This window comes from Neolamprologus multifasciatus, chromosome 23, assembly GCF_963576455.1.
Source record: "Neolamprologus multifasciatus chromosome 23, fNeoMul1.2, whole genome shotgun sequence".
Classification (NCBI taxonomy): Eukaryota; Metazoa; Chordata; class Actinopteri; order Cichliformes; family Cichlidae; genus Neolamprologus; species Neolamprologus multifasciatus.
Window position 1 is genome coordinate 37,955,917 of NC_140460.1, and position 576,716 is coordinate 38,532,632.

General features: G+C 40.8%; 27 protein-coding genes, 3 long non-coding RNA genes and 1 other non-coding gene across 58 annotated transcripts; 13 read left to right on the forward strand and 18 right to left on the reverse strand.

Annotated features, from left to right (window-relative positions):
* Positions 1–2,628: 2,628 nt before the first annotated feature.
* On the reverse strand, positions 2,629–14,988 carry sox1b (SRY-box transcription factor 1b). Its single transcript, XM_085151932.1, has one exon. The coding sequence runs from the start codon at positions 14,707–14,709 to the stop codon at positions 13,651–13,653; it is 1,059 nt and encodes a 352-aa protein (XP_085008058.1). The 5' UTR covers positions 14,710–14,988; the 3' UTR covers positions 2,629–13,650.
* Positions 14,989–17,879: 2,891 nt separating this feature from the next.
* LOC146492144 (uncharacterized) lies at positions 17,880–39,882 on the reverse strand. Of its 2 annotated transcripts, XR_014872271.1 has the most exons (3): positions 33,324–39,882; positions 29,268–33,206; positions 17,880–18,464 (listed from the first exon to the last, which is right to left on the reverse strand). It is a non-coding gene; the product is annotated as an uncharacterized LOC146492144 (long non-coding RNA). The 2 variants fall into 2 exon arrangements; XR_014872270.1 differs by having other exon boundaries at positions 29,268–39,882.
* A 28,177-nt stretch (positions 39,883–68,059) lies between these two features.
* LOC146492145 (uncharacterized) lies at positions 68,060–79,591 on the reverse strand. Its single transcript, XR_014872509.1, has 2 exons — positions 68,727–79,591; positions 68,060–68,159 (listed from the first exon to the last, which is right to left on the reverse strand). It is a non-coding gene; the product is annotated as an uncharacterized LOC146492145 (long non-coding RNA).
* A 47,809-nt stretch (positions 79,592–127,400) lies between these two features.
* On the forward strand, positions 127,401–169,309 carry LOC146492146 (interferon-induced protein 44-like). 8 transcript variants are annotated; one of them, XM_085151154.1, is made up of 9 exons: positions 127,402–127,842; positions 127,987–128,022; positions 128,377–128,397; positions 129,200–129,233; positions 129,743–129,938; positions 130,162–130,314; positions 130,412–130,583; positions 130,676–130,776; positions 130,987–131,616. In XM_085151154.1, the coding sequence occupies exons 2-9, from the start codon at positions 128,007–128,009 to the stop codon at positions 131,152–131,154; spliced, it is 861 nt and encodes a 286-aa protein (XP_085007280.1). In that variant the 5' UTR covers positions 127,402–127,842; positions 127,987–128,006; the 3' UTR covers positions 131,155–131,616. The 8 variants fall into 8 exon arrangements, with proteins under 8 accessions (XP_085007277.1, XP_085007280.1, XP_085007279.1 ...); XM_085151153.1 differs by lacking the exons at positions 129,200–129,233; positions 129,743–129,938; positions 130,162–130,314; ... (1 more) ...; positions 130,676–130,776; positions 130,987–131,616 and adding exons at positions 166,593–166,626; positions 167,140–167,335; positions 167,559–167,711; ... (1 more) ...; positions 168,073–168,173; positions 168,382–169,309 and having other exon boundaries at positions 127,411–127,842; XM_085151152.1 differs by lacking the exons at positions 127,402–127,842; positions 127,987–128,022; positions 128,377–128,397; ... (4 more) ...; positions 130,676–130,776; positions 130,987–131,616 and adding exons at positions 164,692–165,224; positions 165,410–165,455; positions 165,828–165,848; ... (4 more) ...; positions 168,073–168,173; positions 168,382–169,309.
* Positions 135,277–138,844, forward strand: LOC146492147 (interferon-induced protein 44-like). 2 transcript variants are annotated; one of them, XM_085151157.1, is made up of 9 exons: positions 135,277–135,335; positions 135,521–135,566; positions 135,939–135,959; positions 136,508–136,541; positions 137,048–137,243; positions 137,467–137,619; positions 137,716–137,887; positions 137,980–138,080; positions 138,289–138,844. In XM_085151157.1, exons 2-9 carry the CDS (start codon positions 135,539–135,541, stop codon positions 138,454–138,456), a joined length of 873 nt encoding a protein of 290 aa, XP_085007283.1. In that variant the 5' UTR covers positions 135,277–135,335; positions 135,521–135,538; the 3' UTR covers positions 138,457–138,844. The 2 variants fall into 2 exon arrangements, with proteins under 2 accessions (XP_085007283.1, XP_085007282.1); XM_085151156.1 differs by lacking the exons at positions 135,277–135,335; positions 135,521–135,566 and having other exon boundaries at positions 135,803–135,959.
* A 34,112-nt stretch (positions 169,310–203,421) lies between the features above and the next one.
* Positions 203,422–208,099, forward strand: LOC146492148 (interferon-induced protein 44-like). 3 transcript variants are annotated; one of them, XM_085151145.1, is made up of 9 exons: positions 203,422–203,473; positions 203,664–203,705; positions 204,059–204,079; positions 204,872–204,905; positions 205,601–205,796; positions 206,015–206,167; positions 206,264–206,435; positions 206,528–206,628; positions 206,833–208,098. In XM_085151145.1, exons 2-9 carry the CDS (start codon positions 203,678–203,680, stop codon positions 207,004–207,006), a joined length of 879 nt encoding a protein of 292 aa, XP_085007271.1. In that variant the 5' UTR covers positions 203,422–203,473; positions 203,664–203,677; the 3' UTR covers positions 207,007–208,098. The 3 variants fall into 3 exon arrangements, with proteins under 3 accessions (XP_085007271.1, XP_085007270.1, XP_085007272.1); XM_085151144.1 differs by lacking the exons at positions 203,422–203,473; positions 203,664–203,705 and having other exon boundaries at positions 203,721–204,079; positions 206,833–208,099; XM_085151146.1 differs by lacking the exons at positions 203,422–203,473; positions 203,664–203,705; positions 204,059–204,079 and adding an exon at positions 204,095–204,329 and having other exon boundaries at positions 206,833–208,096.
* A 7,146-nt stretch (positions 208,100–215,245) lies between these two features.
* On the forward strand, positions 215,246–219,092 carry LOC146492149 (interferon-induced protein 44-like). Of its 2 annotated transcripts, XM_085151143.1 has the most exons (9): positions 215,246–215,458; positions 215,551–215,605; positions 216,539–216,577; positions 216,697–216,730; positions 217,350–217,545; positions 218,027–218,173; positions 218,251–218,422; positions 218,554–218,654; positions 218,853–219,092. In XM_085151143.1, the coding sequence occupies exons 2-9, from the start codon at positions 215,569–215,571 to the stop codon at positions 219,027–219,029; spliced, it is 903 nt and encodes a 300-aa protein (XP_085007269.1). In that variant the 5' UTR covers positions 215,246–215,458; positions 215,551–215,568; the 3' UTR covers positions 219,030–219,092. The 2 variants fall into 2 exon arrangements, with proteins under 2 accessions (XP_085007269.1, XP_085007268.1); XM_085151142.1 differs by having other exon boundaries at positions 215,246–215,605.
* A 7,196-nt stretch (positions 219,093–226,288) lies between these two features.
* On the reverse strand, positions 226,289–247,444 carry LOC146492150 (rho guanine nucleotide exchange factor 7-like). Of its 3 annotated transcripts, XM_085151208.1 has the most exons (22): positions 246,834–247,444; positions 245,400–245,483; positions 241,867–241,951; positions 241,615–241,739; positions 241,221–241,425; positions 239,388–239,479; positions 238,141–238,235; positions 237,556–237,651; positions 235,533–235,655; positions 235,291–235,429; positions 235,058–235,117; positions 234,672–234,818; positions 234,290–234,376; positions 234,070–234,148; positions 232,575–232,705; positions 232,240–232,461; positions 231,978–232,071; positions 231,317–231,406; positions 230,767–230,925; positions 229,223–229,319; positions 228,883–228,937; positions 226,289–228,248 (listed from the first exon to the last, which is right to left on the reverse strand). In XM_085151208.1, the coding sequence occupies exons 1-22, from the start codon at positions 246,996–246,998 to the stop codon at positions 228,126–228,128; spliced, it is 2,553 nt and encodes an 850-aa protein (XP_085007334.1). In that variant the 5' UTR covers positions 246,999–247,444; the 3' UTR covers positions 226,289–228,125. The 3 variants fall into 3 exon arrangements, with proteins under 3 accessions (XP_085007334.1, XP_085007335.1, XP_085007336.1); XM_085151209.1 differs by lacking the exon at positions 230,767–230,925 and having other exon boundaries at positions 246,834–247,443; XM_085151210.1 differs by lacking the exons at positions 245,400–245,483; positions 246,834–247,444 and adding an exon at positions 243,162–243,180.
* Positions 247,445–255,329: 7,885 nt separating this feature from the next.
* Positions 255,330–277,359, forward strand: LOC146492151 (protein-tyrosine kinase 2-beta-like). Its single transcript, XM_085151207.1, has 30 exons — positions 255,330–256,773; positions 256,870–257,201; positions 257,601–257,779; positions 258,331–258,418; positions 258,491–258,570; positions 258,659–258,721; positions 259,130–259,184; positions 259,279–259,419; positions 259,638–259,709; positions 259,839–259,940; positions 260,268–260,382; positions 261,460–261,499; positions 261,765–261,796; positions 262,371–262,418; positions 264,812–264,906; positions 265,059–265,140; positions 267,990–268,090; positions 268,179–268,294; positions 268,531–268,631; positions 268,751–268,840; positions 270,111–270,315; positions 270,416–270,521; positions 271,463–271,510; positions 272,005–272,124; positions 272,297–272,329; positions 273,163–273,187; positions 273,399–273,433; positions 273,558–273,692; positions 275,720–275,800; positions 276,096–277,359. Exons 2-30 carry the CDS (start codon positions 256,998–257,000, stop codon positions 276,342–276,344), a joined length of 2,841 nt encoding a protein of 946 aa, XP_085007333.1. The 5' UTR covers positions 255,330–256,773; positions 256,870–256,997; the 3' UTR covers positions 276,345–277,359.
* Positions 277,360–285,224: 7,865 nt separating this feature from the next.
* On the reverse strand, positions 285,225–291,167 carry LOC146492152 (uncharacterized). Its single transcript, XR_014872358.1, has 2 exons — positions 290,927–291,167; positions 285,225–290,848 (listed from the first exon to the last, which is right to left on the reverse strand). It is a non-coding gene; the product is annotated as an uncharacterized LOC146492152 (long non-coding RNA).
* Positions 286,584–293,026, forward strand: LOC146492153 (inosine-uridine preferring nucleoside hydrolase-like). Of its 2 annotated transcripts, XM_085151326.1 has the most exons (8): positions 286,584–286,696; positions 287,090–287,270; positions 287,380–287,559; positions 288,032–288,143; positions 288,242–288,378; positions 288,537–288,614; positions 292,659–292,775; positions 292,853–293,026. In XM_085151326.1, exons 1-8 carry the CDS (start codon positions 286,629–286,631, stop codon positions 293,003–293,005), a joined length of 1,026 nt encoding a protein of 341 aa, XP_085007452.1. In that variant the 5' UTR covers positions 286,584–286,628; the 3' UTR covers positions 293,006–293,026. The 2 variants fall into 2 exon arrangements, with proteins under 2 accessions (XP_085007452.1, XP_085007451.1); XM_085151325.1 differs by lacking the exon at positions 286,584–286,696 and having other exon boundaries at positions 286,772–287,270.
* A 4,326-nt stretch (positions 293,027–297,352) lies between these two features.
* On the reverse strand, positions 297,353–327,398 carry LOC146492154 (voltage-dependent L-type calcium channel subunit beta-4-like). Of its 3 annotated transcripts, XM_085151321.1 has the most exons (14): positions 327,154–327,398; positions 325,575–325,658; positions 313,810–313,980; positions 313,541–313,663; positions 313,318–313,445; positions 309,584–309,660; positions 309,085–309,104; positions 307,379–307,459; positions 306,299–306,357; positions 305,966–306,075; positions 305,708–305,859; positions 304,694–304,789; positions 304,196–304,381; positions 297,353–302,117 (listed from the first exon to the last, which is right to left on the reverse strand). In XM_085151321.1, exons 1-14 carry the CDS (start codon positions 327,214–327,216, stop codon positions 301,854–301,856), a joined length of 1,614 nt encoding a protein of 537 aa, XP_085007447.1. In that variant the 5' UTR covers positions 327,217–327,398; the 3' UTR covers positions 297,353–301,853. The 3 variants fall into 3 exon arrangements, with proteins under 3 accessions (XP_085007447.1, XP_085007449.1, XP_085007450.1); XM_085151323.1 differs by lacking the exon at positions 309,584–309,660 and having other exon boundaries at positions 309,085–309,103; positions 327,154–327,397; XM_085151324.1 differs by lacking the exons at positions 325,575–325,658; positions 327,154–327,398 and adding an exon at positions 319,485–320,003.
* Positions 327,399–336,976: 9,578 nt separating this feature from the next.
* Positions 336,977–387,178, reverse strand: LOC146492155 (semaphorin-5B-like). Of its 5 annotated transcripts, none has more exons than XM_085150318.1 (23): positions 387,042–387,178; positions 375,611–375,671; positions 361,677–361,865; positions 357,123–357,222; positions 356,625–356,670; positions 356,430–356,492; positions 356,176–356,274; positions 355,474–355,687; positions 355,100–355,385; positions 351,895–352,030; positions 350,296–350,503; positions 349,989–350,196; positions 348,426–348,543; positions 348,079–348,263; positions 347,708–347,851; positions 347,456–347,603; positions 346,429–346,654; positions 345,243–345,464; positions 344,400–344,570; positions 343,310–343,459; positions 342,966–343,001; positions 340,814–341,025; positions 336,977–340,727 (listed from the first exon to the last, which is right to left on the reverse strand). In XM_085150318.1, exons 3-23 carry the CDS (start codon positions 361,819–361,821, stop codon positions 340,566–340,568), a joined length of 3,279 nt encoding a protein of 1,092 aa, XP_085006444.1. In that variant the 5' UTR covers positions 361,822–361,865; positions 375,611–375,671; positions 387,042–387,178; the 3' UTR covers positions 336,977–340,565. The 5 variants fall into 5 exon arrangements, with proteins under 5 accessions (XP_085006444.1, XP_085006446.1, XP_085006447.1 ...); XM_085150320.1 differs by having other exon boundaries at positions 387,049–387,177; XM_085150321.1 differs by lacking the exon at positions 387,042–387,178 and adding an exon at positions 385,203–387,004.
* A 2,127-nt stretch (positions 387,179–389,305) lies between these two features.
* Positions 389,306–400,867, forward strand: ipo5 (importin 5). The gene is made up of 26 exons (XM_085150317.1): positions 389,306–389,473; positions 391,595–391,675; positions 393,497–393,689; positions 393,911–394,013; positions 394,102–394,198; positions 394,335–394,439; positions 394,977–395,099; positions 395,187–395,307; positions 395,395–395,482; positions 395,621–395,727; positions 395,851–395,975; positions 396,103–396,192; positions 396,273–396,446; positions 396,537–396,755; positions 396,861–396,944; positions 397,032–397,164; positions 397,496–397,617; positions 397,703–397,799; positions 398,070–398,242; positions 398,323–398,434; positions 398,554–398,609; positions 398,697–398,819; positions 398,904–399,123; positions 399,201–399,429; positions 399,514–399,655; positions 399,742–400,867. Exons 1-26 carry the CDS (start codon positions 389,396–389,398, stop codon positions 399,826–399,828), a joined length of 3,282 nt encoding a protein of 1,093 aa, XP_085006443.1. The 5' UTR covers positions 389,306–389,395; the 3' UTR covers positions 399,829–400,867.
* A 582-nt stretch (positions 400,868–401,449) lies between these two features.
* On the reverse strand, positions 401,450–411,488 carry atg13 (ATG13 autophagy related 13 homolog (S. cerevisiae)). 2 transcript variants are annotated; one of them, XM_085150324.1, is made up of 18 exons: positions 411,336–411,488; positions 410,208–410,288; positions 409,893–409,973; positions 409,668–409,787; positions 409,437–409,483; positions 408,258–408,398; positions 408,118–408,158; positions 407,069–407,165; positions 406,853–406,960; positions 406,429–406,522; positions 406,144–406,242; positions 405,717–405,800; positions 404,829–404,929; positions 404,551–404,692; positions 404,389–404,466; positions 404,167–404,274; positions 402,844–402,972; positions 401,450–402,729 (listed from the first exon to the last, which is right to left on the reverse strand). In XM_085150324.1, exons 2-18 carry the CDS (start codon positions 410,274–410,276, stop codon positions 402,652–402,654), a joined length of 1,617 nt encoding a protein of 538 aa, XP_085006450.1. In that variant the 5' UTR covers positions 410,277–410,288; positions 411,336–411,488; the 3' UTR covers positions 401,450–402,651. The 2 variants fall into 2 exon arrangements, with proteins under 2 accessions (XP_085006450.1, XP_085006451.1); XM_085150325.1 differs by lacking the exon at positions 406,144–406,242 and having other exon boundaries at positions 411,336–411,487.
* Positions 411,489–411,552: 64 nt separating this feature from the next.
* Positions 411,553–416,068, forward strand: harbi1 (harbinger transposase derived 1). Of its 2 annotated transcripts, XM_085150328.1 has the most exons (7): positions 411,553–411,763; positions 412,273–412,438; positions 412,523–412,725; positions 412,871–412,958; positions 413,067–413,274; positions 413,356–413,531; positions 413,973–416,068. In XM_085150328.1, the coding sequence occupies exons 2-7, from the start codon at positions 412,274–412,276 to the stop codon at positions 414,171–414,173; spliced, it is 1,041 nt and encodes a 346-aa protein (XP_085006454.1). In that variant the 5' UTR covers positions 411,553–411,763; position 412,273; the 3' UTR covers positions 414,174–416,068. The 2 variants fall into 2 exon arrangements, with proteins under 2 accessions (XP_085006454.1, XP_085006455.1); XM_085150329.1 differs by lacking the exon at positions 411,553–411,763 and having other exon boundaries at positions 411,779–412,438.
* On the reverse strand, positions 414,634–453,490 carry creb3l1 (cAMP responsive element binding protein 3-like 1). Of its 2 annotated transcripts, XM_085150326.1 has the most exons (13): positions 453,123–453,489; positions 439,164–439,296; positions 436,168–436,254; positions 426,868–427,022; positions 426,690–426,771; positions 425,933–426,129; positions 425,125–425,271; positions 424,839–424,897; positions 421,095–421,163; positions 419,151–419,253; positions 418,456–418,621; positions 417,304–417,472; positions 414,634–417,215 (listed from the first exon to the last, which is right to left on the reverse strand). In XM_085150326.1, the coding sequence occupies exons 1-13, from the start codon at positions 453,231–453,233 to the stop codon at positions 417,179–417,181; spliced, it is 1,515 nt and encodes a 504-aa protein (XP_085006452.1). In that variant the 5' UTR covers positions 453,234–453,489; the 3' UTR covers positions 414,634–417,178. The 2 variants fall into 2 exon arrangements, with proteins under 2 accessions (XP_085006452.1, XP_085006453.1); XM_085150327.1 differs by lacking the exon at positions 436,168–436,254 and having other exon boundaries at positions 453,123–453,490.
* Positions 453,491–456,893: 3,403 nt separating this feature from the next.
* On the reverse strand, positions 456,894–471,209 carry LOC146492160 (ras-related and estrogen-regulated growth inhibitor). Of its 2 annotated transcripts, none has more exons than XM_085150331.1 (7): positions 470,810–471,209; positions 468,512–468,568; positions 468,321–468,394; positions 466,911–467,049; positions 466,537–466,630; positions 465,836–465,907; positions 456,894–465,492 (listed from the first exon to the last, which is right to left on the reverse strand). In XM_085150331.1, the coding sequence occupies exons 1-7, from the start codon at positions 470,859–470,861 to the stop codon at positions 465,384–465,386; spliced, it is 597 nt and encodes a 198-aa protein (XP_085006457.1). In that variant the 5' UTR covers positions 470,862–471,209; the 3' UTR covers positions 456,894–465,383. The 2 variants fall into 2 exon arrangements, with proteins under 2 accessions (XP_085006457.1, XP_085006458.1); XM_085150332.1 differs by having other exon boundaries at positions 465,836–465,933; positions 466,476–466,630; positions 470,810–470,946.
* Positions 471,210–472,119: 910 nt separating this feature from the next.
* Positions 472,120–479,343, reverse strand: ndufs1 (NADH:ubiquinone oxidoreductase core subunit S1). The gene is made up of 19 exons (XM_085150323.1): positions 479,218–479,343; positions 478,234–478,310; positions 477,998–478,089; positions 477,308–477,415; positions 477,093–477,169; positions 476,888–476,969; positions 476,663–476,793; positions 475,009–475,194; positions 474,780–474,914; positions 474,543–474,657; positions 474,254–474,399; positions 474,030–474,158; positions 473,799–473,928; positions 473,422–473,582; positions 473,172–473,326; positions 472,866–473,041; positions 472,646–472,780; positions 472,484–472,556; positions 472,120–472,374 (listed from the first exon to the last, which is right to left on the reverse strand). The coding sequence occupies exons 2-19, from the start codon at positions 478,304–478,306 to the stop codon at positions 472,283–472,285; spliced, it is 2,196 nt and encodes a 731-aa protein (XP_085006449.1). The 5' UTR covers positions 478,307–478,310; positions 479,218–479,343; the 3' UTR covers positions 472,120–472,282.
* Positions 479,344–479,769: 426 nt separating this feature from the next.
* unc50 (unc-50 homolog (C. elegans)) lies at positions 479,770–484,526 on the forward strand. The gene is made up of 6 exons (XM_085150330.1): positions 479,770–479,904; positions 480,735–481,000; positions 481,187–481,307; positions 481,415–481,554; positions 481,816–481,923; positions 482,635–484,526. The coding sequence occupies exons 2-6, from the start codon at positions 480,739–480,741 to the stop codon at positions 482,769–482,771; spliced, it is 768 nt and encodes a 255-aa protein (XP_085006456.1). The 5' UTR covers positions 479,770–479,904; positions 480,735–480,738; the 3' UTR covers positions 482,772–484,526.
* An 8,644-nt stretch (positions 484,527–493,170) lies between these two features.
* On the reverse strand, positions 493,171–498,111 carry LOC146492163 (nucleoside hydrolase-like). Its single transcript, XM_085152529.1, has 8 exons — positions 498,011–498,111; positions 497,170–497,347; positions 496,908–497,087; positions 495,990–496,101; positions 495,737–495,873; positions 495,537–495,614; positions 495,227–495,319; positions 493,171–495,136 (listed from the first exon to the last, which is right to left on the reverse strand). Exons 2-8 carry the CDS (start codon positions 497,344–497,346, stop codon positions 494,957–494,959), a joined length of 957 nt encoding a protein of 318 aa, XP_085008655.1. The 5' UTR covers position 497,347; positions 498,011–498,111; the 3' UTR covers positions 493,171–494,956.
* Positions 498,112–517,598: 19,487 nt separating this feature from the next.
* Positions 517,599–517,717, forward strand: LOC146492164 (5S ribosomal RNA). The gene has a single exon (XR_014872639.1). It is a non-coding gene; the product is annotated as a 5S ribosomal RNA (ribosomal RNA).
* Positions 517,718–532,778: 15,061 nt separating this feature from the next.
* On the reverse strand, positions 532,779–534,073 carry LOC146492165 (gamma-crystallin M2-like). Its single transcript, XM_085151947.1, has 3 exons — positions 533,965–534,073; positions 533,289–533,531; positions 532,779–533,138 (listed from the first exon to the last, which is right to left on the reverse strand). Exons 1-3 carry the CDS (start codon positions 533,980–533,982, stop codon positions 532,866–532,868), a joined length of 534 nt encoding a protein of 177 aa, XP_085008073.1. The 5' UTR covers positions 533,983–534,073; the 3' UTR covers positions 532,779–532,865.
* Positions 534,074–535,162: 1,089 nt separating this feature from the next.
* Positions 535,163–536,107, reverse strand: LOC146492166 (gamma-crystallin S-1-like). Its single transcript, XM_085151943.1, has 3 exons — positions 536,019–536,107; positions 535,623–535,865; positions 535,163–535,516 (listed from the first exon to the last, which is right to left on the reverse strand). Exons 1-3 carry the CDS (start codon positions 536,061–536,063, stop codon positions 535,244–535,246), a joined length of 561 nt encoding a protein of 186 aa, XP_085008069.1. The 5' UTR covers positions 536,064–536,107; the 3' UTR covers positions 535,163–535,243.
* Positions 536,108–537,355: 1,248 nt separating this feature from the next.
* On the reverse strand, positions 537,356–538,618 carry LOC146492167 (gamma-crystallin M2-like). The gene is made up of 3 exons (XM_085151948.1): positions 538,525–538,618; positions 538,199–538,441; positions 537,356–537,688 (listed from the first exon to the last, which is right to left on the reverse strand). Exons 1-3 carry the CDS (start codon positions 538,531–538,533, stop codon positions 537,413–537,415), a joined length of 528 nt encoding a protein of 175 aa, XP_085008074.1. The 5' UTR covers positions 538,534–538,618; the 3' UTR covers positions 537,356–537,412.
* A 1,436-nt stretch (positions 538,619–540,054) lies between these two features.
* LOC146492168 (gamma-crystallin M3-like) lies at positions 540,055–541,459 on the reverse strand. The gene is made up of 3 exons (XM_085151945.1): positions 541,357–541,459; positions 540,975–541,223; positions 540,055–540,388 (listed from the first exon to the last, which is right to left on the reverse strand). Exons 1-3 carry the CDS (start codon positions 541,369–541,371, stop codon positions 540,113–540,115), a joined length of 540 nt encoding a protein of 179 aa, XP_085008071.1. The 5' UTR covers positions 541,372–541,459; the 3' UTR covers positions 540,055–540,112.
* Positions 541,460–541,814: 355 nt separating this feature from the next.
* Positions 541,815–542,747, forward strand: LOC146492169 (gamma-crystallin M3-like). The gene is made up of 3 exons (XM_085151946.1): positions 541,815–541,835; positions 542,013–542,261; positions 542,412–542,747. The coding sequence occupies exons 1-3, from the start codon at positions 541,827–541,829 to the stop codon at positions 542,688–542,690; spliced, it is 537 nt and encodes a 178-aa protein (XP_085008072.1). The 5' UTR covers positions 541,815–541,826; the 3' UTR covers positions 542,691–542,747.
* Positions 542,748–546,957: 4,210 nt separating this feature from the next.
* LOC146492170 (gamma-crystallin M3-like) lies at positions 546,958–548,612 on the forward strand. The gene is made up of 3 exons (XM_085151950.1): positions 546,958–547,014; positions 547,223–547,465; positions 548,128–548,612. Exons 1-3 carry the CDS (start codon positions 547,003–547,005, stop codon positions 548,398–548,400), a joined length of 528 nt encoding a protein of 175 aa, XP_085008076.1. The 5' UTR covers positions 546,958–547,002; the 3' UTR covers positions 548,401–548,612.
* Positions 548,613–550,078: 1,466 nt separating this feature from the next.
* Positions 550,079–550,989, forward strand: LOC146492171 (gamma-crystallin M2-like). Its single transcript, XM_085151952.1, has 3 exons — positions 550,079–550,148; positions 550,331–550,573; positions 550,650–550,989. The coding sequence occupies exons 1-3, from the start codon at positions 550,140–550,142 to the stop codon at positions 550,917–550,919; spliced, it is 522 nt and encodes a 173-aa protein (XP_085008078.1). The 5' UTR covers positions 550,079–550,139; the 3' UTR covers positions 550,920–550,989.
* Positions 550,990–551,472: 483 nt separating this feature from the next.
* On the reverse strand, positions 551,473–552,790 carry LOC146492172 (gamma-crystallin M2-like). The gene is made up of 3 exons (XM_085151949.1): positions 552,685–552,790; positions 552,320–552,562; positions 551,473–551,807 (listed from the first exon to the last, which is right to left on the reverse strand). The coding sequence occupies exons 1-3, from the start codon at positions 552,691–552,693 to the stop codon at positions 551,532–551,534; spliced, it is 528 nt and encodes a 175-aa protein (XP_085008075.1). The 5' UTR covers positions 552,694–552,790; the 3' UTR covers positions 551,473–551,531.
* A 2,418-nt stretch (positions 552,791–555,208) lies between these two features.
* On the reverse strand, positions 555,209–560,860 carry LOC146492173 (protein boule-like). Of its 3 annotated transcripts, none has more exons than XM_085151941.1 (11): positions 560,672–560,860; positions 558,676–558,804; positions 558,493–558,584; positions 558,283–558,337; positions 558,106–558,181; positions 557,763–557,923; positions 557,308–557,379; positions 557,165–557,200; positions 556,966–557,082; positions 556,609–556,701; positions 555,209–556,023 (listed from the first exon to the last, which is right to left on the reverse strand). In XM_085151941.1, exons 1-11 carry the CDS (start codon positions 560,696–560,698, stop codon positions 555,877–555,879), a joined length of 1,005 nt encoding a protein of 334 aa, XP_085008067.1. In that variant the 5' UTR covers positions 560,699–560,860; the 3' UTR covers positions 555,209–555,876. The 3 variants fall into 3 exon arrangements, with proteins under 3 accessions (XP_085008067.1, XP_085008066.1, XP_085008068.1); XM_085151940.1 differs by lacking the exon at positions 560,672–560,860 and adding an exon at positions 559,119–559,872; XM_085151942.1 differs by lacking the exons at positions 556,966–557,082; positions 560,672–560,860 and adding an exon at positions 559,119–560,167.
* Between the last annotated feature and the right edge of the window lie 15,856 nt (positions 560,861–576,716).

The following is a 576,716-nucleotide window of genomic DNA, read 5'->3' on the forward strand; positions in this document are numbered from 1 at the left end:
CACCGGTTAAAGGATGGATGCTCCCGTTGTGTTTCAGCACTGCTTTTCCCTCCCTCTGTTTTTTCTCATCCTTCCACATCCCTCACCATCACCCCCCCTCCCCCAATTCTTCTTCTCATCTCCACCGACCAAGTTGTCTACTTTAAAGACAAAAAAAAAAAACAAGGAAAAGTTTGTGTCTAAACAAGAGCCACGTTGTCTAAAGTTTCTTCATGAGGATGTTTGACACGACTGTAGAGTCGGCGGGCCCTTTGATGTCTTGCTTTTGTTCTTCCTATTAGTTTATTCTTGCCTTTTAAATATTCAAAAGATGCACCAGCTGTCATAAGGTGTAGGTTAAATGATTACGTGAAACTGGTTGCCCGTAATGACAAACCCACAAAAAACCAACTCCGCTCAGCTCTGTGGAGCAGCAGTTGGTTCATTCATCTGCAAACAGCAGACGCGGAGTCACAGTAAACATTTCTAAGCATTTAGAAGCTAAAGTGCCAAATGAATGAATAATAGATTAGCCTGAAATATGACTTTAACTCCATCAGCTTTCACTGTTGTGCACAACTTGTTCTACCGGCCCTGTGTTGCTTCGAAATATTTATTCCATGAAAACGGTGTGATATAATGAGGTTATGCAAGAAGCGCCTTCCCTTAATGTACAAGGTGTTCTTTGGTGTCGGCGCCCTGACACACCAGATGTGGCAATAACAGAATCAGTCACAAGTTTAACAGCTTCCCAATTTTTTGCGTGTTGGTTAGATTTAAGAGTTTGGTCTGGGGTAAAGTGCACAACATGAAGAATGCTGCAGTGTTCACATACTTTGTGTGTATCCACAAAGTTTAGATCAAGGTGGAATAATCCCTCATCAGCACTGCAGTATTTTCTTGCCGTTTTTTTTATTTTGCTCATCCACATCTTAATAAACATGATTTATTTTTACTGATCAGACATGATATAAATAGGGAGTAGGTTAAGATATTTTTAAAATCAACATAGAACTTTTCTCCATTTTTATCACGTTTTTTTTTCGAGTCTGCCAATTTACATCATGTCAGCTCTATAAATACCCTGAAGGTGCTGTTTTCCAAGATGGACTTGGACAGTAGATGTACAGGTATAATTTCTGTTTACTGTACTGTGCAAAACTCTTGAGCTGTTGAACTCTTAGGCAGCTTTCTTGTGATTTCTTTAGGAATAGTCTTCAGGAATAGTTCTCCAGGTTTGTTGAAGGACCTTCAAAGCTCTGCTTTGGATGTTTCTGCCTTTTGTTCTGTTCTTTCTCAACACGATCCCACACTGCTTCAATAATGTTGAGGTCCAGGCTCTGGGGAGGCCAATCCATGACTGATAGTGCTCCACTGTGTATTTTTCTATCCAGATTTTACTGCACTGGCAGTGTGTTTGGGATCGTTGTCATGCTGAATGAAAAGGAAACTGTTGTCAGTCAGCTGTTTCCCACATTTTATTGCATGAAGGATTCCTTTACTTTTGACAAGCTCCCCGACACCACTGGCTGAAATACTGACCCATACTGTAAGAGAGCCTCCACATTTTACAGAGGCCTGCAGACACTCTCTCCTGACATCCTCTGCACATATCGATAATTGATTTGATTTAATTTGATTTGAATCAGAAACTTCACATTTGGATGAATCTTTGGACTGAAAATCCACTAATTTTCAGTCCAGTACTTGTGTAACTTGGCATTCCTCAGCCTTTTCTGCCTGTTTCTCCTTTCTGATCTGGAGGGCCAACAAAGTTCCTTGTGATACAAAATAAAGTGGCTTCTTTGCTTTCAGTTTTCTGTTGTTTGTACACACATCACTGGTTCATTCTTTGCCTTAGGTGCCTTTTTTATACCTAACATAGGTCAGTGTTAAATGGCTTAACAAACAAAAACATTCCTCTGAAAATGGTCACAAGGACTGGACTTGCAATCCTCACACCTCTCTGCATTGAAGCATACTTGTTATTAATCTCTGGCTCTCTTCCACAGCTTGTCTTTTGCCCTGCCTTCCTTCTCTCACCCCCAGCTGGTCGCGGCAGATGGCCGCCCCTCCCTGAGCCTGGTTCTGCCAGAGGTTTCTTCCTGTTAAAAGTGTGTTTTTCCTTCCCACTGTCGCCAAAGTGCTTGCTCATCGGGGGTCATATGATTGTTGGGTTTTCTCTGTATATTATTTGTATTCATACTGTGCATACTTCCCAGACTTACCTGAGTTCATAGGTCAGTTCAAGTGTACACGTCATAAAGAAACATCATGTATAGTAGAAACTGAGGAATCAGCTTTTCTTGTTTAGCACAGGGCTGGACAGAGGTAGGCACTGCGCTATAAATATGGTTTTACCTTCTAAATTCAGTGTATTTTCATGTACATTCAAACCTCAAGCAAAGAAGCCAGGTTAAAGTGAAAATATGCTATGTTCAAATTTGGTCTAATCACAGTAAACAGATTAAGCTATATAGGTGATACGATTAGTGTGTGTGTGTGTGTGTATGTGTGTGTGTGTGTGTGTGTGTTTGCACACGCTCGGATTCTGAGGCTATAATGAGAATCTGTAAATACCCTCAAACTGAATCCCTCTCCATGTTTAATCTGAGTCCATAACTACTGGCTGCCAACACAGATCATCCCCATGCACTCACACAAACACACATATAAACACACACCTACACACACACACACACACACACACACATGCACGTTCACAATCGCAGCAAAGACAACAATATCAATATTCAATATGCAACATCCACAAATGACACAAACAGGAAAACCATGTATAGATGACACCACATATTCTGACAGATTATTCTCACACACACACACACACACACACACACACACACACACACACACACACACACACACACTAGAAGGCCTACATAAGTGGATCAGGGAGGTGGGTGTGTGTAGGAAACTTCAGCCAGGCTATCGCTAACAAGCATGCTCCCCTCTCTTTCCCTGTCTCTCTCTCGCTCTTTATACAGCAAATCCCTCCACTCCACGCCAGAGATTAGCATATTGTTTTACCCAAATGCGCACACACACACACACACACACACACAACACACACAACACACACACAGACGCACTCTCTGCTACTGATTATGAACATGTAGCGTTGCATTGCCCCAGATGCATGGACACTGGAGGGAAATGTTCACTCACAATATCACGAATTAAAAGTTAGAATTAAAAAAGTCGTTCCTCTACCGTAACAGAAGGGGACAGTAACATTTTTTCCCCTCTTTGGAGACTTTTTAGTAAGCGGCATCACACACTGCTGGGTAGATAAACAGTAGGGTGTTTTTTACTTAATCATTCTGAGCAGAAACACTCTCTAACGGCACTAAGAACTGCAAAGTAAACAGCTTTAATAAAACAGCTAATATTAAAAACAAACAATGCATTATATCCTTTAATTTGGCAATAATGATCATTTTACAGTTTGGGTCTTATTTTGATTGTGTTAGTAAGCATCCCTGTCAGCTATAATAAGGTTGTAATTACAAAGTTGAAGTTGCAGATACGTGAGAAACATGTGAAATATTACTGTGTAGATTTTATTCACCCGTGAGTTTGACCTTCAGAGTAATTGGTTTTGATGACCCAGGCTCCACTGTTTCTTTAGACTTCTTTCATCCCTGTTATGTTAACATAACTGTTGGTCTGAACTATGAGCTGAGCTGTAATAAACTGGGAACATTGTTTAAAGTGACCGTGAATCAGATGTTAGCATTAGTTGAGATTGGAAATGCGACAAACTGCAAACTAATGGTAAAGTGCGTCTTCTAATCATTAGCCAGGTTGGCTACTTAATATATAGGTTCACAGGCTGGTGTCTTCCAAAATATTTCACAGAACAAGCCTTCATTCTGTCTGATGGCCACCAGATGGTGATAGCTGTGGTTGTAAAAGTACTTCCTGTCCTATGGAAGTCTACAGGAAAACAGCTTTGTGACTGGATAAACACTTTCCTGCTGAGTTTACAGACTCAGTCACTCGCTTTAGATCATATTGAATTAAATAAGTTTATTTTGTGAATGTTTGTGATACCACATTGGAAAATGGAGCACTGTCTGTGGAATAAAATCACACGCTCATTGGCTAACAAGCCGTTCTTTTTTTTCCATCAACCTTTTTTTGAAAGATGGGGATGGTGGAAACTTGTGTTGAGGCTTCAAAAACCAATAGATGACATCCTGGTAGCTAACGTGTTGTGTACTGTTTATCCCACACTAGTGCCATTTCAACTGTATAAGAAAAACACAGTTGGCTATGAAAGTGCTGTATTTGAGATGGATGAGTCATAATTGAGTTGCAAAAGCCAAAATGCAAATAATGCTATCGCTTTTTCAGACCAAAGAAGGAAATCCTTCCAGTTGAACAAAGCACCTAAAAGACCTGAGCTGTTCAAAGACAGTCAATGAGTCATAATTCGATATTCAACAACATCCAAAGTGTTATCCTTCTGAAATGCACGTGGCCATTTTATTTGGGAGACCTTTGTTCCTCTGGTTAAATGCTTCCAGTGGGTAATCTTCTAACAATCTGTGTCCCATCACTAAAATAGAACGTTAACATTTTAAATAAATGGTCTGCTGTCAGCAGTGATATAAAAACACTTTTTCATAAGGAATTTTATAAGGAATTACGTTTACGTTTGAGTGCATGGGACAATTTCTGCTGGTTCTGATGACTAGATTTTTGAGATTGTGACATCCCTAATGTCACTACTGATTTAGTCCACTAAAAAGTCAAAGTCTTTAGGGTGTTTCAGCTGTACACATGCTGAAAAAAAGATCAAATCATTCAGCAGAGTGGCAGCATTTAACAGAACTGAAGAACTAATGCAGTTTGGATGCAGTGAGTCCCTCTCTTTAGTGCACACACACACAGACACACACACACACTGCTCTGACAGACAGCCTAAGTAGTGCGACTAATGGCTCTCTGCCCTGTGTCTTACCTTGGCTACTGTGGGTCACCATGTTATAATGAGTGCATGAACTGCCTGTAGAGGCTGCACAATCACTTACACACATATGTACGCACACTCCTTCTATTCACAGTCCAGTTTGGGGAGGTGACTTATTTAGGCCTTTTTAGGGGAAAAAAGAGGATTGTGCTCTGGTGTGTTAGTCTATAAATCACACGTTTTATATTACTTTAAAGTGTTCACAACACTGATGAAATATGTGCATTTTGTTAATTTCAGGTAGATAATGGTTCCCTTTTTCCCCAATAAGGATGTGTTTAGCCATCCTCTGTACTGTTGTAGTTCCTGTAACTGCATCACCGTGCATTGTAACACTTAGGGTTTCTAGCACAACTCCACTTACTTGGAAGGATACGACACAAAGAACAATCAAACACAATTAATGGAGAAATAACAAGCAGTGAAACAGCAAAAATCGGATAAGGTTTAGCTTTATCTTTACTTTGATTATACATAAGATTATGTGACATTATGATTGATTTGTACATAACTGGGCATGAATAACTTATTATATTATATTATGCTACAGCATATTTCTAATTAGGTAGCTCACTCTCTTTCTCTTGATCATACTTTCTTTAACGATATAACACAAGATGTTTCCAGACAGAATGACATGCACACAGTCAAATGCTCCCCAAATCATAACCCCTCAGTGGACGAAACTAGAGCTGAATACACGACACATTCAGACATATGGTGACACTTGCCAAGTAATGTAAGATAATCATTACTAGCACGCAGTACTCTTGATTCAGAACCACGCCCATCTTCAAAGTAACCTTCATTTTGATCCTTTACCTGTAAAGTTTTGCAGCTTCTTGCGTGGATACACCTGTTGGTATTCTGTAAACCACTGTGTTTAATGAGAGATGTACGTGACAGCATGTCTTGTCTATAAAGGTATACCAAAATAGTTTGTATTATGTTTGTAGACATGAGACTCGGTTATTTTACTCAATAAAAGGAAAGCTGGTAGTTAGGATGAAGCAAAAATTAGAGCTAAGCCTTGTCCACAGCCGAGGACACAAACATGGGTGGAACACAGTCAGCACTGAAGGCTCCTGCTTAGACACTTCTAAGAGTAAATACTTTTTTTCATTTTTAAAGGTCTGAATCTTAAATACAAAAAAAAAAAAAATCCAGCCTGAATATGTTAAAAATGCAGAGTAATAAGATATAAACACATACACATGCACACAGAGTTCTCCCCATGTCATACTACACCAGATAATTATGGAACCGCTGCTGATGAATGGCGCTAATTCACTAGTGTGTTTGGCACCCGGTTTGGTGGAAGTGAGGCGAGATTTGAACCAGATCTCACCTGCAATCTGCAAATGACAGAGCTCCCCTCTGCAGAGGTGAAAGGAAGAGAGAGTGTTTCATTGGCTTCTGGGCTGGCAGGAGACCTTTTAACTCCAGTGATTACCTGAGCCTGAGCTACAGCTGTAATCATGTTAGCGTTTTCCTGCTCTCTTCCATTCCTTCCTCTTCTCTCACCTGCGTTTTTCTTTCCGCGCTAAAGTGCTTTAACCCTCCAGGAAAAGCACCTTGGTGTTTGAGGTAATTGGCTTGAAGAGACCTCACTTTTGCTCCTGCATTTATAATTGGTTAAAGGTAGATAGCCTGAAGCTTTTCTTTGCCTTCTTTCGACCAGTGTTTTGTTTTTCTCAAAGAACGCTCGTTGCTTCATTTAAGGCCTTTAAACAGCCACTTGCAAACATTTTGCGTTGTTGTTCAGTGGCTCAAAATTGTGACATTTCCCTCGGAAGAAGACCACAACAGGTTTAAAACTGTGTGCAAGTAAATTGCCGGTGTTTTGAAACATAGACTAGGCCATCGCGGGACAGTAACAATCTTTATTTTGTTAGCAAACATGAGTTTGGTTTAGCAAACTTTAAAAGGACCAATAAAAAGAAATGTAGTAGTTGTGGTAAGCAATCTGACGACTGGCTCATTTCAGCACCGGACAGCTCCCAGTTGAATGCATTTTACTGTATGTTCAATAAGGGCATCTAATAATGATCGATGGTGTAATAAACAGTCTATTTCACTCCATCATTGTCCGATAGGTGAGAATTAGGAAGTGGAGACTACCAAAATATATCTACAATGACGGGATTTTTATAGTATATTGTCACCAATACCAGTGTCTTTGAATAATCATCTATTTAGTTACATACTCGAGCAGTTCTGGAGCAATTTCCCCACCAAAGTAATGAAAATATGAGAGAAAAGCATCCAGATTAAAATGCCCTCAGAAAGACATCTCTGCTGTAGAGAAAAGCATCTGAACAGACAGACATTTATGGGATGTGTGTGTGTTTGTTTGACTCAAAAACCTGTGATCATGTGAATTATAAGTGTGTGTGTGTGTATATGTGTGTTACAGTGAAAAATATAGGTACAATATTTATCTCTGAGTGCATCACAGAGTAGAAGTATAAGAGAGCAGAGGATATAGCAGAGTAGAAAATTATATTTAGCTACAGCAAGAGCATATGGTTTTGGGTGGAAAACTCAAGACTTCATTAGTCATCTAATTACTCCATTATGAAGCAAGGTAAGACCCGCAGCGGAGAATTTTGCCATCATTAAGTACTTCATGGTTTCTGTTTTAAGAACAGCGTTTCAGGAAGCTGTGATTTAACCTTTTGGCTATGAGTGAAAGCTGGAAGAACTATTAAAACAAACAAAAAAAGACAAGAAGTATAAAAAGACAGGCAGTAAAGCCTTCCTAGTAAACCCGTAACATGCTGGAAAATGGCGCAGGCGGGTAAAACTTACAGGGGGAAAATCTACATTTAACACACACAGCCAGTGAGAAAGGGGAAAAAAACAAACACAGGATAATATGAAGTAAAATACCCTGAATTAAACCGCAGACTGTCTCCTTGCAGTTCCCAGTGGCCCTGTTACTTTATACTGAAGCGTCCAGGCGACGAGTGATGATTATAGGTCCCCAGGGAGATCTAGGGGGTACTCCCTAATTGATTGTCATGAAAGGCTCTAATTGAATTGAGAAGCGGTGGGGAACGAGACACCACACAGTCTGTCTGATGCCTGGTGACTTGTTTAAAATGCCTCCAGGCAGCTGCTCCACTATAAAGAGTGCAGGGAGATTTATAATGGAATTCTTTTTATTTTTCACATTAACTTTAACTGAGGTCATCTTCATATTAGCCAAAATGCTACTTTTACACTATAGATGCCAGGACTTGTGCTTTAAAATCTATTATTTGTGTCACTTGCTTTGCCCTCGGGTGTTTTTTCTTTTGTTTTTTTTTAATGTAAAAACCTTACCTTCCTGTTTTGTCTCATATATATATATATTTAAATTAAAGTTTGCCTGTGAGACACTGGCTTTATATTGACCTTTACCTCGGACCATGTTTGCTTGGAATAAACAGAGAAGGGATGTAAAGAAAACAGCTCAATTCAATCATATCATGGAAATGGTCTGTGGGTGAATCTGCAAACATTCAGACGCAACTAGATCAGGTTAATAAAAAGCTGATCAGTGTGTGTGTGAGAAGCCAGTTTTAATGCACATTTAAAAGCTTTAAACATCTTACATATATTCCAAATAACAGAAAAAAGGTAAGGGTGAGCAGTGGGAGAAATATTTAAATATCTAACTTTCCCAACCAGCTTTACATGGACATGCACTCTAAATTAGACAGCATGCAAGAATCTGGTGTTTTTTATGTGGAATTTAAGCTAATATGTTCAGTATCTGCTTTTCACATTACTAAATTCACCACAGTCCAGTTCGTGCTCCATCCTTGGGTACAGTTAGATCCTCACATTGTGAATCAGTCTCAGAAAAACCGAAACAAGAGCAATTATGCAGAGCAGAGCATCAAATAATTTTTAAAAACAAATGTGAACATAGGCAGAAAAACTGTTCATACTCATTGGGACTTTTGATTCTCGCCTCCAGGCTGACTGAAGCCTTTTTCTGTCCAGTTTCGATCTTAGATGTTACTGATCTTTTTATATCTCTTCCAAAGGAGTTAACTTTTTGGGGGATCTAATTTATCTTAAAAGTCTTTTTTCCAATTGAGAAAAAAGATAACGCTGTGTTCATCCGTATTTTTTCCCCTCTTTTTTGAAAGATTTTGGAACGTCGACAGAAGCTGATAAAGAGAGCAAATGAGGCAGACTTTTTAGACGGCAGCAGAGACTGATGGAGAGAGTCAGACAGAGAGCAGCGAGGCTCCCTCAGCACCAATAGGTCTGCTTTTGGAAAAGAGGAGGGGGAGGAAAGGGGGGGGGCGGGGGGTTGCTCGGATTAAGAGGCTGAAAAATGGTTAAAACGTGTCAACGTGTAATTGCACGATAAGGCCCCCTCGCGAGGAATCTGTTGGCCCCGTTGCTATTTTCTATGGCGTCCTCGGCTAATCTCCTCGCGCCACATTCAGTCTTGTGCAATCGGTCCCCCGTAATCTCCCATGACAGAACCGGGTCCAACGACAGAGGTGAGGGTTTTTATAGGAGGAGAGGGAGGGAAATATGCGGAGGCGTGATAAACTGACGCTGATTATCCACGTTCAGGACACCAGGAGCACATGGAATGGATTGGGGAAGGGGAGGAGAAGCGGGTGCACGGGGTTATGGAGTGGTACGTGCCAAAGCAGTGGTGTCCAAACATGTGCCAAGCTGAACATGAGGAGAGGAGGAAGACCTGCAGACACATGACTGTGGATGTGCGGATGCACAGGTCCAGCCCTCAGCCTCTCCTGATGATAGAAGCTGCTGCGTATAGCACAGTGTGGACCAGACCGAGCTGCACTTCTGACTGATGCATGCGCTGATTGATGTCTTTTTGCGTGGCGTATCTAGACAAGTGTCACTCGGGTATATTTTCATCTTACCTGGGTTTCGCGTCACATCAGGACCCGAGGATAAGCCTGATCATTTGAGTCCCACTTCTCTGATAATAGTAATTACTGACTCCCTTTCTCTTACACTTTGCGGAGGAAACGCTCCCATCATACCTCGAGATTTAGCGAATCAATCAGAATAGCTGCGGCAGAATCCTCCACTTTCCCCTCTGCCATTTCCCTATCATCATATTAAGACATTTGCGATCAAAAAGTCCAATCAGAGCGGTATTCAGAGGCAATCATCTCACCTTTTATCACAATGAACAAATAATAATATCCTGCAGAAACAAGTTTTTGATGAGCGATAATTAAATAGTCAAATATCTCTTCACTTTTTTTTTTGTTTAAATCATCTTTATTTTTTAATCCCCATTCTTCCACAGGAAGCCACGCTTTAGAAATGCGTAGAGGAGCTGAGAAGCAAGTGAAGTTAACTTCCTGCTCAAACTTGGCGTTTTTGCAAAGACTGCACGACGCTCTTTTTTAGTAGCGCTTCATTTCATGCAGCACGAAGCCTGATTTGCAAGTCTTTTACAGCCTCAACATCTGGCCGATAATGTTGTAAACTCCATGAACAAGAACACGAACAAATGCGGAATGGGGTTTATAAATGTAACAGGAAGTATTCTAAAGTAACGAAGAAAAGGTACATCTGTACCTGACGTCAGTTGGGCTGTGTCAAAACTCATAGAAATCTCTCTAATGTACATCATTGCATTTATAAATGATTTTGTTCTCATGGATTCTAGTTTGCTGTTTTGTATTTTAGCTTCTATATTTACAGTATGTATTTAAAAAGAACTTACCTTACAGTTAGGTACTTTGAGCTGTCTGCGTTAGAACACATGATCTTTAACCTCTGATCCTGAGCTCAGTCAGAATCTGGAGTCTTTCATTTAGCTGTGGACGCTTGCAAAGTGTGACCTGTGTGATGTCCGAAGAGCATTTTTTATTCTGCTGTCTGTTTTTAACACGGTCTTAGTTTTAAACTTTTCCCAGCCTGCTTGGATCAGAGTCCATGTTGAAACATCCACTGACCTGTTAAAGCTTTCATTTTGTTTTTTCTTGTTTTAACCTTTTGTTGAAAAGAATCCAAGTAGTGTCTTGTGAGCTCCTAAATGACCCCCTCTTTGATTGATGGGCTGTTTTCCCGCGTTAAAAATAAATCCTGATGATAAAAGTCTGTCATAGCGTATCGAAATGTTAGCAGCTTTTTTAATATCAGAGAGCAAAGACAGAGCCAAACAAACCTGGCATTTTATGTGGGGAAAGAAAGAAATTATATAAGACCAACTGTGTGCATATTAAATACCTGCTGGAATCATCTTTACTAGATGTGACTCGCATCCACGCTGCCCTCCCGCTTTTGAGTTCAGACCCGAGCGGGAATTAGTCTGATAAAACCACGGGTGTTGTTTGCCGGGCTTTTTGTTGGGGGTGACCCCCGGGTTGCCCCGGCTTACACCAGGACTAATCCCCCATTCTCCTCCAACACAAAAACCTCCTCTCCTCTCCTCGCCTTCTCCCTTCCTACCTCCTCCTGCCCTCATTCATTGCTCGCTCCCTAACCCGGGGGCCTCAACAGATTCAGCCATCAAATTTGAAAAAGGAAATAATGTAACAACCGTGACAATTGCACATACAGATGGAGGCATTTGATGCTGGAGGTCATGGGATGGGGTAAGATTTGAGGGCCGGCAGTAGAGTAAAAGCACCCAGGTGAAAGCGAGCATTGAAGTGGGCCTGAGTGAGGGCACTGGGTGAATTGGTAGTGCACTGACTATCGGATACTTGCGTTATTGGATTTTCTTCAGATTGCTGAGGTCATGACCCTGCAGTAAATAAGACTGAAGGGGAAAAACAAAAACAAACAATTAAAATTATTATTATAATAATATTTTTTCTTGGCCTATAAGTGCAATCATTAAAGAAGCCAGGTGCACATTATAAAGTAAGTTTTAAATGATCAAGTAAGATCGGGTTGGTCAAACTGATGATGGAGACAAAAATGTCCTCTCATCCTAAAGAAGGGCATATTTTAGCTGGACATGACTTCCACAAACGCACACACTGAGGCTATTTTATGAGTAATGTTTTCAAATACATATCCTACGTGTGTTTTTAGAATTTGGATGTAAGAGATACTGAAAAATAAACAACAACAACATGAAACAATTTCTCAAAATGGAAATAAAATAAAGCTTTGTATCTATCTATGGATGCGAATCACATGGGGGACAGTATTAAACATGGATATTAAAGAATAAAGGCACAGTTTATATTATATTTAAGAAAAAAAAAATCTTGAGTATTAGGACAGTGTTTGGCTAAAAATGTAGTCAATTTTTATCTATATTTTAACCACCGACTCTTACAGATAAATTATCAGATTACAAAATATAGGATCCTATGTTGTCAGCACCTGAGTGTTTTTATTTTAAATGCTTTTTAAAAAAAAAATCTAGTGCAGAAAACCCCAAATATAAACAAACAAACAACAAAGACGATTAAAAAAAAAACTGCATTTACACCAATGAATCTGTTCTCAGATGTCTGTTATCATCTTAATAATGATGATGAAAAGAGTAATGATGTAATCATGTAATGTAAAGAGTGATGTTAAGATTTTAATGGCGGGTAAATACCGTTTTTTCAACTGTATCAATAAAACATAAATAAATAAAAAAAAGGCTCGATCAGAATGGAGAGCAAAACCTGATCATGTTTTTATCAGAGGAGAAATTATCTATTAAAAACGCCGAGACTAATTCAGGGCATGGTATTGTCAAAGTCACCTCTGTGCTTAGGAAACAGGCGTGCGTGCAACGTATTAATTATTATTTATTTCTTGTTTTGTGCATTTTTTGACCAGATTTGTTTTTTCCCGTCTATTTGCAGCGACTTTAACGTTAATCCAGCCATACAAGGACGAGCATGTGTCGTTATATCCTAACAATACAGCCGATGTAGATAACCAGGAATTCTCAGAGCAGTTTAAATATGCAGACATTAAACACACCACGAGCTTTCCCCATGACAGAAGAAATTCTTTAAAATTTATTAAACTCGGCGCATATTCGTTTCCTCTTTAACCCCGCCCCCTCCCTCAAAAGAAAAAAAAATTGCGGCATTTTTGTAAATTATGTACAATTGCATAAAAGCGTTTTCAGTAGGCCTATTTATTCACAATTTACAAGATTTTACAACAACAAAAACAAAATTCAAATTACACCGACTGACTCACATGTTTACAAGCATTAAAACTGGAAATCATTTTTAAAAACTGCAGCCTAGAAACTTTTTTTTTCTCCTTAGTCTTCTTCTCCAACACATCTTCCATTCCCGCCCTCCGCTCATTTTTCGGACAGCTTTTATGGATCCCTTAAACACACCGCTGGTGCCTTTAATTCCACAGAAAAGTCGGGAAAAAAAAAATAACCTTCAAATCGCACCAGCACTTCACGGATTATAATTTAAATCGTGTGAAAAAAATAGAAAACAAAAAAACACTTGGCATGCTCTGTTCCAGAGAGCGATAGTGAACCGTGTGCGCTTTCCTTTAAACTCGGACAGACAGAAGAATCCATCACTGAAAGAAAAAAAAATATAATAACGATAAAAAAAAAAAAAAGTTTGTTCAAAGTGATTGCATTTTTATGGCTATAACCGCCTATAATTTACAATTCATCAGCAGCTCGCGCCCACATCTAGAGTGTAAATATTTGGTTGTGGTTTGTGGTGCTTGCAGGACATGTGGGGGGTTTAAATGTGGGTCAGAGGAACCGTCCCGTTTACCGGAGTGGAGCCGCTGCTCTGGTAGTGCTGCGGGTGGAGCACGTGCAGTCTGCTCTGAACGGAGGAGTCCCCCGCCACCTCACCGGTCGGCAGATACATGCTGATCATGTCCCGCAGGTCCCCCGTGGGGCACGGCGGCGGTGCGCGCGCGGTGGACACCGGCGGGCTCACGCTCGGCTCAGATTTCACGAGAGACCCCAAAGTGCCGCCGATGGCCCCGGACACCGGAGACACGCCGGAGCTTTGGTGCTGGTGGGTGTAGCCGGTGATGCCACCGTAGCCCGGCGGAGACGCGCTCATGTAGCTCTGAGAGTTTGAGATGGGGCTGTAAGATAAGGCGCTCATGTCGTACCTGTGCACGGGCTGCGGGTTGTGCGGGTGGTGGTGCGGGTGATGGTGCGGGTGGTGCGGGTGAGCCCCGGTGCCCGGGTGTTGCGTGTACGCCAGCTGCGCCTCCTGCATCATGGCGTGAGCCGCCGCCGCTGCCGCCGCCACCTGGCCCGAGTACGCGCCGTTGGCCCAGCCGTTCACGTGCGTGGCGTAGCCTGCGTTTGCCCCCGCGTGCCCCCCTCCGGGGCTCTCCAGCCGCTGCCCGCCGCCCATCCCCACAGCCGCTGAGGAGCCGAGGAGCCCGCCGGCCAGCGAGTATTTGTCCTTCTTCAGCAGCGTCTTGGTCTTTCTCCGCGGCCGGTACTTGTAGTCCGGGTGTTCCTTCATGTGCATGGCCCGGAGCCGCTTCGCCTCGTCGATGAACGGCCTCTTCTCCGCCTCCGTCATCACTTTCCACTCGGCGCCGAGCCGCTTGCTGATCTCCGAGTTGTGCATCTTGGGGTTCTCCTGTGCCATTTTCCTCCGCTGACCCCGGGACCACACCATGAAGGCGTTCATGGGTCTCTTGATCCTCTCCTGTGGGACTTTGCCTCCGGCCCCCCCGCCTCCGCCTCCCGCGTGTCCCCCCGGGTTGGACGGGTTGGTCTGGGGCACCACGGGGGAATGTAAGTCCGTTTCCATCATGATGCTGTACATTCACCTCGTCTTTGTGGGACACCAGTCAAACACGAAGAAACATTCAGGCTGGCCCGCGCGCAGCTAAACCTCCGAGGGAGAGATGGATGAAGAGTGAAAGAAGCAGAGAGAGGGGATGAAATCCGCTCAGAGGTAAACCTGCTCCCGCACTTCCTCCGTTTTCACCTCTTTTTTTCCTCCTCTTTTTTCTCCCCCCTCTGTCATCCACGAGCGCAGACAAGAATGGAAACCGCTTGTTTGAGCTTACTTTGGTTGAAGCTGTAGTGGGGAAAAGTTACCGGTGCGTGCCCGGGCCGCGCGCTTTGACAGCAGCTAAATGAGCGCGAGACGGCCAATGGAGAGGCTCGAGCGCAGACGTGATTTGCATGCGGGGGGGGGGGGGGACTCGAGGTTCTGGTGACGTCGGAGCGCGAGACCTAAAAATTACTCCCTCTGTCATCTGTTTTTTTTATGTGTGTGTGTGTGTGTGTGTGTGAAAGAGAGAGAGAAAACACACAACATACAAACAGTTTAATTCCGGTAATTTTTGCGCACGTGCTCTTGCTTCAAACAGGCTGATTTAATCAGTGTTTACGATAAAAACAAGACGCCATCAGGGCAAATTAACGCCACAAGCAAGTACGAATATAATACTAATATTAATAATTAATAACAACTGATTCACAGGCATCATATAAGCGTGTTAGCCCGCTGCTTACGGCCAGTGAAAACTACAAAGCAGAGCGCCTTCAGCTACGTGTTTAGCTTTCCCGTTTAGCCGCAGCGCTATGAGATTTAATCCTTTGCTAAGTATTATACATTTAACCTAAATGGTCCCTAAAAAGCTCACCCCCACCATTTTTTTTTGCCTCTCATTCAGAGCCACAGGTGCTTTTCTGTTGTGCCCGTTGCTAGGTAACAGGTGAGTGACGCCCGGAGCACGTGCCATACAAAGCAGCATCTTTTGTTTGTTTCACCGGCGCTCCCGTGGCGAGCACGCACGAGAGGAAAAAGAGGAGGAGGAGGGAGGGCAGAAAACAAAAACTACAGTAATCCTATAATAAACGTTGGAAATGTTAGAGGCTCTTAATGAAAGCATTTTAATAAACTAATGAGGTCTAATAATAATAATACTAATAATAATGACGACGCTGTCACTGTAAAGCAGCGGCAGGCCTGCTGCATTAGGCCCCAGATATTCTTCCAGGCTCCTGCTTTTGCAGAGATCATTATTATACATTTATTATATATATATATATATATATATATATATATATATATATATATATATATATATTTTTTTTTTCCCTCTGGATAACTGTTCATAAATTCCTACAAATGCATAAGTCACGTTTTATTAGGGCTTCCACAAATAACCATAATCTGCACATTACTGCGTCTATTAATTGTTTGGTCAGAAAAATGTAATAAAAAAAAGCCCATCACAGTTTTCCTGAGCTGACTACCCACAGTCCAAAACTGAAAGATATTCAGATTAAATGTAAGCATCTGCAACCCAGTAGAGAAATAATTCAAATAATTAATCAACAGGAGCAAAAAGGAGTGTAATTTATTTGCATTTGGATCCGTTTTTGGGCCCATGTGGTAGCTCCGAAGCCCTAAAATAGAAAAAAGAAAGAACACATAACAGACAGATAACATTAACATTTCAATTTGTTGTTAGCTATTCCGGTCTCCTCCTGCTTCCCTGGCTTCCCATCATGTGCAGGATCTTTTCATCCCTCTGGGATTATGCTCCCAAGTGGCATCTGTCAGGTGCTGCCCGCCTCTCAGCGAGCTGCTAAACTATATTGGCATGTTGGCACGGCTGGATTTTCCTCTCTCGCTCCCTTGTACCAGTTGGGTATAGTGCTGTTAAGTGGCTTGTGTGATCTGTTTAGCGCTCACTGTGAAATCTCTCTCTGCTTTTTCTCTTTCTTTTTTTTTCATGCTTCCAGCACACACACACACACACACACACACACACACACACACACACACACACACACACACACACACACACACGCACGCACGCACGGATGAGCACATTTAAATCCAGCAGAGGAATTCTTTGAGAAATCACATCAAAAGAATTGACAGAAATATTTCCCATTGAACAAATAATAATATCCTGTCAGTGAATGCACTTTGTGCTATTTTCTGATCTATTCATTTATTGATTTTGCGGCAGTGAGGGAAAGGGACTTTGTCACATACTGAGGGCTCACCTGACAGCTGATAGAGATTAAAACTCTTTGAGAGATTCTTTGTTGGGGACATTTGGATGGTTTCATTTACACGAGAGCCAAGAAAAAGGCCTCAAAGACACTGCTCCCACCCTGTCTGTTACTCCATCATCAGTTAATTGGTCCCGTATGCTGTCTTACTGCAGGTGAATTACCTGCTCCAGGTAAAAGCAGCCCCTTGGATATCCCCGAAGGAAATCTGGTCTGCTTCTGATTGTCAATGAGCACCAAGTTTAGTTGCAAACATTATTGCTGCTGTTTTGTTTTTTTTTTCATCTGTGACATAATTAAAGCTTGTTTGCATGCACATCAAAAGTGCAATTAGAGAATGATTAAGGCTATTTTTTTTAACAAGTTGCACATGCTCAGAGGAATATTTGAGGGCCTTGTGGAGTGTGTCGCTGTTATATAGATCCACTTTTCTTCACTGTAGTGAAAATTTGATCTACTGGAGTCACTCTGTATTATTTGGAAAACTATTTCTATGTGACCTTGAACCCTATGAAGTTAGAAAAGCCAGTGCAGGTGCCTTCACAATACTAATCAAACTTTATCTTTATTTTTCCCTCCATGACTGAGCCTGATTTCCAAACCTAATCAGGTATTCTCTTTATATTAATCTTCATTATCAGGTTATTCTGAAAAACAATTTGTGTTATATATTCAAAAAGCACAGAACTGGAAGTGGAAACAAATGAACAGTTCATCCATCTTTTTTCTTAAGCTATGTCAGTTTTTTGTCTTTGGTAATTTTTTTTTACTTTATTATTATTATTAAAAAAAATAAGAGTAGCTTGCTGGAGTTTGTGTTCCCTGCTGTGCCATGGAAACAGGGGTAAATGGTGACTAAGTAAATAGCTGCTGTGTTTTGCACGCATGTTACTGTTATTAAGGAGCCAGTGGACAAAAATAATGTGATGAAATAAAGAACTGACTCATATCAGGTTATCCAAGTGAAGCTTTATAGTATTTACAGAAGGTTAACAACATGTTAAGATTCCAGGTGGTGTAGATTTAACTGAGGGTGTGTATTGACATATGTAGTGCCCTAATAACTCCTGTCAATGCAACAACTTGTGTATTATAAGCGAGGCTTTGTGCTGGCTGCGTTAAAGCTCGCCAGCTCCTCAACCGCATCAAAACTACAGTATATGTTTATTGTGGCGCTCAATAGGAAGAGAATGTTAACAAGTTAAAGATGTGGGAGTGACAGAGAAAGCATAGATAATGTAGCTTGAATCATGCAGTTCAATTTTTAATAAGGCAGCGTGTGACATCCACAATCATACATTATCTCCAGAAACCCAGAAGGATACAAGTAGTTTGTTCAGTGTCTCAGTGGATGAGTTAGCAGTTAGTGAAACAGTTTAAAGGAACCTGAGCAACATTTATGTGGTTTTTAGCCATCAAAAGAAGGAAACTCCTGAGTTTGTGTGTTCAGTAATCCTGTTGTCTTGAGGTGGCAGATGATGTTGATGATGATGAGATGCAGTTCTTCATTTTCAAGCTTCACTTCAGATCAGTGAAAGTCTGCAACAGACAGAGCAGTTTAGCAAACTTGATAATAGGGGGGTGGGGAACAAAGCGCTTTAAAAGAGGAAGCACAAAAACAACAGCTTCATTCAGACAGTTTCCCTCATTTTATACTATTATTACTGCTCGTGATATGAGCGCTGCTGTCCTGACAAGCTCAGCTAATCTAAATAAATAAATAGCCTTTCCTCAAAATCACATCCACAACCATCTACAGCTTGGTTGGGTTTATTTTTTTCCCCCTATTTTTGTCAATAAAAAAAAAAAAAGATGAGTGATTTTCCTGGAACATTTATCTCTTCAGTGGTTTAAAATTAGACTCGATGCTTTCCTGTCATCAAAATCCTTCACATTTCTAACAAATTGAATGCTTAAACATACTAAACACTAAAATAGCAAAAGTCCTCTGTGGCGAAATGACATAATTAAAATAGTTTGTACTGGTTCAATTACCTGAAAGTTGGTGCACATGAATATTTTTTATTTTTGTACTTAAAATTAAAAATCGCATATGCATGTATCCAGCAGCTGCTGGATTTTAAGCAGACAGCAGCACTGAGTGAGCCTGGACAGGCTGGAAATATCCAGACTGCTCTGATGGATATTGTTTGTGTCAGGGCAGCCAGCGGGCCGATAGCACAGTGCGGGAAGCTCTGCTGTACATCGACTCTGGATTTTTGGAAAGTGAGACTTTCAGATGTGGGATTAAAACAATTATTCAGTTTTTCAAGTTTATAAAAGTCAAAAAGGAATAATGAAAAACAGGATGACTTCTTGTGTTATCAGACACATTTTTTTTCTTTCAATAAGCACATTCACTGCTGTATTTTGTTATTTTTTTTTCCTGTTTCATGGTCTATATATTAAAAATCTATGTGTATGCACTTTCAGACAGAGGTAATTCATGTAAAAGATGTTTTTTGTGCTGTCAGAAACCCTCATTTCGTCAGATGATGATCACTCTGTAGTCAATACAATATGTTCACAACTACAAAGGAAGTTCAACATAGTCAGATTTGCTTTGTGTTAGCTATCTTAACAAAGCTTAAACCCCCAGTCAATCAACACAGCTTTCTTTGTTGACCCAGCTTTCTGCTTCAGCCTATGTTTAAAAAAAATTGACATAACTACTGTGACGCCATCCACTAGTTTCTGAAGTCCTCTTTTGAAGGCTCAAGATCAGTTTCCACTGCCGGCATGCCAAACACAGCATAACCAAGATTTACAAAATAGGACGTTTTTTTTAAATCAGCAGAAGCTGAACGAGCGACTGAGATCATGAAATCGTGAGGAAAATGTTTAGCAGAGATATTGTCATTAGAACGGGTGATAGAGATTTTACAAGATTATTAAAATATAACAGCAAAATGCAACACTGGTGCACTGGTGATGATAATCACAACCACGCACCAGTCGCAATCACAAAGAAGATCGTCTCAAGTTCTCTTTATTTTGCTGCTCCCAGTGTTTTTTATGTGCTGCTCTCAGCTGCACATTAAAGCTCTGAAAGTTGATTTAGCCCAGTAAAATCAGATTTTATGCTCCATGTCGGTTGCTAACCTATCATTCTCACTTCATAGTACAACAGACTGGAACCTTCACTAGGTAGACTTTACCTTTCGATGCTCCTCAGCAATGTTTTTAGAACTTTAAGTTACTAATTGTATCAAAGACGCTTTCCATTATCCTCATCTTTTTATAAAACATACAATAATATTGAAAAAAGGGAAATGTATATAATAAGTTATCCTAATCTGTTTAGCTCTACTTAATAGAGAGATAGACACACACATACACACACACACACACACATACACACACACACACACACACACACACACACACACACGGACACACACACACGGACACGCACATTCTAACAGAATCAAAGGCATTTCTTCTGTGCAGCAGCCGACCCGGTGGGTTTGTTTAAGACTCACTGTCACAGCAAACTGTCAGCTCTACTGGAGCTCAGCAGCTCTGACTAAACAGACAGTACACAAACACACACATGCATGCTTGCATACAGTATGAATACACAGCTGGAAGGTATGACATATGTTAAGTGTTTAGAAAAATTGCTAAGAAAAACCTCCTGGCATAGTCGAATTAAGCTTTTCTTTAAAGAAAATGCTAGCGCCGCTTCAGATATGTTATCTAATCATGGGCTGGCTCGTCATATAGAAGGAGCTACAGTATCACATCAGATGTTGCTTTGTTTTGTGAAAGCTTCATTTTTTCTACATTTATTAAGAGGCAATATTTACATATATATTTTGAATACTTTTGGAGCATTTTTTCTGCTCACGTGAAAAAACACACACACGGGGGGGAGGGGGTGTTATTTTAGCTGAAAAGGTACTCGTAGTAACAATGCGTACAGGTGCAGAGACACCTGCTGCAGTCGGGGGCTGTGTTCTGTATGGTTGGACTATTGTAAATTATGGTGAACATTCAACAGTTGCTTTTATTTAGAAAATTCCTTATCATCCTGATAAGTTATTACAGAATGCTTTTATTTTGAAAACCTTAATACCAATCAAGAATTTAAATGACAACATATAGTGGGATTTTTGATTGGATCGGTTGTTAGTGTTTTGTGTACTGGTTCTTAGCAAAATACAAACGATTTAGATCATCTGTAAAGACTCATACATGCAAGCTGAAAGATTGGAAGATGGAACATTCTGACTTGTCTACAAGAATTTTCCAACTACTCGCTGAGCAGCAGTGAAACTTGAAATATATGAGCCAAAAGGAAACAGACCATTTGTCTTACTGCTGAAACATGCACATTAAAAATTAAAAAACTTTTACTTTGAAAGCGAGTGGTTTCACTTTCCTCTGTGCCTCACCTTTTTTTTTTTTGATGAGATGTATACTCTGCTGCACCATATACCTATCTGCACCACTGTTACACCAGCAATGGCCAGCATCAACCACTTTACTACAAACTGGGAAGTACAAATTTTTCCCTATAGCGACCGGGGGTTGCTGAATGCTCTCTAAGCCTGTGTGACTGGGAGCTAAAATCTATAGACTCTCTTAGCCCCTGCCCACTGAGGCTAACTTTTACATCACATGAAGGTGTCATTTTGTAATACCAATGACAGAGCGACGACATGCATTTCCCTTTCCTTGTGTGGACAATAACGAGTTACGCCCAGGCATGTCTGACAGCGAAGTTCACGTGTTGGCCTCTGACGATTTAGAAAAAGGATCTGCTGTAATGACCTCCAACAAAGCACGATGCTTTCCAGTATATGTAAGAACACTGTTCCTGTCAAAAGGTAGAAACAACAGACTTGAGGTGAGTATAACCAGGATATGAAAAGTATATCATAAAGTATAATTTTTTTTAAAATTTTCTACATTTTTAAGCTGCTTGATGTAACTTATATAATTGCACTGAGCAAAACTTCACTAACTCATTACTGAACTTTAATACTTAGTAGGCTAACACACAAATAAATCAAGACTTTTCTTTCTTTGTAGACTGATGGGGTACTGGAGCATTTGTGCAAAGTGTGTGGCACTGATAGCGATCTCAAATATTAAAATGTGATAGGCGTCTTTCCCAGACTGTTCCAGCACATTTTTCTGATTGCAGATTGGTCTTGGCCAGTATACTTGTGATCCCCCACGTCCCCACCACCACCACCAAAACACTGTGCCATGTTCTAGTGAGATGGGCTGAATTTATGCACAGACAGATACAATGCAGTCTGTGATTTTGTCTTTTGGGTGTTGCCCTTTGGTGGTTACCAAAGCCCTCTGGACAGCACAAATGTACGAGTTACGACTGACACTCAAATGCAGTTTTTAACCAAATAAACGAGGAAAAAAATGTTTGCAAATTTGCAAATATTAGCACGAGTAAAAGAATTGAACATGGCTGCATTATATGTCATGTGAGTTATTTAAAACTGATGTATTCATTGTTATTGTTACAGGTTTCCGAACACTGGAGAATCACAGACTTTGTTCGAATACTACAGCCGCTTCACTGAAATGTTCTGAGCTGTGAAATTGTAAGAAAGTCTACAAATTCCTGAACTAAGTACAGTTTAATGATGATTACTGAGAGACAATGTGAGCACTTTAACTTCTCTTCGCTCCACTAGCAATTGGCGGCATCATCAAGCTTTGACTTCAAGGTTTTGAAATTCACTTTCTTTAATAACTTGCATGAATAAATTAACCAGTTGCAACCATCCAGTTCCAGCCATCTCCACAGAGACTAACATCATCTTTCTTCCATCCATTTCCCCCCACCCCATTTTCAAGTGTCAGAGTAAAGTGGCCTGGTGTACCGAACACTGTTAAGCATTTGCACTCATCATTTAATCATCACACCTCGTCCTTTGATTGATGCCTAATGAATGCCTGGGGTCTCGGTTTACAAGACGATTGCTAACAGAGCCTTGCTAATGGGTTTTGCCTGTCTGGCAGACAGCTAAGGGTGCAGGCAGAGAAGTCCGCATTTACACTGGAGCTTTAAGACCATTTACTCTAACATTTCTAATACAGATATTGGACACTTAAAGTCACATATCCTGAGCTTTTCTTTCCGGTCAGGTCCGTTTGCATAAAATAAAGCAGTTTTCAGCTCAGTGTAAACAAGACCTCAGGTCATCTCTTTTCAAATACTTGAACAATTAGCAGCCGCATCACTTTTTGCTAATGGGATCTAGCAGCAATGACCAGAAACTTGCTTTGAGCTTTATATCTCAAAAACAGCATGGAGATGCTTAGAGTGGAGATGCTCAGGCTGTGCCATTTCCCTACTCTTACTCTTACTCTGGTCCACCTCTTGAGGACCCATCTGAACTTTTCAAAGAAAATGCTTAGAAAGACTTACTGAGCTGTGATCTGTGTAATTACTACAAATGATTAAGAGTCTTTGGTGGGAGTATGGGGGTGGAGGAAAAGCATGCAAACTTAAAAATAAAGTCCATTAAAGCCAACTGGTTTTACTGCCGTACCAAATGTAAGAGCGCATGAATTCTGACTGACTTCATGTTTCAGCTTCAGATGAGCTTCTACATCGTAGCTGAGACCAAATGCTCTGTGAGGTGAGCTGGATTTTTGCTCTAAACCAGGGAAATTACGCATTACGTGCATCCTTGATGCCTTACAAGCATTCTGAATGCATTTCCTTTCTTTAGAAAGGATTTGAAAAGACTGTTTCATATAACCTGCATTGTTTATGCTCTACAGTATTTACTTCTGTCGTTGGCACATTGTCTGGTTGCTTTTTTCCCTTTTCTCTCGTATTAACCGTACAAGATGTAGTCAAAGGTTGAAACTTTAGGCAGAAATTGATATTTTGCCTTCCATCTCAATGATTTGTCCAGCGTACAATGCAACCAGGCAAACAGGGACCTACTTAAGAAAAAGGTTGATCAAAAAAGACGTAGTCCATTGTGCAATGAGCAATCAAAAACTGTTTCACAGGTGCAAAAGTCTTTTTTGCAGTAAGCAGGTGAGTATTTGCTTTTCAGACTCATGTTTAACTCTTTGTTTTTTTTAGTCTTGTCTGTCGGTGATAGGGTGTTAGGATCGGGAATGTTGTGTTCCCAAACACAAGCAGGCAAGGAATGGGAAATTCATTAGCAGAAATGGTCAAACTCTAATGAGTAATTTCTGAAACGTGATGTGTAAAAACAGATCATTAAAAAAAACATGATGCTGTTAATGTAGCAGCGATGATCAACATCCTGCTTTGACCTTTGGCACTTTCAGCTGAGCTATTCATCGAGCCTTTATTTCCTCCATCGCTCTTCCATCTGCTGCAGGCGGGTCAAGCAGTGTTGATGCCGCGGCTACATTTTTATTTGTGCCCCCCTCCCTCATAACATCCCCCACATACCCACAACCCTCCACAGACACACACACACACACACACGCCAGAATACACATTTAATTTAATTAGAGCATGCGTGGCCTCCCTCTCTGCCAGTATTGTCGAGGCGCTCGGGAGCAGCCAACACTATCACTGATTGCTTCTAGATAGGCAGAAATATGATTAGACCACGTGTTTGAGTTTGCCTGTTTGTGCAGGAACTGGGAAGGAATCTGATGAGAGCAGAGGTAAGCTGAAGGGTTGAGAAAGATGAGGAGATGATTGGATGAAGAGGGAGATTTCTTCCATTTTTTTTTCAACAAAGTATTTTTTAATTTAATGGAGGTCTAAGGTGTTTGTTGTATGCTGCATAGAAATGTAGATTCTTCTTCATAAGGTGCTTTGCAATCAGTGTTTACTAAAAAGAAACTAAAACTGTGTGTTGAGAAGCAGTACAGGATTCTTGCAAGAAACAGCATCATAGAGATGGCTTCAAAACAATCATCACATGTTTGCTCAGGCAAGCAAGAAGGTCAGACTCAGCCACACTCCTGGTAAATCAGCTCTTTATGAAGTGAACTAGCAAATCCCACATGGAGTTCTGCATTTAAGTAGCGCTATATGTGTTGACACTGATGCCTGCTCACATTTCTACATATGTGTGCATGGAAGGGCACAGAGGTCCCAGAAAAGACTGCAATAGCCACAAGATATACATAGCTGCAGATGGAAACTGGCCACTCCTGTAGCTCTTACATGATCAGAGGGAAGTTGGAGGAAATGGTAAATGAAGAGTGGAAGGATCAGGAGGAGGAAGAGCACAGAGGGGGAGGAAGGAGATGCTTAACCTCTTATTATTAGTTTGATTTTCAAATGGACAGGAGGTAAACATGAAAGCTTTGATTCTTTGTATAATAAGATTAGTGTTATTAAAGGGAGAAGGGCAGATAGAAAGGAGCGAGGGAAGAATAAAGAAGTGACCTTTGAAGAACAAGGTAAGGAGAGAGGGAGGAACCCTGCTGAGGAGTGGTGAAAAGAGAGAAAAGGGAAGTGTGTGTGTGTGTGTGTGTGTGTGTGTGTAAGAGAGAGAGAGAGACGGGGGGAGGGAGGGAGGGAGGGCTGGGATGGAGTGACCCGGCGAAAACAGATTAGTCGGCCATGAAGAGGATTACCAGCAATGATAGTCCCTCAGAGAGCAGTCAGTCTCAGCCAATGCAAACACACACACACACACACACACACACACACACACACACACACACACACACACACAATGAACACATCAAAGTGATCAGCATCAGTTCAACCTGTCTGGTTAATGCAAACACACACATATCTGTCAGAATACACAAAGCACATCCACTGCACACACAGTGTGAAATCACGATGCATGCTGGAACCTCACTTTCACTCCACTGTTCAAATCCAGCAGCTTGAACTCTTTTTTACGACAGCGTTTTTACATAAAAACCAACTGTTTGCTGCTTTAAACGACTCAACGGGCTCAGCTCAGGTCTCCTGGGAGCTACCGGTCAGGTTGTTCTCTCCTATATGCAGATCAAAATTTGTTTTTGCTAAACTTTTAGAGCTTGCAATCATAATCCAAGGTAAGAGCTTTAAAGTGGGGATGTAAAAGGAAGAGAAGCAAAGTAAGTACCTACAGTAGATGATGGTTGGCACACCATAGTTTGGCCCCACAGAACTACAGTCAATGCAAATGTCAAATTTGGATTATCTACTTTTCAAATAATAACCAAACGTAAAGTAAGACACGTTAACTGAGACTACACACCATTAATCATAGAATATGGATCTCAGTACTGTCAGTGCATTCGCCTCTTTCATTTCCCTGGGACAACGTGACGTCACAGGTGTGAGTGCAAGAACTGCAGTGCAGTACTTCCTCCAGAGGAGGTGGATGCATCAGCAATTCTGAGATTCATATCCTCCTATGAGATCTGATTTTTCCCCCCTACTGTAAATCATGAATGAATGAAAGAAATCAACTAGTTCTGCATGACATTCAAGATTTACTTTTTGTTTGTTTGTTAACAAAACTGCTGAAGTTAAATGAGTCCAGCTCACTGTTGGTATAACACATATGCAATAATATCACAAGCACAGCGCTACTTTCATACACACCCCTGCCCCTACTTTCTCTGTCATCAGCAGAGAAAACAGCTGACTGGTAACAGATACCTCTCTGTCTGTGTGTGTGTGTGTGTGTGTGTGTGTGTGTGTGTGTGTGTGTGTGTGGGGGGGGGGGTTAGTGTCAGTGGCAAAGAGCAGCTAATCCCACACAACCCCACTGTGGCCGAGTTTACCTGACACATCTCAAAATGATTCTGTCAGCTGAAATCACAGTTGTTCTAACTTTATGTTAACTTACCAGTTTATGAGGTTGTGGAGTACGGTGTGTGTAAAAACATTAATTTACTCACTTGACAAATGTTTGGCTAACAATCACGGAGATCGGATTTAATTAATAAATTTTTTTAACTTAAACATTTAAACAACCAGTCTTGGGTGCATTTGGGGAAACATGATTTAATATTTTATTAAGAAAAAACAAGATTAATTATGAAATCTACTTTTTTTTTTTTATGTCTATTACAACACAAATTCACATCTGATGAAATTAAAGCCCACTTCTTTATCTACCTTTAAAAAAACATGCAATACAGTGAAAAAGTAAAAGTCATAAAGTTCAAATTACAATTAAAAATAGTGACATTTACAAATTAGCTGTCTGATTTATTAGTCTAAGTTTGTTTGACAAAGTAAGTTTGACATATTCAGATTTTTTTGGTAGGAGGTAAAGGTAGTAGGAATTTGAGAGTATGTAAAAACCGTGTATAATGAAAAAAGTATAGGCAAATATAGAAATTCAGCATACAGATGATAATGATCCTTTTCCCCAAACGCACAATTATAACTTAATTTTATTAACAAAGAAAATAATAATGAAAAGCAACACCAAAAACTCAATGAACCTGTGAAGCTGGGAGCGTATGGTCGGGTAGCAATCTTCAGTTGATTTGCTTTCTGAAAGCAAAAATAACTTATGAGGTCAGTCTGAGGGTCATCTTTGCCAATTTTAATAATGGCTGGAAAGAAATTATGGGATGGGAAAAATGTCTTCAAATTAGACGCTTAGACACGACCTGATCCAAAAAATCCAGCAGTGGCTTGTTTGTGGAAAATCGGGCTCCTCTAAGCTTATTGATAAAGACACTATAAGGAAGTGTGAAGGTCATTATTTTCAAATAAAATTGTCCCCTACCCTCAGTACAAAGTAACACAAAAAGTAACTGTTATCTAAGAAAACAAATTGTAACATGAAGTAGATCATTTTCATTTGAAATTAAGTTTTTGGAGTATAAAGAAGTTGAAAATCATAATTATGTTTTTTTTTCTTTTACTTGTATATGAGGGGATCCACAAAGACCAGAGGCAGCCTGATATAAGTTATTACACGACCTGAAGAATCTTAATAATTCATTTTTTTTACCAGTCATTTCTATTAGTGTCCAGTAATGGACTGGTCAACTTTAAATTCAACATCACAAAATTCAGAAAAGGCCAAACCTACACACAAATCAATATCCAAATAAAATGATGAAGGGCAGGAGCCTGAAGCAGTCTTTCTTGCTGACATTTCTCTCTATCCTGCTGAGGGAAAGTTTTGATATTGGACCCCCCTCAGAGGAGGATGGGGGTCCTCTCTCCCCCCCTACACATCCTAAATGAGGGCTTTTTCGTAGCTGTTGGTAGGGGGTGTCCGCTCTGGGAAGAATGAGGACTTCCTGTGGAGGGCCTTTAAGTGTGGGGTTGAGGAGCCGCTACCTCACTCTCTCTCGCTCCCTTGCACTTGTTCTCAATGTCTCTTGCTCATCCTAAATGGGTTCAAGCTTCAAGCCAGGGCCAGCTGCTTTCAAAGACCCCAAAGAGCAGTTATCCCGCACCTGCCCTTTCCTCCCTTCTCTTGATAACCTTTTCTTCATATTTTGTTCCTCCCCTATTCCTTTTCACTCCTGTCCTTCACTTAAGCGTTCTCTCCTCTTCCTCCTATTTATGTCTCTCTGTCTATCCTGTTTGCTTCTCTTGGTGTTTCCACCTGGAGTTACACTATCTGCTTTCTGTCTGCTTTGTATGATTCTAGTTTGAGCATGCTAGAGGAGTGATTTTGAGTGAGATTTTTCCTAGGCCAGTGTTTCTACGTTGGGCTTAAATCACCCCTTAAATGAAATCTGAGCTGTTGTCATATATTAACAAGCCACACGTTTCACAACAATCTGTAAGTACGTGCTCACATTTAAGAATCTGCTCCCAGGAATCCAATCCAAGACAACAGTTGCGCTCTGCAAAACACCGATGTCATATTTAAGGCACTAGAGCTTTTGCACACCACGTAAGCTGTTCCTTTCTCTGATTCTGCATTGTGGTCACCTTCGGTGGTAATATAACCATTTTGTTAAAGCTGAAAATCTGTGAAGGCCTACTTTTCTTCCTCATCAGAAAATCAGCACTGAGAATTGAATGTATAAGGATAAGACACCAGCATTAATCTTCCCATGATCATAAGAATCTTGACTAAAACTAAAAGACACCACATGGCTCTTGGCGAATGCACATAAATTTCCCCAGTTCACTTCTTTCCATTGCCAGCTAACAAACCCGGCCATCAACAGCAGTCATAGTAGCTCTTTGCAGGGACCCTCTGCTACAACTTGGTGCAATTATTATATTTTTTCACCAATGATGTTGAGGCTTTTTGTAGTTTTTGTGAAAGCAGTGCTTATATGAGAACAGTTGTTGCCTAATTATACAAATTCCCTGCTTTCAAAGCAAGAAAATATACCTTCAGCAACTTATTAGCAAAAGAACTTCAACCATGCAACACACACACTGTCAGGCCTCAAAGGACCCTCCCTCCTTTAGAAGAAGCAACATACCTTCCCTCATCTTACCAGCATCCATGCATCCATGACAATAAAGCAGCAGGTAGACAAGCTGAGAACTTTCCCCCCAAATATCCATTTTGTCCTTGCAGTAATCAACGAGTCCATCAAGAGGCAAGAGACGCTTTGATTTGTACACTTTTTAAAAGCAATGTTTTCTGGATAGATGGAAGGTGAGCACGAAAGAATGGATGCCAGGTGCTGTCTCCATTTTTCCTCATAAGTTCTTGTTTTTCCTAGTTAGATAAATTTCCCACTACTTTTCCAATAGTCTGTGTATTGGCTAGCAGTGACAGATTGTCCCCTAGCACATCTTCGTTAGGTAGCTCCCACAGAGGTTTATATATCCATTAATGGCACAAACTTGGTTACGTGTTGGAGAACTGAACTCTGTCCCTGTTTTCAGTACCCATGACTTTTTCTTCTACTTCACTCCTTTTCCCAGTGCTTTCCTCCTGGGTTATTCTGAGCTCTTCCTAAAACCTCTTCTGGTGCTGCCTTGAATCAACTCCTCGGGCCTTCCCCGCTTGGTGTTCCTCCCATCTCTGATTCTTTCCAGTGCCACCACCGATGGCCGGCGTGGCTCTCTGCTCCCCTCCAACCAATACCGGGTTTTATTTAATTTGTCCATATAATAGACGTGAATGAACCCTGGGGTTTAGGGCTACACAGGCAGAGAAAGCGACAGAGGAGGGAGGGGCAGGGCGCGCAGCAATGTGTGTTAAAAGAGAAACAATAAGTGCCATTATTTTTGATTGGCTTCCCCTATTTGAAAATTACTTCCAAAGTGTGATGTCCTATTGTGGGAGCAGAATAACGCTGAACAATGTGGCAGGGGGCGGGAGCGAGAGGATAGTCTTATATACCCAGACTAATATTCAAGGGGGCTTTGGCTGATGCCGGCTGGCCCGCACTGGCTAACCCTGCAGCGCAGCACTGGGACCGGGGTTAGGCTCATAATGGGATGCATTGGGAGGCCTTTAGTTCCCATTGTGGCGGCTATGTCAACAGAGAGGCCACTGGGAGCTGCCTGGCATGTGGAACGGAAAAAAAGGCCCTTTATCCCCTTCTTTCTATGCTTCGTGTGTGTGAGAGAGGGAGACGTTATCACAGCAGTTCAGTGCACCAGCACAATCCATGTCATTTTTTACCCCAGTAAAAGTCTGTTATAGACTGTAAAACGTGAACAAAATGTACCTATATTAAATATCTGTGCATGAGTCATTGCACTTACTATGCTACAGACTGTTTGGATGAAATTAACATATTTACTTATTGGTCTGTGGATTAAAGTCCCCCTTTTTAGGCAGCTAAAATGTTATGTCGTCAGGCCTAGAAGCAACCTAGAGGAAAATGTCACAGATAGTTGAACTCATCTGAGATTTTTAGTAGATGTTGTCATGGTGGGGTGCACCGGTGTGAAGATGAGGTAGACCCAAAAGCAGACATGGTGGAGACAGAACTAAATTTCCAAAAATAAAGCGAGCCTTTATTGTGGCTGATGGCATGAGAAAAACACCAGAGACACACTGAAACTGGGAAAACTAAGGAGACTAAGAACACTGTGTAAACTAAAAGACTATGACACTCTGTGAAAGAACTATGAAAATCTATACACACAGAGTTACTAGGAATGCTATGAAACACATTGAAACAATGAGGGAAAACTATGAAATCTGTGGTGAGCATAACAGACGATCTGACAAAGACTGAAATGAAACACACAGACTAAATACTAGGGGTGCAACAATACACAAAATTCACGGTTCGGATCAGTTCGATACTTTGGTGTCACGGTTCGATATTTTTTTGATACAAAAAAAATGTTCATGCCTGTTTAATTTGTCATTTATTAAAATTATAAATATATATTTTAACTCAAAAGTAATAAAAAAAATAAATATATCTGATCGAAAAATAAATCTCTGAATTTCTGAATCACTCATCTTTGGAAAAGAGAGTTTATTACAGAGAAATGTCTCTCTCCATAATAAAAGCTATACTATACGCTTCTTCTGGGCTATATTCTCAGCAGCATATTAAACATATCAGGTCCCCATAAGGAGAATCATGTGCTAACGGCTGTCTAAATGACTCGGGTAAAGTTTGTAGCATGCGTGCTTGTTGTTTTTGTCTGCTTCCACTTGTCTTTGCACTAGGATGATGTTGGCGTAAATGTGCAGTCATATTCATTGTGTTAACGCTGACAGCACTAGTGGGAATCTCGTTGAAATGACGTTAACGCCACAACACGGCAAATCTCCGTCAACGAGCTACCACGGATCGCCCCGTGCGTGGGGCTGGACGGCCAACACGTTAACGAGCTAACTGCGCTAACACACTAGTTCCCACCAATGTAATTGAGCATTGCGTGGCACATCCGACATACTGTTTTACTTTAGTCCATGACGCGCTTACCTTCAGGGTCATACTTCACATGAAAACCAAAATAGTTCCAAACGCCAGATCTGAATGAGGGTGGAGGAGGTTCAATTTGCCATGTTGCAAGGAGAGCTTAACTTCTGTCTCGCTAGCTTGCCCTGCGCTCAGTGAATCTGCGTTCGACTACTCCGCCTAGGCTGCACTGTCGAGCACAGATCCACTGAGTGCTCAACACAGACAGCATCGTCAGAAGGAAAGTTGATAAAATAAATTAAAAATTTTGTATTGTTCGATACATATGCGTACCGAACCGAAAGCACTGTATTGAACGGTTCAATATAGATACGAGTATCGTTGCACCCCTACTAAATACCCACAGGGATGATTAGGGGAAGTGGAAACACATGAGGGAGAACAGCTGACACACATAAACCTAATGACAGGACCGGGGACGTGAAACTGAACACAATGAACAAAGAACTCTTTCAAAATAAAACAGGAAACATGGAGAAGTAGACATGACAAACTTGACAATGAGAACCATACAGACCAGAAATATGACAGATAAGACACATACAACAACGAGGGGAACTTGGACACAGGGTGATAACACAAGGGGAACCTGATAAACCATGAACTAAAACTGTAAACTAGGCATGACCGAACTTAACTAGAAAACTGAAAAGAAACTGGAATACAGATGAAAAAACAAAATAACATGGAACAGAAACACTGGGTGGCCTGACCCAGGACCATGACAGATGTACCCATGGTGCCAATTTGAAAATCCCATGTTGCCTTGTTCTCAAGTTATCATCTTTACAAAGTTAGAAAAATCAAGAAGTCCCCCTTCTTTCTGAAAATTGTTTTTTTTTAAATAACTCGACCATTTAATTTTTACTGTTAGATATGCATTGTTTTTGTACAGTCCTGTATTTTGCTACCCAAAATGTTCATGCTATCCAAAATCACAGTGAGTTAGAGATTCACCAAGCTAGCTAGTCTATGCTAGCATTGTTGGATAACTCTCTAGCTTCTATCTGTTATTACATTCATAAAATATACCAGAAATAATATGCCACCATACAAAATGCCAGAAAAAATAAAGTCTTGGCACAAAAAACACTGAGTCAGTTTAGCTGAACACAAATGGGACACAACATGATTAAGTTACAAAAAAAGATAAATAGTTGTAATAGATTGGTAAATGGTTAAACATCTGATACAAATTTCACAAAATTTATAGAAGCTGTCAATTTACAGATACTGTACACTATATAGTCAAAAGTATTCGCTCATCTACCTTCACACTCATATAATCCATTCTGAATCTGCAGGTTTTAATATCTCGCCAGCCTACAGTTTACAGCTATAACACCTTCAACTATTGTGGAAATGTTTTCCACAAGGTTTAGGAGTGTTTTTACGGGAATTTTTGAACATTCTTCCAGAAGTGCATTTGTGAGGTCAGACACTAATGAACGAGAAGGCCTGGCTCACAGTCTCCGCTCTAATTCATCCCCAAGGTATTCTGTCGGGTTGAGGCGAGGACTCTGTGCAGACCAGTCAACTTCTCCCAGACCAAACTCACTCATCCATGTCTTTCTGGACCTCGCTTTGTGCACTGGTGCACAGTGATGTTGGGTCAGGAAGGGACCATCCTCAAACTGTTCCCACAAAGTTGGGAGGATGCAATTGTTCAAATTGTCTTGGTTTGAAGCATTAAGAGTTCTTTCACTGGAACTAACCCATATGGAAAAGATATATATAAATCTTATAAAGTTTGTCTTGTGTGAAACTTGTATGAAAAGCATACAAGAGTGAAAACAGATATAAGATCCCTTGAAAAATTATATAAATGAAACTTGTATGTTTTGGATACTTACTAAAACAATATATGAAAGTAATGAGAAAGTGTCCACTTTCATGAGTAAATCATATAAGCTTTATATGATTCACTATATGAAGTAGGCCACATCTTATGCAAGTCTTTTACAAGTTTTTACTATTTCTTTTCCATATGGGAAGGGCCTGGGCCCAAGTACCAAAAAACAACCCACACCTTAATCCTCCACCAAACTTTACTTTAAGTACCATTAAGTACCGTTCTCCTGGCAACCACCAAACCTAACCTTGTCCACCCGATTGCCAGAAGGAGAAGTGTGTTTCATCACTCCAGAGAACACATCTCCACTGCTTTAGAGTCCAATGGCTGCATGCTTTACACCACTGCATCCAGGTTAGATGCAGCTAATCTGACAGCTACATGGCGTTTGGAGATTTGCAGTGATTAACTCTTCAGACAGTTGTCGACCTCTGTTTCCACTTTCTTATGATACCACTAACAGTATATCTAGTTGCTAGAAAATCTTATGACTGGACTTGTTGCACACGTGGCATTCTTTCACAGTACTACGCTGGAATTCACTGAGCTCCTGAGAGCGAGCCATTCTTTCACAAATGTTTGTAGAAGCAGTCTGCGTGCCTAGGTACTTGATTTTTTTTTTATACCTGTGGCCATGGAAGTGATTGAAACACCTGAACTCAATTATCAAGAAGGGTGAGTGAATACTTTTGGCAGTATAGCATAACTGCTGTAAAGACAGAAAAGTCGCCAGCCTCATTAAAGGGACACATTTCACTGCCGGGCCAGCTGGAAGGTGTGGCTGTGCTGAGCACGGTTTTCTCTCTCATACCTGAGAGGTTTCTTGGAAAAGGATTTGCTGCTAAATATTACATTTTATAACAGCAGTTTATGCTTCACAAACTCTTTTTCTGACATAGTTTTGAAAAATATTTGTAGACCATTTAGTTAAAATAACAAATATTGTCCAGTTTCTGTTGGTTGTGTCATTGCTTGGCTGTTTTTGTGCGCAGCTGGGTTTCTTTGTCTTTGGCCATATGCAGGATGACAAATCTGTGCTTTTTAAAAAAAAAAAAAAATGACAGTTCAAATTAGGCAAAATTTTCAAAATCAAAATCAAACACCAGAAGTTCGTCAATAACTATGAGTGAACAGCTATCTGATCAGTTAGTGAAATTTCTATGTTACAAAGAGTACTTTTCCTCAAAAATATCTCACAGTTTTCCTGACAAACAATAAAAAACAGAAATGTGAACAAGCTAAGCAGCCAGTCTACATGCACACACACACACACACACACACACACACACCCACACACACACACACACACACACACACACAGATGCACACAAAAGGTAGCTGCTGGCTTGTCGCTATCACTGAATTCATTCATCCAACTCCACCTGGGAAAGAGACGGACACGTGTGTTTACTCTAGATTCTATTCCCCCCGGGCAAACACACACACAACAGTATTATTCTTGTCTCCTGGCTGAGAAGAGGCAACCTTGAGGAAGCTGAATAAATAGTGGCATCCCAACACACGTGTATGCAAATACACCCATACACACACCTAAACAAACAGCGATGGCAGAATCACACGCTAGGCAGCTCTCATTACCAGCAGGCACAATAAGCTGATGTCCAGAAACACAGAAGGACTACACTGTCAGCCCAGCGAGACTGGAAGGACAAACCAGCAAGCCAGACACACACGCTATGCTAATGTCTCCAACTGCATGTCCAGTAAAGCTTTTTGGATTTTGCAAAAAAAAAAACAGAGATAAAATTCCTATGTGTAAATGTTTAAACATCATACAGGCTCACATAAATGTCTAATTTTAACCAGAGCAGAAAAGATGAGATTGGGAAAAATGGGAGGCTGATGGACAGCTCTGGATTCTGTTTGTTTGTCACAACCCGAGCAGCATCAGCAGTTTCCTATTGGTTCCTTTTGTTCGACTGACATAGATAAAGCACGAGAGAGCGTGTGTAAGTGGTCAGCACAGAAGGCAGTAGAAAGAAAAACACTGGCAGAGTGACATCATGTGTCAGGGGAAAAAAAGCCAAATTTATAAATAACTCTTTATTTTGCATTTATATAGAGTTTAACCAGTCTTTTTATACACAACTTTCCAGTTTATGTGGTAGAGCTTCATGCTTTTTCTTTCTGAATTGAAGTTAAATGGAGCTGTCTTTCCATGTGTTCATGCTAGGCTTTAATTCAGCACATCCCAGCTGATCTCTAAAAACATCCAAATCTGGGATTTTGTCGTGGTGTCTTAAAACTTAAGTCAATGTCCGATGGTGTCCCCGTCTCATGTGTTATGTTCAGATAAAATTAATCTGTAATAGTAGTATTGCAGTTTTTGGTGTCGGTGTGATACCATGTAAATACAGGGCCAGTGTTGCCAATACCAAGACAGATACTTTTACTTTATAAAGGCAGTGTCACGGTTCTGGGTCAGTTTGACCCAGTATTTTGAGTTGTCATGTTTTGGTGTGTTTTTGCATTTTGGATTCTTTTCTTATGATGATTATGAATCTATGTTTCAGTTATTCTTGTTTAGGTAGATGTTCGTAGGCTTTGTGTTCTCATGTTTTTACAGGTTTAGTTCAAGTTCCATGTGTCATTTTCTGTCTGTCTCTCAGTGTCGAGTCTGCGTCTTTGCGTGATGGTTTCTTGTTCCTGTTTTATTGTGAAGGTCTGCGTCTCATGTGAGTGTGTTCAGTTTTACCTCTTGTCTCGTCTCGTGATTACTCCCAGCTGTGTCCCCCACCTGTGTGTAATCTCCCTGTGTTTCTCTGTGTGCATTTAAGTCGCGTCTTCTGTCTTTGTAGTTGCTGGTCCGTCTGTGTATCCACCATGTTTCATCCGTGTGTTCCCTGCCGTCACCATCATGTGCCATCGTCTTCCTTCCTTTATGTTCAGGTTCGTGTTCTTGTTCATGCTCTGTAGTTTAGTTGTCCCAGTATAGTTTAGTTCTCCGTTTTGCCGTTTCCCTCTCTATGTTTTTGTGTTCAATAAATCACCTTCACACCTTCACGACTGCCTGCGCTTGGATCCTCCTTTTCCTTTTCCACACGGCTCTTCTCACTCGCCGTGACAGGCAGCTTATGTAGGGGAGAGCAATGTGTCATGATTTATGAGATGATCACCATTAATTAATAATAATAATTAATAATCACACATTTTAATGACCACTAAATCAATAAACTTTTTTTCTGTGGGCTACTTATTGAACGTGCCAGAAAGAAACAGTGTATTGATCCTATGGTACTAGCATCGAACCAATAACAATATCAGAGTTGGTATGGATATTATTGATATTTGGATCGTTCCGCCCCCTCTATGTAACAGTAAAGATGGTAGCCTTGGAAATATTTAAAAAAGAAACTGAACAGGTTTAGTTCCTATGTAACTAATACAGTATATGTGCCAAACAGATGTATGTTTATAGTTTCCTTCTCTGACACAGCTTCCTCACAGCGATCAGTAAAGGCCCTCATATTTTATGTACACCTGTACACACTTTACCATGTGCACACATACATGCACGCGCACAGCTAATGACGAGCCCTCCGGCTGACCCGCTGACCCTCATCACAGTAACAAAGAGGCAGATAGCAGCAGCAGGACAATAGGATGAAGAGGTTGCTTAGGGTGACGAGATAAAAGCAGTGACACTAAGGTGATGGAGAGATCAAGAGCGTGACAGGAGGACAACACCAGGAGTAAGGGTTAGAGGAAGTGAATGCACAGAACTCATCTTGGATCTACCCGGCTGGAAAGTGAGATAATTATTTTAGAAATGAAATGAAAATATCTCTGAAGAGAAAAATCACTGTAAAAATCCCTCCACATCCGGTCCTCCATGTGTGCATCAGGCAGGTATTTAGGTGGGTGTATGCTGGGTGAAGACTCCAGAGCATCACTGCTCAGTCAGTCAAACTGGACAGATGATCAGGATAAGAGTAAGAAACAGGCACGTCCATCATTCTGGTTTTCTCCAGCATGAAGACCACACCTTATCATCTCATCACTGTGCTGTCAGCAGCATACTCCCGATCTACACACACACAACCTGTCAATTTGCACTGATAACACGTCCATTATTCTTGGTTCAGTTTGACTGACAACATAAGCGTATTTTTAGGGACACAAAATCACACAATCCTAGCACTGCTTTAGCACCCCTACATGTGTGTTTATTACACATCTGAATTTCACTGTGCACCAACCCCCTCAGCATCGTAGTAGCTGCACCATAAATGTAAAAATCCTTGGCGGCTTCTTTCTTAAGACATAGCATTTACCAGACTTTCCTATTGTATTAATTTAGAAATCCCATGTCGCCTTGTTCTTGAGTAATCATGTAATCAGGTTTAAGGCTGAGGACTAAAAATTCTGTTGGGTGTTTGAAAAAGAATCATCTGATCATCTGATCTGAAAAATAGCGGACAAAGAAGTTTGCAGTAAATTTTAAATACATAGTTGAGTATAAAGGTTCTTAAAGTGTTAATAAGTACTCAGTGTGTCCCCTTCTGCAAGCGCGCCACATGTCCACACGACAGTCAAACTCGTCCCATACTCCAGGTTTGCGAATTTGAGATGAACCGAACCTGACCTGATGAACCTGACCTGTATCTCCTCCCCATGTCTCGTCTCTCACTCTCATACCATCTCTCCCAGGGTCATCAGTCTCTGCTGAGCCTGGAAATCACAGAATCTGACGAAGCCATAGCTTGCATCCTAGTCCACCATTCCCGCCCACAAGTCACTACTCCATCAATTACTGTTAAATTAATGGATTTATTATAGTAATATTTTTTTTTAAATAAAATGCAATTATAGAAATAAATTATATACGTTTATTTTCATCATATTTAATGGTGTAATAATTGTTTACGGAAAAAATAAAGCAGGGTCATTTTGTAACTTTATGAAATGCTGGTGAGTTATTGTCTGTCCGTTTTCACATTTTATGCAACAGAATATTCCTGGGACTATAAATAAGTCAACTGAGAAGGAGTTTAATGCCTTCTGTATCATTTGTATTGTCCTGTACTTTTTTTTTAAGTACGTGAGGAAGTTTTAGGTATTGTTGGACAGTCTCTTTCACACAGTAATCCAAACCTTATACTTTCCCCTGAAAGATGTACTCATTTAACAAGAGCCCACAGTCTCACCTTGGAAAATGACTCGGTGAGTTTTAAATAGTTTAGCACCGTTGTTTGGTTATCATATATCAGGCAGGAGGAGCTAAAACTGCATGCTCCTGATCTGTAGTCAGCTTCAACTATTTCCTCTTTACCTCAAATTGGCTGAGGCAGGTCCACCTTGAGCCAGGTTCTGCTGGAGGTTTCTTTTTGTTACGAGATTTTGTTCCTTTCTGTTATCACTACATACTTGATCAAAGGGAATCGTTTGTTTTCGATCCATAACACTGCAAAGTACCTTCAGATTATTGTTGTTGTGAATTGGCATGCCATGAATTAAATGTATTCAATGGATCTCTGGGTATTAGCCACTGCATTGACCTCATCCAAACTACATACACATTGTTAAACTGAAGGGTTCAATTGGATTGTTCACTGAGGGAAACCAATATTTCTACTGAGCTTGTATTAAACATTATAGATTTCCTCCTGTGGAGAATCTATAACTCAAGTGTTTATCTCACTGAAAGCTCAGACACACACACACACACACACACACACACACACACACACACACACACACACACACACACACATTGTCAGCCCTGGAAAGACTGAAAGAAGAAAAACTTTTTATAGAATAGCAATCTGATCAAAAAATAATAGGTGGGCGAAAATTGTTTAACCTCCTAAGACCTGAACTCTTTCATGGCATGCATTTTTAATTTCTCTTTGATATTTGGGCATATTGGGACCCGATGAATGTAAAAACAAAGAATCACTAGATTTTTTATTTTTATTTTTTGCAGTATAATGTCCTCTTAAGTGGATATCAGGCCCTTGTAGAGCAAAATTTAGTATTTTGGTCAAGACAACCCAAAATGTGATGTCCACATATGTGGACGCCAGGTCCTAGGAGTTTAAATGCAATTTTATCTTGAATCTCATCACTTTGATTTTAACAGTAAAGTTAAAATGAAAATGTTTAAAATGGACCCTTTGCTGTATGTTTTAAGTTTCAGTTTGATCTGATGAACTAACAGTATGATGCTCGTTGCACATCATACTGAATTGGAAGAATGGGCTGCAAAAACAGCTTGATTAAAGCCAGCAGAATCACCTGATCTGTGTCTGCATTCTTCATATAAAAGGATGTAGAGAAACAGAGTTGTCTGTCGAGGTTCAAATTTCAATGCTTATACAATTCTTACCTTTGGGAAGTACTTCAGCACCATGAAGGAGCCCTTTTTTGCTTTTAGCTTCAGCGTTGACCGTCACAAGATGTTTGTCCTAGAAAAAGAGGATAGATGCAAGAAGATGGTTATTCATGCACAAACTGCAAAGCCACTTACTGGAGTACCTTAAGTATTTGGGCTTAAACACAGCCTCTTTTCAGATGAAAAGAGGAAATAGAAAGGACCAAAGCCTGGAGACAATGAATCAGTGAAGGAAAAAATGAGGTGGAATGAAAGCAGCCACACGATGCCTCTCAAACACTCTGGATGAAATTTTTCAACCTGGCATGATTTTGTTTTTTGAACTTCTTGCAAAGTTTGATCAGCTACCACGTTTACCACATTTTGACATCAGATAAAAATATGACACTGTTGAAGAGGCAGCACTGCTGTCATCTCTCAGCCTTGAGCAAAGTTATTTGCTTTAGTTGGGAATTGTCAGATCAGGGACAAGAATGACAAAACAGTGAATAAACAGTGATTCCTGCAAAGACAAAGTATTAAATCGTTCACACAAAGCTTCAGGTCAAAAATGTCTCTTCTGCAGAGGTGAGTTTGTGCTTGTGTTGTTCTGATGGTCAGGTACAGATGCAATTTTAAGATCTCTGCATTTTACTTACATAACACATTTGTAAATGTTGCAGATATGAACAATAGATTTTAATATGTACTCTATAGACTGCTACACAACAGGTTTGATCTTAGTTTGAATTATTTTACAGACATTTTTCAAGAAACTCAAACACCGTCTCTAAATAATTAACAGACATTCAGCTGAAAATATCACAAATGTTAACATTTTGTAGTTAATATTACATTGCGGCATGTCAGAGTGCTTCATGGCTTAACTCGTTGGCTCTTGTTATGTCCCCATGTTGGTCCCAAGAGTAAACAAAGTAACACAAAGAGAGTGTTTGAGTCAGCTTGAAATGGTTTAATGATGAGATGTTAAAAAGGAAGCATAAATTTACTTCAGGGAGAGCCAAGGCCAACTTAACTAGCAAAACAAAAGAGCATTAACTTTAAACAGAACTCCATCAACTATATCAGTGGTCCCCAACCCCCGGGCCTCGGACCGGTACCGGTCCGTGAGTCGTTTGGTACCGGGCCGCGAGAGTTGAGGCTCAGGTGTGAAATGTATAGTTTTCAGGGTTTTATCGGTTTTCAGAGTTATTTTGTTATGGTTTTGATCGTTTACTCGGTTTTCCTGGGTCTTTTCACATGTGTTATGAATAAATCTTCTTTTTTTCGGTACCGGTACTAGTTTTATTTTATTGTATTTATCCGCGACACCTTAAAGGCCGGTCCGTGAAAATATTGTCGGGCATAAACCGGTCCGTGGCGCAAAAAAGGTTGGGGACCGCTGAACTATATAACTTAAGTCAAAAGAAACTTTACAGCACCTCAAGGTGGTGACAGCTCTCCTTTTACGAGCTTCTCCTACCAATGTAACAAAGAACCAATTAATAAAGTGGAATAAGCACAAACAAGCTAATGAGAAGCATAAAAATCTGAACCTAACAAGCATAAAGCAAAGATTAACAGTGCATTAACCACACCTACATAAGTCCTGGCTGCAGGACTCAAACCCGGCCAATGACATGAAAGGCAGAACCTGGAAAACCTAGACCTGAAAGCAGCATGGTAAACATGACCCTTTATATACACATTACATTGGTTTTAAGTGAATGTACAAGCCCTGAACGTACTTTGTAGGTGAATTGTGAATGTGGGCCGACCGTGGTTCAGAGGGTTGGGAAGCTCATCTTGTAACTGGAAGGTTACTGGTTTGATCCCCTGCTCTGTCTGTCTTGGTCGTTGTGTCCTTGGGCAAGACACTTCACCCTGCCGCCTACTGGTGTTGGCCAGAAGGGCCGATGGCGCGATATCTCAGCCTCACTTCTGTCAGTCTGCCTCAGGGCAGCTGTGGCTACAACTGTAGCTGCCTCCACCAGTGTGTGAATGTGAGAGTGAATAAATAGTGGAATTGTAAAACGCTTTGAGGGTCTCGAAAAACGCCATATAAATGCAATCCATTATTATTAATTAAGCTGTACTACTGTTTATTTAATGAACTGTGGGACAAGCCTAGCTCTAAATATCAACCTCCAAGTTCTTCCTCATAGGGAGTCCTCTACTTGTTTAGGTTTTCTCTGTATTATTGGTGGTTCTTTACCTTACAATATAAAGCGCTTTTAGATTGTGTTTCCTTTAATCAGAGAAAGTCCATTTCTAATGAAATGAACCTGTTCATGTTTCTGCTGGATGGCAGTTTAACAGACATGTCCACCGTCTCAATCACCTCATCACCACAATGCCTCTCTCTGCCTCTCTTAGTTTTCTCTCTCTCATACTGGCACCCTCTCCTCTTATATCACGAATTTTCTCTGCCACTCTTTTCTACTACTAATACACTCTAACACAAACACGTCCTCAACAAAAGGCTCATTCATAACCTTGCCATTTTCTACTTCTCCCCCTCTACTGTCTCACTCCCTCGTCTCTACCTCCATCCTCTCAAGGTCTCGGAGAATAATGGCAGATAGCAGATTAGCATTCGCCTCTTTGCGATGTGGTTTGACTCACAAACACACACGTGGGTACATGCAGACTACTGCAAGGCTGCTTGCCAACAAAGAGATAATAAATGTGAAACAATTATCACTGTGGAGCTGTTAAACTAATCTGTGACCACACGGATACACACGGGCAGTTATTAATCTGTATATAAGCCTATGAAAGACTGTCACATCACATTCTGTGAAGTTTAGTTTTCTGAATGCGTGACCCCGAGTAAAATGTAACGAAGTCTGGCACCATGTCAAAGATTAAAATAAGCACTATTGTCCATTTCACTGCCCCATCACGGTTGTATGGAGTGACACATCAGCGTCCAATGTAGTGGTTTATGTGCAAGTACACCATTAACACTGACACAAATACAAGAAAACAGCCTTTGAATAGCTGCCCACTGCAGTGACCGATATGTGTGAAAGGGTTAAAAGGAGCCAGTTTAGATGGCTTTTACATCTGACTAGGATGCCTCCCTCCTGCATGCGTTCTAGATGTTTAAGAGGGCAGTCCCAGGACAGACTATCTCTACTTTTAAGATTAGGCTTAAAACTTTCCTTTTTGCTAAAGCATATAGTTAGGGCTGGACCAGGTGACCCTGAATCCTCCCTTAGTTATGCTGCAATAGACGTAGGCTGCCGGGGGTTTTCCATGATGCATTGAGTTTTTCCTTTCCAGTCACCTTTCTCACTCACTATGTGTTAACAGACCTCTCTGTATTGAATCGTATCTGTTATTAATCTCTGTCTCTCTTCCACAGCATGTCTTTTATCCTGTCTTCCTTCTCTCACCCCAACCGGTCGCAGCAGATGGCCGCCCCTCCCTGAGCCTGGTTCTGCCGGAGGTTTCTTCCTGTTAAAAGGGAGTTTTTCCTTCCCACTGTCGCCAAAGTGCTTGCTCATAGGGAGTCATATGATTGTTGGGTTTTTCTCTGTATCTATGAAGCGCCTTGAGGCGACTTTTGTTGTGATTTGGCGCTATATAAATAAAATTGAATTGAATTGAATTGAATGCTGGAGAGATTGCGCTCGGCTTGCTTAGGAGCACTATGGTGTCCTACGTGAAGAGGTACAGGAGTGGGCTGGAGAGAGGGGTTTCTGGGCGTGTCAGCTTTGACTGCAGCCCCGTGAAGCAGACAGGAAATGGCTGGGGGGTCATCAGATGTCTCAGTGTAGAGTTTCAGTGCCTCACAATGACCAAAATGTCATTCAGAATATTTCCCACCCCGAAAAGAATAAACAGAGTTATTTTCAAATGTTTCGCCGTTGCTTATTTGACCTGTCTCCTCTTCTCCTCTCTCCAAAATTCCTTTTAATATGGGTAATATGCATGCGTGTGTTTATACATCTTGATGGTTAAAGTTAGTGTAAGCAGCTAGGGAAAGCATTATGTCAATTAGATGTCCTCGCTAAGATATGAAAATGAGTGTCTGTGTGTGTGTGAGCAAGAGAAAAAACTGACGGTATTATTCAGTCAACAACCTCTCTAACACACACACACACGCGCGCACACACACACACACACTCTGTGAAAGCGACAAAGACGCTGGGGGAAACGGTTGATGGTTATCAGCCCCTGTAGGAAATTAAAGGGATGGTCCAGTGTTAATATTTAGATATGCAGATTGGTGACAGAGGCCTCTCTCGCTGTCTGTCAAGCATGTGCACACCACCAACCCACCCTCCCATTCATACAGACGCACACACAAACACGTGCACAACTACCTATAGGTACAGGTAAATTGAGTGGTGTGTATCAGTGTGGAACTGCAAATGGGATGAGCAGCTTGATTAATCTGTGTGACATGAATACCAAATCAGAGGCTAAAAAGTGTGCGTCCATGTCTGAGTGAGTGCAAATTGAGGCTGTGATGATGATGGATGTGTGTATGCATGATGCAAATATAATAACAACATCAAACTTTGTTTATATAGAACTTTTCCCAACAATAATGTGCTTCACAGAAAGACTTCTTTTTTTTAAAATCCAAGAAATAGTTAAAAACGCAGCAAATACAGACTATGAAATATTCATGAAAGCTTCATGATAAGCATTTTAAGAAGAGATATAAAAAGATAACAAGGAAGTTACCATTCTGGTCTGAATGGGGGCTCTAATACCACAAGTCTGCTGGCGTTTGTTTGCTAGCCAAGACCTCAGAGTAGCCAGCAGCACCCCACTCACCAATCCAAGTAAGCACCCAGGCCCATTAGGGATTAATAAGTCATAGAAATACTTAAGAACAAGGCCATTATATGCTTAAAATGAATTAGTATGATTTTAAGATCACTTTTAAATCTTAAAAAGGCACGACTGGACACTTTTTAATGTAAGCATCAAATCAGAGCGTGGAGTTAAAAATAACTCTGAGGTGTTTAGCAGTTTGACAGATTTGATCAATGAACCAAGTTTACTGTAGGCCAGGGTACTGGAATTTTACGAATTACTGATACTGTAGTTTTTTCATGACTCTTTTTTGTAAAGTTATGTGACAGCTAGCATTTAGGCAGGTGAACATGGTATCAAGGCTTCTGGAGTTGTTTGAGGGAGAGGGACATAACTGTGTGTCATCTGCATAGCTGTGGTGAGTGATATTATCTCTATTAATGATCTGGTTGAGGGGAAGAAATATACTGAAAATAAAAGTGGACTAAGGACGGAGCCTTGAGGAACACCATAAGTAAAATGCAAACATGAATAATGACAACACAAAAGGTTCTTTATAAATGTTAAAAAGAACATAAAAGATGCAGGAACAGGAATGAGAACAGGAATGAACCAGATGCCTTAATCCCAACCCAGATTTCTTTATTTTGTGGAAAAATATGAAATGCCTGCATACTCTCACCCAATGAGGCTAGACATTGTTGTGCACCAGGAGGAATCCAGGACCCACTGCACCAGTGTAGGATCTGACAGTTGCTCCAAGGATTTCATCCTGACACCCAATGGCAGTCAGGGTGCTGTTGCCTAGCTTGTAGAGGTCTATGCATTACTCTATGGATATGCCTCCCCAGCCCATCACTGACACATGCTTACCAATGTTACAGGCAGCGTAACCTTCTCCACAGCTTCTTCTGATTCTTTCATGTCTAACATGTGCTCAGGGTGAGATTTGAGGAACTGGTGATATAGAAAGCTACTACTGGCAAAATTACATTTTGTTTTGCAAGTAAGCAGTTTTTGGTGGAGAGGAACTAAAATGTGAATTAATCACACAATGTTAGATCTAGTGTTCCCCGTCAGTCCTAGCAGCTGATTAGTGGCAGTCCAGTAATGATCACTAGGATTAGATCATATTAGATTAGGAGATAAAGATCTTTTACTGATATTTGTACCCACTAGGTCTCCATAGAACTCAGCACCTTCTTTGTCTGAGCATTGATGCTGTTACAGGAACCAGGGAAAATGAAAATGTCACTTCCAGGCAAGAATTTGCAAACATGTTCACAAATAGAAAATGAAAATGACCCCCTTTGGTGCACTGCTTATCTTTACTGTGTGAGTTTCTATATGTTTCCTTAAAAAAGCCTCTACATAGCTGCATACAATGACTGTAAAGAAACATGAGCGACACATTTAGACAGAGAGACACAAAGTGAGTGAGAGAACATGAGTGAAGTGATTCAGAGGAGTGGTGATAAGGCGAACTGAAAAGAAAGTGAGTTCAGGCCACAATGTTGTTATTACAGATTGATATACTCTTCAGGTCCCCTTTATTCAAACAGCTCACCTCTCAAAATCAGATGCTCAAAGCTCTTTTGATGACTACTTTGAGCTGAATGTGTGTTATTACAGGTATTACATGAAATTGCCCGTGTTAGGTGAAGGGGATTATGGTGCTTTTGGGTCAATACTTCCTCTGAGCTGTTTGGCTGCTGGAGCTGAGGAGCGATTAGGCTTTTGTCTGTCAATCCGACTTCATAGCGGCGATTATCACACAGACACACACCACATACATGTAACCACCACCTATCAGCACACATACTCGTGCAGTGATTACGGCCTTAGGTATATCAGGCCCATTCAGTATGCTGAGAGGTGTCAGATCTAGTGGAACTGGAGCTGTAACACATGCACGCTCAGTTTGTTGGCTGCAGGAAGGGTGACAGGTGAAAGATGAAAGTGGAGTGCTGAGCTGAAATGACGACTTGACAAGCTAAAACGTCAAGGGAAAAAAAAAAATCCAGTTTACAGGTTATTACTACAGGTACTTCTTTCATATTTTCTAGGCTTCTCTGAATGTACTTTCCCAAAAAAGGTGATAGATTTTAATTCCATAAGAAGTCCTAATTTCACTTTACTGCATGTAGAACTATAATTTAATTACTGCAGAAGTTTCAGTGATGCATTTTACACTTTTGGTTAGAATAAATAATAATTAGTTATATCTATGCTACTCCATTATGGTAAAAGATATTCAATCTGAAAGAGCCCCGGTACATAGAAACAGAAACATATACATAAACATATGCTATGTTCTCCATTTTCCTGATTTTCAAATTTCATGTAGAGTAGAAATAAATATATGTTCCTAGTTAAATTTAAAAGAAAAACGCTAGTTTATGAAATGACGTCACATATGCTGGGGAATTTCAGTGTCGGGCACTGACCAGCAGCTTGCACATCAGCTCAAATGGACCAAACTACACAGGCAAACAGCCCAGAGATCCCCTTAACTGAACCCTGCAGCTTAAAGAGAGAAACCACAGTGTGCACCACAGAATATTCTCTTCACTTTTGTCACTTCTACTAATGTTGTTGTTAGGATACGCACAGTAAACACATGGCCCACATTTTGCAGGATGCCAATATTTAACACTAGAACAGTAATCTTTTTCATGGCAATATTAATCCACGCAAAAGAGAGTTACTGTGTTAAAAAAATCAGAAAGTTACCTTGCATATTTATAACAGCAGGTAAAACAACCAGCTTTGCATCTGTCAAATATCTGTATGGGAAATGCTGGGAATTTACTGGTGACAGATCTATTTGGAGGACTGAAACAATGTTCAATCAATCAAAACGTGTCAGCAGAAGCAGAGATATCCTGACTTTTAGATCCTGCGGTGAGCTGAGCTACTGAAGAACTGGATCCTTTTGTTAAAGCCTTGCTGCCAGGTAAACGGCCTTTTTCATGAAAAGGTTAAAGTCTCAAGTTCAAGCAGAGATTATTTTCTGCGACTTAACAAAGCACCTCTGAAGCCTTTTCTTTACACAGGCTCTGTGTTACTGCCAAGACTGCCATACTGATCCTGATCTGTATTATTTGTATTTATTTATTATTTATCTGACAACAGAATCTGGGATTATATTACTTAAAATTAAGAAATTGGCATTTTGGATTAAATATACCAATTAAAATGTAGCCTGTGATGGAACACAGCAGTTTTTCTTTTGGGATTAATAAATGACTAACTATCTGTGGACACAAACTAATTATTATTAATTAACAGTATCAATGAAGTAATTTGGGGTCTATTAACTTTATCTGCTGTGGTTCCATTTTTTTTCACAATAATTTTTCACAAAACCGATCTGGATAAATGCGATAATGAAGTGATGCTGTTTTTTTTCTTTTAAAGCTTTTCATTTTTGAGTCTATTAACGTACTTTTGTAAGTGTCTCTTGTATTCATACAGCACAAGCTAGAGCAGAGTGATGTTATTAGGGGGCCTAGTCAGCCTCACAGTAGGAGCTGAGCTGACTGGGTATGGTGATTTCCACTTTACTTTTGTGTGGGTTAATGAAAAAAAACTGAAAAACCCTGAGCCTAATGGGATTTGGTGATAAGAAATTACCAGCGCCAGGTCCTTCTCCTTTGTCTCTTGCTGGGAGTTCAGTGGCTCAGCCAATAAGAGAGCTCAGGGCCACGGTTACCGTAGAGACGAGAGAACACAGGCCACGGCGTCGCCATGGTAAACAGGGGAGCTGTTTGTCAAAGTTCTTTTGATACACACACTCAGAGACACACAGAGTACTGTACGTACACGAGTGAAGCCTGTATCCAACGCTCCTTTTTTCCAAACTGCTGCAATTCAGAAGTTTAATTTAGGGACAAATTCAAATGGATACAAATGCAGAAACTGTATATAGTTACAGGCAGGTATTCATCTCAATGCTTTAGGGGCTAAAACTGCATTCCTGTAATAACAATGAACTCTCACTGTTAGATTACAGTAATTTACTAGAATATCGCTTTTTCAGCCTGTTACTGTTATTTTACAGTTTCTTACTGTGAAAAGAAAAGTACTGTACAATGCCATAGAGAATATGAGGCTTCCAGTGTGATACTGTCAGCTGTTTGACTGCCTTTCCTACTGCAATCTCCATGAGCAGTATCACTGCTTAACATAACTACACTTTGCATTCATATTCTTCTCTTTTGTGAACTATCAGCAGCATTGTGACAATTCCCCTAATCACGCCAAGGTTACTGATATGCTGCTGTATTTGACATTTTAACACATGCTAGCCAGACTTTCAAAAATTTGAGCTGTGCAAATCCTGGAAACCACATCAAACATGTAAAACATAGGTGTCAAACTCTGGCCTGCAAAGCCATACCAAATTACTATCAGAGCTGGCCTACTGGTATTATACAGCTAATATATATATTGTTTAATATTAAGCTTTGCTTGTTCCATATTCAGTTTTTCAGCAAGACTTGTTTGAGTCCATAAGAAAAGATTCATTCTTATATCTAGAGGAAGATTTTTTTTCAATAAATATTAATGTTAGCCCGCAACTTTGTTCCAGTTTTGAATTTTGGCCCACTGTGTATTTGAGTTTGACACCCCTGATGTAAAAGATTAAAAGTATAAAGACAAAATGGTGGCGTACACTTCTAAATTTGAACTTTTACATTTATATTAGTCTTTGCATTTAACAAAAGAAAAATACAGTATTATACCATAAAAATGTACAATATGGTACCTTAAAGCTGTAAGTGTTTGCTATAAGGGTTTTTTTTTGTTTAAAATCAATTTTGGGCACTATTAGGGCTCTGTACTGTATAAAGTTGCAAAACAAATAATCCACATCTACATACTACTACACTACTACTAATAGAGATTTCGGTTAATTAGAGTTGCAGCTTTAGGGTAGGAAACATTTTCTACATATTCACTATATTCATATAACAACTGGATTTTATATTCAGTTTAGGAAAACTAACTGTAACAGACTACTCTATCAAACTATATTCATATCATTTTGGGGGCATACACACAAAAAAAATTAAAACGTGTTCTCCTATTTGGGTGTTCTGTTGACAAAACAGGCCATTTTTAGAAATCTTTTACAATTACACAAAATGGGAAAATTAGGCTAGATGTTGATATTTTGGCACCTTTTAATTTAGATTACAATCAAAGAAGGATGCATGATGAACAGTCAGTTGAATCATCCTCAATTCTTTACATACCGTACAGGCAGCATTCATATTTTAAACTCAGAAAACCGACAGAGTGCTGTGTTTTCAATCATTCAGTCTTTTTTCGTCACTGTGAGACATTAGGCTCTGATTTCTGTGGTGTTTGTGGCCTGTGTTTTTCTTTTTAACTCGGGAGGCCGCAGAGCTGAGCTGAATAACACAATGACAACAATAGAAGAGAGCATAAACCGAGCAAATGGGCGAGCGAGCAAGGGAACGAGATAGTAAGAGAGAGAAAAAGAGAGAAAAACGCTCTTTGGCTCGCCTGCTCCTGCAGTGCGTCAGCTCTATGGCGAAGTGGAAAACAAGCAAATTACAGAGCACAGACGCAAAGACAGTGGCCTTGTCATTTCAACCTGCCAGTAAGGATTTCCTAAATTACCAGTAGTGCACTGGGAGGGCTGCCCTATAGCTTGTCTGCCACTCCAGCAAAGAAAGAGACGGCAATCTTTCTGTGAAGGTTAGAGCACTGCAAGACATGAAGCCAGTGAAGTAGTGAGCACTGTCAGGTGCCCTGAGCTCATCAGTAATCATGCAGTGTGGAAGTAACTAAATAAATACATTTACTCAAGTACTCTAATGCAGTTTTGAACTGCAGTATAACTCCTCAGTTAAATTTTATTCTTGTGAAACGTTATTCTTGTGAATGTAGTGCACTATGAGTTTAAAACACTGAACACATCTCATCATAATGGACATTAATTACCTGCTAGCACGATATGCCCTTAATTGCTTGCTACCAAACTACTTTGAGAGCAATTAGCTAATAGCTAGTTGCTAGCTAACTAAGTAGCTTTTAATCAGGCATTAAGGTTACATGTTACTTGCCCATATTTCTAGTATTTGTAAATTATCGGCTTCACTGTAGAGTAATTTAGTAATAAATGTGTCATTAGACGGTTGCAGCTGTTGTTCTTGTTGTAAAATGTATCTACGCTGAACCAACATGAATAACTGGTAGGTTTTCTCTGCAAATACAAGTAATAGGAAAAGTTCAATTTAAAAATGTAAATAAGAGCCAAACAACCAGGAATTTAAGTGTTCCAGATTAACGTTCTAGCACTTATATATAATGTCCTAAATGCATTTTGAGTCCGATATTTGAGCTGTACATGATGGTTTGCTAAATAAATTTTATTAAACATCTTGCAAACAAAACTGAAGTACATTAAGTTTGTATTATTCTAAGGTTGTATGAAAATATTAGACAGTTTAATGCAGGCTGTTTAGTACTGTGAAGAAGAAGACAGTGATGCACTGTGTTGGACTGGTAGGGTAGCAGACATCAATCGATATTTGTAGTAATTATGTTGATTTACTCACAGAATTCTACTTTTTATATTAGCTTTGTTCTGTGTGTGGGTTGGAAATCAGGCATATAGCTCATGAAACATCTGTTTATATTTCAGTTGGATAAATCCACAAAGAGCGGTGAATGTGAAACAGCAGCACAGGTCACCTGATCACAGTCACTACATAAAGAATAATATGCTGAAGCTCACAACACAGTTTGTTCTGACTTATTTCAGAGTAATTCTTTTTCCCATGCTGCGCCGCTACACCCAATCTTAGGGTTCCCCCACCTACCAAAACCCCACTTTAACTCCTGCAAACAACATAATAACATAAACAGTTTTTAGCATGACTACTTACTGACTGTTAGACCAGCTCTGGTGGAAAGATAATAACCAGAATAATCTACTAAAAAATTCTATTAGCGTTCCACTGTTTTGAAAAGAGGAAAGGGAAACTCAAAAACAGATTGTGTCCAACTCTAAAAATCTCAAAAGGAAGCTATTGGATTAGTGAATAATGATTCTAATTTCCTGCATCATTATGCTATGGCCCATTGCTTATATAGTAAACAACTGAGGAGAGTGAAATGGACAAAAGCTTGAATTTATGTCACAATGAAAAAAAACATTTAAAAGTGAATATTGTTACTGTTGCAGCAGCAGAGAGTGAATGCTAGTAATTTCGCATTGTAGGAAAAATGACAAGACATGAATGGGCCTTGTAAAAAATGTAACACACATACACACCACAGAGGCAGCCCTACAGTAATGACATTTAAATGGCTCATTTGAAGATAAAAGGCCTGCTGACATCAAATGGATCCTTGTTATCATAATAGCAAACAACTAACAAGAAATGAAGCAGCATAAAAAGACATGCCTCATATTTGTCTCCATGAATACAATAACTAAGCAAACAAATATTGTTAACAAACAGTGATCTAAACTGTCTATTCACATGAACACATTATGCGAGTGTTTGCCAATTTATCCTTCACCAATAGCTGAAGGAAATTAGTGCGCATTACAACCAACTCTCCAAAGGTTTTCAATTAATTTCTATAAACACGCAGTACAAAACATAGTGCTGGCATTATAAAGACTGGATTTTTGTCAGCAAACAAAATCCAGATTAGAAAAGGAGATTCATTAGGCATGGCATGTTGTTTCAAGAATGAGACCCAAATTAACCAAAACATCATGAATGGCTCTTTACAGCTGTTTAATTAACACTTATAGACCCTCTACGGGAGCTAACATTTGCAAATATTTTTTCGACCAATACACTGAGTCAATAGATTCTCCCTTAGAGCCGGACTTTAAACACCCAAAAGCTAAAAGTAAAGTGTGGCATAAAGACCAAGGCTTGTTTTATACTAGTGCATAATTTAATACATCTAAAATGAGAAAAAGCACCATTAGAGCTAAAAGTGTTTTGTTTTTTAACAGATGCTGACTTTGTGGGCTTTAATGATAAAGATTTCTCCATATATGTAGTACCTTTGGGTGGAGCTGTAAGCATACTTGGCATTTTTAGATTGCTTCATGAAAGTTCTGTTCCTCAAAGGTCAAATACACTGCAACTACAAACAAGTAGAAGTGCTGCAAAAATACACAAAACACAAAAGAAGTTGATTAAAACACAACAGAAGTGTTTTTAGGGACATAATAATGCGACCAGACAGCTGTGAAAGTGACTGAAACCTAAAGATGTGCACTGAGGCATTTGTCAGTGTTCTGAGGGAGAAAAAGATGTGAGGTAATGTGTTTTTCTATCACATAAGCAGTGTTGGGTGAGTTACTTTAAATTAGTAAATTAGTTACATTACTAGTTACTTCTATCAAGAGTAACTCAGTTACTTCAAGTTACTCGTTACTTTCAAAGTAACTAGTTACTAGGGAAAGTAACTTTGGTTTTACTCAGAATTCTCTTGTTAATGTGTTGCTTCCGTAACTGGATACCCAGCAAGATTGCCAGTCTTCTAGCTTGCTTACTTGCCACAAGTGCACTGTGCCACCTACCAATAGAAAGGAAAAAATAATGTGCATATTTCCACGAGAGAAATCCCACGCCGGGACCGTAGCTGATCATTGATCAGTTTCATGATTGAAGTAGAAACAGGAGAGGGAGGAGAGAGAATGAGAGAAGAAGAGGCAACTGTGCAGTGTAACGACAGAATAACTCCAGCTGTGTGTCTTTTTCATTATAGGTAAAGTACAGGACAAGCTGCATTCCTTTTCACCTCAATACCAAACGCGTAATATTTTCTCTGAATATCAGACGATTGAGTTTTTAGGGGACGGTTGGCAACTCTAATAATTAACCTTATTAACAAAATAAAGTTCAACATCAACATCATAGCACCACCCAGCTGTGTAGAAACTCCGTCATGCTAGCTAGTACCCAGTACGAAAAAGTCAGCATAATGAAAATAAACTACACCTTAACTTGGTTTATATCTGACCCAAATTGACTGCAGGTCATAACGTCTTACCTGACGTTCAGTCACCTGACACTCGGACCAGCGGCTGCCTTGGGTCTCTGCTCCTCCCCCCTCCCCTTTCCCTCATCCACCTGCTGCCTCCACCACTTGCTAATGTTACTGAATCTGTGGAAGCTCCGCGATAGCCACCACAAGAAGTAATGAATAACGACCCTATCTAAATCCCAGTAATGATTAAGTTAGCGTTACCGTGCTCGTTACCACAATAAAAACGTAGTTACTGTAACGCGTTACTTAATAACGCATTAGTCCCTACACTGCACATAAGTCATATAATGCTGTAGATACATGTTTGCTGTTAGCTGTTTACTGTTAGCTTGTCACTTCCACAGCTGTTCCTTCAGATTATTGTCTCCTCAAAAAGATTTTTCTCTACTTTTGTTTTGTTTTGTGTACTTTTGCAGCATTTTTCTATTTGCTGACATTCTCTTAGGTTCCAGTGCATTTGACCTATCAGGGGCACCTGAAAGGTCATAACCATATAATATCCTAGTAATATCATGGTAACAACAGTGGTTGGCACATGACATGCACCGATGTCAGACGCCAGACCAACAACTGAAGAAGTCAAACATGCAGTCCATGCGCTAGAGAATGGGATATCACCTGGGCCGGACCAATTCATTGCAGAGGCAATCAAAGCTGGAGGAAACATCCTCCTTTCTCAACTTCATGGACTAATTCAATAGATCTGGAGAACAGACGAGAGACTATTCTCTCATCCCACTTCACAAAAAAGGCAACACCCGCGAGTGCAAGAACTATCGTGGAATTAGCCTTCTTTCCATTGCTGGTATGGTCTTCATGAAACTCATTCAGTCGCACCTAAAAAAGCATCCTAAGCAGTCAAGCGGAGAAGACCAAGCCGGCTTTCGACCTGGGCACGGATGCTGCAATCAGATCTTCATTCCTTGCCTGCTGATTGAGCAAAGAGTTCGATGTGGACAGTGGACAGTGATTGCCTTCATCGACTTCAAGTCTGCTTTTGATTGCATCGATTGGACTACCCCGTGGAGAACGTTAGAAGCAGAACATGTCCCCAAGAAGATCATTACCCTCCTCAAGTTGGCCTACCACGGCTCGCCCATGTTTGTGTGCATATGAAATGTCTTTTCTGGAGAATTTAAAATCAGGACTGGTGTCAGGCAAGGTAATGTAGTACCTCTGCTCTTCAACGTCATGATCGATGCAATTTTGTGCAGGACCTTCAATGGTCACCGTCTGTTTCACTGAAGACCAATCTGCAACCAAATTGATGTTCGCAGATGACAACGCCATCTTTGCCGAAAATGACGCAGAGGCTACAGACATCTTACACGACGTTGCCCAATTTGCTCAACCATATGGCATGGCGTTTGGACAATAGTCAGACCCTGCTCCCATCATCAGTGATGATCCTCAGTCATTGTTTTGTAATCTGTTGGGTTTGACACTGAAGTTGATGTTTGCTGTCTGTGTAAAGTTGAGGCAGATGGGGAAGTTGCAGATTTGCTGTTGATCAGAAAGAAAAGGTACATAATGGGGCATAAAAGATAATGTACTATATCAAAGCAAAGCATGGGCTGAGTTGCAGATTTTTCTTTTATTGTACCTTGTAAATCTTTTCTACGTACCCAATTATGGTAGGTGCAGATTTCTAGTCTTTTGAAGGTGGCTTTTGAGATTTTCAGGAGCCGTAATAAATACTACTGCATAATTAGTGTTGGAAATTTCCATTTCATGCAGTTGTTTGGCTGTCTCTGTCCCACAGTTGTTTTGTACTGATGTTGATGATAATCTGGATTATGAGGTTCAACAATGCAGCTACAATCTTTATTATAATTTAGTGTCTTTATAAATGCTTTTTTTCCCCTTTTCATTTTCATTTAAATTGATCGAGAAGGTCTGTTGCAAGTCAAAAGTAAAAAAGCACAGCACAACCTGTGCTTGAACCTTAATTTTCAGCCAAAAGCAATCTGCCCACAAGCAAATATTAAATTTTAACTCTTTTTTTTTCTTCAGGGAGAAATAACATCATGTTTTAAACACAGCAGCGACATCAGTGCCACCGGTAAGTAACAGAAGGACTGTGGTGTTCTGACCTTGGATGCTTGCTTTAAAAAGCTTCATTTGGATAAATCAGCCACATTTTCAAAATCTCAATTTCTTGTGGACAAAAATTCCCAAGAATAAAGAAGAGCAAGTATGGGAGATGGGGCCCGGTGTTGTTTTATAATTTGTTTGATTTTGACCAATCAGCTGCTTTATTTTGATTTTTCTTACTGTTAAAAAGTTTCCTCACACACAGAACGGAGACCTATACGCATTCAATTGCTTCTCAGCTTCCCTTTCATCTTTTTCATCAGTGTCATCATCCTCTCTTTTTCTCTTTCCCATCATTCATCGTTTTTTCAGCTCCTTCCTCCCCCTTTCCTCCCGTCTCGGAGGGTCTAGCTGTAATAGGCAGGTAATTTCCCCCCCTATTACAAGATAGTACATTAGTATCTCCCTGCACTATTTACACAAGTTAGCGGTCCAACCAAGCCATTTACAGAGGATCATTATAGCATGTGGTGTCCCGATACGCTTGGGAATTCCAAGATGAAATGATGGCTTGAATGCATTATCCCATGAGTGTGTATGTGAGCGAGGAAGCGAGGGAGAGATCAAGGCAGGATCACACAATAGATCCTTTTAAAAGCCCAGCCCAAGATATATGATACTATTAAGATTTTTGAGTACCAATTACACCACCACTACCTTAAGTGGTATTCCAGCCATTCAATTTTGATACATTATGAAGATGGTTTCATATATTATACCAGAATCTTCTTTAAGATGTTCGGCAGCTGACGGTAAGACCTCAAAGTGCTGCCGGCAATTTGACAAAATTATCAATCCTCCTGCATTTGGCTGCTGCCCCTTTTTCTGGGAGCGATATCCTTAAATGAGTGCACTCCCCCTTCCCACCTGACACTATCTTAACACCATTTACTGGTAACAGTGTAAGATCTAGCTGCCTAATGATATGGGACGACATCAGGCCAGCATGGCGTCTCAAGGATGTGAAGTAGTAGTCTGGTAGTCGGGGTATTGAGCTAAAACTGTTAGCTGTCCATATGCCTGTTGCTCACATGATACCTTGTACGCACTGAGTTCGAATGTCAGAAATATAAAGCATTTGTGACTGCAGGGAAATCATTCAGATCAGAGCAACATTGTTCACACATCATACAGTGCTGTCACCACCGAGCTGCTGTCACTGTTCAGCAGTGAAAAGTGCATTCATGCATGCTGGTACGAGATGGAAAAGGCTCGTGGCTGCGTTTGGACAACTCAGTTTCACGTACATTCTGCTTTAGCGTCAGCCACCACATCAACATTATATCACCATATTTTAAGGAAAGTCGTGATAATCACATTTGTGACAAAAACAAAAACAAAACCATATTCTGTCGCTGATTGCATCTCGCAGGCATTTATTAGTGCAACTCAAATGAAGGGAGTTTTCCCTGTCACTGATGACACCACAGCAGTCAAAGTGTGAATCAGTTGCCACAAGATGCCAGCAGCAGCATTACAGTGCAAAGTAAAGACACAGCATAATACACAGTGACACAGCAGAAGTCAAACATAAGCCAAGAAGCCACATGGGCTGTGTTTCCCCTGCAATTTTAGACTGCTCCACACTTTAACAATAACTAAACTAACCCAACCTTTTCGCTTTTTATCAGCCAACACAATATAATAAAATAATAAAATTAGGATGCCTACCTGGGATGTTGTAACTTGTGTCAAGCTTTTTAAATCAGTCAATCAATCCAAATATCAACCAGACCGATAACAACACTGGTGGTATTTGATAATTTAATTGATAATTTGTTTCTATTCTCAAGTTTAGTATATAGCCAACTGAATTGTGTTGCATTAATTCTTTTTTTAAATGGAAAAAATATACCTCAAACATGCACTATGAAAAATGTATGAACCTTTCTTGTTGACTGTCATGCTTATTTATAGCCAGCAGCACATTTAAACAGCAGAGTTGGCCAAGTGTTTTAGAGACAGGCACATTTACATATCAGGTCCAGTCCCAATTCACTGGGCATTTACTGTACATGCTTTTTCCAGAACTATTTCTAATGCTAGGATGCATGTGGCCCTTGTGCGGATTATTCAGTCCATAGTGTAGGGCTGATTGTTGCACAAGAGCACAAATTCTTAGAGACAGAGCAGCTGTAAGACAAAATCTGTGGCATTTAAACCATATAACTGTATGTCTGTGGTGGCGTGTTAGACTTAAAAGAAGGTGGCTATGATGGCAAATGCTCTCCTGTAATAATGTCTTCTCTGAGGGGTTTCCTGTCTTAAAAGGGTGGGATAGACCCAACACACACACCCACGCGCACACACTGTCTCACACACTGAATGGTCTCCCACGGCAGTATCAGTAGGACATTGTCAGGCCAAACAAAAGGCCTTATCTTTCTTTCCCCTTTCAGTCTGGGTGATTGGCCAAGAGAAATGAGTAGAAAAGGCCATGTCCTCACCCGAGGAACCACAAATGTCAGCCACCTTCCTATCTCCATCCAGCCAGTGTGTGTATGAGTGTGTGTGTGTGGGTGGGTGTGCACGCGTGTGCAAGTGTATGATGGAAGATCTACAGCAATCATATGTCTGCCAAGGCTGCAGAGGCTAGGGAAATCTTCCTGTCAGTATCAATGTCATGAAATATGGACACAAACACACACGTGTGCATGCAACATGTGTCAGTGCATTCAAGTACATCACAGCTTCAGATATGCTGGTCTCTGTTAAAGCCCCCAAAGGCTATTTTCTTTGGGTATAGTGAAATTTACAGAGCCCTTTGTACTCCTTTGTGATGTGTGGTAAAAAAAAAGAAAAAAGAAGTCAGCCTATGAGTTATATTAATGAGAACAACAGCACTCACAGTTGTGTGTATAATACTTTTAATACTGCATTGCATTAGAGGTTACAGACTGTATATTTAAGATGGACATCATCTGGCATTTTGAAGCCTCGTCATTGTTTTTTTTTTATAATATAGGTTGAAGGGCTCTGTTATCATCTAAGACTCAAGAGTTAGCAGGCTCCAGTCAGACACTCTGTGGGTGCAATGCACAGACACATGCCCCTGCTTGAAAAAGGAGCACGGATTTCCTGGGTGGGCTGTAACTTGCAGCAAGAAAGAATATTAGTGCCTCAGCAGCACAAACACAATCAACACGTCCACATCAGTGATCCAGCTGGCAGAGGTGAGGCCTAGCTGTCAGCTGCATTGTTCTGTGCTGGCACCTGCCAGTCACACCTGAGCTTTGAGCTTTAACACTATGCAAAAAGGTACGTTTCAGAAAGATGATACCTTTTTAATGCATACAGGAAACATTTTAGCTATAGAGGCCAAAAATACTTTTTTCCACACTGGCTTCAGTTTTCTGTACAAGAGGCTGGTATTTGGTGGGAACTATAGCGAGTGTTGAGAGGTAGCGCTTTTATTTTTAAATGTAACAACGTGATCTGGAAAGAGGTTGTGTATCTAGCTGTAGTATTTTAAATACTAAGAAGCAGCACAAACTTCCACTGAATGTGGACAGTACATGACAGATCTGAACTTTCTATGCCTTAAATCATACCTAAGAAATGTCGAGAATTTAGTTATCATGATTCCTGTCATTCACAAACTGGTCATAACTAATTAATGATTAATAACTGTGCGGTTCTGGGTTATTAATCTTGGCTGATCTTTTTTCTGACAGATTTTGGCTGTTGAAGTTGGTTTTTTTTTCATAATAACATGAGAAATCCACAACACCAGAGCTAAAAATTCTTACTAAAATTTGTGAACCTGTTTTCCAGCAGGTCTCACGTTCTGCCATTTATTTCTCACAATGTCCCCGAGAAATTTTGGAAATACTACCCGCCAGAATCAATGAAAAGCAGTCTTTTGAACAACTGTTTTTAAGTTGTTTATAGACTAACAAACACATGACTTACACAGGTGGCATGTGGACAAAAAACCTATTGTTCTGAAAAATATCCAAAATGAAACTGCTTCACAATTTGTCCCCCGTGTCCATTCCACATTTCCTAACAAAAGGCGAGAGGCCTCCCTTTGCGGAGCACACTTCAAAAATTACATGGCCAAATAAAAACATGTTTTTTTTAATGTAAAACTGGCTCTCGGGCATTAAGAATATCACTGACATATTGGAGCAGATTATAAAAAACAACAGCTTTTCAGGGGTTTTTTAACCTTTCTAAATGTAGCTTGATGTAGTGGGACCATTAATCTGCGTGGGTGTGTTTGATTGGTCTTTTTTTTAAATACTTATTTTTAGCTAACCTACAGACTACCTGAGGAAACCAAACAAGAAAAAGCAGCCACAATCCTCAAATTCAGCGCTTCAACACACCCATGTCCATCGAAACTTTCTTTTCTTTCTCTCGTTTTAAAGTGACGGCTTTAAAATCCCATTCTTGCTGTCCATCATGTGACGTGCTCTCTTCATGAGCTTTCCATCACTAATTGAAGGATCATTTTAGCCACAGGATATGGCTGAAGACACTAATCAAGACCTTGTTAAGGGTCGTTAAGGGACAATTGCCCATAATTCCTCTAATCCACTGGTTATTTAATTAAACACCTATTAGAGACCAACAACTATACAGCTGGCATGTTCAAACCAGACAGCCAATTCTAGATTGGCTCTGCTGTGCCATTAATTAGTATTTGAAGTCATTTTTAATTATAAATCTGTCTGAATTATGAATCCTGCTGGGGCTTAGGCCAGTAGGACACTTTGATCAGCAAAATCACCGTGGAGCTTTCAAGCAGGGCTACCTTTGATGTTGTGCATCACCTACCCACTGTGATCAAGTTCAAACTATTTTAAAGTTTAAACTAGTTCCCTTCGATGGTCCCGCTGCCTCAGTCCCTGCTCGACATCTCAGATGATAGATGAGTTCTACTTTTCTGCAGCTTTACTCTGAGACTGACCTTCATAGGTTTGAGTCTCAACAGTTGCTCTGTGGACTATCTGTGGACTATCATAAAACCTGGCACAGATATTAACATAACCCCAGCTTTAATAATCGCTTTACTATTTCTTAACATGTTAAATTAAAGTTAGAATGGGAAACATCACACACGATGCATTCCTTTTGACAGGAAGAAACCTCAGGCAGAACCAGGGTCAGGGTGGAGCAGCCATCAGGCACAACCAATGAGGGGTCAGGGGAGGGCGACAGGACACCGGATATGATCTTATGACTTTCTCTAGTGAATCGAATCATTTTGTGAGCTACACAAAATCGAGCCAGTCCTTAAACAGCTGTGTAACCCTGCACAATAGATTTAATCAGGGTCGTATGCATATGATTGTGTTTCTTGAATTTATTTATTTTTTGTCTGGAGGGGAAGTACACAGTAAGGCCTCAGTGAGCTGGTGAACCTAAATGGGAACCATTATGCTCATTTCTAGCTCCTAATTTTTATCTTAATCATGCTAAGCTAGCTTTCTATGATTCAGTTTCATCTCATGCACTGTTTTAGTGTAGCCAGACAGCCAACTTTCTTCTGATAGGCTTCCCCTCATAAACAAAAGGTTTGAATGGCAGATTGGTGGGGTTTTTGTGTATGCTTCCCTATATCAGGGATACCTGCACTTACTGACATCATAAAGTCTTAAGTCTGTGCTTTTGACAGACAGACTTTTTGTACATCTTTATTTGGGTGTTTTTTTTTTAAGGCTCCATGAAAACGTAGTTAATGTGAGCATATATCTTGCATAAATCAGTATTTAGTGTAACACAGCACTGCAAAGAAAGTACAGCAGAAGAAAAAGCTGAAAATACTTTGCATGTGTGTTCTTGATGATCTTGACGGTCTAATCTTTTGGGGTTGGTCACCTCAAGTTAGACAAAGCGCTTAGATATAGACAAAAGTGCTTGTATGAATGTGAGTGAATGAGGCTTGAAGTTAAAAAAAAGTCCACAGTTATACTAGAAAAGTGCTATACAAGCACCAGACCATCCAATCCTACTGAGGGTCATATTAATTATGGGATTAAATAATAACATCGGGCCTTCATAGGCTGCATTCAACCTCTGCTTTTTAAGTGTGACTAATAAAATGTGATGACATAGAGATAAAAATCTAACAGTGATGCACTGGATGTATTTTCAGTATGCCTCCTGGCCGAGAACCAGAGGATATCAGTACACCTGGGTCAGCGGCTGAAAGGAGGAGCAGTAAACAATGAGCAGACAACAGCAGGGAGAGACTGAGAGAGGCAAACAAGTCGTTTGAGTGTGTTACTAATGTGTCCCTGCAGCAGGTGGGAAATCTATTATTGCCGTTTTGGAGACGCCTCTCAGCATAAACAATTAGAGGCTGAGGGGAGAAGAGGAAGAAAAAAAAGAGCGGGAGTGAGTGAGGGGAAGATGGGGATGGATAAAGAGAGGCTACAGAATCAATTAGTCTTGTTAGGAGTAAGTTCATCTCTCTCTCTCTCCCTCACACACACACACACACACACACACACACACACACACACACACACACACACACACACACACACACCTGCCCTCAGCTGTAGTCTTCCCATGCAGAGCGGGCCACCCGCAGACCATACGCCATCACAAAAGAGCGAAGTGGCATGGAGGTTTGCCCCCCCTCCACCCACCCCTCCATTCTCTTTACTCCATCTACCTCTCTCGCCCACTCGCTCACTCTCGCTCTGGCTGCTTCTTGAAAGTATGGGCTTTATCAGCCCCCCTGTAGAGATCATTCATCCACATAGTAACACACACACACAGAGACACACAGACACACACTACGGGCTTCTAATTAGTGCTCAGACCGCCTGCCCAATTATTACCAGCCGTGCTCTAATTAGGACTTATTTAAAGTGTGCGTCAATTAGTCTTTAACATCATTGTGTGCTTGAGGGAGCTGGACCGGTTAACACTTCCTGAACCAGAGGCAGAGCAGAGAGGCTCAGACGCATCAACAGTTGGGGTCTGGCTTCATTTAACACAATAAACTTGATTTAACTACACGACAGACTCAGACAACACACTCGGACCTTGTTGACATTGAAATATTTCCTTATTTGATAGAACACCTCCCCACTAACTCAGTTTATTAGCTTTTTTAGAAAACTTAGTGGAGTCACATTATCCTCAAAGTTAAGTTTGTCTCAGCTGCGTTAAACTTCATTTTTTAATTTTTTCCTCTGATCACTTGTCATCCATGTTGGTTTAAAGGCATGGTGAAGCAGCCTCACCTCACAGTCTGCTATAGTAGCTGTCCTGGAGCTTTTGATCACGCCCCATTACGTAGAACAGGGACTTTAAAACGGTGAGACTCGCCTCCACAGAGAGGCGGGGAGAGATGGTTAATGTGGAGACGCAGGGGGTTGAACACGAGGGGTGGAGAAATGATATTCCTCAGAATTACGAGTGTGACTTGGGCTTTGTGAACGAGCGCATTACTGCTGATTCATCTTTGTGAATACACGAGCAACACGCTGCTTAGAAAATAAAATGTTCCTATTAGTGTAAATCCTTCAGTCAGCAAATAGGGGTGTGTGAAAAACCTAGATGTTATTGAGGTTAATTTCAGGGCTGGGACAGAGACAGCTTGCATCACCCCCCACCCCCCACCCCCCCACCCAACAGCTTTACTGGGTCATTGTAATACCCTGTTTGTATAGTAACAGAACAGTAACAGAAGCAGAACTTCAATTCACTCCAAAACACAATGAAGCCTTTCAAGGCTCCTTCGCATTGTATATGTACGCACAGAAGGCCCACGGCAGAAAAAACACTTGTTTTTTTCCATTGGGAGAAACATAACTGTGAATATACTGTACAGATGAGGAAAACCCCTCGACCCTTCACACTAGTGGCAGCAAAATTGGCAAAAAAGGATGAGAAGAACAGTAAGAAAAACCCAAACAAATAAAACACTTTGCATCATATACCTCATTAAAGGCAATGAAGTATAAAACGTTTCTGATTTCAGAAGCAATATGGTGAGTGTTTATAAAGTGTATATAAAAGATGGATGTAGCGTTCAAGTCTGAAAAGTGAAGCCGAAATGAAAGTGGCTTAAACCTGGATTCTTTCTAATGCCCCGCCGGAGGGGTTGGGTGGTGGTGAGCACAAAACCCATATGATTAAAAAACAATCAGATTGTATAGAACCTCACGTTCCCAATAACTTTACGGTCTCATTGACTAGCTACTAGCATTTTTCATTACAACATCCTTTTCTTTTAGCTGCTCCCTTTAGGGGTCATCACAGCGGATCATCTTCTGTATCGCCACCCTATTTCTAGCATCCTCTTCAGACATGTCCTCCTTCACTACATCCACAAATATTTGTTCTTTTTCTCCTGCCTGGCAGCTCCATCTGCAACATCTTTTGTCTAGTATATCCACTATCCCTCCTCTGCACATGTCCCTCACAAGCCATCTCAGCCTCTCTTGCTTCTCTGACTTAGTCTCCAAACTGCTCAACCTGAGCTGTCCCTGTGATCATGAAAACCTTCTCGTTCACTCTTCTTCATCACCCCTGACATTCATCTCCACCCTGCCTGCACTCTTTTCTTCACCTTTAACTACAACTTTCTTTGCTTCTTTCTTGCAAGTTGGAGATAAAGCCAGGTTTGATTTAGGGCGGGCTACCTTGTGATTGGCAAGTCACTAATGAGCAGAGTGGAGTGTCCAGATGACTGGATGACATCATAGAGGCTGTGTATAAAGTCAGCGTGCCCCTGAAGGGGCACATGAAGGGGACACTTGAACGCCAGTAATCTTTTCTCAGCCCTTGGGCAGCGCTGCATTAAAATAGACCTGATTCAGTAGTGAGGACAAAATTACTTGATGGGCTCAAACACCGATGAAACTACTGTTGATGAACATGGTCCATACAAAGGAAAGAAAAGAGATAAAGGATCCTGAAATGTCATTGCCCCATCTACTTCCAGAATATCCAGAGTTTAACCCACTGGGACAAAAGCAGTATAGCAACACATTTGGCTAGAACTGTCGGTTACATATTCCAGAACTTAATTTATGTAAATCTGCTCCCTGCATTGTTCAGAGGAATCAGAAGCCAAATATTGCTTTGGATGTCACCAGCTGTCACAAACTCACCAGGGAGAAGACTACTAGTCTGTGATTGAGACTGCTGTTGTTCTACCGGTACGACTGATAAAACAGATACAAAAATTACACCGACGGCTGGGCTAAGGTTGCTATAATCCATGACATGTAGGGTCGTAGGAAGTGCATCAGATATTTGCAAACTCTTTTCCCTCCTGCTTCCCTCCCTCCCTCCTCAGAGCGGTAATCTGTCTGTCAGTGTGTTGCCAGTGGTTCTCTGTGGGCGGCTGTCTGTTTGAGGCTGTTTTAATTAATTTTCAATCAGAGCAAAGTAAATTCATTAAGCACTCACAGCTCTGTTTGAAGACACACAAACATGCGCACATACGCACACATTTCACAAGCATGTCCTGCTCGCAGAAGTGAGCATTAACATGAACCTATGAATGTGATATGCACTAATCATACTGTCTTTTTTTTTAATGTGTGTACGCTGTCAAATAGCTACACGGCAATTAGAGTGAAGATTATTTGAGTTTAACAGGATGAATAAAAAAGACAAACAGCAATAAAACAATATCGCGTCCGACCGGACAAACACAGCTCTGAAACGTGACTGCACTGACATTACACTGAACACAAGCTAAAAGAAAATAGTATTTTGATATAGAAATTCAATATTATATCAAAGCACTTACACTGCAGGTGGAAAGAAAGGAAATAAATCTATTTGAAATGTTATTATGTAGATGATGACATGACCAGTCTGGTTGTTATATTCTATTCACGGCAAGCTCCACACAACAGTTGTTATACCCAAACAGTCTTCAATATTACCTCATCTAACAATGAGCCTCAGTGTTGTGTGGTATGCAGAATTTGGATGGACAAAGTCTGTTTGTACCAAAGAATCAAAAATTGGTAGAAATTGGTCCAATGTATTGCCCCCGAGTTCATCAGTTAAAACTATATATTTATTTGTTTTGAAAATGCTGCATTTCATACTTTCATATGTCAAATTTTTACATTCTTAGAGATTTATCTAGAAGGTCCAAACAAAATGAAGAAAATAACCACAGAGTACCATTCATCTTTGAGTAAATAACTTATTATGTTAAAAAAAACTCTATAAAACTCACTATATAAACTATTAATTGAATGAATTTGCAGAAAATGTACCATATTGTTGTTTTATTTTATTATATTAAATAATTATTTTATATAATGAGAAAAAAGGTAAGTAGCTAAGAAACTGCTGATCTATGAGTTTCCCGCACAACCATCATTAGGGTTTACAAAAAATGGCCGTTCTTGAGGTCAGAGGAGAATGGTCAAATGGCTTTGAGCTGATAGGAAGACAACAATAACTCAATAAACACCATATGAAGAAGAGCACGTCACATCGGACCTTAAAGTAGATGTGCTACAGGAAACTAAGGCTACAAGGACCTGGTAGAAACTGGTTGGACAATGGAAGACTGGAGAAACGTTTCCTGGTCTGATGAGTCTTGATTTCTGCAGTTTTCTGAGATTTGGTAGGGTCAGAATACGAAGCAGACAACATGAACGCATGGATCCATCCTGCCTTTTGTCAACCACTCAGGGAGGTGGTGGTGTAATCATATACAGGATGCTTTCTTGGCACACTTGAGGCCCATTAGTACCAGTTAAACACTGTTTAAAATGCCACAGCCTACCTGAGTATTGTTGACAACCTTGTCCATCCCTTTATGATGACGGTGTACCCCAAAGCTCAAATCATCTCACACTGGCTTCTTGAATATGACAATGAGGTCACTGCACTCAGATGGCCTCTACAGTCACAAAACCTTAATCAAGTAGAGCCCTTTTGGGATGTTGAGATTGGATGTTTAGCCAAAAATCTGAAGCAACTGTATCATGCTATCATGTCAATATGGACCAACATTTCTGAGGAATGTTTCCAGCACCTTGTTGAATCTCTCCCATAAGGAATTAAGGCAGTTCTGAAGGCAACTGCCTTACACTACTTCCTCAATAGTGTTTTTGAGAAGTTTCTACTATTTCTCTGATTGGTGTGTTTAATTTTTTACCCTGATGATGATGCTCTGTAACTGGTCATAAACAGTTAGTACAATGTTTGTGTAAATCCCCTTGAACTGAAGCTGAAGGTCTGCACTTGAATAAGTGTTTCATTTCATATCAGCTGCGGTGGTGTGCAGAGGCAAATTTACCCAAACTCTGTCATCATCCTATTACTTTTGGATCCAGATCTGTACATCTTTAGTATTCTAACATTATGATTCCCCAGATTACTCAACCTAACATGCTTCATTCATTTTTCATATTTTATCATGTAAAGATTGAGAACAAACCTTTAATGGAGCCATTAACACAGTAGACATGAAATGAAACTCAAGATTTCCCATTATTTTACAGTGTACAAATCATCCAGTGTAAAACTGTTGGAGCAAACAAAAAGGCTTAATTACATCATGTAGCACAGCGGTCCCCAACCTTTTTTGCGCCACTGACAATATGCCCGACAATATTTTCACGGACCGGCCTTTAAAGTGTTGCGGATAAATACAACAAAATAAAACTAGTACCGGTACCGAAAAAAAGAAAATTTATTCATAACACACAAAAAAAGACCAAGGAAAACCAAGTTAATGATAAAAACAATAACAAAATAACGCTGAAAACCGATAAAAACCCTGAAAACCATACATTTCACACCTGAGCCTCAACTCTCGCGGCCCGGTACACAGCAAATCCAGCATGTCCAAATTAACACTGTCAGATTTGATTTCAACACTATTAAAGTGTCTATATGGGTCCACACCAGAGAGTGTTAATTTAACTCTTTTTGGAGAGTTGGTATGTTAACTCTGATTTAGTGTTAAACACCAAATCTGTCTGGAGTTGATAATTTAACACTTGGTGTTAAGAGTTTATATATTAACTCTCAAAGAGTATTTTAGTTTAACTACGTAAGAGTTATCTTCTAATTAATTCTAAAAAGTGGAAATTTTACTGTTCTGAACTTCTAGAAATTTCTTTTGGAAATAAACATTTATTAAAAAGATGCAATGGTTTTTGAAAAACATTTATTCTGAACTGTGCACCACAATTTCAAAACATTTTCTAAAGATGTAACAGTGTACATGTTCTCACTTTCATTAGAATTTTGTTTATTTAAAGGTCTGACATAGGTGAGCTGGTAAATGCAAATAACAGCATTCTCATCACTTATTTCTTCAATACAATATGCATGTCCTTCATTCATCACTTTGTGGAACTTCAACGCACTTCTGCTCTCCCCCATATTCCATCTTCACAAGCATATCCTATGTGGAGATTGAATAAAAATTAGTTGACACTAATTAATGGCACAAATAATCCTGTAATCAATTGCAGCACAGTAAAAAAAAGCAATCATTTTTGAGCCATTACTTGTGTAAAGTATTTTCCCAAAAGACAAGGACACAGGCAACACTTAATACTGAACTACATATAAAACCTCAACCTTTTTCATTTTTACCTAAACCGTGTGAACAAAACTCTGGAGGGATCTAAATGCTAACGTAGAACCAGTCAGGACGTCTGCTACTGCTGTTTGCTCGTTTTTTTTATGGGAGATCGTTTTCAGGCTTCAAGTAGCACCATTATACCAACATTTCACATTCTAGACATTGTTTTAGGTGTATTGAAGATGACCAAAAATTTGACTGAAAATTCACATGTAAGCTTTTGTTCAAGGCTGTAGTATTTAGCTAGCTAAAACAGAATATTATGCTATCACCGAGCAATATGGCTAATGCCTTTCACACAGCTTTGTTAGCTCAACTCCAAAGAGCCACAGAAGTAAAAGCTAATAATAATAATTGAAACAATCTTTGAAAAAAATGACTTACCAAGCATGGCAAACAACTCAAACATGTAGAGCAAAATGTTCTGAAACGGCTTCACTTCAGCTTCGATTGGAGCCTATGGTGCTGGGGGCGGAGTCTGTGAATTTACTCTATTAGTGTCATAGCCCCTGTAGGAGTTCGGAGTTAAGAGGTCAAGAGTTAATGTTTCCATTGTAACACCTCCAGATTTGACATAGAAACACTCATTTTTAACACTCGATTTTAACTACTATCATTTTACACCTCAGAGTTACATTAAAAGAATGTGACTCTACTTAGAGTAAAATTAACTCTACTTTTGCAAGAATACTACTAACACCAAAACATTTAACATTTTGAATTTGCTGTGTTCCAAACGACTCAGGGACCGGTACCGGTCCGAGGCCCGGGGATTGGGCACCGCTGATCTAGCATATAACAGATCCAGTAACAGGGCCACATTTACATTTCAGAACTTCCAAACAGCTTGAACTGAACTTCCAGCGTTTGATGGAGATAAATGTGGAGACATGAAGGAATGTGCACAGACAGACGGATGCAGAGTGTAGGTGGAAGGAGGCTGACGAAGGCTCGTTTGGTTTAAAAGGAGGATTTATCAGGCCTAATCTCTCAGCAAACCAAGCAGATCAATCTCCTCTTAACACATAGATACACACACTGGTGTGTATATTTAGCTCAGTGGTGCTCTCTCACTCTCGCTCGCTCTCTTTCTCTCCTCTTAACTGGGTTCTTGCTGGTAAAAGTGGCAGAGAGACAGAAAGAGAGAGAGAGAGAGAGGAAAAATGTTGTTGACCAAAAATGAGGAAGAAAGAACGACAGAGAGAGAAAAATAAAGAATGGTTTTGGAGAGAGAAAGAGAGCAAGAGAGGGAGAGACTTCTTAGAGGGCTAAAAGGATTAGCCCTCTCGTTTCTCCTGGATCACAATGTTTCCTGGGATATGTTTGATCAGCAGTTGTGTGTGTGCGTGTGTGTGTGAGGGAGAGAGAGACAGAGAGAGATGTTTGCTCCGATATCAGCGCTGCCTCATCCTGATCCCATTACACGGCAATAAACAACAGCTACCAACATGCGGATTACCGAGTGTGAGAGAGCATGTGGAGATGTGTACGCAACACTTCTGGTTTTTGGCTGGACTCTTGTTTTTCTTCTTTTTTCAAAAATAATAATCCTTAGAGAACGACGGTCTGTGTGTGTCTCTCACAGCCTATGCTTTGAGTAAATATTTGTGTCAGGGCCGGCATAAAATCATAAACTGTACCGTAAATCTGTGTTTGTATTTGCTTCTTGAAACTTATTCAGCAAATTTGAGAAGTCATTTTCCCCCTCATTAGGCTCTTGATCGGCATCTGTGGCTGTGGGTACGTTCAGATGCAGAATTCAAACTAAAGCAAAAAGGTGCACCACTCCTTTCGCTAGATTTATAAAGCCATGTGCCTGCACAGTTCACCATAATAAATCTCAAACATCATGAAGCATGCCTTGAGCTCTGTGTTATGTGAAAATCTTGTGATGCATTGTCTACGTCCTGTAAAAGAAGCATGTTTGCACGTTATCTTAACCCTTGTATGGTGTTCGGGTCTGTGAGACCCATGCCATTTAGAGGCTGCTGCCCCTTTAGGCAGTATATACCATCAAAACCTGCAAAATATGGTATAAAGATATTTACACTTGTTTAGAACTGATTTTTTTTATAATATTTTATTTAAAAAAATGAGAAGCACATTAATTCATAAATGTGATTGAACAAAGGTAAAAGGAAAAAATTAACCATGTTTGCTGTTCTCATGGCTCGTAATTGGGATGAAGTAAACATCTGTTGAGTAATTTAACATAAAATTGTTTGATAGTGTTAATTGGAAAGCCAAAACTCTAGCGGGTCCACCAGACCCATGAACACTGGCTGAGTAACAAAAATACGAACACCACACAAGGGTTAAATATGCACAGCAAATATTCTCCAAGATTCATTTTAATGTTTCAAACTAGGCCCCAAAGCACGGAGAGGATGTCACATCATCACCTGTCACAAAACCGAAGAGGAAGAATGAAAAAAAGCACGACGCTGGTGGAAACAAGATGCAATCTTATCTAGATTTACGTCAAAACATCCGCCCCGGCCTCCTCTTCAATAAGGCCGAACATCACGGTGCTACCTCGGCCTTTGCTTCAGTGTGACAACAGTCACTCTTTAAAGTCACAGCACTTGAAAAAAACAAAACAAAAACCAAACCAAACAAATGATTGGGCATTGGAGTATGGGTGGGAACAATAAGCTCTTCCAACATGATGACATTTGATTGTCAACTAATACCTGGATGACTCATCATCCTGTGATCCGTTTTTGAGAATCTTGACTTTCTGCTGCTGTCCTTTGTGCACATTTGCGCTAAATGACAAACACAATCCAAACAAAAGTACAAAAGCCACTTAGCAGAAGGGACGTGAAACTGTAGGATCAGGCTGAAGATTGAATTTACAGCAAAATCTTTGTTGTTTCACGTGTGTTAACCATTGTATAAAAAAAGAGAGATTAACAATTATCGCTGATGTTAAACAGTGGAACGAGTTTTCAGCTCACACTCTGATTTAAAGAAATAATAATAGAAAAAAAGGTGAAAGCATGATATTACATGTTTAAAGATAAAGCCAATTGAGCGCTGTTTTAAACTAATTTGTTTAAAGCTTTATAAACTTCATTAAAAAAAGGGGGAAAAAAGTCCTTAAACCAACCGGTTTATCCTCACGCTCCCTTCTTTTGCTCCTTCCTTTGCTCTTTTATTTCTATTCCTCCAAACTATCCCTCCTTCTCTCCCTCCCCCTCCCTCCACCCCTATCCCTCCCATCACCTTTCTTTCTTACAGAAAATCTAAAAGGCTGACATGCAAATGGGGCTTATTAAATCCTATTAGGCCGTCTGTCACAAGCCAGCAGCGAGAGGGAGAGAGAGTGAAAGGGGGAGGGAGGGATAGAGAGAAGGAGCGAGAGACATTGCAATTAGAGGACGGGAGAAAGAGTGCTAAAAATTGTGTGTGTGTGTGTGTGTGTGGGGGGGGGGGGGGGGCTGTGTTGGGGGTAAGAAAGTGAAGAAAGGATGGTTTTTACAAGTAGCTACAAGCTGTTTCCATTCAGATATTTACTGTACATATAAATACATATATCTGAATACAGGCGAGTAAGATTTTCAGGATCATAGTTGCTCAACGTTTTTCATGTTTTGTGTGTCATTTCTCCTGAAAACCTGTTTCCTGCCATGCAATCTATGACTTATATAATTCAAAGACATGTTTACTCCAAAATGACATCATAACTAATGATGCTATATACAAGCCCGTAGCTCAAACAGACCTATACAAAAATAAATAAAATAAAACGTGATCTAAAATAGGCAGCTTTTCCCTTTTGAATGTGTCTCAGTTATTGTGCGCATTCTCACAGCTCTCAGTGGTAAAACGGAGAGGAGCAGGTACTGTTCATCCTTTGTGTCTGTATCACTGGAATCACTTTTGAAAAAAAGAGCTCAAACCTTTTTCCGGTTTAAATCAAGCCTCTCAGCTCCCGTTTTACACATGAAAGCAGTTCTCCCGAAACGGAGACTTGCTTTCTTACTTCTAGACACGAAGGTGACGATAACAAAACACACTTTTCTGCAGCGAGATAATTTTTCTCAATTAACACAATGAAACTGAGTATAAAATGTAGAAAGAGGAAAACGTAAAAAAAACCAGGAAGGACTATTTTTCATAGTTTTTCATTTTTATTTTTTTAGGGGGGATATGCAGAAGTGTATATATCAGCCATTCTGACAAAATAATGAGTTTTATAAAATAAGAAAAGCACTAATGTGTTTTAATAGTATAGAGATGTGTTTTCCTGATACTTGAGAGGATGTAGTGCTGCGCAATGCTGCAAATTTTGGTATCAATCCTGCACCAAGTAAATACAGGGCCATTTCTGTCAACACAAATAACATTACCAATACTTTAAACTCATAAACCCAACTTTCCAAAATAATTAGCTAACACAACAAAACACACCTATCATTTTTTTTGAGACCTGGAATGTAATTGCGCCCGTCTCTAAAGCTCTTTGGATCAGCGTCTGTTTAAATGTGCTACAGGCCTTAAATAAATGAAAGGCAACAGCCAACACAAAAAGTTTCAGACATTTTTCGTAGTTCAGCATCGATCCATTGTTATCAATACTGTCAATATTTGGATCAATCCGCTCACCTCTAGTAGAGAGAGTCATGCTTTCAGCTAGTGTGTTTGCTGCTGTATGTTTGTTTGAATGACAGCAACTTTAGTTAAAAGCATTTTTTTTTTATCATTTCCTTTGGAAAACTGAGATGTGCAACTTTCTAAATAATTAATTTGAGCTTCAAGTTAAAACCTTCAAAATTAATTTGAGATTCACTATAAGGAATGCAATGTGGCTTCACCATATAGACATAATATGCCATCTATTAAATTAATGCTGGCTCAGTATGCATGTTATTGATTGCACAATGTGAAATAAGTTTCAACAGTCAGCTACAGTAATGTATTTTCAAAGTATAATGAGACGTGAGTGGAAGCCAATGGCTGCCAGAAGAGGAGCGTCAAAAGTAAGATTCAGGCATGGCAGACTTTTACCTATAAGATGCCGTTTTTGGGTCACTAGGACCCCTGCTGTAAAACTGCTCATAAAATCTTAACCTTATGATTCAAAGTCAAGTTGTTTTTACACTCATTCTGCAGCAAAGTGCTGTCTCAATTTGAGTCAGCTTTTAAAATGTTTTCAGACACACGGTAGTGTCTCAGTAGTTCTTTGGATATGGTTCAATAGTCCAAAAACGACCTCCTACTGTACCTCTTTTTCCTAATCATTTTTCCTTGTGGAAGATGTTCTGAAGTCAAGGAGGGTGTAAAAGAAAATTTCTAAAGAGTTGGGAAAAGAAGATCTGTGGTGTCCAACTGCACTAATACTAAACTTCTTGATGTTCCTAACGCTGTTTCATGAAGGTCATAGAAACTAAAACATTTAAAAAGAGAAAAAAAGACGACTTCATTACAAAGACTGGAATAAAAAAACAATTAAAGAATAAAATGAAACAAGTCGATTTTCTTGTTTTCTCATACTCATATAACTTGATTTAGAGAGCTTGTATGAGTTGACATTCGTGAACTGCAACACTTTCTTACAACAGTGTAAAGTAAACAGTTTAGCTTTGGCTTTACCAGCCTGTTGCTGAAAATTCAAAACATATCAGCAGGTTATCTAAATGGAAAACACACTTAGGACCGTTTTCAAGATCTGTACCACTTTGCCACCTCTGATCGTTTTCATGAAGAGTTGAGTGCCGTGTTGTTGGGTTTATATGTGGGAATTATCTCCTTTCCTTTCATACAGGTTGCTTCAGTGCATCCTGCTTCTGGGTCACTTCACTCAGTTAGCAAAACAGACTATTCAGTCGAACCTTCTGCCTTGGTAGTTTACCTTTCCTTAAACCCCTGCATATGTTTTAACCTTGTCTTGAACAGTCTGCTGGACTAGTGATATTATAACAAGCAGCAATCAGCTTAAGGATCTCTCACAATCCACACTTCAAGAGCAACTCTTACTTACATTGTAGTGTACGAGTTCAAGACGCAGATTGTCTTGACAGCGAAAATTTTTTGTCCAGATTTCTGAGATCGATTAGACATCTACACAAGTCACCAAACGAAAAGAAGGGTAATCAAGAAAATGAGATTTAAAAAGACAAAACCCTTTAATGCAGCGGTCCCCAACCGCCGGGCCACGGACCGGTATCGTTTGGTACCGGGCCGCGATGAGGCTCAGGTGTGAAATGTATGGTTTTCAGGGTTTTTATTGGTCTTTATCGATATTTGTTATCGTTTTTATCGTTTACTCGGTTTTCCCTGGGTCTTTTCACGTGTGTTATGAATAAATCGTCTTTTTTCTCGGTACCGGTACTAGTTTTATTTTGTTGTATTTATCCGCGACACCTTAAAGGCCGGTCCATGAAAATATTGTCGGGCATAAACCGGTCTGTGGCGCAAAAAAGGTTGGGGACAGCTGCTTTAATGTATTTAACAGCTATAAAGATGTCTGGAGCCAAGACCATCATAAACACAGCATAATGTGATGATCTTGAATTAGAAATTACTACTTTTGAATCTGTATACGTCTACTCCTAGATCAAATATGTGTCAGATATAAGGCCTGGGGGCCAAAATAGGCCCACAAGGACTCCAATCTGGCCAAAATGTGATTTTATTTATTTATTTAGCTTTTAAGCTTTTGATCATCATGACAACCTCCCCCATCACCAGTATATGAACATTAAAATGACAGAAAGTTCCAGGGTTTTTTTTACAATCTACTATAGAAATCTCAGATTTTTACAGTGGGCCCACAGTAAGAAGACAATGTTCTGTCAATTAACAAAACCTCTGTTTTATAATTACAGGACATTTTGGGCAACAAACAAGCAAAACTTTTCCTGTAATTTTACACATTTATTTGTTACAGTTTAAGTCCAAAGAGTCGTGCTGATAGATGTCTTACATTTACTACAGCAGCATTTCTTTATCATGTCTAAAAAGGATAAGACCTACTGTTGAAATTGCATTTCTTTTACTTATCTTAAGATATCTCAGGAATTTAATGTGTATAGACTTCTATACATTGACAGAAAAGGGGAGTTTGTCTGGTTCGTATGGCCCACAATGCAAAATTATTTTAACATCCCTGTCCTAGATGAACAGGGTGTCCAGATTTATAACAACTTTTACCTATTAGTTCAGCAGATAGGGTCAGTCTTTGATAAGCTCAGATTCTCAGCCCAAATCATTGTGTTATTATTAGCTTAAACTACTCAATCCAGAAAGAAAATGTATTTCTCATAAGTCCTCACTGTGTGCTCTACATTTCTTAAATAATTGGTTTATGTGGTATACTCATCTTTGAGGTACAGTAACTAGCTATGATGATGGTGAGAGTTAGACTACAATTAATATCATACTTGAGTTATTATAACAATGACCAGGACTAATTTTCACATAGTTTTCTTGTGATTGGGAATCTTGTTTATTAAAACAGCAGAATTCAACCTAAAAGGTTAAAGTGCATCATACAAAAAGTGTACAGCGTGCATACAGGTACTTTAACTCAGCTGTCTATTCTCAGTGCGTGACATTTCCATCCATTCTCCCCCCACATTGCTACTTTTCATGAACATCCTCCAACTTTCACTTTCTTCTTAATCACGGCCCTCATTGTGTTTGTCTCTGCTCTGTTGGTGCCCATTTCATGTACGTGAGCAAAACACTTCATGTAATTTGCTGCGGGCAACATATTACAGGTTATTACTGTTCCCTTCCTCTCATCCCTCACTTCTCTCCTCCTCTCCTTTGCTGTGTCTTTGATTTTCTTTTTCAATGATGAGACAGAGAGGAAGAGGCTGCCTTTCTCCTGCCTGTCAATTATCCCTCGTCCGTTTCTCCGTCCAGCTTAATTGGCGTTTGGGAGACGCTAGCGTTGTCCCAGCGGGCTCAGCCAGGACAATGGAGGCCCATATAGCTGACCGGCCCTCGGCTCAGCCCAAATTGAATTGGAAATCTTCCATCTTCTCTTTAGCATAACAAAGAGGGTGCAGGGTTTTTAGACAAAGGGCCCGTTTTAATGGAGAAAATCAATCTCTAGGAGGAAGCAGCGGCATTGTCTCCCATCAGCTGTACAGGTGTGTCTCGCTCACAGCGGCCTTAATCAGAGGTGGCAGGGGAGAGATCTGGAAGCTACATCTCTGTCACTGCGTGGAAGACTGGCAGTCAGAGGCAAGGAGAGGAGGGAGGGAGGAAGAACAACATGTGTCTAAATAAAAAAATCATATGGTGGTGGCACACAGCAAAAGTTAAAGGCTCATCCCATAGAGGGCGAATTTAAAAAAAGAGAGAAATTTTGGGTTTAGATTGTGATTGTGTGTTTTTCAGATGACCAATCAAAAATGCTCAAAAAGATTAGGAAAAAAAACACATTTTAAAACGCACACAATTTCAAACCATCCCTGTGTAACAATTCATTGCATGAAAGTAATATTTTGGATTGCTTCAATAAATGTCACATGAAGCTTCCAAGAGGCTCAAGTAGTTGGCATTGATAGTTTCTGATATCGGTTTAGATACTGTGTGATACTGAACCATTGATTAGAAAAAAGAAAACCTTTTTTTTAGTGAAGTCAGTTTAGCAGAAATCATCCATCAAGGTAAAACACTGGTATTACACATGCCTACAAGGGTCACACTGAGTCTGTCCCATGACATCACACCACTGTCAGAGAATTTAACCTTGACCCTTACTACACTTTCATACTAAACAGAATGAGTCAGTTTATTAGGGATCAACAGATCAATCCAAATATCGATAGTTTCAATAACAACTATGGTATTGGATCGATACTAGTAGAGTGATTTAGTGATCATTAAAATGTGTTCAGATTTTTCAGATTGATGATGATTCATCTCATGGCGCTCTGCTCTCCCCTACATAAGCTGCTTTTATAAGTTAAAAGTATTGGCGTCGTACTTTAGCCCCCAAACACTTATTTGTTTTGTTAAGTGACATCAGTCTTTGAAACATCTGAGACTTATCTTGGTACCTTCATTAGAAAGCATACTGTCTATATCTACTACATCACTGCAGCCATCACTCGTGTGATGTCACGAGCACTGCAGTTTGTATGAAAGAGGATTAGGGCCACTGAATTTTTGGGTGCTAGCTTTTTTGACAGCTGCACTTTTTTTAAATTGTTTTTGGTGAAAGTGTGTGTAACCAGTAGAGAGAGAGAGAAAAAAGCATATCAGTCAGTGTTAAAACAGTGAAGATGACACTTAAATTTTTTTGGCTTGATTAAACGCGAAAGACTTAAGAGATTACACTTGGCCTGTTCTCGAACAGCTTGAGGTTTGCGTTTGACTTGGTCCTAAATCCTTTGGTCGTGTTATTCCTACACACTAATAATTAGTTCAAACCACATGCGCTCTGAAAGTCTTGCTCATTTATGTTATGCTTGCTTTAGCAGTATTTTAAGGCTCCGTGAAACCTGGATGAATCTTAATGCAACATTCAAAGAGGTAGAGTCTATTCAAAAGCGGTATATAAAAATCCACAGAGCTCAGCTGCTGGCTCGTCTTCTCTCAAAGGAGCCAAAATGGAAGATTTGGAGCCTCGTGGTTTTAGTGGCTGAGATTGTTGTCTCACTACAATGTTGAGAAGATATAAGTGAGCGCGGTGGACCGCCTCGAGCGGGGAGGATGCCGTGACAGATTACTTTCTTCCCTGCTGCGTTTGTCTTTCACATTGTCTTTCTTTGCACAGACCACAATAGAACTCGAGAAGGAGTCAGTCATTAGACAGTAGAGCGATCTGAAGGTTAGTTTAACCAGAAACACCCATTCCCCATTGGTGTATATGGTTTTCTTGGTGAATTAATTCATTTTGAAAATCTAAATCCGTAATTCACAACATGAACATCTTCACAAGTCTGATTATTTTCATCCAAAGGTGTCATATTCAAAAATATTCAGTTTACTGTAAAAATCACATTTCGCTAACTTGAATTATTAGCCATCATTCAGAGAAAAAGAAGTTTTTCCTGCTCTGATGGGTCAATACTAGTCATCAGATATGATGGATTGCCTGTACATGAGGTGCTGGAGCTCATTACATGACTATAATATATGTATCAAACATTGGGCTGCCCTCTTAAAAAGCTTCAGAGGTAAAAAGTCTGTGCCTGACGACTCAGCAGCAGCTACACAATGCTCACAACTCACACACATCACACAGATTTGCATTACATTATTCAGTAATAGCAGACCTTCTGGATATTCGTGTTTTATACAGTAATACTCATGACTCATGCACTGATTGATTACTTAAACAGTATTACAGTGACACATTCACGCGCCCCATTTAAATACGTTAGGCAGCAACATCAAATTTAAGATTTAAGCGTCTGATTCTGTGAGACCAAACTGAGGCCTGTATGAAAGTTTTTTTGTTTTTGTTTTTTTTACGTGTCGGCTTAGACAATGAAGTCATGCCTTTTGCGTTAAAGTGCAATATGAAATGAATAACTTCATTGTTTGACTTTTTTTCCCCTGAATAATCTGCTTCAGCTAACTTAGGTTGTTCTCTCGGTTTCCTGTTTCCTGTCAGGGTCTCTCAGCCACTCCGTCGGTGCTGTTAAGGAGTAGTCTCTCAGGTCTGGGTGTTTTGATAAGGTGAGTGTTTGTGTTTATCTGCGCACTCCCAGCTCTGTGCATTACCATGAGAATGGTTTAAGCTCTCTGCTAATCCTCTGTGTCTCTGTTGTAATAAATGTCTTCATTCATACGCTGCAGTGGAGAGGGGACCGGAGTACACAGCTATGGCAAACATGTCACCTTGTTCTGACCCAAAACTGTGGCATCCAGCTTGGAACCACCCACAAAAAAAGAAAGAGGAAAAGATTTGGTGTAAAACATGTAACATGGGTCTTGTAACAAAAGGCAAAAGTTTATTTTTTGTCACGTTTTGGGGTTAAGACTTTTCCCAGAATATCAATCATACAGTATTACTGAAAATAACATTATGGTCATTAGGTCCATACAGACTGGACAACTAGCCTTGGATTACCCACCATGACATCACCCATTGCACTCAAACCTCAACATTAGCCCTCATCATGTTATTTGTTTGGTAACACTTTAACTACATAGAAAAAAATGTCCTTAGGTGCAAGCTGTATTATAAGAAGAATTTAAATGTATTTGATATGAAATTACACTGTAATTATATTTACTTAAGGTTTTAACAGAAAACTAGTAAATTTAAGTAGTGTGTAAGTAATATAGTAATTATATAGTGCAAAATTATTCAGTAAAGGAGATTATTGTTTAAGTAGTAAAAAAAAAAAAAAAGAAGTTTTTCTTTTTTCTTTTAAGTACCGCATAAGTAACTTTAAGTACTCTGCAATTTCATGGTAATTTTGTAGAAAAACAAACATCCTACATTGTAAGTACACTTTACTTTTTCTTGTGTAACTTCCTGGTAAAATTACTTATGCACTACTTAACTGTACTTACAATGTAATAATTTCTGCAGTAAAATACATGAAGATATAATTACTTGCACAGTACTTACATTTACTTACAGTATAATTACTTCTTTTGATAAACAAGTGCAGAGCTAATCTATCAGCAACGGTTAGCAAGTTCAGTTTTCAAGCAGCGTCCACAAACTAGAAGCGTTTAACACACAGATAGACATGTCTAATAGTGATAACACACTAATGAAATACTTGAGTTTGTCTCACCAGAACAAGACAGTATTACAGATGACGTCCCAACTGGTATTTCTTATATCTCATGTATAGATCACAGTAAAAACAGTTAAAGTTGCACTTGGACAGAACTTCCTTAGAGCACATTTTATTGCACAGAGTACATCATTAGTTTCAGAAGCTGAGGGACTTCCATTGAACTCTATTGGACAACTCAGGACATCAAGAACTGAGACTATAGCCAAATATTCACTGCTGTTTTCACCTCTGTCACCGATGCAGATGGTAATGAAAAGGGTGATGTATTAAAACAAACAAAAAAATCTAATGAAAATAAGAGGTCAGAAATGAAAGTAAAAGCAAAATCTGAAAAAAAAATCTGTCTTCTGGATGGAAAATTTGATGGTTTCTTAATGTCGTTAGACACTGTGGTACCATGTGTGCTAAAAACTTAAGTACTTGGTGGAAGATTAATTCACACGATTTAAAAAATTCTGAAAACTCTGTGACTAAGGGATCGGTTTCATGCCCTTGCACATCTTATTAACAGCATGGATTCCATTTGAATAGTTTTTTTATTTATTTTTTGTCAGCGCTTAAAGACTCTACTGTAAATACAATTAATAAATAAGAGTACAGTATAAATACAAATGTGGATTTGCTCTTATTTCATTTAACATGATCCAACATACTCTTTTCCAGAAAGGGTATTCACTGCGTGTGTGGGTGCATTTAGGAGGAGATAATTCAAGCTATTTCAAACCCCTCTAAAGCCTGAATGTTGTATAATCTCTGAGAATGGAAACCAAATTGAAACAAAATGAGGGTTTGATGCAAACACAGCCGCGAATGTACCGAGCAGCAAATGGAAAGCTTTCCTGGCTGCCATGATTATAGGGTGGGAGAGAAATGTGAGGTTCAAACCCTTTAGCTGACGCCTGAAAAAACTCAAATCTTCAGTGGGACTCCGCGTAATTAGTTATTTGGTCTTCATCAGCACTGTAAAATTGATATCTGCGTGGGTTGTAATGGGGTATTTCGGTCAGCACAGGTTCTGGACGAGCTAAGCCAATTACTTTTTAGGAAATGTCACAGATGCAACTGCGATTTTTTTGTATTTAAATAAGGTGTTTAAATATGTTTGAGAATCAATAGTCCAGCAAACACCAATTGCCCACATGGTTTTTCAGCGAGCTATTCTCACTGTCCTTCCGTCTCTCCCTGCCCGTGTCTCCCTGGGGACCTCCGCCCCCCCCTCGTCACCCACAGATTTCCTCACACAAAGCAGTCTATTAAAAAGCCTTTAGCGAGGCCATTCACTTGGCTTGCTTTTGCAGAGAGATGAGGAATGGGTTTAGGGTAAAGGTCAGAGTGGTGTGTGTGGGCTGTGTGTATATGTGTGGGTTTGTGGATGTTGATGTAGCATGTAAGGTCCAGGCCTTTGGGCCCTTTTCAGTGTCATACCCAAGGGGATTTAGTGTTAGTGCAAAATGTCCTGTAATTCCATATAATCCTCCACAAATACATACGTAAATATACTAATATTAACAGTGCTTACACTATTGTGTTGCTTTTTTACTAATCACAAAACAATGTTTCTCAGGTGCAGTAGAGCCTACACCACAGATGAAGGCTAAACAGGAAACAATCGAAAGGATTTGAAATTTAACTCTCCCTCTCTCTCGCAGTAATAACAATTTTGTTTGTTCTTCACCACACAAGCAGGTGATCATACAGTATAGTCAGCAAACTCAAACATACATCATGTGGGTGTGTATTTAAACTGTAAACAGCAGCTGCCAGGATCCTCTTACACACTTGTATAGAGTCACGAGGAGATGGACAATTCAGCACCTCAAACCAGACGATATTATAGCAGGTTTCTCCATATAAAAATCCAGAAATCCAAACCTGCTGCTGTGAGATCTGAATACAAACTGCAGATTTATAAAGTAAATCTGCATACAGGCGATGACTGAAGAAGCCTGAAACCCGAGCCTTACAGTGAGGATAACTGGTGGGTCTGTTATGCGTTTATGCCTTTATGGTGGCATGGCTTCTAGCCTAATGATCAGAGGGTGATCCTAACACTTCTTTCCTGATGGAAATGATCTCTTCCAATATGGAAAATGCCTCAGTCTACTGAACGTGAGGCTCACTGAACCATATCATGAGTATGAAAAAACTGTAAATCATATAACTACATCATAACTAAACTGAACATGTCAGAGAGCATTACTGACTCCCGTAGAGTCAGTAAAGGTGCCCCGAGAGCTTTTTAAGACATTTATTTAGGGTTTTCCTTTAAAAAGGTTGGCCGGATTGGTCCAGGATCAACACTACAGCTGACCAGCCCTGTTGTTGTGATATCATAGCTTTGTAATGTGAGGAGAAAAGGGGAAAATGCCTTTCTTTATATAAAAATCTCTTCTGGAACAAATTATCAGGCTTTCAAGTGTTTTTTCTTTAATAATTTGTACAGCATTGTTTTTCTTATATTGTACAAATTGTACAGTATTGTACAATACAATAAATATATTATCAAGTTAGGCTTCCAGTTAACCAGACTTAAGTTACTCGTGTTGGTTCGCTTGTGATAGTTTGTAATCGTCTTAGCTAACCTCTTGGCTAATGCTGACTGAGTGCTAAGATGACATCATAGGTCATTGGTTGTAATGTTGATCTTGGACTAAAATTATAACAATAATATAGAAACAACACCAGCGTGGGGATGTCAGATAGTGCAAAAGTTTTTTTTTTTGAAAGAAAAACAAAGTTGATCAATCAATCAATTATTTGTAATATAATGTGAAAAATTACTGTGGAGCAATTTCTTTTCATTTGATGGATAGTAGGAGTCTATACACTTGTCTCATTGGTATACATAATGTTTCGAGCATTTCAAGCTAGGTGTTTTAGGCTCATTGTTGGAGATCATTTAAAACGTGTTTGTGTTGCTTAAATTAATCCTCGGGTTGAATGATCGAGATCCTAAAAACAGAAACTGCTTTGTAAACGTTGGGATCTGCAAATTCATCTTATATCAGTGTGTCAAATCCTGCCAGTCTGTCAGAGGCTGCTGGTGTCTCCGTTTTACACAAAAGAGTCTTTTGGCATCAGTCCTGGAAACACCGTCAGTGAGAGTACTGGAAGTGAGGAGACTGTGTAGCCTTTTAAAGAGCTGTAGTGTCCACGTCAGAAGGTCAGAGGACAGCATCTAAATGTTAACATGTTTTTTGCTTCAGTTTTTCACCCTGATTTGTTTTTACTTCCCTTTTAAAGCCTACCCTCTTTTTCAAGTCTGAATAAATGAGTTTGTTTGTTTTGATGGGTGGTTATAGTGTTATGCTTGTCAATCATTTAACGGGCAGCATTTAACACAACAGACTGAATGCTTGTGTCCTTCACCAACAGTTTTTCAGATCACAATCAAAATAGTGGAAGGCCAAGAATAGAAAAGCTTCAGAGCAGAGGTCAGCATGACCGGAGGGAAAGAGTTCTAACCCAGTAAATAAAAATATCCTAATTCGTGTATTTTTAAGTAATGTTTGGAAGAGTAAATTTGGGTAACATTCAATTAAAGATGGGATTAAATTAAATCACAGGGGTCAGTTTGACCCAGAACATAAAAGACATCTATTTGATTTACTTAATAGCTAAGATAATATTGACTGCACAAGGAAACAGTGAAAGTGCTCATCGTTACCATCCTATATCAGTATTTGGAGGCAGTACAGCCTGTACACATTGTTCAATATCTTCATGCTTTAAGCACATTTTAGCAGTCATCCATTTGTTTAAGCAAATTCTGCAGTATTTTAAAATAATAAAAACAAAGTACTATAACTATTACTGTTCCTCACAACAACATTTTACAAAGCATTTACCAAAGCGGGTGTCTTTTTACTCTAAAATTCTGAAGGTTGTGAAGCTACAACTCTTGTCACTCCAGCAAACAAAAAAAAGTGAGACTCTTAGAGCTGAGATCTAAGGTCATACAAGTCCAATCTGAGGATCAACCTTTTCTATACCCAGAACACTTCTGTCAGATACTTTGCTAATAGCAAAGACCGGGACAGAGAAGCAAGCGTGAGATGTAGAGCAATACAAAGATGCTCTGAAACCCACAGTTAGCCTTTGCACTTCCCTCCGTTTGAAGAAGATGAAGGGATCTGTGGGGAGGAAGGTGAGATGGCAAACCTCTTGAATACCTTTGATGCTCAGACAGCAGCAGGAGATCAGAGAAGGGCAGATGGAGAAAAGGGAACAGGGGGAAGAGTAGCAACAGATTGCAAAGAGACGGGAGAGAAAGGAAACTTAGATGGAATGATGAGAGTAAGTGTTCCAGAGGTAGAGAGGCAGATAGAGATCCGTGGGAGCAATAACGTCTATGTCAGAGATATCCTTCCCTTCCTGTGTTAAGTGCACTGCTATTGGGGTATGTCAAAGCAGTGTATTTAGTTTGGGGTTGTGCTTTATGCCAGAACAAACTTGTGAAAGCTACATAATAGCACAGATCTCCATGCTGTCATGTGTGTGTGTTTACCACAATAAGTAGATTGTCTAGCCAACATGCATCTTTCTGTCCAGCAGCCAAATGGAAAATTACACCCTGGCACGGCTTCAGTACTGAACACACACACGCGCGCACACGCACGCACACGCACGCACACATGCACGTGCGCGCACACCCACACATGCGCACACACCCATCTGTGTGCATTTCTGCTGCTGTGAGGACTGACAGTGAGTAAATTCCTTCCCGGACCCTAACCAAAAATAACTTTGGTCTCAACTGCGCTCTCAGAACTAAGACAGGTACCAGTGTTTATAACAGTTTAATCACCTTTCAGGTTATCACAGTTGGCTTCTGTTAATTAACGTGAGCGTTAAAAGAAAACGTAGACAAGCAGAATTGCAGAAACTAAAAAACATTTAAAAAACCAAATTCTTTTTTGCTCGTTTTCTACTCCAAGCGGACATTTGTGCCAGATGTGCTGAAATATTATCAAAGTATCCTTGAGATATCACATCCACAAATTGAACTGACATGAGGTCAGAGTGACCTTGATCTAAATCACCGAAATTGAATCAGTTCTTCCTCGAGTCCAAATTAATGTTCGTGCCAGACTGGTTCTCTGGGTATGTGCACAGGATGGAGGACTGTCTCGGGCACAATGCTGTAAAAAAAATCATTTTAAAAGTACAACCTGCCACTGTAGACGTGGTTAATCTTATTACAAGTGGACTATTGTCCAAGCTGCGCATGTCTGGCTGACTGTTAAAGAACAGGAAGATGCCACAGTGTGGTGTGTTTGCTGAGGTATTTGAATACTTTCTGAGTAAATGGAGATAAATGACACAGAGACAGGATAAAGTGTTATTCAAACACACTCGAGATAATATGGATTACTGACCTTAAATGAAACACTAGCAGGTATTTTTGAATGATTTAGTCTCATTCAGATGCTATCTTGAATTTATGACTTCATGTCAAGAGTTTGGCTGAGTTCCCCTCTTCTTCATTAGAATCTGGATCATTTAAGGAGATTAAATTTCAATCTAAAAAAAGGTTGCATTTTGTCAGAAATGTGTGTATTCGCAGCTTGCACGATGCACATGAACATCCAGAACACACACACACATGCACACACACAGTTTTCTGCACACACACAGTTGTGGTTTGCAGCACAGGGACAAGAGATGGATGGGCAAATATTGAGCTGTGACAGAGTAAACAATGGCCTGGTTACCAGATGGCTGGACACACACACACACACATGCGCGCACACACACTTGACAGCGTCTATCAAAACTGAATAGCTGGTGGCTTGAAAGAAAAATATAGACACTGTAGGGAAGCCATAGAGAGAATGAGAGCTTAGATATCCTCAAACCATTTATCATTGTCTCACTGAAGCTCTGAAATCCTTCTCCACATCCATCCATATCCATATTCTCCCTTACCTAAACATCTCTATTTTTGCTTGTATTTCTTTCATTCCTAACCCGAATTCTGTGAGATTAAATGAAGAGCAGAGGGTTTATTAATAAACCATACATCTAGCAACTCCTTATCTAAAATCAATTCTTGTGTGCTTGTCACAGATGCTGAATTCTGTAATAGCTTAATGCATGAGAGACTGGGTCCAACCTGACCAGGCTACAACTCTAAGTCGGCGTCCACACCAAAACCAATGTGACGACATGTCTGGAGCTTTGTTAGCAGGGGATACTGTGAAGCAATGTGAGCGCAGATGGCCATATGTACTTCTAAATTGGAAATTGGAACCCTACTAATCACCTTTACCAATGCCAGACTGACAAACAGCAACATTGCACAATCAGAAGAAAAGTGTCACATAGATTTATCAGCAGGTTTCTTTGCAAACTGTAGCTAAGAGTGTGCTGATGATCAGTAATGAGGACAGCAACTTCCCTGCTGACGGTCTCAGCTTCAGCACCACGGTCAGCAACTCGCCTTCTTCTCTTACGATAATCACTTACCAGTTGTGTATTGAAGGAAAACATTTTTTACTTATAGTTAGGGAGTAAACTTCTACAGATAATAGCAATATCAGGGCAGATGGAGTTAGGCTCGTTGTCAATATCCGAAGTTGATGAGGTCACCTTGTAAGTGTATAAAAACTTACCTGCTGATCACACTTCCTTTCATGTAACCATCATCATTCCCATCCTCCCTTACAACAAACAGTCTGTGCAGGTTTACGGTTGTAGTCTTGTGGTCAGTTTTGATGGTATTAGCATCTAGACGGATGGCAAAACCAATATGGTAGTGTTTTGCTCTCCTTAATAAAATCCAAGGATGCCCCCCCCACCCCCCCACCCAGAAAATTGATTATTGAACACATTACTTTTACAGCAAGTCTAAAATCTACTTCCTCAGTATACTTAATGCAGTTCCCACTGGAAAAACAGTGTAGTGCTATTCAGTTATGATTCATATTGTGTTATGAAATTGTATTAAATCTGATTTCATAACACATTTCAGGAGGATTTTACTGACTCAACCAGACCTTCAGCTCTGTTAAAAGAGCAATGCCTTAATTGGTGCAGCAGTACCGTTCAGGAGGTTTCAAACTGATTTAAGGACAAACGCCTATGGTTAGAAATCGTGTCATGCCAAACACAAACTCCAGAGACACACAAAAACACGCACATACACACACCTGTCAGCTATTAAATATGCTGAACGTTTATCTTCCACAGGGCATTGGTCCAGCCCCATCATGAGCTGTATGGAGAGCAGTTTAATAGACCCCTGATTACAGAGCGCATCACCCTCCTGCTCACCCTCGATCTGGGCCTGTCCCACTGTTTTTACACCCCCCCCCCCCCCCCTTCACATCTCCATTAATGAACTGACAGAAGCAAGGTCTCAAGCCATTTTCTTCCAAAAGATTTCATTCACCCATATTTCTCTTTTCCTTTCACAGAAAACGTGATTCACTCGGAGATTTGAGCTGTCATCGTTCTCTTGTTAAGTCGACTCTAGACTCCTGGATTCAAGTCGGTAGCACTTTCATATCTGTCCAATGTGTAATATGACAATGGAGTCTGCAGCTGGCTAGCTGTCTTAGCATTCGGGCTTTCCCCAAATACAAATTTTGTCAGTGGAATCAGATTCAACAGTTCACTATGATTAACTTTCTTTTTAAATGTGTGCAACTGACAGAATAATTAGCTGGGCTTCATGTGTGCCATGCTAAATCATGCTAGCTCTTTGGCTGACCTACCATCCTATATATACATGATCTTACTTTTAAGCAGTTTAACTATGGCTGGTGTTGCTGATAGTTGCATAATGGTATATAAGCACATGCTTAACCTTGCTCAGTCTAACTTTTTCCACTGACTCTGGAGACCTTTACCATTCAGGCCTGCATCGATGAGGGGGCCAGGCTGGGTGAGAGTATGTCTTAAACTTGTATGAACTGGGCTTTTACATCATTTGCATACCTGCTACTCTGATTTTCCATATATAATTTTCCATATATAAAGACTATGTTTGCACACCTTTCTTGGCTGCTACTTCAAAGCACATTGTGCGCTGTCTGTCCTGCGTGCTGCACAACAACATTCAATATTTAGTATTTACTGCTGTTTTCACTTAGCTAGATTAATGCGATGGTGTTGTGTATAGTATGTTGCATTGTTTTGTTTTTTTTTTTGCTTGTTTTCTATTCTTTTTCTCTCAACAGGTGATCCCGGAGATATTTTTTCTTCCCCCCTTTCTCACTGTCCCTCTCCCCTTCTGTTTTTCTTTTCCTTCCTCTTTCTTTCTCCCTCTCCTATCCCTCACTCATGTCTGTCCCGTCTGTAACAACTGAAAATAAAATAAATAATAAAAACAAAGGTCGATCAAATGGACCAATACGGCAATGCCATGATGATCCATTTGGCAAAATAAATCCATTGGGTATCCTTGTTGGTCTTCAGACAACAATTCTGACGGCTAAAGAACCAAATGGGACAGGCGGGAAAAAAAAAAAAAAAAAAAAAAAAAAGACTATGTTTGCTACAGCAGCTTATTTACCACTTCCCACAATACGAGACTTCACACACACATTCCTGCCCACAACTCTCTGCCTCAGATTGCAGATAAAGTTATAGGTTAGAGCATAAACAAATGCTCAACTTGAGAAACTGTATTCTTTATTCTAAACGTAGAAGCAGTGATATAACCAAGAAATAATTGACCAAACACACATTTCATGCAAAAGACGTCCAGAAATAAAACAGGATAAAATTCAAGAACAGTTAAGATACCAGGAAAAAAAATCCCCCCAAAACAAAAGCTAAATATAAACTGGTAAAAAAAAAAAGTAATAATAATAATAGATTGGATTTATATAGCGCTTTTCAAGGCACCCAAAGCACTTTACAATACCACTATTCATTCACTCACTGGTGGAGGCAAGCTACGGTTGTAGCCCCAGCTGCCCTGGGGCAGACTGACAGAGGCGAGGCTGCCATATCGCACCATCAGCCCCTCTGGCCAACACCAGTAGGCGGTAGGTGAAGTGTCTTGCCCAAGGACACAACAACCAGGACAGAGAGCCCAGGGATCAAACTGGCGACCTTCCGGTTACAGATACGCTTCCCAACCCCCTGAGCCATGTAGTATGTAAAAAACGAATTGATACACAAGGAATTATCAAATGACAGATGACAGATGACAAGAGGGAGATGGAGAGAGAAAACATCACATGAAAACTAATTATAAAAATGTCTTTCGAATGGACTCGAGTGAAATCACAGATTTTGTCACCTTCTCTCCTTAAGCAGTCATTCCAAAGCCAAGGGCCACACAGCTGTAGGCACACGTGTGGTCACATCGATGCCTCCTATAATTGACTTTCATTGGCAGTCCTACCAATGCAAAGACTGAGAACAGGGTAGATTCAAAGCAATAAAATCGGCACCTTTAGTTGTATCTTGTTTACTAAAACTAATACTAATACAGATAGCACTGCTTTGTAGGTAGTTGATGCACAAGCCTCATGAATGTGATGCTTTTGAGTCCTTCAAAGCTACAGGTGGTTGAACGGTGACCTGTCATTAAAGCGTTACCTTCATGAAACGCAGCAAACTGTGGATAACCAAGCGCCAAACTCCTCAGCCCAAGCAGATCCTTCGCCGCCCAGCCGCCTGCCTGCACGTGCACACTCACAATTACCATATGCTGTTTTGTGCGTCTTTGTATTCGTGGTCCAACCTGTATAATAGGTGTCACATTAGCAAGACAACAAATCAAACCAACCTTCATTTCCCAGGCCTCTCCTCTGCTTCCACAGCTGTAGGCCTCTCTTTGTTGTCAGGGGAGTTTCTAATTAATATGATAAATAAGATGGCGGCTTCGACTCCCTGATGCTTTTTAATTGGAGGAAGCCTTGAATGGCACGCGGGCACGGGCAGAGATTAGCGGGTTATTTGTGAGTGTTTTTGTATGAGGAGGGGAGAGAGAATTTTTTTATCCGTGCAGTGATTTCCTGTTTCATTGTGATACCCGACTCAGTGCTTGTAACACACACACACACACACACACACACTCACACACAGAGACAGAGAATTTGAGAGACAGCTGACAGTCTGGTTGCATGAGTGGCCATGTTAGCGCTTCCTTACAATCAGAACCACATTCATATAGTTCCGCTTCCGCCATCAGCTTCACACTATTTACTCATAGAGTTTTGGACCATCTGCAAGTGTGATGACACAGAAAAAGTACGTTTTATTAAGTCTAATGGAGAAAAAACAGTTCTGTGTCAATTTTGCACACTTTTTGAAATATAACCAACAACATCTGGGTTGGATATTTGAAACTTTACTTTAGTTTTTAGTCGTGATCTGCAGGGTTCGATGCAGTGCAGGATCCATGTGTGTTTGTGTATCCTGCATGGTATGCTATGCACCACCTACGGAACACAAGAAAAATCGGTCGAATATCTGACAGCTTTGCCTCAAGCGTCTACGTATCACCAGCCCACTTCTCTTCAACACACACACGCAAACACACTCTGCACACACTGATCTCCTCATCCTCAGCTAATCCTGCTCCATCTAAATCAGAACAAACAGCCCGGAGGGGACAAACCGCTGTTGTTTTGCATCCATCTAATCCTTCTCTCCATCATTCTCATCTCCTTCTTATGTCTGACAAGGCTCCTCACCAAGAGTGGAGATCAACGAAACCCAAGAATGGTGAAACAACCACGGCGATCCAAAAGGGGATTTAACTCCAGTTTCTCCAGGCCTATTTTGGTGTCGCGTGTCAAGACTCGACAACTAAGAAAATGTCTGGCTGGACAGTCAAAACCTCTCACTGTCTCCTTCTGAGAAATTGGAGCGTGGATCTCTCCAGAATAAATGCCACTTCCTGGCGCGGCTGATGGCGTGAAGAAAGGAAAGAGAAAGGAGGAGAAGGGAAGAGGAGCAAGGAGAAAGCGATTGGAGATGAAGAGAGATTAAGGATGTGAGAGGAGATCAGGTGGAGAAAGCAGCAGGGTGGAGGGAACAAATTAGGAAAACATGGAGAAGGATTACTGAACGACATATATAGCTATAAGAGAGGAGGTGATAAAGACTGGACAAGAAGGTACTGGAGATGAAGAGCAGAGACAAATGAGACAGAGTGGGAGAAGAAATACAGGAAGAACAAATGAGATAATTGGATGAAAGAGAAGGGAAGGTGAAGCATAAGAAGGAATGGGAGAGAAAAAGGATGTATAAAATTAGGAGAAAGGGAAGAGAAAAGAGGCGACTAAACAAAGGAGAAAATACTATATATACTTTAGTTTTAGCGCCTAACAATTTTGACAAATTTAAGTTAACGGGTCCAACCGAAGAAAGTCCAACTTTTTTGTAATCAATTAACCAGTATCAGACTCTAACTGTATCTGGCCTCATCTCTAAAGTCCCTAACTCAATTTAAAGTGTCCAAAAAAGCGCAGATACCGTTCAACACGGTAAGGAGACTCTAACTCCTAGCTTATTCCAGGATGCCCTGTACCCCACAGTCAAGCCAAACTGAACTAACCCTGTTCGCCGACAGGTCAAGGTCACGCGTCCGCGGCCAGGAGGGAGCGTAACCTCCGGGCTATGCGCTTCTTGGCTATTGCCGTCCTTAGATAATTTATAATACTTTGAAACAACAGACAACACTCCAAAACAAGAGTATGACCGAAGCAGATGCAACGTTATGGACAATGGAGACTCTAACTCACAACATGACCAACACAGGTGCAATCTTTAAACCAATGGAGACTCTAACTCACAGACAAAAGGGAATAAGATAGAAAAGAAAGAAGGATGCAATGATGAAAGAAAACTTTAACATGAAGAGAGACACAAACCCTTCCAGGACATTCATCCAATGCTTTTAGTTTATACAAAGACATGAGTGTTTTTGAAGTTAGCGCCACAGTGCAAACTCCCACATCCCCAATTTGGACAGAATTTTGAAAATTGCAAACTGGCAATTCTTCCAGTTGACGTTTCTAGCAGAAAGACTCCTGCCATTTGCAGCACTGTGCAATATTCTTGAACCTAAACAAACTTTCTCACAGAACTTCACAAAAGCAGACAAAAACAGTTGAGCTGAGCAAGATGCTGCAGAGAGAAATGTGATGTTTGTGAAGCAGGGCTCTGTGCATGACTTCTGAAACGTCCCCACATGGAAGCTAGCGGACAAATATTTCTACATATTCTGTGACATTTAAAAAACAATTATTACTTATCGCTTCGTTAGGTTTAACTGACAAATCTACTCAGTGAGAATTAGGAAAAGATCGTGGTTTGGGTTAAGGTGCCACTTTCAGTCAGAAAAGATTTGCCATGATTTCAAGCTGAGGAGGCTTGCACTGAGATCTCCAGCTGCCTTACGGGGATGATCTGGGTTCCAGCACTTGAAAGCGAACAAGGATCGTCTGCTTAGGTTCTTCAGACCGTACAAACGGTCGGTAGTTTTGGTGCAGAGGGAAGGAGGAGGGGCACGGCAGGAAAAACAATGGAGATTAAAAGAGATTAGTGAAAGAAAAACGATGGAGGTGGTGGTGTGAAAAGAGCGTAAGAAGAGCCAAAAAGTGAGGCGAGGCAAAGACAATGAACAGAAGAGCAGGAGGAACTCAAACAAGAGGAAGGGCAGAGATGAGAGATTAAAAAACAAGAAAAGGTAAGAAGATACAAGATGTGGAGAGGAACTATAAAGAGGAGAGGAAAGGAGATATAGAGGAGAGGAAACATGGAGATGAGAGGAAAAAGAACACACACACACACATGGAGTTGCCACTTTGCCACAGCAGCATTTAAAGCTGTAATGACAGGCCAGAGAGTGATAAGAGACTCTGAGTGGAGAGGCCACTATAGCTGCTCTCCTCTCCCTGCTAACAACTGTAATTATCCAAACTCCACACTCACTACTATTGATCTCTCCCTCCTCCTCCCCCAGCCTGAGAATGTGTGTGCCTATGTCTCTCTCTCTCTCTCTGACAGGGTGACAGCGGAGTGCGTCCCTCTCAGCACAAGAGTTGTTCACACCTGCTGCCGGTAGCTGTGGAGAGCAGCGACAAGGACTTGGACAAATACGTGACAGCCGCGAAAACACAAATATTGGTGCAGCTCCGATGTTCCCCTTCATGGTGTGTGTTAAGTATGAGCAGTGTGTGTGTGTGTGTGTGTGTTTGTTTGTGTGCACTCTCATGTCTCTCACACCTGGTTTGAAGAACATAGCTACAGCTCAACAACAGTGTTGTGTGTATTGGTGTGTGTGTTCATTTATTTATAATGTACTCGCAAGGATAGAAAGGTTTGAAGTGGATAGTCCTTGCTTTTGAGTCTGCTTTTGTTTTAGTTGTTCATATTTCTTTATGTATAATAGTTACCATACAGATAAAGGAGATCTTTCTGCTTCTACTGTAAGTTGTAGGATGAAGATTTGTTTTAATGTTACTGGACTACATAAGCAGGTATGTAACAGCACTTGAACCGTATTCTCTTTTTTCATCCATGTGAGTCACAAAACTGTGGTCAAAATCATTTCAATCCAAATGCTTACGAGTTTTTCAACTTCTTTCGATAATATCACAAGACCATGTTTTGGAGGGGGCTCCTGTACAACAGTTTAAAAATTGCCCAAATGTATCTGTTCTAGCCAGAAAAGGTTGGTCTTGTTAAATCATGGTGATAATCCAAGCTAAGTGCTACTCCTGCAGACTTTTCAGTTTAATTGAATTCCGTTCGGTTTAAACTAAATAGTGCAAAATCACAACAACAGTCATCCTAAGAAGCTTTATAATGTAAGGTAAAGATCCTACAACAATACAGAGAAAACCCCAACAATTACACAACCTCCTTTGAGTAAGTGCTTGGGGACAGTGAGAAGGAAAAACTCCCTTTTAACAGGAAGACTCTAGAACATGTGCAATGACCAGTTAGGGGTAAGGTGGAGGTGAGCCAGAGATTAATGATAACTAATAATTAAATGCAGAGTGGTTTATAAACACAGAGAGTGAAAAGAGATGACTGAAGAAGAAAAAGGGAGTAAAAATCCACACCAGTAAAATATACAGTAGTGTGAAAAAATGCTTTCCCCCCTCAACGAAGTTAAGTTACCCCAAAGCGATAACTGGCCATGAGTCTTTCGCAGTGCTGTGGAGGAATTTTTGCCCAATCATCTTTGCAGAATTGTTGTAATTCAGCGACATTGGAGAGTTTTCGAGCACGAACTGCCTTTTTAAGGTCACGCTTCAGATTGGATTCAAATCAGGATTTTGATTCGGCCACTTTTGTGTTTCTTAAACCAATCAGATGTGGACTAACGGATGTGTTTTGGATCACTGTCCCGCTGCAACACACAAATGTGCTTCAATTTGAGGTCACAAACAGATAGCTGGACATTCTCCTTCATGATGTTTTGGTAGACGGCACAATTCATGGTTCCATTTACCACAGCAAGTCTTCTAGGTCCTGAGGCAGCTAAACAGCCACAGACCATCACACTACGATCGCCATATTTTACTGTTGGCGTGATGTTCCGTTTCTCCAATGCTTTGTTACTTTTACATCAGATGTAATGGGACTTAAACCTCCCAACTGAGGCAAGTGAGGCCTGCAGTTCTTTGGATGTTGTTCTGGGGTCTTTGTCTGTGACCTCTTGGATGAGTCGTTGCAGCGCTCTTGGGATTATTTTGGTTGGCCAGTCACTGTTCCATGTTTTTGCCATTTGTGGATATTGGCTCCACTTTCATTCTCATTTGTTCCTGAATTTCCTTGGATCGCGGCATGATGCCTGTCTTTTGAGGAGCTTTTGGTCTACTCCGCTTTGTCAGGCAGGCCCTGTTTCAGTGATTTCTTTATTGAGAACAGATGTGGCAATAATCCGGCCTGGCTGTGGCTAAAGAAATTCAACCCAGCTTCTACCTGTCCTTAGTTAATGTATAATATTATGACAATGTGATGTCATGTGCAAATTCCTTGAGAGTTGTCCACGATATTGGGTGACTGGTTGGAAGTGGTTCCTGGAGCTTGCTGGCTCTCGCTGGGTGAAATCAGTTGCAAAGAAGGCACTGCACCAAAAACCTCCCAGTGATTGCTTCGATTGCTATCAGATTGTCACTGTTACCTGTGGTTTTTCATGCTTGTCTTTAAAAACATGCTGACTGCAAGCTGAGCGGTACTAAAACTTTAAAAAGTGCAACAAAAACTGGAAATTGAGAACTTTTTTTGCTTTAACTTGTTTGTAGTGGCAACTGAATATGGACATTGTCTGCACTTTGACACCTGTTCGTTAGCCTTGCTACTGGGCAGGAAAATGAAGGAAAAGGAAGATGGTACTCAGCCTCCTTGGGTAGCTGAAAAGAGGTACAGGTTAGGTAGAAGAACAAGAGTAACTTTAAACTTCACCCAGCAAAAAGAAAAAGCAGTCCAAACTCAAACCAAAACAAGAATGGATCTCTGGAACTTGAGATGCTTCAAAAGCAGCCATCAGTTGGCATTATTTTTTACTAAATCAATAAAGCCAATATCGCAGGTGAACTGCAGCCCTGAACATTTCTACACTGAGATGTGTGTGAGAATGCAATCATCAGATTCAGCTGCACTCAACATTAAATGCTCTTTAACCTTGTTAACAAAGTTATAAGCATGACTCTACTAGTGAAGCAGACTGCCATGGTGTCTGCTAAGCAGAGATGGGCAGTAATGCGTTACTTGTCTCATGACAGTGACGTAAGTGAGTGCGACGTTCGTGACAACAGCTGTGTGCAGATCAACAATGGATCATATATCGAGTGCGGGAGAGAGTATGAGCGTGCAGCGTTTAAAGCGTGGAAGTACTGACCTTACTTTGAGTTTGATTCCATAAAAAGTGACAAAAACATTAGTGTCCGTTGTGCGTGGGAAGAAAACTTCTTTTTACAGCAAAAAAACCCCCCTAAACTTCCAAGCAAGCACCGAGTGCGCTACCACGTAATGGGAAATTCACAGAGAAACTCACGGATTCTTCCACTGACCACTGCAGCACACCTGCACCAGGGTAAACCTCCGCCTACCCTACTCCTGCTTTACAGGTGAAAATAGAGCAACAGGACCGCTAGTCTTTGACTTTATTTATTTTCTGCTGTGTTTTACTTGCATCTATTTGAAAGACTGAGTGTAAACACACAAAATATTTTATTTTATGTGCTGGAATGTGCAGAAAATAGGTTTAAATATTAAACAAATTTCTTCCAGTCAGAGAATGTTGCAGATAATTAAATGTTTACTTAATGCATAAAGTTAAAAGATTAAAACTAATAAAACAAGTTTTAAAAAGAGACTTTTCCATTTGATTAGATTTTGTATGATGGATTATGCAGAAAAAGTAGAATTGGGCTGAAAGATCTATCACTTTATCACCTATTCAGGTTGTAAATCATGTTTTTAAAAAGTAACTAAGTAACTAAGTAACTAAGTAATTAATTACTTTTGAAAATAAGTAATCAGTAAAGTAACGGGATTACTTTTTTGGGGAAGTAATCAGTAATTAGTAACTGATTACTTTTTTCAAGTAACTTGACCAACACTGCTGCTAAGGGTTTAAAAACTGTATAGTTTAGACATTACTCATGCAATGACCGCTGTCTGACCTTCCAGCTAGGAGAGAGAAAAAGTGTCAGGCAGCTAAACTTCTGATTATTATACTAAAGCTCCACCAACTTTGAAATGAGGCGACAACAAAATGCCTCCCTGACACTGACCAAAGATAAAGACAGTTATTTTTATTAGCACTTAAGGAGACATGGAGGGAAATTAAGCTGAGCGGCTTTTGTTAAAAACACTAACCCTGTCAAATTTTTCCACACAAGCTAAAATATAATCTGTTTCCAAGATTTCTTTTAAGCAGCTGGATTACCTACTGTGCCTTTTTTTGTTTTTGTATTTTACTTTAAAGTTTTATTAAATTTAAACGTCTTTTCTTTTTATTACAGTTTTACCTTTTGATTTTCTTCTAAGCACATTGCTTACTTATGGAAAAATACTTTGGTGCTGTTTGTTGAAAGCAAAAAAACAACAAGGCTTTAATGTTGGTTTTTAATGAGGAGCCCTAACAACACAAGTCATTATTAAAGAAGATAAAGATGTGGAGAGCGTGTTTGTAACAGCCACAAAGACCCGAAGAAGAAAAATAACGGAGGGAAACTGGAAATGTCAGGGCTTTAAGTGTCGAATCTAATCAGCTGAGCTGTCATTATAAAGGCAAGGTTAATAGCAGCTGACAGAATCACCTTCAGCAGACACCGAGATAAGAAAAGGTCTTTTTATTAGCACGCTGGAGCAGACACAAACACACACGTACACAGACATATATACATGTAAAGTGTATATATTGTTGTGCGTGTGAGCACATGTAAACACCGGGAGATCTCGTCTTGTAGCTCTATGTGGAAGTCAGATAGTGCCATTCAGCAGGGAGAAGGATTTACAAGTCGCGTTGTGGCCTTGACACCCAGACAAAACCCCTCTTTTGTTCAGCCCATCACCTGGGCCAGATTTATGACGTCCAATTACAAGCAGGGATGCTAACAGTATTCCCCATTAGCCTATCAAATGCTTTAGTGGTTGTTCCTTCAAAAGGGTTATCTGGCTTTTCAGCAGGGGCGTAAGCAATTTATGGCCCCCCCAAGAAGATCTGAACAAAGACCTCCCTGGCTCTGCTTTTTGTTTTCCTGCGCCGCTCCCCAGGACAGGTAATTAACAGGGAAGGAGTTTGTGGTTAATTTGTGAGATAATTATCTAAATTAAACTGCCTTTCGTCGCACGGGGGCTCTATCGCTCTCTCGTACTTGCCCGCGTGCACGCAATCTCCTTCTATCACTTGATGAGGGTGGTCAGGGTATTGTGCGGCTGTAGAAACACAACCAGTAATGACATGTTCCTCTTTCTTTCCTTTTGTTTTCTTCTGCTTTGTTTTGCTTTTCTTTGTTTTTTAGTTAGGGAAGTAGTAAATGAAGAGGGTAAAGGAGCAAAGAGAGTGATGTTGAGGAGCACAGAAAGAGAGGGAGATAATGGCAAGAATCAGTTTAGTTACAGACTTTACCAGATGACAAAGGAGAACAGTGCCATTAACACACACACACTATAATTTGATCTGCTGCAGCTGTTATTTATCAGGTAGCTCTGAATAGCAGCGCTCATCAGCGAGTCTCACTGTGTGCATCTCGGGAAAAGCTGGCTCAGGAGATCAGATTACTGAGGCAAGATCTGGAGTGGAAATCCAAATTTTGTCTGCAGGAGCAACATTCAGCAGTGATTCAAGTGGGTTTCTTGAAGCAGAGATTCCCACAGATTTGTAGCACCTGATAACGATCCTGCAAAAGACCACTGGGCAAAAATATAGTTAACGCTCCGCAACCATCTTTTAGGTATAGAACTTCCTCATCCCTTCAGATACGTCTTATTTTGTTGTCCTTAACCTGCACGGCAACAAGAGTGAACCCAAACGTGCAGAAAGTTCCCACATGTCCTACATTAGTTTGCCTTTAGCTAGGCAGGCTACCAAGGTATATTTTGTAACTTAATCACCACAACCTGCAACCGTGGGTTAACTGGCTTAGGCATCTGTGATGCTGGAGTTGGACTTGCTGCTGGAGATCCAGCTAATTACCCAAATGAAAGAGTAATTTATTGCATGTGTACACATGTGAATCTAATTCTGTGGGAAACATTAAAACAACAACCTTTTTGTGTCTCTTTGTCATTGTTTGACTTGCCAGGAATAAATGTTAAACACCACCTCAAAGAAAGAGACTAGGATAGTCCTGCATCGAGCAGACCGGTTCAGTACATCTGTGCTCATACATCCCGATAAAGTATATTGACCCATTTCATACAGATGTTTCACTTATTTGTCTATATACTCTATTTAAACTTGTCCAATCCTAATCATTTGCACAACTTTCTAATATTTACGTTGCAATATTTTTAAATTGTTTATGTATTTATCTTCTATCAATTAAAATTCACAAATGGGAAAATATCATATGATTAGATGAAAGACAGCCAGGTCTACAAAGCATCATTGTAATTGTAAAACTTTCCTACCAACCTGGAACTTTGACCAATGCCTTTGAAAAGAAGCAGGTGAATATGTGAAATCAGCACAGAGTCACAGTGACATGCTGTTAACTTTTACTGTTACAACAAGCTGCAGCAAAAAAGTGTCTGAATCATTTAAATATCATGATACAATTACAGCAGTCATGTGATGCAAATCAGAAAGAAGAAAAAAATACTTTTGATATTAGGTGAATAGCCTTTAAAAGCCTTATATGCAATCTAGACTATTTTAAACAGTGGAGCTGCTAAAACGTTAATTGTTTATTGGAAGAACTGTTGAATTTTAAGCTCTTCTGATTGCACATTCAAAAGTCTTTTTTAAGTGTTGTATTGTACCACAAATGCTTCTCAAATTGGTGGGAAAAAACTTCAGCACTCTGAAAAGCCAAGTATGGAGTAGGCAGTAAAAAGGACTGAATAGTCAACTTTAAAAACCTCAAAAATCAGTGAGGAGGGGAAAAGGCAGAAGAAAAGAAAGTACACAGCCACAGCTTGACAAACAAGGAACACACACAAGTCTTAATGCCCATAAAAACTGCAAGTATGCTAGCTATGCTAGTTCCTGTAAAGAAATAACTTTAGGATTTAGCATAAGTGGATGTATGACTCTGGGAGTTCAGGGTGAACGGATCGTATCCCCATGTCAGTGATAACATGGGCTTCAATCTAAAGTCTTAAATCAAACTCCTGGCTTCCAGCAGAAAAAGTTTTTCCTGAGCAAAATTTCATTAGAATTAGCCATTTTTCATGCTGCTTTTCAAATTCGATACATCATAATTTGCATAAAAATGTGCCCGCATGGAAACCCAGCTAGCGCGGCTGTGTTTGTCTCTCTCTGTCCTCATCCATCCCTCCTCACTTCCCCTCTCTCTCTGTACTGTATGAAGGAGGGATGATCGCTCCCTGTCACATCTGTTGGCACGTTGCCATCAAGCCTTGACAGGAAAATAACACTCTTCAGGGAAAATAATACACTCGTTCTGCCGTCGGCGCTCCCAGACACATGCCTCGCTGAGTGTGTGTGCGCGCGTGCGCCTAAAAGCCCTCGCTGTTGCTGTCAACCTGAGCACAAAGGATCACTTTATATGATTAGTATGCATCTCTGAAAAACATACTGAACAAAAAGCCCTGCCCCGAATGCTGCTCCACGCCAATTAATGGATTAAGAAATTATTTTGAGGCGAGGCTTGTTGTGAGACAGCTATGATACGTGGCTGGAGAGGCATTTCTCTTGTGGTTATTGCCAGCTATAAGGCCCGAAAGCTTTTTGATCATACAGCAGCAACATATACAACAAGATATTTGTCTTTGCTGAGTGACAAGGCCCATAAGACATCCCTCTGCTCTATTTAAACCAAAGAAAAAGAGCTCGGTCCCTCTGAAAAGGTTCACATAAAACACTCTCTGGCAGCCATATCGGAGACTCTCGAGCAGCAGTGCTGGGGCCAATTCACTGCGTAGATTCAAACCGACAACCTTCCAGATCATTTCAGGCTGTGCTGTTCGCCACGCACAATCAGCGCTGTGCGGTTCAGAGGACAAAAGCCACTATGACACGGCAGTTAACCCAAGCCTGACAGAGCCCTGGACCCCAATTTAACCCTCTGCTCTCCCAGCTCTCAGCCCTGTGTTAAGAGCTGCATTTATGGGTTTTTGGAAAAGGTGAAAATAGAGATTGAAATCGACTTGGCCCCCGAGAATGACATTTGATTTCTTACTTAGTGGTGCTCTGGTTTAGGAGTGCATGGGAGTGTGTCTGTGTATTACATGGGGGAGGTGGGGTGGTTGCTTTAACCCTATTCATGCCTGTACAATGATGTGTTTTTATTTTTTATTTTTACATTAGGTAATATAATAAGTTTCTGACTGTTCCTAACAGCCCCACTGACTGTATAACTGACGGCTTTTGGAACAGAAGGGTCTTTTGTGGAAATATGGCTGATGTTAAAAATGTATTTTGCGATTGCTGTTGCCGTTTGCTAATAAGCTGCTGAGGGACTATTCTTCTGGTCAGGCCTCTCTAAAAGGCAAAAATGCTCAAAAGTGGCTCTTAAAATTCTCCAGAGGCCAAGGTAATGGTTCCCTGTGTTTACCTAAAATGTTCAGGGTTTTTTGTTGTTGTTTTTTTTTTTTTTGTAAATTTTGCCCACGACCCTCAAAAGGATAAGCGGAAGCGAATGGATGAAATTGTCGGGCAGCACAGAGGCACGGTGGTTAGCACTGTTGCTGCACAGCAAGAAGGTCCTGAGTTCAATTCCACCATCAGGTCTTTCTGTGTGGAGTTTGCATGTTCTCCCCGTGTTTGCGTGGTTCCATCCGGGTACTCCGGCTTCCTCTCACCGTCCAAAAACATGCAGTTTATGGGGATAGGTTAATTGATTAATCCAAATTGCCCATAGGTGTGAATGTGAGTGCAAATGGTTGTCTGTCTCTGTGTGTTAGCCCTGCAAGAGACTGGTGACCTGTCCAGGGTGTACCCCGCCTCTCGCCCTATGACAGCTGGGATAGGCTCCAGCGCCCCCGCGACCCTGAAATGAATAACCGGAAACGGATGGATGGACCATCAACCACCTGAAATTGTCCAGTTTAGAGCAATTATCTCAACCAACTAACATGATCATTTAGTTAGAAGCTAACAAATATTGGTCAATATAATTGCTAAGTTCTGATATTACCTATGGAAAACTTGTGCTATTGAAGTTTTTCAAAGTATGAGGACTGATACAGTCTGCATTAGGAGCCAAATGCACATGACTGAATCAGGAGATTCAAGTTTAGTGATAGATCGAGTTTTGGAATTCGTCTCGAATAAGATTTGATTGCTTTGTAGCTAGCGCTGGTCAGGTTAGTGTTAGCCATCTTGAATGAAGTAACAGCATCTTTTAAAGTCACTGGTAGTCACTTCAACTGCTTAACACAAAGTTATGCTACACATTAGTAACAGTGTTGTTTTTTGTTTTGTTCTTTGCCTGGCATTCCCACAACAGCACACATTTTACAGGCATTTCTTAAAACACCCGATAGACACTACTTAACTTTCATTAATTTACAAGTTGTAATAACAGCTTGTACTTTCTCTGCAAGCATGTGCATAAAACTAATTTTATTTTGAGAGTTTTTGTGTTAAAAAGATCTTGTCACTCTGAAGCCTGAATTTCAAAATCTATAACTTTTTAAAAATGGTTTAGAGTATCAAAAAAGTCATAGTGAGGAGTGCTGATTCGAAAAGATGGATCCCCATTTTGATTGCAAAACATGTGTCCTCTATGAAAGTAAGCAGCGTGAAAAAAATAGGACACGTCACACTAAACATTCCCCTCCAGCATGTTTGAATACCAGCACCACTCCAGCCTCTGAGCTGCCTACTTTCCTGCCCTGTGCACTCACTAGCAAAGCTAAAAATACATTTGCTCATGTAATTAGAAATATATTGAAAAGACTTTCTAATGGTGCAAGTACCCAACGTGATACACGGTTTAAAAAAAGAAAAAAAAGAGAAAAAAAAGAGGAGCGTGTAGCGTTACATCAGCCCGCTGATTGGTATCCTGTCCATTATAGGCCCTGAAAAGAGCTCAATTCTCAACAACATGGAAAATGGCAGTCCATTTTCCTCCACTAATTCAAACAACATAGCTCCTCTAAAATCAATGTAATTGGTACAGCCATTTACTTAGACTGAATATCTTGTGTAATGCTCGGAGTAGAGCGATGATGGCGGTGTAGTTCCTTCATCGTGTAGGGGTATAAGTAGGGCGCGGTGGGGGGGGACACCAGCATGGATGATTGGGGAGTCTATTTAAATATATACACAGGCAGATTTGCATTTATGATGCTTGTCAACAGTTCACACAGCAGCTTTAATCCTACGTTGTTTTTTTTAGATTTATAGTATAAGTGTGGCTACGTTTCACTGACAAAAAGCTAAGCATAAAAAAAATCTTGCTTAGGTGGTTTCTAAGAGTCATTTGTCATTTACTTCCCCGTGATTCAAATATCAAATCAGCCTAAACTGATGGGACCCACCTTGTAGTTTCCCCTTATATGATGGCAGCACAAATTAGGTCTCAGACAGTAATAACAATGGATCAACAGAGAACAGCGCATTTTTTGGGGAAGACGGGATCACAGCAATGATAGAGGGGAGAGTAGTAGAACCAGGAAATACTTATTATTCCTAAAAAAGTGGATTCAAAAATGAAGCCAACTGTGCTGCTTGAGAGTGTGTTGCCCCTGCAGTGAATGTAATGGGACAGGAAGACAAAGCTGTGCTGCTATACACCTCAAACTACAGGAACAACACACAACCAACAGCAAAATCACCTGGGCCAAGTCTAAGCCATAAACTGTAAAAGATGGATGTGACCAATGTGCCATCACTCATTTGCTCGTGGAGTCTTTTTTGGGTCGCTTCAAGTTACCATTTTGGATTTTAAAAACCTGGATCTCAAAAATGAGGGTTGGATCTGAGTGAGAACGCAAAGACACAACAACTTATACATTACACTTTGCCTAAACCATACACTCGTTCATTATCTATTTTACTCTAACTCGGGCCATAACTTTTTCAAAATGAACATAACTATTTATTGAAAAAGACATAAAACTACCTCCCGAGAAATAAAATCACCAGGAAAATGTGTACTCAAGTAGTAAATAAACTCAAAAGTAAGGTAATTTTTTCCCCCCATAAACTTAATATAAAGAAATAGCCTGAAGAGTCAGAGTCGCCACCTACTGGCTATTAGAAAGACTGCAAGTTTAGGGCACTTTAGCGCTACCCTCACATACCCCAACTGTGAGGCAGAAATTAAAGTTTCCTGTTGTTTTTTTGTTTGTTTGTTTGTTTAAGTTATGAAGACCCTGGTGTTTGACTCTCTTTCCAGCTCTGAACACAATTTGCCGCTCGCCTCACTGGGGTGTGAAAATCACAAAACCACAATGCACTTACTGTGACAGTGTTTGCAGACACATGCTGGTTATATGGTTTCAGCAGGGCAGTAATCAACATCAGGTAAGCACTGGCCATGTGGGCATGAATGACAAGAGCTTGGTTTTCTCCTCACAAGTCTGCACTTTGAGATTCAGTTTTAGGAACACCAAAATAATTCCACAAAAAGTGCCCTTTTTTCACGTTAACTGAAACGTTGACATTTATTGGGCTAGACAGGCTTTTGAATTATGATAATACAATTTTTAGACTGACCAACAGTACACTTGGGTCTGCAGTTATTTAACTGTCTCTTCTAAATCTGATCATCTTCACCAAACAGCAATATTAATTTACAAGATTTACTAGAAAATAAAATCCATTTCATAGTATTAAGATAAGCAATTAGAAAAATTTTAAGTTGAGGAATGCAACTTCCTGCTGCCCTTTTTCCTAATTGAATCAGGTGATCACCATTACACTTTCAGCTTTCAGCAGTCAGGATTTTTACCCAATATTTTGTTTTCTTCACAATGCAGCACAAATGTGTCTTTCGGTTAAATTAAAAATATTAAGACCAAATATTAAGACAAATAACTGAAAGCAGCTACAAGCTCCACGCAGTAGCACCATGAGCGTACCCCCCTCTTTCTTATAAAAGCAACAGCTGTTTTTGTTCTATTGTAAAAAAGAAGAAAGATAAGGAGAAAGAAACTGCTTGTTCTCTGGATTTTTGGAAAGACTGGGTTTAGGAAACGTTTGTCTGTTTGTGTGTATTTTTATGTAAAATGTACTTGAACCCAGGCTATATTTGTCGATGCATTAGAGGCGGAGAGGCGGTCGCTCTGTGCTGGAGGCCCGCTCACCAGGATCTGTTTGTCAGCTCCCATGTTTACCGCGTCGAGAATGAATGCATTCGGATATCCATCACATTAGCACGGTTTGATAGCAGGCTGGCACTTTGAGGCAATTCAGTCCACAGGAAGACTCTCGTATCCCACTGGTCCCTGCTTTTTCTGCAAATGGTTTGGAAAGCTTCACACCACTTACATTTCACAGGTTTATTTTTTAAAATCAATTTCGGTGTAGTTGTTGCTGGTAGATTTTGGCTGTTTTATTGAATTCTGCAGTAAAGTTATTTATTTTGGCTTCATTTCTATAGCTCTCACCTCCTTTTTTTAGTGAAATACCTACTCGAGCTTGCAGACTGTTTCTAAACTTATGTTTAAATGTTGACACAGAGCAAATCTCTCCTCATTTTCAACTGCAACCAGACATTTTTATATTGGCCATTCATGCATGCTTTCTATAGCCTTTATTCTGTGAGAATTGCAAATGAAAATAACTAAAAAGAAAAAGTAGAAAAGATGGCAAAACATCCAATGTAAAATTAGAGGACAAAGGACATCACCAATAAGATGTTGTCATAAAATCATTTTTATCAAAGATGTTAAAATGATAGTGGTTTGAACTGCCAATACACCATTAGCCAGCAGCCACGACCAAAGACTCACCGGCCATCAACCAGGGCACGCTAAGAGCTGGAGGTCTGATATCATTAAAGACGGCAAACAGATTAGACTGAGAAGATCCAACACCTCTACAGTCTTATTGTAAACTGTACATTCTGTGGTCAGACTTATTTGCCCGTTGCTATTTGGGATCTATATATATGACAAAGCTTTTAAAATCTTAGATTTGGACCAGAGTTCAGAAACAACCAGTACAAAACTGTGAGATGAGCAACTCGAATACCTAACCTGAATTCAGACATGAAGGCAAAAAATAGAAGCGGCAAAAATGTAAAAGCCTCCTCTGAATGTGTCTTTGTTGTTTGGAGAATTGTAAAGCAAAATGATCATGATTGAGAACATATATAATAAATATATAAAAATATATAAAAATACATTTAAAATGACTGTCTGTAAAATAGTTTTCCACCTTAAATTCAACATATTTTTGTGGCATTTTCAGCTACACTAAGAAATTATAATATTTTAAAGTTAAACCAAACACAAGCTAACTGTGTGCACAATCAGAGCTTTAGATGTGCTTTAAATGCACTGAAAGTGAAAGAAAATGCACTGTGTGTTTAATGTAGTGGTGGACATTCAGCACTTGTGTAATCATGGAAAGTAACTATGAAATATAAAGTTACAACTATATAATTGTTTAAAATAGTGTTTGGAAATGTTTTCAAAATGTCTATACTATTAATATAGTAGAATGATGAGTCAGTCACCAAAGAAATAAACAGATTATATTTTAAAAAGAAATGTGTGTTGTGAGACGAGTGCTGGTCACCTTGTATTTCTCCTATAAGCGGCGATAACCATCGACTGACCGTGACGTCCTGCTTTCAGCACTCCCCACAAGCCCAACAGGACTGGGGAGGAACTGTAAAGTTTGACTTTGGGCCTACAGGTGAAACCTGGGATTAAAGGAGCTCACATGCTTCAGTTCAAGAGTGCAGATGTTTTTGTAAGACATCTAAAATCAATAAATTGTGTTTAAATATTTTATTTGGATTTACATTATATGAGTATATTTATGTTATTAGAGTCTTTTTTTTTTACAACATTTGAGGGAGTATTGTCTTAATTTCATTATGCTTGCTGATGACAATAAAGACGTATGAACTAATTAGCTCAACAGACCTTCCTGATATTTGGAGACACTTACAGTTTTAACCCAACCTGTTTAAATTCTGTGCACAAGGATTAAAAATAACAAATATAAACAAATTAATTACATCAGACCTATCAGCTATGGTACATCTAAACAGATAACTTCTTTCACAGAAAGTTAAAAAAAAATACAGTTGTGTTTAGTTTTACACATCAGACTTCCTGCAGCATTTAGAGTCAAACCGCTTGTTGTTTTTCTCCAGTCTTCGCACCCAGTTAGCCCCAGTCTCAGCGAGGAGTGAACAACAGTTTCACAATCCAGTCACATCTGAGAAGTGAAGTTAATGGCGCAGCAACAGGTCGAGGCTCCGAGCTCACATAATGGCAGGCTTTATTCCACTCAAGCTCGTTTGGCCATTATGGTACAGTTAGTCTAAATAACAGCTGAAGAAATGGCATAATGCGCACATAGTGAGGAGAAGTGATATTTCCTACCCACCTATTCATATTTTAATCTCCGAGCCTCTGGAAAAACAGGCGCAATGTGTTGTGAAAGGTTCTCCTGTGTATGAGCAGAAACTGTGGATTAATATTTTACAGTGTTTTAATGAACTAAAATTGCAGATTTTAAATAAATAATCTAAATTATTCTCACACTGTGGTTGAGCTGAGCAGCCTGTGGTGATGTGACCATTTCTCTGTTCTTGCTCTAATCTGATGCACTTGAATCTTAAATGGAGACATTTGGAGGCCATGCTAAAAAGGTCTACCTCAAACTGAACCGAAACTGCATGTTTAATGAGACTGTGATGCTAATTTTCTGGGGTATTTCATTTCTTATTTGGAAAATTAAAGTGTCATCTTCTGTGTTTTCAGTTTACTCACAGGGGTCAGTCCTTTCTCCCCAGAATATAAAAATGTTTTCATTATAAAAAAGCAAATATTAAACAAACACTATTCTAATGTGATGCCTTGTACTGCTATGAAGAGATGGCATTCTCTCAAATTAAGCTGTCTCTTAGGCTTAATCTAGTAGCTAAACTTTGACTTACAGTGTGACAAACTTTATTGGATTTTACAGTCGTTTTTCACACTGTAAGAGAAGAGAGCCTGTTAGAGACACAACAACCAGCTATGAATACCAATTCAGAAGGCGTTCATTTTTCTGCTCTTGGTCAGTTAACATTATAGTTATATATAGTATTATAGAGTTTAGTACACACAAGCAGCTCGGGTTAACACAGCTTCAGAGGCCTGTTGGTGGTTTCAATGAGCAGTTTTAAGGCGGATGTCAAGCTCCCTCTAGTGGAGGGTGTCTACCCTCTTCATCGTAGCAATAAAGAATCTATATTGAGCTTTTCTCTCAGATGCTCAGTGCAACAGGTCCTTATTCCTATATGTTACATATGCTACATGTACCAAACAGAGTGCAAAACTCTTGTTACTGGGCTATATAAATAACAAAAATGGCATTTTAATCTGTGCTGTGCCACTGTTGTGAGAAAAATCAATTAAACTAAATACAAATATTGGTGTTTTAGCTTAGCATGGGAAACAGATATATCTATACTTCGGAGAAAGAAAGTTTAAATGTTCAGCTCATACACAACTTTAACAAGAGCCAGAAAAGATGCAGTGATCGTATACTTGAATAACCTGAAGATGAATTTCTATCTATATCAACATTTCCACATTTTTAACACCATTTTCAGACTTAATATGATGTCTTATGATAGTATTCTGACCTAAATGAGTTCAAAACATTGGTAATTTTGACAGGAATGTGTATTGTAAATGACTGTTAAGCTAACAAAATTCATGAAGAAATAATACTATAGGGGTTATTGGTGGTAACTATATGCCTTTATGGTTAAATTTGTTGTCTTAGTTCACCATAGTTAGCAATTAGCGGCTTTTTCCTCTTAAAGAAAAAAGCATTTAAAAAAGGACACTGCAATGCTGCTAGTTTAATTGTTCAAATCAGATAAAATAAAACATGCTCACAAACTGAAACGTTTAAGCTGATAGCTCTGATGAAACTGAATGTCTAACTCTGTAGAATAACTTAAAACTGTAAAACTGCAGTTACCTGCCAAAGGAGTAAGTCTGTCCAACATGAGTGCGCCAACCCTAGCTTCCTGTTTGTTAGACTGTGCTGCCATCTAGTGATCTGATCAAGGTTCACACCATCTGTCAACTCAAACAGAGCAATCTAATCTCACCAGTCTGTTCTCTTTAATAATTGTGTTTTAGATTTAGATCAACTTTAAATATACTGCACTCATTTCATTTCCTGTTTGTCCTATTTGATTAGATGGCAAATTGATCTCTTCTGGGTAAAATTCCACTGGATGCATCTGCACTTTAAATCATCTAAAACATCCTAAGCATTACAAAACTGTCTGAAGTCATGCAATACAAGATCAAATGACGTTCCTTCTTTGAAAAAGAACCACTTGTCATCATCTGTGCAAAGGATCACCTTAAAGATTAAACGATTAGTTGGTCTTCACAGGAAGTGGTGCACTTTAACCTTCTGGTGTGTTTGACCTGAAGTGTCTTGTCATGACGAACATGATTCAGTGTGGTTTGTCTTCACCTACACTGGAAATCCAAACACCAGCAGCCACCAATATGAGACTGTTTCACTGACAGGAAGTCCAGTTTAGAAAAAATAATAAACAATAATGGAAATACAGTAAATCATATCAGAGAGTGATCCACTTAAATATACGAGGTCTTTAATGCTGCGCTCTGTTATGACTAATGTTGATCTGTAATTAAAGAGAAACCAGGAAGCCTCAGCAATCACAAGAACCAATGTTTCAAAATATGCTTAACGAAGCAGTGATGTCATCTTGAACAGTTAAATTCATCCTGAAGGTTTTAGCCTCAGCCTGGCACTTAAATCTGAAACTTTTTAGAAAGTTTGTATTAAAACAAAATAATATGCTGTATAATTTGTTGTTGTTTATATAATTGGTTACATTGAATATCAGAAACACCCTTGTTTTAGAGTCAGTTTTTGAAGTTCTTTCCTCTTTTACACTTGTGGCCTAAACAGCTTGACGCTGGCTGTCCAGCACAGTGAGAAACTTTTAACATTCAAATGCTTTACAGCAGCAGCAAGATTGAAAGACTGTGTAGCTACATTGCACAAAAGTGCAAAACAACCATGCAGTAAATTTGCAGCATTAAAATAAAATGAAATTCACACTTCATTTGAACACTACACTAACGATAAGCCATTATTAACTGACTAATAACAACTTTCATGCAGGCCAGGACAGATTTGCTTCCAGGAGACTCAGAATCAAAACAACTAAAAAACCATCAGGTTTATGAATTCAATCATCTACACTCTGTGTAATAAGTATATGGTTCATAAACAATTCAGAGTGTTCATTCTAATTTAAACATTTCACCAACACACGCATGAGCATCTGTATGTCAACACTGCTATAGCTCTGATGTCTGCAAAGTCTCCCGATAGAATATACTCATAGAATATAGAATATAGATAGATAGAATATAGCCACAGAAAGCTTTTAATGTGAAAGGTTGGTACCAGGAAGGATCCAACATGAAGAAAAGCAGGTAAATAATCATGGGGAAAATGATTCTTTGTTGGAATACTGTTAGTTGCTTCACCTACAGCATTCACTCTGATTTGTTCACCATGATGAGTTTGTGTTGAGTTCTTGTTAGTACCAATAGTGCCGATAAGTCATGTGACTAAATACAAGATCTCTTATTCAGTCACGATTAAGATGCAACCTATCTGAGTCTGTTCTGTCCTTATTTTGCTGCAGGGGAACATGCTCGATCCTTAGTTTCAAGGATCCCCTTAAAACCTTTTATGAACATCATATAACTTTAGAGTGAGCGAACACACAGCTGTGAACAGATCAGTTCTGTCTGATGCATCTGAACTGCTTTATAAGTGCACATGTTTAATTAAGGTCTGCCTTTGCTCTCTCTGTGTGCTTTGCTTATTCAAGGCTATGTGCTACACTTGCAACACAAAAAATGTTGTGACTGTAATATAGCAATGATTTTTAACTTCACAAACACACAGACATGGATGCATCAGGAAAACCTAAATCTGTTTCCCAAAATAGGATGATGAATGTTTTATTTAGTGAACTTAAGAGCCATTACTAATTAAACAGTATGTAATAAAGTGAACCAATGAAGGAATGAATCGTCTTATTTCTTAGCTTAGATTTACACAGGGACTACACAGACAGAGAAGCTAAACATGGACAGAATAAGAATAATTGGCACAACCGACAAGAAGGTCGCAGCTTTGTATGAGGATAATCAGACAGCTTTAAGCTTGTATACAGTGGGTAAAGCAAAGAATATGAAGCTTTTCTTATCCTGCTTTTGGTGTCATCTTTAATGTCAGCTGTGATAACCTGTTTCATGGGCAGAAACCAGCTTAATTATGTTTTCTATCAAATTCATTCTGATCATAAATATGTTTTTTAGCTTGAGCTGTTGCTTAACAACTTAACAACTAACAGAAACATCAAGAAAAACACTGAAATATTCCTTCCGTGTGCAACAAGACTTAAAAAAACAAACATTCGATTCCAAACAAACAAAATATGCAAAAGCAGCACTTGCAACAGATCTTTTGTCGAAAAGTTTGATCCCGATTATAAACTGTACCTTTTTTCTTGGATGTCTTCACTGCAACACAGCAGGTGGATTTCCATGCAGGAGCAGATGATGATGTCACTGTTCCCTCTCTGTTAAAGGGTTAAACGTTCAGACAAATTATTCTCCAAGCACTGAAGTCCTAGTCTTTTGAAGTTGTATAATTGCCATTTTGTTAGTTTTTAAGCAAAGAGACGCGTTTTTGCTCATTGGTACGTCGCTGTGGTCCTGCCATACTGCTGATGCTGAGGTTTGTCATCACCCCTCAACCTGCACCTCCTTGTCTTCTTTTTATTTTGCTTAAAGTCTTCCAACTTTCAGCAGATTTAACAAATTTAGCAACCAGAGAGGTGAAAAAAATTGCAAATCCACTTTTAATTTAATGAAGAAGAAAAACCTTCCTCAAAATGGCAAGTAGGCTGTGCTCAGAGAAAAGTAATCCTTTCACACCTGTTGCCTGGCCAAGAAAACCCCAGTCAAGTTAATGTTTTTCTAGCAACAAGTCAAAGAAGAGCAAGCCCCAACACCGTCATTTCTCCAACAGAGACAGCAGAGAAACGGGGTGAAGGATGGAGAGAGGAGGCGAGCATCCTGTCGTCTCTCAGCCAGGAGGATGAATGGAAAGCCTGCCTCTCTGCCTCCCTTTATATTCTCTTTCTCTCTTCCCCTGCTGCCTCACTTTGGCTTTTACCCTGGCTTCAGTATATGTGTGTGTGTGTAGAGAGAGACCTCTTTCAGAGCAGCAGGAATATATTATAACCCAAACAAAAGGAGCCGGCTTATTGTTTATGAATTACCAGCCTTCCAAGCCAACAAAGGCCCCTATTTTCATAGAAAACTCCATTTTCATTTCAGCTCCATTTGATTACCAGAGCAAAGAAAAATAAAAAGGCCTCTCCGGTCGCAGCGTCCCAAAGGGATTCATTCCTCCTTCTCTCGCTCATTCAACTCCACTGAAAAGGTTTCTTTATTGCTTTCTTTTCAGGATCGACGTCAAATGGGCTTTTAGGAGTAAACCAATGACAAAAAATTATTGCTGGGCTATTTTGTACAATAACAGAGCCGGGGGAAGAGAGGAGTCCTGTGTTGTCTTTGTCATCTTTCTTTCCCCCTTTTCTTTCGCTCCTTTCTGCTATTGGAGAGGAAAATTGCAGAGGCTGAAAATTAATGGTGAGGCTTTTGGAAGGAAAGAGTGAGAAAGAAAGAGGAGGACACAATGCAACAATACAAGTCAAATAGAAATTATCACAAGCTATTCAGCACAATGAAGAGACAGAAAGGTACTGTACGGCTCCAGAGGACTTTGACTGTGTGCATGTGGGAGTACCTTTCACAAAGCAGACACCTGTTGGCCGAAAACAATAAAACTCCAGTGATTCCTTTCACTCTTAGTCAGTATCCTGCATGCATGTGTGGACTCACACTGCAGTCTAGCTCCTGATTATTAGTTTCCTCTGCCACCAGTCGCCTGTCGACTGATCTGTGAACAGTGACGCTTGTTAATGGACTAAATTTAACTAAGTTACATTTGGAGTTAGACAAGTATGGGCAACAAAACCGCTGACAACACTGAAAAAGAAGGCAAAAGGTGCTAATGCTGCTGAAGCTGAAGTTGTTGTGAAGAAAGAAGAACATTATGTAATATTTCCACAGAACTATCTTTAGTTTAAGATTGCCACTCATACAGTAAGTGAATGAAGGGGCTGCAGTTATTTGGTCATCTTCTTACAAAGCAATGTTCTCTCTGCTGGGTTGTGGTATTGTGGTATTAGAACCAACCACTTAATCTTAGTTGAAAACACACACACACACCCAGCAATGGCACGCTCTGACTACAACAGAAGCAAAACTGAAATGTTCTTAGACTTAGACGCAAAACAAGTGAACACGCAATCATGTCATCAGCTTTATAAAATATCTGCACCAGCCAGTTTTGTTTTTGTCGCGTGCATCAGTGAATGAGATTTGAATCACAGGTCTGTCATGCACCCTTGTTTCTATATAAGTAAATGTTTACTTTGTGGGATGTTAAAGAGATAGTGATGGGGCTGTTGTATGGGAGAAAAAAAAGCAGACTGAAGGAATTCAAACAATACTGTTCAAGAAGGCAGACAAAAATTAGGCGTGGGTTGCAAAAGCCAAGGTGACGAAAGCTGATTCTAGCGATACGTTTCACTGGCTCAGGTAAGTATGACCTGGTCAGTTGGCACAAGATGAGAAACTTACTGCATGGATGAGAAAAAAAAACATCCATAAGTGAGCTATTACCGAGAAGGTTGGGTGCAAGTGATGACATGTAGCAAAGATGAACTTGGTGACGATCCTCATACGAACAAGCATCCATGGAGCCCCAAAGCCAGCATCTCACAGGAGGCATAGGCCCAGCTGTCAGCATCTCAGGGCAATAACCCAGCAAGTAAACGAACAAGCAGCCCATGTGATATTAGGCCGTGATTTTAATGTTTTAGATATTAACATTCAGTATTCCTCAACGTCAACATAATTTTGGAAGGCGTAGTTTAATGAGGGCAAGTCAGACGTTTTCTGAACTGACACTTAAGTCAGCACATGAGCACCAAATATTCTGGTATTTTACAAGCTAGACTTGTTGTTTGTTTGTTTTTCAAAGAGAATAGATGAACACTATCCGCACACGCTGTGAAACTGAAGATTCTCTTTCATCTTTCACTTTGCCTCCGGCTTTGTCCTGCAGAATGAATATTTGGCTCAAGACAAAAGGTGAGCCGATCAATTATTCCTCTCGCAGAGCCTGGGTGCTGTTGTGAAAAGCGTTGACATTTGAGCTTTCCAGACGACATCTGCAAATTTATATGCCTTCTATTGTGTGAGGCAGCCAGCCTGTATCAAAGGCTGTAAAAGGCCTTGTCAATTTCGTAAGGACAACTCCACAAAGACTCCTTTCTTGTCTGTTGTTATGGGAATAATGCTTTACGCTGGTGTCCTGCCAAAACCTCTTGGCAATCTGGCCATGTGATGTTATTGATTGCATTGATATCAGGCATCTGCCATGGAAACCATCACACTGTCAGTAATGTGTTGTGAAACATCAGAAGATGCGTATTTGGTGATCAGCTTCAACAAAAATGTCTTCACAGAGGCTCTGCATACAAAATGTGTACAGTAAATATCTTTTCTCTGACTTCCTGAGGTTTAATGAAACCACTGATAATCAGTAAATAAACTCTGTCTGTGCCATGGAGTCTGGAGAGGATGAGGTTAGTTAACTTTTTACCCAGTTGATGTTTCTGGTTTTCATACTCAGGCAGAGATTTTTCCCTAACATCCACACTGAATGCGTCACACCTTGTGTCCAGTTAAGATGTTTGCTTGGGACGCATTTTGATCTTTATCGGGACTCTTTGCTCTTTGATGAAACCTGCTGTAATTAATCTCAAAGGATACCTGTGCAGCCCCAGGCTATTCCCACTCCTGTTAAATAAAACTAAAACTTGGAGATCTCACATTGTGTAATAGCTACGTTGAAACAAGTCTCACCCTGTGGTCGAGGCTGGGAAAAGGTGAGTATGAAGGTGAGTCCTTGATGATCATCTATGTCCAATTGCAAGTGAATCCGAGTGAATGAAATTAAATCAATAGCGTCACCTCCACTCTTTGCCTTGGCAGAGGGCAGTAATGTACTGCTGGGACACAATATTTTCACAAGCTTAAGTGAGGCTAAATGCAGGGACGCTTGCATCAGCCACTCTGAGGTTCAACTTTCCATTTCACCTCAGTCGCTTCCAATTCTTTGTATATCATGTTGGAACAAGCATGAATACCAAGGCTAAATGCCCTTTGTGCAAGCACACGTAATGCATATTTAGTGTTTTTATTTTACATTAAATAATTGGTTAGCACTGTTGCCACACAGCAAGAAGGTCCTGAGTTCAATTCCACCATCAGGCTGGGGTCTTTCTGTGTGGAGTTTGCATGTTCTCCCCGTGTTTGTGTGGGTTCCCTCCGGGTACTCCGGCTTCCTCCCACCGTCCAAAGACATGCAGCTTGTGGGGATAGGTTAATTGATAATCCAAATTGCCACTAGGTGTGAATGTGCAAGTGAATGTGAGTGCGAATGGTTGTCTGTCCCTGTGTGTTGGCCCTGCGACAGACTGGTGACCTGTCCAGGGTGTACCCCGCCTCTCGCCCTATGACAGCTGGGATAGGTTCCAGCGCCCCCCGCGACCCTGAAAAGGATAAGCGGAAGCTAATGGATGGATGGATGGATTAAATAATTACTTTAGTAAAGACTAATTTGACACAGAACCCAAGGATTGACACTTCAGCTTTGTCGTTTAGCAGTGCCTTTATTGACAGTAGTGATTACTGTGGTTTCGGGCTTCTGCCCAGGACGCCGGCACTCCTCTGCAACTGTCACTCTCCTCTGCTACATCTCACTGCAAGACAAAAAGAGTTGCCCTTCATCAAACCAGTTCAGTACACCTGCTCTTCCCCACCTCCACTCCGCTCTGTGAGCTCACTGCATCACCCCTACTCTGCAGCATTCTTGCTAGCAGACTAGTAGTTAAAGTAAACTAAATTTTCTTCGGGGACACACAGATTATATACAGATTATAAGAGAAACCTAGGGTTGTACGATGTTCTAGCTTTACGGCTTTCTCATAAGGCAGCAAACTATTTCTCCATGGCTAAATGATGATCATCTAAATATGTGATACGCTATTCCCTCTCCAGCTTATGAGTTATCTGCCTAAAGTGCGCGTTTGAGAAATATACCTGGGAGTCAAGTACTTCTGATTTGAAACTCTTTTTTTCACAGGAGCTACAGTATAAGTACAAGATAGGTACAAGAACAAGATAATTGACCTCTGTAGGAGTAGAGGTCAGGCAGCTGCTTTGTGTTGGTACAAGTATAAAATACAAAATCTGGGAAACACTGGAGCCAAGAATAGTTTTGCACTCCTTGCTCTGTGTTCCCAAGTTTATGTACTAGGGAAAACTACGCAGTGCATAAACTTGGGAACATGGAGCAAGGAGTGCAAAACTATGATGGTAGGAGATGACAAAGGACAGTGGAAGATGGAGACAATAAATGCACACTGGATAACAAGAATTTAGGCACCGAGTGGTACCCAACCCTGCCGGGGAGGTGTCTGAGAAGACTAGCTGGCGATGAGTCACTGGAGTTATTCACTGGAATAATAAAACTAAGTAGACGAACTACATTACAAACTGAAATTACGGAGGATATAATAAATACTAAAGGAAACTCTTAACCAAAGTATGGTCAAACACAAACACAAGGAATCACAAAAAAAAGTCTGTGAAAAAGAAATCAACTAACAAAACAGTGCAGACATGTAGTGTGAGTTGTAAAGAAGAGTGTGTTGAGTTCCAAGAGAAACAATTACATCAACAAACACAAGATTTTGTCAGTTAAGCGATGGGCTTGAGTGATTTTTCTTCCCCCAGTAGCTTTACAGTGCTAGAAATGTGTTTGTTTGCAAGGAAAAACAACAACATTTAATATGAGATAGTGCTGAGAAATTCTAAAGAAGGTGTTACTTTTCCTTTTTATGTTTGAGTTTTATTGTATCTGTTTGCAGTTTTGGTTCAAACATAGCTTAACGCCATGGTTTTGTTAGCCACTTCTAAAGGGCTGTCTGCAGCTGCAATACGCCTTGTTTTCATTTGTATTGTGTTCTTAATGTTAAGCACCTTAGTCAGAACTTCAAAGGACCATATAAATAAAGTATCTCGGCTGGGCTTGGTGTATCTCTGCTCGTGAATGTGTGTCTTGTACTACCTGTAGAACTGGCTGGAATTCAGTGACCTAAAAACAACTATTTAGATACTTTTTTGGCTTTTCATTAGTGAATGGCCTACATTTAAAATAAATCATTGTATTCAACATGGTAAATATTTGTTGTAGCCACTAACTACAGTGTGTCTACAGTGTGAACCATTAATACAAAAGTAACTTTGTTTGAAAGTGCTTTATAAATAAATTTTTATTATTATTATTATTATTATTATTATTATTATTATTATTATTATTATTATTATCATCATCATCATCATCATCATCATCATTATTACTATTATTACTGTAAAGTACATAAGTCGAGAGACTATCAAAATAAAACAGAAAGCCTACTCACCGACTAAGATAAAAACTGGACAGACCACAGTAAAAACTCAGACAAAAACTGACTAAACATGGGAAACCTAACAGAAACACAGACTAGGCACAAGGAACATACAGTAGAAGAAAAGGAAAAACTTGAGAATAACAAACAAAGACAACTATGAATACTAAATCACAGCAGAGCGGAGGTAAAAAGGCTAAAACTGGATAAGCTGGGTAAAAAACCCAGAATTATGATACAAGCGAGTTTTTGATTTTAAGAAATAGATGTTAGTAACACATACAAACTAAGAAGCTATGCAGCTACAACTAGATTAGACTGCCATCAGACAGATTAGACTGCCATCAGATAGAGGGAACAATAGAAGTCACATGACCCAAAGAGAAAGTGAAACAGCATTTATAGATCCAAACTCAGACTTGAAAGTCATACAAATTTATCAGCTGAAACAAAACGAAGACACCAACTTCACAGCACAATTGGATATTCAGGTACGGTAACACCATGTTAATAATCCAATGCAAGAAATACAGTTATTAAATTATTAAATTGACTGGACTGAGTAATCTCTACCATTTGGTTCAGATGTGTCAAGTTAAAATAATTTAAAGAATTTACTTTTTGTTGTTGTTGTTGTTGTTGTTTTTAATTTACTGTCTTTTCTGTTTGTTTAATTCACAATTAGTTGATGACAAAAAACATGGAGAAAATTTTAAAAAAAACATTTTGTGGTAAGCAGTTTTTTTCATATCATATTTATTGTTGGTGATTTTCTTGCCACCCTTTGCCGTTAATATATTGTCATACTTGTGAAGCCCTCAAGGCTTTCACATGTAATATTGAGCTACATTAATAAAACTACCTTGACTTCACTCAACAAATAGTTTGAAATGAGGAAATGCTGGAGACTCAAGTGATCTTGATCTGAATTTGTAATAGATGCTTGTAAAATTATTTTAGAATGGAATAGTTACAATGAAAGTGGCAAAAAGTAACATTTCATTTGACTTGAAGAAAAATAAATAACTGCGCAGGATATGCAAAAGTGTTGCTAACATGTTTTTACTTTGTCATACTTCAATTGCGGGGAATTGTTCATCATCTTCTCGTAAGATATTTTAACTATGATGCAAAATTATTTAGTCCTGAAGACAAAACTTGAGGCTTTTACACACTGGACAAGTAAAATCCGTGCAAATATTTCCTGGGTTACAAATATTTTTCGGACTCATCTGTTCTAAATGCAGCTGTTCACACTGACAATTTGAGCTGAAGAATTCCAGGAAGTTTTGAAAAAAGGTTTCTGTAAATGAACGTTAGATGAGGTGGGATTGATTAGAGACACAGCAACTTTACCCCGGGTAAATAGTGGAATTAATTCTTTGTCCTATTTTTCGGATCCAAATACCTGACCAGGCCATTGGGTTTGACAACAACTGCGATCTTAACTCACGTCGCACTCGGACTGAATACACAGATGGAAATAGTCACGTGATATTATTTACATCAGACACACAGTTACACGATGCTCCGGTTCAGTCGGCTCTGTGAAATGATTTCTCTGCCTCCTCAGATCTGGTCCCAACTCTGCCAATAACACCTCAAACTGCCCCACCGACATCCTGAACTATGTACGAACACACAGCTTCAGCTTCTGGATCCAACAATAAATTCTCCCTGCTGCTGTTTTCTTAGTTTCCTACTTTTCTCAGCTCATCATTGTTTGAAGTCGGCTTCATTTTTAGTTTTCACAGTGCGTTTATTGAGGAGGATTTTTTTTCACAAAAACGTAATGCGTTCAGTGTGTAACAGCCTTAACACATAATGAGGTGTAATTGCCCTTCCAAATGGGTTTAATCCGGCCCGTGAGATGATTTTGTAAAGTATAAAAATGAGCAGCAATTTTTCAATAAAGAAACTGCTGTTCCAATTGTGTCCATTGGATGGCGCAATAGCAATTGTGAGCTACTTTGTTTTGCCCACGAAATTTAAACCTGATGTGCTTTGGCACCCTCATTGCCCCAATATGTCTCTGTCAAAAAAGAGAAAAGTGGATGCAGAGTGCAGAGTGTTCCAAGAAAAATGGTCATCCTCCTATTTATTCACGGAAGTGAATGGGAAAGCTGTATGTTTGGTGTGTTCCCAGCATGTTGCAGTGCTGAAAGAATATAACCTCCGTCGCCACTATGTGAGTCTTCATGCCAACAAATATGACAACTTTCAAGGACAGCGGAGAAGAGAGAAGGTGAATGAACTGTTGGCGGGTCTGAAGAAACAGCAGTCTGTGTTTACTCACAGCCGAGACATCAGTGATGCTGCAGTGAAAGCTAGCTACCTCACTGCTAACAAAATTGCACTAGCTTCAAAACCATTTAGTGAGGGTGAATTTGTAAAAACATGTATGATGAAGGCATTGGAGACTGTGTGCCCTGAAAAGCGCCAGGCCTTTGCAAATATCAGCCTGAAAGAAACACAGTTGCCGACAGGATTTCTGATCTTTCAGCGGATTTGGACAGCCAGTTGAAGCAAAAAATAGTCATTTATTGTGTTTTCAGTTGCAATTGATGAAGGCACGGACATTACAGATGTTGAACAACTGGCAATTTTCATCCTCGGAGTTGATGACACATTGACCGTCTCCGAGGAGTTCGTGGAGTTGGTACCGATAACAGATACAACGACCGCAGCTGATATTTTCACCGTACTCGTCGGCGCGCTGGACAGGGTCGGAGTGGACTGGTCCCGCGCTGTCAGCCTCGCTACAGATGGTGCACCCTCAATGATCGGGAAGAAAGCAGGCGTTGTAAAAATGTTCAGAGATAAAGTGCAATCTGCAAATGGAGGACGTGATTTTTGGACTTTTCACTGTATTTTGCACCAGGAGGCTTTGTGTTGCAAGTCACTGAAAATGGATAACGTCATGAAGGTGGTCATCCAAACTGTTAATTTCATCCGATCCAGAAGCCTCAATCACCGTCAGTTTGACAGTCTTCTCAGAGAGAAAGACCACTCTATGGCCTGCCATACCACCCTGAGGTAAGATGGTTGAGCCGAGGTGCTGTGCTGAGGCGTTTCTTTGATTTACGAGAAGAAATTGAACAGTTTATGGAAGAAAAGGGCAAACCAGTGTTAGAATTTCATTCCGCAGAATGGATGCAGGACCTTGCATTTATGGTGGATGTTACAGAGCACCTGAATAACTTGAACAAACAGCTGCAAGGACACAACAAAGTTGTCACGCAGTATTATGACAGCATACGTTCTTTCAAGTTGAAGCTGTTATTATGGGAGACGCAGCTCGCTGGTGGTGATGCAGCTCACTTCCCCTGTCTGAAAAATGTGTGCACGATCCAAAGTGTGGCAGATATGAAGCGGTTTAAAGATAAAATAACGAGACTGTTACTAGAGTTTGAGCAACGATTTCAGATTTTTGGTGAACTGGAGAAAGACTTCAAAGCTTTTTGCTCGCCGTTCACCGTGAATCCCTTTGATCTGCCCGTCAGGATCCAACTTGAAATAATAGACTTGCAGTGTGACTCGGATTTGAAGGGCAAATTTGCCACAGCTGGCTTGAACACATTCTATCAGAATCTCTTACCAGGTTACCCCAACTTGACAGCCCTCGCAGCAAAACTGTTGTGCATGTTCGGAACCACGTATCTTTGTGAGCAAGTTTTCTCTGTAATGAGCACAAATAAAACAAAACTGCGCTCAAGGCTCACGCACAGGCACTTGAATCACATCCTGAAGTTAGCTGCCGCTCAGGATGTGAAGCCTGCTATTGATGATCAGGTGAAAGCTAAAAGATGCAAGGTATCAGGAGTCAAATAAACTATGCAACCCCACTGAAAGTGCTGCATGAGACACCCTGATGTAGTTCTGTGATCTGTGATATACTTCTGTGAATCACTGAGGCACTGTGTGTTTGTGTGTTCTTTGTCCTCAGAATTCTCAAATAACTTGAGATGTTTTATGATTAATAGCTATGTTGTGCCTGTACTATTTTTGAACATACTGTCCACAGGCTCTAGATTCATTTTTATGTTGATCGTATTAAAACAAAGAAAACAATCTGAAGTTGTTGTTTTTAAGTTATATATACAATGATTTTACCAGTCCGGCCAACTTGAGAATAGACTTTTCTCCATGTGGCCCCTAATCTAAAATGAGTTTGACACCCCTGATTTAAAGTGTTAGAGGAGAGGAGCATACCATGGGGGTGAGTATTAAGGGTGTGGTTCCTTAGAGAGGTGTACTAATTCTAGTACACCCCTTAGAGAGGGTGTGGTTCTCTCTAAGGGTGTGTTAGGCACACCCTTAGAGAGAACCACACCCTCTCTAAGGGGTGTACTAATTCTAGTACACCCCTTAGAGAGGGTGTGGTTCTCTCTAAGGGTGTGTTAGGCACACCCTTAGAGGTGTAATAATTCTAGTATACCAACAATTTCTCTGTTGGTGAGATTAACAGAGAGTTAATTTCACCAACTCTCTGTTAATCCTAGAGTTTATATTACCTGTGTTTGTTTGTTGTGTTATTTCCTGTTTGTTCACAACACTGTTGTGTAAACTGTAAGTGCATACTAAATTCTATTGCAAATTTCTTTATGAACCGCAAAAGAGCGAGACCTGAAGCTGAGCCAAAATTGTAGCTCGAGTTTCGGCAGCAACAGCCTCTGGTGACAGATTCACCATTGCAGTAAGTAAACCCCGAGGATGCATTTCTTATTATTATAGTTGCTGTTAGAGGCTTACATGAAAAACACATTTCCTACAAGATTTTCTAGAATTACAGGAGTGCAATGCAGTGTTAACTGCTTTGTAGATGAACTGTAAGTAAATTTACAGTACAGGACATCTCAAACTCAGAAAGAAATGCCAGGAACTTGAGATGTTGGTTGGATGCTGTACAGAAATATGTCTGGCTTTCCGACCATAGTCAGACTGTTACTCATGAAAGTTTAGCTTGTCAGGGTTGTGTTTAATTGTTTCCATTCAAAATAAGTTCAGCCAGGCTGATACTTTGTTACTACTGCCAGTGTGAGAGTCGCAACATTGTTGCAGTAAACAGTGTAATAGCATTGCTTTACAGACTGTTTCAGTTGATTGTTGTTATTGTGAAAAGCTTGTTGTGTGTTGTAATTACTACTGTAATATCTACACCTGTCTACGCAAACAACCACATATGTGAACCCACGTGTCACATGTATTTAAGTGTATTCTTTCATCTACTAGAGGGCAGTGTTGATCCAAAAATGACAATTTCATCACATTTAACTATGATTGTGGGTTTATACCATATTGTATTATCTGCCTCTGTCTCACAGTTAAGATTATATTTTCTTCTTTTTTTGACCTGAACTAATTTTTATTTATACTATTTCCTACTTATACCAATTTCATATTTCTACTTGCCAGTGATGGTGTGTGCCTAACGTCTGGCAGTGATACATACAGTTCTCCAATACCGTGTCATTATCTCATGTCTCTGACCGTACATTATTACAATGGGACAGCACTGAACCACGTTCCAGAGATAATGGGTTATATGGCATCTGCTATAACATGAATCAAAAGCTAAATGCTCCAATATAAAAAATATATATATAAAAAAGCTCCAATATAAATGCAATGGAAGATAAATGTTTTCTGCTTCCATATATATTATATCCTTATATGAAAAATTAATGTATTAAGAAAACCTTACCAGCTTGTACTGTAAGTTGCCAAGTTGAAGAATATGTTGAGTTCTAGAGCCACAAATACATCTTTAGGTGGCAAATCTTTGAAGCTAGAAATGAAGCATGTGTATAGCATGTGATTTTTTCCTTCAGTAACTTTAGTGTTTGAAATGTGTTGGATTGTTTGCAACAAAAATTAAGGACATTTAAAATTAGATACTGCTGAGAAACTCTAAAGAGGCTTATAACAGATATAACACAACTATTTTTTTTAGCTGTGTTATATCTGTTTGCAGTTTTATTTTATTTTTTTAAAAAAAACATTTGGCAGGTTTTGTAAGATGCCGTGTCTCTGCAACTGCAATAAGCCTCACATATTGTTTAATACTTTAGATGCTGTTGTTGATTTTCCACAGACTGCACTGAATCTGTATTTGAAGTATGTGAAAACTTTTCAAATGTCTTTGTGGATAAGTTGGCTAATATGAGAACTCAGATATTACCCTATGCCCTTTACCCATCATCCTCTTTTCCCTGCTCTGCTGCCTTTTATCAGTTTATTAAGCCTGTGACTTTACTTTTTTATATGAGGTTGTTGGTCATCAGAAGTCCTCGGGTTCCCCCACAGATGCCGTCCCACCCTGACTATTTAAAAGAGGTGATTTCTGCTTTTGGTCCAGTTCTTGTTAGTAACAGCAGCTTGTCCTTGACTGTAACTCCAAAAGACTGTAGGCTTATGTGCAGCACTTTGTGACTCTGTCTAGAAAGGTGCTATATAAATAAAAATGTATTTTTTATTATTTTTCTTTTATACAATAATGCAACCTGTAATTAAAAAGTCTGGCCTGGCTCCCACTGTGCTGTCCAATTTTAGAGCAATCTCCAAGCTACCTTATTTCAAACATTTTGGAAAAAAAAGAGTCTATATTATATATTATATTATATTATATTATATTATTATAATATGTTTTTAAGGGATTTTAGTCTGGTTTTAATTTTTTTTCATAGGACAGAACCTGTACTACTAAGGGTTTTTAATGACATTATTTTAGCTACAGATGGTGGAAATGATGTGATCCTAGTTTTACTAGGTTATTAGCCTTTGCTACAGTGGGTCACATTGTTCTGATATTTTGTTTGGAACATTGTGCACGCATTAATGGCACTACCCTGATTTGGTGCAAGTCCTGCCTGGCTGAGAGAACATTTTGTTATCTTTAATAGTTTTAAGTCATCATGTTCTCCTTGTCATGGTGGGTACTGTTATGAAAATCAGTTTCACCCCGGTTCTTTTATTTGTCGAAACTTCCAGAGACGGCACCGGAACTCAGTAGTTATTTCACAAAACTTTTATTCATCTTTATTCATCTTCATTTAAGCATGCACTTCTAGAAGGGAAGACGAGGCCGATGTCCCTCTGCAAAATCTTCACCCCTTTGTTAGTTACAGCCAGCTTTATAGAAGCGTCCCCATCATAAAACCCCCACGGTGTGCTGCAAACTCTGTGTCTGTGTCTATGTGCACGAGCACGTGAATGCCTGTGTGTGCGTGTACCTGTATGCCTATGTGGATTTTTACAGCAGATGGTTAATCCATCTACTGTTTCTCCGCAGGAGCAGAGTCAGAAGTCTGGAGATTGGATGTTGATAAGGCCATGGAGAGGAAGTGCTGGTCCAGTCCACGATGGAAAGGTCCCTATCGGGTGCTGCTGACGACGACCACAGTAGTGAAGATTGCTGGAAGAAACACTTGGATACATCAAGCACACTGCAAGAAGGTGACACACATCCAGGCCAGCTCGGGGTAAGTGGCAGGAAGACTGGGTACAAAGGGGGGGGAAAGCCTCCAGGGCCCTTCGTCTCAATCCGGTGAAGAAACCAACTGAGCCACAGGTACTCATCAGAATGGCTGAGAAAGTGCTGTGCATCTTCTTGAGCCTGTGGACCCAGAGTGGGATGACAGGGAGCGCACTGGGACAGAGCAAACCACACCCAGTACCCACATGGCTTTTCAACAACTACTGGTGGCAGTTTAAGAACACAATCACTCACATAAAGAACGAGACCAATGGTTTTGCTTGTGATGCCACTGGCTACACATTCTTCTGGACTGTGGCCATATAGCATCACTGAGAGCGAGACAGTTTGTTTGGTTGCCTTAGCAACACATCCAGGAATAAACGTACTTGGAACACTGCCAACTTTTCAACTGCTCTGAACCTGAATGGACGGTTGATTCACCAGTAGCTGGGAAGGTGAACTGCTCTGGTACGACAGACCTGCTAGTCTGACTCAAAGTATCTGACTTGCTGCAGGACATTGAACAGCTAAACGAACTGGATACAGGCCAGTTACCTATGTATAAGAAGAGCAATGGATTAGTCCAAGTTGGAGATTTACCATGGAATTTGTGCAACGTCACCTATTCTTTTGTCTTCTGCAAGAAGGATGTAAACAGAGAAGCCTTTTGTCTACATTTACATCATGAACACTTGAGGTTTTGAGCCAAGAAGATCAAAACAGCTTGATCCAATTTCCTTTACAAATTGTTTTCTGTGGTGACAACAGGACAGGAGAAGAGTTGTAAATGCAGATAATTCACCAGTTGACTCTAACCCCCACAGGATGCCTACAGTGAGATTTGGGGGGTTGATAGGAGTCATAAAAAAGGGTGTTGACCAGGCTACAGCTCTGAAGTTAGCTGAGAGCCACATGGACAAACAATAAAGTCAACTGATGTGGTTGAATGCCTATGCCTGTATACAGTTGGATTGTAGTGACATATGATTTTTGAGAATGATGATTCTTCTTGTTTGACTTTTGACATTCAGTTGTTTACTTGCAGAAATACATAATGAATCGCACGACAGGAGTAGATGCACCACAAGGCTGGATAGTTTGGTTAATGTCTGGTCCTTGGTGGCATCTTCTTTTGAAAATATTAACTCCTGTTTTTGGACTGTTGACATTGATTTGCTTATGTATAGGATGCATTTTACCGTGTATAAGATCAATGCTAACTAAAATGGTTCCTAATACATTTGTTAATTATGTACTTTTATAACAATATGAATTGACTGAAACAAATGACGTGACAGAAGCCTGCGTATAAACGACGCCTGCGCTGAAAATGTCAAGCACGAGGTGCATGGCTAAGAATATACTACACAGGAATAATTTGGAGCATAAAAATCACAACAAAGGAGGGAATGTTAGAGTGAATTGTTAAATGTTGTCATTTCTATGCTTGCCAACTCTGATGAAAGGGATTCCACTGTCCTTCCCCCCAGATTCTCGAGGTTCTGGTTGGGAGGGCTGTAATGTTTTATTGCAGACACATCCTATCTGGAAGATCTGCTTCTTTTGATGTAAGCTTCCTGCGTTTACAACCCTTTGGTCAGCAGGAGGTAACACACACACATTCTCACATAACACACACGCACACACACACTCTTACTTAGATACAGAAGTTCACACATATACATACAATGCCTTGTCTGGGCAAGGCTTTGTTCTGACGTGTTTTGTGTGAACTGTCTCTCAATAAAAAGGCAGCAAGGGAGGTCGTCGTCGGGGTCATTTTCGTGGTGGACACAGGCCTCTCTTGCGCAAGTGATTGATCGATCGACTGTCTTGTTTTCTTCATGATGAATAAGTCTCTAGAACTAGCGGGGCTTGTGGAAACACAGACCCAACAAGGTTTTTCCCAGCAATAAAGCTGCGCTTTAAGTTTAACTTCCATGTCTGAGTTCTGCATTTTGGGTCCACCACTCCTGCTTGCCTGCCTGCGACACAGCCAACCATGACAGCCCTTGTATATTACACATGCTTCTGCACTGACGTTTTTAAAGTAACTATTTAAAGCCCACCTTTTTTCATTGCCACAGTGAGAGAGTTGACTTTTAATTTTTTTAATTATTATTAATGAATTTGATGTGAGCTTAATGATGAGCATTTTAGCCAGCATATTGTTTTAAAGCTCTTTGTAAAAAGTGCTTTGAAACAAAAAACAGCTAGACTTGGCTGGGCTTTGCGTGTCTCTGCTAATGAATGTGTGTCCTGTACTACCTGTAGAACAAGTTGGCTGAGTGGCTGGATTTCACTGACGTATAAACAACTCACACTCACCTACCTACTTTCACATTTCAGAAATACCTACATTTAAAAACAGTCATTGTATTCAACTTGGTAATTATTTGTTATAGTCATTAACTACGACATGTCTATGAATCTGAGGGGGGGGTTAGTAGTAATGGCCATATGACACCGAGGCTCCAATACAAGCCTCCAACTCCAATTTGCATTTTCCTTGAACCACTGCTTCAAAGCTTACTTTAATGCTGGAGGGCAGACAAACAGACGAAATCACTGAGGCAGACAAACAGTACAACATGTCAGAGAACTAAAGAAAACTGAGGGCTTAAATACACTTGAGGTAATCAGGGAAAAAGACACAAGGCACGGGCGAACAGAATCAATTAGTTTTACCTACAAGTTAAGAAGCTATACAGGTACAACTAGATTAGACTGCAATCAGATAGAAAGAATAACAGAAGTCACATGACCGAAATAGAAAGTGAAACGACAATTTAAAACCCAAACTCACACATCATCTACATCAGTGTGAACAACAACCACGACACACCAACTTCACAGCACAATTGGACATTCAGGTATGGTAACATTGTGTTAATAATCCAATGCAGGAAATCCAGTTATTAAATTATTAAATTGAGCGGATTGAGTCATCTCACATTTGGTTCAGATGTGTTAAGTTAAAAGAGTTTACTTTTCTTTGATGTTTGTTTTATTTACAGGTGGTTGGTAACAAAAAGTCATGAACTCTTTTTGGTGTAAGTCATTGTTGTGACTTTCTTCTTCCTTCTTTTTCTTTGTTGATTCACCCTTAACACAGTTTGTTCAGCCCTCTGGGATTTAACATGTAACATTGAGCTACACAAATAAAACTGGCTTGACTTAACAAATAGTTTTGAAATGAGGAAATGCTGCAGACTCGAGTGATCTTGATCTGAATTTATTATAGATGTTTGCAAAATTATTTTATAATGGAATAGTTACCATGATGTCCTCTGATTTGAAAGTGGCAAAAAGTAACATTTCATTTGACTGGAAAATCTAATGTAACTGTGCCTGAATATGGAAAAGTGTTGCTAACATGTTTTTACTTTGTCATATTCCAATTGCAGTTAAACGCCCAGCACCTCCTCGTAAGATATTTAAAATATGATACAAAATTCAAACCTTAAGACAAAACAAGAGGCTTTTACACACCGGACACGTAAAATCCGTGAAAATGTTTCCTGGGTTACAAATATTTTTCGGACTCATCTGTTCTTTATGCAGCTGTTCACACTGACTATTTGAGTTGCAGAACTCCTGGAAGTTTGGAGAAAAAAAGTTTCAGTAATTGAACTTTGGGCGAGGTGAGACTGATTAGAGGCAGAGCAACGTTACTGAAATCCCGAATAAATCGCAGCATTTTTTTTTTCAGACCAAGAGATTCTTCCGATTTTTTGAATCCAAATAAAAAAGATCTGACCAACCAGCCCACTGCATTTGGCGGCTCTTAACTCACATGGCACTGAATACACAACCAGATGGAAATAGTCACGTGATATTATTTACCTCAGACACACAGTTACATGATGCTTTGGTTCAGTCGGCTCTGTGAAATGATTTCCTGCCTCCTCAGATCTGGTCCCAACTCTGCCAACAACACCTCAAACTGTCCCACTGACATCCTGAACTATGTACGAACACACAGCTTCAGCTCCTGGATCCAACCAGGAAATCCTCCATGCTGCTGTTTTCTTAGTTTCTTACTTTTCTCAGCTCGTCATCGTTTGACGTCGGCTTCATTTTTAGTTTTCACAGTGTGTTTATTGAGGAGGAATTGTCCTCAAAAACGCAACACGTTCAGTGTGTAACAGCCTTAATACATGATGTGTAATTAATTTATAATGTTGCCCTTCCAGTGTGACTCATACAATTAACATTTTCACTTTACAGTGTTAGAGGTAGAAGAGAGGAGCATACCATGGGGGTGAGTATTAAGAGTGTGGTTGCTTAGAGAGGTGTACTAGAATTATTAAGAATAACCATTTAATTTCACCTGTGTTAATCCCAGAGTCACAATTTTATATCACAAAATCAATCTCTTTTGACCTGTTTGATCATTGTGGTAACTTATGTTTAATGTTTGTTCAATTTGACTTTAAAACCATCTGTGGGAGTCACATTTTTGCTCATTCTGATGTCAGTGTAAGTGATTCTCTGCTGAATAAATATTATACATTCAAATTGTTACAGCAGAACAAACCTCTGAGTCACAATGTGGAATTCACATAGTTTCACATGGTGACACAGAAATGCTTATTTGGTTATTTCAGGCTTTTGAAATTGCAGGTAGTAGAAAACAGATGTCAGCCTGTCTCAGTAGTACACCCCTCAAGTGTTTTGTTTGTTTGTTGTGTTATTTTGTGTTTGTTCATAGCATTGCTGTGTAAACTGTAAGTGCACACTAAATCCTATTGTAATTTTCTTTATGAACAGTGAAAGAGAGCGAGAACTGAAGCTTGTCAGAGATTACAAGCCTCACAAAGATGTCCAGCATCTCAGAATTATGCTTCATGGACCACCAGGTGCTGGAAAGTCCAGCTTCATCAACTCTGTGGACAGTACTTTAAGAGGCAAAATCACAACTCGAGCATTGGCAGATGCAACCTCTGGTGACAGTTTCACCATTGCAGTATGTATGAGGATGCATCTATTCTTATCACAGTTGCACACTCATTTCCTTTGAGGTTTTCTATGACTACAGGAGCTCACTGCAGTGGTAGCTGCTTTATAAGCATTAAACTATAAACCAGTGAAAACTAGTCAGCACAACTAGTGTGTCAATTATTTTGAAAACTGTTTAGGATCTTTAGTATCTGGCACTAATATAACAACACCACATTTTTTATTTACAGTACAGGACATTTAAAATTCAGAAAGGAAATCCAGAAACTTTTTACCCTTTTGTCTTCACTGACACCATGGGGCTTGAGAGGGGCGCTGAGAAAGGAATTCATGTGGAAGACATCAAACTTGCCATTAGTGGACATGTCAAAGAAGGTTACATGGTATGATGTTTTTCATCCAAATGTTTGTACACAGTCTGTGATACAGAAACTGTATCGTGCAAAAAGGTTTAAGTGATTTTGCTTATTTTTTCCCCAGTTCAAACCCAAAGCTCTCTTGCGTGAATCAGATCCTAACTACAACAGTTCTCCTACTTTAGATGACGAAGTCCACATACTGGTTGTTGTTATTCCAGCTGACACAGTGAGCATAATCAGTGATGAAACATGGAAGAAGATGAAAGAAGTCAGACTACATGCTCGTGACAAAGGTGAGAGCAGATGTTCTACATGTATGATGTCACGATTTCAAATAGTAGAAAAACATGAGATAAAATGATTGCATTGGTTTCTGTATTGGCAGGGATCCCACAAATAGCTCTCATCACTAAAATTGATGAAGCCTGTCCTGAAGTCAAAAAAGACATAAAGAACGTCTACAGGAGCAAGCACTTGAATCAGCTGGTATGTTCCAGGACTTTCATAACTTTCTTGAGTTTGTAGACAGTTTACACATGAATATAACATCTCTAATTTATCTGTACATTTCAGTATATTTGAACTGAAACCTCAACTATAACAAGTACAAATATTTGAATAAGTAATTTATAATTATATCACTAGTGCAACAATACAGTTTCAGTTTTTTAAAAATGTAATATTGTTTAATCTTAGATGGAAACAGTGAATGTGGAACTGGGTATTCCACTGAACTGCATCTTCCTCGTGAAGAACTACCACAAAGAAACTGATACGAATAACGATGTGGATTCACTGATACTGAGTGTACTGAAAAAGATCATTGACTATGGAGAGGACTACCTGAATGACGTACAATCCTGACCTGTAATCAATGTGTGAGGGAGCTAGAAAATGAAAATGTTCAGTTACTCTTCAAGTGATTTTGCTCATGTTTCATTTGCCATCGCTACAGTCACAGTCACACAAAAAGGGTGTGAAAAGAAACTTCTTTTCTTTTGCAAATTAAATCCAAATAAACTTCAAGGAAAATCAGCACATGTACTTTTTGCTATTTACGGTATATTCAAAATGGTAAGTGCTTGAAGAATGACACATATATGCTTGTAAACTGCTATCTGCCGTGTAACTCAAATAAATCATTTTAACCCTTGATGTAAGATTCTCCTCTGTGAATCAGTGATTTCTTGTTTAAAGAACTGTAATTTAAGTTGGATAAGTGGTAGAGGATCGATGAATAGATATTTAATTACTTAGGTTTTCAACCCATACAAGCATCCAGTTAGATATATAAGTCCAAATCAGGATATGTGCTTAGTCCCCCCCTTTGGCTATGCTTTTGAGAGCTTAATCAGATGGTACAGATCATCTGTCCTCTAGTCACAGTCGGACTACTATTCATGAAACTAGTAAGTTTTCCTACTGAACTTTTTGTTTAATTATTTCCATTTAGAGTAAATTCAGCCACGCTGATACTTTGTTACTACTGTCAGTGTGAGAGTAAGAACATTGTAGGAATAAACAGTGTATATGTTACACCACTCCAGGACAACTTGGTGTAAACAGCAAACCGAGTTTATTTGGGTACTCCAGAACCGTGGCTTTCACATACAGAACCCAAGAATACTCTCTTCTTTTTTTTTTTTTTTTTTTTACAGAACATTTTTTTTCTTTTCTTTTTGCCGTGACTGCCCTCTACTGGTGGAAAACATGTAGCAGCCAAAAACACAAACATATAGCTGAATAGCCCAAATACCAACAGATTTATGCAATGTTTTAGACATATTTTAACTTTACACTTTACCAAGTGCTACATATAAGTATTCCTCGCTGCTGTTTAAAAGTTTGAGAGGAAAGAGTAGATATAAAACCAAACATCAAAGATGGGCTCAGTCTACGTTTACATTTGATATCAGGTCAGCAATTACAGTGTCTGTGTCCTGGTTTAAGATCATATCTGTAAAATAGTTTTTAGCCAACATGAGGAAGTTAAATAAAGTTGTGCCTATGACTTTATTACTGATGCTCATCAGGGAAAGACAAAGTGAGCTGTGTGGCAGGCTTGGTTAGGATCCAAATACTGGGCTTTGACACAGAATAATTAATGAAAGGCAGCAGCTTTATTGTTGGAAAATACATGCTAACACTAAGTACATGAACACTAAAAAGGAAACAAACATGAAATGAGAACTAAGAATCTTGCGCTAAACCATGAATGGCTAGGCGAGACATAACATGACGTGGCTATAAAACAAGGCGCTTACACAGCAACTGCGGAAGAAGTGACAACAAGCAGGAAGACACAGGGCTTTAGTACACAGAGGGAGAACGAGGGGAATGAGGCACAGGAGGAGAGCAGAGCTGGGAGTAATCAAACATAATGAGACCAAGGGGAAGCAAAACTCAATACATTAGTGATGTGTCGGTCGCGAACGAAACGGCTCTTAGAGCCAACTCTTTGTGTCACGCCTGGCGTAGCAGACATGTGGAATGGAGATAAGGACCCATGATGCGAACTGCTAAGTAGTGAGTGAGCTTTATTAACAAAAGGTAAAATACAGCACAACAGGAAGGGGGGCGAGGAACGGAACAGAAAATACTCTAAACTGGGAAAACTAAAATTTAACACAAAGCCAGAACACGAACGAGGGTACCTTGCAGGGAGAATCACCAGGAAGACGGAGGAACAAACACGGAATAACAGCAGGGAATAACGCAGACGAACCAGCAACTAACAGAGGCAGACACGCGGTTTAAATACACAGAAGGATAACGAGGGAATAAAACGCAAAAGGAGGGCACAGCTGGGAGTAATCCGACCTGACGAGACAGGGGAAAAGTAAACTGAACACACTGAGAACAAACACGGACTTTCAAAGTAAAACAGGAAACACATACACATAATGACATAACACACCAACTTAACACAGACTGAGGGACACAGAACATAAGAACATGAACCATGAAACAGAAGAGTACAAACACCCAAGGTAACCAAAACCACAGAATAATAATAACATAAACACGGAGTCGCAGACTCCGGATCATGACAGGACCCCCCCCCCTCAAAAGTTGGCTCCAGACAGCACAACAAAAAACATCCAGAAAAAACAGAAAACAACCCAACCAGGGCGGGCGGCGGGGGTCCAGGAAGGAGGGTTCGGAGCAAAACAAAGCAGGAGCACTAGAAGGTCATAAAACAAAACACGAGTCCAAAACCAAAAGAAGACAAAAAAGAAACACACCGGAGCTCGAGAAAACAAAGTCCAAAACAGAATACTTCAGGGGGCCGGCCCAGGGGCCGACAACACAGGACCCCGAACAGTCCAGGGGGCCGACCGTGTGGACGGCGGCGACGTGGAAACAGTTCAGGGGGCCGACCGTGTGGACGGCAACATGCATATAAAAGTCACTTATTAATAAATAGCTGAAAAAGGAAGAACATGTGCAAGAAGGGTGTAGCTATTGCGGTAAACAGTGTGTTAAGTGGATGAGTTGTACAGAGAGATGGCCACAGGTAGGAATGATTTTCTGTGTCGTTCAGTGTTGCTTTTCGGTAACCTCAGTCCCTCACTGAACGTGCTCCTGTGACTGACCAGCATGTCATGGAATGGGGGGGAGGTGTTATCCAACATTGTCTTTATCTTGGACAACATCCGCGGACAACATCCGCCTCTCCGACACCACCTTTAGGACTTCTCCCATCTTTCTAATTCGAATGTGTTCAGGTAAATAACTTCCCAAATAAATAGTCAGAATAAATAGCACATAAATAGTTATTTTCATTTCATCATTTTCATTTTTAGGGTATGCTTTTAAGTCCCATTTATTTTATAAAGCCATCATTGTGAAGCATGTCAGCCGTGTAATAAACCTTTGACCTGTCCACGTTGTTCCCTGCTGTCCACCCTATTACAGCTGGGATAGCACCAGCACCCACATGACCCTGAGCTGGATAAGCGGAAGAGGATGTATGGATAGATATTTAATGACTTAGGTTATCAGTCCATACATGCATCCAGGTAGATATACAAGTCCAAATAAGGAGTTGATGTTATTGTGTATTGTATTATTGTGTAGAGGTAATGTTTACCAGAGAGTGTTATCTGTAGTAATTACTGCTGTAATATCTACACCTGTTTTTGCAAACATATGTCAACCTACTGTTAGAGTGCCTCGTGAGTATTCGTTGGTCCACTAGAGGACAGTGTTGAGCCTCAAATGATCAATGTGATCCAATAAAGCGTTGATGCTGGAACACGATAAATAAAGATGAGACCAAAACAGCAGGGAGCAAATCAGTATTAGACAGGGAAGCATGGGGGTCAATATCAAGCACATGAGACTATCAAAGTAAAGCATGAACTAAAACACACACATGCAGCAAACAGGAAGGGAAATATGAGTGAATGGGAAAACAATGGACACAACTAAATAGGGAAACAGACAACCAGAGCACAAAGACACAAGACAGATACAGGGACACAAGTAGGAAACAGAAAGGGATCATAAAAGAAGGTAACTTGGAATAATAAAATCAAGTCGATGAGCTACCTTATAAACAGAAACTACAGAGGATATAATAAGTTCTAAAGGAAATTAAGTAAAACTAATATACAAAAAGCCAGAACAAAACACAATAAATTCTCAAAACCACCAGGAACATACAGTAGAAGAAAAACTTGAGAATAATTAACAAAGAAAACTATGAATACTAAATCAGAATGAAAACACAACTGGAGTGGAGGTTAAAAGGTAATTAAAACTACATCAGAGGCTAAAACTGAAAACGCTGGTTACAAAACTCAGGATTATGACAGAAGTAAGTTTTTAATTTTAAGAAATAGATGTTAGTGACACATACACATTAAGAAGCTATGCAGCTACAACTACATTAGACTGGAATCAGATAGAGCGAATAATAGAAGTCACATGACCCAAAGAGAAAGTGAAAGGACATTTATAAATCCAAAGTCACACATCATCTACATCAGTGTGAACAACAACCAAGACACACCAACTTCACAGCACAGTTGGGCATTCAGGTACGGTAACACTATGTTAATAATACAATGCAGGAAATCCAGTTATTAAATTATTAAATTGACCTTTATTGAGTCATCTCACATTTGGTTGACATGTGTCAAGTTAAAATAATTTAATTTCAAGAAGAATTTAAAGAATTTACTGTTTTATAATTTACCGTCTTTTTTGCTTGTTTAATTCACAGATAGTTGATGACAAAAAAATGTTGAATATTAAAAAAATCTTTTCGGGTAAGCAGTTTTTTTCATTTCATATTCATTGTTGGTGGTTTGCTTCGTCCTTCTCTTTTAATATGACCTATATTGTCATGTTTGTGCAGCCCTCATGGGTTTAACATGTAATATTGAGCTACACAAGTAAAACTGGTTTCACTGGACTGAACAGTTTTGAAATAAGGAAATGCTGGAAACTCAAGTGATCTTGATCTGAATCTGTTATAGATGTTTGCAAAATTATTTTACAACAGAAAAGTTACCATAATGTCCTTTGGTTTGAAAGTGGCAAAAAGTAACATTTCAATTGCCTGGAAAATCTAATATAACTGAACTGAATATGGAAAAGTGTTGCTAACATGTTTTTACTTTGTCATATTTCAATTGCAGGTAATCGCTCACCACCTTCTCGTAAGATATTTAAAATATGATACAAAATTATTGAGTCCTGAGGAAAAAACTTGAGGCTTTTACACACCGGACACGTAAAATCTGTGCAAATATTTTCTGGTCTAAAAACATTTTTCGGACTCGTCTGTTAGTGCAGCTAACGCAGCTGTTCACACTGACAGTTTGACCAGCAGAATTCCAGGAAGTGTAATCATGTCATACTATTTACCGTAGACACACAGCTACTCAATGCGGCTTTCTGAAATAATTTCCCTGCCTCGCCTCAAACTGTCCCACTGACATCCAGCACTATGTACGAACACACAGCTTCAGCTCCTGGATCCAACCGTTAAATTCTCCCTGCTGCTGTTTTCTTAGTTTCTTTTCTCAGCTCGTCATCGTTTGACGTCGGCTTCATTTTTAGTTTTCACAGTGCGTTTATTGAGGAAGAATTTTCCTCAAAAAAAGCAACACGTTCAGTGTGTAACAGCCTTAATACATAATGTGTAATTAATTTATAACGTTGCCCTTCCAGTGTGACTCATACAATTAACATTTTCACTTTACAGTGTTAGAGGTAGAAGAGAGGAGCATACCATGGGGGTGAGTATTAAGAGTGTGGTTGCTTAGAGAGGTGTACTAGAATTATTAAGATTAACCATTTAATTTCACCTGTGTTAATCCCAGAGTCACAATTTTATATCACAAAATCAATCTCTTTTGACCTGTTTGATCATTGTGGTAACTTATGTTTAATGTTTGTTCAATTTGACTTTAAAACCATCTGTGGGTGTCACATTTTTGCTCATTCTGATGTCAGTGTAAGTGATTCTCTGAATAAATATTATACATTCAAATTGTTACAGCAGCACAAACCTCTGAGTCACAATGTGGAATTCACATAGTTTCACATGGTGACACAGAAATGCTTATTTGGTTATTTCAGGCTTCTGAAATTGCAGGTAGTAGAAAACAGATGTTAGCCTGTCTCAGTAGTACACCCCTCAAGTGTTTTGTTTGTTTGTTGTGTTATTTTGTGTTTGTTCATAACACTGTTGTGTAAACTGTAAGTGCACACTAAATCCTATTGTAATTTTCTGAATGAACAGTGAAAGAGAGCAAAAACTGAAGCTTGTCAGAAATTACAAGCCTCACAAAGATGTCCAGCTTCTCAGAATCATGCTTCATGGACCACCAGGTGCTGGAAAGTCCAGCTTCATCAACTCTGTCGACAGTACTTTAAGAGGAAAAATAGCAACTCGAGCCTTGACAGACGCAACCTCTGGTGACAGTTTCACTAATGCAGTATGTATGAGGATGTATCTATTCTTATCATAGTTGCACACTCATTCCCTTTGAGGTTTTCTATGACTACAGGAGTGCACTACAGTGGTAGCTGCTTTCTAAGCATTAAACTATAAACCAGTGAAAACTAGTCAGCACAACTAGTGTGTAAATTATTTTGAAAACTCTTTAGGATCTTTAGTATCTGGCACTAATATAACAACACCACATTTTTTATTTACAGTACAGGACATTTAAAATCCAGAATGGAAATCCAGAAACTTTTTACCCTTTTGTCTTCACTGACACCATGGGGCTTGAGAGGGGCGCTGAGAAAGGAATTCATGTGGAAGACATCAAACTTGCCATTAGTGGACATGTCAAAGAAGGTTACATGGTATGATGTTTTTCATCCAGATGTTTGTACACAGTCTGTGATACAGAAACTGTATCGTGCAAAAAGGTTTAAGGGATTTTGCTTTTTTTTCCCCAGTTCAAACCCAAAGCTCTCTTGCGTGAATCAGATCCTAACTACAACAGTTCTCCTACTTTAGATGACAAAGTCCACATACTGGTTGTTGTTATTCCAGCTGACACAGTGAGCATAATCAGTGATGAAACATGGAAGAAGATGAAAGAAGTCAGACTACATGCTCGTGACAAAGGTGAGAGCAGATGTTCTACATGTATGATGTCACGATTTCAAATAGTAGAAAAACATGAGATAAAATGATTGCATTGCTTTCTGTACTGGCAGGGATCCCACAAATAGCTGTTATCACTAAAATTGATGAAGCCTGTCCTGAAGTCAAAAAAGACATAAAGAACGTCTACAGGAGCAAGCACTTGAATCAGCTGGTATGTTCCAGGACTTTCATAACTTTCATGAGTTTGTAGACAGTTTACACATGAATGTAACATCTCTAATTCAGCTGTACATTTCAGTATATTTGAACTGAAACCTCAGCTATAACGAGTACAAATATTTGAATAAGTAATTTATAATTATATCACTAGTGCAACAATACAGTTTCAGTTTTTTAAATGTAATATTGTTTAAACTTAGATGGACACAGTGAACAGGGACCTGGGTATTCCACTGAACTGCATCTTCCTCGTGAAGAACTACCACAAAGAAACTGATACGAATAACGATGTGGATTCACTGATACTGAGTGTACTGAAAAAGATCATTGACTATGGAGAGGACTACCTGAATGACGTACAATCCTGACCTGTAATCAATGTGTGAGGGAGCTAGAAAATGAAAATGTTCAGTTACTCTTCAAGTGATTTTGCTCATGTTTCATTTGCCATCGCTACAGTCACAGTCACACAAAAAGGGTGTGAAAAGAAACTTCTTTTCTTTTGCAAATTAAATCCAAATAAACTTCAAGGAAAATCAGCACATGTACTTTTTGCTATTTACGGTATATTCAAAATGGTAACTGCATGAAGAATGACACATATATGCTTGTAAACTGCTATCTGCCGTGTAACTCAAATAAATCATTTTAACCCTTGATGTAAGACTCTCCTCTGTGAATCAGTGATTTCTTGTTTAAAGAACTGTAATTTAAGTTGGATGAGTGGTAGAGGATCGATGAATAGATATTTAATTACTTAGGTTTTCAACCCATACAAGCATCCAGTTAGATATATAAGTCCAAATCAGGATATGTGCGTAGTCCCCCCCTTGGCTATGCATTTGAGAGCTGTCAATAGAAAATTGTACTGAGTAGTCAGTATAAGCTTTTAGTGATATAAGTTTATTGATGATAGAATACTGCATGATGACCTTTTCCTTGTTTAGAACTGATTGTTCTTTATGAAACGTGTTCTGATATTTGTATCTGAATCTTTCTACAGCGATAGTAAGAAGTTGAACAAGCAGTTCTGACCTTGCACACACACACACACATACATACACACACAATCACATACGCACATGCTCATGTCACTGAACGAATGTACTCATTTCTCTTGTATAAATAAAGAACGCAGACGGTGACAGAGCACAAGTCCGTGAGTGTCTCTTACGTGTAGGAGCGCTCTGTCACTTGTCCTCGCGAGTAAAGACAACTGCAGTGTTTGTGTTTTCTAACTCAAGTGTCTCAGCTGAAGAATTGCGGGGTGATTTTAAGAAATCCCCTGTCAAGAGCTTAATCAAATGGTACAGATCATCTGTCCTCTAGTCACAGTCGGACTACTATTCATGAAACTAGTAAGTTTTCCTACTCAGCTTTTTGTTTAATTATTTCCATTTACAGTAAACTCAGCCACGCTGATACTTTGTTACTACTGTCAGTGTGAGAGTAAGAACATTGTAGGAATAAACAGTGTATATGTTACACCACTCCAGGACAACTTGGTGTAAACAGCAAACCGAGTTTATTTGGGTACTCCGGAACCGTGGCTTTCACATACAGAACTCAAGAATACTCTCTTCTTTTTTTCTTTTTTTTTACAAAACATTTTTTCTTTTCTTTTTGCCGTGACTGCCCTCTACTGGTGGAAAACATGTAGCAGCCAAAAACACAAACATATAGCTGAATAGCCCAAATACCAACAGATTTATGCAATGTTTTAGACATATTTTAACTTTACACTTTACCAAGTGCTACATTCCTCCCCTGCTAAATAAATGTTGTCCCAACATTGACAAAACATGACAATAAGAAACAAAAATAAACAGATATACTTCTTTTTTTCTTGTGAGAATGTAGGGATGGCGTGAATTGGGATAGGGTTTAGCAGTGCTTTAAGATCACTTTCACGATGCACTATTGAACCTCAGGTGACAGAATCACATGTTACTTGCTTACCAGATAAGAATAGGCTTATAACAATGCTGAGTTGTTTCCAATAGTCCACATAGAAATATTACCCTCTAAGACATTACTATCCCTTTATCACATGCTCTGGAGCTTGTCAACTTAGATAGTAACCATTTAATTACAATTAGCCTCATCAAACATAACACAATCCAATGTCTTACGCTACCATCCCAAAAGCATCAAATACTTGTGTCACCATACTGGTAAGACCTTGTAAGTACTCATATATTTTTGAAAAATAACACCATTTAAATTCAGAAAAACTCTTTCACAGTTCAATAATAACTAACTGGTACATAAGCTGGATAGTAAGGCATTTGTAGAGCTGCCCAAGGTACTACAAACTGTTCATAGAATAGAGATGCTGTTGCACTGGCATACAATGGGTTAACACTGTGACCAATTACTCTTTGAACTGGTTGGCCAAATGCATCATAAGTCAATGTTTTCCGTGGACATCTCTCCCTTTGAGATCTTCTCAGCTGCGATTCCAACAGTTCTGGGTTCATTTCACTGGGCTGATCTGGCGAAGCAACAGTGTCTGATGATGCTGAGATGTCATGTTCAGTGTTATCCTGTCCATTCACCATATCTGCTTGAAACTCTTCAGCGTCCACTCTAAGCTCCGTGCTCTTTCGCTGAAGGTCCTGGTCAAGTTCAGTAGCAGGTGCAGACACCATCGAATCCGCTTGAGGCTGACAGTGGTGGTGTCTCACTCTCTGAGACCAATACTGCTCCTCATCATCTGAACTCTCTATATGGTTCAATGCATCTTGTAGGTCTCTTTGTTTTTGTGTCTGTGTAGTGCGGCTTTGTTCAGTTCTTGTTATTTTGGGAAGCGGTGATGCATTACAGGGCATTAACATGTTGCGGTGGAGAATACGGCCTCGTCCAGTACCACGCTCCGGCTTGACCTCATAAACAAGGCTATTTTCCCCCTTTTGAGAGATCACTATGTGAACTTGATCCTCCCAATAGGAGCGTAACTTTCCCGGGCCTCCCCTCTCTGACATGTTCCTGACAAGTACCCTGTCCCCAGGTGAGCGTACAGCACTTTGTCTCTTCTGGTCATAATGTGATTTTCCTCTTGCCAGAGTCTTTTTAATGTTTCTGGATGCAATGTCATATGCTTCTTTCATCTGTTGTTGCCATTTGTGAGCATACTCCTCATGTGATTTGCATTTGTTTGTCTCACTCAGTCCAAAAATTACATCAATAGGGAGACGTGGATGTCTACCAAAGAGTAAATAAAAGGCGAGTATCCTGTCGAGTCACTAGTTGTGCAATTATAGGCATGCACAACTTTGTTTACATAGTCACTCCAGTTTTCTTTCTTTTCCTCATCCAGGGTCCACAGCATTGACAGCAAGGTGCGATTAAACCTTTCCACTGGGTTCCCCTGTGGATGGTAGGGTGTAGTCTTTGAATTAGCTATTCCTGTGTACTTCTGCAGCTGTTTGAATAAATGGTTTTCAAATTCTCTGCCTTGATCATGATGTAATTTACCAGGAAAACCAAATTTCAAGGAAAAGTCATTAAAATTTTTATCTGCTGCTGTTTTGCCAGATTTGTTGCGTGTAGGGAAGGCTTGAGCAAACTTGGTGAAGTTGTCCTGTAACACTAAAATATACTCATACCCTCCCCTGCTCTTTTCAAGATGGACATAGTCTATTGAAACCATTTCAAAGGGTGCAGTAGCCGGCACGTGACACATGGGGGCCCTACGCTGAACTGTAGGTTTTTTCTGAATATTACATTTGCACACCTGTGTGATGAAAAACTCAATATCTTTGTACATATTCGGCCAATAAAACCTACTCCTTGCCAAATTCATCACACGGTCCACCCCCAAGTGACCCATTTCGCAGTGAAGGTGTTTGTACACTGTAATGGTTCTTTTTGATTTGGAAGGAAAAGTAAGCGCAGACAGAGTCCCAGGGAGTGTCCAAAAAGTGATTTATTAAACACACACGTATTATACAGTGTGGGAGGCCGGACTCCCCGTTCAGCCCCAATACAGAAAGCTTTATAGCCTTTATGACGTCAGAACAATTCCTGGGAGTCATCTTATCAGAACAACAACAACCCTTTCCCAGACTTGAAACCAGATGTTTCCCATCATCAGCGTCTGGGAACATAACAATTGTGTAAGACGAGTGTGCTGTTGTGTAAGATTGTTGGACCCGGCCACCGAAAGTTCAGCGTCCTCATCTGACTTACTGTGGACCCATCACTATGCTGCATGATGAAGCATAGCATCTAGAATGTGTCATTCTGCATGCCCTGGCCAATATACTGAGTGGTAAATGATACATGATAATAAGGATGATAACCGGATAATGATAATGGTAAGTGATGCAGACTAATGAAGTAATGAGGAAATAATGATTGTGCATGTGAATAATAACATAATAACAGAAAAATAACATTCCTTTACGTGACAACTCCTCCTCTTGGGCTCGCTTACGAGACCAACTTACACCAGGATTTGTCTCACTCCTCCTTCCAGCTTACAATCTCCTTCAAGGGCATCATAGACTCAGGCGCCGCTGAACCCTTCGAGCCAGAGCTCAGGGCTCTCTCCAGCATCTTTACCAAAACTCGCCGGACCAGAGGGATGAGACAACATCCGATCATTAATATAGCAAGAAAAACAACAAAAGAAAACATGGCAGACATAACAACACTCTTCCATTGCCCAAAGACAGACGTAAACCAGTCTCCCAGTCCAGTGTTCACACCTGATTGCTCATGCATGGTTTTAGATAACATTTTCAGACTCTCAAGCGCTCTAGTAACCGTACCGTCTGGGGCCGTATTGTTGGGTATAAAAGTACAGCACATGTCCCCAAACATGGCACACACACCACCCTTCTCAGCCAACAACATGTCAAGGGCCATTCGATTTTGGATTCCCATTAACAACGTCGGTCCCAATTGTTCCGCAAGGCCTTCTACCGCGTCCCTGGTGAGATTAGAGAGTCTCAACACATTATAATGAACATAGTTAATGCGATCAACATTTTTATTTGGAGTTATCCATAGAAACACACTTTCAAAACCGGCCGCTATCTGATTAACTAACTTATATTCATCTGGAACTCCCCTGGGAACTCCTATTGAGTCAATCCAGGTTGGTGAGTCCCATCTTGGGTCATATTTGTGCACACCCCTAACACTTCTCCTACGTCTGGCTGTCAACACACCAGTGTCTTGCTGTGGAACTGTCTCTACTCTATTTCCTATCAGCATCAACGGTGCTCCTAGGCGCACCAGAGCACATGTTCCCACACTCCCCAGTGGAACCTGTACCAAAAGGGTGTACTGCCCACAATAATAATATAGCCCACCCCTTGCCCAGGTGCCTATAATGGTACTTGGGTCACTTACATTATTGGTAGTCCTGCCGGGGATTGTCCTCTGACACCAGCTTGGATCAATTCTTCCTAACGTGTATCTCACACTGTCTGTAGAGAACTCAAAACATGTATAATTATCCTTTTTAGGTGTGAATGAACCTGGTTGTGTACGTTTATCAATTGGCGGATATAAACCTGACAAAGTGGTGCAGTTACCTGTGTTCACTGCCTCTCTAGTTAATCTCAGCATACAATCATAACCCCACTCATCCTCTGGATACAGAGGAGCGGGTTCAGTGAACAGACGAGGCCTAGCTGTAGCACAAGCAACACAATCAACCACTTCCTGCTCTTTAGCATTTTGAGCCACCCAATCTAACCAAAGATTCCTATCACCAAAACCTGTGGCACGCTCTATCAACTCTTGAGGTTTTAATCTAGTGTAATCTGTGGCCACAAACCAATTCTCTTCTGAGTCTGGTAAGGAACTGTCTCTAAGGGATCCATTTGCTCTGTGAGATTCATTACAGTGTCATTCCCTACCGGTTTAGATCTTGGATTGAATAAATTCACCCGAATTATCCCTGTTGGATCTGTCCCTGCTTTATCTACCCCTATTACTAAATAGAACGCACCTCCCTCATAGGCTGCTTCCGGGAGTCTACTCCACGGTCCTAGAGAGAGAGTGACAGGGTTATGTGTAACAGAATAATCTTTCTGAATGGCTATCCCTTCAAGGGCCTGTGGAACTGTTGGCTGCCATCCTACTCCTGTCCAAGCAACCACATCCTGCCAAGAACACCACTGATCCGTTATATAACTGTAAATGTCTCCTTCCTGTGATGGGCCCCACACCGACTTAGGGTAGCATACCATAGGGTGATAACAAATCCACACATCATATGTTCTCCAGCTGCTACCGTCTCCTGGGCATCTAATTACCTCACACAAATCGAATGTGAATGCTGTCGTGGACCCATTAACATACCCAAACTCGACTCCCCCACTGGCTTTGAGACACCCATCGTTCCCACCTGAGCCAACCTCGCGCTTGAATTTTCTCGACGGCTCGATCGGTTTGGACTTTGGAGCGGATAGACCTCTGCGTCTGGGCAATTCACCTGCCTGCCAATGAACAAACAAACACGTTACAACACTTATCAACCCCAACATTCCCGTTAATTTCCAATTTTCCCACAATTTCATGATCACTGTCCCCAGGCTCTTTTACTTTTACTTTAAACTTCGTGATAAGAGTATAAGATTATGAATATAAAAATATGCGATTAATGTACAAGACTATTACGACTCCTTTAAACTATCAATTACTTTAGACTAGAGCCCTAGCCTATCATGAGCCTGGAGTGAATTGATGCTTGGCGCGTGACGCTCCTCTTCTTTCTTCGTCTCCCCAGGTAGACTGCTGGGGAGAACCGCTGCACAGGGGGAGAGGATTATTCTGCCTCTATGTTCCCCCCCGTGTTACTTTGGGTGGAGCTTATCTCGAGTAAGCTCTCATCCGCCACTGCGCATTGAGACCAATGGAACCAGGTCTCACCCTTTCCCTTCAACCGAACCGCACTGGTGGTACGAGCAGTCACCTCGAATGGCCCCGTCCACCTCGGATCTCTCCACTTGCGCTTAATGACCTTCAGCCACACCGCCTTGGCGTCGGGGACGGACCTGTCCACCGCATTCACCCCTACTCCAACCTGTTGTGTGAAACTAGACACAAGAGCTTTTAATTCTTTCCAACATTCAGCATGTTTTCTATTACTTTTTATACTTTCTTCCGCCGGGACTGTTGTCCAAGGACCTGGAAACTGTCGTCCTGTCAACAGCTCATATGGTGTGAAACCTGTGGATTGATTAACACAACATCTTATTATCATCAATGCAATTGGCAGGGCTGCAACCCAATTTAGCCCCGTCTGAGCAGAAATTTTAGCTATTTTATTTTTCAGGTTTAGATTCATTCTTTCCACCTTCCCCTGGGACTGAGGATGATACACCGTCCCAAATCGGTGCTGCAACCCCAGCTTCTGCTCTACTTCTGCCAAATCTTTATTTTTAAAATGAGTTCCATTGTCTGAGCGAATTCTTTTAGGAAAACCATGCCGGGGGATGTAATGATTGATTAAACACTTAATCACACTTTTTGCATCCTCCCTCTTTGTTGGCCACGCTTCGGGCCACCCCGTCAGAGCATCCACACTCACCAGCAAATACCGGACTCCTCCCGGTCCCACATCAATCATGTCAGTAAAATCAATGACAATCTCTTCCCCTGGTCTTTCTGGAATGGGGAACTTACCTGCCTCCGGTTTAATCACTGGCTTTGGATTGTGCCTCCCACAGATCAGGCACGTCCTAGCTTTCTCCTTAATCATATCCCTCAAAAAGGGATGCCACCAATGGCACAGATGTCTCTCCATCTGGGCCACACCCACATGGCCAAGCCCATGTGCTTCTGTAATCTTCTGTTCCGCTAGGTTGGCGGTCAACACCGGTCGTCCATCAGGTCCTCGCCAGAGACCTCCTTCTTCCCATGCTCCTCGATTCTTCCAGACCCCCTTCTCTTCCGGGGCCGCCTCCTCTTGGGCCTTCCTGGCCTCCTCCAACATGTTGACTCCTACTTCTTCCTTCACACTTATTAGCACGATCTGCCGTAGTGCTTTATAGCCTGCTGCCTCTTTCGCAGCTCGATCGGCTTCCTGATTTCCTCTGGCCACCATGCCAGTCCCCGAGGAGTGACCTTTACACTTTATGATACTCACCTCCTCTGGGTCTCCCAACGCCTGCTCGAGTTCCTCCATCTCCTTTTTGTGGCAGATTGGTGCATTGTCTGCTGTCCTGAATCCTGCTCTCCACCATTGGGCTAGCTCCACATGCACTGCTCCAAAGGCATAAGCTGAATCCGTGTAAATGTTGACTCGCCTTCCTTTCGCGAGTCTCAGGGCTCTGCTTAGAGCAATTACTTCTGCTCTCTGGGCCGATTGCTGCCCTTCAAGTCTCCCAGCCTCCTTTACCTCAAATTCAGTCCCCTTTCTGCAAACTACAGCGTAGCCTGCTTTCAGCCCTTCGTCATCTCTGTAGCAACATCCATCCGTGAACCAATCTTCAGCTCCCGTCAGAGGTTCTGCTTTCAAGTCTTCTCTTATTTTTTCGTCCACTTCAGCTCTCTTAGCACAGTCGTGCGGATCACCCGAACCCATCAAGTCTGCCATATTGATTCCTTCATGTGTGAATGTCAGATTAGGAGCGTCTAAGACTTTACTCACTCTCTGTTGTGTCAATGGTGTCATGGTGAAGGCTTGTGAGTTAACATATGCCACCACACTGTGGGTGGTCAACACCTTCAATGGATGATCCCTCACTATGTGTGCTGTTTTTTGTATAATCTTTGACACCCCAAGAGCATGCTGCGTGCATACCGGGTGTCTTGTCTCCAAATGATTCAGGCGGATGCTGACGTACATGAGTACATCTCTCCTTCCCCCCTTTTTCTGAAACAAAACCCCATTCACTATCCCATTTGTTTCTGAAACATCTAGATAGAAGGGTTCGTCATAATTAGGGATAGCAAGATCAGCAGATCTCGAGAGATCTTGTTTCAATGCAATGAATGCCGACTCCGTGGCCGATGTCCATGGCAGTTCAGCCTTAAGGTTACGGACACCTACCGTTTTTACCAAATCCCTCAAAGGGGCTGTTTTGCCTGCATAGTTTGGTATGTACTGACGGCTGTATCCCGTTAAACCTAAGAAGGAGAGCCACTCCTTGACTGTGCGTGGTTTTGGATGTGTCAGAATCTGATCTCGGTGGGTGTTTAGTAAACCCACTGACTGGTGCGCGATCACACGGCCAAGAAATGTCACCTCTGGTCGGACCAACTGCAACTTGTCTTTACTCACTTTGAACCCGCACTCAGCGAGTCTCTCCAGTACGGTAAGCGAGGCCTCCGTACACGCCGAAGCAGACGGAGCCGCGATGAGCAAGTCATCCACGTACTGAACCAGTGTACACCCCTCTGGGAGTTGACACTGTGAAAGAGCTTCTTTCAGCACTTGGTTGAAAATGCCCGGGGAGAGGGCGAACCCTTGTGGCAACCTTGTGTATCTATACTGTTGCCCCCTGTATGTGAATGAAAAAATGTCCCTAAGAGACTCATGCAAGGGGAGACAGAAAAATGCGTTGGCTAGGTCAATACACGTAAACCACTTTTGCTCTGGTGTTAATGCCGTCAAAGCTGTGTACGGGTTTGGAACAGGCACAGTATCAGTACGTAGGATGGCATTTATGGCTCTTAAGTCATGTGCCATCCTGTACTTTCCTGTCCTATGCTTCTCTACTGGCAAAATGGGCGTGTTCCAGTAAGATTGTGAAGGCTCAAGGACTCCTACTTTCAATAGCCCTTCTATTGTCTCTGCAATTCCCTCCTCTGCTTCTCTTTTCTGTCTGTACTGCGGTTTCCAAATTGGTACCTCAGACTTTAGCTGGAACGAGACCGGCGAGCAAGTTGCCAGGCCCACATCCGTAGACCCAGCTGACCACAAAGTATCAGGAAGAGTCGCAAGTGCGGCCACTGCGTCAGCATGATCTACTCTTTCACTGCCATAGATTCTTGAGATTTGCTTATGCTCCAATACCACTGCGTCATCTGACAGACCAGTGATGCGATAAATTTTGCATTTTGGCGAATACCAGACATCTGGAATCTGAGTGGGTCGCCAACAAGGTTCGTCGAGAGCTCTCCTGACCATTGTTCCCAGCTCCCTGGCCTGATGACCCTCATGGACCGCCAATGTGATGTGAGGCACTGAATCAGGCCCCATTTTGAACCAAGGCCGTTGTTCTTCGGTTAAATTTACTCCTGCAGCGACGCCTTCAGGACCAACATAGATGTTCTGAGAACATATGTTCCAAGTCTGACTCTCAAGTTCAGTCTGGAACTGGTCTCTATAAATTTCGTCCTCGTTCTTATCATAATAGAGGGTGACGTGGTATGGGTCTCGCGGAGGAGAATAGACAGCTGAGGCCATAATCCAAGGTTTCCACAGCTGATACAGTCTCAAAATGCCTTCATCCACCAACCGACCCCAGTATATATCCGCTGTAGATTGTTCACAGTCTTGCAGCAAATACTGGTTCTTTGAAAAAGTCCCCAGGCAAAAGAACTCTTTTCCTCCTGGAAGTGTCACTGTTAATCCATCAGCTGAACACATGATAGTGGCCCCCAGTTTAATGAGCAAATCCCTGCCCATCAAGTTCACAGGCACATGGGGAGACACCACATAGCTGTGCTTCAATGTCTGTTTTCCCAGCACCGTCAGGGCTGGATTGGTTGTCGGCAGAGTCATTGGAACCCCAGAGAAACCCACAACACTGACCATGTGATTGGAAAGTGTGGCACTGCTTGGTTTTTGTCTCAGCGTTGAATAAGTCGCTCCAGTGTCCACCAGGAAGGTCAATTCAGTCCCTTCCACGGTCATCGGCAACAGAGGGTCTGCCATCCCCATGCTGCCGGGTCTCTGTGGGTCCCGTCAGTACAGCTCCTCCTCCCTGCCCCAGTTGGCCAGGGGATACTGAGCCACTGGCGCCATGCCAGGGTTGGGAGCTTGAAGTCCCCTTGTCTGGAATGTCCTGCCTCGCGGCGCTCTCTGTACCTGGGGTGGTGGTTGATAACTTATTTCCGGTAGCCATGGCGTAGGACAGTTACGAGCCCAGTGTCCTCGTCCTCCACACCTTCTACACAGATCAAAGTCCAGCATAGGTCCCCCCAGACCACGACCCCTTAGTCCGCCTCCTCTTTGAGATCCACCACGCCCCCTCAACAACCTATTAGCCCCCCAATTCCCCGCGGGTCTTCCTTGCCTTGGTCCATTGGCGGGCCATCGGTCATCAGGATACATGACTGGGTCCAAATCTGGCCAATCAGGCCCCGGCTCACCCTGAGGCTTTGCCACCAGCATTTTCTTAGCACCTTCTTTACTTTCTTTTTTCTTCTCGTTCAATTTTTCTCTTGCCTCAGCCAAATTTAATTTTACCAACTGCCCTTGCGCCTCCTCCAAGTCCTGTTTCTTTTTGGTCACCTCGTCTTTTTCAAGCTCTAACCGATGTATTACATGCCTTTCCCATTTTACCGAATTTGCCACCGCAAAATCTGGATTCTTCTGTAAGTCTGCTCTCACTCGTTCTGGCAAACCAGCTAACACCGCGCATCGGAACCACGCCCGATGTTCTCCTTCCTGTCCTGGATGTTCTCCTGTCTGCACAATCCACTGTTCCTTTGCATGCTCTATAAACTCTCTAGGAGCTTGTTCTGGGCTCCACAATATTCTTGGCATGGTGCCTGAATTAGGGGTCGGGTACTTCTCACGCACTGCGTCAGAGAGAGCATTTCGCACCCTTGCATAGGGGACATCATTTGGTTGACATGTGGTTTCTGCTATCTCTTCCACATCTGCCAGGCCTCCACCCCTGAAGGCCCTTCCACCCATGGCACGAAAATCTCCCAGGGCAAGTTCTTCTCCTTCAGTAAGATTCCCCAGTTTCCTCAGCCACGCAGCTCCTCCCTCTGTAATAGGGGGCAGTTGCTTCATCAGAGCCTCCAAATCTCTGATGTTATAAGGCTGGTATACTGGCTCGCCCCTTAAACCCTGCATTAGAGGCATTGAGAGGGACTCCTCCTCAGTTTGCAATCCGACACTCTGCTTCCGGTTCTTCTCAAAGATCGACTGTCTTTTGTTTTTCAGGCCCTGCAAGGCCTTTCCAGACCGGAGGATTCTCCTCCCTGGGGCACCCCGAACGCTTGGGACAAACCCTTCAATTTTCAGGTTCGACAGTTCTCGGGATTTCCGAGTCTTACCTATTGACGCTGCGAGGTCCTTCTCCAATGCTTCAAGCGTTTGTGCTAATAGGTGTGGTGCTGGCACGCCTTCCGCCTCCCAGTCTCTCAAGGTCTCTTCTAACCTTACCACAGCTTCTCGGTTAGTAGATATTTTCCCTACTACTTGTCCCTGCCACTGGCCTTCTTCTAGGTCGCCAACCCCTGGCTCCTGACAGGCTGTTTGGCTCGCCTTCGATGGCCTCTGCCGCGGCGACACAGGCATATCTTCATCTGAAGTCCAGTCCTCCTGGGATGCATTTCCCTACCTAGGCTGCTTCGGTATCACCTGATCTGCGCTTGTGAAAGCCACAGGTTGAGCTTCTTCAGCTCCGTCTGGGCCGGGGAGAGAGGGAGATAGGAAAGTCACACCTGGTATGATTATACCCCCACCTGATGCTCCAGCAGCTGACTCGAACTGAGTCCCTTTTGGTGTAGCTGCCGCCGACGGGGGTTGCGACACTCCTGTATTGACCCCCTTGGTGTCGCGTACAGGCGTGGATGGTGCACGATCCTCCTGAAAATCCACAACTCCGCCTCTAACGGTTCCTGTTTTCCCTTCCGGTCCCCAAAGAGTGCCACCCTCCAGGGTCAGCACTGGACAGATGAAGGGAGGGGGCGGTGCACCGGGGAGTCCCTTCAGGCTGGGATATAACCTCCCCTCAGCCTGGGCTTCCTCTGCCAGCCCTGGCGTGGGGTCATTGACCTCGTCTTTCATCCAGGGGGAGACACCTCGGCAGACAATCACATACTTACAGTACTTACTCTGTTTCTCCATCATCTGTTTCTTTTCTGCCTTCACTTTTCTCCCCTTAAAACCCCCCTCAAGTTCCTCCTCAAGATCTTTGATCCTCTTTTCACATTTCTCAGCTCCTAGCTGGAAAACCGAATGCAAAGGTATTTTGTCCTCCATCGTTATCTGTTGATCCTCACATAAATTCTTCACCTCCTTCTCCATGTCTTTACATTGCCGAGCAACCTCCCTGGAAGCTCCTTCATAGGTGATCTTGAGGGCCTTCTTGAGTTGGGCTATCTGTTCCTTGAGTGGCTTATAGTTCTTCTCCCCACTAGGGGTCGCCTTCCCAATCTCAGTCATTTTGTTTTCAGCCATTTTGTTGTTGACCTCACTTACCTTCACCAAAATGGCCGCTACTTAGCTCCACCTCCAAACCTTGCCCTCACCAAAATGGCCACTGCTAAGCCCCTCCTTTGGAAGTAGGCTCGGCGTATTTCCCTTCTCAGGCTCAAACGCACCCAACCGGCTTACTGCCCCTTTTCTCTGGGCCGCACCTCCACACACACACACTCTCTTCTTTTACTCACAGTTACAGCACTCTCCTTCACAAGACACCAAAACCTCTAACATCCACTACTTCAATTTAACCACAAGAAACCAACAAAAATTTACACTCACACACCTTCAACAAAGTTTTAACATAAAATAATTCAACTAATCACAACACAGGCACTCCTCCCCCAAACGGGAGAAATCCCCTCAAATCAACCAGCTCACAATATATAAAACATCAGCAAAGACAAACCACACACCTGTACACTCCTGGAACAAGGCCGAAAAACATCCAGCAATCACACAGTTTATTGCTTTTATATAGTCAATCACACCACAAGAAACAGGAGAAAACAACTATATTCAGCTTCCTACAGCTCGTAATATGAAACACTTGGCGAGACTGAGATTACCTTTCTACACCCCACAAACAACATCACCTAGATAGAGAAATAAAACTAAAGAAGAAATTGGTGGAATTAAACCAACAAAAAAAAACCGAGTTGAACAGTTAAACAAATAGAGAAAAGCAGTTTTCCTTTAATACTCGATGGGCACATGCGCTGCCCCCCCCTTTGTCTCTTTCTCCTCACACACACACACTGCGGGGTTCACCAAGCCCCCCCCCTTTGCAGCTGCTTGAGACAGAGAGACAGAAACGCTTTTCTTTTTTTCTCCACCACACACGAAAGCAAGCCTATACATGCAAGCTTTTAAACAATATAAGCGCTTCTACACCGGTATTTACACACTATTTACATACACGGGCCCGTATAGACATAAACACGCTGCCTGCCAGAACAGCTTATCGTGTTTTATTTCTCTTTTTATTTCTATACCACTTTTCCTGAATTTTTGACTAATTTGAAAGCTCTAAGCCCAGGCTTCACCTTGGTCCACAGAACCAGCCTTGATGATCAATAACCCCGCGTCGGGAACGCCCTCACCGGCCGCGGTCAGATTTCTAAGCCCTAATTAATTTAAAACCGCTCCCCGCAAGTTAACAGGTCGCTCCACGTCCTGCATCAAGGAATCAACCTCACGCGTTCAGCTTTACTTAAAACTCACTGTCACCCACGTTAATAGTCACGGCCGGGTCTCACCCTTCAGCCAAACAGCACAGTAAAAGGTAATCCTTGATTACCTGGCCTTTAACGGGTGTCCGAAGTCCCGCGGGAGGCCACCCGAGCTACCTGGACACCGCCAGTGGTGACCGCACGTCTGTGATCACCTGTCGCCGCTACACGCTGAACACTGTGCTCTACGGGGTCTCACCCCGGTCTAGGTTAATTTTTACACTGTTTAAAAGCGTCCCTGGGGACTCTCAGCCCCTCAGTTTTTAATTACCTGACGCCCGAAACCGCGTTTCTACCACCCAATGAGTCCAAATTCCCCTAACCTTAAAGAGTGCTTGGCATCTAACTCCACACTCTCACTTAAGGCACACAAACCAAGACTCTTAGCTTTAACACCACAAAAAACCTCACAAAAAACACAGAGAACCCCCTAAAATAAACAGCAATACCTTTTGAGAGAATTTTATCAAACTTTTACCACTAATTATCCTAATTAAATAAAATCACTACGGACAGAACCCAGCAGAAGGCCCCCCCTGAGTGAACATTCAATTTAGTTTTAACTTCGCATTTAGTACCTTTGGATAAAAATTATTCAACAGGTGGTACTGACCTTTTATGTCCCGGGTTTTTGTCACTCAGTGGGCCCCCTCCTGGATCCCCCCGTCTTTGGCACCCCCGAGGAGCTCCGCTCCCTCGCAGCGCGTCTTCTTTCCCCCCAAACCGGGTTTTCGGCACCAAAATGTAATGGTTCTTTTTGATTTGGAAGGAAAAGTAAGCGCAGACAGAGTCCCAGGGAGTGTCCAAAAAGTGATTTATTAAACACACACGTATTATACAGTGTGGGAGGCCGGACTCCCCGTTCAGCCCCAATACAGAAAGCTTTATAGCCTTTATGACGTCAGAACAATTCCTGGGAGTCATCTTATCAGAACAACAACAACCCTTTCCCAGACTTGAAACCAGATGTTTCCCATCATCAGCGTCTGGGAACATAACAATTGTGTAAGACGAGTGTGCTGTTGTGTAAGATTGTTGGTCCCGGCCACCGAAAGTTCAGCGTCCTCATCTGACTTACTGTGGACCCATCACTATGCTGCATGATGAAGCATAGCATCTAGAATGTGTCATTCTGCGTGCCCTGGCCAATATACTGAGTGGTAAATGATACATGATAATAAGGATGATAACCGGATAATGATAATGGTAAGTGATGCAGACTAATGAAGTAATGAGGAAATAATGATTGTGCATGTGAATAATAACATAATAACAGAAAAATAACATTCCTTTACGTGACAACACCAGTTCTTTGTACGATTCTGGAATCACAATCTAAGTATAAGTCAGTCTTTCGTATCAGCAACCCATCATCTGAAATAAACAGCTTTTTCCACTCATGTAGTAGCTGTTTTACTTTAGGATTTTTGGTCGCTGATGTTTTGTCAAAGCTTGCACCTGTACTCTTTAAGTTGAGAACATAAGCTACGGCAGAGTCCTGCTTTTGAGCTTGTAATAGCTCCTGTGTTGTGATTCTCACATCTGGCTGAGTTTCTGTAAGTATTTTATTTACTTCTGGATTGCACGTTATAGCTGATATCCAATCCAGTTGTTTTTCTTCCTGTGTTTCAATGGCATTCAGTACTGCGCTTATCACTTCAGGCGAACACAGCTCAGTACATTCTGACATGTATGAGTCCATACTAGAAGGTGTTCTGGACAAAAAGTCTGCATCCACGTTACTTTTTCCAGGTCGGTATTTCAGTGTTATGTTAAAATCAGCCAGCTTGGAAACCCATCTGGGTCCGGTCGCATTCAGTTTAGCTGTGCCTAAAACATAGGTTAAAGGGTTGTTGTCACTGTATACTGTCACTGAGGGAGCATAGAACAAATAGTCTCTAAAGCGCTCAGTCACTGCCCATTTTAGTGCCAAAAACTCAAGTTTCCCTGAGTGCCACCTGTAGTTCTTCTCAGCCTGTGTTAATGTTCTTGATCCATATCCAATTACTCTTAATTTACTGTCCTGCCTCTGGTACAAAACTGCACCAAGGCCTTCTTCTGATGCATCGATGTGCAGAATGAAGGGTTCCTCAAACTTAGGATAAGCCATCACGGGTGGATTAGTCAAAACATCCACCAAATAGTCTAGTGCTTTTTGGTGGCTGTCACTCCATATGATTTTTTGGGTGGGTGCAGCATGCCCCGCCTTGGCTGACCACGCTGGTGTTTGGGTGTGGTCAACTGAGAGTAAATCATATAGGCACTTTGCATGTCTTGAAAAATCTTGTACCTAGCTTCGGTAGTATCCTAAAAATCCTAAAAGCTTTCTCAGCTCTTTAATGTTTGTTGGTGGGTTGTCCTTCAAAGCTCGTACTGCTTGTACCTCTTTTTCATCCATTTTGTAACCGTCTGCTGAAATGATTTTGCCCACATAGCGAACCTCATTTTTAAACAAGTCACATTTATCAGGTCTTAGTTTTACTCCCCAAGCCTGCTGACATTTGAGAACTGATCTCAAATCTTCAATATGCCGCTCAAATGTTTGACTGTACACTAAAACATCATCTAAATATGGAGTGCATATTTTGTCCCTCAAGCCTTCTAAACTTTCCTCCATACTATGTTGGAAAGCTGAAGGCGCATTGGTGAGTCCAAATGGAATTCTATTCCATTCATACAGCCCCCAGGGTGTTGTGAAGGCGGTATATATTTTCGAGTCTTCGCTGATTTCACCTTGATAGTACGCTTTGCCTTGGTCAAGCACACTAAATCACGTATTGCCGCCAAGTCCATCAAGGATTTCCTGTATTCGTGGAATAGGGTGTTTGTCTGGAATGGTCTTTTTATTGAGGCCCCTATAATCGACACACAGTCTCAGGCCTCCATCCCGCCTCCTCACACACACTATTGGAGAGGCATATGGTGAGGTTGATTTGCGAATAGTCTTTTTTTAACAAGTCCTGAATGTGACTTTTTACTTCATCATAGAGAGCATGTGGGACCGCATTATAGGATTTGGCTACAGGAATCTGATCAGTGAGTTTGATATCCATTTTTAGATTTTTTATGTAACCAACTTCCTCTTTGTGTTTAGGAAATGCGCCTGACTCCTCCCTTAACATTTCCATGACAGCTGCCTGTTGTTCTGTGTTAAGGTGGCCCAAATTGACAGGTGGTTCCCAAGGCTCTTCTGGTAAGCTAGGTGAGTTCTGATTGTCTTTTTCTACAACCGAACCTATCTGAGCTTCTTTGAGATTCACAGGATAACTGTGTGTTACCCTCTCTATGTTACCTAGAAGGGTTTTAGGTGGCAAAACAATGTCATGTTTGGTAACATTAGTAACGTAGATATTGACTTTGCGGGTATTGCCTGATACAGACAGCAACTGGCAGTTAGATTTCAGACCCTCATCTAAAGACAGGTTTTCATCTGGCTCAAAAAGCATTTCACTTTTTACCTTTAAGTCTGTTTTGATGGAACAACTAAGGCCGTACATTTGTCCACTCGGTATGACAATAGCTTTGCGTCCTGATCTGACAGGATAAGTAACTATCTCGCTACTGGTGGTGTGGATAAGGTTCAACAGTGCTTCTGCTTTGTTTGATCCTACTCTTAGAGAGTTTCTGAGTAAAGACAAGCTTTCACTGGACTGAGTAGTGTCTTTTTTTTTTATCAGTTCCTCAATAGCCATCCATCCATCCATCTTCATCCGCTTTTATCCGAGGCCGGGTCGCAGGGGCAGCAGCCTAAGCAAAGAGGCCCAGACCTCCCTCTCCCCAGCCACCTCCTCCAGCTTATCCGGGGGAACACCAAGGCGTTCCCAGGCCAGCTGAGAGATATAATCTCTCCAGCGTGTCCTGGGTCTGCCCCGGGGCCTCCTCCCGATGGGACATGCCTGGAACACCTCACCCAGGAGGCGCCCAGGGGGCATCCTTGTCAGATGCCCAAACCACCTCAGCTGGCTCCTTTCGATGTGGAGCAGCAGCGGCTCTACTCTGAGCCCCTCCCGGATGGCCGAACTTCTCACCCTATCTCTAAGGGAGAGGCCAGCCACCCTTCGGAGGAAGCTCATTTCCGCCGCTTGTATCCGCGATCTCGTTCTTTCGGTCACTACCCACAGCTCGTGGCCATAGGTGAGGGTAGGGACGTAGATCGACCGGTAAATTGAGAGCTTCGCTTTTACACTCAGCTCCCTCTTCACCACGACGGACCGGTGCAGCGTCTGCATTACTGCAGCTGCAGCCCCAATCCGTCTGTCGATCTCCGGCTCCCTTCTCCCATCACTCGCGAACAAGACCCCGAGATACTTGAACTCCTCCACTTGGGGCAGGAACTCATCCCCGACCCGGAGTGGGCACTCCACCCTTTTCCGGCTGAGAACCATGGCCTCAGATTTGGAGGTGCTGATCCTCATTCCTGCTGCTTCACACTCGGCTGCGAACCGCTCCAGTGCGAGCTGGAGGCCCTCACCCGATGAAGCCAACAGAACCACATCATCCGCAAAAATCAGAGATGAGATTCTGAGGCCACCAAAGCGAAAGCCCTCCGCCACTTGGCTGCGCCTAGAAATCCTGTCCATAAAAATTATGAACAGAACCGGTGACAAAGGGCAGCCCTGGCGGAGCCCATCACCCACCGGGAACGAGTCCGACTTATTGCCGGCAATGCGAACCAAGCTCTTGCAACGGTTGTATATGGATCGAATGGCCTGTAGCAATGGGCCAGACACCCCATACTCCCGCAACACCTCCCACAGGACACCCCGAGGGACACGGTCAAATGCCTTCTCGAAGTCCACAAAACACATGTAGACTGGTTGGGCAAACTCCCATGCACCCTCAAGTATCCTCGAGAGGATGAAGAGCTGGTCCAGTGTTCCGCGACCAGGACGAAAACCGCATTGTTCCTCCTGTATCCGAGGTTCGACTAGCGGACGAACTCTCCTTTCCAGCACCCTGGCATAGACTTTCCTGGGGAGGCTGAGGAGTGTGATCCCCCTGTAGTTGGAACACACCCTCCGGTCCCCCTTCTTAAAGATGGGGACAACCACCCCGGTCTGCCAGTCCAGGGGTACTGCCCCTGATCTCCACGCAACATTGCAGAGGCGTGTAAACCAAGACAGCCCTACAACGTCCAGAGCCTTCAGGAACTCGGGGCGGACCTCATCAACACCAGGGGCTCTGCCACCAAGGAGTTGTTTAACTGCCTCAGTGACCTCGCCCCCAGAAATTGGCGGGTCATTCCCCTCATCCCCAGACTCTGCTTCCTCCTCGGAAGACGCGTCAGTGGGATTAAGGAGGTCCTCGAAGTATTCCTTCCACCGCCTGACAATTTTCTCAGTCGACGTCAGCCGCGCTCCGCCAGCACTGTACACAGTGGAGGTAGAGCACCGCTTTCCCCTCCTGAGACGCCTGACGGTTTGCCAGAATCTCTTCGAGGCAGTCCGAAAGTCTTTTTCCATGGCCTCTCCGAACTCCTCCCACACCCGAGTTTTTGCTTCAGCCACTGCCCGAGCCGCATTCCGCTTGGCCTGTCGATACCTGTCGGCTGCCTCCGGAGTCCCACAGGCTAACCAAGCCCAATAGGACTCCTTCTTCAGCCTGGTGGCTCCCTTCACCACTGGTGTCCACCATTTGGTTCGGGGATTACCACCACGGCAGGCACCAACCACCTTGCGGCCGCAACTCAATGCAGCAGCTTCGGCAATGGCGACACTGAACATGGCCCATTCGGACTCAATGTCCCCCGCCTCCCTCGGAATGCTGTTGAAGCTCTGCCGGAGGTGTGCGTTGAAGATCTCGCGGACTGGGGCCTCTGCTAGTCGTTCCCAGCACACCCTCACTACGCGTTTAGGTGCACCAGGTCTGTCCAGCGTCCTCCCCCGCCACCTGATACAACTCACCACCAGGTGGTGATCAGTTGACAGCTCAGCCCCTCTCTTTACCCGAGTGTCCAGAACATATGGTCGCAGGTCTGGTGATACGATTACAAAATCGATCATCGACCTACGGCCTAGAGCGTCCTGGTGCCACGTGCACTTATGGACACTCTTATGTTCGAACAAGGTGTTTGTTATGGCCAAACTGTGATTAGCACAGAAGTCCAATAACAAAGCACCGCTCGGGTTCAGATCAGGGAGGCCGTTCCTCCCAATCACGCCCCTCCAGGTCTCGCTGTCGTTACCCACGTGAGCATTGAAGTCTCCCAGCAGGACAACAGAGTCTCCAGGTGGAGCACCTTCCAGCACCCCACCCAGGGACTCTAAGAAGGCTGGGTACTCCGAACTGCCACTCGCGCATAAGCGCAGATGACAGTCAGGACCCGTTCCCCGACCCTAAGGCGCAGGGAACAAAGCCTCTCGTCCACCGGGAAAAACCCCAACGTACCGGCAGCAAGCCGAGGGGATATTAGAATACCCACCCCAGCCCGCCGCCTCTCACCAGGGGCAACTCCAGACTGAGACAGAGTCCAGCCCCTCTCCAGGAGACTGGTTCCAGAGCCCAAGCCATGCGTAGAGGTGAGCCGGACTATATCTAGCCGGTACCTCTCAACCTCACGCACTAACTCAGGCTCCTTCCCCACCAGAGAGGTGACATTCCATGTCCCTATTGCCAGTCTTGGCAGCCGGGGGTCAGTCCGCCAGGGCCTCCGCTCCTGGCCGCCACCCGGCACACAATGCACCCGACCCCTATGGCACCTCCTGCGGGTGGTGGGCCTGCGGGAGGATGGGCCCATGTCTCCTCTTCGGGCTGTGCCCGGCCGGGCCCCATGGACTAAGGCCCGGCCACCAGACGCTCGCCCTCGGGCACCCTCCCCGGGCCTGGCTCCAGGGCGGGGCCCCGGTAACCCTATCCCGGGCAGGGTAAACTGTTCCCTCGGTGTTCTTTTCATAAGGGTCTTCTGAATCGCTCTTTGTCTGGTCCCTCACCCAGGACCAATTTGCCATGGGAGACCCTACCAGGGGGCAAAAGCCCCCAGACAACATAGCCCCTGGGATCTCTGGGACACACAAACCCCTCCACCACGATAAGGTTGCGATTCACGGAGCATTAAACCCTATTATTGGTTTTTGCATCACATCCTGACATACTAGAATTGGAACCCAAACCTCATTCTGAGCTACAGCTTTTCCTCTCGGATCACAAAAGCTAAGGCTAACTTCTACCCAACCCTGGAAAGGGACTTCAGATCCATTTACGGCTCTCAAGTCTAAAAGTTCATCCTTACTTAGTAAATCACTGATGGGGTGAACTTCTAAGTGAGGTAAATTGTCTGATTTCCAGCATGCACTCATTATTGAAACTTGGGCTCCCGTGTCCCACAGTGCCTGTGTTTTGCAGTTGTTCATTCTACACCATACTAGACACTTTTTGCCCACGAGCTGTGCTACTTTTCTTTTTTTGGTACTCAGCTTGAACACGTTTGGGGGTTGGTTCCTAATTTTAGGATTTCCTGAGTCAGTTGGTGATGCATGGGATAAGCTTTGGGCCTTGGGAATGTTGTCACATTGGGACATTGGTGCTGAAGCTGTGGCTTGTCCCGCAGTCACAGCCCCGCCCAGTTTCCCTGCTTCTGAGCTCCCCTTACTTTATATCCTTTTGCCCAGTGAGAATCACTGCCACATTTGAAACAATGGTCACAGTCCCTGTTTTCTTGTTGACTTGCAGAGCATCGCCTTTTTGGTGTCTGAGCTGACTTTCTGTACACCCTGGCTTGCCTATCACCGTCACCACTTCTATCCCGTTGGACAGTTTGCACTAGTGAAGCTACTTGTCCTGTAAGTTCCCTGATTGCTGAGTTACTTTCCTCAATTTTTGCAAATAAGGAGTTATCTTTGAGGGATTTAGCTGGTTTTGTATCAGGCTGGCTTGTGCGGGGATCAGTAAGCGCTACATTCTGCTCAACTACATTTAGTCCTGTTCTAAATGACCTGTGGGCTTTTGCCTTTAACGCTCTCTCGCTTTCATTGTACTAGGCTGTTTGCATTTTCATTAATTAGAGTTCATCGCTACAGTTTTCATCCTGCAAATATACTCTAATTTCTGCTCTGACATTGTCATTTAGAAGACCCGTCCTAATGGACTGAAAACATTGACTTTGAACAAGTTCTTTATTGTACTTAAGCTAGACTGGGCGCGCTCAGATGCAAAAATAATTTTTTGACGCAAATCCAGCACTCTAAGAACTCAAGTGGCGTTTCATTTGCCCCCTGTGTAGCCTTGGTTAATTGCTGATACAGTACTGTTGCATCCGTTTCTGCATAATGGGCTTTTAGAACTTGTCTCAGACTGGTCAATGTGAGATCTTCTTTCCCTTCCAAATAGCTCCTCAGTTTTAACCCAGAACTGATGACACGTATGACAGCCTCCACAATCTCAGCTTCAGTTTTTAAGCCGCTTTCCATCTGGTGCTCTAAGCTACTGAAACTCAGCGTGTCTTTAGCTGTTGACTCACCCACATGTCCACTTATCCTGAAGTCTTTTCTGAATCCACCTGATGAAACATTACAGCAGCTGTTGCCAATGCTGTCTCTCCCCCTGTGCTGTGTTTCACCATCCAGCGACGTCCTCATGGCCACCTGCCGCTCTGCTGATGTCCCTTGAGCCGCCTGATGCTCCAGCAATGAGCAATGAGAGGAAGGCACTCACATCACTTAGTGATGACAACAACATTATCATCCTTCCGGCAGACAAGGGTAGGTGCACAGTATTGCTAAACCAGAAAGACTATCATGAGAAGATTTTGTCACTACTCAGTGATGAAAATACTTATGAGCCCCTGAAACGAGACCCAGGAAGTGGCTACAGGAAGAGGGTGATAGACTGTCTGAAGCAGTTAGAACAAGACAAGGCTATTGACCGGACCTCATACCACAGGCTATACCCAGGGGAATCTACACCAAGTCTGTATAGTTTACTGAAAATACATAAACAGGGTGCACCTTTAAGACCGATTGTCTGCATGATCAATTCTGTCACCTATAACATCTCCAAGTTTCTGGCTTTGATCCTCAACCCACTGGTGGGCAGCTCTGAACACCACGTCCAGAACACCCTGGATTTTGTTGAGAAGGTGAGAGATGTCATTATGGAGGCAGATGAATCCATGGTCTCGTACAACGTTACATCTCTCTTCACTTGCATCCCAGTCACGGAAGCGTTGGAGGTAGTCCATAAGAGATTACAGGATGACACCAACCTCAGCAACAGGACCACTCTCAGCATCGACCAAGTGTGTTTGCTTTTGGAACTGTGTCTTCATTCCACCTACTTCACATACAAGGGTCAGTTCTACAGGCAGAAACATGGTGTCATGGGCTCCCCAGTTTCACCCATCGTGGCCAATTTGTACATGGAAGAAGTGGAAAAGAGGGCTTTGCTATCCTACCCTGGAACACCACCAAGCGTGGTTATTCCAGCTGGACTTTTGTCAAAGCTGGAAAGGCACCTAAAGAAAGCTCCAGGACAACCGCTGCCCAAGCGAAAACCTGTAGTGATCCCATATGTGTCAGGAGTATCGGAACAGTTGAGACGCATTTTTTCGAAACACCGGGTCTCTGTGGCTTTTAAACCCCAAAACACGCTGTGCCAAAAATTGGTCCACCCCAAGGATCGGGTCCCCCAACACAAACAGAGTAACATAGTGTACGCTGTTAAGTGCCAGGAGGATTGCCAGGATTTATACATCGGGGAAACCAAACAACCTCTGGCGAAGCGGATGGCACAACACAGAAGAGCTACCTCGTCAGGCCAGGACTCTGCAGTCTATTTACACCTACAGGCTAGTGGACACTCTTTCAAGGATGAGGATGTAACATCCTGGACAGGGAAGAACGCTGGTTTGAGCGTGGAGTCAAGGAGGCCATTTACGTGAAAAGGGAAAGACCATCTCTGAATTGAGGAGGGGGCCTAAGGGTACATCTTTCGCCATCTTACAATGCTGTGATTGCAGCCATTCCCCAACTCTCTGTGAATGGTACTCATGGCCATTGATCAGTGGTCTTTGATAAGTGGGTTTTGGTCAGTGGTTGTTGATCAATGGTCATGAGAATTTGCATAATTATGATTAAGGAACTGACCTCACAGCCCATTGTTCCTTCAGTGGGCTGGTTTCAGTCATTATGCAAATGTACTGTTTATAAGATTGGGGAGTCCTGCAGTCAGCTGAGACTGAAGAAGTCACTTGGATGAGTGACGAAACATTTCTCCCAGAATACGCTACGTCCAGATGAACAGAATCAACTTTTGGAGACCAAGAATATTCTCTTCTTTTTTTCTTTTTTTTTTTTTTACAGAACATTTTTTTCTTTTCTTTTTGCCGTGACTGCCCTCTACTGGTGGAAAACATGTAGCAGCCAAAAACACAAACATAGCTGAACAGCCCAAATACCAACAGATTTATGCAATGTTTTAGACATATTTTAACTTTACACTTTACGAAGTGCTACATATAAGTATTGCTCGCTGCTGTTTAAAAGTTTGAGAGGAAAGAGTAGATATAAAAACAAACATCAAAGATGGGCTCAGTCTACGTATACATTTAATATCAGGTCAGCAACTACAGTGTCTGTGTCCTGGTCTAAGATCATATCTGTAAAATAGTATTTAGCCAACATGAGGAAGTTAAATAAAGTTGTGCCTATGACTTTAATACTGATGCTCATCAGGGAAAGACAAAGTGAGCTGTGTGGCAGGCTTGGTTAGGATCCAAATACTGGGCTTTGAGACAGAATAAGTAAGGAAAGACAGCAGCTTTATTGTTGGAAAATACATGCTAACACTAAGTACATGAACACTAAAAAGGAAACAAACATGAAATGAGCAAAACAAAGCAGGAGCACTAGAAGGTCATAAAACAAAACACGAGTCCAAAACCAAAAGAAGACAAAGAAGAAACACACCGGAGCTCGAGAAAACAAAGTCCAAAACAGAATACTTCAGGGGGCCGGCCGGGGGGCGACAACACAGGAGCCCGAACAGTCCAGGGGGCCGACCGTGCGGACGGCAACAACTCAGGCGAAGGGGGTCCGGGGGCCGACCGTGCGGACGGCAACATGCATGTAAAAGTCACTTATTAATGAAAAGCTGAAAAAGGAAGAACATGTGCAAGAAGGGTGTAGCTATTGCGGTAAACAGTGTGTTAAGTGGAGGAGTTGTACAGAGAGATGGCCACAGGTAGGAATGATTTTCTGTGTCGTTCAGTGGACTTCTCCCATCTTTCTAACTCCAATGTGTTCAGGTAAATAAGTTCCCAAATAAATAATCTGAATAAATAGCACATAAATAGTTATTTTCATTTCATCATTTTCATTTTTAGGATATGCTTTTAAGTCCCATTTATTTTATAAAGCCATCCTTGTGAAGCATGTCAGCCGTGTAATAAACCTTTGACCTGTCCACGTTGTTCCCTGCTGTCCACCCTATTACAGCTGGGATAGCACCAGCACCCCCATGACCCTGAGCTGGATAAGCGGAAGAGGATGTATGGATAGATATTTAGTGACTTAGGTTATCAATTCATACATGCCTCCAGGTAGATATACAAGTCCAAATAAGGAGTTGATGTTATTGTGTATTGTATTATTGTGTAGAGGTAATGTTTACCAGAGAGTGTTATCTGTAGTAATTACTGCTGTAATATCTACACCTGTTTTTGCAAACATATGTCAACCTACTGTTAGAGTGCCTCTTGAGTATTCGTTGGTCCACTAGAGGACAGTGTTGAGCCTCAAATGACCAATGTGATCCAATAAAGTGTTGATGCTGGAACACAATAAATAAAGATGAGACCAAAACAGCAGGGAGCAAATCAGTATTAGACGGGGAAGCATGGGGGTCAATATCAAGCACATGAGACTATCAAAGTAAAGCATGAACTAAAACACACACATGCAGCAAACAGGAAGGGAAATATGAGTGAATGGGAAAACAATGGACACAACTAAATAGGGAAACAGACAACCAGAGCACAAAGACACAAGACAGATACAGGGACACGAGTAGGAAACAGAAAGGGATGATAAAAGAAGGTAACTTGGAATAATAAAATCAAGTAGATGAACTACCTTATAAACAGAAACTACAGAGGATATAATAAGTTCTAAAGGAAATTAAGTAAAACTAATATACAAAAAGCCAGAACAAAACACAATAAATTCTCAAAACCACCAGGAACATACAGTAGAAGAAAAACTTGAGAATAATTAACAAAGAAAACTATGAATACTAAATCAGAATGAAAACACAACTGGAGTGGAGGTAAAAAGGTAATTAAAACTACATCAGAGGCTAAAACTGAAAACGCTGGTTACAAAACTCAGGATTATGACAGAAGTAAGTTTTTAATTTTAAGAAATAGGTGTTAGTGACACATACACATTAAGAAGCTATGCAGCAACAACTACATTAGACTGGCATCAGATAGAGCGAATAATAGAAGTCACATGACCCAAAGAGAAAGTGAAAGGACATTTATAAATCCAAAGTCACACATCATCTACATCAGTGTGAACAACAACCAAGACACGCCAACTTCACAGCACAGTTGGGCATTCAGGTACGGTAACACTGTGTTAATAATCCAATGCAGGAAATCCAGTTATTAAATTATTAAATTGACCTTTATTGAGTCATCTCACATTTGGTTGACATGTGTCAAGTTAAAATAATTTAATTTCAAGAAGAATTTAAAGAATTTACTGTTTTATAATTTACTGTCTTTTTTGCTTGTTTAATTCACAGATAGTTGATGACAAAAAAATGTTGAATATTAAAAAAATATTTTCGGGTAAGCAGTTTTTTTCATTTTATATTCATTGTTGGTGGTTTTCTTCATCCTTCTCTTTTGATTTGCCCTATATTGTCATGTTTGTGAAGCTCTCGTGGGTTTAACATGTAATATTGAGCTACACAAGTAAAACTGGCTTGACTTGACTGAACAGTTTTGAAATCAGGAAATACTGGAGACTCGAGTGATCTTGATCTGAATTTGTTATAGATGTTTGCAAAATTATTTTACAACAGAAAAGTTACCATAATGTCCTTTGGTTTGAAAGTGGCAAAAAGTAACATTTCAATTGCCTGGAAAATCTAATAGAACTGAACTGAATATGGAAAAGTGTTGCTAACATGTTTTTACTTTGTCATATTTCAATTGCAGGAAATCGCTCACCACCTTCTCGTAAGATATTTAAAATATGATACAAAATCTTGAAGACAAAACTTGAGGCTTTTACACACTGGACGTGTAAAATCTGTGAAAATATTTCCAATCTTAAAAATATTGTTCGGACTCATCTGTTCTTCTTGCAGCTGTTCACACTGACCGTTTGAGCTGAACAATTCTAGGAAATGTAAACAAGCAGGCAGAGCAACGTTACTGAAATCCACGGGTAAAAAGCAGAATTGATGAAATTATTTATTTATTTATTTTTGCAATCCAAGATCGATTTGTCTGATTTTTTGGATCTGAATAAAATGACCTGAATAACAAGGCCACTGCGTCAGACAACAAGTGCACTCTAAACTCACACGGCACGCCTACTGAATACACAATCAAATGGAAATAGTCACATAATACTATTTACCTCAGACACACAGCTACACAATGCGGCTCAGTAAAATAATTTCCCTGCCTCGCCTCAAACTGTCCCACTGACATCCAGAACTATGTACGAACAAACAACTTCAGCTCCTGGATCCAACCGTTAAATTCTCCCTGCTGCTGTTTTCTTAGTTTCTTACTTTTTCAGCTCATCATCGTTTGACGTTGGGTTCAATTTTAGTTTTCACAGTTCGTTTATTGAGGAGGAATTGTCCTCAAAAACACAACGCGTTCAGTGTGTAACAGCCTTAACACATAATGTGTAATTAATTTAAAATGTTGCCCTTCCAGTGCGGCTCAATTAACATTTTCACTTTACAGTGTTAGAGGTAGAAGAGAGGAGCATACCATGGGGGTGAGTATTAAGAGTGTGGTTGCTTAGAGAGGTGTACTAAAATTATTAAGATTAACCATTTAATTTCACCTGTGTTAATCCCAGAGTCACAATTTTATATCACAAAATCAATCTCTTTTGACCTGTTTGATCATTGTGGTAACTTATGTTTAATGTTTGTTCAATTTGACTTTAAAACCATCTGTGGGTGTCACATTTTTGCTCATTCTGATGTCAGTGTAAGTGATTCTCTGCTGAAGTATTAAATATTATACATTCAAATTGTTACAGCAGCACAAACCTCTGAGTCACAATGTGGAATTCACATAGTTTCACATGGTGACACAGAAATGCTTATTTGGTTATTTCAGGCTTCTGAAATTGCAGGTAGTAGAAAACAGATGTTAGCTTGTCTCAGTAGTACACCCCTCAAGTGTTTTGTTTGTTTGTTGTGTTATTTTGTGTTTGTTCATAACACTGTTGTGTAAACTGTAAGTGCACACTAAATCCTATTGTAATTTTCTTTATGAACAGTGAAAGAGAGCGAGAACTGAAGCTTGTCAGAGATTACAAGCCTCACAAAGATGTCCAGCATCTCAGAATCATGCTTCATGGACCACCAGGTGCTGGAAAGTCCAGCTTCATCAACTCTGTGGACAGTGCTTTAAGAGGCAAAATCGCAACTCGAGCTTCAGCAGACGCAACCTCTGGTGACAGTTTCACCATTGCAGTATGTATGAGGATGCATCTATTCTTATCATAGTTGCACACTCATTTCGTTTAAGGTTTTCTATGACTACAGGAGCACACTGCAGTGGTAGCTGCTTTATAAGCATTAAACTATAAACCAGTGAAAAATAGTCAGCACAACTAGTGTGTAAATTATTTTGAAAACTCTTTAGGATCTTTAGTATCTGGCACTAATATAACAACACCACATTTTTTATTTAAAGTACAGGACATTTAAAATTCAGAAAGGAAATCCAGAAACTTTTTACCCTTTTGTCTTCACTGACACCATGGGGCTTGAGAGGGGCGCTGAGAAAGGAATTCATGTGGAAGACATCAAACTTGCCATTAGTGGACATGTCAAAGAAGGTTACATGGTATGATGTTTTTCATCCAGATGTTTGTGCACAGTCTGTGATACAGAAACTGTATCGTGCAAAAAGGTTTAAGGGATTTTGCTTTTTTTTTCCCCAGTTCAAACCCACAGCTCTCTTGCGTGAATCAGATCCTAACTACAACAGTTCTCCTACTTTCGATGACAAAGTCCACATACTGGTTGTTGTTATTCCAGCTGACACAGTGAGCATAATCAGTGATGAAACATGGAAGAAGATGAAAGAAGTCAGACGACATGCTCGTGACAAAGGTGAGAGCAGATGTTCTACATGTATGATGTCACGATTTCAAATAGTAGAAAAACATGAGATAAAATGATTGCATTGGTTTCTGTATTGGCAGGGATCCCACAAATAGCTGTTATCACTAAAATTGATGAAGCCTGTCCTGAAGTCAAAAAAGACATAAAGAACGTCTACAGGAGCAAGCACTTGAATCAGCTGGTATGTTCCAGGACTTTCATAAGTTTCACGAGTTTGTAGACAGTTTACACATGAATATAACATCTCTAATTCAGCTGTACATTTCAGTATATTTGAACTGAAACCTCAGATATAATGAGTACAAATATTTGAATAAGTAATTTATAATTATATCACTAGTGCAACAATACAGTTTCAGTTTTTTAAATGTAATATTGTTTAAACTTAGATGGACACAGTGAACAGGGACCTGGGTATTCCACTGAACTGCATCTTCCTCGTGAAGAACTACCACAAAGAAAGTGATACGAATAACAACGTGGATTCACTGATACTGAGTGTACTGAAAAAGATCATTGACTATGGAGAGGACTACCTGAATGACGTACAATCCTGACCTGTAATCAATGTGTGAGGGAGCTAGAAAATGAAAATGTTCAGTTACTCTTCAAGTGATTTTGCTCATGTTTCATTTGCCATCGCTACAGTCACACAAAAAGGGTGTGAAAAGAAACTTCTTTTCTTTTGCAAATTAAATCCAAATAAACTTCAAGGAAAATCAGCACATGTACTTTTTGCTATTTACGGTATATTCAAAATGGTAACTGCACGAAGAATGACAAATATATGTTTGTAAACTGCTATCTGCCGTGTAACTCAAAAAAATCATTTTAACCTTTGATGTAAGACTCTCCTCTGTGAATCAGTGATTTCTTGATTAAAGAACTGTAATTTAAGTTGGATAAGTGGTAGAGGATCGATGAATAGATTAGGGCTGTTCGATATAACGATATATATCGGATGACGATATAAAAATGTCTATCGTTTCATTTTATGCTATCGTTTGTTTTGTGGTGTCGCAAAATAAACTGTTTACAGCAACAAATTTTCATTGTTTTGATGGTCACTGTAGTGGCTATATTCATTTCTTAAAGTTTTCTCTTTCTCTTATATTTAATATAACCACACTACAGACGGACAAGCCTGTTTTTATGCGTTGTCGTTAGCAACAACGACGGTAACACCATCGCATGTCCGCTTGTTTATGTTCCACATAAACCTTTCACAATAAAGCTCAAGATCCTGTTGAGACTTTTCAAAATAAACTGAATCACGTGAAAGAGCAGATTATTTACGGATGAGAAGTAAAAAAGAGCCGCCAGGTGCTAAAAAATAAAGCTTAGACTCAAACGTTAGAACAGGCTTTTCCCCGCAGCACGCCGTGTAATAAATACTCACAAAGAAAACGGCGGCCGTTACAACTTATGTCTAAAAATGTATCGTTTCATGCATCGGTTAAAACACTCGACTCCAGGTACACGACGCCCAGCTGGAAACACTTCCCACAAGTCGAGCTGCCTGAGATTCACAGAATTTACAGAAAATGTTACATTTTTGTGATTTATATCGTTATCGGGACAATAGAATTCTTATATCGGGATATGAGATTTTGGTCATATCGCACAGCCCTAGAATAGATATTTAATTACTTAGGTTTTCAACCCATACAAGCATCCAGTTAGATATATAAGTCCAAATCAGGATATGTGCTTAGTCCCCCCCTTGGCTATGCATTTGAGAGCTTAATCAGATGGTACAGATCATCTGTCCTCTAGTCACAGTCGGACTACTATTCATGAAACTAGTAAGTTTTCCTACTCAGCTTTTTGTTTAATTATTTCCATTTACAGTAAACTCAGCCACGCTGATACTTTGTTACTACTGTCAGTGTGAGAGTAAGAACATTGTAGGAATAAACAGTGTATAAGTATTGCTCGCTGCTGTTTAAAAGTTTGAGAGGAAAGAGTAGATATAAAAACAAACATCAAAGATGGGCTCAGTCTACGTATACATTTGATATCAGGTCAGCAATTACAGTGTCTGTGTCCTGGTTTAAGATCATATCTTTAAAATAGTTTTTAGCCAACATGAGGAAGTTGAGGAGTACTCCTCCGTGAATTGCAACCTTATCGTGGTGGAGGGGTTTGTGTGTCCCAGGGATCCCAGGGGCTATGTTGTCTGGGGGCTTTTGCCCCCTGGTAGGGTCTCCTATGGCAAATTGGTCCTGGGTGAGGGACCACACAAAGAGCGATTCAGAAGACCCTTATGAAAAGAACACAGAGGGAACAGTTTACCCTGCCCGGGATAGGGTTACCGGGGCCCCGCCCTGGAGCCAGGCCCGGGGAGGGTGCCCGAGGGCGAGCGTCTGGTGGCCGGGCCTTAGTCCATGGGGCCCGGCCGGGCACAGCCCGAAGAGGAGACATGGGCCCATCCTCCCGCAGGCCCACCACCCGCAGGAGGCGCCATAGGGGTCGGGTGCATTGTGTGCCGGGTGGCGGCCAGGAGCGGAGGCCCTGGCGGACTGACCCCGGCTGCCAAGACTGGCAATAGGGACATGGAATGTCACCTCTCTGGTGGGGAAGGAGCCTGAGTTAGTGCGTGAGGTTGAGAGGTACCGGCTAGATATAGTCGGGCTCACCTCTACGCATGGCTTGGGCTCTGGAACCAGTCTCCTGGAGAGGGGCTGAACTCTGTCTCAGTCTGGAGTTGCCCCTGGTGAGAGGCGGCGGGCTGGGGTGGGTATTCTAATATCCCCTCGGCTTGCTGCCGGTACGTTGGGGTTTTTCCCGGTGGACGAGAGGGTTTGTTCCCTGCGCCTTAGGGTCGGGGAACGGGTCCTGACTGTCATCTGCGCTTATGCGCCGAGTGGCAGTTCGGAGTACCCAGCCTTCTTAGAGTCCCTGGGGGGGGTGCTGGAAGGTGCTCCACCTGGAGACTCTGTTGTCCTGCTGGGAGACTTCAATGCTCACGTGGGTAACGACAGCGAGACCTGGAGGGGCGTGATTGGGAGGAACGGCCTCCCTGATCTGAACCCGAGCGGTGCTTTGTTATTGGACTTCTGTGCTAATCACAGTTTGGCCATAACGAACACCTTGTTCGAACATAAGAGTGTCCATAAGTGCACGTGGCACCAGGACGCTCTAGGCCGTAGGTCGATGATCGATTTTGTAATCGTATCACCAGACCTGCGACCATATGTTCTGGACACTCGGGTAAAGAGAGGGGCTGAGCTGTCAACTGATCACCACCTGGTGGTGAGTTGTATCAGGTGGCGGGGGAGGACGCTGGACAGACCTGGTGCACCTAAACGCGTAGTGAGGGTGTGCTGGGAACGACTAGCAGAGGCCCCAGTCCGCGAGATCTTCAACGCACACCTCCGGCAGAGCTTCAACAGCATTCCGAGGGAGGCGGGGGACATTGAGTCCGAATGGACCATGTTCAGCGTCGCCATTGCCGAAGCTGCTGCATTGAGCTGCGGCCGCAAGGTGGTTGGTGCCTGCCGTGGTGGTAATCCCCGAACCAAATGGTGGACACCAGAGGTGAAGGGAGCCACCAGGCTGAAGAAGGAGTCCTATCGGGCTTGGTTAGCCTGTGGGACTCCGGAGGCAGCCGACAGGTATCGACAGGCCAAGCGGAATGCGGCTCGGGCAGTGGCTGAAGCAAAAACTCGGGTGTGGGAGGAGTTCGGAGAGGCCATGGAAAAAGACTTTCGGACTGCCTCGAAGAGATTCTGGCAAACCGTCAGGCGTCTCAGGAGGGGAAAGCGGTGCTCTACCTGCACTGTGTACAGCGCTGGCGGTAGAGCAGGTCACCTACTGATCGGAAGGTTGGGGGTTCAATTCCTGGCTTCACCTAGTCTGCATGCCAAATATCCTTGGGCAAGATACTAACCCCAAATTGCTCTCCGATGCATCTATCGGAGTATGAATGTGTGTGTGAATGTTAGCTAAAAAAAGCACTTAGACAAATGTGCTTGTGTGAATGGGTGAATGCACAAGTTGTATAAAGCACTTTGAGTGCTCAGAAGAGTAGAAAAGCACTATATAAGAACCAGTCCATTTACTATTATTACAGAGAACGGCATGTTTTTTTTGTTTTCATATTTTAATTTATATTTAATTGTGTTGGGATTTGCGGTATTTTGCATTGGTTTATATGGAACCCAAAGGGAAGAAATGCTTCACCATTAAAATGAAGTTGGTTTGGAAACATATTCAGCTATGCTTCATCTCCTGCTTTGCGTTTGTGTGGGCGCCCGTGCTAGCAGTGTCCAAGCCTTGTTTTTGTTTTTTTTCCCTTTTCACAACCCCCCCCCCCCCCCCCCCCCAGGGGGCGGGCCCCACACTTTGGGAAGGTCTGGCCTAACATGAAACAGGAAATTACCGCCATGTAATCCATTTATTTCAGCATAGTAACTGTATTCTGAATATCACCTATTGAACGGTAACTGTAACGGATACATTTACTCATATTTTGTATTTAACACTGCCTGTTGATGAGATCTTGTGCCGCTCCTAAAACACCAGCCTCCAACTCCTAAAGAGACACAGTATCCCTAAATTTAGCAAATATTAGCTTCAGGCTAGCTTGCTACGACGAATAGGCTAATACCAGTATTTTACCACAACTTCACCCGATGTAGTTAAAAAAACTAAACTAATGTCCAGTCCAGTGGGACAGCAAGGAAAGATAACAAAAAATGATTACTTACCCGCGGTTTAGAGGGTCAGGCTGAAATTGAAACAGCCATGGAAAGACAGGAAGAAAGAAAGATGGCAGCTTGGTCAGCACTAGTGACCTCTATAATGTATGCAAATACATGCGGGTCAGAATCCCCCCCAGCGCCCGGATGGCAAAACAGTGCCAGCAGAGTGAAACCGAAAAATGGTTTGAAACCGAAAAATTGATTGAAACCAAAAAAAATTGGAATGAAACTGAAAAAAAATTATAAGTGAAAACAAAAAAATTAGTTTCAATTAATTGTTTTTCACTATCATTGAATATTGCATATATTTTTTTTCAGTTTCAATATAAGATTTTTCAGTACATTTATTTCAGTTACTATATTTTTTTTCGGTTTCATTTCAAGGTGGCATCGTTCTGATCCCATAAATGAGCCGGTTCTCTAAAAAGATCCGGAAATCTCATCACTACAATAAATTGACAGGACACGGACTTTCAAAGTAAAACAGGAAACATGACACAATTCACAAAGATGCAGAATTGACACTGAGACACATAGCGTGTCCATATTCATGGGCTGCATCCTCCTGAGGCCGCATTTGTAGACCATTTACGTCACAGCGACGCGCCGAAGGCTGTCCAAATTCGTAGACTCCTCCGAATGCAGCCGACAAATGCGTCCTCCTTTTCCTCGAATTTGAAGGATGGGTCGGGTGTGTCCTTCGTGGCCTACCATATCCCAGAATTCAAAGTGCGGCCAAGCCAAACTCCAGTTTCCAACAATGGCGGCCGCTACTAAGTTTTAAAATTACTCTTACTAATCTTTCTGGGTCACAGAATAAACTTTTAACATATTTTCAGGCGAGAAAGTAGCTGTGTAAACATCAAATATCTGCTCGGTTTTAGAGATGGACCGATCCAATATTACGTCGGTATCGGTCCGATACTGACCTAAATTACTGGATCGGATATCGGAGAGAAATAAAAAATGTAATCCGATCCATTAAATATCAAAAAAGCACCTCACAAAACTTGCAACACGGCGTAACTCGGCTCATAACCGTAGCACGTCGGAGCAGTGTGGTCACGTGATAGAGCGGCTGTGTGTATTTGTAGCCTGCTAGCAAACATTTCATCTCCGAGGAAGTTATCCCAGAGAGAAGTAAAGCAAGTGTGTAAGTTCATCTCTGAATGTTTGTAAAGCATTCCCGCGTTAAGCTTAACAACCAATATATAGAGCAACTGCCTCTTCTCTCTCTCTCTCTCTCCTGCTGCTACTTCAATGTGAAACTGCTTAATGATCAGCTGATCGGCTTTTATGTAGCGAGTCCGTCTCTCTTCTTTGTTTTTGGCCCACTTTGCACCAGAAAGAGGAAACCAGCGTCTGAACAACAGCAGCACGTTTAAGCTTGATAAGCTGTTGTTAGAATTTATTTAATATTACTTTCTACACCAGGATCTTTTTCTACGCAGCTGAACTGTGCAGGGGCGGATCTAGCAAAGTTTAGCCAGGGGGGCCGATAGGGCATGAACAGGGAAAAGGGGGCACAAAGACATACTTTTCTTTCTTATTCTCATTTAAAATATCTAGCTTTTAATTATTTAATAATTATCTGCATCTTACACCCAAAGTTTTAATCTGATGTACAATGTCTAGAAGTCCATTACTGTATATAGTAACTGTTAAGTCTAATATACCCTAGTAAGCTGTAGTACTTTTTCCTTTGGGAAAGTACCATCTGTGAATTCTGCAATTCTGTTGAAGAAAGATGTTGAATCTATTTAATTAGTCTTGAAAAATAATTTATTTCTGTGATTTTTTTTTCACCCTGCATCAAATTAAAGTTGATTACATTGATTAAGCATCATGAGTTGGAGGGTGGTTCCCTATTTTCTTTTGCTGGGAGTTTGCAACCCTAGTAGTTAGGTTGCTTAATATTTCTGCTAAATACTCTTTAACCCTTTAAAGCCGGTCGGAGCGGGCACGCTCCGTTTTGCGTAACTATTTTTAAATCCCGGTAGCTCTGCAACCACGTGAGCTAGCGCAATAATTTTTTTTGCATATAAAACCGGAGGAGTTGTACTTACATCTTATGCCATCAGCTTGTCCTCGGTCACAGTTTCCTTCCACATATAACTTTGCAAAAACTGCATAAAAAGCACTTGCAGGAACAAAAACATAATATTCCAGAAACACGCTTTGCCAATCCGATCAGTTGTTTGTAACACTTCCTACGTCCATCAGTGTGAACTATCGCATCTCCGCCATGACCTGCCCGAAACCGGAAGTGACGTCATATGGCGGAAATGTAGTTTTTTTTACCATCAGGGCCTCAATGAGCCTATACTGGTGTTTTAGTTATGTTATGTTTGACTTTATGACTTTCTGTGTCGTTTCTGGGATGCTTAGGACTCATATTGCACTGCTGGAAATAGTTTATTTTGATGCATATGCTGCTTTTTTGCAAATTTGCACTATAATATTTATTTTCGTTTTTCCTGCAGTATATAAAAATTGGTGTATTTCAAAAATAAAACTATGAAGACACTCAAAATAAATTTCCTGTGGTGGGAAACTATTTTGTGCAACTTTTTTGTATTTACAGTTTTGAGGGATAAGCCTCTTAAATTTCTCTAACTAGAAATATATGTTAAAAAAACAAAAACGATTTTCAATTTTTTTGTAGTTTATTGCACAGCTGTCTTGTTGGCAATAAATCACAGTGTTGATCATGCACTGAGTGCTAAAGTAAATGTATGAAATTATGAATTTACAAAATTAATCATTTTCTGCTACCACTTCTCACTTGCCTCTTGCTGTTATACTTCTTATAATCTTTATAGATCACCATCACATTTTCCTCTTCCTCTTTCCTCTTTCCTCTTCGTCTTTGACGATCCAGCCAGTGAGTTATGTGACATGTCAAATGAGCCTTTTATGTAACTGAGGCAAACACTAGGGTGTTTGGCTGGGATGAACTTACAATGGCCCCACTGTGTGTGTGTATGTGATACAGCATAAGGCCCATTTGTGGTGTTATTCTAAATGCATATAACTAAGTGAGAAAGTGATGTTACAATTACTAAAGTGATCGATAAATAAAAGAAATCTGCCAGGACACCTGGTCATTCTGAGCAAGAAACCATTTTTACCTAGACTGTTTCTATTGCCAAAGAAATAGTTTTTAGAAAGACTGAAACTTCCCCTACTGCTTCCCCAGAGGCAGAGCTGCCAAACTCAGCTGATTCTGCACCCCTGGAGGTAACAGCGTCTGCACAGCCTGTTTCACCTGGGAGCTCAGCCGGCCGTCTCAGCTCCCTGTCTCTGCTGAGAGTGCAGGCGAGCCAACCCAGCCACCTCCATTCTCTGCTGGAAGCTCCAGTGAGTTTACCCAGCCAGCAGCAGACTTTTTTTTTTGCTGTTGCTGCCTGAACAGAAGAAATGGTCTGCACAGTTCCAGCCAACTCCACCTCAACCAGAGGTCTCGCAGATACTGGTCCTGCTTCTATTCCTTCTGGGGGCTCTGGAGAGTTGTGCAAGTCATTTGTTGCTGCTGGAGACACTAGAGAGCCGCTCCAGCCATCTGTCTCTGTTGGGGTCTCGGAATAGTCACTACAGCTGTCCACAGCTTCCACGCCGCCATCAATGCTGGCTGGGGGCTCTGGTGAGCCTGCCCAGTTTTCTTCTGTTCTCAGGAGGCTCAGGAGGGTCCATCCAGCCATCAGTACCACCATCATCGTCAGCTCAATCGCCAGCTTAACAGCCTTATCCACCTACAGCAGCCATGTCGTCGCCCGTTCAGGTGCCAGGGGCTGCTCTGCCACCATCTGGTCCTGCTTTGTCTGGCTCTGCATCGTCTTGTCCTACAGCATTTCCCACACGGTTGACCTCTGGACCTGTCTTCTTGTTGCCACTGCTTTCCGCACGGCAGGCCTCCGAAACGGTTTCAGTCTCGGTCGTTGTGTCCTTGGGCAAGACACTTAACCTACCGCCTACTGGTGATGGCCAGAGGGGCCGATGGCTGATATGGCAGCCTCGCTTCTGTCAGTCTGCCCCAGGGCAGCTGTGGCTACAACTGTAGCTTGCCTCCACCAGTGTCTGGCCGCCAAAACAATGCAAAGAACTGAATTTAACAATGTGTATATATAGTTCTGCTACGTCACATATAGTTTCGATCAAAACACTCTGCTTAGTTTCGCTTTCTGTCTGCACCTCCTGTGCTCTGCAAAAGCATGCAGTTTCCTGTCAGCCTGCGACCTAGTTTACACTCAAAGTTGGCTCTCTCTTATTAAAATACATAAAACAATATAATTAGCAAATAAGCACTAAGAATATATATTTAAATCCCAACACGTCTACTGACCGAAGAAGCTGACTGCATTCCATGAGTGTCTCGCAGTACAAATGAACCAGCTGCTAGTTGATGAGCAATACCCAGAATGGCTAACTAAAGGCCAGAATGGCTAACTAAAGGCCGGAACAGTCCTGATCGTTAAGGACCCCAGAAGGGACCAGTCCCATCCAACTACCAGCCAATAACCTTCCTCAGTACCATATGGAAGCTCCTGTCAAGCATCATAGTAGACTTATGTCATGCACATGGAACAGAAAGGAAATGGTAGAAACACCAGAGGGGCAAAACACCATCTACTGGTAGATAGAGCAGTTACCTGAAACTGCAAGACCAGACTGACCATACTGTAAGAGCCTTCACCGGGAATACATATCGACTGTGATGTGGTGCAAAGGCCTAAACCATGTCAGCCAAAGCATTGACAAGACTGGCTACAGATACCAACTACAAAATTAAAGAATTGTTACCCACCTCTTCTATATGGATGACAGGAGTAAATGTGACATTGATTTACTAATGAACACCACTAGGATCTACAGCAACAACACTGGAATGTCATTCGTACTAGAGAATTGTAGTTGGATGGCAACAAAGCGAGGGAACAGCTGTGCTTAAGAAGTCCTGAGACATGCCCTTTAGGGTGGTGACCAGAACCACACAAGGTCAATGAATTAATCAACTTAGAGCGGGGGGGGGGACAAACAAGAACAACAAACAAACGATAGTGATGCAAATACTGAAATAAACTTTTCTCAGCTTTGAGGATAGCAACTGATTGCTTTATCCTGTCTATATGTCCTCAGAGTAATTTTCACTGTACACGTTTTGTTTTTCTGTGAAGCAGGCGACCTATAGCTCTTGGGGAAAGAAAAGTGGAAGCAGTGTACAGGCTGAAGAAAAAATGTAAAAAGTATTTTTTTTAATGACCATAACAACACAAACAAGCAAAAAGAAAAAAGAAATTAATTTACAGTATTTAATTTTATAAGCTTACAGAATTACCCTCATATAAAGCTGTCAAGTTTGAGCACTAAGCAACAAACATTTTTTGACTGAACTTTTAGAATTGTTTGTTTGTCAAAGACACATCATACTGTGCTGAAAAGTAAAGCCAATGCCAAAGTGCCAAAAATTGCAGTTCCCCCAATGACCTCTTAAGGCTTATTCCAAAAGTGTCAAATTTTATAGCATTAAAGAGCACGTTAAACACCTGATAGAAAAAAAAAAAACTCTTGTACTTTGAGGACAATTTCCTCCATTATAACAAATTTAAGGAAGGTGGATTTTTTTTAATACTCCTAACAGCTAAAACATTAAATTGACTCATATAACTTATTGACGGCAGAGATTTTAATTACCTGAAAAAATCGGATTCAACATTTTATTCACTCAGACAAATGGGTGAAATTAATAGGAGGGTGGGGTGATTTTAGTCACAGCAACTACTGTAATAATCTTCATTGCTATAATATCTGAACACACAATGAATTTAATTTTGAGTGTCCAGTACTTTGGCTTGTGTAATGATGATGGCTGAGTTAGGAAGGAGACAATGAGGAAGATAAATCCAGTATGGTTTGAGATATTTATTCATGGGTGGGTCTCCTCTCTCCCATGCTACAAAGTGAAGACACATTAAAGGTGACTGGTTTGTGTCATAGTCCTGGGTCTTCAGCAGGGTTTTACAGTGTATTGTGGTATTGTGATTCATTCTTTTTATTTTAAGAGATTTTCATATAGTTTAGTTCTGTATTAGTTCTGTCTTTTAGTCTGTGTTCTCTAGTGCATCTGAGTTTGTTCTTTCTAGTTCCCGGTTTTTGTTTTGTTATATGTTACATTTGTTCTCTTTTGTGTTTCTGTTTTTCCTGTGTCGAGTTCACTTGTGCAATTTCCGTCCCAGTGTGTGCTTTTCTTTTGTTTCTAAGCCTTTTTCCAGCAAATAAAAGCTGTGGTTTTTAGCTAAACCTCTGTCTCATGAGTTCTGCATTTGGATCTGCTCTCTGCACACCACATGCTCTTTTCATGACAGAAATAAAGAAAAATACAAAATACAAACAAACAAAGTACAATCTCTAGAACAGTATGATGTGTCTTTTTGTTTTGGGTTTTTTTTGGGGGGGGGGGGGGGTTGTACCTACTCAGATCCCTACATTTTTCTTTTCTATGGATTTGGGGGCTAATTCTAAAAAGAGTAACATTCAATAACACAAAAAGTAACACTTCAAAGCACACACACAGCCATGCTAAGACCAGAAAATGTAGTGTGATGTTGTAACAAAAATCTGAACGAAATGTCTTAAGACTTGATAACAACGAGTAAGTGAAATATGTCACAGTGAAATACAAGACATTATGATCAACATTTTTAATATGTATTTTAGACATTTTATCAGTCCTTCCATTTTTTTCCACTTGTCTTCTCATTCAAGGTCTGTTGTGTTTGTTACCGTAATGTTATCAGAGACTGAGAGAAAGAATATTATTAACAGGATGGATATTTGAAACAATGAAGCGCCAGGCTTTCACTGCATCAGGCAGTGTGTATGCAGCGTATAGCCCCGAGTCACATAGATACAACATTTTTATGATATGTGGAAGCCAGTATACTGTTATGGTAAATGGCCCCAAAGAGCCCCAAAGGACCCCAAAGCCCTTTACATGTTCAGTCATTCACACTGGTGATGGCAAGCTACATTGTAGCCACAGCCGCCCTGGGGCACACTGATAGAGGCGAGGCTGCTGGACACTGGCGCCACTGGGCCCTCTGACCACCACCAGTAGGCAACGGGTGAAGTGTCTTACCCAAGGACACAACGACCAAGACTGTTGGAGCCAGGGCTCGAACCGACAACCTTCCGATTACAAGACAAACTTGTAACAAACTTGGAAGGCAGCAGGACCAGATGCAATCCCTGGCCGGGTCCTGAGAGCCTGCGCTGACCAGCTAACACCGGTGTTCACAGAGATCTTCAACCTCTCCCTGGCCCAAGCTGTGGTTCCCACGTGCTTCAAACAGTCCATTATAGTTCCTGTTCCAAAGAAACAACAGCCCGCTTGCCACAATGACTACCGTCCAGTAGCACTGACTTCAATTGTGATGAAGTGTTTTGAAAGACTGATGAGAGATCACATCACTTCTTCACTTCCTGCCACCATCGACTCACTTTAGTTTGCTTACCGGACTAATCGTTCCACAGACGATGCCATATCTCACCTGCTCCACACATCCCTGAGTCACCTGGACACTGGCAGAGGGAATTATGTTAGGATGCTGTTCGTGGACTACAGTTCAGCATTCAACACAATAATTCCCTCTAAGCTTTTCACCAAGTTGACGGATCTAGGACTCAGCTCATCACTGTGTCAGTGGATCCTCAACTTCCTCACAGACAGACCCCAATCAGTGAGGGTGGGAAAACAAGTCTCCCCCTCCATCTCACTCAGCACTGGAGTGCCTCAGGGCTGCGTTTTAAGCCCCCTGCTGTACTCACTGTACACTTATGACTGTGTAGCCACATCAGACATCACCTCCATTGTCAAGTTTGCTGATGACACTGTTGTTGTGGGCCTGATCTCCGACAACATCGAGACGGCCTACCTGGAGGAGATTAGGAACCTGGAGACCTGGTGCCAGGAGAATAACCTCCTCCTAAACATCAGCAAGACTAAGGAGCTGATCGTGGACTTCACCACAAAGTAGGCGAGGAATTACAAACCCCTCATCATCAGTGGCACACCAGTGGAGAGAGTGGACAGTTTCCGATACCTGGGTGTCCACATCACTCAGGACCTGTCATGGTCCTGCCACATCAACACCCAGGTTAAGAAAGCCCGTCAGCGTCTCTTCTTCCTCAGAAGACTTAGAGACTTCCATCTGCCACTGAAGGTGCTCAAGAACTTCTACTGCTGCACCATCGAGAGCATCCTGACGGCAAACATCTGCACCTGGTTTGGGAACAGCACCAAGCAGGACAGACGAGATCTGCAAAGAGTGGTGCGCTCAGCCGAACGCATCATTCAATCAGAGCTCCCTGACCTGCTGTCCATCTACACCAAGCGGTGCAAGTCCAAAGCTAGGAAGATTATGATGGACCCCTCCCATCCCAACAATGGACTCTTCTCACTGTTGAGGTCTGGGAAGCGCTTCCGCTCCCTTAAGGCCAAAACAGAGAGAATGAGGAGGAGCTTCTTCCCCCAGGCTATCCGGGCCCTGAACCATGTGTAGGACTGTACTCTCCCACACACATCACTATAAGACTGGACTCTCACACACATCACATCACCACACGCACCACCACACATTTCCTATAATTTCCTATAATTTATAATCTTTATAATCTCTCTCTGCTGTTTGCACATTTTTATTTATTTTTATTTTTATTTTTACTGTAAATTCCTAAGTTAATTTGTAAATTTTGTAGTAAATTGTAAATACTGTAAAACGTTTTTCTGTCATTTAATGGTCGGGCATTGCGCAGCTACAAGCATTTCACCCCCATGTCATACTGTGTATGGTTGTGTGTGTGTGACAAATAAAATTTGAATTTGAATTTGAAACTGCCAACTCTTGAGCCATGATCGCCCCACAGTGTTGTGATTGGTTGTCTCTTGGGTATTTACTGATAAGGCAATAGTCTCCCATTAATGTTCAGTGATTAAGCAAAATTCCCACAGGTCACAGGGGTGTTGGAGCCTATCCCAGTTGTCACAGAGTTGGGATACACCCTGGATAGCTCACCTGTTCTGGCTGTATCCCAAGATATAGAATCTGTATCCCAAGATATAGACTACCTGGGCATTTCACTCTCAAAGTGCTTCTTGTTTATTTTGCTTGCTTGTTTGTTTGTTTTGTTTGGTAATTCCTTTATTTGGTTATTGTCATTTGTAACCATTTATCTTGCCCAGACGCACTTTGCAGTCAGGAGTATACTTAATGTGTCAGTCTAATAAAACTGCCCCTATATCATGTACTGTCAGATGAGTTACTGCTATTTAAACTCTGAACACTTTTTAAGATAGTTTTACTTTCAATCAACTACGCAAGCTTTAACAAATCATTCAGCTGAGGGGTATAGCTCAGTAACATATCCATGTTGTGGGCTTTTGTAATTACTGGGAAATGATAATAATACAATAATAACAATAATACAAATATATATACAAATTAGAATTTGTATCACTTAATTATATTTATTCTCTCTTAAAGGGGAAATTAAATCATATACATGACACATGACAATTCTCACTGTCTGTGAGAATTTCGGAAAAACACAGACAGTGTTACATCTCTGTCAGCTTTTAAGAGCAGGGCTCAGTGATGTAAATTGACCTTTATGTGCGTTTCATTTTCCTTTTAAATTCAGCCAGCAGTTCATTTGACTAATCCTGCTTTTCATATTAGTACTTTGCTTGCTCTCCCAAGTGCCTACCAGGTCTCCCCTCACTTGTCACCCTTTGTCCTCTGACAGGAATTAAAAGCTATATGAAATGGAATTTAATGTACTGTTTATAGACATCAGCAATGTCAATAGATGCATATTTTAGATGGGAAATCTGCCAAAGCTGGAAATTAAGCATGGGACTTGGCTGATTTTGTAACTTTCTGCAGTCTGTCCTCACGAAAGGAAAAACAGGCCTATAAATTCTGGTGTTAGGTAGAGCTCTTTCTGTCTCTCCCTCTCCCTCTTTCTATCCCTCTCTTTGTCTCTCCTTCCCCTCTCTTTACTTCTACAGGCTTGACAGGAGGACAAGAGACTGTTGTCATAGTGAAGTTGGAAGAGTTATCTCCTATTACTGGTAGATGTCCAGAAGGTGCAGAAGACCCAGACACAGACCTAAGGTCAAAACTGGAGGACCAAGTTTAAACCGTAGGCCTTCTCCCAGCTATATTGACCAATCATATTAATAGTGTGTTTTTTATGACACATAATAAAAGTGTTTACTCCCTGGGTGTGGTGCTCTTGTGTTCATTCAGTTTGTTGAACGGAGGAAGAGACACAGTGCTGTTATTAATTTGAACCTTCAATCGTTTAATTAATAGAGGAAAATGTATACTTTGAGTTTCTTTATCTTCTCTAATAAAATGAATTCAACAAGACCTGCAGAACATTTAGGTTCAGTGGCTGATATGCAAACTTTATACAAATTATTTAAGCAAATCGTGTTTAGATACTTTTTTCTTTCACTTTCAGTAGTGTAACACTTAATGCAACTGGCATATAGTTCAGTATCCTATTTATCTATTTATATAGATACAGACACTATTTTTACTTTACCTGAGGATGAGTCACATCCAACCAAGAAAAGGAGAACAATGAGCAAACACCTGGGACAGTGTTGTGCTCTCAACTTTGGGTCATACAGTCTCTGAAAAGACCGCTGCTCATCATCCTTGATAGGGCCATTTAAGAACTGTAAACTAGATTTTCACACAAGAATAATGACCTGATGAGAGCCATATCTAGTCTTGCACCCAAATCTAGAACATTTTGAGATCCCACCTTGTTGCACCCTCTGGCTGTGATGGCTGGTACTGTAGCAGATGTTGTAAATCTGAAAAATGAAGTTCTTGTGGCAAAACAGATGCTGCTCAAAAAATATTAAAAGGAAACAGACCTGTCCACTGTGTGTAAAGTCCTACAGGAGTACAAGGTAACCTTTCCTGAGTTGCATAAATTGTGTGTAACAGCCCTGGTGATTGGCGTGTCTTCAGCATTGTGTGAGAGTTTATTCTCCACTTTGTCAATGGGTCCTAACCCCCTATCATCGCATCCTGTTACATAAAAGAAAGAGGAATTCTGTGATCTTGGCCCATGAGAAGTCCTTAACAAATAACTTGAATATCAAGTTCAATTTCAAGTTCAAGTTCAAATTTTATTCGCCACATGCAGTGGCAGGTTGCCTTGCAGTGGAATGGACCCGCCCCCGACCTTACACACACAACACAGACATCACATGGGGATACAAGTCAGAGAACAGTTGCATTACAGAAAAAACACTGAAATGTACACTACAATGGGAAAGTACAAGAGGAAAAAAAGAGATCTCTAATCATGCTGGGCTATAGGAGGACAGCATGAGAACAGGAAACAAAAAAACTCCTCTGCACAGAAAGCACATAAATGTCCACAATACAACATTATAGAGCACGTGACCAGCAACAGGGTTGGGTAGGGGATGAGGAGTAATCCCAGGCAACACAGCAGCCATCCTGCCACTGCGCCGTCACTCCAGCGCAGGCCCAGACCCGCCTCGTGTTCCCAGGAGGCAACAAGCATCGAAGGCATTGGAAGGGGAGGGGGGATGTGTGAGTGCTTATCAGTGTAAGTGTGTGTGTGTCCATAGTTCAGCTGAGACAGTGTCCTTCGCCCTATCAGGCTAAGTAAACAGTCTTCCAGCCAACCCAGGTGGCCTTGCATAGAGTGGGAAGAACAGTCTAAACACAGTCGTTATCAGGGAGTTTTTGTTCGGCTCCAGCCTTGAGCCCACAGCTGGCGCCAAAGGGATATCCGCATTATGATGTTGATGTTGTTGATGTTGTTGATTTTTCTTTTATGCGAGCAGCTCATGAGAATTTCAACGCTGTTCTTTAACACTCCGACACTGGTCTCTCAATCTCCCGTTGGAGAACCGCAAGTTTCTCCATGATGTTATCAAACTTGTGCTCCGTGGTCTTGTCATTCTTGTGCTCAGAGAGCCGATTCTGAGAACTCACGACTGCAGTGAGCTGTTCCACAATGTAATCCAACTTTCGCTCAGAGGTGTTATTCTGAGCAGACCTCTCCTTGATGTAACCCAATATACGCTCAGAGGTGTTATTCTGAGCAGACCTCTCCTTGATGTAACCCAATATACGCTCAGAGGTGTTATTCTGAGTATTCATGGCAGCCGTAAGCTCCTCCAAGGTCTTAACCATGCTGCACTCAGTGAGCCCATTCTGAGAAGTCGCGCCTCGTCCCATAGTTTCAATAACAGCGGGCAGACTTGTGGGGGTTTGAACAGCCAGTTCCGCTTTCTTAATTATAAGCCAGGGCCAAGCCAGCTCCGATCAGCAAGAACCCTGTTATCATGGTTCCGAATAGGTAGATATCTTCAGCGTCCTCGATCAACAGTCCCGCCAGGCACACGACCCTCCATTTCTGCCACCTGTCCATCGTGTATCCGTCAGGGAAAGTCCCTCCAGAGCACTCGGGCTCTCCCGAGCCCAGACTTCTTGTTGAGAAAAGGGTGTCAATAGCATTCAGAGACCAGTTGATCAAATCCATAATTCTCTTTTAGGTTTAGAGAACAGATTGTGAGAGAGTGTTCCAGGGAAAGTAATACACACAAGACAAGATAAGGACACAAGAGGCTAAGCAGGGAAGATAAGGGGAAGGAGGAGAGGAGAAAAAGTGTGACTGCCTTTGCCGAGAGCCAAACGAGAAGCTGAATGATGGATGAATTTGTAAGAGTTTTTGGAAAGGGAAACAGGAGACTGTTGTTGTAGAGTGGACTGAGGTGAAGGAAGAATGGAGCTTGTAAAATAAACAAGCATATAGAGTACGCTTGGGGAGTGTGATTGTGTGTACAGTGTCTATTTATGTCTGTCTCTACGTTGGGTGAGTGCTGAGTAATTGCATATGAGAGCATGATGGTGGGAATGGATGTTTGTATCTTTGTATGCCTGTTCATCTGTGTCTATATGTCAGGTCGGGTATCAGACGCCACCTCTCTAGGGACATCTCAGGCCCTCCAAGGTATGGAGACCTGTCATGGTCCTGGGTCGAGCGACCCAGTGTTTGAGTTTTATGTATCTTCTTTATTCATTTGCGCCCTAGTTTAGTTCATCTAGTTCATTTTTAGATTGCTGTTTAGTCCTTTGTTTCTTAGTTGTTTATGTCATCTCCCCCTGTACTCAGTCTCCCTGGTTCATGCGTCATGTCTGCGTGGTTATGTTTAGTTCATGTCATGTCTAATCTCCATGTTTCCTGTTTTACTTTGAAAGTCTGTATTCAATGTCAGGGTATTTAGTTTCACTTCTCCTGTCCTGTCTTTAGGGTCATGTGTGTCAGCTGTGCTCCCATGTGTGGCCACTTCCCCTGATCATCCCTTATGTGTATTTAGTCTCTGTGTTTCATGTATGTCTGTGTCGCGTCGTCTGTGTTCTCACCCACCATGTTTGTATTCATAGTTTTCTGTGGCATCATAGTACCAGTTTCCCAGTTTAGTTATAGTTTAGTTTCGTCACTGTGCTTCTGGCTTGTTTGACCCCCATGTCATCAGCCAAAATAAAGGCTCGCTTTTCATTTGAACTCAGTTTCGTGTCTTCGCCTGTGTCTGCACCTGAGTCCTCCACACACTCTCCATTCGGTCTGCCACTGCGGATCGTGACAGAGACCTATCTCCCCCCACCACTCCCCCTGCCAGTGGCAGACGCCCTCAGACATCGGTGCATTGATGGTTCTTGGTGTCCAGGGATGGGCGTCCAGGTACGCACCGGCTCACTCCTGGGGCAACCTTGGGCCCCTTCGGGGGGTGGAGTGCCCTTGGCCTCTCGGCCTGGGGCTCGGTCACTCTGGCACATCTGGCTGCCGGCGGAGCCCACAGACACGTCACTGCAACCCCCCCCGGCTTCTGCTCCGCGGCTGCTGAGTGACCCCTCGACTGGTGCTCTCTTCAGCTCTTTCTGGGATAGTGGCGCGGTTGCCCCTCTGTTGGTCTTCCTTGGTCTCTTGTGTTCTGAGGGCCTCTGGATGTCGGGAGTCTGGATCTCCTCCATACCTGCTTCATGCCCCGGAGGACGGGGCTGTGGCCCCCCCACACCCTCTAGCACAGGGGTCGGCAATCTGCAGCTTGTGGCTCTTTAGTCCTTATACTGCGGCTCCGCGTGGTTAGGAAAAATAAATTACAAGTATTTAACTGAAGTGTATTTTTTTTGTATTAGTTCTTTTTAAACTTTAAACATCTAAATTGAAAAGATTATTGTGATCTTGAAATATAAAAATAAAATTATATTTTATTATTTTTCATCGCTCAAAATAAGCATCACACTCGTGGAAACCGCAATACTCGCCAAAACGCCGTGCATTTACCGAGACTTTCAACCCCAGGTAATAATAATAATAATTATGGATTGCATTTATATAGCGCTTTTTGAGAACCTCAAAGCGCTTTACAATTCCGCTATTCATTCACTCTCACATTCACACACTGGTGGAGGCAGCTACAGTTATAGCCACAGCTGCCCTGGGGCAGACTGACAGAAGCGAGGCTGTCATATCGCGCCATCGGCCCCTCTGGCCAACACCAGTAGGCGGTAGGTGAAGTGTCTTGCCCAAGGACACAACGACGAAACTGTCCAAGCTAGGGCTCGAACCGGCAACCTTCCGATTACAAGACAAACTGCCAACTCTTGAGCCACAATCGCCCACAAAAAAGCCAATTATGGATCTTCGGATCCACTTTATGTCAGCAGCTCCACCGTGAACTATGTTAAAAACAAACACAGAGATGTCAGCTTACAGTCCTGCGTAAAGATGAAAGTGACTTCACTGTGCGCAGAGGTTCAGGAGCAGAAGTTCCATTGTAAACACATCACGGCAGACCTGACAATGTTTGCATGAACATGCTTTTCAGCATCTCTTTATTGACCACTTTTCACACACAGTTGCTGTACGCATGCAGTCGGCTGTAGCTTTTCAGCTCACAACCCGACAACACAACAGCAAAGAGAGCACACACTTTAAGGCGGCGAGGCATGATTGCAGGCGCATCTCAGGTGCGTACGCCTCCCATGCAGCGGTACTGCAGACCAAGCCCCGCCACATACATTTACCATGTAAAATAAATATAAGTAAATAAATAAATATTTATGCAGAATTTTGCAAATATTTATTTTTCATTTTTTTAGTAGCATAGTGCTTTTTTTCCAATTATTTTTTAGAATTCAGGTCAAGGCTCTGCTATGCTCCAAAAGCCCAAAGGCAATATAAGGGTGGCGGCTCACAACAGTTTTTCTTTGCTACATGGATCATTTTAATTCAGCTGGGTGTCTTTCCTTTTTGTTATATTTCTTTAAGAGTTCAAAATGTGTTCATTACATAAATAAAATGTAATTTTCTTTGTAGCACTTCATGGATTTCATAAGCAACACACTTTAGTTGTTCTCACAAAGCATAAAGGTAAAAAAAAATATATATATATATATATATATACAGTGTTATCTTCATTTTAGATGTCACAAAGTATTTGCGGCTGCCAGTGTTTTCTTTTGCGTGGAAACTGGGTCCAAATGGCTCTTTGGGTGTTAAAGGTTGCTGACCCCTGCTCTAGCAGATCATTACATGAAGGAACCTTTTAAATACAAGCGCGATCATGTTCACAGGTGTACACATGGGTGCTCACACAAACAAACGACACCCTTTTTGGCTCCTACCTCAAAGCACACTGTGCCATTATGGGTGCATGTCTGATGCAGGGGCATTAACACCTTTCTTATATCACCACTCTGAAGACTGATGAGCGTTGTCAACAGGTTTACTGACATTCAAAAGGGTAAAACTAATGTGCAGCATAATATGCATTTATATACCACCCTGCTACTACATAGCATATGTCAAATTGTGTAATTAATGTCTAATTATGCCAAGTTGTACTATCAATGCTATCCCAGGCGACCTCCAAAATCGCGGGTAACTAGCTTAACAAAAGGACTAGCCTTACAGCCAAATACTGCATTAGCGGGCAACATATTGCACAAAAACAAAGTTGCAACTTATACTTCAAGTACATACCTAGAAAATGAAACTATAAGTAGCTTCGGGTAGCTTCAGCTTACTCTTTGGCTGATTTTGCTTTGCCATTATTACAATCACAGTCACACAAAAATACTTTAAATACTTTAAAGTCTTTAAAGTTTGTTTTGTTCTTATTTTCTTTAACTTTTTTCTTTTGCAAATTAAATCCAAATAACCTTCACAGAAAATCCATACATGTACTTTTGTACTTTTTGTTATTTACTGTATGTTAAAAATGTTAACTATAAGAAAAATGAAAGCTATATCCATATAACCTGTTGTCTGCTGTGTAACTCAAGTCATTTCAGTCCTTGATGTTAGACTGTCCTCTGTGAATCAGTGATTTCTTGTGCATTTTAAGATATTCTTTTAAGTCACATTTGTTTTATAAAGCCTCCAGACTCCAGCACCCCTGACCCTGAGTTGGATAGGCGGAAGAGGAGAGATGGATATTTATTTATTGACTTAGATTATAAATCCATACAAGCATCGAGGTAGTTATATAAATCAGGACTCGTATATGTGCTTGGCCTCCTCCTTTGCTATGCAATTGGGAGCTTAATCAGATTCTGGAGTTTGTTGGACTTTCAGTCAGAGTCGGACTGTTATTTATGAAACTAATAAGTTTACCTTCTCAGCTTTGTGTTTAATTACTTCCATTTAGAGTAAATTCAGCCATGCTGATACTTAGTTACTACTTTCAGTGCGAGAGTAGCAACACTGTAGCAGTAAACTGTGTAATAGCATTGCTTTACAGTCTATATTTCAGTTAATGAGTTGATTGTTGTTATTGTGTAGACCTAATGTTTACCAGAGAGTGTTATTGTAATTATTTCTACACCTGGTTTTGCAAACATGAGTATTCTCCGATCCACCAGAGGGCAGTGTTGATCCACAAATGAGCAATTCCATCCAATAAAGCTATGATTCTGGCTTCACAGCACATAAGTAGTAAGTAAGTAAAATTTTATTTATAAAGCACCTTTCAAGACGAAGATCACAAAGTGCTCCATAAAGAAATACCAGAGCATTTGAAACAAAACAAAAAGTTAACCACACACTATTCCAAAAAGATGAGTTTTTAGTTGTTTTGTTTTTTAAGAGACTACAGAGTCCACAGATCTCAAGCTCAGAGGAAGAGAGTTCTAGTCTGGGGGCCACAGTGGCAAAAGCTCTGTCTCACTTAGTTCTCAGCCTCGCAACAACTAGGCCCTGATCACATGACTTCAGGGATCTCCTAGTGGCATAGAGCTGTAGAAGTTCAATAACGTAAGCTGGTGCTAGCCCATGAAGAGCCGTTTTAGACTTTTCAAAAAAAAAACAAAAATTCTGTTTGTTTTAAGTCTTTAATTGGCCTTGCCCCACCCTACCTCTGAGCTCTTACATGTACACTCACCCTCCTAGTCACACAGGTCAGCTAAGTTGTGAAGTTCGCTGCCATTGCATATTAGACTCACTTCTGCATTGCGGTTTTTTTAAGTAACTACTTAAACTACTTAAAGTGCTTTAAAACAGTAAAAGGCTAGGCTGGGCTGGGCTTTGCATGTCTCTGCTAATGAATGTGTGTCCTGTGCTACCTGTAGAGCACGTTGGCTGAGTGGCTGGATTTCACTGACCTATAAAGAATTCATGATTCGATACTTTTACTTTTCAGTAGTGAAAGACCTACAGTTAAAAAGAGCCATTGTATTCCACATGGTCATTATTTGTTATAGCCATGAACTACAACATGTCTATGAAGCTGTCATGGTTTGGGGGGGGATTAGTAGTGATGGCCATATGACACCAATGCTTTGATACAAGCTTTGAACTCGAATTTGCATTTTCCTTGAACCACTGCTTCAAAGCTTACTTCGGTGCAGGAGGAAAACCCAACAAACAAACAGGTGGACCATGACGTCTCCTGATTGAATTGCATGAATGGTTGAACCCATCTTTACTGCAACGGAATGAAAGATTCTTTGTAACGCCTGCTTCCCACGTAAACGTGTATTTTTGAAAGCTGGAGTAGTTGGCAGCAAGAAAAAAAAAACCAAAAAAAAAGTGGAAAAAATATTTTGTGATTAAAAATCTTTACATCCCCGTCCCATGTACATAATCATACCCCGACCAAGTTACACAAGCACATCCTACCATCCCAGCACATCTTGTTTCCCCCAGTACAATTTCTTTCAACTGCTACAATACAACTGTTTACAGGATCAACTTACAAGTCAATCCAGCTCTCCAAAATTGTATTTGTATCAGTCATAAAAACACATTACATTCAGCACATAATTACTGAGACATTGTTTTGCTGTCTCCCATTTCGCCACTAGAACCTACTTTCAATACAATTGAAGTAGTTCAATGCTGATTCATTGCTTCATTTGTACATAGAAATTAATAATGAAATGCAGACTCCATGACTGGCTTGATGAAAAATGAACCTTTATTCAGCACAGGCAGCAAATCCAGGTGGCTGAAGAAAACAGGAGACAAAATCACTGAGGCAGACAATCAGTACAACATGAAAGAGCTTCTTCTTCTCCTACATTTAAATGGCAGTTTGCAAACAACTTTTAGGTGCATTTACCGCCACCCTCTGGACTGGAGTGTGGGTCAGAGCAGTTTGTCTACAGTCTTGGATACACACCCCTCGATCTTAAAAAGCTAAACACTGCCCTATAAATTACATCCCCCGCATTCCTTTGAAATATGTCCCTTACCCTTAGGTGAATTCTATTTTCCTGTAATTCAGACTTCAATATTTACCTTTCTTGCTTGTACTTATTGCACTCCAACACTAACTGCTCAAATGTCTCCTCTTGTCCACAGAAGTCACAATTCCCTGTGTCATGTTTACCCATCTTTTTAAGTGTGCTATTCAAGCCTGTGTGACCAAATCTTACTCTCGAGATGATATCCTCTTCTCTTCTATGACAGAGAGCCAACGAAAACTGAGGGCTTAAATAGACATCACGCAATCATGGAAAGAGACACAGCTGGGGAAAACAAGGCGCAGGTGAACAGAATCAATTAACTAGCAAGAGGGGAAGCTAAACTGAACATAACGTACATGAGATGAGAGACTATCAAAATAAAATAGGAAGCCTAAACACTGAGACACAGGCTGTATCCCAATTCAGGGTCTGCAGCCTTAAAGGCCGCATTTTAAGGCCGATTACATCACAGCGACGTGACGAAGGCTGTCCCAATTCGAAAGCTGCTCGAAATGTGGCCCTCAAATGCGTCCTTCATGTCCCTGAATTTTAAGGACGTGGCGATGTAGACTTCGTGGCCCAACATATCCCAGAATGCATAGCACGGCGGTGGGTGTGGATAATTTTACTGAAAAGAAACGGCGGATGAGGGGCGCCCGAAGAGCAAACTTTAAGTAAGTACTGAATATTATGTCACTTATTTCTGTACAAATGTTTAATAACGAAGAACATTAAAACATTACTGTTGACCACATATCTGCAAAGTTATGTGACATTAGTGATGTTTGTACTAACTTGGTTTTAAAGCCTTTACTTTAAAATATACGCCGTTCAATAGCTGACCTTAATCTTACAGAGAATGATCAAAGCTCATGTAGAAACAAACAAACAAATGAACAGAAGATTTTCTCCTTCATTTCTGTCAAACAAAGCTGTATGAAACGTTTCCAGCTGTTAGTATCATGGTTGCTAGGCAACCTGGGCAGCGCAACGGAGGCTAGACCGTCCCGTTTTACAAGCCTCGCACTTCCGGCCTTAGCGGTCTTTGAGTACGCGGCCCTTGTGGACCGTTAAGGCTGCGTACTTTAAGGCTGCAGACCCTGAATTGGGATACAGCCACAGACTAAGACACAAACTGGACCGGCACAAACTGAAAGTAAAATCAAAAACAACTGATTCCTGACTAAACACGGAAGACTTAACAGAAACATAGATTATGCACAGGGAACATAGAACAAAAAGAAAAAATAACAAAGAAAACTATGAATACTAAATCAGAATAAAAACACAACCTAAGTCAAGCTAAATTATGTTAAATTCTCCCAATTCTTTTGATCTTTGGGCAGAAGGACAAAGGTTATCTGTAGTGACAGGCATCCTTTCCTGTGTTAGGACTTCTAGAAGTTCATAGAAGGCATTGTTGCCCAAACCAGGAATTTCAAGACCAGCAAGTTAGTGTGTAGAGACAAAAAAAAAAAGAGAGACAACCTTTTCTTGATCCATCGTTTGTAACAGAAAGTGAGTTCTTTTGCCCACAGGTTTTAGCCTTTGCATTATGTGCTCTGAACAGACACTAGCTGAACTGTCAGAATCTAAAATTGATTTACTCTGCCTTACAGAAACCTGGTTGCAGCAGGATGATTATGTTAGTTTAAATGAATCAACACCCCCCGAGTCATTCTAACTATCAGAAATCTCGAAGCACAGGTCGAGGGGGAGGTGTGGCAGCAATTTTTCACACCAGTCTATTAATTAATGAAAGACCAAGACAGACTTTTAATTCATTTGAAAGCCTGATGTTTAACATTGTCCACCCCAGCTGTGAAACTCAGAAACCAGTCTTACTTGTTATCATCTATCGTCCACCTGGGCCTTACACAGAGTTTCTGTCTGATTTCTCAGACTTTATATCTAATTTAGTTCTGAGCTCAGATAAAATAATTATTGTGGGTGATTTTAACATCCATGTAGATGCTAAAAATGACAGCCTCAACATGGCATTTAATCTGTTATTAGACTCAATTGGCCTCTCTCAAAATGTAAAAGAACCCACCCACCACTTTAATCACACTCTAGATCTTGTTTTAACATATGGCATAGAAACTGAACATTTAACAGTGTTTCCTGAAAACCCTCTCCTGTCTGATCATTTCCTGATAACATTTACATTTACAATAATTGATTACACAGCAGTGGAGAGTAGACTTTATCAAAGTAGATGTCTTTCTGAAAGCGCTGTAACTAAGTTTAAGAATATAATCCACCCACTGTTATCATCGTCAATGCCCTGTACCAACATAGAGCAGAGCAGCTATCGGAACGCTACCCCAACAGAGGTCGATTATCTTGTTAATAATTTCACCTCCTCACTACGTACGACTCTGGATACTGTAGCTCCAGTGAAAACTAAGGTCTCTAATCAGAAGTACCTGACCCCGTGGTATAATTCTCAAACACGTACCCTAAAGCAGATGACTCGTAATCTGGAGAGGAAATGGCGTGTCACAAATTTAGAGGATCATCATTTAGCCTGGAGAAATAGTTTGTTGCTTTATAAGAAAGCCCTCCGCAAAGCCAGAACATCTTACTATTCGTCACTGATTGAAGAAAATAAGAACAACCCCAGGTTTCTCTTCAGCACTGTAGCCAGGCTGACAAAAAGTCAGAGCTCTTTTGAGCCAACCATCCCTTTAACGTTAACTAGTAATGACTTCATGAACTTCTTCACAAATAAAATTTTTATCATTAGACCCAGCAGTCTTAGCTAATTATAGGCAAATCTCCAACCTTCCTTTCATATCAAAAATCCTTGAAAGAGTAGTTGTCAAACAGCTAACAGATCATCTGCAGAGGAATGGTTTATTTGAAGAGTTTCAGTCAGGTTTCAGAGTTCATCACAGCACAGAAACAGCTTTAGTGAAGGTTACAAATGATCTTCTTATGGCCTCTGACAGTGGACTCATCTCTGTGCTTGTCCTGCTAGACCTTAGTGCAGCATTCGATACTGTTGACCATAATATCCTATTAGAGCGATTAGAACATGCTGTAGGTATTACAGGTACTGCACTGCAGTGGTTTGTATCATATCTATCTAATAGACTCCAATTTGTGCATGTAAATGGAGAGTCCTCTTCATACACTGAGGTTAATTATGGAGTTCCACAGGGTTCAGTGCTAGGACCAATTCTGTTTACATTATACATGCTTCCCTTAGGCAGTATCATTAGAAAACATAGCATACATTTTCACTGCTATGCAGATGACACCCAGCTCTATCTGTCCATGAAGCCAGATAACACACACCAATTAGTTAAACTGCAGGAATGTCTTAAAGACATAAAGACCTGGATGGCCGCTAACTTTCTGCTTCTTAATTCAGATAAAACTGAGGTCATTGTACTCGGCGCTGAAAAGCTTAGAAATATGGTGTCTAACCAGATTCTTACTCTGGATGGCATTACCTTGGCCTCCAGTAACACTGTGAGGAACCTTGGAGTCATTTTTGACCAGGATATGTCCTTCAACGCACATATTAAACAAATATGTAAGACTGCGTTCTTCCATTTGCGCAACATCTCTAAAATTAGAAATATCCTGTCTCAGAGTGACGCTGAAAAACTAGTTCATGCATTTATTACTTCCAGGCTGGACTACTGCAATTCATTATTATCAGGATGTCCAAAAAACTCACTGAAAAGCCTTCAGCTAATCCAAAATGCTGCAGCAAGAGTACTGACAGGGACTAGAAAGAGAGAGCATATTTCTCCTGTTTTGGCTTCCCTTCATTGGCTTCCTGTTAAATCCAGAATTGAATTCAAAATCCTGCTCCTCACATACAAGGTCTTAAATAATCAGGCCCCATCTTATCTTAATGACCTTGTAGTACCATATCACCCTATTAGAGCACTCGCTCCCGCTCTGTAGGCCTACTTGTTGTTCCTAGAGTATTTAAAAGTAGAATGGGAGGGAGAGCCTTCAGTTTTCAGGCCCCTCTTCTGTGGAACCAGCTTCCAGTTTGGATTCGGGAGACAGACACTATCTCTACTTTTAAGATTAGGCTTAAAACTTTCCTTTTTGCTAAAGCATATAGTTAGGGCTGGACCAGGTGACCCTGAATCCTCCCTTAGTTATGCTGCAGTAGACGTAGGCTGCCAGGGGATTCCCATGATGCATTGAGTTTTTCCTTTCCAGTCACCTTTCTCACTCACTATGTATTAATAGACCTCTCTGCATTGAATCATATCTGTTATTAACCTCTGTCTCTCTTCCACAACATGTCTTTTATCCTGTCTTCCTTCTCTCACCCCAACCGGTCGCAGCAGATGGCCGCCCCTCCCTGAGCCTGGTTCTGCCGGAGGTTTCTTCCTGTTAAAAGGGAGTTTTTCCTTCCCACTGTCGCCAAAGTGCTTGCTCATAGGGGGTCATATGATTGTTGGGTTTTTCTCTGTATCTATGAAGCGCCTTGAGGTGACTTTTGTTGTGATTTGGCGCTATATAAATAAAATTGAATTGAATAAAATTGCATATATCTGTATGACATGACTACCTTTAACGGACTTTATTTGAACTGGCAGAATGGAAAGCCATCCACTGTCTCTTCTGGCCCCTGTATGACCACATGTTTTTATAGGAGTTTTATTCTTCTGAGAGGAAGGCTCTCCAGAGGATTCTGGACTTAAACTATTTGTGTCTCTGTTATCAATATGGAGGACAGTGAGATGACCTTTACCACATGTCCTACATGTCAAACACTTGTACAGTCTTTACTTATGTGCCTAGCACATAAGCAACCAAAACACAGCCCTTTTTCCTTTAGAAAAAGCATTTTGTCTCTGTGCTTCTTCCGCTGAAACTGTTGACACTTCTCCAGTGTGTGTTGTTGAGTACAGCAGACAAAAGATGGCTTTACTGTAAAGTCATGGTTTGTTGTGGTAATTAACCTTCCCGTTCTGTAGGTTTTAACCATGTTCATGGGTGTGACTGTAGCAGCAAAGCTGTTCCCTTTAATTTGTTTAGTTGGGTGTAACTTCCTTCAGTTTGTTGTTGACCTTTCAGACAGGGATTGTTGATTTTACATTCTGAATGTCCCCAAATAAAGGATCCAAAATAAATTGAAACCAAATCTAACTCTATTTTTAGAATTTTTCAGTATATCATATGCAAAGGCTCCATTTCTCTCTCATTTTGTATAGCAGTTTGCATTCTAAAACCTAAAAGAGAATTATGGATTTGATCAACTGGTCTCTGAATGCTATTGACACCCTTTTCTCAACGAGAAGTCTGGGCTCGGGAGAGCCCGAGTGCCCTGGAGGGACTTTCCCTGCTGGATAAACGACGGACGGGTGGCAGAAATGGAGGATCTTGTGCCTGGCGGGACTGTCGATCGAGGATGCTGAAGATATCTACCTATTCGGAACCATGATAACAGGGTTCTTGCTGATCGGAGCTGGCTTGGCCCTGGCTTATCGGAGAATTAAGAGAGCGGAACCGGCTGTTCAAACCCCCCCAAGGCTGCCCGCTGGAATTGAAACGATGGGACGAGGCGCGACTTCTCACAACGAACGCAGCATGGTTAACACCTTGGAGACGCTTACAGCTGCCGTGAAGACTCAAAATAACACTATTGAGCGTATATTGGGATACATCAAAGAGAGGCCTGCTCAAAATGAGACCCTTGAGCGAAAGTTGGATCACATCGCAGAACGGCTCACTGCAGTTGTGGGGTCAGAATCAAAAGAATGACAACACCACGGAACAGAAGTTTGATACCATCATGGGGAGGCTCGCGGTTCTCCAACGGGCGATTGAGAGACCAGTGTCGGAGTGTTAAAGAACAGCTTTGAAATTCTCCTGAGCTGCTCGCATAAAAGAAAAATCAACAACATCAACATGCGGACACCACGGCACCAGCTGCGGGTCCAAGGCTGGAGCCGAACAAAAAAAACTCCTTGATAACGACTGTGTGTTGACTATTCTTCCCATTCTATGCAAGGCCACCTGGGTTGGCTGGCAGACTGTTTACTTAGATAGGGCGGAGGACACTGTCTCAGCTGAACTCTGGACACGCACACACATACACGTACACTGATAAGCACGCACTCATCCTCCTCCCTTTCCAAACGCCTTCGATGCTTGTTTCCTGTGGGGGAAGACGGCAGGTCTGTGTGCCGCGCTGGAATGGTAGCGCTGTGCAGGATGACTGCTGTGTTTCCTTCGGATTACTCCTCACCCCTACCCAACCCTGTGGCTTGTCACGTGCTCCAATGTTGTACTGTGGACACTTATGTGCTCTTTGTGCAGAGGAGTTTTTTTGTTTCCTAATGCTTTATTTTGCCAATAAAGCATTCATTCATTCATTCACTGTAGGTTCAAAGTATGTGTGTGTGTGTGATTATATCATATGATATTTTATCGTGATGTGTTCAAGATTAGGGATGGGTATCGTTTAGGTTTTATCCGATACCAGTACCAAACCGGTACTTTTGAAACGGTGCTGGTGCTTAAACGGTGCTCGAACCGGTGCTTAAAAAATGGAGAACACAAAATTGGTCCAAAAACCTCTTATGTTCAGCTGTTTTTTGTAAAAAGATAACAATGTTAGCCCTTTTTGCAGCTATAGGGGATTTATGGCATCACTCTTGGCTGGAAGCAGTGCTTAATGTTAAAATCTCCCAATTCTTTGAATCTTTGGGCTGAAGGAAGGACAATACTCGGTGTATAAATGCTCAATCAACAATCCTTTATTTCCATACAATTTCCACACAATGAGCATAAACCATCCGGATGGGGAGACATGCACGAAGAGTGTTACAGCAAATCTCAAAATGGTGGTGCGTTACACAGCTTCTTATAGTCTCTACTGGCCCCCCACCTGGTCATAAACCTAAACATTCACATTCTCTCTTATCTGTCATGGCGCCTAAGTTATGACCTCGGCTCCCTGTCTTTCTACCCCCTACAAAGGTGGGGGCATGGAATGTGGTCTGTTTTTGCTATTATCGGCACAAGGTCCTTTGCACGCAACATTCTCTTCATGATTTAGCAGTCTGACATGTCAAGAAAACAGTGTAATACATTCACAGCAGATAAATAGCAGCGCCCACCTGTCTAACAGAATCCAAAGATGCTCACATTCTTTCAACCCCAAAAATATACTGGAACACTTGTCTAACAAACTACAAAAATGGTCATGTTCTTTTAACCTAAAAATATAAGGGAAACTAAGCTACATACTTTGCACACAACCTAGACTAAGGGATATATTTATGTTCTACAGCTGTTAACATAATTCATCTACCTTGACTATAGGTATAAGATAACATAGTTTAGAATAATAATCTCACAATAATCAATGGAAAAAAACACAAACTTTGTCCAAAAACCTCTCATGTTTAGCTGTTTCCCCCTTTTTCTTTGGTTATATTTGGCCAGGGTGAAGGGAGTAACTACGACGGTGTTTGCTAGTTCACCTTACGTGCATTAATGTAATAACGTGGTTAGCCTACTCAACGTAAATTACACACGGACAACATTAAGCTACTCACACAGAGAAGAACGGCTGCTGCTGCCATCATCATCCGTCATCATTTCTGCTACACTGGCAGGGCTAGGGGCCAGGACTCTCCTCTTCGGGTTTTTGGGGGATGTTGCAAACTCGGGGTCCGATAACAGGCAACCCACTCGCAGTAGATGTGCACGATGTGAGGTCTCGCAGCAAGCTATCAAATACAGTGCATTTCTCGGCTTTAACAAAATGCTACACGTCGCCAGGTGTTTCATCAGATTCGAGGAGTTACCTCCTTTGCACAGTATCACCTTAAAGCACTTGTTGCAGGCTGCTGAGTTTGCATATTTTGCTGTGAAGTACAGCCAGACTTTGACCGCTTCGCCTTGGGTATTTTTAATCTGTAGCTCTGCTCTAAAAGAACGTACGTACCTGGACCCGCCTACTACACTTGTAAAGGTAAAATGATTGGCTACAATCCAAAGTGTATGACATTTCAGGGAAAAAAAGCACCGAAATGTGCGCTGCTTTTTGGTCTGGTTACTACCGTTTATGTCAGAACCGGACCGGTACCCATCCCTATTCAGGATCTCTGTTACAATGTTACTGTTTTGGTTGTGCTTCATGAAAGACGTTGAGTGTGTATTGGGGAAGTTTAGTTACCGGAGCTGGAGAGTGAGTTATTCAGGAGAACTCTCAACAGCATTAACTGCCCTGTTACTGTAAAACCTTAATAAACCACACTGAAGCAAAATGTCTTGTGCTTAAGACTCTATGTGAAAGTTAAAATATATATGTTCAGTGCACATAGATATATAGAGTATATAGTTACATAGTTATACATATCATACAAAAATCCTCCACACGGAGAGTATCCTGTCAAACTCCATCACAGTGTGGTACGGGAACTGCACCACTCAGGACAGAAAGGCTTTCCAGCATGTCATTAAAATGGCACAACTCATCTGTGGAGTACCCCTCCCATCACTACAGGACATTTACAACACTTGGGTCAGGAAAAGGGGTTCATCAAGGACCACACCCACCCACAGCACACATTGTTCACAGTCCTGCCATCTGGCAGATGCTGCCTAAATGTGAAAGCAAGGAGCACCAGACTAAAAAACTGTTTCTATCCACAGGCCATCAGGCTACTAAATCTCTGACTTACTGCCGAACTGTAATTATCCATAACTGTAAATTTGCAATTTTGTACATTTATATTAATCTGTAAATAAGCGATTTTTGCATATATCTTTACATAAACACTTTTGCATACTCTGTATATATTATCACGGTGAAAGTGTTGAAACTACATACACTTTAAATTCTGATTACACCCACACATAAGCTACAAGCTACAAGTGCCACAAAGCACTGTTTTACTTATTTATTACTTTCTTTTTAGTTGTGTGAAGGGAACCTGCAAAGTAAGAATTTCATTGCTTTGCATAACCATCTGGGCAGCACGGGGGCACGGTGGTTAGCACTGTTGCCGCACAGCAACAAGGTCCTGAGTTCAATTCCAACATCAGGCCGGGGTCTTTCTGTGTGGAGTTTGCATGTTCTCCCCGTGTTTGCGTGGGTTCCCTCCGGGTACTCCGGCTTCCTCCCACCGTCCAAAGACATGCAGCTTGTGTGGGATAGGTTAATTGGAAAATCCAAATTGTCACTAGGTGTGAATGTGCGAATGAATGTGAGTGCGAATGGTTGTCTGTTCCTGTGTGTTGGCCCTGCGACAGACTGGCGACCTGTCCAGGGTGTACCCTGCCTCTCGCCCTATGACAGCTGGGATAGGCTCCAGCGCCCCCCGCGACCCTGAAAAGGATAAGCGGAAGCGAATGGATGGATGGATGGATGCATAACCATCTGTATTTTGCAGTGTACATCACAATAAGCTTCTTGACTCTTGAATCTTTAGTTTACTACCTTTTGTTTCCGAGTCCTGCATTTGGGTCCTACCTCTGCTTACCACACAGCACCACCATGAGTAGCATGTGTTTTTGTCACAAAATGTACTTGATAATGAGGGTGGGAAACTGCAATAACATCTCTCAGGAGTCCCAAAGGCCCAGAGGTGTAGCTCTCTTCACTACAACACAGACACAGGTCGGTTCTTTGAAACAGGGGTTTATTACTTGGGCTTTCTCTGCTCTTTAGTTACACCATCAAGTCTTCAGGCCTTAACGCCAGTACACCATTATGCCAATACACAGTGAGAACTGTTTAAATTGAGTCAACGGTACACACACATTAGCAATTTTACAGTACATATATTTAGTCCAAACATAAAATAAAGACAGAAATACCTCGTTGACCGCTTGTCCTGAAAAGAGGTCCTGATGTCTTTGTGTTACTTTGCCTTGATTTCAATAAACCTTTAGTTTAGCTGAGTAGAGCTTCATGAGTGACATCTGCTCAACCGCAGTCCAAGAAAGAAATATACTCTCATTGTATACTCTCTCGTTGTACTCTCTCTTGTATAATCTCGCTAAGGGTGTTCTCATGAGACATTAGCCCTTACACATTACACATATACATTTTAAATGAAGACATTTTTATCCTTAAATTACATATTCATGAAATTACACAATCCAGGATAAATCAGTTATCCGCATCATGAGCTCTAAATAGAACATTGTTTAACAGCATTTACAAGAGGCAATGAGAAGCCTGGCATGCCAGACTGCTAGACCCTGCTATGTGTCAAGAACAAGGTCCCAGGTGCTCCACACTATATCTGTGCAGTTTTATCTCAAACGACTGCTTGAGTCCAGAGAACTTAAATGACCTAGATGAAACAGGTTCATTAGAATGTGATGACATATCAAAAATTCAGTAAAAATCTTTGTGTTCTCAAGTAAAGTATTTCTTCTTCTTCCTCACCTACTAAACATCTGTGCAGATGTTCATCTGTTTAATGTCAAACTGCTGCCATACTCTTGAGAAATTAAAGCACAACTCTGCTCAAATTGAATAATTTGAAAGGAATGTGATAACTTAATAAAAAAAAAATTACACAACAATCATATCAGATATCATGATGATATGAAATTCTCAATGAATTTTTCTTTTTTGTGACTCACACTACAAGCTTAAAAATTGTCATCTCAAACCGCTGCAATATTCTTTAGAAAATGAAAAACAATTATGCTAATTTCAAATATATCATTCTGCTAAAAAGTTTATTAAAATAATTCCTTATTACAATATTTCTTTCCAGTTTTGAAGATCAATTCATTTTGTTTCAATCAATAACTCTTTTTGGTCATTCCTATTAACACAAACTTGCCAACATGATGTTTTTTTACTTTTCACATACATTATATAGCATATGGAGTACAGTTGAATGTTTATCATTTAGTCCTGTGTACAGAAATGGTTGCTGAACTTGAGAAACCGGAGATGAACTTAACAGCTTGAATGCTGGAGTTTCATCAAAACACAGATGCAAAATCAGAGGAACACTGGAGCCAGCAATAGTTTTGCACTCCTTGCTCTGTGTTCCCAAGTTTTTATTCTAGGGAAAATTGCGGAGTGCAAAAAATTGGAAACATGGAGTAACGTAAAACTATGACGGTAGGGCATGACAAAGGACAGGGGAAGATGGAGAAAATAACTGCAGAATGAATAACAAGACAATCGGGTTAACTTACATAGAGGAGAACAGGAGTACTAGACAGGGGAGGGCGATAAATGCAGATGAAACCGAAACACCAAGGAACAAATAAAGATTAACTAGACGAGGGGAGTAAAATTCAATATCAAGCACTTGGACTATCAAAGTAAAGCAGGAAGTAACACAAAGACACATACAGTCAACAGGAAGGACAAATAAATAGGGAAACAGACAACCAGGGCACAAAGAGACAAGACAGATACAGGGACACAAATAGGAAACAGAAAAATGATCATAAAAGAAGGTAAGTTGGAATAATAAAAACCAAGTAGATGAACTGCATTATAAAGAGAAATTACAGATGATATAATCAATTCTAAAGGAAACTAAACAAACCTAATATACAAAAAGCTAAACTCAAGCACAATAGATTCTCAAAAACATCAGGAACATCCAGTAGACAAAAAGGACAATCTTTAGAATAACTAACAAAGAAAACTATAAATACTAAATCAGAATGAAAATATATCTGGAGCAGATGTTAAAAGGTAATATTCAAACTGAAAACTGCAACAAAGGTTAAAACTGAAAACACTGGGTAAAAATCCCAGGATTATGACAGAAGCAAGTTTTAGATTTTAAGAAATAGATGTTAGTGACACATACAAATTAAGAAGCCATGCAGCTACAACTAGATTAGACTGCCATCAGATAGAGAGAATAATAGAAGTCACATGACCCAAAAAGAAAGTGAAAGGACATTTATAAATCCAAAGTCACACGTCATCCAGTGTGAACAATAAACCAAGGGACGACAACTTCACAGCACAGTTGGACATTCAGGTATGGTAACTTTGTGTTAATAATCCAATATAAGAAATCCAGTTATTAAATTATTTAATTGACCGGACTGAGTCATCTCTACCATTTGGTTCAGATGTGTCAAGTTAAAAGAATGTCGTTTCTTGAAGAATTTAAAGAATTTACTATTTTTTAATTTACTGTCTTTTCTGTTTCTTTAATTCACAATTAGTTGATGACAAAAACATGGAGAAAAGTAAAATTTTCTTTTGGGGTAAGCATTTTTTTTTCATATCATATTCATTGTTGGTGATTTTCTTGCCACCCTTTGCCCTTAATATATTGTCATACTTATACATAGATACATGTAGTACTGAGCTACACGAATAAAACTGGCTTGACTTGACTCAACAGTTTAGAAATAAGGAAATGCAGGAGACTAGAGTGATCTTGATCTGAATTTCTTTTAGATGTTTATAAAATTATTTTATAATTTAGTAGTTACCATAACGTCCTTTGATTTAAAAGTCAAAAAAACATTTCATTTAACTTAAAATCTAATAGAACGGAACTGAATATGGAAAAATGTTGCTAACATGTTTTTACTTTGTCATATTTCAATTGCAGGAAATCGCTCACCACCTTCTCGTAAGATATTTAAAATATGATACAAAATCTTAAAGACAAAACTTGAGGCTTTTACACATCGGACGTGTAAAATCTGTGAAAATATTTCCTATCTTAAAAATATTGTTCAGACTAGTCTGTTCTTTTTGCAGCTGTTCACACTGACCGTTTGAGCTGAACAATTCCAGGAAATGTAAACAAAATTCCTGGACTGGAACTTTGGGCGAGGCGCGATTGGTTACAGGCAGAGCAACGTTACTGAAATCCATGGGTAAAAAGCAGAATTGATGAAATTATTTATTTATTTATTTTTGCGATCCAAGATCGATTTGTCTGATTTTTTTGGATCTGAATAAAATGACCTGAATAACAAGGCCACTGCGTCAGACAACGAGTGCACTCTAAACTCACACGGCACGCCTACTGAATACACAGTCAAATGGAAATAGTCACATAATATAATTTACGTCAGACACACAGCTACACAATGCGGCTCAGTAAAATAATTTTCCTGCCTCGCCTCAAACTGTCCCACTGACATCCTGAACTATGTACAAACACACAGCCTCAGCTCCTGGATCCAACCGTTAAATTCTCCCTGCTGCTGTTTTCTTAGTTTCTTACTTTTCTCAGCTCGTCAAAGTTTGACGTCGGCTTCAATTTTAGTTTTCACAGTGCGTTTATTGAGGAGGAATTGTCCTCAAAAACACAACGCGTTCAGTGTGTAACAGCCTTAATACATAATGATGTGTAATTAATTTAAAATGTTATGCTTCCAATGTGACTCATAGAATTTACATTTTCACTTTATAGTGTTAAAGGTAGAAGAGAGGAGAATACCATGGAGGTGAGTATTAAAAGTGTAGTTCCTTAGAGAGGTGTACTAGAATTAATTTAAAAAAAAAAAAACTTTTCACCAACTCTGTGTTAATCCTAGAGTCACAATTTTATATCACAAAATCAATCTCTTTTGACCTGTTTGATCATTGTGGTAACTTTTGTTTAATGTTCGTTCAATTTGACTTTAAAACCATCTGTGGGTGTCACATTTTTGCTCATTCTGATGTCAGTGTAAGTGATTCTCTGCTGTATAAATTGTATACATTCAAATTGTTACAGCAGCACAAACCTCTGAGTCACAATGTGGAATTCACATAGTTTCACATGGTGACACAGAAATGCTTATTTGGTCATTTCAGGCTTCTGATATTTCAGGTAGTAGAAAACAGAGGTCAGCCTGTCTCAGTAGTACACACCTCAAGTGTTTTGTTTGTTTGTTGTGTTATTTTGTGTTTGCTCATAACACTTTTACAATAGGATTTAGTGTGCACTTACAGTTTACACAACAGTAGTTCAGGTTCAATGTTCAAGATTCTGTAACCTGACACATGTCGAGGAGCGTGTCAGGTTACATTTCACTGTGTGTTATACTTGTATAACTATGCATGTGACAAATAAAGAACATTGAACCTTGAACCTGAACCACTGTTGTGTAAACTGTAAGTGCACACTAAATCCTATTGTAATTTTCTGAATGAACAGTGAAAGAGAGCGAGAACTGAAGTTTGTCAGAGATTACAAGCCTCACAAAGATGTCCAGCATCTCAGAATCATGCTTCATGGACCACCAGGTGCTGGAAAGTCCAGCTTCATCAACTCTGTCGACAGTACTTTAAGAGGAAAAATCGCAACTCGAGCTTTGGCAGATGCAACCTCTGGTGACAGTTTCACTAATGCAGTATGTATGAGGATGCATCTATTCTCATCATAGTTTCACACTCATTTCCTTTAAGGTTTTCTATGACTACAGGAGCGCACTGGTAGCTGCTTTATAAGCATTAAACTATAAACGAGTGAAAAATAGTCAGCAAAACTAGTGTGTAAATTATTCTGAAAACTCTTTAGGATCTTTAGTATCTGGCACTAATATAACAACACCACATTTTTTATTTAAAGTACAGGACATTTAAAATTCAGAAAGGAAATCCAGAAACTTTTTACCCTTTTGTCTTCACTGACACCATGGGACTTGAGAGGGGCGCTGAGAAAGGAATTCATGTGGAAGACATCAAACTTGCCATTAGTGGACATGTCAAAGAAGGTTACATGGTATGATGTTTTTCATCCAGATGTTTGTGCACAGTCTGTGATACAGAAACTGTATCGTGCAAAAAGGTTTAAGGGATTTTGCTTTTTTTTTCCCAGTTCAAACCCACAGCTCTCTTGCGTGAATCGGATCCTGACTACAACAGTTCTCCTACTTTCGATGACAAAGTCCACATTCTGGTTTTTGTTATTCCCGCTGACACAGTGAGCATAATCAATGATGAAACATGGAAGAAGATGAAAGAAGTCAGACGACATGCTCGTGACAAAGGTGAGAGCAGATGTTCTACATGTATGATGTCACGATTTCAAATAGTAAAAAAACATGAGATAAAATGATTGCATTGGTTTCTGTATTGGCAGGGATCCCACAAATAGCTGTTATCACTAAAATTGATGAATCCTGTCCTGAAGTCAAAAAAGACATAAAGAACGCCTACAAGAGCAAGCACTTGAATGACCAGGTATGTTCCAGGAAGTAACTTTCATGAGCTTGTAGACCGTTTACACTTGTATTTAACATCTATAATTCAGCTGTACATTTCAGTATATTTGAACAGAAACCTCAGCTATAATGAGTACAAATATTTGAATAAGTAATTTATAATTATGTCACTAGTGCAACAATACAGTTTCAGTTTTTTAAATGCAATATTTTTTAAACTTAGATGGAAACAGTAAACAGGGACCTGGGTATTCTACTGAACTGCATCTTCCTCGTGAAGAACTACCACAAAGAAACTGATACGAATAACGATGTGGATTCACTGATACTGAGTGTACTGAGAAAGATCATTGACTATGGAGAGGACTACCTGAATGACCAGGATATGAATGATTGAATGAATGGTCCAGGAGGACGATATTTCGTCCCACTATATACTTGAGTGTATATTGTTGGGTTGAATAATCCTGACCTGTAACAAATCTTTGAGGGGGATAGAAAATGAAAATGCTCAGTTACTCTTCAGGTTATTTTGCTTTGCTGTTATTACAATCACAGTCACACAAAAAGTGAATTTCACCAGAAACTTTATTGTACTGATTTCTGTCTTGTTCTTATTTTATTTCACTTTTTTTTCTTTCGTAAATTAAATCCAAATAACCTTCACAGAAAATCAATACATGTACTTTTCGTTATTTACTGTAAATTCATAATGGTAACGGCATGAAGAATGACACATATATGCTTGTAACCTGTTCCCTGCTGTGTAACTCAAATAAATCATTTCAACCCTCGATGTGAGACTGTCCTCTGTGAATCAGTGATTTGTTGTTTTCTAAACTGTAATGAGAGTTTAGAAGCAGAAGAGGATGGATAGATATTTAATGACTTAGGTTATCAACCCATACAAGCATCCAGGTAATTACACAAGTCCAAATTAGGACTTGTATATCTCCTTAGTCGTCCCCCCCTTGGCTATGCATTTGAGAGCTTAATCAGACGTTGCAGATTATTTGGCTTCTAGTTAGAGTCAGACTACTATTCATGAAACTCATAAGTTTACCTTCTCAACTTTTTGTTTAGTTATTTCCATTCCGAGTAAATTCAGCCATGTTGATACTTTGTTCCTACTGTCAACGTGAGAGTAGCAACAACTGTGACCCAGTGTTCATGTCTTTTTGGGTTTATAAATATTATTTGATTTAGTATCCTTTGTGGTTTTGGCTCTCTTATTGTTTTTTGTTTATGTTATATTTATAGTTTCTATTCTTTTGGGTCATCTGTACATCAAGCTCCAAGATCCAGGCTCCAGTATTCTATGTTCACGTTTTATATGTTTAGTGTTTAGTTGCTTTCCAAGTTTAGGTTTTGTTAGGTTAGTCTTTGTTTCCCTTTTCTTTTTTTTGCATTGTTTACAACCATAAATAAAGGCTCGCTTTTATTTCCATTCAGTCTCTGGTGTAGCGGCACATCCTTCTTTGCCGCTTCTGCAGGACGTAAAGTTTCTGACTCATGCTTTTCTTAGATTACTTGTATGCCTTTCAGTAGCAAAAATATCAAAACACAAGCCCTTTGATTTGAGGAAATAAAGACTGAAAGAAATGTCTGATGGAAAAGGAAACACTGTGTTGTACTGCTAAATTTTTGAGGTTATAAGTCATCAGTGTTTAAATAAGAAAATGCCAAGAGGAGACTTGGAGCCCCGAGTCTGCATGCAAAACATGAAAACTCCATAGCAGTGATACGTGTTCATAGGTGTAGGCTACTTATTCTTTCTTATGGTGCTTTGCTGTTCCAATGAAACATCTCATTTGAAAGCACATTTTTGGCCATCCTGTGATCTCATTTGCTATGTTCTCTTAATATCTTAGAGTTATTTCCAAGGGAAAGAATGTTTATGCTAGATTCTGTTTTAAATCAGGTTGTTATCTAAAGGTCACTCTCATAAAAGCGATTTTAGAGTAATGTGCAACAATTGTAATGTCTTCTTGATGCATTCATTCATCTGGACGTAGCATTTTCCGTAGGAGAAACAACCTCCCAGCCCATTTTTCCTTCAGTGGGCTGGTTTCAGTCATTATGCAAATGTACTGTTCATAAGATTGGGGAAACCTGCAGTCAGCTGAGACTGAAGAAATATGTGAATGCGAATATAAACAATAGGTTTTTTTTTACAGTAATTACATAAACAAACACAATTGTGTCTGAGAGTCAAATTGAGTCACTTAAAATCCAGTGAACTGTTCAAGTTTGTCAGAAAACTGCTTACTGACTTTATTTAAGGGGTAATTTTAAGGCAATATAAAGACTTATTTTGTAAACTGACAGAAATCACTTTAATAAAGCTGTGATTTCTGATTCTAAAGCTGTTAGTTTTATCTCTCTCCAAACAATATTGACCAAACCAGCAGCAAAAGAAGATCCAAACCACGCTTCACATAAACATCGTCATGGACTCCCTCTGACTTTTGCTGTTTTGATTCTACCACGCATGCACAGCGCTCTCTCTCTCTCTCTCTCTCTCTCTCTCTCTCTCTCTCTCTCTCTCTCTCTCTCTCTCTCTCTCTCTCTCTCTGTACTTCAAGAACAGTTTCCCGTCTAAAAATCTGTTTTCTGCATTATTCACTTGCTTGTTACGCACAAGTCTACTGTTGTTTACAGCGCTGTCGGCCACTGTTTTTTTTTTTTTCTTTTACTTACTTCCGAAAAGAAAACCTCATTTCTGGCGTTCAATAGGCTACTGAAGAGATTTATGTTTTTTTTAAATTATGCAAAATGCAAAAAGCTTAGCCGTGTCTCTAATAAAACCGCTGTAACTTCAGAGGTAATGTTCATATGTTGATTAATGGTTTTCTTTCGTTTTTGATGTACTGCAGAATATTTTTATAAAATCCCAGAACAGGAAAATCACCTTCATGTTTTTCTGTGTTTTATCTTCAGCTACTTTGACACAAAGGCATCTGCTGTGATGCTTACAGCTTTGATAAAGTCTCACAAGTGTCAGCTTCCTTTTTATAGATACAAAAATATGTAAATATACTGATCTGAATTATAATATTTCTGACTGTCTGAAGCTAAATTTCCCAGATTCAAATCGAATCGAATCGAATCATGGATCAAATTGATTCGGGACCTTGTGAATCAGAATCAAATCGATTCTAGAAATCAATGACGATACCCAGCCCTATTTTCCATGTCTGTCTAGGGATGGGCTGGGACTAAAAAACAGCCCTGGACTTTGACTGGGCCCGGCCCAAAGTAATCAGCGTGCGGAAACTCGGCAACAATAATGCTTGCCATGAGTGTTACAAGACTTTAATTGTAGCAACAGGGTTTCAAAGTACTTAGCTGTCCCTGCTTTTCTTGGCAATTAAGAGCTAGTTTTTCTGACTTTCAGACAGAGCCAGACTATTAATCATGAGACTAGTAAGTTTACCTCCTCAGCGTTGTGTTTAATTGTCTCTAATCAAAGTAAAGTCAGCAATCCTGATACTTTGTTCCTGCCAATGTGAGAGTAGCAACACTATAGCAGTAAAGAGTGTAAAAGCATTGTTTCACAGACTATATTTCAGTTGAGGAATTGACTGTTGTTATTGTGTAGAGCTAACGTTTAAGCCGAGTAGTCGAGCAGATTGTTGTTTTTGTGAAGCACATTTTCAATAAAATTCAAAAATAAATTAGGCAACTGACCGAAATCTTATTATTTTTCTATATCGCAGCCTCATTTACTTTGACACAGAAACATCTGCTGTAATATTTACACCTCTGATGAAGTCTCACAAGTGTTAACTTTATTTTGATACCACGACTTCTTACAAAGAGTTTGTAATTGCAGAGAAATACACTATTCAGTTTGACCATCCCATTTTTGAGCAGGAACCTCAGAGAGACCGAGGCTAATGTTTACCAGAGAGTGTTACCTGTTGTAATTACTGCAGTACCATCAACACCTGTTTTTGCAAGCAACTCCATACTTCAACCCACGTGTCAGTGTATTCTTTGGTCCACTAGAGGGCAGTGTTGATCCACAATTGAGCGATTTCATGCAATTTAGCTACAATTCAGTGTTCATATAATATTGTATTATCTGCTTCAGTCCCATGGTTGAGATTGTATTTTATTGTGTTCACGTGTAACTTTTATCTCTTTATTTATTGTCATTTGTGTTATTTCAGGTATTTCAATATATTCCAGTTATCTGCTCAATTCCTCAACTTAAACATTAGCTCTACACAATAACAACAAGCAATTCCTTAACTAAAATATAGTGTATGAAGCAATGCTTTTACACTCTTTACTGCTGTTGTTACTCTCGCATTGCGAGTAGGAACAAAGTATCAGCACGGCTGACTTTACTCTGAATAGAGACAATTAAACACAAAGCTGAGGAGGTAAACTTACTAGTTTCATGAGTAGTAGTCTGGCTCTGTCTGAAAGTCAAAAGAAAATAGCTCTCAGTTGCCAAGACAAAGAAAGGGACGGCTAAGTACTTTGATTGGTCGATTCCGATTGGTCTGTGTGGGGATCATACTTATCCCACAGAGACAAAGCATGTGCTGACATGAGGGTTTTTAACAATTCATACATTCTATATTTCAGTTTCATTTTACATGCTAAGAGGCTGTGGTTGTTCCATTCTGCCATCACCTAAGAAAGTAAACTTTGAATGATGAAAGATTAGCCTGATTCATCCATCCATCCTCTTCTGCTTATCCAACTCAGGGTCACAGAGGACTGGAGTCTCTCCCAGTTGTCACAGGACAGAAAGCAGGGTACAGCCTGGACAGGTCACAAGCTGATTGCAGGGCTAAAGCGTCATTGAGGATAATTTATAAAATAAATGTGAATTTGAAGCACACCTTAAACATCAAAATGATGAGCTGTATGTAATCTGATTATTTGTTGTGAATGTATTTAGCTGAACACATTGGAGTTAGAAAGAACTTGAAATACCATAAATTGCTAACATTAGCAATGTTATGTCTGTTTTATTAATACAATAAATTAATTACTGAACAGATTTAATTACAGTTCTAGAAAGAAGAAATTAGCAGATCACAATCACCACCACCAAAATCACCACTCCTACATGCCTACATGCACAATTAGGCACACGATCAGGTGGTGCCAGCCCAGGCCCCTCGCTGCAGCCGCCCCTTGCCTAGTTTGTCCCAGCTGTGTTCCCACCTGTTCCCCGTCCTCTCATTGTCTTTCTGTGTACTGAAGTCTTCTGTCCTCCTTTGTTCAGTGTCAGGTTTTCTGTTGTCTTTTGCATCATGGCTCCATGTGCAAAGTATCTTTGTATCCACGCCAAGTTTCATGTTTAGGGTTTGTTTTGTTGTTTTTTCTCGTCTTTGTTTACCTTATGCGTTACTCTGTATTTCTCCATCAGCCACATTAAACAGCTTGCTTTTTGCTAATTCAAGTTTTGTTCCTTCGTGTCTGCATACTGGGTCCACTATTCACTATTCATACAGTCTGTTTCGGCATGCTGTGACATTTGTACTACCAAATACAAGCGTGTATTTGGTAGTACAACATTAAGATCATTCAATACTGCCTGGTACTCTGAGAGAGTACTCTGTTGTGTGGGACGCATGCTTCTGTTTTGACTGTCGGAAATAAGGCAGCACTGTTAATGAGAGGGATTTAGTTTTTACCTTAACTGGTTTTAACAACTGGAAAGCAGCACTTGATTGAGACAAGGGGCTGCTGAGTCATGTGTCCAGCCACAACAATGTGCATGCTTCAACCATCTGGACTGAGCATAAAAGCAGAGAGGCCACAGGGGCTGCTTTGGATTCAATGTTTGTTGGTAAACTATAACCTGAAAAAAAACATCTCTATGTCAAGAGTATTGGTAGTGCTATAACGTTTCTCTGTGTAAATGAGTCGGGGCTCTGTGGGACTGCAGAACCCTTGAGATATGATGCAGGGGTTAATGATAATGACATTGCTTAAGGTATTTTTCTAAAAGTGATGGAATATACCTTAGAGAAGGATGAGGAGCTGGCAAGCATTACTAAGGTTATCCAAAAAAAAAAGCAAAATACACAATTTTGGATAAGGACATCCGAAATGAAATTATCCAAACAGTGGCTGGAGAGGTCAGGAAAAAATATGACCTCTCAGTCAGTTGGTCTGTGCAATGTTTCTGAGGCTGTTAGTGCAGCACCTGACTCCTAGAAAAAACATGAGGTTTTTCCGTGAGGATGACTGCTGGGGAGTGTCTTCTCCTGATGAGGATGAGTCACATCCAACAAAGAGAAGGAAAACAGTGAGCAAACACCTGGATCAAAGTGTTGTGCTCTCATTCTTGGGCCATACAGACTCTGGTAACCCTACCATTTCTCCCCATAAGTCTCTGAAAAGATCCCTGCTCATCATCCTCGACTGGGGCCATTTCAGAACTGTAAACTAGATTTTACCATAAGAATAATGACCTGATGAGAGCCATATCTAGTCTTGCACCCAAATCTAGCACATTTCTAGACCCCACCCTGTTGCACCCTCTGGCTGTGATGGCTGGTACTGTAGCAGTTGTTGTAAATCTGAAAAATGAAGTTCTTGTGGCAAAACAGATGCTGCTCAAACAATGTGCAAAGGAAACAGACCTGTCCACTGTGTGTAAAGTCCTACATGAGTACAAGAAGCTTTTCCTGAGTTGCATAACTTGTGTGTAACAACCCTGGTGATTGGTGTGTCTTCAGCATCATGTGAGAGTTCCTTCTCAACTTTGTCATAGGTCCATGTTACATAAAAGAAAGAGGAATTTAGTGATCTTGGTCCATAAGAAGTCCATAATGAATAACTTTGGATGAATTTGTAAGAGTTTTTGGAAAGGGAAACAGGAGACTGTTGTTGTAGAGTGGATTGAGGAGAAATGACAGTAGAGCTGTTCAGCTGCAAAAATCTGTTGTATTCTACAAAATAGTTTGACAGTTGTAGGAAAACATGGTGAACTGTGTTTTTTTTTTTAATTGCCAACCCTGTAAATATTGGCTATATTGAGAGGTCTTATTTTATTCTTACTTTATTTTGCAAATTTATTTGTGAACTAGGCCATCCAGTTAAGATAAATTTTATGTTCTTGGTTTTAAAGATCTAGATGGATATTTTATTTTATTCTGTATTTTATTTTATTTTTTTATTCTATTTTTCTGTTTGTTTGTTTTTTCAGGACTTGGTGAACTGAGTTTTTTTATAACTCGGCCTAACCCTTTTTAATTTTGTTAATATTGGCAATACTGAGAAGTGTTATTGTTGGGTTTTAATATATCTGATATCGAGTATCGAGTATGTGAGAAATTTCACTTTTGTGAGATACTGTTATCGAGCACACCACCCCTTTCCCGCCTTCATTGCCTCCATGTGCCATCTTTACATTTCTGTCTGCCCCCTCATGCCTGTCTATAACCGGCCCAGAAAATTGATGTTATTGTACTTGACCCCAAAAATGTTTGAAATATGGTATCTAATCAGTTGAGTACTCTGGATGGCATTACCTTGGCCTCCAGCAACACTGTGAGAAATCTTGGAGTCATTTTTGACCAGGATATCTAAAATTAAATCCTGTCTCAGGGTGACGCTGAAAAACTAGTTCATGCATTTATTGCTTCTAGTCTGGACTACTGGAATTCGTTATTATCAGGAAATCCTAATAACTCCCTGAAAAGGGAGAAAGAAACTATCTGTACTTTTAAAATGAGGCTTTGAAGGAAATGTCAGTAAATAGTGCAGATGATTTACTGTCAATCTGTAGAATTTTCTGTTTTACTAGTTTTGGAAAAGTCTGTGAAAGTCCGTAAAAAAACAAAACACAAAATATCCTGGCAAAAAACTAACAGGACATTTTCTTTTTTCAATTGAATTTATTTTTGCAGTTTTTAGTGCTTACTCATTCTTAGGTTAAACTCTTTTCCCAATCTGGTGATTTGAGGAGAAAGAGATGATGCAATTGCTCCAGCAATTTTTAGTGTAGCCTGGGATAGATTGGTTGCTCTTGAAGCTTGGTTTTCACGGTCAGAGTAGGGTGGAGGTGACGCTGTGGAAAACTTGTCCAAATCTGGCCCTGGATTTACGTCTGATGATGTTGACCTGGCTGGTCTGTCATTTTGCTGTGGCCTTTTTTTTATGTGGTCTAGACTAGTGTGGACAAGAGAGGAGGGAATTCATCAAAGTGACCCAAATAAAACTGAAAGCATGCTTATATAAAACAAACTTGGTCTATGTCAGTGGAGGAAATGGAAGAGAACCACTTTTTTTCTAATGTGTCAGTATTGTAGGAAAAACAATGATTGCTGGTCTGTCATTTTGCTCTGGCCTTTTTTTTAAATGTGAGTTAATTTAGCTTCACATTTTATTTCTGCAATTTTTTTATTTGTAAATTGGACGTTTGGATTATTTTAAGTTATACTTACTTTGAGTTCAGAACTTGGAATACATGGAGATACTGTAGAATACATGTAGAGCAAACTGATTGAGTGGCTGATATGCAAACTCTGATCCAGAAAAAGCTGATGCTTTGATACTTTTTTTCTTCCACAACCAAAGGTTAAAAACTTACATTTAGAACCAGGTATTGTGTACACTGTGGTAATTATTAGCATTAGTCATTAATTACCACATACTGAATCAATAACTCCATTCTAAGAAATACGTGTGTATGACACATACAAACAAAGAAGCTATAACGGACTAGTGTGGACAAGTGAGGAGGGAATTCACAGAAGTCACATGACTCAAATAAAACTGAAAGCATGCTTATATAAAACAAAGTCATACTCAGACTACATCAGTGAAGGCAACACCAGAGAACCACTATCTTTCCATCACAATTGGATACTCAGGTATGCTAACATTGTGTTATCATTTCACTACTGTAAGAAAAACAATTATTAAATGCAACTGGCATTTAATCAACTACCTGTTTTATTCACAGGTAGTCAGTGCAAAAAACATGAGCTTCATTAGGAAACTTATAGAATCTATTCGGGGTAAGCAGATTTTTTTTGGGTAACATTTTTATGGCTTAAATATTTGTTTGTTTGTAGCTCTGCTTTGATAAGTTCATAAATTTTGAGTTTTTTTGTTTGTTTGTTTGTTTTCTTTTTTTTCATTTACTCCCAGTATGTTTTCATGCATGTTAAGCTCTTTGGGCTTTTTCATATATTATTGCTCTATACCAGGGGTGTCAAACTCAAATACACAGTGGGCCAAAATTCAAAACTGGAACAAGGTCGCGGGCTAACGTTAATATTTATTGAAAAAAAAAATCTTCCTCTAGATATAAGAATGAATCTTTTCTTATGGACTCAAACACGTTTTGCTGAAAAACTGAATATGGAACAAGCAAAGCTTAATACTAAACAATATATATATTAGCTGTTTAATACCAGTAGGCTCTGTCCAAGTAGGCTAATAGTAATTCGGTATGGCTTCGCGGGCCAAATGTAATTAGGCTGCGGGCCAAATTTGGCCCGCAGGCCAGAGTTTGACACCTATGATCTATACAGATAAAACTTGCTTGACTTAACTTACCAAATAGCTTGATGATATTTAAGTTTTGGGTTTTCTTTTTGTTTTTTTCTGCTGTTATTTCAATTATATTTGCATGTTCGAAATAAAATTATATCTATCTATCTACCTACCTATCTACCTACCTACCAACTTTTTGAGGTGTGTAAATCAAAGCTGCTAAAATAAGAAAATCCTCGATTCTCGTGTTATCTTGATCTGGATTAGTCATAGATGTTTGCAATGTGATTTTATAATGGAAAAGATACCATCATGTACTTTTGATCTAAACGTGAAAAATGGTAACAATGGTAATTTGACATAAGAAAATGAAATAAGTAAATTATATAAGTAACACTGAATATGGAAAAATGTTGCAAAAATGTTGCTACATTGTCATATTTTAATTGCAGGTACTCCACCTCCCCCTCCACCTCCACCTTTATCTCCTCGTAAGATATTTAAAATATAATACAAAATTGTTTAAATATTAAGATTAAATCATCACGTGATTAATTTTTAAAAATTCCGTTGTGTTGTGATTCACACAATTAACATGTTCATGTTACAGTTTTACAGAAAGAAGAAAGGAACATACCATGGACGTGAGTATTATGGGCGTGGTTCTTTTTTTGTGTTCTAGAACTTTGATGTGACTCGTGTTTTTTTACACATGCTTGTTATTAGATGTAAATGTCAGACCAGATTATATAATGTATAAATGTATCAGTAGAGAGTTTCAGACCTCCAATGTGCAGCTGTTCTGTTGGCAATGAATCACAGTGCTGAGTGTGCACTGACTGCTAAAATAAATGTATTAAATTAGGAATTCAAAAAATTAATCATTTTCTGCTATGTCTCTTGCTGTTACACTTATTATAATCTTTAGAAATCAGCATCACATTTTCCTCTTCCGCCTCTTACAATCAGACCAGTGAGTTACATGAAACATCAAATGCCTCATTTATGTAACTTCGCACACTGAGGCAGAAAGCCTGAGTTATCAATAATAACCACCATCATGGTGCAAATTTTCTGCGACTCGTTTTTTAGGTATCATCAAGCGAGCCAATGCAAACCTGAGTGTGTCAGTCTGGCTTGGTAGTACAGCTCTCAAGTGTTTTGTTTGTTTATTGTGTTATTTTGTGTTTGTTTATATTACTGTTGTATAATGTTGAACTGTAAGTGCACACTAAATCCTGTTGTAATTTTCTTTATGAACAGTGAAAGAGAGCGAGACCTGCAGCTTGTCAGAGATTACAAGCCTCACAAAGATGTCCAGCATCTCAGAATTCTGCTTTATGGGCCACCAGGTGCTGGAAAGTCCAGCTTCATCAACTCAGTCGACAGTGTTTTAAGAGGCAAAATTGCAACTCGAGCTTTGGCAGCAGCAACCTCTGGTGACAGCTTCACCATTGCAGTATGTATGAGGATGTACAGTGGCTTGCAAAAGTATTCGGTCCCCAGGGCCTCTCACATTTTGTCACATTACAGCCACAATCATGAATCAATTTTATTGGAATTCCACGTGAAAGACCAACACAAAGTGGTGTACACGTGAGAAGTGGAACGAAAATCATACATGAATCCAAACATTTTTTACAAATAATACAATAATTTACAAATAAATAACTGCAAAGTGTTCAAGGAAAGTTCAAGGGGGGCGAATACTTTTGCAAGCTACTGTATCTATTCTTATGGCATTTGCTGTTAGAGGATTACATGAAAAAAACAGATTTTCTAGCACTACATGAGCACACTGCAGTGGTAACTGCCATATAGACACTGAACTAGAAAAAGTAAGATAGTAGGTACAACTAGAGTGTAAATTATTTGGTAAACTTTTTAGGGTCTTTAGTATCCTGAACTAATGTAACAACACTACATTTTTTTATTTACAGTTCAGGACATATACAATTCAGAAAGGGGAGCCAGGAACGTTTTACCCTTTTGTCTTCAATGACATGGGCCTTCAGTCCAGTGACAAAGGAGTTCATGTGGAAGACATCAAACTTGCCATTAGAGGACATGTAAACGAAGATTATAGGGTATGAAATCTTCATTCAGATGCTTGTACACAGTGCTGTGCATACAAAAAGGTTTCAGTGACTTTGCTTTTTTCCAGTTCAATCCCACATCTCCGTTGCCTGAAACAAATTCCAGCTACAACAGTTTTCCCACTTTAGATGACAAAGTCCACATTCTGGTTTCAGTCATTCCTGCTGACACAGTGAGCATAATGAATGATGAAACTGTCAGGAAGATGAAAGATGTCAGATCAGCAGCTCGTGACAAAGGTGAGAGCAGTTGTCGTTCATATGATGTACAATTTCAAATACCTGAAAAACATGAGATAAGAATTAATCAACATACTTTATTAATCCCTAAGAAATTATGTAATTGATTGCATTGGTTTCTGTATTGGCAGGGATCCCACAAATAGCTATCATGACTAAAATTGATGAAGCCTGTCCTGAAGTCAAAAAAGACATAAAGAACGTCTACAAGAGCAAGTACTTGAATAAGCAGGTATGTTCCAGGAAGTAACTTTCATCCATATGTAGACAGTTTACACATGAATATAACATCTCTAATTCAGCTGTACATTTCAGTATATTTGTACAGAAACCTCAGCTGGAATCAGTATAAATAATTCAAGAAGTAATTTATAATTATGTCACTAGTGCAACAATACAGTTTTTTAAATGTAATTTTGTTTAAACTTAGATGGAAGCAGTGAGCGTGAACCTGGGTATTCCACTGAACTGCATCTTCCTCATGAAGAACTACCACACAGAGATTGAGACAAATAACAACGTGGATTCACTGATACTGAGTGTACTGAAAAAGATCATTGACTATGGAGAGGACTACCTGAATGACCAGAATGATCCTGACCTATAATCAGTATGTGAGGGGGAAAGAAAAGGAAAATGTTATACAAAAAAGTCACACAAAAAATTAATTTCATGATTTCTGAATAATCCAAATAAAAAGCCTCCTACTGTGAAGCTTCTGCAGTACACTTGAACTCATTAAAGGGTCCTGGCCCTCAGCTTTTTTCTTTTTTTTTTGTCGTTTTGCTTCTTTTAATCCTACTGAATTTTTGTCTTGTTCTTGTTTTCTTTAACTTATTTTCTTTTGCAAATTAAATCCAAATAACCTTCCTGGAAAATCAATGCATCTACTTTTTGTTCTTTACTGTATAATCAAAAATGTTAACTGCAGGAAGAATGACAGATATATGCATGTGACCTGTTGTCTGCTGTGTAACTTAAATAAATCATTGTAAGGCTGTCCTCTGTGAATCAGTGCATTAACACAGTGAATCCTAATTTTGCTAAGAAAATTAAAAAGCTATACAGATACACATGCACAGATGGAGGGTAAATGGAGGTGTGCTGATTTTGGTGGTGGTGACTCTGATCTGTTGAGTTGATTTCTTGTTTTCTGAACTGTAATTACATCTGCATCTTCTGCATCTTAAGGACAATGGTCACTCTTTCGACGATGCCAATGTTCACATTTTGGACAGAGAAGACAGATGGTTTGAAAGAAGAGTGTCTACTGTGAACGACCATCTTTGAACAGAGGCGGTGGCTTACGACACCAACTGTCTGCCATCTATAATACAGTTTTGAGATCCCTTCCCAGACACCTTAACGCTCACCATCCTGGGCCTTTTGACCTAAATAAATCACATGATAGGGTCGGGCTGGGTTTCACTTTGGGTTCACTTGAAACCTTGGCTGATGGTGACCCACACCCATTTTCACACCTTGGCTCGTGTGATTAGGTAGCGGATCAATAGGGGGTCTGTTGGCTTAAAATCTGGGACCTTTACAAATGTTGACATATTACACGTGACTAACATAAACGCAACAGTTGTGTCACAAATAAACATCTTACTTTTCTAACAACATATAAAATACAAATTGCATGCTGCATTAACTTGAAGGGGTTAATCAAAACACATCTTGCAGTGCACACTCTTTAACCACAGCTGGAAAACTTCACTGCTGTCAGGATCCTGGGTCTCCTGACCCAGCGTTTTTAGTTCTTTGTGATTCTTGTATTTTGTACTTGTGTGATTTATTCTATGGTTTCTAGTTTTGATCCCTTGCCCTTCATGTTTCTCTATGCCCCCTCTGTTCTGTGTACGTCTGTGTCTTTGCATGTTTGAGCTTCTTGTTTTCTGTCACTCTGTATTGTGAATTATGTTCTCATGGTTGGTCTTTTGTTACTCCCTCGAGTCTAGTTTCTTGTGTTCCAAGCTTAGTATTTCCCTCTGTGTATTTTGGTTCTTAGAGTCCACCGTGTCAAGTTTGCGTCTCTGTGTTATACTTCCTGTTTTACTTTGAAGGTCTGTGTCTTATGTGAATGTGTCCTGCTTTGCTTCCTTGTCTCATCAGTTCTGATTTCTCCCAGCTGTGCCCTCCTTCTGTGTCTCATCCCCCTCGTTACTTCCCAGTTTATTTAAACCCTGTGTTTCTCTGAGTCAGTGTCGCGTCGTCCCTCAAGCGGTGTGTTTCCTTGTGTGCGCCGCTCTGCAAAGTGTGAGTTTATATTTTCCCAGTTTAGTTTAGTTGTGTATGCTTTTCCCCTGTCAGCAAATAAAGCTGAGTTTTTTGAGTTCATCCCTCGAGTCTGAGTGCCTGCATCTTGGGTCCAACTCCTGCCTGCCACACAGTGATTCATGACAACTGCATGTGTCTACAAATCTCTACCACCAACTGAGAAAGGAAAGCATGCTGCCCTTTACCAAATGTAGCGTGTAACTGAAAATATCGTCAACCCTAAACTACAGACTGGTTGTTTAGGGTTGACGATTGGTTAGTTCCACCCTGGAAACATTTTGTAGAACCTTTAAATGTGTGTTTTAAACCCAACAATGTATACATTAAATCAGATTTATTAAAAATAAAGTATTTTAACATATTGCATTATTGCAACTTAAAACCATAAAATTACCTTAAACTGCATAACTGCTGCTGACAGCAGCCACAGAATGCAATGTGAACACTGTCTCCAGATGGAAACCAGAGGAGTGATGTTGGTGTGGTCTTTCTCCTCTGTCTTGTGGAGGACAAAGAAATTTTGTCATCTTATTGTGACATCTGACTGTTCTCTCATTTTCGTTATACTAGCATTTTAAAATGGTTGTACCAAAAGAAATGCCAGATCAGCCTCAGAAATGAAAAGCTAACAGCACTTCAAATTAGAGCTCAGATAAATGCCACCCAGAGTTTCAGTAGCTGACTGTTGCGACCCAAGATATGTGTGCTTGTGTGTGACTCCTTCCACCAGAAGATGGCTGAGGGTTTTTTTCTCTCTTCTCTCTCTCAGGTGTGGACATGAATGTCTCTTAATGGAGACCAGTGCCAGCTGAGTGGTGTGAACCACAGAAGAGCTGGCATCTTCTGTGGATCGATTCTTCGCCTGGGTAGGCGTACTGGTGTGGGTCACTGATGGTGGCTTTGATGTGGCCCATAATCAGCCTCTCAAAGCATTTTGTGACGATTGCGTGAGGGCTACTGGCCGATAGTCATTTAGACCTGTCACAGCAGAGCTCTTGGGGACTGGGATGATGGTGGCGGTCATCATACAGGTGGGGAAAGCTGCCTGGATGAGGGGACTGTCTGTCAGGACCTCAGAGAGCTGATCAGCGCAGTTCATCAAAACCCGCCTGGGGATGTTATCTGGGCCGGCAGCTTTTCGGGGGTTAATCCTCTTGAGGGTCCTCTTCAATTCAGCTGCTGTCACACTGAGGGTTAGGGTCCTCAAAGCGGGCGTCAAAGCCACATGTGCATCTTCCGTGCGTATGTGGCTTTGGCTCTCTCACCTGCAGTCAGTTCTCTTCTAGCTCCTGAATTTCTGTGCATAACCAGACATGAAGGCAGCGTCCCTGGCTTTCAGCAGAGCATAGACAAAGATGTAACATTGTGTAGATAGATTTAGGAAATAAGTGCTTAAGTTTTTAAAACATGTTTAGTGGCATCTTGTGTCAATACAGAATGTGACTTCATTGGGTGATTAGGTGGGTTGGTTGCTTGGTTGCAGTCAAGACTTACTATAGCATTAGCTAATTAGCATTAGCATGTTACATATTGGCTAACTAATAGCAGAACCAATAACTCAGGGGAAAATAAAGAAAAACTGATAATCAGTTTAAAGGTGTAATTTTGCCCTGAGATTTATGTTAAAAAGTCAGATTTGGGACTACACTGCCCATGAGGCTACATTCTTTAGAGGTATGCGTGTAGCATTCTGCCTGTTAGCTTAGCACAACAACAACAACAAAAAGTCGCTCTCTCACCCAGGAAACACACAGTCGCTGAGAGAGAGAGTCGCCCTGTAACCATGGCAACCGTAACGCTGCCGCCTGGAACAACAGAACATAGCTGTCAGACAAAACCCAAACAGTCCTGACCCACCACAATATGAAACAGGAAAGTACCGCAGCGTAATTCATTTATTTCAACAAAGTAACTGTATTCTAAATACCACCTTTTTAAACGGTAACTGTAACGGAATACAGTTACTCATATTTTGTATTTTAAATACGTAACGGCGGTACATGTATTACGTTACTCCCCAACACTGTGCTGTCCCATTCAATGCCTAGAAAATATCCAGTATTCACTGTTTTAGTACTACTGCACTTGTGTTTGTTACAGGCACATAGTATGGCCTAAAGTCCCCCAAACTTAACAAATATAAAAGGTTTAATTTGTCTCAAGTAGTTTCACATTTGAGAAAAACATCGAGGGAACAGTTTACCCTGCCCGGGATAGGGTTAACGGGGCCCCGCCCTGGAGGCCGGCCCGGGGAGGGTGCCCAAGGGCGGGCGTATGGTGGCCAGGCCTTAGTCCATGGGGCCCGGCCGGGCACAGCCTGAAAAGGGGACATGGGCCCATCCTCCCGCAGGCCCACCACCCGCAGGAGGCGCTGTATAGGTCGGGTGCATTGTGTGCCAGGTGGCAGCCAGGAGTGGAGGCCCTGGCGGACTGATCCCCGGCTACCAAGACTGGCAATTGGGACATGGAATGTCACCTCTTTGGTGGGGAAGGAGCCGGAGTTAGTGCGTGAGGTTGAGCGGTACCAGCTAGATATAGTCGGGCTCTGTCTCAGTCTGGAGTTGCCCCTGGTGAGAGGCGGCGGGCTGGGGTGGGTATTCTAATATCCCCTCGGCTTGCTGCCAGTACGTTGGAGTTCTTCCCGGTGGATGAGAGGGTTTGTTCCCTGCGTCTTAGGGTCGGGGAACGGGTCCTGACTGTCATCTGCGCTTATGCGCCGAGTGGCAGTTCACAGTAGCCAGCCTTCTTAGAGTCCCTGGGTGGGGTGCTGGAAGGTGCTTCACCTGTTGTCTTACTGGAAGACTTCAATGCTTACGTGGGTAACGACAGCAAGACCTGGAGGGGCGTGATTAGGAGGAACGGCCTCCCTGATCTGAACCCGAGCGGTGTTTTGTTATTGGACTTCTCTGCAAATCACAGTTTGGCCATAATGAACACCTTGTTCGAACATAAGAGTGTCCTGGTGCACGTGGCACCAAGATGCTCTAGGCCGCAGGTCGATGATCGATTTTGTAATCGTATCACCAGACCTGCGACCATATGTTCTGGACACTCGGGTAAAGACAGGGGCTGAGCTGTCAACTGATCACCACCTGGTGGTGAGTTGGATCAGGTGGCGGGGGAGGACGCTGGACAGACCCAGTGCAACTAAATGCATAGTGAGGGTGTGCTGGGAATGCCTAGAAGAGGTCCCAGTCCGCGAGATCTTCAACACACACCTCCGGCAGAGCTTCAACAGCATTCCGAGGGAGACTGGGGACATTGAGTCCGAATGGACAATGTTCAGCATCTCCATTGCTGAAGCTGCTCCATTGAGCTCTGGCCGCAAGGTGGTTGGTGCCTGTCATGGTGGTAATCCCCGAACCAAATGGTGGACACCAGAGGTGAAGGGAGCCACCAAGCTGAAAAAGGAGTCCTATCGGGTTTGGTTAGCCTGTGGGACTTCGGAGGCAGCTGACAGGTACCGACAGGCCAAGCGGAATGCGGCTCAGGCAGTGGCTGAAGCAAAACCTTGGGTGTGGGAGGAGTTCGGAGAGGCCATGGAAAAAGTATAGTGCTGGTGGAGCGCTGCTGACTTCGACTGAGAAAATTGTCGGGCAGTGGAAGGAATACTTCGAGGACCTCCTTAATCCCACTGACACGTCTTCCGAGGAGGAAGCAGAGCCTGTGGATGAAGGGGATTACCCCCCAATTTCCGGGGGCAAGGTCACTGAGGCAGTTAAACAACTCCCTGGTGGCAGAGCCCCTGGTGTGGATGAGGTCCGCCCCCAGTTCCTGAAAGCTCTGGACGTTGTAGGGCTGTCCTTGTTGACACGCCTCTACAATGTTGCGTGGAGATCGGGGCAGTACGCCTGGACTGGCAGACCGGGGTGGTGGTCCCCATCTTTAAGAAGGGGGACTGGAGGGTGTGTTCCAACTACTGGGGGATCACACTCCTCAGCCTCCCTGGGAAAGTCTATGCCAGGGTGCTGGAAAGGAGCGTTCATCTGCTAGTCGAACCTCAGATACAGGTGGAACAATGCGGTTTTCGTTCTGGCCACGGAACACTGGACCAGCTCTTATTCCTGTCAAGGATACTTGAGGGTGCATGGGAGTTTCCCAACCAGTCTACATGTGTTTTGTGGACTTGGAGAAGGCATTCGACCGTGTCCCTCGGGGTGTCCTGTGTGAGGTGCTGCGGGAGTATGGGGTGTCTGGCCCATTGCTACAGGCCATTCGATCCCTGTACAACTGTTGCAAGAGCTTGGTTCGCATTGCCGGCAATAAGTCGGACTCGGCCCAGTGGGTGATGGGCTCCACCAGGGCTGCCCTTTGTCACCGATTCTGTTCATAATTTTTATGGACAGGATTTCTAGGCGCAGCCAAGTGGTGGAGGGCTTTAACTTCGGTGGCCTCAGAATCTCATCTTTGCTTTTTGCGGATGATGTGGTTCTGTTGGCTTCATCGGGCGATGGCCTCCAGCTCGCACTGGAATGGTTCGCAGCCGAGTGTGAAGCAGCGGGAATGAGGATCAGCACCTCCAAATCTGAGGCCATGGTTCTCAGACGGAAAAGGGTGGAGTGCCCACTCCGGGTCGGGGATGAGTTCCTGCCCCAAGTGGAGGAGTTCAAGTATCTTGGGATCTTGTTCGCTAGTGATGGGAGAAGGGAGCCGGAGATCGACAGACGGATTGGTGCTGCGGCCGCAGTGACGCGGACGCTGCACTGGTCCGTCGTGGTGAAGAGGGAGCTGAGTGTAAAAGCGAAGATCTCAATTTACCGGTCGATCTACATCCCTACCCTCACCTATGGCCACGAGCTGTGGGTAATGACCGAAAGAACGAGATCGCGGATACAAGCGGCGGAAATGAGCTTCCTCCGGAGGGTGGCTGGCCTCTCCCTTAGAGATAGGGTGAGAAGCTCAGCCATCCGGGAGGGGCTCAGAGTAGAGCTGCTGCTCCTCTACATCGAAAGCAGCCAGCTGAGGTAGTTCGGGCATCTGACAAGGATGCCTCCTGGGTGAGGGGTTCCGGGCATGTCCCACTGGTAGGAGGCCCCGGGGCAGACCCAGGACACGCTGGAGATATTAGAGATCTCTTGGCTGGCCTGGGAACGCCTTGGTGTTCCCCCGGATAAGCTGGAGGAGGTTGGCTGGGGAGAGGGAGGTCTGGGCTTCTCTGCTTAGACTGCTGCCCCCACGACCTGGCGGAAGAAGATGGATGGATGGATGGAGTTTCACATTTATGTTTTAGGTTTTTGAAGATCTTATTATAAAATGATGCTATATTTATAATTTAGTTTAAACCATCTTTCCTTTTTGATCATCTGTCCCTTACTGTTGTATAACTGTGTTAGGAAGATGTCACAACATGCCCAGCATGGGGCTCCTAAAAAACATAAAACTGTTCAACAAATGAAACATTAATTTGGTGCTGGCCTTACACAGGAAGGCATTCATCAAAATGCGAACAGCAAAAAAACATCAGTGCACAACAGGCAAAGAAGCACCTGAAAACATCAAATCAGCGATAGAACTTATTATGGAGACTGAGATCCACGGTTGGTTCAATATTTTATTCACTCAGAGAAATGGGTGAAATAAATAGAGGGGGGGGGGGGGGGGGGTGATTGTTGTCACAGTAACTACTGTAATCATCTTCACTGCTATAACATCTGAACACACAATGCATTTACATTAATCACGTTCAGTTAAATACATTAGCTAGCGCCAAAAAATGGCATACTGTATTACATAGCTTACATTAATGTGGTTCTGGTTTCAGTAATATGTCATTTGTAAGTGAAGTTTTAAAGATAAAAGCTTTAACAAAAGATTTTTTTCTCCCAATGGCACGAGAAAAGTGTAGCTTTTCTGTACAAATCACCTTCAGCGTGATCGACGAGGTCAAGTAGAAAATAACGAGTGTTACAAATCAAAGCCAGAATAAAAACATAACATCAAACATATATATGTATATATATAAAAAAAAACATTGTACAATAAGTTGCGTACTGACATCATAAAAAAGATTTTTCCAGTGTTGTATTGCTTTGCCTTTGGTATTGATAAAGAAGGAGTGCAGATCCGTCACTCTGAGTGTTTCGTTTACCTCTGAAAAAATTGTTAGAACTGCATGAAAACAAAGCTTTTCTGAGCATCGTTTTAGTGTACCGGCGCTTATGTGGAATAAAATATAAACCTAATGTTTTCTTAGTGTTCATATTGTTACATGGTTTCTGTTGATATTTTGAATTACATTGGGGGTTTTTAGGGTTAGACTATTTCCTACACTCTGGACTGTTCCCTGACATTTTTATTACTTTTATTTTACAGTGTACATATGATAAATAATTTGTTGCCACAAGTTAAGATGTGTTTTTAAAGGTAGCTTATACGTTTTATTAATTTCACAACCATAAGATTGATCAGGAGCAAAATGCTGTTTCTTTACTTCAATGCTATCATCTCACTTTTTCCTTTTATTTTATCATTACAAAAAAAATGAGTAACCCTGCATTACAATTTCAAATCAATTTTTTTGAGATATTGCTTTGGATGTGAAATTTGAAATGGATGTGAATCTGGAACTCCCTGAAGGTCATCTTAATTCCTGAGAAACCTTTTGACATTAACTACTGTTGATTTTTTTTTCAGCAACTACCCTTTTCTATGATTTCTTGTTTATTATTTGACAAGTTTAAGCACAATCGTCTAAACCCAGAGGTGGATAAACTGACACAGTAGGTCCAAGCAAATATCAGTAAGGCTACGCACTTATATGGATCATTTTTGTATTAACACAACACTAAAAATGCAATTCAATCCCGTAAAACCTGTGAGGTCTCTTATAAGTGCTGGTAGACTTAGACTGCATTTAAAAAGTTTGTAGTTTTTTTAAGTTCAGAAATCAGTGAACCAAAGTGATTATATTAAAATCAGAAAATGAGAAATAAAATGTGGAGTGTGGGAATAAAATTCAAGTTTCAAGGAGGAGTTTTGTCCACACGGCTCAAATATCTGTGAAATATATATGCCCATGTAGAGCTAGTGTTCATGCCCAAGGCCAGTCAGTAAAATACTTTCCTAGCAATTGTGAAATGTTGCACTAAAAAGGAATGAGAGAGAAGTACACAAGTACAGGAAAAAAAAAAAAAGTCTTGATTCTCGTGTCAGTGTTTCAAAGATGGCTAATCAGCTCGCCTGCAGGCTAGTATGGCTTCACAGCTTTAAGGTCAGTTGGGACAGCTTTGCCAACAGCTGGCAGGTGTTTTACATTGGTCCACAGTTTGGCACACAGGTCACTGTGAAGTTCAAAGCTAGTGGAAATGGAGACATGCTGCAGAGGAATTAACTATAAGCAGCTTGTTGTCCACACAGGTTCAATGATTTCCAAGTCATTAAAAAGTCAGGAACTAATCTCATCCTTCAGTGTCAGACACAAATCTCAGAGGTTTGTTTCGTCCCAGGTCGGGTCATTCATGTTCTTCAGAACTCTCCTCACAATCCTCTCCAGCTCCTTCCTTGCCCGCTGTTCCTCCTCTAGCGTCCTCTTCATCCTCTTGTTGTCCTGGAGGAAGGGTGAAAGGATAAGGAGAAAAAAATAGATGAAAATAAATCAAAAGAGAGACAATAGATATCAAATTCATCGCCAAAAATAAAGTGAACCTGCAAAGGCAGAAACAGGCAGAGAAAAGGCCTAGATGACCTAGATCACCACAGTGATCTAGGTCATAAATAGCATTGATGCACAGAAAAGGCTTCTTTCAGCTGCTCCGTTACACCAATATGGAACTTTTGTCTTGAAACCAAAGTAAAAAACCCATGACACTGCGCTGTGCTCCACACTAAGTATATTTTTACTCATTCAGGACCTGATCTCCATTTAGAAACAGCCTCCATCCCTACTTTGTAGCTACTACAAAAATACTCCAAAGTATTAATGATCTGCAGTAATTCTGTCAGTAGAACCAAAACCCTAATTTCCTTTATTTGTATCAGGATAAAGGATCTGCCAGTACAGCATGTGTCCTTAATTAAACATGCAGGCATGCATTCAAACACACTGCCAGCAACTTCTTGGAGACCATCTGTGTTCTTGGACCTAATTTTGAACCTTTTATGTAAAACACGAGCAATAAACTGGTTACAGTAAGAAGATCTTGGCAGCAATAACCTTGTTTCTAAAAGAACTGGAGACAGACCTGTTTGAGTTCCTGGACTTCGTCTCTGAGGCTGTACACAGTGTCCACCAGACTCCTGCAGGCACAGAAAACAGTTCTTATTTATTTAGCTTCACCAGCACTGACTGAATATGCACAGTTTCACATGTTTAGTCTCTGCATGAGTGTTGATGTAGGATTTATATACTTTGAGATTCTGTTTAGTATCCTCCACTTTCATTAAGCATATTTATGCCTTTTAAAACGTTTCTTTTTATTTATTGCCATAATAACTGCATGCCCACAGGGATGACAAAGGCAGTATCAGTTTTCTGTGTGTAAGCATTATAGCAAATGTTAAAAAAGCATCTTTGTCTCTCACCTCTCCTCTACTACAGTCTGTCCATTGCTCCTTGTTTCCTCCACTATAATCTTCTCCTCTTCTGGGAACAACACCTGGACGTCCTTCCTACTGGAGCCTGATTCGACAACGACAACAGTCAGGTTATTATAAAAAATATAACCTGTGTGACAAATCATTTCAACTTGTAAACATACAGTTCAAAGAACAATATCAGAGGCTTTAACAGGTGATGCCTTACAAACTACAAGCAAGCAAATGATATAATATTACCTTCACTGCTGGCAGATATAAGATAATGAAATGTGGCACTTTCAAACACAAACCTCACACACACACACACTCCGAGAAATCTGTTTCATTTTGCCTGGAGCCTGACTGAGGCTATATGCACTTAACCTCCTAGAACTTGGCGTCCACATATGTGGACATCACATTTTGGGTTGTCTAGACCAAAACACTAAATTTTGCTCTACAAGGGCCTGATATCCACTTACAAGGACATTATACTGCCTCTGTTTTATCGAAATCTAAAAAGAATATCCTCATATGTGGTTCTCATTTTTCTTAGAAACAAAAATCAGGTAAAAAAAGATAATCTGGTGATTCCTTGTTTTTACATTCATCGGGTCATAATATGCCCAAATATCAAAGAGAAATTAAAAATGCATGCCATAGAAGAGTTCAGGTCTTAGGAGGTTAAACCTGCAGTGAAAGGCAATCTGTATGGTTGTCATGAACGTATCACCAGTTATTATGTTACTGTACTTGTCCACTTGCTTGTTTTGTTTGTATACATTTCAAACAGCAATAAACATACTTTACTATCAGGTATATCAGCAGACTGCTGTATGCTAATGAGAATACACACAGGGATAACTACTACGTACATATTATACAGCACAGACACAGTACACAGGTATACGGACAGCAAGGGAAAGGTTTGAATCACTACACTAATATATAAAATGCTTTGAAGAAATATTTGCCCCCTTCCTGATTTCTTAGTGTTGTCCATATTTGTCACATTTAAATATTTCTGATTTCAAACAAATTGTAATATTAGACACAGATAATGAAAGTAAACACAAAAAATCTAAACTTAAATCCGATTGAGATGCTTTGCCATGACCTTAAAGAGGCAGTACATGCTTGAAAACCCTCCAGTGTGGCTGAATTAACATAAATCTACAAAGACGAGTGGGCCAAGATTCCTCCACACTGATGTAAAAGACTAATTTCCAGTTATCACAAATGCTGGATTGTAGTCCTTGCTACCAAGAGGGGAAACAACCAGTTTTTACGGGGCAATTAGTTTTGGACACAGGGCCTAGAGGGGTTTGGATAAAAAAAAATTTACCATTTAAAAACTGCATTTTGTAGCTACTCGGATTATCTGTGTCTAAAATGTGTTTTATGATATGAAACATGTAAGTGTGACAAATATGCAAAAACTTGGAAATCAGGAAGTGGGCAAATACTTTTCCACAATGCTGTACATATCGATCACTATGTAAACCAGCTGGTTCAGCATCATGTCGGGGTTTGCAACATCAATATCTTACGAGAAAATGAGGCAGTCCTGTAACTATGGGCAGTCCAGATACTGTCATAATCCGAGTCCTCTGATTGGTCAGAACACGGAGGGTTGCCAGGCAAGCCAGCCACTGTGAGGCTGTTGTCAGCGAGTACGTGGTTGTGCATGAGGTCAGTTCCTTGCCAGGCTTTTCAGAACCAGCAATGGACGGCATTTGAAAAACCAAATTAAATGTTTGGGGGATGAAGGAATGAATATAAACCAAAGCGTAACCGATAATTTATAAAACCAGGTTGTATGGGATAAAAAATATAAACATAGTGATGACAAAATTAACAAAATAAATGGATGATGTTAATAAAACCCAATAGCACAATGTGTATGTTAACAGTTAATACAATAATTGGAGCATGAGGAAAACAGAGGAAGTGAGGTAAGACATAAAAGGAGAAGAGAGAAAAAACTGTTAGAGCCGAAAGCAGAAAACAAACAATGGTTTCCAATAAGACACAGCAACTATGTAGTTCTATGTATGATGCGTTTACATATGTTGCGCTGATGGATGTGTGCGTACTCACTGGAGTTAAGAGTCTGTCGTGTCTTGGCACTGGTACAATAAGCTTCAATGACTTTGAGTATCTGAGCATCCTCCTCTAGAGCTGCTGTACCTGAGAGACAAGGGCAGACCAGGGAACTGAGCTGATGAGACTGCACCTACACGCCCTCTGGTGGACATTTCTTCACTGTACAGCTTTCTAAAAGATTGAATAAAGGCTGACTCCAACTTCAACCACATATCAAAGTTAAAGTGATCACCAAAGAAAATCTACACATTTGGGATTTCAGCAGAGGTGAGGACTATGCATTGTTTTTATTAAAAACAATATGCTGGTTTACGGTCTTAGAGAGAACTCCTTCCATTCATAAAATCTGATAGAAATGTACTTAATGGGCCGTCACAATGGACGAGTTACTTTCTTGAGTCTAAGACGCTTCAAAAACTAGTCCAGTTTTATTCAGTGTTACACTGCTGTCCGGCTGGAAGTTTAGCAAAATGCACCTTTTTCATGAGTTGTGACTCTGACAGATTAAAGTTTATAGTACTTAAACATTATCTAATAGAAGCAACTGAAGAAATTTAGATTCACTACTAATAATATTATTAATTATGTTGCTATGAAGTAATAGAAGTCCCCATGACAACATTTTATAATTGAAAGTTCAAGTTTCTGTTCTTACTTTTTCTGACAGTGAAGTCCTCTTCTGAGGGTTTCCTCTCTGGCTTCCTCTTCGGGAGGAGCTTCTTCACATTCTTAGGACTCTTACTCATGTCCTTCAAAAAAAGATAAAAAATAAAATTCAGATTTCACTTTTTCAGTCAAGTCTTGGATTATATCACGCAATACAACAGAAGTGAATGAATTTAGAAAAATGTTTGCAAAAAAAGGACATACACACCAAAAGCAATATCTATTCTGTAATAAACTATAAAATCGAGCACCTCCTTGTAGCAGAGAGCAGCAGAGGGCCGGAGTGGAGGAGCAGGGCGAAGGCAGCTTAAGCTCCAGGGTTTGGGGGTACTCGGTGGCTCCAGGGGTCCCCACATAGGGCTGCTGATTCCCATCCCATGCAAGGAGACATGGGGAAGGGTGTGGTAAGTGTTCACACTGCTCCCTCCACGAGACTCAGAGTTTCTAGAGGGAGTGACAGGGTGAGAGGGCAGCTGGGAGGAGGTGGGTGAAGTGGAAAAAGAGGAGGAATCAGAGGAAGAAATTAGAGGGAAATGACGTGGATGAGCTGTAATTCATTTATTTTGTATAAAATGTGCCGACTTACTGTGTGACAGACAGACAGAGTCTTGTGTGTGGATGCAGCTGGAGCGTGGGTGTGTTTAGTGAGAAGGTCCAGCCACTCCTGCAGATCGTGCTGACTGTTACATGCTACCTGGATGCGCTCACCCTGGCTGCCTGCACAATGACCCACACAAAGTGGAAGATGTTAATATTGCAGACAAGCACACACATCATACAAATACAAAAGAAACCTGACCTTCCTCTCCCCAGTCATGCTGAATGTGCTACTTGTGTTTTGTATGACAGCCCTTACTTTTTATCCATAAGCAAAACTGACTATTTTTTACTATATACAGATCAGTTCAAGTCAAGGCTTTGTGCAGGCCAGTCCGTAACATTCACTTTGGGCTTCTGGCGGGAGGCGTGTTGGATGACAAAGGGAAGAACCAGACCCAGTTTTGCTTTCTTGAGGGTTTCTTTCAGAATCTTCACAAAGCCGTCGTTCTTCATGATTTCTTCCATATTGACGAGATTCTCAGCAGCAGATGCACTGAAGCATTCTCACAGCATAATACTCCTACCACTGTTTGGCCTTTGGGTTGCACACCTCTTCCTGCTTTCTCCAAACATAAGCAACGTCTCTGCCCTAGTTTTGTCTCATCTGACCAAAGGACGCAGTTCCAGTGCGAACGACTGTGTGACGACTTCTCCAGGTCGTCTTTAGCATACTTCAGTCTAGCTTGAAGCTGTCTTTTCTGTAGAAGTGTTTTTTTCTTGGACTGCAAACTTGCAGCCAACTCCTGTGCAGGATTCTAACAATTACAATACCAGACTTGGCTGAGTCATTCACGGGTGTCCTGATAGTTGTTCTGGATAGATCTGCCGGAGGTTTCTTCCTGCTAAAAGGGAGTTTTTCCTTCCCACTGTCGCCAAAGTGCTTGCTCATAGGGGGTCATATGATTGTTGGGTTTTTCTCTGTATCTATGAAGCGCCTTGAGGCGTCTTTTGTTGTGATTTGGCGCTATATAAATAAAATTGAATTTAATTGAATTAGATCTCTCAGTAGTTTTATTTCCATAGTCTTTGGAATAATATTGTTTTACAGAAAAGCAGAAGTTCAATTAAAACATAATAAAAAAAATTCTGAATTTTCTGAATTTTTAAAAATATTTTGTGAAAATAGTTTGTATACATGTTAAATTTTTAAATATGTCCTCAAAAAAGCAAATTATACTTGAGGGTTAAACTGCAACAGTAATCACTTTATGCTTTTCAGCATGTCCTGCAAGGAGTGTATCTTCTGGGTTGTTATTATTAATGAATTTATGCAAAAACAATCCCTGAATCTCAGAGTTTTGGCGAAAATGCCCGGACTCCCAGTGTTCCCGCCTAATGTAAATGTGAGATCATCAGGAGCAAACTGTCTGTGAAACCCCATATTTGAAACAGGCCATAAGTGTAAAGATGCTGAAATCAAGTGAGATTCTATAAAAGAGCTAAGCAGAAATGTCTTGTAGTAAATGAAGAAAGGGGCTGACCAGATATTTCAAAAGCATTCTTCAAGTTTTCTCCATCCTCTATCCTGGAAATAAGCATTCCTGATAATGGTATCCGCCCCTGCAGACCAACCAGAAACAGTGTTCATCAGTGCACCAGATATTGTTGCTAGTAATGTTTGACACCTCAAAGAAATGCATGCATGTTAGTGACAGGAACATTACTGTGGAAATTACAGCGATCAAATCAAGTGTGCCATACCTGATAGATGAATCCACTCATTCTCAGGCTGGCAGAGACCATGAGCAGAGTGTGATGGAAGAGAAGGAGGTAGCATTCATTTGACTCCTGAAAAATAGGATGTTTTATTGGATTATTGCAGGGTTTTACCTTGCACTATAAAAGTGCCAAGTGCTGTATAAATAAAATTGAATTGAACTGTGAACTGAACGGTGTTCGTTGTGGGAGTAAATATGAATTTCTGGTACATTCACACGGCACAGTTTGTGTAAACGCTAAGTTTAACAAGTATGCTCAGGTTTTTCTGGCTGATCAGAAGCTGGCCTGTGAGTATGCCTTTCATTTGAGAAAGATAACAACAGGTTCTGTGTGTTGTTAAGCTCTTGCAGGTCGTGATAAGTACCGGACAGTTCTGTGAGTGAACTGCAGCCTGGGACATGTGAAGGACAGGGCCAAGAGTTCGGATATCATCTCCCTCCCAGTTTCTGATCGGCTCTGTTAAAATCTGCAACACCAGTTCCTTCTTCTTCCTGATTTCCTTACACTGAGCCTGAGGACACAGAAACACAGAACGGGCATTCAAAAGCTCCGTGACATCATTTCTGATTGATACAGTGAAACAGTGGTTAAATATAGAAAAAACAGGTCATAAAATTACACTCAAACTCAAAAAATGTAACATAAGACACCATTATGATATACTTTGTGCCCCTCATTTCTGGACTACATTAGCATGCACATTACGTTTGACTAGCTTAATGTTTAAGGACTGATAAGCATGTGTCTTACAGAGAGGTTTTTAAAGGCTGTCATAGAAGCCTGTAGATCAGCTCTGTCAGGGTGTTGGTCCTAAAAGACACAGACAAGATTCAGGATTTAAGCACATGAAAACAAATAACCCTTTTCCCTCTTGTCAACATTCTCTGCCCCAGTTATCATCATTCGATAAAATGATTCAATTAAATTTTGCAGGACTTGAGTATACTAGCAGAGATGCAGAAAGACGAGCAATTCAAGCTTACTTCCATATGTCTGTCCAGTTCTTTCAGCAGGGTTGGGTATCTATCCAGTCTGATGAAGGGTTTACTTAGGCTAGTGGTCAGTGCCAAGATCCCAGGGGGGGGTGCTCCTTTTGACTCCATGTACTCTTTCAGCTCCTCACTGTGATACACACACACAGACAAAATATACAAAATACAGCACATGAGCTTACTCTTTCGGGATAGAAAGTTTTTTTCTGTGGATTAAAATGATCAGACGGTACCTGTGTTGTGTCAGTACATTGACAGCAGAAGGGTGATTAGAGCAGTAGGTCAAATAGATTTTCTTCATCTGGGGGATCAAGCCCAGGAAGAACCCTCCAATCCTCTGCTGGCTCTCAGGAAGTCTACACACACAAATGACATGACAATACCAGTCTGGATAAAAGCAGAATCCTAGTATATTTGTTGCACATAAAGATAAAAGTTTCACTCTGTGGTAATTATGGGTGTTAGCCAGCCTTCAGCCTTAACATAAAACAGAAGTGAAAACTGATGGGAAAACAACATTTCAAGACCAAACTTTAAAACTATAATGTCTTCTGTTAAAGAGATCATTTAGTAACACACAACCAATCGTCAGCTATACAAATGAAACACAGGCTCAGCTGTAAAATACTGGATAAGAATGGCCTGCAAAATTTTCAAACATTACAAGAAAAATATGGGCTAGGAAAAAGTGATTTTTTCAGATACCTACAATTACGGCAGTATTTGTCCTCAAAAGTGACTAAAGAAATTAATACACAATCCAATGAAATAATTAATCTGATTTCACAAACATGCTATAAGGGATGCAAGTCAGTTATCTCTAAACTCTACCAGGGCATATTGAAAAGTAGGGGAACGTCAACAGATTATATAAAGGGAAGATGGGAGAGAGAGTTGTCCTCAGTTATAACTTCTGAGCAATGGGACAATATGTGTGAGACTGCCATTTCAACCTCATCCTCTGCATACTGGCGAGAATTTAGTTGGAAAAACCTGGTACGATTTTTCATACCACCAAAACAACAAACACGGGGAAATTCTTCATGCTGGAGGAGCTGTGGGGAAACTGTTGCAAACCATACCCACATATTCTGGTCGTGTCGAAAACTTTCTAAATTTTGGGAAGATGTTATATCAAAGATAGAACAGACTATAGGCTTTAAATCAAAACAACGGCCTGTCATAACATTTTATTTAGGAGACCTACCCGAAGAATTAACAAGCAATGACAAATATCTCCTGAAGATTCTTACTGCTGCTGCAAAAAAAGCAATTACTCGTAAGTGGCTCTGTACTGACCCCCCTGTTCTGGACGACTGGTTGAGCGTTGTTGAGGAGATTCATAAAATGGAAAAACTTACCTTTTTGTTAAGGCTGCAAGCTAATATTTATACCACAAGATGGGACAAGTGATTGAAATATATCCGAAATTAGAATGTTGTTTTTTGTTTGTTTTTTTTCTTTCTCCTGTTTGTGCCTACTCACATCTATATAAACTTCTGCATGCCTCTCCTAAGCTGCTCTTACATCTGTAGATGTGCTGTCAATTCATGGATATAAAGTCATGTTCTCACTGCCAGAATTGCTTTGTGGGAAAAAGCTGTGCTTTCCAGTCGACTGCTTGTTTTGTTATTGTTGTTTTTGGTTGTTTGTTGTTTTCCTTTTCTGTTGTAAAAATATGTAAAACCTTTATTAAAAACTAAGTAATAAAAAAAAGAAACACAGGCTCAGCTGCTGTTGTTCATCAAGGTTAAGATTTTTATTACCCCCCAAAAAAATCATTATCATCATCGTGTACTTGTCCAAACTGGAAAAACAGGTTGTATGACTTCATATGACCAATAGATGTCACTGTTGTTACAACAATCGCCACCATGAAGCTCCATTCAGGACAGCTGCTGGTCTGAGTAATCTTAGTGCAACGGGATGTGAACATGGGAAGTTCATCTGAGTATTGTGCATGTTTTAGAAAGGCTATAGAGAAGTTATATGATAGCCAAAGTTCAGAAAAACATATACTACATACACAGATTTAATTCCAGCACAAAAGTGAAATTAACAACCTGCAAATACAGCAGTCAAACTTTATTCAGTAAAGCAAGCAAGGTTCAGAGAAGAAAGAAATGTCTGTCACTAACAAACTGACCAGTCAGTCCAAACTCCATCCAGTCTGTCTCCAGTCTATCACAGGTCATCAGTCAAAACTCAAAAATATTACATGCACAGTAAAGACTAAGAAAATAAATATATACTGACTTGGTGTGCTCTTCCAAAGACTGAACCAGCATTTGCTGAAAGGTTGAAATGTCTTCCAGGTTTGCCTGAATGTGACCGATGTCAACACTGCTGAGTCTGCAGAAGAGAGCAGAGGAGAGAGCAGAGCATTAACTCTGATGGTGTGTCAGAAAATATCTAACACACAAGTGTGACACACCACACTATATATACAGACAGATATACAGATAACCTGTCAGATCCATCCAACTATTTCATGAATTATATAAAGCCAAGTACTGTTAAAACCTGCCTCGTAATTTCAAACATTTATACCCTATAAGGATAATACAGAAAAAGTATATTAAGGAAAATGTATTCAAGGTAAAGGCACTGTAACTTAAAGTACATGTCTGATGTGGATCTACCTGAAATATATAATAACAGTATGCCTGGCTCCAGCAAATAATATATTCTGTCATATGTGTGTGTAAATATTAGATATATGTGTATACATATTCAATTTAGATTTACGACAGTGTAATAGATATGCCTGTGTGCGTTTCCTCCCCCTCTAAAATCTGACTCTGTTGAATAAAACAACGAAAGGTGTAAAAATAACTCTACCTGTCTGTGGGATGAAGGGGGCGAAGGTATGAACCCAAGAGACTCTGTAACTCCCTTGAATATTCAGTCTCTGCCTCCAGGATGTTCTGTAGGACCTGATAAAGCCGTCACACACACACAAAATTTTCCGTTACTTATGTTAAGTGATACTATTAAAATATAAAAGGAAAGAGTCAAAGAGTGAAAAAGTCCCAGGCCATTCAGTTTCTTATCACTGTAAACGTCTATCTTCAGGTTTTGGATAATTGTACAGCATTATATGAGTTTATAAGGAAACAGCTTTTCAGTGGGAAGCGCATTTGTCACAAACTAACAAGGAAAGTCATTGGAGCCTTCGGGAACTGTAGCGTTGTCCTGGCTCGATTAGCTTTCCAAGGGTCTGACTCCGCAGGCTAACTGGCTAATCTCGCCATGACATCAGAAACCTCCCAGTAATGAGGTTAATGAATTGCACGGTGACAGATAAGACAGCGCTTTGTCTCCCCTCAGGCCAGGAGCCTGTAAATGTTTACCAGCATTTTAAGCAACTGTAAATTATATTTTTGCATATATTATTTTATATATTATATTTTTTTATTTAAAAATTATCTATAAGAGGAGCTGGAGACGATGCCAGTGTGCAACCAATCATGAAAAAGCACACAAACAGATGAAAAGCATGCATCTTCTACTTTAAAAGCTTCTGTTCTAAGGCTTTGGGGGATTCTTTTATGAGAAAAAACACAATAACTTTTATCTATGTCTTCGTGTTTTTGAATTTCTTTTTTAGGAACAGCTTTGACTTCAGGCACGTCTGTGTGCGTGTGTGTGTGTGTGTGTGTGTGTGTGTGTGTGTGTGTGTGTGTGTGTGAGACACACTCAGGTAAACCACCCAATGATGGATAGTCTTGTGAGGTTTTGCAGCTTGTTGCATTATTGAAACACTCACAAACACTCACGCAAGCATCAGCAGTAGCCAACCCTGAGGCAAGGCTGCCCCAGAAACCAGTGGAATGGAAGAAATAACCTACATTACATCTGCGCCACTCACACACACACACACACATGCACGTACACACAAGGATGACACACGTAGGGGTGCTATGCAAGCTCCAAAATTACATGCTACACAATCATTAAATAGATGTGTGGAAAAGAACAGATTGCAACAGTCCACAAAAGCCCACACACTTGAGAAATCCATCCATTGGCACAATGTAGGTGAGCAAACACACACACATAGAATTTCTTAAGATTGTGATACTTACCACATTGTAATAGGTCTTGTTGATGATAGTGGTATCAAAGCCTTTGGGCGGACTTTTGAGCGTCCCAGACTTTGGCTTGTCTAACGTTTTGTCTAAAAAAAACAAAAGAAAACAAAATGGAGAAAGAGGGTCACTGGCTTTAAAATACAGATAAAAACAAAATACAAGCTACATACAAATTTTGTCAAATAAAAATAAAAGTGATGTGCTCATATAACAACACAACACATTCTTAAGTCACTGTGTGTTTTATTTTACCAACTTAACTCCCTACAGTTTTCTTTCTAAGAATTTAAGGGATAAATCAAAGAAGACAAACTTGATCAAAAGGTAAAGGTCAAAGTAACAGTTCTGATCGCTCACACAACAACTAAAGCAATAAATCTTCCTTTCACTGTGGCGCACTTATACCGAACGTCTCATCTAGTAAAAAAAGATCAACAGTCGCTGCACAAGAGCACCCAGAAAATCTCCCTCAGAAAATGTCACATAGAAACACATTTTTTGGGATGAAAGCTCCAACATTCTCCAACTGCAGGACAATGTTGTGGCTGATCCAGTATGTAGGTCAACCAGTGATTGAATGCTATAACTCATTGACTCGACAATGTCATGTCATTTCACTGTCCCGGCCACTGTTTTTACAGCCCTGGGTGGCCCATAACAGAAACCTTCTCGTATTCTTCTCTTCACTATTTGTAGACACTGCAAAGTAAGGCAAGACGAGCGACAACAGCACAAAAGTATGTTCCAGATAATGGTCGCCTTAATGCACTTTTTAAACTCACCCGACGGACTACAGAAACTAAAGAGCAACCTAAGGAAGCTATGAAAGACACTTTTCCTAGATCTTGGTTCATTGCTCTCAAAAAAAATGCTTTATGTCATAGCTGTTGCCTCTACAAACAACCACAGCAATCACAAGTATAAGCCTGCTATCTCACACATCAAACAACTCCCACTGGACATTTGGATTTACTGCCATTCCTCAGAGTGCTGTTATCACGGCTGAAGTTTTCTGCTGTGAGGTTAAAGTCAGGAAGTTTCTTTTTATACAGCAGCTCTGGAACTTCCTTTCTTTGTGTTATTGCAAAGCTTTCTTCCTTCTGTCCTGCCTTTCCTCCCCCAAAAGCAACAAAACTAACCAACAAATTGAACCTAAGATGTCAAAATTCAAAGAAACACCATGTTAGTATTAAAATAAAGGCAGAAAAAGCTCATATATGTTGATTATTGTTGAATTCCAGGGTGAAGAAACTTAACTATGCAACTATGTTAAAGAACGGCGAGGAATGAGGGGAATTTCTGAACAAAACAAACAAACCCAAAAAGAAATATGACATATGAAATAAATCTCAATTACAGTACGTGCCAAGGATATCTTGTCCAGTCCTTGAGAAATCATTCAACTAAAAGAGGTCAGGAAGTTATAATCAGTAAGAACAGACATGCAGGAAGTCTGTTTGTGTGTATCTGGGTGTGTGTCTTTGCTGCTGCTTTGGGGAAAAAAAACCCTCACGTTAAATTGATATTAGCAGAGTGTTTTTTTTTTTCAATTCCAATGTTTATTTTACTGCATTTTAAAACTTGAAACTGTCATATAATATTAATGGCTCATATCGTGCATGATGGAAGCAAAATGTTCAAAATATTTTATAAGCAGGCTGCTCTAAATCTGCTGACGGGCTTGAAGATGGGAATATCTCAAGTCAGCAATCTTAACATGAGGCCTATGTGCAGAAAGGTATCAAACTGTCCTCTGTGACCAAAGCAATAAGGAGTTATTTCTCCTCAGTGGTGCACAACATCTGAAGCAGTAATAGTTTAACCCACCATTTCCTTTCAGCTCCCGTACATAGTTACTGGGGAACCACCCAGTCTTGTCCTTCAGCGTGCCTTCCCACCAGCCCCCCTCCTCCTGCCTGGTCACAATAATGAGGTCACCCTTGGAGAAAGACAGTTCGTCCTCATTGGTCTGCTGGAAGGGGAAGCGTGCCCTGACCAACAGCTGGCCACACCCACTGCCCTCTGACATGTCCTGTGAACGAGAGGAGCGGAAAACAACGTGAAAACAGAAAGCTGTTATTTATTAGTCGTGTTCAGGCAGGCACCACCTTCAGGGGACTTTTGAGGATTAAACTGTGTTTTCACAACACAATAATATTTCTAACCCTGTTGCTGTTTGTTTGCTGTTATTACCGTTCTTATCTTTGACATGGTTACTCACCAGGCTGCGGTACTGAGGCTGCAGCAGTTTCAAGGAGCGACTCTGAGTGTTCAGAGAGTCAAAGGACTTGATCCTTGAGGTTGAGGAGTGTGCCACATATACGGTGTCCCCAGAAACACTCAAATCTGCAAATGCATGATGCAACTGAATAAATCTTAAATTCATGTGGTGGCCAAACAGGAAGATGCTCCAAAAAAGTCCAAATGTTTGCAGATATGGAGCAAATACTGCTCTCACACACAGCGATCTTACCTTCAGTAGCTTTGTTGAGGGCAACCAAGGAGTTTAGCACCTTAGAGAAGTTCAGTCCCTGCAGCAGGTCATTGACCTCGAAAGGCTTCAAGGAGAGAAAACCAAATACAGAATATGAAGGGAATTTTAGAACAGCAATAAACCATAGAGAGGTTTGACGTAAAGGGGGAAAATGTACACACATTCATAATAAATTCATAGAGCATGACATCAAGAATCACACAAACTGCCTTCCTGAAATAGCTGTGCATGTATCTCACATAGAAATGTGGAAGCAAATAAAAGGGGTTTGAAAAACAAAGGGCAACAAAAAACTACATAAGAAAATATCTTCTTCCCATTTGGTTCACTTGAATAATTGTAAATGTACATAATGAAGAAGTATGTCCGCCTAAAAAATTAAGAAACACAAGTAGTTAGTGGGGGGCTTACATCCCTACTCCAACTACAGTCTGGACCAGGATTACTTAAAGTCTGAGCCCCCCCCTCATTAATCTCCACATTACACACACATGCACACACAGACACACAAAACCACAATCAGCATACTTGTGAGGCTCCTAATCTTGTGTACACCACACACACTGAATGACTTCTAAATTCCCAAGCCGTGAAGGTGGGGCCATAGTGAAGCATAAAAGTCAGCTTTGGAAAATAGAGCTATTTAAAAAGAAAGAACATCTGTAATCCTCATTCTCTGTTTCTGCACAGACTGAGTCGCTTTGATCTAATAAATAGAACCACACTGTCCTTTTATGTTGCCTTTCTCGGAAAGTGGTTTGATTTATGCATACAAGCTTGACTGGTAGTCAAGAGCAGCGTGGACCCAAACGTTAGTTCACACGTTCACCTCTCCTACTGGCACTGGCCCAAGATACAAAATGAGACTTAGCGACAGTGCTACAAATGCATGTGAACACATTTTATCCGTTTAATGCAGGCCCCTGATCAATCTGATACCTGACACAAAAAAGCACTTTAACTAATGAAGGAAAATGCATTTGACACAGACATCCTACGTGTTACATTTGGCAGTTACCGATCAATGTTCTTACTTCTGTCCAACCAGAGTCCTAAGATTTAGATTAGGATTACTTTAGCTCCACTGAAGCATATTAGGCTGAAAGAAAAAATGTACTACAATTACAAATTCAGACAATCCTTAAAAAAAATCAAGCATGCAATATGCTTGTCTTACACTTTGCCCTGTAGATTTTCTCGCCTGCATCTGTAGACGAGCACCAACCGTCACAACTCACTTACAACAAACACCTGTCATAGGTCAAACAGCTTACCTGATTATAGGCAGCACTTGATCTACTGTTGCAGCGAAGGCACTCAAAATGCACAGGATCACTGTCCCACCCTGGTCAGGTTTAATTAACAGCAGACGCCAATCTATGATCACGACTGTTTTTTTGGGGTTTATTTAGTAACTGTGCAGCTCTTCTTAATCACGTTCAGCGTTCGTCCACGCTCAAGCCGGCACTTATTGCCCGCTCTCTAATCCTCTTGTGCTGGACACACACAGTCTGGCTCGCCCTCTTCTTGTCCCGAGGACTGTCTGAGAGAATTACAATGCTAATGTCAGTCAGACTGCTAGTAATGGAGACCTTGGCTTCCAGCAACATGGCTGGCATGCCTCTAATCAAGCTGATTGGAAAACCCACTGGCTCGGGCTGCCTGGCGTGCAGCATTACATCAGCCTACTCTTTTACTCTCCTTCATTTCATCTTTTCATGCTCCTTCCATTCTTCTTCTAAAAGCCCACAGTTGTTTTCCAAGTCCTGAGCGAAACCACGCTACACGTCTAGAACCTTGACTCTTGTGTTGCATAATCTACTCTTCTCAATTATGACCCCATGGCTTTTTCCACAGCTAACATCAATAGTGTGTACGTGTGTGTGTGTCTCACATCATACACTATTTACTAGCTTTCTCTTCACACTCACTGTGAGCCAGGATATAACCTGGCTCCTGGGCCTGCCGTTGTGCAAACACAGACACAAGCACACACCCTAATATGCGATTCTGAACACTGAGAGCGGTATGGATATTTTTAGCACAGCATTTTATAACAAATTCAATATCCAGCTTCATACTTAACCCTTTCTGTGCCAAACAACTGCTTATTCATTCCCAAATATTAAGGGCAGTAGTTGAAACAGCATTCAGATCAGCAGAAAAGTCTGCTCCACCTCCAACAACACATTCCCTTTGACTTAAAGCACGCCCCAAATGAGAACTATGGTAATGATCAAGTTACACATTAACTATCTGTGTTTTTCTCTTATTCCAAATGGGATGACCCACAACTCAATGGTATCGACCAGCAATGCACCAATATAACCGACAGATATTGATGTCATTCTCTGTCATTATAAAGGATATTAACCTGTGGTGATGGCCTGTGTTTAGCTGTTGTGTCCCACGTGGAAGCAAAGAATAAACAAGTGATAAGAAAAATAACACATAAATAAAAAAACATAAAAATGGATCACTCCTAGCATCAGCTATTGTTATTTTAGACCCTAGTATGGGCCCAGAATTTCACATTTGGTGCATCCTTAGTCTGGACTATAGTCATCCTGAAAACAAACATACCCAATTATTGATCTGTTGTGCAGTCTGAATACTGCTGCCAAGTCAGAAATGAAAACAGAGCGTCCACGCTTATCTCTGCTTCTTGTTTCCATAACTACAAATGGTCTACAGGCAGCAACAGCCATACAAGCCTGTGGGCTCAAAACATCTTTGAGACAGACTGAAAATCAACTCATTTTGGCCTAATTTTACTGGCTCTGCTCCTCACAGTCAACCCCACAGCTGGTGGTTTTCAGCATGGGTAGAGGAGTGTATTATATCATATGAGGATACGCCCACCTTGTCTAAATAAAAGCAAAACTGTGCAACTTTCATATAAAGCACCACACATGTAGGCGTTTGCTAAAGACTTTATCAATGACTAACTAGTAAAAACTATAACTTTCGAGTACATTTTTAAGAAAAATCATTCCCAAGTTTGCCTGGACCACATGAACATCACATAAACAGCACACCTGATGATATAAAGCCTCATATTTACAGATTATTATACAGTAATAAAGCTTAAAAGTGTCTGAATACCCCAAAAATGGCTCATATAGGTATGTACAAAGCTTTAGTAAGCATTAATAAAGCTGAAAAGGGCTTCCATTAGGATCTATTTCTTATGAGGTCACCTTCTTCCAGTGTTTTTCAGTGTTTATAAATATGTAATTAACGAATTGAATTAAAACAAATGGACACAATTGTGTCGTTGTGGTTTAATGCTTCCTCGAGGAGAAATAGCCACAGGTATTCACTCATTAACGACACACTTTCAGCTCGTGAGTACTGTCTCGTGCCATTAGCAGCTACTATAACAAATGCATTGTTTAAGTATAAAAAAAAGGGGGTCCATTCAAATAATGAAACTGTCTGTGAAACCACAGGACACGCTGCACCCGAGGCTTCCCGCTGTTAATGGGCACATTACGGATGCATTAACTCACCTCCACACCGAAAGCCCCGCAGCCTTTAACAAACTCGGTTATGTTCCTCTGACACTCGCTGTCGCCCCTCGGCTCCTGGAAAAACTGCGCACGAAGAAAAAAACACAACAACACCAAATTAGCCCAAATTGTCAACTCATAATAGACACAGAAGAGTTCCTGAAGGTGTCTAAGGTTTCGTCCGCTTGAAAACAATCTTATTCCAGCCGTTTGCTGCCTATGCACTTGCTGCTTTCCAGGATCAAGCCAGCTCGGGTAATCAGTCAAACTTCCGGGTTTAATTTTCAGAGTAAAAGCATTGTTTTCATACCTTTAAATGCTTGCTTTCGTTAAACAATAATAAAAAGTAGCCAACAAATACACAGAGCTTGTACTATAATGTAATTTTTCAGCTAGTTCATCGGGTTTTAATGTTATCATCATACACTACTTATCACAAAATGTGCTTAACAGAAAAAAAACAATATATATCGTCTAACTTAAAATAAGCGCATAGTCTTCACCGAAGACAGCTAGCTATAAGCTATCCTCCTAAATAAGAAAAAAAAAATTCTAATGAGCAACAAGCCGTAGATAATGACATGGTTCGTGCCTTTATTTTGATAGGACGACTCCCTCCCTGTGCGCAGGTTACTTTGAAACAGGTTTAAGATCTCCCAGGGAGGTTGGATAAGTAGGATATGACGTTGACTGGTTCATGGTCCACTGTGTGTGTGTGTGTGTGTGTGTGTGTGTGTGTGTGTGTGTGTGTGTGTGTGTAATGAGCTGATAAGCCTGTACATTAAAGCAGTAAGCTTCCTAAACTCTAGACCTGGCTCTGACGACCTATGAAGCAAAACACATGTAGTGTCATAGTTGAATAATGATGATCTAAGTAGCGTGCATTAAGTAGAATCGGCAGTTAGAAGTTTTTCTGCTGGTATTAGGTGCGTTTCAGTAAAATATTATATTTTTAATGCAGAAGTCGGGTCACATTTACATATAACTTCACAAGCTGCCTCCTGCTTTTATATTCCCATAGACATGAATATTTTTTTTAATTGTGAAATGAAAATAACACTTGAGGGGGAAAAAGAAGCCTGTACTGCAGTGGTGAGGATCAAATTGTCTATTTTCAATTAGCAAGAACTGATTTTAGATTTTCCTTATAATCAACTCAAAAGAAAAATGTAAGAGAAAAAATCTTATATTCTGCAAAGTGATTGGGGTGGGTTTCTTTTGTTTTTTAAGATTGTTATTTTTAGACCCTACACATCCAGGGATATTTAATTCCGCAGGATGAAGCTTAATTGGTCTCGTGTAATATTTATCATGAAGCTCTTATCATGAACACTTTTAACACAGTTTTCCTTTCTTTTGCTTCCCCATATTATATCGATTTCACTGGGTTATTATTAGTCAGTTATACCTCTTTCTCCCCTTGCATTTACTTACTTTGTCCACCGTCCCGGGTCTGAGTCGCTCCAGCAGCCTGCACAGCACCGCTCCATCTTGCAGGGACGCCTGGAGGAAAGCCTCTGGATCCGAGATGCTTTTCTTGGGAGACTCCAGGACTCCGAGCGTTATGAGCCACGTTACCGTCTGTTCGGCTGAATTCATGCTTGACTTTCAGATGTCATAAAAAACAACAAAAGCAGCGGCGGGGGGTAGCAGCAGCACTCTCCCCTGTTAGTGTCTGCGCTAACCTACTTGTGGTTTCTCCAAAATCAGACGGCGGCGTCAGCCCCGCCTTGTTTTGAACACTACAATCAGCGCGCACTGGCTGGATCCTCTGCGCTGTTTTTTCCTGCTATGGAAAAAATAAGGTGGAAGTGAGAAATACCGCTTTTCCTTCCTCTAACAGCCCCTCATTGTCTGCGCTCTGGCTCTCCCTCAGCGGATGTTCGCATCACCTTTGCTCATACACAACTGTAGCAGCGGCAATATTGTCAAACCAGCTGCTCCAAGAAGCAACTTCCTTTAATGGTTTACAAATTAAAAGTCTAACGCAACAGCAGCAAAATGAATCTGATACAAAGTAACTACAGGGCCAGTATTGCTTATACCAATACTGATCCCGATACTTTTAATCTATAAAAGAAGCTTATTTAGGGGAGCTCAGTGTTTCATAACTTTTCGAGGAATCAATTTTTGGGGGAAAGCTGGACTCTTTGCACTTAGGGTCAGTATCTGTTGTTTAAAAATTCTATAGGTAATAAAAAAATACAATTGGCAGTCAACACAAAAGAATTCAAACATTTTTTTAGAATTCATGTTTGATTTATACTTTTTTATTTACAAAATTTCATTTACTGTTGATATTTGGCAACAAGACACAGGCTGAGCTGGCTGACATAATAGTGTGCATGTGGTATTGCTAAAGCAGCATTTCTGTATAGTACCACTGAAAATTCAGTTTAGAGGACACAGTAAAGTGTCAAGTCTGTTGTTTAATTAGAGAAAGCACTAAGACAGAATGAGGCCATGGTCCTCAGCCGGAAAAGGTGGAGTGACTTCTCGTTTGGCTCTTGGCGAAGGCGGTCGCACCTTTCTCCTCTCCTCCTTTCCCTTATCTTCCCTGCTTAGCCTCTTATGTCCTTGTCTTGTCTCTTGTTTTTTGTATTACTTTTCCCTGGAACACTCTCTCACAGTCTGTTCTCTAAAACCTAAAAGAGAATTATGGATTTGATCAACTGGTCTCTGAATGCTATTGACACCCTTTTCTCAACGAGAAGTCTGGGCTCGGGAGAACCCGAGTGCCCTGCAGGTACTTTCCCTGCCGGATACACGATGGACAGGTGGCAGAAATGGAGGGTCGTGTGCCCGGCGGGACTGTCGATCGAGGAAGCTGAAGATATCTACCTATTCGGAACCATGATAACAGGGTTCTTGCTGATCGGAGCTGGCTTGGCTCTTGCTTATCGGAGAATTAAGAAAGCAGAACCGGCTGTTCAAACCCCCATAAGGCTGCCCGCTGGGATTGAAACGATGGGACGAGGCGCGACTTCTCAGAATGGGCTCACTGAGTGCAGCATGGATAAGATCTTGGAGAAGCTTACGGCTGCCGTGAACACTCAGAATAGGACCTCTGAGCGCAAACTGGATCACATCCTGGAGCAGCTCACTGCGGTCATGAGTTCTCAGAATCTGCTCTTTGAGCACAAGAATGACAAGACCACGGAGCGCAAGTTTGATAACATCGTGAAGAAGCTCGCGGCTTTCCAACAGGAGATGGAGAGACCAGTGTCGGAGTGTAAAGAACAGCTTTGAATTTCTTATGAGTTGATCGCTGAACTATGGACACGCACACATACACTGATAAGCACTCACACATCCCCCCTCCCTTTCCAAACGCCTTCGATGCTTTTTCCCTCCTGGAGAACACGGCGGGTCTGGGCCCACGCAGTGGCAGGATGGCTGCTGTGTTTGTCTAGGATTACTCCTCACCCCCTACCCAACCCTGTTGCTGGTCACGTGCTCCATAATGTTGTACTGTGGACATTTATGTGCTTTCTGTGCAGAGGAGTTTTTTTGTTTCCTGTTCTCATGCTGTCCTCCCATAGGAGCCCAGCATGAGTAGAGGTCTCTTTTTTTCCTCTTGTACTTTCCCATTGTAGTGTACATTTCAGTGGTTTTCTGTAATGCAACCGTTCTCTGACTTGTATCCCCATGTGATGTCTGTGTCGTGTGTGTAAGGTCGGGGGCGGGTCCATTCCACTGCAGGGCAACCTGCCACTGCATGTGGCGAATAAAATTTGAACTTGAACTTGAACTTGAACTTGCCCACTCAGGGCACGAGACCTTGCCCCAAGTGGAGGAGTTTAAGTATCTCGGGGTCTTGTTCACGATTGGTGCTGCGGCCGCAGTGACGCGGACGCTGTACCAGTCTGTTGTGGTGAAGAGAGAGCTGAGTGTAAAAGCGAAGCTCTCAATTTACCAATCGATCTGCGCCCCTACCCTCACCTATGGTCGCGAGCTGTGGGTAGTGACCGAATAAACAAGATCGCGAATACAAGCGGCAGAAATGGGCTTCCTCCGAAGGGTGGTTGGCCTCTCCCTTAGAGATAGAGTGAGAAGTTCAGCCATTCGGGAGGGGCTTAGAGTAGAGCTGCTGCTCCTCTACATCAAAAGGAGCCAGTTGAGGTGGTTCAGGCATCTGACAAGGATGCCCCCTGGGTGCCTCCTGGGCGAGGTTTTCTGGGCATGTCCCACTGGGAGGAGACCCCGGGGCAGACCCAGGACACGCTGGAGAGATTATATCTCTCAGCCTGCCTGGGAATGCCTTGGTGTTCCCCCAGACAAGCTGGAGGAGGCGGCTGGGGAGAGGGAGGTCTGGGCTTCTCTGCTTAGGCTGCTGCCCCTGTGACCCGGTTCCGGATAAGTGGAAGAAAATGGATGGATGGACTAAGACAGAATACATAAAGGAGGTTTTGGGTGTAAATTTACTTTATATTTTCTTTATATTTACACCCAAAAAGATGTCATAAATGCTGTCATGTGGAATGGCATAAATGACTGCATTTGTGGTGGTCCTTCCAGTTCTGGTATTCGATGGCAAGTCCCAGTTGGGCTCCACGGTGCTGGGCTGGGAGCACAAAGCCCACTAGAGAACGTCATGCCCTCAGGCTACACTCATGAAATGGAAACTCCTCTATTTTCATAAGACTGTTCTTGGAGACATAGCAAACCTTGTGGCAATGGGACATATTGATGTGCCATCCTAGAGGGGTTGGACTACCTGTGCAACCTCTGTTGGGACCAGGTAAATGGTAAATGACTGGTTCTTACAGCGCTTTTCTCTTTTAACTGAGCACTCAAAAGGCTTTATATAACGTGCTTCATTCACCCATTATATCTCTTGGCTGGTCTGGGAACGCCTTGGTGTTCCCCCGGACAAGCTGGAGGAGGTGGCTGGGGAGAGGGAGGTCTGGGCTTCTCTGCTTAGGCTGCTGCCCCTGCGACCGGGCCCCGGATAAGTGGAAGAAAATGGATGGATGGACTAAGACAGAATACATAAAGGAGGTTTTGGGTGTAAATTAGCTTTATACTTTTTTTATATTTACATCCAAAAAGATGTCATAAATGCTGTCATGTGGAATGGCATAAATGACTGCATTTATGTCATTCCAGACAAATGACATCATTTATGTTGTCATTTCTTAGTAAACAAATCAGAAAGTGGAAATAAATTAACTTTAATCACTGATGTTAAGGGCCAAGCTGTCTTAATTTACCTGCTAGACAGCAATTTTTCAATTATTATTTTTTTCTTGGTGTACCCTTTATTTTGAAGGTAAACTCTCCTGACTTCCGTTTTAACCTTTACCCTCCTCCAGTGTTTTGACAGCTGCACGTCACAGGACCGTCCCATTGATGACTAACAGGCTAATTAAAGCACACAGAGCAGATTCCCCGTGTTGTGGACAGATACGTGCAGATGTGGTGATTTATCCACGCGGTAACAAAATGTTGTGTCTTCATTGTGTGGCTTTAAATGACTAGCTGACTTTTACAGCGACGATTTTGTAAGAGGCTTGACTGTCATCAGTTAGCAGTTAAGGAAATGCACTTAATGCTCATCAGTCAGTAATGAACCATAACTCGACTAGGAAAACCCTTTCCCATTAACTGCGCTAAACTGGACTCTGTCGCCTCCTGCCGGACAGCATGGTTCATGGGTTATTTCTGATTCCCAACTGCTGTCTGTTTATAAATAAACAATAGAATCTAAATTCCTGCAATAACAGCAGCTACACGGTGGCTTTAAGACACAATGGCATAGGAAAATGTAATTATATTGTCACATAGCTATCAGACTCTTTGGAGGAATTATGCATGAATTAATGAGTATCTTGTAAAACTTAAACAGAAAGCTGACAAACGTTTGACAGCTAATTGTGCTAAACTGTTTCCATTTGTATTTAAAGTTTAAAAGTTTTACAATAGCTTCATTTTCAACCTCAGTGCCTCCTCATTACAAATGACCCCGTGTTGCAAACCAGGAAGGACCGCTGTGTGCAAACCCTATTCTACTTTAAGCCCAGAGAGGCTATTATTAAGATAGATAAAATTAATATACAGAAGAAAATTGATTCATAGCATAATTAAGTAACAAATGTTCATTTTAGATTAATTATGAACACAATACAAATTACTACAGGAAAAATCCATTTGGAAATGTTGCATATGCATAGCAACTCCATGAAATTTTCAGGAGACTCACCTACAAACAGCACTAATAAACAAACGCCTAAACTTTTGGTAAATATAATCCCAAACATAATGTTAGACAAAGTGAAAGCTGCTTTCAACCTGGGTTGCACATACACATTACAGACGCCAAACGTACACGGCTCATAGCAATTAAAGGAACATTTGCACAAGGTACGCAGTAGTTTGTATGGCCCCCACGTGCTTGTATGCAGCCCTGCTAACATCAGAGCCTGCTCTTAATGAGATGACTGATGGTTTCCTGGACGATTGGATGGAAACATAATGTCCCAGAGGTGTTCTGTTGGATTTAGTTATGTCCATATATGGATATGCCCCCCACAGACCATCACTGACTTACCACCAAACTGGTCATGCTGAATGATGTTACAGACAGCGTAACGTTCTCCACAGCTTCTTCAGATCCTTTCATGTCTGTCAGATGTGCTCAGGGTGAATCTGCTCTCGTCTGTGAAAATCACAGGGCACCAGTGGTGGTCCTTCCAGTTCTGGTATTCGATGGTAAGTCCCAGTCGGGATCCACGGAGCTGGGCTGGGAGCACAAAGCCCACTAGAGAACGTCAGGCCCTCAGGCCACACTCATGAAGTCTGATTGTTTGGTCAGAGACATTCACACCAACGTCCTGCTGGAGGTCATTTTGTAGCTCTGGCAGTGCTCATCCTGTTCGTCCTTGCACAAAGGAGCAGATACCGGTCCTGCTGATGGGTTCATGACCTTCTACGGCCCTGGTTAGCTCTCCTACAGTAACTGTCTCCTGGAAACTCCTCTATTTTCTTGGAGATATAGCAAACCTTGTGGCAATGGGACATATTGATGTGCCATCCTAGAGGAGTTGGACTACCTGTGCAACCTCTGTTGGGACCAGGTAAATGGTAAATGGCTGGTTCTTACAGCGCTTTTCTCTTTTAACTGAGCACTCAAAAGGCTTTATATAACATGCTTCATTCACCCATTCCTACAAGCACTTTTTTCTATGCTTAAGTGTTCAGAGAGGAACTTGAGGTTAGTATCTTGGCCAAGGATATTTGACATGCAGGCTGGAACAGCCAGGGCTAAAACCTGTAGATGACCTGCTCTACCACATCGCCTCATGCTACCAGTAGTGACACTGGCCTTAGTCAGATAAAAAAACTAGTGGAAAAAAAAGTCAGTAAAGATGTGGAGGGAAAAAATATCGGTAAAACCATTCCTGTTTTGAGGGTTGTCTCATTGTTGCCCTTCTAGTGCACCTCTTGTTAGTTTCATTAACACCAAAGCCAGATTAATATCCCACAACTTTATCTGACTGCATCTCTGCGTTTTCATCTGCAAAAACAGCATCTTGTAGTTTAATGATCGATAACTAATTGTTTCAAATAAAGTGTAAAATGTTAAATGACTGCACGTCTAGAAAAGTGTGACACAAATGCACTGATGTTAGACTTCAAAGCAAACTGGGCTGGGTCATGTTGGGTGTGAAAAAGAAAATTGATAGATCACGCTAAACAGGATGTCACACTAAGAATTTATATATTCCAAAAGCTTTAAGTCGCTTCAATGTGTGAATTCTTTCTGCCGCTGCCAGTAGCTGATGATATTTACAACTCGCATGTCTTCAATTCATTTGAATTTTATTTTGTTGTTGCACAAGCCTTCATTTCATCTGTTATTATGAGTTCCACGCAGGGTCTGAGCAGAATGCCACTAGCTACCATCCTCCATAAAGTAAACCCCAGATCTCAGTGACCAGCCAAGCCAGAGCTGATAGTCAGCATGCTGACTTACTGCTTCTGAGTCTGCACAGGAGAAAACACAGGCACAGATGCTGAGCACGACACACCCAGTCTGAAAAAGTAACAGAATCTTCCATCTTCCATCCCCCTATTTTTATAAATATGTTATAAATTATGTTCAAATACATAATTTAAAAATGTAGATTATGTAAATTACTCCATATTGTGAGACTATTCAGTGCATGATGTTCTTAAAGCTGCTGGCCTACACACTTGGCATATTCCTTTGGCTTGGCTGCTGTACAGATAGAAGGCATTTCTACTGATTAAGTAATTAACAGACTAAAGAAGAAAATCAAAATCAAACAAGTAGGGAAACAAATGCAAGTTGAATAGTTGGAATATCATAAAAATCACCTGATAAAGGGTAACCTGGTACAACATAACAAGCTTCATCACCAACAAAATGCCAACTGATATCTTTTGGAAGATGTTGTCTACATCCACAGATCCATCTCTCCAATCGGTTGAGTGTGATCTTCAGGTTGTTGTGCAGTTCACTGTGAAAAAAAAACTGTAGAACTAGCACCGCCTACTCTGCCTTTAAGCTGATTGGCTGTCTCTGGCAAACAGAAGGCTTAAACAGCAGGTGGGCGGGGCTTCTGTGCTTGAGATGACCATATTGAGTGTATCCGCTATCTAAGATATCACTTAGAATCAAGAGCAAATACAAATGTCAGCAGTGCTTAGTCTGTTGCAGTCTGACCTGGGCCTACTGCTTGGAGTTATAGTAAATTCACAGTGCCAAATTTCTTAAGTGTTCCCGAGGTATCACTCAAACTTATCACTTTATTATTTATTACCTCATATATGCTCTGTCCAACTCTGCTTGGATAAGCAGCTGCTTGTTGTTTTTGTAACACTGCCAAAAGGGAAGTTGGTGAATAAACTATGCAAAGTCAACACTCATAACACGTTATCTTTTTTCAACTGCTGTAAATGCAGATACCAATAGATAGGCAAATAGTTCATGTCAAACAGTCAACATCGGCCAGGCTCTGCTCAAAACATGTGGGTGTGTTTTCCAGTGGAAGCCACTGCAACTTGCTCAGAGGAGATGAAGAGGGCAGGAAGTCAAAGTAAAGGACTAAAAGGTTCCTGAGGTGATTAAAGGACAGAGCAAAACTGCTTTGAGATGCAAAATCACAACATCACACACAAGGAATACTCACATACTGAACTCATTAATTGAAATGTGTGTAATATGAGCATCCAGAGTGTGTATAGAAGTGTTCGCTTACAAATATGTTTAAGAAAACAGGATGAAAATAACTTCTTATGCAAAATTATTCATTTTATAATCACATAGATCGCATTACTTTACCGATCTTTGATAATATGAAATAACCAACAATCGATTTACTATATTTTTCTTCAAAATATAGTGGAGAAGAAGTAGAAAGTAGTATAACATAGAAATACTTCAAGAAGTATTATAAGACAATGTCAGACAAATGTACATTTTCTTGTGTACTTTGTGTTGGCGTCTGCTAGAAAATGCAAAAAGGTTACACTCATACTTGCATGTACATATTCCATATGCATATGTGATCCAACCCACACACGTCCATATACTCATTTAGAGAACCACCTAATTCTTTCTCAAAGTCAACAGAGGTAAAACAAAACCACTGAGGTAGAACCTGAAACCAGGAGGCTAAAGAATTTTCCATCATGGCCACCACAGGGTACGCCTTGCCTCTAAACACATTTGCAAACTGTCCAGTTGCATCTTTAAATAAATCCCCTTTTTAGGACAAACATTTTTGTTATGTAAAACAAGAGAACTCCATAGATAAGCTGAACCTCTTATAACAGGATGAGATATACAAAATTGTCAGATGTACTTTTGGTCAATTAAGGTGGACAGCTCTTGGTGTACTCCACAGTAAGTTCAATAAAGACCTATGCTAAAATGGTGATCTACAGCAAGTTCAGATATGCTGACACTAAACATAGTGCAGTTTAAGCTTAATTACTGCTCACAGAAATGATGACCTTTTGATGGTGTTAGATAAAACATTAAGACACCATCGCGGTTATCCTAGTTTTTTTGTCCCTAAAGTCAAGCTGGTGATTTAAGGAGTTTAAAGTGACTTATTCTGTTCATTCTAACACTGATTCTATTACAGTAGCTTTGAATGATTCATAGTTAAAAAAGAAAATCCTTATTTATCTTACACTGGCCCTTTTTGTAGCCCCAAAGTACAGCTGGGGCTGTGAGCACTTCTACATACAGGGCTGTGCAAAAGTCTTGAGCTATATTTCATTTCTTTATATTTTGCAGAAAAATCAAAAGTTGGTGCCCCTATTTATTAAAATATGTGAAAATATATATGGAATACAATATATAAGGCAAAAAGACTGTTTGTACAACCACCTTTATTCTTCAGCATAGTCTAATCTGACATTTCTTTAAGTAGTCTTCAGGAATAGTTATCCAGGCTTCTTGAAGGACATCCCAAGTTCTTCTTTGGATGTTGGCTGCTTATCTTCTGTTGTCTATCAAGATAATCCCACATTGCTTCAATGTTGGGTCACAGACTCTGGGGAGACCAATCCACGACTGATTGTGTTCCACTCTATGTGCTTCTTTGTCAAATCTTTGTCTGACTTTTTCCTGTTTCTTAAGGATGCGACTTTCAGATACTGTTGATCTGCTGAATAGAGTATTTAAGCCTGCCATTTCTTCTTTTGTCCTCCACTTGTCCAGTTTCCTCACATTTTTCAAGGATACACTGCACACCATGCTAAGATATGTGGGGATCATCTTTTTTGTATCTTTGTATCTTTTCATATACTCAACCAAAGAAATGGGAAGGAGTTATGTGTTTTTGTGACAGGTTGTCACCAGAAAAGTTCCTAAAAAACAATTGAAAATGCTTCTTTTGCTGATTGAGATAGATGCTTTTTCTATTTTTAGCTTGCTTAACTTGAAGTTGTTCCTTTTACATATCGCCTGTTTAGTAATCAGGCCACACTTTCCAATTTCACCTGCGAGGTACTTTTGCTGACTTTTTGAAGAGGAAGCAAATGTCCCGTGGGCTATGCCACTTTTGCACAGCAGTGACTTGCGGTTGTGGACTGTGCCATTGCATGTAAGATGGGGGGTGACACAGCGGTTTCATCAGTCCTGTCAGTTTTTCTGTAGCTGCACTTCAACTTCCTCATTTGCTCGTCAGTGCTGTTTCCTCTTTCGCGTACTGATATGATTCTTGTTCAGCAGACAACTTCTTATAGGTCTGCTCTTTTAATCTCCAGAAGAACACAAACAACACAAAACTTTGCTTTACAAAGTAATAGGTGTGCGCTCTGTCGCTGGGTTTGAATAGTCTTCGTTTTTCAAAGACCGCATGAACATTGAGCCGTACGTGAAGCTTGTGCAACACTGGTGAGTACAGAGGCATCGCAGCAGAATTTAAGCCATTTACTGACACATGAAAGCTCTTTAAGTCTAACAACACGGTGATCTCTTACATGTCCCCAGCTTCAATGCGCCCCTACCTGTTTTCTGTGTGAGGGAGAAAGAAGCAGCAGACTGAAAACTTGGACAGTCATGGATGTCTAAGTGCAGTAGCTGTTTGTGTGTCTGCGTGTGTGTCGAGTGAGTGAGTGATGTCGGGAGACACCAGCACCCTTTCCTGGAGGAGCATGTCTCTGACCAGCCAGTCAGATTCCTCGGACTTGTCTCCAACAGCGGGTGTCCACAGGGATGTCCTCTCCCAGGTGAAGATCATCAAAGTGTGTTTCCTCAGCAACAGCCCCAACCTGGGCAAGAACTTCAAACTCATCCGCTGTGAGGAGGGATGGACTGTCAAGGTAGACCTTTTTTTACTCTTACTTCATACTCTACTCTAAAACTATAAAAGCTTTGCTCTGCTGTGCTTATCAGATAGACTGAAATGCTTTAATAATGTTCTGCCGCCCTGCTTTCAGCTACTCTTCTCTAACTTTTCCTGACTTTATTGGCATCACTGCACTCAGATGTATTCTTCATACCTTCTTCTAGGACAACAAGGAAGTCTTGGATTTCTGATAACAGGATGCACACACTGATAAACAAGCCTTGCGCTGGCCTTTAGCCTTCGCTTGAGTTCTCTAAACTTACATCAGAACGGAATTTATTCGCATGATGCAGAACGTGTTGTAAAGTTGATTCCAAGCTTGTACTGGAAAGCTAAAATTCAATGTGCTTCTCTGTAATTATTTCAATCCCAGAATCTGATCAGCACGGTGCTGTCCAGCGGCTGCGTTGGTCCAGAGATAAAATACACCCAATGCTACGGCCTCCTTCTCAAACACCTCAAATCCTCAGAGATACACTGGCTGCACCCTGATCTCACTGTGGCTGAGCTCACCCACCGCTACGAGCAGCAGCACCTAGAAGCTGAGTGGAGGTTGGTAAACCTGTCACATCGCTGAATATTTTGTTTTGACTGGTTTTGACTGGTACACTCAAAAACACAAAAAAGGATTCTTTGGCAAACATGAAACGATATTTTTGAGTAAAATGCAGCTGAAATGTATAAAATCAAAGCTTTATTTATTCATATGATTAATCATTAAAGAAATGTGCTTGGCATGTACAATCTTAAAATACACTAAAGATACTTTTTTTTAGCCTTTTTTGGATAGGGACAGCTTAGAGAGACAGGAAAGTGGGGAGAGAGAGCGGGGACGACGAGTGGCAAAAGTCCACAGGTCAGACTTGAAGGCAGGCCTCTCCAGCAATACGGCATTTGGTCACCTGTGCACCCACTGAGCTAAGCATCCCACGCTGAAAATATTCAAATAAAGTGTACTCTATCTATCTAAATCTAACAAAAGTATCGATACTAAGCCAGGAAACTAATATCTCACAAATAACTAGCTGACATTATTGCTATTTGTGATATCTCAAAAATAATATAAAGTTTATGACCGTGAACTGTGATCTTTATTTGTTCAGATATGACTTGAGGATCAGATACGTCCCATCAGACTTTATGGAAAAATTCCAAGATGACAGAACCACCATGCTCTACTTTTACCAGCAGGTCAGTAAAATTGTCAGTGTTTTTGCACCTTCGTCTTTGCAGTTTAATTTAGGTTTACATGTTTACCATCAGGTACGAAGTGATTATATGCAGCAGTATGCCTCAAAAGTAAGCGATGGAATGGCTCTACAGCTTGGCTGTCTGGAAATCAGGTAACATCTCATGGACAAAAGAAAAACTGGGCAATAATTGTGCATACTTTCATGGAAAACTGATGGATGGTACTGTTACTACTTACAGGAGGTTCTGCAAAGACATGAATCCAAACGGATTGGAGAAAAAGTCAAACTTTGAATTTCTGGAGTAAGTTTAGCATGCTTAACCTTCCTACTTCTCATGCTACTGCCTGTTTACCTTTTACCTCAGGCCTTTCGTGCCTTTGTGGTACATGCGTTTGTACCACTTTATTGTTTTTGTTAGTTTTTTTTTTTTTTAATAGGCCTGCGCCACCTATTTAACCAGCATTTCTCAGAAATAGAAGGGCTTTCTATTTCTGAGAATTGATATGTGGATATGTGGTGAAAGGTGGATGAAAAGGAAGAGTAAAAATGACCAGATGCAGTCTCCGGTTAACACAAAAAGCTACATAAAGTGCATATTTCTGAAAGTGAAAGTTTCACATTACATATTGTTCTAAACTAGAGAGATGTGGGGTTGCATCAAGTTTTTGTTTTATTATAGCTGTCTGGCTTCCCTTTATTCCTCCATTAGGAAGGAGATAGGACTCGACCTCTTCTTCCCCAAAGAGCTCATTGACAGCATGAAGGTATGGAGCCAGAACATTTCGATACAATTTCTGCCTAAAGTTACAGGATGAAATAAAATGTGCCTGATTGTCGCCGTCTGCATCTGTGTGTCAGCCCAAGCAGCTGCGTCGCATGATCCAGCAGACGTTTCAGGGCTACTCGACTCTGAATCAGGACCAGTGCATGGCGAAGTTCTTCACCACTCTGTCTCAGTGCTGGTGCTTCACGCAGGAAAGCTTCGCCTGCCAACTAGTGGTGGGTATTTGATGTGTGCACTGGTTGTCACGTCACACTGAATAAAACAAGTGGTTACTGAATTATAACAGTAAAAACTTGTTTTGTTTGAAGATAAAACGCAGTGCAGTGCTTTATATATTTATGTTTTTCATTTCTTTGTGTTCACAAAAATGGGATCTCTTCTCTTCTCAGAGAGGTTTCAAAATTATTAATGTGTGTGCTTTGTGTCTCTGTAGCAAGGCTGGAGCTTAACGATAGACTTAGTTATTGACCCTGATGGGATTAGTCAGCACACTGAGAACTCAACGGTGAGTTTGAACTTTCTCTTACTTCTATTAATTTTTGTTTGATCTCTTAAAACAAATCTGTCATGGTGTGTGTGTCTCTCTCTCTCTATATATATAAATATATTGTCTAAATCCTTTAAATCTTTTCAGCCCATCTGTTTGGCCAAGTTCTCTCAGGTCCGCAGCATCTCCTGTACTGCAGAGAGTGATGGGCGAGCTCTGCTCAAAGCGCACGTTGAGGGAGCCAAACAGGTAGCACTGAACTTCCTGATTTGTTTAACTGCTGTATTTTGTTTCATTTCTACCCTTTTCATCAGTTCCCTGGAGGCGTCAAATCGTCAAAGACTTCCAGGGAAGTAATGAAAAAGAACTGATGAAATTTTGAAGTAAAGTAGGTATCATTGTCCCCATCACTGGGGGAGAGTGATAGGGTTTATGATCTGGATTTTATTTATTTTTATCACACTGCTTTTACAAACAGTAGTTGTGTTGTAGAAGTCGCATTGACTATATCTTAATGCACCCAGTGTTTTTTAGTTCTCAGTGCAGATTAAATATCATGTATCTTCCACCCTCCAGCCGCTGTCAGTGAACACCTCCTCCCTGGCAGTAGCAGAAAACATGGCTGACCTGATTGATGGCTACTGCCGACTGGAAGGCGCTGAACGTTCACTTATTGTCAGCCCCAACAAAGGTAAAAGTAATGTCCATCCATGGAAAAAGCAAGGGTCTTGAGATTAAAAAATGTCTTTTACAAGCGTGTCCTGGCCAGAAAAAGAGCTGTATAATGGAGTTGCATAAACTGGTATCACATGCATACTGGAGATTTTACGATATATTCATGCAGAGTGTGATTTTGAGAAACTTTATGGTGTCATTGTAACGTTGTAGAGCGTGAGTTGTACAGCTCCACGCCCTCTCATATAACATATTATGTCTTTAAAGGTCAACTTTGACCTTGGGCACTAACAATGAAGATCGAGGTCAAACACTTACCCAACTTACATACTCATCCCCCCCAAGGCCTAATATATTGTTGTAAAATTTGAAGACAATCTATAAGAAGCTGTGTGTAACATAAACTTCTGAATGAGTTTCACAATTGGTGTGACTTTGCCCCCGTTTTGACCAAAATTAAATCAGCTCAGGCTGTTTATGCTATCTACCATCACACAAAATTTGAACATGATATCTTGAAAACTGTGGATGCTAGATTTCTAACAAAAAGACAGACAAACAAACCAGCAGAACCAGTTACATAGTCCAACTGTAAACCAATTGCAGGGTGAAGATAACTGCAGTCAAGTCATTTAAATCACCTAAAATAAATTAAGAAAGACTATTTCCTTAAGTTTTGGTTGATTTTGCAGCTCATTCCAGGGGGAAGGAATGCCTATCCACCCATCTTCTTAACCATTTATCTAGCTAAGAGTTGTGGGAGGGCTCAAGCACGTCCAAGCTATCATAGATTGATAGGTCGGGTATAGTTTGCCAGTTTATTGCACTCTTTTTTTCTTTTTTTTTTACATGATAACATGTGACATTTCCATGTAACCCACTCATCCTGCTTAATCCTGGCACTTACTTTTGGCCTCTTGGCTCTCACTTTCATGAATTTCATATTACATTTGACATTAAAAAATAAAATTGAGCCATGTTTTTCCCACTTATTGCAGTAAGGTTTAGTATAACAGAGCATGAAACTGTGGAAAGAACCTTTAATTGTCTAATCCTACCACCTATGCCTTAACCAGATATCTGACTCTTACAGGGAGAGATACGCGAATGAAACTTCCTGACATCCCAAAATGGTGAGCATGATGAGTCATATTGGAAAGTTGTGGTTTTTTTTTTAAATGTTATTAAAGGTGACACATTGTTTTCCCTTGGTGGGGATAATTTAGTAGAAGCATAACGTATGTGGGTGTAGTTTATTTTAAGATCTTCCTCCTCTGTGTTCATTTTTTCATATGTCTACCGCTCACAGCTGATATGTCACAGATGTTTGCTGAAACGTTCGCTTGTATACAAAATGTTACAGAAAGAAAGAAACAGTTTTCTCTCTTTTTCTTCCAGTGCTGGTTCCAGTGCTCCCAGTAAAGGTTTCAGTAAGTACTAATCCAGCCTATAGAATTTTACTCAGTTACTGAGTTACTGAGTAGATCATCTACTCAGTAACTCTTGGTGCAGCCTAGATCTCGGCTGAAGTCTAGAGGTGACCGGGCATTTGCCCTGGCTGCACCAGAGTTGTGGAATAACCTTCGGATTGTGATCCGGGCGTCTGATTCCATCCAATCTTTTAAATCACGGTTAAAAACCTATTTGTTTAATCTTGCCTTTCCTGCTTGTTAATGCTCGCACCTGACTTTTAGACATATTCTATTTTTTCTTATACATATTTTTATGGCTTGTGCTTTTATTATGTTTTTATTTTGATATGCATTTTATACCCCTGTGTATTAGTGGCATTGACCTGTGAGGATATTTGATACTTTGCTAAGGCCTTATAATACTCGTGTTACTTCTCTGTCTCTTATGTTAAGCACTTTGGTATACCGCTGGTTTTTAAATGTGCTCTATAAATAAAGATTGTTGTTGTTGTTGTTGTTTTACTTTTAACTTTAAAAGCAATGTATGTATGTATACTAATAATGTGTTTTTCTTTTATTCGTTTAACTTTAGATTCTGATATTTATGCTGAAATCCCTGAAGACGGAGCTGACATTAGTGGTGAGTAGTATTTTACTTCAAATCAAAACTGATCCTGAAGCTCACGCAGATTGTATCGCTACCAATGAGCCAAAACCATCTGTCAGTTAAGGTGTTTGTGTTATTGCGATGGTCAGTTGTGGGGATTTTTGCTCTCTTCCTTATTGAGAATGAAAATGTTAAAACATTGTTACAAAACAGCAAACTAAGAAAAGCTGGAATATTCAAAGTGAGTAAGTGGAAAGTTAAAAATGTACGCGTAAAAACTTCCCTGGGTTTAACCAAAATTATACAGTACTGTGCAAAAGTCTTGAGCCGCCCTCATTTCTGTATATTTTCCTTCCAAAAAGACTCAATCTAGTTTTGTTTTGTTTGTTTTTTTAACATAACCTTGAGCTTCCTGAAAGTCTTTTAATGTTTTTCCTTGGACATTGACTGCTCTATACCAGTTCTATAACGTGACCATTTTAAGAGTGTTGCTTCTTTGTTGTTAAGCTACTTCACACTTATGAATCATTCAAACATAAAAAGGCACCTAACTCAAGGGATGAGCCAGTGTTCTGTTTTCACATAATAACTTGGCAAAGAACCAATTTCTGTAGTTGAATCTATAAAAAATGATTTAGATAACACAGTTTGGCAGACATACAAATAATATTTTTTGCACCAGTGAGGTGATCCCCAAAGAGCTGTAAGCTGAAAGCTTGGGATTTCTCAACATTGTGTGCAGTGTGTCCTTAAAAAATCTGAGGAAACTGGACAAATGGAGGATAAAAAGAAGAAATGGCAGGTGTGGGAGATGCATCTGGCTATTGATGGGTTGATCGATGTGTTCGCTGGAGCCTCATCAGAAATGGTCTTGGTTCAATGACCAGCTGGTGTCAACAAGTACCATCAAATTTTGATCCACTATGAAATACCATCTGAAAAGCAACTGGTCGACAACTGCTTCATTTTTCAGCATGTCAGTGATCTCAAACCCACTGCCAATGCAGTTAAAGAACACCGGGGTAGAAACCCAACATTATCAGTCACAGATTGGTCTCCCCAGACCTCGGACCTCAACATTATTGAAGCAGTGTGGGATCATGTTGACAGAGAACAGAACAAAAGGCAGAAACATCCAAAGAAGAGCTTTGAATTTCCTTTAAGAACTCTGGAGAACTATTCCTGAAGACTACTTAAAGACATGATAAGAAAGCTGCCTTTAGACTATGATGAAGAATAAAGGTGGTCATACCAAATATGGCCTCTGTTGGAATTGTACAAACTCTGTTTTTGACTTATACAGTATTTTTATATAGATGCGCAGATGTTTCAATAAATAGCTGCACCTATTTTCCTGGTGGTATATTTTTGGCAAGACTTTTACATAGTACTGTATATTTATTTTGGTTTACACCTACACAGGAAGTTTATTAGGTGACAACTGCAGTGAGGACACCTTCTGGGTACTTGTAGTGGTGTGTATGCGGTACCTTTGCTGCAGGCTCTCTGTGGCTGGTGTCAAATACTTTCGAGTTGCAACATGGTCTGTTTCACCTCTTATCCATGTCCAGTTCCACCTCCATACTCTGGATGTCACTATTAAACACAGACATCAGGGATTTATATATTTATAGAAGTCCATTGATTGATAAATATTTTAGGGCATTTAGATCTTATATACTTGTTTTCTTGGTGCACTACTAAAAAGGTAGCTTTTCCTTTTTTTCTTTTACACTTGCTTGCTATGTTCCTTTAAATATCCAGGAGATGTGGGTAAGTAACAAAAAGTGCCTGGGTTGGAGAAAATTTTGCAATAAAATTAAGGTTATTATTATTAATTTTTAGATCAAATTATATGCATGAGCCGTTATCACCATCAAAAGAAATAAAAACCTAGAAATTGGACATCAGATAAATAGAAAATACAAATACAAAAGCCTAATATCAAGTAAATTCAAAAGTTTAAATCAACAGAGAAGAATACAGGACAATCCAATTTTGAAATGTGTGTTTTGTGAGCTAAACAAACTTCCCAGGACCCGTGTAATGGTTCCACTTCATTGGCTAAATTGGGCAACCTAAGGCTAAGAAACAATGCTAATAACAATACTAACAGTAGCAGGGCTTGGTAAACCCCTCCTTACACTCCTGCCTTCCTCCCTCAGTGTATAAGTACAGCGGCGGAGGTGAACATACTGCTGCAAAGTGTGACACAGAGGATGTAAACGTGTCCCAGTAATATGTAAGGGAAGGAAGTACAAATAGTGGCAAACCACACATCCTGTTGTGTGTAGGCTTTTCTTTTTGTTTTTTTGTTGTCTTGTCTTGTTTGAAATGAACAGCTTTACATTTACAGCATATCACCTGCCTTTTAAAAGAGGGAAACGTGGAGTTTTCTCAACCTGTGCCTTTGTTTCTGTGTGCAGAAAGGTACAAGATCTCCAAGGAGGATTTCGTTGTGGGACGGATCTTGGGCGAGGGATTCTTTGGAGAGGTTCACGATGGAGTTTATAAAAGCCCAGTGAGTCCATCTGTTGTGTTGACTAACTAGCCTCACACTAAGGCTCAGACATGCTTGATAACAACATCCCACAAATATCCATCAAACCCAAAGCTGAAAATATGAAAAAGGTTTGCAAATGTAAACCACTGTGCGTGTGTGTTTGTTTGCAGACAGGGGAGAGGATCCGAGTGGCCATCAAAACATGTAAGGACTGTTCGGCTGATGTAAAGGAGAAGTTTCTCAGTGAAGCTGGTGAGTGCATTGCAGCTGCAGTGATTATTTCCTTTTCTTTTCACTACACATGTCAGCGTGTGCAGGGGTTTGTGACGCAACTGCAGCACGTAGGAATTTATAACAAAAAAAGCACTTTAGGGGCAAGTTGGGTCTTATATAGGTGGGTTGTCTGTGAAGGTTCTCAGTCATCCAGGTCATTGTAGTCAAAGGAGCTTGCAAAGAAAAGCGTCTGGACTTCTTTAAGTTGCTTGAAGACGTTTCATCTCTCATCCGAGAAGCTTCTTCAGTTCTAAGGTCAAATGGTGGGGAGTCCCAGATTTAAACCTAGTGGGAGTTTCCCCCCACAGAGGGACAAAACGACCCCCTGATGATCCTCTAATCGCCTGAGCCAAGGTGTGAAACTGGGTGTGGGTCCCAATCAGCCAGGGTTTCGGGTGAGCTCTTTGTGAAACCTGGCCCCACCTTATCATGCGAATTCCTGAGGTCAGATGGCCCAGGATGTGAGTGGGCGTTAAGGCGTCTGGGGAGAGAACTCAAAACTGGATTATAGATGGCAGACAGTTGGTGTCGTAAACCACCGCCTCTGTTCAAAGATGGTCGCTCACAGTGTACATAGATGGCTTCTTTCACTCCTCTTTCAAACCATCTGTCCTCTCTGTCCAAAATGTGAACATTGGCATCCTCGAAAGAGTGTCCTTTATCCTTAAGATGCAGATGGACAGCTGAGTCTTGTCCTGTGGAGGTGGCTCTTCTGTGTTGTGCCATGCACCCATATGGGTGGGTTCTTATATACTTGAAAATGAAAGCGTTGGCTAATTTTTGCTTAAAGAAGTAATGAGTAAAGTGTGACAAGCCAAAGTGAAATGTGCTAGTTTAGATCATTTGAAGGTTTTTGCACCAGTAACGAGGCTGATGTAGTGAACTTCCTGTTGTCTGCTTGTGGTTTCATGTAATAACTCAGACGGCTAGATGTGGGAGTCTGGAAGCCGCAGGTTTTATCATCCATTGCAAAAACATCAAAGCTTGAGACATAACAAGCTTTGCAGTTTTCTGTTCTGAGATAGACAAAACATTCCTGAGGTCCGGATCTTTGCTGATGGTTAAACTGTTTAAATCAAGCGTTACATTTTGAAATTTCATGGTCACAGGACAAAATATCCAACATTTTTGTTACGCTTTCTCCCCAGAAATGCCCTGCTTCTTCTTCCATGATCATCAGCAACGCTCTTCTTATTTTCTTTGTTTAACCCAGCATTCACATTTGCATTTCTATGTAGCACTCGATTTGGTCTCAACCTTGTGCTGTGGCACTCATCACGCTTCACTAGCTGCAAATTCACCAGCTAGCCGCACGCTTCTTTGCTGGGCATGCAGTGGGTGTTAAAACAAAATGAGCAACAGAAAGATGTGGGGTCTTTTAGGGGATGCCACATGATGGCTCTGGTTTTCAAATCTCCTCTGTAAAGTAAAGTTGAACATGTTTTATTTTTAGGCCAATCAAACATGAGCAATTGCCCGTGCTCATCTGATAGGAGGGGCTTAGAAAAGAGAGGGGAGAACTATCAATTTTACTTCTGAAGAAAATAATTATAATCTTCTTCATAAAGTATGAACAAGACTTGCACGAAAAGTTGAAGTCAAATGTATTTTTAGATAAAGAGCTTAGGTTAGGCACAGTGTTGTGATGGTTAGTACCAGTAGCGGTTTTAGATACGGGCGACACGGGCGGTTGCCCGGGGCGGCATCGTGGTGGGGGCGGCATCACGACTCGTTCTCATGCTGCCCCGACATCATGCCAGCGCATATTGGGAATGGCATTGGTTTTCTATCGCCCATTTGCTGGGAGTAAGGGCGCCCTCCGTTTGCGAGCCTGCACAGGGAGGAGAGGACGGGGCAGCAGGGGATGCTCTGGCTGGCTGGAGCAGCAAAAATTAAAACTCGTTGTGCTGCGTTCAACAAAAACTACGGCTACCCAGCCCTCCTCTCTGTCAAAATCAAACCAGTGAAAGACAGACTGACAACCCCCTCTTAATGCCGCCGCTAGCACCCACGTGACTCCCGTTACACATCACCATAGCAACCAAACAAATGAAAACCCAGTGATCATTAAAATTCAATACATTTAATTATGACTCCTACAAGGAGAAACGAGCAAAAGATACAGGTAAGCAGAGGTGTCATTGGATAATGGCAGGTCATGTATCCTAAAACATTAAGAATCAGGATACTTTCTTAATCCCTAAGGAAATTATGTGGGTTACAGTTCCTCCAAGAAGAAATGGTAAAAATAGTAACAGTAACAGACTAAACTCCAAACAATATATACAATAATATAATATTAATTAGTCAGTGTCAATTGTTGATTTGTCCTGTTCTCACTGTATGACGAATTATGATGTCTGTTTAGTAGCCGTTTGCATACAACATTTGCATACAATGCATACTCTGTCTCTCTCTTCATGTGTGTGTGTGTGTGTGTGAGGGGGGGGGGGGGCAGACGGGGTGTTTGCCCGGGCGCCAAGCAGGCTAGGACCGCCACTGGTTAGCACCATTGCCTCATAGTGGGAAGGTTCTGGGTTTGAATCCACCACCTGCCTGGGGCCTTTCTGTGAGGAGTTTGCATGCTCCCGGTGTTCTCTCTGAAGCCATGCAGTCAGTAGGTTTAGGTTAATCTGTGTAGTTGTCCATCTCCTTGTGACAGTCTGCCTAGGCTGGAGTAATGCTAAAAAAAATTGTAAGCAGGACTTTGGGGCTAGTATGGCTTTTGTTTTCTGTAAACAAAAAGCCGTAATATAACCAAGAACCATTGCTGCATGTAATCTCTGTCTGTCTCTACATTAATAAAGTCTGAATTCTCTCTGTTAAAGACTTGATGAAAAATCTGGATCACCCCCACATCGTGCGTCTGATTGGAGTCATTGAGGCCGATCCTGTCTGGATTGTCATGGAGCTCTATGAACACGGAGAGGTATGTTTTTGTGTTTTTATTCTAATGGTAAACCTAAAGTGTCGCAACCTAAACCGTGACTTGCAACTGTGCCTTGTTTCGCTCACAGTTGGGGAACTACCTCATAGAGAACCAGTACAACCTGAGCACAGCGACGCTTGTCCTCTACTGTCTACAGATATGCAAAGCTTTGGCTTACCTAGAAGGTCTCAACATGGTGCACAGGTAGCACATTTTCCACAAGTAGTGTGCTTTCATTAACTGCAGTGTATTTTAAGAAAGAAGCTCAGCAAGACTGAATAAAAAACATTTTTATTTTGCAGAAACTTTAAAGCCTCTCTGCATGTTGTGCAGATATTAAGTGAAAATGGTTTGCATGCTGATTTCTTTTGGTGTGATGTTTCTTTGTTCTTCGCGTCATCCTGTGGTTTCTATTTTCTCTGTCTGTCTGTCTGCCATAGAGACATAGCGGTGAGAAACATCTTGGTGGCATCTCCAGAATGCGTCAAACTTGGTGACTTCGGCCTCTCTCGCTACGTAGACGAACAAGAGTATTATAAAGGTGCACACATCGAAAAGTTTCGAATGTTTGTAGAAGTCCAAATAAATGTCATGTTTTTGCTTTGCCCGTTTAACTGCACCCATTAACTTAGTGAATCTCAATTTCTCCTCTGTGTGCAGCTTCAGTGAGTCGTTTACCAATCAAATGGATGGCGCCAGAATCCATCAACTTTAGACGTTTCACCACAGCCAGTGACGTCTGGATGTTCGGTGAGAAAAAACAACAACAAAAAAATTCATTCTCTCAGTTACACATGCAGGTCTTTACTCCATCTGAACACGAAACAGGCTTTTATTAAACCAGGAACAGAAACAAGTAGTGCTTAAAGTTAGTTTTACCACGGTACAGCTTGAGGTTTTCATTCAGTTGATTTGTAATTCCTCAGGCTGTAGACTGATGTGAACCATGTTATTTAGTCCTTCCATCTCTCATAGCACACAGTTTTTGGGCTGAATGCTTGAGGAGTCCACTTCAATTATTTTTTTTTAAATTTAGAGCCAAATCACAACAACAGCCGTTTCACAGCAGCTGTTGTTTTGGCATCTTGAGGCATGTGAGGCTCTGCAGCTAGTGCGTCAGCCAAACGTTGGGAGTTTTTAAAGATAACCCACCTCAGCACTCAGCGACCCGTCTGTGCAACATAATGTGGTCTGCCGCTTCATGCCTGAGTTACTCTGGTTCCCAAACGCTTTCTCTTTGCAGTAATACCTCTTACAGCTGGTCGTGAAATATCGAGGGGGGAAGAAATTTCATGAACTGAGTTCATAAAGATGAAGATTGATTTCTGTAAAAGCAGACTGTGCCTGATTTTACACACCTATGTTGGGCTACAGCTATCGATTTTAGTGATCAAGTGTTCTACCGATTATTCCATTAATTAATCGAGTAATACCCAACAAATACTTATGTCTTATTAACTACTAAAACCAGGTATTCAAAAGAGAAAGAGGCAGGTCTTTAAAAACAGCTCATAGGTTTCCAACCTAAAATAAGTCATAAATTAAATGGGTTTAAGTCCACTGAGAAGGCTTTCTTAGTATGTGTGTCTGTGTGCGTGTGTGTGCATATGAGCAAGTGTGAAAATGTGATTGAGTATGTTTGTCTGTAAGCCTTTGAAAGAGCATGTGGCAGCTACAATGAAGAAAAGTGAGCATATCAACTTTCTCAGAAGTGAGCACTTTGATGCAACGCTTCCTGCTGCCAAAAACAGGCGTGCTGGTGTTTGCAGCTGTCAGTAATTATTGTTAATAATATTTAAGTGACCCACCTAAAAAAATATATATATATATCTATATATATATATATATATATACATATATACATATATATATTTATATATATATATATATATATATATATATATATATATATATATATATATATATATATATATATAAGTGCCAGTCTCAGTGTGAATAGATAAACATAGATTATTTTTAATATAGCTAACCGTGTGTGTGTGTGTATGTGTTCAACCAGCTGTTTGTGTGTGGGAGATCTTCTCAATGGCCCAGCAGCCGTTCTTCTGGTTGGAGAACGGGCAGGTGATCACCCAGCTGGAGACGGGCGTTCGACTCCACAAACCGCAGCTCTGCCCACCCACCATCTACTCGCTGCTTACCCGCTGCTGGGCCTATGAGCCCAGTGGCCGTCCCAGCTTTGGCCAGCTTGCCTGCTCCCTCAGGTGCACACTCACCTAACTGAACACATGACCCCCAGTACCTACAGAAGGACTGATCCCACTATTCAAAGTTATATAAACTGATGATGCCTGTGTTTAACAGTGACATCCATAGAATGGAGGTGGAGCTGGAGAAAGATGAGAGGCGAAACAAACCACGGTCCAACTCGATAGCATTTGATCCCAACCACACGGAGCCTCCACCAAAGGTACCACACATGCACCAATATGAGAATCTCAGAGGGTCTAAACTCCTCCCTGCAGCTGTCTTTAAATAAACTTCCCACCTAGGTGTAAACCAGCATAGACAGATTAGGCTGAATTACTGCACACAGAAATGATGACATTTTGATTTTGTCAGATGAAATCTTAAGACATCAACAGTTTCTGGTTCCTTACAGTCAAGTTAGTTGATTAAATGACTTAAAAAGGACTTTTTCTGCTTATTTTATCTCAGTGTTTTTCACTCTTTGTCTGTTATAGTAGTTTGACTTAGTCATAGTTCAAAGAATCTATGGAATGGAAGCAAATAATGTGCTTTTTGAAAAACCGCCTGAACATACAATTTAAAATTGCTTCTTTGCTAAGTTGTCTGTTATATGTTTACACATTACACTGGTGCCTTTTTTATGCTTAAATTATTTATAGGTCATTGTTAAGTGGCTTAGTGAAAAAGCAGCCAAAGACCTTCAGAAAGACCGTGGCACAGATAAAGATCAAGAACACAAAGAAATGAGGGGTGGCTCAAGACTTGCACAGCACTGCACACACATATATTTTTGTTGCGTTACAACGCATCTTGAAAGTGAAATAGTGAGTTTCTGCTTATTAAATGTGCCAAACTTTTCACTTTGGTCTCATAAATGAAGCTGCAACTGCAGATGCTACATGCTAGTTCCTCCATATTCAGGTTCCTAGAAAGCTGGAGATAGTGTGGAAGTGAATGGGGAAGATCCAGTCTTTCATTAACTCACACAGATCATTTTCTTTTTCACAAGCAAATTTCAACCATTTATCTTTGGTTGCCTTTTTTATACGCTTATTGTGATTTTTAAAATGTCTTTTTTCATGTGTATGCAGTTTAAAGTTATGTGCAGAATGAATTATGTAAATGTTTTAACCTACATATTGTCCTCTTTCTTTCTCTTAGCCTTCCAGATCAGGAGGCAGCACCCTTCCCCGAGGCTCACACATACAGGTATCTAAACACACTTACACACACAGATATATAGTAGTGTACACATACATGTATATTAGTGTCTAAATTCAGATTCAGCTGCGCGCGTCCCCTTACCCAGGAAACACATATTCAGTGAATGTTAATACAGTTTTGAAATTTGAAATTTTACCTTCACAAAACTGCTTCTTATCAGCAATTGCATTATTGATCTTTTCATATTGCTTAACAGAATGAGAGGGAAATCTCTTAGAGTCACGTTCGTCAGTGGAAGCGCTTCTGGTTTTTGGCTAAAGGCCAAAAGGGTTAAAATTGGATGACCGGAGGATATAGTGGAGGAAACAGAACACGTGACAACAAAACTGTTTTGCATAAGCAACTGAGAAAACGTTACAAAAAACACATGAGGTTTTAAATAACTATCTGCACCAGTATAACTATCTGCACCAGTATAATAAAATTAGTAACATGTCAAGGGCGTGTGTGTGTCTGTGTGTGTGTTTGTGCATGTGTAGGCACCTCCAAAGGATAGCAGCCCAGCATGGGAGAAAGAGAGAGTGGAAGAAACTTTGGAAAGACAAAGAAGAGAAATGATGATGGACAAAATGTGGCTGGAGCAGGAAGAGAAACAACTGGTGAGAGATCTCACACACACACACAAACACACACATAATGCAGCCAGGTTTGAACCGCAGGAGTTTAGCAGTGTAACAAAATAAAGTGATATATGTCTGATACAATTTCATGGGACTATAATTGATTACACATAAAGCACTAAAGCTTATTTTTAAATGTGTTTTCCTGTAGGTTCCTGTTGTGGGACGAGATACAGAGATCGAGGTACTTTCTTCTTCTTTTCCTCTTGTGCAAATCATGCTTTGATCAGCGTGAGGCAGAAACCCAGTTGAAAATACAGCTGCTCGGCCATGCAAACCCATGCCATGAAGCTCTTGATGCACAGTTTTTGTGCTGATGTTAATAACAGAGGAGATTTGGAGCTCTGCAGTGTTTGAGTCATTACAGTACTAGCAATAGCTATGCAACCACCTCAGCAGTGAGTAAACCCACTGTGCAACTTTAAGTGACTTCCCACTTCCTGGCGGAGTTACCATGATTCCTAAATGCTTCAGATTTTCTGCAATACTGCCAACATTTGATCTTGAAATATCTAAGTGGGAAGAAATTTCATGAACTTACTTCCGAGGTGCGAGGAGAAGGACAAAGATCTGGTGACAGATCTTCCTTAATGCTTCAGCAACACATGAAGCATTAAGGAACAACTCTATTGGTTGACCAGCGTGTTTCAGCTTATGGCTTTCATCGTGGTCACAAGTTGAAACGCGTTGGTCTTTTGTCCATATAGTGTAAAACTATAAATGTTAAATTGATCTTCCATCTACAGTTTGAGCTGACAAAAATTCAGTGGTGACTTGGTTACATCAACAGAGTTTAAACTTTTAAGACACAAACCTTGTTGTGCTTTAAATAACTCGTGTGGTTTGCTTAATGAGGAAGTTGATTTACTCAAAAATGTGGTAATGGTGTGGGGTGGGGGTTGGGAGGGTGATTGGTTTAAACATATTGGTTTCCAAAGATTATTTAAACGCTGCTGGCTAACCGTACTCTTAAGTTGATAAAGAGTATTTGTGTCACTGTTTCTCTGTTATTTGCAGCTTCCTCACAACAGCTCAAAAAACGGTGAGTCCACTTTTCTCTCTTTTAACTGCAGTGTAACGTACAAAATTAATTAATTATTTAACTAATTAGTAAGTTTCAAATTTACTCCAACATTTATCATCCTTTTTTTTTAAACTGTTAAACTGTTCATGGAGTGGGCAAAATCCTGTGCTGTTGGCATTACTAGTCTGATACATGGCTTTGATTTATTAGATTCTCTTCTGTGTTTCAGGTCCTCCACAGAAACCTCCAATGCCAGCTGCACAGGTAAAAGTGCGCAATAAATTCTTCATCAAAAATAGTTAAGAAAGGGTTGAAAAGGTTTAAATGTGGACATTTTAAAGCTTAAATGAAGCTACGTGTCAGTAAGAGCTTTCTTGTACTGCTGCAGCCTCGTCCCACAGCTGAGCTGGACCGATCAGGTGATCAGGTTTACACCAGCGTCATGGCGATGGTGAAACAGGTGGTCCAGCTGAAGAATGATGTCAACACACTGCCGGCTTCTGAGTATCCCAATGCTGTCAAGGTAGGTCTATGTTAGTGTCTATGATACACTGAGGATCACCTTTTTTCAGAGCACACAGTACTGACAGCAGAGGGCGCCGTTGGTTTAGCTCAAGCAGACATAAAGCTTTCTCTCAGGTGAAGGAGAGTTTATGCAACTAAACATGAGTTCCAGCATGTAAAACATGGGACATTAGTGGTGTTATTAAAATTAACAACAGGTGCACTAGAGGGGCAACAATGAGACAACCAATGTTCCCTCTAAGCTGCGCACGTGCGCAATTGCGCACTGCTGGCACGGTCTCTGCGCACAGAAAATCTGCGTTGCACACAAAAAAAATCTAACCTGAATTGAAATTAAAATTTATACTTTAACAATTCTGTTTTGCAGTGTTAGTCAGTGAGTGACTGGCTGCTCCCGTATGGCATTAGAACGATGCCACCTTATCCCATAGTCCAGCCAATAATGTGATTCACATTCGTATATATGCAGCTAGTCAACGTTGTTGACAGGCTATGACAGCGTCCTTATGTGCCGACACCGGTGTTTTAGCTGGCACAGCAGCGTGGCTGATGTTTAGTGAAGCCACGTTAATGACAACGTGTACAACCATTGGAGATGTGAGCAGGACAGACGGAACAATTGACGGGAAAAGTGTGGACTTTATACCAGTTTTTAAATTGTGTTGATAGGCCACGTAAAACCAGAGTTATGATAAAAAAATAAAAAAAAATGTAATGTTTGGTTTTCTTCCTGAATACTGTCGTTGTTTATATTTACTGCGGGAAGAAACGGTAAAAACTGTGTTTTATAAGGAAAACGCTAGAACGCACTCTCCGCTTGTGAGCAAAAACAACACCAAAAAAAACCATAGCCTTTCCTATTGGTGGAAAAATGTACCATGTCGACCAATCAAAAAATTATATGGCAACCTGGCATTTAGTTGTTTAGGGAGGGGGGACGTTTTAGGAGTGACGGCGGTGTTTTGAGATGTGAGAGATTTGCGACGTTTAGCGCAAATCTTGTGTAGTTAGTGTGTAGTGTAGTCAATAGTTTTGTAGTGTGTCAGAACAATGAGGCGACTGCTGAATGTTACAGGTGTTACAGCAGTGATACATCTCCTGTTGTCAGGCCTGCAGGTATCAGGCTGTTGTTCTCCTTTATCTCATAGTGGACAGAAATGATTTTTTGGAGTGGCACAAATAATTTATGTGGCATCAGATTTGATGCAGAACAGCTGATTGTTCTGTAAATAGTTTGAAATGTTTATTTTTTAAAAAAACGCCTTGGCTTCATTTTTAGGTAAACAACTTTGTTGTTTGCATAACCCAGTTACTTTTTTGAAGAAGTAACTATATAATTAATTGCCCAACGTTGGTCATTATATACTGTATTTTGCAGACAGAGAGTTACAGGACTCTCTCAATGACCGCAGACTCATAATACAAGTTAGAGCTTTACAGAAAATAAAATAAAGTTGTGTTTTCAAAATTGGAGTTCAAGTTATTTTTAATAACTTTTTAAATCTTTTTAATTTTCATTGTAAGTGGGCTAAAGCAGTTAATTAAAAGTCGTCTAACATAAATGTAAATGCTGTAATTTGATTATTTTAATAAACCATGTAACTTTGATGGATTTGATGCCGGCGTGACCACAGTGCAAACGTCTGCTGTTGCTCACAGTGGTCCAAGGGACCGCTCAGGGCGTTTGTGTGTTCGCTCAGACACGTGAAAAATTAGAGGGAACATTGGAGACAACTCCCAAACTCATCATGTCCATCATTAGTGCTGTAACTGTACCATACATGGACCTTTTTTCAGAAGTAGTTTGAGCCACTGACAGTAGAGGGCGCTGTTGTTTTAGCTCATGCACACATAAAGCTCACTATCACGTAATGGAGAGTTTACACAACTAAACATGAGTTCCAGCTTTTAAAACAAGGAAGACTGTTTGTATTTGAGTAATTGATCATTTTATCCTTCCTCGTCCTTACTTCCACATGTCTCTCACTCCATTCATCTTCGCTTTTCTCCATCATCCACCTGCAGGCAGTGGGTATCTCTCTCCGGACCCTGATTCAAAGTGTTGATGAGATCCTGCCCTCTCTGCACTCCTCTGTCACATCAGAGGTAGGTTTCAAATATTGTCTGCCTTGTGTTTTGTGACAGGGTGTGCATATCAGCCAGCAGACCAGATGCAGAGGGATTTTCTTTGAAGATTCACATAAACAGAAGTTATGTTGTTAAACAACCTTAAATACTCAGTGCAAAAAGGCTTTTTGGCTTCTATGTGTGTCAATATAGAGATTATTACCATTTGACACTTTATGCCATATATAAGCATACTAGATCATCTTTTCAGTCTTTTTTTTTTTTTTACCTCCTGTTGTCTGTATGATCTGATCTTCCTTCTGCTCCGTCCTAGATTGAGGGCACGAAGAAACTGCTGAACAAGGATTTGGCAGAGCTGATTAATAAGATGCGACTGGCCCAGCAGAACTCCATAACATCACTAAAGGAGGAGTGCCAGAAGCAGATGTTAGCTGCTGCTCACACTCTTGCTCTTGACTCCAAAAACCTCCTGGATGCTGTGGACCAGGCTCGAGTCAGGGCCAACCTTGCCAAGCCTAAACATGACTCAGAAGATGAAGAAGATTCTGGGGAAGACACATAGGTTCCCTGCTGATCAAACGAACTTGAAATTTAGCTTTAGTTATGAAAGGATCAGTTCCTTTCTTGAGGACATGTGGAGGCTATTATGGTGCAGCTCTGTCCCGGGGGGACAGGGGTGTATCAGCTAATGAAAGATGTCATACTGTATTTGTATATGCGCTTAAACAACTGAACTGAAACGCTGAACGTATTAATAATATTTGTAGTGTTTATTCTATATTTTTACTATTAAAAATGATGACCTTTCTGTGTTGCAGTGGTCATTTTATGATATAAATTAATGATACACGATACACCTGTGGTATTAATGTAAAAATTCTATGTTGCTTTGTTCTCAAGTTATTGCACACCTCTGACCTTGATCTTTAGGTCCAGTTCACTTCAGTTTGAAGTCATTCAAAAAATTTTGGGTAGAATGGTATCAATTTGAAAAACCTACATCGCCTCGTTCTCGAGTTATCCCAGTCACAAACTTGCTTGTCCATGCTGGCTACCCGCCCAGCAGTTTGACAATAATACGTCTGAAAGGTAAAAAACTACACTGAAATGATGTACTAAAGTTTGTTCATGTGCTCATGTGGTTACCACAGCAAGCCAGCACACCCTTGAATATTGTGCTTTTAACATCAGTCCTGTTAAATGGCTGTGGGGTAAACTCTCTAGCAGGTAATTTGCATAGCTGTTACTGTGCAATAACAACCTCGGGCAGCCTTGGGTGGGGTGTACAGACTTGAACTGCATTTATTCACAGTCGTTCACAGTAAAGAAAAAAAGAGACTATATTGTTGCTTCTAAGGAAAGTGGCCAACTAGAAATACTGTTTTTGACTAAACAATTTAAAACTTTTTATTTTTCCTGTTTGTAATGTGAATAAATTGTTAAAATGTTAATATGTGTTGTTTCTCCAGACTTTAATCGTGAAATCCAACAAATGACACGAAACAGGTGTCGATAGCAGAACAAGCTGTTTGGCATTGACAGGGAAGATTTTATGAGTGGGCTTTAGGGACGTTGTTACTGAAACGCTCTCACACACTCTACTGAATATTTCACAAACATTACTAAAACACTTTCACACACACACACACTAATGAAAACTGAGAAGATTTCAGTTGAACAGGAAGTTGAGAAAAACAAACGGTACATTTCAATACCACAAAAACCACGCTGATGTCTACTCAACAGCTTGTTAGCAGCATAACAGAACAATTTTTTGGCCTTGGTAGTGACTATCCGAACACTGTTGTAGGATAGCAACAAGTCTAGCCCTCCTGGCCATGCTAAGATGCACCATGCTAGCTGCACCTACAATCTGGAAAGAGGACTGTGTGACGGTACCTAAACTACAATGAAATTTTATCTGATACCCTGAATTTTTCACATGCATTCTTTGAGATGAGAGGCAATGAAGAGGATGTCGTAAAAATGTTTCACTTGTTTCCTGCAATGTATTGAGTCTTTCAAAACAAATATTCAGACAAGTTTAGACAAGAGGGAGTGCTAGATGATTATACACAAACTCTATTGGGATTTCTTGTTTCTGGTGTCCAGGTGCCAAAGTGTGACTATTCAGCACATCCACACTTATACTTACAGCAGGTTGACGCTCCATGGCTGTCACATTTTAAAGAGTTCTGGTGGTCTCTTTCAGGCACGTGCAGAGGGGGGGCTAGAGGGGCTTGAGCACCCGCCCCTTTCCTGATGGGTGCCCAAAGTGCCCTTTTGTTGAGGCGAAAGGCAAAAAATGTATTTTTTTTTTTTTAATGTGTGTGTGCGTGCGGAGTCATGTCTGTGCCCCTCAACAATAATATTTAACTATTAATCACAGTTTTGCTAAATAAAAGGATCTGGCTTGCATCAGTCACATGATCACATTTAACTAATAATCGCCCTTGATGGCAGAACGCGCTGGTTACGAGCCGGGAACGAGCTCACAAAGAGCACGCGCATTTTTTGCGGTCCGGAGCTGTAGGAGAAACACAAATTAACTCAGAGACACAGACTGATGCGACAAAACCAGTAAGTAGGTGTACAGCGTACACTGTAGTGTATAGCACACAGTAGTATTAGCTTATTATGCACACGTTGGTAAGTTGAAACAAACGAGCGTGCTGTGTGTGCAACAGCGTGACAAACATTACCTGTCCTTTTATTAACTGCACAAGTAGTGCTGGTCATAGCTGCTGGCTACCAGTGTAAGGCTGTCATGGGTCTGTAGCTCTGTCACCGTTTTAGGGAACATATTTAGTTTTAAAGTAAGTTTCCGGGCTTTTCCTGCTTTTCTGGAGGGATTATATTTCACTAAAAAACGATCTAATATGCATGTCCACATAATTATGCATTATTATAATTATAATATATTAAAAAACACACGCTGTATTTTAAAGAACATACATTAAGAAGCAGATTATATACTGCTGGGTTGGGTAGAGTTGAATATGTGGGTTACACCTAATAAAAACTCTGAAAGGTTCTCACTACTGAAAACCAAGCTGTTTCAGGTGAAAAGGAAGCCGTTTAAACTGAATAGGAAGGTGTTTTGGGTGAACAGGACAGTGACCAGTGAGGGCACATTTCAAAATACAGATAACATTACATTAATGTCTGCTCAACAGCCTGCAAGTGAAATATATTAGTCTTAAAAGAGACCAGGACCGTGCAGAGAGGTTTAAAGGGGCGGGTGCTCAAAGTTAAAAAGGGGCACATTGAACCAGGCTGAATAACAACAACACACATTCATCAAGAATCTAATATGGGCAACAAGCCAAAGCAAACGTAGCCGATGTTTTACCTGATGGGTACAATGTTGCTGTAGAGGGGTTGCTGTGGATAGTGCTGGAGGGCAGGGCTGTGTTGATCTGAGACTGTAGACATTAAAAAGTCCATAGGAGAGATGGTAGCTGATTAAACAAGTGTCATGAGATAATAACAAAATGCAAAGATTGGTGACAGCGCTTGGAACCATAAGGCAACAAAAAACTGTGAGAAATAATTTAGGCTCTGCCTGTGAATCACTCTTTGCTTCTCTTCTTCCTTCCATCCCATCATTTCATATATCACTCTCCACTTGCTGTCTATCTGAGAACAAGGCACAACTTGCTATTGCAATAAACTATAATTTAATCATACACACCTAACAACTCTTGCACTTAATGATGACAGAAAAATGTTATAGCACTGCCTTTAGTAGCCTCACACAGCTCCTACTGTTTCCTCCTCATGTCCTTACCAGGCATGTCTGGACAATGTTATATCATGAGTAACATTTTTTTTAAAAATCCATCTAAATAAAACAAACACATGCACGCACACACAGTGACATTTTAGACCTTCTTCAGAATACTGTATATACTATCATGCCATCATGGTGCTGATCCAGAATCCTTACATTATTATTTATTACTAGAGCTACAATAATAAAGCAATGAGGAGGGAGAAGTAATAAATATGAAATAATGTATTTATGATGATTCCATTTGTTTCACTATCCACTCTGTGCAGGGGCAAAGCTTATTACATTTTTAAACTGTAGAGATACAATAATTTTACTGCTGTAAAAACCAAATTTTGTCTTATTTAAAATATAAATCTAATATAATCTGCTTCTTAATGTATGTTCTTTAAAATACAGCGTGTGTTTTTTAATATATTATAATTATAATAATGCATAATTATGTGGACATGCATATTAGATCGTTTTTAGTGAAATATAATCCCTCCAGAAAGGCAGGAAAAGCCCGGAAACTTACTTTAAAACTAAATATGTTCCCTAAAACGGTGACAGAGCTACAGACCCATGACAGCCTTACACAGGTAGCCAGCAGCTATGACCAGCACTACCTGTGCAGTTAATAAAAGGACAGGTAATGTTTGTCATGCTGTTGCACACACAGCACGCTCGTTTGCTTCAACTTACCAACGTGTACTTAATAAGCTAATACTCCTGTGTGCTATAGACTACAGTGTACGCTGTACACCTACTTACTGGTTTTGTCGCATCAGTCTGTGTCTCTGAGTTATGTGATCATGTGACTGATGAATGAAAGTCTTTTTCCATGGCCTCTCCGAACTCCTCCCACACCCGAGTTTTTGCCTCAGCTACTGCCCGAGCCACATTCCGCTTGGCCTGTCGATACCTGTCGGCTGCCTCCGGAGTCCCACAGGCTAACCAAGCCCGATAGGACTCCTTCTTCAGCCTGGTGGCTCCCTTCACCTCTGGTGTCCACCATTTGGTTCGGGGATTACGACCACGGCAGGCACCAACCACCTTGCAGCTGCAGCTCAATGCAGCAGCTTCGGCAATGGAGACGCTGAACATGGTTCATTTGGACTCAATGTCCCCAGTCTCCCTCGGAATGCTGTTGAAGCTCTGCCGGAGGTGTGCGTTGAAGATCTCGCGGACTGGGGCCTCTGCTAGACGTTCCCAGCACACCCTCACTACGCGTTTAGGTGCACCGGGCTGTCCAGCGTCCTCCCCCGCCACCTGATCCAACTCACTACCAGGTGGTGATCATTTGACAGCTCAGTCCCCCTCTTTACCCGAGTGTCCAGAACATATGGTCGCAGGTCTGGGAACAAACCCTCTCGTCCACCGGGAAAAACCCCAACGTACCGGCAGCAAGCCGAGGGGATATTAGAATACCCACCCCAGCCCGCCGCCTCTCACCAGGGGCAACTCCAGACTGAGACAGAGTCCAGCCCCTCTCCAGGAGACTGGTTCCAGAGCCCAAGCCATGCGTAGAGGTGAGCCCGACTATATCTCGCCGGTGCCTCTCAACCTCACGCACTAACTCAGGCTCCTTCCCCACCAGAGAGGTGACACTCCATGTCCCTATCGCCAGTCTTGGCAGCCGGGGGTCAGTCCGCCAGGGCCTCCGCTCCTGGCCGCCACCCGACACACAATGCACCCGACCCCTATAGCGCCTCCTGCGGGTGGTGGGCCTGCGGGAGGATGGGCCCATGTCTCCTCTTCGGGCTGTGCCCGGCCGGGCCCCATGGACTAAGGCCCGGCCACCAGACGCTCGCCCTCGGGCACCCTCCCCAGGCCTGGCTCCAGCATGGAGGTTGGTAACCCTATCCCAGGCAGGGTGAACTGTTCCCTCGATGTTCTCTTCATAAGGGTTTTCTGAAACTCTATAGCGGAGAGATTATAAAGGAATTTTGGAGTTAGCCAAGAGCTTATCCAGCTTATCCTCTTTATAAAATTCTACCGTCAACTTCTACTGTAAACTGTATACTGCAGACTTTATAAAAGAAATGTCTTATTTAAATTAACCATGCTGCAAGCACGTCTGCAGAAACGTGAATTACATTAGATGCAAATTGGTTAGTCACAAATCATATGAGAAAATGAACACATGCACTAAAGGTGTTTCTTTCAAAATAAAAGTCTTCTTAGTCTTCTTACAGAGGATAAAGACATCCATTATGTGACGGCACTGGATACAAGTTACACATTAAAAATCTGCGCACTGGCTGAATGCAGGTTTCTCTAGAGTAACTGTTTTAAGATGGCTATAAAATTCCTTGTTTTCAATACATTTCTACCATATTTGGGTTTAATGAAAATCCTTCAACAATGTAATTATGTAATTAATTATTTCTATTGTCCACTTTCTAGATCAAGAATTTATCTTAAGATAGAGAAACTGAATGGTTTGTTTTTCTTTTTTAAAGTGTATTTGTTTTAACTGAAAAGCCTTCAGTAGCCCCTTTAATTCTAGACACCCGTAGTTGAACATTTGTTATTTGCACTGTAAATAAAACCCACTTGCACCTCCACCATTGTCTGCTATTGGATCCTCCTTTCTCACCCTCCACACGACTGCCGCCCCAGCCGTGACAGTACGATGCGACAGTACGATGCGACCACAAGATGGATTCAGCAGCTTTGTCCGGGGAGAGCGACCTCACACGCGCCCTACGCCTAGTGGACTGGGTAACCCACACCTCCAACGCACGAGCGAAGGTTGTGGGGATAAATGCCATTGAGGCTATTCTGGATGGAAATCCCTATCTCCACCAGGTCAGGGGATTTTCGGACTTAATTCGCAACCTGCCCGGGAGGTGGTGCAAGCTCGGGAATCCACAGGCTTTATCCAGCATCAGCGGACTACGGCCGCCCCGGAACAGTCACGTCAGCTTCTCCTGCCGGAGGTTTTGCCCGGCCCACCGGAGGTTTTGCCCGGCCCATTGGAGCCGTCCGCAGGGAGGAGGCGACGATCGCGCCGTCGGCGCGTCACCCCACAGCCTGATATTAGGACTATAGCACTGCAGGCTGTGGTGAGTGAGAAGGACACTTTTTCTGTTTTGGACTGTGGGACAGTTTATTCAGGGGCTTTGTTTTGTGCAGCAGATGACAAGAAGGACTGTTTGTTGCCTGTTCATTCTCCTGCTCAGCTGTCTTTAGCTCGTTTAGCTGCACAGCCGCAAGCTCGTCTAGCTGCACAGTCGCAAGCTCGTTTTTCTAGTACGTATGTTTTGCAGAGAGACAAACACGTTAAGAAGGCAATCTTCCTCAACAGCTGGCTAGTTTAGAGACTGTTACTTGCTCCAGGGCCTCCCCAGAGGCTGGGTTTCAGCCCCCAGCAGACTCTGGACCCCTGGAGGCTAAGAACCCAGCTGAGGACTGCACCCGGCTGTCGCTGCCTGAGCAGGGTCGGTGCTCCGCGCAGCTGCAGTCTGTTCTGTGCCCGCCAGAGGTCCCCGCACCTGCTGGTTCTGTTCTGCGCCCGCCAGAGGTCCCCGCACCTGCTGGTTCTGTTCCGTCTCTGCCAGAGGTCCCCGCACCTGCTGGTTCTGTCCTGTGTGTGCCAGGGGCCCCAGTGCCCACTGGTTCTGAGACTGTTTTTGCTGGAGGGCCCGAGGAGCCCGTCCAGTTTCCTGCCTCGTCAGCTGGAGGGCCCGAGGAGCCCGTCCAGTTTCCTGCCTCGTCAGCTGGAGGGCCCGAGGAGCCCGTCCAGCCCCAAGACTTGTCAGCTGGAGGTTCAGGAGAACCTAGCCAGCTTCCTGCCTCGTCAGCTGGAGGGCCCGAGGAGCCCGTCCAGCTTCCTGCCTCGTCAGCTGGAGGGCCCGAGGAGCCCGTCCAGCCCCAAGACTCGTCAGCTGGAGGGCCCGAGGAACCCGTCCAGCTTCCTGCCTCGTCAGCTGGAGGGCCTGAGGAGCCCGTCCAGCCACCAGCTGCAGCCTCATCATCCTCGCCGACTGCCGCTCCATCCACGCCGCCGGCAGCAACAGCAGCTTCATCCTCGCCAGCTGTAGCCTCGGAGTCTTCATCCTCGCCAGCTGCAGCCTCCGTGTCTCCACCCATGCCAGCTGCAGCCTCCGTGTCTCCACCCACGCCGTCGCCTGGTCCAGCTTCAGATTCACCCACGCCGTCGCCTGGTCCAGCTTCTGCCTCACCAGCGTCGCCTGGTCCAGCCTCTGCCTCATCAGCTTCTGCCACGTCTGGTCCAGCCTCCGCTTCAGCTTCTGCCTCGTCTGGTCCAACCTCCGCCTCAGCTTCTGCCTCGTCTGGTCCAGCCTCCGCCTCCGCTTCCGCCACGTCTGGTCCAGCCTCCGCCTCCGCTTCCGCCTCGTCTGGTCCAGCCTCCGCCTCCGCTTCCGCCTCGTCTGGTCCAGCCTCCGCCTCCGCTTCCGCATCGTCTGGTCCAGCCTCCGCCTCCGCTTCCGCATCGTCTGGTCCAGCCTCCGCCTCCGCTTCCGCCTCGTCTGGTCCAGCCTCCGCCTCCGCTTCCGCATCGTCTGGTCCAGCCTCCGCCTCCGCTTCCGCCTCGTCTGGTCCAGCCTCCGCCTCCGCTTCCGCCTCGTCTGGTCCAGCCTCCGCCTCCGCTTCCGCATCGTCTGGTCCAGCCTCCGCTTCCGCCTCGTCTGGTCCAGCCTCCGCCTCCGCTTCCGCATCGTCTGGTCCAGCCCCAGCCTCAGCTTCCGTCTCGTCTGGTGCTGCGAAGGCCACGCAGCCTTCAGGTCCCCAACTGCCGCCTCAACATCGTCGGTCATCTGCCAGGCCGCATGTTGGGCATCTTCGCCACCGTGGCCGGCCTCCGGACTTGCTTTCACACCACCGCTGCCGTCCGCACGGTCGGCCCCCAGAACTACTTTCACGCCGCTGTTGCCGTCCGCACGGTCGGCCCCCAGAACTGTTTCCACGCCACTGCCTACTGCGTGGCCGGCCTCCGGACCTGCCCCACTGCCGCTGCCTTTCACGCGGTCGGCCCCCGGAACTGAACTGTTTTGGCCTCCAGCGCTGTTGGCCTCCGGGTCGGCCCCCTGAACTTGTCCGTCTGGGCCTTTTTGGACTCTGTCCCTCCGTCCTGGACCCCCACTGCCAGCCCTGGTCGGGTCGTTTTTTTGTTTTTTTTTGGGGGGGGGGGGGTGTTTTGGCCTGTTTTTGTGTTTCTGTTGGGCTGTCTGGAGCCAGCCCTTGAGGGGGGGGGGGGGGGGGGGGGGGGGGTACTGTCATGGTCCTGGGTCGGTGACCCAGCGCTTTGAGTTGATTATTGTCATTTTTCTAGTTTATTCTGATTTTGTATTTGTTCTTAGGGGTTGAGTTGTGTGTTTCTATCATCCCTACCTGTGTCTCTCCTCTGCGTTCTGTTCCTGTCCCCAGTTGGTTGTGTAAAACAGTCTGTGTGTTTCCTGTTTTACTTTGTAGGTTTGTGTCTCGTTATGTCCATTAGTTCCAGCTGTGTCCCCGCCTGTCTGCGATTACCCGACTACCTTGTGTGTGTGTATATATAGTGGGTGTCGGTCTGTGTTCGTTGTCGCGTCGTCTGTGTTCATTCCTTATGTTTCTCTACGTCTCTCTGTTCTGCCGTCCTCATCTGCTATCTCCGAGTTTCTCCCGCTGACCTTATGTTCCAGGTTTGTTTGTTAGTTTCACCCAGTTTAGGTTTATGTTCTGTCCTGCCCTCACTTCTGTTATTTGCACTGTAAATAAAACCCACTTGCACCTCCACCATTGTCTGCTATTGGATCCTCCTTTCTCACCCTCCACACGACTGCCGCCCCAGCCGTGACACATGCAGTCAAAAAGTTTAACACATGTTTGCATGATCAACACATCTCACACCACATATGTAGAATTTCTGACTTAATAGTTTCATTAAATTAGTTAAGCCGATTACAATAACAGCAAGGTATGTTGCAAACACAGCACAGAGGTGATATGCTCTATGATTAAGTCAATTGTTAAGAATGCAGAGCTTTGACATACCCTTTAATCATAAGATAATGGATCTTTTCACAACCATCGTTTCAGCCCTGCAGCAGATTCGTCTTTAACACAAGTTTCAACAAAGGTAATGTCACAGGCTTGCCAAGCAGACACATCAAATCTGATTTCATTTCACTTTTCTTTCTCATGAGAGGAAAGAAATTTGCTTTTTTAAGCAATTGAAGCCACAAAGAGGCTTTGTGAAGTCACGAATACCCTTAAACTCTATAGCGGAGAGATTATAAAGGAATTTTGGAGTTAGCCAAGAGCTTATCCAGCTTATCCTCTTTATAAAATTCTACCGTCAACTTCTACTGTAAACTGTATACTGCAGACTTTATAAAAGAAATGTCTTATTTAAATTAACCATGCTGCAAGCACGTCTGCAGAAACGTGAATTACATTAGATGCAAATTGGTTAGTCACAAATCATATGAGAAAATGAACACATGCACTAAAGGTGTTTCTTTCAAAATAAAAGTCTTCTTAGTCTTCTTACAGAGGATAAAGACATCCATTATGTGACGGCACTGGATACAGGTTACACATTAAAAATCTGCGCACTGGCTGAATGCAGGTTTCTCTAGAGTAGCTGTTTTAAGATGGCTATAAAATTCCTTGTTTTCAATACATTTCTACCATATTTGGGTTTAATGAAAATCCTTCAACAATGTAATTATATAATTAATTATTTCTATTGTCCACTTTCTAGATCAAGAATTTATCTTAAGATAGAGAAACTGAATGGTTTGTTTTTCTTTTTTAAAGTGTATTTGTTTTAACTGAAAAGCCTTCAGTAGCCCCTTTAAATCTAGACACCCGTAGTTGAACAATAGTATTTTAACAATGTCAGACAATTCTAGTTATTACACAGTTTGAACCCCTGTCCCCTCTATATTATTCTTAAATGTTGTTCTTTCCAAAAAGAGCATGCAGTTTTTTCATTTTACAAAAGAAAACAAAAAGGCGGACAAACCCAAGTTTCGGGTTGATTTATAACACCTAGAGAAAATCCCCTGAGGTGGAGTTAGCCATGTGTTTATGCAACACCTGCCTTTATAATTCTGCCCAATGTTCAGTTTACGCATTCAGCCGCAGACGCTTATATCATTAAGCTGTAAACAGAATCCATTCACCAGGTGAGTATTTTACATTTAAGTAATTTTACTTTAGAATGAACCTTAAAATACCATAAGAATTTAATTCTGAACACTAATTACTGCATATGCATTTTAACATTGGAAACCATCCTAAAGGTGATGCTGTAAAAAGTATCTAAATATCAAAAGAAAAAACGCTGTGTTTTATTTGTTTTTATTTTTGCAGTTTTCTCTCTCTCTGTGTGATAGATAGACTGGTGGTCCGTGCAGAGTGTACCCTGTTTCCCTCCCTCTGACAGCTCAGATAGGCTCCAGTTAGAAAAGCCGTTAAAAAATGGAGGGATAGATGGCTCCAGATCATGTTAGAGGAATGAAGTTTGCATTATTAGAAACAATATCTCTTCAGGTTTTTAATGCTGTGGTTGAACACAGGATGAAGAAGAAGCTCATCATTGATGTGGACACTGGGGTGGATGACGCTATGGCCATCATGGTGGCCCTCGGCAACCCTGATGTGGAGATTTTGGGGATCACCTGCTGCCATGGCAACACACCCCTGGAGAACGTCCTCAAGAACACGCTGCGTGTCCTGAAAGTCTGCAATAGGCTGGATGTAAGTTTTGAGCAGAGTGTGGGAGAGCCTTATACATGGATATGGTGACAGATCTGACTGCATGGCTGCATGCTGGATGACCTGCTATTAAATGCAACCTACAATACAGATTCCAGTGTATCGTGGCTGCTCAAAGCCTCTGCTGGCCCGCAAACAGCATGCGGGTGATTACCACGGGAAAGACGGGCTGGGGGATGTCCCGGATCCAGATGCTCCAGGCTTGGATCTGCTGCAGAAGAAGAAAGCTGTGCAGGCCATGATCAAGCTTGTGAATGACAATGCTGGAGAGGTGAGTGCTCTGTTAAACATGTTGCTAATGTACTGTAAATAAAATTTAAGAGCATCATTTTTCTGTGTATGCATGTATTCTATGCATACCAGAATTATTATAGTTTTTGGATTCTCTTTATTTATTTTAATTTTTGTTTTTAATTCAGTTTAGTTCGGCTTAGTTTCTAGAGTGGATTTGCTCATTTCATTTCAGTTGTTATTAAGTTTTATGTATCTAAAACACAACTCAATGACAACATTGTTTCACTACATGTGCCTTGAATTTAGGATTTTCTGGAAATGGTTTATTTATTTAAAAAAAAAGGTAAACATAAAGGTTTACTCTATGTAAATGATCTATTGAATTTCACTAAAAAAGTAAATTTCTAGATAAAAAAACATTATTTGTAGCGGTTTTGTTCATCCCACAGCTATGTTATAAATAACAAGAGCACTCCAGTCATCAACACAAATTAGTCTTCTGCCTTCAGGTGCTCCTCGTAGCCACTGCCCCCCTCACTAACCTGGCTGTCGCAGTGCAGTTGGACCCTTCCTTGCCAAAAAAGCTGAAGGCGCTCTACATCATGGGGGGAAACATTGAATGTAGGCTTTTATTTACCCTGATGTACTTATTCTCTGATTTATGATTTTTTTTCTATATTAATAATAACAAGAATTGCATTAATAATGTCTGTGTGCAGCCAGAGGTAACACCACAGTGTGTGGAGAGTTTAACTTTGTAGCCGACCCAGAGGCGGCTTACATCGTGTTGGACCGCTACACCTGCCCAACCTACATGGCTACATGGGAGTTCACCTGCAGGAACAGCCTTCCGTGGGTAAGGAAACAGACAAGCTGTACAGCAAGCCGTACGGCTTTACACTAACTGAGATTACATTTAAAATAATATTTGAATATTTGTAATAATGCTGTTTTTGGCTTGACTGATAATTTCACAGTGATTTAAATTTGCACCCTCAATTTTTCCTCCTGTAGTCTTTCTGTGACACCTGGCTTGCCAAATCTACTCAGAAAGCAGACTTCATGAAAAAGATTTCAAGTCTTTCAAGGACGGTAAGAGTGTGCAAATGATATTATTACAATAATTAGAATCCCATCCCCAGAAAGTGACAGACAAATTTATATCTTAATACATTTTTGCAAGAAAATATGTTGCAAGAAGCACTGGATCCCCAGGTGCTGCGAATGATGAGGAATTCCTGTTAAACAATTTTGAAGTTTTTTCACCTTTATTAGATAGGCCATGGGAAAAATGAGACAGAACAGCAGAAAGAGAGTGGGGGAAGACAGGCCAAGAGAGCCTCGGCTCAAACTAAACCGCAGACTGGTATGTGTTCACCAGCTCAGCCCAGTGAGCTAAACTGCCACTCCTCCCAGATTAACTTGTCTAAGCAGGATCTTAGTGCTGTGACACAATAATGCCAGGCTTCAACACACTGTGCTGCCAAAAGTATGTTATGATACTTAGATACATGTCGTTACACATCCTTGTTCTTTAATTTATAATTTGCTGAAAGGGGGGAGAAGCATAATACATAAGAAACAAAAACCGTCGCACTGATAAAATGATTGAATGATTGCAGCTTTTCTCACAGGGAGTGGTGTAATTCTCACATCAGAAAGGTCACTCTCCTGATTCAGGTTGTGGGGGCAGAAGCCTGAACAGAGAAGCATAGATTTTCCTCAACCCCTGCTTCTTTAACAGGGAACGACCATCCCAGTCTTCCAAACCAAACCAATGACCCAGATCTCAATGCAACACTGTAGTGAAGTGTCACAGCATTGAGAAAATCAGGGCACCCCAGGTGCACTGACATCAAGCAGTCACCTCACCCCAAATGATAGGCGAGTCATCCTGCGTCCACAAGATTGGGGAGTTACAGTATATTTCCATTTTTAAGAAGGATAGTTCGTCAGCTTTATTGCTCTGGACATTTTCTGTTTACTCGTTTTATCTATTTGTTGTTAGATGTTTAACACGACCTCCACTGGTTTCTTCTTTCTGGCGCAAAGTGGGCGATAAACAAACAAGATAGACAGGACCTGCGTCAGAAAAGCCAATCATCTTATTATTGATCAGTTTCATGATTGAAGTAGAAACAGGAGAGGGAGGGGGAGAGAAGAAGAGGCAGCTGTGAAGCAAAAACACAGAATAAATCCAGCTTTGTGTCTTTTTCATTGTAGCTGAAGTACAGGACAAGCTGTATTCTTTTTCACCTCAATACGAAACGCGTAATATTTTCTCCGAGACGATTCCGGTTTTTAGGGGACGGTTGGCAACTCTAATAATTAACCTTATGAACAAAATAAAGTTCAACATCAGTAACATCATAGCACCACCCAGCTGTATAGAAACTCCATCATGCTAGCTAGTACCCAGTACAAAAAAGTCAGCATAACTAAAATAAACTCCACCTAAACTTGGTTTATATCTGACCCAGATAGACTGCAGGTCATAACTTCTTACCTGAAGTTCAGTTCACCTGACACTCGGACCGGCGGCCACCTCGGGTCTCTGCTCCTCCTGCCTCCCCTTTCTCTCATCCACCTGCTGGCCTCCACCACTTGCTAATGTTACTGAATCTGTTGAAGCTCCACGATAGCCACCGGAAGAAGTAACGAATAACGACCCTATCTAAATCCCAGTAACGGTTAACGCGTTCCTGATTTTGGCATAATAACTAGTTACCGTGCTCGTTACCACAATAATAACGTAGTTACTGTAACGCGTTACTTAATAACGTGTTAGTCCCAACTAGGGATGGGTATTTTTAACGATTCGATTCTTTATCGATTCTCTTATAGATTCTTATTTTTAAAAAAGGAGAACACTAAGGTCGATTAGCTGAGAACTTTGTTTTATATCGTCTTTTTGAACAAGATAGAAATTTAGGAGTAACATGGCCTTACAAACCCAACAGTGAGATCTTAAGAGATCCACAGCCTACGGCTCACAGGGTGTCACAGGGTTCCCAGGAAAAAAAATTGTAAATGTAAAATAATAAAATAAATATTCTTCTGTAGCAATAACAAAGTATAACATAAATTATTCTGTAGCAATTACACAAGAATATCCAGTAATGTCCCTGCCTACAATTAAACACATTCACTTACCGAAAATCGGGGGCATCTGCTGTGGCAAATGGGTGCAAGCCTTTGACCACAAACTTAGTCACTGCTCGGTGACATTCGTCTATCCTGGCCTGAAAGGAGACGCTACCGGTAGACTGCAGCGAGAACTGCCAGCATCTGAGCCAGACTCTGTCTGTCTCTCTCATCATGGTCACCTAAATGCACAATAATGGCAGGTTTTGTAATAAGGCAGATCGCGCTAACATAATATGCACTGGTAGTTGATTATTTACCTGCCGCATTAACGGGAGAGGACGTGCAAACGTCACCGCTGCTGCTGGGTTGAGATTCACGAGTCCGGAGCAGAATTAAAAACACGACATTCATTTAAGGTCATCGCGTGTTTTCTGAGCAAATGCTTTTGCATATTCGTAGTGTTTCCTCCCTTAAATGAAATATCTACTTTGCAAATATTGCAAGTTGCCCTGTTGTCATCCGTTCTCGTAAAGTATGACCAAACTTTTGAGCGTTAGGCGCCATTAGTGATGGGTCGTTCGCGAACGAAATGGCTCTTATAGCCGACTCTTTGAAGTGAACGACGCCAGCCGGCTCCTTATTGGGAGCCGTGAGGGTTTTTTTTTTCTCTCACCCTCTCTCTCGCCCTTTTTTCCGCTAAACTCCGCATGCGCGGCCTGTACTTTGCGCTGGGCAGAGGGGGGAGGGGCGTTAGTTACACTTGCAGTAGCACAGGAACAGAGCCAGAGAGAAAGAGCGAGGGACAACAACATCACATTAGAAAGGTATAGTAATCATCCACTTTTCAGTTGCAGATGATAAAGGATTCAGAAATCATGCAGGCCCATATGACAGAGAATGTGCATCTTCTTTTTGTTTTAATATTTAAATTTATATTTAATTGTGTTGTGGTTTGCAGTGTTTTGTGTTGTTTCACGTTAAATTTGTTTAAAAGGAAAAAGCTGAAAATTTAAATAGTTAAAAGTTTAAAATATAAATAGTTGTTTTTTGTATTATATGATTTATTTATTACATTTTATGTGGAGTGAATAAATAAAAGTATATTTACAGTGGCCCTTAGAGACAAAGCACGTACAAACTCCAACACACGTACAAACTCCTAAGCATGTACAAACTCCAAAACGCGTAAAAACTCAGACGCACTTACAAACCCCGAAGCATGTACAAACTCCAAAACACGTAAAAACTCAGAAGCACGTACAAACTCCAAAACACGTAAAAACTCAGAAGCACGTACAAAACACAACAGAAGTGCTCCAGGATGCTAGGGTGCAGTGTTGAGCTTTTGTTACCTAGTGGCTACACAAGCCAGGAAGTATCAACAACCGGATTTGGTGTGTGGTAGTAAGAGGTAAATGAATTTTTTTTAAATTATTTGAATATATATGAGTGCTTGTCTATAAATACACAAACAATACACACATGCTTTCTATTGTGTAATTTAAGTGATCTGGGTAGCTCTGTTTTGGAAGTTCAGTTAACATTAGAAATGTGTTTTGGAGTTTGTACGTGCTTTTTGGAGTTTGTATATGCTTTAGAGTTTGTACGTGATTTGTCTCTAGGGGCCATATATAAACATATAAATAAAAACTTTTTTACATTAGTAATTCCTTTTATGCATAATTTTATATTATTGTTAATGATTAAATAATTAAAGCAACAAAACAACCTGAAGAGCCGGTTCGGAGCCGAAAGAGCCGGCTCTTTTTAGTGAGGCGAGCCGAAAGAGCCGGCTCTCTAAAAAGAGCCGGAAATCCCATCACTAGGCGCCATGTTTCCTGCCAAGTAAATGACGCTCCGCAACGTGGTGACGTCATTCGGGGCGACTGGAATCGATAAGGGAATCGTTTGCAAAAATGCCAAACAATTCCAAGGAATTGAAACTGTTTGAACCGGTTCTCAACAAGAACCTGGTTTCGATACCCATCCCTATTCCCTACACTGATAATCACAAAATGTCTAAATACCTCTGATGTACTGATTTGACAGAAAGCCCAATCAGCTGACTATAAGAAGGAGATTACTGCAGGAACTGGTTTCAATTCCTGTGACGTCTATGCCTTAGCTGCTGCCATCGATGATACATTGATAACTGAGAGCGAAGAGGTAAGCAACTCCTGATTTTTATCAGGTTAGGTAAAATTTCAAGTATTGTTTAACAGTTTCTTGTGTTTCTCCTTCAGGTTGCAGTGGCAGTGGAGTTGGAGGGGACCTACACCCGAGGCATGATGTTGGTGGACTACATCCAGAAGCTGAAGAAAGACCATAAGGCCATCATCATGAAGAAAGTTGACTTGGAAAAGTTAAAGCAAATGTTGATCAATGCACTCAAATAGAATGTTTCTATGCATGCTGAATGCGTGAGTTTGGTTCATAACAAGAAATAAAAAAATGATTTTTTTTCTCTTTGAAAAAGAGCACACCCAGTTGCTGGTGCCTAAAAGCTGCTGGGAATTGATTTTCCAGGTCGCTCACTATAACCCCACAGTGAATAATGGTCCAATTTTCATGGCCAAGCATGTGAGCTTATGTGTCTGTGGTGTCAGCTGGCGAACCAGCCAGCCATTCCAAAAGTGCCTTTATGCCTATTGCTGTTAACCCTTTAAGACCTACCATAGAACCAAGTCCGATAGAGCTTATATTATATGTTTACATGCTGTGGAGCCATTTTTGGGAGCATTTCAAGTTGCTATACATCAATACAACCATTAAAGCCTATATTTTAATAATATGCATGCATTAAGTGCATAGTAATTATATAAATTGCAAAAAAGTGCAATAAACTACAAAAAAATTGAAAATCGTTTTTGTTTTTTAACATATATGTCTAGTTAGAGAAATTTAAGAGGCTTATCCCTCAAAACTGTAAATACAAAAAAGTTGCACAAAATAGTTTCCCACCACAGGAAATTTATTTTGAGTGTCTTCATAGTTTTATTTTTGAAATACACCAATTTTTATACACTGCAGGAAAAACAAAAATAAATATTATAATGCAAATTTGCAAAAAAGCAGCATATGCATTAAAATAAACTATTTCCAGCAGTGCAATATGAGTCCTAAGCATCCCAGAAACCACACAGAAAGTCATAAAGTCAAACATAACTTTTAAAAACACCAGTATAGGCTCATGAGGCTATATGGTAAAAAACTACATTTCAGCGAAAATGACGTCACTTCCGGTTTCGGGCAGGTCATGGCGGACATGCGATAGTTCGCGCTGATGGACGTAGGAAGTGTTATGAACAGCTGATCGGATCGGCAAAGCGTGTTTCTGGAATATTATGTTTTTGTTGGTGCAAGTGCTTTTTATGCAGTTTTTGCAAAGTTATATGTGGAAGGAAACTGTGACCGAGGACAAGCTGATGGCATAAGATGTAAGTACAACTCCTCCGGTTTCATATGTAAAAAAAAATTATTGTGCTAGCTCACGTGGTTGCAGAGCTACCGGGATTTAAAAGTAGTTATGCAAAACAGAGCGTGCCCGCTCCGACCGGCTTTAAAGGGTTAATGGAGGTCCCGTTTGAGTTCACTGACATGGACCTCATCGGGCCATTTTATCAGAGTGCACGAGGATATCACTTTGCGCCTTGAGGCGACTTTTGTTGTGATTTGGCGCTATATAAATAAAATTGAATTGAATTGAATTGAATTATTTTTTCTAGTCGATTATGCGGCATATTATGCAGATATCCAGAGGCAGTGCTGCTGCGCACCATTTCTGCAAAGAGTGCGGCGCAGGCACTGTTCAGGTCATCTCCCACATCAGCATCCTGAAAAGATATACTGACTGACCAGGGAACTTTATTCATGTCCCACACACTGAAAGAGCTATACAAATTACTGGGCATTAATCTGTTCAGACCAGCATCTACCACCTTGAGATTGATGGATTGGTGGAGCGGCTGAATAAGACTTTAAAGTCCAGTCCTCTACTCATGAGGATGAACGCAATTGGGATCTCTGGTTAGGCCCTCTGTTGTTTGCAGTGTAGGAGGTGCCCCATGCCTCCACGGAATTTTCTCACTTTGAGTTGTTGTTCGGCAGGAAGCCACGAGGCTTGTTGGACTTGAATAAAGAAAACTGGGAGGAAGGTCTGAGCCCACCTAATAATTAGATTCAATAGGTTCTGGGCCTGAGAGCAAAGCTGCACATGTTGGGGAGGTAATCACGAGAGAATATGCACCAGGCCCAGGAATGACAGCAGCACAACATAGGCAATTTTCACCGGAAGATGCTTGTATTGCTCCCTTTTTTTCAGCGCAAAGTTACTTGCAAAGTGGCAAGAACCCTTCATGGTCACAGGGCGAGTGGGTGGGTACGGTCGGACAGGGGAGGAGCCACCCAAATATATCACCTTAACCTTCTTAGAGCTTGGAAAGAGGCTAAAACCAATTCTCTGGTGAGTCTGGTTAAGGAGATGAGTGGGGGGTAGAGGCGCCAAATTCAACCATTCCCACCTTCCTCCCCACCTGGGCGGAGCATGTGCGGTCCTGGATTACCTTTGGCCAATGAAATCTGATGTGTTTTCAAAGTGTTTCTTTTATTTCTTTTAATCGCTCTATATCTAAATATCGACCTCATTATACGAGAAAAAAAACTTTTCTCTAAAAAGAGCATGGCAGCATAGCTTACGTTTCTTCTTGAACAATGTGCTTTGCACAGATGAAACCAGATTGGAGACGTTTGGCCATTATGAGTCAAATAAAAAACAATCCAAACATATCAGCACAAATAACTCATGTCAACAGTCAAGAATGGTGGTAGAGGGGTAATGACCTTCGCATATTTTCTAGCCACAGGACCTGAATATCTTGCAGTCGGTGAGTTAAACATTATTCTAGAGTCAAGACACAAGTTTCTATAAAGTTTTAATTACAATTTAAGCACTCTACACCGCAGAGGTTATGAAGGAATTCCCACCTCCCACTGGGCAGAGTTAGCCAAAAGCTAATGCAGCCTCTCTCTAAGTAATTCTATCCAGTCTTCAGATCACAGCATTCAGCTGCAGTGGCTCATATCAGTAAGCTGTAAACATCTGTCAGAATCCATTCACCAGGTGAGCATTATACATTTTATTGTTACTTCAGGTCATCTTAGAGTCTGCTCTCCCCCGATGGTCACTTCTCATTTCCATGAGTGGCTTCACTTGCCTACCAGCACATCCAGCGATTTAGCTGGACTTGTGCTGCAGCGATTGTGAGACTGCAGCTGCTGAGAGTCCACTACTGCTGAACCTTTGGATGGCCGACAAAACAAATCTTCCAATGTTTTCAGCTAAATTGCTGGACGGGCTGGTAGGCAAGAAGTGAAGCTGCTCATGGCGGTGAGAAGTGACCATCAGGAGAGAGCAGACACAATCTGACCACTACCAGCACACTTTTGCACCGGAGATTTTCGTAAAGCTTTCATTTTGGTATTTCCGTTGATCTGTACAATTAATTTGCATGTTAGCTAAATATTTAGTTTCCTTTAACATTTAGATTTAACATTTAACATTTAGAATCAAATATAACATTTAGATTTAACATTTAAAATTGTGTTTTAAATATGAAAAGTTACAAACATTTTACTAAATTGTGTAAAAAATGACTCGAAAAAACATGTTTTTGTAAGGTTTTGAGCTAAATGTGGAAAAATGTTTCACTTTACAAACGGCACCCCATACACCTGTGCCATATTCATGCTGTCTAATCAGAACCTTGACAAGCCACACCTGTGATGTGGCATGGATGTTCATGGCAAACAAGAAGTTCTCACTAACACAGATTAAGAGATTTGTGAACAATATTTGATAGTAATGGGTCCTTTGTGTATGTAGAAAATGTTTCAGATCTTCATGAAAAATGGGAGCAAAAACAAAAGTGTTGCATTTATATTTTTGTTCAGTGTAATATAACTACACATCATGGTGTGAGATTAATTTTCCGTAGAGGCTGAATAAACTCAGTAAGCCAAACTCAACACTACTCTCTATTAATTTTCTCTCTTTATAAAATACCAGAGGCAAGATTAGATGTTATAATTAGGTGATGAAAATGTGAAACAGACATAGCGGTAAAATATTAGCATTGTAACTATTTACTTAACATTTGCGAAAACTATGTTTTGTAAAATTTCAATACCTGTAAGGTTGTGTGTTTTTTTTAAGTGCTATTACCTTTTCGCATGTAGTTTAATTCATCTACAGTTTTTCAGTTTTTTCATGAGAGATTACCTAGTCAATCCAGCTCAGGTAAATGGACTGGGGGGTTTTCTACTGTACTTGAGAACTCGTAGCAATTTATACAACATGGCTCATTCACCTATTCACACACAAAAACAGTAAAGTGGAAAAATGTTGACTGGTCCTGATGTTTGCAGTGATATTCAGATGGTAGGGTCAGATTTAGGTGTAAACAACATAAAAGTGTGGATCAACTGCGAATATGGACTAAAATGTATCATACTGTTGTTGGTATAATGGTGTGAAACAATTTCAACACTTTGGGCTCCTTGATACCAACTGAGCTTCATTTGAATGCTGCAACCTACCTGGGTACTGTCGCTGACCACATCCATCCCTTCAGCACTACAGTGTACTCATTTTCTGATTGCTACTTCTAACGGGATGACAAATAATGTTTGGGGTTTTTTTTTATCTTTTGTGTGAAACATTGCTTAAAGAATTTAAAACACACGACTTTAGAACGACTCTTTTATTTTGAAAAAGAAATATTTTTAAGTCACTTGAAGCTCTGGCTGAAACACAGTCACCTCCAGTTCCATGTATTTTTCTTGAACTCCTTTTTATAAATTAGAGTGGTTTATTATGCATGCAATACCGCATTAGCCGCTTAGATTTTCTTCTTCCACAGAAAAAAAAACAGAGAGAAACACAAAAATCCGCTAAAAGTCCAGATGAAGCTGCTTGGAAAAGGGTGTTTGGAGAAGCCACAGCATGAAGCGATGTACACAGTTTGCGGTTGCATAGTACAGTACATGAAGTTCCTCATTTTAAAACAGCATGCCGTCTTGTATTGCACATTACTGAAACTTTGTATACTGGACCTTGCTGTTGTCCCACACGGGTTGACTTCGTCTTATTTCAGCACATGTATACAGCAAATCGCATCTCAAAGACATTATGTACATTTATCTCTTATAAAAATAATTGACAGCAAATATTCATGTGTTATTTTTCTACTGGAATAAATGTTTATTCTTTTACTTTCTCGCTCTTTTTTGTGTTTTATATTATACCAAAGAAAATCTTCTCTACACCTGTGTTTTGTGGTCACCTGGAGATTTAGTCAGAGAAAAAAAAAATCAATCAAAGATGAATTTTGCTTGCAGAGAAACTTTTGCTGACACATAAAGTCAGAAGGAACAAAGAAAAGCAGGTCTGGAGGTCTGTGAGTGAAAGTGGCATTGTTTCATTCTTACATTTCTCTTAATAAAGAGAGCAATGGTGGGACGCTGGTCAGGAAATCCCTTCTGATTGTCTCAAGCAGCCCAGCTCAGCATTGGTTGGTTTGATTTTGAATGGTAAATGTCTCGCTGTTCAATCAACCAATGGATTTTATGCTATGGGGCACAATGAGACAGATAAGCTGCTTGTAAACAGTAGTTTTATGCACTCTTTTCCCATTTGGATAACATGGAAATAACCAGGAAACAAAGGCAAACAAACAATCTGTGCCTTTATCCCAGATTCACATTGTAGGAACAGCTGCTCAATAACCACTGTAGTTTTTGCTTACTCATTTGTGCTATTCAATTTGTTTCATAAATTATTTATTTCTGCACTTTTATCCAGATCTATGCAAAGTGATCCACTGCACCTTCTTTTACATTTAAATCCATTTATAAGAGCTGCTTAAAATCAGGGAAAGTCAAATTATGTCACGTCAGCCTCCTTTTCTAAAAAAAAACCTCCAAATGATCTAATCAGGCCTCCCAACAGCTCAAAACTGTTTCAGGCTGTAGAACTGTTGGGGACTGTTAAATATCTCTTGTATGTGTCGTGGTTCATGTCTAGATTTTGAATATTCAAATAAAGAATAAAGATGCTACAGTTTGAAGAAGTTCCTCCTGACCGGCTGAAGTGCATATCATCAAGATTTAGTAAAGCTAATGTCCTATGTTGGACAACTCTGCACCTCACAAGCAACCAAAGATTTTCAGTGCTAATTTTCTTTTACAGCTTCAACACAGACTTTATTAGGCCTGCTCATGCTGCCACCTAGTGGCTGCAGCATGCTTATCCTTTTTTGTGCTGTAGCTACATCACCATCTGATGTCATTTAAAAGAACACCATACCAGAATCAAATTTGAAAAATCGTGTGAACAAATTGTACTTATTCGTAATTGAACATGTTTAACTAAACAAAAAAAAAATAATAATATAATAAAAATCAGCCTAAAAACAGCTCCCACTTCCTATTAAACGTTTATGAGAACACTCTGTATAGATCTCGGACAAAACAATAATAGTAATTTGCTATTTATAAGGCACCAATCTAATTTGGTGCTGCAGCAGTCAGTACTGTACATCGTTTTTGTCATAAGGGAAATAACATTTAGAATAGATGTATTTGTTTAACATGCCAAAGAAAACTCTTTTGACACACATTCTAATTCTTACTGTACATATGGTAATTTTCCTAAAAATCACATTTCTCCAGGTGTGCCAAGCTCAAATTTTGCCATGATTGGGACCAAACTAAGCTTATTAAAAAATAAATAGATTTTTAAAGCAAACTAGTTAAAAGTAACTGCACTGTGTTATTACAGTAGATTGTTATTACTCCGTTTTTCAGTGTTACTGATTGATTTATTTTCTTGGGGGAATAAATACTTTATATTTAATGCTTTAATTCATTTCTCAGTAAACATGGTTTAAATTTAGTATTTAATTACATGGCACGTTTGGTCCTCCATACAGTGAAAGAAAACATTTGAATCCTTGTGATGTAGCCGTGTCACTCACTTCCTGTATGTATCATATCGCATACAGGAAGTTGTGAGGTACACTGCAAAAACAGGCATTTAGGTTGTTCTTTGTGTTTTTGGTCCTGGAGAAATATGGAAGCCAAAAAACTGTCAAATTTACAATAGTTTTTATCGAAAGAGCACAAATTTCCAAGATAATAAAGAATGTTCCAGCAGTTTTTCTTGTCAACATGACGACTTACTCATCTTATTATCTTCTGATAACACGCAACGTGATTCCTTACTTTATCCTCGTGACTTTCTCTTATTTGCATAAACTATAATAGGACACTTGAATGTTACCTAATATACCTTTTAAAGTACTTTGTTTTAATAGAAAACCTTAAAGTTGGTCCAATGGTACCATTTATTATCTGGAAATAGTAAGATGATTAAGTCAGAATCACAAGATAATACTATCTCTTAAAAGAATGGGATATGTACAGCAAATTCTGTTAACAAAACTTAAGATCATCATTAGCAAACACAGCAGCTCTCATGCTCCATACAAAGCACCATGTGGGCAAACTGCCCTTTTCTGTGAGGGTTCAGCCTGTGTCGGTTGTTTCAGTGCACTTTCTAATATATAACAAATTTCTGGTCTAACAGAAACTTATCAGTGAGATGGCTTCACTTTTATACCATGCAGGCCACTTTAACATTTTCTAAATTATCAAAATATTTGCTTGTGTCGTTTCAGTGTACTGAATGAGCGATTACCCTCAAGGATCCAGAGATATCATTCGTCTGCAGTTTGGGACATTTTCTTTTCTTTTTTTTTCTATTTTTGGAGAAACGTGCCTCATACTTGTACAAACACCAACTTGATTACAGTGGGCTTTTTTTTTTTTTTTTGACCTTTGGAGGGAACATGCTCTGCAGTCAGGAAAACATGCCAGCTACACAGGGAACGAACATGGTGCAACCAATCCTGCCGTGTAACATTTATATCATTTCAACCCCTTAAAGCCAACAAAAGGAACTTTGACAGAGATTAACCAGTGACTTGACTTAATGCTAACCGACATCCATATGTGTGTTTTACCTCTACGTAACTGTGATTTTACTGCTAACAAATGCAAAATAACCTGTAGCTTCAGCAGCAGATGGAACTTCACGTCAAACAAGCAAACAAACAGAAGAAAAACAAGACGCTGGCAGGGGCGAAAATGTCAAGACAGAACATCCCAGCCAGCTAAAGAGGCTCCTCCTGCATTGGTTTTAATGCCAGTCCATATTTCAACAGTATCAACTGCATCTCAAGTAGAATTTTGCTATTGTAATCCACTACAATATCACACAGTCTCGGCTATTGCCTTGTCTAACTCTCTAAGTGCAGTAGAGCAGTATTGCCTTCCTCTACAGTGTAACAGAGGTCTGATCCCAGCACCATCAGAGTCTGTTCTGCTTATGACGGTCAGGGTCTTCACCCAAATAAAATCCTGAAGCTATGCTACACAAAAGCTGGCCTTGCTCAAAGTGACTTTCAAATAGCAAAATAGTTTGGGAATGTGAAGCACCAGTTTTCAAAACTAGCAGCCAGATATCATCTGCATATCCAACCCACAAACCCACCACCGAGCGCCTATCCACAATGAGGTGAAAATTGGACCTCCATATCTACACCTCATCATGGGAGAATCCAGAGTAAAATATCAGTGAAGTGGATGCGGAGGTTGATCAACTACAAGCATGCAATAAGCTAAATGAAGAGAGGATTTATACATGGCCCAGGATAGGGGACAGCAGCCTTTCAGCAGTTTGTGTGCAGAGGGCTTCCATCTGACCTGGTGTGACGCTTCAGGCACTCAGAAGCCCATACAGTACATCATCACCATCTGACTACTATCCATAATTAGACTGTTGACACCGGCAACAAGCACTGTGTTGCACATCTGCTGAGCATTATGTTAGTAAAATCCCAAAAAGGTCCCAGAAACTTAAAGAAATTTTACAAGTTTTTTTAATGTTGGCCTGAACCTCCTCACTACTCACACTGTTGACTGATGGGGGTTTGCCCTGACAGCTTGATTAAAAAGAAAATACCTGAATGTGATTCTTTTTTACTTTGAAAGAGGAAAAATAGCCAAGTAGATCAAAAAGAAAGGGGGGGAAAAAAGGTACAATTTGGGACCATCTTGGCTCTATTGCAGCGTTTATTTTGGGTGGAATTTTGGGCCGTGTGGGCCACTGTGGCGAGACGAGTGTTTTCAGAGCCGGTGCCGGGAGTCATGGCTATAGCTGCCCGGTGAGCTGCGATTGCGATGTGGCTTGTATGCATCCTGATAGGGATCCTGGTAGTCCTGGTAGGCGTCCTGTTGCTCTCGGCTATGCTGGGAGCCAGAGGACATGCGGTTGCGTCCCTTATGTGCCCGCTCGTTGTGGTAGTTTTCATCTGACGTCATCAGGTTGCGACGTTCATTTGGGGTCGAGTGGTCTCCTGTGTGGTTGCTCTGTCGCATTCTTTGGCTCTGCTAATCACACGAACATACCAAGGACATAGATAAGGCTCAGGAGGAAAGGAAGAGACCTAATAACCAACACGTTCTCACTCCCAAAGCGTAACATTTTACGCTAGGTGACAAATCGTCAACATATTACCCACCACGTTCCTGAATGACGACCTCGGAAAAATGAGGAAATATGAGAACCGTATGGACTCAATCTACACATGTTCGCTCTTTTTCTTCAAATCGCTTAGAAACACGCTATTTAACATCATTACAGTCATGGTTAAGGTCAGGAAAAAGGTTATGGTTAGGGCTAGGGATAAGGTTAGGTTTAGGGCTGAAATACAGGGCTGGAACGTCTATTACCGAGGGAGCGTCATTGCACTGGATTTCAGCCACGTACCATAAGAACGCCGAAGGTCTCCTTTCGCGTTCCACAGGAACGCCGCGGGACGTGACAAAACGTCGGCATGTTACGCCTCGGGAGTGAGAACGGGCTCTAATAACACAGTATCCACACAAATGCACACATGTGTTTGCTTTCAATTTCTAATGGGGAGTTATCAGTGGGTGTAGATTTCACTGCCTGCAGCAAATAGGATTATGACTTGCTTAGCATGGACATCGTGAAAATCTGTTCAAAAAGAGGAGGAGCCAGAGATAGAATTTAGGTTGAATCAAATATGCACTGTCAGATTTGCGCGGTTAGGCGAACAGATGACAGTAATAACATGCAAACACATGGCAAAGCAAAAAAGTTTGACCAACTGTATTAATGTAACGACACACTTGTGTAGGTTTAACTTTCTCTGATATGTGGGACTGTGCTGAGTTGCTGATGACGCAGGGAGAAGAAAGATCACAGCGACAATGACAGTAAGTATAGTGTAAAAATACTTAGACAAGTTTTGCATTTTGATAAACATGCTTATCCTTGTCTCTTACTGTCCACACTGAGGCTACGTCCACACGTACACAGGTATTTTTGAAAACGGAGATTTTCCGTTTTCGTTTTAAAAAATAATCCCGTCCACACGTAAACGCAGAAATGAAGGAAAACGCTGCTAGGAACATGCCAAAGCAACAGGTGGCGTTATATTTCTAACCGTGCAGAAATGTTGGCCAATCAGAAGTCTAGAAGCCTCGGTGGGAAAAAGTAAACAAAGCTGGGGCATAGAAGCAGAACCGAGTCGTATGTGTGGAGGGACAGTAACTGTGTGTGTATATGTAAGCATTTAAACACTGCAGAGAGAACAAGTAACAGTAACAGTATTGTAGAAATTCATTTCACCGAAACAATAACGTGGCGCACAGTGTGACGTCAAAAAAGGCGCACACCTTTGACACTGCGTTTTCTGTGTTTTCTCCGTTTTTCTCGTCCACACGTAAATGCAAAAACTGAGTTTTCAAAAATATCCACCCTGGCCGGAGTTTTTAAAAAATCTCAGTTTTCAGTGACCAAAAACGCCGTTTACGCGTGGACGAAAGGTGCAAACGCATAGAAAAATCTGCGTTTTCAAAAATACCTGGGTACGTGTGGACGTAGCCTGAGTCAACATACATGGATTAAATGTGTACATGACTTTTGCATTGACACAGAGTCTTCTGCATTTTTTTTTTTTTGAGCGTGACAGAAATTTAGGCTCTGGCACCACTGAAAATATTTAACATTTCATGGTTCTTCACTGAAGACACACTAAGAACAGCTCACTCCATATCTGCAAGGTTATCAGAGGGAAGCATCAATGGTTTCTTTGTTGACACATTAAATCAGGGATCTTTCTCTTTAAGCTGATAATAAAACAGCTGGATTATGCAGGATGCTACAGTGCCAACACTCTGGTGTAGATTTAATGGACAAACTGTTATTTCCCAGAGAACAAAATGCCACAACTCCAACTGTTGTGACTAGACACAACAATTTATTTCAAAAAACAAATGCTGCAAACTCGGAAGGTATAACTCTTTTTAAATAACATGAATGAAGAGGAGAATGAGTAAAAATGATTGGCAATAGGCTGGGTTTACTCTTTTTACTTTTATTATCTGAACCACACCCATCAAGGTCAAAGAAAATAATTTTGGCACAGGTGGATGTGTACCTGCAGTCCAGAGATGCTGGTGGGGTAGGGCGTGAGTGTGGTGGGGCCCAGGTTGCGTCCCAGCAGGGGGTTCAGGGGCGTCGCCATCGAGGTGTGGGTCGCTTTCCAGTATGCCTCGAGATACTCGGCGAGATGCTCACAGGCGTCCTCCAGCTGGTTTTCATCCAGGATGATGTCAAACATTTCCTGTTAGCATCAGAGGACACGTGGAATACATGATGTGCACTCTTATACTGTATGTGAGGCTCAGCTATGAATGTACATTAGCACAAGGACTAATGATAATAAACATCATATCAACGGCTTCAATAAATACAAATGCTTTCAGTTTTTGCTCTCCAAGACATAAAAATCTCCCTGACTCTTGTTTGACCTTAAGATGCATTTGTTTGGGAGTGCAAAAACAAAGTTTATGGGCAACTTTTTAAATACAGAAACTGTAAAAGTACGAGAACAATGAGTCACACAAGCCAGCGCAGGAGGAGAAAGTTGGCTTACCGGTGGACACTGGGCTAGTTTGTCTGCTGCCACGAGCTGGACGTTCAGGTGTTTGCTCTGGGACTTCCCTCTGGACTTGACTAGCCTCTGCAGAACCTGGATGAAAGAGCAGAAACGCACACAAAGAAACCAAAAGTATCTCAGTTTTGGGTGAACTGTCTGCTCATATCATCTGCACCTTCTTCTGAGAATTTGGGATTTTTAATAATGTTTACATCTACAAATAAATATTATACCCTATGGGGTTAAACTGTGTCAAATTTAGCCTCAAAATATTTATTTATGATCACCATTAAGCCAGAACCTTTATGACCAAAATGTGATGAAAACAAGTAACAATTATTGGTTGAAATAAACTAACAGTCCAAACATGTTGGAGGACTCATGACCTCAGTAATGCAGTGATGCTATACGCATAATATTGCTGCTTCTTCCTGGTTTGTCTGTACACTGGTCAGTTTTACTGGTCAACAGTAGAAAAGCATGCTAGGAAGATGTCGTGTAAAACACGTGCAAACAGTAAACAGCAGATTCTCAGTCTGATTAAACTTAATCCTAAAGACAGACAGTTGATCAAAGTGGTTACTGTTGTAGTCCCAGTGCTGAGGGAGGAGGTGAAGAAGACATACTCTCCCATGCAAAAGTGCCAAAGTGCAGATTTATATCCCCCCAACACACACACGTGTGTTCATCAGAGGCTTTAAAAGTACAGGACTTCATGCTAGTTTTGAGGTAACACTGTGCTTGTGATGAGCTGTAACACCCGTGGATAAACAACATGAGCCTAACAGAGACACCATTACCTTTGTTCTCGATGTTTGTCTCCAACTGAATGACTCTGTTGGACAGTCACTGTGAAGATCATATATGCTTAATTTCCTGTTTTGTCCAGCCTTGATTAGATAACTTTGTAACCCATGGCCTGATTGATAATAAACCCATCAGAGAGAGTAAAAATGTTTCTTAGTGCGACAAAAATCTTCCTCTTTGAAGGTCTGACTATGATCCGAGTACCTTTGGTGAGGAGACTTTAACATGGACGATAATGGGGGCCAGGGAGGTCTTGAGAAGCTGGGCAGGGTGGTTGATGGTGTCGGCATCCAGAACCACCAGCTGCAGGGAGCGGGCCAACTCGAAGATCCTTTCAATCTCACTTTGCACCTCAGCTAAGGGGACAAAGACAGACATTAGACGTTTGCATGATTCTCGCTACTTACAGTTAAACTTCACAGTTTCAGACTATAGCTCAGTCAACATATACGTGAAACTCACCTAAACTGGAGCGAGTGTTGGATCTTTCTATGATGGCCCTCTTACTGGGGTTGTTAAGAACAGACCTTTTGGCCAGCGATATATCTGCTGTGACTCGTGTGATAGTTATCCTGTAACAAAGAAGACATAATTTTTTTAACCAGGGCACTGACTCGATTTTGAAGATTGCACAGAGAAGAAAAAGGACCAATCAGAATTACTCTCCATATTTTTTTCTTCTTGCAAGTAACTTTATATTTTACTTACCATTTATTGGGAGTGAATAAAGACTATGTTAGAATTAAAATAGTTCTATAGTTCTTCCTAAGAAGTGTGCATTTAATTTGTCTTTACCTGCCATCAAATCTGTGCTTGAGGAAGTCAAATAGTGCTTTCTGCATCATGTCTGTTACCTGCGAAGCAAAAATGAAAAATTGGTCAGGGACTTAATCTCGGAATATGGCTTTGTGTGCTTTGTGATCCTCAGTATGAATAAGCCACCATCCATCAGGCAAATCCAGGACAACAAGACAGATGGCACTTTACTGCTGCTAAAAAAAAACCATAATGATGTCGGATGCCCCATCTGAGCAAGCAATATGGTAATGACCTCATCAGCTTAGATAGTTACCATGTGACCAAACGCAGCATAAATCAATGAAATGTACTGTTGTTTATGAATAAAGTTTTTTCTTTTCATTTACCTATGATATTTGTTGTTATAATTGGTATTTTAAAACAGGAAACATGGTAAAAGGCATGCACCCTGCACCACTGTAATAACTGACCATAATTTGTCTGTACAAATATACTTTAGAGCACCAAGACGTTTACATTTTAAAAATTTTACATAACAGTGAAAGCATTTTTAATTGTTTAACATAAAAACATTGTTGAATAACAACCTTTCCACAAGTCAGCATTCAGACACTCGTAGCTTTTAGGTTTTACTTTGAAAGGTTTTGATTGGCTCTCACAGCTCACAGTTGAGAACAGTCTAGACTTCCCAGCACTAAACGGACATGACGGACACAGCTAGCTACAAGCTGGTGATCATTGAGGAGTATTCGCAGTCCCATAACTGGCACTGCAGATGTACCTCAAAGCAGTTCTAGTATTCTGCTTTTTCTACAAGCCACAATTATCAGCAGTATTGGAAGCAACAACCAAAAATCTGCCAATTACTCAACATATTCTTATCTGAACTCTTCGTCTCCTCGCTAGTCTGGCTGCAATCTGGATGTTACGTGGGCGATGACACGTTCATAATTAACAGTGCCAACAGAAGGCTATTTTGGGGGACTCAGTGAAAAATGTACAGGAGTCATCTCATTTCTTGTCCAATTTGTAATTAAATTCAGATTATTCATGTTTGTTTGTTTTTAATGTGAGAATGTCCGATTGTTCATTCGGCTGTAGAGGCAGGCAGCTTACCTCGTAGCCCTTGAGTGAGGGTCCCACCAGAACTACAGGCCTCATGGAGGGAACCACATCATACGGGGGGATGTGCTCCGTCTGTTAACACAAAGAAGCAGCGGTACACTCAGGCTGACAAAAATAAAACCACAAGAGACAACAGACTGACGAAAAAGCAAAGCAGACAGCTGCGATAAACCTTTTTTGTAGCAGACGCCGTGGCTCCGCCACTGCAGGAGAAGCACAGGTGTGATAATGATGGCTGCATTAAGGGCAGGACCTGCTTTCGCTGATGCTGGTTCACCATCATGAGTTACTGCAACACTAAATAAAGCTAAGCCGTCATTATTATACCTATGCTTTCATTACAGTGACGAGGCGAAACGTCTGCCTAGAAACGGGTTTCTGGACTGCAGAGTCAGCTCAACACACAACCACACGTAGTAAATGGGAAGCTGGTTTACTGCCATGTCAGGGCATGTAGCAAATGGTAAGTTAATTTGTCACAATTGAAGCAAAAATAAGAATATTAAGAATACTTTTAGATTGTCCCAACTTTACTCAACTTTACAAAAAAAATCTAACACATTATCTCAAATAAACGTTAATTTAACATGTTAGCTTACAAAATGTGGTTAATGCATGATAATGTTTATCATTTGCTACATAAATGACCACTGTACACAGATTTTGCCCAAACACTCACAAAACTACAATTGAACCCAATTTCACAATAAAGGTACCACCACGACACAGTACAACTCAAAACAGCAAACACTTGGTATCATTTAGTTATGTAAGCCAACACATTTCATGTGTAGATCGTTCACGCAGTTAAAAGCCACATTTTATTAAACAAAAACTGTGCATTACAAGGTAATAACAATATCAGATTGCGGTATATTTTGTGGTGAATAAAAATATTGAAGTTTATATTAATAATACTTTTGGTGACATGGCATAGTCTTTTAACATCACTGCTTAACTTTCTCTGGAATCAAACCAAGATCTTTCAACTGCACATCTTAAAATTATGTAAATGGACGAGACTGATTCACATTAAGCATTCAGGGGTGGTTGAATTTCCAAATAGCATATGCAGTTGCCTACAAAATTCAGATATTAATTCAATTTATAATGATCTATTACACTGTCTCTCTCTAAGTATATCAGCTGACAGTAAACAATGTTCATAATGAGATATGTTTCAGGTAAGTTTTTTTGGATCCCAACTTTTATATAATTTACAAGATTAGATTAGATTCAATTAGATTAGATTAGATTAGATTACTTGGTTTTGAACTCCTTGGCCTTTGGTTTGATTGGGTTTTTTGGCACTCAGTCAACATATTTCTGCAAAAATGGCCTGATGCATAAATTCCCATGCTTGTTATATATGTAGTAGTATAGCCAGGTCAACCATTTTCCCCATTTTCCTCTCCTTTATGCAACAGTAAGACTAAGTAACCACATGTGGCTTCATATTTAATCCACACAGCAGAGACAGTTGTTTTATTGTAAAGTACCTATCATAATGTATTATGTTGCGCAGTGATGGCATTTTGGCGTCACAGGAATCATTATAACTTGTTGTTGGATATTTCAGTAGACTGAAGCATTGTACGCTATGTTACTGTAACTTCCTCTAAATGCTACCCGTTCCTGTCACAACAACAAGAATTGAGTGAATAGTATATGAGTGTGTTTTACCGTCACCAACTTACCACTTTCTGTTTCTGCTTTCCTGTAGGAGGAAAGAGAAGACAGCGACAGTGATGTCAGTAGCTGCTGCCACAGGAGGAGTCACCAGAATATTTCAGAAACACTCCAACATGCTTCACATATGCAACTTTCCATTATAAGCCATAACAAATGAAACCTACCAAGGATAACTATAATATGAAAAATAGAAAAAAAAAAAGCAGTTCTATTGTCCTAAGGTTATATTCACAAAGTCACATGAGTGCAGTTCAGAGGGGGGGTCATAGTCTTGTCGTTGGGTTCACACTGTGGTAAGCCCCAGTCTCAGAGCGCCTGCAGTCCTCAACTGGAGGAAGAGGAGGATCATGGGAAAATGTACCAACAACTCTGAACTTATGCTCTACGCAGAGACATGGGAAGGTTTTAGAGTCTTATTTTCTCTATGTTGTTGTGGCCGAGAAGCTTGGCTCTAAGCTGGCAGCTGGCTATTAAAAGCCCTCTCCCCCTGTCCGATGTTCTCACCTGCTGAGGATATGAGTGGTCGGATAGAGGCAGAAACCTCATCCTCCACACTGGAAGAAGAGTTCCCTCCAGACTTACTGGAAAAGACAATGGGAAAAAGAAAGACAGAAAAAACCCACAGTATTAATTCAGAAAAGGACTGAAACCTAAAAAAAAAATAAATAAATAAAAAATCTATAGTATGCTAAGACTGAAATAAAAACTAAAACTAATAATAATAAACATTTAATTAATTTAATATTTAATCAGCTAAACCACCTTAAACATCAGAACACCGTAACACAAGTCTCTGTAGTTTCCCATTTTTTTTTTTTAATTTTTCTAATAGTTTCTACTGTAAGTATTTTCATTTTCTCTTTGTGTTCCTTCCTGTGTCTTCCTGATTGTCTGTTTGGCTTTACTCTTTGTGTTTAGCATAGTTGATTCCAGTTTTATTTTGAAATTTATGTGACTGCGTTTATACTTCCTGCTTTTGTTCTTTTCCTGCCCTTATTGCTCTCTGATTGAGTTCATCTCTTGTTGTCCTTCTCCCTGGTGTGCATTTAGTTCGCATATCTTTTTACCTACTTCTCCTGAGTCTCCTCTCGTGTCTGCTTGTTGCCCAAGTTGGAATTTCCCCCTTCTGTCATCACTTAGGTCCACTGCTGAATTTTCCCCCATAAAACTTCACATCTTCCTCAAATATTTACATCATCTTAAGTATGGCAAAACTAATCACAGCATTAACAATTATTAATTCAAGAATTTTTCAAGTTACTTTCTTTCTTTTTTTAAATATACAGTGAATAATTTAAACAGAAGCTGAGTGAAAGTTGCATCTTCTTTTAAAACTAAAAGAATTTTCATGAAACTTGGGAATTCATCTCAGGTTGGCTTTTTGTTACAGATGTCCATTTTTAAAAGAGTATGAGGCTCATTGTTATTCAGCTATTATACACTCAGCAGACACTTTATTAGGTACACCTTTTCAAACACTCTTTACCACAAATGTCTAATCAGCCAATTATATGGCAGCATATGGATATATTTAGACATGGTCAAGACAACCTGCTGAAGTTAAAAGCGAGGATTAGACTAGGCAAGAAAGGTGATTTAAGTGATTTTAAATGTGACTGTTCATGTTCAAAGGGCCAGTAAGCACCTTCTTTCTTGGTGAAAATGCCAGAGGTCAGGGGAGAATGGCTAGACTGCTCAGAAATGATAAGGAACAACAGCAACTTAAACAACCACTCATTACAACCAAGGTCTGCAGAAGAGCATCTCTGAATGGACAACATGGCAAAATTTGAAGCAGGAGGACTATAGCACCCAAAGACCAAACCAGACACTACTCCTGTCAGGTAAGAATAAGAAACTACAATTCATCAAAATTGGACAATAGAAGATTTGATCTGCTCTGATGATTTCTGGTTTGGCATTTGGTTAGAACTTGGCGTTGTGGTTGTGTAATGGATTGGGGGATATTTTTCTGGCACAGTGTGTTTCCTTTTGTACCAAGTGATCCTTATGTAAATGCGACAGCCTGCCTAAGTATTGCTACAGACCATGTCCACCCCTTTATGACGACAGTATACCCATCTTCTGATGGCTGCTTCCAGCAGGATAAGACATCATGTCACAAAGCTCAAACTGGCTTCTTTAACATAACAATGAGTTTATTGTACTCAAATGCCCTCCACAGTCACCAGATCTCAACCCCCTTGGGGAGGTGATGGAACGGGATATTCCCATCACGGATGTGCAGCTGACAAATCTGCAGCGACTGTGTGATGTTGTCAAGTCAATATAGACCAAAATCTATCAGGAATGTTTCCAGCATTTTGTTATCCTAAGCCAAGAATAATTGAGGCAGTTCTGAAAGCAAAAGGAGCCCATCCCGGGCTCCACCTAACAAGGTGTACCTAATAAAGTGCACTCAAAACTTAGAGGTGTTACATGGTTAATACGTGGCAAGCCTATTGTATGTGTGCTCTGTTAATGCATGAGTCCCCCGTGTTAGTTAATCGTTAAATCAAAAACATCTGGATTTTATCAGATTTTCAGTTTTTTGCTTGCTGTGCATTATCTGACAGTTTAGGAAAACTTCTTCTATAACTATAGACTTCTATAATGCAACATAAAATAAGTATAAATAATATAAAAGTAGACCTATAATTTTAACTAATATGTAAAGCAGTAAAAAATGGCTTCAAATTACAAGTGATTTTACTCAACAATAATAATAAATCCGTGAAGTAAACGACATAAACAAAACAAATACTACAAAAATATATGAATAAAAATGTATCTCTTTTCAAGATGCTTTACTGTCCAGGATCTCTGTAAGTCAAAAAATCTCTAACATAGTGGTCCTATTTTTCAGTGACACAGAGTCGTCCTGTTTAACGGGGGTTCGAATGTCTCTCCCTGTCTGTGAGGTTCGATGACAAAAAGCCACAGAAGCCACGCTGTTAAGTGAAGCTTCAGCATTCCAGTCGAGTAGGATTAGTATTAAACTCAGCAGCAAGGCTCGGGGAACTGCCTGTGAGTTATTGTACAAACTCTGGATGACAGAACATTCAAGACACATTATACACACACACACAAGGAAACTCGAAGGCTGATAGGTGTGCTAATTACAGCTATTGAAACCGCTGGACTGGTACAGTCGACACGAGTGGAGAGGACGGAGTAAATGGGCATGAGTCACGAAAGAGTCAAAGGAAACTTTAAAGAGTAAATAAATAAAAATAAAAAAATCACAGTGAGACACCAACACAGTCAAACAGATGACGAGGCTTTTATGGAGAAGTTACATGCTTTTATATAGGATGAAATTATTTTAACTTCTGTATTGGTTAAACAGCAGTCTCAGGGGCTGTGTCAAGAGTATTGCATCAAAATATTCAAAGGTGTGAAGCTGATAAAGGAATCATTTCAGGTTGTTAATATAAACTGGCATTTTGGATCGCAATCAATCACCATTTCCATCGCTAAGACAAGTCAAAATTCCCACGGCACCTCTTCCCTTTCTGCACCCCCAACTAATTACAGTATTTTCAGAGCAATTTGATTATCTCATTAGCTGAACAAAAGTTATGTTGATAAAATTGAAAACATGTCCACAGTACTTCCATATAAAAGTTGAATTGCTTAAATGTCTTGTTGTGTCCCATTAACACAATCCTAAACACAAAGATGGCAAGTTCACTGTCAAGCAAAGAAAAACAACGAAACCTCACACAGGAAAGGTTAATTAAATTATTACCAAAATGTACTGTACAACTCTCAGCTTAATTTGTCTTTTTTGTTTGTTTGTTTGGGCAATTCTACCTGTTTATAACCATGATTTATCCAAAGATGATCTAAAATTACTGACGACATCTATTTCCATGCTACCTCATTCTCATTCCTAGCAATATATGCATTTAAATAAAATATCATCTAGCTAGATTCATGAGATTTTAAATACTTTGCTTTAAAAAAATCTGGCAAGTAGAACACGTAGAAGTAGTGCGCTCAGTGGAAGCTACAAAATCTACCAAATTCTGGTTTATCTGAATAATGTTTGCTTCTTGCGATCAAAAATGCTACAATTTTGGTGCAAAGTTGACTTTAAATGATCCTTGTCTTATTGTTACTCAACACATTAGACGCCAGGTTTTTGTGCTTACGTTAACGTTTGTGTGATCAAGTAAGGTTTGATTTACGTGAGGAAAACAATGAGACGACGACTGTGGTTTTGTGCTACTTACCCTTGGACTCGTCCTCTCTTTTGCTCCTGCTGGAGTCGAATGTTTTCCAGCTTCAGAGGGCTGGGAATGAAGCCGATCTCGCAACCCTCTTTCACTAACCGACCGATCCACCAGTCATTGTTGAACTTCTGAAGATGCAAACATGAAAGGGATCAGATCAAATTGAATTTTGTATCATCACATATATGCCGTAGTTATGATGTTTTAATACAAATACATTAACCTCTTTTATGTGCAGGAAGTCCTTAGCGTCAAAGGAGATGGCTGTGGCTGGCACTGGAACATCTTCATCCAGTGCGCCACAATAGCTGACATTGGTCCTTACAGCAAATGCCACAGGTTTACTCTAAAGGATGGAAACACAAGCTCAGAAAAGTATATTTAAAATGATTAAAAACTTCTTACTCTAACGGACTTGAGGACTTTTTATTGATCTGGGAAAAAATCCATAATAAAGATAAACTAGCATGAACATTGTCACAGCCTGTCTACCTTGGCTCTTTCCAGTTGAACGGCAGCCTGCTGTTCCCTCTCCTGACGGCTCTGTCCCGGTCCTTGACTCTGGCTTGGGCTCTGGCTCTGGACCTGAGCCTGCACCTCCCGCTCCTCCTCGAGAGAGACATCTGAGTCTGATGGTCTGCTAGTGTATGAATCAGCTGATCCCTACGAAAAGAAATCACAGAGATTACTGGAACTATACAGACTGGATACATCTTTTGATAAGTGCACCAATCAGGCATAGCATTATGGCCACTGACAGGTCACCTGTTAGTGGGATATATCAGAGAGCAAGTGAACATTTTGTTCTCAAAGTTGATGAGTTTGAGGATATGAGCAAATTTGACAAGGGACAAATTGTGATGGCTAAACAACTGAGTAGGAGCATCTTCAAAACTCCAGCTTTTGTGGGGTTTTCCCAGTCTGCAGTGGTCAGTATCTATCAAAAATGGACCAAGGAAGGAACAGCGGTGGCCAAGAGTCACTGATGATTGGGTACAGAGGGCTGGCCCATGTGATCAGACAGACAAGTTGCTGGCTGTATCCCAGTTCAGGGTCTGCAGCCTTAAAGGCCGCATTTTAAGGCCGATTACGTCACCGCGACGCGACGAAGGCTGTCCCAATTCGAAGGCTGCTCGAAATGCGGCCCTCAAATGCATCCTTAATTTCCCTGAATTTTAAGGACGTGGCGGTGTAGACTTCGTGGCCCAACATATCCCAGAATGCATAGCACGGCAGTGGGTGTGGATAATTTTGCCGAAAAAAAAACGGCGGATGAGGGGCACCCGAAGAGTAAACTTTAAGTAAGTACTGAATATTATGTCACTTATTTATGTGCAAATGTTTAATAACGAAGAACATTAAAACATTCCTGTTGGCCACATGTCGGCAAAGTTATGTGACATTAGTGACGTTTGTACTAACTTGGTTTTACAGCCTTTACTTTAAAATATACGCCGTTCAATAGCTGAGCTTAATCTTACAGAGAATGATCAAAGCTCATGTAGAAACAAACAAACAAATGAACAAAAGATTTTCTCCTTCATTTCTGTCAAACAAAGCTGTATGAAACGTTTCCAGCTGTTAGTATCATGGTTGCTAGGCAACCTGGGCAGCACAACGGAGGCTAGACCGTCCCATTTCACAAGCCTCGCACTTCCAGCCTTAGCGGTCTTTGAGTACGCGGCCCTTGAGGATCGTTGAGGCTGCGTACTTTAAGGCTGCAGACCCTGAATTGGGATACAGCCACTGTACATCAAACTGCGAATGCTGGTTCTGACAGAAAGGTGTCAGAATACACCCTGCATCGCAGTTTGTTGCACATGGAGCTGCATAGCTGCAGACCAGTCAGGATGCCCATGCTGTCTCCTGTCCACTGCTCAAAGTGCCAACAATGGGCACGCCTGTATCAGACCTGGACCATGGAGCACTGGAAGAAGGTAGACTGGTCTAGTGAGTCACATTTTCTTTTACATCATGTGGAGGACCAAGTCGCTTACCTGGGGAATATCTGGCACCAGGATGCACTATGGGAAGAAGGAACCAACTTACAGAACTTAAAGGATCTGTTGCTAACATCTTGGTGTCAGATACCACAGCACACCTGTTTTGGTGGCAAAAAGGAGACTAACACAATATTAGGCAGGCGGTCATAAAGTTATGCCTGATGGGTGTATGTTGGGAGTGTGTTGTCTTTAAAGATGGCAAAACTATTCTAGAGCAAGAGTTGCTGCCAAACAAGAACAGGAAATAGTCACAGTGCTTTAAATTTGTTATCAAGTTATGGCTAATCCAAACTAATATTAGCACTCTGTTCCTGATAGGGTTATTAAAGAAAATGAAAACTACACTCAAGGCCTCTAGAATAAAAAAAAAAACATCTCTGCACAGCGAAACACTGTCCCTATATCAAGGACTTTAAAGAAAAAGTTAGAACAGTGTGGACAGATGCACCCGAATGACCTGAATTTTCTCTCTGAAAAGACAAAAAAAAAGCACAAAGGCTCTGAGGTTCATTCAGTCACATGATGATAGAGGACACGTTTCAAAACAAGGATGTGCTTTAGCTTTATCTGAAAGCATCTGAGCTGCTAAGCACCATAAAGATAAATTGTTTATGGGATAACTTGCTGAAGTTTTGGAGTTCGATGCGCATCAGCTTACAATCACAGTGCCAAATACTGAGTGGTGGCTTGGCACACTGAATGCAGAACAGGTAAAATCAACGATATATATATATTTAAAAAAAAGAGTAGGCTGCCAGTAGCATCTCAGACAAAGTGGATTTCTATTCTTGTGCTGTCAGCAGTTTGCATGACTACATGCATTTAATTCTCAGAGAGTGAGAGATGTCTTCTAGTTATTTTTTACTCATCTGAAACAATCATCCCATACAATCATGAAACTGTATTAGTCAAACTACAGTCTACATAGCTACAGAAAATACTTCAAACATAACCACAGACATTTATGCACATGGCAACATTTTGGTTTTTCTGGTAGAACACCTTTCCCTACAGAAAAAATAAAGCTACTATGGACTATTAAAACCAAAGAATATCAAAATAAGAAAATGAAATATAAACTAAATATAAACTGCTTTTAAATTAATGTGCAGGCCTTGCTGTAAGGTTCTCAATGAAAACGTCATGTGACCACAAAAAAAAAGCTTGCTAAAACTGTTTTTAACTGTTAATTATTTTTAACAAACATGACTGTCGATTCTGCTCGCTTACTTGGTGCAGTTAAAACAGTAATACCTTGTTTGCTTTTATAAGACAAACACATGCAAGTATCTGCCCATGACTTGTTTTACAGACCAAACACACTGTGTAAACTGAAGACCTCTAATCAGCAGGGTTGGGTCAAAACTACCAAGTAACCACAGCACTAAAGGTGGGAATCCCCAAACACCCCACGATACGATGTTACTCCAATACCACCATCCAAATTATGTCCTTAAAGTTAAACTATGTTAATACCTGTTTTGTCTAATAAGATAAAGTTATCTCACTTCAGATTTTCTTTTGTTTTTTTGGGCCAAAAAAATGCCAAATGCCAAACATAACAACACTGTGACGAAAACCTCGCTTAATAAGACAAACAGTCTGCAATTGATTGGGGTCAAGCTGGCGATTACATGTAATCTGTTTCTGATAATGCAGTAATTCACTGTCATAAACCATTTTTTTATTACATATTTGTTGCTGTCTACATATACAGAACCCTATGTACCCATATGTAAAACAACATTCAATACAATCAGACAGCCATCTATTATTATTTTAGATGTAAAGCAGTTGCTGTCATGTTTTACTCGTGTGACTGAGCTGTTGGCTTGCTCCAAATTAGAAAGTAGCATTGTTCAGCTAAATGTGTCCACTGTTGGATGGTTTTTTTTTCAGTTGAGCCAATCTAATTTCAGTTTGCTTGGCTAATGTTATCTCAGGACAATGGTGGATAAGAGATCTCTGGTTAATGGTATTGTTAGTGTATGTTAATGTATTTATTAAAATATCATTATGTGGTGTCTGTGCAACTACTGCAATACTATACTGTCCTGACTTTTTTCCCCCTATACACCTACAGAGCAGATCTGAGTTAGAGAAGAAGAATCGGAGGCCACGTGACGTGACCCCTGAGATGTGTTGAAGAACAAATGCAAGGTAATGGTGCCAGTGCCGAGCTGAAAGCAGGTGTTGTAACAAAACTCGATGCAGACTCTATGCTCTCGGCAGCATTTGTAGTGCAAAATGCAAAGCTGGTCAGGGCAATGCATCTAACCTGTCGGAAACACCTGGTTAAACACAAAATAATGATATCTCTAAAAGCTGATAAGTGGAGAATATTTGATAGGTTAAAAGCCAAATTCGCCAAAGGACCTGCAGCTAATGTTAGCATGTCAATCGCCAGCGCATAAGAAGTCGTCATCTTCTTCAAGTACTTAATTAGGTAGTTTGCTGACAGAGAAAAGGAGCTTTTGTCACTTTGTTGGATGATATTTGAACATTTTTATACCAGTTATGCTGAAATTTCTTATTAGCATGCTATTCGTGTACATTTAATTTACAAATTTTGGCACCTGCTTGCGTATCCCTTACATCTGATACAGGATATCGGTGGTCCATTTTTTTGCAACCTGTCAGGATTTTTTCTTTCACTTAGAGCCTCAAAAAAAAACCCGCTAGGCTTGCAGCAGTTCATCCAGCCACCCAGTAGGAATTCCTTCAGTGCAACATTTTTTGCTCAAACACGACTGGATCAAGTGCTTCCTTCTGCTGTTTTAATCTAAACAATCAGCCACTAATGATGATTCAATTAAGGAAGACCATTACTCCCAAGAAGATCAATCAATTTAGTCATCACAGCTAAGCACTTTCTGTTTTGTTTTGTTTTTTTGCTGTTTTTTTTACAAGCCAGCAGTGGCAAGGCCTGACTTCAGCACGCTGCTCATTTGAAATGTAAGCATCCCATCCCAGACTAACTGGGTGTTTTTGTAGGACTTCCAAGATCAAAAAGATTACAGAGGAACAAACACATCACTATGTTCCTGCTGGCTGTTTTTCAGCTGTATCAAACACATAGTCCATCTGTACAGTTTATTCGCCCTCAGCCTGTGAGAGCTGTTACATGGTGTTATCTGTGGCTCTAAAGGGAGTTTTGTCAGGTCTGGGGGAAAATAACCCTGCTGATGTCATAATGATATAATTTGGGTTATCTCAGTTTTAACTTGGAGGCGAAGTGCTAATTTAGAACAGGAGGCCTGAGCTTCAGTTTCAGGGTATCAAGTCAGAAAGAAAGGAGCAAATAATGACAGAGTTGCATTATAAGGATGCATTTCATTGGGCACAATGTCTAAATGTTAGATTAAAAGTCAGAACACATTAGTCTCTGCAGTTTTTAATCTTGACCATGTGTCTCATAATCTGGTTTTCACAAGTCCACCAATTTCATATAAAAACGTCTTTTTTCCCCCGATATGATTTTTGCATCACTGCTCAACTCAATCTCATGTATCTGTGCGGAAGATTTGAGGGTGCACTGTAGCACTTGAGCTATTATCCAATGGAGTAGCTTCAGCATGTGACTCATCAGCATCAGAATCCACTTCATGACATCACGATGCATGTTTCGCCAAGCCTCGTCAGAGCCCTTACAGCACACAGTGGCACGATCAGATTAAACAAAACAAAAAAAACACTCAGCTCGACAATTTTTGAGAAAGTCAAATGTGGGACTGAGGAGCTATCAGAGCGGAGAAACGAGTGATTAGCATCTTTGAATCTTTGAATCTGGGCTTGGTTCACCTCATGAGTGTGATGAGCACTAAATGGCTCCTTCTGGATCCGATGCTTTCCTGACGTCCAATCTTACAGCTTTATAGGCAGATTGCCATCACATGCACAACTACACATGCAGATAAAGCAAAACACACACACACAGACACACAACAGTGTGAATGTCACACATCAGAAGCCATCTGCCTAACACCCACCCACCCAACCCCCTCCCAGTCAAGCATAACCCACGATCACGCTACACTGTACTGTTGGCTTACCCATCGAAGGCCTTATATGTGTGTATATATGTGTGCAGTGAGCTACTTCCATCAAAAAACACACAGCTGAGAGCACAAAAGCAGACTCACACACACCCATCCAAACACTCACCGCCTCCGAGTCTTCAAATCCATGCAGGTACAAATTGTCATACATGGAGGTTTGATATTCCAGTGAGCGCCTCTAGAAGAACGAGGGGGTAAAAAACAAAAAGAGTGTAGGCGGACGAGGAAGGAGGGGGCCCCAGATTTAAAAAAAGGATGGATGTGGGGGGTGACAACAATCCCTTCTCTCCACAGCAGAGAAGAATGATTTAAAAAAAAATCTCCCCTCCCGTTGGATCACGCCTGGTCCTCCGGAGGCCCGTCACTTGATGGATGCAGCTTCTCCCCGATCCCAGAGTGCTGCTGGCTGGCTCACGTTATAGGATGGAGAGGCTCTCCCTGGAGGTAGCCCAATCCTGGCATTTCATTTCATCAGGCTTCCTCGCACACACACACACATATACAACAGCGAGAGCAGCAGAGGCAGCAGCAGAGCAGTGGATCCTTCCTCAATATCCAAGCCTGATGACAGAGCCAATGTGCAAGAAGCTGATTGGCTGACTGGCTGTCCACTCATCTTGGATGAGCGCTCTCCTTGATTTTTTTTTTTTTTTTTGTTAGTGCGGGGAGGTAGCAGGGATCGGGGGAGGGGGATGGGGGATCAGCACCCTCCATTTCCTTGCTACCTCTCTTTCTCACTCTGCTTATTTATTCTCCAGAGAAAGACAAAATAGCTAAATAGCTAAAATAACAGGAGCATTATTAGAAACATGGATTTAAATTCATGGAAGTTCATTTTCTTTTGAGAATTAATGTGGTTGTGACACATCTACACCACTAATACCACTAAAATAGAATAAAAGTCAGGTACTGAATGGTTTGGATTAAACCTGAGCCAATCTTTTGTTAACAAATACTTAAAATAATTACTAAAGACATAGTATTTTCTATTTTTTAGGGTATCACAGTCCAAACACATCTTATCTCCTTATTTCTGTAAATGTTAATGTAACTTTTATATTTATAAATAATTTCCTGGCATTAAGGCCTAAATGTGGTTTCAAGTCCTCTCCACACAGTCAGCAGTTAATGCTTAAATAATATGTTATTACTAAAAAGGAACCATTTTCATGGCAACTGAATACAAACGCTTTTCATTTGAAATGGTGCAAAAACATAGGTGTTACTGATGAGACCTGCAGAGAATCGGTTCTATTTATGTACACAGGCGTAATTAATGTGATCAGTAAAACCTGCAGCCAAAAATATCTGCTGCTGAAAAGGTCTGCTCCAACTAAACTGAAACAACTAATACTTAAAAATGAATATTTTGTGGGTGAATATTTGCTGATAATCTCTTTTGTCTATGATACCAGATTATTTAGCTAATGGAAGATAAAAACAATGGGTGGACACTAGGGCTGCTACGATTAGTCGACTAGTCACGATTATGTCAACTATTAAAATCGTCGACGACTAATTTAATAGTCGACGCCTCATTTGAAGCTTTGTAAGATCCCAAAAACGTGGCAATAAGCAGTAGGATTTAAGAGTGTAATAACGGACTGAAACAGAAGATGGCAGCGCTGCATGTACAATGATGTCAGCTGCCGTTAAACCCCGAAGAAGAAGAAGCTGTGTCCGGTATCGTAGCTCAGCGGTCCCCAACCCCCGGGCCTCGGACCAGTACCGGTCCGTGAGTCGTTTGGTACCGGGCCGCGAGATTTGAGGCTCAGGTGTGAAATGTATAGTTTTCTGGGTTTTTATCAGTTTTCAGCATTATTTTGTTATCGTTTTTATCGTTTATTCGGTTTTCCTTGGTCTTTTCACGTGTTATGAATAAAATTTATTTTTTTCAGTACCGGTACTAGTTTTATTTTGTTGTATTTATCCGCGACACCTTAAAGGCCGGTCCATGAAAATATTGTCGGGCATAAACCGGTCCGTGGCGCAAAAAAGGTTGGGGACCGCTGTCGTAGCTGTGCCCAAATTCAGGAACGGCATCCTCCTTTGCCCGCATTTGTAGGCCGATTACGTTACAGCGACACAACAAAGACTTCGACAAATGCGCCCTTCATTTACATTCCATTACACTAGGGCTGCTACAATTAGTCAACTAGTCACGATTATGTCGACTATCAAAATCGTCGACGACTAATCTAAAATAGTCGAACGTGGCAATAAGTAGTAGGATTTAAGAGTGTAATAACGGACTGAAACAGAAGATGGCAGCACTGCATGTACAAGGATGCCAGCTGCCGTTAAACCCCGGAGAAGAAGAAGCAGCAGTGTCCGGTATCGTAGCTGTGTCCAAATTCAGGAACAGCATCCTCCTGTGCCCGCATTTGTAGGCCGATTACGTTACAGCGACACGACAAAGACTGTCCAAATTCGAAGACTCCGACAAATGCGGCCTTCATTTCCCCAGATTTGAAGGATGGGTCAGGTGTATACTTCGTGGTCCAACCTATCCCAGAATTCATAGCGCAGCCCTGCTCAGTTTCCAACTATGGCGGCAGCTAGTTAGTTTTAATATTACTCTTTTTATTCTTTAACGTTTAACATATTTTCAGGTGAGAATGTAGCTGTGTAAACTTCAAATATCTGCTCAGTTTATCAAGACACCACATATTTTCAAAAGCACTCAGACGTTTTCGGAGACGTCTGTTACCCACTAGCTCGATAGCAAGCCGGGGTTCAAGGCTCATTAGAGCCGTGAGAACACCGGACTTCCAGCAAAATGTTTTCAAACCCACCGCCATCTTTCGCTACTCAAGTTAAACATATATAAGTCACTTAGATAACTTAAAAATGGTATTGTTTGGCTTTTTTCAGTATTTTATTTCTTCCTGAGTAAATCGGTTTGGCTGAGATTAAAGTTATAGTTTTTACACAGCTGAATAAACGTCAAGCAGACAGCTGATTATCAGAAGTGTGAGATGCTGGAGAATATACTCCGGTGTCCTGTTATATTTTAGATAGCAAGGAGTTTATTAAACTTCACCGAAACAATCTGCAAATTTCATTAAAATTTAATAAACTATCATCTTGTCTTTATTTTTAATTAGCACATACCTGAAACACTTAAAGCTGTAAGCTAATGATAGTTATGTAAGAGCAGATGCTGCTGGTGCAATAAGCTGTACGTTTTACGTCCAATGGATGCATGATCTGATTAGTCGATTATCAAAATAATGGTTTGTGGCAGCCCTAGTGGACACATGCTTTAGAAAACTCTTGGAAATTCTTTAAGTTAACCAATCAATTAAGAAAATACTTGAGCCGGACCAATATAATTGGCAGATATTAGCTATTTGACAATTGACTGGTATCATCATTTTTAAATAAAAATGAAACCACAAATGAAAATATTAAAAACGGAAAGAAATAAGGGAGAAACACCCTTCAACCATGTTATGAGTGTTGATATTGCATAGGTTGTCTACCAGAGAGCACTCTGCAGCTTCCCATTTGGTACCACATGTTTGTATGTTCTGAGCAGTCGGGTAGAGCGTAAATGAGTCAAGAAATCACTACACAAAAATTAGGGAAATCTTGTCTAAAAGTAAAAAAAAATATCAGCTTATTCGTTGGATGGTCAAATCCAAATGTGATGAGAAGGTGTTGTTTACCTTTTTTAAAATAAAATGACATGAACAAATTCAAAAAAATTCTGTTTTAAGTCACAAAACAGAGAAACAAGCAAATTCAATTGGCTAATCATTTCAGTTTCACATTTGGTCTAAACAAATTGAAAAATATACTATAACTTGTCAGCACAATAATCTAATAATAATCAGTTTCACACTTTTTTTGACTCATGCCTTACAATGGTTTGCTTCTGCGCCTACCTAAAGGCTCAAATTAAATTAATGTTTAGCTCGCTTGAGCCAAGACGACAAAAGATGGCCTTTGGTCAACAAGAAAAGTACATAGCTGTTAGCATTTAGCCCCTAGATTTAGCTCTTTGAACACAGACTAACAAATATAAATTGTTTATAATTTTCAGCAATGGCTAAAATCTTAATGATAACTAAACGAAATAGCTGTGTACTTTAGTACTGATCATTTTTACCATAATCAAGCACATTTAACATACCCTGTACCCAGATGCTGCTCCCAACTTAACATAAAATTAATTTTTCCAATATTAATATACCAGTGAACCAACAAAATGTGCACTGGGGTTTAAATGCACTACATTGCTGGAAACTAGAAGCTTGATGAGTGTATTTTAAGCAGACCGCCTTACTCACAACCATATGACTCATATATATTAAATAAACTTTCTTCAACTTAAAAAAATAGTACAGAATAACTATTACTAACACTAGAAACGGCACATTTATAAAAAAAAAAAATTACACCACTGAGTACAGCATGCTGGGTAACACCATGAATAAGAGTCTGCTGAGAGCTGTGATGGGCTCTGTGCCACATTCAACAACAGTAAAGACAGATGGAGGATGAAGAAAAGAGAGCAGAGATGCTCCAAAAATAACTTTTGATAAAAACAGATGAGCTGTGTCTGCTTTATGCACTTTTTTCCATTTTAAATATTGAAACTGGTTTGTTCGGTGAAGAAGAGGCAAGATCTTACTCAAGACTAACACGTATTTTTCCTCAATGCAGAATAATTTCTGCCCCAAATTTTGGAAATATAAGTCTAAATGTAAGTCCACTTTTAAAAGCCAACTTAGCTATGGGAACATTAATTAAACATTAACACTAATGAGCCATATGCTGAGTAAAAACAGTGGGAGCAAAAACTACCATTACATTTAACCTAAAAGCAGAGCAGCCAGCCTGCTGAGGCCCGACTCCACAGCCCTGTGCCAACAACACAATATTTTCTAATAGAGACTAAGAATGCTACACTATTTGGTTTTTTTGGTTGTTATATTTGATCTATTTTTTCTTTTTTTTTTTATGTATAAATGACAGAGGAATGGGCCATTGTAATCCTATATAAATCCCAGCTTATGCAAAAAATAGAAATAACAACAAAATAATAATAATAATTTCGCTCTGTTGCCTATAACGCCAATAATTTTAAAGATATCATTAGACAAAATTTTCAACATACCAACCAACACTAAACAATAATAAAACAGTAAAATCTACTGCCCCTTATGTTTCCAGTAAAGCACCAGAACTGATTGATTGTTTTAAGAAATAACCAAATAACACCATATTCAGATATGCTGTAAAGGTTCATATTTTGCATTTTATGCAGTATTAGACACTGCCTGATGTAGCGTTTATGCCACAGCTGCCCTAAATGAACACTATTGGTAATTAGCAGCATAATTTTTTATGCCTCTGTAATGGTTGATCCAAGCTCTTGAATAGAAATTAGAAATTTGATGCTAAAATCTGATTATTATTGTTATTTATTAATTTTCAAATGTACTACTTAACAAAAAAAAAAAAACAGCAAAAATAGTAAAGCACATTGATATTTTTGGATTAAGGTGTAAAATGATAGTTATTTACTTGCAGTTCATTTTAGTGCTTGATTGTTATGCTTTGTTAATTTCTGTATTCTCAGAGTAGTCCAGAGTGCCAGCTCGGATTTGGGTATGAAAATGTGAATTCAATTTGGTATTTGCCTAATAAATAATGATATAATTGTTAGTTTGAACACATTTTTGACTTTTAAAATACTGGTGTTGTCTTTTTTTTATATCAGGTGATCTAATAATATTGTTAAGTACTTTATATTGAAAGAAAAGATGTTGTATAACTGCATCTAAATATGTTATTGGTGCACTGCCACCTTCTACTACCTGCACTTTACCACCCCCTGCAGTCAAAAGCAGTGTATGTCGTAGATGTGTGATCATCAATCAGAAACTCAGCAGAGTAAAAGTCATGAATAGCTGTTTGTTTGGTTTTTTTTGAGGTATGAATATCCTGTTCAGTAAAAAACACCATGTATGATGTAGCCCATTTACAACACAGGGTAAGCAAATATCTTAACAAGGATCTCATTTAGGGAAAAATTTGATACATGGAGCAATTAATGCTATGCTAAACTATATGTGTTTTTTGTTGTTGTTTCTATCCCATTTCCATTATTTGGTATAAATGCACAGAAACATCCACGTCAAACCACAATTTTACAACCATTCAGAGCATCTGTTCCCTGCAGTACCTGTCTGAGGATGAAGCTGGTGGAGGTGGTGCTGCCGTCAGACCTCTTGAGGCGACTCCTCCTGGAATAAGTCCCTCGGTTCACCTGACGGAAAAAAAATGAACTCTTAACCAGCAGCTACAGTGTCAACTCTTACGTTTTCTTGTGCACATCCATTATATTTGGATCGCTTGCTGAAATGCCACATGAGACCAATACATGATGCAAAGTGACATTCAGGCACATGTGCTTCACACAGCAGCTGATGCTCTTTCCAAGATTAGATAAGGTCAACCTTACAAGCCATCTGACATGCAACACAAGCTCACTTCTATTATATGTTTCTGCATTATACGCTGCACTTGCCAACTTACTTTTCTCCTTACCTCACTCGTGACTTTCTTTCTTGCTCTCCTCCAAAAAATCCAAATATACCAACAGAGTTCATCTCCAGGGAGGTAAATTAATTATCTGCCAGTGATTTGCCCCATTTCTGTTCAAATCTCCAGAGTTAATGACAATGTCACCATTAAAAAGTCAGAGCCTACTTCCCTGAATTTATAAAACAGGGCCATTAATCTGGGTCACCATCCCTCTTCTGCCTCTCACTTTCAAGCTAAGAGCCCAAAGCCAAGAACTGACCCGCTATTATTACACACAGTAAAGATCAATCAAACTGGAGAAAAATAAATTATCAGCTATCTAGCAGGGGGCTGATATCGGGGGACTGATGCACTTCCTTCCCTTTATATCTACCACAGCTATTAAAATAGATGCACTGTTAGAAAGCTTAGGTCAGTCTTATGTTCTTTATAGATGCAAGGCAAGTAAGGCATTTCTGTGAGCTGAAATGGCAAAAAAACTGTATGAAAAGCATCACTTTTAAACATCAAGTGGAATCCACCTTAAACTGAAGCCACTGAAATGCTGACACACTGGTAGGACTATGTCTTTTCTATCTGTTCTGTAATGCTTTGATTCATAAATAAACAAGGAAGAAAGTCATTAAGTAGAAAAGCACGGGCAAGGACGAAAACGTGTGTAAAGGCTCAAAATAATTAAGTTGAGGTGAATCAGTAAGTCAATAAAACCATTATGAAAGCGAGATTTCCAAATAATGTAGTTTATTAAGTAGAACTAAAGTCCACTCAAAAAATAAAACTTTTACGTAAGTAAAACGTCACTGATCTGTTATTCCCTGAGACACAGTTCATTTATTGTTCTTAATATCTAAACTATACTGTCACCTAGAGAGTATAAAGGTGGGAAGATGTGCATTGCAAAACACAAAGTTAAAATAAAAATAAAGAGTTGACCATCTATGCTTTGTTTTGTGTCAATAGTCTCATCGATATATAAATACTAAAACAGTACAGTTAGGTGTTTTAAAGCCTATATTCATAATGTATTACAACGGGGGTTGTTTTTCTTTTTAAAACAAAGCTACCTTTTGCTGTCACCATAACGCTTGTAGTGGACTGAGCTACTGAATTATTCTGGTTACATTTTTATTGTAATTAAATTTAAAATACTTTTTCTTCACTTTTAAATTAAAATGTAGCCTCCGCAACAGTAGCAGCCTTCAAGACACCTGACCTACCTGAAAGATGGGCGCTTGGATGCCCTCGCCAATCTTGTTCCGTATGTAGATGTGCCGGGACATTTCGGCCAGGACATCGGTCCAGAGGGCTGGCTGCTCAGGTCCAGCCCAGCGGAGGGGCGGCGGGTTCCGGGCTGCGTGCTCCAGTTTCACGCCACACAGGAGAACATGAGCGCTCGTCACGAGACAGGTGTTCCCGCTGCTTGTTCCTGCCGCGCGCGCCGGGAGCTAAATCAGACACACTGCAGCCGCTCGAGCCACTCAAAACCAGATGCGCCCTGATGATGGACGGAACTATTTTAGAAGCAGAGGAGGGGGTGGTGGGGGGGTGTTACCATTTAAAACGCCTCGGGTGACTATTTTAAACATAACAGGGAGCTAATTTAAGCTCAAAGCCCGAACAGCCCCTGACACATTTATTCGGCAGTTTATTAAAAAAAACCACTGCTGTTGCTGAAGTGTGATAATGAAGAACACGTATAACATCCTATTTTGTCTTGCAGATGGATTTTTTTTTTATCTTGTTTTCACATGTATTCATGTTTGTTCAAAATAGTAAACAAAATTTAAAACAATTTAAAAACCACTGAGAGTAAATGAGCTTCATATACACTGCTAATTTACTAGACGCTACACCTCTACAAAAACAGAAAGATTTCTTCTTCTCGGCACACTTCAAACGTTAAGTCTTGTGAACCTTTAAAATAAAAAAGTAAAAAAAAATTCTCTGACACTTTAAAGGGAGGGACCTTTATGTTTCTTATGTTGTGTTCCCTTGTGTGTGTGTGGGGGGGGGGGGGGGGGGGGATACTCAGGGTTGATGAAGCTATTGTTATGTCTAATTTAGGTGCACCCCTGTCATAAAATTAATAACCCCAGTAATAATTCTACATATAACAGTGTCTTTCTTTTCTGTTGTCCATCATGATTGCCTTTAGCTTTGGATAGCTCGCTAGCTCTTGGCTGTTTCCGCTTCTGCAGTTCTCATTATACTAAACGGTTGCCAAGAGATTCTTTTTATTTCCCTCCAGTGATGAGTTCGTTTGTTGTCTCATCAGCTCTTCCAACAAGCGTTTGGCTTATTAAAATCATTTTTATGTAACAAGAAAACAGGTAAGTTTCCATTTCTTTGTTTCATTTCTGCATCACCAAACTGATACCTGCCTGTACTGTAAGCAGGCATCAGTGATATGTAGGGATGGGTATCGTTTAGGTTTTATCCGATACCGGTGCCAAACCGGTACTTTTGAAACGGTGCCGGTGCTTAAACGGTGCTCAAACCGGTGCTTAAAGAATGGAGAACACAAAATTGGTCCAAAAACCTCTCATGTTCAGCTGTTTTTTTTGTAAAAAGATAACAATGTTAGCCTTTTCTGCAGCTATAGGGCATATATGGCATCACTCTTGGCTGGAAGCAGTGCTTAAACAATGGAAAAAACATAAACTTTGTCCAAAAAGCTCTCATGTTTAACTGTTTTCCACTTTTTCTTTGGTCATTTTAGCCTTTTTGGCCAGGGTGAAGGGAGTATCTGCCATCAAACAAGAAGACAGCCGCATGTAACTATGACGGTGTTTGCTAGTTCACCTTACATGCATTAATGTAATAACGTGGTTAGCCTACTCAACGTAAATTACACATGAACAACATGAAGCTACTCACGCAGAGAAGAACGGCTGCTGCTGCCATCATCATTTCTGCTACACTAGCAGGGCTCCGGGTCCGATAACAGGCACCACACCCGCAGTAGATGTGCACGGTGTGAGGTCTCGCAGCAAGCTATCAAATACGGCGCATTTCTCGGCTTTAAAAAAAAAGCGCTATGCGTCGCCAGGTGTTTCATCGGATTCGAGGTGTTACCTTTGACAGTGTCACAGTATCAGCTTAAAGCACTTGTTGCAGGCTGCTGAGTTTGCATATTTTGCTGTGAAGTACAGCCAGACTTTTGACTGCTTCGCCTTGGGCATTTTTAATCTGTAGCTCTGCTCTAAAAGAACTTACGTACCTGGCCCCGCCTACTATCCTCGGAAACGTAAAATGATTGGCTAGAATCTAAAGTGTATCACAGCTCAGGAAAAAAAAGCACCGAAATAAAGCACCGAAATGTGCGCTGCTTTTCGGTCTGGTTACTACCGTTTATGTCAGAACCGGTGCCATGACACCGGTACCCATCCCTAGTGATATGTGGCATTTATGCTTATAGGGCGTGATTTACCCTCCCCAAATATAGACCAGCAGACAGTACACCTATGCAGAAACGTGGACTGGCCTTCAGGAAAAATCTGAACAAATAATTCAGGTTAGTTGGGGTTTTATTCAGTCCCAAGAAAGACTTGGGATTGTGAGAACTTGGAAAGGAACTGATATTTACACACTGTGTATGTTATAGACATATTAATGTTGAGCTAATACCAACTATTCATATTCTCTGCAAACCCCACTTTCATGTTGTTTCACGTTTTGCTCAGCAGATGGCAGTATAATCAAAGGGACCGTAACAAGGACCGAACACTGTTTACTGGACCCACCAGTAGGTTCAGGGGCACAACTGAAGTATGTTTTCACCACTGTCCCTTTGAGTTAGTGCAAAAAAGTACATGAAATGACATTTCTTTTACTGTATACACCACAGATGTACAGATAAAGCACTAGGCCTCAATAAAAATGTAATTTCTTTAAGTATTTACAAAGTGCTGTTAATTAGAGCAGAGCTTTTCCAGACATTCCTGTTATATTTTGGATGCTTATATTATTTTAATTTGCACACAGAAACAAAATAATTTCACAAAAATCAAAAACTACCAGGATCAAAATTATTATTAACCCCCCTGATGCTAACGGTTAGCTGTGTAATGTGTTGTCTCAGACACAACTCCTGAGCAATCTCAGCCCATTCTCTTTCTCCTTGTTGTATATCTTTGCATACTTCAATCTGGCTTGAAGGTTTTTCTTGGTCTGAAACCTCGCAGTTCACTCCTGTACAGGGTTCTAGTGATTTTTTTAATTTCTTCAAGACTATAATTCCCAACTTTGCTAAGTCATTCGCTGGTGTCCTGACACTTCTTCTGTCTTTAGACACGTCTCTCACCAGTTTTCTTTCCAGTCCTTGAAATCGTTTGTTTCCTACCTATTCCAGGCTTGTTCTGAACTGTGTCACTCTCTTTGAATGTCTTTCTTTCTTTCTTTCTAGCCTGTCCTGTGTGGCAGCTTTTGCAATCAAAATCCTGATCATTTATACTTTTTTTTTTTTTAAAGATTTAAGTTATTTCACTGGCACTCACAGTGTCTTAAATGCTGATGCTTAGCATCACTTGTGCTAGTTTTACATGAACAGGGTGTATGATCAAATATCATGCCACCATTTTTGTGCCACAAATTTCACTAATGCCTAAATATCCAAGAGAAACAACAACATTTCGACATTTAGAACAACTATCAAACACACTGCATTTGGTCTCATCAATTTACCATGATTCGTTTCGATGTTATGAGCACAAGTGTGGGAGCAGGTGAGGTGGAAAAACTGGAATTCTGGAATAACACAGAAGTTTGACATTGTTCCAGCCACTGCTGATTGGTCAAAAGCAGTAATTTTGCTATCTGTCACATAGCCCGATCTTTGGGAGAAATCCGTGTGGTTCTATAACTTCACAGTGAGTCAGTAAATTATAGCACACATCAGTTATAGGTCAATGAAGTGGTCACAATCAATTTGATGGACTGTCCTGCATCTGAAACTGCAAAAACACATTTTAATTTACTAGAAGAGCTCTTGGCTCAGTTTGTCTAACTGCAAATAAATATCACAGTTTTCCAACTGAGAATTGTGCCAAACGCTTTTTGGCTGTAAAATTGTCAGAGTAGATCTGCAACATTTGTTTTTCATAAGATAATTGAGTTTATGTTGTTATTAGATCATTTTAAATAATTTTCTAGCAAAATGTCACAACAGATGCATGCAGTATGTTTTACTTGTATCTGCAGAGAAGCTTCAGCTTCAACAAAGAACATGTTATAGCGCAAGCCAGCTCCTCCATTAGTCAGCCCTCTGAGACGCTGAGTGGTTCTTATCTGTTGTTTGTTTTTTTTTCCTCCAAGGTACCTGAATGCCTCTGCACTCACCTGGTCAATAACACAGTTATTGTATAGCCTAAGAATATCTTAGTCACTGTGCTTTTACAGCCATCTCTCCTCTCACGCGATCTCTTGTACCTGCAGGCGTGCATCGCATGAAGCCTGGATGAAAACATAACGGTCCGCTGGCAAGGATAACGAAATCTAAGCAGAAACTTTATTTTTGGCGTCTGCAGAGGAAGCATGTGATGTATAGTGTCCCGGAGGCAAAAACAAAAAATAAAGGTGTTGCTAATGTTCCTCTGTGTGTCAGTGCGTGGCACTTTTTTTTCATATACTGAAAAAAACAAAAAATACTTTGATACACCGATTTATGTTCTGAGGCACTTTGATCAGAGAAACCTTCAAACAAGTGAACATAGCAAATTAACCGGCTTTAAAGTGGACAGATTAAGTTGTTTTTGTTTCAATTTGGGATAATATGGATTGTATTATGGGATGTTAAGACAACCAGCTCTCTTACAGAGATTCAATCGCAGTTAAATTTTAATGTATTTATGTAAGATTGAGAAAAAGCTCCATGAGTAAATGTCAAAGGTGGATTTCACACTTTAAATTATTAAACTGCTGGCATATGTCTGTGACTGAAACTATGGGTTAGGGTCTGCTACTGCTTATTAACTAAATGAGCAAAGAAATGATATCTGGCAACAAAAAAACCTTCAAAGTCATTAAATCAGGGACCAACTAAGTGCAAACAGTGAGTGACAACACCTTTATGAATAAATACTGCACAGCTACTTTATTAGTTACACCTTCTTAGTACTGGGTTGGGCCCCTGTTGCATTCAGAACTATCTTAATTCTTCACATTATCGATTCAACAAGGTGCTGGAAACATTTCTCCGAGATTTTGGTCCATGTTGACGTGATACCGTCACACAGTTGCTGGATATTTGTTGGCTGCACATCCATCATGCAAATCTCCTGTTGCATCCTAAAGATGCTTTATTAGATCGAGATTGTGGTTAGTTTGATAAACGATTATTGAGCTTATGATGATGTGTTATCCTGCTGGAAGTAGCCATCAGAAAATGAGTACACTGTGATCATGAAGTGACGAACATGGTTAGTAACAATACTCAGGTAGGTTTAAATCATTATCATTTGGTATTAAAGGGCCCTAAAGGACCCAAAATGTGCCAAGAAAAGTTGCTTTCACATTGTTTATTGAACTTTTATGAGTCTTTATTGTTCAGTTTTGGTGAGATTGTGTAAAGAGACTGATTAGACAAACAGCTGTACCTAATAAAGTGACTAGTGAGCGCAGTTCATCTTCTTTGTACTGTGAAATATTTATGGACTCTACACTCCTCTTTTCCTGCTCCTAAATGGAAAGGGGTGGAAAAAGAAATTCACATGAATAAATAAATTAATATGCTGCGTGACGGTTGACTATTTTGGTGACCCAGTGTTTTTTAGCAGCAGATTAAACTCTCAGACAGCAGAGCAGAACTGTTCACTGGACTGTGAACAACAAACACTGGAGTGCCATCTATTCGGGGCAGTGATGTGAAGTAAAGCATTTGGGACTTGATGGGTAGACACTGGTCTTTTATTAAAAATGTGAGCTAATCAGCGGTTGGTGCCTTTTGTAAATAGTTATTAAATGGTTTAATATATTTAATAAAAACAGCGTATGTAAGTGCAAGTATGTATTCAAACATGCAGGTGTTTATCCTGGCAAGCATAGAGACACCATGAATTTATTTAATGTGCACAAAAAGCACGCACATGTAGAAAAGATCGTTGCATAATACGTGTTTTAAAGATTTTTCTTTCCACACTTTTAATCATGTGTCATGTACTTTGGGGCAGGAAGGTGTGGCTTCTCCAACAGCAGACATAGCTGTTACTGCCATGATCCAGCAGCACTGCTCTTACAGTGGGAAGCACAAACAGGATTACAGCCTCAGTCACAGAAAGCAGGATTTCCAAGAACTCGGCCTTGCAGCGCCTTTTATCTTACAGAAGCAATAATCCCACAAAGGCCGCGGTAAATTAGCAACGGGCAAGCAACAGACCTGACTGCAGCTTTGAAATTTTAGCTTTTGAAATTTGTCACTAATCAAGAGCTCTTCAGTGGTGACTATCCCAAGACCACATTCTGCATGAATCACCATTATGAAGGCATGCAGAGAGTTGTGCATCCTGCTTACTGAGTTAGCGCTACTTTTTTTGACATTGCATATTCTAATTGTTCACGAGTACCAAAGGATGCCCAAGTACATTTCACACTGTCTGCCTCTGTACATTTACAGCAAAAGTATGCCATAAAAAATAACATTCAAGTGCTCGAAGTAAAGGTAGTAATAATAGTACTATTTACAGAAGTGCTAGGTAGGTAACAATGTCACACTATTAAGCATTATTAAGGTATTATAAAGTGCTCATCGTTTATATTAGTATGCCATTTGTAAATACAGATATATTTATAAACATATCTGTATTTATAAATGAAACACTGGAGGCGTAATAACATATAAATGATAAATTAAGCACCTGCTAATGCTTAATAATGTGACATTATTATAGTGTTATCCAGTACTGTAATGGGTAATGCCACTAATTTACCACATTAAATGAAATTATGTCACTGAAGTTATTCAGTTATTCCACAGGCTGTAGCTCAGGTGGCAGAGCAGGTCAGCCACTAATCAGAAGGTCGGTAGTTCGATCCCAGGCTACCTCCTGGCTGCATGCCATGGGCAAGATACTAACCCCATGTTTGCCTACTGGTGGTGGTCAGAGGGCCCGGTGGTGCCAGTGTCCGGCAGCCTCGCCTCTGTCAGTGCGGCAGTGTGGCTACAATGTAGCTTGCCATTGCCAGTGTGTGTGAATGGGTGAATGACTGAATGTAGTGTAAAGCTTTGGGGTCCTTAGGGACTGAGTAAAGCGCTATACAAATGCAGGCCATTTACCATTTAACAGTCAGATTAACAGTGCTGGTAGTTACTGGTTAATTACCAATGGCTAATGTATGTCCAGTTTTTTGACTCACAAAGATTTTTTTAATGCTAAAATTTATTAATTGTTATCCATGAATTTACAAATCTACTGTTTTAAGAAAAAGGTAAAGCACATTATTATTATTTTTTATTTACTTGCCAAATTACAGTCATTTACTTGCATTCATGAACAGAAGAATTACTTTCAGTGATGAAACGTTATGCTTGGTTAGTCCAGTAACATGCCCAAAACTGTTGATCCGGTTAAGTTGCACTGTGAATATACTGGTGCCAGATATTTAATCAAAGCTTTAGTCAAAAGCTTAGATGATTTCAAATTGCCCATTTTGATTTTTTTCAAAGTAAAAGTCTGCTTCTTTAACAGATTAGTAACGTGAGTAAGTAAACAAACGGAGGACATAGTGCAGATAACGTTTTCAGCTTTACTGGCACCTGCACCTTCCCTCCCTTCTCCACCTGCTCCTGCTGTTTGTATTATTTATCAGTTATACTCTCTGACCTGCAAAGATAGAAACATTCACCCTGGTATACAAAATGGTAAAGTTACCATTTTGACTTACCTGTAAGCTCGTCTGCTTTCAAACAACGTCAAATATTAAAGACATGAGGGAAGTGGAGGCAGTGAAGTCGCTAAAAGAAGAACACCTTGTGACCCTTTGCAGTCAAACGACTTGCAGGGAATAACACCGGAGTGCACAGAAAAGCTATATCAACAATTATTTTTATGCCTTTGAGCCCATTTGTTTTATTTCTAGTCCATTTTGGGGGCTGGATAGTGATGTCACACTGTTTTCATGACTGTTCCTCTCTTATTTAAGCTTATATTTATTTGCCCAAGCCCATGCTTGGAGTTGGAGTGATTTTGTGTGACATCAGAAAGAAAACAAAGTAGCTGTGCTTGCTCATCACTTAGTCGCACCTAACTGTGCAGGGCTGTGGCCCCAGTTTGTCCTTACAAATGAGGTAAAGTGTGAGGGGGTGCATGACTCTTTTTAGGTACCAAAATTTACCAAAATCAACCACTTCAGAGGGTCTAATACAGCGGGACACATGAGACTGCCTGGTTCTGCTTTCTCAGCGTTTGGCCTGGCACTCTGACAGCAGCATTTTTCCTAATAACATTCACAGCTGAAGAAACAATCAGTTTTAGAAACCAAAGTGCTGACATTTCAGTGGTTCTCCACACCTCAGCTGGAAATATTGATTTTGGTTTAATACACAAAATAAATCTTATTACAGTTAAATCCTTTGTGCAGTTTTCCCCCCCAAATTCCATTATCTTTAAAATTGCAAAATATGTCATCATCATGGTCAGTTTCTCCAGTTTGATCTCGTATCCTCGGGTACTACTCCCCGGACGTAATCTTACTCAGAAGCAAGGCTAAGGCTAGTGTGGGCATCATATTTCTTCTGATCTGTTGGGCATTCAGCAAATCCTCTGACCTCTAACCTTAAAGCTCCAGCCTATGTTGCCTTGTGCTCTGTTCAACTTTGCTGTATCAGCTCAGTCTTCTTTAGTCTATTTGCAGACAGCTGTAAAGTCAGCATACCGTAGAGTGGTGCAGAGACATCCAAGATATTAAATCAATCAAAAAGATCGATTGAATAAAATAGTTCATTTGATCTTTTTGAACTCAATAGAACAGCATAAAAAGTCTTAAAACTGCACATTCCTGATTAGGGATGGGTATCGTTTAGGTTTTATCCGATACCGGTGCCAAACCGGTACTTTTGAAACGGTGCCGGTGCTTAAACGGTGCTCAAACCGGTGCTTAAAGAATGGAGAACACAAAATTGGTCCAAAAACCTCTCATGTTTAGCTGTTTTTTTTGTAAAAAGATAACAATGTTAGCCTTTTCTGCAGCTATGGGGCATATATGGCATCACTCTTGGCTGGAAGCAGTGCTTAAACAATGGAAAAAACATAAACTTTGTCCAAAAAGCTCTCATGTTTAACTGTTTTCCACTTTTTCTTTGGTCATTTTAGCCTTTTTGGCCAGGGTGAAGGGAGTATCTGCCATCAAACAAGAAGACAGCCGCATGTAACTATGACGGTGTTTGCTAGTTCACCTTACATGCATTAATGTAATAACGTGGTTAGCCTACTCAACGTAAATTACACATGAACAACATGAAGCTACTCACGCAGAGAAGAACGGCTGCTGCTGCCATCATCATTTCTGCTACACTAGCAGGGCTCCGGGTCCGATAACAGGCACCACACCCGCAGTAGATGTGCACGGTGTGAGGTCTCGCAGCAAGCTATCAAATACGGCGCATTTCTCGGCTTTAAAAAAAAAGCGCTATGCGTCGCCAGGTGTTTCATCGGATTCGAGGTGTTACCTTTGACAGTGTCACAGTATCAGCTTAAAGCACTTGTTGCAGGCTGCTGAGTTTGCATATTTTGCTGTGAAGTACAGCCAGACTTTTGACTGCTTCGCCTTGGGCATTTTTAATCTGTAGCTCTGCTCTAAAAGAACTTACGTACCTGGCCCCGCCTACTATCCTCGGAAACGTAAAATGATTGGCTAGAATCTAAAGTGTATCACAGCTCAGGAAAAAAAAGCACCGAAATAAAGCACCGAAATGTGCGCTGCTTTTCGGTCTGGTTACTACCGTTTATGTCAGAACCGGTGCCATCATGGCACCGGACACCGGTACCCATCCCTATTCCTGATTTTGTTGTCTGCAAGGTGTACTAGGCATTTGCAATTTTTACTTCCTCATCCTTAAAAATCCTACAAAATCTCAGTTTTAAAAGAAGACATTTGTAGTCCAAAACGAGCAGATTTCATCATGAATTTGAAAGATTTTTTGCACTTATTTGGTATATTTTTCAATAAATGGTGTGGTCGTTACCATATAGCAGTACAAAAAAAAAGCAATGACAATCAAACTATTGGCACCAAAATGTATTTTTGTCATCTTCGTTGTTTTTTTCAGTGTACATTATAGAAAAATATAGAGTAGCAAAAGTTCACAGTGTCCAAAAGGCAGTGTTAAGTCACATCAATCATATTTAACACAAGCGTTTTTGGGAGCAAAACAAATCCATTTTGGGGATTTTTCTTAAAATAGGAGGATAAATTGTGTCCAGTGTGAATCAGATTTGACACCAAAGCGGCCTTTAAATACAAAACTCACTTTCTCTGCCGCAGACAGGGTAGGAACACCGTTTTTAAAAAGACATTTCCACTTTCTTGGTTAAATACATTCAAACATTTGTACACTTTACACAAACATGGACTGTATATTCATGAAAGAATGTCAGTACATGCAGTTACTTGTATATAAACACACATATTGTACTATCGGGGCTTTTTGTTTCATGCTGTGTAAAAATGTTGAGAAACTGGTGCATTCACTTCTTGGTATTTACAAATTAGAGACACAAAATATGCAATATACGTTTTATCATTAACAACACAGGGCTTGGATTTAACACCAAAAAAAATCACTTTACTTTATTGTAAAGTTTATTTGTTTTAAAATAAAAATATACAATTCGGTTCAAATTTGTTATGATTTAGAGGTTAAGGGTGCAAAGTGTTTTTGGTATTACTAGAAGCCAACACATTTTTCAATTTCCTCTCACAGTGACTTTTATGTGGGAAATTTTCAGCAGTAGAGTTTGAGGTTGGGCTTTTTCGGCAAATCAAAACAGAATCTGGCACAAATCATCAGGAAACTAGAGCCAGTGATCAACCAGTGCACCTCCAATCCAGTTACGTTAACAGCTTTTTCAGCTAAAAGCAACGATTTTGTTTCCATGTTCCTTTCCGATAACAGTGGAAAATTAACCGAGGAACCGTGCCAAAGATGCCCCTATTTATTTACCTAATAATTTCCCCAGGAAATGTATTACATTATATTTTATATTATGTAAAAAATGGCACATTGTAAGAAAAATTACCCACCATTTGAAGAAATAAGCAACAAATAGCTGAAAAACACATTTATACAAGTGTGTGCAATGTTGTCCAAGTAATGAGACGCGCCATCACGAGACCGGCCACTTCATTAGATACACCTTACTAGTAATAACTTTGACTCCCTTTTGCCTTCATAACTGTCTTAATTCCTTGTGGCATAGACTCACAAAGGAGCTGGAAGCATTCTTCAGAGATTGATGGGTACAGTGTAGTGATGAAGGGATGAACATGGTCAGCAACATTACTCAAAGTGTGACAAAAAATGTTCCCCACACAATTCTGCTACCTGCTGAGGTTTGATTAAAGGTCAATTCTGACCCTGCCGTCTGAATGTTACAATACAAATTGAGATTCGTCAGATCAGGCAACATTTTTCCCATCTATTGCCCAATTTTGGTGAGCTTGTGTTAATTGTAGCCTCAGTTTTCTGTTCTTAGCTGACAGGACTGACATCCAGTGTGGTATTCTGCTGCTGTAGCCTATGCTCACCTGCGTACTTGGTTTGAGTTACTGTTGCCTTCATCGTTCTTCCTCGTTCTGTTGCTCAGTTTGAACTTCAGCAGCTTCAAAATTTGATCAATATGGTTTGAATTAAGAGACGTGCAGGGAGAAACCAGTTATTTTCTACGTTGTCTTCCTCAATGGAAAACACCAACGTTTAAGCACATTTTATCATCTTAAAGTTTTACATTTTAAATTTGTGCAGAACCAAAACATTTTTGTATTTTTTGGGGGCAGCAGTTGTTTCCCAGTCACTTCAGTATGTGCTATTAAATAAAAACAAAAATCGTAGCCACCATAAGCAAGTTAATCACAAAAAAGTTACGTTTTGTTGCATGAAATTAATATTCATTTGAAAAGTCTAACACTGACTAATGAATTATTCACATTCTGTTGAAATATACATGAACAGCTGTATTGTTTTTGGTGATTTTTGAACAGTAGCCTTGTAAAATCGGGGCGGTACGCCCCCGTATTTTTCCATAGCTGAATCAGCAGACAGAGACACCAGTACAAACAGTGACATCTGTGAACACCCCTAAAATAATTTGTTCATTCTGCTGATAGAAAAGTTGTCAAACATGCATTTTCTTCTTCTTTTTTACCAATGTACAGTACGAAGTCAAGCGTGTCAAAAATGTCCTCTTCAGGATTGCTGTCCATCGTTTTGCCAGCTAAGTATGAAAATTAAAGCGAATAAGCTGTTAATTTCTTAGCTTTATTCAGAGTGGAGATGTTCCTCCATCATTTCATGGATCTGTTTTTTTTATCATGGAAATCAGTCTTTGCAAACTTAGTGTCCAAGCCGTCTAGAGAAGGTACTGGCCAAAATTGCATAAAGGCCTCATAACCAACGTAAGAGTCCAGTGGATCCAGTTACACACAATGTCAGCGGAGTTCAAGCCCTGGAGGTTTGGGTTCTGCTTTCTGGCACCCTGAGCACGACCAGGGCACTTCAGGGAGGGTGAAGTGAGTAGACGGGGGGGATCCCTGTAGATGGAACAAACGAAAACAAAACAAGTCCTCCTCTGGGAGGTAAAAGTTGATGCACTGTGGCTCACGAACAGATGCACGCACAACATCTGAAACAAGGGCCGGATCGATCGGACCACCCACAGCTCGTTCTTGGTTACTGGCTCATAGTCTCTGCAATCAGTAAACCAGTCACCTCTCATTCTGGCTCTAAGAAAACAGGCAGCTACATGGTGACGAAAGGGAGGAAACGAAAAGGCTGCCGGCTTTTGTGGGATACTGAAAGTACCGTCAAAATATAAGAATTTAAAGAACTCCCTATAGATGCGGAAAACTAAAAAGACACTCAAGATGTGCTCTCAGCAGCGCTTCTTTATATGTGAACTGTAATTTGGGATCACCTTTGTTTTGCTTCTTCCTTTATATTTACACAATTGACCTTATTTTGAAGATTATTAGTCCCCAAATCTGGGATTAATAAATTAAATCTTCCCTAGTTACAGCACCACACAGTCCACGGTGACTGACTGCGGGGGTTTTGGGCTGGCAGACATTTATTCTTGTTAGGGTAAAATGACAAATCGTGCAGGGCGATGGTGCGCAGACGGGTCAGATTTTTTTAAACGGGAATTTTACATCTGAGTGATTTATACTCAAAATCTTTATAATCTCAGTGCTGTGGTCAAAAATGATAGTGAGCTGTGACACACAGCTGGAACTGCTTTAAAGCAAAGAAATAGTCCAAAACCAAAATGACTTGCATGGCCAAATATTTGGGTATTTCATGAATAACTCTAATAGAAATCATTTTGGTGTTTACCTTAAGACTATTTAAGACTTTGCTCTGATTTCTGAATGATGAGTACATTGTGGTGGATGAGTTTGTTGGCTGAAGCCCGGCCTCCTCTCAGCTGTGCATGTAGGTCCTGCAGGGCGAGTCTGGATGGAAGTCGTACTTGCTCAAACTGGAAGGGTAGTAGGTGGTGGCAAACATATTGCCTGAGGGCACCGGAGCGGGGAAATGGTTGCATGTCTCATCGTTGACATGAATGTTGTTCTTGTTCAGCATCTAAAAATTGGCAAACCGTGTTTTATAAAAACCTTTAGAGTCTATAAACCATTTAGAAATGTATTTAAAGTAATGTACGAGCCCACCTTGAACTCCATGGGGATGTACTTCTCATTCTTTGGCGTGGCGTTGCCCTGCTTGTTGTAGGTGAGGTGGTTTGGTGTGCTCGGGTGGATTACCGCTGACTCTGCCGATGGTCGGTTCAGGTGGTGACAGTATGTGAAGGCCAGAGCTGACAGGAGGGCTGCTGCAAAGAAACTGGCTAAGCCCACAGCTGCCAGCTGGAACAAGGTAAAGGCTGTACACAGAGAGGTGGGAAGGAAGAGCGCAGAAACAGAGCCATCGTTAAACCAGTGAGAAATGTAGCCTTGTAAGGGGATGGGTAATGATAGGCTGAGATGACAAACAATCGAGGACGCTAAATAACACAGTTTGCCTCAAAATGTTACAAATGCACACGATATGATCCGCAAGCATAAACTAAGTTTACGAATGTGTGCAATTTGTGTGTAACTATTTGTGTGCACAGATTATTTGCGTCTGACCACACAGGATCGAACAGCTGTGTATCATGTTCTCTTGCAAAAAAGCTTCCTTCCTTCCAAATTCGAGAACACCTTGACCTGGATTATATTGATATTCAAAATATACAGAATTTATATTTCCTAGTTTTCCACTTGCACTTGAATGCAGCTCACATTTGTGGATCTGTGAAGAGCTGGCAGTGTGAAATTATTCTCAAAAACCCAGGTGGGCATGTTGCGTGATCTGTGCGTATCGGGCGATTTGTATTTGTTCGTGAATTTAAGGTTTCGTAAACGTGTAATAAAAGTCACAAATATTTTTAAAGATTTGTACAAACAGGAAGGTTTTTGAAAGCGAAAATGATCATGTTTGTGAAGCTGAACTTAAAGTCATTGTGTGTAAATGACTGCAAAATGTGGCCCTGAAAGGTCAAATGCATTGCAAGATAACCAAACAACAGCAAGTAGAAAAACGCTGCAAAAGCACACAAAACACAACAGAACAGAAACAGAAAAAATAAAATAAAATAAAGCAAGTTGAATAAAATAAAACAGGTCAAAAATAGAAAAAAAATTCTGATCTGATTCTAAAAAAAGAAACAGAACAGCTGCAGAAGTGACAAGCTAACAGTAAACAGCTAATAGCTAACATGCATGTACCGTTTTATATGAATCGTATGATTAAAACATTTTCTGTATAAATTCCATGGGGCGATCGTGGCTCAAGAGTTGGGAGTTCGCCTTGTAAGGTTGCCGGTTCGAGCCCTGGCTTGGACAGCCTCGGTCGTTGTGTCCTTGGGCAAGACACTTCACCTACTGGTGTTGGCCAGAAGGGCCGATGGCGCGATATGGCAGCCTCGCTTCTGTCAGTCTGCCCCAGCTGTGGCTACAACTGTAGCTGCCTCCACCAGTGTGTGAATGGGTGGATGACTGGACTGTAAAGCGCTTTGGGGTCCCTAGGGGGGACTAGTAAAAGCGCTATACAAATACAGGCCATTTACCATTTTAATATTTTGCTTTTGCAGCTTTTTTTAAAAAAATTTATTTGACAGTGTTGTCTTCAGTTGCATTTGACCTCTCAAGGCCACCATATCTTTATTCTCCTTTGGGTATAACCTTTGTAAAATAGCTTTACATGAGAACAAACTGCTTTGCATTTGTGTGTGGCTCATTAATGAGTACACTGTACACATTTGCAAATCTTAATTTACGCTCGTGGGTCATGTCGTATGCATCCTCAACACTTTTGAGGTAAATTTTTCACTGTAACAGGAAATAGTCTGTCTAGAAGGTGGTGTAAAAAATTTGAGCTTTTGTTAGAAGGGAAAGAAAGTCGGGAACTAAAAGCAACTGAAAGTTGATGTCACTACCTGAATGGGACAAATATCGATTCCACATTTTCGGCCAATCCCATGCCACGCGGGGCCGAAGTCACAAACAAAAGTCAATATGGTACCAACTGTGTGGTACACATCAGGAGAAGAAGAAAGCCAATAACTTTTACAAGAATGGCTAGTTGTTGCTACATCCTCCAATTAAACCGAGGAGATACTGATTTGGTTTGGATGCAACGCTGGAAGAAAAGCGGGAAACCCTGCAGATATTTCATGCTGGGAATTGAAGAGCGCAGGAGGTGTGTATGTGTGTAAGCTGGGAACAATGTGTAATTATTTGGGGGAGAGTGAACAGAAAGACATCAGTTGTTTTCACTCACTTCCACAGCTCTGGTCCTCCTGACCGGGCAAAATGACTGCAGAGAGACAGAAATGAAAAAAAGAAAAGCCATCAATGTAGAGAAGAAGAAAAAAGAAAATCACAGCAGCTCCGAGAGATCAAACAAGACAAAAGTAGTTAATTTCTCACAAAGCCTTCCCTGTTCTCGAGGTAGGCACGCTGCTGACATCTCCGCTAATTCATCTTTTTAATTTTCTCCAAATGCAGAGTGAACAAGTCAGCATTTAGCGTGCCTGATTAAACTTTTCACTCAAATTAATTTTTCCAGCTTATATCTGCAACAGTCTGCAGCGGTCCTGTTTACATGTGCGATCATGCGCTTACCCGGCACCTCGTGAGGCTGGCACGGCCTAGACTGGGTGACGTTGCCCTGGCAGAGACTGAGCTCAGCCTCTTGGTTCTCATCGCAGCGGCGGGTGCGATGCTGCAGGCCCTCGTCGTCACAGTCCCCCCACTCTGTCCATTCACCCCAACCTGCAAACACAGGAATCAGGGAAAACGACAAACGTCCAAATGAGAAACGGGAAAATATATGAGCGTTTTTCCAATCACCAACAAACTCAACCTCCTCTGCAAGGAGAGGAACTGTGTGGTAAGTCACCAAGAGTGCAGCCTGAGGAGTTCTGGCCACAGTGCATCAGTGCAATGGTCATCATCATCAGTCAGCAACCTTGTGTGCCTCCCGGGATCGCTTTGTTTCCCGAACAAAAGCCTAAAATGGACGAGGAGTTGATTACACCGATTTGCCTCCCGTGTCTCTGCATTTTTTTCTTCTTTTCAAAGTCCAAGGGAATAAAGATATGCAAGAAGCTGCTCGCATCCAAATTCAGGTCGATAGGGAAATTTGGGGCTATTTCATTAACTGTTTTTCCGTTCCTTCTCCGACCTTCAGACGACGCGTGCTGGGAGAGGCACCAACCGCCACATTGTTTTCCTTCTCATCACAAATATTGATTGGCCTGTGTGGGGGAGATTTCCCATCAGTGGCCAAAGAAGAAGCAGTTATTTAATCTGGGTAGACTGACAGAATCTAGAGAGTATTTTTAATGGTGTAATAATTGTAATGAATTTTTAAAAATTTTGAAATTTGGATAAAGGGGTTGTTTGTAAGAAAGGTATAAGATGACTTTTATCTTTAACTTCACAACATTAATGTTCAAATCAGATTAACTCAGCAGAAACTGCAGTCCTTTGTAGTGAATCCCCCCCTAAGACACAGAAATTCATATTATAACTGCTGATAATATCTGTACCATAATTTCTTCACTTCAGTTAGAAAGCTTTTATCTTCAAACCTAGACACAGACAAAATCTGCTAGTGATGTAATATGTCCAACTGATCCATCTGTGACCATTACACATCTTTGGTTCGTCTGAAACCTTCCATAGTGCGGCTTCACATATCCCTTCATACCCTCGCAGGCGTGTATATTACAAAGGGCCTCTTCAGTATGCAGGCCTATGCAGATATCTCCTCCGTTGGCAGGGGGTGGGCTGCTGCATGTCCGAGTCCTCTGGTAGTGCCCGCCTCCACAGCTGGACGTGCACTGGGACCAGGCAGACCAGCAAGACCAGGCTCCATTCACTAGATTTTGAAGAAAACCCCATAATAATGTAACACAATGTAATGCAAGCTAATGATGGTATATAAAAGTTTCATGTAGCTGTGACCTCAGTGCACAAGTGTTTTTAATTGGCATTTTTTCCACTGGCCACCAGGGGGAGATTCATGTTGTAGCAAAAAGTCTAACTGTGCAGAGGTCTATTGCGGAGGGCCATGAGTGCCAAAATGAATTAAATAAATATATCATTAAATAATAAATCAAATGTGCCATTAATAAATTAAAATTGGAAAAAAATATTTATTAAATTCAATTAAATGAATGAATATTCAATTATTTATATACTGAATTAATTAATGATTTAATGATGGATTATTTAATGAAACACAACAATAAATGAGACATACAACATACATTCATCTCGTAAACGATCGTCCCCACTAGAATAAAGACAGACAGGAAATCAGTGTATGCATGCTTTAGGATGCGGGTACCTAATGATTGTTAGCCGCTAACACATGAGCATGCAGTGACCACAGTTCTGCAGTCAGATCCACCACCCAATCAACATACATGCTCAGCTCTAGGCTTAATGCTTAATGGGACCTCAGTGTCCAGCTGGTGATGTCACTGTGGTTGTGTCCACCATTTATATACAGTCTGTGACGTACAGTGCACTAGAAGCTCTCTGTTACCTGGACACGGTTGAGTGTTGCAGTCCTGATACTCCACCGGCGATCCCACACAGGCGCTGGGGTTGATCCTCCCTTCTATGGTCAAGCAGCTGCGTTTCCGAGTTCGGAAGCCTCTGGAGCACTGCTGGGAACAGCTGGACCACGTTTCCCAGGATCCCCATCGGGCACCTTGTGGCTGGGATGAAGTTCGGACACTTGTCTTCATTAAGTCTTCAACCAAAGCTGGCAACAAATATAAAACACATTTTGTTCTCTATCTTAGAATCCAAACAAGGGAAACAAATTACACTAAAAAAATATACAAGTCGATCACAACATCTGCCGCAATCTGCTGAACGAGTCAGAAATTTTCTCTAAATTCAAATCGGAGACACGCTATTGTATGGTTTTATTGCTAAGCTCAGCAGCCAGCCTGTTATGAAACAACAATTAGCGAGGTACAATGCAGGCACAAAATGAGCTAGATTTCCCTGTACGCTGACACACACATACAGTTGGTATACCCACAATTGCAAATAATTTACATATGAATCAGAAGTGCTTCCTGAGGCTTTTGAATGAGGCCACCAGAAACATTTCATTAAGATTTTCTTTTCTGAGGATGACAACTTGAGAGCAGTCACACAAGCTACGAAAAACAATGACATTTCCCACTTCCTCAGCTTTATTTATTTTGGAGTAAATACCCAAAGGGTGATACAATCCAGATTCTATGAGAGAGAAGAGAAAAAAAATAAAAGCTTCGATGACTCTGAGGGATGCAGGAAGAGGACATCTGCTTCCCCACAACAGTTCAATGATGTTTAATCAATCTGCTGACTGATGTCCACAGACAGGAAACCAGCTGTGTTTAGCGTGGCGTACTGGGAGATATGCCACCAGCAGTGCTGATAAAAGCTCAGACAGATACAGCTCTAGGCAGATAGCGTGTGTACGACTGCTTTATGGAGTCGAAAAACTTCACAAAAATGATTCAAACCTTAAAAAATTTACCCCCGCTCACCCTCCCTGTGGAATCCAGGTACACCTGCATTCTAGCAGGTAATCACAGCAACAGCTGTGTTTGCACATTTACAATCAAGCACATCTGCTGTGACTTACAAACAGAAAATATGGCAACATTTCTAGTTTGCCTAAGTTGTTAAACTCGCTTTTCCACATCTCCCAGCTTATTTCCAGGACTCACAGTCAGTCTGGCAAGCTCCAGACCCGTCGTTGGGGCAGAAACGGGTCTCCACCTTCTTCCTGCCCAGCTGGAGCTGCTGGGGGTCCGGCAGAAGTGCCCGGCAGGTGTACCTGAATCTCTGCTCCTGCCGTGACCCGTCTTGGCTTACATTGACGGGCATCCACTGGGTCCAGGGGGTGTTACGACGAACTTCAGGGCAAGCTTCCAGGTTACAGGCTTTGTACTCCTGCAGAACAGGATGGAAACAGCTCATCAACTTTAAAGCTAATGAAAAGGCAAATCCCAGCAGGCTACAGCTACTGTCTATCCTATCACAGCTACATCTCCCAATTGATTGCAGAGAGAGCCTGCTGCCTTATTATATCCTGCCAAACAACACAAACATTACAGTTTTCCTGGGAGGGGGCTCTATCATGCAACTTACTGTATTTAATAGGACATAAACTTGAGCTTTATTGAATGCAATGAAGAACAAAACCCTTTTTAGATGTGAGTTTTCCCCAGTTGCAGACATTAAAGTTTAATGCAGAAGAACTTCCAGCCCTTTAATTGGGTAGTGCTCGGAAAGTTTTTCTCTGCACCAGCTAACTTTGACTTTGCCCTCAAAAAAGTAAGTATAAGTAATGTTAGTAAGTATAAATAAATAATTCTGACAATACAAAATGAAAAAAAAAACATAGAAAGTTTGTAGAAATAGAATAGCAGAGCAGATAGACTGGGTTGGATCAGATTTCCCAAGTGTTTCCAAAAAATGGCAGGGCTTCAGAGTTCAAATGTATACCTAATAAAGTGGCCTATGATGTGGACAGATAGACAGATTTTCCCCCCCAAGTCTAGCAGACTGAGACTGAGCAGAAAGAGCGGGGACTGTGTGTACCTGCTGTACAATCTGAGGTACTTGTGGGGAAAACAAACGTCCTTTATCTTGTTGTGTAATAAAAACAGACAAGTAGGTCACTCATGTCTGCAAATCAACTCGGATATTATTCTGCCTACTCTCTTCTCTTCACATATAGAGCAAAAATACCGTAGCACATCCAGGACAGCTGTTTCCGTTCTCACAGCTTCTCGTCCTGGAGTGGACCCCCCCACCACAGTCAGCACTGCAGTGAGCCCAGGGTCCCCACGCAGTCCACACTATGGGAAGTGGGCATGGCTTTTTCTCATTGCACAGCCTGGAAACACAAAGAGGAATGCACACATGCACGCTCACTCACACACAGAGCTTTGTAATGCAGTAATCGGGCCTGATCGCTAAATTCTGAAGTAACCTCCTCACCTCTCCTCCCGTCCCTGGCCGACACAGACTCTACCGCCGTGGCGAGGTGCGGGGTTATTGCAGGAGCGCTGCCTCACCTCAAACCCAATGCCGCAGCTGCTGCTACACTGGCCCCACGATGACCAGGGAGTCCAGCCGCCATTCCTGACAAAGAGAACGTAAAAAGGGATGTGACTGAGCCTGATGTTTTAAAACGAATGTCTCCGTTTTTTAAGCAAACTGTCTCCTTTCATGAGTGTATTAGTTGTTAGAATATAGTTGAACATAAAGGACTATTTTTAGATTTACTTACATGACAGTGCATTTGGTCAAAGATTGATTTCAAAGGATTAGTATGGGAATAATGGCTGTCTGCATGAAAAGAAATATACCTGGAGCAGTTCGCCACCTGGATCGTCGGGCCCTTGCATTCAATCCCTCCACATCTGGCCACCGGTCCATTGCAAAAGCGCGACCGACACAAACAGCTGCTGATGGAGCCATCGCCATCATCGTGGTTACAAGGCTGCCAAGGCTTCCACGGACCAAAACCACCATCCTGAGTCAGGTTCCTCACCTCCAGAGAGGATTAGAGAATCACATATGATAATTAGCATGCTATATTAGGCTAGCGATAGTGAGTTTTTGTTTTTTATTATCAAACAGGAAACTTGTGATGAAATTCTTATTAGAAGTGAGACAGGAAAGATCTATACAACAGACAAACCCAGGGTCTTACAGGGCATTCAGTGATGTTCTGCGTCCACTGGTTCATGTTGGAGCTCTCCTCGATGGTGGTGCACCGCTTCTGTTTATGATCCCAGCCACAGTAAGGGTCCCGGGCCTCCATGCAGGAGCTAACAGGTATTCAGATAGACTATCAGTGTCTGTAGATGCCTTTCTTTAGCAGTGTGCAGATTTTTAAGCTGACACAAAGTCAGACGATCTACTGATTGTTGTGTTTCTGCTCATAAAAGATCTCCTGTTGTGTTTTGAGTGAGAAAGCCGTCAACTATTCCAGCAGTGTACTTATTGTCAACAAAATTCATAAAAGCCTGCTTGATATGTCTGCTCTGAGTCTCGCAGAACTGTACACTCAAAAAAATGAAATTGGGTGGTTGTTACATGTACAAGATTCAAACTTGTAATTTGGACTAAATAATTTCATGTTTCTATGGTGAACGTAATTAAATCATGTAGCATCTGCATGAAATTCAGCAACTTAATTTGTTCTTGTTGAGATGACAGGATACAATCTAGTAAGAGTGGTTCGTTGCCTGGACTCACGAAATTCACAAGATCACATTAGATGTCAAACTGCGGGAAAATCGCTGGAGTTTTAAGAGGCAGACAACTACACCCACACCATGTGTTTGCTATTTATTGTGGTTTAACCTGTCAAGGACAAAAACGTACAGAAAATTCTGCATCAAGCCTTGTAATCATAGCTTTCCTAGTTTTGTTAAGCCTGGATTGACAACTTGGTGGTGTGATGGTTCGTGCTGTTGCCTCACAGCAAGAAGGGCCTGGGTTCAAATCTACAATCTGGCTAGTTTGCAGTGTGTAATTAGAGTTAGGTTAATTGGTGATTCTAGCTTGTCCATGAATAAGTGCAAATGGTTGTTTGTCTCTATGAAATAATCAACCCCCATATTGGTTCATTAAGCAAGACTAGCAGTAATTGCCTTGATTAACAAAGTAGTTGTTCAAACAACAAGATTTCATTGTGTTTTCCTAAAGTTTTTAACTTGTGTAGAATGAATTAAAACAAATTTCACTCTACATACTTAAATGAATCACTTCAAGTCAATGTAAGTATACTACGTTGATCCAACGTAATCTGATTACATCAAACCACCAAATGCCAAATGTGTTGGTTTGACATGGTCAAAAATGGGTTATAGTACTCGGTTAAATCACGTGGAAAAAGGTGCCGTGATTCAATTGTGTTCATCCAACAACAGATTTTTTTGAGTGTATCCTGACAGTTCAAAATGTGTCACTTTGTAGGGAAGATAAATAGGGCTCTTAACATAATCATCTTTGTCAGCATTTGTTCGCAGGCCCTTCAGACTTGGACACCCCCGTGTGTTTGTTAGTAGATTTGCCCACTCATCACCAGCACCAGAAAATCAATATATGAGCAGGCTCACACAGACTAAAGGCTACAATTTTTCATTTGCTTTATGCTAAATATTTATACTCAGTCATATTTATGGTTCTTATGTTCATTAATCTGTAGGTATATTTGTTTCTATTTGGTATAAAGACTAAAAGCATTTCAGAAAATCTTGGACCAAACCGTTCAGTTGGGTAGCTGGAGCAGCGCTCTAATGGGATCTTCACCAATCTGTCATCGAGGCCCACAAACAATGATCTGTCATTGTGGAGAATTTGCAGACTCTTTATTGGCCCCACTCTCCCTTCGGGCAGGATCCTGAGCTCCTCCAGGTAGCAGTCATGCAGGCTTTTATTGGTTGTGGAGAGAGCCTTCAGAATGGTGCCATATTCTTTTAAGACAATAGTAATAAGAGCAAGCTCCAGGATGGCAGATAAAAAAAAACGGTTCGAGTGATTATTTTCTCATTTTTAATTAGAACGTGTCTCACCTGTGCCGATGTACATGACGTGGTAGAGAGAGTGTCGGCCCTGCACGATATCCACCACCAGCTTAGAGAAACGCAGGTTGTCCTGGGTGAGCAGGGGGTTGACGGTTACTGGCTGGACCACGTCGTTCATGAGGAAGAGCCGCTGGGCGTCCTGGAGGCTGCGCTCTGTCAGGTTTCCCCCATTGGCGCCCTCCTCTAACGTGCCACACTGAGCAGTCAAGAAGGAGGCAGAAGAAGGGCGTTTAGTGAAAGGGAAGCTTCTTATATTGTGTCTGTGAAGGTTCTTAGTCATCCAGGTCATCGTAGTCTAAGGAGCTTGGAAAGAAGCCCGTTTTCACACCTTTGCTCGTGTGATTAGGTAGAGGATCATCAGGGGGTCCCTTTGTCCCTCTTGGGGGGAAACTCCCATAGGGTTTAATCTGGGACTCTCCACCATTTGACCCTAGAACTGGAGAAGCTTCTCGGATGAGAGGTGAAATGTCTTCAAGTAACTTGAAGTCCAGACGCTTTTCTTTCCAAGCTCCTTAGACTTCTTATACTGTGTTATTATGGAAAGTCTGCATAATTCATAATCCAGAAAAGTCTTATTTGTAATATACTGGCCAATTATGCAGTCTCTTAGTTCTTCGTCTAGCTGAAACATGCATTTAACCACACGTCTCTTAAGATTCTCCACCTCAAAAGCCCATTTTCTTCTGATGCTGCTCCTCATTCAGTGTTTGTGCACTGCACCTCCACATAAGAGGTGTTAAACATAAGGCCTGGAGGCCAGAACTGGCCCAGTAAAGATTAAAATTTGGCCCACTGGAAGGCGTTAGAAAATGTGGAGGAGAGATATTTGGTACTTTTAACTGTATTTTCATAAGTTTTATAGCTTTTTCATCTGATAAAGACCTCCCCTGCAGCCATGCATGCTACACCAAAGTAATGAAGTTATAAACAATTAAATGACAGAAAAGTTTCTGGTTTTTACAGTGTGTCCACAGTAAAAAAAAAAAAAGGGTAAAGTCCGATGATGGATATCTTATTATCGTTAGGCATGTAAATAGTTTTGTGCATGCTAGCTTAATGGCAAACTTACAGGCAACAAATGCTTCATAAAAAAATTGCTAAGCTTTTTCTTGTTTTATATTTAAGGACAAAATTTCAGACAAGGTCATTACTGTTGCAAAAGGACTGTTAGCGACAGTGTTAATAAATGCAAGTTTAAAATTGCACATAGCAAAACACAAGCTTATATACAGACATTATACAACAGGAAATGTGACTACAGTTTCCCTGTAGCTCAAACTGAATAGCACTTTGCAGATGCATTGGGAAATTTGCCAAGCATTTATTTTGGGGACATGTATTTGCTGGAGCTGAGCAAAACTTCTCTGCTGCACTGCATTTAGATATCTGCAATCAGCACAGAGTGATGAAGTGGATGTCAGTCTTTTGAAAATTTCTTTACAAGCCTTCGTGGAATTGCTGGGCAACTGTGGCAAGATAAAGCTGTTTGCTTTAGTGTCCTCACCAACCTCATGTTCTCAGAGAAAAATACATATGTATAAAGAAGTCTGAATTCTTTGTCATTGTCCATGTTTTGAAATTAGTTACCTGAAAGTTGGGTATAGGGTTTGGAGTGGCCAGCCAAGCAGTGCGCGGGTTCTCCTGGTATCGAAATGGTCCATTGAAGGCTTGGGTGATGGCGCTCAGATTAAAAGCACAGACTGCAGAAGCTGATATGCTGTTTCTAGAGAAGCACAGGAAATTACAATGCTCAGGTCTTAGCTAATGAATGTGAAGGAAAGCAAACATTCTTGAGCACATCTCTACAGAAAAGCACATATTTCTTGAATTGTTAAATTTATAACAGTAAAATACAAACATAACCTTTTAGCTGCCTCAGTTGAAACTACTCTATGGAATAAACATTAGTGTAAAGGTGTGTAGTCTTAAAGCAAGCCCAAAGGCACAGCTGATATGCGAGAGGACACATTTGCCAAAAATAAATTACCTTTCAACATGATAAGAGAGATTAATAGTTAGTACTTTTGGTCAAAGTTTTATTAAAAAGCCTCAAAGTGCTATCTAGGTATATTAACCAGAAAAAGACTAATGTACACAATATCACTGTAACTTACCAAACCAAGTGTTTTTACGAGGCTTTAAATAAGGTAGTGTAAGGTAATGTACAAGTGCCAAAATAATCCAGTTCCTTTAATGGCCAATGTGTTAACATTTACGACTTTAAAGAAGAAAAAAGCACATTTCTAGCACAGTATAATCCCCTGTCTTGGTTTTTATAGACAATGACAAACTACATGGCAGCTGTCCAGGAACAAATGCTTTAAAGCTATGCGTAATTAAGGTTGTGTAGACCTGGAGTGACGGGTAGGTGCACTGACAACTGTAGCTGCTAGCTATAGTCTCACCTCAGCTAATTCATGCCCATATTTTCGACCAATTTTGTGAAATTATGTGACAGACAGTATTGCCTTCTGGGTAGTTCATTGTACTAACAGGCTGTCTAACTCTTTTATTGAGTTTTGAGTCAATTCTATGCATTATTGATTGTATTTAGCACAAATTAGCTAATGATTACTGTTGCAAAAGGACCATTAGCGACAGTGTTAATTTATATTAAATAAATGCAAGTTTAAAATTGAACATAGCAAAACACATGCTTATATACAGACACTGACCGTGTGTCAGTGTGGCAGCATGTGTGTCAGTGGAACACAATTTGCTAACATAGCTAGCTTTCAATAGCTAGCTTAGCACTCCATCCTTGTGTCTATATTTAGTCACGTTAAGCAAGCTGGTAAGGCTACAGTGAGTACATCTTTCTTTCATATTCTCCTGAGAACCGAGGAAAGTTTCTTTCATTGTAACTTTTTTTGTGATGTCCTGCCTATTTGGAGCTGAAAGAGGCCACCCAAACACACTTTTGCAAACAACAGGACTTATTAGGGTAGCTCAAATAAGTCAAAATATATTAACCAAAAACAAACGTCCATTAAAGAGGACATAAATGAACAGACTGGTTCTCAGGAGGATATACTCTATTTAGTACGCTCTGAGTTAACTTACTTTGGTATGTAACATGTCACGATCCTGGGTCTTATGACCCAGTGTTTTGAGTTTTAGTTCATTTTGTTGTTTATAGTATGTTTAAGCTCATTGGGTTTCCTATGTTCATTTGCTTATTAGTTCCCCCTTGTGTTTTCAACCCCTGTGAAGTCTCCCTTGCCCTTCATGTGTTTTATGTCTGTAAGTCTCATGTTGTCATGTCTGCATTATGTTTCCTGTTTTATTTTGAAGGGGTCCGGTGTTCCTATGTTCAATGTTTTTAGTTTTACTCTCCTCTTGTGACGTCGTTATGTTCATGTGTGTCAGCTGTTTCCCCATGTGTTTCCATTTCCCTCATTATCCTCCTGTGTGTATTTAGTCGGTGTGTTCTGGTCATTTTTTGTCAGGTCGTCTGTTGTCCACGCCATGTTTCCAAGTTTCATGTCTAGGTTTTTCTTGTTGTTTGTTTAGTTCTCCCAGTTTAGGTTAATGTTAGTTTTACTTCAGTCTGCCTTGCCCTTTGTTTGTTCCTTTTTTACCAGCCATATTAAACGGCTCGCTTTTTGTTAACATTCAAGTGTTGTTCCCTGTTCCTTGGAGTCTGCATTTTGGGTCCTTCTCGTCAATTCATACAGTCTGCCCTCGCCAGACTGTGACATAAAGTCTATGAAATGACATTATTAGGGATGCACCGATACCGATACTGGTATCGGGTATCGGGACCGATACTGTAAAATGTGGTATCGGTTAACTCGTAAAAGTTAACCGATACCACGAACCGATACTAACTTATTTCATTAATCAGAGGGTGGCTTGTCATTTCTGTTGTAGTTTTTTAGATTGGCCACTAGGGGGACATCTCGCGCTAAACAGGCACAGGGTTAGACGAGTGAGACTGGCGGCTCCAGATAAAAAAAGAGAAACTGGAGGCTGCTGTAGCTAGGCTAAACAAAATGTCAGCAGTGTGGACCGGAACAGCCAACTTTAACTCGGGTTTTGGAAAAGCGATGAAAAATGTCAAAAGAAAATCCACGGGCAGTTAAAATAATGGAGGCTCTGACTCATTTTATTGCTCTGGATGGCCAGCCAATGCCAGTCGTGGAAAACATAGGATTGCACCGTCTAAGCATACTCGAGCTGTGATATAAAATTCCCAGCCGCCCACACATCAGGGAGATAATGGTGCCAAAACTTTCTAAAGAGGTAAAGACAAGCAGTGTGTGCGATGTCAGTCCTTGGTTTAACGGCACAGTGGACTGATGATCCACGGGCAGATGGGGAGTTCGTTAGTCAATGCCAAATACTTTCGTTATTTTGTTTGTTTGTTTACAATATGGACACTCTGCAATAATTTAAAAGTTTATTTTATTCTCAAACCTAATTTGTATTTATTTTATTCCAAACAGAAGTGTTTATTTATTATTCTGAAAGCTCGAGACAGTGCCAATAGTTCAGTGATATTTTGTTAAATTACAATGTGGAGACTCTGCAATAATTTAACAGAAGTGCTTATTTTTCACTTGAAATTTTTTTGTGGTCATTTTTATTAAGATTTTATTTATTATCGGCAGAGAATAAAATAAAACCTGTCTTCCAATTCATTGCATTTGTGTGTGTATGTGTGTGTGGTAGAAGTATCGGTTTTTGTACTCGGTATCGGCAAGTACTCAGATCCAAGTATCGGTATCGTATCGGTTTGAAAAAATTGGTATCGTTGCATCCCTAGACATTATTAACAAACAGAACTCACACATTAGTGGTAAAAATGCCATAAATCAGATCTTGCTCAGGTAAGTAGAAGGTGCTCTGGAGCTCGTTGTAGTAAAAGGGGATTTCTCCTGAGCGTGAGCAGTTGAGCCGAGCCTTCATGAAGGTGGTCCAGGTGTCCTCCAATAGAAAGCGTCCACCCATATCATTCTTACAGACCCGAGCCACTCGAGAGAACACCATTTTCCCACAGTCATTTTCCACCGCAGTTTCCCTCAGGAAGAAGTAGGCAAAACGACCAATCTCATAAACAGACACAAAATGAGGCTCTAGAAGAATAGACGCAGAGACACAGGTCAGCGTGATGGATCAACGAAAGAGTGATGAAAAGGACAAACTTTGTGGTGCTTTGTTAACCGTTGAGCCATTTAGAGTTGTACTGGGCGGTGCGCAGGGGCGGCATGTTGCCCAGGCTCCTGTAGATCACTGGGTCACGTCCAGAGAAATCAATCACTGTGGCAGCATACAGCTCGCCCTTTTCTGTGATCATGGCAGTGGAGTTGTGACGCGGGTCGTAGGGACATCGGGCAACACCGTTCACAGTGTCTAACACCTGACTGAGGTTAGAAATCTGACGGAAAGAAGGGAAAACTAAACTAAGCATTTCCTGCTATTTTAGTGGATTGACAAGCAATTTTGTTCTTTCTGTTTTTATCGCTTTATTCACATTATTTCAAAACTTTTAATGAATTTCAAAACTTTTAATAATGTAATCTTCAGTTTCTATCATTTCCCAAATGCACAAAGCTGCTGAAGACATCTGAGGATCACAAAGGCACCAACACTATTTATAATTACTAAATATAATTACAAAATATATAGAGAAAAGATAAATTAGCTAATCAAAGTGACTAGAAGAAAATGACTTTTATTGTCAGATTTCTTGATTTTATCCTTTTTAAATTCCATGTCCTTTTTCCATTTTACATCGGGCTCTAGCAACTTATAATTGCCTTTCTTTTAATTACCCCAAAAGGATTTTAGACTATAAAATATGTATTTTCTTGTCATATAGTTTCATTAATTCTACTTAAGTGCAAAAACTGCCATTTTACTAACCTGTCTGGTTATGCAGACAGGGGTAAAAGCATTGGTCCCACATGTGAAGAGCGTCCTTCCGCTTATCAGCAAAACCCGTACATAGTTTTGGCATTCACCCTGCAGACAAATACGCCAGAACTCAGTTTTACTGTTTCATGACATGTCATCAAAATGTCCAATATAATATAATCATATAATAACATAATCCAGTCTAACGTAATATGTTTCTGAATACACAGACAAATATCTGTACTTCAGTCACAGCACAATACCTCAGATTTGCCTTTGCTCTGACATGAGCGCTTTGTGTCTTCATCGGATGCCCATTCTGTTGCCTGAGGAGAAATGTTCAATTGTAGAATGTTTTTTTGAATATTGGACCTTTATATTTAATAACAGATCCTGTTAAAATGTTTAAAATAAAATGTCTTTGACAGTAGTTCATTTTTGTGTAGTCTTAACCTTACCTGTATGAGGGAGGTATTATTCAAACTCAGTCTGAAGAGGAAATTTCTGTAAAAGATATTTCATTTTAGAGCTAAAACAACAGACTGCTCACAATAGCAGTGTACAGCATATAAATGTTATCCTCTAGTATCTCCCAACTTCTGTCCAGACACAGTTTGATCAAAACACATTTGTGCCGCCTGGGCAATATAACTGTATAGCTTGTGTTGCTGGATTTTTTCTTCTTCCTTTTGGGTCTTTTTACTCCATTTAAGAGCTGTCTTTACCCTTTAGTGCTGTCTTTGGGCTTTCGGGACTTTGTGTTTTAATTAAAAAAAATGTTGTGTGTATTTCCCTTGTTTATGTCCAGAAATATCATCATGTAAGAATTGGGGGCTTGTCCAGGATATGAACGCTGGCATGCTTCTATGATGACACATCATGTATCCACTTTACACCACTGTATGCTAGTAACATGCTGTATGATTACTGTTTGAGTGATGCATGCTATTTGGTACCTTGCTCCTACAACAAGCTGGTTTCGTCTCAGGTCCAAAGCAAGTTGGGAGAAGTCCTTTGCACCTGGATGTGAGAACTCAGACACCCAAGACCTCAGTGCTGGATGCACAAAGAATCAAATGATGAGGAGTGAGGGAAAAAAATAAGAAGAAAGAGTATAAAAGTAAGTGAAAAGAAAAGCAGGAGAGGATAACATGAAATATGAGAGAGGAGAAGAAGAAGAAGATGAAAAAGATCCATTATCCAGTGTTTCCCTTTTGCCAGCTTTACAACTCATCTTTAATCGTAGGGCCTAAGACCAGAAAGGAGGCTTTTAAACAGACTGAAAGTACTGATTTATTTTCCAAAATTATAGGGTAGGACATAAAGATCTGGAAGTCTCCCAATTTTCATATTATATTACTTGTTCTAATTAATTAGCAATCTCTTGAAATAATTTATCTTGAATTCAACAACATAAATTTACCATCACATAAGACTGTTCAATGTCAAAGTAATAAGATAAGTAAGGTATATCTGTCAGGTCTTTATTTTTTTCTCTCAACTTGTGCAGTTGTGTCAGATTTTTTTAAAGGACACATTACATACCATACTGAGATATTACAGACCTTTACATTGTAGCTCTTTGGGACACACCTACAATTTTATGTCTTTCTATTAAACAAATGGGAACAAATTATTTGTTTTGTAACGGGTTGCTAGTCGCAAAGTGCCTAAAGATACACAAAGAACTACTTTAAATTTTGATCTTTCCTAAGTTGTCCATTGTGTGTAGACCCAACACTGGTTCATCGCTTGAGTAAGGTGCCTTTTTTGCCAGGTCAAGTACAAGAACTGGGCTAAAAACATGTGAAAAAGACACCACCACTGATGAAACATTGCTCAAAACCAATTTAAAAGATAACAAGTATGTCTGCCTCCCTTTAAGCAAAATATAAAGAAATGAAGGGTGGCTTAAGACTTTTCCATCTTTTCAAGAACTTTGTTTTGAAAGTTTCTTTATAACTTTAGTCTATCATGGTTGATATTACATGCCCTTAATTGAAAACCACTACCTGAGCAGTATGACAGCGAATCAGAACTGAACGGTAAATAAAGTTGCTTTAGCTGTTTTACATAAGCTTCGGGGAGGGCGAACAAACCACATACAAATGATGCTTCCCGCAATGTTTCAGAGCAAATTACTGCTGCTGCCTCTCAGGACTAAATGCCTGTTCCTCTCATTTGATAGCCAGCTTGTGGCGAAAAAAAATGTATCAACAACAAAAGCAGCACGGTTTGCCAGGCAAAACCTTTGAGCTGAATGCAAACTGACATCCAGTCAAAATAATGACATCAAAGGCCCTTTCACAGTCATTAGACAGCTGAAGAAGAGCATTTAATGAGGCCATGCTGCAGACACAACATCAACACCTTTATTAATTTCACATAAATCTTTACATTCAATTATTTTGCAGAAACGTGTCTTTTGTAAGCCTCGATGCGTGAGATAGACACAATTCCAACAAATCCTTATTAATGCAAGTTAATTCCAACTAAGAGTTCATAGTGCTGCCAGATTTCACAACCTTATATTAAAGTCACGCTTCACACTTTGTATTGGTTAATCTCAATTAATGTCACATAAAACAACAAATTGAAAGGTTATGAGCAACCAGCGTGTCAAGATGCTTATTAGAAACTGAACTATCATTCTTGTCTGGTCTCAGTTCTGCTTTGAATAGCTCTGAAAGAGGGCAACAAAACAACATGAATACAAACCATCACTTGAACAGCAGTGATTTTCGGAGAGCTATTGAATCCAAATTGCTTTTGTGCACTTGCCTGTGTACATAATGAGCTGCTGCAAAGCAGACAAGGGCAGGCAGTCTAAGTCTCTCATTCAAAATACCAATCTGACAGCTGACAAGGAGAAGCGACTTGTTCTAATTTCTTGGACTTTCTCTTTTAAGTCCAAGAAATTAGTTAACTACAGGGAATCAGAAATCGACACTCATTCTTGCAACAAAAGAGCCAATTAACCAAGAGCGTCTAGTTTCATCGACCTTATATTTCAGATTTCAGAACTGTCTACACTTTGCATTATGTAACTTCTTTGCATTTTAGCAATTTTATTTAACAAAATGAGCACAGGAAAGAAAATAAGATCATTGTTATTACTGGACCTGGATCCTTTATTAGGGATACCTTGCTGGTGTCAGGTCAGACCTGCTCTTGGCTCCAGAAGAACTTGAATTCTTAATGGCATAAATTGAACAAGATGCTGGAAACGTTTCTCGCGAATTTTGGACGTGATAGAGTCACACAGTTGCTAGATTTGAAGTCAGTGTCAGATGATATGAGCTTTATCCTGCTGGGAGCAGCCATCAGACGATGGGTCTACTGTGGTTATACAAGGACAGACATGGTGAGCAGCAAGACTCAGGTTGGCTGTTTAAACAATCGACTGGTATTAAGTGTGCCACACCATTATACCACCACCAGTCTGACCCATTGTTACAAAGCAATGGGTCATCGTGGAAATGGAAATCGTGTTCTTTATGTCAAATTCTGACCCTACATTTAAATCAATACGCGCCACATCAGGCGATTTTCCAATGTTTCCACCTGTTGTTAATTTTGGTGATAATTGTAACCTCAGTTTCCTGTTCTTAGCTGACAGGAGGGTTCCCAGCATGGTCTTCTGCTGCTGCTGAGTGCTTCTGAGGGTGCAAAGATGCTGTTCTGCATATCTTGGCTATTTGGGAAAATCCAGCAGATCAGCAATTTCTGAATCATCTTTCTTCCCAATTCAGATGCTTGGTTTCTTTGGTCCGTTTCTTCTGATTTACTGTGTATTTCCTGTGTATTCTGTGCTTCCTTGTCTGCTCTTGTGTCATTTCCTGCTTTATTTTATTGTTTGTTGTTTTCTTCCACTACAATGCCCTGATTGCTTCCACCTGTTATCATTTTACCTTGCTATACATGGTGGCTTTTTGTGTCTCCCTTTGTCAGTTGTTACTTTTTGGTTTCTTTAATGATTTTTACAATTTCTATATCAGTTAAAACTCACCATTTGCTTGTTATATCATCTTCATTCTGTGTCCTGTGTTTTTCTCTTCTTTTCAGATGGAAACATAACTTGTCCAGGATAAAGATAATTATTATCTAATATTGCTGTTCCTTGTCTATTTCCATTTCCAGTGACATTTAACAAACATAATTTCTCAAAAGCTGTAGACTACTGTGGGTTTTATGGTTGGCTACAATATGGTTGTGATAGCAACAGAATAAGCCGTGCAACCGCGTTTAGACAGCAGTGATTAGAGCAACAAAAGTAGGTGAAATGACATTCTAAAAGTTTAAAGCTTTTATGGATTTGGACGAGACTTTTGTGCGAGCACCCAGGCTGCTGTGCTGATAAATTTTCATGACAGCATTTTTCGAATGCAAACTAATCAATCGCTGTTGCTGTGGTGGTTATAGCTGAATATACAAACCCAACGAAAATCAGTTTTTAAAGAGCGGCGAATGAAATGTTGAGAGATGGCATTGATTTAAAGTTGGTGGATAAGTGAAGCTTGTTATACAATTATGCAATCGTTATTTAACTTTGCAAAGGACCATAAAATGTTTGTGACCCAACCAAAGCTCCTTCACAAAGATACCATTTCAGCTTCAGGGACTCTTTATTGTTTGTGTAGCAAGGTCTGGCCAGAGAACCTCCTTGTGTTTCCAAGAAGAAATTATACAAAGTTAAAGTAAACATTACCAAGGGATCTTTAGATCCATATATGTACGTTCTTATTCAGTGAAGCACTGGAGTAAAGCCATGTTTAGCAGCCATGCTTTGACATGAGAGTATGATCAAAATGTAGGGGTGATAAAATCAGAAGGGGCAGACATATATACAGTTTTTGTTATACTTTAATTTAAATCAAAAATGTATATCTTATGTAGCCTTTTGCATACAGTTGGTCCTCATGCAACCCTTAACCCATAGCCTTTACGTCACTTATTCAAGCAAAAGATGCATTTTGATTACCGTTATACAATAAGGCTACCACACTGCTCGCTCACAACAACCTGCTTAAAGAGCCTGAATCTGAGAACTGTAGACAGTCTAGGAAACGCATGCATGTCTACAAGTTTGCCTAATTCTCAACATCAGCATGACAACCCGCTCGTTGTGTGACAAGGTTAAGATCTCTGATCTTGATGTTGGGCACGTGGACTAACCGGCTACATGTGAAAATCATCACTTTGAAAGTGGGCTCAAAGAAACACGGCCTTTGTGTGCGTGACTCTTTTCAATTCGCCGACTGTGTATTCTTACGTAAAAAAAACAACACAAATGATGTTGTTTGAAAACAGAAATTGTCTTGTGGAAAATAGATACACTGTCCTCTTTTCACAATGGGTAAACGTGCAAGCAACGCAGTCTCTTACTTCAGCTGAAAAAGTGTCTCCCTCCAGCATGAACTTTGGCGCTAGGTTGGGGCCTTTGTTCAGTTTGGCATGTGCACATAAGTTGTCCCCCCCCCACTCTATCGCTGGTGTGTTTCTTTTCTCACCTTGGTAGGAAACAACAGGATGTTCCTTTCTGCTGCAGTCGGCAGGCTTGATGTGAGGCTCCTCTGACAGACACATGGATAAACAGATGACCAGCACAAGGCCACAGGGGGAGAGGGCCCATACCCCCCACCCTGATGTTACCATAGTTACAACCACATCCAGTCTTCTATCGGGTCCTCGGGAATCACCTGTCGGAGCAGAAGTGATATCTGTCAATCAACCAGGCAGGAATGGCAGGGAGAGTAAACCGATCAGCCTTGTGACAAATAAATATCCTTATATTTTTTGGCATTTAGATAATCACTCTAGAAAACTCAATACATCAGTGCTGGACTCTAAAAATCCATATCCACTCAGTAATAGCTCACACTTGCACTCACTCTCCGTCCTCCTGCCCATTCATCTAAATTAATTTTGCCAGTCGACGGGCCCCGCTGTCCCTCCTCTGTCTGCTTTTGGTGTCCATCGCCTCAGTGTCAGCAGGACTCGGTCATGGCTAATTCACCTCAAAAGGCCAGAGCCGCCAATCTTCACTAACGCCAGCTCTCAAACTTTGGGTGCCTCTTTCTGACTGAGGGGATCCATTCAGAGATGAGCCCCGGGCACAGAGCCAAACAGGAGGGTGTGCCACATGAAGGGTCGAATTCATTTTATATGAATCAGAATCTGCTCAAAGGTGATGATCTGATGGTGACTTTAGGCACAAAGATCAAAGGCTCTTTTATGTAGTTTACAAATTTCCATCCAGCTGCGTCAGACAAGTATCAGACTTTTGCTTTCTCACGTGCGGCACACAGAGGGAGGCAGCGTTCAAGATACTCTGTTTGGTATAAGTAAATGCAGCCACATACTAGCTGTAGCATACATACTGACGCTGGCAAGTCTAATCCAAATGTGTTGGGTCTTTGTGTTTTCACGCACACTTCTGTGGGGCTACATTTTCTCATTTATTTAGAAATTTACAGACTGGAAACAGAGCAAGACAGGACAGAGTGACACCCACCAATAAAGGATGTTACTATCACTTTTCAGTGGCTGCATGCATTCATCAAGATATTTAAAGTTTGCTAAATTTATGCAAACAAGGATAAAGACCTTTAAATGTGTTTGCATGTGAAATGACTCTATGTATGAGCTCTGAAATGGAAAAAAAAATGTCTTTTGAATCATCTAATAAATTTCTGTTTTAAGCTCCACTCCTGTACTGGCCAGTGAACCATTCGGATGTGAGCAAGCGTTTAAGTAGCTGAAGACTAACTACAGGAGACACCTTCACCATGAGAGCACGTGAAATGCCTGAATCTAGCTACACTGTCGCCTGAGGGTTAGGCGGGACTAGAGCACAAATTTGACTCTGAAAATGTCTGAGCTGAGTGATAAATGAGTTTATGGAAAAGGCCATAATGTTCCAACTATGTATTGAAAACTTTTGAACATGCTCAACACTACAGGGCAGCATATTTCTTGCCCATTCACAGCGGCGTCTTTTTCTTTAACCCTTAAACCAGTTTCAGTGCAGCTGCTACGCACTGCAAAGAATGGAGGCGGTGAATGTCTGCCTGTCTACTGCTCACTGGGACGACTGAATACGTGTGGAGGCAGAGGTTTTTCAGCCTGCTGGGTCTTACATTGCTGCTTAATGAAGCGACAGGAGCAGAGCCTCCACCGCTGGCCTCGCCTTTGTTACGGGGCCACGGTCCTCTCACCGCGCAAAGGCTGGCCAGTGAGAGGCCTAATGTTCTGGGATTTGTCTATTCAGCCCAACGAGGGGGAGCGACAGTGGACGTCAGTCAGATTCTTCGGGGGCAGTAGGAAATGTGTGGACGCAGACTCTCCCTTGGTGATTAGCGTTAGTTAAAGACAAAGAGCGCATATTCATCATCCTCTGTCTACATGACAAAGTGTGCTAGGATCTCTGTATGGTTTGGTTAAGTTTAGTAAAGTACCACCCAGACTCTTTAGACACACTGTGAGCCCAACTATATGCACTCATGTTTTTCTTGAATGTTTTTAACTGTGCTTTAACAAAAGCATTGTGCTCCCGTCTTTGCTTCTGAGAGAAGGTAGTCACCTCTAATATGACCATGAAAGTTCACTTGTCGCCAACGCTTTTTCTAAGTACTGCCCCCCAAAGCTGTATGGCTGTGCCTTTATATTTGTCCTTTTCACACTTCTTACCCTGTAACAGGGAAATTTGATAAGTTCTTTCCAGAAATACCCTGAAGGTTTTACAGTGAGCTGGTATCCACAACAAAACTTTTAGTACTGTGTAGAATATAAGCTTTACAGTATGATGCTGTCAGCTGGTTGACTTTCATTAGTCTAATTTGAGTATTGCAATCTCCAACATCATTGCTGTGTGTCCAACCGTCTTTGTGAACTATAACAACACATTGCTAATGAAACTGCCAGGTTACGGACTGTTGCTGCACCAACATTTTGACAGCTACAAAAGGTGGCCATACCAAATATTGACTGTACAGATTCCTTCTGTGTCTTATATACTGTAAATGTATACTGTAATATTTAGTAAATCAGGGCGTCTCTTCCCCAATTTTCCTGAAAAATATAAAGGAATGAGTAGAGGTGGGAATCACCATACATCCCACGATACGATATTATCACAATACTTAACGCACGATACGATATTATTGCGATTTTTTAAAAATATTTTGCGATAACCCTAACCCTGACCCTCGGAGGAGAGACCAGATCAGCCCAGATGGATAAAATGCAGCCTAACCGGATCAAAATCACAGCCAGGGCTGCCCTTTGTCACCGGTTCTGTTCATAATTTTTTATGGACAGGATTTCTAGGCGCAGCCAAGTGGCGGAGGGCTTTCGCTTTGGTGGCCTCAGAATCTCATCTCTGATTTTTGCGGATGATGTGGTTCTGTTGGCTTCATCGGGTGAGGGCCTCCAGCTCGCACTGGAGCTCGCACTCCTCCAAGTGGAGGAGTTCAAGTATCTCGGGGTCTTGTTCGCGAGTGATGAGAGAAGGGAGTCAGAGATCGACAGACGGATTGGGGCTGCAGCTGCAGTAATGCAGACGCTGCACCGGTCCGTCGTGGTGAAGAGGGAGCTGAGTGTAAAAGCGAAGCTCTCAATTTACCGGTCGATCTACGTCCCTACCCTCACCTATGGCCACGAGCTGTGGGTAGTGACCGAAAGAACGAGATCGCGGATACAAGCGGTGGAAATGAGCTTCCTCCGAAGGGTGGCTGGCCTCTCCCTTAGAGATAGGGTGAGAAGTTCGGCCATCCGGGAGGGGCTCAGAGTAGAGCCGCTGCTGTTCCACATCGAAAGGAGCCAGCTGAGGTGGTTCGGGCATCTGACAAGGATGCCCCCCTGGGTGCCTCCTGGGTGAGGTGTTCCAGGCATGTCCCACCGGGAGGAGGCCCCGGGGCAGACCCAGGACACGCTGGAGAGATTATATCTCTCGGCTGGTCTGGGAACGCCTTGGTGTTGCCCCGGATAAGCTGGAGGAGGTGGCTGGGGAGAGGGAGGTCTGGGCCTCTTTGCTTAGGCTGCTGCCCCCGCGACCCGGCCTTGGATAAAGCGGATGAAGATGGATGGATTTTGCGATATTCAGATTCTGTACATAAAGGTAAACTTTATCAATATTCATTTTATCTAATATCAAAGTCTCACACTCAGTCTTTCTCTCATTTCAGTTTTATTGTTGACAAACTGAACGGTTTGTATTACAGTCTAGTCCAACTTAACTGAACGCAACCATCTGGTACAATTATAGCTATTCTGAACTATGCAGTTTATGAAAACTATGCAGCCCCTTCAGCAACTGAAGAATTTGAAAGTAAATTAAAACAAAATATAATTTTACATTAAATAAAAAAGTTTTAAACTTAATTAAAATAAAACATGTCTTAAATTAAAATAAGTAAACTGTCATGTTTATTGCTGCCAAAAACAAGTTAAACACATTTGGACAGTGAAGGAATGTCAGGATTCTTGCTCAGAAAAAGGATCAACATGCTCTGAAGTCAGAGCACAAAAACCTTTTTTGTAACAAAATATCGATTTCTGCTGTCCCTGTATCAATACATTATTAGCAAACAAAATATTACCATACTACACAGTATCGATTTTTTCCCCCACCCCTAGGAATGAGTAGAAATGAGGGGTGGCTAAAGGCTTTTATTCAATACTGTATCTAAACAAACAATAAATACTTTTCATTTCATTTGTCATATGAATTTAACATAATCTGAAAAAAAAGGTAGGGCACATTGCTGCCCCTCCCTGAGCCTGGTTCTGCAGGAGGTTTCCTGTTTAAATGGTAATTTTCCTTCCCACTGTCACCAAGTGCTTGCTCATAGGGGGTGGTCTGACTGTTGGTGTTTTTTCTGTTTCAGGGTCTTTACCTTATAAATATAAAGCGCCTTAAGGAGACTGTTGTGATTTGGCAGTATATAAAAAACATTGGATTAGCTGAATTTAATTGAAATCTGAAGTAAGCAAATGACCGCATCAGTACAGACATATGTTACACATAAAATAAGTAGATGGTCGTGTGATGCTTCTAAATGTGGCTCGAGTAATATTATGGACCCGACAGTGGCAGACGGACCTGAGCTACAGTCTTTGAATTTGTTATAGAAAGTTGGAAATAAATTGCTTCAAAAATAAAATCAGAGAGCTGTTTTCCCAGAGACGGAGCGTGTCTGAACATTCATTCACTCGTGTAGCTGGCTGCGATAGAAAAACACCTTAAAGAAATAACAACTTGTGATGGGATTAGAAACACAGAGTCTGCAATTCATGTGACCGGTCTGTGTTTGGACTGTGTGGGAAAAAAAAATCCCCCGGGAACACAAAGTGAACATGTGATCACCACACTGGAGCAACACAGCCAAGATTTTAAGGCAGGGCCATGTCAGTAAATAAAGCTGAGGACTGGGCCGCCCTGTATCAACACAGCTAAGCATGACAGGTGTATACTGAACCCCTGCTGCCGGCCAATTTGTCTCTCCTACTTCACTGGTGCCTCTCCATGTGATTCCTCTGCAACAGCGAAAGCTGATTCAAACATCTTGCGGACAAAACTACACACTACAAATCTAAGATGCTTGTGCATTTGCAGGAACATGAAGATAACTTCATGTTCCTGCAGCAACTCCAAAACCTCACACAAAGACATTAAACTGTAACCTGTACTCAAATTTTGCAGCAGTATTTAAGGCTGAATATTTTTTCTGTATGCTTTTCATTTTATTGGGATGCCTTTTAAACATAGATGTTTTGGTAGATTAGATTTGTTTCACAATTGCAAACTACTGTATTGATTGTTCTGCAAGGCGAGACTGAATGAAATTTCATCTGTTAAATATTTAAAGGAGATACACAGCAATGCAATTAAGCATTTGCTGTGTTATCACGTGAGCATTTATATGGATCCAAACAAGCGGTTAAGGATTGTGCTCGTTTCTAGCAAATGTGACTTTGAAAGTAACTTCTCCTGACCAAAGTAGTCACTACAAGTGGCCTCAGAGTCATTAGCAGCACTAGCCTGGGAGACGGGTCTGTTGTCCATCACGTCCTGCGATGTAAACCAGCCCTGCAAACAGAATCAGCTCGTGGCTACCTTCCACTTTCACATCTGTGCCCATATATAGACTCTTTATCTGCCATTGTGATTTACTTTGACATTTATTGCCGGCACTTGAGTTGTAGAAGTTTCTAAAGCTAAAAAAGAAAAAAAAAAAAAAGCTTTACTTGGCAAAAAAGGTTAAACTAATTCCCCTTACACATTCACACCAAATGGCACTCAGAGTCAGTACAGAGCTTGTTAAATGTGCTTGAACTTTTCCTGCAGTACAGATAGTTTGATTCTTATATTAAAATCTATCATGATATATGCAGGCCACTTTAATCTGTATATCTTGGTTGGAGCCACACTCTTACCACTGTTGGTTCCAGAACGTAATTCTTCACGGCACAGATTCAACAAGGTGCTGGAAACACTCCATATTAACACAACAGCATCACACAGGTGCTGCATATTTGTTGGCTGCACGTCCATGATGGGAATCCCCCATTCGACCACATCCAAAAAGTGCTGGTGTGTGTCAGGACTATGAAGGCCATTTATGTGCAGTGAACTCATTGTCATGTTCAGCAGGTGATTTGAGCTTTTGAGGTGCTTCCAGCCATCAGAAGATGGGTACCCTGTGGTCATAAAGTGATGATCAGCAACAATACTCAAACAGGTTGTGGTGGATAAACAGTGCTCGGTTAAAGTGTGCCCATGCACCATTACAGCACTGATAGAAGGATGGATCCATGCTTTCGTTTGTTTGAGTCTACCGTCCAAATGTCAAAGCAGACCAGGCAACATTTTTCCAATCTTCTGTTGTCCAATTCTGGTGAGATCGTGCAAACTGTAGCCTCAGTTTCCTTTTCTTCTGCTGTAGTCTAGATGAGTACCGCAGCATTAACAGACAGATGCACAACAAAAATCAAATGTCTGGCACAGCAGACGACCAAGAGCTTGTCCGTCAGAGCAAATCATCACACGTTTGGAAATACTTTGGATTTAGAGCAAGTGATGTTAACTAATAATAAGTTACAGCGTCTGCATGATAATTTATTACGCACCACAAACTGCAGGATTATTATTAAAGCATGAAGGCCAAGAGAAACAACGCAATATTTGCAAAAGTGAATCATCCGCCGTGCGCTCAGGCGTCCATAAAAGCGAGCCTGTATGCGTGTCTGCATATCCATCCAGCACACAAAGACCTATTGAAATCATTGAGGCAATCGCATGCTTTTTGGCCAAAGATATGTGTCCACTAAACATGGTGAGTAATGAAGGATCATCGTGGACAAAAGATGTTTTCCCCTCATGCAATTAATTTTCTGAATTGGCAAAACCGACATTGTACACAAACTATCATAATGGTTTGGAAAAAATGGAGTGGAAGACTTTATATTTTGCTTCTAGCTTCTGCACTCAATCATCAGTGCAGGTCAAGTAAAAATAGGATTTTGTGAAGATGTTTTAACTAACTGACTAACCAAGAAGTGCAGCACAATGTAAAAATGAATGCAGTGCCTTGCTGATTTAATTTCATGTTAAGTTTTAGTGAAGTTAATTGTATTTACATAGTTTTGGTATTGTACATCAGCAGGATCGTAGCGGAACATGGACGTGAAAGCGGTGTTTACACGACAGTACAATTAAAACATTTCTGTCATTAAAATTAAAGGATATATAACTAAACTTAACTGTAATCTTAATATCGATCAGAATAATAGTGATAATCACAATCGCGCAGCTGTTACTGTTGCTTTCCTTTCAGGTTAAAGCCGTCTGGCCACTCTCCTCTGACCTCTGACATCAGCGAGGCATTTTCACCCAGAGACCTCCTGCTCATACTCAGAATGACCATGCCATGTTCAGAGTGAAAACTGTTGGAAATAAATTCCTTCTAAATGTGAAGGAGGCTAAATTTCAGACTTTGACTATGCTTTTTTTTTTTTTTAAAGTTTTCCTACTGATAAAGACACCCCTCCCCCCAATTAAGTAAAGTAATTTAACCTCAAAGTGTTGTGTTGACAGATTTCTTTCATTTACTGCAACTTTAAAGTATAAATGCAACCTGTAAGCCATGAGATTTGGGGGGTGGGATCAACAACTTTGCAGAAGTGACCCACACAGGGCATTAGGGGTGGGGGAAAAAATCGATACTGTGTAGTATGGTGATATTTTGTTTGCTAATAATGTATCGATACAGGGACAGCAGAAATCGATATTTTGTTACAAAAAAGGTTTTTGTGCTCTGACTTCAGAGCATGTTGATCCTTTTTCTGAGCAAGAATCCTGACATTCCTTCACTGTCCAAATGTGTTTAACTTTTTTTATGGCAGCAATAAACATGACAGTTTACTTATTTTAATTTAAGACATGTTTTATTTTAATTAAGTTTAAAACTTTTTTATTTAATGTAAAATTATATTTTGTTTTAATTTACTTTCAAATTCTTCAGTTGCTGAAGGGGCTGCATAGTTTTCATAAACTGCATAGTTCAGAATAGCTATAATTGTACCAGATGGTTGATTCAGTTAAGTTGGACTAGACTGTAATACAAACCGTTCAGTTTGTCAACAATCAAACTGAAATGAGAGAAAGACTGAGTGTGAGACTTTGATATTAGATAAAATGAATATTGATAAAGTTTACCTTTATGTACAGAATCTGAATATCGCAAAATATTTTTTAAAAATTGCAATAATATCGTATCGTGCGTTAAGTATTGTGATAATATCGTATCGTGGGATGTATGGTGATTCCCACCTCTACAGGGCATTATTACAAACCTTCAAAAAGAAGCTGTGTCATGTCTTCAGAAGCCAGACAGTTTGTTTTCTTTCGTTGTTGGTGGTTTGAAAATGTAAAAATGACCCATCGACTCCTTAGAAAAGTCAGAAAAAGTATTTAGAAAAAGCTCCCCCCCCCTGTTCTCCTTCCCCTTACACGCTACAGCTACACAAGTAGAAGCCGCTGACGTTTCTCCCTGGTTTAACATTTAAGTGGAAATGTGTGTAGTGACACACTGACAAGTGTTTGGACAGAGCAGCAGTGCCTCTGCAGCACTTTGTCACAGTTGTACAAACTTCACACAGCAGAGGCCTTTGTCAAATCCTCCATTTTTCTTTCTGGACTCTTTCCCTGCTGCTTTTTTTTTCCTGCAAGTTTGTGAGATTTCTTGAATATAGTGGGTTTTTTTTCTGTCTCTGAGTGTCAACTACTTCTGCTGATGCCAGAGTGATTCACAGTGATGTTCATGCAAAATTTAAGAAACATGGAACTTCCCCTGCCTCTATTTGAGGAACCATGCAAGCTCACTTTGACTTTTTCCTCTTAGAAGAACTAAACAAGCGTATCCCAGAGAACTTAGGAGGACTCTGATAGAGGCCAAAGAGATGGCCCCTTTATGGAGTGTGGTCCGAGGGCTTGAGTTGACTCTAAGTAAAAAAACAAGGCATGGATGAACCTCTTTTGTGAGCCATGTGACCGGCAGGTTATTAAGCTTTAACACGTCAGCTCGGCAACTGTGAAGGGGCCATTTCCTTTTCTGTCAGCGTGAGTAACCTCTTCCCTCATTTCTTGCAAAACAGCTATTATAGGTAATTATCCATGTCGTGATCTGCCTACGAAAAGACGCACTACAGAAGACCTTGAAACTTCTTTTTAGCACTTCCGCCACACCAGCTACAAACCGAGGACCCGACAACACTGGGTGCGCGCGTTAAGTGCGCTTCATTAAAATCCAGACATGTCCTCTTCACGGAGGAACTCTGTGACAGCGAAATTAATAACGAGCAATTATTTCTTCATTCAGAAGCCCTGTAATTTGTTCCTGCGTGGCATCAAAAATAAAAGGAGGGAGTCCAGCATCTGACCCTTGTATATCAGCCTCTTGTCTAAACTCTCTCCACCCGAGTTTTTGGACAGCGTCCAACTATCATGAAAAGACGGAGTGAACACCAACCCCCCACCCCACTACACCCCACTACAAAAAAAAAAACTGGATTCCAAACTCCAAATTCCTCCTTGAGTAAAAAAAGGAAGAAAGGACAACATCAAAACACTGAATCAAATTGCTAAAATTCTCTTTCTGACTGCAGCTCCTGCTCGCCCTCACCTATAAGGCGCACTGATATTGATTACCAATGAAGTCAGTTGATGGAGATTTGTTAGCTGGAGCAAATGGACACTGAGAGGGCACCCAAAGTCCCTCCATCAAAATATTCAGAGAGGACCATTTCCGAGGCAGTGTTCTCAGCTCCTTCCTACCGGGGTGAATGGCCTCTCTGTGCAACCTGCCAACTATCTGCCAATGGCTGCTCTCTTTTACAAGTGAATAGACTGAGTTTAGCCACAGTTAAAAAGACACACTAACGTGCCATGGCTGCGCCACAATGGCCGCCCGGGTAATTTGCCAAACCTAATGATGCCGGTTTGGCCCGGGCGAGAGGAGGTAGAGAGCAGGAATCCTAAAGAGGCACGCAGCTGCACTGATCCCTCTCTTCCTATCTCTCTCCTCGCTCCTCCCCGTCTCCCTCCGTCCTCTTATCATGATCTCCATTTCTTTTGCTTTGCTTTTTTGCCAGATGACACGACTGGGATGTATAACCAAACACGTACAGCTGCAATCACTCTCTGTCAATACCCGCTGCCCCACTTGAAGGGAGCCGCTCTGTCAGTAGACATGATTGAAGATTACTGGTTGGACAGCTCATTCCCTGTAACATGAATTTCAATGTGAAGCCAGGGTGATGGAAAAATCACAAAAAACAAACAGGAAGAAAAAGCAAACGGCATCCAATGGCCTTAGCTACGCTTGAACGGTACCACGACAACAATTTATTTAACATTTTTATGCATCAAACTTGTAGTTTTATCCATTAAGCAGTTGTTGAAGAGTTGTGGTGTCACTGATCAAGATGTTTATATCAATAATTGGTTAAATTACAGCCTATAGCTACTTTAATGCCAACCCTAATGCCATCTGCTCTATCAAGAGATGTATTTTTACTTACTTAGCTCTGAATGGCAAAAACGTTAGTAACAGTTCATGTAGTATGCATGACTGCTAATGATTATCTCAGAGTGGATGATGCAGAGACGGAGCTGCGCTCTAATGCTTGTGTTGATCTAAAATTTTTAAAAGACAGTAGTTGTGTTTCACTTCAAGGCAAGACTGATAATCAATATTTAAGGAGCTGTGCAGAAGTTACAAACACTCTTGATATGGAGGAGATGGTTTACAAAGGTGCCAAAGTGCTAACCACCGCACAACAGGGGTATTCAGCTGCATGTTAAGTTAATTTGTGACTCTAAATTACATCTAGGGTTGAATGTGGGTGTCAGTGTTAAGCCTGTGACAAAGTGGTGAGCTGGCCAGGGTTTACCCTGCCTCTTGCTCTGTGACCTCTGGGACACCCTGAATTTGGAAGGCAGGAGATGGATGCATTCAACAAAAAGAAAAGAAATACATTAATTCACATGTTATAAGAGCGCAGACAACACCGATGTGTTAAATTGTACACATCCTTTATGAGTGTTTTAACATTTGGTATTAAAATCTTTTCCTCCAGGTGTCCAGTTGAAGTCTGTGTACAGATGTTTCTGCTGGATGTCAAATCAGCTTAATAAGGAAGGGCTAGATGAGAAAACAAAAACCAAAATGTGCCCCAGACCGCCTCGGCAAATAGTCTGAGTGATCTGATCACAAAGAGTCTTAGCGCTTGTTTACATTTGTATTGACCACTGTCCACTTTTGATCTGATCCGCCAAGATGGACTTTAAACTCAAGTGTTAACACGGTTTAGATTACAAAGTGCAGCTGCCAAAACAAATCATAGAGATCAATCCACACCTCTCTAATCTGTATGAAGAGTTCCTTCACATACTGAACAGTCATCTGTAGACAAAGAGCAGTATTCAGGCATAGAAAAATTTCAGAAAGAACATTTTTTGGTGAACTTCCAGCACTGAAAACCAATCTTGCCCAACAGGTCTACCAGGACTGAAGCAGACTGCTGGTCACAGAGCTATAGTTGTTGTTATTATACTATTTCTGGCCTGGTTGGAGGAGATTTGTACAGTACTGGTAGTAGTAGTAGGAATTGTAGACACCATGGCCATAAGTCTCCAAAAGTTGATTTACGTGAAAAAAGACCATCTCTGAATCGAGGAGGGGGCCTAAGGGTACATCTTTCGCCATCTTACAATGCTGTGATTGCAGCCATTCCCCAACTCTCTGTGAATAGTACTCAAGACCATTGATCAGTGGTTGTTGATCAATGGTCATGAGAATTTGCATAATTAAGATTAAGGAACTGACCTCCCAGCCCATTGTTCATTCAGTGGGCTGATTTCAGTCATTATGCAAATGTACTGTTTATAAGATTGAAACCTGCAGTCAGCTGAGACTGAAGAAGTCACCTGGATGAGTGACAATAACGCTACGTCCAGATGAACAGAATCAACTTTTGGAGATTTACTTTCCTGGATGATTGAGAATGCATCAAGACATGACCATAAGTGCAGTCAAAACAAGCAATGCCTAGTGATTTGACTGGTGACGACAGGTGGTGCACAACGATATGTTGGTAAATTAATAAAAATCCCAATCCCAATTTTTCCCCCAAAAAATTCTTATTCATGCTTTAATGAAATACCAAAGGACAGCCAGCCTTTATGGTCAAAAGATGTAAAATAACGATATTAATATTATGTCTTGAATGAATGGGCCGATATTAGCCAACAAATGAAATGAAATTTAAAAAGTAAAGAAGTGATATAAGAAACTTTAACCATGTTATGAGGATTGATGTTGCATAGTTTGTCCACCAGAGGGCACTCTGAAAACTACCTTGTTGGTAACACATGTGATTGGAACGCCACAAACACAATAACCAGATCATCTGACCACAGTGACGCTTGAGTAGCTCAACTCTATGTCAGTCAAAAGCTGATTGGTTAACAAGCCAAAGGAGTGACAGGAGAAGCGTGAAAAAACATCAAAGATGTTTGACTTTGTTCGTTATAACCTTGCTCTTCTCCATGGCTGACCAATGGTACAACAACAGCACAAGCAAGAGTAGCCCTTGTTGTACCACAAACTTGGGACACTGCCTCCATCTGAGAAGAGACGATCTCTGCAGGTAGACGGGCAGCCTGTAGCGCCCTACAGTCTGCAGAGAGACATGCTGAGCTCCTAAACGAGTAAATAAATAACTACACAATAATTTTAGGGAAATCTGTTTCATGTGACCTACAGAAAAAAGCCCTATATTGTCAAGGCTACTGTGTTCTACATATAAGCCCTTTACTGATAAAACTATATTCCTAATGAATCCATTTTGCAATCACCAACATTTTGATTATCAGCTTTAATTTCATTCATAGTAACTGATTAAAATGACTCGTAAATGTCTTACTCCCCAAAACTGTGCACGGCAAACACAAACTGAGTTAATATTATCATTCCAAATACGACTGTCTTGGGTTTTGAATTTCTTGGGTGGCTGACAATCTGAGCATTTTAATTACTAATCCACTGCACATAACCGATGCAGCTGTCATGAAAAATCTCATAAGACCTGGTCCTTATAACCCACCAGAAAAAAATGATCATGGCTACTATTTTCCACCAACGACTAATTTCCATAAATCATGCTCATAGTGAAAAAACACCCCGAAGACATTAATCAGCAAACTGTTGGTGCTGTGATTAATGAGATGACAGCATGATGTCAGTAATTAATTGAAGAGTAAAAGGCGACTCTTTGCAATTTTAAAAACAGAAATAAATAAGCATGCTGCTCTGTGGGAAAACATCAAACAGGAACGTTACACTCGCACACGTGCAACATGTGGCTTTTGCTTCAGAAAGGCTTCATTACTGAAGTGGGGGGAAAAAACCCACGCACACATTCAGACATAATAACCCAGACTAAGAGTATTGATCCAGGGCTGGGATTTCCTCTGTCTCCCCTGCTTCTCTCCACCCCATTCCTCTGTCAGTTTTAGCACTTGTGCTTTAACCAGAACAAAGGAAACATCCACTACACGTTACACAAACACATCCCCACATGTAGGCTCCAAAGTCACAGCTAGGGTGATGTACGCTGAAGACGAGCGAGGGGGAAAAAGAGGAGGGGTAGGTGAAGGGTCATATTATAGATGATTAGAGAAGAAATGAGCCTGCAGTGACATGAAAACTGACAGGCAGGCAGAAGGAAAAAAACAGGCAGAAAAAAGTAGACACAAAGACAGAAAGGACAGGACAACACAAAAGAATAAGCAGTTGCACTGATGCAGCCAATCTCCGCATGGGATATGTGAAAGCAACGCACACACGCCGCACAAATATCACACAGAAGAAAATAAACTTACTAGTTCACCATCAGCACCAGACAGATTCGGCAGATGAACGAGCGTGGCACGGATCCCGGCGCTTCACATGGTGGGAGAGAGCGAGACAGAGAGAGAGAGAGAGAAAGGAAGGTATGAAAAACAAGAGAGGGAGAACTTGTTACACATCGGCACACAGTGGCACGCTGACCAGAGAGTGTGCAGGGAGGTGAGGGGAGGTAAAGGGGTGAGTGTGTGTGTGTGTTTGTGATGGGGGAAAATAAGGGAGGGGGGCAAAGAATTTCTATCTGTGCAGAGCAAACTGTTAACTCAATAGACAGAGATGTTCTGCCCTGTGTGAGATCCAGTTTTAGATTCTGTTAAAGAATTAGGTCACAGTATGGCGGGAGCCAGCTTGAGCATTTGAATTAGTTGTGGTTTGTTACAAGCTGAGTATTGCTGTGCTTTTGCACTGCATTTAAGACTGAGGACTTATCGACATGTCCTGTTATTCACTTATAGTCACCTCACACTGATGCACTGATGGAGAGTGGCTGATTAGCAGGCAGAGTAACTGCAGACGACACCTTTATGAGTCCTAAAGAATAATCAGAAACACCGAGCTAGCATCTTGAGCATAGAGTGCATATAAAATATAGACATCATCACTGTGGTGTCACCTGTTGATTAACAACAGCGGGGATTGTTCAAGCTTTTTGAAGCTGACTGTGAAAATGAAAACGCCGCTTGATTTGCGATGGGCACGTCGTTAGCCAATGAGCATGCCCGGGATAAACCTCCTTTCTGGCTCTGGTAATAACCATAATTTACAAAATGTACTTGATGTTTTGTTCAGCAGTGGACCAACCAGAAACACTGTCCTCTGGTTTTAAGGCAGATTCCACTTTGGCTTCACTTTTCAGACTTGGAAGCTACGTGCATGTTTTATTCAGTCTATAATCTCGAGCTAAAGCGAATGGCATTTAAGGGCACACCTTTAATCTTGAGCTAAAGGGGCTGGCTTTGGATCAAAGCAGCCATACGCCAAATCAATCGATCATCTTATCACACAAGCACAAATAACTCAACAGCTGGTGAAAATCATGATTCCCAGATAGTATTGGAAAAATACATTAAAAGGACAAAACAAGCAATGAGAAAGCTGTGCGTGAGGCCACCATCGTGATCAATGGTAAATGGACTGGTACTTACATAGCTCTTCTTTCCTTTAACTGAGCACTCAAAGCCCTTTTGAGCACTTAAAACACTAGGAGTGCTCAAGAGATAAGTTGCACTTCTCTCCTTTGCCCTCTTTCATGTGTGCTCAGTGGAGCAGAGGAGATACACGTGGTGAAACGGCGAGCAGAGGCGAGCAGCAAAACATACGGAAATCAGATGAAAAAGCTGCACATAAAGGGCGAGCAGGTAACCAAGTGCTCAATTTCCAGACGGCAGCAACCTAGTTTCCAATCCAACCTGTGGAGCTTTGCCACTTTCTTCACTTTCCTGTCTGTTGCTACTATCATTATCAAATAAAGGCAATTGACAAAAAACAATATAAAAAAAGGATTGTGTACTGAATTATTTGGTTTTTTTGGTGGAGGTGGAGGGGTGGTTTCACATTTAACTTTCTCTTTCACACTCTTATAACCATGAGAAAGGCCACCACTAACACGTCCCTGGTGCTACCAAAACGCTAACAGCGAAGCTCGAGTTATAAGACAGATGGAGTGTGACTTCTGACTGGGACACCTGTCAATCAATGTGACCACACCTGTAACTCAGTTATGAAGGTGGATAAGTTATTTTAAAAATGCCCTTTTATTGCTGTAAATTTGAGCATTTTTACGTGGTTTGAAACCACCTTAAACGCACCAAGTGTTGCTGGGTTTGCTAATATTATATAGTGTGGCACAAACAATCAGCAGCAGATAGATAATGGATGATAGGAAAATGTCACTTCTATCTGAGAAGCATTCTGAAGTAAAAGAAAATGTTGTGTTTATGGCAAAACCTTTAACGTTAGTGCTAAGAATGAAAACACAGCGACGCACGCACTCTCAAACTAACTATTTACGCTTCAATCAGCAGGCACAAAGGCAGACAAAAAAGAGGTTAAGTGCTCTCAGCTACATCTGAAATCATCTGGATACTAAAGTAAGACTTGGTGTTGGTTGAACACAGCTGCAGTAGCACCGATGTGTAAATGAATCAGGAGACAGAGTCAACACCAAATTCCATTAGTTCAGACAAACATTTCGTTTGCCTAAACAAAGAAATTCAGACTTCCCTCTTGAGAGACCCGATGCCCAGCAGAAAACTGTGATAACATCCGCTAACAAATTTAACTGACTGTGACCCATTAAGGGCAAAAAAGTTCAAACACAAGCACGAGTACCTTTACAACTGAATACGAATACTTTAAATACCCTAAAGAAACTAGCTGTGGATTTTTGTGTTAGCTGTAGAATAATTAGAGATCATGTCAGAAAACATGATGAATTTTAATAAATTTAATATTGACGGGTGGATCAATCCAAATATTGATAGTCGATACCACTGGTACCTTGTTGTCACTGGTATCAGATTGATACCAGTGCGATTAGATTGATGCTTATCATACCCCGAACACACTCTGTGAAAAATATCTGAACCTTTTTTGTTAGTTACTTGTTAGTTAGACAGTAACTTGGTATCGGATCAATACCAGAGTATCACTAGTGGATACCTGGTAATTACACATGCCTTTGGCAGATCAAATGAACATAGAAGTAAGCAATGAGTGGGAGGAATGTCCGGAGAGTAGGGCTGGGCCATATTATACCTTTCACGGTAATACCGGTATAATGTTAGGCAACGATAAGGAAATGAAATATCGTGCTAGAATACGGGTAAAACGTGCATGCGCAGTGCCTTTGTTTTCATACGCTTATATGCACATGGCGAACAGGCATGGCGACGGAGAATGAGAAGGGCGAAAGCTATTGTCGAATGAATCAGATGAACCAAAATTGGTTTGTAAAAATGCTGCAACTTCAGTGGTGTGGAACTGGGTTGGTTTTCATCCGTCAGACACCCACCAAAGCAAAAAATTTTGTAGAACATGGAAGCGGTCTGTGCGGGCAAACGGAGGAAACACCACAAACCTATTTCATCATTTGAACCAGAAGCTCTTGTTGGAGCACAACAAAGCTGTTAAAGCAGTGAAGAAACGTCCGCTTCAACTAGCGCAGTGGTGAGACCAAAGAAACAATCGGCGTAGCTTTAAATAGCTGCATGCTAGGACTGAGGGATATATCGAGTTTTTAAATATATCGACATCGTTTTATACGAGATATGAGATGTGATAATATCGTTTATATCGATATAGTCTACGTTACGTTATAACTATACTTGTGGAGCCGCAAGTTTTCCTCTCTTTTGTCCACTGTGTCCCTAGGCAACGTTACTCTGCCTCGCCTCTCTCCTTCACTGAACACAACTCCTCCACCCCCATTGCTTCACCTGCAGGCAACAACAAGATGGACGCGGCAGCTATCACAGAGGAGCTGGTCGGTAAAAAGAAAACATTTGGAAATTACTATTTTAGTGCTGTCAGCGTGACGTTAACGCCATAACTGCATTAACAGGGCAAATCTCTGTTAATGAGTTACTGCGGATCGCCCCGTGCGTGGGGTTGAACGGCGTCAACTAGTGATGTGCGGATCGATACTGAAATATCGATTCCTCCAATACCAGTCATTTATGTTCTAGAATCGATTCTCATATTAAAATATCGATATTTTAGTAATTTAGGGTAAATTTGTAGTTTATCATTAACAGGAACACAGTGGAAAGAAACTATATCATTTGGATTGTCTACATTGGAAGGAACTACTTCCTCTTCCGCCTTTAATAGTCATGTGTGAAATAAGGCTGTATAAATGTGTCGCAGCCTCTGGCGTGCGCACTCACAACAATGGCTGAGCGTAAATGGAGTAATTTGCGGACGTATTTTACCTCCACAAACAGCCAAGATGCGGTTTGTGATACATGTGGCAAGAAAGTGAGGTGTTGTGGTGACACCATTTACCTCGTCAAACACCTCAGAGTGAATCATATCACAGAATATGACGAGCGTATGTTGAGGCGAACTGAAGAGGAGGAGAGGGACAGGTGCTGCCAGGGCGAGACAGACGTCTCTCACGGAGTCCTTTAATGCTGCAGGCAGGCAACGTGCTCAAATAGCCACAACTTCAGTTTTCTGTATGATAATTCTGCATTATTAAGTGATAAGAACACGTGATCTGATGTCCTGTAATCATTATGAAGCTATAATTTGAGATACAATAAAAGATACAGTAAAAAAAAAAGAAATTTTGTACAAAGTATCGGTATCGGATCAGTATCGTCGATACCACCCTGAACTTTACTTGCTATCGGATCGGAAAGCAAATCAGTGGTATCGCACATCACTAGCGTCAAGGTGTTAACAAGCTAACCGCGCTAACGTGTTGACGTCTAAAATCCTTTCATTTTCTCAAAAAGTCGACAGTGTGCTGTCATGGTCCTGGGCCATGTTGGCCCAGTATTCTTAGTTTTCGTGTGTTTTGTATTTTGTTCTTTATTTATGCCGTGGTTCCTAGGTTGTTTAGTTAAGATGTTCCTTATTTGGTTACCCCCTGTGTGCCCCTCTGTGTATCTGTGAACCCTTGTTTCCCCTCCTTGTGTTTTATTCCATGTTTTCCCCAGCCCGTTATGTCGCTATGCTCTCTCTCCTCCTGTCTGAACCTCTGTCTACTTCCTGTTTTACTTTGACAGTCTCCCGTCAGTGTTGCATTTACTCCTGCCGTGTCTCGTTACGATTATCTGTGTCAGCTGTGTTCCCCGTGTGCTCCCACTTCCCTCGTTAACCCTCTGTGTATTTATGTGCATGTCTCCCTCAGTTCAGTGTCACGTCGTCAATGTCTCCTCTCCGAACCTGTGTGCTTTTCTGTGTTCCCTCGGTCCTCAGTTAGCATTCCCAGTTTAGTTCTGTTTCGTTGTAAGGCCTGCAATAAAGCAGTGATTTTAAATTCAGTTCCTGTCTCCGTGAGTTTTGCGTTTGGGTCCTCATCTGCCTCCACACAGCCAGTTCATGACATGTGCCTTATGTATGAATTCTGGTTGTGCTTACTGACCGCGAACTGATTTTATGTGGTACACAGCGCTCAGAAACCTTTCAAAGAGTGTTTTGGTACGACTTTGGTAAGCTACGAAGCTGCACTGCTTAAAGGATTGTTGGAGCATTACGGCTACCGAGGAGCCTCGCGGAGTGATACGTACTCTTTTTCTCGTACATCTACGCTGTATGTTAATAAATGTGCGTGTGTGAGATTTGGGACACAGCTTTGACTAAGAACTCTCTTTTTGTTCATACTTTATGGCTTTAAAAAATATCGAGATATATATCGTATATCGCCATCCAGCTAAAGAATATCGAGATATGAATTTTGGGTCATATCGCCCAGTCCTACTGCATCTCTAATGACAAAAGTAGCAAACGCTGGGAGGAACTAACTAATGCAGTGATGCATTGTTTAGCCAGGGATATGATGCTCATTCAGCATGTGGAAAGAGAAGTCAATTATATTGTCAGTTATATTGTTATCACAAATTTTTAAATATATATCATGATATATATTTTTGGCCATATTGCCCTGCCCCCGGAGAGTATACATAACTGTTCACTTAATACGAGATACAGGCTTATACAATTTATTACATTACCATAGACCACAGGTGTTGAACTCCAGCCTCGAGGCCCGGTGTCCTGCAGGTTTTAGATGTGTCCTTGATCCAACACAGCTGATTTAAATGGCTAAATTACCTCCTCAACATGTCTTGAAGTTCTCCAGAGGGCTGGTAATTAACTAATCATGTGATTCAGGTGTGTTGACCCAGGGTGAGATCTAAAACCTGCAGGACACCGGCCCTCGAGGCCTGGAGTTCAACACCCCTGCCATAGACTATCAGCTACACACTCTCTCCCCTGATATTCCACCTGTCTGTCATCAATGCAAATCCACCACTGGTAATTTGACTCATTCTTTCTGGTCATGTAGTTATTGGAAGAGCATTTTTACTGTTACTCTGAAGCATTTGGAAAGAGCTGGAAACCAGATGCATTTACAGCTATCCTTAGGGTGACCAGTGATTTGACGTGTGTTAATAAGTATGAACAGATTGCAATCCGCTTTGGAATGGCAATTGCAAGAAAGTTAATAGTACGGCAGTCGGGTGGGAAAAAAAAGACTTTGCACTCCCATTTGAGCTTTGGATGGGGAGAATTGTAAATATGTTGCATCTGGAGAGACTGAGGCTTCTCGGTGATATGAGACTCAATATATTTGAGAGATCCCGGCATTTTAATGGCATTTTTGAATGGGGAAAATTAGTATGCTGCGCGTGTGTGTGTGTGTGTGTATTTGCTTGTGTCTTTACTGGGAAATACTCAAAGAAATAAAAAGAGGTAAGGGTATTTGTTTGAATAAAAATGCAGAAATCTACGTCCAGTGCAGGAAATAAAATATACATTTTCCAATTCAACACGCGGCGTATTTAAATTACAACCTTAGAAATGGCAATGCAGTCCAATCTTTCTGTTGTATTAATTTACATCTAATATCTTTGATGTTCCAGTCTCCACCGCTGTGTGCTTTATGATCTTCGCCCGTCCAGGTTCCTTCAAACTTAGAAGCATAATCACATTCTTTCTGTCATTCCTGAAAGGTTTTTTGCTTCCTTATACATGTGTGATATTTGCTCAAGCAAGCGAACACAGCTGCTGGCATGCTATGGACAGCTTGCACCGTGCTGCCACTGACCACTGCTGAGTACAGGAAAGGCCGAAACCCACCCACCATACAAAATTCTGGGCATATCTAAGTACATCATGAAATTTAAGGACTAATAAATGGAATGCAAAAAGGCATAAATGTTCGCAAATACTGTTTCTGTCGTTAAAATGATAAATACAGAAATCTTCTGGCTGTAATGAGCCTGATCAGCGGGCTGTATGACGGACCAAGATCAAATAGCTCTCCTGTGGATGCACACCATCATATCTGCGCAGTGCTTTACCAGCTCTGTGCGGACGCTCTATCAAGCCAGCAAGCAGGAAATATGACAGCTCCTCACACTGTTGACAGAGACAGCAGCCAGGCGCGACTGTACAAGTGGCTGCCAATCTGATAAGGCGAAGGGGTGACCTCCTGTTCAGAAATTAATGGCACCGATAAATCAAACACACTGAAAAACGACAGGCTCGTTTAGCTTCTCGTGCGCCCGGCGGAGCCTAAGAGACAAATAACACTGTCCAGTCTCATCCCCAACTTTAACAGGGCAGGATATTCATTTCTCCCAGCCTCAGTCTCACCACAGCGGAGAACCAAACCCCCCACCATTACCACCACCACCACCCCACCCCCTGAGAGGATGAATGGCTCGCTCCTGTGCAAACTTCACGATGACCTCCTCCGGCTGTGTTTTTGCTGCCCCTCCTGTCAGCACTGAGGCTGAAAGATTGCAGGCACGGTGAGGCGGCAGGGGAGCCCTCAGCGCAAGACGAAGCAGCACCGGTGAAAAACGACCAGCTCGGAACATTATAGAGGACAGTGGGCTTTGGGTGGAGGCTAAAAGACAGCCAACAAACTGTCAGCTAAACAAGTGAATATGAACTTCTGTATCACCTTGAATATAATGGTTCAAAGCGCCTTCAGTGGCTTGGGATTCCCAGCATTCTTTAAAAGCATCTTAGTCTCAGTGTATTTGCTATATTAAAGTTTAGTATGTGGTACGTTTGAACATTTTTCCACATATTTGCTCGCTTTTTACCTTCTTTGATGAACATTTAATCATTTAACCTGTTGTTAATTTGAAATTGTTGCATGTGTAAGTCACCTTAAATACAATTTTTAAACGCTATGCCATTCAGAATATGCCTATTCTTAATTATGAATGTGTAAGGCTATTTTATGTCAGCAAAAACTTCAACTAGCAGCTCAGGTTGACCGAGCAAAAGTCAGTGGACTGATTCCCAACTACTACAATCCATGTGCTTCATTGGGCAAGATACTGAACCTCAAGTTGCCCTAGATGCATCCATCTGAGTGTGTGCGTGTGTGAATGTTCGATAAAAGCTTGGGTGAATGAGACTTTGAATGCTCAAACTGAGTAGAATATAAGTGCCACTCTGTTTACGGTTGGATAAATATGCGCTCATAAGTTTAGAAGTACTTTATTTATCCCATATTTGGAAATTCTGGCATCATCATGTCAAAATATTTCTGACGTCCCCTTTTAGAGGCGTCATCTGCGCTTGTGAAGTCAAGCAAAATGGTTCGATAACAAAATAAAAACCTATTTTTTCCATGTTTTTGTGTCTTTAATCTCAGAATATTTTCAGATTCTCTTCTTACAAATTGATTTTGTATTATTTTATCATAATATTAGACAATATTACATTTTTGTACCACATTAATATCAGGGCAGCTCCAGGACTTTTTTTCCTTGTGAATTTGCGAAGTTAATCTCAGAAAATGTAAGTTTTTGTTTAAATATTACACAACTTTTTTTAAACTTGTGTTTCTGAATCAATTTGCTTTTATGCACTCGTTATCCACTCCTGTGTTTATGTGACTTGTGGCACTTGTAGATGAACTCATGGAAATTAGATCTTGGCGTTGGTTACATTTAGTAAAAAATGTAACCAACACTGACATCTGTCCCGCAGCTTGTCTGAGGTATTAGAAAGCATTATTTTCAGTGTCAATTATGTTCAAAATCCACTTATTGACCATTTTGTTGATAAGAAATCTATCACAGAGCAAAACTAACTTTGCCTATGATCACATTTCCTCCAAACTTATTAGCAAATATTAGCACTGAATATCACAATATCAACACTCTAATATTGTCACAATCAATTAATCCAAACACACCAGCCAATCCCCAATGGGCTCCATTAATCAAAGACCAGCTGCAGAGGAGGGCTACAGTGGTAACCCAACAACTCTTAACCCCCAAAACCAGCGCCACCACCACCCACGTCACCGCCTTCAATGGACTCCTTGTGCAGCGCATAGGGCTCCACTGTGAAGCACGTCTGCGTGTCACAAAGAAATATTGATGTTAAACACTTCAAACATTCAGTTCGTTCCGCTTTAAACACTGGCTGTGTTGATTTTCGAAAACCCTGCAGTCACTGAGGTTTACCTTTCTACTGGAGCTATAAAAAAAGAGACTCACACACACAAGAAGAAACAGGGGCTAGGTCCAGTTTAGAGGTTAGAGAAGAAACCCACAGACACTTACGGTGAGTCACTGAGCAACATTCTGGGAAATTTGCTAAAATCAGATCTCAAACATGTAGATTAGCATAAGTCGTGTTTGGGTCCAACCTATATTAGCATGCAGCTGGTCTTGTTCTGTCAAAACTAGAGTCTGGCAGCTTTTAAAATATCATGTTTACTCTTCATATCTTGTTTATTTACTTGTGCAGAAATAGAAATGCAAAAATGAGAGATGGTTTTAGCAGCTGCAAACTTTTTTTTGATATTTATGGGGTAAACTTCGGGAGGGTAAGCATCTCGCACAGCGGCACGAAATCTCTTACCAAAATTCACATGCCATCCGAAGGTCGCTGCTTTTCATTTCCAGAAAACTTTCTGCTCTTCCTCATAATTACCACCATTGTCTTACAATGCAAGGCACAAAATGCAGAGATTTTTACCAAGGCTTTTTAAATAAATAAAGGTTAGGCACACAGACACAGTCTCAGTCTGTCCATCGGGGCCTCGGGAATAAACTTGCTCATTTGCTCTTTTTCCACTCCAGCCCAACCTCATGACACTGTGGAGGTCTGTGGGTAACACATTCAGGGATCCAGTTTAATGACTGAATGCCACTTCCATTTCAGGGGTTATACATTAGCAGCAGAACGGCTGTTGCATATAGTCAGGGCTCTGAGAAGCCCTGTCTCTATTTAGTGCTGAGGCAGAAAGAAAAATTAATTGCAACTAAAACTGTTATTTATTTGAGTATTATATAGCAATAAACACGTTTAATACTTCCTGCACAGTCTAACTGTAAAGCTTGTCATAGATTTGACATGTTTGACTCCGCTGCCTGCTGTCAGTCACACATTTAACCGAAGAATAATCATAATAATGATAGCAGCACGTTCATGTTTACCAGTTAAAGTCTGAACAGTCTGTCTGAAGGAAACATCTGTTAAGTTCTCTGCCTTTTTTCCTTCTTCTGTCACATGGATCTCTTTTTATTCAATTCAGTTCAATTCAGTTTTATTCATAGCGCCAAATCACAACAACAGTTGCCTCAAGGTGCTTTGTATTGTAAGGTAAAGACCCTACAATAATACAGAGAAAACCCCAACAATCAGACAACCCCCTAGGAGCAAACACTTGGTGACAGTGGGAAGCAAAAACTCCCTTTTAACAGGAAGAAACCATTGGCAGAATCAGGAAAATTGTCAGCATCACTCTGAAACAGAAGTTTTAGAGATACTGTGCAAATTTTTTTTTTTTAAAAAAGCAGTCCTATAACCTAACCTTATAACAATAACAATACAATAACCACCTTGTGTTTTTGCCCTGTCTTCAATGACAGCAACAACAACAACAGCAATAGTACAGGCAAGACGGAAGTCATGGTGTGCTCTCCTCCCAAGACGGTGCTACAAAAGTTGTTTTATTGTATTTTTGCAGTGGTTTGCAGTTGTCTGCAGTTTGTTTGGCAGGTACCTTTGTACAAATCAACTACTTTCAGAAGGCTGGATACACTCTGAAGCAAAACCCATTTGTCAGTGTCCTAAAAGGAAAATATTCACTCACTATATCATCTACAGGCACCAGGTTCACAGTCCGAGGTGTATACTCACTGAACACCTGGAGGAAAATTACGGGCTGATGTGAAGCCAATCCATCATGTTATCCACTTGCAGTACAGTCACTGTAGCTTTACTGTTGCACATCAGTCCACCAGGAATGTAGTCTACTTCTAAAGTTTGGTTAACCGGTTAAAAATAAATCCTGCACCGACGACACTGTCTAATTTTACTGGCGTCCTAATCTTTCTAAAGATAGATTAGGTATTCACAGCACGTGATGCAGTGTTAAGAAGTTCTGACTTACAGAACAAATAATTTCATCAAGCTGTCAACTTCAAACCTTCCAACATGTGATGTAAATAAGAAAATATTAGAGCCGAATTTGGGGGGGGAACTCCAACTAAAGGATATTTCACGGTTTTAAACTGAAATATGCTTTCCAGGCAGCCCGCCAATACAAATTTTACATTTGTAAATGGAGTTCGGCGCCAATTCGTTCAACGCATTAACGACAGACGGGCTGGTGAATTCCACGAGCTTGTCAATGAAATAAAGTTTAAAAATGGAACAAAAAAAGAAAAAATGTTAATGGAAGCTCGAGCTTACCTCTCACCTTTGGGTCATCACAGGATTCACGGTGAGGGAAGTTATGCGGGCTCAGAGACAGATGCAGGACGCGCTGCAGACCCGCCGTCCACAGCTGTGCACTCTGCTGCAGCCCTGTGATGGCAGGGCGAGGCAGGCTCAGACCACTAGGGGCGCTGTGTGATAAACTGAGTGGTTTCAACGTTTAATACCGCAATAAGTGTGATTTGACAGGCGTCTTTATGGATGACGAAAAACAAAAAGAGAAAGAAAACAAGAAGAAGTTATGTTGCTTTTTTTTTTTTTTTTTTTTAATAAAAGTCAGTCTCAGGCCCGTATTGAGTCATTATGACTTCCCAGAGCCGATAGCCAATGTGAGTCTGTGACACTGTATTGCAGAACATTTTCTCCAGTAAGACAAACCTCGCTTTTTAAAGAAACTTTAAAAACTTTACAAAAAAAAAGTGGCTCCACTTAGTCAGGAAGGTTGTGCTAAAATTAGTCTTGGCTATGGATTGTCCAAGGGTTGCCTTCTCTTTCTTGATAGAAGGCATGTGCCACTTATTACTGGCACATGGATGAGCTCATTGAGAAAAAGAAAAATACAATCAAGAAACCACTGAGCAAAGCTTGGCTGCCACCTAGTGGGAGAACATTACGCAATCCCACTGCAAAACATAAACCTAATCATGTACTCTATGTAAACAATGACTGTAAAGGACTACAATATGCATTTCAGATAAGATATGAATATTTCCAAAAGCCTCAAACACGTTTTTCAATTAAAATAATCAATTACGACCTCTGTATATTTTATTTTTATTTAATTTTATATATATGTATGCACACGCACACACGTAGATATACATATTTACTATACATATTCAGTAATGTGCATATACTTTATATTTGTACATATATTTATTGTTATAATCCTCAGATTTACCCATTCATATATTTTGTTTGTTCTTACGTTATTGTATTGTATTTTGCACGCCTCTGTTGCTTGTGAAGCTTGTACACAAGAATTTTACTCACATGTGCTGTACCAGTGTACCTGCACATGTGATGTGACAATAAAAGTGATTTGATTTGATTTGAAAACATAAACACATAAAAACTCAGTCAGAAATAGAACGAGTTCAACATATAATACAGGTAATGTAAGATAAAAACAAATGAGACAATTTACCTTGCAATCTGTATTCAGGTGTTTCTTCTGTATACACTATAAATATAAAAATGCAATTTTCAACCATAGTTTGGCTTTAAATCTAGAATTATTTCTTTTTTACCTATTTCTACTTGCAAGATGTGAATGCTTTTGGACTTGTAATGGTAGATGTTCAACATAAAAAAAAGCATGTGAGCATATGACATAACTAAATGAATGAATGAATGAATGTTGGGAAACATGACAGAACAAAAAACGAAACAACGACAAATCAGCTACAAATCTAATAGGGCAACAAGTGTATTGTTTTTCTGCCTCTTCTTATTCTCATTCTTTATGATCTGCATATAATACTAATCATCATCATCATATTATAGCACTTTTTTCCCCCTGAAATTACAACGTAATAAATAAAGCCTGAACCATAAAATTATTGCCAGAAAATTATTTATTTATTTATGGTATTTAAAAAAAACTGGACTGTTCCTTGAACCTTCTGACTAATAAAAAAATGAATTAAATATTACTTTGCATTTATGAGTTATAATCTGCATCTGGCATTGTTGTGCAATTTATTTAGGTTTTCGTGAAGAAGAAAAAAATCATATGGATTATCCACAGGTCTCAAAAAATCCTGTATGAACTATGATGCATTTGGCTTCATATGGTTAAGTCTAACAATATGCAGTGACTGAGGAAGCATTAAGTTCAATTTCTTTTGTAAAATTACCAAATCATGCCATTTCTAAAGTCTTCACTCAAAGCTCTACTTCAATCTTGTTATTTAGAAAATAAAGGAGAATATATTCATCGTTCAGTCCTATCTAATCGCAGTTTTTAGTATATCCAACTGAGTAAACCTGTTTGCTTTTTTAGCTGTGATAACGTGTTGATGAACTGTTGCTCTGATTGTTTCTATTTTCTTAGCCATGACGTAATAAACTCCCGCGCTTTAGTAATTCACCGGTAGCTAATAGAAACAACGCATTCACGTTCCCTGTGTCGATTTCAACCAATAGACACAGAGAGTGCGTGCCAGCCAATGGCGAGCGCATGCCTAAGGTCTTCGATCCAATGACCCCTGAGTAAGGTCGATAAAGCTAGCCAATAAGACGCTAGCAGCATTGTGTGACCGAGGCAGGGTCTGCCGGGTTCATTTCGCCGCTCCTCCACCCGGCTGCTCTTTTTGGATCTCACTGCAATGGCGGAACAGCAGCAGTTCTACCTCTTGCTGGGTAACTTGATGAGCCCTGACAACAACGTCAGGAAACAGGCAGAGGTAAGAAGAGGAAAAAAACAGTTTTTAGTGGCTGACAAGTTCGGCGAATGCTGGAAGTCGTGTGGCCAAGTTAGCAGAAGCTAACCACTTAGCTGTCCAGCCTGGCCGCGCGCAGGCTCTCACGTCAAGCTCGGTAGCCCACGTGCGCTGTGAAGCCGAGTACTAGTCAGCTAACGCTAACTACCACCATGTTGCGTAGTTATACGTGGACATAATTTCGATGTCACAGATACCAGCGCTGTCGTGACACCATGTAGCCTTACGTGTCTCGGCAAAGCTCGGGCTGTTCGGTAAATAGTAAACGGACCCGTTTGTCGGAACCAGCCTCCAAACCTCCAGCTGACAGTGGCGCCTGTAGAGTACAGGAAGTAGCAGCAAGCTAATGGGCTACCCACAGTGCTGCTAGGTTTGTTAGCTAGCACGCTAGGGCTCAGCACATTGGCTTGCTAAAATATTAAAGCGGAATATTGAGACTGAACGTGGCACATATGCTGAGTTACTGCTGCGGTGATAAACAAACCATCAAAGGGATAGGCTGTAGATGGTGAGGTAGTTCATTCAAAGGGGCGAGTACTTATGCAATGGCCTCCGGTCGTGTTAACTAAAAGTCAAGTCTTAACCAGACAGTTTTAAACTAGCTGCCGTGTTTCCCTTCGTGAAGCTGATCATCTCAGTTTCAGACACGTCAGTAGCTAGGCTCGTCTCCCCGGATTAGTTTCTCTCAGAGGATTTGTTTAGGCTGTGTCTAGCTCGCCTATTCACTCTCCCCCCTCACAACCACCATTATTAGCCTCTTGTCGCCGCAGAGCATTGTTACCAGCGTCCCCCTCCCTCTCCGGCACCCCGACTTTTGGATGAGGTGGTTGAATCTTATCACACACCACCTCTATCTACCAGTCAGCGTTTTTCTTTGATGAACTCAGACTGTCTGCCGGGATGCTAAGCTCATTGGAATTCATCCTTTATAGGAACTCCTCCCGTTCTGTTTTACTCACATAATAGGAATTGATCCACCTGTATGGGACCTAAACTCACATTTTAACAGTTGAAAGATACAGTTAGTCACCTTTTTTTTTTTTTTTTGTAGTTAATCCCATCACTGCTTCATCCAAGTGGTGGTATTGTGAGAAGCCATGAAGTGCATTTGAATTTGTGTGGCAACCAAATTCATTTAGGCTTTAGGTGGACAAATGGATTAGTGCAGTAGTTCAAGTCAGGTTATAAGAGGAGTGGACTTTGCAGATTGATTTGCAGGTAATTCAAGGGTTGCTCAACCTGAGCGCTTGGTCATTCTGATTCTAATTGTTTGGGATTTGATTTCAGCCCAGCCGTTGGCACATCTGTGCTCCTCCCTGTCTCGTTTTGTCAGCTCGGGAATCATTGAAGGTGGCTCTCCTGTGCAGTTGTGTTAAGAGTTTGTACTCGATCCTTCCACATGATGGGGATGCTGAAACTACATGCACATAGTGACTTTTACCAGAGCGCACACCAGAGGTTTCACTGTATCCCTGTGGAGTCTCATTTAACTTGGGTAAACCAGCATAACAGTGGTAAAATAAATGGGTGGCTCTTGTGTATGAGCCCATTAGGGCTCATGTTCAGTTTATATACATATTCAGTACACTTGCACAAATGTCACACTTTTACTGCTCATTAAAATACTGATTATCTTTATAGCAAATATCAGTGATGTACAGGGTTTTTCCTGGCTCAGAACTGGACATTTGGGGTGTGATTATGCAAAGAAACACAATGTGAGTTGAGGCAGAGTGTGTTACCTTACCTGACAGATGTCTATGTATTTTTCTGTTTTTTTGTTGTTGTTTTTTACTATTTTTATAAGGAAAATATATTCATGCTTCTGTAGCTTAACCCTCGGTAAAAATGGGAAGTCCTGCCCTTATATTTCAGGAAATCCCTGATATGACCTCACTGGACAGTCCTTATTATTTTGACCACCGCATCTGTTTAAGCTTGAGTGTTTTGGTTTTGGTTTTTTTTGGGGGGGAGGCGTGTTTCTTTAACTGCAGTAAAGGGAACATGATGCTGTATTAGCAGTAGAAATTCATGTTGTGCATGGCCTGTCTGATCCTAACCGCAGTGTTTTCATTTTCTTTTCAGGAGACCTACGACAATATTCCAGGCCAGAATAAGATCACATTCTTGCTACAAGCTGTCAGAGATGCGTCTGCTGCAGAGGAGGTTTGTACACGGATTGTGAACATGTCTGTGGCATGACATGGTGAATTCTTTCAGCCTGAAGCAGGGGGACTGCAAAAACTTGGCCACTTAAGAGCCCATCTGAGACATTTATGATCTGCTGTATTGTGCTCAATGAAGTCTTGACACACCCAAAATTTAGGCCAAAGGTCAGACAAAGTTGACGTAATTCTTTCACCTTTAAAATCTTAAGTTGTCAACAAATGTTGTGTATGAAATTTGTTTTTCACTCGTTCACATCTCCGTGGGTTTTTCAGGTGCTGTGTCACAGTTCATATGAGACATTACATGCTAAATAAATGGATGACGTGCATTTTTGCCATATATGAATAATGTACTGAGTGGGTTTTAATACATACAATAACTTGGAAAAACATCATCCAAAGTAATCAGGGATGCGCTCCAGCCTCTCTGTCAGAATCTAATAAAAGGATGGTGAAATATTAAATCCAAATATTCTAGCAGTGTTTTTTTTTTTTTTTTTTTTTTTTTAAATAAGCTCCTCATAATCTTGTCAAAGGGATACTTTTCATTATACTGAGTGTAGTAATTGTCACCCATTCAGACAGCAGTACACATGGGAAAGAGTGATGCAATGCGTGACACTGAAGCCTGCAATACCTTTTATCTCTAAAAGGTGCAACATTGCTGGCATTTCAAGTATGTAGTCCGGCTATCACATGTGAGGCCTCGACGCTGCCTGACTACGGCTTGTTGTGAGTCACAGTTCTGGCATTCAGGCAGTCATGTTTACTCTGAATCCACCAGCTGCTTGGGCCCTCATGCTTCCTGTGCTTTACTTTACCTCAAGGCTGATATTTTTAGAGGCTTGAAATGGGAGCAGGCAGAGAGGTGCTTGGCCCAGGGAGAGTGACTCTGCCATTCTAAGACACTCGGTCTGGTTTTATTTTTTATCCCCCTTAATGACCACTCACACTAAAGGTTTTGGTTTACCAAACACGTAACATGTTTTTGCAGAAGGAAACGATTTGTTTCACAACACTTGTTGATGAGAGAGCATAAACTATCAAACTAGCTGGTCCAGTAAGCCAACTGCCCAACTAAACTGAAAAAGGCCCGTGTACAGCATCCTGCTATGTGATTGCATTTGTCCCTGACCACCAGAATCCCTCACGTTAACTTTTAATGAGTGGAAAAAGGTTGGCGTGCATCCTCCAGCTTCACTGTGCTAATGTTATGCTAACATAGCTGTGTCGCTAGCAATCACGTAGCACAACATGTTTAGGTATAAACTAGCGAGCTAACTTCCTGTTAACTTCTAACTCCGTTAAATGTAATAAATTCTGTTTTCATGGATGTTAAACTTAATTGTTACACCTGGTAAAGCAGCAACGCTGATGATTTAATTGAAGATGAAAGAATTTAGACCGTTTTTAACTCTCAGTATTCGTTTGACTTTGGGAGCTGAAGGGAACAGAGTTTGGGACCCAGATTACTCCGCGAAGCTCCTCACTACGGCAGCCGTAATGCTCTGACAATCCATCAAGCAGTGCGGCTTACCAAAGTTGTACTAAAACATTTTTAACAGATTTCTGCAGCCCAAATCGGTTCGAGGTCATAACCAGAATTCATACATAAGGCACACTCTTGATTTTTGAGAAAATTAAAGGATTTTAAGTGTGCCTTATAGTGTGGAAAATACGTTATACAGAAGAAAAGAATATATCGTTACCGCACATGCTTCAAATTATATCGCGATATGAATTTTAGGCCATATCGCCCAGCCCTAGTATGACGTCATGTTGAAAGCAGCATTGTATTTAATTTTTTTTGCCCCCACAGGTCAAACAGATGGCGGCAGTGCTGCTGCGGCGGCTGCTGTCTTCCTCTTTTGAGGAGATCTACCCAGGCCTGACCGTGGAGATGCAGACAGTCATCAAGACAGAGCTGCTGACGGGCATCCAACAAGAGACCTCCCCAACCATCCGCAAGAAGATCTGCGACATTGCAGCCGAGCTGTCCCGGAACCTGATCGGTGATTATTATTATTTTTATTTATTTATTTTCTCTCTCTCACTCTGTTCTGGTGGCTGTTGATTAAACACTGAGGATAAGCCATGACTCAGTATTTCCCATGTTATGCAGGAATAATGGGCAAACATTCTCATGGGTCATTAATGAAATTCTCAGATGTTGATCAAATAACATTCAAAGTGGAAATTACTGAGGAACGTTTGGTGTTTTTGTGTAATGTAGATGACGATGGGAATAACCAGTGGCCAGAGGTGCTCAAATTTCTGTTCGATTCTGTCAACGCTGAGAATGTCGGCCTCCGAGAAGCTGCCTTGCACATATTCTGGTGAGCTCCTGTTGCATGATGAATTCAAACTCTTACTCAGGCGGATGCACTGATGGCTGACTGATGTCTTCCAATGATATCTTTCTAGGAACTTTCCAGGAATCTTTGGCAACCAGCAGCAGCATTATATGGAGGTTATCAAGCGCATGCTTGTTCAGTGCATGCAGGACCAGGCAAACCCACAGGTAAGGTTTTAGGATGGGGCGTGGCCTGGTAGCTGAAACGCGATGTCATTTAACTATGTGTGGATCTTTCTTTCATATCACACGCCTCTCAGTTCCCTTTCTTAGCTGCTTTTATTTATTTAAATTCATCTCACAGATTCGTACCCTGGCAGCTCGGGCTGCAGCATCTTTTGTTCTGTCCAATGAAAGCAACACAGCTCTGCTGAAACACTTTGCTGATCTCCTGCCGGGAATCCTGCAGGTAAGCTACAACACATTGGTGTGTTTGTGTGATTTTCAGACCGGATCACTTTGTACTGTAGATATGGGACCTGTCAGTACTTATGTTTTTGCACCGGTAATGGCTTCTGAGCACTAAGAGCATCAGTCATTTAAGCTCTATTAATTAAAGTTTAATGTCAGATATCTGCAAATGGAGGCTGGAACTTCAAAGTAAATGCTCTACTGCTTACTTGGAGTGACATAATGTTTTCATACTGTTATGATCGATTCTGATGACAGTCTCTGCATTGAGAAGTTATTGAAGTCATGTGAAAGCAAATACACATGCAAGTGTTTGGTAGCTTTTGTTCCTGCAGGTTATAATAATGCAGCATCATTATGAAATATTGGACATCTTGGATCTTGTAGCAGATCTTCTATTGCAGTAGCATATTTTGTGTTTGACTCATAAAGGTGGGAAAGGAAGTCAGGACTTCAGAATGTGGCATTAACTTTGCCACACCTGTTGAATATATTTGCATTACAAACCTACCTGTTTGTTTGATTTGCCCATCAGGCAGTGAATGAGTCATGCTACCAGGGAGATGACTCTGTGCTCAAGTCTCTGGTGGAAATTGCAGACACAGCACCCAAATACTTGAGACCCAACTTGGAGGAAACACTGCAGCTCTGTCTGAGGGTAAGCTGCAACCTCTAAATAGTGAATCTCTCTTTACCACTGATCAAGACTCGAGGCATTTCATGTGCAATTGTCCTGTCTCCTCAGCTGTGCGCTGATACCAACCTTACAAATATGCAACGGCAGCTGGCATTGGAAGTCATCGTCACGTTATCAGAGACGGCGGCGGCCATGCTAAGAAAACACACGGCCATTGTAGCACAGAGTGGTAAGAGTTTGATTTAGCAGCCTCTTTAATGATGTGCCCAAATAAGATGAGTGGAGTAGTTTTGATAGAAGTCTGTGTGTTTATTAGTGCCTCAGATGCTGGCTATGATGGTGGATCTCGAGGATGATGATGAGTGGGCGATGGCCGATGAGCTGGAAGATGAAGACTTTGACAGGTACGTCCTGATGCACTAATATATTTCCATCTTTGAGTGTCGGTACAGCATCTGCATCCCCTACTTCTTAAAGTACTCTGAAGTTCAGTACATGTGTGCATGTCCATAAGTTCCTGGATGTTTCTTGTGCTTCACCAGTAACGCTGTGGCTGGGGAGAGCGCGCTCGATCGAATCGCCTGTGGTCTGGGAGGGAAGATCATTCTCCCCATGATCAAACAGCATATCATGCAGATGCTGCAGAATCGTAAGTAAAGCTGCACATTACTGCAGCACTGATTTAACTTTAATTAAGCTACCATCTGTTTTCATACAGCAAACTTAACAGCTGCTTGGGTACTAAAGTGCTTAAATTTGTGTTTCCTGCTAGCTGACTGGAAGTATCGCCATGCTGGGCTAATGGCGCTGTCGGCCATCGGTGAGGGCTGCCACCAGCAGATGGAGGCCATCCTCCAAGAGATCGTCAGCTTTGTCCTCCTGTTCTGCTCCGACCCTGTAAGGAAACGGCAGCCGTCGTATAAAAGTGGCACTGAGTTTACTTAACTGTCTTAATGGTTAGTTGGTCAATGTTTAGTCGCATCATTTCCCATTTCTTAATCATTTGCTCCTTTTTCCTTCCTAGCACCCAAGGGTGCGGTATGCTGCCTGCAATGCTATTGGACAAATGGCCACAGACTTTGCCCCCACCTTCCAAAAGAAATTCCATGATAAGGTATCTTAAGTGACTTAAACAGCTGTGCCAGCACTTTCATTTTCTTCATGGCTACAAAGACAGTTTGTTTGTTCGTTTAGGTGATCTCAGCCCTGCTGCAGACCATGGAGGACCAGAGTAACCCTCGGGTGCAGGCCCATGCCGCCGCCGCCCTCATAAACTTTACAGAGGACTGTCCTAAATCGCTGCTTATCCTTTATCTGGACAACTTGGTGCAGCACCTTCATGTCATCATGGTTGCCAAGCTGCAGGAGGTACAGTAAAGTGTTCGAGGAGACCGTGCATTCACAAAGTCAGTGTGTGTGTGTGGTTGGTCTCATACAAATCATTTCTTCAACCTTCAGCTGATCCAGAAGGGCACGAAGCTGGTGCTGGAGCAGGTGGTGACTTCCATCGCCTCAGTGGCCGACACCGCAGAGGAGAAGTTTGTGCCATATTACGACATGTTCATGCCCTCGCTCAAACACATTGTAGAAAACGCCGTGCAGAAGGAGCTCCGGCTGCTGCGCGGCAAGACCATAGAGTGCATCAGTCTCATCGGCCTGGCTGTCGGCAAGGAGAAGGTATACTTTGACCATCAAAGCATACCATGTGTCAAGATCCTAATTCAAGGTTATTCCCTTTAAATTAAGCTTTAACCCTCATATTCTTTCTCTCTGCTCTTCTAGTTCATGCCAGATGCATCGGCTGTCATGCAGCTGCTCCTCAAGACCCAGACTGACTTCAACGATCTGGAGGATGATGATCCCCAGGTAGGACGGCTTGAACAAAACTTAAAACGATCTAGTTCAAGGTGGTGGTCACGCTCAGTCAGCTGCTATGGTTTGTTCTCGGTTTAGATCTCCTACATGATCTCAGCCTGGGCGAGAATGTGCAAGATTCTGGGGAAGGAGTTCCAGCAGTATCTGCCGGTGGTGATGGGCCCCCTGATGAAGACTGCCTCCATCAAGCCTGAGGTGGCCCTGCTTGACAGTAAGTAACAGGCAGCTGCCGCCTGCACTGACTTCTGATGAGAGTCCAGTTTGTTCTATAAGTCTGCAGGCATTCAAATGAGCAGATACCAAAGCACGCTTTAAACCTGATCAATCCAGTGGTGAATAAAAGCTGCAGCCATGTACCTTTACCCACATTGCAACGAATCAGTAGATTAATAGTCACAAATCTCTCTGAAGAATATCTGCTCACTGTCACGTGTTCATATTTAATATTGCAGTAATGTGCTGCCTGCTGGGACTTCTGTATGTGATTCTTGTATGTGTAATGTAAAGGATTCACTTAAACTTTCACTTTTCTTCTTTTAAAGCCCAGGACATGGAGAACATATCAGAGGATGATGGCTGGGAGTTTGTCAACCTGGGAGACCAGCAGAGTTTTGGAATCAAGACAGCTGGCCTGGAGGAGAAGGCCACTGCCTGTCAGATGCTGGTGAGAAGAAAATGAGACTCAAGACTGTCCTGAGAAGCTGTGGATGTGGTCATCACTCACTCTTCCTCTTCTTTCTTTTTCTCAGGTGTGTTATGCCAAAGAGCTGAAGGAAGGTTTTGTTGAGTACACCGAGCAGGTGGTGAAACTCATGGTTCCTCTGCTCAAGTTCTACTTTCATGATGATATCCTCTTGTTATGACATTTTGAACTGCAGTATAATTGAATGGTCTGATTCTTGTATAGCAATTTCCTATTCTTCCAGAGCACTCAGTGCTGCATGATTTTTTTTTTTGGGGGGGGGGGGGGTTCAACCTTTAAAATAGTTTAGCTGGATTCAAACATTCAGGAGGAGGCAGCACGATCAGATTAAAGACTTCAGCGTGAACGTCTCTGATGGTTCCACTGTTCAGATTAAGTGAAAATACAGGTGACGTTGGCCTTAACTGTCTCACGTGTGCGGGTGGCAGCAGCTGAGTCCATGCCCCTGCTGCTCGAGTGTGCCCGGGTTCGAGGACCAGAATACCTCACCCAGATGTGGCACTTCATGTGCGACGCCCTCATCAAGGCCATCGGCACAGAGCCAGACTCGGATGTCCTGTCGGAAATCATGCATTCGTTTGCCAAGGTAGCTACATTTTGGGCTTTTCTCTTCTCTCCCCGTGAGCCATGTTGATTTGTGCACTGACAAAAGTGTGTTTGTTAAAGTGCATAGAGCTGATGGGAGACGGCTGTCTGAACAGCGAGCATTTCGAGGAGCTGGGCGGCATCCTGAAGGGGAAGCTGGAGGAGCACTTTAAGAACCAGGAGCTCAGGCAGGGTGAGACTTCAGAAACACAAATATTTTACCCATGACAAATGATGCGTCACAAATACGAGGGCATGATTATTTTAAATGCTGGTGCAAAATCCTAACACGTACTTCATTGTGTTATCCAGCTAAGAGACAGGATGAAGATTATGATGAGCAGGTAGAGGAAACGCTACAAGATGAGGTAAATATTTTTGCTTTGTGTGTTAACCTTCAAAAATGATGATGATGCAAGAAACTCCAAGCCATCATGGTGTTTGTCTTCTCCCAGGATGAGAACGATGTGTACATTCTGACCAAAGTATCTGACATCCTGCACTCGGTGTTCAGCAGTTACAAAGAGAAGGTGCTGCCCTGGTTTGAGCAGCTGCTGCAGCTCATTGTCCAGCTAATAGTGAGTGATTGCTGAGCACTGTTTAGTATCGTATGTACATGGAAACGGGAAATGAATACTACTAACTGTCTCACTTGTCTTCAGTGTCCTAACAGGCCCTGGGCTGACAGACAGTGGGGTCTGTGCATCTTTGACGATGTGGTGGAGCACTGCAGCCCCTCCTCGTTCAAATACGCAGAATATTTCTTGCGGCCGATGATCCAGTCACTCTGCGACACGAGCCCCGAGGTCCGGCAGGCAGCTGCCTACGGCGTCGGCGTCATGGCTCAGTTCGGAGGCGAGAACTACCGCCCCTTCTGCACAGGTATGACCTGGTCTTTACTTTACCTGCTGGCAGTTCAGTTGCTTAGCGACACCTACATGATGTGCTCTTCGTCACAGAGGCCCTCCCTCTGCTGGTCAGAGTCATCCAGGCAGCTGACTCGCGCTCAAAGGAAAACGTCAACGCTACAGAGAACTGCGTCTCTGCTGTGGGAAAGCTCATGAGGTTCCGACCAGAGTGTGTCAACGTTAACGAGGTCCTTCCCCACTGGCTCAGCTGGCTACCGCTCAAAGAGGACAAAGAGGAGGCGGTCCACACTTTTGACTTCCTCTGTGACCTCATTGAGAGGTAGGGTACCGAGACTTCATTTTCCTGACTGTCTATGAACCCCCTCCGCCCTGCACACCTGACCTCTCAATCCTTTCTCCACAGCAACAACCCGATTGTCCTCGGACCAGAGAACGCAAATCTTCCTAAAATTTTCTTCATCATAGCCGACGGAGTCTCAAATGAATCTATCAAGAGCGAAGACGCGTGCAGCAAGCGGCTCGCTAACGTGATCCGTCAAGTGCAGGTAAGCCCAGAAATGTCGACACAGCCCTGAAATCTACTTGATGTTTAAATGCTTTGCAGATTACCCATTCTTGTCATGTCTTCCAGACCTCAGCAGGATTGTGGACACAGTGCATATCGACACTCAACGAGACGCAGCAGAAAGCCATACAGGACCTCCTGAGTACTGCCTGAGCCTGAACCCCGCCTCCGTCACCTCCCTTCTCTTTAAAAATTAAAAATCAAGCCCATTAAGAAAAGTTGAACTCCTGAACCTCCAAACACTCCCTCTTCTTCCTCCTGCTCTGATCTGTAGTGCATATGGATGCTGGCTTCACCCCATCCCCCACCACAACCCCCTACCAACTACATTACTCCACCTACATTCAACTGACTTGGAGCAGGTTGGATATGAATGACGAAGGAGGACTCTGGCCATCTGCTTTAAAGACTTTACCTGTATTGACGGGAGTGGGATAAGAGTAAAAGGTTTTGTCTCTTCACGTTACACGTCTTCTACTCGGATGTTGTTGTTTTTTTCCCAACCATTCCCAGACATGTGACCGGTCTCGTCGCGCCCAGACTCAATCACCAAGTCGCCCTACACAAACTCATTGGACAGTCGGGCTCAGGAGGAGCTACAGTGGGGGGGACGTGGGGACAGGACAATTCTAGTGGACTGAGCAACTGAACGAGGTGGAAATGCACACTGGGCAATCACTGCCTGTCTCCTGTGAAATTATTATTATTTTATTTTTTTTGTATTTTTATTTTTATTCTTTTCTCGTTACATCACCCCAGCATTTCCTGGGGGGAAATGTCCTCTGACTACTGCAGCTCAGAGCTTTCAAAAGTAATGGCATGTTTAAGTGGCTAACCCTAGAACATATTCATCGTTAGGAAATTTACGTCATCGTTGTCTGGGAGAGTTGATATCGACTTGAGCAGCTTTCCTCCATAGCCTTCCAGACGGCTGTTCACAGGAAGTGAAGCATTTGAACGGTTAATGGCCCTTTTTAGGTAGCAGCATAACGACTCGGGGCTCTTTAAGAAGTTGGTCACAGCCGTAAAGCCTGTGGCGCGTTGGTGAAATATGAAGTGTAGAATGAAATGTATTTGTTTAAGTACTACTTTACTCTTAACTTTACAGTTCTGACCCTTTGCAGTCCTGCAGGTATGTGATGGAAATCCAGAAACTACCAAGAATAAAACTACATTTGAGAATTCTGAAAAAGTGGTCTTTTCATTTTCTGCTTGCAACTTCCAGTCAACCAGGGGAAACTGTCATCACATGTCTACACGCGCATATTTTGAAGCGTTGTCTAAACTGGCTTTAATTTCGCAACACATAAGATGTTGGTTCTGCCAGTGGTGTCCTGATTAACATGTTCTGTAAGCTGAAATTATCAGTTCAATTCTAACCCAAAGTCGTGTTTGCAGCCAGGATTTAAAGTGTTCAAACATGTGGAACAGCTGAAAGTAGTTTCTGTATAAAATCAATTTTAAAAAAGAAATTTTCTCCCCCATCTTGTCTCAGAGGTTTTGAAAGTTCCTCTTGAGGTTGTACTTCTGGGAAATTCCGGATACTTTGTTACAACTCAAATTCTTGCAGTGTTTACAGGTGCTGTTACACTGAAATGGCAAGATATAACTGCTACCCTTAAATTTTTTTTAAAGTGTCTATCTATTATATTACGCACTTATTTATACGTGTATATATTTTTATTTTAAAATATATAAACTTTTAAATTATGAGTTATTGGGTAATTCTGGATCCTGGTAAAACATCCCAGCCACTGAAGACACGAGTCACAGGTTTTCCATGTAGTCTGTACAGAGCTTTATTGGGACATCTACACCAAAAGAAAAGTTTAAAGCTTTCAACCAAACTGAACGGTCATGGATGTTACCCTCTTTAAATCAAAAAAAAGAAAGATCAAAATAAACATAAGCATGTCGAAGAGCGCACGGTAAACACCAGGCTACTGGAAAGCTCAAACTAACATCCTGCAATAAAATCCAGTATCCACGCGGGTTATGTTGACTTCTTGATTAAACTGGGGCTGGTTAAACCTCATGGTCATTTTCAAGGCTGCGATTTAAGATGGTGGTCAATTTTATTAAACTGGGGGGGTCATTATTCCCCTCAATTCACAATTGCCAACCTTCGAAATGATCGTAAAGTTTCAACAAAAACCGACATGTTATCGCAGGGGTGGGATGTTGTATTAGTTTCAGCTAGGAGTACGTGGTTTAACTGGCAACTGAGTGTTGTTGCAAAGCAAACTGAAGCGTGGAAATGTTTTCTGTACAGCAGTTAATTCACTTTACATTCCACTGGGGACGTTTGCAAATGCTGCAGTTGGCAGTTTAAATCCCCAGACCAGCTGGGAAAACCTGCTGAGGGACGCCTTCGCTGTAAAGCCGAGCACAGAAATCCTCTTGCAAGGCCATGTGCAACTTTCTTTGTCCAGACTGGCTTTAAAGAGAAAACTCATAATGTGAAACGTACTCATTCGACTTGTAGATCCGTCAGCTTCAGCTCAGATATGATCAGCAAGGTGATTTTAGTGTTCGGCGGTGAGCTACAGTTCTCAAGAATGCAGGTAGCCTGTCCTCGGATGTGGGTGGTTGTCTGAAGTGACTGAAAACGCCACGATCATCTGATTTGATTACACACTGAAGACGAGAGCCGATTTACGCCACAGAGAAAATGAAGACCTTTGAGTTGGATCAACCCTACCGGACCACAAAGGGGTGTGTGTGTCAGTGTCACAGGAGATAACATAGTATTTACAGTGAAGATGTACAAGCTGTTAAGTGTACTTGACAGGAAGGAGAGGGAAATTTCACATTGAAACACGGTGATTAAGTCAGAGTAATTTTCACAGGACAAACAACCAGAGGAGCCTCCAGTCTGCTTCTCCCTTTCATTCATTTTTCAGTGTCCATTTCTTTGTCTTTGTCTCCTCAGGAAGTCCTTCTCTACTTTCAGCCTTCGCCCCCCTCACTCCTCGCCTACTGAAGCATGTCCACGAAGGCGTCGAACTCGTCTATGTTTTTCTCATAGACGCGCAGCTTCTCCGGCAGTGAGTCCTGCGGAGGGAGAACGCAAACTCACGTGACTACTGAGATTCATTTCCGTGCTGTCAATTGTGTAGGCGCCAAAAGCTTCGCTGTCAACACAATTGCAAATAAGAAGGTATTTACCAGGTCGTCAGCCATCGATTGGGAACTGATGTGAAGTGAGAGACTGGCCAGTTGTGGAGGATTCTGAAACTCTCTGTAGAAGGTGCCCAGATCCATCGGCAGCAAATCGTCTTTAGAGAAGGCCGGACGCTAGGAAGACAGGAAGAGAAACCACTTCAGCTTTATAGTAAAACACCTGGAATCTTGTTTGCTTTAAAGTAGGGCTGCCACGATTAGTCGACTAGTCATGATTACGTCGACTATCAAAATCATCGACGACTAATTTAATAGTCGAAGCGTCGTTTGAAGCTCATCACAAAACAGTGGGGGAAAAAAAAGAAACAGATCACAAAAGACACAGAAATAAGTTGTAGGATTTAAGAGTGTAATAACGGACTGAAACAGAAGATGGCAGCACTGCATCTACAAGGATGCCAGCTGCCGTTAAACCCCGAAAAAGAAGAAGTAGCTCTGTCCCAGAATTCATAGCGCGGCCCTGCTCAGTTTCCAACAATGGCGGCAGCTAGTTAGTTTTAATATTACTCTTATTATTCTTTTTGGGTCACAAAATAAACGTTAAGCACATTTTCAGGCGAGAATGTAGCTGTGTAAACCTCAAATATCTGCTCAGTTTATCAAGACACCACATATTTTCAAAAGCGCTCCGACGTTTTCGGAGACGTCTGTTAGCCACTAGCTCGATAGCTAGCCGGGGGCAAGGCTCACTAGAGCCGTGACAACACCGGACTCCCGGCACATCATTTTCAAACCCACCGCTGTCTTTCGCTACTCAGGTTAAACATGATATATAAGTCACTTAGATAACTTAAAAATGTTATTGTTTGGCTTTTTTTTTTAGTATTTTATTTGTTCCTGAGTAAATCGGTTTGGCTGAGATTAAAGTTTTAGTTTTTACAAAGCTGAATAAACGTCAAGCAGACAACTGATTATCAGAAGTGTGAGATGCTCGATAATATACTCCGGTTTCCTGTTATATTTTAGATAGCAAGGAGTTTATTAAACTTCACCGAAACAATCTGTAAATTTCAATAAAATTTAATAAACCATCATCTTGTCTTTATTTTTAGTTAGCACCTTAAACACTTAAAGCTGTAAGCTAATGATAGTTATATAAGAGCAGATGCTGCTGGCGCAATAAGCTGTACGTTTTACGTCCAATGGATGATGATCTGATTAGTCAACTAATCGCAAAAATAATCGGTGACTAGTCGACTATCAAAATAATCCTTTGTGGCAGCCCTACATTAAAGTGGACTTTTTTGTTTGTTTGAACCCAGCTGTGCACTGTTTGTTTTTTTTTCTCATACAAAAATACCAACATACAAAATCAACCATGACGAAGTCGTCCTGCTGCCCTGACCCCTCTGAGCCCTGAGAATGAAGGCTGCCCTGCAGGGGAGACGGGCAGGGAGGAGAATCTGGAGGGTGAACCTGAACACAAACAGCAGAAAAGGTGTCAGCCTTAAAGTGAACCTCAACTGTACTTGTTGTGCAAGACAAGACATTTGGGAGCATTATTTTTATCCACAATAACACTGAAGTCACCATAGGATCATTCTCCTCCGAGTCCAGGCCTCGAGGAGCAAACGCAGCAAATGGCAGGTCCAGACTGGCTGCTGTTATCTACATAGATACACACAGAGCAGGGTTCAGTGTGGTGGGTGAGACACTAAAAATCGGTGTAAAAAGCAGCTTAAGATGACGTACCTGTGTGCTGGGTTTATTAACAAAGGCTCCGACCTTCCTTGTGAACGCATTGAGCGACTCCACAGGGTCCGAGGGAGAAACGCTCCTCCGCCCTTCTTCTTTGCGTCCTTCTCCGCTCTGCGACAAGCCGTCATCATCGCCACTGAGAGGAGAGAGAGGGACAAGACAGGAAGTTTAAATTTCAAAATGATTTAACGGAACTACGGACCAACACTGGAGTTCAGGGAATAAAAATAGGTTAGTTTTCAGCGGTTAATGCAAAGCCAGCGGACAATCACCTGCTGCTCGGTGTGTTGGGGGCATGCTCTACTGTCAGATGAACATCTGCTCCATGAGGAGGCATCAACAGAGCCCCGCCTTCCTTCCCAGCATGCAAGACCTAGAGAAGAAAAAGCAATGGCAGGGTTATGAGAGGACAAAAGCAAGAATCATGATGGACATTGTTTAGTTATTTAAGAAGCTAATTAGGAAATAAAAAGAATGTTAATCAGTAAATAGAAGAAATCATAACTGCAGTCCTTCATTAGGCTTTCTGGAAAACAGAATATCAAACTATGAGAATAAACCACCATAACATCATTATTTATAACAGTCACTGATCACATCGTCCTCATCATAAGTGGGACGTTTTATGTATTCCTGCAATCACCTCAGAAGTGGAGTTCCACAGGGTTTGATTCTTAGTCCACTGCCGTTTCTAATCATGTTTATTTCTAGTCAGTGTTTCAGTGTCAGTTTTCTTTTTATGTGGATCTAATTTTATGAACTTATTAACACTTTAATCATAGACTAGTTTTAAAATGTTGCGGTGATAGCCTTGCAGCAAGAAGGTCCTCTTACTATGACCTACAAATATGTAGGAAGTTGGAAGATTCTTGTTCAACAGCTGGCTCAAAAATTAAAAATAAAACACGGCTTTTTGTTTAGTGTAAAAAGTATGCCTGACCTCTTCCACCACAAACTACTGAACTTTGAGGTCTTTCCTTGGCTGCCTCGAATCTTAAACCTTTATTTTCTGACACTTCTTCAGATCATTGTAGCTGCTGGTGATTCTTGTTTAATTCAGTTCTGTTGTTTCTGTCTTCCGATTGTGTTCTTGTGAAGAGAAAAATAAAATCTGGGCATAAAACGTAATTAACTGCTGATGGTGTGAATGGCGTCATCACCTGGTTTGGATTGGAAGCAGGGTGACAAAACTCTGCAGCTCCTGCTAGAGCTGTCGTCTGGTAGGATAACCTGGAGGCGTACAGCTGAACAGGAAGAGACACACACAAGAGGAACGATTAAGCATGGAGGAGTTCAGGTTTATCATATACTGTGTGACTTTTAAGGGACATGCTGAGCTGTCACAATGATAGATTTACTGAGGTGGTGCCATGTGATGTGGATGATCAAACATGTCTAGTGATCAGCAGCAAACTGAACAAAGTAGTGGAAATTTCAACAGAAGATGGAAAGAACAGGATTAGATGAACACACGCCCAAAAGCAAATGTTAAGTCTGAGAAAACAGGTCTGTTCAGTGCAGAATCAGGTTGTGTCTCACAAAAACACAAAGAGTCACACTCCCTGCCAATGGTCAGTATAGACTCACAGTGTGAGTGACAAGTCCAGGAGCCAATGGGAGCTGCAGACTATCCAGCGGGAGGGGCTTGGGCAGTTTAGAGGGAGACGGGCTCAGCGTACACACACACTGAGCCAAAGCAGGCGCACACACACACAGAGAGATAGAACGCACAACAAGACAACAGGAAAAGAGAAAAAAAAGACAAGGAGAGAAAAAGAGAAAGCGAAATGAAAAACAGGAGTGAAAATGGAGAGAAGAATCCACAGGTTAAAGAAAGAGATGACGACGAGGGGCGAGGGAGCGTACGCTAACCTGAGAGGGAGGGGAGGTGGAGAAGGAGGTGGCGCAGACCTCCTGTGAGTCCTGAACGCCTGCAAACTGCCCTCCGTCCTCTTCATCGGGAGCCCTGCACACACAGAGATATTTGTAGTTGGAGTGCAGAGGCAGGAAAGTTGGAGGCTGATGGCGGACATGTATACATTTGTTTCTATTGCTGAAAGATAACAGAAAGCCTGAGGTCAAATGACACAGACTGGTATTAGATTAAGGCACTGTATGTTGTCCTTCTGATACACCGATTCGACTCTCATGGACATAAAGGACAGGGAGATAAAGTGTGACCTCAGAATGATGGATTGCATCACCTTAAATCTGACTACTCAACTTCTGCACTTGGAGGTCATTTAAACTTCTCTGCAGTTGTGCGAGACAAAACCAGACTGAGTGGCGAAGCTACCTGTAGTTGCAGGGATGGCCCATGTTTGCCGGACGCTGGCTGCCGCAGGGAGGATCCACAAAGTGATCCACGATGATCCCCATGATGGGAGCCGACCTTTCGAATTGCCTGAAGAGGAGGACAGTTAAACTGCTCATAAGATGCGTTTCCCATTGGAATAAATATACAAGAAGCTTCTCTGAAGGACAGCAGTTCTGGCTTTGATTTGTTGGTTACCTGTTAGACATGAATGCCAGATTGGTGCGGTAGGCGCACGAAAGCGTGATTGTACCGATAGGGGTGCCAACAACTCCAACGCGCACCGTTTGGAAACCTTAAAAACAAGCACAACATAAGCAAATGTAAACCAGCCCTATAGTGTGAAAGTACTTTTGAAAAAATGTTTACAGTACAAGCAAATCAAACTGCTGTGTCAAACTGGAGCAGAAAACATGAAGAGATGTGTGTTGCTCAGTGTTTCTGTATTGATTTAACAAATGTCAGTCATGGAGCCGAGTTAGGCCTGATATAGACTTCTGTGGTACACCATTGCAGAGCCCACATCGCAACCTATGTGACTGGCTGATGTCACTGCAGACTTTTACGCTTGTGCGGGTGCATTACGTGTTAATTACCACGAGTCCTTATGTTGATGCTGTGACTATTGTTCCTTATATCTCTGGAAGTGCACGTCAGTTTTCATCATAGATTTCCCAGAGAAGCATAAATTGGTGATGCTTCAGTTGGAAAACACTGCGACATATGGCACAACCACAAACACCTCTGAACAACAGAAAGTACAGCATAACCTGGCGCACACCTCCCTAGAAATTTAACTACATGTCAGGTTGTCGTCATCCAGGTCATGGTAATCTAAGGAGCTTGGAAAGAAAAGCGACTGGACTTGAAGTTTCTTGAAGACGTTTCAACCTCTCATCCGAGAAGCTTCTTCAGTTCTAAGAGCAAACGGTGGCGAGTCCCAGGTATTGAAGCCCTAATGTTGTTGTCCCTTAAAAGGATCGCTGACCCACTATTGATCATGTGCCTCATCACATGATCCAAGGTCTGAAAAAGGGTCATTACATGTCAGGTTGCGGTCTACAACTACTGTGAATGGCCTGTTTAGCACCATCGACTCCTCCGGGGCATTTACAGCTACTTTGTCAAAGCAGTTTTGAATTTATCACAGAAATAACAGCAATCATTGTCTCAATATAAGAAATATTTAACAGTCGTAGGCTCTACAAAGCTTTTTCACAGAAGCTTAAATCAGGTCTTAAACTTACCTTCTCCTAATCCACTCAGCTGGACCTCTCCGAAGTAGATCCTACACAGAAGAAGCAACACGCAGTTTAGAAGAATGGACTGAAAACAGCACCAAGATAAAAAGGAGTGAGATGATGCACTGGAAGTGAGGACAAATCACCTGTAGAGTATGACATAGTCGTGTCCCTGCTTTCTGGACAGTTTATAAGCAGGCGTGACTCTGGTGATGGCCAGCAGAGACTTCAAGAGGACAGACAGACGGTTATAGACTGCATATGACACCTTGATTTCCTTATCGCACCTGCAGCAGACAGAAAACACGGCGATGTGTTACAATACAGCAGCTTAAGGGGATTTTAAATAAAGACCAACTGAATATAAAAATATCTCTGCAAGGCAGCTCGTTTTCGTGTTTCCAGGTCTGCTTCTCCCCGACTACCTTTCTTTGATATCCCTCTCTAAATTTATCTTGTATGAATAAAGCAGTGTGGTGCTTGAGGAATGGAGACCATTACTGATCATTTGACTGTACTTTCAAAAGCACAGGTGCACAGAGTAATACCAAAATTAAAACAGTGTTTTGTACAGTACTGGTGGACCTGACAGGGTGCTGACAGGCTCACTTTACCACCTACAGAAACAAGATAGTTCAGACACAGTTTTCAAACGGAAACACTTCAGCAGTTAGGTCAAATTATCATTCAACTCTTCTAGTTTTAAAAGAAGTCTGATTTTAAAGAAGTTTAAGGGAAACTAATGGCACTCGTCACTGACCCACTTTACTGATGTGTTTATGGGCTCAATCGCTGACTTCACATCTCACTGAATACAGCAAGACACTCATTTATTCTAAATTACGGTTCTCATTAGGGAAAAAAAAAAAAAAAAAAAGAGCCATAGACCAGAGTACACTTACAGAGAACTCCCTTCTGATTTACAAGTTCCTACAATGAAATAAGCTTCAAGACACCAAGAAGGTGAGGGTCAAAATTCTCAGCTTGAGGCTTGAGGGTAGGACCTCATTGTCCATTAAAGTGGGTGATGTCCAATTGTTTATATACTAATTATTTTACTCAAACTGCTGGTTATTACTGTATTTCTGAGCTTCTTCGTGACTTGGATGCTCACAAAGCTCTACGTTTAGTACGGGTGTCTGACAGCTAAGTTTTGGCAGAGAGAATCAGTAACAGTACTGACGAGTACTGATTCAGATACTATAGTTAAAAGATTTGTGGTCCTGCTGGATGATACTGTGCAAACATGAAGAAGCAAAATCAGCAACCCTGAACCACATGGCCTACAGAAGACTTTTACTAAAGCAAAAACAAAATTCACTCACTTTTCATTCATCTCCAGGCACCAAGTCTCTAACTCCATCGAGTCCCCCTGAGGGAAGACAAAGCAAAGACAAACTAATGAACACAGTTACATTAAAGCAGCTGCATATTTAGTTAATGATGTGGTCTGGCTGGTGTTGCAAATGTGTAAAACAATGATAAATCCCAAAGCCCAGTTTTTACAAAACAAGAAAACAGGATGCAGGTTTTTTTGTTTGTTTTTTTTTTTTTACCTCTGATGTCTTCAGAGAGATCTCAACACACATGGAGCGCCCGATGCCTGGAAGCTGGCCAGCCAGTGCCTTTTTGGCTTCATGGGTAACCTCTGGGATGTCTTTGATGGCCAAATTAAACTAGAAGGAATATTAACCTGAATATCCATAATCCATGCCATGAAAAGATCCACAGTTAACTTGAAAGCCAAACAATCATGACAGAGAATGACTACGTTGTTTTACCCAGTCAGATCCAGTAGGCGATGATGACGAGCGAGTGCAGATCTTCTCTCCCAGCCTGGCTTGGACTATCACCTGGACAGTCTACAGATACACAAACAGGCTGCTCAAACAATGAGCTGGTTTTACAGAAACAATCCATAGACAGGCACTGTTATGAAAGAGACGTATGCTGGAAAAGATTAATTTAATTCCAGTGCTTTGAGCCACACTAATAAAAACCTGGCTTTCCATTGTTTATTTATTTATTCACTTCTGAAGCCTCAAATGTCCAATTAGAAACCTGCAATTACAGATAAAATTATGTTAGTGTCTCACCTTAAGTGCAAAGAACTTAATAAACTTGTCTAAGTCCTTTTGATCCTGGGGCTTCAGGTCACTCTCCATATTGTTACAACCCTGCAAGATAGATGATCAATAGAAACTTATTGAGGCAACAAGGGAAATTATTGTGTTATAGCACAATAAAAATAATACAGCCTACAACAAATAAGGAGGATAGTTACAGTAAAAGTGTAAAAGCACAGTGAGGGCTCTAAACTGTGGGAGTGCAAAACCTTTACGTGTAAAACAATGATAAAAACAAAGAAAGTAAAAGATAAGACTGAAATTGCACAAGTAGTGCAAATTACATTACAACAAATAAAACAATTAATAAGTAATATGTGCACTATAAATCTAAGAAACAGCTGCAAGAAGGTAAAATACAAAAATACACCTTCTTACAGCTTTTAAAAACAGATTTATGGTGTATACATTCAACCAAACAAGAGTGAGAAACAAAACGTAAACTATTCATGTGCATACATGTGTATGCGCAATTACATATGTTTAAGTAAAAGTGACTGAAAAACCTAAACACTGGGGAAAAGCTGAATTCAACCCCCATTATCTCCCCATTGTCCACGTGTTGGGGGGGGGGGGGGGGTTCACGCCACAAACCCCCATTTCAGGACTACAGTTCCTAAGAAAATATCTCAATTACTTTAACAAAATAAGCACTTTTCACCACACTGGCAACAGTTTAGCGTTTTTAACTGAAAAACGTGGACAATATAGTAATAAATAAAAGGTATTAACAGGAAAACTTTATCACCGTGGTCTTAGCCCTCCAAACAACAGTGGACTACAAAATAATAATAATAAAAGCAGGCTAGCAGGTTAGGCCTCCACGTTGAAATTGTCCAAATTATAGTTAGAGGTCATGTTAGAAAACAAAAAAAACCCTGACAGCCTTATTACCCTTTACACAACAACTGATGGTAAATTCAAATTCTACAGTACCGTCTTTTTTTGGACAACTACGAAAGGTTTAAGGTTCGCAAAGCCGAAGCTGTGAAGCATGAGGATACTGACCCACGGAGCAGCTGCCGTTAGCCTGCAGCTAACACTAGCTGCCCAGCTCAATAACGTACTTTAACTTAATCGCGAAACAATAGTACTTACATTAGCTGTGACCTTAACAACGGAGCTTCAATAAATGCAAGCCAGTTTAATGCAAGCGAGACCCAGAGCTGTGTCACACAGACATTTTATACGCCCATTTGAGATGTACACAACGTCAGCAGCTGCTGTGCCACTTTTCTGTTTATCTTCTCCATGTCGACGTGTTTGTGTAGCGGCGTGTTCACCGCGGCGTTTTCGTTAAAATACAAAACTGCTACATTTAGAGTAAAAAAAAACAAGTTTTTGATAAAATAATCAGGAAGTACTTTTAGGCGATTTGAAAAAAAATTATAACCACACTGAACTTATATCTAAAACATAAACGCCACTCTGTGTGGCGAATCTGCGAATTGAGAGCCGCAGGTTAACGTTAGCTATTTCAATGACTTGTTTTTTGGGCCCATAAATGCTTTATTTTTTATCTGAAGGTAAGAGTATTGTCCTTATTCGTGCAAAAATTATTTATCAGTGCTTTCGATTCGATTTGCAACTGTCCCACTACTACATGACAGCAAAGTTGTCATCTCAAATGAGCAAAGAAAAATAATAATAATAAAAAACGCAAGCTAGGGTAGCACGTTAGCACGCTGGCTTGACTTGGCTCACATGTACTGGAGCTATCCCTAAAGCTAATGATGGCTTGCTGATAATAACGTTTAAAACATCAGGATATTCCCCCCTAGTATTAAACTCTCGGTATTTAATGGGTTCTTGTATACAAATAACGTGGTTTTGCTTATTAGCGAAAATATAATATCAGCAAAATAGCACATTAATAATTGTAGCAATGTTTAGTGGAATAATATATGCTGTAGATTAATGTGTCGGAAATCTGTATGTAAAATTCCTCCCAGGTTTGAGGAAATAAGGCTATACCAAGTATTTAAATTGAGTTGCACTTATTAGCAATTAAAAGGAAATGTTTTCTTATCCTCAGCATGGCCATCCCTATAGCCATCTTGGACTGTGATCTACTCCTGCATGGTCGAGGCCACAAGACCCTTGACCGCTTTGACCTGGACTCAGTCTCAGACAGTTTTCTCCTCACGCAATTTGGCTTCCCCAGAGGCTTTATCTTGTATCTGGTGGAATTACTCAGAGAGGTTTGTGGGCCTTCATGTCATGTTAAGAGATCAGTTTAACTTTGTCTTTATGAAATATGCAAACACTACTCTGTTGTGTTCCAGGGTCTATGCAGGCGAACCCAGCGCTCCAGAGCCATCAGTCCTGAGGTCCAGGTGCTGGCAGCACTGGGTTTCTACACATCAGGTTCCTTCCAGACATCTATGGGGGATACGATTGGTATAAGCCAGGCGTCAATGTCGAGATGTGTGTCCAATGTGACGAGAGCCCTGGTGGAGAAAGCACCTCAGTTCATCACGTTCAACAGGTACGATGATGTTATGCCACTTGATGTCAGGCAGGAATGACAAAAAAATTTGAAACTGTAACTTTGTTCCCAGAAACTTGTTTTTACTTCAAAAGAAGTAAAATACAATCTCACTTGAATAATAATAATGATGTTTTCCAAACAGAGATTTGTCCACCATAGAGCAGTCCTTCCGGGAGTTTCAGAGGGTCGCAGGATTTCCTGGAGTCCTGGGGGTGCTGGACTGTGTTCAGGTGACATTGTGTAATTAGTGTGTGTGTTTATGTGCGTGCACGCTCATGCACTCATTTGTTTCTACAGGGGTAACCTAATCATCTCTCTTACTGTAATTTAATTTCCAGGTGGCCATCAAAGCACCAAACAGCGAAGACTCCTCATATGTGAATAAGAAGGGCTTTCACTCTGTGGCCTGTCAGCTGGTTTGTGATCCCCGAGGACTGTTACTCAGCGCAGAAACGCACTGGGCAGGTGGACTCCAAGACACTGTTGTTCTAGAAAGATCTGCTCTTTACAAACAGCTGCAGGACACAGAGCAGGGCTGGCTGCTGGGTGAGCTCTGGACTTTTTATTCCTTATTATAAGTTAGCTTGTGGCGTTGGGGTCAGAGGTTATAAGTTTTCCGATTTTCAGGTGACAGCCGTTACCCTTTGAGGAAATGGCTGATGACGCCAGTTGACTGCCCAGAATCCCCTGCAGAGTTTCGATACAATCTGGCCCACGCGGCTACACGTGAGATCGTGGATCGAACCTTCAGAGCCATCCAAACCAGATTCAGATGTTTAGATGGCACCAAAGGATACTTACAGGTATGGCAAATGTGTCACAGCCAATAATCAGGCCCAAACATATTAGTAGAAATAAACCACGAGACATTTTTAACCTCCAAACAGTATATTTATTTGTTCATGCGCTGCCCAGCAGAGTGCCCTCTGGTGGACAAACTAAAAAGCTGAGGGATGTTTCTCCATTGTCCTCTTTATTTTTTTTATTTATCAGATGTCATAAAAGCCAATACTGATAGGTCGGCAAATAGGTGATATCTGCCGATAATATCTGACAATCTGCTGAGTTCATGGTGTTAGAATGATACACCATCAGTACCAGAGTCAAACAGGCCACGGTCATAACCGAAAATGAGACCTTTACCTTGTTTGTGAGTGAAATATAGCAATGCATCTGGCGTAGTATTGCCAGTAATGAGTTGGTTTTTGCATCTGTAACCGCTATCCCTCCTCCCCTGTTTACAGTACTCTCCAGAGAGGAGTTCATCCATCCTGCTGGCCTGCTGCGTTCTCCACAACGCCTCCTTGCAGTCTGGATTAGACGCCTGGACTCTGGAAAGAACAGAGCCTCTCGAGCAGCCAAAGAGCCTCAACCAGAGACCCGAGGACCGTGACAGCCAGGCAGAGGATCTTCGAAGGCAGCTCATATTCAAACACTTCAGCTGAAGCTGTGGCGGTTAAAGGGGACGAAGACTGGGACCAGTGCAAAGCTCAATATCACAAGAAACACATTTAAAGCAAGAACGTCCACAGACACGCTGTTGCTGATGCAGTTTTTTAATATTTTGCTGGATTCTACTCTACTGACTATACTAAGATAACATAGATATATTTATGTATGGAGAAACATGCAAGACGCTATACAACAAACCAAGGCGACATATCCATACACATTTCAAATAAGTGAACTCCCTGGAAATGCTTGATTATTCCCTCAGGACATTCAAATAGTTTCCAAATCTTCATGGAGTGGTTGGAATAATCAAGCACCTCCTGGTGTTTGACAACTATTCAAACTGTGCAGCTGCTTCGTCATCCAGGTTTCTTTACAAGTTGAAAAAAAATCACCCACCCCATTATTTATTTTTTTAAATCCAACCCCGCTAATTTTCTTTTCCCCATTAGATTCCACAGGTTAAGATCTTGGACTATGTCACAATACAAAAACAAGACCCTTATTTACAACAACTGCACATTAAGTTGTCTTTTTTTTTTTTTTATGTACATCGGTGCATTAAGACTCACGGGTGAAAATGACAGGCTGCAGTCACATGATTTTCTTCTTTTTTTCTTTTTTTTGGAGCATGTGCGGCATGACGGAACAGTCACAACGTGAAACAGATACAGACGACGTGAGTAAGAAAAGGAGAAAATCTGTGGTAGCTAAATTTTTGGCGCTTAAAATTGATTTTGAAGTGGCAGAACGTTCTTAAAGGATTTAAATAATGGATAAGGCTTTTATTTTGAAGGAACACCAGTCATTAAGGGTGTTTTTTTTCCCCACTGTTTCTTGAACCTTGTCAAAATAGTGGTGATGAAATAATAAGTTGTTTTTTTTGTCAGTTTTCAATCAAGTTATGCAATTAACAAAACTAGTGGTGTTTTACTGCCTGGAATGTATTAGTCACTTAAATGGCTTCATCAATATATACAAACTTTCTACAAACAGGAATAAATACAACATACACTGCTGTCGCACAACCACATTTTTATATCAGGATTGCTATACTTTTTGTGTTGTTTATTCAAAGTTTACTTTTTACATTTAATTACCAAAAAATATATATATATATATATATATATATATATATATATATATATATAGAAATTAAACTTTTTTTCCCAAATATTTTGTTTTCTTATATTCTGGAGATTATTTTTGGTCAAATTACTGCGAGGAACCCTCAGAGATTTTCATGCGACAGCAGTGGAACATAAACACTGTATTACAGTTAAAAGACAGAAACAGATCATGTCAAAGCTTTACACCTGATGAATCAGCATGTAAAACGTTACATCATCCTAAATGCGAAAACACAACGTAGCACTATTTCCTTGTTTCCTTTTTTTTGTGCATAAAATAAATATGCTCTTTTTTTGATGCTCAGAATATATTATAAGTTGTATTTTTATGCTTTTTTTTTTAAACGTTATTTTTAAAAAAAATGGAGACAATAAGATAAAGTAACTTTTTTTTGATGCATAAATTAAATATGCTCTTTTTTTAATGCTGCAAATATATTACATATACATTTTATAATTTCATAAAAATACTTTTGTCATGTTTCCCCAACCTCTTTATGATCCCTCGGTATGAAAATATGATCTCTCTCCCAAAAGAAACAGAGCAGAATTTTGGTCAGAGCTGGAAAAAATAATTGAAATGTCAGATGCGGATGTAAAGAAGCTGAAGCATAATGCTTAAAGCCAGATAAAAGATCCACACCCTGTGTTGATTTTGGATCTGTAAGAGAGATCTTTGTCAAACAAGTTGCGACTGTTGTGATCTCAAATGCGTAAAGGAATGTGAAATAAAAAGGTTTCACCCAGATTTTAAAAAAGATGATTCATCCATTTTCTGCAACAGAATAAACAAATCGTTTAGTTCGAGGAACATTTTCAGGCCTGTGTTTCCATGTGGGACTTTAGGTGTAAGGCCAAGTTGGTCATATTCAACTGAGCGGAGTGGAAGGCACTTTCAGGATGGCACGGCTTCCAAAAGCATATGTTGATGCCTAGTTGGTGTTGGTGCTTACACATGCTTTTATCTATTTCACACTTGGCTTAAAAGTGTTTCCTGTTACAAATGTTCCTATTATATTATATATATATATTATATACCAACCTAATGTGGCACATCAGGAGCATCTTGGAATAAAAGTACAAGAACTACATGATAAAAACTAGAATCCCACATTGGACGTTTTTAAATGTACACTGCCTTTTTTTTACATTTCTTTCAGCCACATTCCCATAATTCTTTCTGTTTGCTCTTGCAAAAAGACCGTGTTGCTTTGCTCTGAACAGGAACGCTACACTTCATTTGTTTTGGGGAGGAATTAAATATATTTCTGGAAACGGGAAACAACTGTTTTAGATGGTCATCTTTAGGGCTGTCTGACAAAGTAACACAAAAGGTCTTTACGCGTGATCACAGCATAAGTGGCTCATATATGCCTTTCATTTTGGCAGCTGTGGCTATTTTGTGCTCATGGCCTGTTTAAGCCAATCAAATCTATAAGCTCTGACTGCAGGTTCTTTAAAGTTTAGTAAGGCGACTGTGTTTTTAATGTTTTGTGAGTTATAAACTATTTTTTAATAACTAAATATAAAAAAAGATTAGTTGAGTATTTAAAATGATGCAAGATTCTTTTTTGTGCATAACAATGGAGATTCCAGCACGGAGGTCTGTTTAAAATCGAGAACGTTCAAGTGCAACAGAGTCTGTTAAAGCAGAGAAGTGAAGCTGTAGATAAAGGGATGGTAACAGAGGTGTAGGATGGGAGCCGTAATCTAAGCTCATTAGAGGAGATGATGATAATGGATTTTCTAACAAACTAACAGAAAACGTTTTTTGGTCCAGCTGGATGTTGATTTCAGCAACCTGGAGCATTGGGGTCCTTCGGAGGGATTCAGGGCTGAGAAGTTAGATGAGGAGAGGCTGAGCTGTGTCAGAAAAACTCAGAGTCTCCATCTGGTTTTGTTTCTCTGACGAGAGGAGAAAGGCAGAGACGGCTGGTTAATGTTTGACAAGTGGCGTGTAAATACTGCAGCATACAGTGGAGTTTGTTTGTACCTCCGCTCCATCTTGGACCCGCTTGTCTGGTTGCTGTGGCCGTCAGCTGTGTATCGGCCGATCTGGTTGTGGGAGTGGCCTTCTGACTGTAGCCTCTCTCCTTCTGATGTCGCTAAACTCTCCTCCAGTGGAGCCTCTTCGTTGTAGAAGAGCAGGCTGCGCGAGCGGACTACGACACAGAAACATGCAGCGTTCACTGGACGTCCCTCGTGAGCCATCGTTGCTTTTAATTATGTGAAACCAGAAGCTTTTTGTACATATTTCAAAATATCTCCCATTTCGAACAACATCCCAGTTACATTTTTTAGTTCTTTCTCATAGTAAGGGTCAGGGTCTGACTATAAGACCCTGACCCATTAGAAATGATCATATATAAACTTTCCAACAACCATGAAACAAAGGAAATTTTATGCTGAGTTTAAAGTCAACTGGATGAGCTTTTCTCATATTTTTTGCTAAAAGCTGTTTCCTATTGGTTGACTGCTCTGTTCTGTGTTTGGTGGGAGGGGCTTACACACATGTGGTGAAACAGGGAGCAGAGGAGAAAATCTAATATGACCACAACTCTTAACACTGAATTGAAAACAGTCCAGATACTGAATTCTTGTGACTCCAGTTTTGTTTTTAAGTATTAACTTCTGTGTTTTCCACTTTTAATTATTTGTATGGGGAACATATAACTGTGCCTTTCTTTCCCTGGACAGTTGCAGCGGAGTCTGGTCAATTTTAGGGGGTTAGAGCCTATTAAACCTCACCGCTCAGAGGTTGGTTGCTGGCAGAAGAAAGTTGCACTTAATTTGATGACAGCCTAACGTCTGGTTTCAGTAGGGCTTTCCCAGGAGTGAGCTGTTAAAGGAAGTGAATTTATAGGGAAGTGCAAAACAGCTCGGAAGGAAAATCCAAACCTGTATCCACTTTCCAAATGGGCTTTCATTTTGAAGAAAATTGTAACAGTATATATGAGAAGATGGAGAAAAATATATTTCTAAATTGTGATGCCGCTCTTTGCTCTGTCTAATAACTGTAAATGCATTGAATGCATTAGACTGGAGCTACAAAAGGAAACTTCAGCAAAAGTTAGACACCTTTCGATGGTGACAAATCTGCCATAAACACTAAGATGCTAAATACTGAACATATTTCTAGACCTACCCTGACTGGTGGTGTAGAGGTCCGCCGATGGAGAAGAGCGAGAAGAGGGGGAGGACTGAGAAGAAGCGGGGGAGGAGGGCAAAGAGGAGGTGTGACTGACCAGGGAGAGGGGAGAAATGCAGGGAGAGAAGGAGCCCAACACCAAGACAAAACACAGGGCCATCATCTGCGGAGAGAGGGGAACATAACACTCGTGTTAATAATAATCACGAGAGCGCTCAGACTGTGATGCTCGTGGTGTATTGGGCTCATGCAGACACTTCAACTTCAGTGCATATTCCAAATTAAGAAAAGAAAAAAGAACCAAAAAACATTTTTTAAACTTCTTAGACGGCAAAAGGAAAAAGGAGGAAAAATGGATCCATTCAACAGAGACAGATGGAAAAGAGGAGATGCATGTGATATACTCGCTCCATCATCAGTATCAGTTTGCTTGATATGAGTAATATGACCACTACAGTTGTGCTTAGCATACATAGAGTGATAGGAGCTGATCATTATCATTGGCCGCTTTAAGATCTTCTAAACTTCAAATGGGAGGCAGGTAGGCTAACTTCATAGAGACATGTTAATTGTAATATTTATACAGTTCTAATATATCCAAACGCTGTCCAAAAGCAAATAAAATCACCTCAATTACAACAAAAATATTAACATAAATGTGTGTGAACAGCAGCAGCGGCAGTAGTATTTACCATGAGGCATGTTCCTGTCTGAGTTGAGGCCATTTTACACGAACGGGGGACGACCTTCCCTGAAATCAGCGACTGAAGCTTCTGGAGCTGCTGTAGGAGAGACCTGGAGACAGGAACAGAGGCAGAGATTAAAGAACAAGAAGGGCAGTAGTCATTATTTAGTGTACAGAGAAAACTTTGACTCTCACAGGTTGTGGCCTCAGAGCGTTTGGGAATTTCAATCTCTATAATATGTATATGGCTGCACCCACAACGTGCATGCAGGACTTCGATCTCCACCCAACCCACAACAAAGGTCTCACACACACATATATACACGTATAGTTTGTTTCAGCCGAAAGATGCACGGCTCTCATTATCGGGTTTATTCTACATCAAAGAGAACTCTAACCACCTGATTTACTTTTGTTTTCCGTGTCCAACAAAACAAGCAGAGAGCAAAGCTAAGCTGAATAGAGTGCATGAATAAAACCACTAGAAAACAGCACATTAGTGGGATCTGGGGAGCAGGGCTCTGATGGTATGAGCTGTCTGTGGCTGTAAGGACACACTCTGACCACTAAGTGGAGACAGAGATCAAGTTTCTGACACACACACGCGCGCAATGCAAACCAGAAAGTCAGTTAAACGTTTAAAAAGTCAGACGCTCAGTCATCTGTTGCTGCTTTTATAGTTTCAAATTTCCATGCTGAAATCGGTGACAGGCCCCAGAACAGAGCAGGGAAACGCGACCTGTCAGCTGTAGTAAACTCGTGGAGGAATGATGCTGACCTGCATCCCTCGCACGAGTCTTTGATGTAAAACCACAGCTTAAGTTATTGCAGCTTAAAATCCACAGCAGTGAGTGAGTAAAGGTGTGTGAAAAAAGCAACAAGGACAATGGGAACGATTGTCAGGTGATTAAAATTCAGTGCTGGAAGCTAAGCTAAACTAAACATATCCTAAACGTTTGTCTCATGTGGATTTGCAGACGCTAATCCAAATCCAACCTCGAGTGTGAGTTACACGACTAACAAACCGGTAGTCCTAACCAAGTCCTGCGCGGATCCGACTAGACGGAAAGAAAACAGCACAGGGGAACAAAATGACCACTAATAACTGCATCTGGGACACTTTTAGGAACTGGGAGCTTAAATTTAGTGCGTTTGTTTAAAGCCTTTTTTTAAACTCACATTTACTCTTGTGAGAGTGAACGGGGCTGCGTGCTGACTCACGTTTCCCAGTTTGCGCCAATTCATTGTTCCTCCCTGCAGTGGTTTAACATATTCATCGGTGTGCATGTGTGTGTGGCTGGAAGGGAGGGGGCTGCCTTCCATGATGAAAGCTGCTGTTAACTCGCCACTTTAATGACAGGCTGAGTGTGCCACAGACAGACAGACAGACAGACTCTCCTACCCCCTCCTCCTCAGCCATCCAACCCTCCACACCCACCCACCCTTCTAACCACCCACTCCAGGATAATAGCAGATTGGTTTCATATTGTTATAATAACAGAGGAGACAGCGGCACCTCGGTGAGTCTACGCTTTGCTTATAGAGCACAGATAAATTTCACTCCAGACCCCTTTAATTCTCTCACGCTGCATAGATATTAAAATCCCGTAAAGGTTTCACCCACAGAGCGCGTGTGAGTGTGTGTGTGTGCATACGCTTGTGTATGAGCTACAGTCCTGTTTGTAGTTTTGCATCTTCATTCTCTCTGGGTGAAAAACGAGAACCATCTTCGTAAGGCCTTCTGCAGCTCGTCGGGCTCTCAGTTTACCAGGCTGCATTCTTTGCACACTTGCTGCTCTCAGTGATCGCAATCCAAACATCATTACATGAATGGTGGGTTTGTATTACTGGTGTGTGGAGCCAACATAAAACAGCTTCAGTCTGTTCAAAGCTGGAAGATAAAGTAAAGTCTGCTGGCACACGTGTGCGTGCATGTGAGTGAAAACCTCACCTGTTGGCTGTCTCCAGGTGTTCTACTTTTCTCCACAGGTCGCTGTTTTCTGATGTGTAATTCTCCACCCTGATACACACACAGTCAGAGATACACACATTGTTTTTATTGTCTTATCCCTGCACATGTTGCTCTAATGAAAAACAGCATTATCCCCAAAGGCTGGAGTATCATAAAAGGTACATTTTGACCAATAATCCACAACATTTTGACCAGTAATTATCTGTTATTGTTGAGGAGGCACAAAAACTAAAATCTTCTGCCAAGTGAAAAACTTCTTTTTCTTCTTCTTCTTCCCTTTCAGGTCAGCTGCTTCCATTTAACCCTATCCCGACACACCAACTCCCTTGCATGTCCTTCTACACTACATCCATGGATCCTAAAAGGTTAATTGTGTTCACCTGGACATAGTGTGTTCACTGGGAGAAATGTTTTGTCACTCATCCAAGTGACGTCTTCAGCTGACTGAAGGTTTCTGCAACCTTATAAACAGTACATGCACAATGAGTGAAACTAGCTCCACTGGAGGACAATGGAAGATGCATGGTTTCCTCTTTTCCTCCTGCCTGGCATCTCTATCTTCAACATACTTTGAGCAATATAGCCACCATCCTGCCTCTGTTTATCCAGACCATCTCAGCTGGGCCTCTGTAGGTGGTTGAAGGTTGTAGTAGGAAGAGTGACTGTGGATCATCAAGTGACAAACTTCATAGCTGACAAATGAAGGCAATGCACAAGCGCCAAAAGCTGCAGTTCCCCTACTAGCCATGGCTGTTGAGCTCCTGAGCTTCCCTTCATTGCTCATTTTAGTGACTGAACTCTTGATAATCTGATAAATTTGGCTCTCCATCCTTGGATCCAAATATGCCCCAATTAAAGCAACGGGCAGTCATCTTTTAGGTACAGTCTGTAGCTACGACATGATTTGACGTAGCCTAATCAGCTAACCTGACTTAAAAGGAGGTGAACAGCCGATTGCTGATTCATACCAGCTCTTCTAAGTTACTGGTTAGCTGGATCTTTGAAAAAACTACATGATGCGAAACATGAAGGTCCTAATTCAGAACTATGAGGTCAATAAGCCTCTCAAATTCATTTAACCAGCTCATCATTTCACAAGAAAAGAATCCTTTGCTCTGCTCAGATGTACTTTAACCACTCCGTGGGTCCCAGTAATGTCAAAACCATTTTTTTTACTTTGCACAGTGTCAAACTAACATCTTTGATGACACAAATCTGTTACAAAGTTTAAGAAAAATGCCTCACTTGCAAGAGTTTCTCCCTACTCCGTTTTCCTCCTCTGTTTTCTACTAATCCTACTGATCTCCATTATCAGGGTAACGTCTCGCTAATCTCTCGCTTTCTTTAATCCTCCCGATGTCCCGCTGTGTGTTGGTTGGAATATAACTCATTCATGCACACTCCTTTGAGAATAAGCATCCCGCTGTTTTCTTTTTTAAAGGTTCGTCCAATAATCCCCTCCTCATGTCCGAAAAAAAAATAGAAGGAGATGGATTTCTGTTTTTATGAACATCCTCTTATGTCTCTGCTGCTTCGGTTGCTTTGATTTAGTTAAAAGAGGCTGCACTCTGACACACCTCTCTCCCTTCGCTCTAATGGGATTAATGGTGCATTTTGTATACCTGTACAAATCTTTTTTGGCATTTGTATTTGTCGCAGTGGAAGCTGTGTAAAATAAAACCCATATTTTCAACTCTATTTCACTGCCCTGTCAGGAAAGTCGGTGAATCTGGCCCATGTGTTAAGCAGGTTATTGGAGTCCTGCCATAGCAAGGAATGGCTGGAATAATGGAAAGTAGAGAGGAGAGAAAAGCAGTCTCTGTTAAGCTTTGCTGTTCTTCAGTGAATCACAGTGGAGGAGACGAGTGCTGATGAAATGCTTTGTGCGTTTTGCTTTTTTTAAATTCTCTATCTATCTATATCTATCTATATCTATCTATATCTCTATATATCTCTATTAGGGGTGCAACGATACTCGTATCGATATTGAACCGTTCGATACAGTGCTTTCAGTTCGGTACGCATATGTATCGAACAATACAAAATTTAAAATTTATTTTATCAACTTTCCTTCTGACGGTGCTGTCTGTGTTGAGCGCTCAGTGGATCTGCGCTCGACGGTGCAGCCTAGGCGGAGTAGTCGAACGCAGATTCACTGAGCGCAGGGCAAGCTAGCTAGACAGAAGCTAAGCTCTCCTTGCAACATGGCAACTTGAACCTCCCCCACCCTCATTCAGATATATATATATATATCAGATGTTCAGATATATATCTATATCTATCTATCTACAGTATCTATCTATCTATCTATCTATACAGGACCCTCAAGCTCCCAGGCCTCTGGTAGAGGACCCGAGCTTGAAGGATAAACCGCCCGCAGGGGCGTACTGGGTGTTTTTTTTATATATATATATATCTTTGTGTCTGATAGAGAATTTAAATATATATATATATATATATATATATATATATATATATATATATATGTGTGTGTGTATTTATGCGACCTCACAAGGACCTGCATTTGCCTCCCATTCCCTGGCAGAGCTCTTGCGTCTGTTACTGCGCTCAGCTCCAAAGCAGTTAGGGAAACCTCTAAATGTGAAAAAAAAGAAATCTGGCTCTTGACTAAACTGCAACTACCAAGCTCACTTCAGTGTTACACAACACCACCGTTTTTTCTCTTTGGGCCCCTGAATTTTTCTGTTTTTTTTTCTTTGCCAGTCATGCATGCAATGACCAAAGACAAGATTTTGCATAAAGAGACATGTGGTTAGAGTCATCTTGGGAATAAAACCCTACAAAGCTCTTTAACACTCTCAAATACAGTGTAAGGTGAAAGACGTGGAAGATTCTGGTTAGATGTTGCTCTAACTAACCGTTCAAAGGGGGCCTATTGTGCTTATGCTAATTTTCTGTAATTTACACGATACTAACATTTCAAATAATAAAACTTTTGGTTTCACATGGCTTTTTTTTTAAATCTCGGCTCTCAGCGATGTCATAGAGAGGGGATCACATACAGCTCTAGCCATGGCCACAGAAGCCTGGTGCATCTGGCGTTAAAACCTGTTTACAAGGGGAAGCCAATGATTAGGGTCAAGGTCCCACCATGTGAATCTCATTAAAAACTATATATTAGCCGCAGCTTCTTATGGGTCGTCTTCAAACTTCACAACAATAAACGAGGCCTTGGGGAATATGAGTACCTACTGTAGGTTAGCTAAGTGTTTGACCTTCATTGTTAGGGTTCAAGGTCAAATAAGAATACATTATATTAAAGAGGATGGAGAGAGCAGTTCAACACAATTTTTATTTTTCAATACGACGCCCTGTGATTTCACAGTGACGCCTTAACAGGCTGACGTCAGCATTTTGTAATAAAAACTTTGTAAAAATAAAAGTTTTAGTAAAGCCCTTGCCCTTCGAAGGAAGCTGCACTCTCTGAGTGCTCTTGTTTTGAACTGTGAATCATGCTAAGCCAGTCTAGGAGAGTCATGCACAGCTGCTAGGCTGTCATGACAACAGCAGTCAGCAGTTGAGTCGAGTCAGCAGTTTAAGGTGTGAAAGTCTTCCAAACAATGACAACAATACTCTTAATATAATTTTAAGGAAACTACAATTATTATTATTTTTTTAAAGGCTTTGCACAGACGACAGTTACAAATGTAAACCAAAAGAAATGTGCATGGAGCGGAAAGATAAAATTTTTTCCAGCCTTACTTTTTCTCCAGACATTCCACATATTCTTTCTTCTTCCTCCGACTCTCCTGAGCTGAGATCTGGAGAAACGGGCACAAAACCAATCATTGCTGCACCACAAAATCGCATTTCTAATTGGAGCAAAATTTTTGGTAAACGTGTTACTATTTCTGTTTGAAATAGTAACACAAGGCAGTCCAAGATCCTGGGAACAGCTCACGTTTTTGTTTTTGTTTTTTTGGTTAATTAAATGTTCAGTTCAGCCGTGCACACTAACAGAAGACAAAAAGGTGCAGTGCCTGCTTACCTTATTTTTGATCTTTCGTCTGACTCTCTTCAGTGCCTTCTCTTCACTCTTCGTGAGAGGAAGTTTGTTAGGTACCGGGTAACCCTCCGCAACCAGGGTCCTCTTCTCTTCTTCTGTCAGCATGAGGGGTCCCGAACCCTGCAGTTTCTGCACAGTGAAACAAGCACTTCATCAGCGCATAATGCTAATAAGCTCTCATAATTCAGTCTCTTATTTATGTCGGTCTGCTTTTAATTTGCATGTTGACAGCGAGCACACCAAAATCTCACATCTCTCTGTGCTTTCTGATGTTGAGTCGAGTCAAAACAGGACTGCATTACACCCTGGTACGAGAACAACACTGTGGGAGTTTGTGCGATGGTTTAGCTGTTTACGTGTTTCATTAATAAAAATGAAAAAAAGAAAAAAGAAAAATGTTGCTGACACTGAACAATTGTGAGTAAACGAGATTGGGTCACGATGGCCTCAGTGCAAATGTGATTCATTTATTCTGAGAAAAGCTGCTGAATCAGACAAACAACGTCCAGACGGATGGATTTTCTGACTTTCTGTTCTTTCAGCAAATTATGGGATGTATTTAACCCCAAATTAAGCTGATTTACAGATCAAAAATCCCAACTCTACAGCTTTCACAACAGAAAGGCAGCCTATGAAACTCACAGCGCTATATAAGGACACAGTCATTTGAACATTTCTTATAGCAAACACCAAACCACTGACACATTAAATCAACCACATGCGCTGCAGAACGGGCACGGAGAGGAAAAAAACAACAGAGGGCACAGAGGGTAGGGGCTCTTTAACTCACATGCGGCGCGGTGAGGAGGGGCGAAGAGGAGATGGCCGAAGAAGATGAGGATGAGGACGAGGCGCGACCTCCTGGCCTCTGTTGCGGTTGAGGGGAAGACGGCGGCAGAGGGAGGTGTGGGGAGGAGGGGGGCAGTGAGCCATCACTGTCGCCGTGGTTACTGCTGGGAGGGGTGGGCGGCAGCTGGAGAGCATCATCTAAAAAGGAGCGCAGCACGTGAAAGGAATCAGTGCTTCTACTTTAAACAAATGACCACTGAAGATATTCATAGCTAACGTAAGGCCATTCTCCCAGACCCCGAATATTATACTGCTGTGATTATTGTGGCGTATGCAGAGACAGCTCGGCGAGTATTTTTGCCCTGATTATGGTCTGTAAGGTAGTAGTGGCTCTAACGCTGGGGTGGGGTGGTTAAGCCCTCATCATATTTAAAGTGAAGGCTTTTGTTCCAACAGATGTTTGAAATCATTTATTTTGTAATACTTTAGGTGAAAATGTGCACTAACTAACTCATTCAGCTGCTCACTTCCTTCACAAGGGGTCACCACAATGGGTGGATCCACATATTTGATTTGGCACAGATGTTTTAGACCAGATGCCCTTCCTGACTCAGCCCTCCCAGGGATTTGTGTCTCCCTCTGGTTTCAAACCAGGGATGTTAGGTAAATGTCTTAACCACTACACTATGAAGCCACTTCTAACATTAAAATAATCGGAGTCAGACAAACCACTATAGCACTGTGAGTGTGTCTGTTACCGCTGGGCAGGCTGAGGTACTGTCCAATCTCTCTGGGTTCATCTTTTATAGCAATGGGCTTCATATCCTCTTGACTGCGCTCCTGTAGAAACAACAAACGTACCTGACATCAAAAACACCACCCATTTTATTTTTTTAAATGTTTCATCACTGAGACAAAGGACAGATGGATGCTAACCGTGTGTTTCCATGGTGAGCCTCTGTGTGGAGGGGCAGGGCTTAATATGAGAGGCGGGGCTTCCAAAGGCTGAGGATCTAACCTTTGGCCAACATCAGGCTCCTCCTGCTTCACCAAGATAGCTGACAGGTCCTGGCTGAAGCTCCACTCAAACTCTACAGAAAAGACACCACAGACACAGGCAGGGTCACAAGGGGCTGGAGTCTATCCCATTTATCACATGGTGAGAGGTAGAATACACCGAGACAGACTGCCAATCTGTCGCAGGCAAACACATAGTGACAGGCGACCATTAACACCTACGGCCAATACTGAATCACCAACTAACCTAAGCCCAAGGCATCTCTTTGGACTGTGGGAGGAAGCCAGAGTATCTGGAGAGAATATTTCACACAGAAAGGCCTTCTTGCTGTGAAAGAACGATGCTAACCACCACACGATCATGCTCCCCTAAAGTCATCCCCATCTTTCTTATACTGAAGTATTTAATCTGAACCAAATGGTTTGATGTGTGAGAACAACAAAAACACAAAGAAAAAGCTAAAGCAGAACAAAAAACTGCAGAAATACCTGCAGATGTTTTCCATGTGTCACAAGGGGAAGGGGGGGGGGGGGGGGGGGGAATCACATTGTTTTGATGTCATAGCAATGCAACATGGGAGCACCGCCCCATCTACACAAACCCTAACCCTAACCCCCATGACTCCAATATGCATACAACCACGATTGTACCCCAACCCTAACCCGACTATATGGCCCTGACTTTTGCATTCACACTTAAAGGCCACAGTGTTATTGTGTATTGGACCAGACAATCCCAACTTAAGGTTCAATCGCTAACTCCTTCTTTCAACTAGCAAATGAAATACCAGTGGCAATAATGAAAAACCACCAGCAACAACAAAAAGAGTCAAGAATTCAAGAAAAGTGTTCCCATTCTTTAGAAAAGAAGGTTCCAGTTAACTGAGAAACTTGAGCAAAGTTGACCTTATTTCTCCTCAGCGAGGCTTTGCTGTAGGTCTTCCAACGGGAAGTAATTGACAGCTTCCAAATCACACTTTGAAGGAGCTCAAAATATCTGAGCTCTTCCTGAAAAGGCTGGACAATGTCGTTCTGGCAACTGCGGTGCATAATTTCCCTCCAGCTAGTGTATATACCCTGAAATAAAAGATGGGCTGAACCAGCAAGTCGCCCTCATTATGCTTCCTGGGAAGAGAAACAGTCGCCGACTTTAAACACTGAAAATATGCATAATCGAGTGACCCGGCAATGAGGCGAGAGTGCAATTTCAAAGGAGGGTTCACCTAAACACGATGTGGGTATATTTCTAGAGGAGCACAGGTAAATCGTTGTTTAGTCTGCTTTGAAATCCAGGAAGTATTTTTAGGAAGTTTTAGTGTGTCCGCAGAGATGCCAGTGCATCCAACCTCCTGAAACGACCTGAGGCAAGACAAAGCTGACAAGGCCTGCTAACATCGTGCTGCTTGTTAGTGACTGATGACAGCTAATGAGGAACTTCTTTCTTTCCACTCTGACAAGCCTCATATCTTTGCTGGACAGTTTCTTTTGTCTAAAACTTCTTAAGCAGTGGTATAAAAGCAGCATTCAAACCTCTGAGACTGTTTTAACTAAACATTGAAGATTTTGAGTGATCTTAAGAAAAGGGGATTGACAAGACTGAAAGAAAGAATTCACTGGAAGCTTTGTTAGATACTGCCATGACTCATGAGGGGTGCTGAGTCAGAAGGATCCTGCAAAGAGAAGAACGAAGAGTGGAAAGGATAAATAGATAAACAGCTGTAACCTCATCAACCTGTTCCTCACGTTTGCACCCCCGGGACCAGATTTTACATTCTTACCAGTACCTGAAGCAAGACGATCTAAAATAGACGTTGACTTTTATTTTTAAAGCCTTTTCTAAGCACAAGTTCTGCTAACTCCCGCACAGCACAGAAGCCCTCTGGAGATATTTTGTCCCTGAAAGAGGGTCGGAGGAAAATCCACAAGAAAGTGTCGTGTCTCCTGAAGCCTGTCTCACAAAACAAAATGACCAAGTTAGCTGGATAACTGCACAGAACAAAACCTCAAACAGCTGTTTTGTTTGGTTCCAGATTTGGCTGGTTCCAGATTTCCCAAGCTGCCCTATCCAACTAACAAGATTCCTGTTTGCGAGTCAGAATCCAGATGTTGCAATCAACAGCGTCATCTAATGCAGCGATCCCCAACCTTTTCTGCACCACGGACCGGTTTATGCCCGACAATATTTTCATGGACCGGCCTTTAAGGTGTCGTGGATAAATACAACAAAATAAAACTAGTACCGGTACCAAAAAAAAGAAGATTTATTCATAACACACGTAAAAAGACCCAGGAAAACCGAGTTAACGATAAAAACGATAACAAAATAACGCTGAAAACCGATAAAAACCCTGAAAACTATACATCTCACACCTGAGCCTCAACTCTCGCGGCCCGGTACCAAACGACCCACGGACCGGTACCGGTCCGAGGCCTGGGGGTTGGGGAACGCTGATCTAATCCAAAGATACATTACTCGGTGGTCTTTTTCTTGCAACTCAACTCTGACCTTTCCAAATAGGTGGCTATAAAGTAGCGTTCCACCAATTTTGCACATGGAGTTCAGTTTACTCTGCATTAGAGGCAATTGTGCCAGATTGATCTCAGAAGTGTGTGTGTGTGGGGTGGGGCAAACATTTAAATGGAAAACATTGAGGTGGTACTTAAATATAACGGAAAACCAAACAAAACCCGAGTCAAGCCAAGTTGAGGCACTGGCTAAAAGAAACTGTCCTTGAAAGTGGTGTGCAATAATTTACAAGTCATGTGACACTGTGGTTGATGAAAGAGAAATCCAATCGTCAGTTGAATGTTTAGATTGAAAAAAAATGGAGCCACTCAACCAATCCACTGTCTTCTGTTTCTCTCATTCACAATTTAAGTTGGCAGCTAACACAGGGTGAGAGGCGAGGTACACGCCCGACAGATGGCCGATCTGATGCTAACACAGAGAGACAAACAACCATTCGCACTCACATTAACACCTATGGGCAATTTAGAATCACCAGTTAACCTAACCCCACTCAGTGCATGTCTTTGAACTGTGGGAGGAAGCCAAGTACCTGAGAGAACCCACACAGTCACTGGAAGAACATGCAAACTACACATGCCAAATGCCACACCTCGGCTTATGAAGGAAGGAAAGAAAGAAAGATAAGTTTTGTCACCTTTTATTTCCCCTAATGTCTCAGAATGCATTGGTGACAGGGACCTCCTGGCCTCCCTAGTTCTCAGGAGGCTTAGGAAGTATTTCTTAGCCTTTAGAAGACAGGTCCTAGTTGTGGCTTTTTCCTTTATCTTCACCTCTGCACCTGCCCGCACCATCTTGTGCCTCTTTGTCTCCAAACTGCTCAAACCTGAACTGTCCCTCTAATGTACCTATTTCTGAATCTACTCCTAAGAGTGAGTGAAGGTCTAAAAGTTAAAGTCTAAAAGGCTCCGCGAGCTTTCAAATGGAAATTTTCAATACAACTGTCCTGTTTATTTGAACAGCGCTTATAACCCTGGGACGAGAATGTCTAACCAGAATTAAAGGGTCAGCTGCACATGCTTTGAATTAAGGCCCTTTAAAGGTGAGCTGCTCCACGGGGTATAATTAGGCAAAAGTCACGCATTAAAAGTTTTCTTCCTACAACGTTAAAAGCGAAACCACGACACAACGTTTAAAGAGTTAACTGCGGGCAGACAGGGAGGAGTGAGGATGTTTCATTATGTCAGCACTGACACACGGACGCCACGCCAGTGACTTTGATGTTTGTCGCATCAAACACACATCCTAAAGGCTCCCCTGGTGCATTGAAAGAGGGCTTGTGCTGTTTCGTGCGTGCGTCTGTGTGTGTGAACGTCACGTTAATCACATCCTGGTTTCCTAGCAACGTTGTGCTGGTAAAAAATGGACTGAAGTTTACAAGCCGTGAGTGTGTGTGTGATTGGTGAGAGCAAAGAGGGGGGACGGAGGTGTATTCCCAATCAGACAGCTGCTTGCGTGCTTTTGTGTCTGTATCGTGTCCATCACTACAGCAGAGAGAGAATAAATCACATGGCTAATGACTTTGGGCGTGTGGGTAACGCCCAAAGTCAGCAGCCATGGGAGGAATAAACAGTCCCTCAGGGCAGTGAAAAACAATGATAAGAAGCATTATGAGCTACAATATATCTAAATCTACTTGCTGCTGATTATTTGAACCCAATAGTTCAATCACAGTGGGCACAAACAGGGATAGCCATTTGCTTCTGAAATCACGCTTCTCTCAACCCTATAAAAATCTGCCTTTTAGCCTATACTTGACTGAATGTTCAAAGCGATGCAGGCAATAGAGGGACAAATTATTGCCATTAATGGACCGTGCATCATCTGAGTTTGTACATCAGTAGGTAGAAAATTGGGCTTAATAAGTCCAATGTCATCACAACCGCAGCACTTCCCCCTTGAGCTGGAAGAGCTTAAGTCCAAGGCTGCAGCTAACAATCGCTGTGCTTTTATTCCTAATTGATTCAATTATTCTACAGAAAAAAGGTCATTAGGTCTGCGAATTGATGAAAAACATCCCTGTTATTACTTGTTTTGTCCCATCAACAGGCCCCCAACTCCTCAAAAGTCAGAAAAAAACAGTTAAAAGCAGGAAATCCGAACATTCTTGGTTTTTATCTGACTGCAGTGAAGCAAAAAGCAAATGCCTAATCAGTTAATCGCATTTTTCCACGCCACGGCATCACTGTAATAGACGTCTCTTTAGCAAGCGTAACTGCCATAGAAGTGATGATAATGTAGCTGGATAAAAACCTCCACTGGCAGTGCGAGGACCCCACCCCAAACAGCTCATTAGTCCCACTTCACTATTTTTTTCCATGCTGCCCCGACTCCTGCATGATCTCACACTCATTACGGCTCAGCTACCTGTGAAAAATATCATTCGCCGCTAATGCCGCTGATTAGCAACGTGAGCCTGAAATGTTTTAGGAAATCAACGAGCGCACAAAAGGCATCAGGAGGAAGACAGGAATCCAGTTTTGGGGGTGGATCCGACATTTACCTATGCCACACATCCTGCCTATCAGAAAGTGGCCTCTCCTTAATGAGGCCAGTCCTGCTGCTCGCCTGAGCCTCGTTAAGCCTCCTGCCCTCGTTAAGTCCTCTAACACTGTTTTTTTAATGAATACCAGAAGCTCTTAGCTGTTAGCCAATGCATAAGAAAATGGTCCTGAACACGGAGAGGCCACCGTGATATTTCCACTGACATCACAGTGACACACTTGTCTGAATGTAAATGTAAGGTTTAGGACAAGTAAAACCAATTGTTTCACTCTCCACGTTTTGTAATTTCGTTGAATGTTGTTAATTAAAAAAAGAAAAAAGCTTAAAAGGTCTTCCTGTGTGGGTAAATTGCTGTAAGCTCAGGTAACAAATCCGGCGTTAATGACCAAATGGCTCCTGGCAGTCATCACGGGGGGTTAATGCAGGAGAGGTGGTTGCTGTGTTTGATCTCAGCGGGGCTGCAGTAGCATTAAAACATTCAATGGATCAGCGCAAAAAGGAGCTGCAGTAAAACACGCAGCTTCTCTTTAACCGAATAAGAGGCACAACAACAACAACAAAGACCACACGCTGAGAGGAAGAAAGAAAGTTTCAAATGACCACAGACAATCTGTACGCTGTTGTGTTCTGCTGGAAGCAGCGTGAGTCCCACAGCAACAACAAAGCAAGGCAGCCAAGTGACCCTCGAAGACCTCCAGGAACCACCAAACCACATTTGATCACTACTGATTTTAAGCAGCAGAGCCTTCAACTTTTAGGCCCCTCTTCGATGGGACCAGCTCCCAGTTTAGATTCAGGAGACAGACACCGTCTCTACTTTTAAGATTAGGTTTAAAACTTTCCTTTTTGACAAAGCTTGTAGTTAGAGCTGGATCAGGTGACCCTGAATGTTCCAATAGCCCTAAGCTGCTGGAGACTTCCCATGATGCATTGAGTGGTTCTTCTTCACTCACCTCTTTTAACTCTCTCTGTGTTTATAAGTGAATCATTAGTTATTATTAATCTCTGCCTCTCTGTCCACCACAGACATTCAGATAAACAATTAAATGACAGAAAAAATGATTTTTTTTCACCGTGGGCTACATAAATTTTGAATTTTTACACTGTGTTCACAGTGCAATAAATAAATAAATAAATAAAACAGGACATTTTTGTGAATTAACAGTCTGGCCAATCAGCTGCCAAAACGTTGGCTGTAATTTTACACATTTTATTTCTTACAGTTTAAGCCCAAACAGTCGTGCTGACAGATTTATTTTGTTTACTACAGCAGCATTTCTTTATCACAAAAACTAAAAATGTGCTGGTGAAATCGCACTTCTGTTTCTTACATTGAGATAACTGGGAGATTAAATTGAAGTTAAACTTCTTTACACTGATAGAGAGGGCAGTTACCAGTGTGCCTCACCTAAAATCAAAGTGAGCCATGATGTAAAATGAGCTTGAGGTGACTGCTGTTGCAATTTGATGCTAAATAAATAAAAAAGGATTGAACTGACTTGATTTGTTGGGAACCGCCCAAATAGGAGGACATCATAATCTTTTATTGTTACAGTGATATGCTGCTGTTGTAGACTAAGCACTAACTGATTTCTTGATTTCCATATAAACCGTAATGACCTTCCATCTATTGTGTGCTGTGTTCACTGTGTACTTTAAGACAAAAGTGGCCTGGATGCAGTTCATCAGGCTAATATCTGATCTCACTTTTATCAACCACTGTGCAATTCAAGCAATGCAACATAGGTGATACTTCCTGGAGCAATATGGGCAACTTTTTCTGAGCATCTTTATCAGGACGCTTCTCGTATAAACAGCCCAGCAGTTGGTGTCAAAGAAGTCTGATCTTGTCTGTGAGTGGTACATGATCCCTGCATCCACTGTTTTACCCATCATTGTAATTCTAATTGGACAGGACCTTCTTGTCCAACAAAGCACGCTAAGATCCACAAATCCCTTCATTCAGAACTGACGGGCTTTCTGAAAGGTCAAGAACGTCTAACACCTCTTGGTGCCTAATTAACCTGACTCATCGTGACAAACAAGCAGCTGCTCTACTGCCGTGCTCTCGTTTGAAGCTGGAAAGGCCTGCAAGGATGTGCGCATCTTTGGCAAGGCTGCAAGGATTCGAGTTTGATTCTGGGAACTGAGATACTAGGATTTATGACCAAGGCTTGCCGTCTCAGAAACATTTTAGCATGCACGCTAAATGGCCTGGAATCTCACAAGACACCACATGTGCATTTTTTTTTTATTATTATCAAAGTCCCCTTCTCCAAACTGCATAAGCAATACCACACAGCAATGGAAGTGTGCGCAGAAGTCCAACCCTGAAAAATCATTCATGCAGCGATAGAGAACTTCTCAGATGCAGCAGTCTTGTCAAAACACTGCCACATGCCAGTATGACAGCTAATAGTCCAGGAGTGCCACAACTTATCTGTCACTGTGAAAAGTGTCAAATCTAGAAGTGAAAATTGAGCATTCAACAAGTGGCCTAATCTGACATGCAGCTCTTTATTCAACAGGCACAGCACTGTGCATAAAACAGAGCCTAATATAATAGCTAATGCTAAAAAAAGCTTCTTAAACCGCTGAGACAACATGTACAACCAGCTGCATGCAAGACAGTTTTCTTTCACCGCCGCTGCACACAGTAAAACCCCTTTGGTCATCCGCTCCAGTATAACCACGTTAAGGTTAAGAGGAAATGCTGGAAAACAGGGACTAAATCCGTTTTATGTTTATTTATAACACATTGCTGGGTTTGCCATTTGCTTGCCAGAGACGCTTTGGAGAGCCTTTTAACATTCATGCAAAAGCAGAGAAGAAGACAAGATGTTGTCGTCCTAAAAGAAAAGCAAAGCAACATTAACATAGTCTTGCAGCGTCTTATTTTTGTGCCAGTGTACGAGCGGAAAAGGCATGTTAGGACACAGTTGGTTAAGCGATATTTTGTACCATTTCCCTTTAAAACTTTCGAACGCTGCCTCTAGAGTGAAATATTAAGGCACCATGCAGCAGATGCGGGTTGTAAAATGCATGCATGCACATGTCCAATAACAAATGCATACAACGTGGGTTTGTCAATGTGTGTGTGTGTGCGCCATATGTGAACTGATAGTGAAGAAATAAAGAAAAGAATATCCACAAAGTACCATGAAATCACAACTAAGCAATTTTTTTAATTGTGCAATATCAAATATTTAATGCTGTATTTCTTTTCCATTTTCCTGTTTGGGTTTGAATCACTGTGCAGATATTCATATTTTGTTTGAAGTTTGGACCGACCGGAGTGATTGTCACTGTAATCTGATTTATTCAGCCTGATATTACTTCATCCTTTGTCCCTCTCTCTTTCTCTCTCACGGGAGCAAAGTATTATCTATCCATCAAGGATTGTGCTTTTTTTTTCAAGAAAATGTGGCATTTTGGCAGTGCAGATAATTTGATATTTATACGAATGAAGTGGATTTTATTGGATTACAGGAGACAGAGAAGCAAAAGAAGATAAACAGGCATCAGAGAGACAGAGAAAGGGAGAGAGAACGAGAGAGATAACCTGACAGAAGAGAGAGAGAGAGTTTCCGCTGGCTCCGGCTAAAGCTGCAGATTTAAAACCATACGCTTGTCATAGTGTTGTGTGCGTCTGTGTGTGCGTGTGTCTATGTGTGTGTGTGTCTGTGTGTGTTAGGTGGGCAGGGCTTAGCTGGAGGAAAGCTGCTCATACTGGGTTCATACAGCAGGATCCCCGGGACAAACGGAGAACAGACAGCACCCAGACAGACGGCGCGAGAGCGAGACAGGTAGAGACGCAGACAGGAAGGGTAGGGATAATGAGGAAGATGAGTCAGGAATAGACAGAGGAAGGTGAAGAAAGCAGGACTCGGAATATGCAACATTTCTCCTCAACTTGCACACAAAGTGCAAGTGGATCGTTAAGCCATTGATTATATATGACAGGCAGTGGATTGAGCCAATCGAAGTGCACGACAGTTGACAGGCAGCAGAGAGGGTCAGGCTGCCTGCTAAGTGTTATATCAGGTAGAAACCTGAGCCAACCAGATAACCAGGGGACAGCCAGCGTGATAAAGAGCCAGACTAAACATCAGCAGGAGAGTTTTGCTTGGCACTGAGCGGTTTAAAAAGAAGCCAAGGCTAAGAAATAATGAAAAGATCAAACTTACCAGAGTCTTGGTCCATTTTGACTGACAGGGCTGGGCTCTGGGGGGCTGAGTCTTCACTCAAGGAGTAGCTGTGCTCTGCTTGAATATCTGTGAGATTAACAAGGCCGTCTCACAAGGATGGAAAATGTAGCAGCGCGAGCTCTGTGTGTGCATATTTGAGAGCTCTCTCATCTTCTCAGTCAATTGTTTTCAGTCCCAATTTTTAAAAATATTTCAGTCTATCTCTGTCATGTAAATACATGAGTTATAACATGACAGCACGATTACAGAAAGAAGCCACAAAGCCAGTTCAGTGCCCGACACCTCATGAATGACTGCAGTGCTCTTCCGGTCTCTTGGCTGCATCAGTGATAGCTATTAAGACATATTTTGTCATTAAGGCCTTAATCGATGATGATCATGAGAGCACGGGTTCCTCATGAATGCTGCCCCTCAATATTCATGATTTTCTTTAATTAGACAGAAAAATCTGCTGAGAACTTCATTATGTCCAAGATTTAAGACTCTCACAATTACTCCCAGTGCTGTGCATAAGTCTCGAGCTACCTATATTCTTTATAGTTTGCTTCCAAGGAGCGATAGTTCTCCAAGGTCTTTCAACAATTTCCCATTGGCTCCCTTTTGACCTATTATCAGTCCAGTCCTGACTATTGTCACAGGAATGTTTTGTTTATTAAGCCATGTAACACTGACCAATGAATCACTCAACCACAAAAGGGCACTCAACTCAAAGGATGAACCAGTGTTGATCCTACAAATAAAAAAAATGTAGCAAAGAACCCATTTTAAATTGTATCTTTAGGCACTTTGTTGCTAGGAGACTGTCACAAAAACACATCATTTGTTCCCATTTCTTCATAGTTAAATCTATGAAGAATGCCAACAATAACACAGGATTAAAAAAGTATTGTTGCACCAACAAGCTGATTCCCAAAGAGGTATTAGCTGAAAATTTGCCATATCTCATCATGAAGTTGAGTGTATCCTTAAAATCTTGAGGAAATAATTGAGAACCAAAGAAGAAGAAGCAGACCTAAAAAAATCACTTTGGATGAACAGTATCTGCAACTCATGTCCGTACGAAACAGGAAAAATCCCGCAAAGACCTGACACAGGACCTGAGAGATGATACTAAACTTTTAGGTGATCAGCTATTGTTCAGCGAAGGCTCATTACAAATTGTCTCAGTGGAAGGATAACAAGGAAGTCATTCTTAAGAAAGAGAAATGAGGAGAAAAGGCTGACATATGCCAAATTACACAAGAACTGGACTGAAAATCAGTGGCAACAGGTCTGATGGAGTGATGAATTCAAATGTGGTTAGAATCATTGTCGGGATATGTGGAAGAGGTTATGAGAGAGGTACAACAGTGAGTGTCTACAGTCATCTGTAAAACACGGTGGAGGCCCTATCATGGTTTGGGGCTGAATTTCAACCAGTGGTGCTGGAGTTCCTGCCGAAACTGATGCAATTATGACCACAGAAATGTACCATCAGATTGTGATTCACAATGCAATACCATCTGAAAAGCAACTAATCAGGAACAGCTTCGTTGTTCAGTATGTCAAAGATCCAAAAAACACTATCAATGCAGTAAAAGCATACAGTACCAGTCATGGATTGACCTCCCCAGAGCTCAGGCCTCAACATTACTGAAACTGTGTGGGAACATCTTGACAGAGGACAGAGGAAAAGGCAGCCAACGTTCAAAGAAGAGGTTTGAATGTCCTTCAACAAGCCTTGAGAACTATTCCTGAAGACTACTTAAAGAAATTAAAGGAAAGCTGACTAAAAGAGTTCAGAATAAAGGTGGTCATGCCAAATAGTGACTACCAAACGCATTAGAATAAACTTTTCCAGAGTACTAAAAGTACTATTTTCTGGATAAATGTATACATTCATGATGCTTTGTACATATCCACACGTAGTACATATACATATGTCCATACATAGTGAGAGTGCTGTTAAGACTTTAATGTAAAAGTGACTCAGGCCTTCTTGAGACATGATAATAACATTTTGTCCTTTCTTCTAATCATTCTAATGACTTTGTGACTATGGCAACGACTAACAGTGACACTCATTTGTCTCAAGTGATGAGCTGATGACAGCTTCCACAGGCTGTGAGCGCCTATATTGCAATAACTTTGAGCTGATAAACTAGATCCAGTAACAAGCGAGTTTAATCTGTTCCGTTCTGCAGGCAGGAGTTCTGGAAGTCAGACTTTGGCAACAGAAGCTGGCTCTCATATCATGAAATTTGAACTCTTGGGCACAGAAGGAGCCAGCGCTGATGTCAGAGAAGTCAACCCAAGTAATGAGACTGGGGACTTTTCTCCCCAAAGGTTGGCTAAAGCCGGGTATACAATGATATGGTTGCCACAGTTGAGCTAGTTCTGACCTTTAGACAGGTTTGAACGGTGAACTTCTTACAGTGGCTTTTTCCATAACCACTGATGTGACTGGTTCCAACTTTCTAACTTGTGCCCAGCAATTCTGGCCTTGGCGCCAGTCATTTGGTGAAAATGCATGAAACTGGTTCTAGAGTAGGCACCAGCATTGGTGCTTCATTGGTGAAAAAGAGGTAAATGTGCAGTTCTGGGCTGCCCTCAATGAACAAAGACCAACAAAAAAGAACTGCGGTGCTCTCTTGAGTCGCGGCTCCAGACATCTGTTATTACTGCGCCAAAGAAGAGGACAAAGAATGGAAACACACAGTAAATGAATTGCAGCAACTGGTCTTAGCTTACAGTTCAATAGCTATTGTCATCATACCAGCATACGTAAGTCCAACCTGGTGCTGTACCCATGTGTATTCGATCCAAGGACCAATCAGTGCTCCTGGCATTACTGGTGATTACGGAAAACAAGTGAGAACTAAACAACTAAAAGGGATGATACGGAGCAAAAAAAGCCCAGCCATAAGGAGCTGTGTGTGGGTGTGTGTGACAGGTGGATTTGGATGATCTCTCATAATAAAACAAGAGGAGCTCACCTGGGCTGCTGTCCATGTCAATGTGTAAAAATGAAGGTCTTTCTGCCAGTAGGGGTCGCTCTAATACATGGTCGTCGAAGAAACTGTTAAATAATTCACTGCTGAAGTCGTCCATCTGGTCACCCGAGAAAGGCTGGAAAACATATACAGAAACAGACACAGACAAAGGAGTATTTAGCTGACGTTACTTTATAAAACCACTGTGGTACAATGAACCTCATGCAATTCAACGTTCAATGAAAAGCACAAGGATAAAGACAAGGGAAGATGGGCTCAAGGTATGGCGCTCAAATGCTTTTCTTTCTCCAACCAACAGTGCAAATCTGAAAACATCCAGCTTTCAGTGATATAAAAAAGACAAAAGTGGCAAACCTTAGATAAGCTGGGACAAGAAAATAGCTGGAATTTTCATTTTCTGCAAATCGACTCATCAAATAATGGACCTATAGTTTCAGTTCTACGACAGACTTATCTCTCAGTGTCAGAAACAAGACAACATGGGCTGTGTTGATGACACGAAGAGTCAGTCAATGGGAAACAGCATTGACAGATTAATCCTCTAGTCTGGATGAATGAGTCACTGAGCAGAGAGAGACGGTGTTCTGGAAGCAAGGGACAGCACGGTGCTCTGATTTCACTGGTTTATGCACACATAAATACGCATACACACACACACGATATGAGTCACCCTGGTCTTCAGAAAACATGGGAAAAGCTGAACCAAAGCCTATGCGCACATACACATGGGTTGGTTGGAAACCCATCAACACACTGCTTGGAGGCTCTTCAGACACAGTGACAGAAATAACTTGATTTAATTAGCAAGAAACACAAAAGTTGATTTACATGTTTTATTCCTGGAAATTAGCTTAAGCGAGGCTCCCAGAACTGCCAGAAGTGTCACAACAGATAAAATCAGTCCAGGAGCAACAATAAAGACATGATTGGGATAATAAATACAAGGCTTACCTCAATATTTCAAACACTAACAATGGATCATATGCACGGAGGGAAAGGGCTTGTAAGAACTGTAAGAAATCGACTGAGGGCTATCAATGGAGCTGACATAAACACTAAGTTTTAGAGCACATTTTAAATTTGATAGGTAAACATGACTTTCTAAGCGTTCCTGTTATGATTAGATTCCCGTGTCTGTCTATTATGGGGAATTGTTTTTCCCCTGTGAATTAATACCATCAGATAGAGCTCACATGAGCAGATTTAACCTCTTCAAAAGTATATCTGACTTTTATTAATTGGCTTTATTCAAATGTTGCTAAATGCATCCATCAAAAAACATTAAAAAAAAAAAAACCCTGCAGAGCTCATGACTGAATTTGAAAGCGGGGGTGAAAGTGTATTTGAACTTCGGGGTATGTACTGATGAACGGACATCCTCCTTCAGAATTTTCTGGTAAAGCGCAGAATTCGTGGTTGCATCAATTACAGCAAGTCATCTGGAAGCAGCAAAGCAGCTGCAGACGATCACACTACCACCACTAGGGCTGGGCGATATATCGAGTTTTTAAAAAATATCGATATATTTTCATACAAGATATAAGATGTGACAATATCCTTTATATCGATATAGTCCATGTTACGTTATAATTATACTTGTGGAGCCACAAGTTTGCCTCTCTTTCGTCCACTTTTGTCTCTGCGCAACGTTACTCGGCCTCGCCTCTCCTTCACTGAACACAACTCCCCCTCCTCCCCCATAGCTTCACCTGCAGGCAGCGACAAGATGGACACGGCAAATCTCCGTTAGCGAGTTGTGGGGCTGGACGGCGTCAACGTGTTAGCGAGCTAACCGCGCTAACGAGCTAACCATGCTAACGACATGCAGCCCACAGGGGCTGCACGGCCTAAAATCCTTTCATTTTCACAAAAGTTGACAGCGCGCCTTATGTATGAATTCTGGTTGTGCTTACTGACCGCGAACCGATTTTATGTGGTACACGGCGCTCAGCAATCTGTCAAAAAACGTTTTAGTACGACTTTGGTAAGCTATGGAGATGCAGCGCTTGATGGGTTGTCGGAGCATTACGGCTACCGTAGTCTGGAGCCTCGCGGAGTGATACGTACTGTGCTTCAACATAATATTACCGTATTGTGTGTGTATAAGGGTCATAAAGAGGATTTCAAACTCAAGGCTGTTAGTCACGCAGTAGAAGTTGGGAACAGAGCAGCTGGGAAATCTGTCTTTGTTATTATGCTCAGCGTCTGTTAGTTTACATTTTGACTGCACAATTATGAGCTTTTTGTTATGCACAAAAACAACATTGTTTTCTTTTATTTATGGAACATGATTATTTAATAAATGCTGATAATTTATTTTTGAGTAATTTCTTCATGTAAATTATGCTGTATGTAAATAAAAATGCCTGTGTGACATCTGGGACACAGTGTGACTAAGAACTCTCTTTTTGTTCTTAACTTACGGCTTTAAAACAATATCGAGATATATATCTTATTTTGCCACCCAGCTAAAAAATATCGAGATATGAATTTTAGGTCATATCGCCCAGCCCTAACCACCACCATGTTTAACTGTTGTTGTGGTGTTCCTTTTATGAAATGCTGTGTTAGTTTTATGCAGACGTTACGGGACTCAAGCCTTTTAAAAAGTCCAACTTTTGAATCATCAGAATAGTCTCTCAGACGATCAGGATTTTTTCAAGATGAATCATGATTGGTGACCTTAACTGATGCAAGTGAGACCTGCAGTTCTTTAGATCTTGTTCTGGGTTCTTTTGTGACCTCCTGGATGAGTCGTCGATGCACTCTTGAAGTCATTTTGTTAAGCGGCCATCTCCTGGGAAGGTTCACCACTGATCCAGGTATTCTCCATTTGTGGATAATGGCTGTCACTGTGGTTCACTGGAGTCCCAAAGCCATAGAAATTACTTTATAACCCTTTTCAGACTGATAGATGTCAATGACTTTGTTTCTTATCTGTTTCTTTAGATCAAGCCTATTTCACTTTATCAGACATGTATTTAAATTATTTCGTGACTCAAGAGGACTGGCAGCAATCAGGACGGAGTGTGACTGGTGACATTAAACTCAAGTTTCTAAGAAAAATGTGGTTAATAACTGTTAATTCATGATTTAACAATCAGGGAAATTACTTTTTTCACAGGGGGACAGTTAGGTTTGGATTCTTTTCCCTTTAACAACGAAAATCAACATTTAAAAACGGTTTTATATTTTATATTTACTCAGGTAATCTTTGGCTGATATTAAAATTTGTTTGATGATCTGAGACATTAGAAATCGGGCAAATACTTTTTGCTGGGGGGGTAAATTATGTAAGCGTAGCACATGAAAAATATCTGATCTTGTGAATTGTGTCAATTTCTAAAACAGGAAGTGGGGAGGAAGGTTCGGGATTTGGAGGTTCAGCAGACATGCAGCAGATGTACAGGTGCAAATAAAAATTTTAAAGATCTCTGCTACACTGAGGTGCTCCGGGTGGCCTTGAAAGTAAGCCAGGAAATAGTCCTGCACACAACGGCAACTGTAATTATATGTATTTCTGTCCTATATATAACACACTTTTAAACCCACCTACGCATGTGTGAGTCATGGTCCGCTGGAGTCAAAAAAAAAAAAAGATAAAAGGAAGTCCATGAACCAGATCAATTTTTGTACCTGAACCTCAAGGCAAAAAATAAGTGTGTACATACGCAAGAACCCGAATGATATATAGCCCACGCTATGATATGAAAAGTTTAGTTGGTTCCAAATCAGCGTGCAAACAACAGAGCAGTTTGTCCAGGACAGTGGCTCCAACTCCATCAAATAAAAAGCTTTCTGTTCCACATTCACATTCTCAATGTCGCTCTCTTTTAATCTTGTGTTTTGAATTCATCCATACTTTCACTTCCTTTACTACCTATCCACCTCTGGGTTTGCCCTATCCTAAGGCAAACGACTGGTTGCCAGAAAGGCAGACATGAACCCAGAACCTTCTAGCTACAGGGAGACAGTGCTAACCACTACATGACTGTGCTGCCTATTATAAACTCAGCAAACTCCTGTTTATAGTCATGCGAATTCCAATAAAAACGCAGTCGCTGCTTAGTGCAGTTGAAGCCAAGACAGCATAAGCCAAGCCTCAGGTCAAAAACATCTATGAACAAGAAGTAAAGTCAAGGTTTCTGTAGCAGTGAACCTGCGGGGTCTTGGCCACCCGTCGTCCTCCCTGTGGCTTTTGTACAGTTTTCCCGAGGCGCACAGTCTTTCACTGCAGACCTCCTGCGGTAAAGGACTGTGTTTAGCAGGGCCTGGCGGTTGCTCTTTTGACATAGATGGTCTAAAACACCCTCTAGTGTGAGCCTAACTCAGTGGTGAAATACAATGCAGAAGGTGCAGTCATCTCATCATTTTCCCTTTTGAATATAACTCACGTATACAGTAATCCAAAATGACCAGATATTAGCTCATATCTCCTCACATGTGCATACTCGCCCATTCATACACACATACAGGAATAGCATATGCATGGTGACAAGAGAAGCCCTGTTCTCTTGTTGCACTAAATGCCATCAAAATATCCGTTTAAGTAACCTCGACACTGCCCCTTTAATACTGCTCCATTAGGGAATATAGGTCACATTTAAAACCACCCTATTCAAAAACAAATCGAGAAAAGTTTCCTAATTGCGGTCATAATGGGAGTGATGTAGAGAGAGGGACAGAGAAAAAGCAGAGAAAGGTCCATAATTGAAGCATTATGCATCCAAAATTAGTTCTAGTAGCTGCATTAGCTCAACAGTGCAGCCAATATGTGGTTTTCTCTTTATTCTGCTATACTGTGTAAGGTTTTACTTCATATTTGTCTACATTTGGCTTCAGTTTTGCATTCAGCTGGAAGAGCGACTCTATTTTTGGGGGTTGGTTTGTTTTCTACTTGCTTACCTCCAACACACCTGGAGCCTTCGATGCAGCTCTCACCCAATACAAGCACAATCCTGTGTGAGGTTAATCTTTTGCTTATCCATCACCTGGCATTGGGTTGATGTATGCGCGGCCACGCTGACTTTTTTTCCCCCCCCGCATCCTGCATATTCAAGTATTCTGGCTGATAAGCCTTTTTCCTCTTGTGGCTGGACATGTGCAGACTCCTTTCACTAGAAAAACAATGGGAAATCTGCAGTTTCAAGACTCGGCTAAGTTTCATCCTTCCAGGTAAACCTTAAAGGTAAAAAAAACCCTGGAGGGTGAATTTCACGTGCAATGGAATAAGCTGCAAGAGGGGTGTGGCGATGACGACTTCAGAAATCTTTCATTTTAATGTTAATAAATGTTTTTCCAGTTTGTGTAGAGTGTAGATGTATACACCACAATACTGAGCCAAATGTAATAACTGAAATAATCAGATGCTGCCAAAAGTCCCTGCATCTCAACACAGCAGCAACAACCTCCTTTACAACCATTCATCCCTCACACCACCAGGTAAAGAGCTGCTGACACAAATAATGCTCCATGGAGAAAGCCAAGCTGTTGTTGTGGCAGCTACAGAGTTAACTTGTGGGCCACAAGTAAATTTATGCACGCAGATAAAGCAATGTTTTTGTGCCCCACCAATCCGTTTTCAGACTAAAGGTCAATATTCAGTTGAAAATTTCTCTGAGCTAAATGCACCGATGCTAATCTGCATCACACCTGCACTACCTGACATTCAAATGGCAAACGCACCGGCAACATTTCCCATTCCTAGAACTGCCTTCTTTGCAATTAATTTATTATCGCAACGAACTGTTTTATCATCTGTACCGAGAACACCCTGTGTAGCGCAGCCACACTAGAAGAATACTTTTATTATCGGGGAGCTTATCCTCAAAAAGCTGCAGCCAGTGTGAACGGAGGAGCCGAAGTCTGAACCTGTTATTACCTGAAACGCTTCCCCTCTCTGCTGGGAAAAGATCCACTTTAGGGAAGAAAACAGTGTTAAAAAGCAGTTGACAAGTTTTATAGCTCATTTCAGGGCTGATGTGTCATTAGAGGGGACAAAGCTGAGAGATAAACCACACAAAGAGAGCTGGGAAAGACAGAGGTATGGGGTAATTATAAATGTAGAGAGCAGCTCTGCTATGCCTGTAATTAACCGTGTGGAGTCTTAACACATCTCTCTCTTCTCTCTTTCATTCAGCTACCTCGCTGGTTCAGGTGAAGATGGCAGAAATAAAATGGACCAAACTGCCTAGCCACTAGTCAGCGGTAGTAGAGCTCACAGGCAAGAAGAACCACCTCCTATATCTTTACGAGGACTGAAAGCACAGACTTAAACTGGATCACTGAGGCCAAAAACTGTATGTCATTATGGAGGGAATACAGCAGTGGAAAGTATCGTAAAAGTCTTCAGAACAACATGTAAAAGGCCAAAGGAAAATACACTGAAAGAAAAATATCTTCATGAAGTCATGTAGCCTTGTAGACTGCCACTGACAATCATGTGGCTTTGATCACAGGCTTCATATAAAAGTTGGATGTAGCCGCTGTGACATCCCCCAGCGGTTTGTGGACTACTGTGTTGAGGCCTCCCATCAAGCATACTGGCTGTCACCATGAAATTTAGATGAAATGGTGGAGCGCTACGTTTCTGCTAACTTTAGTAAACTTGTTTAGCAGACACAGAGACTGATACCTGCTATTAATGTTGACAAAGGAGATTTACTTACTTTAGATAAGATAATTAGATAATTGTATTCAAATTCACCAGCACCACAGTCTGTAGTCCTGTTCATTGATTCAAATTACTGCAGCCACCTGTCAATCAAGTGGGCCACGCTACTCATTAAGTTAAATGCACAAGTCATATAGAGGTGGTGAGCTCACACTGGAGTGGTTCAAGTGATAATAATAACAACTGTACTGCATTAAAACATTCACAGCAGGTGGGATATCCGGTCTTTAAGTGATGACCTGATGAACCCTGCTTCCGGGTCCAAACTACTCTGCATTTATTAAGGCTGTTGTGGTTTTTAACATGGTTTAATGCTTTATATTTTGTTCTATTTAATGTGAACAAGCCCCTAAAGAAGTCAGTGATCATCGGCTGTCAGGTTTATATTATTGGATTGTCATTTATGCTTAGAAATATTTACTCATATATGCTTAGAGTTTTATAATCAATTGCATATTGATAGAGGTTTGATCCTTAGCAGTCTGTAAAGACTCTGTGTGCCTTCCAGAGTGTTCTGGCATACACACTCACATCCTGGGGTCAGGAGAAGAGGTCGTACCTTCTTTTATTGTTTTATGGTAAAGCAAACACAAGTATATCTGTTTTAGTCTAAGTGTCTTTTGTTTAGATCAGTGGTTCTTAACTTGGGTTCGATCGAACCCTAGGGGTTCGGTGAGTCGGTTTCAGGGGTTCGGCAGAGCCTCCGCCATGACATGCACGGCTCATTTTGCGCACCAGTAAAAAACATATCTATGTCTTGAATTTGAAAAAAATCATATTTTATTTTTCACTAAAGAGGGGTTCAGTGAATGCGCATATGAAACTGGTGGGGTTCGCTACCTCCAACAAGGTTAAGAACCACTGGTTTAGATGAACTGCTGGACTTCCAGACCAGCAGGATTAGAGAAGTCGTTTATGGGGTCACATCTTGAACCAACACACACACACGCACACACGGTACTCTCTGGTTACATGTATATCTATGTAAGACTCATATGTTAATGAACCTATGTATATGCATGTAACCTCAATAAAGGAGCAGTGTTACGAGGGAGCAGACGAGAGCAACTGAGATCAAGCAAAGGAACGGCGCTCGTCCGGTTCGCTCCCTCGTGCATGAGTAACACAAAGAACTTTGCCTACTTGTGTCTTGCTTTTGCTGTGTAGTAGAATTGTCTTGAACGTTCCAGCGGATAGGTTTATGCTACAAACCTATCATGGGCCTCTCTCGGTTTTTATCATCACTATTCATTTTAAAGCTCAGTTTTTAAAACCTTACAATGTAACTACAGCCCAGCCCAAGCAGCAGTATATTAATGACTAACCTTATATTGCAGTTGTTCTCCTGACTGAAGTTTGGCCCGTTAACAGCATCCTGCCATGAAGTTACATTTGTTCCTAACCATCGGGAGCCCTCATTGAGTGGGAAAAAAGTTAGCGTTTATCCTCCAGCTTCACTGTGTTGATATTATGCTAACCATAGCTGTGTAGCTAGCCACCACACAGCACATCATTACATACCAGCTAGCCCAACTTCAGTAACCCTACAAACGCCACTGCTGTTTAGTTTTCTGTCTTCATTTATGTCGGAAGTGATACCAGAGCTGTGCATTTTAATTTTTGCTGTGGTGGTTAAGCTGCCGGATCCGGAGAGCACGCCGTCCTTGCTAGGAACAGATGACGGCAGATTCCTCTTCACACGTCTTCCTCCGATAGTTGCCGGTGCGAGCTGGCTTCGCCAACTCCCCGCTGCTGGCTGCGAAGGATTACCACTCACTTGCAGAAGAAGCGGATCGCATTCTCCTGGCTACTAGGAGGTTCGGCATCCAGGCAATAGTTCCCGACTCACCGATGGCATCTCCCGCGCCCCCACGATTCTCAACAACTCATCGATGGTGGCTGGGATCGCGACACGGCGGCACCAGCGTGCCTTTGCAGTTTTAAGGCCGAGGGAAATGAGTCCGCCAGCGCTCTGTAGCGGCCCTGACCGCTGGGGATAAGGAAAGCCTCTTCATAGAGGACTCACGCTCAGGGAGACGTTATCTGGTTGACTCCGGCTCCCAGAAGAGCCTCGGGAACTCTCGTGTCATCTTTGCATACCTTCACAATGGTATATTATTTCATCTTATAAAAAAATTGGAGGTTTCCCACATACCACCAGAGAGAGCCGGACCACACTTTTATAAAGACTGAGATAGCATAAGGAACTTGGTCAATTGAGAGGAAGTCGATGCTTCTCCACATTGAAGGGAGCCAGTTGAGGTGGTCTGGGTATTTCACATGGACATTTCCTGGACGAGGTGGTTGGGGCATGTCTTACTGGGAGGAGGTTCCAAGGCAAACCTACAACACGCTGGGGGGATTATATCTCTTAGCTTTCCTGGGAACAACTTAGTGTCTCCCAGATAAGGTGGAAGAGGTGGCTGGGGAGAGGGAAGGCTGGGAGTCTCTACCTTGACTGCAGCCCCCACGACCCAGACCCAGATGAGTGGCAGAAAAGAACGGATGGATAGATAGATGGATGTTATATTGAAATTCACTTCCATTCAGTTGTCCTGAAGGGGGAATTCAGCAAGAGAGAGAAAAATCTTATTTTTTACTGTAAACATGTTTATTTCTGCTCTAAATTTGGACATTTTAAAATGGAAGTCTATGGAAAGTCACATCCTGTACCAACCTCAAGTGGCCATCTGTGATGGCTCGGCTTTTAAGTCTCGAGGTTTGAATAGAATAGAATAACTTTATTATTCACATCAATGGAAAATTGTCTTCGGGTCCCTAAGCCATAAACAAATCAATCAATTCATACATACACACATATAAAACTGGCACTTGGATTTGATGAATAACGTTTATAATGGCCTATGCAAGAAAGTATTTCTTGTGTATCATAAGTAAATTAATAGGTAAAACATAATAACTACTTGTAATCAAAGCTTCCAGACTTCATTAATCCACGCTTTAGCTAATCATGAAGTAATACAACTACTATTAAATGGATCAAACCTGCTGCATTCTGCAGGAATATTATGCAGACCTCCTCTCCGATTATGCACTTCTGCGCCACTGCCTCAGCGACGGTTGTTAGCATTAGCTCAAACTCTCAAATAATTGCTGGCAGTAACCTGGACAGTTTTAGGTCCAAAGCCCTGCAGGACTAAGGTCCACTATAATGAATCCCACAGTGAAATAAATCTGGTTCTCATACCCGACCATGCGCATGACTTATGCCTTCAAAAAATAAGAAAAAAATCCTGAAATAAATTTCTTCCTGATGCATTTGTTTAAAGTGTTTTCTATAAATGAGTTATATGAGCCGCACGTGTGTTTCACGTGTCTAGTCTATGTTTAGATTTCTCTGATTTAAGCCTTGATTTTTTTCCCTTACATAAAAGCAGGGATTATTTTGCATGCTTAAAAAAAAAGAAAAAAGAAATACCAAAAAATTCCTGGTTGATCCAGTCTGTAGGAGATATTTCCTAGATTAAAGAAATTTCTTCCATCTTTATCACGAAACAGGTGAAATTATCCTTCACTGCACTGGTAGAGTTTTCAAACAGGTTTTAAAATTCAGTAAAATACTGAATGACTGGCCTAGACCTTTTTTTTTTTTTTCGTGTAAAATGAAACTGCATTTTTGAGAGACCTGGAAACATCATGTCATTATCCTGTAACGCTGGCTGCTGCAGATAAGAAAATGGTAATGTTCTCTACTGTATTTGGCTTCATGTGGTGATGTGTGGCTGCAGTGGGTTGGCTGGATTTGGCCTCACTTGAACTACATTTGTGAGCAAGAGAAAAGGGAGCTGTGGTTATTGTGTGTGTGTGTGTGTGTGTGTCTGTGAGACAGACATGAAATGAGCTATAGTTCTCAATAAAACAGCAGAAGAGTATTTTTCCTTCTCTTCTCACACACACATGCGCAAACACACACACACACACACACACACACACTTTGCTGCATGCCTGCACACATTCCTTCTGGCAGCTGAGCGGCCAATGGGCAGCCAGTATGCAAATAAGTTGGGCGTGTCCTTTTAAAGCTGGAGTACAGGGTCTGAATGGAGAGTAGAATAGAATAAAATAAAAAAATAAATAAAAAAGAATTGAGTGTGGATGGAGAGGAAGGTGAAAAGACTAGAGCAGAAAGAAGCTTTACAGCCTAAATATTTAACAGTGTTACTGCTTGAGCTCAATTTGTGTGATTTTCGACTTGAAAAAACAGCATATCATACTAATAATAATAATAATATATATATATACATACATGTAGTGTATATAGTGATTTCTATGTCAGTTTATCCATTACTCATTTTAGTTTTGTAATATTTTAAGTGATAAAGTTAAACAGCATCTTTAAAGTGAGCACTTGTTGCTTCTGTTGTCATGTGTGAGAGTAATCTGGATACATTTGGGTTTAGGGACCGGTGGATTAACCAGGATGTATACTAGAAATTTTCCATCTTGCCTTTTGAACAATTTATAAGCAAAAGCAGACATAGTAAAAAAAAACAAACTTCAATGGCTTTACTTCTTTATTCATACTTGAAGTTGCATTGTTGTTGCCATAGTTACAACTTCTTTACCCCTGCGTTATGTGGCTGTGGGTCATACGACTACGAAATAAAATAACAGGCACATTAATCCATTCTGAGAAAATAATTAGCTGTGCCTCCAATCTCATTTCCTTTAGGATTAAGGAGAACATTTATGAGTTGCTGGCAGGTGGTAATTTGGTGCTCTCTACGCATGATCAAAGCATCTGTTAAGGTTTAACAGTAGCCGAAGGACACTCCTGTTTAACCGTGCCTCGTGTTTTAAAGTGATTCGCGCTTAATGCTTACGTGTGTCTTAATTTTTCTTTCTTGTTATTATTCAGTAGTCATCAGACGAAGAGCTGACGAGGGTTTCTTGTACAAACACCTTATGTTTGGAAATTTGAGGAATTTGCTTGCATCACGATCAGATTATATGAGTTCAAAATGATAAATCAATAAAACTCCACGTCTGTGCTCATATTTGGTCGCACTCTGCTCTTTGTCAGGCCCAGCAAATTCATTTTACAGGCAGTAATTTGCAGTAAATTGTCCCATTAGCTGACAATCGATTTTTGTTTTGTCTTGCTGCCCACACCTGTTTCGTGTACCCACTGGCTATTAAAAGCTATATACTGTAAAAAGGTAAATAAAAAGCAGAGCAAAAAAATGTTTAAACCCCTACTGGACTGGACCACAGTGCACAGCCTATCAAAAACCAAAGAGCTGAGGTCTCCCTGCATCCAAGCAGTGAGCCTTCCAGCTTTTAACACATTATTAAAAACTTGTCCATTGTGGTAATAAATACCACTTAAAAAAAAATTATATATATATATATATATATATATATATATATATATATATATATATATATATATATATATATATATAAACAGAGCTCTCTGCTCATCTCTGCACAAACCACAATCTCAAACAATTCTGTACATAAACATAGAAGAATTGTAATTTTTATTTTAAATGACAATAAAAAGACAACAAGTAACATGAAAGACTTGTTGACTGCAACTAAGTTGGTTGAGACTAAAATGGAGCCAAAAAGGAGTAAATATGCAATTTCCTACTATGGTTAGTAGGAAAGCAAAAACAACAACAACAACAACAAAAAGCACATTACTGTGGGTTTAAATAAGAACTCATTTATTACAGAAAAGTAATAGAGTAATATACACCTGAAAAAAAGCTAAATAAATAAAAGGAAAAATGAACCAACGCCATGCAGAACTCTCAGCTCAGACTGCAGACTGAAATTTCGGTTAATCAGCCATCCTTTCCCATGTCCTCTGTGGTGCAGCCCAGCCTAGTGGCTTCACAGCAGAGTGGACTACTTTATTTAGAACGGTGTTGTGGGGTTTTAAACCACGAGCAGACTGCTCGGCTGACTCACCGACTAGAATAGAGGTCTGCCTAAAAAACCTGTGGCGTTTAAAAAAAGAAAGATGAGGAGGACACAAAGTGGAAAAAGAGTGAGCGAATGAAGGGAAACAAAGACAAAAGATGCTGCTCTTAACAGAGTCTGCCCTCGGTGGTTTGCAGCAATTAAGTCCCTAAAGGGAAGGGTGCAGGAACTCTCTGGAGCACGGCGCACATTCACTGTACTTGGCGAGGATGAACGCGTCCCGCCATGCTCACGGGCTTTTATCGATCCTCTCATCACTATTAACTCTGACTGTGTTTACATTCAACAGTGTGGCTGAAAAAAAAAGTGCAGAACCAGAAACACGAGCTCGGCTGCCAGCGTTAAACAGACAATCTCCACATAACAACGACTCACTATTCATGGAGCAATTTGAACCCTTGATTCTTTATCAAATCCTGGTTTGCTGTTGCAGCACTTTTGCTATATGAAGAAATCTACTGCTGGTGCTACTGATGAACAACCGTGATTCTACACAGCCACATCCTGTTGTTTGTAATAGTGACAGATGAGGTGTCTCTGCAAGGATGGGGATGTGCTTAGAGCACCAAGGGAAACAGGTGCCGTTGGACTCGCAGGTGTGCGGGGGTTTAAGTCGCCATGAGTGATGATGACCAGCCCCAATCCTAACCCCATGTTTCTGAGAAGCAAAAAATGTTTGTTTGTTTTTTTTTTAAATCAGAAAGATTGCCAAAAAATTAAATAAATAAAATAACAATACAAATAAAAAATACAGTGATAGCACAGAATTGGGGTTAGGGTTATCACTGATGACTCCACAGGGCAATCGGTTGGCAATCGGATGAAGCCATCAAGAGATAAATACAATAATTAGGTAGATTACAATAAAGGAGGGATTAAAGACTATTTTCTTTTTTCTTTATAAAATGATTCAGATTTAATGAAATAAAAACACTGACACACACACACACTCACACAAACTAAATTAATAGTCAGGTGTGCTGGTGAATGCTGCAACATCTGCCAGCTGAACACACACACACGCAAGTTAACCAGTAACACCCCAGCCTGTGTGTGTTCCCGATCTCGTTTACACAATTAAACACACACACACCCCTACACACGTACACACATGGGGTTATGAGCACAGGTTACGAGCCCCGGATGTCTGTCAGGATCTAACAGCTACACCGCCCTCCTGAGGTCCGGCTCCGGGCGGAACAGGCAGTGTAGGTGCGTTTGATTTTAACGTAGATGGCAAGAAAAAAAAAAAGATAGAAAGAGAAAAAGCACTAAGAGTTTGCGGTGATAAAAATGTAATTAAAAAAAAGCCTCACCACATTAGTGAGAAAATCTCCGTCGCTGAGTTCCTCCAGGTCCAACAGGTTGGTCCCTCCGGACGGATAGAGTTTCTCCGCTGTTAAACTGTCTAAGATAGAGTCCATCATGACTGCCTGCGTCTGTCTGCAGCTCACCGGACGGATGGACAGCTGTGCGCGTCTTTAAGTCAGACCATTAAAAAGCGGGCAGTTTGTTTTCACACGGCCTCGCACCGCCTGTGTGTGACTCCAGCTGCTGCTGCTCTCTCTCTCTCTCACTGTCAGCGCTGACAAATGTCAAATTTTCACATCCTCCTCCAGTTGCGTGTCGCTGAGACGTCGGCGCTTCTTCCAGCTCTCTCCTCGCGTGCGCCGCCTCAGCCACTCGCTGATGAATATTCAGAGAAGCCCCGCCCATGTGACGTCCAAAAAAAGAACACGCCCACAAAACAAAGTTGTAGTCGCTTATTCGCTCATTAACAAAAAGGAAGAAAAGAAGAAGTCTACGCGACCGATTTAGGGCTTTAGATCTGGGGTGTCAAACATAAGGTCTGGGGTCCAAGAGTGGCCCAACACAGACTCCAATCTGGCCCACTGGATGGCTGCAGAAAATGTGAAAGTTTTACTACTGATAAAGACCTCCTCAAGTTCTCTGGTGACTCTGCAATAGTCGGCCTCATCACTGATGGGGACGACAAGGAGTACAGAGAACTTACCCATGACTTTGTGGACTGGTGCCAGCAGAACTACCTCCAGATCAACACTAGTAAAACCAAGGAGCTGGTGGTAGACTTCTGCAGGCACAAACATCCTCCACTGCAACCACTAAACATTCAAGGTATGGACACTGAGGCTGTGGACAGCTACAGGTACCTTGGTGTTTATCTGAACAATAAATTGGACTGGACTCATAATTCAGATGCCTTCTACAGAAAAGGGCAGAGCAAGCTGTACCTGCTGCGGAGACCCAGGTCTTTTGGAGTGAAGGGCCCACTCTTGACGATCTTCTATGACTTTGTGGTGGCCTCAGCCATATCTTACGGTGTGGTCTGCTGGGGTGGCAGCATCTCTGCTGGGGACAGGAAGAGACTGAACAGGCTGATCCAGAGGGCCTGCAGAGATCTGATCAGCTAGAGTAAGTGAAATCCTTTTCCATTTTTTTGCACTAAATAGAATCTGTAATATTACCCAATTTACATCTAACTGAGTTATTATGCACTTATTTTAAGATCCATGAAAGTTCTGTGAATAAACAAACAGCACACACAGTATATGATCCACCTGCAGACATCTTTGAGCATGAAATATATGCAGAGCTCCATGCCTATCTTTCAGAATGTGTATTTTTGTGGAGATGAAACTGGGGAAAAGACTATAAAGGCTGTTTTGACACCTCAAGATACTCCCCGCAGCTATCACACACACACACACACACACACACACACACACACACACACACACACACACACACACACACAAAGTGGGAATGAAACAGATATTTCTCTTCACTCCACCATGATTGCTCAGGCTCGCCTGTCTCATTTCATCCCTCTCATTCTGTCCCAGATTGTTTCTCCTCTAAGACACAGATTGAAATACAGCATGGCAAGAGAAACCCTGTTCATTGTTTCAGAGGTGCACAATGTGTGTGTGCTGCAACTCCGACCTGTCCCATGATCTGGCTAGATTTTAAGTGAACCCAGCATGTATTAGTACCAGTAGTAGTAGTAGTTGTTATGGTTAAATGCCCTATGGACTGCTTGGTCATCCATGATTTAGATTCACCTAAAAATATCTCAAAACGCCTTTTAAATTGGCATAACGATAAAGCCAACCGATGTTAGTGAAAGTGTTTTTGTGTGTGATGTCTCTACAGCTATTGTATGGATTGTGATGGTTGTTTTTAGGACAACCTTATAATAATGAATTTCAGTAGCCCATAAATGCATGAACTAGTTTTTAGCATCTCTCTGTGACAGGATGTTTCTAATTTTAGAGATATTGTCCAAATGCAAGAAATCAGTGCTACACGTTTGTTTAATATGTGCGTTGAAGGACATATCCTGGTCAAAAACGACTCCAAGATTCCCCACAGTATTACTGAGGGCCAAAGTAATGCCATCCAGAGTAAGCATCTGGTTACACACCATGGTTCTAAGACTTTTAGGCCTGAGTACAATAACCTCCATTTTATCTGAATTTAGAAGCAGAAAATTAGAGGTCAACAAGTCTTTATGTAAGAAAAAAATATGTAAGAAATTCTTGCAGTTTAACTAATTGATGTGTGTTTTCTGGCTTAATGGTTAGATAACGCTGGGTATCATCTGCATAGCAGTGAAAATGTTTACTATGCCTTCTAATGATACTGCCTAAGGGAAGCATGTATAGCGTAAATAGAATTGGTCCCGGCACAGAACCCTGTGGAACTCCATAATTAACCTTAGTGTGTCATAAGTCTGTTAAATACCTTTAATTTCTACAGCATGCTCTAATGTCTTTAATAAAATGTTATGGTCAACAGTACTGAGTGCTGTGCTGAGGTCAAGCAGGACAAGCACAGAGATGAGTCCACTGTCAGAGGCCATAAGAAGATCATTTGTAACCTTCACTAAAGCTGTTTCTGAACTGTGATGTGCTCTGAATTCCAGCTGAAACTCTTCAAATAGACCATCCCTCTTCTGACTCTCTTAAGATTTTTTGAGATTAAAGGAAATTTGGAGATTGACCTATAATTAGCTAAGACAGCTGGGTCAGGTGATGTTTTTCTAAGTAACGGATCACTGGCATGGAATACTGACATGTTTAACGGCCTGTGGTATGCAGCCCATTAATTTGATAGATTGATCATATTTAAGACTGCAGCATTCAAAAATCCCATACCAATCGGAAACAAAATCTGCCATTGAAACTGCAAACAAACAGAGCACTATAATACAATACAATGTTTTTGAGGGTACACTCCCCAGACCTCAAGTCAGATTTGGCCCTTATCCACGCAGTGACTACTGCCTTATACGCATCAGCCTTTATAATTGATAGAAAGAGAAAGCTGAATATAACACGTCAGCAATTTAGTACATTTCCAGTGTTGTTTGGATTGTTTTTGAACCCAAATGAGGATTTGTCATTCATGAAAATGATAACTCACCAGAACTTCATGGGGCCCTGAGGATTATCAGCACACATTTAGGACAGTGATGTATTGTTCATATTGAGGTCATTGCAAAGGGTGTGGTGGAGGTTAAGAGACATGTGCTCTTCAGAATGGACCACACTGATTATCATCAGGCAGTTCTGTGTTTGTTTTATGTTCCATTTCAAACAATAGTTTGTTATGTAATGATCTCTTACTCTCCAGGCTTCTTTCACCTGACTCTGGTTTGCCTTTTTTCCCTGCTTTTTTCCTTATCTATCATTTCTTCCCTCTCTGCTCCCCTTCCTTATCCCTTCTCATTCTTCTTTTCTCCTTCCACATATCACTTTACGGATGGTGTCCCACCCCAAGGTACAAGGTGTCTCTGTTTCTCTCTCTCACACACACACACTGGTGTTATATAACTGTGGTGACCTTTCGTTTACTCGAGCAGGGCCCTTTTAAACCTACAAATACCTAATTCACAATTGAAGCTATATTGTGGGAGGTTTTGACCACAGGTGGAGTTTTAATGCTCTTGTTGCAGTAATAATGGAGCAATGGGCCAAAGAAGAAGACAATAAGTTGATTAAAACTGCACAATGTAGATATTTTTGCAAGAGTATATATATATATGTGGGCGGTCTTCATCCGTCTTCATTTTTCAAGCTCAGGTCCTCTTACCTTCACCCTCCACATCTTCTTGAGCTTTTGTCTCAGCCCTTGGTACCTGTTCCTGTCATTTGGTATAGCTACATCTATCGCTACAGCCATCTTCCTCTGCTTGTCCACCACTGCTATGTCCGGTTGGTTGGCCATCACTAGTTTGTCTGTATGTATCTGGAAGTCCCACAGGATCTTGGCTCGGTCATTCTTGGACCATGCTAGAGGGCATGTCCCATTTTGATATAATCTCCTGATTGACTCTGGCAATGAAAAAGAAAAAGAAAAGAAAAGAAAAAACAACAACATTTTGTATAATTCTAGCAAATTTGAACGTATGACCGCCTTTATTCTTCAGCAAAGCCTGAACTCTCTGAGTCAGCTTTGGTACAAAAATACCGTTTTATGTGTGTCATATTGTCTTGTCTGTTTTTCAAAGATTTAATTAAAGAAATGGGAACAAACGATACACGTTTGTGATGGGCTGGTAGTAACAAAGTGCCTAAAGATATAATTTAAAATGGTTCTTTGCTAAGTTGCCTGATATTTTAGGCACAACAATGGTTCATCCCTTGAGTTAGATAACTCAACACTTGAGTTAGATGACAAAACTTTGAAAGACCTTCGGAAAGAACGATTGCTCAAACCACTTAAAAAAATTATAAAATAATTCCTACTTGAAAGCAGAAACAGTAAACAGTTGCCCTGCTTTGGCCCTCTTGATAGAATAATCTGTCTCTTTACCTGTTAAACGGTCTTGTTTTTACCAGACTTTGCCTACCATGAATGTATATTGTGTGTTTTTCAGACCTTTTCAGTAAAATACAGCCGTCTGCCTGATGAAAGTGCTTAAACCAAAGCATTGGGCTCTTCTAATTTTTCTATTTTGTGCCGACATGTCTCGTCTGTCCTCCGTCCACCAGCCTTTGATTCTGAAATTGATTTCAGTGCACATCTTTGAAGGATGTCTCAATTCCTAAAGTACATTTCCACCAGAGATGAGCAAGAAGAGAGGATGTTTGCCTGTTGAACTATCCATTGCAGGACTGTTTTTGGCTCCTGTGAAAGAGAAGCAAACAGCTTGACCCATTATGTGACTATTTTTTATTCATTTTAAATCCTTATTTCCTCTGTCTAAAACAAGCTGAAAACAAGATAACCTGCAGGGAATGAGAGAGTCAATCTCCTGATTGACTCTGGCAATGAAAAAGACAAAGAAAAGAAAAGAAAAAACAACAGCAGATGGGTGGAGGTTTTGTGTTCACAACCAGAGCTCTGTGCCTGAGATGACCTGGTATGAGATGACCATATTGGGGATATCTCCTCTCACTGGTGTCCTAGTGACCTAAGAGTAGGAAAAAAAAGGCTGACACTGAACCTTTAGAGCAGCCTGAAGCCCGAGGTTTTGCCTCACAAGGATTCCTTGTATATACATTGACATCATTATTTACTTAAACTTTGGCCATATTTAATATTAGCAACCACTGTTATAACAGTATAAATATGACAGATAATAAGAAAAGAAGATTACTTCTGATAATCAATTACAAATCTAAATCACTGTTATCTCAAATCACTGCTAATCATTAGCAGTGACTTAAATATTTCTAAACTGCAGCTTATGGATGTAAACAATCATTATATTAGCAAAGTCTGAAAAACTCGCTTTGATCAGCAGATTTGAGACATCTTTTGTGGCTACAACGTGTTCACTTCACCTGGAAACAGCAGAGTGAGAGACAAATAAAGTTTAACATTTCATTTAACATTAATATATTCAAAGTAGGTGAATAATCTGACTTTTAAGGTATACGTTTACATGTGATTAAAGTTTAAGTTGGTCTAACAGCAACACAGCTTAGTACAAACTAAAAAGAAAACAAAAAACAAAAACAAAAAAGAAACTCAAAGCCTGCTTAAATGCACAAGCTTCCCTATTGGCTGTCTATCTGCCAACGTATGTGAAAGGCAGCTTGTGATTGGCTGTTTCTATAATGATGCAGGTATGACTCATGTTCTATTCTGAGTCAGAGTTGAAGAGGGGTCCTAACCTTTCGTCTCCTTGGTGACCGTTATGATGTCACCACACCTCCTTGCTGTCATCATCCTCTTCTGGCTCCCTCTCTGTCACTAATCCATACAGGTCGGTTGGCATCACAGGCGAGGGGAGCAGTGACATAAAAGCTCAAAGGCAGAGGACATTCAGTTTATCTCTGCGTGAGTAAATGATGTTCCCACTCTCCACCACACAGTCACTACCAGGCAATTACTATTAACCCTGCCTCTGCTGACCCTGATAACAGGCCTGAGCGCATTCATTCGTGGCCAGTAGACACGAGTGGCTGTCCACTGCTGATCTTCATTAATATCCAGTCATACTTTTTTATCCCTGACTTTCTTATCCAAGTCTGTTGATGTTAAACTACAGTGTCAGAGCTGGTGGTGAAAATACTGAAAGCAAACAAAAAACAAACAAATTAAATAAACTGTGCACCTGAACTTTTGCCCTTTGCAGGGAGGGATAGGTTCCATCCCCCATCACGATAAACTGCATAAGCAGTTAAGAATATGGACGGAGGAAAATAATACAGGAAAAAATGGAAACAACAGGTACAAACGGAAAATAAATCATAACAAATGTATGTTAACACAAAGGCAACCTCAACAAGAAATGCAGTGGAGGAGTGGTTCATAGTTTTGCCTCACTGCCAGAAATTCCTGGGTTTAAATCCACCGTCTGACCATTTTCTCTATGTGGGGTTTGCATGTTTTCACTGTGTCTGCGTGGATACTCCGGCTTCCTGGAGGTTGTTTTGATTGGTGATTATAAGTGGGCCACATGTGTTAATGTGACAAATCAGTGACACATCCAGGGTGTGCCCAGCCTGTTGCCCTATGGCAGCTGGAATCTGCTCCAGCGCCCCAGAATTGGATAAGCAGAAGAAAATGAATGATTGGAGTTAATGTCTACAAAATTATTTTAGTGCACATAATTGCCTGATAATTTATCTGTTGAGATGATTATTATTTCTAATTTTGGCACTTTCCGTGCTCCATACCCACTGACCAATATGTCACAATCTATGCCCAACTAGTGCTACAAGTAATGTATTGAGAGATAAGAGTTGAGCATATCAGTCGTTTGGACTCACAACACCTAAAAATTAAAATATGCACTTCTCCTTAATTTACAAGAAAAATCACAGTTTGTCCCAACAATCCTTCTGTCATCTTGATCAGTAACAATCAAGGTTATTATCGTTAACGAAAACTAACGAAATAAGGAAAACTAGAAGGGAAAAAACATTTTCGTTAACGGAAATAAAAATAAAAACAAAAAAAGGAAAACTGACTAAAACTGTAATGAGTGTTCACAAAACTAACTAAAATTAACTGAATTTATAGCAAAAATGTGTTTAGTTTTCATTGATGTGTGCGTGTCATACAATAGTCAAGGGTGAAAATGAAGTTTAGTTTCCAGATTTTTTTCTTGCTGTGTCTCATTATGCCAGCAGGTGGCAGCACGTTAGTCGAGTCGTCTGTGTTGCTGCTCCGTCCACGCGCAGAATCATGTCAGGAAAAGTCGGGAGCCAGAGTCCAATTTGGGATTACTTTGAATATGACTGTGTTTTGGATAAAGCAAGTGTCTTGTAGTGGAAACAGACAAATTATGAGGGACATTTCTAAAGGGAAAAAAATCCCACAAACCTTAAAGTGCACTTGAAAAGCTCACACAAGAAGGCTAACCTAGCTTACCTTGAGAAGGTAAGGGAGCACACTCAACCCTCATCCCCAGAAAACAGAAGCTAACCTCAGGCAAGGCAGCGTGATGCATCTCGAGACAACAGGACGGGGATATCTACACAACTGTGTGAGTCAATTACCTTCAAAAAGTTTATCAATTCACTTGAACCAAAATTACGAACACCCGGTGCTGCGAGAGTTAATAGTCTCATTGGGGCCAAGATATACATTTTATAGTTGCCTGGTATCAATGGTTGTTCATCTGCCTTTATTTATTTATTTATTTAAAGAACCCATAGGTGGGAATGTGAGTTGTCTGTCTCTGCGTGTTAGCCCTGCGACAGACAGGCGACCTGTCCAGGGTGCAGTATGGTAGCTGGAATAGCAACATACCCAAGGATGAGCAGAAGAGAATGACTGATATGATGAAACTGGGATTTTGTTACACTTAATTATTGCAAACACAACTAAAACTATAACTGAAACTAATCAAAACTAAACTGAAACTAAGGATTTTCAAAAAAAATAAAAACTAAACTAAACTAGCAAACAATTGGTAAAAACTAATTAAAACTGATATAAAATTGAAAATCTGAAGTCAAAACTAAATAAAAATAAAAACTAATGAAAATTGCAAAACTATTAAAACCCTGGTAACAATGACAGAAATATAAACAGGTAATCACAGAATGGTAAATGGCCTGTATTTGTATAGCACTTTTACTAGTCCCCCTAGGGACCCCAAAGCGCTTTACACATCCAGTCATCCACCCATTCACTCTCACACACTGGTGGAGGCAGCTACAGTTGTAGCCACAGCTGCCCTGGGGCAGACTGACAGAAGCGAGGCTGCCATATCGCGCCATCAGCCCTTCTGGCGAACACCAGTAGGCGGTAGGTGAAGTGTCTTGCCCAAGGACACAACGCCCGAGACTGTCCGAGCCGGGGCTCGAATCGGCAACCTTCTGATTACAAGGCGAACTCCCAACTCTTGAGCCACGATCGCCCCTAGAATGATCATTAACTGAATATCTTTACACTGTAAACAGCATAACACTGAGGGTTTATGAGAAGAAAATCTAATTATAACTTTAAAGCTAAGATCTGTAATTCTCTGAAGATGTTGATCTCTGTGTTTATATATAAAGCGTATGGGGTTCTGTGGCTGCTTGTTGGTGGCAACTGGGTGGAGCAGTTGATGGTCACAGGGTGGACAGAGCGGAGTGATGGAGAGCAAGCACATATCCAATTTTCCATTATGTCTGTACGAATAGCCGGAGATAGATTGGTGAGTATGAGCAGTGAAGTCTGTAAGAAGTCCAGTATTTTTCCTCCCTGTTGGAGTCTGACTTATTTTCTGTCTCTCACAGTCTTGCTTTGCACTGTCTGCCTTTTTTAGATGTCTCTCGCTGATCATAAAGTTCAGAAGTTCAGACAAAAGGGGAGATGCATAGGAAAAAGCAGAGACATGGTCGAGTAATGCCAAGACTGTAATGAAAGCCAGCCTCATTCTTCACACACTGTTACATCATCCACTCACTCCAACAACAAAGCCAAGTCAAAGTGTTTCTCACACACTGATGAACTCTGCTGACTAGAAGGATTCCAGTGTTGATGAATAAATTATAAATGAAAACATTAAAGCACAAAAATGACCTTGTAAAAATAAATATGTGATTTTCAGTCTTCCTGTGGCAAAGATATTGGCATTATCTTCTGCTATACTAGTCTTTCTTTTTTCAGGGAAGTTTTTTCCACAAGATTTTACAATTTACTGACAAAAAACCCTGTAAAGGGCTTGAGGTCAGGTCTTTGTGGGGGTCACTCAACTCCTTCCACACCAAAGTGGGTGGTTAAATATGTAATGTTTGTGCATGATGTCTGCACCAAACCAAATGATTGTACCGCCCCCTGCTGGTGGGTGGAACATATTTTAAAAAACAACAACATGTTTTTTGTGAATAGAAAATAAATGCAAACGCTTGTGTTTGCACCTAGTAAACATACATACCAGACTAATAACATTAACATATTGTATTTGTGTTTTCAGTCATTCTACATCATTCCAGGGTATCTAAAGTTCAATCTGATTATCTCTAGAGCAGCGGTCCCCAACCCCCGGGCCTCGGACCGGTACCGGACCGTGAGTTGTTTGGTACCGGGCTGCAAGAGTTGAGGCTCAGGTGTGAAATGTATGGTTTTCAGGGTTATTTTGTTATCGTTTTTATCGTTAACTCGGTTTTCCTGGGTCTTTTCACGTGTGTTATGAATAAATCTTCTTTTTTTCGGTACCGGTACTAGTTTTATTTTGTTGTATTTATCCGCGACACCTTAAAGGGCGGTCTGTGAAAATATTGTCGGGCATAAACCAGTCCATGGCGCAAAAAAGGTTGGGGACCGCTGCTCTAGAGCCACTCCTAATGCCTATAACAACTGGGACCACTTTGGACTTTACCTTCCACATCTGCACCAGTTGGTACTTCTCTATTATCTCATGCTCCTTCTTCCCGATGTTGCTGATAGATTGCCACATCTATCACAGTTGGGGTCTTCTGCTCCTTGTCAACCATCACTGTGTCTGGTTGGTTGACCAGTAGCCGTTTGTCCCACAGGACCTTAGCCCTGTTGTTCTCAACTACCTTTGGGGGTGTCTCCCATCAGGATTTGGGGACTTCTGGTCCATATGGGGCAGACATGTTCCTGTACACTATCCCAGGCACTTGGTGTGTCAGTGTTCATGGTTCTTACATTCTGCTACTTTATTCAGGATAGTCTTCAGGGCACCTTTGCACAGTCTGCAGCTTGGGTCCGTCCAGATCTGGTAGATTTTTGACTCGATGGATCTTTCTTCTGAGGCCTGTTCTTGTGCTGCCATGATCAGAGCCGCTCTGCTGTACTTTAAGCCACTGGTACCTACTTCCTTAATCTGTCAATGGTACATCCCATGCAGGGCTTGGTCATCTATGACAATTCCTCCTCCTTTACTTTATTACCATCTGTCTTCAGCTGCCTCAGGCTTTCTTGGAGTAACTCATCTCAGGTGGATGTTTCTGATGTATTTATGGATGCTGACACTTTCTAATCATCTCTTTCCCTCTGTCTTTATTGCCTCAGGCTGGACATTAGAGGGAGACTTCTCTGTGTTGTGAAATGCTTTTGTGTCTTCACATAAGTGGCATCCATCTCCTTTGGTGGCCAGATTCCAACTGAGTATCTGATGAATGATGGCTTGGATTCTGCTGGTTTCTCACGGCCTGTCTTACCTTTTCGAGGTATTTGACTGTGGCTAACCTTTGTGCATCTTTATCATTGCTTCCATTGGCCTTTGGGATACCCATTTACTTGTAAATGTCCTGTATATCTGCTATCCTCCCTTCTGGTAGCACCACCCATTCAGTCTGGATCACTTCTCCTCTCTTTACAACCCTTCGACCACATTTATCCAGTCCAAATCAAATCCTGATGTTCTCGTTGTAGATCCCCGTTAGATAGATCAGTGAGTTATTGTTTCAATCCCTCCTGGGATGCAACGTAATGTTATCCATTTGCAGGTGGTAGCTCACGGTCACTCCACTCCTGAATCTATAACTGGATCCACTCTCAGTGATGAGCTGGCTTTGTGGTTGAGGCCTATGCAGAACAGCAGTAGGTGCATTGGAGCTGTTGTCTTCCACAGTCCCATTAAGTTCTGTATAAATGTTATTAGTGTACTATTAGCCTTTACAAGTATCCATATGTGGGGCACTGAGTCGTAGGCTTTCTAGCAGTCAGTTCAGACACCACTCAAGTGTATTGCAGCAACTCATGTGATTAGCTGATTGTGTACATGCCTAGACATGGGCATTTTGATCTCATGATCAAAATGGGAAAGAAACGCGATTTTACTGATTTGAGTTTACAGGAAGTCAACTGAATAACCGTTTTTTACAACTCTGAATTTACAAAGCAGATGGGCTACAGCAGCAAAACTGAGGCTACAATTTGCACAGACTCAAAAAAACCAACAAAAAACTGGACAAATGTTACCTGGTCTGATGAATATTGATTTGGCCTAATTAACATTAAAGCATGTTGGAAAGATACATGTACATTCTGCCTTGTACCGATAATTCAGTGGTAGTTTAATGGGGTGAACGATATTTCTTTTATGTATTATTTAAATGCCACAGCAGACCTTAGTTGCTGCTAACCATTTCCGTGCCTTTGTGAAAACACACTGAACTCATTTTCTGATAGCAGCATAACACATGATGTGTGACAGAGCTCAGATCATCTCAAACTGGTTTCGTTAACATGGCATTGAGTTTACTGTACTCACATGGCCTCCACAGTCATCAGATCTCAATCCAACAGATTCACAGAGTTTACAAATTTGCTGCAACTGTGATGCTGTCATGTTAATGGATCAAAAGAGTCAGTGAAGGATGCTTCCAGTAGCTTTTTGAATGTATGCTATGAAGAATTAAGACATTTTTGAAGACAAAAAAAAAGACTCCAGCCCAGTAGTATCAAGGCATAACTAATAAAAAGTGTCTGGTGAGTTTATATTTTTTTAAATCCTGGTCTCATAACCCATAAATCCAGAAACCCAGACGTTGCATGATAACTCTCAATCTGGATGTGAGATACGGGAGATATCTAACACTAAAGAACTAAAGTAAAAAACAAACAAACAAACAAACAAAAAAACAACCCATTATACACTACAGTTTTTTCCCATGGGGGTTTGTTTGCTGTTGTCACCACTGCATGGTCTTAGATCTGGTCAGTTTCCTGGTCAGAGCGTGACGAACAGTCAACATGTAGGAGCGACGTTCAGGCAGAGGGCGCTGCTGATCCAACACCAACCTGTGGCACACACACACATACACACACAATCAAACAGCACATGAAAGAGAATCATAAAATCCTCTGGGCTCTAATAGTACACCCAAGAGAGATGTCTAATTATTGTTTTTGCTTTCCAGTATCGTTCAGGAACTTTCCTATCACCATCTATGAGAAAATCTTTTGTACCACCTTTGTTTATTGCAGTATGACAGGGCGCAGTCCATCAGGAGCAGCACTGACTGTTGTTTTGAGTATATTTAATTAATAAAAATGTTGCATTCATAGTAGAAACACTGAAAACACGCTTAAAATCTGACTAGCATGGATATCACATGTCTGACAAAACACAGAAGAAACGAACCTGATGAGCTGAAGCACTGCTGCTTCCACTGCTAGGACTGCTTCAGCCACAGACAACTCTCTGAAACCACACCTAGACACACACAAAGAAATCAATGGCTCATTTAGTTAGCATGCAAGGAAATAGTTTTTACTTACTTTATTTAGCACTCAGACTTTGTAGGAACCATATAGTGGAATTCAGGCTGAGCAGAATTGATATCCAATACATACACTACTATACATAAATATTTAAATTGATAATAAATTTAAATTCATTAATAAAATATTGACCATGTAGTCAAAAAAAGCTTGTTTCCATATAACTTATAGTAGACTACATGCTGTGTGCCTCACCATCCCCCCATGTGTACATTATACATGAAGTAAGAGGGAGTAACAGCAGAAGCTCCAGCTCAGAGCACAGCATGAATCAGTGACAGCAAATTTGGCGTGGATTAAGTCAGAAACAGCATAAAAGGGGGCACTGGGGTTGCAAAGTGGTTTGCAGATGGACAGCAAAGATGGGCAGGCTAAAACAGCTTCAGCTGGGATTTGCCAGCTGGTTGTGTACAAGAGTATCAGCTTATGATTACAGCCCAGCTTGACTGGACTGACATTACTCTTAATCAATGACAAATTATTTTATTATCAAGTATAACAAAGACAAGAAAAGCATTGTACAGTATTACCATGCACATATGAAAACATGAGCGCTCAAACCTTAAATCCTTGGCTAGTCTCTGTCCTTCGTCTGTTGTCACCTGCCTGCCGATTTCCAAATCTGCCTTATTGGCGACCAGCACCGCGGGAACCACTGACACACAGACACACAAAGTGAAGTGACAATAAACCATCATGATGACCCTATGGCACGCAGTTTGGAGTCATTCTGTCAGCACACTACTAACAGAAGACAGGGTGGCACTACCAAACATGGAATCTACGTCCACTCAATCTGTGAATATGTGGGTGTGTTTATGTGTGTATGTAAATCAAAGAGAGACAGAACAGAGGCCTGATGTTTGTGTGAAGAACAGACTGTTAGTTCAGTTTTCAGCAGCCGTTTTCTCATACAGATCAAAATATCTCCCCACCCAGATTCTGCTTGGTTTGGTCAATGAGCGTCTTGAGTTGTGGGACCTCCAGGAAGCTGAAGCGCTGTGTGATGGAGTACAGCAGCAGGAAACCATCAGCCCAGCGAATGGAAGACTCCAGAGAAGCTACGGAGCTCTCCTAGAGGAGAATATATCATCAAAAAGTTTTCAGATTTATTCATAAACAATAGACATAGCTGGATATGTGTTAACAGGCTAACACTGTCACACTAACATCTACTTCAACATGACCATCTCACATGACAAGCTTGTCTTTGGACAGGGTAAAACAATGGGGTTACTTAACGTAATCCCTGGTTCTTTGATAACAGAGTGAGGTGTTTCACTACGCTAAGGCGATTCCCATAGTGAAGCGAAGTTAGAAAAAGAACCTAGAAACGTCTTGCTATGGGGGGGCCAATACAATACTGGACTCCCTTGCTAATATTTCTTTATTTTTAAAAATTCTGTGTATAGTATTAATAACAAGAAAACACAATCCAAGTCCAATGAGAACAACAAAAGGTGTAAGTACAATCCCTGAAGATTCTTAGACTTCATATACAACAATATGAAATAAACATAAATTTATATACTATGAACATATTATACATACTATATCTGAACAGGAAGCGGTAGAAGCTGAACACTTATCGAGCCCTACTCCTTTGATCTTTGGAAAGTTAATTAGTATTCTGTGTCCTACCAACACTTAGTCCATGGTTGATGGAAATAACTTTCAGCTAGTACTCAAAGCACTTTTACACTCCAAGCTGCATCCACAGGTATTTTTATTTTATCACTCATGCACACCCACAAAGAGGATCTTCAGTATCTTTCCCAAGCACAACATACAGATGCAGGAGCTGGAAACTGAACTACCTACTGGTAGAATTAGGAAACAAGCAAGAAGTGTAATGGGTGTAACAACTGAAACAAATGGCATTACTTGTCCAACTACACTGCAGACTGTGGAGGACCATGAGTGACAAAATGAATGAACTAAACACAACATTAAATAATTAATTTAACATTGAGTAAATTAATTAAAATAGGAAATAAATAAAACATTTTTGTGAAGTTTTAAAAGAAATGAATTGCTATTTAATTAATTAATTACATATTTATAAAATAATTTTAATTACTTAATGACACAGTCAATTAATTATTTAATGATGCAATTAGTTAATCTATTTTGGCACTTGTGACCCTCCATACAAAAACTTGTTTGCAAATTATTTAAAAACAGCAACAACAAACCCCCCTCTAAAGTTGACGTTTACTTGGCAGAACAAAAAATATTTGAAAATTTTGCAAAATAAATGCTTTGATTAGAAAAACATAACAAATAATTTGGACACAGCAACAGTGTAGCCTTTTAAAAAGCTACAAATAAAAGCCAATATTTACCTTCCAAGTTAAGTCCAGAATCTCCAGATCGACTGCTTCCTGATCCACCACCCGGCTGCATTTGTAGGTCACCTCTGAAGAACACACACACAGAGAACTGTGTCACTTTCAAAAATCCTGCCAGTGAAGAACTCGGGTAAGTTATGTAATGTTTACTGTCAGCAATGCAAAAATATTTACCCAGGTCTTACCCTTTTTATGGTCGTATTCACCAATAAATCGCTTGGTTATGAAACGAACACACAGCGCTGGGGACACAAAACAGACACAGTGGCTGAAGGCGAGAAGCACATTTCTAACACATTCTGCACAGTCGCACACACACAAAGTTCCTTTTAGTCATTTGAATCTGATCTAAAGCATCCTCACGTCATGCCTCCTTATGTGAGTGTTGCCTTCAGAACGACCCTCATAGTGACTTTATTTAAATAAATGCATAAGTGCTTCCTTTGTGTTTGGGTGGAAAGAGCCCAAAAGGCTCGTGTCTGTTTGACTTTCATGTCTGCTATTTAAGGCCTTGCTGTATTTTATCAGGATACATTAAAAGGTTAAACACGCTTGTTTAAACCATCACTTGAGCCTTTACATCTGGAAAAACACTGAGTTTACTTCCAGGCATGCTGCCCACCACTGTCACAATCAAATCCCAGCATACAGACTTTGTCGACATTGTGCATAGATGTTTTGTTCCCTGAAATTTACTCTGGTCCTTCTAATATGAAAGAAATTAATGGAATTTGATGTGTGAGCCTTTAAACCATTGACAAAGTGCCGACAGCTAAATTTGGCATTGCTATTTTTGTAGTTTGCTATTCGCATTAGTCATTATACTGTAAGAATGTATGATAATTTTTACTTATCACACGTCTTATGTTTCCTGAGTTATTTGCTTTTTTTTTTTTTTTTAATATTTTTATTGAAAAAAGAAAACAACAGTACTTGCAGTTACCGAAATACAATCAACCTTTCTTCATTTTCCTAAGTAAATAAACTTATATATATATATATGAAAAAAAAAATAACGCATTCTAAAAGAAAGACCCCCCCAGTCCCACACAGATCAACACAACCATCAAACATATTAGAGGAATATAACAGTAACAGAAGTACATTTAAACAGGCAATACCTCTAGACTAGCAAAATAAGAGATAAAGGGTTGCCACTTGTGAAAAAAATTGGCTGTGCAACCTCTCAACGTATATTTAATTTTTTCAAGTTTAAAAAAAAAACATGACATCTTTAAGCCACCGGGAAATAGTAGGATACTTAACAGACTTCCAATCCAACAATATTAGACGTCTCGCTAACAGGGATGTGAAGGCTATAATATCCTTTTGTGTGGAATCAAGTGCGAACAGGAATCCCAAATACAGCAATCAGAGGACAAGGATGAAGAGTTACCCCAAGAACAGTTGACATAATAGCAAAATACCCTGTCCAGAAACCTTGTAGCTCAGGACACAGAAAAAACATGTGGCTAAGGTGACAAGGAGAACCATGGCATTTATCACATTTATTTTCCACTTCTGGATACAATTCAGAAAGTCTAGACTTCGAGAAATGCACCCTGTGTATGACCTTAAATTGAATTAGTCCAAGACGAGCACAGGAGGTGGAAGATCGTACCCTCGCTATAGCCTGTTCCCAAGACTCCTCATGTATTCGAATTCCTAGTTCTCCTTCCCATGTACACTTAAGCTTAACATTAGAGTGGTTACTAAAAGACAGAATAGCATCATAGAGTTTCGAAATGGTTCCTCTGTGATGAGGAATAAATGATAACGTAGTTTCCCACTGCTGTTCTGGAGGTAAAGAGGGGAAATCTGGGAAACACTTGGCAACAAAATTTCGAATTTGAAAATAGCAAAACAAATGGGTAATAGGGAGATTATAACGAGAAGACAAGTTGGGAAAACTATCGAAAACAGCATCCACATATAAATGTTTGAACTGTTTTATACCCTTGTCACACCACACTGAGAATGTTGAGTCCAAAAGTGAAGGGGGAAACAAATGGTTGTCGCTTAGAGGACCCGGTTTCCTCAGTTATTTTCGTAGGAATATGTGTAATATTAAAATGTTATGGGTGTGTTGTAATGTCTCTATAACTGTGCCATGAATCTGTCTTCTCAGTGCATGAAAGCAGCTGAGCTCATAGTCGAGCGCACAAACATTTGAAATGAAAAGCAACAAGTTTGTCTATTACACTCAACTGAAGACGAGCTATTTTTAGAGCTAGACAAAAGTAGCAGACCTGTATGACATTCAAAACATAGCAGTGGAGGTGATGGAGGTACATGTCAGTGCTATGAAAGATAAACACTCTAGGTTTTCCATTTTTAGCAAAAACCTTTAAACCGTGGCTCGCAGTTAACCCTAAACTTAACCTCTTTCATGCACTGCTGAGATGTTATCTGATTCAGAACTTACAAAGCACGCCCCCCTCTCTGCGTGCCTGTGGTTTTCAGCTGCTTTGTCTCCAGCTTACCTGTTTTCCCAGTGTTCTGAGCTCCCAGAATGAGAAGTTTAACTGGAACCATTTTCCTGTTGTAGCCAAAATTAGTCCAGCGCGTGCCCTGCTGTTTGTCCCCGATTGATGCCCTGCAGGGAAGAGCAGAGGATGCTGAGCCAGCTTTGGGAGACAAAACAAAAGTAAATGTCAAAATAATAAAAACTGGACACAGTCTCGAAGAACTGAGAAAGAGCACGGACAATGAAGCCAGAAACTGAATAGAAAACTTACTACTGCGATAGTACTGACCATAAAGTGAAAATAAACTCCAGATATGGGGAGTAGTAAAAAATAAATAAATGAACTCGCTGCTTGGTCTTAGACACTGAGCAGACAGAGAGTGGAGAGATGAGACTGTCTCCTCTTCTCTCCTGTGCCCCCCCCCCCCCCCCCCTCTCTTAGGAAACTGCATATGACAGGAGCCATTTGTCTGTGGGAATGGCGTCCAACTCCGAGCGCACATCCTATTTTGGATCCATTGAGAACAAACATGCAGGCACTCCTTTAACTACTTAATCACATCAAAAGCTCGCCTCTATCCACAGAAGTTCTTTGACACCAGATATCGTCCCAGAGTCCAGAATGATCTCAAGCCTCACTATAATAACTCTGAGACTCAGGTGAGTGGCTCTGAGTGCACATACTTCAATTTCAGAATGTCAACTGGGCCGAGAGCGTATTTTGGAGCTCAAGTATGTGCATATATTTAATGAATATTAAAAAACTTTTAAACAGCTACATTTCAGAAGGAAGGTGTGAAACCCATCGTGCTTTTTGTTACCTTGTGCCATGCAGATATACTGCTTCAATGCTGGATGCTCATATAAAACATGAAGTCACTCCGTGAGTCAAAAGCTCAGGCTTCACATATTGTTTTGTGCACTTGGATGCACTACATGCCATAGAGATAGGACGTCCTTATATGGTCATCTCAGTCACAGCACCTGCAGTCTTTTGTTTGTGAGGGGCAGCCAGTCAGAAGAAAGGAAGGGAGAGGAGCTAAAACTTGTTTCCAACAGTGGATCAAGTGAGGAGCTCAGTGTAAATAAGGATTATTTTAAACTCAGAACATGCAGAGCTCCTACAGGAGTCCAAATTCTGACTTATTACTTCATTTCTAGAGTCTAGTAATATAATACATATTTTAAAAAACATACATTGCAAAAATAAAGTGAAGAATATGAGGACTTGTTTGATTTTAAAGCATTTGGAAGGCGTCATAAGTGATATAATTTGAATGTTATTAAAATAATGCAATGGAAAAAAAATACACATTAAAACTGGAGTAAAGACATTTTTAGGATTTTATTTATATTTTGTATGTTTTTCAGATTTATTCCACAAAGCTGGTTCTCAGCGCGAAAACGATTCAACAGTATACACAAGCATTGAGGGCGACTTCAACTTATGGAGCAACACAAAGTTCAGAGCTGTCGTCATATCAAGCGTTCAGCAAACAGATGGCTCGTCGACGGCGGCGGCTCCTTCTGTGACGGCTTTGACGCACTTCGCCATTGTTTGGGAAGCCCTGCTGATGGAGTCTGAAGACAGAAAGAAGCAGCACAGATTATGATACATATTTGCTTGTACATTATTTTGAGAGAAAAAACAGCTATTATATATACTAAAAAAATAAGTAAACAAACGTACCTGTCATGTAGAAGTCCTTTACTGTAAGCTGAGGCGGCACCAGAGGAGCTGCTAAGAGCTCCTGGTTCACAGTCTGAGAGGAACAGAGTGAGGAGATAAACAGCTGAATTAAGTTGTCAGGTAAATCAGAGGCAGACCAACTAACTGTGAGTGTTTCTGTACCATAGCGAGCTCATTGGCTTGTTTAAAGTAGTTCGCCTCCTCTACATCGTCGTAACGGACCAGGTTAGGAGAGACTTCGGCTAGCCTGGATCGGATCTCATCTAAGGAGTCGTAGGGCAGCGTTACACCCGTCAGCTGTAAACGCACAGAGACGTTAAGATGACTGGTTTTGTGTTAATAGTGAACATCAGCACGGATACTCAAAACACTTCCTGCTTACTTCAGACAAAGCTCTGATGATCTTCCAGTCCTCTCTGGCGACTCCAGGAGCAGTGACGGCTATCTTGGTGTGCTGGCTCCTGCCTTCAGTGTTGACATAAGTGCCGTTTTTCTCCGTGTATGCAGCACTGGGTAGGATGATGTCTGCCATTGGTGCTCCTACGTCACCGTGATGACCTGAAGGGGTTGCAAATTGATGTTCATTCATGTCCCAAGATTAGCAGCATTTGGTTTGTCAAATCTGTGTGTGTGTGTGTGTGTGTGTGTGTGTGTGTGTGTGTGTGTGTGTGTGTGTGTGTGTGTATACCCTGGTAGATGATGAGGCTGTCTTTGGGCAGGTCAGCTCTGCTGATGCAGCCCGCATCAGCTCCCAGCAGGAAAAGCACTTTAGGTGGATTCTTCCTGATGGCGTCCACTCCGGCCTTGTAGCCTAGATCGAGAGCAGCCACTTGACTCGCCACCCTGCTCTCACACACACACAGACACGCACACACAGTATGAGCATCTACTGTATCTCATTGCATTAGGGTTACTTGAAATCAGCTGCTTAGCTGTACCTGTGCAGGACGTTAAGGACTTTCCAGCTGTCCTCCACTCCGCTGCTGGCTCGGGCGTTCTGAGCAATGGTGGAGACGGCGCTCAAAATTGCAACTCCGTCTTCTCTTTGCAGAGCGCCGCTGCCCACAACCACAACTGGACGCTTGGCAGCTGAAAGGACCTGCCAGGAGAGAACAGAAAAAAAGATATTCAGTCTGGAAATGACTGCCCCTTCCTGAGCCTGGTTCTGCTGGAAGTTTCTTCCTGTTAAAAGGGAGTTTTTCCTTCCCACTGTCTTCAAGCGCTCACTCATAGCGGGCAATCATTCTCTATATATTCAAGCGTTTAAGGTCATTTACCATTTTGAATCTCACTGGACGACGTGCGTGTCCATTACCTTGCAGAAAGCATGTGTGCCATTGGCCAGCTGCTTCAGGACTGAAGTGTCTTCTCCTAGGTGATCGTACGTGTAACTCAGGTCAACCTTGTGGCCCACCGTGGCAATCTGCAGCTCATTATGGAGCCAGCTGACGGAGTGAGACGACAACAATTACCAAACATTAAAAAAAACCAAACAACTTAAAACTTAGACTTAAATAACAAACCGTTAACTGTGATATGTGTTTACCTCTTGCGGATTCTGGCATTGAACAGTGGGGCTTCATAGCGAGGGTTCGTTCCCACAAGCAGCAGCAGGTCAGAGTCCTCAATGCCAGCAATGCGAGAGTTGAGCAGGTAGTTGGAACGCAGGTCAGTTCTGCAGAAAGCAAAAAAAGATGTAAAAAATAACACTGTCTGCTAATAAAGCCATGCATTTTAGCACCTAAGGGATGATGGGAGGCTCTTCCTTACCCTGCACCTGCCATGGGGAACAGCTCCTCAGTGCACAGGTTTTCTGAGTTGAGTCTGTTGAGGAGATCTTTGAGGGCGACCAGAGCTTCAGCGTCCGCCATCCCTCCCACTATGGCTGCCACCTCACTCCCCTGCACGCTCTGCAGCTGCACAAACACAAACATTTATGCATGACGACAGCCCCAAACTTCCTGACTACAAACAACAACAAACCTTAAAGTTTCACAGAATTTATTTATGATTAATTTAATTACCAAGCAAGAGCCAATAAAGAAGCAAAAGCACTTACTGCTCCAGCAACACGAGTGAGAGCGTCCTCCCAGGTGGTCGTGGTCAGCTGACCTGATTCATCCTTCACCATTGGTTGGGTCAGCCTCTGCCTCTTCAGCCCATCATATGCAAACCTGCAGATACAGTTTAGTTCAGATACAGTGGAATACATATATATATATTTAAAAAACACACACACCCAACTGTTTTAAAGATGATTATAAAGTGTGAGACTTTATTTCCAGTTCTGTATTACCTGGTCTTATCAGAAATCCATTCCTCATTGATGTCCTCGTGGAGCCTGGGCAGTATCCTCATCACCTCGCCTCCACGTGTGCTCACAACAATATTGCTACCGACAGCGTCCAACACATCGATTGACTCCGTTTTCCTGCAAAGACGGCGGAACAACATGACGTAAAACTGCTCCGGGAAGTTCAAGAGAACTCGTGTTAAATACAATCGAGCATCAGACCCTTTCCTACCTAGTCTCCCACGGTCTTGCAGTGAAGGCGTAGGGCTTGGAGGTGAGCGCCCCCACAGGACAGATATCGATAACGTTGCCCGACAGCTCCGACATGAACATCTTCTCCACGTACGTCCCGATCTGCAAGTCGTTTCCTCTTCCTGTCGTTCCCAGGTCTTCAACGCCGGCAATCTCGCTTGCAAAACTACAAACACACGCAGGCAGGGCAAGCTGTTTGAATATCCACCTCCATGCAAATGTTACAGCTCCATCAAAGCATGAACTGGTTTTAATCACTGTACATCAAAACTTTCAACACTGCTTTTAGTTATTTATTCACCCTTTATTACAGAAGTGCAACATTTTCTTTAATTACTGTTAGGGATGCAACGATACCAATTTTTTCAAACCGATACGATACCGATACTTGGATCTGAGTACTTGCCCATACAGAGTACAAAAACCGATACTTCTACCACACACACACACACACACACACAAATGCAATGAATTGGAAGACAGGTTTTATTTTATTCTCTGCCGATAAAAATTAAAATCTTAATAAAAATGACCACAAAAAAATTTCAAGTGAAAAATAAGCACTTCTGTTAAATTATTGCAGAGTCTCCACATTGTAATTTAACAAAATATCACTGAACTATTGGCACTGTCTCGAGCTTTCAGAATAATAAATAAACACTTGTGTTTGGAATAAAATAAATACAAATTAGGTTTGAGAATAAAATAAACTTTTAAATTGTTGCAGAGTCCATATTGTAAACAAACAAACAAAATAACGAAAGTATTCGGCATTGACGAACAAACTCCTCATCTGCCCGTGGATCATCAGTCCACTGTGCCGTTAAACCAAGGACTGACATCGCACACACACTGCTTGTCTTTACCTCTTCAGAAAGTTTTGGCACCGTTAACTCCCTGATGTGTGGGCGGCTGGGAATTTCATATCGCAGCTCGAGTATGCTGAGAAGACGATGCAATCCTATGTTTTCCACGACCGGCATTGGCTGGTCATCCAGAGCGATAAAATGAGTCAGAGCCTCTGTTATTTTAACTGCCCGTGGATTTTCTCTTGACATTTTTCATCGCTTTTCCAAAACCTGAGTTAAAGTTGGCTGTTCCGGTCCACACTGCTGACATTTTGTTTAGCCTAGCTACAGCAGCCTCCAGTTTCTCTTTTTTATCTGGAGCCGCCAGTCTCACTCGCCTAACCCTGTGCCTGTTTAGCGCGGGATGTCCCCCTAGTGGCCAATCTAAAAAACTACAACAGAAATGACAAGCCACCCTCTGATTAATGAAATAAGTTAGTATCGGTTCGTGGTATCGGTTAACTTTTACGAGTATGAGTACACACACATTTTACAGTATCGGCCCCGATACCCGATATCAGTATTGGTGCATCCCTAATTACTGTGACCTTTCCCTCTTGAAGCACACATTGATGTCTAGCACTGTGCATGTATGTGTGCGTTTTAGATGAATAAGTGTGTTATCGGTCTTTATTATGTCCTTATGTTCGGTTTCTAGGTAGTTTAAAACACAATTATAAAGGAATTGAGGACCTTCCATGAATGTAACGTGTCTTTTCCCACATTACATCGCTGTTAATGCCACATTATTACATTATTCGTGCCTGACGTGTACATGACACTCACCGGACGCAGCGCGTGCACTGGATGCAGCGGGTCATGATGGTTTTAATGAGAGGCCCGATGTTTTTGTCCTCCACTGCTCTCTTTCCTTCTGAGAAGCGGCTGCGGTCTGAACCGAACTGCATGGACTGATCCTGAGAAAAGAGGAGAAAAAGACGGGAAAAAAGCTGATCCTTTGATCTAAATGCGCTCATGAGAATAACTTAAATTACACTTCTGCAAGGTTACCTGCAGGTCACACTCTCCTCCCTGATCACAAATAGGACAGTCCAGTGGGTGGTTGGCCAACAGGAACTCCATTACTCCCTCTCTGATGAGACACAAAGACACGAATACACGCCTTTAGTTTTCCTTCGTTTGACTTGATGTTTTCAAAGTGTGCCCAAAGTTTGAATAACATTAAGCTAGAACCAGAGACCGCTACAGTTCTTACCTGGCTTTTCGTGTTTTCTCTGAGTTGGTGAGGATGTTCCAGCCTTTCATGACGGGCATGGCGCAGGCTGCTACTGGCTGAGGGCACATGACACAATACGCATACATTACAAATAAATTACTAATCATTTACGCTGAGATTGGTCCCAAAGCATCTTAAACTCAAGTCTCAGCTAAAATCCTTTTCATCAAGTATAAACAGGAGCCTGACGTTACCTTTGGTGCTTTCTCAATCTCCACCAAACACATGCGGCAGTTTCCTGCCACAGAGAGGCGCTCGTGGTAACAGAACCTGGGGATTTGAACCCCGACCTTCTCACAGGCCTAGCCAGGAAAAGAAACAAGACAATTTGGTTAATATACATGATGTGAAATTACAATCTTGGCGAATAGATTGCCAGGTATTTTACGTTTTCTTGCTAATTTTGTGGTCTGCCTTCTTTAGAATTAAAATGTGAAAATGACTAACAGATGAGTCAAAGCTTTGCTAAAATATGCACATTCCTATTGCACTAATATTCCTTTATAAAACAGGAAAGTGACTAAATGTCAGTTGATCTGTCCTTAGTGGTTACTGCCCAGTCGACTGGTGCTTGAGGGAATCATAAATCCAGACGGCGTGGTGTTATTTCACAGTGTTTGAAAACTAGGCCAAAACTTAATCCAGAGATTAGTTAGCTACCTAAAACTGACCCTCTATCCTTGTTACTCTACACTGGCTACCTGTTAGATACAGAATTAGTGTATTTGAGCCCATTTTTGAATATGAAGCTCAGATTCACTTTGATGCACGAAATTACTGTCATGAAAACACAGATACCACAAAGTACTACACAGCATGAGCCGGCAACACTAGGTGACATCTACAACAGCTTGCAGTAAAATTGTGTACTGAAGCTTTCGTACCTGAAGCACAGTAGTTCCAGGCTCCACCTCCACTGGTTTCCCATCCACAAACACCTCCACCATGTTGCTGGCTGCACGCACTGGGGTACGCACTTGAAGTGCATGCACATAGAAAGAAAAGATCCTACTCAATCAACAGGCACATTTTTATGCCTGTTACATGCATACAGTAGGTGCTACATTTAGAAACTTGCATTAACTGCTATGTAATCTCGACTCTAACTCACAGACCATACCTGGGTTGGAAGAAGCCAGGCTGCCCTTGGCAGCTCCAGCTAGAGCCCGGCCAACGGTCGGCAGTCGCAACATGACTCTGTGAGAGAAAACATATGAGCGCTACTCAATGTGCTAATGCTGAAGTCATCATAATTATTTAAAGTGTACACAAGTGTTTGCAAAGGAGAACGCAAGCATAAATGCTAGATCTTTACTTTTGTTTTCATAACACAATCACTACAGTGCAGAAAAACGACAGTGCTCTAAAGGGCTCTGCTGTTGCCACTTTTGTCCCCATCTATATTCTGAAAATGCTGGCGACCAATAAAAGAAACATGCAAAATCATGTCGCTCACAAGGCAAGTTACAGTGTCCTACATCTGTAATACACCTGAGGTCCTCAGCAGTGGCGTCATGTACATAATTAATTAGATATTTGCAGCGATACAAGTTTGTAATACAAGCTTCCTACTTTATTACAAACTGTACAAACTCTCCTCATGAGACTTTCTTTTTCATAGGGTGGACAAATTACTACATAATCACATTTTACACATTAAATATAGGATTTATTACATGGTTGTTATGTTGGATTCAGTAAGTCTAGTTTAGGTGACAAACTCCTACTCCTGAGCCACGGTACCCAGTGCTTCTGGGCTTTGCAGTTGTCAACAATAACAAGTGTTATGGCCGTGATTTCAGTGTTCAGCATTTTAACAAAATAATGCAGAGAAATGAAGATTTTACAAATAATATCGAGACAACAAAACATCAAACAGCACAGCACAACGGCTTTAAATAATACTCTGCTTATGTGGATGCGCTAATGAGCTGCGGGCTAACAGTGACAGCTAACAGTATTACTCAAGGACACAGAGACGTTGCATGTTCGTAGAGGGTAACTGAAGTTATAAGCTCAAATATTTCCTTTTTCGTTTCCTTCCATTTAATTACACATATATGTCGATGCGTTCATGTATGCATCACATTTGTTTGGTTCTTACCTTTCGCTATTTGGCCTTCTGGACCAGAACAGCGGTGATCTTAGTTATACCACCAATTGAAACGGCTATGGCGTGAGCGGAAATAGCAGGATGTCGTGTTTCCGCTTGAATACGAGGTCATACTTTTCACAATAAAAGTCTTAAATTCGTTCAAGCACTAATATTCAGCATAAATTGCAGTTTTTATTTACAGTCTGTAGCTTCAATGTAGCAACAAAATGTCCCCAACTTAAAAAAATTAAAAAAAAAATTAAAGTAAAGTAAATTAAAAATGTAAAATAAAATTTGAAATCTCAATCATTTAAAACATGGCGGTGTTTGAAAAAAAAAGAAACTGAACTCGGTTTGTAAATTTTATCTTGTGGATATAAAATGTATTAATAATATGGAACAAAGTAATGATATACTGGTCTGTGTTTTGGGAAAAAACAAAACAAAACAAACAAACAAACAAACAAAAAACCCACTGATAACTACACGGCGTTTTAAATTGCCACACTGGAGACTTTCTCACCGTATGAAAGTTCAAACTTCACCTTTGACTACATTTCCCATGAGGAAGGGAACGTTACCGGAACTATCTACGTGTGCATTTTCGCGACAGTTCAGGAAGCATCATATGCAAACAGCTACAGAAAACGAGCAGTAGTTTGGGCTTTCTCATGTGAAGGACTACAAGAGAAACAGGTAATTTTGTCTTTAAGTGAGGAATTTCAGTCGTTTACCAAAAAACTAAATAGCTACTGTTCAATTTGCGTTATGGTTATTGCTGGTGAGACTTAACGGGCCGTCTCATCTTATTAAAGTAGCTAGCAACGTGCTAACTGTGTCTGCTAGCAAACAAAGCGACAAGGAGATTAAAACATATCAGTGTTTATGCAGGAAGTGACTATTATTATTTAGTATGTGTCCTATTTAATTGATACGTATGAGATGACTTTACATAATGTGTAGATGTTTGATCCAACTTAGTGAAAATGCACCATATGCTGCTTCTGTGCTGTTCTTTTTAAGCAGTTGTATTTTTATTGAAGAAAGCCAAGAATGCTTATCAATCACAACTTGCTGTAGGACATATATAATATTACAGGTTAAGAAGATATAGTGTGCAAGTTTGCTTTGCAGGACTATGTGCCAAATTTGAAACCTGAATTTACAGCTAAGGTACAGCTTATATATAACTTACACTAGGCTGTAGGGCATCGTGTCTAGGAGTTAAGCTTGATGAACTTCTCTATGGCTGTCCATGGTTTTCCAAAATGGCTTTATTGTGGGTTCCTTATCAATTTTACAATCACGCACCAAATCCTTCACACTAAGCATTTAAGCACATTTATATGGCAAATGTATCACACAGAGCATGACAGGTGTAATAAAAATGAGTGGAAATGCACGTAAATCATCCATCATTGCGAGTAGGCATAAAATGGCATAATACAGTATAGTTATAAATTCATCCTAATTTTGTCTCAGGTTAGAGTCCTTTTCACTTTTCACTCTTCTCATCTGATTTTCAGCACCATGTTGCCAACCACAAACAGCAACGGTGCCCTGGCTTCCAGGGACGCTGCACGCCACACAGCGGGTGCGAAGCGCTACAAGTATCTGCGGCGGCTGCTTCATTTCAGACAAATGGACTTTGAGTTCGCCCTGTGGCAGATGCTTTACCTGTTTACCTCTCCTCAGAGGGTGTATCGCAACTTCCAGTACAGGAAACAGACTAAAGATCAGTGGGCCAGAGATGATCCTGCTTTCCTGGTCCTGCTCAGTATCTGGCTATGTGGTAAGTCAATACTCATTCCCTAAATAATTAAAGAGCACTGTGGTCAAGGTTTGATGAGGATATTTGTGAATTTTACCTCTAACTTAATCTGTTTGACTACATTTAAACAATCACTTGTTCTGCCAGTGAAACCCCGATGTTGGCTCTCTGCTATGATACCTAAACACTTCCTGTGTTGTTGTGCAGTGTCAACGATAGGCTTCGGTCTTGTGTTGGAAATGGGAGTCGTGGAGACGCTGAAGCTGCTGCTCTGGGTCGTCTTTGTTGACTGTATAGGAGTCGGTCTGCTCATATCAACTATAATGTGGTGAGCAGTAGCATTGAATAAATTAATGAGATGTCCTCTTATTTACTCTAATTAAGGCGTATTGTTTGTTCTTTACTGCATGCCAAATCGTATGTGTTCTTCTCCAGGGTGGTCACCAACAGGTACCTGCTGAAACAACCCAGCAGAAACTTTGACGTGGAGTGGGGCTACGCATTTGACGTTCACCTCAATGCTTTCTACCCGCTTTTAGTCATCCTGCACTTCCTGCAACTTTTCTTCATCAACCGTGAGTAGCCTGTAGATCTGTATGAGTTTAATCAGCATGTGTGAAATAAAATCATCTGATTCAAACCAACAAATGTTTGTCAGTACAGGTAAAATAAAATTTAAAGGGCTAAAGAAATGTTTATGATGCTCTTGCTTCGCTACATTTCTCTTTTTCATTTCTTATTTCTTTAATTTTGTACCATGGCGGTTGCTAATATTTAGGCTCTCCATAGATGCATTACAGCACTGATGACTCTTCTTGTGTTTTGTGTGTTTTTAGATCTTGTGATGATAAGTTCAGATTGGTTCTTGGGATATTTTGTCGGAAACACTCTATGGTTGATTGCTATTGGTTATTATCTCTACATAACCTTCTTAGGGTACAACGGTAAGTACCCTGCACATCATAATGCACACAACTGGTGTGCTGCATGCATTTTCTTAATCTGTTTTTGATTTATTGCTGAAAATTCATTATATCTTAGTTACATTATTATTTTTTTAAATTTATGAATTTTCAGGTTCATCATTTGTTGATTTTCTTAGTCTTAATCTGTGAAAATACTGACTGTTGATTTCTCCAACAATGTGTCACCTTGTTATCACTAAAAAGCTGCTGTAAATTGGTGATTAACGCCAAAAGGTGATCAGAAAAGTAGCATAACATTTTCTACTGCGCATGAAAATGTTTCATAAATTTTTATAACTTAACAACTATGATTTTGCTATAATTTACAAAGTCCAATCAGCCCTAATTTTCAACATTATTAGTATTTTATGGGCTTAGATGTGCAATAACAAAATGTAATACAGCACTAAACTGTGATCTTGATTTTGCTACCATCTAGTGGCCATTTGGTGACATTGACACAAGTGCTGCAGACTAAACTTTGAATTTACACACATCTACAGGTTTTTTCGCTAAAGTAAAGTGAGAAGGGTTTAACTTATTAGAGATTCATTTTCTTTGTGGCTATAAAGCAGCATGATCACCGTGGAGCACGTATACCTCGAGAGAAATGTAGTTTGTGTTTCAGTGTGATTGCAGTTCTTGCTGTCAGTGGTTCATGTAAAGAGTCTTCTCTTTCAATCCTCGCAGCTCTACCCTTCCTGAAGAACACCGTGGTGCTGCTCTACCCCTTTGCTTTGCTCGGCCTCCTCTACATCCTCTCCATATCTCTGGGATGGAACTTCACTCGGGGTCTCTGCTCTTTTTACAAGTACAGAGTTATGTAGGACAGGCTTGCCTCTGAGATTGGACACTAGCTGGCTCCAGGCTGACGCAAAATCTGTTTTCAGCTCTTCTCTAAGTGACAATGACTCCACATCCAGCTGCTGTCAGACAGGATTTGGCTAAGAGGGACCTCTGGGGGACTCTTAGTAAACTGGTTGATTGATGCCGAGCTGGGTGACACTGCTCAGCTCTCTCTTGATTTTCTGTTTGGCTGTGATGTTGAGCTGCAGCTACAAAGTCCGTAAACGGTGATGTGTTCAGACTGGTGACAGAAACGATGGGGGGCGGGGAGGAGACGCAGCTTTTACTGTTGTTTTTTTGTATGATTTGTAAATATGACTCTGGCAGGTTGTAATATAAACACAGAGGTTTGTTTCTGATGAGTTTGCTTTGTTTCTTTGAGTTTTCTTTAAAAAATAATCAGATTCTGCTTATTGAAGAAGGAAAAAAAAGTTAAGTTAGAAACATGGGATGCAAACTTATTTTCTTTTCTTTTCTAAAAGTGTACATTCCAAAGCACTTTCAATAAAAGGTTTTAACTTAAGGTGCCTCAGTTTTATGTGCTGGCACAGGTTCAGCGCAGTTTAGTTTAAAGCTCCCAGCAGCAGCAGCGTTTTTGTTCTCTGGATTGCTTTTGTAGTAACATGCTTCAGTCTCACGGTGTCGCTGTTGCAGTTGCAATCACAACTGAGAAACTCGCTGAAGCATCGCTGATGCTTTTGCTTTCTGTGTAAATGAAGAGTGACTATTACAAAGGCTGGAAGATCTTAGCAGATGTGTTCAGTGTGTCCCATCAGTTCATACTGTTGCTACAAAGCAAAAAAGGGTAAAATAGTCAGTGTTATCCTGTGATGTTCTAAATAAAATGGAAAATTAATGTAGTCTCATTAACTTTATGAAAGTTATGTTACCAGTAGGGATAAATAAATAGCCCTAAATGTAGAAAATTTATCTTAAAGTCCATAAAAATGTAATTTTATTTAAGAAAACATATCATATCCAGCCTGCACAGATTAAAGAAATCAAGTAATTTTCAATAATTATGGGATGTTTGCCTTTCTGTGTGTGCATGTCAGTGTGGCCTCATTCAAAATGTCAGGAGTGAGAAACTGATTTTCCCAAATCCTGCACCAATAAACTGAACTCAGTTCTGCTTAATATTAATTTAATTTTTTCATAAATGGCTGTTGGTACGAGCAGATGTTACAATTAGGCAATGGAAAGGTAAAAATAGGCATGTTAAAATGTTATCACTATTTAATCAACATTCCCAGAGCAAAAAGTACATATTTTTGCAAAAAAAAGGTTAACTTTATACAAAGTGCTGCTGCTATTTTAAGATAAGATAAGATGACCTTTATTAGTCCCACAGGTGGGAAATTTGTTTTGTTACAGCAAAAGTGCAAAGTTATGTAGCAGAAATTAGAAAACACTGGAATGCAATAAAATACAATAGAATAAAATAAAATACTATATACAGTAGAATAAAATAGAATAGAATAATATATACAATAGAATAAAATAGAAATACAAATACTATATACAACTGAGTAGGAAAATACAAAAATACAACTTCGTCAGAAGAAGAATTGCACAAGAATTGCACATATAGCAGTCTTATTGCACATGTGTGGGTTTGTGTGTTTGATCAGCTGCAAAAGTCTTTATTGTGGAGTCTGACAGCAGTGGGGAGGAAAGACCTGCGAAATCTCTCCGTCCCACACCGTGGGTGCCGCAGTCTCCCACTGAAGGAGCTGCTCAGTGCTGTCAGAGTCTCATGCATGGGGTGGGAGATGTTGTCCAACAGGGATGACAGCTTAGCCACCATTCTCCTGTCACTCACCACCTCCACTGGGTCCAGATGGCATCCTAGAATAGAGCTGGCCCTTTAGATCAGCCTGTTCAGTCTCTTCCTGTCCCCAGCAGAGATGCTGCCACCCAAGCAAACCACACCATAGAAGATGGCTGAGGCCACCACAGAGTCATAGAAGGTCTTCAGGAGTGGGCCCTCCACTCCAAACGACCTGAGTCTCCGCAGCAGGTACAGCCTGCTCTGCCCTTTCCTGTAGAGGGCGTCTGAGTTATGAGTCCAGTCCAGTTTGTTGTTCAGATGAACACCAAGGTACCTGTAGCTGTCCACAGCCTCAATGTCCATACCTTGGATGTTCAGTGGTTGCAGTGGAGGATGCTTGTGCCTGCGGAAGTCGACCACCAGCTCCTTGGTTTTACTGGCATTGATCTGGAGGTAGTTCAGCTGCCACCAGTTCACAAAGTCTTGAGTCAGTCCTCTGTACTCCTTGTCGTCCCCATCAGTGATGAGGCCGACTATTGCAGAGTCATCAGAGAACTTCGCTTGTAGTTGAATTACTTCATCTGCAGTTTTTTCCCCTTGTAACAGTAACAGAAATGCACACATGAAGGTAGCTCCAAGGAACATCTTCTCAGCATCTCTAAGTTTTCAGAAAAGATTAAAAGTCCATCAGTGATGCTGGTGTGAGGTGCTCTGACAGTAACAAAAGTGAATAAATCACTTGCTGTCATCCATTTCACTGAGTGCATGGATGCCAGCTCCTCTGTAATCTCAAACTCTTTTGTTATCCCACGCTCTCATCGCTCACCAAGTGACACGCAGTCTGACGACGCCACATTTTTGGATTGCCTTGGATTGCTTGGATCCCTGGCTCAATAGGTGTTAAAAAAGGACTTGGTACCAGGTGCTGCCACCTATTAGAAAACCCTTAAATTGGTGTTGAGTTGACTCGAGTAGATACTAATGGAGAAGGGCTGTGTGAAGAAGTATTAAATGTAGGATTCAGTGTGTGAATGTAATCAGCACCGTCACTTTAACCTCCTAAGACACAAACTCTTCCACGGCATGCATTTTTAGTTTCTCTTTGATATTTGGGCTGATTGGGTCCTGATGAATGTAAAAACAAAGAATTACCAGATTAGTTTTTTTTTTTTACCTAATTTTTGTCTCTAAGAAAAATCAGAGCCACATGAGGATATTATAAAATTTCGGTAGAACAGTAGCAGTATAATGTCCTAGTAAGTGGATATCAGGGCCTTGTAGAGCAAAATTTTGTATTGAGTATTTTGGTCTAAATAACCCAAAATGTGATGTCCACATATGTGGACGCCAGGTCCTAGATGTAGATGTTTCCTACTCAGGATTTAACCTAATGACCATGAACACCAAAGCCTGCTCTGTACCAGTCCAATTGTGCATCACTGTAATCTTCACCACAGTTCTGCAAACGACCTAGTTTTGTGTGCACTCAGCTGTATCTAACTGCCTGGTACAATATTTCCATGCAGTCTTTGAATAACACAAAATTTTGCATGATGTTTCACAAAAAACACAATTTAATCACATGATGTGTATGAGTTAATTTTCCAGCTGATAAAATGTTTCTCTCAAATGTACAGTTCTAACCTTTGAAAATTACTTACCATCTTCCTCTGCTGTCTTTCTCACACCTTTCTCCATCTCTCAGTGTGCATATTTTTTTCTTTCAATTGGAAATAAAGTAGCTGTACTTTTATCTAGCAGATAAATTTAATGAGAAAGAGCATTCAGCTTTCAAGTCAAGTCAAGTGGCGTTTTATTGTCATTTCAATCATGTACAGTGGTACAGTACAGAGTAAAATGAAAACAGGTTCCTCCAAGACCCTGGTGCTACATATAACATATGACAGACAATCAGCACAGGACTACGTAAAGTGCAATGTGCAAAAATTGCAAAAAAACAAGACAAGCTAGTGCAACATTAGACATATCAGGATGATACAGACACAAGACAGTGCAATGGAAATGTGGAAAATACTGACTACTGAATTTTCCGGAGGAACCCACACGAGGGATTAATACAGTTTTATCTAATCTGTTGTGCCAAAAGTATCTTGGTCTAAGGGGTGTGACGGGTCTTTGCAGATGGAGCGGGTGCTATAAGTGTCCGTGATGGAGGGGAGAGAGGCTCCAATGATTTTCTCAGCTGCTCTCACTATCCGTTGCTGGGTATTGCAATCCAATACGGTGCAGCTACCATACCAGACAGATATGCAATTGCTTGGGACGCTCTCGATAGTCCCACCGTAGAACGTGGTGAGAATGGATGGAGGGAGATGGGCTTTTCTCAGCTTCCGCAGGAAGTAGAGATGCTGTTTGACCTTCTTAGTTATGGAGGTGTATTGAGGGATCTCCTCTGTGGAACCAGCTTCCAGTTTGGATTCAGGAGACTGCCCCTCCCTGAGTCTGGTTCTGCTGGAGATTTCTCCCTGTTAAAAGGGAGTTTTTCCTTCCTACTGTCACCTTCCCTAAATATAATTGTTGGGGTTTTCTCTGTTTTCTTTGTATTGTTGTAGGGTATTTACCTTGAAATGTAAAATGTCTTGAGGCAACTTTTGTTGTGATTTGGTGCAAATATATATATAATTGAATTGAATTAAAAAACTGAGCAAAAACTATATTCGTCTTTGAGATATTTCATTTATGTATTGCAACTGCTGCTTTATCTAGCCTGGACTGTGACTAGATTATGGGAATGACAACTAAAAGAGGGTCAAAGGGGTCAGTTAACCTCACAGGATGAGCAGAGATTGTATGCTACAAAACTAAATGCAACAGCTTGAGTTCAGTTTTCACTTATGCTACCTAATATAGCCAAAAAATAATGTTTTAATGTTTAAAAAGTAAAGGTTGAGCATGTAAGCAGACTGTGGGATAACATTATATTATCATTAGGAACTTAGCAAGTATCTCCAGTAATATACGTGCACATCAGAACTAATGGGAACAAGTTCTCATCATCAATTGATAGTATCTGAACACTGTACACTTTATCCCCTGAATTATGCTACACATATAAATAGATAAGTGATAAAATCCAAAGTTTATCACTATTTATTCAACAACGCCTTTTAACTTTATGTGAAGTGCTGTTTCTGTTTTTGCTTGTAGTTAATTAATTTGAAAGCAACAATGTAGCATTTTCATATTTTACAATTCTTGTAGCATTCGTTGTCATGGTCATCATCCTGATGTCCTGTTGCAATTATGGCGTAAGTGTTAGGCTGTTAGGATGAATGGGTTAGGGGTTAGGGTTTGTTTTTAAGGATTTAGCAATTGCACAATGTGAACATGGCAACTTGGCCTCACAAAACTCCCTGACTGAAATGAGCTATCAATCCTTTTTTCATTTATTGTAATTGTTTATTTGTATAAATATAAAAAAATCTGTACTTTTTAAAGAGTCTTCATATGTTTTTTATCATCAAATTTATATTGCAAATGTAAATAAATATACATGTAATGTGGCAGTAGCCCCATTTCTTAATACATTTCTTCACAAGCTGAACTGCTGAAATGTTGGACATTGGACAACACTGAGGGGACTAACTTCACTAACTTTCACATTGGTACTTCTTAAAAGTACCACCACAACACATGAGGTGCAGATTACAATACAAATATCGTGGTTTCATTCAACTTTTAGGTTCATTGTTAAAGAGCATGTACAAAAACATTATGACATCTTTCATTAGCATGATACACCACCTTCCCCCAGAGACAGAGTTGTGCTAAAACAGGTGCACGTGTCTTAATGAAAGAGGCTCACCCCGACATAAAGTCAGACTTTATGTTCATTTGATCACCACAGAACTTGTGTGGTTACATCTTTAGCAAAAACCTCGATTTAACTCTTTCACCTCTGCAGTGGAGTTTAGTCTGAGGACACTCAATTAAAGGTGCTATTGTAATAGGGGCCATTTCTTGCTCCTATGAAAAGCAAGAGTTAACTTGAGGATCAGGTTGGACGTGTCTGTTGGTGGTTGGCATCCCAATGACACTTCCTCCAGGGCTGAAGTGGGACTGTTAAAAAGTGTGTTAACGCATTACTATTACAGGCTGTGCCAAACTGCATTCTTGACACTTGATTCAGCAGGTGTGAAAGGTAATCCTGCAGCATATTTTGCCACTCACACTTGACAATACACCTGTGTTTGCTATCATCTTGCTGCCACAGTACAGTGTAAATATAAGCAAATGAATGAATGAATTAAAAAAGGAAAATACATTCATAATTTTCTGCTAGGACATTATGTGTTTTTTAAGAAGTCAGCTAATTGGATTATATTTCAGAAAAGCTTTTTAAGTATTTTTTAATTTTATTTTTAGATTTAATGTTATTTTTTTGCCATTATAAAGCAAGCGACTGCTCCACCAGAACCTGAGTTTTTACATGTTTGCATGAGGAGATTTTGGCTGGACATAAAAAAAACTTTCCCTTTTTATTGTTTGCTTACACATATATGATTTATTTAAAGATGAAATAACTTGGTCTCATTGTAAAGTGTGCGATCAGATTTATTAATTTAAAAGGTGGCTGAGTGCTGTTTAAGTGAACAGTCTGATCACTGGAGTTCAATCATTAAACCTTCTAATAACTAAAAACAGAAAGATTTATGTAGCTTTAATTTACACATTTCATGCCACAGAGTAAAATCCATGCATAAAAATGAACTTCTCACATAATTTGAGCTTTAAGAAAGTGACATCTGGTTCTTTGACAGTCACTCACTCAAACAGATAAGAAGATTATTTGATAAGACATCCCGAGAAACTGAAACTTCATCACAGATATACCAACAGATGAACTGTTGATGTAAAAGTTTGTACTTGTTTGTAAAGTGACATTGCCATTTTGCTTTTAGTTTAATTATTTTATCTGCAGTTTTTTTCTTGTTAAGTGACAGAAATCCAGTCTGTTGTCCACTTATATGAGTTAGGTTCAGGGTCTGTAGTGGGAATGTGAGGCCAGCAGACAGGTGATCATCACATCAGGAGTCGATCTGTATCTGTATTTGTTAAACTTCAACAATGAAAATGTTTGTTCCAATTCTGTGATTGAATTCTGTACATGGAGTTGGCTCTGATTCTGCGGTCATACTCCGATGATGTTTACTATTTTAGTTACAACATCAACAACACGGGTAATTTTTAACGCTGACCCACGCAGTGCTGTATAATACAATGCAAAAATACCAGTTTAATTTCCTGGTTCATTTTTTGCTTGGATTTAATATGGATTAGGCTATATTTTAAGATAAGCCAACCTGAATCAAGAAACAAATTAATCATACTTTACTAATATTGAGTAGTTTTTCATAGTATTAGAACTATTTTTCTCATTGCAGTGCATTCATTTGCTGCAAGTAAGAATTCAAAACATTAAAAAACCTGTAATTTAGCATATTTAACTTACTTTTGGGACTTGATATCAAGTACTTTTATCTAAAATTGAGCTTTTTAAAACTTATTTTAACCCTCTTCAATTCTCAAATGTGTTCTTTTATTTCTGGATTAAAAAAAATCTTATTTCAAGATTTCTTATTAAGTAAAATAAACTTGCTGCATGGACAGATAATTTCACTTGTTGTCAGTGCTTTTTGTATCAAATGTAGTATTTGTTTCCTATATGTAGACTAGCCATTTTTGCAGTGTGCACATCTCCCGTCTGGACGTTTGCTCAAAGTGTTGCATGCAATAAAGAGAATTGTATTGATTAAAGAGAGCATTTAAACACAGAGTGTTGTTCTTCCTTCAGCCCGAAGATCAAAGAATTGGGTTTTTAACAGCATACAAATGAATTTCTTCCATAATATTTTTTTATTCTTACTTTGGAAGATTTGAGTTTTGAGCAAGCGAAGTCTGGGTTCGTGACAGCCACTCGCTTATACAGATAGATAAAGATAAAGATGGTCTGATTAGACACTAAGAGAAACCAAAACTTCAATATACCAACTGATAAGTTGTTCTTTCCAGCATTTATACTTATCCATTGTCCTTAGCTGCATCACATCACTTGTGGGTTTGCCAGCTGATGCAAGATTTGCAATATATATCTATATTTCTGTCAGAGGAGGACAGCTGTCCTTTTCAGATCCCTCAGGCAGATGTGTGTAAATACTTTTAAAAGGTAAACACACAGAAAGCTCCCCGACCAGATAACATCCCAGGTCGTGCTCTCAAAGCATGCACACATGAAGTGGCAGCTGTCTTCACAGACATCTTCAACCTCTCCCTGTTTTTGTCTGTAGTCTTCTCATACTTTAAGAGGACGGCCATCATCCCTGTCCCAAAGAAACCTAATGTGAGCTAACTGAATGACTGGCACCCAGTAGCACTCATCTCTATTGTTATTCAGTGCTTTGACTGTAAAGTCAAAGCTCACATCACATTTTCACTGCCTGCTACACTCGATCCTTTTCAGTTTTCATACAGGCCAAATAGATTCACAGATGAACGTTTTAACTATCAAATAAGGGACACTCTGGCATGCCAGAAGCACAATGCGCAACCAGCTGGGTACAATGTAAATATACAGTGTAAATATACAGAGATTTAAGGTTGACTAAGGGAACCAATTTTTGCTCATCATACAAAACCTCCTGGCTAAAATGGGATAGTTGGCAACCCTAGCTCTCTCCTAATGGGACCATAACAACACATGTGTGGATGCTGTTTATTGACTACAGCTCAACTTTCAACATTATAATTCCATCCAGGCTCATCATGAAGTTTGGGAATCTGCACATCAGCATCTCCTTATGCAGCTGAACTTTGACTTGTTCCTGAGCCATAGCAGTTACATTTTTTTCTTCTTATCTTGGTAGAACGTGCGCTTTGAGCGTCTGAGGTCTCGGTTCTTGGCAGTCACTCGCTTACACAGATAAAAAGATCATCTGATTAGCAATCCAGAGAAACCCAAACTTCAACATACCGACTAACAAGTTGTTGTTGCCAATGTTTATCCATGGCCACTATCCTCAAAGCTTTGGTACATTCTTCTTTGTCTACAGTGATCTTATGCAAGAGCAGCAATATTCAAACTTCCTGCTGTCAGATTTTCCCCAGGTGCATTTAACAATAATTGAGTTTAAAAACAGAAAGGACGAAGATGTTGATGGTTTTAAGAGGACTGTGGTACTTTGGTGCTTGAAAAACAACTACACTTCATTTAGATAGAAAACAACTTGGTTATATTATAAAGATAAGAACACAACACATGCGGTGCAGACTGCATTACATATATCATTGTTTCATTCAACTTTTAAGTTCATTGTTGAAGAGCGTATATAAATATATTAGGGCATCTTTCATTAGCATGATACGCCACTCTATCGAGAGTATTCTGTCTGCCTGTCTGGTAACCCTGTATGGCAATTGTAATGCTCTGGTCTGCAAAGCTTTAAGGAGGAGGGTCAGAGAAGCACAACAATCACCAGGTCTGAACTGCCAGCAATCCAAGACGCCTACAGACAGCGCTTTAGAAGGAAGACCCAGAGGATCCTCTCAAAAAGCTACTGCTATTGCTACAATACGCTATTGTAATAGGGTTCTATTTTTACTCTTATGAGAAGCAAGAGTGAACTTGAGGATCAGGTTGGACGTGTCTGTCAATGGTTGGCATCTCAACAACAGTTCCTACAAACTGTTGTTCAACACAAACCGATGCAGGGCTGAAGCATGATTGTGAAAATGTGTGTTAACTCATTGTTATTACAGGCTGTGCCAAACTGCATTCTTGACACTTGATTCAGCAGGTGTGAAAGGTAATCCTTCAGTATATTTTGCCACTCACAGTTGACAATATACCTGTGTTTGCTATCATCTTGCTGCTATGGTACAGTGTATAAGCAAATGAATGAATGAATTAAAAAAGGAAAATGCACTTATTATTTTCTGCTAGGACATTATCTCTTTTTTTGAGTTATTAATTGGATTATATTGCAGAAGTGCATGAAGCTTTTTTATGTTTTTTATTTACTTTTTAATTTAATTAATTTTTTGCCATCTGGAATCCATTATAAAATGAGTGACTGCTCCACCACAACCTGAGTTTTTACATGTTTGCATGAGGAGATTTTGGTGGAAAATAACCAAATATAAAGACCGGTTCATACGGTTTTGAGGAAGACTTAAGAAAAGCTTTATTTTTGCTTACACGTATATGATTTAATTGAAAAATGAAATAACTCTGTGTTATTGTAAAGTGTGGGACCACATTTAGTCATTTAAAAGGTGGCTGAGTGCTGTTTAAGTGAACCGTCTGATCACTGGAGTTCAATCATTAAACCTTTTAATAACTAAAAACAGAAAAATTTATGTAGCTTTAACTCACACATTTCATGCCACAGAGTAAAATCCATGCATAAAAATTAACTTCTCTCTCTCTTTTTTTTTGTCCCATTTGGTTCTTTAGCCGTCAGAATTGTTGCCTGAAGACCAACAAGGAGACCCAATGGATTTACTTTGCCAAATGGATCATCACGGCCTTACCGTATTGGTCCATTTGATCGACTTTGTTTTTATTATTTATTTTATTTTATTTTCAGTTGTTACAGATGGGACAGACATGACTGAGGGATAGGAAAGGGAGAAAGAAAGATGAAGGAAAAGAAAAACAGAAGGGAAGAGGGACAGTGAGAAAGGGCACTTAAAAAGAGAAAGAATTGGAAAAAATATCTCCTGGATCACCTGTTGAGAGAAAAAGAAGAGAAAACAAGCAAAAAAAACAGAGCAACATACTAAACACAACACCGTCGCATTAATCTAGCTAAGTGTAAACAGCAGTAAATACTAAATATTGAATGTTGTTGTGTAGCACGCAGGACCAACAGCGCACAATGTGCTTGGAAGTAGCAGCCAATAAAGGTGTGATTTATGTCTATGAACAGTGAACACCCGTGTGCACACCTGTGTGGATCAGTGTGCTTGTATTCAAAAGGCTTCCCCATGTAATGGTCTGCTAGAGGGTGTAGAGAGCCATAGCCCCGCCCCCAGGGCATGAAGCAGGCATGGAGGAGATCCAGGCCCCAGACATCCAGAGGCCCCAGAGTGCAAGAGCCCAAGGAGGACCACCGGAGGGGCATCCATGCCACCCTCCCGGAAAGAGCTGAGGAGAGCCCCAGATGAGGGGTCACCCAGTAGCCACGGAGCAGAAGTCAGAGGGGGCTGCACTGGCGTGCCCACCGGCTCTGCCGGCAGCCAGCTGTGCCAGAGTGAACCGAGCTGCAGGCCCAGAGGCCGGAGGCCCAAGGGCCTCCTTTGCCCCGGAAGAGGCCTGACCGAGCAACAGGCACCAGGCCCCGCCAAGTAGTCACCGGGAGTGAGCTGGTACATACCTGAGCGCCCAGCCCCGGACACCAAGAACCACCAACGCACCGACCCCTGAGGGCATCAGTCACCGGCAGGGAGTGTGGTGAGGGGAGATAGGCCTCCACACTTTGGAGGGCCTGGGAGTTCCCAGAGAGGTGGAGTCTAAGACCCGACCTAACATATAGACACAGACAAACAGGCACACACAGACACAAACATGCATTCCCACCCTCATGCACACATATACAAATACTCAGCACTCACCCAACGTAGGGATAGACATACATGGACACTGTACACACAATCACACTCCCCAAACAAACTCTGGGTCCAGGTACCCTCACTCCTAGAGGGGGAAATGGCACCTAGACCCAGGAGATGTTACCCTTTCCCCCGGGGTGGAGGCAAGCAGACCGCCCCAGGCTCGCAGCAGCAGGGAGGCCCCGCATCCCAGATCCCAATCGAACGGCCAACACCTCCTCCTCCTTTTTTCATTTACTGTAAATTTATTTTACTGTGTTTATTTGTATGTATGCAGACAAATAAAATCTGAACTTATTGCAGTTTTGTCTCGTATTATATTTTGTGTTTACATTGTAAATGTACATAAAGATATAAGTAATGTGGTGGTACCATCTCATATGGAGAGCAATATGTCTCAAAAACGTGACAAATGTGTACAATATAATCCACAAGTATAAACTAAGGTTTCCAAATGTGTGTGCAGTTATTTGTGTGTAACTTTTGAGGACTCACTAGCATGCGCTTCAGTCCACACACAAATACAAAGTAATTTGACCACACATAAAACTATTTTGCAAATGCATATACCTAAACCTGAATAAATACTGATCATTTCTGCAGATACATTTGGGTCACAGCATTAACTTTATTTACTACTACACAGTTGAGAACTGGTCAACTTCTTCAACACCAATCTGGACAAACTGTTTCTTAATGAATGTTGTACATGATTTGTGAGACTGCAACACAAAAGTTTTTATTTGTTGTTATGAATCATAACACTCAGGCCTTAGAGTGTACAGCATCACTCTTTTTGACTGCATTAATCAACATTTCCTTGAACTTCTCCAAGTCGACGTTCTTCATGATGAAGACTTTGTGTTCTTTTTTCAGCTTCTCGTCGCGGTCCAGCACCATCATGCCTCGAGTGTAGATCCCCTGCAGCTCCACCGTCACTGCAACCTGAATGAGTAACAAAAGAATTCATTAAACAATGATTTCAGCTAAGATGTTTTACATTGTAACCTGACAAAAAAAGTTGCAGTCACTTGCCTCTTCACTCTCAGTTATGACTGCATCATTGATGGCTGCAGCCATGGCGAAGGCGTCACAGGGATTAAATTCTTTATGTTTCTCTTCACACTTCTGTTCACACAGTATGTCAGAGGTATTTAGACATCTTATAACATTCTGTAAGTTGTCACCAGTGGGGCACCAAGATTTAAGCAAAAGGGCTGCGAGCATATTTACACAATACTGAAGATGGGTTAAATTCATTGCTAACTGGAGCTTATTTTCTTGTACAAAGTGAGGACTTAAGACTTAAATGCTTGATGCTTCGTGTCAATTAATACACTCTTACCTGTCTTGAGATGCGTAAAATCTTTTCCACAAAGTCTGATTTTTCAGTATGTACAGATAACCAGTTGTCACAGAAAGACTAAGGGAAAAAAAGACTGTAAGATATTTTCAAATACCACTTTATACACAAACTCAGTGTTAGCAGAGATCCTTTCAAACTTTAAACATTATTCATTGGAACAGAACTGAAGCCCTCCTCACCCATGGCAGGTTGTTCCTGCAGGTGAACTCCCAGGTAGCCATGTAGGTTGGGCATGTGTAGCGGTCCAACACGATGTAAGCAGCCTCTGGGTCACACACAAAGTTAAACTCTCCACATATTGTGACGTTACCCCTGGCTGCACACAGAAACAAACACAGTCACACACTCATTCTCATATATATCAGATATTTATAAGACTAAAATCACGAATGGATGATGAGAGACAGAGGAAATACTCTGTGAGGAGACCACCTTCAATGGTTCCCCCCATGATGTAGAGCGCCTTAAGCTTTTTAGGCAAGGAAGGGTCCAACTGCACTGCTGCAGCCAGGTTCATGAGGGGGGCAGTGGATACGAGGATCACCTGAAGGCAGGAGACAGAGTTGAATTGATGATTTTATTGCCCCCTAACCAACCTTTGAGCTGAAAACAAACCCTCAAACGTAAAATAATAATTTTCCTTGAAAAATTCTTAATATATATGCATCAAGTTTTTAAAAGAATTATTATTGATAAATGTGTTTAGAATGAATTGAGAATTAAACTGGTTTGGGATGGCCCAGTGGTGCAGTTTGTCTATTAACCACTTGAAACTTCATGACAACTGACAGATAATTTTTATGACTTCCCAATTTAAACGGCATTAAAGCTTCAAGTTATGCTTTTTTATGTGTGTTTGGCAACTTTGTGATACTTCGCAACGAGTTGGCTTCTTTCACATCAAGTGCATTGTACCCTTTGCAATCCATAACCAACAGATGATATCATTGTGTCTACATCCATTTTTACTGGTCACCATGAAAAAGCAATTAAATCATTAGCTCTGGGTAAAACAAGTTTTTATTAGTCAAGTGATGCAATTTCATGTGTGGGAGTTCAACAATTTTCAGCTAAATGTCAACATATTTTTTTAGGAAAACTTCAAGGCATGTCTGCTGAAATAATCTGTGACTGGGCCTTAAATAAAACATTTGATCAGAACCACAAACCATTTACAAAAAGCGGGTAAATGTATTCATGTATTTTGAGATCACCTACTTCTCCACACAGCATTTTTACCCAACCCCTGTGTAAGCTACAACGTTCTTAGTGTACACATATCACAGGAAAATGAGGCTCTCAATTTTCATTCATGTAAATGCTGTTCATTTACATGGTGCAGACACTCACCTCTTTATCATTTGCGTTCACAAGGTCAATAATGGCCTGTTTGGCTTTTTTCTGCTGCACCAGATCCAGGCTTGGTGCGTGTGGATCTGGAACGTCCCCAAACCCGTCTGATCCAAAGAAATTATCTGCATGGTTTTCAGGGTCCACCAAAGGCTTTGAGCAGCCACGGTACACTGGAATCTGTATGAGTATTATACGCTGGATGTAAGAACATATCTACGAACATGTAGAAGGGCTCTCTTACAGCGTGACACAAACTTACGTCCAGCCTGTCGCAGACTTTCAGGACACGAAGGACATTTCTGAGGACATTCTCCACAGACGTGTTGCCATAGCAGCAGGTGATCCCCAAAACTTCCACATCAGGTGTGGAGAGGGCCATCATGATGGCAATAGCATCATCCACCCCAGCATCCACATCAATGATGAGCTTCTTCATCCTGTGTTTAACCAGAGGATTCAAACCTGAAGAGTGATTATTTCTAATAATAATCCATTTTTTGACCACATGTCTAACTGTAGCCTATCTCAGCTGTCAGATGGAGGGAAAGAGGCAAAAACACAGATAACTACAAATATTTTAAATAAACACAATACAATGTTTTTCTCTTCACACTCTCAAAACCTTTCTCTCATAGCATAACTACATGTTTTGTAGCTTTCCTAAATATGAAGGTTAGATTGAAAGACTGCTTCAATTGTTTTATGGTAAAGGCAGGAGAATGTTTTAGGTACAGCTTTAAAATGTGTAGTGTTCAGTACAAATATCATAATTAGATCAGCTTTTAAAATATCTGGGATCTTCAGTTTACAATATATATGAAAATAGTTGCTTGCACAAAGATTTTGAAAAATGTTCATGAACAGGTAATCGACCTGCATCTGATTGTGGCAAGGTTAAAGAATTTAAAACAACAGTTTCCATTGTCAAAAAACAAAAAAGAAATCAAAACACCACAAAATTATGCTTATTATAAAAAGAAAGAAAGAAAAAGATAAGTGATTTCTGGTGGTTTTAAGAATTACATTTTAAAGATATGTTAACCTTCACAAGTACAGTGAGATTTTGAAATTATTACTGAAATAAAATGTAAAATACTCACCTGGTAAAAGAATTCTGGCAGATGTTTACAGCTTAGTGATTGGAGCTGTGATAGCTGAATGCTATCAACTGAAGAACAGCCAGCTTTATATAGGGAAGTGTTACATAAGTACATGGCTAACTCCACCTTCAGATATTCTGTAGGTGTTACAAATTTAGCTTGAATTGAGATTGTCCAAATTTCTGCTTGCTTGAATAAAGTGAAAAAAATTTTTTTGTCATGTAAATGAACAGCATTTTAAAAAATCACGCACAGGGAGGTGGGTTGGGTGAGTCGATTCTTAAGGTGTAACACTTGTATCCTTTGGTATCGACTAATGGGTGTTATCTTTGTATTAATGTTTAAGAAGACGGTTACAAAAGTGCTAACTGCTAAATTATGTAAAAAGTGGCACACTAAGATAGACATTTTCACTTTTTATTGTCATACAGCAACAATTTAGATAATTTCGTCCACTCTCGTAGGTAAAATATGATGCTCTTTTATCTCTGCAGCTATTAAGCATGGGGGGTCTTAGTCTTTTTCTACTTACAGTCTGTGCTAAACTGCATTCTTGACACTTGATTCAGCAGGTATGAAAAGTAATACTGCAGCATATATTGCCACCCACACTTTTTAGTATAGCCATGTTTACTAAATATCTAAATATCTTCAGTGGAATTCAATCATTCAGCCTTTTTAATATCTAAAAAGAGCTTAACACACATGATGGCACCGAGTTACATAATTCCCTTAGGGATTAATAAAGTATCCTGATTCTCAAATATATGCATACAAATGAATTTCTTCCATAATATTTTTTTATTCTTACCTTGCTGGAATCTGAGTTTTGAGCAAGCAAGGTCTGGGTTCCTTTACAGCCACTTGCTTACACAGATGAAAAGATGATCTAAAGAGACACTAAAAGAAACCGAAACTTCAACGTACCAACTGATGAGTTGTTCTTTCCAATGTTTATACTTATCCATTGTCCTTAGAAGCTGCATCACATTCTTGTTGGTTTGCATACATTGGTACACTCGATCCTTTTCAGTTGGCCAAATAGATCCAGAGATATTGCCATAGCACTGGCTCTGCATACTGCCCTCTTCCACCTGGACAATAACACCACATGTGTGCGGATGCTGTTTATTGATTACAGCTCCACTTTCAACACTATAATTCCATCCAAGCTCATCATGAAGTTTTGGCATCTGCACAACATCATCTCCTTATGCAGCTGGATCTTGACTTCCTCACAGACAGACCACAGTGGTACAGATCGGCAGTGCCATGTCATCTACACTGACGAGGGATGTGTACTCAGCCCCATGCTGTACACCTTGTTCACCCATGACTCTGAGGCCACACACAGCTCCAACACTATAGTTAAATTTGCAGATGATACCACCGTCAAGTCTGCTTCCAAAGCAGAGGTGAGAGCCCTGATATCATGGTGTTGAGACAAAAACCTACTGTTCAGTGTCGGCAAGACCAAGAAGCTGTCACGGCTGCCGGGGCAGGAGACTGCAGGGCGGAGAGCACACCCCGATTTACATCAAGGAGACAGAGGAGAAGGGAGTCAGATACTTCAGGTTCCTGGGGATTAACATCAGTAATGATTCGAGTTGGTCACATCGAGTGGATATGATCACAAAAGCAGTGAAACAGTGGCTCTTTCAGTGGCGGTTGATGGCGTTTGACGTGGACTCCAGAATACTTATCAATATCTATCAATGCACCATCAAGACTATTCTGTCTGGCTGTATCTGGTATGGAGGTTGTAATGTTCTGGTTCCCAAAGCTCTAAGGAGGGGGGTCAGAGAAGCACAACAATCACCAGGTCTGAACTGGCAGCCTTCCAAGACGTCTACAGACAGCACTGTAGGAGGAAGGCCCAGAGGATCCTCTCTGATCCTGGCCAGACATCCTTCATGCTCCAGCTGTCACACAGAAGGTACAGGAGAATCTGGACCTGCACCAGCAGATTCAGGGAAAGTTTTACAAGCCATCAGGCTGCTGAACTGCTAAAATGTTGGACATTGGACAACACTGAGGGGACTAACGTCACTAACTTTCACATTGGTACTTCTTAAAAGTACCACCACAACACATTACATTACAAAATACTTAGTCAGTCAGTTGTTTAATAGCAATTTAACATTATATAATTCACATATAAAACTATGAATTGTAATTTTAAATGCTTTAAAAGCATGTAGAATAACATATGTAGGCAAGTATAATTCTCCTTTTTTTTTTTTTTTTATCAAGAAGCAAAGACAAAAAGGGAAAAAAAGAAACAGGGCAGGGTTCGGTGGTTGAATCATCCGTCCCCACCAATGCCACAACCAAATCTACACCCTTGAATTAGAATGAAAATAACAAAATTTGAATGAAAAAACAGAATTAGAATGACAAGAACGGAATTTGAATGAAAACACAGGAATTTGAAGAAGAACAATGGAATTTGAATGAAAAAACAGGATTAGAACGAAAAGAACAGAATTTGAATGAGAAAAACAGAATTAGAATGACAACAACAGCTTTTGAACGAAAACAACAGAATTAGAATGACAAGAACGGAATTTGAATGAAAGCACCGGAATTAAAAAGAAAACAACAACATTTCAATGAAAAGAACTCGAATAGAATGAAAAGAACTGGAATAGAATGAGAACAACGGAATTTGAATGAGAACACAGGAATTTGAATGAAAACAACAGAATTAGAATGAAGAGAACAGAATTAGAATGAAAACAACAGAATTTGAACGAAAACAACAGAATTTGAATGACAAGAAGAGAATTTCTGAAGAGAATTCAGAAAACAACAGAATTAGAATAAAAACAACAGAACTAGAGTGAAAACAAAATAATTTGAATGAAAACAACAGAATTTGAATGAAGAGAAAAGAATTAGAATGAAAACACTGGAATAAGAATGAAAACAACAAAATTTGAATGAAAAAAACTGGAATAGAATGAAAAGATTTTTCCTTTTTCTCAACGAGACGTCTGGGCTCGGGTGAGCCTGAGTGCCCTGGATGTACTTTCCCTGCCGGCTACACGATGGACGGGTGGCAGAAATGGAGAATCGTGTGCCTGGCGGGACTGTCAATCGAAGGCGCTGAAGATATCTACCTATTCGGAACCATGATAACATGGTTCTTGCTGATCAGAGCTGGCTTGGCCCTGGCTTATCGAAGAATTAAGAAAGCGGAACCGGCTGTTCAAACCCCCACAACGCTGCCCGCTGGGATTGAAACGATGGGACGAGGTGTGACTTCTCAGAATGGGCTCACTGAGTGCAGCATGGATAAGATCTTGGAGAAGCTTACGGCTGCCGTGAACACTCAGAATAAGACCTCTGAGCGCAAACTGGATCACATCCTGGAGCAGCTCACTGCGGTCATGAGTTCTCAGAATCTGCTCTTTGAGCACAAGAATGACAACATCACAGAGCGCAAGTTTGATAACATCATGGAGAAGCTCGCGGCTCTTCAACGGGAGATTGAGAGACCAGTGTCGGAGTGTTAAGAACAGCTTTGAAATTCTCATGAGTTGTTCGCACTAAAGAAAACCACCAGCGTCTGTTACAAAATATTGTGGTTTCATTCAATTTTTAGGTTCATTCACAGACATAATGACATCTTTCATTAGCATGATATACCACCTTCCCCCAGGAACAGAGTTATGCTAAAACAGGTCTACATGTCTTAATCAAAAGGACTCATTCCTACTTAAAGTCAGACTTTATGTTCATTTGATCACCACAGAACTTGTGTGGTTACATCATTAGCAAAAGCCTCAATTTAATTCTTTCACCTCTGCAGTGGAGATTAGTCTGAGGACACTCAACAAAAAGGTGCTATTGTAATAGGGGCCATTTCTTACTCCTCAGGTTCTTGATCCTCAAGTTCACTCTTGAGTGAACTTGAGGATCAAGTTGGACGTGTCTGTCACTGGTTGGCATCTCAACAACAGTTCCTACAAACTGTTGTTCAACACAAACCGCTGCAGGGCTGATGCGTGATTATGAAAATGTGTGTTAACTCATTATTATTACAGGCTGTGCCAAACTGCATTCTTGACACTTGATTCAGCAGGTATGAAAAGTAATCCTGCAGCATATATTGCCACCCACACTTTTTAGTATAGCCATGTTTACTAAATATCTAAATATCTTCAGTGGAATTCAATCATTCAGCTTTTTTAATATCTAAAAAGAGCTTTACACACACATGATGGCACCGAGTTACATAATTCCCTTAGGGATTAATAAAGTATCCTGATTCTCAAATATATACATACAAATGAATTTCTTCCATAATATTTTTTTTATTCTTACCTTGCTGGAATCTGAGTTTTGAGCAAGCAAGGTCTGGGTTCCTTTACAGCCACTTGCTTACACAGATGAAAAGATGATCTAAAGAGACACTAAAAGAAACCGAAACTTCAACGTACCAACTGATGAGTTGTTCTTTCCAATGTTTATACTTATCCATTGTCCTTAGAAGCTGCATCACATTCTTGTTGGTTTGCATACATTGGTACACTCGATCCTTTTCAGTTGGCCAAATAGATCCAGAGATATTGCCATAGCACTGGCTCTGCATACTGCCCTCTTCCACCTGGACAATAACACCACATGTGTGCGGATGCTGTTTATTGATTACAGCTCCACTTTCAACACTATAATTCCATCCAAGCTCATCATGAAGTTTTGGCATCTGCACAACATCATCTCCTTATGCAGCTGGATATTGACTTCCTCACAGACAGACCACAGTGGTACAGATCGGCAGTGCCATGTCATCTACACTGACGAGGGATGTGTACTCAGCCCCATGCTGTACACCTTGTTCACCCATGACTCTGAGGCCACACACAGCTCCAACACTATAGTTAAATTTGCAGATGATACCACCGTCAAGTCTGCTTCCAAAGCAGAGGTGAGAGCCCTGATATCATGGTGTTGAGACAAAAACCTACTGTTCAGTGTCGGCAAGACCAAGAAGCTGTCACGGCTGCCGGGGCAGGAGACTGCAGGGCGGAGAGCACACCCCGATTTACATCAAGGAGACAGAGGAGAAGGGAGTCAGATACTTCAGGTTCCTGGGGATTAACATCAGTAATGATTCGAGTTGGTCACATCGAGTGGATATGATCACAAAAGCAGTGAAACAGTGGCTCTTTCAGTGGCGGTTGATGGCGTTTGACGTGGACTCCAGAATACTTATCAATATCTATCAATGCACCATCAAGACTATTCTGTCTGGCTGTATCTGGTATGGAGGTTGTAATGTTCTGGTTCCCAAAGCTCTAAGGAGGGGGGTCAGAGAAGCACAACAATCACCAGGTCTGAACTGGCAGCCTTCCAAGACGTCTACAGACAGCACTGTAGGAGGAAGGCCCAGAGGATCCTCTCTGATCCTGGCCAGACATCCTTCATGCTCCAGCTGTCACACAGAAGGTACAGGAGCATCTGGACCTGCACCAGCAGATTCAGGGAAAGTTTTACAAGCCATCAGGCTGCTGAACTGCTAAAATGTTGGACATTGGACAACACTGAGGGGACTAACGTCACTAACTTTCACATTGGTACTTCTTAAAAGTACCACCACAACACATTACATTACAAAATACTTAGTCAGTCAGTTGTTTAATAGCAATTTAACATTATATAATTCACATATAAAACTATGAATTGTAATTTTAAATGCTTTAAAAGCATGTAGAATAACATATGTAGGCAAGTATAATTCTCCTTTTTTTTTTTTTTATCAAGAAGCAAAGACAAAAAGGGAAAAAAAAGAAACAGGGCAGGGTTCGGTGGTTGAATCATCCGTCCCCACCAATGCCACAACCAAATCTACACCCTTGAATTAGAATGAAAATAACAAAATTTGAATGAAAAAACAGAATTAGAATGACAAGAACGGAATTTGAATGAAAACACAGGAATTTGAAGAAGAACAATGGAATTTGAATGAAAAAAACAGGATTAGAATGAAAAGAACAGAATTTGAATGAGAAAAACAGAATTAGAATGACAACAACGGCTTTTGAACGAAAACAACAGAATTAGAATGACAAGAACGGAATTTGAATGAAAGCACCGGAATTAAAAAGAAAACAACAACATTTCAATGAAAAGAACTCGAATAGAATGAAAAGAACTGGAATAGAATGAGAACAACGGAATTTGAATGAGAACACAGGAATTTGAATGAAAACAACAGAATTAGAATGAAGAGAACAGAATTAGAATGAAGAGAACAGAATTAGAATGAAAACAACAGAATTTGAATGAAAACAACAGAATTTGAATGAGAACACAGGAATTTGAATGAAAACAACAGAATTAGAATGAAGAGAACAGAATTAGAATGAAGAGAACAGAATTAGAATGAAAACAACAGAATTTGAATGAAAACAACAGAATTTGAATGAAAACAACAGAATTTGAATGACAAGAAGAGAATTTCTGAAGAGAATTCAGAAAACAACAGAATTAGAATAAAAACAACAGAACTAGAGTGAAATAAAATAATTTGAATGAAAACAACAGAATTTGAATGAAGAGAAAAGAATTAGAATGAAAACACTGGAATAAGAATGAAAACAACAAAATTTGAATGAAAAAAACTGGAATAGAATGAAAAGACTTTTCCTTTTTCTCAACGAGACGTCTGGGCTTGGGTGAGCCTGAGTGCCCTGGATGTACTTTCCCTGCCGGCTACACGATGGACGGGTGGCAGAAATGGAGAATCGTGTGCCTGGCGGGACTGTCAATCGAAGGCGCTGAAGATATCTACCTATTCGGAACCATGATAACATGGTTCTTGCTGATCAGAGCTGGCTTGGCCCTGGCTTATCGAAGAATTAAGAAAGCGGAACCGGCTGTTCAAACCCCCACAACGCTGCCCGCTGGGATTGAAACGATGGGACGAGGTGTGACTTCTCAGAATGGGCTCACTGAGTGCAGCATGGATAAGATCTTGGAGAAGCTTACGGCTGCCGTGAACACTCAGAATAAGACCTCTGAGCGCAAACTGGATCACATCCTGGAGCAGCTCACTGCGGTCATGAGTTCTCAGAATCTGCTCTTTGACCACAAGAATGACAACATCACAGAGCGCAAGTTTGATAACATCATGGAGAAGCTCGCGGCTCTTCAACGGGAGATTGAGAGACCAGTGTCGGAGTGTTAAGAACAGCTTTGAAATTCTCATGAGTTGTTCGCACTAAAGAAAACCACCAGCGTCTGTTACAAAATATTGTGGTTTCATTCAATTTTTAGGTTCATTCACAGACATAATGACATCTTTCATTAGCATGATATACCACCTTCCCCCAGGAACAGAGTTATGCTAAAACAGGTCTACATGTCTTAATCAAAAGGACTCATTCCTACTTAAAGTCAGACTTTATGTTCATTTGATCACCACAGAACTTGTGTGGTTACATCATTAGCAAAAGCCTCAATTTAATTCTTTCACCTCTGCAGTGGAGATTAGTCTGAGGACACTCAACAAAAAGGTGCTATTGTAATAGGGGCCATTTCTTACTCCTCAAGTTCTTGATCTTCAAGTTCACTCTTGAGTGAACTTGAGGATCAAGTTGGACGTGTCTGTCAATGGTTGGCATCTCAACAACAGTTCCTACAAACTGTTGTTCAAAACAAACCGCTGCAGGGCTGATGCGTGATTGTGAAAATGTGTGTTAACTCATTATTATTACAGGCTGTGCCAAGCATGATACCCCACTCTATCAAGAGTATTCTGTCTGCCTGTCTGGTAACCCTGTATGGCAATTGTAATGCTCTGGTCGGCAAAGCTTTAAGGAGGAGGGGTCAGAGAAGCACAACAATCACCAGGTCTGAACTGCCAGCAATCCAAGACGTCTACAGACAGCGCTTTAGAAGGAAGGCCCAGAGGATCCTCTCAAAAAGCTACTGCTATTGCTACAATATGCTATTGTAATAGGGTTCTATTTCTTACTCTTATGAGAAGCAAGAGTGAACTTGAGGATCAAGTTGGATGTGTCTGTCAATGGTTGGCATCTCAACAACAGTTCCTACAAACTGTTGTTCAACGCAAACCGCTGCAGGGCTGATGCGTGATTGTGAAAATGTGTGTTATTATCAGGGAGTTTTTGTTCAGCTCCAGCCTTGAGCCCACAGCTGGCGCCGAAGGGATAGCCGCATTATGATGGTGGTTTTCTTTAGTGCGAACAACTCATGAGAATTTCAAAGCTGTTCTTAACACTCCGACACTGGTCTGTCAATCTCCCGTTGAAGAGCCGCGAGCTTCTCCATGATGTTATCAAACTTGCGCTCTGTGATGTTGTCATTCTTGTGGTCAAAGAGCAGATTCTGAGAACTCATGAACGCAGTGAGCTGCTCCAGGATGTGATCCAGTTTGCGCTCAGAGGTGTTATTCTGAGTGTTCACGGCAGCCGTAAGCTTCTCCAAGATCTTATCCATGCTGCACTCAGTGAGCCCATTCTGAGAAGTCACACCTCGTCCCATCGTTTCAATCCCAGCGGGCAGCGTTGTGAGGGTTTGAACAGCCGGTTCCGCTTTCTTAATTCTTCGATAAGCCAGGGCCAAGCCAGCTCTGATCAGCAAGAACCATGTTATCATGGTTCCGAATAGGTAGATATCTTCAGTGCCTTCGATCGACAGTCCCGCCAGGCACACGATTCTCCATTTCTGCCACCCGTCCATCGTGTAGCCGGCAGGGAAAGTACATCCAGGGCACTCAGGCTCACCCGAGCCCAGACGTCTCGTTGAGAAAAGGGAAAAATCTTTTCATTCTATTCCAGTTTTTTTCATTCAAATTTTGTTGTTTTCATTCTTATGCCAGTGTTTTCATTCTAATTCTTTTCTCTTCCTTCAAATTCTGTTGTTTTCATTCAAATTATTTTGTTTTCACTCTAGTTCTGTTGTTTTTATTCTAATTCTGTTGTTTTCTGAATTCTCTTCAGAAATTCTCTTCTTGTCATTCAAATTCTGTTGTTTTCGTTCAAATTCTGGTGTTTTCATTCTAATTCTGTTGTTTTCATTCAAATTCCGTTGTTCTCATTCTATTCCAGTTCTTTTCATTCTATTCCAGTTCTTTTCATTGAAATGTTGTTGTTTTCTTTTTAATTCCAGTGCTTTCATTCAAATTCCATTCTTGTCATTCAAATTCTGTTCTTTTCATTCTAATCCTGTTTTTTCATTCAAATTCTATTGTTCTTCTTCAAATTCCTGTGTTTTCATTCAAATTCCGTTCTTGTCATTCTAATTCTGTTGTCTCATTCAAATTCTGTTTTTTCATTCAAATTTTGTTATTTTCATTCTAATTCAAGGGTGTAGATTTGGTTGTGGCATTGGTGGGGACGGATGATTCAACCACCGAACCCTGCCCTGTTTCTTTTTTTCCCTTTTTGTCTTTGCTTCTTGATAAAAAAAAAAAAGGAGAATTATACTTGCCTACATATGTTATTCTACATGCTTTTATAGCATTTAAAATTACAATTCATAGTTTTATATGTGAATTATATAATGTTAAATTACTATTAAACAACTGACTGACTACGTATTTTAGGCTTTAGTTTACTTCAGCCATATTCCATACAAATCAGGTATCATACAAACATAAAAATAGCTTCAAATACAGTCAGGACAATAAAAGAATATGACTTTAAGGACTTAACAACATTACTTCAGTTATAGTACACCAACATCTCTGATACATTAGCACTAAGGGAACGCTTTGTCCATAAAACTACTCATCTAAGATTAAATAAATAAATAAATAAATAAATAATAAAAGATCTCTCAGCAAAATTAGCAACATTTTAGGCACTATTGCCCTGATCAAGTCAGTGAGCTGGGATCTTTTATTCTCAACATGAACTACTGTTACAGCAACAGACATGGACCCACACAACAACTCAATGTCCACTATGTGAAGCAGCCAAACACATGCCTTCTCCTCTCGTTAACCGAGATAAACTGCTGGCACATTTGTTTTACATCTATACTGTCCAGTCTCTGCTGGTGGACATACAGCAGCATTGTTTAAACTCATTTGAGTCATTGTTAACCTTAGCCATCTTTTTGATCTTCTGAGAGCACTGAAGTTTCTTTCAGCCTCAGTACATGCATTTTATCCTCAGATTAAAAGTATTATTCTGTGCTTGCTTTGCCTCACCTTTGGCCCTGGCTCTTCCCCTCTGACTGCACTAGGACATATTGCTACCTGATAAAATAACACATTGATTCGTGCCATATAAAAAGTGAGACGTGTCAATTCAGATTCTTTGTCAAATATACACTAATGAATCAATTTACATCAGCAGCCTAACAGTTGTCATGATAATAAATACTAGTTAATCTATAGCACCAAAACATTCGTCACTCACCTGTGACCTCGCCTCTTCACCTCTGTCCGAGCTACAACATGGCAGAGCTGCCTCTGTCACGTGATGAATAACAGTGAGACATTCCAAATACATGCAGTCACACATGTGCATCAAATACAGTCATGAACCAACAAGTCATCATCCAATTCCACCTGTGATGTTGTGTCACCATTACTCTCTGAGCTTTGTGTTGGTTCTTCTGTCACCTGACAAATAGGACATACATGACAATAAGAATAAAATGTGCAGCTGCTTCAGTGTTTCTGTCACTTTGTGCAGATCTTGACTCATCAGTAATGTTTGTAGGGTGAGTGCATTTTTAAAACAATTTGTGCAAACTGCACTAAAAGGTGGATATTTGCAAAATCATGACTACCTCATGACATTTTGTCTGAAAAATTAACCCTATGAATATGTCAGTGCCATTAGGATGAAATTATTGTGTCACCAACATTTTAACGTTAGACATATAATTTTAACAGCCTCTGTAAACTAATACCCTGGCTTGCTCGAGGCTGCCGTTTTCTCTGACAGTTTCAATCAAAATTAGAAATGCTACTCTGGGAGACTGAGATAACTAATAGTGCTGCATGTTGTGCAGTTAGTTTCCAAAATACTTTTTTATATCCAGGCTCTTCCTTTTTGCTGCCATCCTCCTCTCCTTCTCGCAGCGCAGGCTTGCCGCTGCTAAAACTAAACAGAGCTCCCTGAAAGGCACAGCCAATCACATTGGCCATATTTGTCACATGACGTAGGACTCCAGTAGAGAATGTAATTTAACTCTTTCTGCACCGCTAGGTGAATGAGACGCTGACAGATCGTTTTTCTTTACTCGAAGAGATCAAATTATTGGTGGGGACAATTCAATAATCGCTGAATATTGGTGGGGACATGTCCCTTCTGTCCATGCCAAATCTACGCCCTTGTTCTAATTGAATAAATGAATGAATGAATGAATGAATGAATGCTTTATTGGCCATATGCAGGTTGCCCCGCAGTGGAATAGACACCCCCCCCCCCCTTACACACACAACACAGACATCACATGGGAATACAGGTCGGAGATCGGCAGCGTTACAGAAAAACACTGAAAAAGTACACAACAATGGGAAAGTACAAGAGGAAAAAGAGACCTCTACTCATGCTGGGCACCTATGGGAGGACAGCATGAGATCAGGAAACAAAAAAAACTCCTCTGCACAGAGAAATGTCCACAGTACAACATAGAGCACGTGACCAGCAACAGGGTTGGGTAGGGGATGAGGAGTAATCCCAGGCAACACAGCAGTCATCCTGCACAGCGCTACCATTCCAGCGTGGCACACAGACCCGCCGTCTTCCCCCACAGGAAACAAGCATCGAAGGCGTTTGGAAAGGGAGGGGGATGAATGCGTGCTTATCAGTGTAAGTGTATGTGTGAGTGTGTCCAGAGTTCAGCTGAGACAGTGGCCTTCGCCCTGCCAGGCTAAGTAAACAGTCTGCCAGCCAACCCAGGTGGCCTTGCATAGAATGGGAAGAAAAGTCAACACACAGTCATTATCAGGGAGTTTTCGTTTGGAAAGGGAGGGGGATGAATGCGTGCTTATCAGTGTAAGTGTATGTGTGAGTGTGTCCCGCAGCTGGCGCCGTGGTGTCCGCATGTTGATGGGGTGGCTGTAGCTCAGGTGGCAGAGCAGGTCAGCCACTAATCAGAAGGTCGGTGGGTCGATCCCAGGCTGCCTCCTGGCTGCATGCCAAATATCCTTGGGCATGATACTAACCCCATGTTTGCCTACTGGTGGTGGTCAGAGGGCCCGGTGGCACCTGTGTCCGGCAGCCTCGCCTCTGTCAGTGCGCCCCAGGGCAGCTGTGGCTACAATGTAGCTGCCATCGTGTGAATGGGTGAATGACTGAATGTAGTGTAAAGCGCTTTGGGGTCCTTAAGGACTAGAAAAGCGCTATACAAATGCAGGCCATTTACCATTTTACCATTTGATGTTGTTGATTTTTCTTTTATGTGAGCAGCTCAGGAGAATTTCAAAGCTGTTCTTTAACACTCCGAAACTGGTCTGTCAATCTCCCGTTGGAGAACCGCGAGCCTCCGCATGATGGTATCAAACTTCCGTTCTGTGGTGTTGTCATTCTTCTGATTCTGAGACCCCACAACTGCAGTGAGCCGTTCTGCGATGTATTTTTTTTTTTTTTCAATTCAATTCAGTTCTTTTCATTCAAATTCCGTTCTTGTCATTCTAATTCTGTTAATTTAATTCAAAATCCGTTGTTGTCATTCTAATTCTGTTGTTGTCATTCAAATTGTGTTGTTTTCTTTTAAATTTTGTTTTTTTTTTCTTATTCCGCTTTTTCATTCCAATTCTGTACTTGTCATTCTAATTCTGTTGTTCTCATTCAAATTCCATTTTCTTCATTCTAATCCTGTTTTTTCATTGAAATTTTGTTGTTTTCATTCTAGTTAAATTCTTTTCATTCTAAATCAGTTCTTTTCATTCTAATTATGTTGTTTTCATTAAAATGTTTGTGTTTTCATTCAAATTCCGTTCTTGTCATTCTAATTCTGTTGTTTTCGTTCAAATTCCTGTTTTTTTATTCAAATTTTGTTGTTTTCATTTTAATTCTGTTCTCTTCATTCTAATCCTGTTTTTTCAGTCAAATTTTGTTGTTTTCATTCAAATTCCATTCTTGTCATTCTAATTCTTTTGTTTTCATTCTAATTCTGTTGTTTTCGTTCAAAATCCATTGTTTTCATTCTATTCCAGTTCTTTTCATTCAAATTTTGTTTTTTTCTTTCAACTTCCGGTGTTTTCATTCAAATTCTCTTCTTGTCATTCAAATTCTGTTGTTTTTGTTCAAATTCTGTTGTTTTCGTTCAAAATCCGTTGTTTTCCCTCTAATCCAGTTGTATTCATTCAAATTTTGATGTTTTCATTCAAATTTTGTTGTTTTCTTTCAGCTTCCAGTGTTTTAATCCAAATTCCGTTCTTGTTATTCTAATCCTGTTTTTTCATTTAAATTCTGTTGTTTTCATTCTAAATATGTTGTTTTTATTCAAATTCCTGGTTTTTTTTTCATTCTAATTCTTTTGTTTTCATTCTAATTCTGTTGTTATCTTTCAACTTCCGGTGTTTTCATTCAAATTCTCTTCTTGTCATTCAAATTCTGTTGTTTTCGTTCAAATTCTGTTTTTTTCATTCTAATTCTGTTCTCTTCATTCTAATTGTGTTGTTTTCATTCAAATTATGTTCTTTTCACTGTATTTCGGTTGTTTTCATTTTAATTCTGTTGTTTTCGTTCAAAATCCGTTGTTTTCATTCTATTCCAGTTCTTTTCATTCAAATTTTGTTTTCTTTCAACTTCCGGTGTTTTCATTCAAATTCTCTTCTTGTCATTCAAATTCTGTTGTTTTCATTCAAATTCTGGTGTTTTCATTCTAATTCTGTTCTCTTTATTCTTGCTTAGTTGAAGCAGCCACCATCTCTTTGGGTTGGCCTGTCTAAGTTATCATTAAAGCAGCGTTGCTGTCTCTTTCTGTTGTTACTGCTTATATGATTATTAGGTTAATTAATTGTAATAAAGATTTATTTTGTGTTAAACCCCCCTGCCTGGCGTCCTTTTCATTTCAACCCGGATCCAACTGTTATTGTCCCCCACCCTCTTCACCTAGCTTTCATGTGGGGACGTAACACAGTAATATCCAGTGAGGTTGGAGTGATTTATGTTTGTATACACGTGAATTTTGTAGTATTTTTGCAATATTTCAGAGAAGTAGAATTAAACAAATGATGAGATGATTTTATTTACCTGCAAATATTGTCCTACAACAAAATGCATGTAGTCTTTGACCCAATGATTCCTATTTTACACCATTCCCTCTGTGGTTTTGGTCTTTCTGGCTAAAACTGGAACTGGTTTTACTTGTCATCAAACTTAATTACCCTTAAATTTAGGATCATTCTCTGCTTTAAATTGGAGCATTACATATACAAATATTAACAAAGTTAAACTGAACACTTTGGCAGGGTAAATGGAAACATTGTCAATGAAAAATTTAAATAAAATAAAAATTTAATGTAATGGGGAAGGCTTTAGGACCCAAGGGACCCAAGGGAGGGTATAAAAAAGGAAGTAGCTGCAGGTGTTCTTTTCTCTCATTTGCACTGACGAGCGGCTGTGAACAGAGCCTGAGAAGTTTTAATTGTCTTCTACACCAGTGGTTGTTTTAAACCTCTACAGCAGAGGTTCGAGTAGTGTTTTAGAAGACAAGCCAGGTGTGCAGCAAACGCAGTTGTCTGCTGGAGGACAGGCTGCACATGTGAATTTGTCACAGTTTTTTCCTCCTCCTTTTCGTTGCGTTTTTCTCTCAAGTTGGTTTTAGAGAAGGGTCACCTTTTAAAACTGTGTTGTTGTTGTTTTTTTTTTTTTTATGCAGGGTTTGTTTTTATTTTCTACTGGGCTGGTGCAATATTAGTCGGGCAATGTGCAATCCCTGAGCTGGGCTCTTACCTTAGGGCAGGGGTGGGCAATTCCAGGCCCCGAGGGCCGGTGTCCTGCTGGTTTTAGATCTCACCTTGGGTCAACACACCTGAATCACATGATTAGTTCGTTACCAGGCCTCTGGAGAACTGCAGGAGCTAATTTAGCCATTTAAATCAGCTTTGTTGGTTCAAGGACACATCTAAAACCTGCAGGGACACCGGCCCTCGAGGCCTGGAGTTGCCCACCCCTGCCTTAGGGGAATTGGGTCTTTTAGAGGTGCACCGTGTGGATTTGCAGTGAATACGTTTTAAGAGTGATTTTAGTGCCACCAATTATTTCCTGAACTAAAACACTTAGTGCATGCGATAAGTGTTCTGTTGGGCTCGAATTTATTTGGGGTGGATTTTTTTTTTTTTTTTAAAAAAGCAACGAGCATCTGGGACCACCGGGGTAGAGCAAGCTCTCAGGTGATAGTTGCATAGCTGGCAGGTTGTGTAACCCCCCTCAGTCTCTATGTCCAGTGCTGTATGAGTAAAAATCTCTGGACTTGAGATGGGTAGAGCTCAGGCGTGGTTTATTCCCCTTTTGTGGGTTTCTGCAATAACAAGGGACATGAATAACCATGGGTTTTCAGCAACAGGATTCTGCTCAAACAAAGCAAAAGCTTCATTGCTACTAACGGATAAACAAATGATCGTATAGTGGAACTCTCAGTTTTCTTAAAATAAATAAAAAAACAAATATTGATTGAAAAATAAAATGGCAACAAAAATTATCATGGAAAATAAAATAAAAATATTACTGCATTGTGGTTTAGGTAAAAACAAAAGAAGAAATTAATTCACTTAAATGCACATTCATGTGAATATAAATAAACTTCCAGACCAAAGCCAAAATTTCCTTTCATGTACAATAGTAAATGGAGCAATGCTGCCATCTACTGGGCAAAACTTAATAAGCAGTATTTCTTAAACAGAATTAGCCTGCAGCTCAACCAAATACATGTTTCAAAATACACATACCTACAATAACATGGGACATGAATAACCATGGGTTTCCAGCAACAGGATCCTGCCCAAACTATCAAGAGAAGTTTCAAATTATTAGACACGACAGTCTCCTTAGCTGTTAGCCGCTAGCTCAGCGTGTCCATTTTTCCTACCGTCTAACCCATTAATTGTAAAACAAGATCATAAGACTGAAATCTACTCAGATGCTACTGTATGGGCAGTTCATGTTGTTAATGCACTGTGATGTTAACTTCAATGAGGATTCTCAAATATGTTTTAAACTCATGTTCAGTCAGGGAGGACTGAGGAAGAACTTACCACAGCAAAAGCTTCATTGCTACTAATGGATAAGCTTAGGGAAAACCCGTTTACCAGTAGCAGACTTCCGCTGCGGATTTTCAAAATAAGGTTTCAAACTAAACCCATGGTTGGTTGAGATCCCAAGTTTAACAGGAATTTAACAACAACAAACCCATATTCAATCTTTTACATCGTTACAGTTGCACCAATAAAACTATATTGTGGTCGTTAGTGACCTTTTCTAGTTTGATGTTTTAGGTAGTGATGGCCAAATGAAGCTTTCTGAAGCATTGAAGCTTGTATTGAAAAAACGGTTCATTACTCGAAGCTTTTCAACACAGTCCTCTCTGGTGACATCTGGTGGCCAAAAATATGAAGAGCAGCTTGAATCCACAAAATAAAACCAACTGCTTCATTCTGATTGCCCACTCTACTGAATGGAGTTCTGTCTGATATTGGGCCACCGCTGTGTTGCTTTAAACATGTATTTTTGGGGGTGAAAAAAAATGTTGTTTATTTCTTTAATACATAATTTTGACCAGTAAACTTTCCTTGTTTAAACATGCACCATGGCTTGGTCTTTCTTTGCTTGTGACTTCTTGATGTTGGTAAATACAATAATTGAAAAATACCACGTTACATATAATATACATATAATAATGTACAACACATTATGGGGTATTTAAATAAATTAAATTGCTGCACATTTTGCAGACTAACATTTTAAGATTAATTAAAAAAATAAGATATATTTTTATAACATTAAATGTAAAGAGTTAAATGGAAGTTTTTCTAAAGTTATTTAATGATATTTATATTATGAAAATCAGATTTTTGACATTTTAAGTTTTTCCCATTGTCAGATAAAACAAACACGCACAAAACAAAAGCAAACAGCCAGAACACAAAGAAGGAAAACCCACCCGATTGACCAAAATCAACTCAAAATACTCCCACACAACAGAACCTCCTCTATTCCTCGCTGGCTCCTAATCTTTCAGTAGAAATATCAGTGGTTCGCTATCTGTCACCATCAAAACGCTCCAATAATCCCGCGAATGATTCGCTTCCTTATAAACCAGGGAATCAGACACCGAAGCTGTTAGGCTCTAAATGAATCGGACGTCACTGATCACGTGACTCTGGCCAAACGAATCAAGCTTCGACACAGTGCTTCTGAAGCAGTGTGTTGATTTTTTTGACACACGCGCGGGCAGTGTTGCCAACTTAGCGACTTTGTCGCTATATTTAGCGAGTTTTCAGACCCCCTTAGCGACTCTTTTTCTAAAAAGCGACTAGCGACAAATCTGGCGACTTTTTCTGGTATTATTGGAGACTTATTTATGACGACTTTTTGACGTGAAAACGCGTATCGCTCTCACTCTCAACAAGCAGCGGTGCTGCCGTGGGCGCCTCACCCGTGCCAAAGCGCTCACGGGTGGAGGATAGTCCTCCCACAGCTGCTATCAGGGCAGGAGACGTTCACACCTGTGCGTCCCAACTGCAAATGAATCGCGCATGAGTTCTTCTTTTACTGTTAGGCTGTTTTGTGGATCACAAGGTTTAAAACTACTTATAAACACACACTCTCACACACAAAGTAACTCCACCAGAGTGCCAATTTCGGGTCACTTTTGCCAGTCCAGGCCTGGATAAAGGAGCAGGGTTGGAATTGTGACATTAAAAAACAATAATTGCTAAAATAAATTTAATTTGTAGTTCTAAATAAATTCTAACTGCATTTAGGACGTTTTTTACTCACTTTATGTCTCTTCCACAACGTTATTTCTCTCTCCAACAAGTAGGTTACAATTACATTAGCATGACAAATTATGCAAATTAGGTGATGACGTCATTTGGCGACTTCTAGCGACTTTTAGGACAGCCAATAGCGATTTTCCTTACTGAGGAGTTGGCAACACTGCGCGCGGGGCGTCAGCTTCAAGCGAACCATCACTAGTTTTAGGCCTATTGCAAACCCTTTGTGTTTTTGTTGTTTTGTTGGGGTTTTTTTGTTTTTTTTAAATAATAAATTTTAACGTATTTGACTGATATTGACCCTCTTGTCCCGTTTATTCTGGGCTTGTTCCTGTAAGAGCTTTGGGCCTGAAAGTTTGCACGAGTAGTTCAGAGGCCCTTAGCAGTTTCTCGGTGGCTTTTACTCGCTACATAAAAACTATTTCACCTTCCAGATACTGCATTATATGACATCTTCAGCTGGTGAACTTTCCTCTCATGGATATTTTGTATAATTAATTTGCATATCTCATATAGAGATGACTTGCACTGATTTCTGTTCAGATAAATATTCCAATTTAAAACTGATCAGATGAGCAGGTGCTGTTTAGTCACCTGGCCACTATTTGAACTCACTGCAGACAATCTGACGTTTCACAGAATTTCCTTCACTGACCATCTTCAACCTTCAATCTATGTTGCTGTTAATGAGAGCAGCTTGCTGTGATCTTTAAAGATCATTCTCATGATGTTGCTTTGGAAATGTTTCTTAAGAATTTGTTGAGTTTAAATAATATAACCGTAATTATAATTATGACAGAACATGGCAGATTTCAGTGAATGTGGAAAAATATCACAATCACAGCAGTTATAGCAGCATCCTTTAGATCCTTTAGCTGCCGCTCCAGAGAATTTTATTAACCTGAAAATGAAGCACTTGTGAAACCACACACACTTCTTTTAAAATCTGTTACAGAGAGAGAAGCTGTATGCTCATTATTATCTGGAAGATGTAATGATGTGATGATAATTAATGCTCTGTTGACACAGTCTTAGAGGTGATGATTACATTTTGTCTTAGTGCTGAGTTAAATAAGGTCTGCTGATGGTCTGCTTACAGCAATGATTAAATATTAGAGCTCAAATTAGTTCCAACAGTCAGACAGCTGTGGAGGTTCAGGATCAGTAGAGTGGACATCATCACTGAGGGTCATTGCACAGAAGTGAAAACAGGAGGAAGCTACAGACCGCTTCAGTGGTTCACGACTTTGTATCATTTGTATTGTAAAGATTTTTTCTAATTGTTATTTTATTTTGGGGATTTTATATTATTTTATGTCTGTATATAGTTATTAGTTTTACACAAAATATAAAGTATTTACTAAAGCTGTCTCCCCTGAGTGAGCATCAGGGCCCTCTGCAGTTTTTGTGTAGAAGTGCAATCTTAGAATGAAACTGATTTATCTGGAACACAAGATGGAAAACTGATATTCTCATTAAAGACAGAAAATAGATGCAAATGCGCAGAAATGTAACTGTTCATGCCTGTAAGAACAAAGATGAACAGCAGCTCTTGTCGTTTGGAGACTTTAACTTATATATAGAAGATCAAAATGTAAGGGTATGTGTGTCGTCACCGCATGTATAAAAAGGCTTTTTCTGAAACACTCTCTCGCTTACGGCCATACCACCCTGAACACGCCCGATCTCGTCTGATCTCGGAAGCTAAGCAGGGTCGGGCCTGGTCAGTACTTGGATGGGAGACCGCCTGGGAATACCAGGTGCTGTAAGCTTTTGCACTTCCACACACAAACTGCAGAGGGCGCTGCTGCTCACTCAGTGGAGATAGCATCAAGGAATACTATGATAACAAGGACGTCACTTAATATTTCGGTATTTTGTTTTGAAATAATCCAAATGACAGTTTAAATATTGAAACTAATCTGAGGCCATCTTTTAGCTCATTTTCTAATAGGATGGTTAGTGTGTCTTGCACAAAGCTTTTGCACTTCTAAACACAAACTGCAGAGGGCACTGCTGCTTTCTCAGGGGAGATTTTCTCTTTTCTTCACCTGGTAGCAGTTTTGAAATAATGAACTGTGAGGCAAGAGAAAAGAGTAAAATAGTTTATTTTATCAGTAAAGATCAACAGAAGGCACGAATAACAGAATCCAAGGGCAGAAGAGAGACCAGTGTCGGTATGTTATACAACCATGTGATCAGATAGCAAAATATACCTTTACATCCACCATCTAGCTGCAGGAGTTCATGGGTAAATCCTTGGAAGGCCGAAGAAACACTTCAGCAGGAAAAATCGCAGCCTTTTGCAAAAATATATCCATATATAATTATACACTTTTTCTACATGTCGAAGCAAATAAACTCTACAAAATGCAGAAAACTATCCGAGGACATGAACTGCTGGCGCATTCATAAGAAAGTCCATGCTTATTATTCGTATCAGAGTATCACTGAATCAAAAATAGAAGCAGTACCTTTGTCAAAAACAGCAATAGGAAAAACTTACGAGTCCATAGAAAGCCAAAAAAATATCAGCTTTGAAAACAAGAAGAGGTACACAAAACATTTCAAACTGATGTTTATAGGAGAATTTATAGGTCTGAAAATACAAGTCAGTCCCTTTCAAGCAGTTTAAAACAGAAACAGTAAAGGAATGCCATGGCTTTGAGATACTTTGGTTGTAATACAAATCCCAGAGTTCACAAGCAAGAGGACTACAGAGATGGCCATGCTACAAAAAAAAAATACAACTGGCATCAAGACCACTGTCACTAACGAAAATAATTTTAAAGATAAAAATGGAGCATTTTGAAGGAAAAAAAAAAAGAAAAAAATTTTGGAAAAAAAATATTGAGCATCACAATTTTACAAGAAAAAGCTGGAATATTTCAGGAACGATGCAGTTTTTACAAAAAAATAAAAAATAAAAAACTGTCATTGTAATTTAACCAGCCTCATTTTGCTACAACTGCCTATCCCACCCAACAAACCTGACTCAATACCAGTTTACCCATCACAAGTCTCCCAAGTAAAGCCTCCTTCTAGATACATGTTGTAATCTTATTGACTGCTCAAATGTAAACTAAATCTTAAAATTCCAGGTATTTTTAGAATATTATATTACGTGAAACCAAATCAGTTTTTTCATTTTCTGAGTTTAACCATCTCAGTTATTTTTTTTGTTAGCTTTCTGGCTAAATAAAAATTAACTTCTTCAAATGCTGCGTCTTTGTGACAGATAACGTAGGTACATACTAAAAATTCTCAAACACTGCTCCGTAAATATAGGTTACATCGTGTTAAAAATAACTTCAGCTGCCAGGCTGTGGAGTCTAGTATGGGTAGCCATCAGGGAGGCCCAGTCTTTGGATGCACTGCTCCACTCCTTCAGCCAGATAAGGCCCGTCATCTTCATAGCTGGGGAGGTGGGAGCCTTCGTCCTCGCTGGGAGGTAGGACAGCATCCGGGTCAGGCTTGAGACTTGGCCTCTGATTGTCTGGGAAAGCCATGGAGAAAAGTGCCTCGGGGTTGCACACGAACTTGTAGACGTACCGCTCACCGGCCACCTGCAAAAAGAGTTCGAATTGAGAAATTAAATAATAATAATAATAATAAAACAAAAGTAATCTCTCAAAAATTTGGAAATGAATGACAAAATGTTGAGGACAGAAAACTGCAGTTTCTCTAACGGCCACTTGAGGCTGGTTTAAACAGTGAGTCAGTCTCCATGGACTTCAGTGTTTAAATGCCCAAAACAGCAGAAATAAACAACACTGATGATGTTTAATAGCCTGGTACAACAACACACACACAAAAAAATACTGCTTTTAATAAAAATTATAAAAAAAAATAACCTCAAGTCTTTTAAAACTCAAAACATTAAACTGGATGGCTTCCAGATGTGCTTCATTAGAGGCTAAGATTAGAAATAAGAGGTCAAAAATTCAGTGCAAGAGCCCAATAGCTAGTTTTTTTTAATAGTTTGTGATCGATTACAACAACATAGGAGTAAAGGAAGTCTCAAGTGGAACATGACCTGCCTTTACCTTCTGCATAATGCCCTTTTCGTAATAGTACCGCAGCGAGCGACTCAGCTTATCGTAGTTCATGGCAGGTCGATTCTTCTGGATGCCCCAGAGCCGAGCCACCTAAAAACATGATGGGGGAGGGGAGGGGAAAATTAGTATATGGCTTTAAAATGTTGTTTTTCCAGACTTTAGATTATTAAGCTTCTCAAAGTTCCACATTAGGTATGCAGCAGCTGACCTCTTCGGGGTCAATCAGCTTGAACTCCATGTTTCGCCCCGTCCAGATGATCAGGTGTGCATTGGCTGGGTTGTCCAGGAGTGTGAGCAGGAACTGCCACAGCTGCAGGGAGCCACGGCGCTGGTACGGCAGACCCTCCTGTTTCACTTTACCTGGTGAAGACACGCAGAAGTCACCTTTCCTGCTTTTGTGCTGTTTTGTTGGTTGGTTTGCTCGTTTTTGTTTTGTGTTTTTTTTAAATCATGTCCCATTGGACAGAACATAGTACAACATTAGAAACAGAATACTCAACCTGGTGTATGCAAACGAACACAATACCACCAGCTCACAGCACACTGCCTTAAATGATATTGTCCTTCCCTCCTTTGTCTTATACACTAAGTGTTAACAGGGATGTTTTGGAAGTCCGTGTCTTACCTTCCAGCCTTTCCGGCACAACACAGGTGTCATCATAGTACAGACACTGCTCTCTGTCGGGACCAAATCCTGTGGAGCAAAGAATAGAGTAAAAAGGCTGTTGCAGCATGAAAAGGCATTTTTAAACCCAGGACACACAAACTCACCTGCACTGTTATTTGGGTACAAAGCAGACTTCTCAAAGGATGACGACTGGCATGTTTGAACCTCTGAAAGGCACAAAAGTCACAATTCTTCATAAACTGCAAGCAAATGTAAAGTGTCTGAGCCTAGGTTTCACTTATGGCAAGACTGCCTGTTACCCTAACAGACGTGAATACATTTTATTCAGATGCCGTCGCCATACTAAGTAAGGGTAACACACCTGAGTCATAGCCAAAGTCCCTTGGCTCTTGTTTAATTGTGACATGGTTGAAGGCAGTCTGAGGTCGTGCCAGACCTGACGTAGGAGGCCCTGGCTCGGGATATCTCGGGTCCACCAGTTCTTGTTTAAAACCCCGGGGAGCATGGGGAACCAGAGGCTCTGAAAGGTGGCGCTGATACATTGGCCTCCCGTCACGGATGGCGGGGTGGTACGGCGTGTTTGCGGTCTTTTTTGGAGGAAGGAAAGACAGGCAGGGATCCGACAACTGCCGCTGGAACCTGAAGTGTGGAAAGAAGTGGATGTTTAAAGGTTTGAAGCTCATTCGCTTCCAGCTTAAACCGTGTGTGTATATTTTTTTTAAAGCTTACCTTTGTTCTGCGTTGAACGACACACTGGAAGAGCCGATGGGAGGATGTGGCATAGCAAACTGCTGGCTTTGATTGGCCTGTGGAAGGTTGCGGAGGTGGGAGGGGCTGAGGGCAGGAGTGTGGTTTGGGGAGCAGTTGTTGGTCAGCTGAGGGGTAGATGGCTGTAACTGCCTCTGTAAAGGTGGAGGTCCAGTAGGGCGGATGGAGCCACGTTGTTGTACTGCAGGTGTGGAGGATGGAGTCGGAGCGGGCTCACAGGCACTAAGGAGACCAGATAACAACACATCATCCAAGAGTTCTGTCTGCCAGGTGTGTGGTGGTGGTAGTGCTGCAGTATATCACACACAGGTTTAAAAACATGAATGTTACCTGTAGCTGTAAAGGCACATGTCAGCCTGAGGCGTTCTGCAGGGAGAGAAGTCTTTGGACGAACTGGGTTCACGCTTCACTTTGCTGGCGGCCAGTCCATGAAGCATCACTGCAAAAAACACACAGGCAAATAATACATACATGTTTGCAGAGCATTGAATGAACACCCTTACTTTAGATGGCCAAGTGGACTGCTTCAAAGATTAGTCTTAAAAAAACTTTCCTTTCTGATAAAGCTTATAGTTCAGGCAGAATCAGGTGATAAGCTTAGGCTACGCAGGGCTTCCCATGATGCAGTGTTTCTTCTCAACTCAGTGTCTCTGTACAACACTTTGCATTTCCAGTGTCTATTCTGTCCTGTTGCCCTCCCCTCAACCCCAATGGCTCAGTGCAGATGGCCACCCCTCCCCAAGTTTGATTCTGCTGGAGGTTTCCCCAAAAACTCCCTTTTAACAGGAGGTTTCTTCCTGTTAAAAGGGAGTTTCTACTTCCCACTGTCACCAAGTGGGAAGTAGAAAGAAAAAAAAAAAATATATATATATATATATATATATATATATATATATATATATATATATATATTTTTTTTTTTAATTTAATTTTATTTAAATTTCTTTTTTTTTTAAAAAAAGGAGAAAAAAAAAAAAAACAGTTCTCAAAAGCTTTTTTTGTCTCAAAAGATAAACTATCTTTTGAGACAGTTTATCTCAAAAGATAAACTGTCTTTTGAGATAAAGACAGTTTATCTCAAAACTGTCTTTATCTCAAACAGTTTTGAGATAAAGACATCAGTCTTTATCTCAAAACTGTTTTTTGCTGTCTCAAATGAGTAAAATTGAATGTTCTGTCCCTATTCAATGCCAGGTCATTTTAATTGACTTCATCAGTTCATCTTTTGCACAGTTACACAAGTCTCACATTCCTAATTTGCCTCCAACTGCCTAGTGTTGGATCCCTGGTGAGCGTAATGGTTAGACAGTTAGGATTACACAACATTGCCTCTGGGAACACTGGCTGGGAAAATAATGTGTTTGTTGAAGCAGCACTTCCATAACCAAAACACACTCGAGACCTATTAAACGGCAGCTGTGCTGGAAACATTTGCCTGCCGGTGTGGCAGAACGGCTTCAGATCCAAATGAGAGTTTACTGCCAGCGTTTCAGACCCTGAATATTTCCCTCGTAACTCTTATCTGCTCATGTTGATAATTTAGTAGCCATGACACCTCGCATTAAATAGACAAGCTCTGCACGTCTTTAAGTTGCACTCTTCCAGTTTGCCATTTAGCATAAAGTTTTTCCTTTATCGTCCCTTTCAGCGTTTGCTCCTCACTCCTGCGTCAGTGAAAGAAAGGAAGCCTACCCCTATCTGATCTGAGCTTTCCAGGAATCTGTAGAGATTGTCATCAGTATGCTGCACCGATGACGCCAGACCGCTAATGTTTCCATCCACGACACGGTCTCCGTCAGCTTCATTGTCCGCACGGGGAGTCGTTGTGTTGAAGCAGCTATGATTACGGCAGCAATAAGCATATGCAATACGTGTTTGGCACTAAACGCATCATTTCCTCACCGCCTGCCTTATCTGTAACACTTTTAAGTACAGTACTTTTTTTTTTTATCTCACCTCATTTCCTCTGGTACATGACGACTATCATTTAACTGGCAAAGCTCCAAGGTGAGCGGAAACACCAGCGAATGCGAGCACTGTAAACAACTGGTTTTACACCAGTGACCTTTGAGATCACGAGTCACAATCTGGGTTCAGCGGAGTTTATCCATTTGCCATGAAAGAGCAGGAAGCTGCACAGATCCTAAATGAGAGCCAACAGCTGACAGTGCAATGTGATCACACGTGCCACCCCTCTTATGTCCAACTCCACGTTAAAGACCAACTTCCAACGCTCCAGACCCATCATAAAGCTCTCACAAAAATACTCTCGTGCATAAGTAGTGTGCACCACTGCTAAAACCTGAAATCGTGATCTCTCCAAAACATCCAAGAAGAAGCAGGTACTCACAGTTATTGGACTGGAAATCCGGGACAAACTGCTCGTCATCGGTAGCTTGAGCTGAGAGGGAGGAAAAGACATGCCGTTTAAAGACCCCTCTCATCAACTATCACACATCATTTGTATAATGTGGGATGCTCACCTTCAGCAATCCATATTTCTTGGAGCTGAATCAGGTCTTGGAATAGCTCTGAAAGATGGTTTCACATTCATTTGTTAGAATGTGTGTGGGCGCAATTATTTGACATTTCACATGTAATTAATGACAACAAATGGCCTATAGAAGATTGTCAGAGAAGTATGACCTATTAAAGAAATACCAAAGACCACGAGGGGCACTTGAAAGAACAGGGGAGGGAAAAAAAATAATCCTATTAGCAAATTTATGAATATAATTTCTCCCCACATTGTTTGTATCCAGCAGACAGATGTTATCCTGGCACTCACAAGAAGTTAACTGCGGTTTCATAGTCAGTCTGAGTTTTATATGTACCTTCTGTGTCCTGAGCCAGCTCGGTGTCCATGAACTTCCTCTTCCTATCGCTGAGACACTTCGCTGCTTCCTGTGTGTGACATTTCTGCAGCAACGGGCAAAGGAATGAAACTCAGCACACATGCAGCAAGACAATAAAAAGAATATAAAATCATAATGTTTCAAACTCACCCTCTCAGGGACCACAAAGGGAACCTGCTGATCATAAAAGGCCTCCATGTTGCAGGAGTCTTCACCCTGGGATGAGCAGTGAGGAAGTGATATACTTTGAACACACTGGAGTCATTAAGCAGACTAAAGCTAAGTCTATCGTAGTCTTTTTTTCCCCCTACAGGACTAGCCCCTCCATCCATACTACCATCATCCCTTTCACATGACTTGGCATGTTTGTCTACAGTAGCTATAAAAGCCCCGTTGTCACAGAAAGAATTATGCAATCTGCAGCACGCAAATCTGACATGAATAAACTGACGTGAAGCTGCGGGAGGAATCGCTCTTCAAAGGCTGATTTGAGGCAATGAAAAGAAAGCAGCTGAATAGTCAAATAAAACATGACGTCTTTTCCTTTGGCTGTGCCGTGCCAACTTTAATGACGTACAGAGAAGCATGTGTACAAAGAATGACAATGCTATGTTTGAAAAGACAGGAATTAAAATGGTTTGACACTTTGCTTGCCAAGAGCTAGGATTAAAGAAGAAACATTAAAAAAAAACAAACAAACAAACCACTTGTTCAGCTAATAATGCCAATACCTAATCATATTGCTGCAACTGAGTGCATTTAGGCACAGTCAAGGTGACCAGCTGAAGTTCAAAGTGAGCATTAGAATGGGGAAGAAATGGAAGTTAGGTGGCTTTGAATGTGGCGTGGTTGTTGGTGCGAGTATATCAGAAACTGCTGAACTGTTGGGTTTCCCTACACAATCGCCTCTAGAGTTTACTAAGGCTGTTTATGCTGGAGATCAGAGGTGAATGATAACCACTTGGTACAACCAGAAGAGCATCTCTGAATGCACAACACCTCAAACCGTGAAGCAGACAGGCAACAACAGCAAAAGACCACACCGAGTGACACTCCTGTCACCAGGAAACAGAGGCTAAAATCTGCACAGGTTAACCAAAATTAGACAAGAGGGGGGAAAAAGGCTGCCTGATTTCTTCTGTGACATTCAGATGATGAAAGCATGGATCCATTTCGCCTTGCTACCACCTGTAACTGGTTGTAGTGCTGCAGTTTGTGCCAGCTGAGCATTGTTAAATGCCACACTCTACCTGAGCTTTATTGCTGGCCATACCCATCCCATTATGACCGTAGTGTACCCATCCAGCAGAACAACACCACGTCATAAAGCTCAGATCACCTCAAACTGGTTTCTTGGTGTACCTAAAGTAGCCGATAAACGTATATGTGCGATAAAGATATGGGACATTATTTTAACAATGTTTTGCACCTCTTAGCTACACCAGATTTCAAAGCTTTGTAAATTTCTACATTTTTAATGTTTCTTCAAACAAAAAAGAGGGTATTGACCTGGCTCAAACTGCTCAAGAGTCCAACTAAAGCTCGCGAAATATGGGGCAAAAGTAAACAGTGAAAAACTATTTCAAGCGATAAAAGGTCAGCCCCCGACGTTGCGTAACGTTTTGTCTAGTCTTCGGTTAAAGAAACCTCCACAAACGATTTAATGTGAGGAGGGGGGGGGTGTCACTCGGCTTTGCTTCAGTGACTCCAAACACCACCGAGGAGAAATCACGCCAACTAACTCCGCTAACGTTAGCAACAAATCCTCGCTTAAAGTGAACGATTTGTGAATGGAGTTTCGCGTGACGCTCGTTGAGTCCTCCTTGTTTTTCTCAATGAAGTGAAACACGATACTGACTGAGGCAGGAGAAGGAGGAGGAGGGGGGGGGAGACACCCGCTCACCATTGAGAAATTTCGCCACAGACAAACAGTGAAGGATTCCCGGCGCCAACAAGCTGAAAAAAGCTGCTGCAGACGGAAATGCCGCAGTGCAGGCAGGCGGTCGCGGGGAAATAAACGCAGCACTGAGTTAGATTTTTAAGAAAATGGCGTTAGCCTCTGAACGCCTATGTGCTCTCCTCGGAGCCTGTAGCAAAGAAAAAAAAATCGCGACCATGCATCTGGTGTTTATGTAATTAAAGGCAAGCAGGCGCCAGCTTTTACTAAAGCGGTAAGATAAAAACAAAAAGAAGAAGACTCACTTGGTAAGTGAAGTTTCTTGGCAGTGTGAAAACAGAACTCGTCGCAGATTTCCTCCCCTACATCCCATGCAGCACCTCGATTAATCACTCGGCTGTGGATTTTTCTCAATGAAGGACTGTGATAGCTGCGGCTAAAACGAGCGATCTCCTGCCCTGCCATTGGCTGGAACTCAGAGTCAGTCAGAAGGCGAGCCAATCGTCATCGAGGCTGCTCTGTGGCCCGGCCCCCAGTGTTTTTTATGAATGGCTGCGTTTCATTCATGAAACCAGGACTCTCTTAAAGGGCCAGCGCTGCAATTAAGGTCTTACAAAGTAAACAGGTAAATAAATAATCAAATTCAAGGTCATCTGTAACTTCTACACGGGAACAATAATGATGAAAATAGCACTAAAAGCATGCTTTTGCTGGTTTACTATATAGCCCACTGATTTCAACTAAATCAGGGGTGTTAAACATAATGCCTGGCAGCTTTAGAAACTTTGAAGCAGGGCACACACACACACACACACACACACACACACACACACACACACACACACACACACACACACACACACACACACACACACACACACACACACACATACATATTTCCGGTGATAAAGACCATGCATGCTACACCAAAGTAATAATGTAATACACAATCTACTATATTTAATTCTACACTATTTTTCACAATTTAAGCCCAAAGAGTTACGCTGACAAATTTTCTTTCACTGACTACAGCATCATTTCATTATCAAGTAGAAAAACTGCTGAAATTGCATTTAAAATGAGTGTGACACCCGAACTAGGTTATATTCATGAGATCATCTTTCCTGCCACAGATCATAATAAACACTATAGCAAGAAGAGAGAGAAATACTTGCCATGTAATAATAATTGATGTCCTTAATTTTATTGTTCTCTTATGATGTTACAATTGGAACTGCAACGACAACCACCACTGAGTAGATCATATATTTAGTGTTACTGTTATTAAACCTTACAGTCAATTACAAGGGTTTTCTTTTCTTTCTTTTTTTTTTTTTTGGGGGGGGGGGGGGAGTTGCATATGTAATAATTTAACAAAAAAAGTCAAAGAAATAATAAAAATGTGGCTCTTAGCTTCAGCCTGGAATAAGATGAACCAATGTTATACTCACTATTAAGGTGAGCACAGGCACAGGGGAGCATCATCAGGTTATCAGACTAACAGTCGTTTTACAATAAGACCCTAAAAGGATTTATAGCTTTGTTGGTTCACAGCAAGTACAGTAGGTCCTATCTCCCAGCCTCATTATCATCCCATTCTGTGTGGAGATGGCACGAACTCCATGTGGTTATGTGGGTTTCCTCCCAGTACTCCGGATTCTCCCAAAAATCCGCATTTTAGGTTAACTAGTGATTGTAAATGGTCCATAGGTGTGAATGCAAGATAGATAAAGCACTTGAACATGTATGAAAAGGTTAAATCTGGTTTTGAGGGCCATTAACTTAGCTTCAAATCTTTGTTCCTTAGAGCATTTCTTACATTTCTTACTCAGGACTGTGGAATACCGAAAACTGTACCCAACCCTAATGCAGTTCTTTCACATGTTCCTCCTCAGCTACCTGTATTGCCCCAGTTACAGTTTATTTCTTTTTTGAAGGCACATCCATCAGTTTTTGGAAGCTACCGCAGAATATGTGTTTTTGTGGGGATAAGACTTCAAAAAGACTCCCGTGACCTGGACTGCATGTAACACTGAGGATATTTAAGTAGTCCTGTAAAAACTGGGAAACTGTCAAATGTTCGACGGGTTTAATCCAGCATCGCACATGACTGTTTGAAGAGTATTCATCTCAGTGGGTGGCAGAGCCCTTGCTGCACTTTTAATTCTACTCTGATCTCATTCCACTTCATTACCTGCTGCTGCAGAGTGATCACCCAAAGAAATTCCACATGATTACAGGGTAAATCCCCTCATACAGTACCTCCACAATAACAGGTGGCTCTTTACAATGCTTGGAAAGCTACAACAGTGCAAACCCTGCAGTTATCAACATGTTGCTCTAAACAAATACAGTGTTCCTGTCTACCTAAGAGAAAAATCAGTGCATATTACTAAGGTGTTTGTGCATTTTTCTGCTTAAAGTTCTGCAGACTGCATCACCCACTGAATATAGATTTAGTAATTCTTTTATTCCCCTGTGCTCTTTTTGTCCTAAATATATTATGTATTTATTAAAAAGGAACTTGACAGAGCTGATGACATAAAACGACTTTACAATTAATGGATCCAAACAACAGGAAGGAAAGAGCAGCTGTTCAGCATTAAAGGGTTAATGTTGATCTGCTAGCAGTGAAAATGCGTGTAAATGTTTCTTTTATGGCTTCATACTGACTGACCTCTTCAGGTGGATTTTTTTTTTTTTTTGCAGGGCTGCGCCGACTGTTTGCATTCGACTTAGAAAGTGCTCGATCAGCGTGGGGAGATGCCAGAACGGATCTGTGCGTGTGATAAAAGTTCCAGTTCAAACATCAGCTGAGCTCAGCAGCTCTGTTACTGATTTGCAGTGTCTCCTGTTTGCTCGGCCACCGCACGTCTACGACTGTGCACAATATCACATCACAGATTTTTTTTAAAATTTATTCTTCCGTTCTGGCAGATCAACAAGCGTGATATAGTTGAACATATCTTGGAACAGGAAATTACACACTGCAGTCCTAAAGCTTCTTATCAAATGTTCCAGTTGTGTGTTGATGTCTTTTTTTTTCCTTTTTATCTTTTTATCTGTATATTTATTACGGAAACAGAAGTTTTCACATATGATAAACTATCACCCCATTTTGACCTACAGCAACGGGTAAGTATTGTAAGTAAAATGACACCCGTATAATAATTATTGTTTTGACTAGCTCTAAATATGGGATCAGTTACTTCTCAGGGATTATGCTGATTTACAATATTTAGTGCATTTTACATAAACAGATCACAAGGCAAAATATCAGGATTAAAAAAGACAGAGATGTATGGATATTCACACGGTTTTAAAGCTTTTTTACTACACTTATTTCCTGTCATGTGAAATGCAGTTGTTAAACCACTGGGTGGCTCTCATGCCTACATCCTTTAGTCCTCATTGAGTGATAAATTACCTCAGCTCTCATAGAACCAGAGATCTTAGATCGCATTGTTTTTCCCTGCATAGTTTTGTGCTCCTCCTAAACTTTCTAACGTTTGCACACGAACCCCTAAAAGCCAGCTGCCCTGCACTGATCACTTATTAGCAGCTCTCAGCTCAGATTCACCTTTGACACCATTGACTTTGCACTTTAATAATAAATTAATTCACAGATTACAAATTCAAAGACAACCCCGCTTCTCAAGAGGTCAGAACACTGTAAAGTGTAAATAAAATAAAAATGTAATGATGTGTAAGTCACGTAAACCCATCTTTTAATTACAGTTGAAAAGAAAATAACACACTGAAATTGAGACATTGTACAATTTTAAGAGCAATGTTAGCTCGTTTTGAGTTTGATGTGATCTGAATGGAGCAAATGTTGGTCTAAAATCTGTATATGCTGGTTAAGGTGTCTTTCCAGATGTGCAAGCTGCCAGTTCCACAGGCACTCATGTACCTCCATACCACCAGAGACACAAACTTCTGACCTGAGCACTGATAACAAGGCAAATGGTTCCTTTAGTCTTTAGTCCGGAGTACACAGATTCCATATTTTCCAAAAAGAATTTCAAGTGCTGATTCATCTGACCACAGAACAGTTTTCCAGTGTTTCTGGATCATGTTTGTGGCTTCTTTTTAGCACGATACAACCTCAACCTGCATTTGTGGATGCCGTTCTCACTCCCGAGGCGTAACATGCCGACGTTTTGTCACGTCCCGCGGCGTTCCTGAGGAACGCGAAAGGAGACTTTCGGCGTTCTTATGGTACGCGGCGGGTTATGGCCGAAATCCAGTGAAATGACGCTTTAATTATGTTAAATAGCTGTTTCTAAGCGATTTGAAGAAAAAGAGCGAACATGTGTAGATTGAGTCCATACGGTTCTCATATTTCCTCATTTTTCCGAGGTCATCATTTAGGAACGTGGTGGGTAGCCGAAAACGTAATATGTTGACGATTTGTCAAAATGTGACGCTTTGGGAGTGAGAACGTGTTGGGATGCCACAGTGAACTGTGTTCAAAGACAGTGATAAGGAAGTGTTCCTGAGGCCATACCCAATCATGTTCCTGAGCTGTTGTCAATTAACCTAATTAGTTGGTATTATAATTAGTTGTTAACCTAATTTAGCTTTGTTTCTTGTGTTTGTTTAGTTTTTTATTTTAAAAAAATGTTTTAATCGTCATCATGTACATATGCTGGTGTTAATGAATGGATTTAGACACAAGCTCATTTCTCCAGAAAGTCAAAGGTCAGAAAGTCCATAAAAGGCTGAAAACACATTGTGAAAAAGAATGAAAAATACAGACAAACTGTCCAAACCCTAACCCTACCTGGCAACCCTAAAGGTTTCGTTTAATTATTATTAAAAGATAATAATTGAACTATAAAGGATAAGTAAATCATTCACTATTATCAGAGCCTGTTACGGCCCTGGCTATAATGGCTGTCTCCCAATTCAGGGTCTGCAGCCTTAAAGGCCGCATTTTAAGGCCGATTACGTCACCGCGACGCGACGAAGGCTGTCCCAATTCGAAGGCTGCCCGAAATGCGGCCCTCAAATGCGTCCTTCATGTCCCTGAATTTTAAGGATGTGGCGGTGTAGACTTCGTGGCCCAACATATCCCAGAATGCATAGCGCGGCGGTGGGTGTGGATAATTTTGCCGAAAAAAACGGCGGATGAGGGGCGCCCGAAGAGTAAACTTAAGTAAGTACTGAATATTATGTCACTTATTTATGTGCAAATGTTTAATAATGAAGATCATTAAAACATTACTGTTGGCCACATGTCGGCAAAGTCATGTGACATTAGTGACGTTTGTACTAACTTGGTTTTACAGCCTTTACTTTAAAATATACGCTGTTAAATAGCTGAGCTTAATCTTACAGAGAATGATCAAAGCTCATGTAGAAACAAACAAACAAATGAACAAAAGATTTTTTCCTTAATTTCTGTCAAACAAAGCTGTATGAAACGTTTCCAGCTGTTAGTATCATGGTTGCTAGGCAACCTGGGCAGCGCAACGGAGGCTAGACCGTCCCATTTCACAAGCCTCGCACTTCCGGCCTTAGCGGTCTTTAAGTACGCGGCCCTTGAGGATCGTTGAGGCTGCGTACTTAAGGCTGCAGACCCTGAATTGGGAGACAGCCAATGTGTCTTGGTGGTTGTTTCTTGTCTTGTCTGTGTCTTTAAGTCTCTGCAGGTCCCTGATTGGATAAGCTGACGGCTGCTGATTGGTCCCCTGATCATGTGGTTGCTTTCAAAATCCCTCACCAGCAGTTGTCCCGGGTCAGCCACTGACAGCAGCAGCAGACCTGACCCTGGCTTCCAAAACCTGTGACATTTATGTTTGAGATTCTCGTGATTTACCGAGCTTTGTATATAGTGTGTACATTAGTTTTCACTTATAAATAGCACTGAAACAGAAGGGGTGGGCTGCCTTATTATTTTTCCTTGTACTGTTTTTAGATAGCACCTCCTCACCTGACTTAGCTTGTTTTGTTTGTTATTTTGGCCTTTGTTCACCCCGGAGCTTCATTTTTCAGACAAATAAACCACCGTTCACTAAGAAATTGTTTTTTCTGTGTATGGTTTTGGGGCCCAGGGCGGGGTCACTTCCTTTTTTAACTCTTATGTTACGTTCCTGTACCCCTAGACTGGGGCGTAACAGAGCGATTAATGTAAACCATTACCAGTGTTGGATCAGAGCACTGTATCAAATGTAAAGGCACTACTTTGAGCCCAGGTCAGGCAGATGTTGATGAAGTTAAATAAATCGTAAAATCAGCATCCTGCATCATATCCACAGTACTGTGTATCAGCGAACTACCATAGCTGTCTGACATGGTGACACTTTTTTGCTGTTGTTGTCTGGGCACCTGCTGGGCAGTGGATATTGTTGCTCTGCTGTATTATTTCTGCCACCTCTGGCACAAATAAACAATAGCTGGCTGCTGGCATACCACTAGCCCCTGTTGGTGAACCCTCCTGAATTACCAGCAGGCTTTTTTCAGCAGTTTTATTTCTAGGCTTTTCCACGAGCCGCCAGCTGTTGGCACGCTAATTAAAAAAACTCCCGCCGAGCACCGCAAAGTAGAACTTATCCTGTTTTGTTTTGTTTTGTTTTGTTTTTTTGGGTTGGTTTAAAACAACAAGAAATAAAATCACAGCAGTTCATTGTTTGTCTATGCCTGTGGGTTTATTTGCTCATTTGAATAAGCGACGGGAGGAAAGCAAGAAAAGGCGAGTGAGCTTTTGATCTAGAAGTCCACGACGCGTCTAATGGAGCCTACAGATGGATTAAGAGCTCCCCACTCCGAGTGTCGTCTGTATTCGCCCTTTTCCAGCAGGTACTGGCGCCCCCTGTAGCTCGGATGCTCATAGAAGACCCAGGTGCCGTCCTGGATGTGGGCCGAGTGGATGTCGCGGTAGCGCCAGCGGTCCTGCAGGTTGGGCATGTCGTCGCTAAACTCTATCATCTGGCCACTGAAGTCTGGACGTTCGTAAATGCGGATCCTGTGCCTGGTGGATGGCTTAAAGATTTAAAAATAAGAACATGTTAATAATCGATAGGAATTCCTTTAACTTTAAGCAGCTAAGACCACATTTGTCCATCCTGTAAGGAGGAGAACATTTCTCACAGCGTTGCATTGCTAGTTCTGTGGTTGCTTCCTGAGACTTACATATCTAATGAAGCGACAGGAGCGAATGGTGTCATTGAAGCCATTCCAGCTCTGATAGTTGGGGTACTCCCCTTTAGAGAGGATGTACTGGTAGCCCATATACTGGGGTCTCTCATAGATGACCCAGGCTCCACTCTCCACCCGAACAGAGTTACAGCGGCTGAAGTGGGAACTCAGCTCGGGACAGTCACTGCTGCATTCGAAGTAACGACCCTGGAAGTTCTTGTCCTCGTAAAAAAAGATCTGCAAGCAAGAGTCGGAATTAAAAGCTGTGCAAGTAAAGCAAACCCTAAAACTCTCCATATCTCTATGGAAACACCGCTGATATAACTCTTTTGACAGAGAATTTGAGTTATACGTTATAGATAGTTATAGATAAGTTTGTTGTACTAACGCAGGGCAAATATTGGACTTTCACTTTTTTGTGCTGCTCCCTAGTGGCTAAAAATGAAATAATTCAGCTTTAAGGTTTTTGTCAGGGTTACCATCTATTTATTTGTGCAGGAACATTCATGCACTTCAGGTTATATCTAACAAAAGCACCGCCCGCTCGTCACACTAACAAACTAACATTTGACAGGACATCAGCTCAACGCCATTTAGCAAGAAGCAATTCACCCACAGCTTAGCGTGAGGTCATTACGGCGTTATCATATCGCACAGTTGTGGCGCTTACCTTCCCTGTGCGCTCCATAATCGCCTCGTGTTCCTCCTCACCCAATCAGATTAAAGCCACTCATACACACTGCATTGCCGGCAGTCCACTTTTAAATAAAGGCTGATGAACTGCATTGCCAGGGGAATCATTGTCATTCAAATGAGCTCTCCATTAACATCGGCACATTAGCTGATTCTGCAATTGTTTTAGCACATGGCCTTTATATGTGTTGATGCAGAAATTTTGACTGAATGCTGTTTAACTCTAGAAAAATAGAAATATTGTTGCTGAAAAATCACTTCTTCATTCACGTCACCTCCCATATCCTCCGAAGAACCAGCCTAATCATTTATGTCCTCTGTAATGGACATTGATTTTTAGTACTAAATACAGGACATCCTGGGCTTTCCATTGATATTCATGTGTTTGGGTGATTTCTTTTAGCTCCAAAGAGGCAGGAAATCACAAAAAAGTTCAGTGGGAAGATTCTTTTATCTAATACCCTGTTCTCAGGAGGATATAAGATAAGATAAGATAAGATAAGAAGAACTTTATTTATCCCGAGGGAAATTCTTTTGTCATACATATGCTCAATGCAGCAAGAGAGACAGTTTTGTATTTCATGTTACATCACATTACATCACATATACTCTTTTTCTGTTTTTCTGTTTTTGTTTTGTTTGCCCAGTCAACTGTAACTTATCCTCTTGTTTATTATTATAGCTGTTCTTATTGACACATGCACAGCCTTCCCATCTGAACACAATTCACTACTAGAATTAGATATAAAATATTTATAAATATAAACCATTGACCATTACAACATCTTATAAATATTAAATAATACAATTTTGTGTGTATTCTCCTGTTTTTCTTAATAAATATACTCATTTATATAATGAATAAAAAGCTTGGATATAAAAAAAAACTCTAATATATTTCTTTTGTGTAATGCAAGTGCATGCATAACGTACACGTGAGTTTATATACTGGTGCAAATTTTAACCTAAAGTTCTTGTAGTTATTTTACTATGATTTAAAATGACTTTCACTATTTAAACATTGCATTTGTCCAGTTTAAATCAATATTTATTATTTATTAAGTTTTAAAGTATAAAAAAAAGCTTTAATTAGATTTTTTTTAATGTTGTGATTAAATGTAATACAATATGGATAATGAGTGAAAAGGATCATGGGTAATAAATGACAACCAATGTTTAATTTTCTATCATGACTTTATTTTAAGCATGTTTAGTTATTTTCCTTGTTTTTATTTTTTTCAAAGATTTGTCAGTGGTTACTGCTCTTTAACCCGGCGGATGGATCCAACGCTGGGCTGCATGCCCCCCCACTCGGCGTACCTCCTGTATTTGCCCCTCTCAAGCAGGTACTGGCACCCCCTGTAGTTTGGGTGCTCAAAGAAGATCCAGGCTCCTTCGAACACCTTGCAAGAGTGGACATTGTTGCTTTTCCAGTTCTCGGGGAAGGCAGGCAAGTTGTCTGCCATCTCCATCGACTGACCGTCAAAGTTTGGCTTTTCCCAAACTTTCAGCCTCCATGAATTCCCCACCTGGAAGGAACAAATGGAAGAATGGGAATGTCTGCATTGTTGGTTTCTTACTGTATCATATTGTGAATTGATTATACACCATTCACACACATATATAGTCACCTACATTTCGAATAATTCGACAGGACCTGATGGAATCGTTGATACCTAGCCAATACTGGTAGTCTGGATACTCTCCTGGGCTTAGCACGTACTGGTAGCCCATGTAGTTTGGTCTTTCATAGACTACCCAGAATCCTCCTTCCACTCTGATGGAGTTGCAGCGGGGGAAGTAGGTGTGCAGGTCACTGCAATCATTGTCACACTCGTGAGACTGACCCTGGAAGTTTTTGTCCTCGTAAAAGATGATCTGAGAAAACAAGTTTTGATGAAACGTTGCACTCACTGAACTCTAGGAAGTGGCTGTTATGGTAAAACAAACACATTTTGTACTCATTCATCTCAAAATACGGTATAAGCATGAATCATATTGCCACAAACATGTGCCTGTCACATATAGTACCTTCTCCATTGTCGATATCAACAGGTTTGGTGTGATATAAAACATTAAAGCAGCCACCTCCTATATTCACTTTATACAGAACAGGGACAATAAAACTAAGCACATGGCTTGCTTTCTGTGAACTGGATTATTCAATCACTGATTCAAATATTTATCCAGGCTTATCACATTGTTCTGAAGCAGTGAATCCTGTTTCCCTAAACAATGCAAATGCACAGTGCAAAGCATCCCAAAGCCACTGGATGCAGCAGAGCGTGCTGACAAAAACAAGGGCACTGCAGGACAGTTGGTTTGATATGAAACGTTTTGAGCTGAGTCAGTGGCACAGCAGGAAGGCACCAGAGACTCTGCTGGAGATATTTATACACACTTTATAACTAATTCATATTATAACAAGTAAGCAGTAATTTGATCGATCATTTACCCCTAGCGTTCCTTCCCATGGTAAATAAGCTGATTCCATGCACTGTTCATGATGCAGGGAAAAAGTCCCATTTGAAACAATGCGTGAGGACACAAGTGATGGTCTTCAGCACGACACTGTGGTGAAGGTTATGTTTAGGAAACAAGCAGGATTGCATTTAAAAGGAAGCAACACAAACAAAAGGTGATCTCCTGTTCCCACCCTGTTATTAATCAGAACCTTAACTCCACAAAAAGTCATTTCCACACAAACAAATGTCATTTTTGATAAACTTCCTTTATTGAATCATCAAGGCAGATTTTTCTTTTAAATGTAACAAGCAGATTGCCACAGCTTATATGAACATTCATGCTCCCCAGAGGGTGAACTCCCCACACGATGACCTTCACCTATAAATCTGCCACCATAAGATCGCTGTTGTTACTGAAGAATGATCCAGATTCTTAAAATAACAATAACAATGTTTTAAGTATTGCCCTTCATTTAAAGGTATCCAACATTAAATCATCAGTACTGAAGTACCTTCAGCAGTGAAACTACTGGCTTCTTTGTACTTTGTCATAGTTGCTCGGTTCTCCTGCTTCTTTCCCTGAGAGAGATATGATTTCCTGCTTAAACTAAGATCAGGATGCTCAGCCCGTTAATACAAGTGCATAGTTTTCTTTTATAATATGATATGTATTTATATACATACACGTTCATGACATATATATATATGGCATGGCATGAAGTTGTAGTGTTGTATTTACACCAGAGGTCTAACAAAGGAGGACTTTGTGAAACTGCCACACAAAAAGTCTTCACATCTTTAAAATAAAATGATTTAATAGTTCTACTTGGCTTTTATTAATGTTTTCATTTTTCCAAATCGAGCTTGAGGCACATTTGATGAAATCCACAAGGACAAAGTCAGTTTGCTTGAGTCATTTATTGATTGTCATGTGCATCACTTTTTGATTATGACTGTTAATCAAAACTCTGTGATCCTGCGGAAAGAGCCGACGCCAGGTGAAGATGCCCCCCAGTCGCCGTGCTGCCGGTACTCGCCCCGCTCCAGGAGGTACTGGTGCCCGCGGTAGTTGGGGAGGTCGTAGAATACCCAGGCACCATCTGTCACCACACAGGAGTAGGCCTCGCGCATCTTGTAGGTATCATAAACCGATGGGCAGTCATCAGAGCACTCCACCATCTGCCCACCGAAATCCGGCCTCTCGTACAGCCTCACCTTCCACGCACTACCGTAGACCTGCAAACACAAGCAAAGCACAGTGTACTCGGTGCAGATTTACACTGCCAACTTTAGTGTTATGAAAAGTCCTGGAAATTCCTCCCAAAGATAAAAAATACATGTGCAGGGTTTCACTCTAGGCTATCAGCTCACATGGACTTACATTTTTATTATGTAATCTCTTCAAAAGCTGGTCTTTGGCTGCTATTGCACTGTCAATTAGACTGGTTTAAAGCACAGACTGATTAAATCAAAACAATGAGCTTAAAGAGGCTAAAATGTTCCATCAAACAGAAAGAAATTAAATTTCTTACATACATTAATCTTTTTTTTTCTTTAAGAAAAAGCTAAAAGTTGCTGCCAGTTGTGCTTCCTATTGTCTACTTGTTTAGTCTGCTGGCTTAACAGTGAGCACCCAGCCTGGACTGGTGCCCTTGTACAATGCTGTCCTGCAGGGACTGCACAAACACATTTCCAGAAGCAGTCTATGTGAAACCTCTGTTGGATTTTGTGGTTGAAGGAACTTACATTTTTGACGGTACGGCAGGATTTGACATTGTCGTTGAAGGCCATCCACTGCTGGTTGTCGGCGTACTCCCCTGGGCTGAGGACGTACTGGAAACCCTTGAAGTTGGGTTTCTCATAGATGACCCACACGCCGCTCTCCACTCGGATGGAGCTGCAGCGGTTGAAGTATGTGTGCAGGTCGGCGCAGTCGCTGCTGCAGTTGTAGCAGCGACCCTGGAATTTCTTCTCCTCAAAAAATGTGATCTGTGGAAAACGTACGCTTTTAATAAACCCAAGAGGAGCAAGAGTCTTTAAACGCACACTGATCGCAACAGGTCTTAGCTTACCTTCCCCATTTGGATGCACTGTAGACCTCATTCTTTGCTGCAGCCCCATCAAAGTATTTAACGATAAACAAAATGTGCAGAGTGTGGCAAGTCTTTGATACCCAAATGAGGTAGATTTACATATCAGCAAAATAGCTTGGAGCTGTTTGATTTGCCTTTGTTCTGGCCTGATGATGGCTCTGTATCAAACACATGCTGGAACAGTGAAGGCAGAGGATCAGTGTTAGACTGCGAGGGTCAGAAATTATTTAACACTGTTTAATAGTAACTCCCTTTAAAACAAAAAACAAAAAACTGAAGGTATTATTGAAAATTGAGGTATTACTGCAAAAAAACCTATGTGAACATGTAACTAAAATGGCATTTTTAGGCTTTTATTTTCTATTTCTGATCCTACAGGAAACAAAAACCCTGCCTCATGTAGTATTTACTGGTTTAAGTATATGCAGATAGACTCAAAATGTCTTTTGGACTACTGTTGCAAATATAAAATGCATACATTAAGACCTGTTCTGTGCAATTTAGAGTGTTTGCATTATGTGAAACTGTAGAATATTACATATTTCTGTCTAGTTTCATTAAACAGAATAGACCTTTTATTTAGTGATGATTTGGTTAAGTCCATTAGGAACCTTCAGACTATATATGTAACAGCTTTAAAGTAATTAAACATCAATACATGCAAGAAATTGATAAACTATACTATACTATAATGTACAATCTACTCAATAAATATTTAAGATGGACACAGGGGGGGCCTTAGCCAATTTGGCCATGTCACCTCCAAAATACACAATATGAGCACTTACGCCTCATATTGTTTCTACTTTCTATTTACTCCAAGTGCTTCACACTTAATGGATCACACGGGCATAAAAGAGGGTGACAACCTTTTCAAACAACTGATGTCCTTCATCTTTCTTTTCCTAAACCGTCTAAAAATAAAGAGGTTAATCCTTAAAAGTCCACTGAATGAGTCCTTTTGATTTTATCTCCTTGGATTGTTTTTTATTTTTCTTCTTCTTGGGTTCTTAGTCTTGGTATAAGCTTGGGGAGAAGTTTTGTTCGTTCTTGTTTGGCATTCAGCATGGTTTGCTCATTACAAACCCACTACACTTTCACATCTTTTGATTGTTTCAACACGGTTCTCTGTTCATATCGTCTTTTAATTTATACACAGCACTTTGTGACTTTTATGTCTGTGAATAGTGCTATATAAATAAACTTCACTTACTTATGCTTTACAGTTTCCCTTCTTCCTAAAGTCTTTGAGTTTTAGATACAAATAGGAGTCTTATGAGCTTCTAGTTCTGAAATTTACTGATAAAATAAAACCGAACTCTCTCAGTATTCAGAATTCCTTATTATTTCTGTTTGGGATGTATTTCCTAATAGTAAATCCTCTCTCAAATACAGAACTTTGAAGCATCTGTAAATGCAGTTAATCTTCAAAACCTTTCTAACATATTACTTACAACTGAATTTTGACTTGTCAGTATTTACATTAGAAAAACCAGGGGCGTGTCTGGATGGGATTTCAGCTTGCTTTATTATTATTCACAGTACATTTGGAGCGTGTGATTTTGAGTTAACAGGAGTCCATAATGCGCCGGATGGAGCTGAACTTTGTGATGTTGCTCCCCATCTCTCTGAGGTTCCTGTACTCTCCCGGCCTGAGGTACAGCATCCTGCCTCTGAAGCCGGGCTGCTCGAACATCAGCCAGTGACCGTCCATCACGTTGCAGGACTGACAGTCAGACATGTGAAAACGATCCATTATGTTGTCGCAGTCGTCGCTCAGCTCGTACATCTGGCCTCCGAAGTTCTCCCTCTCGTAGATCCTCATTCGGAAGGGGCCTCGGTGCTGTGGATGAAGAAGCAGAATGACTGTGGCCTGTAAGTCTATAAAACTTATCTTTAGCTGAGAATGTAAATCTAAAACTACATCTTGGACAACATAAAGTAGCAATATTATTTTAAAAAATTAAATATAAAATTAGCATAAATGGAATTTTTAAAACTATATTTTAATGTTTCCCTCCATTCATCTTCTTCCACGTTTATGAAAACTTTTGCTGCTTCATTTTATATCGGCATATCCATGGGATCTGGAGGTTTTGTTCTCTTTCATTGACAGGTGATTACACCTGAGGATGGTTAAAGAAGGCTGGGAGATATGGATGACTTCTAGTGAGTGAATCCTAAATTTAAAATATTATACATGCAGAAAGATAGGACTGAACAGCTAGGCTCAATTTTTATTTCAATATATTTCACAATTAATTAAAATTTTTCTCCTGCATGCAGGAGGGCAGCCTTTGTGCTCAGACAAATGTTTCTTTTTAGCTTTTATTGTCACTGGCCTTCTACATCTCCACATTTAAAAGGTCTCTGTCTTGTCCTTTCTGTTGTGGCTGGGCCCCGAATGCAGCTCAATGTCATCCACCTACCGTGGGGATCATGCGACTGGATCTTATGCAGTCGCTCATGCTCATTCCCATCAGGCGCTGGTTGTCTGGGTATTCTCCTCTCCTCACCAGCATCTGATGGCCCATGAAGTTGGACTTCTCATAGACCATGAAGAGGCCACTCTCCACCCTGCAGGAGTTACACCTGCTAAGGTAGGACGTCAGCTCTGGGCAGTCACTGCTGGTTTCATAGGAGCGACCCTGGAAGTTCCGGTCTTCATAGAAAATGATCTGCAAAAGAGAAAAACAAGCGAAGCATATATAAATAAGCAACCTGTAAACAGCTATTTTGCATATTTGTTGTTATGAACTCGTGAAGTTTAACTTTAAAACTTCCTACTGTTATTAGCGAAGTTTCACTTACCCTCCCCATGGTCATGGTTATCTCAGATACATCTCATCAACATCGACCCTTTTTCCCTTTTTATACATTGCACAGCTTGTGCTGAAACCTTTGAGTCATCACTCTATATTGTGGCACAGCAGCACTATAGCGTGGCAGACTGTATGTCCGATTCTGCAAATAGGTATTGTGATAGAAATTTGGGATTTATGCTCCCTTCCAGCAACTTCTACTATTGCATTCACCTCTCTTCTGTAAAAATCTATGTCGTATGAACATCAGATCTGTACATGAGACTGAATGTTGTGGTAACAATAACAGTATTAAACAAACTCTATTGAGGTATACTGTGAAATGTGAATGCTGTGCCACGTGAACCTCATGATGAGTCAGGATGTTTCACACAAAGGTGAGGAAGGTGGTCTCGGGCTCATACTGTATATAAAAGTGGCACGGGTTGGCATCAGTTGGAAAAAAACCAAACCGTCACCATGGGCAGGGTAATACTTCTCATTTGCTTGTATAGTGCTAAAGAAAAATCTGACAATACTGAACAATTAAGACTTGTGGAAACATCACAAGAGGGTTAGAAATGCAAAGCAAGTCCATCCAAATATTGAATCACCACTCTGTGGCGCTGTCAGCTTACCACCTCTTTCCTGTTTATTTTTTTGCAGATCATTCTTTATGAGGAGAGGAACTTCCAGGGTCGCTCCTATGAGTGCAGCAGTGACTGCTCCGACATCCACATGCACCTGAACCGCTGCAACTCCTGCAGAGTGGACAGTGGGTGCTTTGTGGTGTACGACCACCCCAACTTCATGGGTAATCAGGTCTTCTTGAGGAGAGGAGAGTACTCTGATTTCCAGCGCATGGGAGGCATGACGATGATGGATACCATTCGCTCCTGTCGCATGATCCCCATGGTAAGACATTTTGGTGGTTGTAGATGGTCTGTACCATTTCGTGTGGGGATTGCACAGACAATCCAAAGTCCAAAGAGGTAGCTGCTTGGTCAGCTGGACCTGGGACAGACTGCATTTCTCATGATTCATGTCTTTTTTTCCCGCTTTTAGCACAGGGGACAGTTCAGGATGAGGATCTATGAAAGAGAGAACTTTGGAGGCCAAATGCACGAGCTGATGGATGACTGCGAGTCCCTCCAGGAACAATTTTATATGTCTGACTGCCAGTCCTGCAACGTGCTGGACGGCCACTGGCTGATGTTCGAACAGCCCAATTTCAGAGGGCGCATGATGTACGTGAGGCCAGGAGAGTACAGGAACCTCAGAGACATGGGAGTGAGCAACATAATGAAAATCAGCTCCATCAGACGCATCATGGAAATGTGCTGATTGTCTGTCCGTTCACAAGAAACTCTGGGAGAAAAATAAAAAAAAATGAAATATTTTTGAAGTATCTCTTTCGCTTCATGTGTGGAGTCAAAGATGCAAACGTCATGCTTTATATCCTTTAAGATAAACTTCTACGTTTATCATAACCTTACAGCCTTAATCAGGACTATTTCCCCTGGCATTTGTGCACATTCAACAAAATACTAAATGCCATCACAACTTTAGATAGATAGATAGATAGATAGATAGATAGATAGATAGATAGATAGATAGATAGATAGATAGATAGATAGATAGATAGATAGATAGATAGATAGATAGATAGATAGATAGATAGATAGATATAATTTTATTTCAAACATGCCAATATAATTGAAATAACAGAAAAAAAGAAAACAAAAAAACAAAACTTAAAAATCATCAAGTTTCATGTATATATCTTTGTCTACAGAATGCGTGTGCTCGAAAAGGAGTAGGATGAAGTTTACACTTTTCTTGTTCCTACCCCCTTATTTCAAATTTCATTGCTTACAAATCCATATCCAGGATTCAACATTATTTGATCATATATGGTTAACTATGTACAAGTCTAACACATTGAACATACACAAATAAAAACCATTTTCAGCACGTAAACCAGAACAACAACAAACTACATTTTTACATAAACTAATCACCCTGTCTATAACACCCGCTTAATCTCTGAGCTTGTTTTATATCTATGTGACAAACACCTTAATAAACACACAATGAGACAACTCAGTCACTGAGAGGAAGATTTCCTATATTTATGCAATTTCCCTGCTCTAACACACCAGCTGTGTTAGAGCAGGGAACTCCAGGCCTCGAGGGCCGGTGTCCTGCAGGTTTTAGATCTCACCCTGGGTCAACACACCTGAATCAAATGATTAGTTCATTACCAGGCCTCTGGAGAACTTCAAGACATGTTGAGGAGGTAATTTAGTCATTTAAATCAGCTGTGTTGGATCAAAGACACATCTAAAACCTGCAGGACACCGGCCCTCGAGGCCTGGAGTTCAACACCCCTGACTTAAATGCTTATGTAGCAAAGCGCCGCTGTTGCTCTGTTGTTATCTCAGTTATAGATAATTGACGTGGACACAAAGATAACATATAAAAATGACCATGATGGTCTAATGTAAACGCCATTTGTAATACAGCACATCACAGCATCACCAAGCTACTTTAATGCTCCGTTTTAATTGGGAATTGGCTATAATCAACATATCAATCAAAATATTATTACAGCTATGAGAAAAATAAACGTTCCATAGGAAGTACACCCCATGATTCAGTGGCAATACCTTGAAGTAATTATTTAATGTATGACTTTATCAGTCTCTGGCATCATTGTGGAGGAATTGTGGCCCACTCTTCTTTTAAGTGTTGCTTTAGTTCCTTTGTTTATGCATTTGGTTACGCATCGTTCTCTCAGTGTCACACCACAGCATTTTCATCAGGTTAAGGTCTGAACTTTGGGTCTTGCAACACCTGCATTCTTTTCTTTTTCAGTCATTCCTGTGTACATTTAGGGGTGTGCTTCAGATCGCTGGTCCTCGTGTACTAATATGTTAAATCCTGTGCAAAAAAGAGTTTCCATGTAAAATTACTGTCAGATTTAGGACACATATGCACTGGTGACTATGAGTTTACCTGGAGATGAAGTGAAGAGAGTGGTGACTATGATGTAGGAGGGAAGGGAGAGAAACCTAAAATATTAGTGTCCAATGGTCCAATGGTTCAGAGGTCCAATGAGTAATACAGAAATGGGAAAGCTTTCCAAAGTGTTTCCATAGGAGTGATGATCATTTATGAATAAATAGAAAACATTGGGTTTGAGTTGAAATAGCAGGGATGGTGATGATTGTTTCCCTGAGACAGTCAACGTGGCTCAAGTGAAAACATACAACAATGAAAAAATGAAAAACCTTTGGATTCAAAGTTAACATGAATAAAGACAAAATAATTTACAAGAAAAATAAGAAGAAAGGAGGAGGAGGGAGAGCATGTGAGCATGTGAGCTGTAAGTTGCAGAGACAAAAAAAAAATCATATTTGCCAACATCAGTGAGATAATGCTAAGAAATACAAAGGTAAGAGATGCATCCAGTAATGATAGACATTATTTTTTAATAAAGATAAAATTAGATAAAGAATACTAGATATTTAAATTAAAAAGGTTCAGTCCTGATAAATCACTCATGATTTACACTCACACCTGTGCATATGCACTGTTAATAAATGAAGGCTAATGAACTAACTTGCACTTCTATGCTGATGATGCAGTTATTTACAGCTGTGGTTCAACTCTTGTCCAAGCCATTGACTCCTTGCAGAAAGCCTTTTTTGCTGTCCAGCACTCATTACTTCAGCTTAAACTTGTTCTCAACGCAGACAAAACAAAGCTCATGCTGTTTTCCAAATCAAGGAGACGAGCCCAAACAATCCCATCAGTAACCACTCTTGAAGGTAATAAAACAGAGTTGGTTCACACCTATAAATATCTGGGAATCTTAATTGATGACTCGCTTACCTTCAAACCACATGTGGAGAATCTTGTGAAAAACCTGAAGTTAAAACTGAGATTTTATTTTCAAAATAAGTTGTGTTTCTCTTTTAATACAAAGAAGCAGCTTGTTGCTGCAACATTCTTGCCTGTGCTGGATTATGGTGATATTCTATATATGAATGCTTCTGCTCAATGTCTTCGAATGGTTGATTCTGTGTATCATGCTACTCTGAGGTTCATCACTAACCGTAAATTTCAGACTCACCACTGTGAGTTATACTCTCAGGTAGGATGGCCTGCTTTGGTAAGTCGGAGGAACTCTCATTTATACAGTTTTATATATAAGGCGATACTTGGGTTGCTGCCTTCTTATCTATGTTCCCTGCTTGTAATGAAACATGCTGGTCGGTATTCTCTTTGTCCGCATGGTTACTTGTTACTTTCTGTTCCATTTGCCCGAACTGAACTTGGGAAAAGAGCTTTTGTCCATTTAGCACCCTCGGCTTGGAACAAACTGCAGAAGGAAAATGACTGAATTTATTTCATTAAGTGCTTTTAAATCTAAACTACGAATCCTTGAGGCCAAATCCATAACATGAAACTGTTTCAATTAGATTGATTGTCATTTTAACTGATTTTTTTTATTTATTTATTTATTTATTTTTATTTGAATTTTATTGAATTTTATTTTATTTGTATTCTTTCACTTATTGTTGCATGTGTGTTGTTGCTGCCTGTGTTTGAGTAATTTCTGTAACTGTGAGACCTGCTGCTGCCTATCTTGGCCAGGTCTCCCTTGAAAAAGAGGTTTTTAATCTCAATGGGATTTTCCTGGTTAAATAAAGGTTAATAAATAAATAAAAATAACTTTGACAGTTTTAGTTGTCAGACACATGAGCTCACTTTTGACTGAAATGCTTTGGCCTACAGAGGAGTTAATGTTCAATTCAGTGACTGCAAGTTGGCCAGTTCCTGTAGCTGCAAAACACCCAAACCTTGACTGTTGGTTTGAGATGTTTGTGCTGATATACTATGTTTGGTTTTTGTCACATGTGTGCATTATGGCTTAAACATTTCCACTTTGGGAGATGCTTAAGCCATACTTGTTCAGCGTTTGTCTAATTGAGCTTTAACATTTGACATGCTAACCGAAGCCTGTAGAGTCTGAGATGTAGCTGCTTGGCTTTCTGCAGTTTCTCTGAGCATTGCACGGTCTGACCTGGGGGTGAATTTGGGTCCCCTCCTGGGAAACGGCATAGTGTTAACACACACCTGAATGCTCCAGACCAGCGACCTATCAAAATCTCTTCTTTTGCATAAGTGCTCACACGTTCAGTGATCAGTCACCCTGGATTGAATAAGTAGTTAAAAGAGTGGATGGATTCTATTGTGTCAGTCTTGCCATAAAATTAAATGCAAAGTCTGTCCTGTTTATGGTGTGGAAAAAAAAGAAATTAAAAAATGCACTATTTCGTCTTCCAAATATTATATATTTATCCGAAAATCTAAGCTTTTTTTCATCCTTAAACACTATTATTCACTGCTCTACACATATATGTGTCCTATAATGAAAAAGATGTTTGCTTTGCCGCCATTAAATCTGCACAAGTTAAATCTCAGTAATTGCAGTGTTCACAGTTTGATGTGTAGTACAGTAGAGACTTCCATACTGATGAGCTGACTCAGTCATTCTGTACAATTGAGGCAGATTCTTTGGATGTCACATGATGCATAAAAGGCAGCGCGCCAGTGAGAAAAACAACAGAAATCAAATCGTGCGACCATGAGTGGAAAGGTAATGCAGGGTACAGATCCCTGCAGCAGCTAGTGTGGGACATTGAACTCTATATATACTGTGTCAAACTCAATAGTATTTTTATTCTGTAACTTCTGCCGTGCAGCACTGTCTGATATGACCTACTCTTACGATAATCTCAGACACTCTGAACACTCTCTCTCTGGAAATAGTCTCACACAAACACAATTTGTGTCTTTTTCTCTAGATCATCTTCTTCGAGGAGAGTAACTTCCAAGGCCGCTCTTTTGAGTGCGTCAGCGACTGCTCTGAGATTGCCTCTCACTTGAGCCAATGCAACTCCTGCAGGGTGGAGAGCGGGACATTCATAGTCTATAACCAGCCCGACTTCATGGGCCAGCAGTACCTCCTGACCAGGGGAGAATATCCCGAATGCACGAATACCTTTGGCTTCAACGACTGCATTCAGTCCTGCCGCATTGTCCCTGCGGTAAATATAATATAATCATTTGTAAAGATGAGGACAGTCAGCAATGTAAAGGATCAGTTTGTTGAATTCATGTGTAACCCATTAGATGAGAAGCGCAACTTCCTTGTCTGAAGCAGAGGATATGTGTTCTATATATGTCCAGCATATAGCTTCTATCACGCATTTTTATCTCTTTTTTATCTCTCTTTCCAGAAACATAATTTATGTTTCTATAAAGCAATTTGCCACAATGTGAATGTAGCCTACCACAGTCCTTAAAACCATAGAAAAAGTGCATAAAGTAACCAAACAGTCTAAACTTGAGCTAAAAAATTGATTGTTGTCACACTTATTAGTCATGAATGAACATTTTGTATCAAAGCTGTTTTATGTATCTAGCCTATATGATCTGCTACCTGTTAGCATGCTACCTAGCAAGAGCTTAAGGACTTGTGTTACATTTTTCAAAAGACAACTTTCCAGAACTACTATTAAGATTCCCACGTGACACAGCAGCACACACATTCTTCAACAAAGTTAGCATATAGCTTATTCCCATTCCTTTCCAGGCCTAAAGCAATTTTTGGGTACCTCTGCATTAGCATTAGCTGGGTACATTTGTTTTGAACTGCAAAACAACGATTTCATTCCTTTAAAATATATACTTTTTATAACTTTTACAGCACAAGGGACTTTTTAATATGAGGATCTATGAAAGACCAAACTTTGAAGGCCAGATGCATGAACTGACAGATGACTGCAACTCCATCCAGGATAACTATCACATGTCGAGCATGCAGTCCTGCAACGTGATGGAGGGCTACTGGTTGATGTTTGAACAACCAAATTATGAGGGCCGGATGTTTTTTCTGAAGCCAGGAGAGTACAGGGACTTCAAAGGAGTCGGCAGTAATGACATGAAATTCAATTCAATCAGACGTATCACAGAATCTTAACTGTCCCATGACTTTTATTTGGCTAAAAGGTTTTGCAGATGGTTTGTTGTATTAATATTAACAAATTCTCAAAGGCAAAAAAGAGAAAGCTTTGTTTTATCCTGAAACTGTGTTTTGTGCATTGTTTGAATGTAGTTTCAGCTGTAATGTATAACTTACTGTGAACTGACCTCTTTTATTGTGTGGTGCACATAATAAATAGACTGGACACAGATCTGTGTAAGTTGTTTTTCAACTCAGTCCTCAATCAAAATAAATAGCTGATTTACCCAGTCATATATGTATATTCACAGTTCACATATTGATGGTTCTAAATCTTTAAACACACTTAAATAAATACATTATAATTTTCTATATATTTTTTTGTTTAACACAACTTTGCTAAAAACAAAGACAAACCAGTTTTATATTTTGAATAATCAGTAACTAACACCTTTTGGCAATCTTTTTTGATATTTCTGGTAGAACAATTGCTCTCATTTGCATAATATACAACTTTACATACAATACTTGCATTCCCTACTTTATTAACCATCTATCATCTATTTTTCAGTTTTCACTCTACTGGATAACTGTATTAGGATTATATGAATGGTTCTTCTTAATGTCCTTAAGTTTTTGTTTGATAGAAGGGAAAGTATTTTATAAGTGTTGAATTCTGATAGACCCGTTGTTCACTGACTAAGTTACACCAGTAATATTAGTATAGTAAAACAAACTGCCTGAACAAGCTAACCCCTATATGAAAAAGATCAAGTGTTGCACTTCTGGCAAATGTGGGTTTTTACTGCAATAAAACTTTACAGAAATATGTTTTATAGACTTTACAACAAGGTTGCAAGGTCCTGAGATATGAATAATTACAATGTCACAATAAGCCTCTTGCAGTTAAAATGCATGCTGTACACCATATATATATATATATATATATATATATATATATATATATATATATAAATTAATAATGATTTAATTGTCGTATGACAAGCAAAGAAATCAAATAATCCTAATAATACGGATTCAAATGTATCGATGCATTAATAATAGCACATTATACTTGATGCTGTATCTCCATTGCATTAAATAATCACAGAGTGTATTAAACATCGTATCGGAAAAAGCTGATAAGAACCAAACAAAAGCACAACAGACAAGAGGTTATTTAAAACAACTTGTTTGCTGACATAAAAAAAGCGGTTGGATTGTTGGACCTATAAAAGGCTGCTGCCACTTTGCACAAGGGTGCAGCAGTGGCAGCTGAAAGTAGTACCATGTGAAAGATGTTCACTGCAGCTTTTATCAATTTTACAAATGCATCATCTTTGCTATTAGCATTAACATTGATACATTTAATTATACGCAATGTGCAAAATGTGTACCCTAACACACGTGAATGTAATTCGGTGATATGTCTATATACCATCTTTCACCATTCCAGTGTAAATACTGCATATGTTTAGGGATTTGTTGACAATAGTTGTTGGTATTTTTAGTTTAGTTGTGGATTTTATGTGTAGGCCATTAAACAAATGCAAGGGGCAGCTTCGGCTCAGAAAAAAACAGCTGATTTGACTGCAGACCTCACCAAACAAAGCACAAGAAAAAAATATGTTCTGTGTGAAAAAGCTGACCAGCCCAGTCATTGTTCTCAATCACAATGACACAGGTCATCCATGGGTTATAAAGGCAGCCTGGAGCCCACGGCTGCTGCTACAGTGTGACAAAAGTTAGCCGACACAATGGGTAAGGTAAGGATACCTTTAAAAAAAAAAAATCCTGTTCCTTTTGTGCTTCTGCATACCTGCATGGACTATTCATCGAAAACCAGTGATGCAGAACCACTTCACGTGTGGTATTTTTAGCAAAATGTCTTTAATTTAATCGAGCGTGCATCCAATTTACCGAAAATCCCTGAATAAACTTCTTTCAGATCATTTTCTACGAGGACAAGAACTTCGAAGGTCGCTCTTATGAGTGCAGCAGCGAGTGCGCTGACCTACATTCCCACTTTAGTCGCTGCAACTCCATCAGAGTGGACAGTGGTAACTGGATGGTCTATGAGAGACCCAACTACATGGGCTACCAGTACTTCCTGAGGAAGGGCGAATATCCAGACTACCAGCGCTGGATGGGATTCAACGACTGCGTGAGATCCTGCCGTATGATCCCTATGGTAAGTCTCAGTTGGGCATTTTTGTATTGAAGGTTTCACTGATCTACACTGATGATTGCATTCATCATTTCTGCAGCACCAAGGCACTCACAGACTGATGATCTACGAACGCCCAGAACTTGGAGGACAGATGATGGAGCTGACAGATGACTGCCCCTCCCTGTATGAACGCTTCCATTTCAATGACATCTACTCCTGCAACGTAATGGATGGCTACTGGATCTTCTACGAGCATCCTCACTACAGGGGACGGCAGTACCTGATACATCCTGGTGAATACAGGAGGTTTCATGAGTGGGGAGGCATGAGTCCCAGGGTTGGATCCATCAGACGCATCATTATGTGAGAATACCGATGTGAGATATTTCATGTGAAATATTTTAAAAAGTACTACCAATAAATCAAACAAAAGACCAGAGTGGTGTCAGCTGCTTTTTGTTTGTTTTTTTGTTTTTTTCCTGGTTGCTTAAACTTTTTAGAGTCGTCTGGAATATTTAAGGACTGATTGCTTCTCGTTACCTCTGAAGAAAGCGGCATGAAACGGTCTAAGTCACAGGTGTCGAACTCCAGGCCTCGAGGGCCGGTGTCCTACAGGTTTTAGATGTTTCCTTGATCCAACACAGCTGATTTAAATGGATAAATTACCTCCTCAACATGTCTTGAAGTTCTCCAGAAACCTGTTAATGAACTAATCATTTGATTCAGGTGTGTTGACCCAAGGTGATATCTAAAACCTGCAGGACACCGGCCCTCGAGGCCTGGAGTTTGACACCCCTGGTTTAAGTCAACATAAACATTTCTTGTCAAACAAACTATTGTTTTACAAGAAGTTTAAATGTTACAGCAAAAAAATGCTTAAACATCAAGGCTGTCTTCTTTTGGATAAAGACATAAACACAAGCAGTTTAAGCCCAGCATATTTATTGAGAAGAGACAAAGGAACAAGGTTCAGAAGGTTTTAATTAAAGTCGGTGATTCGCCTGAGAGAGCCGATCCTTGGACTCGCACCGCCCCAGTCACTGTATCTGCGGTATTCGCCAGGTCTCAGGTAGTAGGTCCTCCCCCTGTAGTTGGGCTGGTCGTACAGCAGCCAGTGGCCGTCTACCACATTGCACGAGTTAATGTCAGACATACGGAAGCGGTCCTGGACGTTGGGGCAATCGTCGCTCACCTCCTGCATTTGGCCGGCCATATCTGGACGCTCATACAACTTGATTTTGTAGGAGCCCCGGTGCTGCAGAACAATGTTTATTAGTCAGACACTATGGAAGAGTAAAACAGTCCATCTAAGACAATCTAATGGAAAAACATCCTTAACCAAAAAGTTCTTCTTCAGTTTGTTTCTTTTGTGGAGCAGGGACTACCAGATGGTCCCAGCATCGGACCCAACTGGATTTGGGGAACCAAATATGATGAAGGTTTTGGTCAAACATTAGCTGTCAAGGATTTATATTCTAAAATGTTCCCCAAAACTAAATTTATATCAATTTTATTCGAAGTTGTCTAATAATAATGACAGTTCCTTTACAAAGTTTGTGTTAGAGCTTCTACCTGTTGATCCAAGTCAACCTTTATTTTACTTTAGCTTCTTCCATTTTGTTACTTTGAGTTTTATTAATAATTTATTGAGCACATTCATGTCTTCTTTCTTTGACCTTGCTTTGTATTCCAATAATTCAACAATTCAACATGCCCACTTCTAAATAATATTAACTCATTGCATCTTTAATACAATCTTATGCTTACCATGGGAATCATGCGACAGGAGCGAATGCAGTCATTGATTCCGATCATGCGCTGGTTGTCGGAGTACTCCCCCCTGCGCAGGAAGTACTGGTGGCCAAGATAGTGAGGTCTGTCATAAACCATGAAACAGCCGCTCTCCACCCGGATGGAGTTGCAGCGGTTGAAATAGGGGTGCAGGTCAGCACAGTCGCTCATGCACTCATGGTGCCGACCCTGGAAATTTCTGTCCTCGTAGAATATGATCTGCAAATGTATGTCACAGCATTCGCAAATTTTTAGCTCCTTTTTCATTCAAGCTCCTAGCTAAAGGTTAATGTTTTGCTTTGGTTTTTAATTCTGTATTTTCAGTAACATAATAAACTTACCTTTCCCATTGTTATTTTAGTGGGGGCCCGACTGATGCTCAATAGATGCCCTCTGTGCTGCTGTCCTTTTATATAAAGTAGCTGTGTGATGGCACAGCATAAAGTATTGTCATCCAAATAGGTTTTATAAAACAAATCTGGTTATGTATAGCGACGCACTGCAGTGTGATGATGAGTTATTGTTGTCCACTTTTCACACGTTCATCACTATTGATCAAAACACCATAGTTTGCTAGTGCCCCACGGGTCAGTGATCACATTATGTGCAAAACAACTGCGTCCTTCTCATTCAAATAGATTCCTAACTGTACAAATGCCAGGGTCGGAGCAAGTATTTTTCCTGAATTTTGTCATTCAGGGATCCTGGATGGCTTTGAGGGTCCAAAGGCTACAGTTTTTTGTTTGTACCTCAGCCTGTTTTGGATAATCGATAATTTCTACAACAAAAAATGATTAAATCTTGTCATAAACTTGTTTAAGGGGTAATTAAATCTACCTTTACCGTTTTTTAATTGATTTTTTATTTATCTAGCCATAATCACAGAACTGCTGTGGCCCTGAGTGTAATGTAACAAATGTTAGAGCTAAATAGCAAATATAGATACACTAAAGCCTCTACTGAAATTGTGAACATCAGTATTTGTGTTTGTACTGACATCAGCATTGCTACAGTGCCTAAGTATAGTGTTTAGTATGGAAACAGGCTACACTGTTGTTGAATTAATTATTCAATTTTTAGGTTTGCTGATGTTTACTGTGGGTTTTTGAATGGAGGCTTCGCAAAGTAAGCGCTGCCGTGTACACCCCCATTTAGGGCCTATGATAACGCATGCCTGTACGTGATGATAACAGAAACACTAAATCCAAATCCTAACATTTTTATGGTATGGGTCCCACTCTGTTTCCATGAAATGGTTCGTTTTGGGGCAGCTTTAGAAAGAAAACTTCAGTAAAGCAGAAATTTACATTACTGCCTGTATTTTCTATTGACATTTGACATTTTTTTCATGTAAACCTGTTATTCATCCAGTATTATTTGTCAGTTGATATTATTAATAAAGCTTACAGCATTGTATATACACATGATACACAGTATTGACAACAGTTTTACATTGTTTATTTATCTATATAATGGAGGGAAATCCAAGCCAAAGCTTCAGTATGCCAATTTCACTATTGTCCATGTAAGGCCTAAAAGTGACATTATAAAGTATGAAGCAGTTAAAAAATAATAATTATTGATTAATAGGCTGGGAGACTGTGTAGTGTAGTTTGCTCCCTTACACTAAGCTTGAACAGGAGACCTTAAATATGATGCTGTTTGCCACTTCTGGGTCACAGAATCTATTTTAATGTGTTGTAATATGTGTATTACACATATGTAAAAGCTTACTTTCAGTTTTACAGCAGGTAAAGCAGATCTTGAAAACTGGAAAAACTCTGAAAGTGACATAAAAACAGTATAATGCTACTTATGCATAGACACACATCTTTTTCTTTTTTAAAACTTCAACCTAAGGTCACGAGACTCCATCTCTTGTTATTCTAATAAGCTGGCATTTTGTTGGCTTTGCCACTCTGCCAAGGCCTTTATCCCATTCATACACATAAAATCCCTGATTCATCAGTGCCAGACTGCTCCATTATTCAGCTCCAATTATCCCATACGGTGGCCACACATATAATGTCTAGTTTACAAATCATTCCGAGCATTTAAAAAACTATATTCATCCCATCTGTGCTAAACTGATGTATGCAGATTTCATATTCATAATGCAAATCCTGTGTTACACACTCAATTTGAAAGATTTGCTCTAAAAGGCACAAATCCTTTGCACTGTGATCATTGCTTTAGAAATGGAAAATTAATATTAAGTCATCTACAACTTTAAAACATTTTAATTTGATATTGTACATTTCAAATCACATACCTGACTAATAAAAGATTTTTAAGAGCAGATAATCTGAAACTTTATCTGATATTTTTTCTTCTTGCTTCTTAAAATATAAAAAACATGTCCCACATTTGTTATGTGTAGTTGTTTATTTACACTTTAAGTACACTTTGCCTGACTGCTTGGAGCAACTGGTTGTTTTGTTTGTGGCAAACAGGGAAGTTACAGAGTGCCCTCTTGTGGGCAAACTGTGCAATGTCAGCAATGATAACACAGTTGAAGGGTGTTTTTCCCCATCTCTTCTTTACTTTTATCATTTTCACTTATTGGCTGTTCTAAATCCTGACACAGATACATACGCAAATAGCGATTACAAGCCAATAACATTAATCTACCGATAAATCAGTCTGGCTTTACTTGATTTTTTGACCCATTTACTTTAAATCTGCACATTTAAAACATGCTGTTATTTTAAACTGTTAAATATTCCCATTTTCCATCCTTTCAGGCACCACTTCAGAATCGCTGCCTACAAATGGAAACAACATGGCGACTACACCAAAGGAAACATTTATTACCACTGAAGAACTTAAAATTATGTGAGAACAAAACAAGCTTTGGTGGTCATGTGACATTACAGAGCTATTATTTTTTTATTATTTCTCAGTTTTACAGTTTGCTTTAAGCTTGAAAACCTCAAGCAAAATACAGAACAAAAGCAAAGAAAATGAACAAAGACGATCAGCAACGTCATAAAACCACACAGACAATTTTAAATGTATAAAAACTAATTTGTCTATTTTAAATGACTAAGCACAAATAGCTGGAATTGAACAAATTGCTATAAAATTGACTGTTAGATTTGATATAATTCATATTTAAGTTGAAGTCCAAATTTCAGTCCATGAAGGACATGACTGGACTGTAATGACTGTAATCTTGAGGGTACAACTTATTACTGCAAATGAACATCTTCAGCTTTTTTTTTGATCAAGTCAAGATATGCTACGAATACTTATGTGTTTTCACACTAAAGTAAATACTTGTTACTGGGATACTTCACCACAGCTACTATTTGTGCCTAAATGTAAAAAAACAAAAAAACAACAACAAACAATATAGCGTAAGAAAAGAACCCCACTGTAACAGTAAATCTCAGTCATCTGACTGCACAACTAGATGAAAGCTTACCTTTATTATGTTGTAAGGCTGAGGTTTATCAGCTACCCATAGGGCAAAAAGGACGTGACTAAAATTAGATGTGTAACTCGTTTCTCTTGTAAAGCCCTCGGTAGATTTAGCCTACATTTGACATTTGAGGAGTGTGAAACATGGAGGCGTCTGGAGGCTCTGTTGATTCTGGCAGATGGTGGTATTCCTTGTGGTGGATGTGGCGGCGGTGTCTTGGCTTGTGATGGAACCACGAGGGTGAAAACTTCAGATTCTGCAGAGGGAGGAAAAAAAATAAAAATAACACACTATGACTCAGTGAGCACTATTACACTAACCGTGACAGAGTCAGAGGAGAAGCAGTGGTACAGTCTGACACTGGGTGTGCAAGAAAATAATTTCCTCATTTAGACTCCATCCTTCTAACCTGTACACTTACTTTGGCATCTTTATAACTTGGGACCATCCAAGAAACACCATGCAGAGAAAGCAATCTTTTGATAAATAAGAGTGCTAGCTATAACGACACTCTTATTCATCACCTGCACCTGAGCCCTCCCCTACTCAGACAGAGACCTATTATTATTTTCTTTACTTACTGTCATATATACTTTACTGTAATGATGGATGTTCACATTAAACATGGCCAAAGTTTAAAATAATCATGTTAGTATACAAGTTAAACCCTCTGAACCAGATGCTAAGGCTTCAGACTGGTCTAAATACTGGTTGTGCAGGGTTTTTTTTTTTTTGCCTCTTGGCTCTTTATGATGTCAACGAGAGCACAGACGCTCTACCCACCTGCTATGAGGACCTTTTATTTATGAGCTGGCTTACAGGAGGGATATCCATTTCTTACCTTTCCAGGGTCATGCTGCAGAACAGCAGGTGCCATTTCTTCTGCTCTCTGAGGATACACTGGGTAAACATGCTGCACTGTTGGCTCAAGAAACTGCAAGCGTAGAAGAAAAGGATAGAGTAAGTGCCTCCTGAACAGCATGTTTCCTCAATAGTCATGACAGAATTATAATATGGTATGTTACTTCATTCAAAATTACACAGAGGATTTTGCACACAAGCTACAAATATAGCAGAAAGATCGAAGGCATTTTACAGTCATGTATCATCTCTTATCTAACAAAATAAAACATACTCAAGGGAATAGATACAGTTAAATAAATGTGCAACATTTTGGTCTTCCTTGATGAATCTGCACCTCCACTGTGGAGTCCTCCATGAACAACACAGGTGGCTGAACAGAAACTCCATCAGCAGGCAGGTAAACATATTGTGACTGCTGGGGGTACAAGACTGCATAGGATGGCATCTGCCACTGGAGAACAGACATCAAGAACAGGTCAAAACTGGCCAAACGCTCCTGAACTGAAGCTAAAGTCAAGCTGCATTTTGCCTACCTGGGGTGTATTCCACTGATACTGGTTTGGCATGCACTGGAGTGAGAGTAGGCAGAAAGAAAGTTTGCTGTTAAACAACTTGCTGTGCTTGTTAAATGGCACCAATGGGAGAAATGATTGGATCCCTGAAAGGCTGAGCTGACCTGGTAGTGGTGACTGGATAGTTGCTCATACACAGGCTGATAAGCATGGGGGACCACTGGCGAAGATGGCGGCTGGAAGAAAGTCATCAATCATGCAAATATTTAAAGTTAGAAAAGAGCTTCTGATTAATCTGCGTTACTGCAACTATATCTGGAGATGCAAGTTTGGTCTTTGTGGTATAAATTTGTCTCTTTTAGAAAAGACACCACAAACGCATGAGCTCTTATTAGTCCAGCTCCCTTGGATAAACTGGTTAAAACCAAATTGGTATTTATAACAGCTGATTAGGATGGTGGTGTATGTTATTATGTTGTTAGTTTTGCATTGCTTAGTTTGTCCACTAGAGGGAGCTACACCCACACCAAAACTACTACCAGCTGAGGAAAACGGAGCATAAAATCAAGCCTTCTGCATAGTACTGAAAGTGTTAAATGGGTGTTATATGAGCACTTACAAGCCACTGGTAGGAAGAAGTATTTATGTTGGAGCAGTGGAAGTAGGCAACTCCATTATGGTAAGTGTAGGGAGAGCCTGTGGATGTGGTCAGGTAGAAGGTCCCATAGGATGTTTGCTGAGACATGGCAGGTTCAAGGCTGGCTGTAGAGGTGCTCTTTGCTGAGAAAAGAATGAAACCACAGAACCATGATCTGGTGTCTTTAGCCATCACAAGAAATGTGCCTGTAAAAGCTGGACCATGAGCCTGAAATTTAGTACTCCAGTTATCACAATTATTTTAGAATGCTGATAACAATTAATCTACATGTTCAAACACCTGCACTACTGGACCGTCAACCTACTTTGACTTGAAGGTTGATGCTTTCGAAAAGCCGGACCAACACTGAGTTTCTTGTCTTTGAAAGTGACTCCATTAGTCTGTAACAGCACATAAACAAACGTACAGACAACAATCTAGTCAGATTGCTTGCATGATTATATGCATGAAATATTCCAAAGCAAGACACTAAACTACTTACATTGTTGATGATTTTCAGAGCATCTTCTTGGGTTTCAAATGTAACAAACCCATATCTGTTAAAAGACAAAAGGCAGAGCGTGTTTTACTGTGACAGTAAATGTGTAAATAACGCTTATAACTCTTAAAGTCAAAGCTGAGAAAATCAGCTGTGCATACTTTATCATTCAGTCGCACTCTGTGCATGAGAGGAAAACGACAATGAACTCACCCCCTCGACACTCCTGAATGATCTAAGACAATCTTCACCTCTTTCACTGTGCCGTGTTGAGAAAAAATGTGTCGCAGGTCACGCTCATTAACCTTGAAACACATTAGTTTGGTTCATCATTGCAAAAGAGATTTTAAATCATGGTCTGAATCATTAGTTCTACATTATTTCAGCAGCCCTCACCCTGTAGTCAAGTCCCCCAACAAAAATCCTGTTAGGGATCACGCTGCCAAAGGTGGTGCTGTGGTCTGTCAGGCTGTCAGCATAATCATCTGGAAGTAGCACATCACTTGGGGAGGAACTGCCCCCGCTCTGGGAAAAAAACCCACCAAATATAATTTTGTGTGAACAAGTTGTTGGAATGAAAAGTTTCATGTCCAGCTTTCAAGCCAAGAGCAATTATTTTATTTCTCCTACCAAAATTTCTGTATTTATGTGTACATTATTGTGCAAATGTAAAGTGGAAAATACATATCTCTGTTCACTCAGGCCCAAAGACAGCGTGTACTGGTCTTACTCTGGGCCAGTAAGAAACTCTACATGTAATGAGGTTGGCCTGATTTTTTAATTTCTTTCCCAGAAAGTAGTCAAGATTAAGAGTATTAAAACTTAAGTGCTACACTTACTGGACAATTTATTAGGTACACCTCGCCAGTACTGGGTTGGGCCCCTTTTTGCATTCATGGCACAGATTCGACAAACACTGGAAACACTCCTCAGAGGTTATGGTCCATATTGACATGACAGCATCACACACATCCATGATGTGATTCTCTCATTCTACAACATCCCAAAGATGCTCTTTTAGATTGAGATCTGGTGAGTGTGGAGATCATTACAGTATTGAGTCAGGCAGGTTGTGGTGTTTAAATAATGCTCACCTGGTACTAAGGGACCTGAAGTGTCAAGAGAAAATATCCCTGATGATCATGTTGATACACAGCAGGCTAGATCCATGCTTTCACATTGTTTACACCAAAATTCTGACTCTACTGTTCAAATGCTGCAGCAGACATTGGGACAGTCCTCAGCCCAGGCAAAGGTTTTCCAGTTTTCTTGAGCCCCTGCACACTGCAACCTCAGCTTCCTGTTCTCAGCAGACAAGAGTGTCACCGTGTGTGGTCTTCTGCTTCTGAACCTCATCTGCTTTAAGGCTCAAAGTGGTGCTCCTTCAGAGCTGATCTTCTGTATACTTTGCTTATAACGAGTGTTTATTTAAGTTACTGTTGCCTTCTCTCGGCTCAAAGCAGTCTGCTCATTCTCCTATGGCCTCTCACCTCAAAAAGGCATTTTCACTCAGAGATTCCCCCTCACAGAATATTTTATCTTTTCCAGACCATTTTCTCTAAATCCTAAACATGGTTTTGTGGAAAAATCCCAGATTAGCAGTTTCTGTCATACTGAGACCAAGAGGTGCAGCAGCAGGATTACTTGGTCACGTGACTTTGAGTCACTTACTTTCTCTGTGATTGGCTGATTACATATGTGTCTTAAGGAGTAGGTAACTAGCTTTACTTAAAGTGGCCAGACATTATAAATCCCACTTCTATTTACACAACGTGACTCGTTAAATGAATGTAGCCATGTTCACAAGGAAATTCTGCTCTAAAACTTAACACTTAATCAAAACTAACAAAAGAAATAATTTAACAGCAGTTCTTAAACCAAAGTAGATGTACCTTCAACCTTTATACACAAGAAACAGCCTCTGGGCTGTTCAGTATTTCCCTATAGTTTAAAGGATTGTGTGCAAATTAAGAAGAAAAATAAGTTACTCAAACAACACAAACTTTTTAAAATTATCATCAACGAGCATTAATATTTCTCAGGTAAAAATGGTTTAATTGGTGTAAACAGCGTGCCCCATTAAAGTGTAGTTAACGTCTTAGCTACTTTGAACTAACCTATTTAGCTAGCATTTTGCCAAGTTATATATATTGCACAAGTTAATTCCAAGTTAATTAGCATTTTTCTTAATGAATTTTTCACGTAAACTAAGATTATGACCAACAATTTATTGGAAATAAAGTAGCTCAAAAGTATCGAAAACTAACTGTGATAAAGTTTATATCGCATAACATAACATAACCCAGCATTACTTACTTACCTTAGCTCCGTTAGCTGTTAGCTAAAACAATTGCTCGCAAAGCGGCAAGGGCAAACTTGACAGTGCACTCACCTTTTGGCTCTCCGCTTCCATAGCCATATTATTCTGAAGCTAAAAAGATAAATGCACGTTACTGCTCTGATTAACGGTGGCCTATTCACGATTTGGCTAATGGTTGTTACACGGCTTCATTGCTCCCCTCCGACCGTTAGGTTAGATTAGCCTTCACCACTCACACGAACTATGACCTCATCAGTTGGTTTGTGTATCTCGGAAAGCAAAGGAAAAGTAAAGGTGAATACGTAACATTTTTATTACTATTTTATTTTATTTTTATTACTATTATTAAGGTTTTTTTATTGTCTCCCATTAAACTATGTATGAAGGCGTGTTTTTACCACAGATTATTTTTTATTTATTTAATAATGTATTTATTTTTGTCTTAAGTCATCAAGGGATATTATCTAAAAAAAAAAAAAAAAACACTTGATAACTCAAAATTTCAAGGTATCAAATTTTCATGTATTTTGAAACAGTCAACACAAAAAGGTTAAGAAAAAAAGCATTAACAGAATTCAGTGGGCTACATACTGAACTTAGATAGAAACCCACATCCTGTTGTGCAACTATCAGTCAAATCTAGTACCAATATCGACACTGGTATCGATATTTAATGATAATGATACGCCCACCTGTTATTTTAACTACAATAATAACATGTTTTCTCAAAGGTAAATTGGGTATTTATGTCGTTTTTTCCCTACAAGTCATATAATTTAATAAAAAAAGAGATGTTAATACAAGTTTAAATTTTTCTTTTACGTCTTAATAATTCCAGACAATATCATTTTCATAATAATAAAAGAAACCCTTTCCCGGCTTCTTTCTCGCCTTTCATAGAGAAAGAATAGCCACAATGTCCTGTTGGGGTTTGGGTGGGGAAATGTGCTCATTTTAAACCTAAAATGTGCTTAACTGCTGAATTCTTTCCTGATTTAAAATAAATAAATAAAAATATGGGCATGGAACAATTTTGCTGTCCTACTTCAGTCCACGTTTGTTGTATTAAAAAGTACAGTACTAAAACGTGGCCACATAGAGGCGCCATTTCTCTGTTGCTAAAAAAGGCACAGGTAGTCACAGAGACCCAGGGCGCATCGGATTCAAGCATGTTCTTCTTTTTTTCTATTTGAACTATGGAAGTGAAAATTTTGTTAAATGTGAAATATTGTCAAAGAAGTCTGTCTACAAAGTTCACAAATATCTCATCACTGACTGAATCCCTGTATGCTGATTAAACACACACAGCTTATATTTCCACTTAAAAATCTTTTTTTTTTGTTTGTTTTAATGTGTTTTAATATTATGTTCCTCAAAGAATGACTTTTCCACATTTCCACATTTCTTTCCTCTCCTAATCTTTCAGGAGCCACTTCAGATGTTGAGCAAAATCCTCACGGAGCCATAATTTGTCCATGATTGGCTGCAAAGTGTTCTGAAACGCCATCATTTGCATCTCGTGCCCCCCCACCACCACCTTTTTATGCTCCTCCCTGGGACCACAACAAAGTGACACTGAACACTGCACAAAGTCTTCAAGAGCTGGAGGGTGGTGGTGGTGTGGGGGAGGGGGGTGGCAACCAATCCATACCTAGTAATACTAATAGTGAATGAAAAACACACAAGCAGGAACAGGATTTGCCTTGAACACATCCATATTATTATGAATAAATGTGCAAACACAGTTTATAATCCACTCGGTGTGTAATTCTTCTCAGTCTGTGTTGCACATTTCCCACCATTACACCCTTCTGTCTCTGGATTGCTTGCCCTCATCTGAGTAATGTGGGCCACACCATTACTTGTCATTCATTTCCAGCTTTCCTTAATTGCCAGGGTGAATTTGCCAACGAAGTCTGACTGTGCAAAATGAGAAGGGCATGTTTGATAATTACAGCAATTTACGAGCTAAAAGTCCTTTTATACTCCACAAAGATCATTTAAGACACAAGTGCTGTCAGGGCAACTCGCCTGGCTGCTTGAGTTTTCTCTGGAAACAAAGGAGAGTGAAGGTTTTATTCTTTGACTGTTTTAGTTTGTCGCTTTGTATTGACTACCTTCATTTCCTCTTAATATAAATTTTCCATGTTATACGTTATTTTTCCCCCAAACCTGTCATTGCTAGGGAATGTTGTGCGCCAGAAGCCTTTCTATCACTGCGTTTCAAGATTCAAGACTTTTTATTGTCATCAGACCGACAAATTAGGACAATTCTCCAACACAGGGTTCCAAAAAAGGACTTGAATAACATAAATAAATATATATACATATATACACATACATACCCACATCTATCTATCTATCTATCTATCTATCTATCTATCTATATATATATATATATATATATATATATATATATATATATATATATATATATATATATATATATATATATACTCAGTTAGATTGGGACGTTATATTGCACTGCTGGACTGAACATGAGTTATTTGCATGCCATGTGTATGTCTATGTGATGTATATATGTTTTGCGATCATTTCAACCTTCAATTGACTTAAATCAAACAAAAATGACCTCAGATGAGTCTGAATCAGACACAAACTGCTGACTTGACGTTCAAATGCAATATTCGTTGTGTCATCTGTCTTACATCGGAGTGAGTAATTTGGCCCAAAATGAGCCTCGCGCTGGAGGGGTGCAGGCTTTGCCAAATGCAGAGGAAGAGGGCTGGTTTTAATCTGGAATATAAGGTTCGGAGGTAGCTTATTTGTCATCAAACGTATTGATATGAAAATGACAAAAAGCAGCATTTTCTGTTTGTTTATTTCAGACTAAAAATACTGAGGTAAGTGTTCCAAAATAAAATCAGTTGTGCCTCACAGAGATTCAAATCTATCCACTCTTGGTTTTGTGACAAACAAGAGGTAGAGAGTAAATAACAGGCATGGAAGAAATAAAAATGGAGGTCAAATATCAGGTCAGACTTGCATTCCCATTGAAAAAAGGGCCCGTTTTTTACCTCAGTCGGTCACTCAGTCAGACAGTCGTGGAGACAGAGGTTGATGAAAAATGAGCCGTAACAGAAGGGTTCAACTCTGACTCTGTAATTACTCTACAAATCTCTGATTTCCCCTCCTTCATCTCCAGACTATTTATAGCTGCTGCATTCCTCTCAGAGAATAAAATGATCTCTTTGAGACAGTACAATGCCAGAAATAACAGGTTTGGACAAACATTTGCTGAGGCGTGGTGGGCCTGGCTGACCATCGCTGAGTTCCACTGTGGTTTTAGTCTACTGTTTTTTTCCCCCCTCGTCCATTTATTCATCTGTTCTTCTAAATGTGCTCGGGGTGGGGAGGTGGTGAGTAAGATGCGATGGCTCGACAAAAGCAGCTTGTACGGAGCGGGATGAAATCACTTTCTGACACACGAGGGGATTGGGCGAAAGAAAACACACAAACGCGCACCTTCATGTCTGCAAACACTCAGGTGCCTACGAGGCCCAGACCTCCCTCTTTGTGCATCACTGTGTTTATGTTACAATCATATGGATTTGCTGGCAAATATGATCCACTGAGACATGTGCGAATATGTGTGTGTGTGTCCTTGCGTGCCAGTGTGTTTAGGTTATCAGAGGAGCTTTGCTATCGACTGTGTTTTTTGTCAAATTTCGTTTGCCAGAACGAAACAAAGATCATATGATGCCTGCTTAGCATCCAGGCTTCATATCCAATTTATTTAGACCAGTGTTTAGAAAAGGCTGTGTGGGTAAATGAATGGGTAATGCTCCTTTTAACTTTGGACCACTGGGCCAGATGACCCCCTAATTTGGGGTAAGTTTATACCACTGAGTAGAGGAGATCTTTTTTTTTTTTTCTTTTGGGGGGGGGGGGGGGGGGGGGGGGGGGGGGGTCATTGTTTATAGTAGATTGTGTGGAGTTTTGGTCTTTAGTATGTCTAAATTCCCCAAATGGGTCCAATGAGATAAGTTAAACTAATGTCACAGCTAATATCTACTTCTGTGAACCCAGTTCTATTTGATTCAAACCCTTGATCTAACGCTTGTTTAAGGTTATCCTACTCTTTATCAAGTTTCAAAATTCCTGCCAATAAAACATCAGACTATGCAAAGGACCCTAAACATAGGCTATAGTGGAGGAAATATGAAGCTACTGTAAGAGTCCAGCACTCTGTTAGCTTAGCTCAGCATAAAGATTAAAACAAGCTACAAAAGTTTTAAAGCCATCCAACTACACATGGCATCTATAGCCTGTTGTTTCATTTGAGTGCACTGAACCTATTTGAACCTCATGGCAGGATCTTTTGCTAAGTGAATTGTTTCCTAGCTATGGCTTTGCGTTTAACTTACACAACATCTGTATGTAGTAAAAAGACAAACAAACAAACAAAGTTTTCACAGGACTGGTGTAAAAAACTAAATATGTTTCTGCTTCATTTAAGGGGGTAAGTAATAGCCAGCTGCTGCTAATCAAATATACTTAATTAAGTAATCATCAAAGCTGGGACCACGTCTGAAAAAGCAAACATTTTGGGACTATTCAAGTGCCATAGGAGTGGGCTACCACCAGGGCTGGACTGGGACAAAAAATCGGCCCGGGCATTTTGACTAGAGACCGGCCCACCAAAAATGTGACGTCATTCAGGGGTAAAACCGCAAAGGATTCTGGGAACTTGTGGCAAGCGGTACTAGCACATGCAGGCTTTCAATTGAACTCAGTTACACAGCGATAAAAAGAAACACAAAAAATGGCAAGAAGCTGTTGTATTATTAACTGCAATAGCTGGTGTTGTGCCAAAAAGTGATTGTCTGCCAAAAACTGATTTCCGGTATTTGCCAAAAACTGATTGCTCATATTTAAATTGCTATAAGTAACTTGCTGGGCTATAATATGTGAAACATATGTCAAATGCATCCCTCATGGATGACATAAAGTCATATTGAGCTACAAACAACATTAGTGTAACAAGGTAGAAGCTGCAATCAGTCTTTGGCAGTGACTTTTATATAACCTTTATTTATGCCGTTAAAAAAAAGTCTAATTAACATTAAAAATGTCTTTTGTAAGAAGTAGTTGGACAGCAGAAATGGCTCAAATATTACAATAGTTCTGTAAAAATATTTAAAGTGGAAACATTGGAAATCAGTTTTTGGCACAACACCCTATTGCATGACAGCCACGGGAAGCCGACGGGTAAAGAGATCGGTTGTTATCAGATTACGTTGTGGAAATTGTTTAAGCCATGTTTCCGAAGTAACAAAGAGCCGATGGATGGCCTATAAGATTGCTAAACAAGGGGGAGGGTGCATCCGACCTCCTCGGCTGTAATTGGTCCAGCCCAGAGTTGATCATGACAAATTGGCCAATCCAACACCTTTCATTATTTATACCCTTCCCAAAAAAAAAAAAAAAAATCGATCAGCCCATAAAAACAAAAAATCGCCAGCGGCCCACCGGGCAAATGCCCGGTATGCCCGATGGCCAGTCCAGCTATGCCTACCACCAAATTCACCCTAAGGTCAGAGTGTGCCATGCTGAAAAAAAAATGCAAGAGCTACATCTCAGATGCTACAGGCCTCAGTTAGCATGTTAAATGTTAAAGTTTATGACAGCACAATTGGATACACTTCCAGGAGAAAGCCTCTTCTCTTCAAAAAGTTCATAGCAGCTTGGATTAGGTTTGCAAAGTTGCATCTGAAGTCAACCACAATATTTCTGGAATGATGTCCTCTGGAGAGATGGGATCAAAGTGGAGATGTCTGGTCACAATAGTGCACAAACACCTCATAGAAAATGTCACGCACAGGGATGGAGGGGTGATGATTTGGGCTTGTTTTACAGCTATAGGACCTGGGCCACTCCGCAGTCATTGAGCTGTCCATGAACTCCTCTGTATACCAAAGTCTTCAAGAGCTAAATGTGAGGCCAGCTCTCCAACAGCTAAAGGTTAACCAAAATGGGGGAAAATGCCTGCAAACTTCAGTAAGCTGAAGCAATTTTGTAAGGAAGAGTGGGCCATTACATGTACTTCAACTTATTGCTGCTAAAGATGGTTCTGCAGTCTGCTGAATTTTGGGGCGTGGCAAGTGAAACCACTGTCTTTTGCATGATTGTAAATAGACTTTAAATGAAATCAAAAACTTCCATGTAACAGTAAAATGCCTTTATTCTCATGGCGTGGTCACATGGTTACTGAAGCCAGAAGTTTGCCATTAGTTGAGCATCACTGGATAAGAGTCACTGTTTCTATGGAACCCATTTAACTCCCTGACATATACTGAAATATGACAATGCCGTCTATATAGCTGTGTCCCAATTCCTAGGCCGCATCCTTCGGAGGACCCAGTCTTCACGGTCTACGTGGGGTCGGTCCTTCGAAGACCGAGAAGCCCGGAAGTGCGAGGCCTTCAAATTTGCATCCCCAGCTGTCTCGGTGGAGTTTAATAAACTCAACCGTCTGCTCCTTGCTCCCCTAAATATAACACGACATTGGAGTAAATTCTCAACCATCTCACACTTCTGTTTAACCAGTTTCTGTTTGATGTTTATTCAGCTGTGTGAAAACTAGAACTTAAATCTCAGCCAAACCAATAGACTCAGGAACAAATAAAACACTGAAAAAAGCCAAATAACAACATTTTTAAGTTATCCAAGTAATTATATATCATGTTTAACCTGAGTAGTGAAGGACTGTGGGGGGTCTGAAAACAATGTGCGAGAAGTTCGGTGTTCTCGCCGGCTCTAGTGAGCCTTGACCTCCCGTTTAGCTGTTGAGCTGGTGGGTAACAGACGTCTCCAAAAACGTCGGCGCACTTTTGCAATTATGTGATGTCTTGATAAACCAAGCAGATATTTGGAGTTGACACAGCTACATTCTCACCTGAAAATAACTTAAAAGTTTATTTTGTGACCCAGAAAGAGTAATATTAAAACTAAGTAGCTGCCGCCATTGTTGGAAACTGAATTTTGGGACTTTTCAATTCAAAAACTTTGAATTGGGACAGCCTTTGTCGCCTGGCTGTGACGTAATTGGCCTTCAAATGCGGCCTCCGAAGGATGCGGCCTAGGAATTGGGACACAGCTTTTGTTTATCTTTTTGCCAGTACATTAAAAAACAGCTTTTCTTCTGAATGCCAGCTTTATGCCACTCAATCTCACGCAAAGTTTGCTTTAACATGGTTAATGTCTCTAATAGAACTTCAGGTAAAAATCCAGGACTGTGGGCCAGATTTGTATGTGAGTACAGAGAACGGGGATGTTATAATAAACCCTTTTAACTGCTGATATTTTGACTTGTCACAGCAGTATAAGCAGAGGTGTTTCTAATAACCTCAACAATAAGTACAGTGGAACCCCGACTTACGTAATTAATGCGGTCTTTCGAGAGTTGAAAATTTTCGTAAGTCGAAGCACCCATTGCCCTTTTGAGTGAGGCGATGCTGGCTGGAGACAAAGTTCTTGATGGAGGAGGAGGTGGTGGAGGCTGAAGAAAGCATACCCATGCATGCATACAGCGAAGCGCAAGTACGAAAGCCAAGGGTTTGTCACATGATTCGGAAGGCATTTGTGGGCATTCTGGGCTCAGCCAATCAGAGCCAGCGGATTTCGTTATGCGGGCATATTGCCGTTAAGTGCCTTCGTAACTTGAATTTTTCGTTAAATGGGGATATTCGTAAGTCGGGGTTCCACTGTAATGGTGATAACTACAAAAGCACTTTTCATTCTGCTATATTAATTAATTAAAAGGGCCTGATGCAATGCAAGAAAAGCAAGAAGATGGAATTAATTTCACTGGAATTTCACTGACTCTATTTTACCATTTCTTAACAAGAAAACAACAACAACAACAACATAATTGCACAAAAACATCTTTGGCCACAGTGGATGTTGAAGTATTTGCTGCATGATAACCATTATAGGTGATCCATATATAATACGGCCACAAAAAAATACACGTGTCAATCACATTGTATCATAACACAAAGACGTTGTCCCTTTTCTGGCTTTCTCCAGTGGTTGTTTGCTCTTTTGTGAAAATGTTTTACCACAATGGTGTTGCATTCCACAGCGACACCCGATGATTTCTCTAAATGTAGACATATTATTTAGGGTTTTATATGCTGAGGCCCTGGCTATAGTTAGTGGGTGTGCACACACTGACCTATAATAAAGTAAACACAGTCAACTGGGCTCCGGCCAGTGAACTAAAAGTGAAGCCAAGTCTTCTCGCTATTCCCTCTGGAAGTATCAGGTAAAAGGAAAATAATGGTACGATTCACTTGATGTTTCACGACATAAAGTCAATGGAGCTGGAGGACATTTCATAGTATCTGTCAGCTGCCTCTACTCCAGCGCTCATCAAATTAATTGATGACTGGTAATGTTTTTTATGGTTGTGCTTCCTGAGGGTTCCTTCCTGAGGGAACAAGATATTCTGCCACAGTAATGCTACCTGTTTTTATTTAAAAGGCGACTTTGTCGTCACCCACACACACAGTCATTGCCACTCTTGGTGGAGGAGAAAAGATCCACTATAACTTAATACTAAATCACTGTTTTGTTGACCTCTTTTGATTGAAAGTTGTTGTGGGTGCAGAGAAAAGCCACATCAGTAATGTGCTTGACGCTGCTTTTACGTTTTGCTAGCCACCTTGTTGCCCAAACAAATGGGAGCAAAATTGCAGTTATTACATTACAATTTCTATAAAAAGGCATGTATTAGACTTGATATGGTTCGTATTTAATCTTCTTCTTCTTGTTCCAAGCCACATAGGCCCTGAATTACAGCCCTTGTGCTTTTTAAAGCAGACCTATTATGATTTTGACCACTTTTCTGTTCAAATTGTGGATGCTTGTATCAAACATTCAACTAATGAGGCATACTGTATGTACTGTAGCCCTATAAGCTAAAAGCGCAGGCTTCAGTCTGCTCTAAGCACTCAGTTTCTTTCTACAAATGGTTCTCAGTCATCTCAGTGTGAGCTGTTATCTCTAATGTGGTCATCTTAGAAAAACAGCTAGAAGCTCAGAAGCCCCAAATAGCCTTTCGTTAAGACTATTGACAGCAAAATCGTTACAGAAGACACCCTTTGTTTGAATAGTGTTTTAAACTCAAACTGCAGTAAAAATAAATATGCAGTCATGGTAAAAACAAAGTACACCCTCTGTCAACTCTAAGATTTAAAAAATCAGGAGATAAAAAATATGTAGACCTTACCGGGGCTTTAAATTAGGTAAATACAACCTCAGATGAGCAATGACACATTTGACAAAAACTAAGTCAAAATGAAGAAGAAAGTTTTCACAGTACATATAGGTTTGTAAAAAGTACACCTCAAGATGCAGTAGCTTGTAGAAACACCTTTAGCAGCAATAAGTTGAAATAATTGTTTCCAGAGTGACTTTATCAGTCTCTCAGATCTTTGGCCCACTCTTCTTTACAGCACTGTTCAGTTCATTGAGGGTTTCCAGCATTTGCTCATGGACAGCTCTCTTAAGGTTCGAACACAGCCCTTCAGTCAGGGTAAGGTCTGGTCCACTACAACCTTGATTCTTTTCCTTTTTTTTCAGCCATTCTGTCGAGTTGCTGCTGTGTTTGGGATCATTGTCCTGTTGCACGATCCAGTTTAGCTTTTACAGTCAGACAGATGACCTCATATTAGACTCTTGAACAGTTAGGTTTACAAAGACGTTCTCCACTTTGGTGTGGTCTGTCCACAGGACATTGTTCCAGAGTTCTTGCAGTCTGAAAAAAACCGTGCTGCCATGTTCTTTTTGGAGAGATGAGGCTTTCTCCTAGCTTACTTGCTATAAAAAATACTAAGAGGAGGACTAAGGGTGACAGAGCTTTTGCCACTGTGGCCCCTAGACTGTGGAACTCTCTCCCCCAAGCATTAAGAACTGTGGACTCAGTAGCTGCTTTAAAAAAAACAACTCAAAACTTACCTTTTTAAAACTGCTTTTGGTTAATTTTTTACCTGTTTTATTTTCTCATTTTAAATCTTTTTATGACTTGTAATCTTATGTGCAGCACTTTGTGATTCTGTCTTGAAAGGTGCTATATAAATAAAAAAAATATTTATTTATTTATCTAAACCCCTCCAAACAAGCTATTTTTGTTCAATCATTTTCTAATTGTACTTTCATTAACTTTGATATTTAACATGCTAACTGATGCCTGTAAAGTCTGAAATGTACAGTGGGGCAAAAAAGTATTTAGTCAGCCACCGATTGTGCAAGTTCCCCCACTTAAAATGATGACAGAGGTCAGTAATTTGCACCAGAGGTACACTTCAACTGTGAGAGACAGAATGTGAAAAAAAAATCCATGAATTCACATGGTAGGATTTGTAAAGAATTTATTTGTAAATCAGGGTGGAAAATAAGTATTTGGTCAATAACAAAAATACAACTCAATACTTTGTAACATAACCTTTGTTGGCAATAACAGAGGTCAAACGTTTACTATAGGTCTTTACCAGGTTTGCACACACAGTAGCTGGTATTTTGGCCCATTCCTCCATGCAGATCTTCTCAAGAGCAGTGATGTTTTGGGGCTGTCGCCGAGCAACACGGACTTTCAACTCCCGCCACAGATTTTCTATGGGGTTGAGGTCTGGAGACTGGCTAGGCCACTCCAGGACTTTCAAATGCTTCTTACGGAGCCACTCCTTTGTTGCCTGGGCGGTGTGTTTTGGATCATTGTCATGTTGGAAGACCCAGCCTCGTTTCATCTTCAAAGTTCTCACTGATGGAAGGAGGTTTTGGCTCAAAATCTCACGATACTTGGCCCCATTCATTCTGTCCTTAACACGGATCAGTCGTCCTGTCCCCTTGGCAGAAAAACAGCCCCATAGCATGATGTTTCCACCCCCATGCTTCACAGTAGGTATGGTGTTCTTGGGATGCAACTCAGTATTCTTCTTCCTCCAAACACGACGAGTTGAGTTTATACCAAAAAGTTCTACTTTGGTTTCATCTGACCACATGACATTCTCCCAATCCTCTGCTGTATCATCCATGTGCTCTCTGGCAAACTTCAGACGGGCCTGGACATGCACTGGCTTCAGCAGCGGAACACGTCTGGCACTGCGGGATTTGATTCCCTGCCGTTGTAGTGTGTTACTGATGGTGACCTTTGTTACTTTGGTCCCAGCTCTCTGCAGGTCATTCACCAGGTCCCCCCGTGTGGTTCTGGGATCTTTGCTCACCGTTCTCATGATCATTTTGACCCCACGGGATGAGATCTTGCGTGGAGCCCCAGATCGAGGGAGATTATCGGTGGTCTTGTATGTCTTCCATTTTCTGATGATTGCTCCCACAGTTGATTTTTTCACACCAAGCTGCTTGCCTATTGTAGATTCACTCTTCCCAGTCTGGTGCAGGTCTACAATTCTTTTCCTGGTGTCCTTCGAAAGCTCTTTGGTCTTGGCCATGGCGGAGTTTGGAGTCTGACTGGTTGAGGCTGTGGACAGGTGTCTTTTATACAGATGATGAGGTCAAACAGGTGCCATTCATACAGGTAACGAGTGGGGGACAGAAAAGCTTCTTACAGAAGACGTTACAGGTCTGTGAGAGCCAGGGATTTTCCTTGTTTGAGGTGACCAAATACTTATTTTCCACCCTGATTTACGAATAAATTCTTTACAAATCCTACCATGTGAATTCATGGATTTTTTTTTTCACATTCTGTCTCTCACAGTTGAAGTGTACCTCTGGTGCAAATTACTGACCTCTGTCATCATTTTAAGTGGGGGAACTTGCACAATCGGTGGCTGACTAAATACTTTTTTGCCCCACTGTAGCTGTTGGGCAAATTTGCACTTGGGGGCAATTGCTGGGATATTCACTCTTGGAAAGATTGGAAGCTGTCTTGAATGTTTTCCCACAGTGAATAACTTTTTCTCACTGTAGGATGATTGTGTGGAAACAGCCTTATAACCCTTCCCTTGATGGGCAGCAACAATTGCGTCTCTGAGATAATTACTGATGTCTTTCCTGCTTGGATCCCTCTCAAATCAAGCACGTTTGGATAGCAGAGCGTGGCAGCTACCTCTCAATTCCTATAAAGGTGTACTTAGATTTCCCCACTGTGTTTCTGCCTTTTGTCACATTTTATGGTTAGTGTGAATTTGTATTTGCCTAATTCCAAGATCCACCAAACTTTAGATGACTTTTTAATTACGTCCTAGTACATAAAGCCTTAAACTGAAAGATAGTGAACCTTCTTTTTACTGTAAATCAAAATGCTGCTTCTTCCTTTCCTATGCCCTCCATGACTCGAATCATGCCTAACGGTCATTTGGGATCAAACCAGAGAATTGTCAGTTGTAGCTGTTCTTATTTACTAGTTTCTGCTCCATGTGACATCTTGAATAAATCATCGTTCATGGGGGAGGAGTGACAAAGACAGAGGGGACGACAAGCCGAGTCATTCTGCGATCATTTCAGATGCGGGCTCATGAATTATTTGGTAGGAAGATAACACTAATTTTGCATTAGATTTATGGCCCAGTGCACCTGCAGAGTTTCACCCCCCCAACAAACACGCATACACACAAACACACGCATGCATATTTGCTGCCCTGCCCCTCCTGACACCCTGTTGTTTGTGTGTGTAGTAAATGTAGGTCATAAATGTGTGTGCGCGTTTGTGTTTACTGTACTGTATGTGGTCATGATGGACACACAGTGTGCTATGGGGGTCTCTTGACAAAACTACAAATATAAATACACACATACACACGCACTCAATCCAGCGGTAGGTCACTTTAATATTTCATTTGGCTGATGGACGGCGTCTGCTACTCGGTGAGCCAAACATCATTACAACTCACTAAGTGACTTAACTCTAATTAGAGCTGAAAATCACATTAAAGCTGCCCTGTGATACAGGAAGTAGTTCACCTTTTCCCATTGCTTGTTTGGGACTGGAATGCACGAGTACCTTAAATCCATATCGTTAAACACATTTTAAAGTCAGAATTTTTAAAGCACAGAGAACAAAAGTCAAACGACGTGCAAATTTCAGCATATTTTAATCCCCATTGTTTGCATTCAAACCTCACACTTGCTGCTTAATGCTAATTTACAGAAACAGTGATGCTTCTGCACCTTTTTGTCCATATTTGTAGCCAATGCAACGAAAAAATAAAAAACTGCATCGCTTTTTTGTCCGGCCGTTTTGTGATGTGCCAGAATGTCTGTGTTTACGTATATAATTTATGAATGACGGGGGAGTAAACAGCCCTGACTTTGGTAACATGCTTTTGCACTTTGAATGCTTGTGCGTAAGGCTGTGCAGCTCATGTGTGAATGAATTAACAGCCTGTTTAGGATTCTTCTTTCATTCCACTTTTCTTTAAAGTTTGCTTCGCTTTTATTTTTCATTTGTTGGTGAGCTGGTGGTGTCAAGTTTGAACATAATGTGTTTCAGTGTTCGGTGAATGTTCAGTATTATATATGTGATAATGGCTTATTGGATGACTGGAGGAAAGGGTGTCTTTGTAGCCTCTGAGTTGGTTGAATTCCCACCTGAGGCCAGGCCATGAATCCCACTAAATCAGGAGAAGATCCAGGAGGAATATTCTGGAACTTCTGGCTGTGGTAGAGGAAAGGGATTGGTTACAGAGTTACACCTGGTAACTAATATTTTTCTACCAGAACTTCTTGCAACTGTAATTTCAAGTGCAACTACCCATATGATATGAGCTTCATCACCATTGGCTGTATATGCAAATTATAAGAGTGACGATTCTTCGACCCATAGTAATTTGCCGTACATTAAATGATATTAATGATTATCTAATGTAAATAATGGCAGACTGGCCACGCATTAAAAAAGAGTTGAGATGGACTAATGAATCATCACATTTAAGGATGAGTCATGAAGCGTTTAGATGTAAGGCTTTCTCCAGGGAAATGACAAACAGAAACCCTTTATCACTCTTTTTTTTGTTGAAAACTTGATAAGAGTATAAAAAGAAACAAAACAAAGAACTGTGTATTTTCTTCTTTAAAGAAATTGGAACCAAAGTCACAGAAAATCTTGATCTGAGGTTTTTAGTTTCTATAGAAATCTGTCATTTTTACTTCAAGCTTGTAAGTTTTCCTTTTCCGTGACTCTGTACATGAAACTGTTTTGGATTCCTACTTTGAGTCCATATCAACTTACTTTTAAAACCTCAACAACCACCTCCTTCCCTCTCCATCCACTTCCCTGCACAGTTCTATGCTTCACCTAGGGTGGGAGTCAGAGCTGCCCTTGTTTTCTCCTCCCTCCATTCCTCCATCCCTCACTGTGTTTGTGCTGAACAGATGCCAGTGCTGGGTAAAGTCCTTTCCAGAGGGACTGCGAGCAGCATATTGGTTTATAATTAATGAAATTAGGGCTGCTGTCTGCTGAGGAGGCTACGGTCCCAGTGTAGGATAGACTGCTGCCTGCCAGGAAGACAGACGACTGGAGAGATCCAGGAGGACAGACAGAAAGAGACGGATATCGCTGGATCACTGTCAGTACACTGGACGACCCTGGCAGTTTCCTGAACTAATACTTTAAAAATTGATCCATTTGTGACAAAGGTGCTAGCCTAATGCTAGCTACTTCACTTCTACAGTACACAGGCCTCCTTAACACTTACCAGCCAGTAACATGTGAGCACTAAGCCTCATATACACTGTCTTTTTACCACAGATGTAAATATGTGCATGAAAACAAATTACATATACAAAAAAGTCCAACTGTAATTGTAATGCCAACTCTCAGAGTTTAGGGTACGCCTACACTTACCCTAAACCTACACATGCCGACACATAGGCCCTTTGTGCTGAAAGCCAAAGCTGCATGGACCCTCACAACCAAGTATGACATTGTAAAATCACAAATTAGTAACATGTTGTCATTTTGGGAGTCAAATACTGCTGTTCACAGAGATTTGTGCACAGTGTCTCATGGCACCAGTCTTTGATGCAACTTTGGAGGCAATATTGAACACCAGGAGGTCACGGTCCCCGACGACAGGTGGTGGTTTGTGGGTTGTTTTCTTTTGGCAGGATTTGGGAGAGCACTTTGTTCCACTTAGTTTTTGCTTTCATATTTGTGTGGCTCTACCAGCTGGTTGGGTTAATGCTCCAAAACTTGCTTGTTAAGGTTTATATGGTTAAAACTAATAATGTAGGCAAATATTGCAGTTTGGGTTAAAATACGCACCTTTACAACATTAAAACGGCATGTTAAAAAATGCTTTAGCAATATGTTTGAATTTCAAGCCAAGGTCAAATTTGGCGTAGTATTGCCACAAACTACATCAAAGAAAAAATTGTGTATTGTGCAAGGAGTGAAAACAGGCTGGAAATTTCCATGGCTTTCCATGAAACTAGTGTGATTCATTCTGTAATCTAACTGTGGACAGTTTCCTTGGCTGAAAAAATTCAGTTAATTGATGAAAAAAGTTTCCCCAAATCCAGTTATGTACTTCTTTGTTACCTGTAAAGCCACATTCCCTTTTTTTGGCTTTTAATACTAAAGAAGCAAAAACAAACTACCAAAAGCAACCCAGGGGTGCCCCAAGGTCTGCCAAATGAAATTATCATGCTATACAAACACAGATGCCTATAAAATATTAATCCTTGAATTAATAATTTGTTGTTTCATGTTAAATATTTAACATTGTTTTGAGCAGATCACATGACCTTCATCAGATGAAGTCCTAGACTCGAATTTGCTATAAAAAATAATAGTTTGAAAATAAAAGATGTGAAAAAAGACTCGTAAAGTGTGGATAGAGGAATTTTCTCACCAGACATTTTGACTAGTCACAGTAGGAAAATCACAGGTGTTCATAAGATATTAAGAATAGTTTTGTTCTATTCAAGTGCCCCAGTGAGTCGATGCAATGACAGTCAGAGAGCATGGTTACAAGAGCCTAAATGTAACTATGAGATCACTCATTTTAACATTTACTTTGGCAAAATGTCCACTATGAAAAGGGGACTGACTAAACACTGACATTCATTTTCTGGAGACTTGCCTTAACCTTAAAGTTTAACTTTCAATATTCACCCTAAAATATATTAACTC

What these genes read in the sequence shown, in the direction of transcription:
- sox1b (XM_085151932.1), bottom strand. Translation starts at nt 14,709, where the DNA reads ATGTACAGCATCATGATGGAAACGGACTTACATTCCCCCGTGGTGCCC.
- LOC146492146 (XM_085151151.1), top strand. Translation starts at nt 128,346, where the DNA reads ATGTTTTTACTTTGTCATATTCCAATTGCAGTTAAACGCCCAGCACCT. An exon ending in ACTACATGCTCGTGACAAAG is followed by an intron (nt 130,584 to 130,675) that starts GTGAGAGCAGAT and finishes CTGTATTGGCAG; the next exon opens with GGATCCCACAAATAGCTCTC. An exon ending in GCAAGCACTTGAATCAGCTG is followed by an intron (nt 130,777 to 130,986) that starts GTATGTTCCAGG and finishes GTTTAATCTTAG; the next exon opens with ATGGAAACAGTGAATGTGGA.
- LOC146492147 (XM_085151156.1), top strand. Translation starts at nt 135,908, where the DNA reads ATGTTTTTACTTTGTCATATTTCAATTGCAGGTAATCGCTCACCACCT. An exon ending in GAGAGGAGCATACCATGGGG is followed by an intron (nt 136,542 to 137,047) that starts GTGAGTATTAAG and finishes CTGAATGAACAG; the next exon opens with TGAAAGAGAGCAAAAACTGA. An exon ending in ATGTCAAAGAAGGTTACATG is followed by an intron (nt 137,620 to 137,715) that starts GTATGATGTTTT and finishes TTTTTTCCCCAG; the next exon opens with TTCAAACCCAAAGCTCTCTT.
- LOC146492148 (XM_085151144.1), top strand. Translation starts at nt 204,028, where the DNA reads ATGTTTTTACTTTGTCATATTTCAATTGCAGGAAATCGCTCACCACCT. An exon ending in GAGAGGAGAATACCATGGAG is followed by an intron (nt 204,906 to 205,600) that starts GTGAGTATTAAA and finishes CTGAATGAACAG; the next exon opens with TGAAAGAGAGCGAGAACTGA. An exon ending in ATGTCAAAGAAGGTTACATG is followed by an intron (nt 206,168 to 206,263) that starts GTATGATGTTTT and finishes TTTTTTTCCCAG; the next exon opens with TTCAAACCCACAGCTCTCTT.
- LOC146492149 (XM_085151142.1), top strand. Translation starts at nt 215,461, where the DNA reads ATGCTAACATTGTGTTATCATTTCACTACTGTAAGAAAAACAATTATT. An exon ending in ACTTATAGAATCTATTCGGG is followed by an intron (nt 215,606 to 216,538) that starts GTAAGCAGATTT and finishes TTTTAATTGCAG; the next exon opens with GTACTCCACCTCCCCCTCCA. An exon ending in ACCTCCACCTTTATCTCCTC is followed by an intron (nt 216,578 to 216,696) that starts GTAAGATATTTA and finishes TTCATGTTACAG; the next exon opens with TTTTACAGAAAGAAGAAAGG.
- LOC146492150 (XM_085151208.1), bottom strand. Translation starts at nt 246,998, where the DNA reads ATGAATTCAGCCGAACAGACGGTAACGTGGCTCATAACGCTCGGAGTC. An exon ending in TTCACTCACAGAACTGTCCG is followed by an intron (nt 234,377 to 234,671) that starts GTACTTATCACG and finishes CCTATTTTTCAG; the next exon opens with GAGTCAAATGAATGCTACCT. An exon ending in AAGTCCAGGAACTCAAACAG is followed by an intron (nt 228,249 to 228,882) that starts GTCTGTCTCCAG and finishes CCCTTCCTCCAG; the next exon opens with GACAACAAGAGGATGAAGAG.
- LOC146492151 (XM_085151207.1), top strand. Translation starts at nt 256,998, where the DNA reads ATGTCGGGAGACACCAGCACCCTTTCCTGGAGGAGCATGTCTCTGACC. An exon ending in AGCTCATTGACAGCATGAAG is followed by an intron (nt 259,185 to 259,278) that starts GTATGGAGCCAG and finishes TCTGTGTGTCAG; the next exon opens with CCCAAGCAGCTGCGTCGCAT. An exon ending in GAAGTTTCTCAGTGAAGCTG is followed by an intron (nt 265,141 to 267,989) that starts GTGAGTGCATTG and finishes TCTCTGTTAAAG; the next exon opens with ACTTGATGAAAAATCTGGAT.
- LOC146492153 (XM_085151325.1), top strand. Translation starts at nt 287,004, where the DNA reads ATGGCTCCAGATCATGTTAGAGGAATGAAGTTTGCATTATTAGAAACA. An exon ending in CATGGGGGGAAACATTGAAT is followed by an intron (nt 288,144 to 288,241) that starts GTAGGCTTTTAT and finishes GTCTGTGTGCAG; the next exon opens with CCAGAGGTAACACCACAGTG. An exon ending in TGATAACTGAGAGCGAAGAG is followed by an intron (nt 292,776 to 292,852) that starts GTAAGCAACTCC and finishes TTTCTCCTTCAG; the next exon opens with GTTGCAGTGGCAGTGGAGTT.
- LOC146492154 (XM_085151321.1), bottom strand. Translation starts at nt 327,216, where the DNA reads ATGTCCCGGCACATCTACATACGGAACAAGATTGGCGAGGGCATCCAA. An exon ending in GAAAGCAGAAACAGAAAGTG is followed by an intron (nt 307,460 to 309,084) that starts GTAAGTTGGTGA and finishes TTGTGTTAACAG; the next exon opens with ACGGAGCACATCCCCCCGTA. An exon ending in CCTCACTCAAGGGCTACGAG is followed by an intron (nt 306,358 to 307,378) that starts GTAAGCTGCCTG and finishes TTTGCTTCGCAG; the next exon opens with GTAACAGACATGATGCAGAA.
- LOC146492155 (XM_085150318.1), bottom strand. Translation starts at nt 361,821, where the DNA reads ATGGTAACATCAGGGTGGGGGGTATGGGCCCTCTCCCCCTGTGGCCTT. An exon ending in GGCATTTTTACCACTAATGT is followed by an intron (nt 352,031 to 355,099) that starts GTGAGTTCTGTT and finishes GTGCTTCTCTAG; the next exon opens with AAACAGCATATCAGCTTCTG. An exon ending in TAATATACACGCCTGCGAGG is followed by an intron (nt 343,460 to 344,399) that starts GTATGAAGGGAT and finishes CTGTGTTTGCAG; the next exon opens with GTTGGGGTGAATGGACAGAG.
- ipo5 (XM_085150317.1), top strand. Translation starts at nt 389,396, where the DNA reads ATGGCGGAACAGCAGCAGTTCTACCTCTTGCTGGGTAACTTGATGAGC. An exon ending in AGGACCAGGCAAACCCACAG is followed by an intron (nt 394,199 to 394,334) that starts GTAAGGTTTTAG and finishes TTCATCTCACAG; the next exon opens with ATTCGTACCCTGGCAGCTCG. An exon ending in TGGCTGTCGGCAAGGAGAAG is followed by an intron (nt 396,756 to 396,860) that starts GTATACTTTGAC and finishes CTGCTCTTCTAG; the next exon opens with TTCATGCCAGATGCATCGGC.
- atg13 (XM_085150324.1), bottom strand. Translation starts at nt 410,276, where the DNA reads ATGGAGAGTGACCTGAAGCCCCAGGATCAAAAGGACTTAGACAAGTTT. An exon ending in CGCCTACTGGATCTGACTGG is followed by an intron (nt 409,788 to 409,892) that starts GTAAAACAACGT and finishes TATTCCTTCTAG; the next exon opens with TTTAATTTGGCCATCAAAGA. An exon ending in TCTCTCTGAAGACATCAGAG is followed by an intron (nt 409,484 to 409,667) that starts GTAAAAAAAAAA and finishes GTCTTCCCTCAG; the next exon opens with GGGGACTCGATGGAGTTAGA.
- harbi1 (XM_085150328.1), top strand. Translation starts at nt 412,274, where the DNA reads ATGGCCATCCCTATAGCCATCTTGGACTGTGATCTACTCCTGCATGGT. An exon ending in GGGTGCTGGACTGTGTTCAG is followed by an intron (nt 412,959 to 413,066) that starts GTGACATTGTGT and finishes TTTAATTTCCAG; the next exon opens with GTGGCCATCAAAGCACCAAA. An exon ending in GCACCAAAGGATACTTACAG is followed by an intron (nt 413,532 to 413,972) that starts GTATGGCAAATG and finishes CCCTGTTTACAG; the next exon opens with TACTCTCCAGAGAGGAGTTC.
- creb3l1 (XM_085150326.1), bottom strand. Translation starts at nt 453,233, where the DNA reads ATGATGGACTCTATCTTAGACAGTTTAACAGCGGAGAAACTCTATCCG. An exon ending in TGACATGGACAGCAGCCCAG is followed by an intron (nt 436,255 to 439,163) that starts GTGAGCTCCTCT and finishes TTAATCTCACAG; the next exon opens with ATATTCAAGCAGAGCACAGC. An exon ending in CACCTGGAGACAGCCAACAG is followed by an intron (nt 419,254 to 421,094) that starts GTGAGGTTTTCA and finishes TCCTGTCTCCAG; the next exon opens with GTCTCTCCTACAGCAGCTCC.
- LOC146492160 (XM_085150332.1), bottom strand. Translation starts at nt 470,861, where the DNA reads ATGGTTCCAGTTAAACTTCTCATTCTGGGAGCTCAGAACACTGGGAAA. An exon ending in CCAAACCAAGCAGAATCTGG is followed by an intron (nt 466,631 to 466,910) that starts GTGGGGAGATAT and finishes TCTGTGTGTCAG; the next exon opens with TGGTTCCCGCGGTGCTGGTC. An exon ending in GCAGTGCTTCAGCTCATCAG is followed by an intron (nt 465,493 to 465,835) that starts GTTCGTTTCTTC and finishes TGTGTGCCACAG; the next exon opens with GTTGGTGTTGGATCAGCAGC.
- ndufs1 (XM_085150323.1), bottom strand. Translation starts at nt 478,306, where the DNA reads ATGTTGCGACTGCCGACCGTTGGCCGGGCTCTAGCTGGAGCTGCCAAG. An exon ending in GCACACATGCTTTCTGCAAG is followed by an intron (nt 473,583 to 473,798) that starts GTAATGGACACG and finishes CTCTCCTGGCAG; the next exon opens with GTCCTTTCAGCTGCCAAGCG. An exon ending in GTCCTTAACGTCCTGCACAG is followed by an intron (nt 473,327 to 473,421) that starts GTACAGCTAAGC and finishes GTGTGAGAGCAG; the next exon opens with GGTGGCGAGTCAAGTGGCTG.
- unc50 (XM_085150330.1), top strand. Translation starts at nt 480,739, where the DNA reads ATGTTGCCAACCACAAACAGCAACGGTGCCCTGGCTTCCAGGGACGCT. An exon ending in CTCATATCAACTATAATGTG is followed by an intron (nt 481,308 to 481,414) that starts GTGAGCAGTAGC and finishes GTTCTTCTCCAG; the next exon opens with GGTGGTCACCAACAGGTACC. An exon ending in AACCTTCTTAGGGTACAACG is followed by an intron (nt 481,924 to 482,634) that starts GTAAGTACCCTG and finishes CAATCCTCGCAG; the next exon opens with CTCTACCCTTCCTGAAGAAC.
- LOC146492163 (XM_085152529.1), bottom strand. Translation starts at nt 497,346, where the DNA reads ATGAAGAAGCTCATCATTGATGTGGATGCTGGGGTGGATGATGCTATT. An exon ending in AAGTCTGCGACAGGCTGGAC is followed by an intron (nt 497,088 to 497,169) that starts GTAAGTTTGTGT and finishes ATACTCATACAG; the next exon opens with ATTCCAGTGTACCGTGGCTG. An exon ending in TCATAACTGAGAGTGAAGAG is followed by an intron (nt 495,137 to 495,226) that starts GCAAGTGACTGC and finishes TTACTCATTCAG; the next exon opens with GTTGCAGTGACGGTGGAGCT.
- LOC146492165 (XM_085151947.1), bottom strand. An exon ending in CCTGTCGCTTCATTAGATAT is followed by an intron (nt 533,139 to 533,288) that starts GTAAGTCTCAGG and finishes TAAATCTTTAAG; the next exon opens with CCATCCACCAGGCACAGGAT.
- LOC146492166 (XM_085151943.1), bottom strand. Translation starts at nt 536,063, where the DNA reads ATGTTTTATATCACACCAAACCTGTTGATATCGACAATGGAGAAG. An exon ending in TGATATCGACAATGGAGAAG is followed by an intron (nt 535,866 to 536,018) that starts GTACTATATGTG and finishes TTGTTTTCTCAG; the next exon opens with ATCATCTTTTACGAGGACAA. An exon ending in CCTGTCGAATTATTCGAAAT is followed by an intron (nt 535,517 to 535,622) that starts GTAGGTGACTAT and finishes TGTTCCTTCCAG; the next exon opens with GTGGGGAATTCATGGAGGCT.
- LOC146492167 (XM_085151948.1), bottom strand. An exon ending in CCTGCCGTACCGTCAAAAAT is followed by an intron (nt 537,689 to 538,198) that starts GTAAGTTCCTTC and finishes TTGTGTTTGCAG; the next exon opens with GTCTACGGTAGTGCGTGGAA.
- LOC146492168 (XM_085151945.1), bottom strand. An exon ending in CCAGTCGCATGATCCCCACG is followed by an intron (nt 540,389 to 540,974) that starts GTAGGTGGATGA and finishes CTTCATCCACAG; the next exon opens with CACCGAGGCCCCTTCCGAAT.
- LOC146492169 (XM_085151946.1), top strand. An exon ending in CCTGTCGCATGATCCCCATG is followed by an intron (nt 542,262 to 542,411) that starts GTAAGACATTTT and finishes TCCCGCTTTTAG; the next exon opens with CACAGGGGACAGTTCAGGAT.
- LOC146492170 (XM_085151950.1), top strand. An exon ending in CCTGCCGCATTGTCCCTGCG is followed by an intron (nt 547,466 to 548,127) that starts GTAAATATAATA and finishes TAACTTTTACAG; the next exon opens with CACAAGGGACTTTTTAATAT.
- LOC146492171 (XM_085151952.1), top strand. An exon ending in CCTGCCGTATGATCCCTATG is followed by an intron (nt 550,574 to 550,649) that starts GTAAGTCTCAGT and finishes TCATTTCTGCAG; the next exon opens with CACCAAGGCACTCACAGACT.
- LOC146492172 (XM_085151949.1), bottom strand. An exon ending in CCTGTCGCATGATTCCCATG is followed by an intron (nt 551,808 to 552,319) that starts GTAAGCATAAGA and finishes ATTGTTCTGCAG; the next exon opens with CACCGGGGCTCCTACAAAAT.
- LOC146492173 (XM_085151940.1), bottom strand. Translation starts at nt 559,172, where the DNA reads ATGCAAAAAGGGGCCCAACCCAGTACTGGCGAGGTGTACCTAATAAAT. An exon ending in TGTACCTAATAAATTGTCCA is followed by an intron (nt 558,805 to 559,118) that starts GTAAGTGTAGCA and finishes TTTTTTTCCCAG; the next exon opens with AGCGGGGGCAGTTCCTCCCC. An exon ending in CTCTGAAAATCATCAACAAT is followed by an intron (nt 558,182 to 558,282) that starts GTAAGTAGTTTA and finishes GTGCTGTTACAG; the next exon opens with ACTAATGGAGTCACTTTCAA.